The 576,716-nt window shown below is 37.0% G+C and overlaps 2 protein-coding genes and 1 pseudogene across 5 annotated transcripts; 2 read left to right on the top strand and 1 right to left on the bottom strand.

Annotated features, from left to right (window-relative positions):
* Window positions 1-4,291: 4,291 nt before the first annotated feature.
* Window positions 4,292-92,696, bottom strand: SHPRH (SNF2 histone linker PHD RING helicase). 2 transcript variants are annotated; one of them, XM_060114747.1, is made up of 30 exons: window positions 92,539-92,696; window positions 82,137-82,800; window positions 79,422-79,551; window positions 77,334-77,552; window positions 74,722-74,800; window positions 73,930-74,080; window positions 72,658-72,766; window positions 71,781-72,037; window positions 69,644-70,303; window positions 68,110-68,361; window positions 67,210-67,288; window positions 65,183-65,346; window positions 64,808-65,064; window positions 63,533-63,654; window positions 56,411-56,499; window positions 54,186-54,278; window positions 46,794-46,901; window positions 45,679-45,821; window positions 42,420-42,593; window positions 42,041-42,103; window positions 32,828-33,053; window positions 30,952-31,095; window positions 29,720-29,821; window positions 26,855-26,926; window positions 25,165-25,353; window positions 10,913-11,005; window positions 10,115-10,201; window positions 9,151-9,329; window positions 6,550-6,630; window positions 4,292-5,253 (listed from the first exon to the last, which is right to left on the bottom strand). In XM_060114747.1, the coding sequence occupies exons 2-30, from the start codon at window positions 82,770-82,772 to the stop codon at window positions 5,157-5,159; spliced, it is 5,055 nt and encodes a 1,684-aa protein (XP_059970730.1). In that variant the 5' UTR covers window positions 82,773-82,800; window positions 92,539-92,696; the 3' UTR covers window positions 4,292-5,156. The 2 variants fall into 2 exon arrangements, with proteins under 2 accessions (XP_059970730.1, XP_059970731.1); XM_060114748.1 differs by lacking the exon at window positions 92,539-92,696 and adding an exon at window positions 92,133-92,492.
* Window positions 92,697-136,015: 43,319 nt separating this feature from the next.
* GRM1 (glutamate metabotropic receptor 1) lies at window positions 136,016-494,942 on the top strand. Of its 3 annotated transcripts, XM_060114929.1 has the most exons (10): window positions 136,016-136,715; window positions 245,089-245,338; window positions 379,019-379,254; window positions 430,100-430,346; window positions 434,734-434,902; window positions 445,363-445,489; window positions 456,740-457,665; window positions 468,762-468,798; window positions 474,225-474,229; window positions 494,778-494,942. In XM_060114929.1, the coding sequence occupies exons 1-10, from the start codon at window positions 136,016-136,018 to the stop codon at window positions 494,940-494,942; spliced, it is 2,862 nt and encodes a 953-aa protein (XP_059970912.1). The 3 variants fall into 3 exon arrangements, with proteins under 3 accessions (XP_059970912.1, XP_059970910.1, XP_059970913.1); XM_060114927.1 differs by lacking the exons at window positions 468,762-468,798; window positions 474,225-474,229 and having other exon boundaries at window positions 456,740-457,670; window positions 494,015-494,942; XM_060114930.1 differs by lacking the exons at window positions 468,762-468,798; window positions 474,225-474,229; window positions 494,778-494,942 and adding an exon at window positions 486,436-486,496 and having other exon boundaries at window positions 456,740-457,670.
* Window positions 494,943-555,865: 60,923 nt separating this feature from the next.
* Window positions 555,866-557,139, top strand: LOC132500090 (elongation factor 1-alpha 1-like; annotated as a pseudogene).
* The last annotated feature ends 19,577 nt before the right edge of the window (window positions 557,140-576,716 follow it).

Raw genomic sequence — 576,716 nt, 5'->3', positions numbered from 1 at the left:
CTGATAAGTACCCTTTTACGTGATGGTGAATAAACTGCTCTTCCAGTACCTAGACATACAGTTTTAAAACCAAGGAGGAAAAGAACAAAGAGGAAGGAAGGGAGAGAGAATTAAAAAGTGGTTTACTCAGTAAAGATCTTTATGGTGATGCTTGAAAGACCACAGCCATTTAAGCAGGAAACGTGCTAATCTTTTGCTGTATGTATATGGAAAGATCATGAGTAAAAGTAATCCTCCCTTAAAAACAACTCACTGCATAAATTGGATGTCTACTTAATTGAGTCATCGTTAACAACTTGATAGGAAGGCGAAGTGCTATGTAACATCTTTACTTGTACTGCATCATGCTGGTAGACAATTCTCTGGGAAGCTGAATGAGTTCAGGGTAGAAACGGTCACCTGCAGCATATAAGCAGTAATCTGATTATCAATTAAAAAGTGAAAAGCACTGAGGAAGTTTCAATTAAACAATATTCCACAATGATGCTTTTAACAGTTTAGTAGCTAGCTAATCACTTATAAACATTCTAATACAATAGAGCGAGATCAGGCACTAAAATACATTCCCTTTTAAAACACAGGTTTGCACTAAGCAAAGAAGACAATATTCTGTGACAGCCAAAGGAAAATATACTCAGTATGGTCAACAAACAGTAGTGTTTTCATTTTAGTTAATGGATATTTTTACACACAGTCTGGAAAAAAATAACTGGGTGTAGCACTCATTTGATTGGGAAGCAGGGAAACAAAGGGGCATAAGGTGCCTTTATCATTCTGAGCTCAGAATTAGGGATGTGGAAAATATACATTAAATGGTCTTGAAAGAAAATAAGCGCAGGTCATCTCAGTAGATATACCCAAAATAAATTATTAATAAAGTGAGGAGGAAGTAGTTTCTAAGGAAATCTGGGCACAGATGTTTGCTCTGTAAGACACGGAGAGTTCAGGGATCAGAACTGTGAGGCATACAAATCACGGATCTGAAAAGATCCCATGTGTTGAAAATAGGTCCTTGCTCAAAATTGTTCCTTGAATAGGCTCTATCAAGGATGTGGAACATAAGAGCAGGTTTATTAGGAGACAAAGATACCAAAGGGGTTTGGAGAGGGAGTTCTTTAAGTAAAGGCTGAAGGTATGGAATATCTGAAAGGCAGAAAACAAAAGTTACCTAATAATTTAATAAAAATAATAGTCACCCATGCAAAGAATTACACAGATAATGGAGGTTAAATTTTATTTCTATTTTGCAAGGAAAAAGCATATGCTGTAGTACAAAGGATTTGGTTTCAATAAAACAAAGTCAGTTTTTCTTTCTTTTTTTTTTTTTGCGGTACGTGCGCCTCTCACTGTTGTGGCCTCTCCAGTTGTGGAGCACAGGCCCCGGACTCGCAGGCTCAGCGGCCATGGCTCACGGGCCCAGCCGCTCTGCGGCATGTGGGATCTTCCTGGACCGGGGCACGAACCCGTGTGCCCTGCATCGGCAGGCGGACTCTCAACCACTGCACCACCAGGGAAGCCCCCACAAAATCAGCTTTAATGGACAAAATCAGTCTTGAGAGTCACTGATATTAAATAACGGAATAGGGTTAAGAGATGGTACGGGAGCTTCAAAGACAAGGTATGTAGGTCTCTGAAAGGCTGACTGAAGGCATGGGAAAGCTGGAGATGCCAACTTTGGTCCCAGCCAAGTTCTCCTGCTATTTTCTGTATGTGATACTGTCTGTTATTCAACTCAGAGGCAACATCATATACCCACTGTGAGAACTGAATTCCCTTTGGGGTTATCAATTACTCACACAGCCTTCCTCTAAAGGAAGGCTTGCAAGTGGTTCATATTCAAGCCTTACGTGTGACAGTGTTTATATCACATTCACAATGTAACAGAAGTACATGGAAATTCTTGTAAATTATATAAAATATAGAGTTGATTGATCACACTTTGAAGAAGCATCATTGAAGATTAGATTTCCTTTATCAGAGTAGACAGGTTTAAAACACATTGCTTGTACCGTACCGTTTTAATAACATTTCATTTTTATATTGATATGTCAGTTAGAAATTAAGAAATGGCATATAATTGTGGGATTTCGTTTAAATTCTAGAAAAACTGAGAGATACTTTTTATTCAGCTTAACTAAGCCTTAGGTCTTCTAGCACAGGTGATTTTTGCATTTCTCGAAGATTATCCTGTAGTTTAATAAACATAAAGAACTCAAGCACACTAAATCTTGGGAGGACTAGTAAACGAGAGCAGAAGATTTAAAAGACATCATTTCTTCCTTTGTCCACTTAACAAGGTAACTTGTGTTGATGATTAATCTTGCGTTGTTAAATTCAAATCCTAAATATTTTGACAATTATTGTTAAGTTTGATAATTGTTTATTAAGAATTTGTGGTTATACATTGAATTATCCATGTAGAGAGTTTTCAGTTTGTTGTTATTAATATGATATGAAAGGGACCAATCCTTAAAACTGTATCCCTAAAACATGGGCCATTCTACTGGGATCGCATACAGAGAGAAAAGCTGAAGCTGCAATAGACATAGTAAAGCTACCTGGGTTTGAAGCAAAAGACTAAGGAATTAGGTGTATGTATGTCACATTGTATATAAATAAGTCTTTTCAGTCCTAGTAAGCTCACTTGGATTCTTTAAACAGAGATGTGGCCCCAGATCCAAATGCATTTCAGTTCTCTAAGGACTCGAATTACCTCATTTTTTTTTTCTCACCGGTTCATTAATAAAGCACCCATTTAAGAACAACTATTTATAAGTATAGTGATGTTTCAGAGAACATAAAATGATGGAAGGATGAAACAAAGAAGTCCTTTGCTTGCAGCCAAGATGTGGGGACGAGATCTGAATTTGTTCTGAACAATCATTTGGGAGAAGTGTCACAACAGTTTTGAAGAAATAATAAATGTCTATAAAATATAGGATTCTGTGGTATAAACAATTTTGACACCTTTTGTTGAGAGACCAAAACAAACAAAAAACAAAAACCACGCAGTATGTTCTATGGATCAGAAATTAAATAAATCCCCAAATTTCAATTTACACTAAAATATTTATTTGATAATATTTTACAGAAATAAATAAGAGCAGGTTTTCTCTAATACAGATAGGTATATTTATATATTTATATTTTTATATTTCTTTCTTTTTACAAAATTAAAGCATATCAAATTGTTTTCCCTAAAACTGTAGCGCAGAAAGGAATACTAGGAAACAAACAAAAAGAAATACTGAAATATGTTCATCATTAAATTATAATCATAGGCCTTCTGAATCTCAACAAGGTATATGATTTAGAGAAAGAACATGAGATTTGCAGTCAGGGGACCTTGGCTCCACTGTTTACTTGCTGTGTGTCATAGGCACATTTCTCAATATTTCTGAATCTCAGTTCTCTACCTTTAAAACAGGAATGATATGAACTATATCAACTTCACAGGACTGTTGGGCAAATTAAACATGTGAATGTATAGGAAAGCTCTTTATGACATGTAAAGAGCTACAAAAATAATAGTTCTGTTTAATATTTCATATAAAAGAATCAATGTATATCTTCCTTCAACTGAAGAAAATAAGCACCAAAAATGTGTGTGTGTTTTCTTCAGTTGAATTATGTCACCCTATAAACCAGAATAAGAAAATGCACCTTAACTAAGCACCAAAGCCTCTCGGACAAATGTGATCCAGGGTATACTTCTATTACAGTTTTCTGGGCAACTAAGTAGGAGCTAATGAGTCCTGAGGGTCATTTAAAACTCTGAAGGCTCAAAGAAAACAAATCAAGAACATCTGTATTACATCAAATGGCTAGGATACAACAAGCTACTCCTTATTTAGCAATGCTACTCCTTATTTAGCAATTTCAAAGTCCATTAATTCTTCACAGAAGAAGAAACACTAGGTTATTATCACTTGCAATTATTTGCTTATGTGAATATGACATTCTCTTGCTCCAAAGATCAAATACTAGTCCTTGAGGAAAGTACTAGTGGAATGAAATAACAAATCCTATCATAAATTTAGATATTAGTGGTTAAAAGTCTAGTTACACGAGAACATGGGAAAGGAAAAGAACCCAGGACTTTAGTATAATAACGATAAAAAAAACCCCTGCCATATTGCCATGTTATAATGATAAGAATTGAAATTATAAACACTGCAATATTTACAGATACATCAATCTTAAAACATGTAAAAACTCAGTAAGACAAATTAAAAGTAGAGAAAGCAGTTTAGATAATTTTAAGGAAAGTAAACATTAATACACTTAGAAAGGCTAAAGTTAATTGCTTACACTGATAATACTTAACATAGAATAGAAATACTTAAAGTGTGCAGTGTTTTGATTTTTAGTGGCAAGATACAGAGAAAAGAAATAATTGCCTAATATTAACTTATTGTTAGGAGTTGCATTACTCTAAAGTTACTATTTATGGAGTTACAGTCTATATCTACTCAAAGAACTAGGAGTTAACATAATTCACCATCTTTTAAAAATATCACTAATAAGATATTGGTGAATCATGTGCTAAAGATACTGAAGGCTCTTTCAAAATTGAGATCTAGTTGGTACACCAGGTCATGTACAACTAGACTAGTTGACTTCCTCTGTTATTCTAACTCTTTTTTTTTTTTTTTTTTTTGAGGTACGCGGGCCTCTCACGTCGCGGAGCACAGGCTCCGGACGTGCAGGCTCAGTGGCCATGGCTCACGGGTCCAGCCGCTCCGCGGCATGTGGGATCCTCCCGGACCGGGGCACGAACCTGTGTCCCCTGCATCGGCAGGCAGACTCCCAACCACTGCACCACCAGGGAAGCCCTATTCTAACTCTTTTTAAGACTGATCTTACCCAAAGAAAAGTACACATTACCTCTCTTAATTCCCTCAAATAGAGGTACTCTTTGGAACAAAAATAAATATTTTATTGGGAGTGTAAAATTAAAAATCTTTATAGCTACTGTGGAAACAGTATATTGGAAAGGACTTAATAACTACGAGGACACTGTACAACTGAAAAAGAAATAAACTCATTCAACTAAGAACACTGTTTACTGACATCTATCGGATTACTTAACTTTATTCTATAAACTATGAAAAATTTAAAACACATTAAAGTCTGTGGATTGAATCAAGTGTACTTCATTCAAGGTCTTCAGTTTCTTTGGTAAATAGGTCTGCCAGATCAGCCACGGTCAAGACAGAGGCCTCGGAATGTTTCGCTGATGGGTTTGTGTGACTGCAGGATTTTGCAAGTGAGCAGAATCAGAAAGAAACCCCAAGGGATAAATTATTATATTTGTCCTTATATACTGTCTGGTCTTATAATAATAATATAAGACATAATAGTACAATATTATATTCTTATATAAGAACATATTTGTTCTAAGTTTATAAGAAACTCCTGGAAGAAAGTAGGCAATGGGATCATTATTACAACTTGTTAAAATTAGTGAAGATTTCTATATACCATTTTCAAACTTGGTCATAAAATGTCTTTCTCTGCACAATTAATGAAACAAAGAAACAAAACCCCTGCCAGCTAGTACTAAAGCTCTCACCTTACAACTTACCTTCTTAGTATCCGAAGTTAATTTGTTTCAAGAAAAATTCAACAGCTCTTTTAATTGCTGCTTTATTGAGGCAGCTTAAATATAAGCACTGAATTGTGTGACATATGGAAACACCACTAACAAAAAGCCTTCATGTTTGAGGCAAAAAGCTCTTGTGGTAGCCTTTCTTTCCCAGACCACCAATGAAAGAGAATTTCTGGTTTCCAATGGCTTCTTTGCTATGCAAAGTACCTCTGTGGAAACAACCCCTTCTAAGGCAATCATCTCTTCTGAGTGTATCTTCCAATCATACCTATCTCACAAGGATTCAGTTAGGTATTAGTTTATGTTTCAAAATGACTTTAAAGAAAATTAATTAGGAAATAAATGTTAGGAAGCTTTGTGATTCCAAACTTAAGTTTTCAAAATTAAGGCTGTTCTGGTCTCTCTGCTTCTGTTCTGCCTTTGAAATTAATGCCACAATTACCAGCCCAGTTTTAAGTCCAGACCTTTCTACCTGCATGTGACTAACCAGTGTGCTGTATCAAGCAGCACTCTAAATTTCATGTTACAGCTATCAGACTAAAGCTTTTAGGTTGGGCATAAAGATAGATTTCATTTAAAAAGTAATCCAGAGTGGCAAAGAAATGTAGGATAGTTCCTCCCTCCACCCCCTGCCCCCAACACACATGGGTGATTTAAAGTATACTAGCTCTGAACTGAAGTTTCTTTAATAGTAGGACAGTTTAAATATTTTTATATATTACAATCCCTATTAATAAATTAAGTCAAATATAGAATGCCCAAAGTACTAACTGGGAAATTTTGGAGAGGTAAAATGCCATACCGTGCTTTTAAAAAGTATCTGCACTTATATCTTTTGGTTGACTAAGTGGTCATCTAGGTGAAGAAGTTCTACACACTTATTACAACCTTTTATGAACAGGAAAACTTCTGTCCACTTGAAGTAAACTGTTACCTACCTCCTCTCGGCAGTTTTCAGCATGGCTTGCATTCTTTCTTCTATTGTTGCTTTAATTAAGAATCTGTGTACAATAGTGGGTCTAGAAGGTACATAACAATTATAAGTTTAAAAACACCTTAAAACAAATTAGAACAAACAAACTTCATATATTATATGTTATATTCGTCAGTCAGTTGGTATCTACCGTGGCAGGGACTAATCCAGGTGCTGGCGGGGGCAATGATCAACAGTGAATACAACAAATGATTTAATCTGAATGAACAAGTATCTATTGAGGGGAGACACACAATCAACACACACAAAATAAGAAATTTTCAGGTACAGACAATGACATGAGGAGGCTGACACATGGCTTGAAGCATGACTGATGGGGATGAGACAGCTAATAAGCAAAGGAGCAGTGGGAGGGGTTTCCAGGTAGAAGAAGCAGCCAATAAATGCAAAGTCCTGGGATGAGAATGTGCTTGGCACACGCTTAAAATGTCTGAGGGGCAGAAAGAAGGCTAGCATGGCCAAAGCATATTGTAAACCAAGGGCAGGGAGGTCAAATCACAAAGGGTCTCGTAGGACGTGGCAAAAATTTGGATTCTTGCTGTCAGTGGGTTTAATGCATGATTTGAATTATTCCTGGTTATACTTTAGAAGTCCTTTTGGCTGCTGTGTGGAGGACGGACTGTTAGGCAGAAAGCGGAGGCAGAGATGGCAGGTATCTGCAGGACTTTCTCTCTTTTTTATCTCATTTCACATTTCTTTGTTCAGCTGTTACCTTCTTCATAAGAACCTCCATGCCTTCCTGCCCAGCCGCCTGCACTCTCAATCCTCTTTTCCCTGCTCCTAGCATAATATATATTTTACTTATTATGTTTACTGTTTACCATCTGTCTCTCTACCAACCCCCTACAACTGGAGTTTAAGCTCTGTGAGGGCATCTCAAGTACTTTAGAACAGTGCTTGGCCCACAGGAGGAGCTCAATAAAAACTTACTGAATGAACTATGTGGGTATTGATGCAGGTAGACTGCCCAAGCTGGTCATGGAAAGATGAGGTACTTCTAATCTGACTGTATCTGTTTTCTCTGAATGAGGCGAGATCATCCTCAAAGGGGAGGAGGAAGATACAGGAGACTTAAGAGAGTCTCCTCAGAAAGTAGAAAAATCTATTTACTAGGGAAGCATAGTAGGATTGTAGAACAGTGTTGAGTCGCCTTTTCAGACTTGTGGCCTTACATCTGGGATGAGTCCACTGTATGCTTTAGAAGACAGTGATAAGAACTCAATGTTTAAAGATATAAGACAAAGCCAAAAAGCAAAAAAAACCAACGCCCTGCTCCCCCCACCCCACTGCCAAAACCCCAAACCAAACAAAAAGCAATAACCCAGTAAGACATAAGTACGTTTTAAATGCTACTTTGTAGTACTTTAGAACAAGCTTGCATTTATTACAGTTATATTACTTTGCCATAGTTTGCCTGATGAACATGTCTCTTTCTTGCCTGAAGTTAAAAGTCATCATTTGCTCTCCCAGCCACTGCTTACAAAGCAAGCCACGTTTCTGAGGACGGCATACAAGACCTCGTCTCCTGCCACTCCTCTCCTCATACTTTATACTCCAGCAATTTCACTTCTTAGGGTCCCTAGAAATATCATGTTATTTATTTCCTCTGTGTTTCTGCACAGGCAACTCTGGCTGTGTGAGCACCCTTTTCTAGCCCAACTTTGGAATAATTATTCCTTTAAGAGTCAATCTAATGCAGCCTTTCCTGACTCTCTAGGGCACAAGAGATCACTCCCTTCTTTTGTTACCACAGTACTTCTATTATATTTTCTCACACTCTACTATAATATGTCAAATCATGTTTCCTGTACCACATAGTGATCTCCTTGGGGAAACAAATTATGTCTTATTCAATTTGAATCTTCAGTATCTAGCTTAATGCCTGACATATAGTAAGTATTCAATCAATATTTATTTAATGAGTGCTTAGTATGGATGCATTTAAAAAAAAAATTCAAAGCATCTAACATCCAGGAGGTAATACATCTGAGAGGCCTTATAAAGGACAATTGTCCATTCTGACATTTGAATAAAAGTAGTACATACTACATAATATCTACTATTAGGATTACTTTGTGCCTTAAACTAAACTAATTGTCTCTTAGAGTGGACCTGGAAGGTTGTATTTTCCTAAGGGGAAGAATTTATAAAAAAGCTATTTGTTTTCAGTCATGTACGAAATATACCTTCTTTTAAATACAGGCTACTTTAGCCAATCAAAAGTCAATTCTTCTCAAAGTTATGATAGATGCCTTCAACTTAGTAGTTGTCTTAAGTATTTTAAGAAGCTGTTTTGATGAAATGATCAGGGTAGTTTCTAAAGGAGGAGACAAAAATCTGGGAGAATTTGGGGTTTGCTGCTTGGAGGAGGGAGGGTTGGAAATCTCAAAATGTCTTCTGGTCAACTAATAACACTTGAAAATTTAATACATAAGGAAGTAACTAAAAATGAATAGGTGATGATGAACATAAATGAAGAGTTTAAATGCTGATCTGTATCTTAGAAACTGGAGCAAATATTACCGATGTTAACTTTAGCCCTTACTTTGTTTGTCCAATGCGGTGCACCCTTCCTATGGCCTGAAGCTCATGGGCAGGGTTCAATATGGGCTCCACCAAGAGAACATGAGTTGCTTCGATGATAGTTAATCCATTAGAACCTGTGTGCAGGGGCAGCAGCAAAATATTGATTTGGGGATCATGTTTAAATGCTGAAAGGTTCTCCTAAAAAAGAAAGGTACATTTACATTTTAGCTGGATAGTTAAAAATAAGAGCAGTATATTGTATGTAGCTCATGTTAAAATGCCTAACGGTATCCAGGTCATTGTGAAATGTAGTGACTAAGAAAATTAAATGTAAAATTACCAATTTTAGAAAACATAAACTTATTGCTTGACTTTATGAAAAAAAAGTGTCACATAACCTCTCTTGTTCTTTATGATATACAATGGAATCACAAGATACATGTATGTGATGTATGCAAATTAAACTATATGAGCTTAGAGGAAAAAGAGAGTGAGAGAAAGAATGTGCAAGAATGAGTGTGAGGTAAGAGACATGAATCTACTAAATTTTCTCTTGGTGTTTTTTTTTGGTGTTTGTCACTTAGGTGTGCACCTGTCATTGTGCTGAGTGTGATGTAAGCATAGTTTAACCATATGCAGTTTGCCCTAATGCAGTGATTTTAGAACTTAATCCCAGGGGCATGAGGCCTCTGTCCATTCAAAAGGTGCGTCATAGGCCATCTCTTCCTATATTAAAGAAACAGACCTCAAATCAGAAGATCTTTAAATATGGTTTGCTATGGGTATAACTGAATAGATGGAAAATAAATGCAATTTCTTTACTTTGCCTTTAAATGTTAATTTTATAGTTAATCAAGAAGTCAAACCATGTTTTTGTGGTTTATACGACACAAGACAATAAATGCAAGTAAGCTAGTTAAGAGCAGTTTCAATTTGCAACTGAATCCACTACAAAAAAACATAAGTAAAGTCTTTTGACATACCTGAAACGTCTTAACACGACTGATCTGTGCAAATTCCATGTTGTTATCAGTGAGAGCTTTTGAAATAATGTCTAATACATCTTGCCACTAAGAACACATAAAACAATAGGAAAATAAATATTTACAAACAGCTTTCATATAAAAAAATTTGAAAAGTGACTAAACCAAAATATCCTTTATACCTCAGAATTAAGTAAACAAAAACAAAATCTTCAAGTATAATACCATTAATATATTTTGTTCTATCCTGAAAGATTCTTTTGTATCAAATGCTGGTTAAAGATAGGGTAAAAAAAATGAGAAAAATGAGTGTCTTCAGTAAATGAATTATAATAAACATAAACAACAGAAAACAAATTACAGAGTGCTTAATGGATGTGGTTAATTATCTTCCAAAAATGAAAACTAGAAGCTTTACTCAATACCTTTTATTCAATAGGTTATTTTACTTTTCTTAGCCTTAACCAAGTTCATCCCTGAAATGACTTTCAAGGTTAGAGATTCCAATTTAAAAATATTAATATAAGAAAATCCCTAAGTAAGATTAATATAAAAACATGAAATGTAGCTATAGGAATTGCCTTGTGAAGCATCATCAAATTTCTCTAAAAATAATTCTACCCAATGGACATAGAAAAAAAATCTAACAGAAAAAAAATCTAACATGGAGAAATCTATCAGTAATTCTAAATCTCAATTATACTTTGGCAAACATTAACAATTATTTCTCAGATATAAACTGATTTGAAACAGAAAGCCACTCCGAGTTAACGATGAGGATGAAAATGTTGATTGTACCGTTGAGAAAACAAGTGCTTTAGCCCCTGGATCTCTCAGCTGGATTCTCATTAGAGTTCTGACCACAGCTTCCACTTTTGTAGAATGGCTGCCCTTTGAACACAAAGAAGAAAACACATTATTACTAAATAAAATCTAGTTAACAGTGGAATGGAAAACTAACATAAAACACTTATTAACAAAACTATATGATAGGTACGTATGTGTTCATCCTTTTTCATTTTGTAACTGCTGGAAATTTTCTTTAGCCTCAAACTATACAAGATATGGATTTACACCCTGAGAGAATCAAATATAAAAATGCACACCAGAAAGTCATACAGTGCTATGACCCTAAGATAAGATTTTTTAGTTAAGTGGCTGGGTTTTGTAGATACAAAATTTTGTTACTTTAGATAAGCAGAATTTATATTAAAAACACTCTTCATTTCAGATATTATGGCATTGAAAATGTTCAGAATATAATGAATCAAAACTCCAAAGTAAGCAAATAGTAAAGAATCTAACCCACAAAGAATCCTTTCTTACAAGGGCACTACAATGACAGAGGTACAAATGACGTCCACTTGGACGGAAGCAGATTTATACAAAGCTAGATAAACACTGAAAGAATGCTTTTTGTATTTTCCATGACCATTTCCAGGATAAGAGTATGAAAATGAGAAAACGTGAAGAAATAAGAAAATGAAGAAATAAGACAAGTGTTTTTGTAGCCTTCATTGAGAAAAGTCTTCCTCCTGGAATGCTCTGGGAGATGGTATGACAGGGAGATTAAGGGCGTGCGATTTGGAGTGAGATAAATCGAAATTCAACTGCCAGTACTGCAATTCCTTAGTTATATAGATTCCAACTTTTCTAAGCCTTAGTTTTCTTATCTGTCAAGCAGGGATGATAATTACATCTATTTCCAAAGGTTGCTGTGATGGTTAAATGAGAAAACGAATACAAAGCGTTTGGCCCAATAGTTGGCAAACAGTAGATACCCAATAACTTATTATCTTTCAGAGACATTAAATATGAGCACAACAATGACAGAGATTATCCTACAAGGGGGGCAGACCTAACCAAAAAGAAGTAAAAATATTCCCATACTACTCTTCTCCTCAAATCACACCCCCTTACTACTTTTACACAATGAGACACTCAAAGGTAGAAATATAAACAAAACAAGGAAGAAAGCTTTACTAATTTTAAAGTTACCAACAAAGAATTATGGGAGAAATTAAAAAATTCTGGTATTAAAATCCTGGATCTACATTTATTTCTCTGGATATGCAGACTTTCAATTATACTTGAAAGGTTAAAAAGTATAAGGGACCTACTTCAATCTAAACATTATCTTAAATAAGAGCAAAATTACCTCAAATAAGAGAAAACAGGAAATTAGCATAATGTGATCATTTAGTGGTTTAGACAGAAAACTTCCATGTTCATTGCAAGGTCTCATTTTCAAAGATATTTTCAAGTGAAATACCAGGATAACTGTGAATGCTTCTATCAATTAAGTCGCTTCTTACAAAAATTTCAAAAGAAAACAGAATAGTCTTTTATAAGCAACATTCCAAACCAGAGTGCTAACTCTATGAAGGAAAAGCCTAGAATATTCCCTTTTATCAAAATTTGGCCAATTCAGTGGTAGCTCTCAGTGATCCCTTCCAAATGCTACAATTCTGAACCATTTGGTCCCAGTCCAGTTACTTCCTACTATGAAAGAAGAACAATAAGGAAGTCTGGAAATCCAAAGCTCTGCTTGGCAGAAAGCTACATGGGGAGTGAGATGGCCTTAATACCCTTTTCTTCCAGATGGACAGAAAGTGGCTATTGAGAATGAGAAAACTGAAGAAAGAAGAGGGTGGCTCATATATATCTGTGGTCCTTGGTTTGAGCAGGCATGCCTTATACAATTTTTGAAAACAAAGCCAAAATGCATAATCCTTATGTTAGACCAATGTGTTAAAGCAGTTTTGCCCAAAGATTTCACATTTTAGACTACTTGAAGACATTTAAATTATCATAAATTATCATTACAAGTGTTGCTTCAAGTTACAAGATGCTGTGTTGAAAATACACTGCCTTTGTGAGTCTATTTTAATAAAAATGCATAATGTGTTGCTAAATGAAAAGTTAATGCCCTAGACAGTGCAGGATTACCAATCTAAAAAGCATTACTGATCTTTCTAAAAAGAAAGGCAGTAAAATGTAGGAGAAAAACTGAATAGAAGTTAAATAAGGATCTGGTTTCTGTCCTATTTGCTACATACAGCACAAACACTTTTTGGATAACTTTTTTTTTGGCTGCACACATGGCATGTGGGATCTTAGTTCCCCGACCAGGGATCCAACCCGTCCAATGCGTGCCCCCTGAAGTGGAAGCACGGAGTCTTAACCACTGGACTGCCAGGGAAGTCCTTGGATAACTTATTAAAAATTACAAAAAAGCAATGTATGTTCACTGGACAACTAAGTTAACAGAAGTTTAGGATTAAAAAATTTAAGCCTATTATTTTATGCCTTACTCTCTCTAAACACCACTAAGAATTTGGCATTTATTCTGTTAGACCTTCTTGTGCATTTTAGAAGCCTCTATAAAAATGCACACATACCCCACAAATATTTTTAAATGTGTTTTATAACATGGCCTTTATATTTAACATTGTATCTTGGCAATCTTAACCATGTAGGACCTTTATATATACCTCACCTCAATGGCTGCACAATATTTAGGATACAACAATTTATTAAATATTTGTTTATTAATATATATTTAGGTTGATTTCATTCTTTTTTGTTCTTACAAACAATACTTCAGTGACTATGCTTATACTTACAGCTTTGGGTACCTGTGCACATATTTTTGTTGGAAAGGCATATAATGTGGAACTGTTGGTCAAAAGTTAAAGAAAAACTGGTTTGTAGGACCTCTCATATAATGTACATGTTAAATTTATGTTGTAAATATTTTCCTAACTTTCTATATGTAGTTCACATTTAATTGAATTAAATGCAGTAATGTAAGCAAAAGTGCTACATTATATTAGCTTTAGTAGCTCACAAATGCTTGATGAATGTGGATTTAAAAACTAAGTATTCTTTGCCTTTACTACTTTATTAGACTTTTCTGTGTTTGTTTGACATTTAAATTTGTCTTTCATAAGGGAAAGATGAGAGATTTTATTTGGAGAAGAATAGCTTTTTCCTCAATTAATTGCCCTGCCACGATTCTATCTAGTATGATTTCATATGATATTATATCATATCTCAGAGTACAGTATATTCCTGTCATTTATCAGTTGATATTTATTTGAAAACAAGGACCAAATGGCATTTACTTTTATATCACCTAGAGCCTAGCATGGTCCTTTGTAAATAGTATATGCTCAACCAGTTTACTTAATGTAAAAAATTTTAATATGTATGTTTAGGCTTCTCAATCCCAAACACACCTGAGGAAAACAATGAATAAACAAAATAAAAATAAAAGCGGGTTAGAATACAATTAAAAACTCTCAACATATTTTTTTGGTCATTCAGAATGATTAACAGGCAAATCAAATCTTGCAATTAATCTCTTTTATAACTGAGATTATAAAATTATAAAAGCTAGAGAGACTCAGACAAGAGGAGTCTTGAAAGATGAGCAGATTTCATCTAACACAAAGAAGACCTGAGGTGGATTTTGGGTTAGTACTGTGTAATGAAATCACTGGAACTGGTCTAAAAGGAAGCTACCAATTGGAGGGTGGTGCCATCTCATTCTGGTCTATCAACACTCATTTTTTCCCCTACCTATCAGCAGTGATAGGAGAGGTTAATAAAGTCAGCAAACCCTGTGGACTTTTATTTCCTACCTTTAGAATCAGAGATACCTACCACATTAGGCCCTTATTCTTAACTTTTTTTCTCTCTTCTGCTTGTGTTTTTACACTTCCAAGTGAAAAGCAAAAGTCCCCAAATAATACTGAAAAGACCATGGTTAGTCTAAGAGCAGAGTAATAAAAGGGATCAAAGAGATCACTCAAACCCTCTAGCATTTCAGGTAAGTTCACGTTTGATTATTCAAATCATTCAACAAAAACTTTCTGTGCACATAAATGACAAAAATACACTAGGCACTGAATATACAATGATGAAAAGATACTCCCTTATTCTCACATACACACAGTCTAATGCATGTTACAGAATATGGAGAAAAGCAAAGGATGGTTTTATACTGCTGGGCTGGCCTGGAAGCGATTTAAGTGAATGCTTTATTATACCATCTTAATAAGCATTATGCACATTCTACTGTTCTTTTTAATGTTTCTTTCTACCTCAAATACATAAATGAACTTTGGCTCAGATCTGTCAGTTTCTGAGATGATGACTCAATGTGGTCACTGCTACAGAAAATAAATATTCACTTTGTTAAAAAGATTAAAACAGGAAGGAGATGGGTTATATCTATATAGGAGAGGATCACAGAAAAAGCAAGAGATATGGATGAGGAAAACAGAGATATCAGTCTGTCCCCGTGCAAGGTGTTAACAGAGTATGAATATTCTCAGGACAGGTACACTGGCAGCCTTAATCCAACACAGTTTATGTTTTAGCTGTATCAGCAAATACACAGATGCAAAGTTAGGCTGGAATTAGGGAGGGGGGTGCATGGAAGGGAAATCCCCCAAAACTGCTAGATCATTTCATAATATATTAGGCTGATAGAGCTGGATTTAATTATAAGCAGCTCTGCCCTCTTCTGAAGTTCCTGTCCTTTTCCTCATTTCTATCCTTTCTTGGTAGTCTCTTCAGTTTTTCCACATGCATATCTACCAACCCTTCTCTACGATTAATGCTTGGTTTTTCTTCATGTTTCTGAAACATCAAAGACCAAGGCCCAGCTTTGGAATGAAGACCCATCATCTGTCCTCTGCCCGCCCTTGACTGTATCTTTGTGGCTGTTCTCTCTGAGGCACTAGTTCTCTCTAAGGCCAACTAGGGAACTACGAAAGGAGACATATAAAGTGCTACCACTCAGATCAAGTTAGTGCCTCTCCTGGTCTTCCTCTCATGAGGTAAGTAGCCAAGAGCATTATAACAGTTAACACTGAAGGAAAAGGATGGAACTTTCCTTCTTTACAACAAAATAATCTTACAAAATGTTCTTTATGAAGATCTTTGCTCCCTTGCTTGTAATTTAATGAACAAAACCAAACTAGATCTCAAAGCTACACGTATAGGTCTTTCCCTTTATGGAAAATTAAGTACAAAGTTAAAAGCTCCAGACCATTCAGGCAGTCAAGGCAATGAAAAATCAGTAGAGATCCATTAGCAATAAAGGCCAACAAAGAATTTCTCATGAAATCTGGCCTAGAGGTTGTCTAATAGCATAACTAGAAATCAGAAATGTCTCGTAGCCTCTTATCTGCGCTAAATAGGTGCAACTAGCTTATTTTTATCATAGAGTTAAACTTGATTGGAATAAGCAGCTACACATTTCCAGGCTCTTGTTAAAATCTGAGAACCTAAACTTTGAGTTAAAAGCTAAATGTGTTAAATGTGTTAAAAGGATGGAAAATTCAGTTTTGTTTCTATTGTATATTCAGGAGACAAAGAATTCTAATAAAGCAATCAAGTAGTATTTGATTTAGACTTTGATCAACCCCTCTCCTCCAAAATAGGTCTAAATATTTTACCAATGCTTCTAGAGTGAGGTACTGCTTTTTTCTCTGAAGTCTTGTTATTGGGGAAAGAGGAGGGAACAATAGGAAAAATCCATGAGTATAGCATAGAAGACATACTGTAGCTGGCTTCACCCGATTCCCTTCACATCTATTTTCTATCTGTTGAGACTCCTTATTTTGGGAAGGAAGGAAAGGAAGGAGAACAGTTATGACACCTCCCAACTGTAGCAGTAAAGCACTTCTACTTGATTTATATAAATAAAAGAAAAATAGTGCTCTCTATGACTGGAAAGTTATTGTTGAAAACTGGGAACTCTGAAGCAGGGCTTGGCAATCCATGACTCTGAACCAATGGGTTGTTGCCCATTATATCGCTTCTTCACCAGTCTAGTCCTTCCTTTGGCCCCTTTTATCTTCTCTGTTTGCCTAATCTGTCCACATTGCTCTCCCACTCCTTTTTCTTTGTAATATATATGGATTCTCATGGTCACGCTCAGCTCCACTGGCAGAATTAAGGGCTAAAGTGGCCACTGTGTTCAGAGGAACATCAGAAAAATGTCAACACAATGGAGATGATGAATGTACTGAGTCTTATTTTTCATCAAACATCAGAGAGAATATTCATGTTTATAGGCTACTTTATGTCAACAGGCAGACTAAATCTTTAGGGATTTTATAGATACTATATACTTATATATTATCTTTAATATATCTTTATAACATATTAATATATGATATATTAGTATATATGTTTATATATTATATATATTCCATACATATGAAATACATACACACTAATACATATAAAACATGTCAAATAATGTCTTACAGTATGGGGGTTGCCAGTCACTTATGACTCTAAAGTGAAGGCAGAATGAAGTCATTTTCAGAAGTGTAAAAACTCTGATTTTCCGTTCACATGCTTATCATGCTAAAATTTCTTGATGCAGTAGATCACAGTGAAAAAAGAATTGTAGAATGAGGATTACATGAATAATGGTGCCAGATAAGGTTGACACGGAAATGAAGGAAGCTAGCTAAAAAAATGAGAACTTCTACTACACTGGGGTATTCAGAAGATTCTTCCTTGAAAAGCAAAGTTTAAATGAGAGAGGATTAGGATTACATTCCTTTCTGCATGACTTCAATCACTCTGCTTGGTTCTATAATGAAAAGTATTTATATTATAATATTGTACACACCATTTACTGATTTTTTTTAGATATGGAAGTCACATCTACAATTAGATAACAAAACATGAAAGTATAAACATTATAATATAAAAATGATACTATAACAAAAATTAGAATGTGGAAGGGAAAAGAAAGAATGAAGGAAGAATAGATGCAGTAATTTCCTCCTCTTTTGAAGTGAGGACTATTAGCAGGTACTGTCTACAGCTAGTACTTCAAGAAACAAAATTTATGTGTATTACTGAAAGTCACAGAGGTGATCTCTATAACTAAAAATAGAAATTGGCAATAGAAATAGGCAAAGAAGGAAGAATGAAGGAGAACATTACTTTTCACTGTATGCCATTTGTTTTATTCTGAATTTTTTATTCTTTTGTGCAAATTACTTCTACTAAAAAATATTACACTTTCTGTTTACCCTGATTTCTTACAGAAGAATAAGGGTTTTAGGGGAATGGGTGGGAGGCTTGTAATTCTGGGACCTTTTAAACTTACTACATTAGTGATACAATTGGGATTGTGTTTATCACAAGTGAACTGGTCTTCTGAATTATGCCATTACCCTAGTGCTGCATGCTATTGTACCTGCAGTACCTCTCACTGCTCTAGGGTCAAATGGATGCCTAACCTGTGCTAGCTGCCCCGGAGAAGAAGTTTCAGCCTCGTCAGAAATGGGACAATCACATCTGAAACAGAGCAGGGATAACATTTAAATCTTCCAGTTATTACTTGTATTGGTTTTTTGCAATCTTTTAAACTTACTGCAAGAATCAAAGATCCTGAGATTAGAGATTTTTTTGAAGATTCATTTAACTGAAGAACATCACTTTAAAAAAGACAAATTTACACAATTTAGCCCTGCCTCCCCACCACCAAAAGAACTATGATCTCTAATCAGTTGTATGATAGATCATAGATTTTTCTTTAGGTTTCCTTGCTGATTTGTAACTTGATCTGTTTCCTATTGTTTAGTATAGAGGAAGTCATTTCCTGTCTTAGTACTTTCTGACTTTCATTACTTTTATTCTGGACTTTTCCTTTTGAAGCAGAGCTAACTCTTTCAATTTGCCTGTGCTGTCCATAGTAGTTCCTGCTGAGTAAGATCTGTTAGCATTGTTTTATTTCTGTCTGCACCTGTCCACCATGCTAAAAATCCATGTTGATAGTGACAGATAAAATTTAGTGCAGTTACACAGCTTGTATGATTGATCTCACAAAATAGGAATACTTTTCAAGCATATGCCTGGGTTGGGCTCTTCACATGTTACTTGAATAAAGTTCAATGGAAACTCCATCCAGGCAGCCTATGTGGGAAATTTTACAAGTGCATTTAGCCACAAAAATATTATCCTGTTCTTTAAAATACTTTGAATGATTATTTCAAAGAGATAAAGCTAGCAATTGCAAAAAAGTTAAAAATTTTATTTGGAGCCAAAGGTTTTCGGGGATATTATATGTAAATACTAATCAGTGGTTTACTTGTCCATCCATCCATCCATCCATCCATCCATCCATCCACTGAGTACCTCTTACATGCCAGGCATCGTTCTAGATACTAGGGATACAGTAGCGAATGAAACAAAAGTCCTCACCTCATGAATAATGTCTTTTCCACATTTTAATGGAGTTTATACTCCACACAGTAAAAGTGTTCATAAAAATAACTTATAGTTTATATCTTAGAAGCCTTTACTGTATGTTCAATTTATTGCAAGCTATTGCTAACTACAACATGAGACTCACTAATAGTTCAAGAGCTAACTTCGCTGGTGAATAGAGACGGTGTTTTGCAATTATATTTATTCATGACATTTTCTAACAAAAACACTTAACTGTGTTCTAAATTTACCAGTTAATATTCATGTATTAATACTACACTATACATTAATATTATATTATACATAATATTAATTTACCAGTTAATATTATAAGATAATATCACATATCTTATATGAAAATATTTAGATAAGCATATTTAAATATAACCACTTGTGGATTATATTTACCAAATTATTTTATGTCAACTTTAAACTCAGTCAGAATTTTATAGTTTTATTCCACCCAGATATTTTAATTGTATTAAGAAAGTACAAGACAGACTTCACAAGTCACCTTTGAATCAACTGAACAAAAAGTCAAAAAAAAAAAAAGAAAAAGAAAAAGAAAAGAGAAAAACAGAAAGGAAACAACAGGATTCTACACAGAGTAGAATATGACACATGGTATTACTAGGTTTCTCTGAGAGTTTTAATGTAGAAATACAATATTTTTTTTCTCTACAAAGAGGCTGTATAAAACATCTCTACTAGCAATAGATTTGCTTGTTAAAAATGTAGATTCCTGGACCAGATCCGAGATCTAACGAGTTAAAATTTATGGGAATGGATCCTGAAAAAATTCTTTATTTTAAAAAGCAGACCACTTGATTATTAGACACTCAAAAGTTTGAGAAGATGAAGCACTGTGGTGTGTGTGGGACAGGTGGGAAGGCTTTACTATGGCTATATCCATGTATTTTCTCCTGGATAGAAACTTATGACATAAGAATCGTGTCCATTATGGGGTCATGGTTTCCACTGACAAAAATGCTTTGTATGAAACCTAGCCAAACTGAGGACACGGGGAACAGGCCACGTGGGGCATATGTTCTGCCAGGAGGCCTACTTCACCCTCTAAAATGCCTGGCAGCTGTCAGAACTTGCAGGGGGAATTTTGTTTACTTTGTGAAATGCCCAGTAGGTTCCAAGGGTCATTCAGGAATACTGTCACACTGCTGTTAGGGTGGATACAGTCTTTAACTTAAATGCATCCACTAATCCACTAATGAACATTTTACTCATTTTATTTATATGGTCAGTCAATAGAATTCCTTACATTGTGAAATACCAGTAGAAAAAAATGTCTTATATTATTTAATTCTATTTTTATGTTCTCCAAATATCTTTTGTCAGAGATCAGCTATATGATTAAGCACCATGTATGATATTACACTGTTTGCTATGTCCGAGAGCCTTGACACGAATGCTTAGAGTAAAATAAACATTTCAGATAAAAACTTTAATGAAATAAAAAATTAATTCTCAGGAGTGTTTAATAAAAATCAGGGATTGGATAACCAACAATAAAAAAGAACCCCTAAGTTTAGGAATAGTATGAACTAATATTTATAAAATTTCAAAATAATGCCTTCATTGTTCATATAGAGTCATCTTTATATCCCTCAACTACAAGACAGATGATGTGACCATTTAGTGGGGTAGTTTCAGATGGTCAGAGTACAGTGAGAGTCTGAGAAAACAATAAGCACATGCTTTAAGGAGAAGGTGGCAGAAATGTGACAGGCAGCAGAAGGCAGAAGTGGCAGACAGAAGACAAAAGTTAATGTAGCAAGAAGCAATGTGAGAATGTGGAAAAGTGATAAAACTTGCTTGCATAGTAAGTACAATATTCAGTCATGTATTTAATGAAAAGGAAATGTAAGTATTTATGCATCAAAAAGAGAAATTAACTTTAGTGAATTCTGAATGCTTTTAATTTTTTTACAAGATCCTTCAATTAATTCATGTGTTTATCAATACCCATGAAAGACAGGAAGAAGTCAGAACATAATAAACAGTATTTGTACAGATATCCCTGTCCCAACAGGACAGCAAATGTAACCGTCCCGATCTCTCTCCTGGGTGCCTAGGAAAGCTGCCATAAAATGAACAGGTGTTTGGGTTTGATGGGCTCAATGACTCAGTTTCATAGAGGCTGTGCTGTTTACTGGTAGCCAGAGCAATCACTTCCTAAACCTTATGGCATGAAGCCTGACACAGCAGTTCTTTCTTATGCTTGTTCCCCACACTGTGATGAATGCTTTCGCCTAAGGGTCAGCAGCCCTGCTTAGGCCGTTAATGCTATCTGTGGCCCTTGGGATGCCTGAGGCCAGAGGAAAAGATAAAAGGGAAGAAGAAAAGGCTAAAAAAGACTTTTTATGGGAAGGTAAAGGAGAAAGAAACTATAAGAGTAGGAGGAAAAGGGGAGGGGGACTGAAAAGGAAAGCAGTTCTTTGTGTGGTGAATAGGTTAAAGTATACTAACTCTGGACATTATATACCGTCCACTTGGACCACCTATTCAACATTCAGATCTCATTGGTTCAGCTTCTACCACCTTTTCTCCTCCACCTCACTTGAGTCACCCACTTCTACAGTCACATCTGGAGTACCGAAAACCTGTCCCTCTGGAAAGGACTAATACAAATATCATATGATATCACTTACATGTGGAATCTAAAAAATGGTACAAATGAACTTATTTACAAAACAGAAACAGAATCACGAATGTAGCAAACAAACTTATGGTTACCGGGGGTGGGAAGGGAGGGGAGGGATAAATTGGGAGATTGGGACTGACATATACACACTACTATATATAAAATAGATAACTAATAAGGACCTAATCTATAGCACAGGGAACTCTACTCAATTCTCTGTAATGACCTATATGGGAAAAGAATGTAAAAAAAAAAAAAGTGGATATATGTATATGTATAACTGATTAACTGTGCTGTACTCCTGAAACCAACAAAACATCGTAAATCAACTATATTTCAATAATAATAATAATAAAAGATCTCCTATTCTCTGATAAGGACCCCTACCCTTATAGCTTGGTTGTGCAATAGCCCAACCTACACCTTTTAGTTATTCGATTTCAATGAGATCTCTACTTTCTCTCTACATATCAACACTCTCCCTGTCTTTTCAAGAATCTTGTATTATGCATTATCCCTTTTCTCTCCTATATCTTCAATCTATTCTTCTTTATTGAAGATTAAACATGCTCAATAATCTTTTATATTAAACAGAATAAAACAGAAAAAACCACAAAGCCTTTCTGCACTTCATATCCCCTTCTGGTTACGACACTCACTTTTCTACTTCACAGCTAAATTTATGAAGTAGTTGGGCATGTTTCTCTCTTGACCTATTCATTTCCTGTTCAATTCTCATTCCCTCCCGATCTGCTTTTTGCTAATACATTTCCACCGAAAGGGCTCCTTTTCAATGACCTTCAGTAGCCAAATTAGTCCATCTTGTAGCTGAGCCACCTTCAGCATCAAGGGATACAGCTGATAACCGCCTCCTCCTTGAAGCCGAGTTTCCGTGGCCTCTGTTGGCAGCATGTTCTCCAGGACTGCCTATGCCTCTAGTTGCTCTTTCTTGGTCTCCTTTTTCAGCTCCTCTCCCTTGATTCCATTTTTTTTTTTAAAGCTATGGAGTGCTGCAGGACCTGATCTGAAGCTAAATTGTATGTTTCTTTCCTTAGGCCAGCTCATACACTTTCATGGCTTCAAAGATCACTTATGCTAATGTCTCTGAATTTTCTCTCTTCAGCTCCACATATTAACACTTTGCTGGAAAGTTCTACGTGGATGTCTTAGGCACTTCAAATATAGTATACCTAAATGTACCCTTCTTCCAAGTACCTTATATAGTAACTGTACTTTTAGCCACCTGATTTTTTACATCAGAAACCAGGGGTCACCTATGAAATCTCCTTCATCAACCCCTCTGATACTGTATCTCATTCATCAACTGTACTCCAAACATCTCCTGAATATATCTACTTCTTTGCATCTCCACTGCCACCAACCTAATCAAAGCCACCATCACTACTGTTGTAGCCTCCTCAACTGGTCTCTCCAAATTTTTTTCTACTCTAGTCTTTTCTATTCCTGCTAATCTAATTTCCATACTGTAGCAAGAGGAATCTTTTAAAAATCCAAGTCTGATCATGATACTCCTCTGCTTTTAACATATAACATGTTAATAGCTTTCTTTACATGAAAAGAAAATTCTCAGATGCTCAGATGGCTCTTCAGTATCGGGCCCCTCTTTGGATTCCAGACTCATTTCATTCCATTCTCCTTTGTGTTTTCTACACCACAGCTACTCAGCTCCATTTGAGTTTCTTCTTGTCTCAGACCTATTCACATACTGGGATTTTTGGTTGTTTGTTTTTTTCTGTCTTGCAGCCTCCTCTCTCTCTCTAGGTTGGCTGATCCATTCATCCTTTAGACGTCTACTTAACTGCCATTCCCTCAGAGAAGCCAGGTTTGATTTTCTTTTGTAGTGCTTATCACGTCAATTATTTGCTTAACGTCTGTGCTTTCTGCCTCAACTCAAACTCCTTCCCCCGACTGCCAAAATGTAAAATCCGAGGGCAGCAATCATACCTGTTTTATTCATGAGTGTGTGTTGCATCTGTGAGGCCCAGAACACTGCCTGGCATACAGTATGTGTCCAGTAAACATGTATGGAAAGAATGAATGAATGAAAGTTCATCCCAACTTTGGGATTTTGTTTACCTCAATACACTTGAGAGCACTGTGAATGATATTTTCAGGCTTTACTCAAATGACAATGGGCATAAATAGCAATTAGATATTGTTTAATGGAACTCCAGTGTTCTCGGGAGGGGGCATCCTAACAACTGCCTAACTCCTGGCAGCTTCAACTTGTGGTTAATTCTACTCACAAAATACAACCCTGAAAATAAGTGAGCAGAGAGCATCAGCGACCCAGAAGGAGAAGAAATGAATGAAAAATATTCTACTACTTCTTGCTTATGAGCCAGCTGCCCCATTCTCCCAACCACTCCTTCTGGCCTATATTCCCTACTATACTCATACATTGAGTTGTCCTTTGTCTAAGTTTGGTTAGAGAGAGAGAAAAAAAAAGCACGCTTAAGTAAAACAAAGAACAAAAAAGTCTAGTAGAGGCTTCTCATTAAATAAATACCCCTTAGGCAGAAAGTCCAGTTACAGATCCTATTTGGATTTTAAATTATAGTCTTATTTCTTAAAGTTCTGAACGAAGCATGGGAAAAAAATTAGGAAAATAAAGCGAAGTTTTGGCTATACTCTGAAATAACAATCCACGCCGTCTAAACGTGCACTACCTCCTTGTGACAGTCTTCACTAACTTCAATAATCAATTTATTTTATCCTTCAATTTGGTGGGGCACATCTTTTTTTCCTGATACCCGGGGCTGAATGGAAGAATGAAGAAAAAGAAACCTTGAATTTAACCAGAGCTCTATCAATTTGTAATGGACAGAAACACTGCAAAAGTAGTAAGGGACTGGAATTCTAAGATGTTACTTTTTTTGCCATGATGGGCTTAACTATTACTAACTCACTCTGTTTGAAAAAGCTTTCTTGTGTTCCTCCCACGAGGAACGAGTAGACGGTAAAGCTGAGGCTTTCAGGCAGCGTATCTACAGACAGACAACAGTGGTTGCTCCATAGTCACTGGGCCAGCCGTGTTCTGATTTTGATGCTCTCACTGCCAGATACTGGTTCCTATTATTTTGCTCTGACTCTGCATCTACACGTTCTTAACCGACTTTACCTTCACAGGGATGTCCTCTTCCTGGCTGGCTTTCTCTGAGGTGAAGACATACGAGATTTCTTTATGAGATGTGGTCTGGCGGCAGATGGCACACTTAATGGAGCTCCTGTGAGACCCCACGCTGTACTGTTCGATAATAATTGAAATGCATTCATTACAGAAACAGTGCCCACAGGTCAGTACTGCCCACTAAAAAAGAAAACACATAGAATAGGCCTCAGTGAGATGTTATCAAAGATGCCTTCCAATCTATAAACATATTAAAAGAAGAGAGTCATAATTTCATTTCCTAACTATTTCATGATATAAATATCCTTTAAGTCATAAAAACTAAGTTATACTTTTAAACTAACTATTTTTTTTGTCCAACCAGACTAAGCTTTCATAGTCTTTAGTTCTGTTCACCCTAATAGGAGGATAATAGTCAGTCATCATTATTTTGTAAGATGCTGGTGTTCTCATTTCAGCATTTAGGAAAAATGCAAATTACTCTTTAGCACTCTCACAGTAGAGTAACAGGATAGACTGACTACAACATTAATTTGGACATAATGTCATATTCAATATATTCTACACAACTTAGTAATAAGCAGATTTACATTTTCACATGTTAAAGCGTTTATTATATAGAAAATGAGATGGAAATGTTAAAGATAATAAAATTTCTGAGACAATCTAGTTGCATGAATCTCATCAAAACTAAAAGCAAAGAAAAAACTACTTACACCATGATCCTTTCCATTTTTATAGTAATTTTTATCAAAATGTTTTTATCACTGATTTTTAACAGAAATTGTCAGTCTCTGTACATTACTATTCTTCTCCTCCATTACCAATCTGTCCTTTTAAGATTTATTATCAATAAAATATCCTTTAAAATCTTATCTTCTCCATGAATCATGGAAACTAAAAGATATGTTCTTTCTGATTATTGCTGGTCAGAATATGGAACTCATATATTTAGGCTTCTACTCTCAGCTCCATGGAAAAAAGTGCCAAGGACACTTTTACTCATTTAATAGTAATAGACTTATCTTTCAAAATTTGAAAAGCAGTGAATATACCGATATTACATATATTTATTTATCATACAAAGTAGGAACTTATAGTATCATAAATCACATTTCATAAGTAAAAATAAGAATCTCTTTGAGGAAAACTAATACAGTTCCTTAGGTTTATAGACATTTGTATACTAATATTCACAAAGAAATATACTTGATATAATAGTCTTCTAAAAATCACATATGAATTCCCTCAGGATTGCTGTTATTTGCGCTTTAAATACTGGTACTATTAGACAGTAATAATGTTAAGTAAGAACTACATTATTATACCTTTGTCATAACTTAAGTAAATCTGTGTATGCCGTATTATATTTCTGTACAAGTACCAAATAACCATGGTAAACTGACAGACTCAAGTGACTGGAAGCAATACTTAAAATTATTCACCTTTAATGAAAAAGATGGAGCTATTCTAGAAATATGTTTTTACCTATCACTTAAGGGAAAACATTGCTCAAACATATTTGGCACTAAGCCTGTCAGCTAACCTTTGGCCCTACCTTTCAGACAGAGGTAGTATTTGACTTGCATGCAAAGTTTGAGGGTGGGGCGAGTTGTATGTAAAAGCCTTTGAAGACTGTAAAGTATTTTACAAATGCATGTAATATTTATCATAATTTCACCTGTTTTCCCAGTTGCCGAGCACAGATTGGACAAGGTTCTGGATTAATACCTCCTGATGTTTTGTCCTGAGACTATCCAAAAAAGAATTAAAACATATATTAGTTATATTTTAAAAGCCGTTACATGTTCTACAACTCATTTATAAAAGTAAATGCTGGCAATTAAAATAATCTAATAATTGAGATGACCTAATAATTCATATATTAATACTATCATTCCTGGGATTTACAAATAACATTTATTTAAGGTGTGAAGAAAAAAATGGACACAAATTTTAACACAGTTTGTTAAAGTTACCGTATTACTGTATTGTGATTATGATAGAAGGCAAAATAAAAAGCAAAATATGAGATAATTTACCTAAATTCTCAAATTTTACTTTCATGTTAGATATATTTTTTTAATAAAGAAATAGATATTCTGCATGTCCACTTGGCATGGGAACAAAGACATTGGGAAGAGGCATTTATTCACATAACTCCTTATTAATACTGATTTCTTCTCCGTATCCTTTTTCTAATCTCACCAAGGCAAAGCAAATAATTAGAAACCAGAAATATTACTGACTTGAGACCTATCTATGCCTGGAAATTATGTTGAAGTATAATAGCTTTTCAAAGTCTCTTTAAAAACTGAAGGATTTCCAAATTAAGTCATCAAATGAACAGGTTTTAAAACTGAGGAAAACATAAAGGAAAGTAAATTAGACTCATAGATTACTAAATTGTTCTTGATTATCCTTTGACTCTTATAAGCAGAAAAAAAAAAAAGCTAAATTGTGCATGGATTCAGAAGTTCTAATGGTTAAGACAATTCCATTAACTACAATGTAAGTATGCAGCATTTAAAAAAAGTTGGACTGAATTATTCTTTTCCTCTGTTAATTACTGATTTGTTTCAGGTAACATAGCAAACCACCTAAAACCTTAGTGGCTAATAAAACATGAATTTCTCCTGATGCTACAGGTCACCTGGGTTACTTTGGGATACACTGATTTGGCTTGGGCTGGATGGTCCAGGACGGCCCACACTCCTATCTAGCAGTTGGTAGGCCAGCTGGTCTGGGGAGAGGGCTAAGCTGAGGCTTTTGCTCCTCAAGAAAGGTAACCTGGGCTTCTTCACATAGTCTCAGAGTTCCAAAACATGACACGATTGGGAGAATTCCAAAGTGCGTGGACTTTTCAAATCTCTGTTTGTGACACAAGGCCAAAAACAAGTCATCTGACGAAGCCTAGAGTCAGTGTAGGAGGGGATTAACCAAGAGCAAGCACTCAAGAGAAGGTATTACTATAGCATTTTGTAAACAATCTACCAGAATTTACAATACCTCTTTTTTTCTAATTTATTTAATGTAAGAATTAGCATTTTTTCCATAAAGGGCATGATTGTAAATATTTTAGGCTTTGTGGGCCATACGATCTCTGTTGCAACTCCTCAACTCTGCTATTAGAGCACAAAAGCAGCTGTAGACAATACTTAATGAATGAGTATAGCTGCATTCCAATAAAACTTTATTCACAGAAACAGGTGATGGGCTGGATTTGTCCTATGCTTAGTAGTTTGCAGATTGCTTATTTTCCTTCATTTATAGAGTAAGTATTTTTTTCTTATATTTTTTTGCCAAATGGGTTTTCCTACATAGATTATATCCTTGGAATTTTAATTTAAAAAAATAATTCAACATATAGAGGATATCAACTTATGTTCCATAACTAAAAGAATCATCAACAATCTCTTAATTTTGACTCTCACATTTAAAGTACAGAAATCTTATATTTTAAAAACTCATGTCCAGAAATATCAAGACCTTTTTTCCGAATGTTATTTTTCCATCGCTAGCATTTTGCGATTTTGACTTAAAGTTCTTCCCTTTTTTTCCCTGCCGAAATAGTAGTCATCATTATAATAATAGTAATAATATAATAATATTAATAGTGAATACCTAGAAAGTGCTTAATAAACCAGTAAACACTCCAGCACTTACATATATTAATTCATACGATCCTCAAGAGAGCCCTACAAGATAGTGTTACTTTTCTCATTTTACAGATGGGACAAAGAGAAAATAACTTGAATAAAGTCCTATATCCAGAAAATAGTGGCATCATGATTCAAATTTGCACTATCTAGGTCCAAAAGTCTACCTTCTTAACTACTATGCTATTTTACCTATAAAGAATGTCCAACTTTTTCATTTTGTCATTGCTGAGATTTAATGATTCACTTAAATGTATTTTGTACTAGTTTTCAGGACCAATTGTAGTCTACTGCTTTCCTTCATTTGCCCTATCCAAAAATCTACTATTATATGTTGTTCTGATAAGTTACTCTGCCACTCCCATTTATTCTTGCCAGAAAATGGAATTATATTCATCAATGTCTAATACAGTACCTTGCTTACTACTAAGAAAATATGTTGTGAATTACATTAAATAATTCATTACCATGTCCTCTTATTTAGCAACTTTCCAAACACACTACACAGTTTCAAAAAACAAATTAAAAAAACCTGTGCGTTATTGGATGCATGCGTTTATCTTTGCTGAGTGGTATGTTGTAATACTTTCACTATTCAAGGCTTGCAACTACAGTCTGTTTACATTGTGCTATACTATACACTGCATACCCTTTACACTATCTATATAACATTTTCTATAGATATCATCTTCTTTTGTGATCTGTGTAGCTATTGCAGACATAGCTAGTGTTCTGACTCACATAACTAACACAAACAAATAAAAGAATGATTAAAAAAAACACCTATACCATTAATAAGGGGACTAATAGATTAAATGAAAGGAGTCAATAAGGTGGTTTATTGATAATACAGTATGGGAAAAAGTAGCATCTTTTAAAAACAATACCTTCTCCAAGTTAGTTAGGTAAAGAAGCTGCCCAAGTTTTTTCTGAAGCTGTGATGTAGCAACAGCTTTATCATTTAGTAGTTTTATACGATTTTGTTCTACCTAAAAAAGAAACAAAACAACTTCTTTATTCTAAGATGGTTACATTACATTAAACATGCACAATTCTTCTATTTTAATTCTTTCTTAAAAAGTATCTTATTTTATGAAAACACATTTACATGTGAAAACTAAAATTTGCAAAAGGGATACTAGATAATATTAACATATTTCAAAACATATATATATTTTGCTGTATAGAAGACAAAATTCAATGTAGAATTCTTTTAAATAAAAAGCTTCCCTATATACCTGAAGTAGGTTAAAAATCAACCAAAGGCTATTTGTGTATGATTTTTCAGTAATACATTTATGGGATAAAGAAAAATAAAATGGTATGCTACTTTGGCCATCCAAATGAAGTGATTTTAAGAAATCCAGGGAAGAATCTCTCTGCTCCTACTTTCTGTGCCCCCACCCTCAGTAGAATACAGTAACAGAAAAAAAAAAAAAAAAAGAGGAATTTGTTTTCACTTAAAACTTATTGAGAATTCTATTTTAAAAATGAAGTGAAATAGTATATAATGACTATTTCTAAGTTTTTCTAAGTTACAGTCTCCAAGCTTTATAGGAAAAAAAAAGATTTAAAAGATTAAAGGAATAAAAACAAATTCTAAAGAAAATAATATTTTTAATATGAAGAAAAAAGGTTGGTGGAGTTATTGTTTTAATTCTGAGATATAAAGAGGAATTTAACAGACGATAAGTTGTCAGTATCTGTTCATCATTAGCAAAGGAAAACAGTGCAAAATCAGTTCTTGGTTGTTCTTATGGGAGATTTTTTTAGTTCTGAAAAAACTGAAGTAATAGGACATACATCTAAAAACTGACCAAGAATATCTTTAGGTTTTGGCACACAAAAGGTGCTCAAGAATAGATGAATATGCAACATGGAGAGAAACAAATAAACATGCAAATGCACCCAAACAGTGAATGCAAAGCATGTATTAGACATGAAATTGCTCATCTCTGGCCTACAAAAACAAACAACTTCATATGGCTCAAACGAAGAGCAGATATGAAACACTTACTTATTGAAGACGTCACTGCCCTGACTCTATCCCTTCTATGGAACTTGGATTTTTGTGACATCTATTTGCTGTGTTCTTTTCTGTGATTCATTTGCAAATTACCTCATGTGGTTCAATGATATGAGGAACTGGTGGACTGGGCTTTGGCTCCCTAGGATCACGTACTCTTAGTCGTTCTGTAGCCATTGCAAGTTCATCAACAGCAGACACACGATTCCTCAGAGCCATCCAATATTCATGAAGCAACTGAAGGAACAGAAAAGACAGACAGTGGTAAAGCACATAATTAAAACTGGTTAAAACCACCAAGATGTCCCTTGGTCAAGAGTCTTCAGTGAGGTCTTAAAACATACACAGTGTTTTCATTACGGGTCTAAGGTACAAGCAATTCTTGGGCCATTTTTAGGATGAGGAAGTGGGACTGAATAATCTCCACAGGACACAGCATACCCTGAGATTTCTTGGTAGGACCAAAGATCTTTACAGATCAATACTAGACTGGTGGAATCTCTGCTTTATTTTTTTAAAGAAATACTTATTATAAAATATTTCACATTCTCAAAATAATATGTATATATGATAATGAGAATATTAAAGTATACAACTGAGTCCACATCATCTGAATTAGGAAAGAGAATAATGCCAGTTTCTTAGGAAGTCTGTGTTCCTTCTCAACTGCATCACTCTCTTGCCTCACACATTCTTCCTTCAACCCCCAACAATGGGGTAACCACTATTCTGAATTGGATTTACTATTCTGTACTTTTTGCTGGAGTTATACTAATCTATACATCCTTAATAATCTGGTTTTATATGTTTCTGAAATTTATAAAAATGCTATCAATCAGTATAAAATGTTTTGATATGCTTTCTTCACTAACTAACATTATGCTTTGAGTTAGACCCTGACTGATTTGCATAGCAGTAGCTCATTCATTTACACTATTGTTAAAGGGTTTAGTCTGCAACTATGGAGAACAAATGAACAACGATCTGGGTGAACTGCATGATAAGCACTCCTCTGACACAGACCATGTGGCTAAACTGAGCTCAAAGGAAGAACGTAGGGGCAAATGAACACTGTATATAGTATTGTCTCTTCCATGACTTGCTGTAATTAACTGTGTTAATGAGCTTTTGCTTTTAGAATAGTAATGTGAAAAGAGAAAAATTATTATGAACCAATGATTTTGATGCTATAGAAGTATCATTCTTCAATCTATCAAATGTATGAATTGATATTATAGACAGCACAGCTTCTCTTTCTTGAAATTTTTATCCTGCTTTAAAAGGCAAGAACTTTAGGTTAAAAAAATAAAAGATATCAAATGGAATATAACATTATAAATAAAAAACCCACTTCTTTTGTTTCCTCACCCATCTCACTTGCAAAGTAGGACAAGGGATTAAAAAATCCACATATAAACAATAATTCAAAATTAATGAATTCTGGAATCTCAAGCATAGAGTTATGATATGATGAAATTATTAAAGTATAAATATGAAGAGTCCCTCTGTGCATTATTAATTGCAATGGTTTCTAGTCTTATATGTTGAGAAATGTTTATTATGTTCTCCAATCTTTAAGGCTGTTGGTGTTTGGTTATTATTCACAGAGCAAAAGAAAAAAACAAAAAAGGAAACAAAGCCACACTCTGATTTCAGAGAACAGCAGTGTAAGACCAAGCTAAGACTAGAATAACACACTTTCAAGGAAGAACAAAAGGTTTCATATAAATTTCATTTTAGTAATGATTTTTAGTAATTTAATAAACAGAAACTTCTCATTTGTTCAGTATTATTGTATTTATTACGCATCATTACAATCATTACATTTTAGGGAAAGATAAATTACGACACCTCAACTCTCTAAAGCAGATTTTTAAAAACTGAAGAGAGAAAAAGGAAAATAGCAACTAAAATTAATGTAAAGGAGGAGAATTCTTAATATGGGAAGGAAGTTTTAAATTACTGTTACCTTATATTCTTTCTTCCAAGCTTCAAAGAGATCCATTGAAGTACTCCCCTCATCAATGAATTCAACTTCAAATCGATGTGATTTTGCAAATGACAGCAGAGCTTTCATGGATCGCTCTGTCTCACTTATTGCCCACAGACCCCGATTGGTGGTAGGTATTCGATCATCCACCAGTCCTTCTTCATCTTCTATCATCTCCTCAAATATTGCAGTCTGGCCTTTGACTCTGAAGACATTTGAGAACAAAACCACCACAGTAATTACTGTCAGTGGGTAACAAGTACTATAAAAATGATATTACCAGAGCTAATAGGAAAACAAGGTCAAAAACAAAAATTTCATCAACATCTTTCAATGTCATGTCTACAAGATCATGCCTGCAAGTTTTTGGTAAAACCATACCAACTCTGAAAATGCTTGAGGTATCATACATTTGACAAGTGCTTTCTTGAGAGCAACCTGGCCTAATAAAAAATGGTTATAAATTCCAGGCTAAAATCTTGCTCTGAGAATTAAAATAACACAAAACACAAATTACCACCACTATCAACCATGCAAAAATAAAACAGAAAAACCACAAGATGACCTAGGGCTTCCCTGGTGGCGCAGTGGTTGAGAGTCCGCCTGCCGATGCAGGGGACACGGGTTCGTGCCCCGGTCTGGGAGGATCCCGCATGCCGCGGAGCGGCTGGGCCCGTGAGCCATGGCCGCTGAGCCTGTGCGTCCGGAGCCTGTGCTCCGCAAGGGGAGAGGCCACGACAGTGAGAGGCCCACATAACAAAAAAAAAAAAAAAAAAAGATGACCTAAAAGTACACTGCTGATATTTTTTTTCTTGAGGCAACCAGACTTACTCTTTTCTCAATTTCCATGTTTGTAAAATAGGAATAATTTTACTAAATGTACTAAGTAGCTTAATCCCTGACACAACGATGAAGACTTCAAATCTGTGTTGGAGAAAGTGTATTACTAAAAAGAGCTAACATTTTTTTTTTTTTTTTTTTTTTTTGCGGTATGCGGGCCTCTCACTGTTGTGGCCTCCCCCGTTGCGGAGCACAGGCTCCGGACGCGCAGGCTCCGGACGCGCAGGCTCAGCGGCCATGGCTCACGGGCCCAGCCGCTCCGCGGCATTTGGGATCCTCCCAGACCGGGGCACGAACCCGTATCCCCTGCATCGGCAGGCGGACTCTCAACCACTTGCGCCACCAGGGAGGCCCAAGAGCTAACATTTTTATAGAACATTTACCATGTATCAAACACTATGCTAGAGAAGAGATCTTCAAGATGGCAGAGAAGACGTGGAGATCACCTTCCTCCCCACAAATACATCAGAAATACACCTACATGTGGAACAACTCCTAAAGAGCACCTACTGAATGCTGGCAGAAGACCTCAGACTTCCGAAAAGGCAAGAAACTTCCCACGTACCTGGGTAGGGTGAAGGAAAAAAGAAAAAACAATAGGGACAGGACCTGCACCTCTGGGAGGGAGCTGTGAAAGAGGAAAAGTTTCCACACACTAGGAAGCCCCTTCACTGGCAGAGACGGGGTGGGGGCGGGTTAAGCTTCAGAGCCATGGAGGAGAGCCCAGCAACAGGGATGCGGAGGGCAAAGCGGAGAGATTCCTGCACAGAGGATCGGTGTTGACCAGCACTCACCAGCCCGAGAGGCTTGTCTGCTCACCCACCAGGGCGGGCGGGGGCTGGGAGCTGAGGCTCGGGCCTCGGAGTTCAGACCTCAGGGAGAGGACTGGGGTTGGCTGTGTGAACACAGCCAGAAGGGGGCTAGTGTGCCACAGCTAGCTGGGAGGGAGTCTGGGAAAAAGTCAGGACCTGCCTAAGAAGCAAGAGACCATTGTTCCAGGGTGCGTGAGGAGAGGGGATTCAGAGCACCTCCTAAATGAGCTCAAGAGATGGGCGTGAGCCACGGCTATTGGCGTGGACCCCAGAGACGGGCATGAGATGCTAAGGCTGCTACTGCAGCCACCAAGAAGCCCGTGTGCAAGCACAGGTCACTCTCCACACCTCCCCTCCCGGGAGCCTGCGCAGCCCACCACTGCCAGGGTCCCGTGATCCAGGGACAACTACCCCAGGAGAACACATAGCACACCTCAGGCTGTTGCAACGTCACGCTGGCCTCTGCCACCGCAGGCTCGCCCTGCATCCGTACCCCTCCCTCCCCCCGGCCTGAGTGAGCCAGAGCCCCCAAAGCAGCTGCTCCTTTAACCTCATCCTGTCTGAGGAAAGAACAGATGCCCTCAGGCAACCTGCACGCAGAGGCGGGGCCAAATCCAGAGCTGAACCCCAGGAGCTGTGTGGACAAAGAAGAGAAAGGGAAATCTCTCCCAGCAGCCTCAGGAGCAGCGGATTAAATCTCCACAATCAACTTGATGTACCCTGCATCTGTGGAATACCTGAATAGACAACGAATCATCCCAAAATCGAGGCAGTGGACTTTGGGAGCAACTGTAGACTTGGGGTTTGCTTTCTGTATCTAATTTGTTTCTGGTTTTATGTTTATCTTAGTTTAGTATTTACAGTTTATTAACATTGGTGGATTTATTTATTGATTTGGTTGCTCTCTTCCTATTTTTTTAAATATAGATATATATATTTTCCTTTTTCTCTTTTTGTGAGTGTGTATGTGTATGCTTCTTTGTGTGATTTAGTCTGTAGAGCTTTGCTTTTATCATTTGTCCTAGGGTTCCATCTGTCTTTTTTTTTTTTTAGTATAGTTTTTAGTGCTTGTTATAATTAGTGGATTTGGTTTTTGGTTTGGTTGCTCGCTTCATTCTTTCTTTTTCTTTTTTTTAATGACAAATTTTTTTTATTTTTAAAAATTAAAATTTTTTTTATTGTAATAACTTTTAAATTTTATTTTATCTTTTTCTTTCTTTCTTTCTTCCTTCTTCCTTCCTTCCTTCCTCCCTCCCTTCCTTTCTTTTTTTCTCCCTTTTCTTCTTAGCCGTGTGGCTAACGGGGTCTTCGTGCTCCGGCCGGGTGTCAGGCCTGTGCCTATGAGGTGGGAGAGCCGATTTCAGGACATTGGCCCACCAGAGACTTCACAGCTCCACGTAATATCAAATGGAAAAAGCACTCCCAGAGATCTCCACCTCAACGCTAAGACCCAGCTCGACTCAATGACCAGCAAGCTACAGTGCTGGACACCCGAGGCCAAAAAACTGGCAAGACAGGAACACAAACGCACCCATTAGCAGAGAGGCTGCCTAAAATCATAATAAGGTCACAGACACCCTGAAACACACCACTGGACATGGTCCTGCCCGCCAGAAAGACAAGATCCAGCCTCAACCACCAGAACACAGGCACCAGTCCCCTCCACCAGGTAGCCTACACAACCCACTGAATCAACCTTAGCCACTGGGGGCAGACACCAAAAACAATGGGAACTACGAACCTGCAGCCTGCAAAAAGGAGACCCCAAACACAGTAAGATAAGCAAAATGAGAAGACAGAGAAACACACAGCAGATGTAGGAGCAAGGTAAAAACTCACCAGACCTAACAAATAAAGATGAAATAGGCAGTCTACCTGAAAAAGAATTCAGAGTAATGATAGTAAGGATGTATAAAATCGTGGAAATAGAATGGAGAAAATACAAGAAACGTTTAACAAGGACCTAGAAGAACTAAAGAGCAAACAAACAATGATGAACAACACAGTAAATGAAATTAAAAGTTCTCTAGAAGGAATCAATAGCAGAATAATGGAGGCAAAAGAACGGATAAGTGACCTGGAAGATAAAAGAGTGGAAATAACTACCGCAGAGCAGAATAAAGGAAAAAGAATGAAAAGAATTGAGGAGAGTCTTAGAGACCTCTGGGACAATGTTAAACAAACCAACATTTGAATTATACGGTTCCCAGAAGAATAAGAGAAAAAGAAAGGGACTGAGAAAATATTTGAAGAGATTATAGTTGAAAACGTCCCTAATATGGGAAAGGAAATAATCAAGTCCAGGAAGCATAGAGAGTCCCATACAGGATAAATCCAAGGAGAAACACACCAAGACACATAGTAATCAAACTATCAAAAATTAAAAACAAAAAATATTAAAAGCAGTAAGGGAAAAACAACAAATAACATACAAGGGAATCCCCATAAGGTTAACAGCTGATCTTTCAGCAGAAACTCTGCAAGAGAGAAGGGAGTGGCAGGATGTATTTAAAGTGATGAAAGGAAAAAACCTACAACCAAGATTACTCTACCCAGAAAGGATCTCATTCAGATTCGACAGAGAAATTGAAACCTTTACAGACAAGCAAAAGCTAAGAGAATTCAGCATCACCAAACTAGTTTTACAAGAAATGCTAAAGGAACTTATCTAGTCAGGAAACACAAGAGGAGGAAAAGACCTACAGTAACAAACCCAAAGCAATTAAGAAAATGATAATAGGAACATACATATCAATAACTACCTTAAATGTAAATGGATTAAATGCTCCAATCAAAAGACACAGACTGGCTGAATGGATATAAAAACAAGACCCATATACATGCTGTCTACTAGAACGCCGCTTCAGACCTAGGGACACATACAGACTGAAAGTGAGGGGATGGAAAAAGATATTCCATGCAATTGGAAATCAAAAGAAAGCTGAAGTAGTATTCGCATATCAGACAAAATAGACTTTAAAATAAAGACTATTACAAGAGACATAGAAGGATACTACATAATGATCAAGAGATCAATCCAAGAAGATATAACAATTGTAAATGTTTATGCACCCAACATAGGAGCACATCAATACATAAGGCAAATGCTAACAGCCATAAAAGGGGAAATCGACAGTAACATAATCATAGTAGGAGACTTTAATACCCCACTTTCACCAATGGACAAATCATCCAAAATCAAAATAAATAAGGAAACACAAACTTTAAATGATGCATTAAACAAGATGGACTTAAATGATATTTATAGGACATTCCATCCAAAAACAACAGAATACACTTTCTTCTCAAGTGCTCATGGAACATTCTCCAGGACAGATCATATCTTGGGTCACAAATCAAGCCTTGGTAAACTTCAGAAAACTGAAATCGTATCAAGTATCTTTTCCAACCACAACTCTATGAGGCTAGATATCAATTACAAGAAAAAAATCTGTAAAAAAATACAAACACATGGAGGCTAAACAATACACTACTAAATAACCAAGAAATCACTGAAGAAATCAAAGAGAAAATCAAAAAAATACCTAGAAAGAAATGACAATGAAAACATGATGACGCAAAACCTATGGGAGGCAGCAAAAGTAGTTCCTAGAGGGAAGCTTAGAGCGATACAATCCTACCTAAAGAAACAAGAAACATCTCAAATAAACAACCTAACCTTACACCTAAAGCAATTAGAGAAAGAACAAAAACACCCCAAAGTTAGTAGAAGGAAAGAAATCATAAAGATCAGATCAGAAATAAATGAAAAAGAAATGAAGGGAACAATAGCAAAGATCAATAAAACGAAAAGCTGGTTCTTTGAGAAGACAAGCTAAATTGATAAACTTTTAGCCAGACTCATCAAGAAAAAAAAGAAGAAGACTCAAATCAACAGAATTCGAAATGAAAAAGGAGAATAACTGACACTGCAGAAATACAAAGGATCGTGAGAGATTACTACAAGCAAATCTATGCCAATAAAATGGACAACCTGGAAGAAATGGACAAATTCTTAGAAAAGCACAACCTTCCGAGACTGAACCAGAAAGAATTAGAAAACATAAACAGACCAATCACAAGCACTGAAATTGAAACTGTGATTAAAAATCTTCTAACATACAAAAGCCCAGGACCACATGGCTTCACAGGCGAATTCTATCAAACATCTAGAGAAGAGCTACCACCTATCCTTCTCAGACTCTTCCAAAATATAGCAGAGGGAGGAACACTCCCAAACTCATTCTACGAGGCCACCATCACCCTGGTACCAAAAACAGACAAAGATGTCACAAGGAAAGAAAACTACAGGCCAATATCACTGATGAACATAGATGCAAAAATCCTCAACCAAATACTAACAAACAGAATCCAAGAGCACATTAAAAGGATCATATACCATGATCAAGTGAGGTTTATCCCAGGAATGCAAGGATTCTTCAATATATGCAAACCAATCAACGTGATACACCATATTAACAAACTGAAGAAAAAAAACCATATGATGATCTCAATAGATGCAGAAAAAGCTTTTGACAAAATTCAATGACCATTTACAATAAAAACCCTCCAGAAAGCAGGCATAGAGGGAACTTACCTAAACGTAAGAAAGGCCATATATGACAAACCCACAGCAAACATCGTCCTCAATGGTGAAAAATTGAAACCACTTCCACTAAGATCAGGAACAAGACAAGGTGCCCACTCTCACCACTATTATTCAACATTGTTTTGGAAGTTTTAGCCACAGCAATCAGAGAAGGAAAAGAAATAAAAGGAATCTAAATTGGAAAAGAAGAAGTAAAGCTGTCACTGTTCGCAGATGACATGATACTATACATAGAGAATCCTAAAGATACTACCAGAAAACTACTAGAGCTAATGAATGAATTTGGTAAAGTAGCAGGGTACAAAATTAATGCACAGAAATCTCTTGCATTCCTATACACTAATGATGAAAAATCTGAAAGAGAAATTAAGGAAACACTCCCATTTACCACTGCAACAAAAAGAATAAAATACCTAGGCATAAACCTACCTAAGGAGACAAAAGACCTGTAGGCAGAAAACTATAAGGCACTGATGAAAGAAATTAAAGATGATATAAACAGATAGAGAGATATACCATGTTCTTGGATTAGAAGAATCAACATTATGAAAATGACCATACTACCCAAAGCAATCTACAGATTCAATGCAATCCCTATCAAACTACCAATGGCATTTTTCTCAGAACTAGAACAAAAAATTTCACAATTTGTATGGAAACACAAAAGACCCCAAATGGCCAAAGCAATCTTGAGAACGAAAAACGGAGCTGGAGGAATCAGGCTCCCTGACTTTAGACTATACTACAAAGCTGCAGTAATCAAGACAGTATGGTACTGGCACAAAAACAGAAATATAGATCAATGGAAAAGGATAGAAAGCCCAGAGATAAACCTATGCACATACGGTTACCTTATTTTTGATAAAGGAGGCGAGGATATAAAATGGAGAAAAGACAGCCTCTTCAATAAGTGGTGCTGGGAAAACTGGACAGCTACATGTAAAATGAAATTAGAACACTCCCAGCACCATACACAAAAATAAACTCAAAATGGATTAAAGAACTAAATGTAAGGCCAGACACTATAAAACTCTTAGAGGAAAACATAGGCAGAACACTCTGACAGAAATCACAGCAAGATCCTTTTTGACCCACCTCCTAGAGAAATGGAAAAAACAAAAATAAACAAATGGGACCTACTTAAAAAAGCTTTTGCACAGCAAAGGAAACCATAAACAAGACGAAAAGACAACCCTCAGAATGGGAGAAAATATTTGCAAATGAAGCAACTGACAAAGGATTAATCTCCAAAATTTACAAGCAGCTCATGCAGCTCAATATGAAAAAACAAACAACCCAATCTAAAAATGGGTAGAAGACCTAAATAGACATTTCTCCAACAAGATATACAGATTGCCAAGAAACACATGAAAGGATACTCAACATCACTAATCATTAGAGAAATGCAAATCAAAACTACAATGAAGTATCACCTCACACCAGTCAGCATGGCCATCATCAAAAAATCTACAAACAATAAATGCTGGAGAGGATGTGGAGAAAAGGGAACCCTCTTGGTGGGAATGTAAATTGATACAGCCACTATGGAGAACAGTATGGAGGTTCCTTAAAAAACTAAAAATATAAGTAACATAAGGCCCAGCATTCACTCACTACTGGGAATATACCCTGAGAAAACCATAATTCAAAGAGTCAAGTACCACAATGTTCATTGCAGCTTTATTTAAAAGAGCCAGGACATGGAAGCAACCTAAGTGTCCATCGACAGATGAATGGATAAAGAAGATGTGGCACATGTATACAATGGAATATTACTCAGCCATAAAAAGAAGTGAAATTGAGTTATTTGTAGTGAGGTGGATGGATCTAGAGTCTGTTATACAGAGTGAAGTAAGTCAGAAATAGAAAAATAAATACTGTATGCTAACACATATTTATGGAATCTAAAAAAAAAAAGTTCTGAAGAAGCTAGAGGCAGGACAGGAATAAAGATGCAGATGTACAGAATGGACTTGAGGCGATGGGGAGGGGGAACGGTAAGCTGGTATGAAGTCAGAGAGTGGCATGGACATACATACACTACCAAATGTACAACAGATAGCTAGTGGGAAGCAGCCGCACAGCACAGGGAGATCAGCTAGGTGCTTTGTGACCACCTAGAGGGGTGGGATAGGGAGGGTGGAAGGGAGGGAGACACAAGAGGGAAGACATATGGGAACATATGTATACGTATAACTGATTCACTTTGTTATATAGCAGAAACTAACACAACATTGTAAAGCAATTATACTCCAATAAAGATGTTAATTAAAAAAACAGGGCTTCCCTGGTGGCGCAGTGGTTGAGAGTCTGCCTGCCGATGCAGGGGATGCGGGTTTGTGCCCCAGTCCGGGAAGATCCCACATGCTGCGGAGCGGCTGGGCCCGTGAGCCATGGCTGCTGAGCCTGCGCATCCGGAGCCTGTTCTCCGCAACGGGAGAGGCCCCAAGAGTGAGAGGCCCACGTACCATAAAAAAAAAAAACCCAAAACAAAAAAAAAAAACCCGAAAAACCCCACTATGCTAAGTAATTATATGCCTTTTCTTACTTAATATATATAAAAAAACACAGTGAGGTGTTATTATCTTCATTTCACAAATGCGGATCCTGAGGCTTAGAGAAGTAATCTATGCATAGTCGTGAGCAGGGATTTGAGGTCATTATCTGTTGGACCGCACAGTCTGTGTACTCCCATAAACTGTCCCTCAAGCACATGTTACTTCACGACAGGAGCATTTGGGGGTAAAAGTCAGCACAGGTGAAACTGAGCATGTTAAATGGGCAAATGCTGAAGTTTAGTAAACTGACTGGATAAGAGAAAAAAATATAAAAAATGTTATTGTGAGTAAAATGTAGTTGTATAAATTAAAATACCAAGTCTTGTAAAATGTTTCATTTTCCTGATGGGAAATAATCAATCAGAGAACTTACGTGTGAGAAAATAACTTCGATTCATACTCTGTGAACAATTCATCAGCCTTACAAAAGACACAGCTGGAAAAGAAGAAATTATCAGAGAAATATTCACAAACATAACTGCAATCAGGTGATTTCTAGAAAAGGCTTAGTATTTTATACTTCACATTTTCTTTACAACAAATATGCCATTTTAGAAAAAAAAATACGTGGTCCTCAGGTATGTGGTCCTAGAGAGGTTTTTTTTTTTAAAGTTAGTTTAATAATACATCTCTACTTTTGTCTGAATTTAAATGAGAAATGTTTTATTATGTGAGCCAGTGTTTCTTCTCTCAGGAGAAATCTAGCTCAATGGAATGATGCCATTCATTGGATGAGTTCTCCTATTACCTACCAATTGAGAGGAAGCCTGGTTGGCCGGAGGTGGCAGATTGTTGCAGACTCAATAACATGACGAGATGGAGGTCCCTCCAGATTTTTTACAGCATCTCTTACTTGCTTCTGGAACTTACTTAGGTCTTCCATATGTGTTGTAAGTAAGAACTGAAGACCTCTGCAGTCATGGAACCTGATTCCCAACAACAGCACCACACACACAGCAAAGAAAAGAACAGTAGGTCAATTTCCTAAAAATTCAATAAGTGGTTGGCAAAGTGTTAAAGAAACTGCAACATTTTACCTAGTCACACCTGAGTGAGTTTACATTAGGAATGTATTCAATTGGTATCTGCTAGTAAACAAAGAATAATAACATTGGGTTGTCTACTACAAAACATAACAAAAACATCTGATAGTGCCTGCCCTCAGAACCAAAAAACAATGTGCAAAATCTATGTCTCTGTGTCTGATATCTTTGAAAAATCAGGATTGCCGCATTCTTTCTTTTTAATACTGATTGACTACAGATGTTCCCCTGACACCCGTGCTCTACGTAGAGGTGACTGTAGTATGAAAAGTAGAGGCAGAAAGCTGAGAAGAAAGGAGAAAAGTAGCCAAGAATTATATTCCATATTACAAGGAACTTATACATATACACATATATTTTTATTAAGCATTTACTAAATGCCAGGCACTTTGCCAAGCACTTTTCCTGTATAACCTCAATAGATAGCCAACTGTGCACATGTTATAGATGAAGATTAATGAATTAAAGTAATTTAAGTAAAGATACAAAGTTATTATGTGGCAGGGCTAGGAGTTGAACCCAAACACAAGTTAAACCCAAACACAATGCTCTTAACCATTCTGATAAACTATAAATGAAATGAGTCAAGAAAAAAAATGTATGGATGTGTGTGTACGGGGTTTTGAAAGGAAAACGAAAGCCTAGAATAATAAGAAATTAAAAAACAAAAAATATAAACAAGATTTGCTTGCTTTTTAGGAGTATATCCTTTTTCCTAAAATGCCATATGCCATTCTCTCCAAATTGTTCAAAAGAGCCCACTTTCCTTCCTAAAAGGCTTTCCCAATATTTCACAAGACTAATCTGTTTCTTTCTGTTCATGGAGTTTATTAACAACATTATTCATTTTAGTACTTTGTTTAGTTTTTATACATACTCACATTTCTCAAATTATTTATGACTCTTGTCTTCTCAATAAGCTAACTTTTAGAAGAATTAGATTATACCCCTTTTTCAAAAACATATATAAAAGGCATAGAATAGCTGCTCAGTAATTTCTAAAAAAATTTACTTAGCAATACTTAAAATTAGGTTAGGTATCAATACTATTCACAAAAAGGAAACACAGTTTTTTATTTGTAATTTATTACAAATTTAAACTGCTCTTCGAAAATTAACTTTGAACCAATGAAGAAGTGGCTTTGGAAAAGTTCTCTCCACTAACTCAGGTCTGAGCATGTGAGTAAGGGCTGAAAAATATCACAGATCAGCATTTAACATGTCTTAGCCATGTTCTCTCTTGCAGGTCCTTTAAATGAAAGAGAAGAAAACATAGTAATAGAAGGTAGCTCTTAGACACCATACTAATGGTAGGTACTATTTTAAGTAAGCACTTTTCAAATATTAATTTACTAATCCTCACTACAATGCTGTGTGGTCTTATAGATGAAGAAACTAAGGCAGAGAGAGCTTATACAACTTTCCCAAGTTCAAAGAGCTAACAAGTGGTGGCACTGAGGTATGAACACAGGCAGTCTGTCTTGAGAACCTACTTGTGCTCTTAACACCAAGCTACATAGTCTTCCCCAAGAATCTTTAACAAGCAAACATAAGTAGTTTGGTGTCTGAGATATGTCTCATTAAAAAACACAGCAGCAGTGTTAAGATGATCTCTGAATACATGTAATATAAAAAAAATTAACTTTAAAAATGTGTTTTCTTACTTTCTATTTATGTCTAATGTTTTTTAAAAGCATGTTTGTGTAATGAATTATACATTTTATGTTTCCTGTTGGTCCTTTTACAGCCCTGGGACCTCAAAACATTTAATAGGGGATATATTCTAACATGGGGATTTACAACTTTTAAAAGTAGTTTCTAAGGAAAAAAAAAAGGAGTTTCTGTGTGATTTAAGAAAAACAAGTTCAAGATATTTTAAAATATTTTCCTTTATCAGCTGATGCCACAATGCTGGCAGAATACATTATCAGGACATAGATTTAAAACTGGATAAGATGAATTCATGACATAAATGACAACTTATCCTGGAACAGTGATTCTTGGGCTTAACAGGGAAAAAGGAAGTACACTCAAAAGCATAATATACTGCATATACTTCAGAAATGAGAAGCTCATCACGTTCTGAATGGTGAAAAAGATGATTGCATTAAGGTACATCCAAGTTAATAATGACACATAGAAAATGTAGCATATTTTTTAGGGTGTTAGCAGACACCTGAAAAAGTTTTTAGAAGAGCAAATGAAAACACTTTAAAACATTTCAAAGATATTCTTATATTAAATTTTTCACTGAAAACCAACTTTAATCCCAAGGCTGACGTTATACTGCGATACGATCTGAGAAGCAATAAAGATCCTCCTCTCTGTCCCCCTCCCTAGAATCAACAGTTCTGCCGCAGCACCTAAATTCCCCACGTTAGACAGGCATTCCTTTGGGTTAAACCACTGAAGGTACTTTTGATAGGGTATATTTGTTCTCTGGGAAGAATTATTCACCATTCTTACTTCAAGAGGAATAACCCAACTTATCTATCTTGAAGAATGGTGATTGTTGCTGAGAAGAAAGATGGGGAAGACAAAGCAGACTCTATAATATAAAACCTGGGCCACTGTGGCACTATGAGTTTAGCCCTTAGGGGATGAATGACATAGGGAAATATGAATGCCTTACACCAAGGGAAAAGTTCTCCAAAACAAAGTCTGTTTCAAAACTTTGCTTAAAGAGCTGGCTTTAAGCAACTTTGTCCAATAAAGATACAAAGAAAATACTTTAAGCAGATTAAAAAATAGAAAAAAAAGCACTGAAAAGAGAACAGTTAAAAATGACTAATATACAGGAAAAAAGCACACCTCATATTTTGGTTAGAAATATATGCAACAATAGGTAAAATGTAGATGTTCATACCACAATATGTTATGACTTTTAATTGTAACTCTTAATACCAAATGATCTGAATATTTGGGGTGACTACTCATATAACTATTCTGTTTTGTGCTATTTTCTTACTTCTCTGACATAGAAAGCTTGCCAGTTTGTTGCTTGTAGTTGCTGGTTATTTCATTTCGCACTCTTTGAACAAGTTCCTCTTCAATACCAAATTCTATTGCTCTGTGTATCACATTCAGCCACCAAGGAGAATTAGAATGAATCTGTAAACAAGACAACAGCTGATCAATTAATGTCTTTTTAGTACTCACAACGTTTCTATCACTGGAAAGAGTTCTGTGAAAAATTAAAAGGAAGCAATAAATGCAACTCTCAAGGGAATCACAGTAGTGGGGAGACAAGTATACATGTTGTACATACAATGAATAAGTACAACTTCTGCATATATAACTAAATAGAACACCTATTTATGATTACTCTGAAAGTGTGAGAATTTATTTACATACATTTATAACAAAGCTGTGCTAAAAAAAAAATACCTAAAACAAAATAAAAATTCAGTATTCACTCTATATATCTGAAAAGGTAACAGGTTTCTTTCTCAGCATAATAAAGTCATAATGCTTATCCACAACTAACTGAACTAGATTGTACTCAATGAATAATCTTTGATAACTAATAAAATTATATGCTTGAATACTAAATAATTAATGAATTAGGAAGAATAAAATGTGGAGTAACTGGTTAAAATCAAAAAGTAAAAGTATTTTGTGTAGCCTTCTCTTTAAACTTTGCTACTGATTTCATGAAAAAGACATTTTAGAAATGACAAATGGCACGTATTTCATAAGGAAAATACTTATGGTTGTCATATTCTAACATCTTAAAAGAAAAGATTTTGGAAACATGCACATCTAAGATCAAAAGAAGGTTATGGAAGTCTTCACTTTCTTCAAAAGACAACTTGTTATATACCGAAGGTAAGAAGAAACCCCATTATACCTTAAAAGAAATGAAAGAGAATAACCTCAAAATAGGTGATTTATCTATGTATCTGTTCATCCAATCAATTAACACTGCTAACAGCAAATAAGTTTTTATTGTGGCTCAGGTACTGTACTAGGTGCTAAAAATTCCAAGATGAATAAGAAAGTACAAGTTTCTCCCCAGAGCAAAACAAAAACCAAAATGTTATGTGGAGAAAAACATAAGGGAAGTCACATTGGTGGCCATACCTTTCTCTGGAGGTCACGTATGGTCTGCTGCACTGGCAGCAAAGCTTGTTGTGCTTCAGCAACCTCTGTATTACACTTGCTCATATAATGCTCTCGCAGCTGTTTGGCCTGTGTTGAAACAGGAAACAAGTATAAACTTTCACTTCAGGTCAAGAAAATAATTTAGTATGATGTTTCTAGAACAGTGTGCTTTATTTATTTAATCTATTTAACTCAATTTAAGCATTAAACTCTACAAGTATACTGTAGAGAACATAAAAACCATGCTAGAAATTCATAAGATGTATACTGAAGAGATTTTACCTGTAAGCCACCTTAACTCACATTTACCTGTCAGTCACATAATTTAAGAAATTCCAATGATTTGCTACCCAAGTTTCTAATTTTTTAATTTTAAAAAATGGGAGGGGAAAGAACAGTAATATTTCAAACTATAAGGCAAAACAAGCATACATTTTAGAATTTCTTGTCTGATTCAGTTATTATAATTTCTGGGAATGACTTCAGTTTAGAAATAATACTTTGGGTTTTAGGACTGAACTGTGTTTCTCAAAATCTATAATGAAGTCCTAACCCCCACCGTGACTATATTTGGAGATAGGGCCTTTAAGAAAGTAATTAAATGAGTAAATGTAGATAAATGAGATGATAAGGGTGGAGCCCTAATCCTATATGACTGGTGTCCTTAAAAGGAAAGAGAGACACACCAGGGATGCAAGTACACAGAGAAAAGGCCACATGAGGACACAACACGGTGAGAAGGCAGCCATCTACGAGCCAAGGAGAGAGTCCTCAGGAGAAACCGACCCTGCTGACACCTTGATCTTAAGACTGCCAGCCTCCAGAACTGTGAGAAATACATTTTTTTTTAATTAAAATAAATTTTATTCAATTTATTTAAATTAAAAAACCCAATAGTTTACCCATTTCTCCCACACCCAAGCCCTACCTCTTTCAACCACCAGTCTGTTCTCTGTATCTATGAGCATGTTATTTTTCTTTTTCTTTCTTTTTTTTTGGATTCCTCATATAAGAGAAATCATACAGTATTTGTCTTTGTCTGACTTATTTCGCTTAGCATATAATACCCTCAAGGTACATCCATGTTGTCACAAATGTCAATATTTCATTCCTTTTTATGGCTAAACAATATTCCATCATATATGTATACAACATCTTCTTTATCACTGGACACTTAGGTTGTTTTCATATATTGCCTATTGTAAATCATGCTTCAATGAACATAAGGGTGCATATATCTTTTCAAGTTAGTATTTTTGTTTTCTTCGGATAGATACCCAGTAGTGGAATGGCTGGGTCATATTATAGTCCTATTTTTAATTTTTTGAGGAACCTCCATACTATTTTCCATAGTGGCTGCAACAATTTATATTCCCATCAACAGTGCACAAGGGTTCCCTTTTCTCTCATCCTCACCAACACTTTTTATATCTTGTCTTTTTGATAATAGCCACTCTAATAGGTATGAAGTGATATCTCATTGTGGTTTTGATTTGCATTTCCCTAATGATTAATGATGTTGAGCATTTTTTCATGTGCCTGTTGGCCATCTGTATGTCTTCTTTGGAAAAATGTCTATTCAGATCCTCTGCCTATTTTTTTTTCTTTTTTAAAAATGTATTTATTTATTTCAACTGTGCTGGGTCTTAGGTGCAGCATGCAGGATCTTCACTGCAGCATACGGGATCTTCACTGCAGCATGTGGGATCTTTAGTTGTGGCATGTGACCTTTTTAGTCTTAGTTGCAGCACGCGGGCTTCTTAGTTACGGTGTGCAGACTTCTTAGTTGTGGCATGCGGACTTCTTAGTTGCAGCATGCATGCGGGATCTAGTTTCCTGACCAGGGATCAAACCCGGGCCCCCTGCATTGGGAGTGCGGAGTCTTACCCACTGGACCACCAGGGAAGTCCCTCTCTGCCTATTTTCTAATCACCTAATAAGGGGTTAATATCTAAACCCTTGATAAGGAGTTAGTATCTAAAATATATAAATAGCACATACAACTCAATATCAAAAAAAACAAACGACCCAATCAAAAAATGGGCAGAAAACCTGAAAAGACATTTTCCCAAAGAAGACATAGAGATGGCTAACAGGCACATGAAAAGATGTTCAACACTGCTAATTATTCGAGAAATGCAAATCATAACAATAATGAGGTATCACCTCACACATGTCAGAATGGTTATCATCAAAAAGTTTACAAATAACAAGTGCTGGGGATAATGTGGAGAAAAGGGAGCCCTTGAATACTGTTGGTGGGAATATAAATTGGTGCAGCTACTAAGGAAAACGGTATGGAGGTTCCTCAAAAAACTAAACATAAACTATCATATGACCCAGCAATTCCAGTTCTAGGTATATAGCTGGAAAAAAAATAAAAACACTAGTACAAAAACATACATGAACCCTAATGTTCATAGCAGCACTATTTACAATAGCCAAGACATGGAAACAACCCAAGTGCCCATCAACAGATGAATGGATAAAGAAGTTGTATATATTTACAATGGAATATTATTCAGCCATAAGCAAAAAATGAAATTCTGCCATTTGCAGCAACATGGATAGACTCAGAATATTATGCTTAGTGAATGGGTCAGAAAGAGAAAGACAAATATCATATCACTTATATGTGGAATCTAAAAAAATAAAACAAATAAATGTATGTGTAAAACAGAAACAGACTCACAGATGTAGAAAATGAACTAGTTGTTACCAAAGGGGAAAGGGAAGCGGGGAGGGACAAATTAAGGGTATGGAATTAAAAGATACAAACTACTATGTATAAAATAGATAAGCAGCATGGATATATTGTATAGCAGTGGGAATTATAGCTATTATCTTATAATAACTTATAATGGAGTATAATCTGCAAAAATACTGAATCACTATGCTGTAAACATGAAACTAATATTATAAATCAACTATACTTCAATTAAAAAAAGAGAGACTGTCCTTTCCCCATTGTCTAATCTTGGTTCCTTTTTTGTAAATTAACTGATCATATATGGGTGGCTTTATTTCTGGGCTTTCTCTATTCTGTCCCATTGATCTATGTGTATGCTTTTATGTCAACACCATACTGTTTTAATTACTATAGCTTTACAGTACAGTTTGAAATCAGGGTGCATAATGCCTGCAGCTTTGTTCTTAATCTTAAGATTGCTTTGGCTATTCAGGATGTTTTCTAGTTCCATACAAATCTTTGGATTGTTCATTCTATTTCTGTAAGAAATACCACTGGAATTTTAATAGGGATTACATTGAACCTGTATATTGTTTTGGGTAGTGTGGACATTTTAACAATATTAATTCTTCCAGTTCATGAGTGTGAGAAATAAAATTCCTGTTGTTTAAGCCAGTCTGTGGCATTTTGTTATAGAAACTGTAAAAGACTAATACAAAAAGGATTTAAAAATTGTTCCTCTTTCGACTTTTCAAGACAAGAAGGATCATGTTATTTGCAAGTAACAGAAGTACTGAAAAATTTTATTCTTATAAGTTACCATTAGGAAAAAGGAAAATTCTTCACTTTCGTCCATTTAACTGAAATACTTAACTGACGCTTGAAACTATTTTATGAATGAAGAGAGGGGACGATCAGAGGCTATACGGGACAGTGGGAGGAAAACTGGAAAGACTACTGAAATGGAATTCCCAATGCTTCCACTTAGTAGTGGGCTGAGCCATATGAAATTGCCAATACTAGACCATTTTTGATTTACAACAGTGGTAATTTCATGAGGTCAACTGAATAGATACAACTCTTTTGACTAGCCATTTTTCTTCCCTAGGCTTCAGTTACTCCATTTGCAAAAGGAGGTGACTGAAGCAGTTGATTTCTCGGATCTTGTCCAGCTTTGAAATACTGTGGCTTCATGTACCGTGAGAGTTAGGCAAAAGTGATAAAGCAGTCTCCTCGGAAATACATCTGTATAGTATGAACCCTCCTCCTCATGATGCATTTTTTCTTTTCCTGTCACAACCTTCCAATTAATTTCTACTGGGGATTGGAGGAAGATGGCGGAAGAGTAAGACGTGGAGATCACCTTCCTCCCCACAGATACATCAGAAATACATCTACACGTGGAACTGCTCCTATAGAACACCCACTGAACGCCGGCAGAAGACCTCAGACCTCCCAAAAGGCAAGAAACTCCCCACATACCTGGGTAGGGCAAAAGAAAAAAGAATAAACAGAGACAAACAGGGACGGGACCTGCACCAGTGGGAGGGAGCCATGAAGGAGGAAAGGTAGCCACACACTAGGAAGCCCCTTTGCGGGCGGAGACTGGGGTGGCGGAGGGGGAAGCTTCGGAGCCTCGGAGGAGAGCGCAGCCACAGGGGTGCGGAGGGCAAAGCGGAGATATTCCCGCAAACAAGATCAGTGCCGACCAGCACTCACCAGCCTGAGAGGCTTGTCTGCTCACCCGCTGGGGCGGGCGGGGGCTGAGAGTTGAGGCTCGGGTTGGAGAGGACTAGGGTTGGCTGCGTGAACACAGCCTGAAGGGGTTAGTGCACCACGGCTAGCCGGGAGGGAGTCTGGGAAAAAGTCTGGACCTGCCGAAGAGGCATGAGACTTTTTCTTCCCTCTTTGTTTCCTGGTGCGCGCGGAGAGGGGATTAAGAGCGCTGCTTAAAGGAGCTCCAGAGAGGGGTGCAAGCCGCACTATCAGCGCGGACCCCAGAGACGGGCATGAGACGCTAAGGCTACTGCTGCCGCCACCAAAAAGCCTGTGTGCGAGCACAGGTCACTCTCCACACCTCCCTTCTGGGGAGCCTGTGCAGCCCGCCACTGCCAGGGTCCCGTGATCCAGGGACAACTTCCCCGGGAGAACGCACAGCGCGCCTCAGGCTGGTGCAACGTCACGCTGGCCTCTGCCGCCGCAGGCTCGCCCCGCACTCCGTACCCCTCCCTCCCTCCTGCCCGGCCTGAGTGAGTCAGAGTCCCCGAATCAGCTGCTCCTTTAACCCCATCCTGTCTGAGCGAAGAAAAGACGCCCTCAGGAGACCTACACGCAGAAGCGGGTCCAAATCCAAAGCTGAACCCCGGGAGCTGTGCGAACAAAGAAGAGAAAGGGAAATCTCTCCCAGCAGCCTCAGGAGCAGCGGATTAAATCTCCACCATCAACATAACGTACCCTGCATCTGTGGAATACATGAATAGACAACGAATCATCCCAAATTGAGGAGGTGGACTTTGGGAGCAAGATAGATTATTTTTTCCCCTTTTCCTCTTTTTGTGAGCGTGTACGTGTATGCCTCTGTGCGAGATTTTGTCAGTATAGCTTTGCTTTCACCATTTGTCCTAGGGTTCTGTCCGTCCGTTTTTTTTTTTAACTTAAAATTTTTTTTTTCTTAATAATAATTTTTTTATTTTAATAACTATTTTATTTTATCATACTTTTCATTCTCTCTCTCTCTCTCTGTCTGTCTATCTCTCTCTCTCTCTGTCTCTCTCTTTCTCCCTTTTCTTCTGAGCCATGCGGTTAGACAGGGTCTTCATGCTCTGGCCAGGTGTCAGGCCTGTGCCTCTGATGTGGGAGAGCCAAGTTCAGGACACTGGTCCACAAGAGACCTCCCAGCTCCACGTAATATCAAACGGCGAAAATCTCCCAGAGATCTCCATCTCAACACCAAGACCCAGCTCCACTCAACGACCAGCAAGCTGCACTGCTGGACACCCTATGCCAAACAACTGGCAAGACAGGAACACAGCCATCCATTAGCAGAGAGGCTGCACAAAATCATAATAAGGCCACAGACACCCCAAAACACACCACCGGATGCCGTCCTGCCCACCAGAAAGACAAGATCCAGCCTCATCCACCAGAACACAGGCACTAGTCCCCTCCACCAGGAAGCCTACACAACCCACTGAACCAACTTTAGCCACTGGAGACAGACACCAAAAACAACGGGAACTACGAACCTGCAGCCTGCAAAAAGGAGACCCCAAACACAGTAAGATAAGCAAAATGAGAAGACAGAGAAACACACAGCAGATGAAGGAGCAAGGTAAAAACCCATCCGACCAAACAAATGAAGAGGAAATAGGCAATCTACATGAAAAAGAATTCAGAGTAATGAGAGTAAAAATGATCCAAAATCTTGGAAATAGAATAGAGAAAATGCAAGAAACATTTAACAAGGACCTAGAAGAACTAAAGAGGAAACAAGCAACGATGAACAACACAATAAATGAAATTAAAAATACTCTAGAAGTGATCAATAGCAGAATAACTAAGGAAGAAGAACGGATAAGTGACCTGGAAGATAAAACAGTGGAAATAACTACTGCAGAGCAGAATAAAGAAAAAAGAATGAAAAGAACTGAGGACAGTCTCAGAGACCTCTGGGACAACATTAAAGGCACCAACATTCGAATTACAGGGGTCCCAGAAGAAGAAGAGAAAAAGAAAGGGACTGAGAAAATATTTGAAGAGATTATAGTTGAAAACTTCCCTAATATGGGAAAGGAAATAGTTAATCAAGTCCAATTAATTTCTATTAATATTACTTGGCTATAATTAGTAGGTCATTAGAGCTGTCTACTAATAGACGGGACTGTCTCCCAGAGAGCTTCCTGTCACTGAAGGCATTTAAACAGAGTGACTAATTACATATAAGATTAGATGCCTACACTGGGAATAAAATTTCACTTGAAAATTTCCAGCACTTAAGACTGCCATCTAGCATCAAGAAAGGGCTGTACATACTTGTACAATCTCGTTTTTTATCCTGTTAATTCAAATAAAGGCTTCATTTACAGGTTCAATACATTTCAAACATATTTACTACTCTTTTGCTTTTAGGTTTGCCACCTCTCTTTGAGTTTTAACAAGGCAAAAATCCATGGGGGAATTGGCATAATAAGCACATTAACAATAATTTATAATAACACTGTTTCTAATGAGAGGCAATACTCATTGCAGAGGGAACTTCTCTGAGAGAACCTGAGAAATACTACTGAAAATTTGAGTTTATTTATTGACTTAAATAATACTGAAGGGTGGAGAAAGTACAAAACTTTTTTTTTTTACTAAATTACATCTTTTGCAGATCTGTCATGAGATCAACAAGATTTCCTTTTTTCATTTGTTGTTTATTTACATCCTGTGCTGTTGGCTACCAAAAGCCATATCTACAACAGGCAGTTGCCATATAGTTGCAAGCATATCATCAGAGAAACAAAATAATGTGGAGTATTGCTATTCTATGCCACCCAAAATCACCATGGCAAAGTTTAGAACAGCAAAGCAGTGAGAAAACATGGTTACCTTTATATGCCCTAGGAAGTATCAGTTAGATGGAGCATGAAGTGTGAAAAAAAATTCTTTTATAGACAGAATGAAAAAATAATAATTACCTCTTCCTCAAGTCTGCCATCTCTCAGGGTAGGAGGTATCCCTGGGTGCTTGGCTATCAACAATTCCATCAGGTTATGGGTAGCATGAAGTCTCTATAAAACACACAAAAGGCAACAATTATGACAGCCAATGCAGTGAACTCTAAGGGGAGAACCTACTATTATTAAGGCATACAGAACACTAACACCGCATTTAAGATTTAATCACCGAATTCTTTTCCTTTAAAACAATTTGAATACCAACTTTCTCAGAGTCAGTTTTATAGTAATTATCTTAACTCATAATGACATAAATTTCTAATTAAAAATATACAGTTTCATGAAACATGTCTATGTATTTAACAGAGTATGTAATATAGGTATATTTCTGCTCTTATACATGCATTTGTCTATATGGGGAAATATGAGTATGCCAAGGAAGTCCATCCAGTAAAGTAGAAAGGTTGACTGCACAGACTTGATTTCTCTTCTCCTGGGAAATGAGTCTGGATGAGCCTAGCAATTATATTATGATAAAAACAAAGATAATGAAATACATTCGAAAACAGGGCTGTGACCTGGATCTGTTGAACTTAAGGGCTGAAAAGCGGAGGAGCTAGAGGTGAAGATGGTGTAGAATAAATCTACACCATCTTAAATCCATCTTAAATCTCTGTATTAAATATAAGCCAGGCATCTCACTGTGGTATTGAGTCTGTGACTGGTTTGAGGCTCCCTCTGGAGTAAAGGGCTATGAAAAAAAATAAAGTGAAGGTAGTTTCTATCTAATTTGAGTCTTTATTTGAGAAGACAGCTAAAGGCTAAAGGATGATGGGAATGGAGTCTTTCTGGTAAGGTCTGATTTGGTGTCAGTGATTTGAGACTATAAGGGTTTATTCTGTTTGGCTACAAATTACAGGCCGTGGTACAGATCTTTGTAGAGTTAACCTTTGAAGAACTACCTCAAATGTCTTAGGTCTTTTCATCATGCTTTCATAGATAACATAATCGGTAACACTATCAGATTTAATAGCAAAAGCAAAAGTATAAATACCATGAAAGAAAAAATGGTAGAAACTCAGCTCCACTTCTCTGTGTGCACTTGTGGAAGAGGACTTCTGTTGCTTTCTGCACAAGGTGGTGGACTGAACTGGGAGGAATACTTGTCTCTCTCCATTCCCTTACACATGCCTTACACATGCCCAACAGAGCAGTGTGGCTAATCTGACTTGATAGAGCAAGACATTTGGTGGACCATGCTTTATCAGCAGCTGGGGTTACTGTGACTCAAAAGCAAGAACCAGGCTGATTGAGAGCTTACTCTTCACTCTTGAACTCAGGCATACTGGACCTACCTGTCCTACTTTTGTTTCCTTTATTCAGGAGCACGATATCTTTGTACTTCCTCCTTCTTGCATGTGGTAAATACATTTGCTAAAAGGTCCATGACCTTCTGTAATCCTTACCCATGCATAATATAAGTAGACTAGTATTTAATTTTCTCTCTTCTTCCCTCTCCCCCCATACACTCCCCCTAATACCTGCTCAGGCACAGGTGAACATGTAGGTCCCAAGGTTTAGATTCTGAATGGTAAAAAAGAAGCCTCACCTGGGACTCAAGCCTAAACTTACCAAGATTCATAAAAGTATCCTTATTTACCATTTAGCTAGAGAGCCTTGTCTATATGATCCACTGGACTGAACCAGAAAGAGGAAGATATTTCACACTTAAATAAGTGTTATAATTCAAATATCCAAATCTCCTTAAAAGACCTCCAAAAATTAAATTAGAAGATCATTGGATAGTTTTTATTATCATTGGATAGATTTTATTATCACTTTAGTTTTCATTTTCATTATCATTTATTAGTTTCATTTTTGAGTTTAACTCAATTTCTCTTCTTTTTGGTGAATACCATGTGAATAAATATGTTGATGTTAATATGTGAAGTGATAAAACTGACCCCATTCTTTGAAATACAAATATTTTGAGCTGCTTTTCTAATGTAGCTTAGGCTTATCTAGTCAGCCTTGTGGCCAATACTGACCTGAGCAGACAGAATAGTGATTCTAAAACTTTCATGTATATACAAATCACCTTGGGTGCTTATTAAAAGAACATGATTTCCAAGCTTCATCCCCAGTGATTATGACTTAGTCCATTTGTTACTCTCTGTCCTCTTAAATATTCAGAAAAATTATTTTATAAAAAACAAATATTTTGAAACTTTTTACTTTTTACTTACTTGCAGTGAGTCAGTTTTGAGCTTTCCCTTGTGTTCCTCTGATGAACGCAGCACTTCTCTGTACAGTTCTGCTGCCAAGGCATACTCACCTGAATAATCAAAATATATTTAAAGCATAAGAAAATCATGTATTTAGTTCCCAATGTCATCTAGTTATCTATAATCTAAAAACACCCACTGTAAAAATATAGCAATGATTACAATTCACTAATTTATTTTTTAAGAAAAGGAATTTAACTTGGTATCAATATGACTGCCCCAGTAAAAGAAACTGGTAACAGTACCTTTTTTGTTGTTGTTGGTTAATTTCACAGACTAGAACACCAATCAAACACAATGTTTTAAAATTATACTGAAAAACAAATTCTGAATTAACTTTTAATTTAAACAAATGGTTTTCTTCTTGTTAAAGTTAGTGACTACCAATCAGTAGTCATTAGGATGTTTGAAATTAAGGACAAATTTGGGTACTTACATGTATTTATAGACAAATATTCAAAACATTATGATCAACCTACACATAATTCTCAGAAAAATAATGCACTCTTCTTGATAGGAATTGTTCTTATTGGTATTTGGCCAGAATGATTTACAGTTAATAACTACATTTCAAAAGCTTAGGAATTCTTTCTATTTCTGGTCACACAAATCACTATTAGTCTGAGATTTATGCTGCTTTTTATTATACATAGTTAGCACCTTATTCAAATAAAGTAATTAAAAAAGTATCAAAGCACAGGTTGGCAAACTATGGCCCATGGGTCTTATCTGACTGCATTTTTGTAGGGTCTACAAGCTAAGAATTTTCTTTTACATTTTTAATACCTGAAAAAATTAAAATAATAATAATATCTTGTGACATGTGAAAATTACATATTAAATTTCAGGGTCCATGAATAAAGTTTTATTTGAAGTCAGCCATGCTGACTTATTTATGTATTGTCTGTGGCTACTTTTGCATTACAATAGCAGAGCTGAATAGTTGCCACAGATCTTACGGTTAACAAAACCTAAAATACTTATTATCTGGTTCTTTCAGAAAAAGTTTGATGAGACTTCACTGAAGAAGAGATGAAACATTTTTAATGGCTTTGAGTAATGGAACCTATGTTATTTGCTGCCTGGGGAAAAACTCAAAATTGTTAATTGATACATACAATTAAAATAAAAATCTAACCGTGGCAAAATCATGGAATACAAGGGGAAAAAATGGTAAAGAGATGTTCTGGTTTTAGTTTGCTGAGGAAAAAACGTTTTTTCCTAATCATCACATACACTTGCGTTTTAATTTTTTTTAACTTTAAACTAGCTTCATTAATATCATGGATTTAGAACTTTGTTCATGGCCACAATGAGTTTTCCATATATATACCTTTATAAATTTGTTCATGGCCATAATGAGTTTTCCATATATACACCTTGGTAAATTTTGTTGTTGGTTCTCTCTCTCTCTTTGTTAAAGTTGATTTTATATATGTAAATTTTATTGTGGTAAAATATACATAAAATAAAACTTACAATTTCAACCATTTTTAGAAGAGTGCAGTTCAGTAGCATTAAGTACATTCGTTCATATTGTTGTGCAAAACACTTGCTTTTATACCACTGCTTTATATCTAATTCTACCAGTTATCTAATATAAAGCTTTCTAAAGCACACGTTTTCACAGTACTTTACAGTCATCCAATTTCTATTCACTTTAATAAAGGAGATTATTTTTGCAATAATAGAATTGCATTACAATGTAGGAGTAACATAATTACCTTCACACAATGAACTCTCTTTGGTTTTGAAGATTTTTCTAAAGCTTTTCAAAAGACATATGGATTCTATTAATATTTATACTATCATTTATAGAGAATAATTCATTTAACAATTTTCCCCTCATAATTATTATACCTTTTAAAGAAGGTACAATGACTAGACTATAATAAAAACAGTTGAAACTGAACTAGTCATTATGTTTTTTTTAATGCTTAGTAAAAAAAAAAAAAGGACGTTTTCTGGGGAAGACATAAAAATATGCATATTCAGTAAGCTATACAAGTTTAAGCCAAATATGGAAATACCCGTTCTTTGCCACTTGATGGCACTAACAATTCCAGGTAAACAAATTGTACTGGTTGTATATTGCCAAACTAATTTTCTCCAAAAAAAACACCTGTAGAAATGAAAAATGTATGTGATGATCAGGAAAAAAGTTTTCTTTCTCAGAAAACTGAACCTAAAACACTTCTATACCATATATATGTGTGTGTGTGTGTGTGTGTGTATATATATATATATATATATATATATATATATATATATATGTATTTCATGTATACATTGTACAAAATTGAAATAATACCATGTTTTTAATACCATAATCAGTGAGGACCGTAGAATATACATTGTATATCATATATATATGTTTGCATACAATATAAACAAATCCCTTTAGAGTTTGATATTAATTTTAGATTTCTTTTAGAAGTCAGATCTTTACTATCTGATCTCTAATATTAGAATAGTTTAAATTATGTAAGTTAAATATGTAATGTTACTTTTAAAAATGTGTATTGTTTAACATACTGTTGAGTTAAACCATGGAAACTAAAACTAGTTAATCCTCCACAATTAAGTTCATAATTACAATTAAATGAAGACTAGACATACCATTTATTAATGGACTCTCTAATAGGAATTTCTCTTAACAATTAGCAATAGTTTCCATCCATAGATAAATAAGTACAGTAGGAAGGAATACAGTGGAAACTATCTGAAAAGAGCAGTGATGCACCTCCTGTTACACCATAGCACGGTATTTTGCCACACAGGAGCCAACTACATGCTGATCCTGCTGGAGTGTTACAGTGTTTGGAAATGATCAGATGAATAACCTTTTTCCCCAATTCCCATATTATGCATAACTTTACCACAGGGAAAAAGAGACAACAAATCCGACAAGGAGACTAGAAAAAAGGCCGAGTGAAGAAATTCATTTACTGACTTAAGCTTCTGAGTCATAACAACATAGAATAAAATGAGGAATGCAGTTTTAGAATTAAGATGGGAAATCTGAAATTTATTTTTATTATTGTGACCATCTGCAAGTAACATATTACTCCATTTCAGAAATTTTTGATGGTGAGTTTCAACCGACTATAGACAGTATAATATTGAGGTTTACAAATGCTTGTTTGATAAAGAAGCAGACATAGTATAATAAAAAAATTAAATATCTGATTTGAAATCAAAAGATCCAGGGCTAATTCTCTGTCACTTACTAGCTGTAATCTTGAGAAAGCAACTAAGTCTTGTGAACTCATTTTCTCATATAAAATAGGGATGGTAATACCTCAACTACTGGGTAATTATGAGGATAAAACAGAATATATACTTATGATGGTGTTAATGCATAATATAAAATGCTTGTAGAAAAATGATTATTTCTCAGATATGTGGCTAGATTTTAATGACCTGACAATATTTTAAACAGCATATTCATTATTCCTGTATTTTTTAAGACCAAGCACACATATTTATTGTCTGTGATAGTCACTTATTCTGTGGATTTTTATCACAATTATTCCACTCAACTAATTTGGGACTGTGAGAAGCTGGTATTTAATACTAATTATTAGATAATTTCCCAATTTTTGCCTATTTCCAGGTTGAAATAAAGGAAAGTATGTTTCAAAAATATTTTCTATTAAAAGTTGCCTTACTTAGTCTTTCACTATGGATTGTAAAGCACAGATCATTTTAGATTTTAGATTGATGTCTGGAATACTACATAGTCACAGGCACACAGCAAATGAGATGGCATTGATGATGATGGTGATGATTAAGGATTATTAGAGAAAATCCAAACTTGCAAACACTGCTAGCTAAATTGAAACATAAATTTTTCTGAGCCACTGATTTATTTAAGGTCTTAATAGGTAAATGAGAAAAATGGTAAATTTTCTCAATAACTGTGTATCCAAGTAGACTAACAGATTAGTATCTTTGTGGGAAGGTTGAAGGAACTGGAATTTATCATAAAATGCCTTTCCAGCTCTAACACTATGATGAGCTAACTCCACAGATTTTGTGAGGAATATAGAAATAAAGAAGCACCTGTACATCCTAAATTATCAAAAGTGCTTAAAACTGTACATTACTTCACCATTATGAAATACTAACATGATGTCAAGGACTATAGCCTACTTAGTTTTAGAAAGACTAAAATCAAATTATCTAAACCAAAGCTATTAGAGGTTTAAAAGTAGCTTTATAAAATGGTACATTTACATCAGTAATTTCCTCATTATTATAAGAAAACTCCTAAGAATCACTATTGTATAAAAGGTACAAAACTGTACAATCTCTCACTACATTACAACTACAATAAATTGAAATAGTTGTGGAAAAGAGCACTTAGTGATTCATTGAAGTTGCAAAAAAGGTAACACTTGATTTAAGATAGCCAGAAAAGTTATCATGAAAAAGTCTAGAATAAACTTATGCAAAGAATGAATGATTTTTGCAAAGAATGAAAGGTAGAGGCACTGAATTAATTCCAGGTTTACTGTAAAAGTAAGTTGAGATAATGGAAATGGAGCTAATGAGTAAATAAAGTAACAGAAAACTGACTGTACAGTTTGATTTGCTCTTATCACTTTCTAGATAAACACTCCTTTAATACCAGCAAAAATAAAAACATGCTGATTGAAGCATCCATAATTCCTGAGATGCTCCTGGAAAATTAGTAGTTATTAGGTATTGCTGAATGATACATTCTAGCATGATAAAAATGTACATAGTAGGAGAGGTCTATTATAACACATGGGGTAGTACATTCCCAAGAAGATTTTGAATCAACCAAATGTTTTTTGAAATAGAGTGAAAGTGAAAAGAGGCCCTCCTTTAGTGCCTAATATAATTGTGAAAACACAATGTAGGGGGAAATGTAAGAAAACAGAAAGAGACTGCTTAATTCCTTTCAAACAGAAACTGAATTGCTGAGGCCGTTCTCACCATCTTATTTATATATCGGACTGCTCGCAAATCATGATGTCACCCACCAGGAAGCAATGAATCAGGAAGAGTGAAACAGTGTCACAATCCCGAAGAAGGGGAGAGAGGTGCAGCCGAATGACCAAAAGGCACCATCAACTCAAAAAAATGCAAACGGTTTTATGGATAAATATCATATAAAAGCATCACATGGGAGTCAGAAACTAGTTTCAGAAACTGCCTACAGGCCAAAACAAAAAAAAAGATGCTTATAACAAAGGACTCACATTTTGTGAACTGAAACTTGGTATTTCTTGAATACCAGAGATTTAGAGATGGTCAACTACCATATTTGTGAGATAAGCAACTAGCTTCTTATCCTCCTCCCCACCAAGAAGCAAACAGAACAAAATAAAACCTGGCCCTGTTTTCTATTTAACGAACAAATTTTTTCTTTAGAACATACAACTGTCTGTGGAAATGTTTGTGAGGGAATACAGACTTCCCGTTTTACTTTGGAATGTAACTTTCAATCAGTCCTTGGTTACTGGTGTCTTTAAAGACCCACTTCCTACAGAAGCAGCATTAACTACTGAAGTCCGAAGCACACAGTAGCTTTTCCTAAGGTTATAGTTGTCTATGATTTTAAAAGAAAGAACCTATATATTTCTTTTTTTTAAATGTAATCAATCAGTATTTTTCTTATTGAAGTATAGTTGATTTACAATATACATTTCTTTATGAAATGAAGAAATTTTTTATAAGTATTTTTATAAGCATTTATAAAAATGCTTATCAAAGTTTTATGGTTTCAATTTCAGTTTAATATCCTCTTTATTTTGAACTGTTTATATAGTGCAAAGTTAAAGTTGAACTTTTTGAATATGCATAACTAATTGTTCCAGTACCATTTACTGAAAACACTAACCTTTCTCCACTGAAATGCCTTTGCGTCTTTGTTGAAAAATCAACTGATCATAAATAAGTGGGACTAGTTCTGGACTCTATTCTGTTCCATTGGTCTACTTGCCTATCTTTATGCCAGTATTATACTGTCTTGATTATTACAGCTTTAAAATAAGTGTTGATTCAGGTAAATCTTCCAACTATTTTGTTCTTTTCCAAACTTGTTTTGACTATTCTAGGTGAATTTTAGAATCAGCTTGTCAACTTCCATAAACAGCCTGCTAAAAGTTTTGTTTGGGAAAATTTTGATTGCATTGACTCTGTATATCAATTTGAGATGAATCAGCATCTTAATAATATTAAGTCTTCTGATCCATGAACATGGTATAACTAGGTATTCTTTAATTTCTCTCAGCAATATTTATACTTTTCAATGTTTTTGTGATTTTTGTATGTGTCTTGTACATATTTTTTCCAAGCTGATGTCAAAGTATTTCATATTTTTTTTGACACTACTATGAATGGTGTTGTTATAATTTCTTATTGTTCATTCCCAATATATAGGAATATAATAAATTTTTATATATTCATCTTGTATTATGCAACCTTGTGAAACTCATTTATTTGTCCTAGTAGTTTTCCTACATAGACAATCACATTGCAGCAAATAAAGATAATTTTATTTTTTTCCTATTCAATCTGATTAACTGTTTGTCTTCCTCTATTAAGAATTTAAGGCCCACAGGATGAGAGACTACTTTATTTTACTGTATTATTTTTAGTACCTAGATCATACCCAGCACACAGCAGACATTCTAATATTTGTTGGGAGAATGAATTTATAAACAGTATTACTTTGTAAATCAATGATCAATATTCACTTGAATGTGTCAAATTTTAACTTTTAACCATTCTTCTATTTCTAGGCATTTTGGTTGTTTCAGTTGTTCACTACTATAGACTAAAATCCATAATTTATTGCCAAATCTTTGTTCACATTATAATTTCCCTAAAAAAACTTCTAAAAGTGGAAATGTTTGGTGAAAGCATGTGTAAACTTTGAAGGTTTTTGAAGTGTTCTGTATAACTGCTCTTCATTAAGCTGAACCTATTTAAATTACGATCAGTACCATGTGAAAGTGTCTTTCTTGGGAAACTGTGATTTCTACTATAACTAATCTTCCTCATTAAGTGTTTAGAAGAATCAGAGATAACAAAGCAATCACCTTCTACCTTTAATGATGTGGATGCCTGCTAAGCCATTGAGGGCACAAACTAGCTGCCGATGTGCTTCTTCACATTCAGTTCCACATTTCTTCTGCAGAGATGTCAGCAGTTCCTCCATTGTCATGGTGCTAAAAGAAAAGGGAGATTGTTCAGAACTAGAAAGAATCCTAAGTTACAGTATTATATTACATAAGATCAAGAGTACCAGACTCTTACAGAGTCTTTGTGATCTTCAGTATCTTTCTGTTTATCCCCATTTTCACCATTATCACTTTTAGCTTGATTACTTCTTACTATTCTAGCAAGCATTCTTCTGATCCCATCATTCTTTAACTTTCTCTCATTTCAGTCAATGAAGACCAGAACTAGGAAAATCTTCCTAAAGTACAAAATACACATGATATACTTAGAACAGTATGGGTGTGAGAATGTAACACTGAATCTGCATCTGAGCACTAAACTTAATTAACCTCTAAGAGCCTGACTCTCTTTAATCTGTAAAGAAAATGAATATTCTCCAAGGATCAGATCAAATGCCATTTCCACCAGAAGGCTGTCTAACATTAACTACTTTATATAGAAATTACTGTCATACTCTAATTGTCCATAGCAATTCATATATTCCTCTTGTGAAATACATCATGTTTGCCTTACGTAATAGAGATCTATAATCTTTGTCAGCTCCTTTATTTGTCCATAAACTGCTTAAAGGCAAGGACAAAAGTCAAATTCCTCTTTATGTTTCTTACAGCACCTGAAAGGGTATCTTTTTAATATCAAGTGCTAAAAAAAAGGCCAGTTCTTAAGTCACAGTCTGATGAACAAAAAAGTTTCTGGGACAATAGAGTATTGTGGGCATAAATAACAATGTATTAGAAAGGAATAATCAAAGAATATAGCTAGCACGACTATAAAGAAAATATTTAATGGTAATCTAATTCATCTAATTCCCCGATGTGGGAACCAAAAAATATAATGCAAAAGGAACAAAAGCCTTTCATATCTGGGGTACAGCAGAAACCCCCCCCCAAAAAAAAACCAACAAAACCCTACAACAGTTCTAATTTTAAAGAAATGTTCAAAACCGTGAAAATAATTTTGATGTGATTCTCTTTCACAAATGGGGTTCCATATCAAAGAAAAATCAACACACTGCTAAAAATAGCTGACAAGTCAGTTATAATACCCTGAATGAAACTGTGGGCTAGGAAGCTAATTGCTTAAATATTGTCTATTACTACTGTATTATCAATTGCAGTATAAGAAAATTGGTAATAAAACCTTTTCTGGAGTGGTAAGAACTCCCCACGAACAGCCTGTGGGTGGCAGCAGGCCTGCCTGAGCCTCAGCAATGGATACAGGATGGAGGTGACAGTCCTTCTGTCCAGGCTGCTGAGCTTCAAAGCCCAGTCAGAAATCTTCCTGAGTTTTACTACTGCATCCTGGCAGCACACTTCATGTTGACGGTGATAGAAATGTCTTTCCACTGGAGAAAAGTGGAGCCAGTGGATTTCTTCTGTCTGAGGGGGTATCTGGATCTATACAGAGGAGAAAAAAGAAGATTTCACCTGGAAATTTAACTTTCTACCAAAATTCTGCTTTTCTTCTTTTTTTTTTTCCTAATACCCTTAATCAATAAAAACTTATCCTACTGACTTGGTCAATCACATCTTTCTTTGCAGACCTCCACAGTATCTTGGCAATAAATCTGTAGAGGAGCTGAGGATTCTTCTTGCAGTAAGGACGATAGAGAAGTCGAACCCACCAGTGTTTGACACAGTAAGGTTCAATACCAAGAAAGACCACTAACCCAAAAAGATCTGAAAAGAAAGAAAAAAAGCACACTGAGAATACAGACGGTGCCCAACTTATGATGGTTTGACTTACAATTTTTTGACTTTACCATGGTGCAAAAATGAACGTTGTTAATTAATAAATCATCAAATCTGATTTATCTCTATCAGTCTAGCACAGTGGATCTCAACTGAGGTGGAGGTGGAGGGGTGCGATTTTGCCCACTGGAGACATTTGGCCATGTCTGGAGACATTTGTGGGTGTCACAATTGCAAGAATGCTACCAGCATCTGGAGTGTAAAAGCTCAATATCCAAAATGCCCAGAACAGCTCCCCCCAAAAATGAATTATCTGTCCCTAAATGTCAATTGGGCTAAGGTGGAGAAACCCTGGTCTAACACAAAAAGAAAACAAATGAGACTTCTACTTCCAAATACAACATAGTAAGTCACGTCAGGCTAACATTCCCACTGCAACAACTACAAAAAGAACAGATATATTACAAGAGTCATAGTGTTAAAAATATCAGCGAATCATGGAAGCAAAGATGAAAGATAAACTAAATTTCTAGAAATTTGGGAAAGGCTATTTTTTAAGGTAACTTGGGCATGAGAAAACTTTTGGGGGTGATTATGTTGATTGCGGAAATAAACTCACAGGTAAATACATATGTCAAAAATTTATAAATTTTACATTTTAAATATTTACAGTTTATGTCATTTATACCTCAATAAAGGTGTTTAAAAAAATTAATAAAAAATTTGTTGAATGGTGACAAGTGCTCAAAACACCTGCCAACATCTTATTCAACCAAAATAAACTAACTACCCGGGGAACTGAGGAATTATTGCTCATATTTCTCAATATTAAAATTAGAAAAAAGTAATTTTGATAGTCATTTTCTTTTTTCTGTACCTTCTCAGCTAACTTTTGAGCTGAATGATGTCTTATAAACACCTAAATATCATAATTGGGCAGTTTCCAATGTAATAGCAGACCACTAAATTTGGCCTTTTAATTAGTCTGATATTATTCTATAAATATGTTTCACAATGTAACTTATTAAAATTACACAGGTATTTATATACCTAAAATCTTCCTAAAAAACTTTTTTCCGCTAAAAATAATCATCAAAAAAAAATTGTTTTTCATGTTATTGTAATGGATGTTGACATTCTTATTTTAGCAGAATGATAAGTTATTCTGCTAGAAACAAACAATATATGAAAATCTGAATTTTCAGAATGATAAATTTTGAGGATGAATATTTGCCACAGGACTCCAAGAATATTTATGTTTTATAATTTAACTGCATTTTAATGACAGCTTTTCAGGAAATCTATTATGTAAAACAACATTTACTTTAACTTTTAGTTTTATTTGCAACTTGAACAAAAGTTTTAAAAATGCAGTCTATGTTCTATGGAAAAAGTAAGTTATATGAATGAGATTAATGTAGAAGCATGAGTTATATTGTGTGAGCGGGAGGTCCTTATTTTTATAGACACGGCCAAGTGAAATTAATTCCTTTTTCCTCTCTCTCTGGCTCTTTCATTCTTTCTTTCTTGTCAGGTTCTTCCTGTTTTCTACTCACCATTTGGAACTTTGAGTTCAATTCAGACCTATGCCTACACTGTTCAAGCACACACAGTAACTGCTCAAATTAGGACAATGGGACTGCTCACCATATATCTATTCTCATATATACAAACAAATATCACTTGATTCCATTTAAAAAGGTAAGTGTTTGAAACTGTTAGGAGTCAAATATAAATACATATATAATCACTTAAGTAAGGATTTGAGCAAAAGTTAAACATAAAATACTTCTTGTTCAAAAAAATTAAGCTTTTCAAATATACGCAATATGTGAGAAAACCATACATTACCCTCCAATCCTCTCTGTACTGGAGTGCCACTGATGCACCAGCGGTTAATCCCACTTAAGCGCTGAGCCATTTCTGCAGCCTGATGAGAGAGAAATATGAAATAAAAAAGAAAAGAAAAAAGACACAGGAAAAACTCAAAAGTCAGGAATATGTTTACTTATGAAAATAGCCCATGACAAGCTGTTTCAGGTCAGATGCATCTGCTCTTATTGAACACTTATCACACTCAATATTGAATGTCATATTCAACGGGCTATCTTCTAGTACAGTGGTTCTCATTAGCAGGAGGCTACCATGTGTCCTTCCAAAGAGGAAAGGTAGTTCAAGTATGTGTAGAATGAAAATACCCCCTGAATGACTGATACATTCCCTAGACCACCCCATCCTCCAGGTGTGAACCACCATGCTAATAGACATGATCTATAAATTCAATTCAGGTTACAGACTGGCCAAAGAAGACAGAATAAAGACATACAACGAAGTCTGAATAAAAATTCTGTCCTCTAAAGTAGTGTTTTTCTATTACCATTTGGTCTCTCTGATCAAAAAACTGCCAAAGTTATCAGAGGCTATATGATGAGCCTTCCACATAGCAGAAATGCTTATAAAAGTCCCTAAATACTTTGATCTGCATCCCACAAAAACTTCCATCTTATTCAAATATACATGTGCATTGCATTTACAGCAATGATTCACAGATTACCAAAATAATTCCTAAGGATTATATAGTTCATACACAGAGAAAAGCAAATGTTGAGTGTTTAAAGGCAAACTTTTGGCCAGTGTCAATGCTGTGGGTTAAACTACACTTAAACTATTAAATTTTCTATGGACAGTTTCCTCCAATCCCTCTCCCTTTTCTCTTCCCCAACCCTCAGAAGGTTCTGCAGAAATTCTCACTTTTACAGTAGGACATTCAACCATCTGAGCTTCATCAAGGCAAATCCTCCACCACTCCACAGCTACGAGGGGGCTGGGAATGGCCATATAGCGCTTCTGGTTCCTTAAGCGACGCCCATCCTCACTATTGCTGTGTGGGATATCTACATAGTTTAGTTCTGAACGAAGGACATCATAAGTAATGATTACTATATCCTGTTCTGCCAAAAAATGAGGCTGTAAAAAACCATCTTTCTTCACTCCTTGATATACCTAGGAAATAATCAGCATAGACATAGTTATTGCAGAAAGGCACATCAAAGATACTGAAATAGTCATTTATTTATACACTTACTGAGTCCTTTCTATTTGTTTAGAACCAAACATGCTATAAGATAACATCCTATACCTGTCTAGAGAAAGATGCATTTTAGTGTGTAAGACTAATAACGTAAGTAATGTGAATGGAATAGTAAATGTGAAGTAAATGTGAAGGCTCACAGTGGAAAGGCCAATTCTATGGCTAAGAAGGTAAATTCAGAGAGAAATTCAAATTTGCGGTAGATCTTGAAGTATATTTAGGAGTCCTCACAGGTGGAGAAAAAGGGAAAAGGACTTACAGGTAGGTGGGTAGATGGAATAGCTTGTACAAAAGCACAATGGTGTGAAAAAGTAGAACAATAAGAGCTATTATTTACTGAATGCCTTTTATATTTCAGACACCATGCAAAGTTTTATCTCCTACTTTCAACAATAATCCTGTTAGTTGTTATAATTTCTATCCCACACATAAGAAGCATGAAGTGACTTGCTCCAAACTGGTAGAGTCAAGATTCAGACCAGGGTTTGCCTACTCTACAGAACAGAGCTCCTCAATGGCAAAGATGGTGTTTTACATATTACTGTATTCTCCATGCCTATCACAGTGGCTGAAATCTAGAAAACATACATAACATTTGTGTGGAAAGAAGAACAAAGAGAGTAAAGAAAACTAACAGTGGTGAACAACAACATTAAATGACCACTTACTATGTGCCAGCACTTTATCAAATCATTTAATCTTCACAAAAAGTCTGTGAGGGGGTACTATTTTCAGAACTTAGCACAATTCCTGGCACATACTAGGTACTCAATAAATATCTGTTGAATGAGTAAATCCTTATTTTACAGATGGGGTAACTGAGGCTTCAGAGGAAGATTCTGGAACTAAAAGTTGAAAGATCATACAAGTTCATACTATTACACAATGCTGCCTTTGAATTGCATTTCTCTCAGAGTATAAACGCTTATACAAAGACTTTTTCATTTATACGATCAAGATTTTTTTCAAAAGCTTTCATCTTTCCATCCAAAGTGCTTTAACTTCTGATGTCAGAAAAGAATAAACAGTCTACGGTTCTATTTCTTATTCTCAATTTCCTCTTCAAGTTCTGATTTAATATTATTATCTCATTAAATTTTCGGGATAAAAAACAAAGTGACAAGCATTATAAAAATTATCATGGAGTGAAAATTTACATTTTCCTATCCCTTTAAAGAGTCCAAACTACCTTACCAACACCCGAAGAGATGATGACCTCACATGTCTATTGATTTCATCCACCCACTGATGACAGATGGAACTAGGGGAGATGATCAGAGTTGCTCTTGTTGATACTGGCTCCATTGCAACAAGGCAGTGGGGGCAGTAGAAAGGTTTAATCTTCAGATTCTTCTCTTCATAATTCACACATTTTGCATGCTGCCACAAGTGGCATTTCAGGCACTGAACACGAGGCTTACGGTCTACGTGGTCAACTTCACCACATATGCACTCAAAGTGATAATCGGAGGAATTATAGGGACCCATGATATTAGAATGTGGCATGTCATGACCAACAGGATTTAGAGATTCAGCTTGGTCCTTTGCTGCATGTTTTTGCTTGACTTCAAAGACACATGTACTTTCAGATGTGGTAACATCAGTAACTGCAGAGTCACCGGTAGCTGGACAGTGATCCTGTGAGTTGAGATTGATGTTAAGCTGACGTTTTTCCTTTTTTGTGGATGGAACAGGCTTTTTCCTCAATTTACTACGATTTCTCCTGGCCTTATAGTAATAATAGTAAGGATCATCATCATCATCAGAGGTGTTTGATGGCAAGTATTCAGAATCTGTGTCCTTGCTCCCTGGTTTTCTGGGTTCTTTCTGAATTTTCCTTGGACTCCCCACAGCCTATGAAAAATATTATTTATTTAATTTATTTCAACAGAGTGACATATCTGAAATTAAATGCCCAACTTCATGTGCTTCACATAAAAATCTAGTAGCCAGTCTTTGTTACCCCTTCCCTGAGGAGAATCACTCTTGATCAGTGGTTTTCAAGTTGCTGTAAGAACTCCCCTCCCCGATTTTCCCTCCAAAAGCAAAAGAAAGCTCTACTGCTGTATCATTAAGATTTGGAGTGAACAAAAATTAGAAAAATAAAGGGAGCTACTAATTTTGGCATCAACTACTTAAAATTTACCATCTGCCTAAATCAATAAAAGACTGGTAGTTTATAATACCTAAATATACAAACTAGGGCAATTATAAAAATACCAAGTATTAAAATATAGCATTTAAACAAAGTGAAAATTAATCTACTAGTTACTGCAATTAGCAAATAAGTTCCTTCTTTCGTTCTGCTTTCTAAATGTGTACCCTCCTGCAATTATTTATTGAATGCCAATTCTGTGCCAGGCATCATGTTAGATGCTGGGGATATATATATGAGGAATATTTAGCTCCTGGTCTCAAAGGGGTCTGTTGGAAAAGACACAACAGTAAAAAATAAAATGACGCTATAGGAATGCATAAGAGGGTTATATAACAGAGAGGGGCTGCGATGGGGAGGTAGGTGCCAGCAATAGCTTCCTAGAAGTGATGTCACAGTCAAGGTTGAACAGAGGAATGAATGACATTAACATGGAATGACTGGCATTAACTGAAGATTTTCTTCTTTGGGTAGCAGAAGGATTATTAAAAGCACAGAAGTTCACTGCAGTCTTCTAACCTAGCTGGGGAGAAACTGGTGGAGACTTCCTGCTCTAGGAAATGAACTTTTTGGTCTGCCATTTATTTCACAGTAGCTAAGCCGGTAACTCTACATTTTGAATTGTTGTCATTAGTCTTTTCTTGATTTATGTTTGCCAATTTGTAACTATTTTCTTAAAAGCAAACTGAATTTATTGGCCACAAAGCAGCAGTTTTATAACAAAATATAAACATTTTATAAGGTGATGACATGGGAAAAATAAAAACTTATATAAAAGATTCATTGTATATAAAGAGCTATGCAAATGTAAGGTATCAATATTTTTATAAAGTATGGAACATGCTTTTTTAACTGCTGACAATAACATGAGGGTAAGAAAAGTTATCTTAAATTATAATATGCTTAACAAACTAATTTTATAATTCACTCAATAAATATTTATTGAGCACCTGACATATGTCATGCACTCTTCTCCAGGCTTAATGGTGACCAAAATAAAGTTGCTACTCTGATGGAACTTATATTCAGGAAGTAGAAAACATACGCCTCAGCCGTAAGCATTTTTCCTAATGTTTGTTTCTTTTATCACCAGATTGTAAGAGCTTCAGACAGGTGGGGTCTGTCAACTTATTCTGTAAAGCATCACATAAAGCTACTTAATAAATGCTCTGTTACCTGCTTTTTTGTTTTATCATGTATATCCTCTTCCTTGTAATTCTTTCCCAGTGTAAAAGTACCAGAAAAACCATGGCCTTTGATCTGTTTCACAAGACCTTCAAAAATTAAACATTTCAGCATCCTTTTCAGAAGACTCCTGTTCCGCTGAACGTCATATCTATATATAGAACTGACATACTTGTAGATGGAAAGAATGGAAACTCCTTTTTTTCCATTCATTTCTTTAACAGCTGTCAGGATCATCACACGTGTAGCTAAATGCAAAAGGATATGCTAACTCAGTGAAAACAATTAAAATGAAAAGAAAACTCAGTTAATCTTAATGTGTACTGAGGACCAAGTTAAGAAGAAAATAAATCAAAGATTTATTAAAGATATGTTGTCTGTACATCATCATTTTGAAGAATATGTAATAAAAATTTATCTCAATAATTAATAAATTACTGTAATGGAATAATTTAAGGAAGAAGTACATTAATTTGCTAATCTTACAAATCAACTATCATTTAAAACTACATATAAAAAAAAACTTCTCACAGTTATTTACATAAATGCTACCATCAGCAAGGGAAACATTCATTTGCTAGCAGAATTGAGGTAGCTACTCTTTATCAAAGCCTGATTTAAATTGTAAGCTAAAGAAATTTAAATGTAACAAATTAAGCAAAAAACTGTCTGGACCAAGTCAAACCAAAGAATAAATGTTTATTTTTGTTAAGATAATATGCCTTGTAATTGAACTTTTATGCAAAGTATAAATAACTGTAGAAACAATTATTCATAACAATTACAAGATATCTCTATATAATGATTATAAGAACTAGAACAAAGATCACTGTAAAAAGGTGTTATCTTCAAGAGATTTCATACTTACGGGGGAACTGAACTTTTTCTTTTGGTTCAAATTCCACATTCTGGGTTTTTGTGTTTTTTACATTTCCTCCAGAATAATGTGATGGGATGAAATAATTCACCACTTTTCCCTGATATAAACAACATTAAGTAGTCACACAGTGTTTTGTTTTCAGTATTCTGAGTTGCTTAACAAGACAAACCCTCCTTCTATTAAGGAGATGCAAAAGAGTTATAATAAATTATGACAGAAAGGGCTAAATATGTTATGCACACATATAAACCTTATTTTTTATTTCAGAGTTTACAGCTAGCCATCACTTTTTAAAATTGTACATGTTATCTTAAATTACCTAAATTTTAAGTGTGAAACTTCTGAAATTAACTTTTCAAGCCTTGTTTAAAATAGTAATAACCCACTGAATTTGTAATAGTTCTCAAAATAAATTAAAATTAACACAGCTAATGAACAGAAAATATCCAAAGGAAGTTACCGATAGTTAAAACTGAATACTCCAACTCATTTTCTACAAAGGAAATAGACATTCCCTACTCTAACCCTTACTCAAATCCAAAGGCTAATTTTGCAAACTTTACACTATTAAAAGATCACATAACCACTAAGGTTGTGAGCATGGTGGGCCCTACAGGTAATTACAGTTATGCCTTTAACTAGTGGCCTCATTTCGGCAGGATTAAATAGGCTGATTTCAGATTCCATTATTGAAAAATATGAACTGTGAGCTATATTTGCCTCACTGAAGTTTTTTCTTTTTCTTATAAACTCTAAAATTTGCATTTTTAAACACAATTGTATTTTGGAATAAACACTCAGAGTTTGTTTCATCTAGCAATCTAATTACTAAGCTGTTTATCCTGTAACAAAGTTCTAATTATTGATATTTGACTCTAAGATTTACATATCTGAGATTTGCAGTTTTTGAAAAACAGCTGTCAAAAATATTTAGCAGTAATACGGAGACTTGAAGTAGTGACAAAACATTTGAGGAAGTAATAAAACTTTCCTAAGGGAATTTCTCTGCCAGCTAGAAGGAAGCTTGGTAAGTGACAGCATATCGCCTTCCTAGTTGGTCAATATCACTTTGAAAAACCCATCCAGGTCACAAACATCCCATTTTCTGTGCCTACTTGAAGTTAACTAACAACTAATATAAATCATTAGTTGCAGAGTAAACTGAAAGTGTTGACTTAAGTGCCAAGCAAATGTTCGATATATGATGCTTTTGGAGAACATATGTCCCCACTTTCCCAAGCCCTGTAGTACTCCTACTACCTCAGGAAGAGTGAGAGCATCTTGTTTGACATCTTGTCGAGTATGTGTCAGAATCAGAGCCAAAACCTCTACTGTCTTTCCGAGACCCATCTCATCTGCTAAGATTCCACCAACCAACTGTGGCCCAGCATTTGGGTACTCACGGATGATGCTAAGGAAAAAACAAGAAAAACACATCATAGGAATGAAAGTAAAAATTACACTGTTCCTAAAGAGAACTGGGAGAAATGCATAGAGGCTAAGCTTTTAAAAATTGTATTTTAGGTTGCAACAATTATAATCCCTAGATCATGAATATAAGAACTGTGATCAAAAAACTGCCTGAGCTGACAACTAAAGTCTGCAGAAACAGAATTGGTACTGTCATCATTTTTCTCTTCTATAAATAAAAGGAAGCATGTCTGCCTTCTTTCTGTGACCTTTATGAATCTGTGAATAAAAAAATAAGAATGGCAATAACTACTGATTCACTAGTCATATTTAATGATTCCTAAAACTCTTTGGTAATAGAAATTAACAAATTTAATGAACTGGCCCATAATAAGATGACATTTTTACCTAGAATTATAATCTCTTTAAATATCAATAACTATGCATCTTATTATACTGCATTTATCTACTGAAAAATTACAAGTGCTATTAATTCTATGTCTATCTATAAAAATGTCTAATGAGACCTGGACTTAGTATTCCTTCTTGAGGTGCTGCTGAGGCTGAAGACCTATGCTACCAATCTCATACAGTTTTTGTAATATTTATTTTTACTACCAAGTACATAAAGTTTTGCCTTACCAGCCTGTATATGGATTGTAGTAGAGTTTCAAACCCTCAGATGTAACAATTTCTCGCCATAGGAAGTGCAGGGCGTTTTCTAAAGAAAAATATAATCATAAGAACAAGTTTCTGTTTGTTTTCCTTTCTGCCAGATAATCACATTAAAATAAAAGTGAGTTAACAGTCAGGACACCCTGGAAAGGCACATACACATGGGAAAAAGGCTAGGACTCCTCTCATTCTTTTCTTCAGGTATTATTCTTTAGCTTCCTTTGCTTTGGGCACCAATATGTTCCATATAAACAGGTGACAAGACAGAAAAAGTATAGCAAATTACAGAGGATTAACAGGAAAAGAAAACTAATACATATAACCAAGTCTTACCCAATAAAGAAAATTAGCTTATCCTTTATAAATCCTTCAAAAAGTTACCTGATGTCTTTAAATAACTCAACAGATATATGATACTGGACTAATACATTAACATAAATCAGACCTAACCTTTTATATGGGTCTGAGTGGGAGGAAAGGCTTAACTGAGGAAATAATATCTAAAACTGTAACACTGAAGTACTGAGTTTATTTCAGCCAGAATCGTCCACTAACCCTTCCCTTAATATTTTAAGTTGTTCAAACCAACTGCTAAGTAGGAAGTATGTCTCTCCTCACCAGTGAAATGGTAAGTCATTTTTTGTTACTTTCTTTAGGGATTAATAGATGAAGTAGGAATACAGACACATAGGTTTTATAAAATGAAAAAGCTTAAAAGATAAGAAGCTTTAATTTATGGGAACCAAGGGAACAGAAAAACTACTAAATGACACATGGGATTTAACCAACAAAATCTAGCCTGTGGACAAAAAACAGTGAATCACTGACACATGCACGGATGAACCTCAAAAACATTATGTTGAAAGAGGCCAACTCCCTCCACCCGAGTGTACACACTTTATCATTCCGTTTGTTTCAAAAACAGGGAAAACTAATTTACGGTGACAGTGGTTGCCTCCCGAAGGGGTTGAAGTAGGAGAACTGACTGGGCAATTATGGAACTTGCTGGGGTGATGGAAACACTTTATGTCAGCCCGGTATGATAGAAATATTAAAAGAAACAGGTAAAATTAATCTTAATAGTTGTTTTCATTTAGCCCAATATAATCAAAATATTATCATTTCAATATGCAATCAATATAAAAATTAGTAGTGAGATATTTCACATTCTTTTTTTGGTACTATGTGAAATCTAGTATATATTTTAAACCTACGGCACATAATTTGGACAACCACATTTCAAGTCTCAAGAGGCATGTGTGGCCAGTGGTTACTTTTGAAAAAGTCTGGTTCTATGTCTTAACTGAGTTCCTGGTTTCACAGATGCATAGATTCATCAAAACTTATCAAACTGTGCCCTTAAGGTCTGTGCATTTTACTGTATGTAAGTTACACCTTAATCAAATTCCTTAGTGGAAAAAAATTATTTCATTTTGGAGAAAAAATAATCCAGTCTGTGGTAAACTCTACAGAGCCAACCATTTCTTAAACAAATATAAGAAAAAAAATACAAGAGAGAGGAGATAAAACCTATGGACTAAAAGAAACTTAAGAGACAGCAACTAATTCCAATATATGGATGTTATTTGGTTTCAGGTTTGAACAAACTATAAGAGGGAGAAATAGAGAGAAAGGAGGGAAGGAAGGGAGAGAGATTTGGTGACATTAAGGAATTATTGGGTTTTAAAATGCATTGTACATATGTTTATATCTGTTTAAAAGATCCTTTATCTTTTAATGAAATAAACTGAAATATTAACATAAGACATGATACAATATGTGGGATTATTATTTCAAAATAATTCAAAATATTGGGGGAGGAGGAGCAAGAAGAAATAATATTGGCTATGAACTGATATTTCCAAAATAAAAAGTTAAAAAAAATAAAATTTGTTGGATAAAAAAGTGGGAGAAATAAGAGCTATTCATCACTGATTAAAATAAATCTATACAGGAAGAGTGAGAAATAGTTAACACTTTACTTCCTAGAGTCATGTAAAAATCTCATCTTGTGCCCATGCCTTTAAAGACAATGATAAAGACATGGCACACATGACTCCCATAAATCTACTACTTTTATGAAAACACTGACTAGATGGCGTTTCAGTTTATTATTTATGTTGCGGAGTAAAGAAAATAAATGCAAACCTAGGAAAATTAGATTAGTCACACATAAGTCTCCCACTTCTGTAAATTTGCTTTCTGTCCCTAACATTCATGATTAAATTGTAAAGCCTTTTACATATATTAGGAAGATTCCATCTGATCAGGTTACAAAAGCAATTCTTAGTTGGAAAGGCATGTAAAAAATGTCTTGGTTTTTAAAAATTCCAATCAAGGCAGCCTTTACTTTGGCTGGAAAAATCAGTTTGAACTTTTATGGATGAGGGAACTCATAAATGAATTTCTCTAGATTTCAGTTTTGAAAAAATTTCTTAGAAAATAATTTTGTTCATAGTAACACCCATTCTATCCTATGTTTTCAATATGATTTGTTTACTGATGAATTTCCCCCTACCCTCTCTCTCTCATATAATCCCTCTGATCAATTTGCCTTTCTTTAAGCATCTTATACTTGCCACTAGCAGGGGTGCTTTTGAAATGCTCCTGTTGTAGCATCCAATTGACAGCCTCTCTTTGGTATGGTCTCAACACAGGAGTCAGTGCAGGATGCTGGACATCCACTTGGATGGACGGAGTTTCTTGTTGATGTGTTTTCTTCACAAAATGATAGAGCTCATCAATGTCCTGTCCCTCTGGCTCACTCTCTGAATCTTCCTCATCCTCTTCCAACACATCTGTATATCCAAGAACAAATGTACTCAAAACAACCCCATCCACATTTATAACTATCAGCAATTCTTACTTCAAGAACATACCATGCATTCTTCCATTTCTGGGGCCTTGCTTAGTATGTTTTTTGACTGATCAAAAATTTACCCATCCATCCTTCAAGAAAATTCAACTGATACTTCTTCCATGACATTTTCTTTTGTTTTCCCTGGTCAGAATTAATACTCTCCTCTGTGTTCATGCAATACTCTTATACTTTGGATATAGTAATATATTGCAATCTGTCTGGTAATACAATCATTTGTGTGTATTCATCCCTTCCCCACTGAACTGTAATGCTCTTTGACAGCAAAGGCTGTCTTTTGTTTTTATAGTTACTCAGAGCAGCTAGCACATGCCTTGCCCATTGTAGATGTTTAATAAACATCTGAGGTACTGAATGTGATTATCTTTTGCAGTTTGTAAAAGGATAATTTATTTCACTTTTACATCTTAACATAAAAAAAAATCCAAACACAGACAATTTTTCTATGTCTAATAAGACAAGGATTCCCATTCTATTTCTTATGCTAAAAAGGATAGGTATTTGGTAGCAGCACCAGCAGCCAATTAGGAGATTAAGGGCTTAAGCCATCAATACAAATTTGTAAGAATTTCAGACTCATTTGTTGGGCACAATTGCCCTGTGGAAGAAGATTCATGTCTACAACATGAAAAAAAAAACCTCAAACTCTTGAACAAATTTAAAAACCCCATTAACTAAAGCTAATGATTTATTACTGAAAGGTTTCAAATAGGCCTACACACATTTATAGAACAGGCCTCATATGCTCTAAAATAAAAACTGTACTATAAAATACATAATTTACTATTTTCAATAAAAATTATGTCATATTAAGATTTTCAAAAGTTTACAGTTAATGTGTAGTTATATGCTTGGTTATTTCAGACTGTTAGTATAGGTTTATACTCTAGTATTAATAACTAAACTTGAAGTTTTCCTTTAAAATCCTTTAAGTTTTCCTCTGAAAAGTTCAAATTTTATTATTTTTAGAAGGCAGAATAATGGAATTCTTATCATAACTTTAAAAATTCTAGGTGTACTTAAAAGCATTCCTTCCAATTTTAAAACCAGTGATTTTCCTCCTTTTAAGTCTTTAACATGCAAAATGATCTACTATTATTAGTTATTATGAAGCTTTGCAAAAATATACTGCAGAAACAATTCAATAACCAAGTTCAGAAACTGATTTCCCAAATATTCCAGTATAAAAATGTTCTATAATTTGCACCTGAAATAAGGCTGACCCACCATGAGCAGGACTTGGAGAATTTGAGCCGTTTTTCCAGCAGTGTTGATGGGCTGCATCAAGCCATCCACACTCTCCCTTGGGAACCAATGGCAGACAACTCTGAAACTGCAGTCCTGACCAAGGATACAACATCTTGCCAAGAAACAGTAGCAAAGTTAACTGGTCTTTATGGGAAGCAGGGTCTTGAGATTATTTGTCAGACTGCAAAGGAGAGGTGGAATAAAGGCCAACCAAGAATCTCTGGCCATGACAAAATAAAAAAGCACAGGAATAATGCAAAAATTCCAATCAGCTCAGATCCCTTTAAATTCTGCCTATTGACTCCATAAACATTTCTTGAGTAATTACTATAAGCTAAGCACATTATTAAGCAAATAAAGACAAAAATTATAGAAGTAGGGGTATTTCGGATAAGTATAATTTTGTCATATAGGAATTTTATGAAGGTTTAATTTTTACTACAGTTTTCGTAGCTGTTTTTCCGGTTGTTATGTATAGGATTTGGGGGAAAACCCACAGCTCTTCAGTAGTAGCAATTTTAAAGTTTACTTTAAATATTACCTGGAATAATAAAATTGTATAACTTTTCCATCACTTTCTTCATGAGTTGATTGAACTTTTTCATTCTTGAGTTTGCGTCACTCAGAAAATCTAGTTTTGCTAGGCCACCTTCCAAAAGATAAATTCCAACCTACACAGAATTAATCAACATAAAAATAGTTTTGATTGTACTATACCATTTTTGAGGATATAAGAAAAACATTTAACATCATCATTTTTAAAGGTATTCACAGTATTTACCCCACAAGCACTAAATATATACCTACCAAATCTCCCTTAGATGTTTTCACTTTCAATAACAAATTCATTCTACAAATGCAGTACCTACTATGTGTGATGCACCATTTAAGTAGCTAGAAAAAAAATATTTCCTTAACTGGAACTGAACCTGGGAGACTGTGATGAGAACACCAATTCTACCAACCAAGTCAATGATTTCCCAACTGGATGATCATCAGAATAATCAATGAAGCTGGTTAAAAATGCAGATTCCCCCAGAAGATTCTGATGCACATGACAGGATTCCTAAGCACGGTTAGGTTTTGGAATCCCTATTACTAGATCAAACACTAAAATGTATAGGAAAACAGACCTTGATTAAGGTTATGTAGCTTGAGTCTAGTGAAACAATGTAGTATGAAGTTTTGTAGTCAAAATACTTGAATTTTAATACTGGCATTGATATTTAAGAGCTAAATAAACAAACAAAATTATTGATTTATTCTGACCCAAATGGAGAGAAGCCTATATGAGATAGCCCACTTAGTACAACTTTAAAACTTCCTAATGGTAGATAATCAATAAACACAGTTTCCTTCATTTTCCTGTATTATCCTGAGCTTGATTCCCTAATCACTGAGATTCTCATATTTTTTCACTAAAGAACAAGAATCAACCAGCATTATACAGGAATAAGTGGCAAAGATTATTTTTCACTACTTATATTCTGCTTTGTACCTAGAGGTGGCTTGCTAGAGCAGCAATAAGTGTTTAAAAGTTTATAAAAATTGGGATTAGGGAAGACAGAACAGATCCAGATTTGGTGTGGGGGTGGGAGAAGTAGACAGAATACAGGCATACAATCCATGAATTCTTACATACTTGTTATCCCTGAGCCACAATTTTTGGCACTCACTATCAGCAAAGGGAGGGAATGCTTGGTTGTATAGGTAGACTGTTCAGGGAAGAATTAATTACAATCCAATGCTTCTAAATTTTCTCCGTGCCTTCTGTCAATTCTGAAACTATAAATGGGGCTATCAATATAATTGTTTTTTAATGTGAGAAATGTATAACACAGTTTTCAACTGAACAGAGGTGAATTTAACATTTTAGAATTTCTTTTCAAGTTCTAGCATGAAGGCATATAAACCTGCTTCATAGTTTACAAAGTACATTTACTTACATTACCTCACCCGATTCTCAACACAACTGTATGAGGTAAAAAGAATGAGTACTATTTACATTTCGCACAAAAAGAAACTGAAATTAAAGCCTTTAAATGATTCACAAAAAGTTACTTGGCTAGTGAATAGCAGAGCCTGAAATGAATGGTAAATTTATTCATTCATTTACTGAAAATCTGTTTAGTACATGGTATTTTACTGGGCTGTGAAGATTAAAAACTTCATAGTCTAGTGAGGGGGAAAGATATAAAATGTAAGTACACTACAGGTGACCAAGGCAAAAATAAGCATGCGTGTTAGATATTATGGGGGAAGAGCATGTAACACCATCCATGGAGTTTAAGAAAGGATCTCCTCAGGTGAAGTAAACTCTGAGCTGAACACTAAGCGATGACCAGGAGTTAGGAGGGATGAGGAAGGAACAACCCAGGCAGAGGGAAGTGTGAGAGCAAAAGCAGAGATGCAAAAAGACAGCAGGGTATCTGCAAGAAACAAAGTAATTTGCACTTTCTGGGACAAACTAAAAAGCAGAGTGATTAACAGTTGAGGCTGGGGCTTCCCTGGTGGCGCAGTGGTTGAGAGTCTGCCTGCCGATGCAGGGGACACGGGTTCGTGCCCAGGTCCGGGAGGATCCCACATGCCGCGGAGCGGCTGGGCCCGTGAGCCATGGCCGCTGAGCCTGCGTGTCCGGAGCCTGTGCTCCGCTCCGCAACGGGAGAGGCCACAGCAGTGAGAGGCCCGCGTACAGCAAAAAAACCCCCAAAAACCAAAAAACAGAAAAAACCCCATGGATGCCAAACCATAAAGGTAAAAAACACAAACAAACCACACACACACACACCAAAAGGGAAAAAAAAAAAAGAGTTGAGGCTGGAGAAGGAGACAAAGGCCTATCCAAGGAGAGAGACTTATATGCCAGATTATCATTAATTCTAGAGGCAGTAAATAGACTAGAATTCCATTTGCATTCATATCATACCAGCCCAGAGACAAAGGAAATTGAAGGAGTTGAAAAGGCAATAATTAAAGGATTGCTACAGGAAGAGAAAGAGATAACGAGGACCAAAACAAGTCACTGAGAGTAGAACTGGAAAGGGCGAATCAGGAAGATGCTGAAAAAAGAACAGCCTGAAAATGATTAGCTATAATATACATTTTTTATAGTTATTGAATGTCCCAAATAAAGTGTACTCTGACACTTAATAATGAGAGGCTTATTGCTGGCTTTCCAGACCTTCCTTCTAAGTTAATTTCAAAATGGGCTGTCTGATGCCGAAGAACCTTAAAAGACACTACAAAAGTTGCTTACCTTGATAATGCGATTTCCTTCTGGTTTTTGGTAAAGTTTTATTCTTTTCTTCTTTTGCAGCCAGCCCAAATCTTCTAACATTTCACCACTGAAGGATGATTCCACTTGAATACCTTTGTCACAAATACTGATTGGCTCGTTGAGTCCTCTTTCTTTTTTCTCTATATCTTCGCATTCTGAATGAACATAGACCACAAACTGATAGCTCGACTCTGAACTCATCAGTGTAAAACTCCTTTCAGAAAAATTTTCAATTAAACTCTGTTCAGGAAGAAGCTGAAGAGTTAATTCCCCTAGAAATGCTTTCCAAGAATTATCAAAGTGACAGGGAGAAATCACAATATTCAGCTTTAGAGACAAAGGGGAAAAAATGCCACCAGTCTCTTCTTCAACTGATTTTGAGACGCTCACCACTTCTGAACACCTCTTCGTATCTTTGTGAGACACTTCTTCCTTTAGACTATCATCTAGGATGATGCAGTGAGCAGAAGAGGAGTCCAAACCTGGGCAGGACTGCTCGTCATCACTTAAGGTGAGAGGTTCATTCCTTCTGTCCTCATGCATATTCCAACGAAGCTGCTGTTGCTTTTCCTCATCTACCCTCACTGGAGGAGCACGTTTCCGTCGGCTGCTCATTTTCAAGTTATCTTGGTAAATATGAATTCTAGAAGACAAATGCAACAGTAGGCATTCCAAGAGAGGATTTTAGTATTTAAATACTCCCAGATGAGAAATTCAGCAGAGAAAAATAATCCCATACATAACATGAAATCTTCAGAAACACACAAAGTAATGGATAATTTTTTAAATAAATACAGCTTTGGAACACATTGACTATAATCTCATGTATCATATAAATTCTAATGGTCTTATTGGTCTTTTACAGATAAATTTAATATAGATATTTTGTTGTTTAAAATAAAATAAAATTAAAAATACATTTAATGAGCAGCATGATAGTAAGGTAAATCTCTCAGATATCCTGGAAATGCTTATTTGAAAACTTTTAGTAACATTTAGATTCGTATCATCACCACAGAATTTCAATTTTGTTTTATAATCCCAAAGAGTTAACAAAACTTCACTTGACTCTTCCATAACTTAAAAATCCCTAAAATATATATCTTCTTTTTCAAAAGAGGAAGATGAAAACATATAAATGTATTTCTTTTTGTGCATCAGCATATAAAAAGAATAAGAGGGATAGCTGGGCAAGAAATAAGGTGGTGATGGCAACCAGGGGAAATAAGGCAGAGACAATAAAAGAAGATAATTTAAAAATATAGGGAAAAAAGAAAAGAAAGCTTTGTCAACTCAAAAGAGGAAACTGGGCTAAAAGCAGCCTATATAAGGTAGGCCCTAAACTACGTTTCCCAAAATAATAGCCAATTCCTATACATAGCATAAAACAACTCAGAGAAGTTAAATCACAAAGTCATAATGATGGTTGGTGCCTATTCCAATTTATTCCAACCATGTAGCTGGGAAAAAAAAAAAAAAAGGATGTATAAACAAAATTTGTCTTCAAGTGCAGTTTAAGAAATATTCTCAGAAACAGGAACCCTCTTGCACTGTTAGTGGGAATGTAAATTGATACAGCCACTATGGAGAACAGTATGGAGGTCCCTTAAAAAACTAAAAATAGAACTACCATAAAACCTAGGAATCCCACTACTGGGCATATAACCTGAGAAAACCATAATTCAAAAAGAGTCATGTACCACAATGTTCACTGAAGCTCTATTTACAATAGCTAGGACATGGAAGCAACCTAAGTGTCCATCAACAGATGAATGGATGAAGAAGATGTGGCACATATATACAATGGAATATTGCTCAGCCATAAAAAGAAACTGAGTTATTTGTAGTGAGGTGGATGGACCTAGAGTCTGTCATACAGAGTGAAGTTAAGTCAGAAAGAGAAAAACAAATACCGTATGCTAACATATATATGGAATTAAAAAAATGGTTCTGAAGAACCTAGGGGCAGGACAGGAATAAAGACGCAGACATAGAGAATGGACTTGAGGATATGGGGAGGGGGAAGGGTAAGCTGGGACGAAGCGAGAGTATCATGGACATATATACACTGCCAAATGTAAAACAGATAGCTAGTGGAAAGCAACCGCATAGTACAGGGAGATCAGCTCGGTGCTTTGTGACCACCTAGAGGGGTGGGATAGGGAGGGTGGGAGGGAGGGAGATGCAAGAGGGAGGACATATGGGGATATATGTATATGTACAGCTGATTCACTTTGTTATAAAGCAGAAACTAACACACCATTGTAAAGCAATTATACTCCAATAAAGATGTTAAAAATATATATATAACATATATAGAAAAACAAAGAAAAGAAATATTCTCAGTAATTCCATTTTTAAATAAAATCCAGTCAGGTATTCGCCGAGTCCCCAGTAAGTATTCAACACCGTGCTGTATTTGAGGAGAGGATATAAAAGAAGTATAGATCAAACCATGGTCTTTAATTCAATACAGACGATAAGCTGTGTTTTGGTTTCTTGACGACAAACTGAGCACACAGAGCAGTCTACATCCCTCTACCTCCACTAACTCCCCATCCTTAATTACTCTGCTCCAAATCTAGCCCTGTTTAAGGTAATACAAAACAAGGGGAAATCTCGGCTGACCAGGAGCTTTGAGGTATTCCTAAAGGATGACACAGAGGGAATCAGACTGGAAAGCTGAGTGACAGCGTGAATGTATTAGCACAAAAGATGGGAGCATCATCAAGCGGGCTGCATGCTCAGTGGTGGGGGACCTGGTAGTGGAACCCAAAGTGAGTCCAGGGCTACAGTACAGATAATAGTGGAACAATAAGGTGGAAACCTACAGGCCCTTACCTGCCCTATTTCTCCCAAAGACAAGGTAGCTGTGATGGGGGTATCTATTTTCTGCTGAGAGCGGTGCCTAAACCAGAAAGATGTCCTTTGCCACTGACTAAAGAAAAAAAGGCAGATGACAATGGACTCTGCCTATATGGAGGTCTCACCAATCTCCCATCCTCACTGAATACAACAGAAAACAAGTCTTACATCTGCTTCTGAGCCTCCCCTTAAGCAAACTGTATAAGCAGAGACAATGAAAGGTAAAGCGGGGAATCTGAACCTCAAAGATGAGTTCACAGTCAACAAACATGAAGGGATCTCCAACAGGAATATAAATGAACAAAGAAACTTTCACCCAAACAGACGGAGCAATCTGAATAAGAACTTTATAAAACAGTCAACATCATTACATCCTCAGGGAGATAACATATTGTTTTCATGAAACAGAATCAGAAAGTCATAACACAAAAAGGTGGTTATTAAAAAAACTGACTGGTAATTTTAGGAAAGCAAATTAAATTACTGGATATTTTCGATCCGCAGTTGGCTGAATCTGTGGATGCAGAATCTGCAGACATGGAGGGCTGACTGTATCTTTAAAGAAATGAAGGTGAAAAAAATGACAAAAGCCAAGAGAATTCACTTGTAGACCCACATTTACAAGAAATGTTAAAGGAAGTCCTCACAAAGGAAAATGATATTAGATGGAAATCTGGACCTACACAATGGAATAAAAAGCATTGTGAATGAAAAATATGTGCATAAATATGTCTCTTTCTCTTGTTTTCACAGTTCTTTAAAAGATAACTTAAAAATTTTTTTATTCTGAAAATTGTCAAGTCTACATAAAAAGAGAGAAAAGAGCCTAGTAGTATAATCATAGAGATATACATACTATGTACTATGTTTATGGACTGAAAGAATCAAGATGCCCAAATGTCAATTCCTCAATATTGATCTACAGAGTCAAAGTAATCCCATTCGAAATCCCAACAGGCCTTTTTTTTTTTTTTTTTTTTTGTAGAAACTGACAAGCTGATTCCCAAGAACTAGAAGAGTCAAAATAATTTTGAAAAAGAAGAGGAAAGTTGAAAGATTTAACAATGACTCCAGGACTTACACTGACAGTAGTCAAAACAGTGTGGTAATGATATAAAGATAGACATATAGACCAATGGAACAAAATAAAGTGTCTTGTAATAGACCCACATGGCATGGTCAATTGATTTTTGAAAGAAATTCAAAGGCAATTAGTGCGGAAAGAATATCCCTTTTAATAGATATCTCGGGCTTCCCTGGTGGCGCAGTGGTTTAGAGCCTGCCTGCCGATGCAGGGGACACGGGTTCGTGCCCCGGTCTGGGAAGATCCCACATGCCGCGGAGCGGCTGGGCCCGTGAGCCATGGCCGCTGAGCCTGCGCGTCCGGAGCCTGTGCTCCGCAACGGGAGAGGCCACAACAGTGAGAGGCCCGTGTACCACAAAAAAAAAAAAAAAAGATATCTCTATGCAAAAAAAAAAAAGAACCTTGATTTTTACCTCCCCACATACATAAAAACTAACTTGAAATGGATCATAAACTGAAATATGAAAGCTAAAACTGTAAGGCTTCCAGAAGAAAGCTGAAGAGAAAATCTAAGTGACAGTGGATTAGGCCAAAAAAAAAAAAAAATTTAAATAGGACACAAGAAGCAGAGACTATAAGAAAATGATAAATTAGGCTTTAATGAAATTAAATACTTTGGCTCTTCAAAAGATATTGTTATGAAAATGACAGGGGAAGCTGCAGATGGGAAACAATATTAGTAAAACAAATACCTGATGAAAGATTTCTATGTGGAATTTATAAACAACTTGCAAATCAATAGTAAGAAAAACAACCTTATTAAAAAAATGGACATAAATTTTGAACAGTCTTTTCACCAAAGAGGATCTATACATTGCAAATACTGTAAGCACATGAAAATATCTTCACCATCATCAGTTATTAAGGCATTTCAAATTCAACCCATAAACCACAATGAGAAACTACATATCCAGTAGAATGATTAAAATTTAAAAGACTGAGGATGTAGAAGAACTAGAACTGAACTCTCCAGCATTTCAACAGGAAAAGTCTGTCAATTTCTTACAAAATTAAATATATATTTTCTACACAGCCTATTAATCCCACTCATAGGCGTTTACCTAAGAGAAATAAAAACACAGAATCATAAAAAAGACTTAAATTTGAATTTAATAGCAGTTTTATTAATAAAAGCCTACAACTGGAAACAATCCCAATGTCCATCACCTGATGAATGGATAAACAAATGCAATACTACTCATGATAAAATTGATACATATAACAACATAGATGAATTTTTAACACATTATACTAAGTGAAGGAAGCCAGAAGTGAAAGACTACATAGTGTATGATTCCATTTATACGAAATTCTAGAAAAAGTAAAAATCTAGTGATAGAAAGCAGATTAGTGGTTACCAGGGGCCAGGAAGTGGTAAGAGGTGACTGACAGCAAAGAAGCAGAAGGGAAACCTTTGGGGTAACAGAAATGTTCTACTGGTGATCACATGATTGTACACATTTGTCAAAATTCATCAAATTGTATATATAAAATTGTTGAATTTTATTGCATGTAATTTACCTTAATAAAACTAATTTAAAAAGCAGGACTTCCCTGGTGCTGCAGTGGTTTAGAATCCACCTGCCAATGCAGGGGACACGAGTTCGATTCCTGGCCTGGGAAGATCCTACATGCCTCAGAGCAACTAAGCCCGTGAGCCACAACTACTGAGCCTGCGCTCTAGAGCCCATGAGCCACAACTACTGAAGTTGTGGCTCTACCGCGCGCTTAGAGCTCGCGTGCCTAGAGCCCGTGCTCCGCAGCAAGAGAAGCCACCGTAATGAGAAGCCCACGCACCGCAACTAGAGAAAGCCCACGCGCTGCAAGGAAGACCCAATGCAGCCAAAAATAAATAAATTAATTAAAAAAAAACTAATTTAAAAAGCAAAGACAAAAAGGAGGTGCAGAAGTGATTTAAAAACTGTAAGAGAATATTAAGAATAGCTTTATTCTAATAAACTTGAAAAATCTAGATAAGATGTGTAATTTACTAACAAAATGTAATGAATAAAACTGGTCCAATAAATAGAAGATCTGAATAGAACAATAACCATAAAAGAAACAAATAATATTACTTATCTGCCTAAGATCTACCTCATTTCCTTGTTGACAGAACCTTTCTCTTACTTAGGAACACGTTGGCCTTGTGACTTAAAAGAAGAGTGGTTTCCTCCACAGTCTCAAGGAAGTTGTTTGTGCAGTCCAATAAGGATACCACTAGCTTCCTGTGGCAATTCAACTTTAAGTTAAAAAAAGATTTGAACTCAGCTCTTCATTCTCACTAACCACACTTCAAGAGCTCAAAAGCCGTATGTGACTAGTGGCTACTGTACTGGACAGTGTAAATATATAGAACACTCTCATAATTGCAAAATGTCTATCAAACATTGCTGGTCTAAGTCAGTCATGAGAATTCCACTCCCTCAACCAGTGCTTGGTTTATGACTATGCAGGTGGTGATCTATCTCTGACTATAGTTAACTACTTTTCAAGCATCTTATCGCCTCTATTATCTTGGATAAGAGATAAGAATAATATAGGAAGCCCTTAATAACCTAAGTGCTTCTCTGTGTCCAGTTCTCCTCAGAGCACAGGTTGGAATACTGGAATTGGGTCACTCTGCTGAAGTTAGGCTATACCAGTTTATCAGTTAGCTACTGTCATAAATATGCTGTATAACGCATCACCCAAAGCTCTGCCGTGAGACAGCAATAATTTATTCTCACAGATCTGCAGGTTAGCCGAGGGTTGGCTGATCTGGGCTAGGTTTCGGGAGAAGCAGCTTGGCTCTGCTTAATGTAGCCCTCATCCTTCTCCTGGGACCAGAAAAAAAAAAAAACCCAGGAACGTTCTTATGGCAGTGACTGAGGTGTAAGAGTACAACCAAACAAGTATTTTTCTGTATTTGGTCAGGGTAAAACCACTAAGGTTCCACGGGCCAAAGCAAGTCACATTGATGGACTCAAAGTCAAGAGGTGGGGGCATATATTACACTTCTTTATCGGTGGAACTGCTCATGGCAAAGAGCGTGGATATGAGGTAGGGGATGGGGAGGGAACTGGGCCAGTTACACAACCTATCACACCAATCACAGTAATATTAGTAACATGGTAAGTATGGAACCATTAATTCTAAAAGCCCCCAAAGCAACTGGCTAAAGTGTCTCACATCTGCAAAGCGATCTGGTTTACAGGAGAGAATGTGGGCTTTGAAGTACTATCAATAGATTCTAATTCTAGCCTTGGCACGTACAAATTATCTAGCCTCTTTGTGTATGTACAAGAGCACAGCAACAGAAATTTAGCACATATTCAGTAAGTGGTCGTTGCTATTATCATCACCCCGAGAACACTATAAACTATATTTTACAATAACCGAACTTTAAAGTGGCAGGATGGGGGACTACAGATCAGTGTGTTTCAAATTTGACTTACATTAGAATCACCTGGAGGAAAGTTTAAAAATCCTGATGCCTGGTACTACCCCAGCCAATTAAATTATAATCTCTGGGGCAGGGCTCAGGCACTACCTCCATTATTTTTTAGGCTCCCTAGGTGATGCCAGCATACAGCCAAGTTTGAGAAACCTCGTTATTGTTAGCAGCTGCCTACTAAAATCCACTTCTTTCTTTCTAAAGCATAGTATAGATGGGAAATGTCTGCTCAACGGGTGCTGCATCTCTAGTAATCCATGACCATTTTGAGCCAATCAATTGCGAAGAGAGGCTAATATGTGCCCTTTCTCTTACAACAGTCTCGTAATAGAGATATTATTGAATCAGAACACATTCCTTCAACTCTCTGTTCTTTTCTCTGGTAAGGCTCATCCAGTATCTTTTAAGTGATATATACCACTATAATCTGCACATTCTTTTAGATGTTTGCTTCCAATCTGATTCTTCTAATATTATAGAAGAATTTGTCAATTACAATGATAAGTTGAAGAAAAATAAAGACCAGGATTTCTAGCAAGGCTCTTGTTTTGTTCAGTTCTCTACTGAGCAAACATTCATGATCTGCCTTCCCTCCACCCCACCATCCTGTTTTGGTTGACTCTTTTTCTAGCAGACCTCTATCTAGGGATAACTCTTGAACCAAAGAAGATAATATTTGATCAAAGCTACTTATAACCATAATGTTAACTGGTAGCTAATAAGTCAAGTACTGGTAAAATTCCATATATCTCTAATCATATTCCAATTCTAAATCCTTCTCCTTGTTTTCCTCATACCAGAGGAATCTCATCTTTGATGATTCTGCTTCTTCTTCCTCCCCCTTAAATATCAGTGTTTGGGTATAACATGATTATATGCAGTTTTCTATATGGACCACATTTTTACTGTCCCTCACTTAGATGTAAAAAGTCTTTTGCTCGAAATGCCCTTTCATGCTTTTCTGCCTATCGCTGTCCTAATCTCCCCACAAAACCTTCCATGACCAGGTATGCTGAGTTAAGGGCCTCTCCTCCTTGATCCCAACTGTTACAGTGTTCTTAACTGTTGGACTTTGAACTACTTGAAAACTGGGCAGGAACAGTATCCTATTCAGCATTGTACTCCCAGTGCCAGGTCAGCGTCAGGATGGAAATGAGATACAAAGTAATGTGAACCAAAGATCTGTAATTTTCTGAATACCCTCTCTCTTTTTAAGGACCTAGGATAGTACTTTACTCATATTTCTTTCTGGAAAAATCTCTCTTAACCATATTCTAAAAGACTATAGGTAGTGTGAAACTACTCCTTACTATTTCTGGCCCAGAATGAGACAAAGAAAACTGACTGACCTGTATCTTTAACAGAAAACAAAGATAGATTGCTAGAAGAGTAAACATAAAATGTTAAGTTACTAAGACAATACAACAAATGGATATCAATTAAACTTATTCAGGTTCTTTCCTCTCCAAATTATTAGCTCTTCATTAAAAGACACATACCAATCCTGAATTACCACAAATCCACGGTAGGCCTGGGTTTAGGCTATTAGGGGAACAAAGAGTATATACATTTGAGATATTGCTGTCCAAGGTAAGCCTTATTATGCAAGTGAAGCCCAATCACTACTGATAAGTGAAAAGTTCTCAGTGACCTAGCATTACCACAATCTTCTTCTGTAGTGATAATTCCAGTAGGCTGAGAGTACTTTCATCTACTGAATTCTAGAACATATGTTAGTCACAGATACTTAGAAAATGCCCTCATAATATTTTTCACCAGCAGATTGTCTCCCCCAAATCTTTCTAGCCTGAACTCTTAATAAAAGATTTGTTTTAATAATCCTGTAAGTACAGTTCTTTAGGCTGCACAAGAAGAGTATATATAAACATATGTATAGCATCCTTCAAAACTAAACTATTTTATTCTCAACTGCCAGCTTATTGGCTAAGTGGACCTTGTAAACTCCAGGAAGTGCCAGCTTTTGCAGTACAGGAACACTTACCCCACAACTGTTCACTACCACACTGCTTCCAGCATGATTACTGATCATAATCAACTAGTCTTTTTGGTGACAGTATAGATATTATGGATTATTTCAATTAATGGGAGTTTCATCATTCTTGCTATCACCCTACCGAATAGTAAAAAATAGCTTTAATGACTTTATAAATAAAAATAAAAATTATTATTTTTTTGTTCCGTTAAAGCCACAAGTTAATTTAAACACAAGTAGGAAAACACCAAACATCTAGGATTTTTACCTCATGGCTAATGTCAAGTCACTTAGAAAAAAGACACAAACCTAGTGGTCATTATTTAATAATACTGTTTATCTGACAGTGACCATCAATCATCAGAAAACACACCTTGGTTCTGGAAACTAGCAACTACCACGGAGTCAAAGTGTACAATGTGCACTGGTGGTTTTGAATGCGAATGTAATTAATATGACTCCAGAGGCAACTGAGAACTTTCAGACTAACTTGGCCTCGGCCTCCCCTTTACTACATTACAACCCCGCCCACCAAGAAGCTAGGCAGCTGCCCAGTTCCAAGTCTCCAGGGGCATATCTGCGGCGAATGGTGATACCCACTCAGTTTTCTTCCGAAAGACTCAAAAGCGGTTCGAGGAGTCTGAAGAGGGCTGTCAGCGCCGATCGCTCCCAGCAGGCCGGGCAAACAAGCTGCCGCGAGGCGGAGGAGCGCGATCACAGCCCTCGAGGCGCTCGAACAAGACACTGCAGGCCCCAGCCCCCGGGGAGAAGCACAGTCTCCTTTCCCACGGCCCCACCTCGTCCCGGGGGAGCCGCGGCAGTGCACGGGCCCACACGTCTGGGATGGGGAAGGGTCGGGGGGACTCGCGCTGCGGCTCCCTTTCTGCCTTTTAGTTTCCAGGACTCCAGAACAACAGAGTCCTCCCTCCCTGCAACCTCCGTCTCTGTGCAGACTCCTTCCGTCCCCGACCTCTGACCCCTGACCCTCCATCACCCAAGCGCCTACCTAGACTCGTTCTCCAAGCCCCTAGAGCCTCTCTGCACCAAGGTCCGGGGCACGCATTCGCCACCCAGCAAACATCCGCCTGAGGCAGGCACGCGCGACTTAGGCTGGTGTGTGTTGCGGTTCCCGGGGGGACCCAGAAACCACAGCTCCTAGGTGCCGGGCGCGCGCTGGAGCGTGGGGTCAAGGTGAACGCGCACGTGGGAGCGCCCCGCCCCTTTTGTCCGGCAGTGGCTTCATGAGTGTCTTCTGCGCAAGTCCACACGGTTAGAGACTCTCGAAAGACACGGTTGAAGTCTCGCGATATCTCGACACCAAGCTATTGGAGAATACAGGATTGGCTGGAACCTTTACGGAGGAGGCGGGGCTCTAAGCGGATTTAGAAGGGAGCGGGGCTCCCGGCTGAAGGAGCGAAGCTCCCTGTGGAAGGGAGTGGGACCAGCTTGAAGCGGGTGATAGATGTTAAGAGTTGTGGCTTTAATAAAAAGCCAGAAGAGAATTCTGCAAATGCACCTTTTAAATTGTTTCCAGAAAGCAGCCACTAATTAATTACGGATGAAGCTTATCTCCCTCAGAAAAGTGATTTTAAAAGACTTTCCAGGGAGATGTGAGTAAATATTTTAAGATGAGGAAAAAACTACACGTGTTGTGCTGAAGCTGGCCTTCCAATATCTCAGTCTTTTTCCTTCTCTTCACTGAGTGGTAGCCACTTTTCTTGGAGGTAGGCTTATGCCTAGATAACTGGCATAACTGAGAGACTTCAGGGCCAAGAGCCTGAAAAATAACCCTCAGGAACATGGGGCACTCAATGATTGAGTACCTAATAGGGACTCAGCACTATGCTGTGGAGTGGCGTCTTGGCCTGTGTGATCACAGAAGGACAAAAGTAAGGTCTTGCCTATGGGAGCATCCGTTAGCTGCGGAGATAGTCCAGAGTGGTCCATATTCTTTTTTTTTTTTTTTTTCGGTACCCGGGCCTCTCACTGTCGTGGCCTCTCCCCGTTGCGGAGCACAGACTCCGGACGCGCAGGCTCAGCGGCCATGGCTCACGGGCCCAGCCGCTCCGCGGCATGTGGGATCTTCCCGGACCCGGGCACAAACCCGGGTCCCCTGCATCGGCAGGTGGACTCTCAACCACTGCGCCACCAGGGAAGCCCGGTCCCTATTCTTTAGACCTCTAAAATAGCCTAAGAGAAGCCATTTGCATAAATGAAACCACGTAGAATTCAGTGGAAATCAGTGACCTTATCCAAGTCTTCGTAAGGCAAGTTGAAAAGAAGTGCTAGTGCTGGAACAGTAGGCAAGCAGAGTCCCTCTTCATTGGAGAACTGATCCTTTTACTAAGTATTGATACAAGACGTAATGGAGCCTTTCTTTTGGAAGTGTAATTTGAAACTCCATATTTAAACGTTTATTGTGCTGTAAAAGGTTATCTTTGATAGTTTTATGTCACATTTCACCATTGGAGCAGAAAATTAAGCTCATAATTTGACTGAGTTCAGCTGGTACCAGGCAGAAATATTTAAAAATAAGCACAGCATCATTTCATCTTTGTCCAGCTTGATCAGGGTAATTAATCTCTATAGACATTATTGTTATCCTGTACAAAATATTAAAGTATAGATCCAGTTGTGTGTCTGGAGATGTAATTTCACCTACAGAGATGGAATTCTATACAGTATCCTGTGCTTACAATGAAAGAAAATTCTTCCTCTTGAATTTTCCAATGGTGTGTTCAATCCTGTATTTGCAAAGTGCCCTGTGTAGTCTTTGAAAAGTTCTCTATGAAGTAATGTTTTTTCATATTAGAATCACCAGAGCTCATTTTTGCACCTTAGCATTCTGGAAGCTCCCAGCTGTGAAATAGCTGTTCACCCCTGACAACACTCAGTTCATCCACCCATTAGATGCTAAAGATCTAATAGCATTCCTCAAGTGGGAATCCGTTGATCAGACATCAACCAGTCAGGGAACCACTCAGTGTACATAGAGTTCAACTGCTTCTTCCTGAAACTGTAAATGTAGCTGAAGTCAGACCGCTTGCTTCCTTGTGTGGTCCACTAGGCCAAAGCTATAGATCCAGTTCCTTTTGGGGACAGTAGCTTTATTCTAACCTTGCCCCTAACTCAGGTCATCAATTTTAGAAAAGAATGTTTTAAGTTGTTCTCAAGGAGGAGGAATGGTTGAGAGGTAGTAAATGAGTAAATGTAAATTTAACTCCCTTTGGAGGCAGAAAAGCATGACTGATGATTTAGGAGTAGAACTTCGTTTTGCAAAGCCCTTTCATGTTTGTTTTTCCATTTGATCCTAAAATGATAATGTGAGATATTTAAATTTTTCATTTAAACAGGAATCTGTGACTCAGAAATTTGGTGATTTGCCACAGTTTGGCTCTCAGAGAACAAGAGAATCTAGAATTCCTCTGGATTCTCTGTCTAGGCTATTTCCTCTTATTACTAAGTCATGTTGTCTATCAAATAAAAATGAACAAGTTTTCACCAAACTTTCTAGGTTGCCATGGGAAAAATGAAGGCAAGAGGTGTGTAATTACTTGATGACACAGGGCAGTGTATATCAACAACAAGGATCATTCAGACCCAGCACTCCTTAATAGAAAGATCATTAATAAAATTGCTTGAGAAGTTTATTCCATATTCTACTTATATTTGCCTGCTCTGTGGAAGTGAAGTTGATGGCCACTCAGTGTGATTGAGGCTTGCCAAAGATGACTTTTTTGTCAAAAGTGACTTTTTGTTTCCAGTTTCCTTACTACCAATCTGTCTTAGGATTGCTTTTCCTCCTCCTGACAGAATGAAAATATTAAGGGCAAAGTCACTATTTCAGAATGAATCACAATGTCCAAAGCCATTGTTAAAGTGTGTGTAGTACTAACAGTGAGAGGAAGAAACATTGTTTTGGAAAATTGGTGCTGGTAGAGGTGATCAGCTGTGTTGAAGTGAATGAGTGCCAGGTCAAACAAACAAGAAATGGTATCATAGGGACTGGGCATGCTTTGCTGTAGCTTGACCACGTTGGGGGTCAGGAGGTGTGTGACTTGAACACAATGTTTAGAACTTCACAGTTTTTGCTCGGGCTAGTCATGGATAGGTTTAACTGTTAACTTTCATTTTAATTTTTCCTTGGTGATTTGCAGGTCAAATTTATTTCAAAGTCCAAAGCTTGTTCTATCTCCCCTGCTGCAAGCTCAACCTGCAAACTGAAAACTCTGCCTCTCCTAAAGCAAAATTTGGAATCTGTACATAAAATGCTGCATTGGACATGAACTCAGGACATAAGGAAATGGGAATTCACCATTTCTTTGTAAGTACTTGTTTTGGGTGTTAATAAAGCGATGCTTGTAAATTAGGTAAGCACAAGGAGAAAGTTGAAGTTGGGTCTGTTGGGTAAGGAAAGATATGAGATTGTATTCAGTGTTTATTAATGAAGATAATATAATCTGTATCCTTGGTACCCTTCTGAGTCCCTCCCCACCTCCATTCCCAATTGTTACTTTTCATAATTGCATTTTTTTCCAGCTGATTTTGTCAATATGCCCTCTGAGCATTAAGGAATAGTAATATTGTAGATAAGCCTCTCTATGCTTATGACTTAAGTAATATTTATTATGCAATTCTGACAAAAATAGAAGTGAAATAATTTTTGAATATTTAAAAGATTTCTATCATGCGTCATTTTAAAGTACAAATGTGATGTAGCACTTTCAGAATGAACCTAAAATCTCAAGGAAGTTTAATCATAGTAGTGTTAGCATAAAATGATGCTTGCCAGAGGAAAAGAACCTTTCTGAAGCTTCCATCCACTAGAAGGTTAACACCATGCTCAGACATCAGCACTGGTGTATTTTTTAGGTCAATTTTGGAGACAATGGAAAAATTAGGTATGAGTTTCACTTCCTTTAAATCCTGTAAATTTGATGAATTTCTCTTTGGGCTCTTAAACTTAAATACTTTACATACTGCATGATAGTAGTATCTAATGATCAATTATGTCCATGTGCCATAACTCCCCCTCTTGACTATTAGCTCCTGAGAGTTAATTTTTAAAAAACAAACCAAATCCATCCAACCATCTCAGGTAACTCTAGTGAAACCAATTTAAAGACAGATATTTGGAAACCACTTGAGCAAATGACCTCCAGCTTATGAACTAATTGATTCCTGGATGCTTAAAAAACAAGTTTATGTAAATCAAATCCTTATTTCCCATATGCGTAATGTTATAAAGTGGGACACCAATCCTGGAAACCATTCCATACCTTAAAAATACCAAAATTACCGTCACAAGAATTAACTCAAAATAGGTCACAGATGTAAATATAAAATACAAAACTATAAAATTCCTAGAAGATAACACAGAAGAAAACCTAGATGGCCTTGGGTATGGTGATGATGGTACTTTGAGATAATATACCAAAGGCATGATCCATGAAAAAAAAATTGATGAGCTGAACTTCATTAAAATTAAAATAATCTGCTCTGCAAAAGACAATATCAAGAGAATTAGAAGACAAGACACATACTGGGAGAAAATATTTGCAAAAGACTCATCTGATAAAGGACTGTAACTACAATCATTAGTTAAGGGATACACAAGATAAAAAGATGTAAGATGTAACTTCTAGAACATAAAAAAATGTTGGGTGGGGGAGAGCAAAAATGTAGAGCTTTAGAACGTTATCAGCCTTAAGTTCTTACCAACTTAATGCAGACTGTTACAGATGTAAGTTGTTATATGTAAGCCTCATGGTAACCACAAAGCAAAAACCTATAGTAGATACACAAAACTTAAAGAGAAAGGATTTTAAACATACCACTAAACAAAGTTAGCAAATTACGAAGGAAGAGAGCAAGAGAAGGAGAAAGGAATAGAGAGGAACTATAAAACAACCAGAAAACAATTAACAAAATGACAATAAGTAAATACCTATCAGTAACTGCTTTAAATATAAATGTACTAAATTCCTCAGTCAGAAGACCTAGAGTGGCTTAATGGATAAAAAGCAAGACCTGTCTGTATGCTGCCTACTAGAGACTCACTTCAGATATAAGGAAACACACAGACTGAAAATGACAGGATGGAAAAAGCTATTCTATGCAAATGGAAACTAAAAGAAAGCTGGGGTAGCTATACTTATATCAGACAAAATAGACTTTAAAACAAAGACTATAATAAGAGACAAAGAAGGGCATTACATAATGATAAAGGGATCAATCCAACAAGCGGATTTAACATTTGTAAATATTTATACACCCAACATAGGAGCACCTATATATAAAATATATAAAAATATATAAAAATATATAAAGCATATATTAACAGACTAAAGGGAGAAATAGCAATACAATAATTTATATCAATGGATAAATCATCTAGACAAAATTTCATTAAGGAAACATCAGTCTTAAATGACACATTAGTTCAGATGAACTTAACAGAAATACACAGAACATTCCATCCAAAAGCAACAGAATACACGTTCTTCTAAAGTGCATATGAAACATTATCCATAACTGATCCTATCTTAGGCCACAAAACAATTCTTAATAAACTTAAGAAGACTGAAATCATATCAGGCATCTTTTCCCACCACAGAGGTGGGAAATCAATTACAAGAAGAAAACTGGAAAATTTACAAATAAGTGAAGATTAAACAACATGCTGCTGAACAACCAATGAATTAAAGAAGAAATGGAAAGATAAATAAAAAAAATACCTTGATACAAGTGAAAATGGAAACACAACATACCAAAATATATGGGATGCAGCAAAAGCAGTTCTTAGAGGGAAGTTCATAGAGATAAATGCCTACATCAAGAAACAAGAAAAATCTCAAACAACCTAGTAATAATATATAATAATTATATCAAGGTATAATAAGTATTTAATATAATTGTATAATAAAATCAATAGATGCAGAAAAAGCATTTGACAAAGTTCAACATCCATTCATGATTAAAGCTCTCAAGAAAATATGTATAGAAGGAATTTACCATAACACAAAATAGGCCATAGGCCATATGTGAAAAGCCCACAGCTAATATCATATTCAGTGAGGAAGAAATGAAAACTTTCTCTTGAATATCTGGTACAAGACAATAATGCCCACTCTCACCACTTCTATTCAACATAGTACTGGAAGTCCTAGCCAGAGCAATGAAATAAGAAAAGAGAAATAAAAGGCATCCAAATTGGAAAAGTAGTAAAATTATCCCTATTTGCAGATGATATAATTATGTATGTAGAAAACCCTAAAGTCTCAACCATCAAAACCTCTTAGAGCTAATAAATGAATTCGGTAAGGTTGAAGGATACAAAATCAACATAAATACAAAAATCAGTCATGTTTCTATACACAAACAATAAACTATCTGAAAGGGAAATTAAGGAAACAATTCTATTCACAATAGCAACAAAAATAATAAAATACTTAGGAATAAACTTAACAAAAGACATAGACTTATACACTGAAAATTATAAAACATTGATGATGGAAATTATAGAAGACACAGATAAATGGAAAGACATCTTATGTTCATGAATTGGAAGAATTCATAAAATGTCCATACCACCCAAAGCCATCTGTAGATTCAATGCAACCCCTATCAAAACCCCAATGACATTCTTTACAGAAGCAGTAAAAACAATCCCAATATTCATATGGACCCCCAAAAGAATCTTGAGAAGGAAAAACAAAGCTGGAGGTATCATACTTCCTGGTTTCAAACTTTATTACAAAGCTATATCAAAACAGTATGGTACTGGCATAAGGAAGACATATAGATCAGTGTAACAGAATAGAGAGCCCAGAAATAAATCCACACATTTACAGTCAGCCGATCTCTGGCAAGGATGCTAATTACCCATAATGAGGAAAAGATAGTCTCTTCAATAAATTTTGGGAGAACTGGACCCTTCTCACACCATCTACAAAAACCAATTCAAAGCAGATTAAAGGAATAAACATAATTCTTGAAACTGCAAAACTACCAGATTAAAACATAGGGAAAAACCTTCTTCACATTAGTCTGGGCAATGATTTTTTTGGATATGACACCAAAAGCCCAGGAACAAAAGCAAAAACAGACAATGAGATTTGTCTATTTTTCTATGAGATTGCATCAAACTGAAATGTTTCTGCACAACAAAGGAACCAATCGAGTGGAAAAGCAACCTACAGAATGGGAGAAAATATTTGCAAACAATATAACTGGTAAGGGGTTAATAATACCTGAAATATATAAATAACTCAATCAGTTAAACAGCAAAAACAAGCAAACAATAAAACCCAAAAATAAACCCGATGAAAAAATGGGCTAAGCGCATAGCACAGGGAGATCAGCTCGGTGATTTGTGACCACCTAGAGGGGTGGGATAGGGAGTGTGAGAGGGAGGGAGATGCAAGAGGGAAGCGATATGGGGACATATGTATATGTATAACTGATTCACTTTGTTATAAAGCAGAAACTGACACACCATTGTAAAGCAATTATACTCTAATAAAGATGTTTAAAAAAAATGGGCTAAGGACCTGAATAGATACTTATCAAAAGAGCACATACAAATGGCCAACAGGTATACGGATGAAGGGGTCCTCAACATCCCTAATCATCAGAGAAGTGGAAATCAAACCTACAATGAGATATTACCTCAAACTTGTTAGAATGGCTATTATCAAAAAGACAAAAGAGATGTTGGCAAGGATATAGAGAAAAAGGAACCCTGGTACACTGTTGGTGGGAATGTAAATTAGTACAGCCATCATGGAAAACAGCTTGTAAATTCCTTAGAAAGTTAAAAATAGAGCTACCATATGATCTCACAATCTCATATCTGGATATATAACCAAAGGAAATGAAATCAGTATCTTGAAGAGATATCTGCACTTCTGTGGGGTTCATTGCAGCATTATGCACAATATTCAATACATAGAAACAACCTAAAGTGTTCATCAGTGGATGAGTGGATAAAGAAAATGTGAATATATATATAGTTCAGCCTTAAAAGAAAAGAAAATCCTGCCATTTGCAACATGGACAAACCTGGAGAACGTCGTGCTAAGTGAAATAAGCCAGACACAGAAAGACAAACTACTACATGATGTCATCTATCTGTGGAATCTAAAACATTTGAACTCATAAGAGCAGGAAAGTAGAAAGGTATTTGCCAGGGGCTGGGGGATGGGAGAAATGGGGAGATGTTCAAATGGTACACGTGTTCAGTTATGCAGGATGAATGGGTTCTGGAGATCTAATGTACAGCATGTGACCATAGTTATTAATATTGTATTGTATACCTGCAGTTTGCTAGAAGAGTTGATCCTAAGTGTTCTTACTACAAAAAATATAATAACCATGTGAGGTTATGGATATGTTAATTAACTTGATTGTAGTAATCATGTTACAATGTACATGTATATTAAATCATCAAGTTGGATGCCTTAAATACATACAAGTTATATTTGTCAATACCTCAATGAAGCTGAAAAAGGTGGTAATTGAGAAATTTCAACAGTTTGAACTACCCTCATCAAAAAATGATTCATTTGTAATCAAATAGGTATTATATATCTCATTGTATTATTTTGATCCTTTGAAAGACAATTATCCATGTAGAAGAAACTCTTAGCCAAACGATATTACAATAGCTAGAAGCTTTGTGTGTCCCAAATATTTTTAACAAATGTGGGTTTTCTAGATTTTGTTTGACAAGGGGTGGGAGGAATTTCACCTGTTCTACCAGAAACCAATAAAGGAGTCCTGTTGCTTTAATGCCTGTTTCTCCTGTGCAGAATATTTGTTCAATTTTTTCCAGTTAAATTTAATATATGAAAATCAACTTGAAAAGCATAAATGTGTATCATTAAGGAGGGTAATTCATAATGGATATACTGGCAGAAATGAAATATTTAATTAAACATTGAAAATAAATCCAAATCATCAGTGAGTATTACCCTAATTACAAAGTCATCTTCTTATGCAAAATAGAATATTTATGAATGTGTGTTTTCAGTCATTTTGAATACAGATATGTATTTGGAAAACTCTTCAGATTTATTGAAGTTCCTCTGCCCTAAAGAACCAGTTTTAGTTATGTTTTTTATCATCCTCATCCCTTTTACAGTGCAAGCTTAAAGAGATGTAATATTTCTATAGTGGCTGCTGGCTATATAGTCATTAGAAAATTCAAAATACTGAAATGAATGATGGAAAAAATATGTTTGTAGATGTAAATAAATCTCGCTTTTAGTTTCTCTGTACCATATGCTTTATTTTCTAATTAGAGATAAATATATAACTATGTGGAAGCTACAAAAAATGTTTCATTGCTATTATGTCATAAGGTCTCTTTGCTATTTTAGAGTGTTTTTTTTAAACCTGGTATGTTAAAATCTTTTGTGGAAAGTATCAAAATATTGGTTTAGACAGATTTCCTAACTTAGTCTGAACTTCTCTTTATAATTTAATATCCTTCCATTTCTTGGAGAAGCATGAGTGCTTTTCTACTGTACAATAAGTCTCATAGGAAAATGACCATCACCCACGTTTTGAAGGAAAATGCTGTGGCTTGTAGAGACACTGCCTGAAAATTATAGTAAGCTTTGCTAGTTTGAATGAGGTTTTAAATAGTGCACAGAAAAGGTAAAAATACAGACCAAATTCTGTACAGAGTTGACTTCTCTGCTACCATATTGCTATATAATGCAAAGGAAAATTTATGAAGTCTGTGAGGCAGGTGTACCCTAGGCAGACATAGTAGAAGCACTAACAATATGAGAATAACTTAGAGGATATAGAAACCAACACCCCACTTCTCCATATCTAAAATATCCATTCACAGTTGCTTTGGTACTTGAAAGTATATAATTAGATATTTATTTCTTTGGATAAAGATATTACATATGCAGGAAATTTTTTTTTGCTTTACATATGATACATTCTGTTCAGCAAATACTTTACAGAATTGTATGTCAAATGCTTTACAAATTGTGGGAATATAAAGTTGAATGAGATAGAGTCCTTGTCAATTTCTCTCACTGTCCAGTAAGAAAAGAAAGCTGTGTTAAGATTAGTGTAATGAACTTTTGTATGCACTATGATAGAGTGCTGATTATTGTGAGGGCATAAATGAGCGAATGACAAACTATTGGGATGGTTAGAAACTGCTGAGGATAATCGAGTGTTAGGTAATTGAGTGTTGAAGGGTTAATAGGTATGTTCCAGGTAGACAAGGAGATAAGCTATCCTCAGTAAAACGAGCCTCTTGAGTATGAAGGCCTGGAGGTGGATTCTTTGAAGAAATTGTAGGCTGTTGCACATGGGTGGAATGAAGGGTGAAAGTGAATACGTGGTAAGGGAAGAGCAAGAAGTGAATTAAAATGGGGGAGTAGCCAAGGGTTTGATTATGGGAACATTTTATACCGTGATAAGGCCCTTGGAATTTATTCCATTATGAGTATGGGGGGCATAGAATGATTTTAATCAGGGAAATTATATGGTCAGATTTGTGTAATAGATAATTCTAGTTATGCTGTGGGGGACGGAATGGATAGGAAGACTCTGGAGACAGATTATTAGAACTTCATTGCAGCTAGTGAGCCCAAATTTGGTAAGGAATTGGACTAAGGCAGTATCAGGAGGAATGGAGAGGAGGGGAGCAATCTGTGAGTCAGGTAGTGCCTTTTATAGAGATAAGGAGTACATCAGCAGGTAGATAAGGGGTACATCAGCAGGTAGATAAGGGGTACATCAGCAGGTAGATAAGGGGTACATCAGCAGGTAGATAAGGGGTACATCAGCAGGTAGATAAGGGGTACATCAGCAGGTAGATAAGGAGTACATCAGCAGGTAGATAAGGGGTACATCAGCAGGTAGAGTTTGGAGAAAAAGATGATTTCAGTTTGGGTCTTGCTGAGTTTCAGATGCCTGTGGATAGAATGCACAAAAGGGGCACTTGATTTAGGCAAGTTGAATAATTAAATGAATGACCACATGAGAGTAGGACTAGAGAAAAAGTCTGGCCTGGAGATGGAGATGAGCACACAGGTGGTAGATGAAGTCAAGGGAAAGGATAAAATCACTCAGAGATGGCTTGTAAAGCAGGAAGAGATGAAGGCCAAGAATAGAGCCCTGGGGAACACCACCATTTAAAGAGCAAGTATAAGAGAAAGAGCTGAAAAGGAGACTTAGAACGTGTGGGCTGAGTTGTAAGATGGAACACCCAGAAAGCATAATGTCATAGAAACTGAGTGAAGAGAGACTTTTAATATTGGGGGGAACAAATGCTGGAGAGAAATCAAGTATCAGAAAATGAAAAAGATTCTATGGGTCTCTCAGGAGGTCATTAGTGACTTTTGCTTGAGGAGTTTAAATAGTGATGAGGGGTGACTTGCTTGCAGTAGGGTGAAGAGTGAATGAGAGGTGAAGAGAAGTGGTCATCCAGTGTAGATTTTCTTTCTAGGAGGTGGTTGTGAGTGGAGAGAGATGTAGCAGGAGGTGAAGAAGAATCTAGGGTCATTTTTTAATTTACTTTTTAATTGTTTGTTTATCTTACTTATTTTTAACAGCTTTCCTGAGGCATAACTGACATATAAACATTGTATATGTTCAAGGTGTACACCTTATAGTAATTCTTGCCTGTGTTTGATGTCCATTCCCACCTTTAGTACCACTGTCTTCCCAAACAGGGATCCATTCTGCATTACTCATTCTGTTCCTCCAACAAACCTACCCAAAACAAGTACTGAACTAGGAACCAGGAGACCTGGATTCTGGTCTCATCTTGCCCCAGTGAGTTTTTTTTTTTTTTTTTTTTTTTTTTTTTTTTTTTTTTTGCGGTACGTGGGCCTCTCACTGTTGTGGCCTCTCCCGTTGCGGATCACAGGCTCCGGACGCGCAGGCTCAGTGGCCATGGCTCATGAGCCCAGCCACTCCGCGGCATGTGGGATCTTCCCGGACCGGGGCACAAACCCATGTCCCCTGCATCAGCAGGTGGACTCTCAACCACTGCGCCACCAGGGAAGCCCCCCAATGAGTTTTATGATCCTGGACAAGTCACTTAATTTCTATGACTTTGTTACTTATTTTTAAATCATAACAGCTGAAAAGACCCTTTCCATCTCCATCTTTCTATATGTCTTTGACCACTCTTGCATACAAAGGTGTAAACATACTTGTTAATTGATAACAACTTAAATGGCATCTGTTTTTAGGATCATTTGTATTGTAATAGTATTTAAAACCTTTAAGAAAAGTTCAAACAATTTAAATTCCAGACACAAAAAAGAGGTGGGGGATTTTGGAGGGCACTATACTTCCCTGGTACTTGGAAATCATACCACATAGACACCTTTTCCATGTATAGAACTCACCCTTACTGATTATATTGTTTAATATGAGAAGCTAGCTAAGAAACAATAACCAAAATTTGTTCCAGGCCATGGTAATGAGGCAACTTTTAAACCCTGCTGGTAGTAACAGTTGATTACAGCTCCATCCTTTCAGAAATTCCTTGTCAAGCCCCAAATCTTAGAGTCATCCGTGATTCATTTTTTAAAAATTCCACTCCACATTCATTCCTTCAGAAAATCCTACTGGCTCTACTTAATAATCCTATTGACTCTATCCAGAGGCTGACCATTTCTCACTACCTCTATTGCTACCAGCCTGGTCTAATTCAGCCACTATTATCTTTTGTCTGTATTATTGCACTAGTCTCCTAACTGGTCTCAGTACTTCCACACTTGCCTCTCTACAGAATATTCTTCTCAAAGTAGTCAGAGTAATCTTATTAAATTGTAAGTCAGATCATGTCACTTCTCTCCTCAAAACTGTTCAATGGCTCCCCTATTTCACGCAGAATAGAGACCAAATTCCTTACAATGGCTTGCAAGGCTCTGTATAAACTGTCCCCCATTTCTTTTCTGACCTCATCCCCTACTGTCTTCTCCCTCATTCACTTTGTTCCAGCCAGAAAGACATCCTTATGTGTCTTCAGTCACACCAAGAGCCCTCAAACCTCAGGGCATTTCACTGGATGCTTCCTCTGCTTGAAACACTCATATATATCTTCAAGGCTCACTCCCTCACCTCCTTCAAATATTTGTTCAAATGTCACCTTCTCAATAGGCCTATCCCATTTAAAATTAAATCTTACTTTCTGGTCTCCAATTTACACTTCTGTACCCTAATCTGCAGTTCTATTTTCACTAGGGTACTTGTGACATATATAATTTACTAGTTCATTATGTTTAATATTTATTTTGTTTCTTCTTGATAGAAGGAAATCAGAGATTTTTTTGTGTAATTCACTGATCTATCCAAAATCACTTAGAAAAGTGCCTGGCATGTGGTAGGCACTCAATAAATATCAATTGTTGTTGAATTGACAACAATAACATCAACAGTGACTATTATGGTCTGAATGTTTATTCTCTCCCCACAAATCCATATTTTGAAATGTAACCCCCTAGGTAATGGTATTAGGAGATGGGGCCTTTGGGACGTGATTAAGTCATAAGTGTAGGGGTATCGTGAATGGAATTATTGCCATTATGAAAGAGGCTCCGCTTAGATCTCTCGCTGCTCCTGCCACGTGAGGATACAAACAAAGTTTGTAACCTAGGAAAGGGCCCTCACCTGGCTGTGCTGGATTTCAGACTTCCAGACTACAGAACCTTGAGAAATAAATTTCTATTGTTTATAAACTACCCAGTCTTTTGTATTTTATTATAGCAGCCTGAACAGACTAAGACAATGGCCACCTATATTTACATAGCAACTTAGAGTTTTTAAAATATATTTATGTTTCAGAGGCTGTAATAAATATGACAGTGGTGTGGGGCTCCTCCTAATGAAACCTTGTCAGCTAGATTAGTATGAGATTCACCAGGGTAAGCAGAGCCTTAAGGAACTGGGAAAGAAGGTATATACAACACATATGATAAGCAGCGACCCTGCAAAGTCCATTATGCTCAGCTGCTTTTGTGAGAGTGGCCAGTTGAATTAATGGTTTGTTGGTTGGGGCTATAGAAAATAGAAAGTATTGTTCCAGAGGTGAGGTAAAGAAGCCATTAAAAAATGAGCATTGCCTAAGTCACAATTTCATCTATATCTGTCTCTTTTAGAGCATTATAATCAGAGAATATTGTGTTTGGTTGGCTAAGACACCAGTTAAGAAACAGAAAAATTTGTTTACTTTTCAAGTTATTCCCAGATTTGTGTATATGTGGTTTATACATTGTGGATACAATGGGGAAAAATACCATGCAAGAAATGAGAATAGATATACTGGGAGACTAGGGCCTTTCTTTTGAAACGTGCACATTTAGTCTGTGATACACAGCTTAATGATTCCTTAGTGGTAACAGAAGAAAATCCCAAACGAATTTTGTTTTTGAAATATTAACAAATTTAGCCTGAGAATAGTAGCATCAAAAATATCTGTCTTACATAACTTGTGGGAAACAAAGCTGCTTGAACCTGCATAAGCAAACAAGTATTTTGTTTCTCCGTGAAAAATCAAATCTCCAACCAGAAAATAACCATTTACTTTTAGCTGCAGTAACTAGACTATAAAGCAACTAAAGGACCGGTATAGCTCCCTTGGGCAGAAAGAGAAAGAGGCTGTATTTGTAAATTCTACGTATGGTTATTTATCTCATTTAATTAGTTAAGTAAAATTAAATAAACACGATTTTGTAACTGGAACATATGTTGTGATAGGAAGATTAAATATAAAAGAATTAGATTTCAGGATATAGGAATATGCAACTCTGTTTCTAAAGTAAATCTGGAATTAAAAGTTGTATAGTTGTCTAGAAATATATTATGTATTTAAATAAATAGTTAGAATATGGAAAATAACACAAGTTGAAAATATATCATTAATATAATGAATTACCAACTCTATTGTTCTTGTTACATGCATGATGGGCTAAATTTAATTTTTAAAAAGCTTTTTCCTTGCAAAAATATGTATGATATAAAACTGTTCTTGTAAGCTCTTCTAAAAGACTCTACTGAAATTACCTGTTCAGCAAATAATAGTAGAAATTAATGTCACATAGCAGTTTCTCCCAAGTTTAACCATCTATATCTCTGCCAAGACAGATGTTCAAATTATGGGGATTCTTTTGATGTCATATGTGACTTTACTTTAAAAGTTAGTCTAACTCTGATTTTTCCATCTGTGACACTTTTTAGAACTTTATTTCATTTTTTACTGACTCTCTAGCTCCAGCTACAGGAACTAGATGCTTGATAGGAACTGTTTAGTTATTTTTAAAGAAAAATTATTTTTTATTTCCAATCCCTTGAAGTCACAGCTATTGAAGATAATGAGACCAGTGAGTAATTATTCCAGAAGGCAATATTTAACCTCTCATACTGTTAGAGAGACTGTCATCAAGGTAGAGCGTGTTTACATGTCCTAATATCTGGGAGGAAATTATCTGGAGATAAATATAATTTTTTAATGAAAAATGCGTGGCCGTTAATAATTTAACCATACATTTTTAAAGCATTAATTTTATCAGTTGGGAAGGAATTTATATGCAATTAGAAGAATTCCTGATGGATTGTGGCTTATATATGAAAGGCAAGAAATCTGAACGAAGGTGATGACAGGTTGCGTATAGCAGCTCAAGGATAGCATTTCACTTTGTTAGCATCTCCACGCTCTCTCTCAGTGGCCTTCCAGACATAGTCTCAAGACGGCTGCAGCAGCTGCAGGCACTGAAACCACACAACCAGTATCCTGAGTAGAAAAGGCCAGGTACATAAAATTTCTTCTTGCAAAGTCTATCTTTTTATATGGGGACAAAAATTTTCCCCAAAGTCTCCTAGCAGACTTTCTCTTATGTCTTGTTGAGCATAACTATTGTGATATGGCCCCTCTATCTCCCAGAAATTTGCGAAAAAATATTTAATGAAGGAAAGTGGTATAATAGGATTTCTGTGACTAGTTTTTATTAATCATGGGTCATTTTCTAGGGCTAACAAAGGACTTACCTTCCCTGAGATGGAGGAATCTTAGCCAGCTACCTGAATACAACTAAGATTCTGTTAGGGAAGACTTGACAAGATATGGAATAAGATTTTTCCTGATGTTCTGCAATTATGGCTAACACCCAAAGCTGGCAATAAAAACAAAAAGTATTACACCTATTGCAATCTATACCTATAAGCAATTGGGGCTGGCCATCATCCTTGGGTTTGTATGTCAAGTACACGGTTATGGTCATATCTGTGCTATAGTGTGTGTCTGTTTATATAAGTATAGAGGTATGTACAAATTACTTAGTAGTTATGAACTCAAAACAGAAAATAGAAAACTTATATTAAAGGACAGCAAATATTTGAAACAAGTAAAGGTCAATACTAAAAGCCAGGCATCAAGAAATATAACTGTGTGGAAAATTGATGCAGTTAATAGGATATCAGTGTTACATTGATACAGTCCAGGAACTTTACTCATGGAGTAAGCATTATTCTTATGGAGCATATATTCTCCTTATTTACTTGCTGTGAATCAATCACAGATTTTACTTTGAGTTTTCTAGAAGCCAGTGCAAAGCAGAAGCATATTTTAATATGTGATTCAAGGCAATATAATGTAGGAATTAGTTACTTGCTTAAAATATGGTCCACTTAACACTAAGACCAGAAAGAGATGTCACCTGAGTGTCTCAAAAGAACACTTGTACTACAGAAACAATATCCTCATTATCATCCTTATTGAAGAGCCAATGATGAATTTCCTAAGGTGCTATAAAAAATGAAAATGTAGATGAAATGGAGTAGCAATAGCCATTTTGATTACAAAACTAAGTGTATCACCTAAGACAAACATTATACTATTTTTCAGGGGGAACTATTAGGATTTTTCTCGTGGCTCCTAATTTTATGTTTGAATGCTAGGGTTATCTGAGATTGAGGAGATCACAAGTAAATTTGGCATTTCCATTGTAGTTTCCTCTCCTGATGGGGAGCGATGTGCATTGTTAACATAAAGTATAATCTAATTTGGGAAGAAACGAAGCTCACTGGCTTTTATTCAGAGTTAAATACTCACTTGTTTGTTATTTCTAGTTCTTAAAGCTCAAGATAGGGACTCCCCTGGTGGTGCAGTGGTTAAGAATCCACCTGCCAATGCAGGGGACACAGGTTCGTGCCCTGGTCTGGGGAGATCCCACATGCCACGGAGCAACTAAGCCCATGTGCCACTACTACTGAGCCTGTGCTCTAGAGCTCACGAGCCACAACTACTGAGCCTGCGAGCCACAACTACTGAAGCCTGCGCTCCTAGAGCCCATGCTCTGCAACAAGAGAAGCCACCGCAATGAGAAGCCCATGCACCACAACGAAGAGTAGCCCCTGCTCTCCGCAACTAGAGAAAGCCTGCATGCAGAAACAAAGACCCAACACAGCCAAAAATAAATAAGTTTTAAAAAAACTAGAAAAAAAAATCAGTATGAGATTTTAAAAAAAGCTCAACATATTAGAACTGAAAGCATGGTTTGATAATCATTGATCACTGCAAAAGAGTTTGGAGTGTGTGTGTGTGTGTGCGTGCTTTGACCTTTAATAAATATTTGTTGAGTAAATGAAAAGATGGATGAGTATATTGCTTTTAGTCATTCAATGGTCTGACTCATGAACTTTCTGGTATTATGCCTTATGTCTGAGACAAAATTTGAGCACTTCCTATTAAAATAGAGACACTGAGCAATATTACTAGAATGCTTTATAACATGGCTTATAAAATGACACAATTTTTAATAACTTGAATACAGGATACATATGTGATTGCACAGTAACTCTTTTACTTTTAAGCTTCAAAGTGAAATCAATTACAATAAGGACCTGACCCAAAATTAAGATCTGAAAATACTTAGTAACCAGTCATTAAGAACAACATATATCTAGAAGCTATTTTCTTTAGCCGGCTGTTTCTGTGTTGAAATCCATAATTGGCAAAAACGAAGCCAAACAAAATTAGAGGCACAAGGGAAAATAGTAAGCCAACTGAAACTCCTTTGTACGTTAGAGACTTTCACTCTCTTTTTGTTACATACCCTGGAGCAGGCTACCAGGACTTGATAAAATTTCTGATTTGGAAATCCTAAAAAACAATAAACAAATAAACAAGAACAGGTGTTGTATCTTTTTACTTATATCTTATGCCTTTTACCTTATCTCTTTTTACTAAGTCATGTTCCTTTTCCCCTTTAAAACGAAGCTCAAAGTTTGCTGCCTCTGTCAAGTAGTCTCTGACTCTTTGACCATGATCCACTATTGGGTGTCATTTCAGCTCTTAGGGGTTTAATGAAACATTATTTGTCATTCATGGTGACGTTACATCACATTGTTCTTATACCTTTCTTGCATTTTAAAATTTGGAATCTTTACCTATTTTTGAATAGAAAACCGCCAAAGTAATACAAAAAGTGACGTATCACTTAGGTGATTTGGATTTCTAGGATTATTTTGTCAATTGGTTAACACTAAAATGATTTGATTTTGCAAAATATGCTCCTTAGGGTTTATTAGAACAGTAGATCCTGACCAGGAATACTGGGAGCACTAGAGGCTCCTCAAAGATCACTTCGTGGGCAGCTAGAAAATATAATATTTTTTTATTGAAGTATTGTTGATTTACAGTGTGTTAGTTTCTGCTGAACAGCAAAGTGTTTTTATATATATATAATTTTTCATAATCTTTTCCATTATGGGTTATTACAGGATATTGAATATAGTTCCCTATGCTGTACAGCAGGACCTTGTTGTTTATCTATTTTTTATACAGTAGTTTGTGTCTGCTAATCCCAAACTCCTAATTTATCCCTCCCCAACCCCTTCCCCTTTGGTAACCATAAGTTTGTTTTCTATGTCTGTGAGTCTGTTTCTGTTTTGTAAATGAGTTCATTTGTATCACATTTTAGATTCCACATATAAGTGATATCATATGATATTTGTCTTTCTCTGTCTGACTTCACTTAGTATGATAATCTCTAGTTCCATCCGTATTTGTTGAAAATGGCATTATTTCATTCTTTTTTATGGCTGAGTAGTATTCCATTATATATATATATATATATATATATATGTGGTATATATATATATATATATATGTATATATATATATCACATCTTCATTATCCATTCATCTGTCGATGGACATTTAGGTTGCTTCCATGTCGTGGCTATTGTAAATAGTACTGCTATGAACATTGGGGTACATGTATCTTTTCAAATTAGAGTTTTCTGTAGATATATGCCCAAGAGTGGGATTGCTAGATCATATGACAACTCTAGTTTTAGTTTTTTAAGGAACCTCCATACTGTTCTCCATAGCGGCTGCACCAATTTACATTCCCACCAACAGTGTAGGCAGGTTCCCTTTTCTCCACACCCTCTCCAGCATTTATTATTTGTAGACTTTTTAGTGATGGCCATTCTGACTGGTGTGAGGTGATATCTCATTGCAGTTTTGATTTGCAGAAAATTTAATATTTTTTAAAAAGTCTAATGGAAGTTTTGTTTATCTGAAGTAAGACCCCTTAGGCTAAATAAACCATTAGATTTTCTTAGTTTTGCCTAGATTATATCAATTCAACAGCATAATTTTGCATTGTTGTAAATAAAGCCTTTTAATTCTTTGTATCCATGATGGGAATATAGAAGGATTGGTTACCATTTGGATAGACCCTCTTCAGGTCTTTATTAAAGGTAGTATATATTCTACACTTTAGATATTCCATATATGATAATTTATATTAAAAAGCATAGATCACCCCAATTATTGCTTTCTATAAATGTAACCATAGGAATAACAATATAATTTTAAACTGTTTTCTCTAATAACAGAAATCACATATTGAGTGTCTTCTTTGTGAGAGGCAGTCTTAGTCACTGTTCATTCATAATCTTGGTCTTTAAAATGATTCCATGCTGTTATTATTTGTATTTTAATATTAAAGAAATGGAGACTGATAAGGCACAAGTAACTTGCTAAATGTCACCTAGTAAGTAGGCAGAAAATCTAGGATTCAAAAACAGATCTGCCTGAATCCAGAATGCATACTCATACATCTATTCTACGTTGCCTTTTGATGAAAAATGAATGGAGATACAACTTTTATAAGATTTAGAAGAAATATAACATGCAGGCAAGAGTGTAATCCTCGTTAGCTTTAAATTCTATGGTTTTCTCATGTCTAGTTAAGTATCGCTTTTCTGTCAAGGAGCTTGATTTAAATTCTGTTTCTGTCCTTTCTGTCTTTTAAAAGCATTTCCTTATCTCTGCCTTTTCCTGCATTTAGAGTTCTTTAGTTTATGAGAGATTACTTTAGCCTCATACTGTTTTCTAATTAGTGATTCATTATACCTAGGCCCTATATATGACAGCCTGGGTCTCAGTGCTGTTTATGAACTGTTTTACTCTTTTCCACGTGAAAACTGAAAGACTAAAATGGTATATCTGATCTTCGTTTTAGAGCAAGCTTTTGTCCCTGTAATAATGTCCTCCAATAAGTTACAGTTACTAATGGCAGAATCTGCTTACTACCAAAAACTATGACAATCTTATTATACTAACATGGCTTCTTTTTCTCTCCCCAAGTCAATATTTGTAAGATATGATGCTTTATTTTAAAAATTAAAAAATTCAGCCCATTTTGAGTTCAGCTGTTCTTAGTGTTTCACAGTCTCCTTTCTTCTCCCTTCTTTTTAATAACAGTTTTTAGATTTTTTTATGATTTTATTTTGGCATGATAGTTACTCCACTTAAAATTTTTTTAATTAGTTGCTCTAAGGTTTATAATATGCATCTTTACCTTATCACAATCTACCTAAAAAAGTGTTGTAGCACTTCACAGTAGAATGTAAGAAACGTTCAAGAATATGCAACAGTGTATTTCCATTTTCTTCCTCCCATCCTTTGTACTGTTCTCATACATTTTACTTCTGCATTTATTTTAAACCGCATAATACATCATCACACAATTATCTTTTACATAGATTAAAATAAGGATAAAACTGCTTTTATAATTGTACATATATTCCCCCCACCCCCTAACCCCTGTATCGGGCATACTTTATTTATTCCTTTGTGTATACCTAAATTTCTGTCTGGTGTCATTTCTTTTGCCTGAAGAGTTTCCTTAAATATTGCTTGTAGGCCAGGTTGGCTGAAATAAATTCTCTCAGCTTTTGTTTGTGTGAAAAAGTCTTTATTTTGCCTTCATTTTGAAAGATATTTTCCCTAGATGTAGAATTAAGTTGGCAATCTTTTATTGTTTGGTTTTGGGCTTCAAAGGTGTTGCTTCATTGAGTTTGGGCTTACATATTTTTTGATAAGTCTGCTGTCATTCTTTTAATCATTCCACTCTATGTTATGTTGCATTTTTCTCTAGCTGACTTCAAGATATTCTCTTTACTTTTGGTTTCAGTGTGCTTAGATATGCTTTTCTTTGTGTTTATCTTTCTTTGGATTCCCTGAGCTTTTTGGAACTGCTACTTGTTGATTATCTCTCTTTGGATTCCCTGAGCTTTTTGGAACCGCTATTTGTTGATTTTCATTAATTTTTCGTTCTTGGTCAGTGTCTCTTCAAATTCATCTCTGTGCCATTTTCTCTCTTCTTATTTAGTTCATATATATAGGATCTTTTGATATTGTTTCAGAGCTGTTGGATTCTATGTTGTTTTTTCTCCACTTTTTTTTTTCCTCTTTGTGTTTCAGTTTGTTCTCTGGCTACTTTCAATTGCCCTGTCTTCAAGTTCACTAATTTTTTTTTTTAAGCTTTGTTTTGTCTGGTCAGTTGATAAGCATCTTGAAGAAATTCTTCATCTCTGATTTTTTTTCTGGATTTTCCATTTGATTTTATATTTCCTAAATCTCTGCTGAAATTTCCCACATTTCCATGCATATCATACACCCTTTTGACTAGATCCTTTAATCTATCAGCCATAGTTATATTAAATTATTTCCATAATAGTTCTAGTTCCAACATATGAGACATCCCTGTATCTGTTTCTGCTTACAGTTTATCTCTAGACATTGAGTAATTTTTTCTTGCCTTTTTATGTCTAGTAATTTTTAATTAAATATCTGACATTATATGTAAAAGAACAGTTGAGATATAGGTAAATAATATTTTTACTCAGAGTAGGCATACTTATTTTTCTGTCAGCAGAAGACTGAGTTAATATAGTCAGGAGTTGAACCAGATTTAGGTTTTGCTATTGCCCTAGTTATCTTTAGTACACCGCAGTCTTCATACTAATCACTAGGGACTGCTATTTTCTTGTGGATATCGTGAGGCCTGGAGTAAGGGGGCATTTTTCTCTATACTCCTGCTGTACCCTCAGCTTTCAACAGGACTTGAACAATTGTGTCTCTGAGGAAGTCTCTCTACATGCTTCCTTCCTCAGCAGTAGACTGCTGTTTCTTATGCCTTGATGCAAGGCTCATGGAGTAACTGTTTGTTTTTTTCTTTTTTTTCCCATTTCTCCTGGATCAGCCTCAATATTAGTCAAGTCCTATGTTCCTAAGCTTAAGGAGTGGGGATTTTTCCACATATGATGTGCTTTTGAAAGAGTTGATTCCTTGACAAGGTCCTTTTCCCCCTTTCAAGCTTTAAAATATATAAATAATCATTTTTATGCGTTTAATCTTTTCATTATTATCAAGGATTTGAAACTAAATTCTAGGCTCTTATCTTTATATCAGGTCTAATCATCCTGGGTGGCTTAGATACACAGCTAAACCTATCCCTGCACCTATTTTATTCCTCATTTTGCTCCATCTGCCTCTCCCACTGTTTTCCTTTTCATCACCTTAACTTGAGTTGTTGGCCAATGACAGAGAAAAACAAATAGATTGGTGCCACAAAATTCATAAATTCCACCCTGAACTGAATCCTCATTTTGTCTTTAAGTTTCCGTATTCAGTTCTTTTTCTGTTTATCTAAGTGGTATTTCAACTTTAGTTATGCTCTACTTTACCAACTCCCTGGTATTTAGTAGGAACTAAGGACGTGATCAGATGGTCATTGACCTCACAGAATTTTTAGACCAGTGCTGGATATTGATCAGATTTGGCAATAGCACCTTATATTTACCATTCTTCATTTCAGAATAGCATCTCATATTCCTCATGTCTTGCTGTGAATCTGTTTGTGCTTATCTTTCTTAGAGTTTGTTCATCTTCTTGGATGTGTAGGTTAGTGTCTTCTATCAACTTCGGGAATTTTTTGACCATTATTTCTTCCAATATTCTTGCTGGCCCTTTCTCTTTCTTCTCTCCTTCTTGGACTCCCATTATTTCATGGACTTGTACACTTGATGGTGTCCCACAGGTCTCTGAGTCTCTGTTAATTTTTCTTTATTCTTTTTTTCTTTGTGCTTCTCAGACTAAATCACTTCAATTGAGCTAACTTCAAGTTTGCTGATTTTTTTCCCTTCTGCTTGCTCAAATCTACTATGGAAACCCTCTTGTGAATTTTTGTTCATTGTACTTTTTAGCACCAGAATTTTTTTGACTCATTTTCATAACTTTTATCTCCATTAGTATTCTTTGTTGAGACATTGTTATTACAGTTTCTTTAGCTCCTTTCAGTTGCTTCCTTTTTTTCTTTAAACACATTTAAGACAGTTGATTTAAAGTTTTTGTCTGGTAATTTCAATGTCTGTGCTTCTCAGGGACAGTTTGGTTAATTCTTCCTATGATTAAACCATACTGCCGACTTCCCTGGTGGTGCAGTGGTTAAGAATCCGCCTGTGAATGCAGGGGACACAGGTTTGAGCCCTGGTCTGGGAGGATCCCACATGCCGTGGAGCAACTAAGCCCATGAGCCACAACTACTGAGCCTGTGCTCTAAGAGAGCCCATGAGCCACAACTACTGAATCCCGTGCCCCTAGAGCCCGTGCTCTGCAACAAGAGAAGCCACCACAGTGAGAAGCCCGCACACCACAATGAAGAGTAGCCCCCGCTCACCGCAACTAGAGAAAGCCCGCATGCAGCAACAGACCCAATACAGCCAAAAATAAATAAATAAATAAATAAATAAATTTATAACAAAACAAAACAAAAACCAAACTGCCTTTTTTTTTGCATACTTTGTAATTTTTCTTGCAAAGTGGACATTTTAAATATTATAATGTGGTACCTCTGGAACTCAGATTCTTCCCCTCCTCAGGATTTGCTTTTGTAGTTTGTTGTGGATTGTAGTTGTTTGTTTAATTACTTTTCTAAACTATTTTTGTTACTTCTGTACTCTGTTTTGTGTGGTCTCTGAAATGTTTAGTTTGCATTCAGGTCATGTTTTGATAGAGTTTTCCTTGAATGCCTGGAGCCAAGAGGAAAGAAAAAGAAAAAGGAAAGGAAAGCAAAGAAAAGAGGTCTTCTAGTTTTTGCAGATTTGCTCTGTGTGTGTTGGTGGCACTACTTCCACTCAGCTGAGCTGTTTACACCTCTACCTTAGCCTTCACTTCCTGCTTGTGCTAAGCTTAGAGATCATCCAGAGGTGAAAGTATACAGTCTTCTCAGGTTTTTTTCTGAGCATGCATCCTTCCCTGTTCATGCATGTGGCTTTTTATATTCCCCTGTTTATGTGATACTTTTCAATGTTCTAATTTTCCTAAGAAACTCTGCTGCTTTTCTTCCCAGGCTTTCCATAGGTCCATTGTTCCTCTCAATTGTAATCTCTGGCTTTAAATGACAGTGGTTTGTTTATTTGCCTTACAAAGTTTTCAAGGAATTCTCTCTGCATAGCAACATTTCTATTGGAGAGTTATGAGTTAGGTGAAACAAAGGCAAGTATCCTGAATCACTGCTTCAGGTAGCCCTCAGATAGGTCACAATGGACAAACACAATTCTTTGAAAACAAAGTCCTCTTTGCTCTTTCACAAACCAGGGGCCAGTGTCCCACAGTGGGAATGTAGGCTGCTATCTTCAATATCACTCCAAGCTGGGGAGGGGGATGGGGCAAGAGCAAGTATAAATGCCATAAAGTTTTCCTACCATTTTAAAGTTGCCTTTTCCCCCCATGCAGTATTCACTTGATTGCTATAAATCTTTGATTCTTTTTCAGAGTTCTGACAAAATTGATTTTGACGGCTTTTGCATTACTTTTTGGTGTTTCTGTGGAGGAATGGGCCCTTGGAGTTAACTATTCCATTTTTGCTGACATTGCCTCTACAAATGGTTTTATATTTGAAATGTTTTTAAAAACCAAAAGAATACTATTTCATGGTTTGTGAAATTTATATGAAATTAAATCTCAGTGTGCACAAATATTTACTAGAATACCTCCACACTCATTCTTTTACCTATCGTCTGTGTCTCCTTTCACACTACAATGGCACAGTTGAGTAGTTGTGTCAGAGATAGTATGTTATTCAGCCTAAAATATTTGTAATCTGGTCCTTTACAGGAAAAGCTTGTTTTCCAACCCTTGTTTTAAAATCTCTCAGCTTCTAGTCTTCTCTTTCTCTCTTCCAGCCTCCAAATTGTTATTATAAAAATCTCATCCAAAATTGTTTTTACTTGTTTGAAATCTTACTTTCGCATATATGGTGCTTCTCAATCTGACCTCAACTTGCTGCTTAAGCCTTAGCTACCATCCCTTCTCCAGGTTCATCCTAATTATTTTGCACTTCTTATTTCTTCCCCTTAAATGGCATGCTTTTTCATAATGTCTGTATATTGGCATATGCCATTATTTCTTAGAATGCCCTTTCAAACTTTTCTCACTTGTGAAATCCCAAACTTTGAGAAAATAAAATTCTGTTGTTTTCAGCCACCAAATTTGAGGTAATCTGTTATGGCAGCCAGCCCTCATCTTCTAAAGACCCAGATCAAATGTTACTTTATGAAGGCTTACCTGATTCCCCTAGACCTAGACAAAATTATTTGCTCATTCTTCTTTTGTATTTTGGTATTAGCCACCTTATACTTCAATTTATATGTTTAAAGATTTATCTCACCTAACAGCTGTGACCTTGTCCAGTGTAAGAACTTATACTTTTGTCCTTCACACTTAGTATGTTATGTGGCATACAGTAGTACTCAATGTTGAATGAATGAATCATAGTAGAATATCAAGTGACATATCAAGCATTGCTTGGAGTGAGGTTGTTAATATTCTACATTTGGTTCTGCCACTTAAAGGCTCAGTCAGATGCCACTTTGGTCCTTAGCTTGCTCATTGATGTACTATGAGAGTAGGACTAAGGCTTTTCCCAGCTCTAAAATTTTAAGATGTATTGTTTCTTTTGGGTGATTTCTTTCATGTCATTCTGTTTTTGTGATTAAATATGGAGAATAATATCTTCTAGATTCTTTAAAAAAATTGCTACACTACTAACACTTTAAAAGGACTTTAAAGATTTACCTCCTTTTATTTGTGGAGCAAAACTGGAAATAATTTGATAAGGATATGTGAAAGAATTTCTGTTGATACTTTCATGATATGCAAATTTTTAGCTTTAGGAGGTGAAATTTTTATGTTTTAATAATGAATATAAATTAGGAACCAAATTTTTTACAGAAAGTGTTTTACAATAGTAGTTATTTATCATTCGAGGTGTACATGTAGGCATTAAAAAATAGATGCATATAAAATACATCAAATTTATTATATAAAAGACAACTCTAATATGCATGACTAATTTATTGTTTGTAATCAGCTCTAAAATTAGTGTTCTTTTTATATATAGCTCAAATTATGTATTTTCCCCCCACATTGTCTGTTTTCAGTATTTCTGTTGTGGTAAAATGCTAATATATCAGTCAATTGATGATATATGCACTTTGTATCCACATGATAGGAAAGCCACTTAGAAGCCAACAAAAGATGTTATTTGTACATTATTTGCATCAATGAAGATGCAAATATATATAAGCCCTTCTTCAAAGTGCTATTAAAACTTTAACTCATCAAATCACTTACAAGGAAATTATCCCCACAGAGAGATAGAAAATAGAATTTTCAGTATAGTTATGGAATCAAGGCTAAAAGTGAAGCTGAATTGGAGTCAGAAGTTGAGAACCCAACTTCACAGTGAAGCCAAGTGTTGTTTTGAAGAAGAATTAGGAATCCCTATAAAAGCTCCTTAATTTGGGACACACTTAAAAGCACTTTACCTGCTTAAGCTAGAAGGAAACCTAGAAATCCCTTGCATTCCATATTTAGGTTTTTACTTCCCATGTTGTTCTCAGAATTATCTCTTGGGAATTCCCTGGTGGTCTGGTGGTTAGGACTCCGTGCTTTCACTGCCGAAGGCACGGGTTCAATCCCTGGTTGGGGAGCTAAGATCCCATAAGCTGTGCATGGTGTGGCCAAAAATAAAAAAATTAAAATAAAAATGAAAGTATAAATAAAAATAAAAAAAGAATTATCTCTTTCACTATTTTTCAATACAACACATTTTTATTGAGGATCTATTATGTGCATGTGGAGCTGTACCATAGGTTACATGAATACAATTTGATCTGATTCTTAAACTCAAGAATCATGTAGTTTTTCCTCTTGACCATGTAAGAGATGTACAGTAAAGATATTTTCTTGCTGTAAATATATGTGACACAGTTCATAAGAGATCAGAAAAGGCAGCAATTAATGCAGGTCAGTGTTTTCTGAAGGCCTCCAAACAGGAGATGAGACCAGAGTTGGGCCTTCCAGGATAGATGAGATTGGCATGGCAGGGAGAAGATAAGCTTGAGGTAAAGAGATAGTAGTAAGAGTACCATTTGTAAGGACAGTGGAGAATGCATTGGTAAATGAATATTAACTGTGGGATGTGAGTCAGGCTGGAGATAGCTGCATTTAAGTCATCTTAGAAATATAGTGTTGTGTCCTTTAAAATCTCATGCAAGATTGAACTCTACTAATTGAAAGAACCTTATGGTTCTTTGAAGTAGAAAATACCCTTATGAAGTCCAACCCCCAGCTTTATAAAAGGTTGGGAACAAATTATTAGGCTTAAATAAGATTTGCAAGTGTGATACATACATCACGAGTCTCCCTACACAGGTACTAAGGTATCTCGTATTGAATTGAAACCGGTAACTTCATTTTTGAAGTTGCAATGTACTTCAGTTCATTTAATCTCACTCTTCTACAATGTGTAAATTACTTATTAATCAATCTCAGTATTTACAGTTACATATAACTGTACTGGCATTGGTATTTTCTTATTTCTTTGTAGAAAGATCAATTGATGGATTAATCTATTGATTAATTAATAATTTAATTTCCTGTACACTGACTGACTACAATCTTCAAAAGATAATTGAAGATGTTCTTGGATGTTGCGGGACCTGGATTGGGAATTATGGCCTACCAAATTTCCATATCCCCATTAATGTCCCTGTTGCATTTGCTTTTATTGTTTCCTGCTGTTAAGAGAGCAATTTTCATCTAAAGTTTGAATTGCTTTAGGAACATGAGAAGAGTTAATGTTATTCACAGTAATTGTCAGGGAAGAATGAGGCGCAACTGTTACCGATTTTTTTTAAAGAAAATCTGTGCATCCACTATGGAAAACAATATGGAGATTGCTCAAAAAGTTAAGAATAGAACTATCATACAATCTAGCTATTCCACTTCTGGGTATTTATCTGAAGCATACAAAACCAACATGAATTTGAAAAGAAATGTGCACTCTGATGTTCATAGCAGCATTATTTATAATAACCAAGATAAGGAAACAGCCTAAGTGTCCGTAGATGGATGAATAGATAAATATGTGTATATATATACAGAATGGAACATAAAAAGAATGAAATCTTGCCATTTCAGATAACATGGATAGATCATGAGAGTATTACGTTAAATGAAAAAGCTCAGAATGTGAAAGACAAAAACCATATAACCTCAGTCATATGTGCAGTATAAAAAAAAAGAAAACAAAAAATGCAAAAAATAAATGAACAACCAAAGCAAGACAAAAAAACCTCATAACACAGAGAACAGATTAGTGGTTACCAGAGAAGAGGGTTGAGGGTGGGTGAAAAGAGTGAAGGAGTAAATGGGTTAATACATATAAAATACTTAGAATTCTTAGAATAGTGCCAGCATTCTCCTACCCACTTGGCCAAATCTCAAGCCTGGTTAAACCCATGCAACCACTTTCTGTATGTTTGCTTCTCATAGTTGGGCATCATTGGTGAAAATTACTCAACCAGTCAGAGTGGTACTCACTAATAGGTAAGTGGCCTAGTAAGCCTACTGCTAGTTAGTGCTGTCTTCTGGTAAAAAGCTGATCAGAAGCTTTGATGGTCATCTGATTCTCATCTGTGTATGGCAGGGTACTTGGGCTTGGCTTCTTTCTTGGGGACCCTCCATATAAGCATTATTTTTGGATCTATCACCCATCAGATTACCCAAAGAAACATCTTTCAATTTCCTGCACAGAAAACATAAACACGGCTGCTAATTTTCAGAGTTGAGTAGGGGAAGAGAGCAGGAGAGTGGGTCTTATCATCATCAGATCTCTATTCCCCCACCCATCCCCTGCGACTTGAGGGAGGAGGGGCAGTCACTTGGCTATGTGGAATGAGTAAGGGGATTTTAGGATCTAGCTGCTTCTTAAACTTTCAACCAATTCTCTTATTTTTAGCCTCACCCTCGTCTCTACTCTTGGAGGTAGATGGTGCATCCAATTTCTGAATGTGGGTTTTGTGGTATAACTGAAAATTGCTTATGGATTTTCTCACTGCCAACCTATGATTAAATTTGCCTGAATCTTCTCAATCAGTTGCCTTTCTTCTATACACATTTTTTTAATTACTTTTTTTCTGATTTCCTGTTCTCATTGCCTTACAGATTTATGCCTTAAACTTTTCTTTATTATCATTTCAATGAGGTTTGTTGAGGGAACAAAAGTAAACTAATGTGTTCAGTTTGTCTTTTTTATCCAGAACTAAATAACATTTTTAATTAGATTTTTTTTCTGTAACCTGTTAGTATCTGGGAAGGAAGTTGGTTTTGGTATATTTGTTTTATATTTCACACCTGTGCAAAACTCTCTTATTAATTCTAAAAATTAATTTGGGACTTCCCTGGTGGCGCAGTGATTAAGAATCCGCCTGCCAATGCAGGGGACATGGGTTCGAGCCCTGGTCAGGAAGGTCTCAGATTCCACGGAGCAACTAAGCCCATGCACCACAACTACTGAGCCTGCGGTCTAGAGCCCGTGAGCCTCAACAACTGAGCTCGTGTGCCACAATTACCAAAGCCCGTGTGCCTAGAGCCTGCCTGTGCTCCGCAACAAAGAGAAGCCACCACAGTGAGAAGCCCACGCACCACAACAAAGAGTAGCCCCTGCTCTCCGCAACCAGAGAAAACCCACATGCAGCAACGAAGACCCAATGCAACCAAAAATAAATAAATAAATAAATTTATAAAAATAAAAAATAAAAAAATAAAAATTAATTTGGCTATACTATATCTAATTAACTATTCAAACCACTTCAGTCTGTCCTCTGCTCCCAACACTTGACCAAAATTGCTCTTGCTAGGACCACCCATTTCCTCCATATTGCTAAATACAAAGGACACTTTCTATCTAATCTTAATTTATGTGTTTCAGTAATATTCCACAGAATTTATCCATTCCTCCTTTTGAGGTACTCTTTTTTCTTAGCTTCTTCAACATATAATCCTTCCAGGTTTCCTTATACTTTTCTGGATGCTCTTACCCTTAGATAGGCTCTCCTCCTTCAGCCCATTTGGAGTTTCTTAGAACTTGTACCTGGGCTTTTTTCTGCTACTATTGTTATCATCGTCACCACTAACAACTGTCATTATCATTATTACTACCATATAATTAGTTTTGCAGCTATCACAACTGTTTTAGAACACCATGTTTCTATGCCATAGAGCTTGAAAAATCAAGATTATAAATTTCCTAACTGTTCAAGGAATCGACAAATCTACAGACATATCATTTCTTGTATGGTAGGAAAAATGAGGTTTAAGTAGGAAAAATTATTAATTACAACACATGCAGAAAACTTCTAAGAAATTCTTATATTTCAGTCTTTAAGAACTTGGCAATAATAAGCTTACTTCAGAGTTTCAATCTGGCCTGATAAATGGCCAACCAAACTAGACATTCTGGTTTGCTGGGGTCAGATACTAGAATCAATAGAATTGTTTCCAACTATATTAATTATACAGCATAGTATACTGATTGTTAAGTACTTCTGTGGTGAACTGGATTGACTGGTTTGGCCATACAAAGGATTTATATATTGGTATTGATCCAATATATCCAAAAGGCTTAAAGAATCTTATTTAAGTATGGAAAATAGCTTTATTATTAAGCCTACAAAATAATTCTTTCCATGAAAATGTTGAACTTTAGTGAATTACCTATACCCAAAGAATAGACCCTTTTGAACCAGATGTTATCTTCTCTAGCACCTTATAACAATAATTATAATGATATTGAAAATTATTTATATTGAAAATGATGAGTCAGCCTACTAAGCACTTTCATGTAATTTTCAAAACAACTCTACCAGTGTAACTATGATTATACCATTTTCTTGAAGAGGAAACTGAAATTTGAAGATGCTGCCACTTTCTCATGGTCCTACAATTAATAAGGTATGGAGCTGGGATTCAAATATAGGTCTGATATGACTGCAAACCCTTCTAATTTGTCAGCTATGCTGCTTTCCTTCTTTTTACATGTAGCAGTAGGAAATATATATATAAAATTATATATATTATATATATATATAATTTCCTCCAGGTAATCTTCTTTTATAGTTAAATTTCACATTAGGGGACAATTTGCTTGTTTTTTTTTTCCTTCTGAATTTATATGTGTAATTTGACCTTAATTTTGTGTTTAGAATACATTTTATAATATAATTCTAAATCTCAAACAGTATTTATCATTTGTGTGCAGAATTCTGTGTGTGTGTATGCAGTTATTTTTGTTATACCACAGTTATTGGTAAATAAATATAAAGGCATTCAGACACTTGAAAACAGTTGTAAGACTCATTTTCTGTTTCCTCACTCCCATTTTCCACAATCTGATGTCATTCCTTCTTGTAAAACTGCTTTGGAAATATCACCACTAAGCTACTTTTTGATAAATCCAATGAGCTATTTTTGGTCCTTTGCTTTTTTCAGTTCTTAGTACTCTTGGTTGCTCTCTTCTTGAAGGACTCCTTCTCACTGGTTCTTTGACCTTACATTTCTTACAGTTCATCTGTTTCTGCTGTTCCTTCTTCATCAACTTTGTGGGCTCCAGTTTCTCTACTTTCACCATAACTAGTATTTTCTTCTTACTCTGTGTATTCTGTGGGTCATTTTATCAAGTTCTGTTATTTTAACTTATGCCAAGTGTCCCCACAGATATTTCTTTTATACATATATCATTTTTACCCCTATATGTGTACACATAGTTTCTTATGGGGGCATTTCCTTTGGAATGTCTCAAAGATACTTTAATGGGTCTCAAATGAATCTCATTATCTCCCCCTACTCCAAAATTCTTTGTCCTGTTTTCTTTTGTAATAAATGAGACGACTATCTGCTAAACTCCACTGAAGTCCAAAGTAGGGAACTATTTTGACTTTCTTGCTCTGTCTTCACAGCATCCTCTACCCAGCTCTCCCTCTAATTTTTGTCCTTTTATCCATCCTCACTGTCAATGCGTTAGTTTGGTTCATCATCATCTCTCACTTGATTACTTGTAATAACTTCTTTTTAAATTAACTAATTTTATTCAGATATAATTTACATACAGTGAAATACACAGATCTCAATTGTACAATTATCAGATTTTTGACAAACGTATATACTGTGTAAGTAACATTTTCATCAAAATATGGAACATTTCTATCACTCCAGAAAATTCTTTTTTTCTCCTTTCCAGTTAATCCCCTCCCCCCAATCCAAAGGTAATTACTCTTTTAATTTCTGTTTGTGCAGATAAGTGTGACTATACTTGAACTTTAATATTCTTTTTTTATAACAAATTTAATCAGTTATACATATACATATATTCCCATATCCCCTCCCTTTTGCGTCTCCCTCCCACCCTCCCTATCCCACCCCTCCAGGAGGTCACAAAGCACCAAGCTGATCTCCCTGTGCTATGCGGCTGCTTCCCACTAGCTATCTACCTTATATAAATGGAATCAAAGAGTATGTGCTCTGTTGTCTTTTACCCAAAATAATGTTTTTGAGATTCATTCATGTTGCTTCATGTATCTGTAATGTTTTTTTTTATTATGGAATAGTGTTCTGTTTTATGAAGATATTACAATTTTGTTGATATTTGAATCTAGTTGTTGTCTACTATGAATAAAACTACTATGAGCATTCCTATAAAAGTCTTTTTCAAACATATGTTTTTATTTCTTTTGGGTAAATAGCTAGAAGTGAAATTGTTTGATCACAGGACAGGTGTATGCTTAAATTTACAAGAAATTATCAAACATTTCCCCAAATTTTCTGTATCATTTAACAATTCCTTCAGTATTTTATGACATTTCTGTTTGAGTCATATTCTTATCACCATTTGATGGTTTCAGTCTTCATAATCTTTATAATTTTTACTGTTTCATGTGTGTGAGGTGGTACTTATGAGGTTAAAATTTGTATTTCTCTGATGACTCATTAGTCATGTTGAGCACTTTTTCAGGTACCTACTGACCACTTGTATATCTTTTCTCGTGTGTGAAGTGGCATTCAAGCCTTTTTCTTATTAAAAAAATTGGGTTATTGGTCCTTTTATTATAGATTTGTGGCAGTTCTGCAATAGTCTAGATATGACCTTTGCCATATACATCTCTCTATATATATCTGTCACATATTTCCCACCTGTAACTTGCATTTTCATTTTCTAGTGATGTATTTGAGGCAGAGAAATTTTTAATTTTGATGAAGTACAATTTATTAATTTTTAATTTTATGGTTGGTACATTTTGTGTCCTAAGATTTCTTTTCATATCTCAAAGTTACAAAGATACGTTTCTCTGTTTTTTCCTTAAAAACTTCTTTATAGTCCAGCAGCTTTTAAACAATTCTTTGTTTCTCATATTGTTCAGGCCCATAATTTCTCTCCAGTTTAGTCAGAGTCACTTTTCCAAATCTTAAATATAATGATGTTACTTATCCTTCACCCACCAATTTCAACTTCCTGGGCATTGTTTGATGCCATCTCTCCAAACTCCTTAACATGGTTTATAAAGCCCTTCATCACGTCTTTCTTTTTTAAAAGACCTGTCTTCCCCTATCCCCACCCTCGACTATTCTTTGCATTAGTTTTGCCAAACGATTTATACTTCCCTCAAAGCACTACATGCTCTTTTTCTTCTGGGCTATTGCACTTTCCCTGCCTAGACTGTCTTTTTGCCTACTCACTCCCCTCTCCACCTAGGTAACTCCTATTTGTCTCTCACTCGGTTTCTTTCTTTCTTGTTTTTTAATATTTATTATTTTGTTGAGGTATAGTTGCTTTACAATGTTGTACTAGCTCCTGCTGCACAGCAAAGTGAACCAGCCATATGTATACACATATCCCCTCCCTTTTGTATTTCCCTCCCATCCAGAGTCACTTTCCCTAAGCAGACTTTTCCTGATCTTTGAACACTGATGCCCCTCCCACATGGTCCCAGAGTACATTGGGGTTTCTACTCTTATAGTGGTTTTCATACTATTCTGTACTGGTTGTCACTAAATCCCAAGTTCCTGGAAATCCAGAGCTGTGTCTTGTTCACTGTGGTATCTGCAGTACTCAACAGAATTCTTATCACATAAAAGGAGTAACAGAATATCTTAGATGGTAGTTAGAGCAGGTGAAGATAGCAAATGTGACCCAGTAAACTTTGATTCCTTGAATCCATCATTATTTATAGTAGATATTTAATAACCATGTGATTTGTTTTCCATCTTAGTATAATATTTTAATACATCAACACATATTCATTACAGAAACTTTAAGAAAGAATACAGAAAAATGAAATTATTTATTATGCTACCTTCTATAGCTAATAACTATTAATATTTTGATATAATTTCCTTCCAGTCTTTTTTAGTTGTATATGTGCTTTGCATGCTATTTAAAAATAAAACAAATAGTATATGCAGTTTTAACTTTTAATAACTTTCTTAAATATCCACTGAAATGAATGCATACACAGATGTGATTAAAATAATGATGATTTAAAAAGATAGACTCATATTTTTATATTCAAGAGATTGTTGTTTCCTTCCAAAAGCCACTGATTTTGCAGTGTTCAAACATTTTTGGAGTCACTCTTCAGAAATGCCTTTAGAACCAAAGAAATATAATTTCTTCAGAATCACACCTGATTTTTTTATTCAAAACTTATCAGTTTATTGAACAAATACTTAATGAGTTATAGACACATTTTTTAGGTTCTGGAGATCCAACTGTAAGCAAGATACAGTTCTCTTCCTTCAAGGATCTTGATTACTTTTTTTTTTTTTTTTTGCTTACCCTTCCCCCTCCCCATATCCTCAAGTCCATTCTCAAGTAGGTCTGTGTCTTTATTCCCGTTTTACCCCTAGGTTCTTCATGACATTTTTTTTCTTATATTCCATATATATGTGTTAGCATACGGTATTTGTCTTTCTCTTTCTGACTTACTTCACTCTGTATGACAGACTCTAGGTCTATCCACCTCATTACAAATAGCTCAGTTTCGTTTCTTTTTATGGCTGAGTAATATTCCATTGTATATATGTGCCACATCTTCTTTAGCCATTCATCCGATGATGGACACTTAGGTTGTTTCCAGCTCCGGGCTATTGTGAATAGAGCTGCAGTGAACATTTTGGTACATGTCTCTTTTTGAATTATGGTTTTCTCAGGGTATATGCCCAGTAGTGGGATTGCTGGGTCATATGGTAGTTCTATTTTTAGTTTTTTAAGGAACCTCCATACTGTTCTCCATAGTGGCTGTACCAATTCACATTCCCACCAGCAGTGCAAGAGGGTTCCCTTTTCTCCACACCCTCTCCAGCATTTATTGTTTCTAGATTTCTTGATGATGACCATTCTGACTGGTGTGAGATGATATCTCATTGTAGTTTTGATTTGCATTTCTCTAATGATTAATGATGTTGAGCATTCTTTCATGTGTTTGTTGGCTGTCTGTATATCTTCTTTGGAGAAATGCCTATTTAAGTCTTCTGCCCATTTTTGGATTGGGTTGTTTGTTTTTTTGTTATTGAGCTGCATGAGCTGCTTATAAATTTTGGAGATTAATCCTTTGTCAGTTGCTTCATTTGCAAATATTTTCTCCCATTCTGAGGGTTGTCTTTTGGTCTTGTTTATGGTTTCCTTTGCTGTGCAAAAGCTTTTAATTGATTACTTTTTATTATTTAAGAATTTTCATGACAATTTTCTTCTCCCAGAAAATTAAATCTGGATGCAAAGATGATTATTTGCTATGATTAATATTTCAAAAACAATACATTGCTATTTATTAAGGACTTTCATAACTATTCCAAAATATTTTTATTAACTGCATTATAGTTGGATTAAGTCACTTTTGAAAGTGATCACAGCAATTGTGAATGAGACCAGGTGAAGCACAAATTTTTAAAAAATCAGTAATATTATTTCACAGTATTATCTCATATAAAAGTGCCACATAAACACTTTTTTCATGATTTCCTTTAGAACTGGAAGCTTTCATGGATAAGTTGAATTCGACATGAATTTTGAAGAAGGGCAAGTACACATAAAAGAAATGAAAGGTGGGTGAATTTTTTTTTTGTGGCGCAAGAAGCATGAGCTGAGGCATGGGAAAATGTAAGGCTTATTTGGTTAGAAAAAGTGTGAGTAGGAGAATGGGATGAAGTTTTATCAGTGGCTTTCAACTAAGGGTCAAATCAGAATTAGCTAGGAAACTTTAAAATGTGTCTTTAAATATGTCTTCATTATTCTGATAACCCCTTGGGCATATCTGAGCCAGAGTCTCTTTCTCTTAGGACTTAGAGAATGAGAGAAGGGAAGGGTTGGTTATGAATAGTTACCATATTTTGCTTCTGTGAACCTCTTCCCCAGTCAATGGACTTTGGGTACCAGGTTAAGGAATTTAGACATCAGTCTGTTAGCAACTGGGACATATTATAAGTTTTGAACCATGCGACTGAAAGGATAAACACTATGTTTTAGGTAGATCAATATTTTGGTGGTTTGCTTGATGGATAATAACCATGTAGCTTTTTGTTACAGTGAGATGGGAGTACAACATATTGTTGTTAAAACAGGAAAATAATTTAATTTGTTGTGTTGGTGAAACTGTAGTAAGATAAAGCCTTTTCTAATGAAGGTTTTTACTGGATCTGAGAATTTAGATACTTTTTTTGCTTAATTGTTCAAAGTTGACTGTGAGACTATGCAAGTAGGTTACTGCCATTATTAGAACTGTTATAAAAGATGGCTATTTTAAGCAAATAGAACAATCACCTGTAATGCTTATGCCCTCAACAGATGAAACGCCCAAAGGAAAGTAATTCAAATTTATTTTCTTTATTAAGCATTTTCTGAGAAGAGAGCCTCAGTTCAAAGCTTAAGGAAAAATGAAGATAAGTGTCATTTAGCTCAGTTAATGTAGTCAGTTTCTATAAACATGAATTTGGAATAAAGGTAGTATCATGAGACAGTGCTCCTAATTTGTTCACTAAGCTCAGGCAAGGATCAGATTCTTGGTGTCTCAATTTTTCCATTTGTAGGACTGGGATAATATGCCTATTTTATGCATCTCATGTGATGGTTCTGAAAATCTTTTCAAATGGTTATTCTCAAATCATATAGCTGCAACATTAGATAAGGTTTAGTTTCCATTTATGTATTCTCTTCTTTTTACCTTTATAAAATTTCTAAGTTTTATTTGATATTGGTTAACATATGCAGTACAGTAATGAAAATGGTTTCTTCACGCTGGGAACAAATTTTAATACTTCATGTGTAATAAAGTTTGTAGTATAAATATGTTTCTAAATTATTTAATACTAATTAGGCTGGTTACTTGAATTTGAGAAACAGTTGCTAATTACTCTCTCTACATTATATGAAGAATAAATTAGAAATATCAGTAAACTGCCTGGCTTTGATCTTCTTAAAGAAAGTCATTAAAATGAGGTGATTTTTTAGCGTTCAGGGAGAATGCATCCATTTATTTATTCAACAAATATTTTAGCACCTATCATGAACCAGATGTCTGTATTGTTTTAGACACTGGGGATACAGAGGGGAATAAAACAGACAGTAATCGTGGCCCTCATTGAGCTTCCAAAATAACTGTGCTTGCCTTATTTGCCTCAATTGTATTTTAATACTTTAAAAATAAATGTTTGGACAGTTGTGACAGAACAGCATGTGGCCAAATGTATGTTTTCTAGTGCATCCACATTAGTCCACAGAGCCATTGATGAGTTCTGATTGCTTATGGAAACTGATATTTTTGGTTCTATCTCTGCATAAATGGTTATAGCCTAATTTATTAGGTTAATGAAACAATTGAATATATGTAATAAATTTGGCTTATTTTAGTTCTTTTAAAATATTTTGTTTACTTTTTAAATCAACCATGTTTTATAAAAATATTTTGAATTTCTGAAAGGAAGAGGTTTTATTTTACAATTTGTATTGTTTTTGATCAGAGCATGAAGTCAATGAAGATATGGCAATTTCCCTCTTGATTTAAGCAATGTAGATAGCCAAATTGGATAAATAAACTGAAAATTCTCACTGGGGCTTAAATTATCTTGCTGAACCCATGAATTAAATATAAGAATGTAAGAAATGTCACACTAGATTAAGTCAGCTGTCCACAGAGCATGATATTTTATGGAGAAGCATGATATTCGCTCCCACAATGCAGATCTACCTTGAACATCCATTATATTCCCTTAGTAATACATTACATATCAATAATCAACAAATCAGTTTTCTACAAAGACCTTCTTTAATCCTATTTCTATTTTCAGTCAGTGCTACCTTTTCAGTAGTGAGTTTATTACTTCTTGTGTGTACTTCACTTCCATATTCCAATGACTGTGTAAACTTTAGTTTTCAAAATACCCATTAGCATACCCTCAAATTTGGAATATGTGCCTGGCTTATCCCTTCTTTCCTTTCTCTGTTTTTCTTTCTTTAAGCCTTGTTCTTGATCACCTCTTACTTTTCTCGTTTGAAGAGTCTGAATTTTTAACTGATTTCATGTGGAAAACTTTACAGCCTTTTGTTCATTTATTATCTAGACCAGCTCCTCTGTGATGTTCTTTATGATGGAGAGCGATGAGAATTGTGCACACATTCCTAAAGAAAGTGACCACAGTTTTGTTTATGGGCAATATCTGTTTTATTACCATATAAGGCTAATGAGCATTTTGTTGTCCTTATTGTTATAGCAACACATTTAAATCATTGTCTTGAGATAGTATGTTTGATAATCTTCTGCTCGATCTCCAGTATATTTTTTTATTAAATAGATTTCCCAAACCAGATTACTCCTAACTCCTTACTACTGCCCTGCTACAGATCACATACTGAATGTAAGCTAGTACCCTACCAGCACTGAATAAATATTCATACTGATAGTACTTCTGGATTCATACACTTTAACATTCTGTGATAGAGTAGCTATTGACCTATATTTGTTAATTTGTATGTAATTCATTCTTTTAGTCATTCTCTTCAGTTCTACTAATAGAACCTTCTCTAACATGTCTCCACATGCGTTACATCATGTTTTCCTTGGTAAAGTCTTAATTTCCAGAAATTAAGCATATTTGGATATGAAGCATATTTGGATCATCTTGTCTTTTACTTTCTTGGGCCTTCTTCTTGACTGATTTTTGTCTTTGTGCCTTCTAAAGTTTGTATAATTATCAATACAGTTAAATGATAATTTCAAAGTGACGCAGTTGAAGTTAAAAATTTCCTTAGCATCTATCATATATAGTTCATGCATATGCAAAAATACTCTATGTTATGATCGCAAGTTGTTCTCCTTAGAATGTTTTGTTTCAGCCAATCTGAATGTGTAGGTTTTACTTGGACTGTATCGAGAACAAATAAGCCTGAATATTTAATTATTCCTTCAGTAGCAGAATCTTTTCTAACCTATGTCAATGTGGTATATTAAAAATATTTCTTTGAGGAGCATATATTAGAGCTTCAGAGACATTGCTTTCTCTACTCCTGCAAATCATATTTGATGGTTTATATATGCACTGAAATCTTTGTACATTCATTGTATCTATGAAATATTCCAGGAAAATCATGTTTAGGGCTTAACTTACTAGAACAGAGTTATCTAAAAAGGAGTTTAAATGGCTAATAGTCGAAGTGAGATACTGTGGGACACCGTGAACACCTGTGACTTGCTCTTAAAGTTGACATCTTCCTAAGGGTACAAGCAGAGAACTATTTTATCCTATGTGTGAGACAGAAACTTACCTCTTATTTTCCTTGAGTAAACATATAGTTACTTCCAAAACTGAGATCTTTTAGGCCTAAAGGATGTGTCCCTGGTTCCATGTATTATTTGCTGAAAAAGAAAAAAAATTCCTATACTCTTTAGGTTACTTAAGAAAAATCCAGAAAAATCTGACACTTGGAAAAAAAACCAAAGTCAGAACAAGAAAGAGCTTCTGTTCCTGACTGGGGGCATTTCCTGTCCTGTTTCATGGAACATGCTAAAAAGTTTTAAAAACTGCCTCATGTGGTTTGTCTCCTCCAGCCTGACATGAGCAAGGTGATTATAAAGGGACCCAAATATGCTGATCTCTATTCTCTGCACATGGCACAAATAGAAAGCTTTGAGCAGTGGAAATGCGCACTGTCACTTGTCTTTCTCCTCTGAAGAAGCTGGGACACATTCTGCTCAGCCAACATGTTCCCAGAGGAATGTGATTTAACTTCCACTTTTCACACTGTAAGAAGCAACACTGTAGACCTGTCCGGGAGGGTGATGGCAGCCTGAGAGGAATTTGGATAAGTGTTTTTCACTCCAGTGTTTTCATGTGACCTGACTCTCATTCTCAATTTAGTTACATCTTGACCTGGAAAATGTAGCCAAGGTTTGCCTCTCTTCATTTGGCTTCCCTTGATTCATGTTGTGCCTACCTCTCCTTCCCCTACTCCCACCCCATGCAGCCTCTTCCCCCTTTCCCTTGCAACCTACTAGTAGAGCCTGTATAGATGTCTTCAAATGCATTTACTCTATTTCCCTCAGTAGGGGTTTTACTTCCAGGGAGATAAAATGTGTTTGAGTCCCTGAAATACATACAAGGAATATCCACTGTAAAGCAGCCGAAGCCATTCCCCACTCCTTTCTCCAGATCTGACTATTCATATAGCTGGCAGCTTCTTTAAGAACCCTCTAGTAGTAAAGGAATTAATATTCTCCACTTATCCCTAGATTTTATCCCCTCCCCCCTCCATTAAACGACTGATTTTCATGCGTGAGATAATAGACAAGCCTTGGGTGACCTGTTTTTTTGTTTGTTTGTTTTTTCCCTCCCTCCTCCCTCTTTTTTCCTTGCGGTAAAATAGTGCTGAAGAAAGAGGGCACTAGTGTACAGCCCAGATCTCATCCTTGCACCGTCTGGATTAGAGCTGAGGCGTCTGCGAACCGAGCTTGGCCGCGGTACTCTGGCCCGGGGACCACAGCGCTGCCTACCCGGACTCAGGTCCGTCTCAAGTCCAAATTCTCCAAGCAGACCCAGGTGAGCAGACACCTCCCGGCGGGGGAACCCACCCACAGTGGCAGACACAAGTCCCAGTCTATGGGATTTTTCTCCTTGTCCCAGAGGCATCCTCGATGATTTCTTTCTTTTAGTCCGGCTTCCCCGGGAAGCGTCGGGACGCATGGGTGCCTGGGTTACCTTTCTTCTTTTGCCTGCCTCACCTCCCGTGCTCTTGCTCCTCGCCCGCTCCCTTTGCTCCTTTCTCGTCTGAGTCTCACCTTGAAAAAGGGAGCCGGAGAGGGACGAGAGAGAGAGCCAACTTCAGCCCCTCAGGCGGCTGAGATTTGGCGCCTCTGCCCCCGAAGTGGTAGGGTTTGAATATACCTGGAGGAGCACTAGCTGCAAGGCGAAGAGAATGAGGATGGAGGGGTACTGGGGAAACGAGGAGGTGTGTGTGTGTGTGTGTGTGAAGAACGCAGGGAGGGGGGTTGAAAGAGTGAAGTCGCGGGGTGGCGGGCTTGGGGGCTGGGGGTTAAAGAATTGCAACTCGCTGGTCAAAGCGTCCGCAAACGGCGCTGCGGAGGAATGCCTCAGCCGCTTGACCAAGCACTGTCCAGGGTTCTGAACGCGGCAGGACTGAGCTGCCGCCGCCAGAGCAACCCGGAAGCTCCCCTCTGTTCCCTTTCTAGCAACTATGCAAAGCCAAAGGTCTGGATTTAGGGAAGTGCAGGGACCCCTCCATTCCCTCTCCATCCTGGGTCGCGGGAAACAAGTTACCTCATCTGTACCCTTTCCTCCTAAACGTCTACAATAAGCTGACTTCTTGCGGGGGGAGGGAGGGGGGATGTACCAAAATCCGACATGCGGAGACTTTACCAGGCGTTGCCTTAGTAACTAATATGGATTTCCTCAAGCTGGCAAATTTATATTTACTACTTAGGTAGTATGTTAGGGTCTCTTCAACCCCTCAAAGTTAAAGTAAAATGTGCATCCCTGGTTCGAGTTTATTTTGAAGTAGCGCTTCCGCCTTCATAATGAGAGTTTCCAAATTTCTTCTGGGGAAAAAAGTTGATCTTTTCAAATCCGGAAAGTTCTCTAAGGTCGAAAGACGTAGCTCCTTTTTCTCCCTCTTCCCTCCTCCCCCTCAAGTCAGTAATCGTGAGGGTATTTGGGGACCTGGAAGAGACTTGGAGCTGCAGGAGGTGACGGGTCGGCGAGGCTCTGCGCCTCCGGGGACGGAGGAGGGTACTGGGGGCCGAACGCGCCACCTTCCGCCTTGACCAGAGCTGCCGCCCAAGCTGTCCCTCCAGCCGCTATCATGATGTCCTTCCAGCCCATATCATGAAATGCACCGGGCAACTCTTAACCAGCACTGACCCCAGAGTTTTGACACACGTCCTGTAATAACGGAGCTTTGACTTCCTTCCTGTTTTGCCGGCAGCGTCCAGCTCACCCGAGCCACCACGACTCCCATGGTACCATTGGTCAGTTTACCTGGATGCACCAGTGAAGAAGGGGGACTCGAATTGCCCTAGAGACGCCGCCAGGGCGTAAAGGTGGTCGTGGAGGACCAGAAGGAGGAGGAGGAGGGGAAGGAGGCGGGGGTGCAGAAGCTGAAGTCGTCGGACGAGCGGCGTTGGCGAGGGGGGGAGAAGCAGGCGTCAGGCGTCGGGTCCGCACCGTGAGCGCGCAGAGCCTGCTGGCTGGACCAGCGTGGGAACGCGGCTGGCCGGCTGTGGACGGCGTCCTCAGCATAATGGTCCGGCTCCTCTTGGTTTTCTTCCCAGCTATCTTTTTGGAGATGTCCCTTCTCCCCAGAGGCCCCGGCAGGAAACTGTTGCTGGCCGGAGCCTCGTCTCAGCGCTCAGTGGCCAGAATGGACGGAGATGTCATCATTGGGGCCCTCTTTTCAGTCCACCATCAGCCTCCGGCCGAGAAGGTCCCCGAGAGGAAGTGTGGGGAGATCAGGGAGCAGTATGGCATCCAGAGGGTGGAGGCCATGTTCCACACGTTGGATAAGATCAACGCGGACCCGGTCCTTCTGCCCAACATCAGCCTGGGCAGTGAGATCCGAGATTCCTGCTGGCACTCCTCTGTGGCTCTGGAGCAGAGCATTGAGTTCATCAGGGACTCTCTGATTTCCATTCGAGACGAGAAGGACGGGCTCCACCGGTGCCTGCCTGACGGCCAGACCCTCCCCCCAGGCAGGACTAAGAAGCCCATTGCCGGCGTGATCGGCCCGGGCTCCAGCTCCGTAGCCATTCAAGTGCAGAACCTGCTCCAGCTCTTCAACATCCCCCAGATCGCATATTCCGCCACAAGCATCGACCTGAGTGACAAAACTTTGTACAAATACTTCCTGAGGGTTGTCCCTTCTGACACTTTGCAGGCAAGGGCGATGCTTGACATAGTCAAGCGTTACAATTGGACCTATGTCTCCGCGGTCCACACGGAAGGTAGGCATTGCATTTGGGGAAGAAAAGTGCACAGAAAACCAGGGCATTGCTTGATGTGCGCTTGGGATCATAGTGTTGTTCCTGTTTATTTCTAGCACTGTGGGAAGAGACCTTACCGTTCTCCGTACATGCCCATCCAGGCATTGCCTTGCATCCTCATCCTCCTATAACTATAGTGTAGGAAAACTGTCCCATGGTGTTTCCGGGGGTAGCAGGAACCAAAAAGACACCAAACTCAACATGAGCAGTGCCCAGTTGTAGTTTTTGGACTTACATATTTGTTTGCCCTGATATTCTGAGTTTGTGTTTATTTGCCCAAGATGTTATACTACCCTTAAGTGACTGGCTATGATTTTCCAAGCTTAATAGACTAATCCAATGTGAGCAGTTAGAAAAACAAAAAACAAAAAGCAAACTGCTGTCCCCTAAACTGGACTTGAAAGCTTTATCTTGTCATGAACAGCTGAAGGTGCTTCTTTGTTCTGGTGTGCCCCCTTCTTACACATTTATAACTTACCTGTAAATATTGGATTAATGCAGTCATCTCCCTCAATATATCAGAAACTTATGTTTTAAATTCTGGGGTGCCTTAGATACAAAGGAAAAGTAAATAATTTAAATAGTTTATTATTTTTTTCCTACTTAATATGTTAAAATTGTCCATATGCCCTCACTCTCCCCAAGAATTATCTTGTCTTATGAGCAACAGCACTGATGACCTCTTGAATTTGAATTTTGGTTTCTAGGTTGTTTGTTTTCTAACACAATGACTTTGCATATTAGAATTTAAAGTTAGACAAATTATAAATTACTAATAAAATGATAGTAGCTATCATGTTTAAAATAGCTTTTAAAAGTGAAATAGATTTTACCTGAGGTTAAAAACTTTGATTTATACAGAGTCTTACAGACATGAATTCTCAAATAATTTATTATATATAGATTTTCTTTACTCCTCTCATCTTACCCTATACTGATTGTTGGATAAAATGAAACTTTTGAGTCATCTACTTTTAACTCCCTCAGGTTTATAGAGAAATTGAGACCCAGGTTACGAATTAATGTCCAGGACAATTCACGTGTATATGCTGGCATATGGAAGAGAATCTTGAAGGTATTGCTGCATTTATATTTCTTAATATCAAATTATTAACAGAAAGGCCATAGGTATGACTTCACGTTCTTTTAACAGTTACACAGTACTCAGTTACTGGTGTGAAGTCTGATACAGAAATTAAGAAGCATTCTTACTGAAATGGTGATATGGTTATGTTAATGAAAACTGATGCTTTAACTTTAAAGGGAGCAGAGCTTTTAGGACAAACAAAAATTGTGTCGAAATTTCAGACTTCGATTTTGGAAAAAAAAAAAAAAAAAGCCAACCTTCCTGCTGCAGTGTTGTAAGTTCTAAAAACTGACTCCTATTTCTGAATCTTGATTTTTCATAGTGAACTGCCTACCTCTTTTTCAACAAAATCGCATATTACTCTTTTAAGACACAGTTAAGACACAGTTAAAAGTTCAGATTTTAACTCCTTACATTTTTATGGTTAATGGTTAATTTCCTACATTTTTTTTGTTTAGTATAGTTTCCTCCGGTGCTTAGATGGACCATCTTGAAAGCACAAGTTAAAAATGTGTTAATTATCAGCATTAGAGCGATCTCTCTAAAAGGGAATGGCAAAAAGTAGATTGAATGTGATTTATTTAATTATTTAATCGTTCTCCCTCAAATGAGCTAGGTAATTGATTATAGATATTAAAAGTGTAAATATGTCCTTCCAGAAGAACTAATACATCATTTTTACAAGGTAGTTTTATTTTCTATATTTTATTATGTCATTTCATTTTGGGGGTGGAGAGGAGTGGAGAAAAGATTCCCCCTCCCCCCTTCAATATGTTTTCCAGTTGCATCCTTTTGCTAAAAATAATTGCTAATAGCGCTTTCTGACAACTAGAGTTGTCTTTTTGGAAAATTAATTGGACTTGTGTTTACAAATTTTGTTGAGGAAGGGCTGATATTAAAATTCCACCCTTGTGTTAGTTTGGATTACTTTGTTCCCTTTCTGCCTTCTGACTTGGGTTGTGTGGCAGGGATAATGTCCGATAGCATTATAATAGTTGATTACAGACTAGATTGTGTTCATAGAACAGCATCAGAGCTAACTTTCGTGTCTATTTTATTACAAAGAAATGATGCCATTCACCTTGCCTTTTATATATATCTTATTTCTTCTCAAAGAGAATTTGTTTCCTCTCTTATTAGATATAATTCTGTGGAAACTAAATTGCTTTTATTTTCTTCTATCTGCAAAGAAATATAACAGTGTCCTTTGTATAAGCTCCAACTGAAAATTTATTTTTTCTGTGGTTCTGCCCTCCTGATTCTCAGGGACTCATAGTATACTGGCCTGCAGGCACTTTCTTGCATCATCTAGTAATTTTCCTGTCTTCAGACTGATGGGGTCACCTACTGGTGACAGTTCCCTGTCAAAAAGCATCTAAGACCACATATCAGTGTTGTCTCTGCCATCTGGGCACTATTCAGGAAGGAAGCTAGATTACCTGGTTATTAGCAGTTTGGAGTTTAGAAATTCTGGGACCTCCAGTGACCTTCACCTCTCCTTTCCAAATTAGCCATTCTCTAGTCAGTTTATCATCACAATTTATTTTATTAGAAGTTAGCCTAGTATAGTTAACATCAAAAGTAATAGGTGACTAGATTAGCATACCTTCGTTTCTATGGTTCATATTGCTTGACTTTAAAACCATAGATGGAGCATCCTATTCTTTCAAAAGTTTTATATCCCTTTATTATTTTACTTTATATTGAAGTTAAGCTTGGAGGTGTTTTCTGGTTTTGTTTTAATCAGTTAGAATTCAGTTGTTATAGTCTTTTACATACTTTTCAATCTTCTACCAAGTCATTTGTGCCACACTTGTCCTCTTGTCATAACTGTCAGTTTACCTGACATAAAAAGAGGATCAGTTCACATGAAGTTACCAGCAACAGGCTCTCCAGAAGATTTTTCAGGATTATTTCCTGAGAGGAATATTGAATTAGGATCTGTCAAAGGGAGGGTACTGAAGCAACAGAGCCTTGTCCACAAAGAAAAATCGAGTGCACTTTGGAGCAAGGTGCTCACCTGGCATGTGTCTTTAAATATGCTAATCATAGAATACAAAAATAGCCTACTTCTGTGAAGAATATCTCGGCCAAGGACATTGTATTCCATCCTTCTGATAAAATGTAGATTCCCCATCAAAAACCAAATTTATCATTTCAAAAAATTGTAGAGAACAATACTTAAAAAATAATTCTAGTTGATTAAATCAAAGCTTTGGATGAGTCCAAAAAGAATATTCTTTGAGTATGTAGCTTCAGAAAGTTAAGTTTTTGGGTTGAATACATTTTCATTTGTTTTAAACCTTTCTCTCTTAATATTTTGTCTCATAGTGTCAGAGGAGTATATGATAAGGGATTTAGTGATGCTGCTGTACGCTTTTGTTTAGTTATGTTTTCATTGTGGTGCACCTTTTTTTTTGGACATTTGCTTACACTTTACATGAGATTGGCCTTCTTTGGCTTCTCTTCAAAATCTGATCTTTTTCTTTTTAGAAGCTTTGCTCTATTTGACATAAAACACTCTAAAAGTCTAAAGGCATCAGAGGAAAATCCTCCTAAATCATAAGAACATCAGTTAACTATGACTTTAGCTAATGCAATTACATATAAGAATTTTATTTCTACTAAATATCATATTTTTCTATATATGCATCGGCAACTTTCTTTATACTTTTCTTATCTCGATTCCAAACTATTTTCACAGTAAGTCACCTTAATAAATGTTCTGTTTTATCACCATATAAGGAGTAGAATGTCTTGAAAGGTTATTTAGGCCAACCAGTTAAAGATGCTTAAAACACCATTATTACATCTTTGCCCAGAAGTCGTTCCCATATGCTCTAAGTTTCCTAATTGTGATTAAGATTTCTAATGAGAGTTGGAGAATATACAACTTAAATTCAGAGGCAGAATTTCACCTATTAGTCAGTTTTTCTATTTAATGACCTGACTCCCTGAAGTTTCTATCGACTACTGGGAATCATCCAAACAATTCAAATTTCTCTTCCATGTGATATTTATTATCAATGAACTCTCTCTCTTTTATGCCATACCTCACCAGTTCCTTCACCCATATATTCTAATTTTTAGTTCCCTTATAATCATAGATAACTCAAGTAGATCTTAGATAAGTTATTATCCAAAAGTCTTTTTAAAAATATGAGTGGATACTAGGCTACATCTCCTTTCTTTTATGCTTGGGTAATTTTTAATATTGTTACTATTATTATTATTCTAAGAGTAAGACTTTGTTTTTGTTTCCTTTTAAATGTAGAATATTTAGCTTAAATCTGCCTTATCAATAAGTTGTGGGACTTTGATTATTTAATTCATCTTAGCATCCCAGCTTTGTGTCCTCAAGATTTGACTATATATGATAAAACTGAGTAAGAGAGAGTCAAGTATAAATTCCCATAGCCCATTACTAGCAAACTACTAATCTGGGTGGTCACTCAGACTGTTATGAATTTCCTTGACAGTAAGTGTTTTCATTACATACTATACCACTTTATAGATAAATAAATAAATAGCATAAAAGTAGAAAAATCATCACAGCATATTTACAACTGCAATAAAAAATTACTATCCCAAAAACTGTTTATAAGAAATTTGAAGACTTGGTCTCAGTTACTAAGTTCTTTACACTCTAAAGGGATTACAGTTTGAACACATGTAAAATGAGTAAAAACAAATTATTACACTATAGACATTTAGAAACATGAGTTTATATGTGTTTAGGAAACACTGAAAGAAAATATTGGTGAGTGTAATTAGCTAGAAAAAAGCTGGAGAAAAGGGAATTTTGATTAGTTTTTTAATATGGCATTTGTAAAAGATAAAAGCAGTAGTAAGAATGTGCCCATGGGGAATAAAATAAGCAGGTCTTCTTGGCTGGAGTGGAGAGTGTGAGCTGGGAACTAATAATAAAAATAGCAACTCAAATGGAGGTTCTTATATTCTGTGATTCCATGACTGTTTATCTATATGAAGGACAAATAATGGAGAATCTTAAAGCATAAGCCAAAGAGTTTTGATTTCAAGAAAGAAATGTCAAAGCAGAGTTTGATATGATTCAAAGATAATTAAAAGAAAGTAAATTCTTACTGAAATATGTAGGGAAGCTGCATTGGATGGGGAGGGAGAAAACTAGCCATGAAAGTTGATGTTTGTAGAATTCTAGGTACTAGGCTGTTAAAATAATTAGGAAGAATAAAAGTACTTCAAAGGAATACTTTATAGGAGAATTCGATGTGCCAAAGAGTTAGAGACAAATAGTCAAAGATATCTTCAGTTTTGCAATCCTGAAGGACCAGGAGAATTTTGGTGTAATTAACAGGCCTGCAATAAGTAGGTTTTAAAATCACGATTCTTTATGTTTAAACAACATGGACTTAGATTTAATATGTTCAACTTGCTGTGAACTTTGACTAAGAGAACATACATTACTAGCAAGAGTGGGTGTCTGGACAGAATAAATCCAGGCACAGTCATAAGTTACCCTATTTGTGATTTAAAAAAAGTGTTTGCATCCTCCCTTGTTTACCGAGAACCTTGATTCTCTTGACTGACTAACCTGGGTACTTGAGAGTTGACTTCTTTAAACTCCAACCTTTTACACTTTAAACATGTTACAAGGTGGTCTTTGCAAATTATATTATATAATTCCCGGGCATCTTTTAAAGAGAGTGCTGAATTTAATAGGAACTTTTCTTGAATATATGAAGTAATCATTGTGAACGTCAACTGTTACATATGCTGGGATACAGTGGTAATCTTGAAGCCTGTTGAAAAACATAAAGCCACTCACTCTTATCAAAAATGGCCCAGATTGTCATACTTTTGAGTTTCTGTCTTTGTTATTTTTTCTATATTGACTAGACTTATTAAGCCATTTTCTAAGTTATTTAATCAGTATTTAGTTAACAGGTTCTATGTACAAAGGATTAAGGTGAAATACAAAGATGAAAAAATGAGACACCTTTATTATTTTGAGAAATCTTGAACTCTTCTTGATTCTTCTGCCATACCATCAATCACCCTGTGGCTTCATTTGCTTTGGAACAAAGTTTACAAGCAGCTGGCCTGCATAGGGTAGATGGTGATGGCAACTTCTATTTTGTGTTTCTATCATGTGGCTTTGCAGTTGCCATTCCTCTTTAAACACTACAATTTTTTTCTCCTGGTGGTCTATGGAGCTAATATATAATGATGGTTTTATGGATTTTTAATAACTTTCTGGGAGGTGGCTGGAGTGGTGTCATCATAAAGAAATTTGTCAGAAGCCATATTTTCAGCAAAGACCACAGAGGTCTGGGAAACCGTGGCTGAGGACACAATAGTTTAGTAAGCACCTCCAACCACTGAAAAAAATCAGCTCATAGTGCATGTTGTTCTGATATTATTTTGGAAGCAACATCTCAGTAGGAGAGGTTGTCAGTTTTCAGAGAAGCTGTAGTTGAAAATCGGAGTCAGGCTGAGACATAAAGTCTTGTCAGAATGATGTAGCTGTCTTATCCATCAAAGAGCTATCATTAGGTTTTAAACTTATGTAGAAATATTTATGTACTTTATGTGTGCAAGTTCTACTAATTTTCATGCTTAATTGTCTTCTATAAATGTCTACATTCTAAATTTTAATTTTCATGAAAAATTATAATTTTAATTTTCTTCAGTCTCATGGGAAGTTTTGCTTTCTTAAACTTAAGGCATTGTGGTACCAAATACAGCATTAATGCTTTTATGAAGAGTATTGGCTCAAGTAGAAACTTGGTGATCAGAAATGATCATTTATCGATTTTAGGATCATCTATTTTAGTTACTTCATGGCCAACAAATTGAAGATTCAAGGCAACTATCTAAATGATTCAGATAAAAGCCTTAATTGTCAATTGAAGGACAAGGAGATTTGGGGGAGCATTTCTTTTTTTGCCAAGTAACTTATTTTGCTTTCTAATGAAGACGTGACCATTTATTCATTGATAAATTCATGCAGCTGCTATGTATCAGACATTGGTCTTGGCACTAGGAACACATAAATTAAAATAATAATAGTTATTATTACTATTTCATTACTGTTATTATTATTGTCCTCAAGGGTCCTATAGTCTGTTGGAAGAGACATAGAAATATATAGGTAGTTAAAGGCTTATGGGTTACAGAAAGTATATTTAATCACTTGAAAGAATAAATGCATAAAAGACTATGGGAAATAATATACATTCATCTCAGTTTTATCTATAAAATGGGAATGATAATCACTACCATGTTATTTACTCACAGCAGTGTTTCAGAGAACAAGGAAACAGTATGTATAACTAGCTTTCATTTGCTTTTGTTAAACTGCCATCAGTTAGCCTTTCTTAGCTGATGAAAGTTGAACACGTACATGAAATCAGTTAATAAGGTGAAGACTTTTGAATCTAAAACTTAGTAACATAAAATAAAAATGCAATTCATGGTTAAGATAAAAGTTCAGCTTGTGCTATAGGTTTTAGGAACCTTTCTCATGTTTCAAATGAGAAAACAAAGGCCCCGGGGAAATAAAATGACCTGCCTAAGACAATAACATTCATTAGTCACAAAGCCAGGACTTATTCAAATTTGTGTTAAATACTTTCCTAACCCAAGGATCTATTGATTGTTTATTTTTAAATCACATGGGCCACTCACATGCATTCCTCTCTCCTGTGAGGTAGGTTTATATCATCTGGCCCAGCTATGTTCTTCCCAACATTGCTGCAGTCATTTAGCAGCTTGCAGGAGACTCTTCTGTCACTTAAAACTCATTCTCACTGCTGAGAGTCTTCCTTTCAGTACTCTTGGGTGATTCCAGCATTCATGTGTGTGACCCATTGATACCTACCCTCATAGGTCGTTGATCTCAACTCTGTGTCCTTCACCTTCACTTCAGCAGCCCACCCACTCTGTCCACAGTCTGGCATCTTGAACTCACCAAGAACTCATAGCTCTAATCTCTTAAACACCAAAAAGCCCTTGAACAATACAAGCCTATTTAACTTCTCTTGCTTCCAACTCACCTGCTCTCCACATTCCCCTGGAAAGTCTGCGTCAAGCATTTTCTCATTTGATCTGATTCTTCCTTGGATCTGAGCAACTCTACCTCTATATTTGTGCTTATTACCAACTTGAAATAAAGGTGCTTTCTCAGAGGAAATGAATTTCCAGCTTAAAGTGTCTACTCCACATGAAACTCTAGTTGAGGAGATTATAAATATGTCATTCCCCCCCCCCCAGCTCCTTCAGTGCAGAAAAATAAAGACTGCAAAGGAGGACTTTTTTTTTTTTTTTTTTTAAGAAAAGAAAGAAGGAAACATTCTATCCCTGTGAGGTCTGTGGTCAAGAGTGGGAGATCACATTCACTCAGACAGCTCTGTGGTACCATCTCTATAACAAGTAACCAGGGGTGCTGAATAGTGAATAAGGATGGGAAAATTAAAAAAAGATGGGCAGGGGTGGATTCCAGGGGTCAGGGATAGGACTGACCCAAAGTTTCATGGAATCAGCCATGTTTACAGCCATGTTTAGAGAGCCATCAAGGTAAAAATGTCCAAAAACAATCCCTTAAGGTTATTGTGCAGATGAAATGAGACAGTTCTGTGTATAGAGCTCAATAAGTGTCAGATCTCATTATTCTTACCAGGCCACTGTAACATTAAATAAGAAGATGTCCTTAGTGCAGGAGAGCCTGTATGAAGTAAATACAGGAATGTCTTGGAGTGAAGGTGTGCAAACAAAGAGAGAAGGGGTATATCTTGCTAATTTGCTGACTCTGAGCAGCACATTCGGCTTCTTATTCTCTTCCTTCATAACGATTGCATCCATAGCAAGTGGCTCTAAGTGAAAGCTCTTTGGTTGTATAGCTTATTCTGCAATTATTGCTGGATACACTGAGGCAGTTTCCTCTGTTCTTTTTGGTACTCTAACACATTATACAATTTATACATTATAAAGGGTAGAACAAAAAATATCAATAGACAAGTTGCAGACAGTATGTTCAAGAGGAGAAACTGTTTACAGTAGAATTTAACAGGTGATTCGAGGATATTGAAACAGTAGAAACAAATTACAATAAACAAATAATATCACCTTTTCCTGGCTAAATAAATATACAATGTATATTTTCACTTTTTGGTCAACAGATATTACACTGTTGGGGAAAAAGACAATTTCACATTTCTCTTTTAATTGAGTAAATGTTAGTGAGCATCTTCTCTGGGCCAGGCCCTCTTCTATAGTCATTGATGACCAGAGATAGATGAACTATAGATAATCCCTCTATCAGGAAGCTCACCATATGGTGATTACCATTCAGTTTGATAAGTGCAACCATAGGAGTAGGTATGAATTAGAGAGGTGACAGACAGAGGTGTGACCAGCTTTCTCTGGGCCAGGGAAAGAAATGAGGAAAACCACGTAGAAGCTTCCAAAGGAGGTGACATTTGAAGTTCACTTCATTAGAGGAATCAGAGGAGGACACAGAGAAGTGTAAAAATATTGATGTATAGAACTAAGTATGTTCAGGAAACTCTAAATATATCACTAATTCTGGAATATATGTTCAGGGAAAGGAGTGGGGAAGGATCAAACTGAAAATGCAGGAAAGGCTGAGGTCATGAATGGACAGACTTGACAAGCCAAGGAATTTAGACTCAATTTTGTAAGTTTGGTAAGCCAGTGAAGGATTTTAAACAGGGAGGAAACATGATCAGATTTATATATTGGAAAGGACATCCTGAAAACTTTGGCGAGGACAGATTAAGAAAAGGTGTCAGTTTAGAAGTTAGTACACAAGTTGACAGGCCATTGGTAGTTGGGGGAGTGATGGAGAAAAAGCAGTTTAATCAACTTATTCAAGATATGATAAGAGCTTTACTAAAGGAAGTGTCAAAGGGAATGGGTGGGAAATAATGGATTTGACAGCCGTTTAGTAGGGAAATTAAGATTTAGTGACTGATTGGCTCTGAGGATCAAGGAGAATGTCTAGAATGACTCCCGTGTTTCCATTTTATACAATTAAATAGGGAATAAAAAGAGGAAGCACAGATTGGGACAACATGAGTTTTAGATGGGTTCAGTATGAGGTATCTATGGGACAATAAAGTTGAGTCATCTCATAGGCCAAATATCTGAAAAGGGAGGTAGATTTGAGATTTGTCAGCAAATGGCTGTGGCTAATACCACAGGAGTAGATGAAATTGCCAAGGGAGAGAATATAGAGTGAAAAGAGAAGAGAGCTAAGGGCAGCACTTTGAGGAAGGTTAAAATGAGGAAGAGGACCCAGAAAAGGGATGGAGAAGGAACAGTTAGAAAACTAGAAGGAGAAAGAGGAAGAACTAGGAGAGAACCAGACATCACCAAAGCCAAGGGAGGAGAAAGTTTCAAGAAGAAAACAGTGACAAATATCACTGAGCTGACAGGGGAGGGAGGGTTACTGAACCAGTGCTCCATGCCAGTAGCCTCTACTTCCTCTTAGCTTCTGCCCTTCAAGAATCCCTTAATTTCTAAACCCATTGGAAGGGCAGAGGCCAGGAGGAAGTGCAGGCTGCAGGTATACAGCCTTGTTCCCAGAGACTGAGAAGGGAAATTGAGAGATGGGATGGTACCTAGACAGAAATGCACTTCCAAGTGAAAACATTCTCTGGGATGCAAAAGACTTGAGCAGTTTTGAAGGATGATGGAAAAGAATGGTAGAAAAATAAAGTTTGAAGATAATTGATGAAGCAAAGTTGCGGAGGAGGCAAGAAGAAATCATGGCTGGGCCACACGAATGGGAGAAGTCCTTCCCCTGGGTGATGGCACTGTTAAGTTTGGGGAAGGAGAGAAAAGAAGGGGCAACCTTTGTTTTCTCAATTATTCAATGAGGCAGATGGAAAGGGATAGGGAGTAGGTCAAACACAAGTGGAGCAAATTTTTAGAGGACCCAATTGTTACTGGAAACTATGAATTTCTAGTAGTGTCAGTTTATACTGTTTTGATATTCTTTCCAGTAGTGTATGGGCCCCAGATACAACGGAGGAGTCTCAGCTTTCATAGCAGTTCATTAACTTGGCCACCTGCTAGCCCAATGTCCAAAACACCAGAATATTTCTCTAGTTAATGACATAGGATACCAGGTGATCACCAGAGATCATAGCCTAGAATTATCCTTTATCCAGCTCCTGTCACAAGGCCAGATGAGGGAATTGTAACTTAAAAATATTGTCTAAGAGATCACTATCAACCACTTTGCATAAATTAAGTTTCCAGAATACCAAATACCTAACTCTATTTACTCTTCCTAAAGAATTGCATTTTCCAAATTGCATTTGAATACTGTCCCTTTTCATTTTTTCAAGGTCAGAACAAGAATTGGAAATGTAAATAATGCTTTATAATTTTCATTTTTTGTTGTTGAAGATTTTGATTATTATGTTGTTCAATGCCCCTTGTATAAAGTCCGTCGTTAACAATTCTTTTTAGACTTTAAATATGATGAAATCATTTCTCTCTTGAAGAGCTGACATGTTTCATCTTAAATGGTAATGAGAGTATTGCCTTTTCCCTTTCTCTCTTTGCCTGCCAGGAAGCTCAAACCTAAATTTGATGCTCAAGCACAGAAAATGTTTAGTTTATATGTGTGAATATTAGCGTCTTCCACCTTACTTCAACAGCATTATTTTTTACTTTCTATAATTGCAGAACCCCTCAACTCCATTTTAAGAGGAATGAGGATATTAATACACACATGTATAAATGAAAGTGACTCTAATGTAGATACAGATCCCTACTGAAGTTTCTGTATGTTATGAAACAGACAGTAATAGAGGCTGAGAGGTTTTCTTAAATGTAGAAGGTTGGGAGGTTATGTTACACTCATAGTTGAATATGTGAAAGATGGAAGAAAAATTTCTTGTATGTTTAGTGTGAAGAATCTTTGAGCGTTGATCATGGACCAGAGGAGAATCATACTCCTTCAACTTAGTGAAAAAGGCCTTCCTCTGGCTCACGGATTCTCTGCTCACTGCTGTCTTTTCCTTTTTTTGGTGCGTTCTGGGTCTGCTCGGTGGCCATGCTGGGGTATGTTGCCCCATTTTGGCAGGGTGTATACTGTGGGTGAAACATGCTCTCTCTTTTCTGAGGTCAGTGCTGAGTAGGGCTGCTGTGCCTCTGTGAATTTTCAACAGCCTCCTTTCCTGTTCTCCCCTCATCTTATTCTTAGGAAAAGGTAAATCTGTTTATAAAGTGACTGCTCGGTGACAAATGGATAGGCAGCCTGCTTTCTACCCACTTCCTAACTTTTCCTGGTGTTCTCATCATGTGCCTGCCAGACCATAATTCCTTGGGAAACTAAGCTTGATGTAGGATGAAACATCCAAAAGACCCTATGTCTCTTACACCTGTTAGGGAAGATGGTCATTTAATCACAGTGTAGAGGGAGGGCCTACACATTAGTATATGTGAGACATGAACTCCCCTTTGTTTTTGGTTAGCTATGGTAGATTTGAAACCGTGAAAAGGCAAATTTCATTTTTTCTTCTGTGTTGGTACGTGCCAAAGGAAAGCTTATGTATGCAATATCCTTGATCTGTCATTTTAAAAGTAAAATTTTACTTGAAAAGAAGTGACTTCTTAAAATTATAAGACAATATTGAGTGAATGATTACTTTTTGAAGTGCTTATATTCTCCTTTTCAGAAGATTATTTTTAGGCTCTTCTAGGTGCAGAGGAATGCACTAGAGCAGTGCTTCTCAAACGCTAGTGTGCATACAGATCACCTGGAAACTCGATAAATTGCAGATTCTGATTCAGTAGTCCTGGGATGGACCTGAGAGTCTGCATTTCTACTAGGCTCTCAGGTGGTATTGATACTGCTGGTCCATGTACCACAATTTGGGTAGAAACTCTGGAAGCCCCTTCTGATAATATATACATTTTATGATAGTGCACTGTGATGGTTTATGAATTATTTCCTTCAGAGTCATTTATACATGTCTCAAGGCAATACTCTATGCTCCTGAAATAGGCAAAAAATGACTTTTAAAATGTACATATTTAGAAAATAATACTAAAGATATTTATCTATTCATTTCTTACATTCAGTGATTTTTAAAACTATGCATTAACTAGCCTGAATAATTGCTGAATGTAGCAGTGTAGTTAATCAAATTTCTGGTTACATGTATGCCTTCTCCTACTAGAATATTCTGCCCCAATAGAATATATCCCCTGATGGAAGGTAAATTTTTGGAGTGTGGGTTCTTTATTTTGTTGAGTTCACTGATGTATCTCCAGCAATTAGGACAGTGCCTTGCACATAGCTGACACTCAATAATTTAGTTGAAATAAGTGAGGAGGGTTGTTTCAGTCCCTTTTTCTGCCTTAGTAAGAGGTTTGATGATTTAAGAGCTTGCAGGGCTTCACATCAATTCTCATTGCCTAGCCCTATCAGTGTAAATGAAACAAGATAGTAGACTAATTTTTCAGTTTCCAAGGACCAACAACCTTGAAAGTGTTTGGTTGTTACTAAATTCTTCATAAGTGATTTTTCTTTTTGTTCACTTCTTTCTTATAACAGTGGAATAAAGCAAAGAACATATCCAATTAATTGCATGTTTCCTGGGTAAACTCTTCTTCATTAATATCCCTCTTTACCTTTCACCTTTCTAATTATTAAGGAAGATCACTACATTTACTGTCAGTTAAAACTCTTAAGTTGTTATATTTTTCTCATTTTCTTCCTTTTTATGCATACCGGTGTCCAGTACTAATATTCCCTGTAGAACCCACATGCAGTAGGAAGTGTACTGAGTGGGAGGAACAGGGTTTGGTCTCACTTCCTCCATCGGGTACCCGCATGACTTTGGACAAGTCAACGAACCACTTTAATTCTGCATTCTTATCTGTAAAAGGTCAGGCGTGGCTTTTTTCTAGGCCTCCTATGAGGTTCATAGGAACTGATGTGGAAGTGCTTTTGAAACTGTAAAGTTTCATATAAATATAGCTAGTTGCGTTATATTATACCATAGCTTATATTATTATTTTCTCCCTTTAATTATTAATAACTGCCTCCTGGCTTCTGCTTTTCCCCCAAAGTTACAAGCAATCACTTCTATTTAGCATTTATTTAGAATGATAGAGTTTTCATTGAAGGAAACATTTATCTAAGTCCCTGATATGAAAAGAAAAACTAGATGACTTACCTGAGGTTGCATACAGAGAACAGACTTCCACTGCAGCCCAGCTTTTGCTCTCTCTAAGCCCTGAAGCATCTCCAAATCATTTACCTTCATATATTCTGCCTACTCTCTAATTTTCTTCCATCTTTAATCTTCCTCTTTTGCCTTGAAGGGCAAGTGTCAGCTTTATATCAATAAGCCAACCAGTTAATTAACTTATTCAACAAATAAAGATCCTACTAATTATCCGGCAGTGTACTAGGCATCAGGTATCAAAAATGAATCCAGATTGCAGATGTTAAGTTTGGTAATGTAGGGAAACATCCATAATAAATTATCAGCTATTTTATTTATAGTAAAAAAGATATATATGAATATATGTTCATATTGTTATACAGTAAAATAATATTGTCTATGTGTCCAAACTTTATGGAGATTCTGTAGCTCGTGCCATTGCTTATGGTCCAGAAGGAGAGATAGAGAAATAATTGTTGCCACATCAAAGAGGCATGGATGAGAAGAGGATGAGGAGGGGGTGTGGAGTTGTGGAAGAGTTGATTTGAAAATTTGACCCAGGTGTCAGAGTGCTGAGCCTGTCAGAGTTTAAATTTGTCTTCCACCTGTTAATTTAGTCAAAATAGAGTGGACCCTCTTTTGCAAATTTCTACCAAAGAATGATGAATAGGGACTTATTTTTAACTTTTCCTGCCCACTCATTTTTCTGGTCCTTTCCCCCTCCTTTAGGCATCTGTGCTAGAAAGTGATACATTTGCAGGGAAGCCACCTTCTTTGTTTCTCTGGCAATATGTCATTAATCATACAGTCCATTTACATTTTCTTAGCAATATAAATATTTGATTGTAAGAAGAATGCATTACAACGTTTTGCAGCTAGAGATGTGGCCTTTGTGGACATGTGGGCCGCCTCTCAGTGAACCAAAAGACATATTACAAGCTGGTTGCTCAGCTGTGAAATGCCACTACTTAGGTCATATGCCTCAGTTAAAAAAACTGCCAGGAGTAATGCCTTCTTCTTGGCGGAGAGGCGTGCCACCTGTCACCCAAAGCTGCCGTCCCCTCTGGCATCATGCACGGATAACTTTGATTCACTTCAGCATATGGGGAGGTTGTGTTCCCTGCCTTTTGCAACATATTTCTCCATGGTATTTATCTAAGGTAGAATTCACTCTGTAACTCATTGGATTGAGGATTATTGCCCATCCATATAGGGGCCAAATCTTAATCTAGAACAATAGTTGTAACCTTTGGGAATAGCACTTGATGAAAAATGTGAATTGTCTTACATGTGAAAGATAGCATATGCCAGGCATATTGCCATATGACACCTAGCCCTGAAGCCACCCTTGTTGACATGACAAGATCATACCTTATATCACTCCTTAATAATTCAAGGATTCCCGGAAATTGGCCTTAGAGAACACACATTCTGGATCCACTAGATATATTGTCCCATAATTCTTAAGGCAAACAAAGCAAGAAACATAATTCATATCTTCACAAGCAGGTAAAACACTTTTTACAGCATTTACCTTATTTTATATTTCCTCCATACCTCTGTAAGGTCTTACAGGGTGTCAAGCACCAAGTAAGTACTTGATTAATACAATGTTGAATGAAAAACCAAATGGTGGTCTGTTACAAGGTAATCTAATTGGCATTTGGGCTGGCCATGGTATTGGAAACCTTTGGCTTCCTATTTCTCTAAGAAGGATATATTGAAAAACCAACAATGCCTTACTTTTATGAAGAGATAAATATTCCTTCTGCCATAATAGTGCCACCTTGACACAAGTGTCATACTTAATAGTTTACAACATGTTTTCTCTTGCATTTTTGAGTGGTTCAAGAAAAAACTATATTAAAATGCGTATCTTCCAAAAATTTTTCAAATATAATTCCTATTTTGGGGCGTCTCTTTTTTTTTCTGGGTTGAATTGTATCCCCCTCAAAAGTCTTGAATCTTAATACCCAGTACCTCAGAATGTGACCTTAATTGGAGATCAGGTCTTTGCAGAGATAATCAAGTTAAAATGAAATCATTAGGGTGGACCCTAATCTGATATGATAGCTGTCCTTATAAAAAGAGGAAGTTTAGATTTAGAGAGAGACAGGCAAACAGGGAAAACACCATGTAAAGATGAAGGGAGAGTTCAGATGATACATTTACAAGTTGAGAAATGTCAAAGATTGCCAGCTAGGAGGCATGGAACAAATTCTCCCCCACGCCCCTCAGAAGGAACCAAGCTTGTTGACACCTTAATACTGGACTTAGAATAATAGATTTGTGTTATTTAAGCGACTTAGTTCATACTTTGTTACAGCAGCCCAAAGAAACTAATACGGTTCTCCTCAGATTATCATAAACCTGGTTTAGGTTTAGGCTCTTCCTGAATGAGCTGAGAAAAGTTAGTCTTTATGGTACAACTGATGCTCATCTGGTTTATAGACTGTTAGTTGCTTAACCTTTAACCTTCTCCCACCATCTGACCCGCCGCCTTCTACCCATAAATAGTAATATGACTTAGATGTCTGTTATTATTGAAAAATAATAACAATGCCAGTACCATTGATCAAGCATTTATTGTGTGCCAGGCACTGTGCTGTGACTTTATGTATATTACTTCATTTGATCCTCCTAGTAATCCTATAAGTTAGGTACTGTTATTATTCAGGAAAAATTAAAAATGTTTTTCTGAGTCACACAGGTGAAAAATGACAGACACAGGGTCAGAATGTGTGAGTGAGTCTCATTCCAAGTGTCTGACCATTATATAATCTGTATGATAAGGCACTATGGTACTTAACAGGCTTATGACTTTGGGGCTAGATATTGTCAGCATTTGAATTCCTACTTAAATGATAAGGAAAATGTAAACAACCAGGGCCCAGACTGTATTAGTATGAGTCAGATGATACCTTTAAAAAAATCAGGTCCTCGAGTCATATTGTGTGCAATATACCTGTCCTACTCAACCAGGAAGACCACCTATCCCAGCCCATTACTTCACAAAAGGATAAAATAAATGCACACCAGCGCTTCCTTTTTAGTCCTTTTCATGTTCTGCAATGAGTGTTATTCCACACTAAAGCTTGCCCCTGTTTGGCTGTAGGACAGGCAGAGGGAGTATTACCAGAGCATGAAGGTGGCTACATATTGATTTATTTTAAAGCATAACCTGATACTTCTTGAGAAACCTTCAAATTTGTAACTCCTAGAAATGATGATAAAAAGACATGTCTTCTTTTTGTGTGTGTCCAGAAAAATCCTGCAGTTAAATAAAAACCCAACAACATATCTATATTTCTAAAAACAAGGGATATTTTTCAGTGGGCAAAGGGGAAGAAAGTTTTTATTTTCTCTGGAAATTTCTAGGGCTTTAGTCCTGGGGAGTTTACTACATTTTTAAGTTTAACAAATGCTCTGAACTGACTCATTCTCAAAAGCAGAAAGCACACACTGCCAATTGATTTTCCAGTAGAGTGTTAGTTCATTTGGAATCTATCTTCTCTTGTTTGGTCTCTAGTGTGATTATGGGAACATGTTTGTGAGATTCTTGGATTGTTGTAGGAGGAATTCTGGTGTTAGGTGGAGTTGGACTGAATGAGCCCAAAGACCTGAGAAGCTAGGATTCTATGGAGAGGGGTTCATGGAATCTACGGCTTTGTAATAGAGTGGTGTGACCATCCCTTCCTGGGAGAAGTGGACCTCTTATTTTGGTTTACCGATGTGACTATCAGCCTTTTAAATTTTGAATCTTCTATTTGTAGTTAGTGTTCAAGTAGAGGCAAAACACGAAGTGTGTGTATAAAGAGGGAGATTCATGGTTAGAAGGGAGGCCTCTGGAATTAGACAGACCTGGCTTCTTTTCCCATCTCTGTCATATTTGAGCTTTGTGACTTTAGGCAAATCACTTAACCAGTCTAAATCTCACTCCTTCAATCTGTAAACTGGAGATTATAATTATATTTATTTCTCATGGGATTAAACCAGATAATGACTGGCAATAGTAAGAATTCAATGAAATACATATGTATGTACATATAGGCTAATAAGGTTATTGTGTGATATGGCATATTCTACTTTGGTTAGCTTCTCTTGGTAATGACCTTTCCTCTCTTTGTAAATATAATACGTTTCAGAGCTAGCATAGAATAATTTGGTAGAGGGAAAAAGGGAGGTGCCATATAATTCCCCTCCCTTAACTACTTTTCATCCGGGGCATTTTGAGTGTTTAATAAGCTCCTGGTAAAAGATAGTATCTTTGGAAAGTGTAGCACTAAAACCTATTTTCAGTTATTACCTCAGGGTTATCAGATAAGCATTTAAGGTGGGCAGAGGGGCCAAGAGGGGAGAGCCAGTCCTGCATGGGCCAGTTGCAGGACATCAAAGGTTATTTCTATTTTAAAAATTGTATTTGCTTCTAGCTATGAACACATGTATAACATGTGTTTCCTGAAAGTCCCTGATGATCATCTTTAATCATCATCACTATTCTTTCCTAAGCACACTTATATAATCTTGGTTTATAGAAAGTAAAGGCTTCTATTCTCTGCAAGGTTGAAATCTGAAATGGATGACACTAGGAAGGAAGTGGTGAGGTTCAAGTCATGTCAATAAGATCATGAGACTGAAAGTAGATATTTGTAGTCCTGGTTGTAACTTTCTTGAGGGTAGGATCCATTTTATTGTTTTTGTGATTCTTATAGCACCTACTAAGACTCCTTGCACATAGGTTGCAAATGTTAGTTGAAATAAATTGATCTTTGAAAAGTAGGACTTGTTTCTCAGAGTTGTGAGGCTGTGAGGAAGAGATATTCTTTATTTATCCTAGGAAAGAGGTTAGTGATTTGGGATTGTATTCTGTGCCCAGATGTTCCCAAACATTATATTGACTTTATTACATTCCCTTTCCTTACTATTTTCTGGGCCATAGACTCAGCCCCTCTTCTGTTTTTATATTAAATCTTCACTTTTTTGCTTAGGGCTGTACATTAGAATCTTCTGGGGAGCCTTAAAACCTATAGATGCCTGACTTCACCAGCAGAGGTTCTGATGGAGCCTGGAAAGCAAGTAGAGGTGTAGACACATGTGTGTGCAAGGCTTTCCATGGGATGAGGGTCTGGAGGTAGAAAGCAAAACGGGGAAGAGTGGGTCTGGCCCTGCAAATGTAAAGGGTGAACCTGTTCTGGTATCATCTCGTATCACCTGTCCCATTCTTCCTCACACTCTAGCCATGGGCCTTCTTGCCATCTTTGAGCACATAAAGGGTGCCCCCTCACAGAGGCCTTGGTGTTAGTTGTTTCCTCTGTCTGGTATCCACCTCAGATCTTTTAGTGACTGGCTGCTTCTTTTCATTTAAGCCTTAGTTCAAGTGTCATTTACTCAGGAAAACCTCCTCTAGCCAGCATATCACCCTTCTCCTCTCACTTTCTATCCTATTGCTTCGTTTTATTTACTTTATGCCACTTAACGACTATCAGAAATTATCTCATTTATGCAATTGTTTACACATTTATTCTTAGTCTCACCTACTAACAGGACACTATTGTATTTCCAGAGCCTAGAGCAGTGCTTGGCAGCCAAAAGTCTTGCAATATATATTTTTAACTGTTGAAGGGTTTATGTTTACAACAGGATTGACAAATATGTCTAGACATTGCTAACTGACTGTAGTATCTTTTCTCCTGGGTTCAGTAGCATAGTTCTTCCAATACAGTTCTCAATCATCCACAGTTAGCTTCAAGATAAAACCCTTTTTTATATCCCTAGTTTCAAAGGTAATTTTTGTACACAGATTTTTTTTAGTTGAGGAAATTGAGACTCAACTAGGAAGCGATGTCTACTTGTCCATTCATTCTTTCGTTCATTCCCTCAAAAATATTTATTGAGAATTTAGAATACAAGAAGCAAGATTCAGGTTTTTCCCAACGTATTTCCAGTGCTTGGATCTTGTGCTATGCTTGGTTATAATATGTTTTTCAATATATGTTAGCTGAATTTAATTCAATAGGGACCTTAAAAAGATGCACAATTACTTTTTATAAGGCTCCATATGATAAATGCAAGTAGAAAGATTACAGTGTAGACTATAGGGTGAAATTAGAGGCTGAAGAGTTTTCAGATCATCCATTCCAATGGCCTAATTTTGCAGATGAGGAAGTTGAAACTCAGAGAGGATAATAGTTTATTTTCCATGAATGCTTGCAGGATGAATAAAGGACTAGCACACTGAGTGCTGCTCAAGGTCAAGTGATTCCTTTGTGGTGCAGCAGGTATCAGAACTCCCTTGTCAGTCCAGGGATCTTTCGTCTCCACCAGTGAACGCCAAATATGAGTTCTTAGAACCATCTGAGGTTCTAAACTTGCTGGGGATGGTGTCCTGGGACTTTAATTTTTACCGTCCTTCTACCCCAGGTAATTCTATCGTACAGTCAGATTTGGGGACTACTGTATAAACCATACTATTAATATATGAGTTTGCCTCACCTATACCTGCAGAGATGAAGAGGTTACACTTAATGTATGGAGAGCTTTTATAGAATATTTACAGAACTTTAAAAAAACACTAATTTTTGCTCTGCTGCACCGTAGCTGAGCTAAATCTCAATAAACTCAAGACTTGCTTCTGACATTTAATTAAATTCGACAGTTATTGAGTGTGAGGGATAGAAAAATGAGTAAAACATGCTTCTTAATAGAGTCTTTAAATCCTGCTTAAATAGAGAGAAATAAGTCAAAGATTCCTGATATTCTCTGAATTTTAGATAATCATGACTTGTCTGGCTTCTAGCAACATGTCTTGTACCTTATAAGGTATACAAGGATGCTTAATTTGTTCTGATATACTGTTAGATGAAAGTATCAGCTTTTTACTTACTCAAACTATTGTGGAATTATCCACCAGTTTATAAGTACTCCAAGTATTCTTTTATTATTTACATCTTATGGTTGATTGGAGGAGGAATGGGAAAGACACCATATTTTGTTCCTCCCATATTTTCAGATTGAACAGTAATGTCATAGATTTAATTATATTATTGATATAACAATTACATAACAGAAGTAATTTTTCTATGGAGGTAAAACCTTCATAGTACATGTTGCTTTTTCCTAACCACTTTTCACTTTCTATCCCTTATATTTAAAAATATCCTATCCATAGCAGTTCCCTATATGATCTCCACAGAAGGTTGGGCCTGACATGTTTTATTTCAGGAGACATAAAAATTCATTTCTCACATTTATGGAAAAGAAGAACAGAAGAGAAAGACTGTAGAGATAGTCATTAGGCTTAAAGAGGCATTGGGAAATTCAGTGTACACTGGGGTGCAATATGTTTTCATATTTGCTTTTTAATGGTCTACCAGAAATGTTTCATAGCAAGAGCAGGACAAGGATTCAACTTCCAGAACAGTGGATTTTTTTTTTCCCCTAGAGGCTTACTGGGACTCGGCAATTGTAGGAGAGGGATGTCTGGGTCACTATGAGTGTCACCAACAGTCCTCTCCCTTATCTTCTGTGGCAGGGAAGATGTATGGGTAGGTGTGGAAGGCAAGTGACAGGCAGGGGTGATTGTGGTGTGTGGGTGAATGGGGAGAGCTGAGCCCTGGCTAAATGAAGAGATAGGAATGAGGAGGAACAGACTTGTCTTGGGTCTGGGCTAAGCTTCCAATACAAACAGGGACCTACCTGTCTTGTTTATGCTGTATTTCTGGAGGCCAGAACAGTGCCTGTCACACATCAACATAATTAAAAACATGTTAAGGGACTTCCCTGGTGGTCCAATGGTTAAGACTCTGTGCTCCCAATGCAGGGGGCTCGGGTTCAAGCCCTGGTCAGGGAACTGAGATCCCACATGCCACGTGGTGTGGACAAAAAAAAGAAAAAGAAAAAACTTTAAAAAAAATGCAGTAAATGAATGTTTAGATGAATAACTGTTTGTACAATTATGCCAACTATTTTGAAGAAATTGAGATTGAACAGATAGGATTAGCGATATTCAGATTAATTTCTTGGTTCTAGCATAATACTTTGCATGTAGTTGGCACATAAGGAAGTTTGTGTCAAGACTCTAGCATTGTCTATGCTCAACATCATTAATTAGAGAAATGCAAGTCAAAACTACAATGAGATATCATCTCACACTGGTCAGAATGGTCATCATCAAAAAAATCTACAAACAATAAATGCTGGAGAGGGTGTGGAGAAAAGGGAACACTCTTGCACTGTTGGTGGGAATGTAAATTGATACAGCCACTATGGAGAACAGTATGGAGGTTCCTTAAAAAACTAAAAATAGAACTACCATACGACCCAGCAATCCGACTACTGGGCATATACCCTGAGAAAACCATAATTCAAAAAGAGTCATGTACCACAATGTTCATTGCAGCTCTATTTACAATAGCCAGGACATGGAAGCAACCTAAGTGTCCATCAGCGGATGAATGGATAAAGAAGATGTGGCACATATATACAATGGAATATTACTCAGCCATAAAAAGAAACGAAATTGAGATATTTGTAGTGAGGTGGATGGACCTAGAGTCTGTCATACAGAGTGAAGTAAGTCAGAAAGAGAAAAGCAAATACTGTATGCTAACACATATATATGGAATCTAAGAAAAAAAAAGGGCTCATGAAGAACCTAGGGGTAAGACGGGAATAAAGACACAGACCTACTAGAGAATGGACTTGAGGACACGGGGAGGGGGAAGGGTAAGCTGTGACAAAGTGAGAGAGTGGTAGTGTATATATGGACATATATACACCAGCAAATGTAAAATAGATAGCTAGTGGGAAGCAGCCGCATAGCACAGGGAGATCAGCTCGGTGCTTTGTGACCACCTAGAGGGGTGGGATAGGGAGGGAGATGCAAGAGGGTGGAGATATGGGGATATATGTATATGTATAACTGATTCACTTTGTTATAAAGCAGAAGCTAACACACCATTGTAAAGCAATTATAGTCCAATAAAGATGTTAAAAAAAGACTCTAGCATTGATATTGAGATAAGAATTATAGATTTTAATATTTTAAATACATTAGAAAGGGCTGAGAACACAATTTTTAAAATTTTTCAGAAAGCATGTTTCTGTGTTCATTTTTTGTATTTTAGAATAATTTTTCCTGAGAAAGAACTCATTCCATTCAAAACTGAAGTTACTCCAAAATTATGGTTCCCAGTTCCTAACATATTAACTTGCTTATTTCTTCTTTTGTAAACACCAAATTTTGGATTGAAACTCTAAGTACAAATTAATATGACTATGCTGAAGTGCATGTAGGCAGCATGTAGAGCAATAAATGATTTCCCTTGATAGCTGTAAAGTACATAATCTTTTGTTTTGTATTTGTAAATAAAATGAAATAAAAATGATTGCCAACAAAACGGGGGAACACAACTGTATGAAATAACTTGGAGAAATGGAAACAGGATTGCCAGTGGTAAAAGAAATGTCTGTTTCCTCTAGTGAATTTTAATGATTTTTATTTATATACAAGCTCATTAAATAAAAAGGCAGAACAATTGACTTTAGTCAATCACTAAATTAATTTGAAGGGAAGCAGTTAGAGACTAATCAGTGAGAAAAACCTTCCAACTGATTCATTAGTTATTAACATATCTACTGTTTATATAAATTCAGTCTCACTCAATACCATACAAAGAATGCTTTCAAATAATGTACTGTCGTGGGCTTCCCTGGTGGTGCAGTGGTTGAGAGTCCGCCTGCCGATGCAGGGGACACGGGTTCGTGCCCCGGTCTGGGAAGATACAACACGCCGCGGAGCGGCTGGGCCCATGAGCCATGGCTGCTGAGCCTGCACGTCCGGACCCTGTGCTCCGCAATGGGAGAGGCCACAACAGTGAGAGGTCTGCATACCGCAAAAAAATAAAAATAAAAAATAACGTACTGTCGTAATTTTTCCCCTTTTCTCCCTAAACCTGCTTGTGTGTGTGTAACCACCGTCAGATTAGAAATCCCATTCCTTGTCTCTGTGACATAATGGAAAAGTTGATATTGTCTGGAATATTGTATCATTCTATAAAATTAGTTTTTAAATCTGTTTTAAAAAAACCAACTGCATAGCAGCAGCGACCACAAACTCTAATGTCTACAGAGGACAAGGGGGTGGGGATAAAGGGTGAGGCTCAGTATGTGGGAACCTGAGGGATCAGGAGGGCGGGAGTTACGTCACCTCCAGCCAACTGCAGCTGAAGGAGAATGTGGGCTGGCTGTTGCCAGATCTCTTATTTCAAGAAAAGCTATAAATTGGAATTTCTATGTGAAGTGTCTCTGTCTTTAAATTTCAGCAGCTAATTAATTTTTTAAAACATCATGTAGACCAAGCAAAGCCTAGGTATGTCCTGGCAGCCTGTCTGTGGCCACTGCTTTAGATGAGCAGCTGTTGTCCGACCAGCACTGCCCCTAGGCCTGGATTCTCTGAGTTCTAAGTAAGAACTAAATGTGGGGTCCTGAGCAAGTCACTCTCATTTTTAAAATTATGGAATTTGGGCCAAACAATATGTTATTTAGTATCTTTTCAAGTTTCACAACATCTATGATTTTATAAGGCGCAAGAACTGATCTTCACATTCATCACCATTCTTATTTTCACTGACTTATGTGATTTCCCCAAATGTTTGAAATCTGCCTACTGTTGGCCTGAGAGTTGTTTATGAACACTTGTTGAAACTGACCAGAGAAAATACTGTCAACTTGTCTCTGAGACTAAGCACATTGTTAGCAGAGTTGCAGAACTTGGCTATCCCCTGATGTAGTAAACATACTAATAAGTTCTCACCAGAACTGCGAACAGATGCAGTTCTTGAAAACACAGTGTCCTTGTCACATATACTTGTCTGTTTCTCTTAGTAAGGCAAGAGTTGCTTGTGGTACCCTAGTAGATACTCTCCTTTTTGTCATAACTGGATCATAGCTCAGGAATTCAGTCGAAACATCACTGTAACCAGTATCTTTTAATACACAGATCCAAGCCCTAAGGGTAGATATACAATAACATAAAATGACAAGTTTTCCCCCTCTTTTCATTTCTGTCACATAATTTTTTTATTCTATCACATAATTCCTTGGGGCCAAAAATAAGACCAGTACATTGCCTTTGTAGTCACTTTTGAATGTGAAACTTTAGGTGGTTTAAATATTATATAATAAATGTATCCACACAACATCTTATGTGGTAAATTGGGAACCATCCCCAGTGTAGTGGAACAACTTAGGCACGACACTTAAGTACCTCTGTCTTTGCTGATATCTAACTGCATGACCTTGAAAGTTGCATACCTTTCTGAATTTCTATTTTTCATCTATAAAAATGCTGTTTAAAAAATCCCTATCTCATAGAGTTGTGAAGATCACATGGGAAGCAATTAGATGTGAAAGTGCTTTGCAAAACATAAAGCGCTGTATGTCAGTGAGATAACATGCTAATCAACCACTTACCTCATTCCAACATGAGGAATGGAAGTACAAATTGAATAAAGCAGCTTGTATATTGCATGCTGCTGCTGTAATTCTTTGGGATTTGGAATTGGCCTCAAATTCTCTCCTATCATTCCTGCTTCCCTCCATTTAAAACCATCTCTCATATCTCAACTGTTCAATTAATTTGTCACTGGATATATGGAATCAAACTTGGAATCTCAGAGAAGAAAGATTTTGTTTGTTCCTTGAAGGACTTTAAAAATATTCCATTGGATTTATTCTTTAAAAAGAGTTGTGTCTAATCTCCACTTTTTTCCCTTCTCTCTGGACTTCTTTCAGTTTTTCTACATTAGTGTTAGAATTGAGGACCTTGGGTGATTATAACGTCACATACACAATTATTCAGAGAAAACACTACTATCTTCTTTTCACATAATCTTACATAATAAACAGTTTTCTAAATTTCTACCTAGTCTCAATATCTGCAGTTTAAAATGGTGCCATGATATTTGAGAAATGGATGATTGATACTAAAATTCCCTTAATTTTAAGCATTCAGGATATTTCTGGTCTGTTTTGTTTTTGTTTTTCCTCAAACACATCCAGTAGTGTGCTGCTCTCTAGAAAACTTCTCAAAAAGCCCTGATTTGCAGCATTTGCTGATTTCCATAGTGTACAATCCCCCACTATATTTGATGTCAAGCTAATGAGTTTATGTCACTGAACTTGGAGTTGAGAAGAGATGCCCAAATGGATCTCATGAGCCAGTATGAGCAGCTCTAGCCCATAACTACACAGTGTTATGATGAACATATTAATAAACATGGAAAAGAAAAAGCTCTAAGTAGTGTTTTATCATTGACTTCCTATTATTGATAAACTATACTTAATGTTTATATAGTATTTTATGCAGTGAATACTAAATATATTCATTATGTATATATCCATATAATTCCATATTTTTATTAAAAGAATAAAGTAAATAGATTCTTAGATTTCAAGATTAACTTCATTTGAGTTTTCTTTAGTTACAAAAATTACTTATACTCACCAGTCTCAAGCTTTTTCTAATTTAACTTATCATTATACCTTTAAAATATTTCAAAGCTTACCTTAGTCATATTCTATCATCCATTTCCTCATGATGTGCTTCTTACTTCATCTCATAGTGTACAACATTGAGAGAATTTTGCAAAAAATTTATTTTGGTATTACAGTTTCTGAGATGTCACATCTCAGAGAGTCGCCCAAACCTTTGAATGTTGCTTCCTTGTCCTTTTGTAGGCACAGTTACAGGAGAAAAATCTATGGAAATCCCAATTTGATTTCTTTTGAAGGTGAGGTGTTTTTTTTTTTTCCCCAGCCTAGATGTTTTTTCAGCCTAGTGCTCTTGACTTTTGTGGCAATGATAAAACTTACCAGTATGTATCTAGATTGTCAAAGTTCCCCCATCCCATTTTGTAAATCCTCTCAGTTTCCAAATCTCCCACTAGTTCTGGTTTTTGTTCTCTCATTGTTTGTGATAATTTCTGCTACCCCGTTGTCTTCTTTGCTGTCAGGCATTGCTAGTCTATGTCTTGTTTTGCAAATATCTTTTAAATTTGTCTTTTATTTTTCATCATTCAAAATTTATTTTTGTTCTATATTTAGGTTTGTTCAGTGTATTATCAGTTTAGTTTTCTACCATGCTGTTTCGGTATTTTTATTCCAATGTTATTGTTTTCTTTTTCTTTTTTCTTTTTAATTGGAGTACAATTGCTTTACAATATCGTGTTAGTCTCTGCTGTACAAAGAAGTGAATCAGCTATATGTATATGTATATCCCCTCCCTCTTGGCCCTCCCTCCCACCCTCCCCTTCCCATCCATCTGGGTCATCACAGAGCACTGAGCTGAGCTTCCTGTGCTTTATAGCATTTTCCTGCTATCTATTTTATGCATGGTAGTGTATATATGTCAATCCTAATCTCCCAGTTTCTCCCACCCTCCCCTTCCCCCCCGTGTCCACATGTCCGTTCTCTACATCTACGTCTCTATTCCCGCCCTGCAAATAGGTTCACCTGTACCATTTTTCTAGATTCCACATATATGCGTTAATATATGATATTTGTTTTCAGTGTGATTTTTTTTTTCATCTGTTACTCTATGTTTTATTTGGCTATAATCTGTTCTTATCCTTTTCCCTTACCTCAGTCAATTCTTGTTTAATAGGAATGATATCCTTTTAAAAACCTCATTTTTAAACATCAAGTAGATATTTTCTAAAACCACTTTACATTTACTCAAAAAACTATTTTTGAGGCTCCCTACCCTCTGCCATGCCTTTAAAGAATTGTTCCTTTTCTTTCTGCACCACAAATTTTCTTTCATGGACCCATGCTGCCTATTTTTCCCATTGTCCATCGTTGAGTGGGGCTAAGTCTGACCAGGTCTGATAGGTCAAGGCAACCAATAGGCAGGACTTTCCTTAGAGCTGCCATTGTCTGCTCCTCTGCCAGCAACCTCCATGTGCAGACCTAGGATTGGAGGACAGGCTGACTTCAGAGCACTGGGCGTACTTCTACTACAAAGTGTCAACAGAGCAGGCATTCAAAAAATGATAGTTTCTCCTCCTAGCTATGAAAGGAGTGGTCAGAATTCAAATGGAAGGGAAAGTTCCTTAAAGTGTATGAGCAGAGCTTGGATTGCTACTTATGCTGTTTCGTAATTCAGTCTTATCAATATGAGAGTTTGTAGAAATGTTGACTAGATTCTAGAAGTTCATTTTATTTGTGTTAACCAGTTTCCAAACCTACTGAGAACATTTTTTTCCTTCAATTCGGACATTTTCTTGGACTTTTCATAAGGATTTGGGAAGGGAGCTTTCTATTACTTTTATTTCCAGATCTATGTAAACTCTGCACTCAGTTTCTACTTAGAAAAAAAAATCATTGATTGTTTTTTGTTTTGTTTCCTACCTCATATTTTACTTATGCAGTTCCACATACATGATGAAGCCAGATGATTTTTCAGGGCTATGTTTTAGACTTTTATTTTAACACAGGCTAAATGATACATCATACCATGTATTAACAGTATGGACCCTTATGTATTTCTTATGTTGCATACTTAGGTCAAGGACAGTCACACATACTACACTGGAATCACTGCAAAGCCTGTATTAAAAGGATAGGAGTAAATGACATTTAAATAAATCACATACTCAAGTATAGTCAATCTATTATCTATGCCAATTAAGAGGTACAATGAACAGAAATATAAAGCAATCCAGAAATCATTTATGCATTATTTTGGATTCATATACATTACAACTTTTCCCTGTTTCATATTTGCATAATTACAATTTCACCTAAACTTATATGCAAATTAGCTTGGATTCTCTGAGAACATACCAATTGCCTAGATTAGCATGCTGGCTCATAACCAAAAAGAAAAAAAACAACCCAGGATATAAAATTCAAAGCAGATAATTCTCATAATGGATAATCTGCAAATAGTTCAGAATTGGCAAGTCTTCCCCAGGAATCTGTAAGAGTTCCTGGAATGACGTACGTGTGTGCTTAAGTGTGTGTGTATGTGTTTTTCTGTATTGAAGGTGTAATTAATATTAGAAATAATTTTATTAATTCTAATTGTGCTATATATTTTTCTGTAGCATCAAATTGAACATTAGAGTTGTTACATGGTTTTCATCTAAATTCATTAAGTTTGTTTTTATAGACTACTTCAATCTAATTTAAAATACTTAAATTAATAAATAGATTAAACAATATAAGATTTAACACTAAACTCTGCAATTCTGTACCAATGTTCTATCTATGCTTTCTCTATTTTCAGAAAATATTCAAACATATGACAACGTTTGAATCATTTTTTACTAAAACATGATGTTTTTCCTGATTCTTACTGTATAATACCTGTCTGACTTCCTTGATCCACTAATTTTAAATTTCTCACAAAAACAAAAAAAGGAGGGGTCAAATCATAATACCTTTGAATCTCCAAATAACTCTTTTTAGACTCTGTGATGTAATAAATGATGTCAGTGCATTCAATTTTTCTATGTTTTTTTTTTTCTCCTCCTCCTGAGGTTAAAATTAAAATCTGTTTCCAAGGTAGGGAGAGAAGACCCAATGTGTATGTTGTGAAGAAAGTCTATTTGGAGTTAAACTTCAGGCCATAGCTAATCTGAAAAGTGGATAATCAGATAAATGAAAATGATCTGTCTTGAAAAACATAATTGCTGTGAACCCATGGTATAGCCTACCCAGTTGTGAGTATACCAAAAGAGGAAAATCTGTATCATGGATCAGAAAGTATTGTGAAGTAGTAAAGGCAAATAATTGGCTTGAATTCTTGAGATTCTACTTTGTGGTTATAATTACTTACCTGTACAAAACATGATTTTGCCCAATAACATCTCCTTATTAAAGAAGTAAATGTTACTTATTTAACCCAGCAATCCTTGAACATCAGCTGATAATTTTATGTTTTTTAAAAACGTATTTTGAAAATCTAGGCTATGCTTTCTTTTAAAATTTTATTATTATATTTTTGTTTCAGGTTGGCTGTTTGGAATTTCTCTGCTTCTTGACCTATGTGTTTCTTAGGAGGCTTCTAAATTCCTAACAGTTTTTGAACGATTGAACTCATAGTCTTTCTATATCAGTGGGGTCCCAAACATCAAAATGACATGTGGAATTCTGAAATACAGAGATTATCAGACTTCTTCATAGACCTACTAAAGGAGAATATCCAGAAGTGGAGTCCCAAATTATATCGTTTTTCAAACTTTCCTGTTGAATATTATCACTTTTTATGTTTGGGAACCCTTGATCTTTTTTTTTTTTTTTTTTTTTTTGCGGTACGCGGGCCTCTCACTGTTGTGGCCTCTCCCGTTGCGGAGCACAGGCTCTGGACGCGCAGGCTCAGCGGCCATGGCCCACAGGCCCAACCGCTCGGCGGCATGTGAGATCTTCTCGGACCGGGGCACGAACCCGTGTCCTCTGCATCGGCAGGCGGGCTCTCAACCACTGCGCCACCAGGGAAGTCCGGAACCCTTGATCTTATACAACTCTTAGGGCACTTGTATCTTAACTTACTGGTTATTTTTGGACATTTAATTAAATCTCCTTTGCCAGATTGTAAGCTTCTGAACAATAATTCTCACATTATATTACATTAATGCTGAGGTTTACAAAAATTTTCTAAAATAACTTTTGCATGTTAAACATTAAAAACATTTTTATTACTGAGTGATTCTAGATTCCTATTAGGAATATGAGAGTGTTTTTTAAATATACAGATAAGATTCTAATATATTAAAATATTTCCTATTTCCTTTATAATTTTTAACAAAAATTATTCAGATTCCAGTCTGAATGGGCCAGTTTCCAGTCTCATCCACTGGGCTTCCTTGTAATCAGTGTCCAATCTATAGAATTACCTTGGTAAAGTCCATGAATTAAATAAATTTCTTTCTACCCTTAGCTGTGTTTAAATAGCAACTATGATTCCAAATTGAATTTAAAATGTGGATTCAACATTTTCATATGATGAAACGTTTTTAATGTTGTTTTATGAAAGTATGGAAACTCCTGGAAAGCCAATGAAGCAATCTACATTGAGGTTTAGTATGCTTTTTTTAGTATCATCATCAACATCACGATCATTACTTCCTCTCCCACCATTGTTTACTCTATGCTGAATTCTATGCAAGGTGCTTTAAATATATAAGCTCATTTACTCTTTATAACAACCCAACTAGGGAGGAAGAAACTGAGGACTAGAGAGTTTATAAACTTTGCCCAAGGTCATGCAGCTATAAAGTAAGGAAGTTGGAGTTTGAAACATAATCTCCAAAGCTCATCTTTTTTTTTTTTTTTTTTTTTTTAAAGAAGATGTTGGGGGTAGGAGTTTATTAATTTATTTATATTTATTTTTGCTGTGTTGGGTCTTCGTTTCTGTGCGAGGGCTTTCTCTAGTTGTGGCAAGCGGGGGCCACTCTTCATCTCGGTGTGCAGGCCTCTCACTTTCGCGGCCTCTCTTGTTGCAAAGCACAGGCTCCAGACGCGCAGGCTCAGTAGTTGTGGCTCACGGGCCTAGTTGCTCCGCGGCATGTGGGATCCTCCCAGACTAGGGTTCGAGCCCATGTCCCCTGCATTAGCATGCAGATTCTCAACCACTGTGCCACCAGGGAAGCCCTCCAAAGCTCATCTTTATCTGCTATGTTTTTCTGTCATAGTAAACACCCCCCAAACCTAATAAAAGTGTTTATTTGCTATGATTCCTTGTCTGTGTTTGGCCTCAGGGAAACCAAAATAAATAGGACCTGATCACTACCCTTGAGGAGCTTATAATCTCAGAGAAGGCCCTCAAAACACTTCTCCATCTTTCCTCCAGTGCTCTTAAAGTTGGTTTTTTTTTTAACGAGTTTATTCCTTAATTGTCACCTGGACCAATTTTTAAGGTCAGTTAAAATATCCTAGAAAGCTCTCATAAAGTTTAAAGCATAAAAATATAAGTGAGAGAATACATTAGGGAGAGAATGGGCACATTTTGAGCCACTTAATATACGTGAATTCAATGAACACTTATAGCAATCTTGTGGTATGTATTTTATGTAAGGTTTATTAAGGGGAAAAGTGAGACTTATAGAGGTTAAAAGATATGGTGAAGGTCACTAACTTGTAAGTAGAAGTGCCAAGATTTTAATCTTGTCTGGCATCCAAAGCATTTTTGCATTTCCTTTGGAATCATGCCCTTTCTGTCTCCCATGTGGTTTAGGTGCCTGATTTCTAGTCTGGCAACTACAGAAAAAGGAGGGTTCCCCAGGGGGTATGAGATTTATAGAGCAGTAGCAAGTTTTGCTATCATACCAGGTAAATTACTAGAATGTATGTTAAAAAAAAAAATATATATATATATATATATATATATTTGTGTGTGTGTGTGTGTGTGTGGTACGCTGGCCTCTCACTGTTGTGGCCTCTCCTGTTGTGGAGCACAGGCTCCGGACGCGCAGGCTCAGCGGCCATGGCTCACGGGCCCGGCCGCTCCGCGGTATGTGGGATCTTCCCGGGCTGGGGCATGAACCTGTGTCCACTGCATCAGCAGGCGGACTCTCAACCACTGCGCCACCAGGGAAGCACTAAAATACTTTTAAGATGTAAAAGTAAGAGGTACCAAACCAGACTTAAACTTTGTTCTGACATCCATCCCATAAGAAATGCGGCTAAACCTATTTGTCAATGCTTGGCAGCAGAATCCTGACCTTATTAGTCATCCATGAATCCACTTGGTTCAAATGCCTCTGTAAATGATTATCAGGAAGGATATTAGCCTGAGACCTTATAACATAAATATTAGTTGAAAATGGCTAAACTTACACCACATAATGAAAACTATCAGCACTTAAGCGAAGCGTAATTATATGCAGCAATTATAAGTACTATAAGGCAAGGTTTGATATAAACGTCTAATTTAATTTACTAAGGAACTATTGAAATATTTAGCTTTATGGGGCTGGAGGAATCACTTTGCTTTTGGTGTTTCTGGATTTTTCTTCCAAATTTGTGAGTCATTCTCTTTGTTCATGCTGTTCTTGCTCACCCTGGTCTGTTCTTTTCATCCAGGTTATTATAACATTGATGGGAAATTCTTGGGCTCTGTCCATGTGATTATTATTCAAAGGTCACTTTAAGTACAGAGTCTTTCTCTATTTTTTTTTTTTTTTTTTTTTTTTTTTTTGTGGTATGCGGGCCTCTCACTGTTGTGGCCTCTCCCGTTGCGGAGCACAGGCTCCGGATGCGCAGGCCCAGCGGCCATGGCTCACGGGCCCAGCCGCTCCGTGGCATATGGGATCCTCCCAGACCGGGGCACGAACCCGTATCCCCTGCATCGGCAGGCGGACTCTTAACCACTGCACCACCAGGGAGGCCCTTCTCTATTGTTTTTTAAAGGGAATTACTTCTAATATACTTCTGTTAGATAACTTCCATCTTAGTTCTTCTCTTCGCTGTGCTGCTTTAACACTGCCCTGGACTGTTACCCACTGTCTGCATGTTTTACTCTGTGGCAGAAGGAAGGGATTTTTACTCTGTTTATTTTCTGGAAGAAGAAATTTCAAATAGAAGTCTACCTAGAAATGGATCTCATGTCATACAAAATTATGGATGCCACATGACTTCATGCTTAATACTGCCACAGATCTTCATTCTCTTAGGCATTCTGAAGTTTTGCTCTATAATCATAGTTTTTCTAAAATCACTTGTGCTTAAAAAGCAAGACTTTTTGGAAAGATAGTGTGGTCTCTTTAAGATGAATGAAGCATTATTAAGGTCTCTTTTTCTTCTGTTCTCTCATGTTGGGTCCCCAGGAAGCAGACTTTGAGACGGAGATTAGCCTGCAGGAAAGCTTATTAGGAATGCTTTAGAGATCCACATCTATGAGGGAAAGTGAAGGAAGGAAACAGGATTGGGTAGAGGGATGTGGTGCAGTAACATCAAAACCTTGGTCAACACAGGACAGGGAACTCTGCAGGTGGAACATTGTACGCATCGGAGATGTGTTCATTTAGACGGAGGGCCTCGGCATTCATACCTCTGCATTATCACTGGTTGCAGGCTGCCCTTGACATTGACCTTGGGTAAGGGAAATCTTTCAGTGGAGGCAATTCTGGAAAAAAGTTGACAGCTGAGAGCTGTCTCAGTAGCTGAGGAATAAATCCGTTATTGCTAAAGACAGGATCTTGGCAGTACAATGCAACATCCATGACACTAGTATTTAATGAAGAGGAAATGATGACATACATTAAACCAATCTTTCTCAACCTTTTAAAAATCATTCTACCTTTTGTTCAACATAGAATGTGACTCTGATATATGTTTGTGGGGGGTAGTGTGGCTCTTGGTTGATTATCTGCACACGTTGCATATTCCCACTGGACAAGAGTATATCCTGAGCCCTGCTGTTCATTAGGAGATATTTCTTTTCTTTTGCTTTCCTCCTCTCCTAAATTCCCTTCCCAGCATCCCCTATTCAGGACTCTGAACAGTGACATATCCTGATATTTTCTGCAAAATATCAGGATAAAATCTGCACAGCAATGTTGTGATATCCCTTTCTCCTCTTGTGCATTATTCTATAATATCCTGCACAGTGCCAGGACCATACCAAATGCTCATAAAACATCTAGTGATTGATGTGAAAAGGCAGAATCAATGGATAGTATTCATTTATACTTTCAAAAATTTTAAACAAGGGTTTAAATCAAAATCAAAGAAAATGAATAAATAGAACTTAGATTGGATTTTTTTTGATCCTGAAAATAAGTTGAATTGATACTAATTCTGAGGTCAGACAGCATATACAGCTATCAGATACATATCATACATAATCCGTGTTGAAATATGGGAGTCACTAATTTGTGCCAGGTAGAGAAAGGAAAAAATCTTGTGGATGAAAGAAAATTGATTCTAAAGCAAAAGGCAATGTTAAGGGATCAAAGGAGGAATTGCTGACAAAAGCAAAAACCCTTTATAAATTTCTGAACACACTTGTTATATTCACCAGTGAGCATTCAGTCAGTTTTATGATATGCTGGGTCATATGCCAGGCACCTGGCATACAAAGATGAATAAGGAATGCTACCTGCTGTCAAGCAACTTGCAGTCTGGTGGTGATGTACAATGAAGATGTGCAATGAAGGTGTCTCAGTGGCCACCTGAATATGCAGGTCCAAATGCTTGCTCTCTTAGGTAATACTCCTCTAACTCTCCCACCTAATACTCTGTCCCTCATTGAGATTAATATTATAGGTTAGTAAAATAGCTATAGAGTAAATGCAATTACATATTATCAATAATTATACTTACATATCTCAGGTGTGCTTATTAGGACTAGGGATATTTATTACTGTGATTGGAGGGACTGGGGAGAAATTGATGGATCTGAAAGGGAGAAGATTAACTGATTACGTGCCAAACTCTATGTTAAGTTTGTTGACTTTGGTGGCTAGAAGTGGGTAGCTTGCACCAAAGCTTAAGAAGTCAAAACATTTTTAGTGTGGTTTAGAATGTTATAGAGGTTTAGATGATAACATTTTAAAGTATTCTTTCTTAAAAGGAGAGGCTTGCACTTTTGAATAAGATGTGCTGTAGTAAAATGTGGAAGTAGGATAAGGGTCAAAGGCTCCACCACTTATTAGCTATGTGATGGGCAAGTTGTTAAACTTTACTTTTCATTTGTATTTGGGGCTAATCCTTGGCTTATTTATATAACAGAATCAAAGGACACAGCCAATATAAATACACTATAAAGGATAATAAAATGTGATAAATTATTATAAAATTATAGGCTATAAACTATCAAATGTGAGCTAAAAAGGAAATCTAGGAGTCATTGTAGGTTGTTGTCCACAAAACTAGAAATGGTGGGGGGGGAAAGCACCTGAAAAGCCTTACAGGTATCATCAATAATAATTTTAAATGGCCATAAGAATATTAAACGTCATCTGGAAAGGCACTGGGAAAAATAGTTACAACTGAGCAAAACCTTGTGCATACGCACCTGGAAAGATAAAATTCTAGCACTGAATTTTGAGAAAAAAATAAACACATGTGGATCACAAAAATAACCAGTTGTGAAGACAATCAAGTGTATATAGAGACATATATATACACAGAATGAGTAGAAATTTTGATATTATTTAGTCTTGAAAAGTTGATGACTAATGTAATCTATGAATTAAATTCTGTAAAAATCACCAAGATTAAGGATTGTATGGATGTTTCATCATTACAGGAATACTAGATTTTGGGAGCAGTTATCCTTTGAAGTTTGAAACAGGTGCTGAGATAAAAAGATGAAAATTCTACTTTACCTAGGAGGTCATTATCTTGAAAGAGCATATATGCTGGAGATGGACTGGGTGAGAGCTGTTGTGCCCAGATCATCTCGCGTCCCTTCTTATCTTCTCTAGAGTGGGGTTGTAGTGGGAGTGACAAGATCCCGCAACCTTTTCTTTCTAAAGGCGAGGGGTGCCCCATTTCTGAGTTTTTGTTTCATACCTTTCTAGTTACCTGATTTATCCTTGGTGGAGTATAAGAAGTGAGTAATGGGGCCCCCATTATGTGGCTACTGTGCTCACTTACCTCTCAGCCCTCAGGCATCTTCGATGCCTGAGAACATGAAGGGTTATCAGGATTCCCTTGAATTCAGGGCCACTAGTCTGCCTGGATTAAACTCCACCCAGAGACCTGGACGTCTTTTAATGAATTAACCAGTCATTCGTGGGATATTTCGTGACCATTTCTCCTGTGCCTATGGCTGTACTCACCTTTGGCCTGAGTACAGTTAGCCATTTCCTGGCAGGTTTCTTCATTAGAAAATTGTTGTTTGTTTTTAGATGTTGGGTTCAAAGCAATATTGCCCAACGAGACTTATTCTTAATTTGCTTTGGCTCCTTTTGTTTTTGGCTGTGATTACTTGGGCTTCTCTCTTTTATAGGTAGCAACAATGTTTTATTGAATAGTTCAGAGTAATAAATTATCAAATATTCCACAGAAAATGCCTATTTACTTTCACATAACAGTTTAATGACATTAAAACTTGGTTCTGTGACAAATAGAGAAATCCAAAATACCTGCCAAAATTATACATAATCACAGGCTGTGGCAGCTTAGGGAAAAAAGTTATGCTGCCAAGTAAGAGCATTTTAATTTATAGAAACTAGAATTTGCTTTTCTTCCTATGTCTCCTCTACATAATTTTCCACTTTATCATTTAAATAAGGATCTATTTTTCCAGAGTTCATATATTATAAAACTACATGATCATATTTCCTCAAACTGGATTCCGTATATCTCAGTGCTTTGATTGGTTCCTGATAGTGTTCTGTATGGAAGAAATACTAGATGTTAATCCTTTGCAAATAACAAGGAGATATTTGAAACACTCCAGAAAAAATAATATACCATTGCCTTGATTAACAAAGCAATCCCATAGAACATTTCATTGTGAAAAAGCCCAGTGTCAGACTCTAAAATGAAGGAAGCACAACAATTTCTCCTCATTTATTTAGCAAATATTCATTGATTACCTTCTCTGTGCCAGACACCGTGCTATGTCCTGGGAATACATCAGTGAACAAAATAAACTGTCCTCAGAAAGCTGCTATCCTACTGGGAAAAGACAATAAAAATGATAAATAACTAAATTATATAATATGTTCAAAGCTAAGTGCTTTGAAACTATAGGGCAGTGTTATGATGACGAGGAGAACCAGAGTGCACTAGGTCTTAAATAAAGTGGACAAGATAGGTTGCACTGAGCAGGTAATATCCATACAAAAAATTAGAGATGAGTGTATTAGCATCCTGTGGCTGCTATAACAAAATACCCCACACACAGTGGCTTAAAACCACCGAAATTTATTGTCTTACAGTTCTGGGGGTTAGAAGTTCTAAATCTTGGTATTGGTAGGGCCATGCTCCCTCTGAAAACTGCAGGTTAAGGACACCAGTCATGTTGGATTATACCCCACTTTAATGACTGTTTTTTTTAACTTGATTATATCTGCAAAGACCTTATTTCCAAATAAGACCACATTCACAGGTAGGAGGGATTAGGACTTCATATCTTTTCGAAGGACACAATTCAATCCATAACAATGAAATAATCAGTCATGCAGATATTTGTGTTTTGAGTTTAGGGTTCAGTACAAAGACCCTGAGCAGGGAACATGACTGATGTATTTGAGAAACAGGAAGCTGGCCATTTTTCTTGTACAGAGTGAGTGAGCGAGGGGGAGAGTAGAAGGGAGTGAGGTCAGAGAAGAACCAGGGAACAGCCCATGAGAGGCTTTGTGAGCCATTAGTGGGACTTGACTTTTTAATGCAGGTGAAATTGAGAACTTCTGGGATTTTATTTTCATAGAAAGTCTGGTAATTATATGGCAACTATATTGAGAATACATTATGGCGGCAAAGGAGGATACCAGGAATCTGATTAGAAGCTGACTTGGATCAGGGTGGTAACAGTGGAAGTGGCAAAAAGTTGCTGGATTCTGGGTATGTTTGAAAGATACAGCCCAAGGATTTCCTGATAGTTTGGATGTGGGTGTGAGGAAGAAGACTCAGGGATGATTCCAAGTATTTGGGCATGAGTAATTGGAAGTTTGAAGTTTGGAGGCAGGATTAGAGGCTCAATTTAGGTCATGTAATGCCTTTCAACATTGGAGTGGAGATTTTGGGTGGTTAGCTGTGTATAAAATTTTGGAGCTCGTGGGAGATACTGACAGATGAGCTGCTTCTTGGCAGATGGTATCTGTATAAATTAGGAAATGGTACCTCTTCTGGAGAACAAAGCTGTGGACCAGGCAATTTAGCACCCACCTTCTCATCTGCCTGGGAGATTCATGCAGTGTTAATGATGTATACACTGTTGTGAGAATGGTGTCCACCAGGCCATTTCCGTAGGATAGTCAGATTCTGATTTTTCATTCCTATAAGACAGAGTGAACTTGGACAAGGTATGCGGAAAGTAGGAGTTTAAAAGTAGGGAAAGAAAGTGATGCTAAGATATTATTTCTAGGGATGCAGGGGTCTATTCTTTATGGGCCTTTCCTGGTGCTGAGAGATTCCTTGTGGGAAACCAGGAACCTTCCCATGGATCAGGGACTAGTTAGAACATGCAGATTTTTATTTGTTTGTACCTACCAATGACACACTTGGTCTCATTTTATACTCTCGTTTTAAAATTTATGAGTGAGAGATACTTACTGGTTATCTACAAACTGTTAAGATTACTAGGTTTTGATGATAAAATTTAAATAAGGGCATTTGAAGGCTTATTGAGAACTCTAACTCAGTATTCTGCTAAGAAGTGTGGTAGCTGCTCAACACTTGGCCTTTTCTGTGCAAGCCCTCACATGAATTATTAGACTTACTGCAAATTTCAAAAAGGAACCTTTGCTATGCATGTATTATCAGCCTTGTCCTGAGTTGGTCATGCTTGTCATTTGCTATTCTTTTGGCATTGTGATTAAAAATAACCCTTAATTTACCTTTCTCATTTTCAATTAAATTTATTATGCCTTTTGTGATTGAAGCCACAGTATGGAGTGAGTGATACATATTTAAAACAGAAATACGTGACGCCCAATTTTCCAGTAAATAGACTTGAAGACACTGAGCATTGTGATTTGAATAGAAATATGAATTATCCATAGCATCATTGCTAAGGCATGTGCAGACAGGTACACACAATACATCTATTCCTTTCATATTTTACTTGGATAGTAGCCCCTCATGGGGGTACCGGAGATGGAAGAGGGCAGCAAGATATTTTACTTCCACCCAAGTGGGTTTTAGTCCGTTGCTGCTCTGTTCCAGAGGCTAAACTTATCCACTCCTCTTCCTGCACTCTCCTTCTTACCTCCCTTTTCCATCTCCTCACTCACTGCTGCTCCACTTCAGCCCTGAGGAGACAGAAATTTTCCACAACACAAAGACAACTTCAAGGAACAGACTGGTGCAACAGAACAAACACTGTCTGGACTGAGCATCAGAGATATCAATAGGTATCTGTTGAATTTCAGAAGGAATAAAAATAATAGCAAATTATCCTCTGCTTACAAAAATTAGAGAATAAATTTCTTATCTAAATAGTGAAGAGGCAAAAATCTAGCTTCACCTAAATTTTTACCAGGAAATTCAGAAGACATCCCCTCACCTTCAAAAATTATTTCTAAATTAACTGGCTCATTTTTTACATCCACACAGATTTACTGAATGCCTTCATATACCAGGCACTGGTCTTGGCACAGAGCTAATTCTCTACTTCACGTAGACAGAAGGACTTGGACTAAGAGGTCAAGGCAAGGCAGAGTGACTCAGTGTTTGTTGTGCTGATCAGAGGAACCAGAAGGGCAGCTGATGAAGACGGCCCGGAAAAGGTCAGATACTAAGCCAAGTGGGGGAGAAAATGCAGAGAGTGGACAAAGGTGTTCCATATTAAAATGAGACACTGGGTTTTGCTTTAGTTCCTTCGACAAAGCAGATGCTAGTTTTTTTTTTTTTTTTTTTTTTTTTTTTTGCGGTACACGGGCTTCTCACTGTTGTGGCCTCTCCCGTTGCGGAGCACAGGCTCCGGACACGCAGGCTCAGCGGCCATGGCTCACGGGCCCAGCCGCTCCGCGGAATGTGGGATCTTCCCGGACCGGGGCACGAACCCGTGTTCCCCGCATCGGCAGGCGGACTCCCAACCACTGCGCCACCAGGGAAGCCCCAGATGCTAGTTTAGTTGACACGTTCAACAAAATATAAGCAAATGAACATTATTAGGAAAAAGATTTCCTTTTTTTTCTTCTGTTTTGTTTGCTGTGAAAGGAGTAGGCATTGTCAGCAAAAATTTTACACAGGTTGGAAATGTTTCCTAGTGTTTAGTGTAACATCACACATAAAGCACCTTCATTATTATTCAGGTTGAGATCTGCTAGTGTGATGGAAGATCAAAGACAGGATTTTTCTTGCTAAATTCTTCTCCTGTGCCGTGTCTGAAATGGCTTCTTTATGTTGTTTCTGACGGCAGTCTGAAAGACCTCCAGATGAATAACTCACTTGAGATAGCAGCTGTGGAAATACATTGTTTTAAAAAATGAAAGATACTGGCTGTTCAGCCCCAGCGCTAAGACCGGTATTTGGATATGTGTTGGTTCAGCCAATGTCTGCTGGGAGTCATTGATAGTCCTAAAATGCTGGGACAGAGATATTAAAGAAAATGAAGGGAATGCATTTATCACCATTCCACTGGCATGAATTGTTGATGTAGAGGTAAAGAAAGATTTATATTATCACTAGATTTAGTACACTTGTATGATGCATGGGGCAAAATTATCTTATTTATTATTATTTATAGTATTTAAAACTATTTCAGCAAGAACTTAGAAAATGAATGTTGTTGGAACACTTTAATAATCCCAATCTCATGCTTTGTTTCATAGAGCCTTTCTTATGGCTCTAAGAACATGGTACCATTACCATTCTAATAGATGTTGCATAGAAACACTTGTTGCAAAGTTCATGTGCTGGATATCAAGATGATAATATGCAGTTTCTGGGGCTATTCTTAGTTTAAAAGCAGCATCCCATTCAGTGCCTTGGATATGAGATTTGTGCAACTTTGAGGTGATGGGTGGTAAAGGAAGGCCCTCTGTGAATAAAATGGGAGAGAAGAAAGGGGAGAAAGAAGAAAGGAGGCAAACTCCTCTGAAGAAAAGCCTCAAAATTAATCTTCCTTATTGGAGCAGGTTGTTGGATAACAGTTTTCCTGTTTTTTTTTTTTTGTGGTACGCGGGCCTCTCACTGTTGTGGCCTCTCCCGTTGCAGAGCACAGGCTCCGGATGCGCAGGCTCAGCGGCCATGGCTCACGGGCCTAGCTGCTCCGCGGCATGTGGGATCTTCCCAGACCGGGGCACGAACCCATGTCCCCTGCATCGGCAGGCGGATTCTCAACCACTGCGCCACCAGGGAAGCCCTGTTTGTTTGTTTTTAAATTGTTGAAACTTTATAAGAAACACTCCCATTATTAAAATGTATCTTGTTCCAATACTCAAAAAATAATACTTTTTTTAGCTATATGAGAGAAAACTAAGGCACAGTCAGGGAGTCTGTCCAAGCCCATGCCCTCTTGCCCTTCTATATGGTACCCAGAAATGCAGAGCAAGGACTCTTGAGTGCAAAAAGCATTGAACATGTCTTTTCTTTTTAAGCAATCAATAAGAGCCATGTCTTCTCAATTGTGAGGATATATAACATTGATAGCTCATGGATCATCAGAAATGAAAAACAGACTGATGTTGTCTTTTTAAGCCAAGAGTTGTAGAGGAGCTATCAACTAGAATTTTCGTTTTCATTGCCTGTTGGTTCACATCCATCAAATCTCTTTAAAGCTTTGGAGAGGTTAAGAAGCGGCTAAGCGTGGTGAAACAGAAAACTGGATGTCACTTTGTACTTTGTTCTCATTCTCTTCAGTGAAAATGAGGCTTGAGAGACTCTAAATCTTCTTTAGAGATTTGCCACAGTGACAATGCATAATTGTAAAGTGAGCATGACAGTGGCTGACTGCCACCAATAAAGTTGGTAAATGTGTGATTTTGGTGGCTCAAAGAACTACAGTATCTTCAAGAAATTTTGCAGAGACAGAGTCATAGCTTCCACTGGGGATGGTGATTTTACTTTGTTAGTATATACAAGAAGCTGATGTTGAGGTCAGTGGAGCAATAAGTTTACTCACTATTTTATGCGTTTTGCTAACATAAAAATTTTATGTATACTGTCATATGGGTGGCGTGATAATACTTTGAACTATTAACCAATTACTTTCCTCTCTTTCTTCTGAGTATACAAGCTTCTGGCTACACTGCTTCAAAGAAGGAAAGATAAAAAACACATAAGCAAAGATATTAAATCTTACCTGTTGTGTTTCAAAAGATTAGGTCCTGGTGGGGGGAGCTGAGGTGGAGACACAAAACATAGAATTATGATGCAAGGAGAGCCAGTTCTTCATTCCTGAAACTAGAAAGCATCCTTATGTGATGAAAGGAGGGAGAAAGCTACAAGGTAAACAAAAAGGTTAGATGTTGTGGGTTCCTGAATAAGGACCCTCTACCCTACCGTACTCCCCTGGGCTGAATCTGCAGCCCTCAGATAGTTTTGGGGGATCTCAGGGCAGAGAGGATCTAGGTTTGAGAAAATGGGGTGGAGCACAGGGGCTGGGAAGAAGAAGGGGGAATGCAGGTAACAAGACTATCTTTTTGTGTTCCCAACTGTGTCTTGGAAGCAAAAGAGTAGAAATGGCTGTTGGTGTCCAGGCATACAGGGCTAAGACAATTTTATGATTCTCTGTACCTCAGTGAGGGTGATGAGCACACTGCTATCTGTCTGCTCTTAGGTAGCTTTGGACTACCTTACACACTCCCACAGAATTTCCCACAATCCTCAGTGGAGTGGGAGCAGCTAAATGTTTTCCAAGTGCCCAGGAGGGATATGGGGATGGCTGGAAGAGCAGCACCTGAGCAGCCTTGCTCTTGGTGGTAGTGAAGGGTGATGCAGTAGCATCCCATGAGAGTAGATAACCAAGGGCCAAGCAGAACAATGTCCATCATGGCAAAGCATCATTTAAAACACATCGAGTTACTAAAGTTCTTTGAGATAAAGGGGCATCATGAGTGCAACTTGCTCACAAATGGTTGGGGGTGGGAATGGGAAAATGGTAAAGCAATTGTGATGAAATATTAACACTTGGGGAATCTGGGGGGGCTCTGCAGAAATTATTACTATATTCTATACATCTGAAATTATTTCAAAATAAGAAACTAGGGAGAGAGAGAAAGAAAGAGAGGGAGAGGAAGAGAGAGGGGGAATGATAACCAAGAAATAAAAATGAAAGCTTACAGAGAGGTCTGCGTTGTATTAAAGATATGCAGATTCCATATATATGTGTTAGCATACGCTATTTGTTTTTCTTTTTCTGACTTCACTCTGTATGACAGACTCTAAGTCCATCCACCTCACTACAAATAACTCAATTTCATTTCTTTTTATGGCTGAGTAATATTCCATTGTATATATGTGCCACACCTTCTTTATCCATTCACCTGTTGATGGACACTTAGGTTGCTTCCATGTCCTGGCTATTGTAAATAGAGCTGCAATGAACATTTTGGTACATGACTCTTTTTGAATTATGGTTTTCTCAGGGTATATGCCCAGTAGTGGGATTTCTGGGTCGTATGGTAGTTCTACTTTTAGTTTTTTAAGGAACCTCCATACTGTTCTCCATAGTGGCTGTATCAATTTACATTCCCACCAACAGTGCAAGAGGGTTCCCTTTTCTCCACACCCTCCCCAGCATTTATTGTTTGTAGATTTTTTGATGATGGTCATTCTGACTGGTGTGAGGTGATACCTCATTGTAGTTTTGATTTTCATTTCTCTAATGATTAGTGATGTTGAGCATCCTTTCATGTGTTTGTTGGCAATCTGTATATCTTCTTTGGAGAAATGTCTATTTAGGTCTTCTGCCCATTTTTGGATTGGGTTCTTTGTTTTTTGATATTGAGCTTCATGAGCTGCTTGTAAATTTTGGAGATTAATCCTCTGTCAGTTGCTTCATTTGCAAATGTTTTCTCCCATTCTGAGGGTTGTCTTTTGGTCTTGTTTATGGTTTCCTTTGCTGTGCAAAAGCTTTGAAGTTTCATTAGGTCCCATTTGTTTATTTTTGTTTTTATTTCCATTTCTCTAGGAGGTGGGTCAGAAAGGATCTTGCTGTGATTTATGTCATACAGTGTTCTGCCTATGTTTTCCTCTAAGGGTTTGATAGTGTCTGGGTATACTAACACATATATATGGAATCTAAAAAAAAATGACATGAAGAACCTAGGGCAAGACGAGAATAAAGATGCAGACCTACTAGAGAATGGACTTGAGGATATGGGGAGGGGGAAGGGTAAGTTGGGACAAAGTGAGAGAGTGCCTTGGACATATATACACCACCAAACATAAAATAGATAGCAAGTGGGAAGCAGCCGCACAGCACAGGGAGATCAGCTTGGTGCTTTGTGACCACCTAGAGGGGTGGGATAGGGAGGGTGGGAGGGAGACCCAAGAGGGAGGAGATATGGGGACATATGTATATGTATAACTGATTCACTTTGTTATACAGCAGAAACTAACACACCATTGTAAAGCAATTGTACTCCAATAAAGATGTTTAAAAAAAAGAAAAAAAATTATTTTAAAATTAAAAAAAAGGTATGCGGTAAAACATTTATTCAAAAATAGCAGCCCTGAAGTACTGAATTAATAATAACCAGGAGCCTACCTCTTTTCATCTGAAAAAAGAAAAGGAAGAGCAGACTTAGAGAGGCTTGAGGACACACAGGGGCAAGAGTTGAAGAAGAGTGTTAAGTATTTTTTTTAACTTTTTATTTTATATTGGAGTATAGTTGATTAACAATGTTGTGATAATTTCAGGTGTACAGCAAAGTGCTTCAGTTATACATATACCTGTATCTATTCTTTTTCAAATTCTTTTCCCACTTAGGTTGTTACATAATATTGAGCAGAGTTCCCTGTGCTATACAGTAGGTCCTTGTTGGTTATCCATTTTAAATATAGCGGTGTATACATGTCAGTCCCAATTCCCTAACTATCCCTTCCCCCCACACTTCTTTTAAGTTGAAGTTAATATAAAGTGAACTGAATGTGACCTGAGGCAGCCCATAACTTACAGAAAGATAAGGTTTAGAAAACTTGAACTTTTGGTGAGTTAGTTAGGGGTCAAATATCTGATTTTGCCTAGAAGCACTTATTTAAAATTAAGTTAATATCGTTATTTATTATTGAATTAATTGATGAAATGTGTACAGTTTTATATAATCTTAAGCACTGTGTTCTAGTTGTTATGGGGACTATAATGAATATGGCTGAGTTGTAGCTATAAAGATATGATACTTTCAAGGTGTCTGTGAGACTTTAGGAGTGATACACACACACACACACACACAAAACTATGGAACAATAGAATGTAAGAATTACTGTACAAAGCATATAAGTAAAATGTTAAGGCAGCAAGATAAAAAATATTTTTATTGGAGAGCAAGGAAAGGTTTTGTGGAAGAGGTGGCATTTCAGCTGGGTTTTGACAGATCAGTAGAATTTTAGTGGATAGAGATGCGATGTTAAGGGTGGCCTTTATGAAAAGATGAATATAAGATAAAGTATAGACACAGGTGAGGGTTCTGAGTACTGGGTGGATAGGTATTCTACACAGTGCTACTTTGGGAACCAGGTATGGTGGAGTAGGTAGGTACATCGGCAGATTGGAGCATATTTTGGAGGTCTCTGATTCTTTAAAGGAATTCGGTGGTTTTATCTTTTTAAACATTTCATTTCTTTTTCCATCTGGAGTTTGTTTTGATATCTGTTTTGAAGTAGGATCCTTTGTAATACTCTCCGTCTTCCCCCCCCCCCTTACCTAGTCTATTGTCCTAAACACCATTCATTAAATAATTATCTTTGTTTCCTTCCTTTCTCTACCCTCTTACAAATCCAACAAATCTCTGAGTTCTATCAAATCTACTGTAAATAATCCTCAAATATTTCCATTTTCTCTATTGTCATTGTCATCACTTCAAGCCATAATCATCTGTTACCTGAACTACTTGAACAATTTCTTCTAGCCTTCTAGCTAGTCATGGCATCTATCTGTTCCCCCTCTGATCCATTTTAAAAAAGAAAATCAGATCATTTGTCTGCTTAAAATTCTTCAGTAGCTTCCCAGTGCCCTCATATAAAGTTCAAAATCTAATATATCACATCTTGCATAATTTTCTCCTACCTACCTCTGCAGGTTCATTTTTTACCACATTCTCATTATTCTCTGTGCTCCAGTCACAGGGAACTTCTTTCTGTTCACCATTCCCTTCTCTATGCCAGGATGACTGTTTATCTACTGCTTCAGACCTCAGCTTGTAAGCCACTTTCTCATGGTAGCCTCCTTGGATGCCCAAATATAGGTTGGTTCATGCTTTAAAATACTCCCATCGTTCCCCACACATCTTCCTTTACTGTGTGTGTAATTACTTATCTTGTAGTACCATCTTCCCCACTAAACTATAGACTCAACGAGGCAGGACCTTGCTTGTTTTCTCTTCCCAGCACCCCGCATGGTTCCTAGTACATGGAGATGATACAGATATATTTACTGACTGATCAAATCCATCCCTTCCCCTATTGATTTATGATGTATTCTTTGTCATATATTAATATATTTTATTTTAAAGTCTGTTTCTAAGCCATATATTCTATTCCAGTGATCTTGATCTCTCTCCCCCCATCAGCTCTCTATCTTCTGTTTATCATCATTCATCTACTTTTACTACCATTTATTTTAGCTGCTACAACTTTTTTTTTGCTACGACTTTTAAATATATTTTGAAGTCATCTTAAAAAATAAATATTCATCGAACCTATTCTTTCCTGTTTATTTATTTTGTGAGATTAGCCTACAAACCCTTAGAATTTTGACTAGGATTATATAAAGCTGTATTTTAGAAAGAACCGACACCTTTACAATACTATCAGTACTTTGCAATACTTTTCCCATACAGAAGTATGATAAGCTTCTCCATTTAGTCATGTGTTTCTTCAAGTCTCTAAGAAATGTTTGCAATTCTTTTGTAGCTATAAAAAACCTGGAAGACAATACAAGTGCATGTTTATTTAATATCTGGACAGAAAATGATTTTCTAAACATTAAAGCAATAGAAGAGCTAACAATGGAAAAGGAGGATTGATATAACTACATAACAATGAAAACAACAGCATATGTTTAAACACATTATAAATAAGATTAAAAGACAAGGGAGAAACTGAGAGAATAATTGCAATAGTGATGCCAAATGGTTTCTATCCTTACCAACTAAGAAATGACACAAATTGATAAGAAAAATACTAGTTTTTCAAAGAAAAATAGACAAAGAACTTGAGCAATTTTCAGAAAAGGAATTTAAAATGTCATAGACTATTCTTTTAAAGCAGTTCTATTTCTGACATGTCACTGTTTGCCTCAGCTGTTTTTAGGTCACATTAAGACTGTTTGGTTGAATGATACCTACCAGGTATTTAAAGTAACTAGATCCTTTGTTAAATATAGGTTACAAACTTTAAACTTTTTTTTTTTTTTTTGTGGTACACGGGCCTCTCACTGTTGTGGCCTCTCCCATTGTGCAGCACAGGCTCCAGACGCACAGGCTCAGCAGCCATGGCTCACGGGCCCAGCCGCTCTGCGGCATGTGGGATCTTCCTGGACCGGGGCACGAACCCGTGTCCCCTGCATCGGCAGGCGGACTCTCAACCACTGAGCCACCAGGGAAGCCCTAAACTTTCATTTAAATATCTTCTCAGTGCTTTTCTATTTAGATATATAGGGGAAAATAGATGAAAGTAGCATTTTCTATATTTCATAGAGAAAGGAGAAAGACTTTGGTACTTTATCGACTGTAGACATGTATAAACCAGTGTTCTTTTCAGTGTATGTTGATTTCAATACCCTAAGTGTTTATTAGCATTTTCTTTTATTGTCGTTAAGCCAAGTATTATGCTTTTAGTGGCTTTGGGGAACAAGCACCTGAGTTTCCTGGGATAATTTCTCTTGTTATACACTTTTAAAACTGAGAATGATACTTTGAGGTAATTGCTGAACATCATCGTGGAGTTGGTGAGGTTATTTAGCAAAAATTGACAAAGTTATTACTTTATGCTGGGGATACAAAAACAGAAGACTGTGCCAGCTATCAAAACAATACTGGAGTGTGTGAATGGTGTATCTTGCTTTGTTATGATAGGTGATATATATTAGATTTGAAAGCAGCCAACGCATAATACCCCTCTTCTCTTTCCAGCTCAGGAATGATTACGAAGGAATCTGAGAGATAGTAATCTAAGTATCACTTTTCTTTTTTTTAAGGTGAAGTTAGAGTATTTGGCTCAACCTATGGCGATAATAAGTTACACAAATTCTGATTTGCTATTCCTCCCCTCAGCTCCCCACTGAATTGAATCCATCCAATCTAAAACTGCAGCTTTCTCCCCAAAGGACAAAACTTGCCCCAATTAGCTTACAATATTGTGGCAGAAAAGTGTGTCCCAGAGGCAGACCATTCTGTAAGAGAAAGTGGCTGAGCTGCGCATGCTCAGTCTTCCCCAAACTGCTAAGCCCGTAAGTCAGTCATCCTACCTTGAAGAGAGGCCTGAGAGAGGGGTCAAATACTATTTTTACCAAAGGAGTAGAGTTTTCTCTCCTGTATAAATGTGTGAAAAGTAGGAGATAGGGCTTCCCTGGTGGTGCAGTGGTTGAGAGTCTGCCTGCCGATGCAGAGGACATGGGTTCGTGCCCCGGTCCGGGAAGATCCCACATGCCGCGGAGCAGCTGGGCCCGTGAGCCATGGCCGCTGAGCTTGTGCTCTGCAACGCGAGAGGCCACAACAGTGAGAGGCCCACGTACAGCAAAAAAAAAAAAAAAAAAAAAAAAAAAAAAAAGTAGGAGATAAGCACTACCTCTAACTCTCCCCCAGCTTTTTGTTTTCTCAGTCCACTGAGTTTAATTCCTAACCCTGTGGTCATCAGGGGTGTGACTGTCTCCCTCAGAGTGAGGAGATCATAAATTTATCCTACTCATACCTTCGGGAACTCCTACGCCCAATACCACCATCGTTCCTAGTCTGTCTTCCTGACATCACTGGTGGGCAGTGTAGATGTGCAGTGGATCCAGAACTGCACATCAGTTGAATCACTTCTAAGACCTTGCTGTTATGTAAGCCTAGCAGTCGTTCCCTATTCTAATCCCAAACCCAAATTATGTCTAGCCTTGTGATCAACGTAACTCCCTGAAAGTTATTCACGGAGATCAAATGGCAACAAAAAGCTACTCTGATAATATTACAATGGCAATGTACAAGTATCTACAAATGTGGATTTTTCCCTCTTTATAAAATTCACATGCCAAAGAGATATCAAAATCACCTTGCTTTTGTCTAAAACATTAAGGTCCACAAATTTTAAGCCAAAATTTAAAGGAATTAATTTTCAAAAATCATGTCACCCATTTTCTGTTTATGTTCAGTCTCAGGTAGAGGCAACTACTCCACACTCTAGGTAGAATTGGATTCCTTTCATTGGCTGCAGCTTGAGCTGTCTAGTATTGGACTGATAAGGTTCTTTTAACCTTAACCTTTCCTTGTGCCTCAGTATTTTAATCTTTTTATTTGACATGATTGTAGATTTTCTTACATTTGTAAGAAGTAATTATGGAGAACTCCTATGTATCCTTCACCTAGTCCCCAATGATAACATCTTACATGGCAGTTAATATCATATCAAAACCATGAAACTGACATTTGTCCAGTCCGTAGATATTACTCAGATTTCATCAGCTTTACATGCAGTTGTGTGTGTGTGTGTGTGTGTGTGTGTATAATTCTGTGAGACTTTGTCACATGTGTAGATTTGTGTAATACCACTGCAATCAAAGTATGGGACTGCTTCATCATCGTAAAGATCCCTCATGCTACCCCTTTATAGTCATACCCACACTCTTCACCTGTGTCATCTCTAATCCTTGGCAACTATTAGTCTGTTTTACATCTCTATAATTTTGTCATTTTGAGAATGTTGTATCCATGGAATCATACAGACCTTTTGATGTTAGAGTTTTTCACTCAGCATAATGCTCTTGAGATCCATTTAAGTTGTTGTGTGTATCAGGAGTTCATTCCTTTTTATTGTTGAAAGGTGTTCCATGGCATAGATATATACAATTTGTTTAACCATCCCCATTGAAGGATATTTTAGTTGTTTTCAGTTTTTGGAACTTTACAAATAAAGTTGCTGTGACCATTTGTGTGCATGCTTTTGTGTGGATAAACTTAATTTCTTTCTAGGGTAAATACCCAGAAGTGCTATTGTTGGTTCACAGGGTGAGTATCTGTTTAGATTTTTTTTTCATAGAATATGTATATGATGACTTTATTAAAACCTTTATGAATAGTCTTATTGTAATTCAAACATCAACAAATCTGTGATCTGCAGAGTCACTTGTTTGTTTGCTTGTTTATGATATCAACAGTTATTTACTGGGTACTTGTATTGTGCCTCAGGACGCATGGGGAGGGAAATACTGTCCTTGCTCTTGAGGAATGCCCTGTAAACATCTTAGAGATGGAACAACTGAAGCTTAGCAAGGTCAGGTGACTGGCCATTGACCAAACACTGGTTGGCCTGGACCATAGTTAAGATTTTTTTAGACACTGCTGAACTATTTTCCATTTGCACCAGAAGTGTATGAGTGTTAAATTTTCTCTACATCTTCACTAGCATTTGGTGTTGTCACTATTTTTTTAAAGTTTTAACTGTTCTGATAGATGTTCAGTAATAACTCATTGGGGTTTTTGATTTGTGTTTCCCTAAAGGCTAGTGATGTTGAACATCTTTTCATGTGCTTATTTTTCATGTGTGTATCCTCTTTAGTATAATGTCTCTTCACGTTTTTTTGCCCATTTCCAAATTTTTTTTTTACTGTTGAGTTTTGAGTCCTTTGTCAGATATGTGATCATATGCCTCATTTTTAAAGTTCGATGAATAATTAAACACTTGACATTATAAGACCAAACCCACAGAGATGAAAGTAAAAATTTGAGCTACTCGAACTGTAATCCCAAGCTAAATAATGTTTCCAGAACCCAGTGTTTAGGCTAATGCAGATTCCTACTATTGTGGCCCAAGATCACAACAGAAATTCCATGATGCTTGAGGAAAAAGGTAGGCAGAGGCAATCTTGCCAGGATATCAGTGTATGCTGGTGATCTAGATACCATGATACATAAATTTAAACTCAACTGGGGGAAAGTGGTCATGAAGATGTTAGTTTGGAAATACGCATTTACTATAAGTGGGGAGAAAAATCTACTTATCTATGAGCTCATCTACTTTTACAGTGGCTGCCACCTATGCCTCTGGCTATGAAATAGGCCTATGAAACCCACTTCCTAGGAGCAATTTCCCACTGTCCCCACATCTGTTTCTCCCTTAGCTGACACCTTAGGAAAAGTTGCTGTTATTTATTCTAAAAGCTGAGCCTTTAAGAGTCCATCGAGGGGGGTAGATTTATTGTTTTATAAATTTAGGATAATATTATTCAACTTTGTTGCATTTGCATTTCTCATTCAACAATACCTTTGGAAATCTGTCAAATCAAGTGATATAAATTTATTCTTTACAAGGACTGCATAATATTCAGTGGTATAAACACATGATGATTTACCTAACCTTCCTTAGTCTACACAATTTGATTTCTGTGGAGGCACAGATGGCATTCTTGGTGTTAATACTTTTGTATAATCCCCTCCCCTTGAATGTGTGGAGGACCTGTGGCTTGCATCTAACCAACAGAATATGGCAAAGGTGATGGATGTCACTCCAGTGATTGTTACATTATATAAGACTATCTCACTAGCAGACTCCCTCTAGAGACTCTCTTTACTGGCTTGATGAAGTGGCCATGTTGGAGAAGCCCATCTGGCAAAGAACTGCAGGGCTCCTACAGATAACCAGGCGACATTTGAGAGATGAGGACAGTGTCTAGCCAAGAGCTAGCAAGAAGCCAGAGACCTCAACCCTGCAGTCACAAGGAAATTAATTCTGCCAACAAACTGAATGAGACTGAAAATGAATTCTTCCCCAGTCAAACCACCAGATGAGAATGCAGCCTGGATGATACCTTGATTGCAACTTCATAAAACCCTAAGCAGAGGAACCAGTTAAGCTGTGCCTTGAGTTCTGACCCACAGAAACTGCAAGATGATAAGTGTGCAGTGTTTTGAGTCACTAAATTTGTACTAGTTTGTTACCTAGCAATAGAAAACCATAGAACTTCCCCCATTAGACTTTATTTATTTATTTATGACTGGAAATAATGCTCAATAAATATTTTTGTTTATTATCTTTATATATTAATGTTTCTATTTTATAGGATAGATTTTTTTCAGGAGTGTAATTACTGTTTATATTCTTTTTAATTAAAAAGATATGATGTCAGATTGTGTTCTAAAGAAGTTCTAACAATTCACATTTTACCAGCAATTATAAGAGTATACCTTTAATTAGTAATAGTTATTACTACTAGTAATAAGTTTATAATTCTTTCCCATCTGATAAGTATAAAGAGGTATTTCATTGTTACTTTAATTTATATTTCATTGCCCATCAGTGAGTTTGAAGATATTTTCCTGTTTCTTGATCAAGAGGGTTAGCTCTTCTGTGAATTTCTCTTTCATATTTGCCAATTTTCTCCTCTTGGTATTTTTTTTTTGTCCCCATTTTATTTTATTTTATTTATTTATTTATTTTGCAGTATGCGGGCCTCTCACTGTTGTGGCCTTTCCCGTTGCAGAGCACAGGATCTGGACACACAGGCCCAGTGGCCATGGCTCATGGGCCCAGCCACTCTGCGGCATGTGGGATCCTCCCGGACCGGGGCACAAACCCGTGTCCCCTGCTTTGGCAGGCGGACTCTCAACCACTGCGCCACCAGGGAAGCTCGTCCCCATTTTATTTTGTAATAGGTCTTTGTGTATTATAGATATTAACCTTTAGTCTTGTATATTGCAGATTTTTTTTTATCCTAGTCTGCTCTCTGTTGACTTTGCTTATTAGAGAATTTCATGGTAAAAATTAAAATTTTTGCTAAAACAGATATTTTTATTTTATTAATAACTGCTGAGTCTCCAATTTTGTCTAAGGAGATCTGTCCCCTTATTTTCCCCACCTCCAGCCCAAAGATATTTATGCTTTTAAGACTTTTTTCTATCTAGAATTTCTTTTTGTACCTGGAGTAATTAAGATTGAGATTTATTTTCTTCAAGGTGTGTAGCCAGTTGTACTAGCAAAATATAAATTGCTAAATTAACTCAATAAAATTTAGAAAACTTGAATAAATGAATTATAACAAAAGACATTAAAAATTAAAAAATATATTTTTGAAAAGTCCCAGTGGATTTATAGCTGCATTTTAACTGCCTGTAAATAACAGGTAATTCCAATGTGATTTAAACCTTTGTTAGTCAAAATGTGGTCCTAGGACCAGCAATGTCAATATCACCTAGGAGTTCATTACTAATTAATGCAAAATCTCAGCTACCACCCTGAGGTATGAATCAGAACCTATATTTTAACAAGATCCTAGGTGATACATATATACATTAGTATTTGAGAAGCACTGATTTAAATCATTGCAGGTGATAGAAGATTTGGAAAGCTCCCTCTAAGTTTTCAAAGTAGTTGCCGTAGAGTTCCATGCAGTGATCACTTTTTATGGTTTTAATTGCTCCTGCATCCTACATTTCCTTTCTTCTTCCACACTTTGACTACTTTGGTTTATTATTATTTTCCCTTAATTATGCTTATAATATATTTATCAATTTTACTGGTCATTCAAAAAAGAACCATCTTTTTGATTCTGCTATGGTGTTCTCTCATTAATTTCAGCTTTTAGCTTAATTAATTCTTCTAGTTCCTTTTGGTTTAGATTTTAGCTAATTTTAAAATAAATATTAAGTAGCTTTCTTTTTTTTTTTTGCACAACAAAGGCACATAATTTTTATGCTTTCCTCTGAGTATAACTTTTGCTCTTCTCTTTAAGCCAAAGTTTTCTTTTTCATTTTCCTTTTTTTTTCTCTTTTGTCTAAGTGTAATCTAGAATTATGATTTTTAATTTTAAGTAAATAAAATATTTTTTATGTAACATGCTTGTTTTATGATTAGACTGAGTCCTCTTTAAAATAGCTCAAGATTTCATTTGTGTACAGTTATATATTTGAAGTTTATAAATGTTGCATGGACATACAAAACTTATATACTCTCTATTTCTATTGAATCGATGACTATTCAATTCCTCTGTGACTTTACTTTTTAATTTAATTTTTGTCTCAAATCTGTACAAAAAAAGTCCTTATTTAGTGCTCTGGTTATAGATATAGAAAGAGATCAAAGATTGCTGATTACTATTCTTTTTTCATCTTCTACCCTGAGATCTCTTTTTTATTTGTTATTTGATTAAAAAGATTTTTTTTCAGACAGTGCACTTGTTGGCAAAGTCTCCGAATTGTTTCATATTCATAAAAAATATTCGAGATGTGAATGCCTTCTTTCCTTTACTTTTTCTTTGTTTTCAGGCCCAGATATTTTTTGTTTATAACATATTTTGCCATTGCCCCTTTGCTTGAATTTCTGTTCATAAGATCAGGATGTGTTCTCCCATGAGAACCATGTCTGAATGCAAGTTATTGCCCTGCCTACCTTCCCTTTACTATGGTGCATCTTCCTTGGTCACTGTCAGTTGTCCAAATTTCATACATTTCTTGGTCATGTGCCTTCAGGACATAAACAATAACTGCATTCCTATTATAATAACTGTATTTCCTTAAGGCTCATCTATATGATTTCCCATAATAGCCTGAGATTGTTCAGATTTTTGAGAGTGGTTGCCCACTTGCTTTTACTGTAGATTCTCTATAGGTAACTTTAAGAGTGTACTTCTTAGTAATTTCCTGCATCATAGTTCCTTCTAGGGAAGCCTTCCGAATTGCTCTCTGAGATCTTGCTTCTTGCTCTATTAGATTTCATTGGGTTTTTACTAGAGCTGTCTGCTCTAGTAAATGCTAAAATACTTCTTCATCTTCAAGCACCCTCTTTATGAGCTGTTAGACCCAGGTTCATTTTTTTAACTTGCTATTTTTCTAGCCTGGCCTTCAAGATCTCATTTTTTTACTTTGACAGCTGTCTAGCCTGTACTCTAAGATCTTAACATTCCATCGTAGGAAAACTCTTTACCTCCAGCTTATTCAGCATCATTTTTGTTCACTATCTCATTGCTTCTGTTCGCACTAAGGCTGTAGTATAACTAGCCAATGCAGCCCCTCCTTGGCTTCCTCAGTAAGCATGATTCTTAACAACAATATGTTCCAGGCCTGGGCATTTTAAGTTCCTCTTAGTCTCTGAGTTTGCAGTTATTTCATTTGTGGCTTATTTTTCTTCATGCATAAAACACTTGTTCCTTTTTAGTTTTTGCTAATAGCATCCATGTCCCTTCTGTGTGTGAGGCCCTAGTAAACCTCTGAAATGCAAAGCTGGTGTTTTAGTCACTTCAATAGCAAGTTACAGCCTCTTTGAGGCCATTGGTTTGGAGGATGATTCTCAAAAACTTGTGAAAAAGCTATATGAATCCAATAGGTTAGTTTCTCCATAGTTTTTAACTCTTGTATTTCAAAGCATACAAAAATGCAATTCGGGGCAGCATATTTAGAACTATATTACCTATGCCTGGTTTGAGACCTACTTTAGTAGAAGTCTGTGGCTGCTTCTGTACTTTAGAGACTCAGCCTATGTATTTGACTGAGAAATACAATAAAACAAGTTAAATGTGATTTACCCACAAATGCCTAAAGAGCCTGTGTGCTAAAGCTCTGCTTACTTTAAAGTTAGCCTTTACTGGAACAGAAGAGACTCTTTTACCCATAATGTAATCCCTGTTCCATTGGTCTTTTTTAAGCCATAGCTGTGCTGTGCTGTATAAGTCAGGTCAAGGTTAGCCACAAAGAAACACACAGACCATGATTACTAAGCCCCACATTCCCTCAACAATTAAAGTCCAGGCACATAGTTACAATAAAAGCCATGGTAAACCACTGAGTTAAAAACCCAGATGGCTTAGAATTCCTAAGGCATCAAAGGTTTCCAATTTCATCCCTGTCTTTCCATGCACTGGCCATATTCTGTCCAAGGGTTTATTACTCTGTGTTTCCAGACCATGAACCAGTAAGTTAGGGCTGGAAAAGGCCAGTCAACAACATTCCTCTTCTCTTCCTGAGTTTGGGAAAAAAAAACCCAAAAGTACATTCAGGTATTCAAAAAGATGTTGGGAAGAATATCTGCTTTTATAGTGATGGCAATTAGAGAATGTTGCTTGACCTGTAGCTGTACTCTGCTCTCGCTCATATGTTCCCTCAACCTGTGAATTGAACTTATCTCCTGATAACTCAGGCCTTGTAAAGACAGAACCTTCCTAGTAAAGTTACTAATGGATGAGAAGAAAAAATGTGTGCCCTAAAGATTTTGCATTCTGAAACAGACAAAGGAGCTGAACTATTTGTCTCAGTTCTTTCTTCCCCTTATCAAGATCAGAGAAGTCTCTCCTCCCTTGTGAAAGCATAGGTGAAGAAGCAGAGAGAGCCCTCCCAAGAATCAGAGCTCTCTCTCCACTATGGAAATGTGAGGAGTCAGGGGGCAGGTAAGCTCCCCGCCCAACTTTATGACAGTGTTCATATAAAAGCTCTTCATAGCTGACGAAGTACTTAGCTCTCATTAGGACTTGGGTTGAGAAACAGGAGTGTGACACGGAGGCTGAGCTATGTCAGAGGAATAGAAACGTGCTAGATGTTTGGTAGCTGGAAAAGTATTTTAGAGACAGGAACAGCATAAATGAGGAGAGTCATAAAATTGAAGGGTGTGTTTAGGGAGCAATGAGGGGTCCAGTGCATCTAGAGCACTGGGGAAAGTGGCTAGAGATGAGGGTGGAACGTCATGCTGAAACTAGGTTTTCAAGTGCACTTTCTTTTCATACTAAAAACTTTGGAGTTTATTGTATAGTTACTCACTTAAGGTTTTAAGTAGAAAAATGATTTTGATATTTACATTTATGAAGGATAACTCCATCAGTAGCTACAATGGTGAAGGGACAGCTTTGAAATGCAGATATGGAGTTCGGCAGATAAACATGGTTGTAGTTAAGAATTGTGAACAATTCTATGTCTGCTCTTTTAATAGAATTAAGAAACAAACACCCTGATTAATTTAGAGAGTTGAATATACTTTAATTAATGCCATATGGATGAACATTGCGAACTCAGAGAAGGACAGTCTAGAAGAGAACCAAATACAGTGGCATCTTTGAATTGTTGAGATTGCATGCTGCACCCTCCATTTACCCTATATCAGTCACCCAGGCTATGAATTTTTCTTTGAAGTAATTCCAAAGCCCATGATTCACTTTTCAATTTCCCAACCAACTCCATTTTTTCCAGACCCTCATTACTTTATACCTTGGTGATTTTGGCCTGCATTAATCATTTGATGATCTTAACATCTTCATAGAGTTTTGGTTCTCTATTATCTTTAGAGATTAAATTTATGGTGTGATCTCTTCTCACTTGCATGGATCTGGTTGAGAGTTTACACATACAGAGCCATATGGGGGCATGAAGTATTGGCTTTATTACAATGTGTATATAGATGAAGGACATATACAGGCCTTCTGATTCTCTTGCAAATTTAATTTATCCGTCTTGTCAAAGATGAGATGCTCTGACACACATTTGAGGGGGCCTACTGCCTGGAAACTGGAAGCCCAATGCCAAATGCATCTGAAGAAGCAGAACCTTCGGATAAACAAAGGAAGAGAATAAACCTTCCTTCTAACTTTTGAGCCCAAATGACTCCCACTGGCAGAAACTTAGGCTCTTACTGATTTCACCAAATTGATTATTTTTCTCTTTCCAAGAGGAGGAACAGCTTATAGAGTCTGAAATGTTTCTAGTGACACCAACCTTCCCCTTCCCAGAGACTGGAATAAAATTTTCTAAACTTTTAGTTGGGGAATGAATTTAGGGGTAAGCAGGAGTAGGATCTTACACTGCATTATTCATCTTATGTATTATTTTCTAATGTTTTAGGGTGTGTGCCTTTTATGTCTAGTTTGGAACCTCTCTTGAGATCAGAGCCCATGTATATTGCTTCAGTTTCTTCTCACATCCATGAATATTCTGAACAGATATATTTAGATTTTGTTGGAAACATGCAAAATGGGGTGTCATGTGGGAAAGTCTCACTGCTACTCAAGATCTAGGTAAGATTGGCTAGAACGCAATAATTCCATGTTTTTGCAAGATTTCTGTCAGTTTTCAGGGCTTTACATTTTCCTGGTCTTGTCTGAATGCTGGTCTTCTGCTTCCATATGTGCTGTCTTAGTTGTGCATGAAATTAATTCAGAAGTGGCCCTCAAAATATTTTTTGGTTTACACACACTCAAAGCATTTGTGAGTTTACTAGGTTAGACTGGTGAGCTGATAGTCGAGGAGAGGGGTCTCAATGAATAACTCAGTCAAAACCTAAACATCCACATTATGCATTCCTGTTCTCTAAACTCCTTTGCATTTACTCTTTAGATGGAGATTTGCTGTCTTAGTCCCAGGCCCACACATTATGTTTTATATCCTTCTCTGAGCCTCATTTTTTCCTTTTTTTGCTTCCCATGTTTCCTTTCCATATTTCCCTAGAAATTCTAAATAAGCAAATCTCTATTTTACTAAAAAAATCTAGGCTTCTCCAGCTCCTTTTCCTAAATACACATAACCAAATCCATTAAGGTGCTCAATACAGGACTACCAGGCACCTATGATCCATTAAGTCTATGATCTATTTTGAGTTAATTTTTTATGTTATAAGGTACACAAATGATATTTTATAATTTCATTTTACAATTCTTCAGTACTAGTATATGGTTATATGATATATAATATAATAATAGGGTCTACCCCCTTAGGAGTGATTTATGATATATATAGCAGATTATTTTTTCTGTTAGACTTTGGATAATATTCTTTCATTTCTATGTTAACTTTTTCCTACTTTATGATAGAAAATGCATATTAAAACTGTATTAAGAAATCTCAGCATTCATATCATATTAAGTCTTCTAAAATGTAGAATAAATGCGAGTTTGAGAATAAGTAAAATTTTGCAGAATTTTATTAGGGACCCAAAATTTAAATGTTTGCCTCTGCTAAGAGTGCTTATAAAAAACCAAACCAAAAACAAAACCCCAAAGTTTTCCAATATTGATTGGTCATGTGCCTTTCTTGTATACAGATACATCTGGGATACATAAAGATTCAACCAGGGACAAAGAAGTCTAGTGGAAAAGTTAACCTTATTAAGTTATGGTTAAACACAATGAACTCCAGGTCTCTACAAACAGGAGGAAGTGAGAGGGATACCCAAAATATACAGGCAGTGTGTGTGCTGGGAATAGTAAATCTAAGGTGACTATCCATTTTCCTTATCTGAGGAAACTGCTCCCTCCAGGTAACTAACAGTAGTCCTGGTCAAGGGCATAACTTTTCCAGTAGTTACTACACTCAAATAAACTTACAATTCGATCTCTTTTTTTCATACTTGTATTATTAGCATTTCTATTCTATAAGTTCCTGGAATCAATTACAATATTATCTTATCTTCATGTGACTGCTACAGCACATATTACTGTATTTTTTATACTATATTCATCATTTCATAAGTTTGGTAACACCAAGAGGTCTGCATTTCAAACAAGTTCCTTTGGTTACCCTATGTAAGCATAATTAATCATTTCATTGTCAATGGAATGATGTCAAATTTTGGGAAAAAATTTATTCTAAATGGCATGTACTCAAACACAGCAAAGACTTGAACACTCATTTGAAACTATAATTACTTGCACTGGAATAGGATAACAATCCATCTCATTGAGATTTGCAGCTGAGGATCTACTATAGGCTCATGACTGAACTCTCAAATCTGAGAAGATGCTCTAAGGATCATGTACTAATTTTAAAAGGGGGCTCAGGGCAGTGGTTATGTAAAAAAAAAAAAGCTGGCATCTCATATGAGCAGCCATTAGACAATTCCTCCAGAGAGTCAAAGGTAAAGTTTCACTGGTAATCAAAATTAAAAGCTACTAATGAATTCTGATGTTTAAATAGTAGTACATTGTCCAACTAAATGATCTGTCTGACCAAGGGGATAGAAGTGCACATAAGGTCAGCACTATATTGCATGTGTTTTTTATCACTGGAATCAAAATTTCAAGCCAGTGTCCATAGAATGAACGTATTATATAATCCTACAATGTCTTTTTAAAACTTGGTCTTACCATAAAAATTGCATGTGATGCCTTCAGTTTGCTGGCATCACCCAAAGATAGCCATAATGTGATCCTGATTCTACATCTAGTGTGAACCCCTGTCCTGGTCTGACTTCTCCTGATAGCAGGGTGTACCCCATTGACCCTTGCCTGATTAGCCTAATGGCTAAAGGAGTTGGCAGACTTGGCACTTTGAGGTAGGGGAACTAGCGTATCTGTGCTCATTTTCATGTCATTCTCAGCTATTTGTGAAGCACATGGAATCTCAGGAATGGAAGGATCTTAGAAGTCATTTGTTTTCCTTCTGCATCCCTTGCCTTTCTTCAGGTCTCTGCTTCACTTTCATATCTTCCATAAACTCTTCATTAGTGCTCCATCTTTACTCTGCAAACTTCGAAGTAATTTCTCCCCACCTCTGATCTTTCTTGATTTTTGTGCTTCTTCTGTGCACTCACCATTAGCTGGTAGCTATCACATTTCTGTCTTATCCCTCAGAAGTGTATTCTCTGAATCATCATTGCATGCCTTATCAGACTTGCACAGTGCATGGTCCAGGGTCGGGCTCAAAAAATGAGATGCTGTGTGGGATCCATGAGAGCTAAGAACACGGGATTCTGGCATAGCAGCTTATGGTGACATTTTGCATCCTGTTTGGAGAAGATTTTAGAGCTTGATTTACAAGCTCCTCAGCATCCCTACCAAGTGAACTCCCACCCTCTCCTTGAACACCTCCCATGATGATGAACTCATCTCTTCTCAAGGCAGTCCTTTCCATTTCAGAGATCTCAAGTATGATTCTCTTCCGTTCTTTCCTGAGAGTACTCTGACCTCAAGACTTAGATTTATTATCAGCTGAAACTGCTTTAACTTAACTAAGCTAAAAATATTCTCTTGTTTTAATCAGTCTAAAGCCTAGAGCTGTCCACATTCTACCTGACTTTGCTGGAATTTTCTGCAGACTTTTTCATTTTAATTGTTATTTCTTTCACAAATTCAGAGGGCTGGAAGAGACCTAGAGAGTAGCTAGTTCACCCTACTTAATTTTCAGAGCATCAAATTGAACCTCGAGAGAGGAAGGGACCTGCTGAAGGTCACACAGCTTCAGTGGCCTTAGTTGCAGTCATCAGCCGCCCAGGGAGTGTGGGTGCCTTCTCAGCAGCTGGCCTGCTTAAAGGAGCCAGTAGCTATTTATGCCCACATATTTCACATAGGCAGTAATACCATATGCCATAACAGACGGTTTTCACTTTTGAAATACAACATTAATGGCATGAACTTGGTTACAAACATAAAAAAAACTGTCTCCCTCCTCAACCCCTTACTTCTTTACTTGCTGGCATATCGCCCATGACCAGGCAGACCACTCTGTCTTCTGACAACTGATTGAGGGGTGATGTTGGGTGGGTGGAATTCTTATGAAGAAGAGAGAATCAGAAATTCACCATAGGAACATGCTTGAGTAATAATTTTGATGATATAATTTTTAGCTATGAGACAGTTTTGATTCTCAGAAAGGGATAATTTGTTATAATGTTAAGTAGCATTTAATGTTATCCACCAAAATGCCTTTGGATTTAGCACAGGAAACAGATGATATTTGGTCTCAAAACACTCTGTGAATTTACTTTTTTTCACAGATTGTTGCTTACTTCTTAAAAATTTTATGTTCTACTATGCCAGGGAATAACAGTTATATTAGATTATGTAACTGACAATAGTAAATTGGGGAAATAAATGGTTTGGGTGGAAAGGTGGTTCTGTTTATGTGGAACATACTCAAAAAGGTACATATTGTCCATGTTTTATCTGTGTTCTGGAACTAAAATATGGACAATATGTGGGACAATCTGCTAAATTTTAGGGAGACTTTTGCCTAATGTTGGGGGGAGGTTCCAAAGTGAATTCTGATGATACTGTTTTCCTCATCTCTCTGACATGCTGCTTCAGAAAAACTCTTTATATCTGTGTATGAGGTTGTTTTATTTTAAATTCATGTTCTGACTAAATTAGTTGTTTTTGATAATTTCACAATTTTTAGTAGAAAACAGTTTTAATCCTCTGCAATAGAACAAATATATGAAGATACAGGACTGGTATTTGCTAGTACAGGATGGGAAGTACCTCAAGGACCTGGGTAAGGAAAATTTGTTAAACAGAATTTCATCAAGGTTTATAATTCTGGAATGTATTTGCAAAGCTGTGTGATGGACCACATTTTTTCTGTCTTGTGCTAGAGTCACTTTAACCCAGTTACTTTGTAAAAGCTAAAGCCACATCTGTATACTCAAACGTGGGTTCACATTGCCTATTCAGTAGGTTCTTCCTTTACATCCCTCTACAAAGTAAATGTTCCACTTTTATCCATCTCTTTTACAACCTTTGACCATATCTAGGACTTCTATCTTTTGCTTATGCAGTTTGCTCATTTTAGAGTGCCTGAGGAACTTGTTTGAAGTCATGAACTGGTAAGGGCCAAATCTGGATTATCTGTCAATCTCCTTCAAATGACAGTCTGTCCTGATTTACCCAGCCTGAATGAAGTATTCCTACAGCATATTACTTACACCTCCATTAAGCATTTATATGAACTTCATTTTATTCAATTAATTTATGTATTTTTGTACTTTGTTTACTTTTTTTTAAACATCTTTATTGGTGTATAATTGCTTTATAATGTTGTGTTAGTTTCTGCTTTATAACAAAGTGAATCAGCTATACATATACATATATCCCCATATCTCCTCCCTCTTGCGTCTCCCACTTACCCTCCCTATCCCACCCCTCTATGTGGTCACAAAGCACCGAGCTGATCTCCCTGTGCTATGTGGCTGCTTCCCACTAGCTATTTATTTTACATTTGGTAGTATATGTTAGTCCATGCCACTCTCTCATTTCGTCCCACCTTACCATTCCCCCTCCCTGTGTCCTCAAGTCTATTCTCTACAGGTGCATCTTTATTCCGGTCCTGCCCCTAGGTTCTTCATAACCACTTTTTTTTTTTAGATTCCATATATATGTGTTAGTGTATGGTATTTGTTTTTCTCTTTCTGACTTACTTCACTCTGTATGACAGACACTAGGTCCATTCACCTCACTACAAATAACTCAATTTCATTTCTTTTTATGGCTGAGTAATATCCCATTGTATATATGTACCACATATGCATTATCCATTCGTCTGTCAATGGGCATTTAGGTTGTTTCCATGACCTGGCTATTGTAAACAGTGCTGCAATGAACATTGGGGTGCATGTGTCTCTTTTTGAATTATGGTTTTCTCTGTGTATATATGCCCAGTAGTGGGATTGCTGGGTCATATGGTAATTCCATTTTTAGTTTTTTAAGGAACCTCCTTACTGTTCTCCATAGTAGCTGTATCAACTTACATTCCTACCAACAGTGCAAGAGGTATCCCTTTTCTCCACACCCTCTCTGGCAATTATTGTTTGTAGATTTTTTGATGATAGCCATTCTAACCGGTGATACCTCATTGTAGTTTTGATTTGTATTTCTCTAATAATTAGTGGTGTTGAGAAGCTTTTCATGTGTCTCTTGGCCATCTGTATGTCTTCTTTGGAGAAATATCTATTTAGGTCTTCTGCCCATTTTTTGATTGCGTTTTTTTTTTTAATATTGAGCTGCATGAGCTGTTTATATGTTTGGGAGATGAATCCTTTGTCCATTGATTTGTTTGCAAATATTTTCTGCCATTCTGAGGGTTGTCTTTTCATCTTGTTTATAGTTCCTTTGCTGTGCAAAACTTTTTTCATTAGGTCTCATTTGTTTATTTCTGTTTTTATTTCCATTACTCTAGGAGGTGGGTCAAAAAAGATCTTGCTGTGATTTATGTCAAAGAGTGTTCTTCCTATGTTTTCCTTTAAGAGTTTTATAGTGTCTGGTCTTACATTTAGGTCTTTAATCCATTTAGAGTTTATATTTGGCTCTGGTGTTAGGGCGTATTCTAATTTCATTCTGTTACATGTAGATGTCCAGTTTTCCCAGCACCACTTATTGAAGAGACTGTCTTTTCTCCATTGTGTATCCTTGCCTCCTTTGTCATAGATTAGTTGACCATAGGTGCATGGGTTTATCTCTGGGATTTCTATCCTGTTCCATTGATCTATATTTCTGTGTTTGTGCCAGTACCACATGGTCTTTCTCATTGTAGCTTTGTAGTATAGTCTGAAGTCAGGGAGTCTGATTCCTCCAGCTCAGTTTTTTTCCCTCAAGATTGCTTTGGTTATTCAGGGACTTTTGTGTCTCCATACAAATTTTAAGATTTTTTTGTCCTAGTTCTGTGAAAACTGCCATTGGTAATTTGATAGGGATTGCATTGAATATGTAGATTGCTTTGGGTAGTATAGTCATTTTCACAGTATTGATTCTTCCAATCCAAGAACATGGCATATCTCTCCATCTGTTTGTGTCATCTTTGATTTCTTTCATCAGTGTCTTATCGTTTTCTGAGTACAGGTTTTTTACCTCCTTAGGTAGGTTTATTCCTAGGTATTTTATTCTTTTTGTTGCAGTGGTGAATGTGATTGTTTCCTTAATTTCTCTTTCTGATCTTTCATTATTAGTTGTAGGAATGCAAGAGATTTCTGTGCGTTAATTTTGAATCCTGCAACTTTACCAAATTCACTGATTAGCTCTAGTCGTTTTCTGGTAACATCTTTAGGATTATCTATGTATAGTATCATGTCATCTGCAAACAGTGACAGCTTTACTTCTTCTTTTCTGATTTAGATTCCTTTTATTTCTTTTTCTCTTCTGATTGCCGTGGCTAGGACTTCCAGAACTATGTTGGATAATAGTGGCGAGAGTGGACATCCTTATTTTTTTCTTGATCTTACAGGAAGTGCTTTCAGTGTTTCACCATTGAGAATGATGTTTGCTCTGGGTTTGTCGTATATGGCCTTTATTATGTTGAGGTAGGTTCCCTCTATGTCCACTTTCTGAAGAGTTCTTATCATAACAACTGGAGAGTGTTGAATTTTGTCAAAAGCTTTTTCTGCATCTATTGAGGTGATCATATGGTTTTTATTCTTCAGTTTGTTAGTATGGTGTATCACATTGATTGATTTGCATATATTGAAGAATTCTTGCATCCCTGGGATAAATCTCACTTGATCATGGTGTATGATCCATTTAATGTGTTGTTCGATTCTGTTTGTTAGTATTTTGTTGAGGATTTTTGCATCTATATTCATCAGTGATATTGGCCTGTAATTTCCTTTTTTTGTAGTATTTTTGTCTGGTTTTGGTATCAGGGTGCTGGTGGCCTCATAGAAAGAGTTTGGGAGTGTTCCTACCTCTGCATTCTTTTTGAAGAGTTTGAGAAGGATGGGTGTTAGCTCTTATCTAAATGTTTGATAGAATTCACCTTTGATGCCATCTGATCCTGGACTTTTGTTTGTTGGAAGATTTTTAATCACAGTTTCAATTTCATTATTTGTGGTTGGTCTGTTCATATTTTCTATTTCTTCCTGGTTCAGTTGGAAGGTTACACCTTTCTAAGAATTTGTCCATTTCTTTCAGGTTGTCCATTCTATTGGTATAGAGTTGCTTGTAGTAGTCTCTTATGATGCTTTGTATTTCTGCGGGGTCCATTGTAACTTCTCCTTTTTCATTTCTAATTTTATTGATTTGAGTCTTCTCCCTCTTTTTCCTGATGAGTCTGGCTAAAGTTTTATCAATATTTTTATCTTCTCAAAGGACCATATTTTACTTTTATTGATCTTTGCTATTGTTTTCTTTGTTTCTATTTTATTTATTTCTGCTCTGATCTTTATGATATCTTTCCTTCTACTAACTGAGTTTTGTTTGTTCTTCTTTCTCTAGTTCCTTTAGGTGTAAGGTTGGATTGTTTATTTGAGATTTTTCTTGTTTCTTGAGGTAGAATTTTATTGCTATAAACTTCCCTCTTAGAACTGCTTTTGCTGCATCCCATAGGATCATTGTGTTTTTGTTGTCATTTGTCTCTAGGTATTTTTTAATTTCCTCTTTGATTTCTTCAGTGATATCTTGGTTGTTTAGTAATGTATTGTTTAGCCTCCATGTGTTTGTGTTTTTTACGTTTTTTTCCCCTGTAATTGGTTTCTAATCTCATAGTGTTGTGGTTGGAAAAGATGTTTGATATGATTTCAATTTTCTTAAATTTACGAAGGCTTGATTTGTGACCAAAGATGTGATCTGTTCTGGAGAATGTTTCATGTGCACTTGAGAAGAAAGTGTAGTCTGCTGTTTTCAGATGCAATGTCGTATAAATATCAATTAAATCTATCTGGTCTATTGTGTTATTTAAAGCTTGTGTTTCCTTATTAATTTTCTGTCTGGATGATCTGTCCTTTGGTGTAAATGAGGTGTTAAAGTCCCCCACTATTACTGTGTTATTGTCAATTTCCTCTTTTATAACTGTTAGTATTTGACTTATGTATTGAGGTTCTCCTATGTTGGGTGCATATATATGTATAATTGTTATATCTTCTTCTTGGATTGATCCCTTGATCATTATGTAGTGTCCTTCCTTGTCTTTTGTAACATTCTTTATTTTAAAGTCTATTTTATCTGCTATGAGTATTGCTACTCCAGCTTTCTTTTGATTTCCACTTGCATGGAATATCTTTTTCCATCCCCTCACTTTCAGTCTGTATGTGTCCCTAGGTCTGAAGTGGGTCTCTGTAGACAGCATATATATGGGTCTTGTTTTTGTATCATTCAACAGGCCTGTGTCTTTTGGTTGGAGCATTTAATCCATTCACATTTAAGGTAATTATTAATATGTATGTTCCTATTACTATTTTATTAATTGTTTTGGGTTTGTTTTTGTAGGTCCTATTCTCCTCATGTTTCCCACTTAGAGAAGTTCCTTTAGCATTTGTTGTAGAGCTGGTTTTGTGGTGCTGATTCTCTTAACTTTTGCTTGTCTGTAAAGCTTTTGATTTCTCTGTTAAATCTGAATGAGACCTTGCCAGGTAGATTAATCTTGGTTGTAGGTTCTTTCCTTTCATCACTTTAAATATATCGTGCCACTCTCTTCTGGCTTGTAGAGTTTCTGCTGAGAAATCAGCTGTTAACCTTATGGGAGTTCCTTTATATGTTATTTGTCATTTTTCCCTTGTTGCTTTTAATAATTTTTCTTTGTCTTTAAATTTTGTCAATTTGATTACTATGTGTCTCAGTGCATTTCTCCTTGAGTTTATCCTTCCTGGGGCCCTCTGTGCTTCCTGGACTTGGGTGGCTATTTCCTTTCCCATGTTAGGTAAGTTTTCAACTATAATCTCTTCAAGTATTTTCTTCAGTCCTTTCTCTCTGTCTTCTCCTTCTGGCACCCCTATAATGTGAATATTTGTGCATTTAATGTTGTCTCAGAGGTCTCAGGCTGTCTTCATTTCTTTTCATTCTTTTTTCTTTATTCTGTTCTCTGGCAGTGAATTCCACCATTCTGTTCCAGGTCACTTATCCATTTTTCTGCCTCAGTTATTCTGCTATTGATTCCTTCTAGTGTGTTTTTCATTTCAGTTATTGCATTGTTCATCTCTGTTTTTTCTTTAATTCTTCTAGGTCTTTGTTAAACATTTCTTGCATCTTCCCAATGTTTGCCTCCATTCTTTTAACGAGGTCCTAGATCATCTTCAGTATCATTATTCTGAATTCTTTTTCTGTAAGGTTGCCTATGTCCACTTCATTTAGTTGTTTTTCTGGGGTTTTATCTTATTCCTTCATCTGGTACATAGTCCTCTGCCTTTTCATTTTATCTATCTTTCTGTGAATGTGGTTTTCATTCCACAGACTGCAGGACTGTAGTACTTCTTGCTTCTGCTGTCTGCCCTCTCCAAACCACTTATTTCAAATAGATAACATGTAATCAAGTGCCTTGATAAGTTGCTTGTCTATTTGAAAAGGAAATAAATATTATTGCTCTCCTGTAAGGAAATCTACACAAATGGGCTAGGATTACTGGTAACCACAAGTAGTCCTAAAGCATTAAAATATATCTTGCAGTATTTCTGAATTGAAAGAAAAAATCCAGCTTTTAACAGCATTTTTCTTTTTTTCATATTGACTCTTCTTTACAGGTACTTTAATATTATAATTAATATACTTGAACATGTGCCTCATCTTAGGTGTATAGCTAAGCATGTTAGCTTAGCTAACATGCTAACAATTCTTAGCTAACAATTCTCACAATAAGTTACTAAGTAAATGTTATATTTTCCCACTATTGTCTAAAGTTAATCTCACCACCTATATTTTTCCCCCAAGTCTTTTCATTGAGAAATATAACTTGCACATGGAAAAGTACATAAAAACCCATATGGACAGTTTTATAAATAACTATAAAGCAAATACCTGATTAACACTATCCAGACTAAGAAATAGAACATTTTATATAGAAGATTTGGAACAGCTACTGAAGGCAGAGGGAGCAGAAACCAGCCAGGCAAACTCATACCAGTTGCAAACTCATTCCTTTCCCCTTGTGTTTATACTATCTTGATTTTTATAGTAATACTCTCTTCACTTATCTTTATGATTTTGCCAACTATGTATGCATCCCTAAATAAAAAGGTTAGTTTTTTTGTTTTTCAACCATGTATAAATTGAATCATATTATACGTATTCTTTTGTGCCTTGTTTCTGCTTAACTTTATGTTGGAAAGTTTCATTCATGTTGTTGCTTGTGACTTTGTCCATTCATTTTTTAATATTTCATAGTGCTGATTAAATGAACAGTCTATTTATCCATTCTACTGATATTGGGATGTTCCCAATAGTTCTCATAGTTCTTGGCTATGAACAATGCCTCTTGGTGCACACATTTTTTTAAAGTGTGTATGTAGCAGTGGGATTGTTGGGTCAAAGTGTATGTGTGCTTCAACTACACTAGATAATACTGCATTGTTTCCCAATGGAGTGTATGAGTTTATATTCCCACCAGCAGTGTATGACAGTTCCTAATGTTCCAAATCCTGGCCAGTGCTTAGTATTAGACTTTTATGCCTTTCCAATATTAGGGATGTTTAGTGTTAATTCATTGTTTTAATTTTCACTTACTCTAATTGCTAGTGACGTTGAGTACCTTTAAAAAAATAAATTTGGGGCTTCCCTGGTGGCACAGTGGTTGAGTGTCCACCTGCCGATGCAGGGGATGCGGGTTCGTGCCCCAGTCCAGGAAGATCCCACATGCCACAGAGCGGCTGAACCCGTGAGCCATGGCCGCTGGGCCTGCACGTCCGGAGCATGTGCTCCGCAGCGGGAGAGGCCACAACAGTGAGAGGCCTGCGTACCGCAAAATAAGTAAGTAAGTAAATAAATAAATAAATAAATAAATAAATAAATTTATTGGTGATTTGAATTTTCAATTTTATGCAACTCTTTCAAATTCTTTGCCTATTTTTTATTGGATTGCTTGTGTTTCTTTTTTCATTTATTTGTATTTCTCATCGAGTTGACTGTGTATTGAGATCTACTATTATCAGTCTGCAAGTATCTTCTTCTGCTCTGTGGTTTATCTCTTTACTTTTTCATGGAGTCTTATAATAAGCAGAAGTTCTTAATTTTATTGTAGAAAAATTATCTAATTTTCCTTTATAATAGTGCTTTTTCTGTTTTATTAAAAACCCCTATCTCAAGGTTGTGAAGATATCCACCTATATTGTCTTCTAAAAGTTTAAAAATTTTGCCTTTTCCAGTTAAATTTTTAATTCACCTGCAAATGATTGGTATATATGGATACTCAATCTTTATTATAGTTACATTGGTTGAAAAGTCTGTTCTTTCTCCACTGCTCTGGAGTGCTAACTTGTTATAAATCAAGTGTTCTTTTGTGTGTGGAGTTGCTTCTGGACTTCAGTTATATTCCATCAATATAAATGTCTACATTTGCAATAAAAATTCACCATCTTGATTACTGTAGCTTTATATAAGTATTGATATCTGGGCAAGTCCTTCTTAGTTTTCTTCTTCAAGTGTGTCTTGGTTATTCTTGGCCTTTTTAATGCACAAGTAAATTTGCTTGTTAAGTATCCCCACACACACAGAAATAACCTGATGATATGAATCTATAAATTAACTTCCCCAGAGAAATATTTATACTAGTAAACTTGCCAATTTTTGAATTTGATATATATATCAGTATTTTTAAAAAGTGTTTATGTACATTTCCAGATACATTTTTCTTTTCTTTTTTCCCCAGTTTTATAATATATGATTGATGAATAAAAATTGTATATGTTTAGGTTCCACAATGTAATTTTTTAAAGGTGTACAAGTGATGATTTACTATGCATATACACTGTGAAATGAGATTATTTCAGTTTGGGGGGTCTTCTTTAATGTAATTCAGTGACACTCTATACATTTTTGTTAGACTTTTTCTGAGGCACTTGGTATTTTTTGATACTGTTATAAGTCCACCTCTGTTCTTGAACATAGTCCATCTGAATCTTCCAAGACCTTGATCACTATTTCTTCTAACTCGTATCCTCACTATTTCTTCCTCCACTGAGCTAGCCCCTTTATTATATGAGCATACTCTCCATGCATTTAAAAAAAATCTTCTAGAAGCTCCCTATCTACTCTCCTCTCTCGTTCCTTTTATGGTCAAGAATTTGGACATAATAATCTGCATTCAAATGTCTTATTTCTTCCCTCTCAGGCAGTCACCTTCCAACCTGCTGTGATCTGATTCACTGCCTCCACCACCACCAGCACGTTGTATCTGTTCTCTTCAAGGATGTCCTGAAGATTATAGACAGGGGCCATTTTTTTCAAACTTCTTATGTTGACGTTTTTGGATTATAGAACATTATTGATAATGATAAAACTATTGGTAATAGTCATAATAATTATAAAACAGTGAAAATAATAATATTAGTGATAAAATTTATTTTTGAGTGTGTTTTCATGGCAGGACTCTATATCTATTATTTTTGAAAACCAGATGTTATTATCACAGATGAGATGGCACATTCTATTGTTCAAGGTCATGATGAGTAAGTTCTACAGTCTTACTGAGATAGTCTAAACTCTGTCCAGTACTTCTCTCTCCCTTAAATTCAGAGCTCTTCATCTCCTCTGGTTCTCCTTTTGCCCACCCAGCCTCTTTTTCTTAGTCTTTTTCTCATGTTTCTCTTCCACTGCCCATATCTTCAATGTGAGCTCCTCCCCATGGTTTTGACATTTGTCCTCTTCTCACTTATCCTATCTCTCCCTCTGTGATTTCATCCTGTCCCACAGCATTAGCTATCATTAACCACACTAACTTCTTTATATCTAGGACCTAGCTTGGTACCTAGCTCATAGCTAATTGAATGATAAGTGAATAAATGAATGAATAAGTGAATGAGTCTGTACACTTATGTCTGCCAAATTCATATTCCTAGCTCAGCCCTGAGCAGATCTAAAACTATCTTGTATCTTTACTGGATGGTGTCCAGGTATCTGAGCTCAATATTTACAAAACTGAGCTTATAATATTTTCTTCCCCAGCCTGTTCCTCCTCCTATATATCTTTCCTGGTTAAAAACACCACTCTTCATCTATTTGCTCATTCACGAAACCTGGAAATCACAGAACTCTTTTTTTCTCATGTCAGCCTCAGAACTCAGCAATCAAAATCTACCAATGCAGATTTCTTGCATTCTGGTCTTTAGCACCCTATCTCCTGGTGCCCTCTTTTAGAACACTTTTATGCTTCATATGTTGGTGATTTTGATGGACTCGTCTAGAAGGGATAGAATAACTACAGATTTTACTCTTTCTGGGGTAAATAGAGTTACTATTTTTCCATGTGAAGAAAATGAATCCTTCTTGTTTGACAGTTTTTTTTTTTTGAGATTGCCCAAGACAGAGTCATATAAGTATCCACTCCTTAAAATTGTTTTCTTTTTTTTTTTTTTTTTTTTTTTTTGCTGTACGCGGGCCTCTCACTGCTGTGGCCTCTCCCGTTGCGGAGCACAGGCTCCGGACACACAGGCTCCGCGGCCATGGCTCGCGGGCCCAGCCGCTCAGCGGCATGTGGGATCCTCCGGGATCGGGGCACGAACCCGCGTCCCCTGCATCGGCAGGCGGACTCTCAATCACTGCGCCACCAGGGAGGCCCAAAATTGTTTTCTTTTTTAACACTTTTAGGTATATAAAATAATGGAAGAAAAAACTTGGAAAGAAACTGAAATATTCAGCTGGAAGTTGGATATTCAGATGCTTTGGCACTTAGTTAAGATTTTCAAATTTTTCATTTCCAATGTTCACATAAATGTGGCTGAGAATACTAAACTGTGCACTTCACTAAAGTGAACTGGTGAAAAAACCAAATATCTAGTTTTCTGTTGCTTAAGTCTTCACAAATGGAGTCACATTAAATTCTCACTGCAAAGGTCTCTGTGTACAGTTTCTAGGATGTCCTTCTGGGAGGGGGTCTCTGGGGCAACTGTCCATTGGGAATGCTGGCACAAGCCTGGAGAAAACAAAAAAAAAATGCCTAGAGAAAACAAAGAAAGTGAAGTCAGAACAGAAACTTTTATACCAAGCATGGTAATATTGGCAATTACCATTTTTTTCTTAATGATATAAGTACATCTTGAGCCACTGGAAGTCCTACCTAATAGGCATTATACATAACTCAGGAGGCTGATTTATGAAATTCTTTTTAGCAGAATTTATACTGTGATGGACACTGTGATGCTAGGACCAGCTGGCAGTATCTCTTTTGGCTGTCAGAGCCCTCCAGGGATTGGCCAGTCTAAAGAGTTCATGCCCACCTCTGATGCAGATGAGGGAACACAGAAGCCCAGCTCTCCTACCCCACCCTAGGACATTCCAGCCTCAGAATTCCCTGTAGTGTCAGCTAAGTCTTCCATTGCGACAGCATCATAGCTTGACATCTTCCTGTGCACAGTCTTGCTTCTTTCTCTTTCTTTTCACTTCCTTCCACTGGTGTTGATCCCAAGAGTTTTCTGTAACAAAACATCCTGCGTGTTAATCTTCATCTCAGAGTCTGCTTCTGAGGAAACCCAATCTTTAACACCCTCCCCATATAAAAGTTTGATGCATCTTTGGCAGACAAGCACAACACGAATGTGAATGCTGTAAGCCTTCCCTAGCATAGGAAATTCATAAAGGTTACCAAATAAATATATTCTTTCATTCTGGCAACACTTACCCATTGAGCACTCCCAGGGATATAGAGATGAATAAGACAGGATTCCTTGTCCTCTCATGTAGAAGATAGGCACACAAATATTCACAATAGAGCATAGTAAGTGCTGTAACAGAGGACTTCACTATGTGCTCATGGAATACAGATGAGGGAACAATTAAAACTGCTCGAGCGTTCCTGAAGATTTCAATGGAGGAAACGTTTGATCTGGAAATTAAAGGATAAAGAGGGGAAAGGGAATTCCTGGATGGAGGAGTAGCATATGAAAAGACATAAAGGCAAGAAGGAAATGACATGTTTAGGGGGTAGCTTTTTCAGCAGCTGTGTAAAATGTCTAGGGGGAAAAGAGGGGCCAGGCTGGAATGAAGGTGAAGGAAGGCAGGAAGTCATGAAAAATCATCCTAGAAGAGTAGTTGGGGTCCAGAGCTAAGGAAGGAGTGGTTGCCTAGTGATAGTGTGTAAAAAGCAGAGATAAAGAAAGATACCTAAAGAAGACCAATATTTCATATGGGGAGCACTGAGGTAGAGCTGTTAGTGAAAAACAATGAAGAACCATCAAAGTGATAGAAGGGAAACTTGGGAGAGTATTACTGTGAAAGGTGGGAGAGAAGAGAATTTCAAAGAGGCAATGGTCAACATTGTTACATGTTCCAGAGCTGTTCACTGGGATGAGGACTTCAAAATAAGCCACTGAGCCCACAGTGGAATGGGCAAACAAATGGAGATATATTTATAAATAGAATTCATGCAAGAGAAAACAATAAATCTTGCAAACGTGTTGTTGGAGATTAAAGTCAGATAAACTATGAAGGCAGGTTTAGTTAAACCTATAGTGCTTAGGAATACCTGCTTAGTTGGTAAGAATGTAAAAAAAGCTAGAGGAATAAATAAATTAGGATAATGATTACTTGAAAGAAGAAGGATAAGGACCTGGAGTAGGCATGAGGGGAGCTGCTAGGATCTCTTTCTTGATCTGAGTGATATTTTTATGGGTATTTTCCATGGGAGAAATCTTTGGGCTGCACATTTATATTTTGTGAGTTTTTCTGTGTTGTAGTTTATATTTTACAATAGGTAGGATGAAAAAATAAGCAACTGGGGGCTTCCCTGGTGGTGCAGTGGTTGAGAGTCCACCTGCTGATGCAGGGGACACGGGTTCGTGCCCCAGTCCGGGAAGATCCCACATGCCGCGGAGTGGCTGGGCCCGTGAGCCATGGACGCTGAGCCTGCGCGTCTGGAGCCTGTGCTCTGCAACGGGAGAGGCCACAACAGTGAGAGGCCCGTGTACAGCAAAAAAAAAAAAAAGCAACTGGGGTGATTAATTTCAGAGTTGTGGTAGCTTTAGTGAGTAGTTTCAGGAGAGTGGTGGGTGGTGAAGATCTAATTGTGTTGGGTTGAGGAACTAAAAGAACAGAATCCAGAAATGAAGATTATCTTTTTCACATACTGGTGGGTGATGGAAAGAGATAATCTGCCATTTTGGAGTAAGTAGCCTTTAAATTAGTAATATTACTAAGCTAAATGCCTGTACTTAAAATGTATAACACAAACAAATAGACAGGAGTGAGTTATAAATAACGGAAGAAAACATTGTAATCAGTAGTTAAAAATCATGGTGACAAGCAAATAACCTTATCTTTTTCAAACCAGGTATTTATACCTGGCCTTGTTTATAACTGTTATTTAATGCGAATGATTCTTAGAAACTTGGAGTTATAAAAAGGACTACTTGAAAAGGAGACAAATAAACTATTTAAAAGGACATGCAACTCACAAACATATGTCATTAATCATTTGCCTCTAAGGGACTGGAATCTTTGGTATATTAGTATTTTTCAGTTTTAGCATAGTATTTGTATTTTGTAATAGTTTTTATAAAACAAATTACAATATGTTTAACTTCATGAAAACCAGAGTTTTGAAGTTTGCACTATTGAAAATGTTAAGAAATATTAAGAATAAGAAGGGACATGGAAGATAACTCATTCAACTGGCTTATTTGACAGACTCTGGGGCTTGGAAGTTTTGGAGACTGAATGTCAACACTCAGGTCACACAGTGATTGGAAAGCTTAGCTAAAGCCCAGATCTCTCCCCTCTTAGTCCAGAGAGTCTTAGAAATCGCTCATACATTAAATCTTTGTGCAACAAAAGAGTCCAAACAGTCTCTGAGGTTTTGTTACAATGGAATTTGGTCTGCACCAATAACTGAATGTTCTGTATTTGGAAATTGTTTTCTTTCAAGTTATAGCTTTAAAAGATTTAATATATGGTTAAGTAGTCTTGGAATGGTATCATTTATTTAGGGAGAACTCATCTCCTTTGCAGAATGTGATTGGAAAATATCTTGATTAATGGACACTCACTGTAAATGCAACTCCTAATGCAAGCCTAGAGTCTGAGACAGAAGGTCAGCTGCATAGCCTTGTCAGCTTTCATCGCAATATGAGCACAGTTATGTTGTCTTATTACAGAACCTCAGATATCTTTGTGGATGACCAGTGCTTCTCTTCTCATGGTAGAGGGAGAAAGAAATCTCTGGCTGATTAAGCAGTGGTTCTCGGGCTGTATTCTCATACAAACCCTGGACTTCAGTAAGCTTATTCTTAGTCTGCCCTTATGCTTCTTAAAGGAAAATTACCTTCCTTGAACAGTAGTGTCCCTTGTGACACACCATATGGCGCAGGGGGAATTTTTTCAGTTTAGTTCTCATTAGAATTTTTCTTTTTTTATTTTATTCTGCCATTGACCTGTCATAAGGTTATGTCTCCCAAACTGAGGAGAACTTTGTCTCCAGGCAGACTGTAGATCTTTATAGCCATTGACCAATTCTGTAACTGTTAATGGAATCTTCTAGTTTATCACCTCAATAAACCACTTTCATCATCTGTAACTCTCAACTAGCTTAAAACTAGACAACCTTGTGGGATTACTCCTTATGTATCAGAACTGATTCCTCTACTAGACTGTAAGTACCCTGAAGGCAGATTATGAGGCTAAGTAATTTTGTGCACACAATGCACCTAGAATGGTGATATGTGCAGAGTAATAATTATTTGTTAAGCAAAGATAAATGCTTTCTAGCCTTATCACTTTATTGATTTAGTACTTCCAAGGGTAGCTAACCTGCTTTTTAACATCTAGGCAGAGGATGAAAATATGATTATACGTGCTTTCTCCTCTCCTGGCCTCAGTGTCCCTCTAATGTGCCTTCACTCCAGTAAGTTGAGTTTGCAAGGTTCCCCTTGACACTTTTCCTGCAGTGTGCTGTCCCTGTCACCAGGAGGATGACCTTCTTTGACTCCTTTTATTCTCCCTCTTCTAGGATTAAAAGCATTTAGCATGCTTTTGAAATTTTTTGGTATATATTTATTTTAAATAGTATTACTCTCCTATAAGAGACAAAATACAGAAATATAATAAAGGAGCAATATATAAAATAAATAGAAACATCCAGGCAAAATGTAGTAGTATGCTAGCTTAAGCAGTTATTTTGCTATTGTCAGTTTCTCAGGCTTTAATGTTCATGTACTTATCTACAGAGCTTCCAGGCACTGAAAAAGAGCCCCAGAGCTTGGCTAGGTGGAGACTCCTTACAGGCTTCCTGCAAGCAATTGGAGACTTTTCTCCTACTGGCCTGAGGTGACTTCCTGGAGCCTTCACCTTTTGAGTCTGAAATGGAATTAAAATTGTTCCAGAAATTCTGTGCACTCCGGGGAACTCACTAAGTCCCTTTCAAGTGGTTGTTTATTTTGTTTCCTTTAATCACCTCTCAATTACATTTATCTCACAAAATGGTAGCTATTTGTACATTTGACAAGAAGATTTTGGGAAAATGGACACTTAAAATATATCTGTGGAATCCCGGAGGCACGCTTCCTATCTCTCTTACCTGAGAACCTAATTTCCAAATCAGGACGTGGTTATCTTACTCATATATGGGGATGCATTTTTCTCCTTGTAAGTCTCTCCTTGATTTTCTAATTACTGGGTCATAATCATAAAAGTTTCTCATTTATGTAATTGTTTACTTATATTAACTGGCATTACTTAAGTTTTCTGCTATTTAATTTGCTGTCTTCTATTTATGCTACAGTTGTCTTTTGCTTTCAGAGAGCTATACATTTTTCAAGTGCTTTCACATAGACATTTATACACATATATATATGAATATATATGCTATATGTTATAATCATATTATGTGTTAACTTACATTATATTATTATATTACACATCAGTAATATATTATATATTATTCATATATATATGTTTCCATTAATCATATTAACACAGTGAGGTAGAGCAAATTTTACTAATGTGAAAATTGAAAATCAAAGAAGTTATATGATTGCCAAGCCACCTAGCTGATAAATGGCAATGTTCGTACTGAAATGTGGCTACAATAATTCAAAATTCAGCGTACTTCAATCATCTTCTACCAGAATGTTCTCCCTACCATCCCAGAGATGGCAGGTGTGTCCCTTCTGTCTGTGTTCACCCAGTTCCTTTTTTCTGCCAATCCCAAGATGACCCATTTTCCAAGGCTCAGTTCAAGGCCAACTTCTTCTTGAAAACGGTCTCTGACAAGCCAGTCTGGAGTTATTTTTCTATAAATACTTGTTATTATGCCATTTACTTTATATTTACTCATAAGCTCTTTGTGTCACTATTTGACCATGCCGAATTAGATATTTGGAGATAAGGAAGAAAACATGGGCTTTGAACACCTGGACTTGGGTTCAAGTCTTGATGCTGTGAACAAGGGCTGTGATCATACTGGTAGGGGTGAGGTTGCTGAGGAGGGGAGGGATCAAATCATGTGGGGCCTTTAGTTGTAGTAAGGAGTTTGAGTTTTAATTGCTATAGGAGGTCAATGGAGAGAACAACAAAGCCCCCATATAGTTGAGGGTGCTGAATGGGTTGACACAGAAAAGCAGTTAGCATAATGCTTGACAGTTAGGTGTTCGAGATATTTTTATTCCACCTTCATATATATATTTTATTATTAAACTGCACTGTAAGCTTCTTAAATACAGGGGCTGTTTTCCACTGTACTCTCTATATAATGTGGCACACTGTGACACAGAAAACCTGATAAAGTTCATTTTATATGAGTGTCAGCCTAGTGTGCTACTCAGCAATAGCCTCCCATGCATAGACTTCCACTATTCTGAGTAATTCAGCCAAACTGCCTAATACTGTCTGTGCAACATTCCCTCATACACGAGGTTACCAATGAGTTTTGTAATAGCAACTTGTGTATAGTGGAGTATGCAAGTATGCATAATTCTCACCTCAATCTATATTTAATTGCCATTCTGGAAAAACATTGACTTCTATATGGTTATCCAAAAAAAAAAAAAAAAGGAGAGAGAGAGAACAACACAAATATAAGGGATGAAGAATCCATTTAGCATTTTGGAAAAGGAATATCTTCAGAAAAGTTTTTTTCTTTTTATTTGCCACACCATCTGCTTTTCAGATAAGCAGAACTAGTGAGTTCTTTATTGAGATACATACTGTTACTTAGACCTTGAAAATTTATTTCTTTTTGAAAATGCCTATGCGTATGAAATTTTCTGTGTTTCAGAGCATGTATTCTTTTTCTTTCTGACAGAAGAGACATCAAGATAGAAACCCCTCTATCTGGACTTCCCTGGTAAAGGTTTCTTTCTGAAGGACAGCTTCCCAAGAGCCATTTGTCACTGTTTCTATGCATTCAAGAAGTGGGAAGATTCTTACTTTTTTCCTTTGTATGTTCACATTCAGATCACTCACTCAGGGACATGCACAGGTTTTTTAGCTATCTATGTAGTGGAAGAAATAATCAATAGAGAGAATACAACTTTTATAGTTTAAAGGCAAATCATTATTTGATGAAATTCTCTTTTCATCTCCTTAAGTCTTCAAGCTACATATTTCTTTTTGACAGAAACATCAAATAAAATCTACCAGAAAACCATGAAATCAAAAGTACTTTTCTTCCTTTGATTTATCCAGTCTTTAATTGTTTTAAAGTGGGATGTAACATTTGTTTCCCAACCCAAATTGAAACTCCTTGAAGGCACAGCTCATGCCATGTAGTCCTGACTCCTCCATAGTGCCAAGATCTTGTTAGACACTCAACACACATATAGTAAATTGTACAGAATATTTGGAGCCATTAGACTTGTATTGTTGTTTGATGACTCCTTCCTGCAGCTTAAAACCTGACAATATTCCACTTGTGACAGTAATTAAACTATTTTAGTCAAGATAAGGCCCTGTTAGTCTTATGAAAATAAAAATATATGGTTCATTTCTCTCAGGTATATTGTGAAAGATTTGACTGCAAACCATTAGCCTGTAGCCATTTTATATGAGAGATAGTGGGTCTGGGGCAGGTGTTTTGAGTCACCAGTCCTGAATACTCTCTCTGGGCTGAGAAATGCTCTGCATTGGACATGGCTTCTTGCCATCAGTCTCAAAAATTAAGCTATGTACTCCTCCCAGATCTTAGCTACCCTTAGTGAATTTGTGGATCTATATGTTGAACTCCTCAAATAATTATTGCATTTGTTGATAACATGTTGAAACTGAAAGAAGAGATTAGAGGATGCTTATTTAACACTTTGAACTGTGGACTCTGCTGCTTAATTTTACTACCTCAAGAATTTGAAAAGGAAGATCTCATTTCTTAAAAACAGCTATGTTATTAGGGACATTGTTTTAAGATTTCAGTATAATAATGATATTTTAGAGCCTATTAAATTGGGAAAAGTCTATTAAATAATGAATACTGAAAGTTGCAAAGAGTTTGAAACTGGTATTCTTCTACTTTGGTGGTAGATTGCTCTTCCACAAACTGGAAAGCAATCTGGCATGTGAATTGAAAATAAAAATATTTATAATCTTTTCTGAGGAATTCCATTTTCTATAGAAATAATTGGAAATATGGAGAAAATTATATGCTTGAAAAAATTCATTGAGGTGCTATGCATAATTACAAAAAGCAAAAATAACCCCACACCTCAAAATAAAGGAACAATAGTTGTGGAATGCTTATGTAAATTAGGATAGCTCCACTCAGTGGAACATTATATGGCCTTCAAACTCATGGTTAAATGGCAACATAAACATGGTAAAAAATGTTTATTATACAGTAGTAAGTGATAGTAGGCTGCCTCTTAAAATTATTCTATATTAATATTAACAGTATTACTGGTTAGAAAGAATGTATTATAATTACAATATTAGTTGTATTTGGATGATAGGATTATTTATTTACTCACCCAACAAATAGGCTATGTAAATCACATATCTCATGTAATCCCTGAAATAATGCATTGCTATTCCCATTTTAAAGATTTGGAAAACACATACAATAATATGCTTTAGACCAGAATTTTAGTCTTTAAGTCTGTTGTTTAGTCATTATTCCAGTACTTTAGGTCCTGAAGATATGCTAGGATCTTTATTTTTCCTTAAATCTTATTCATTTTATCAATTGCATGATTAAGGACTAAACCACATGAAGATTCTTTCAATAATCCAGAAAGTCCGCACTTCAGATGTAATTATAGTTCTCGTAAATTCCTGATTGAGACAGTTGCTATTTAAGAGAGAAAACTGAGCAACTTTCCTCAATCCTATAGATTTTTAAAGTGCTACCTGTGTGACTTTAGGTAGGTTACTTAACTTTTCTGTGGTTCATTTCCACATCTTAAAAAGGTGATAATAATCATACAGCTATTTTGAGGATTAAATGAGTGAGTGTGTGTACATAATATTTACAGCAGTGTTTGGCATAGTGAGTTCTCAATATGTGGCAGCCAGTACTGCAGTTCTGTTGATCTAGGTGTAGCTTTATATTCCCATTATTCATTCTCTATATTTCGTGATTATATTATCTGCTTATTCTTAAAATTAATTTCAGCACTAACTGTTAAATTTCAGTAAAAAGAAAAGCATTGAGAATTAAGCTATAATTTTATAATATTGTGTTCCCATTTATATGGGTTTGGCACATTTCTTATTCAGTTTATCCCTAGTAATTTTAGACTTGCTACATCACTTGTGAATTAGAGTTTTTCATAACATTTCTTAATTGGTTATTAGAAAAACTATTGATTTTGGTTGAATGATCTTGTATCTGGTCAACATTATGTGCTTTTGTTTTAGTTCTAACTAGTTTCACAGTTTTTCTCTGGTATTAACTAGCACACATAGTCTATAAAATAACTATTGTTTCTTTCCAGCTAATATTTAATGATTCATCTCTTTTTTTGTCTTGTTGCATTGGCTATGAATAATTTCTTTTCTTGTCTTTTGCATTGACTATAAACAATGCCACATAATTACACTGTAGTTACAGTATGTAATTACATTTCTACAAAGAAACAAAAGTATCTTTGTTTTGTTTAAAATCTTTCCAGTGTTTACCTCTTAATATTTTAAAATTTGTATTTGATAGGTACCATTCATCAACTTAAGAGAATTTCAGCTATCTTTAACTCAGTTTAATTTTTAAAACTCATGAATAAATCTTGAATTTTATTAAAGATTTTTGCCTCATGTCAGGATGTTCATGTAATTAGTTAACACAATGACTCATTAATACATTTTTTAATGTTGAATGATTCTTTTACTTCTAGAATCAACCCAGGTTGGTAATTAACTAATATATTCTTTTAATATTCTTCTATATTTTGTTTGCTCATATATTATATTTAGGAATTTTCATTTGTTTTTCATAAGAGATAAGCATCCCTAGTATATTGTGTGTGTGTATGCACACGTGTGTTGCATTTTTTTCAGTTTTGTGACCAGCTTTGAATGCTTTTCTAGAATCAAACAAAAAGTTTACTCACTTTCATTTCTTACTATTGTTTAAAGCTTGTAGCTTTGATAATATTAACCTGGAAAGGCACCTGAGCTTAGCATATTTTGCAGGGAGATAAATCTTTAGTTTTATTTTCAGTTCCTTCTGTGTTATTGACCTATTAAAAATTTTTCAACCCCTGTTAGGTTATTGTGAAAATTCATATTATTTCCTGTTCCATATAGATTTTAAGGTTTTGTCATAAGATTGTATTTTATTAAAACAAATCTTTGGTATATGTATCACTATATCTCTCACCCCTCACTTTGATGAACCAGTGTGGTTCACTTGTGCTTTTATTTTCTTTCTTTGCTTTTTTCCTTGATCACATCTGGAAGAGATTGGTCCATTTTTTCTATTTTTTTAAAAGTCTGCCATTGGTTTTGTTTTTGTTGTGCTTATTTTGGTATATCATCTATTTTATTAATTTTCTGTTCTTTTGTTCTTTTTCAAAATTCCTTGGTTTCATTTTGCTCTATTTTTTTCCCTAGACTTTTGTGGTGGATGCTTATCTATTAATATTTTGACATTTGATTTGGATAAAAATTATGTTTTTTATATCCTCTTTAATATTCATATAAAGCTTTTTACTATAAACCTACTTTGCTATTAATATATTGCTGTTATTCCTTTTAAAATTATTGTTGTTGATATATATGTCTTGTGGGTACTTCTATTCATTTCTCACCTTTCTGTGACATTTTATTTACTTATTTTTGTATCTTGCATATATTTGGATGTTTGTTGGTCCAATCTGAAAGTTTCTGTTTTAATAACATCTAATTTACATATTTTTATTGTGATTACTTTTATATTATGTAGTTCTTCTGCCATATTATTTTATGATTTCTTATTATTTTCTTGTTTATTTTCTTTTTTAATGTTTTTGGTCAGATTGATTACATTGCATTTATTCTCTAGTCAAGAACTGTCTTGATATTCTTTTATTTCAGTTCCACTAATGAATATATTTATATAAACATATTTATCTTATGTTTTCCTGTCAATTTCAAAACAATATCTATAGCCTCCAACCCAATAAGAAAAATCAGTGTAAGACCTAAATAGACATTTCTCCAAAGAAGACATACAGATGGCCAACAGGCACATGAAAAGATGCTCAATATCGCTAATTATTAGAGAAATGCAAATCAAAACCACAATGAGGTATCACCTCACACCTGTCAGAATGACTATCATCAAAAAATCTACAAATAACAAATGCTGGAGAGGGTGTGGAGAAAAGTGAACCCTCCTACACTGTTGGTGGTAATGTAAACTGGTGCAGCCACTATGGAAAACAGTAGGGAGGTTCCTTTAAAAAGCTAAAGCTAAAGCTACTATATAATCCAGCAATGCCACTCCTGGGCATATATCCAGAAAAGATGAAAACTTTACTTTGAAAAGATACACGCACCCCAGTGTTCATAACAGCATTATTTACAATAGCGAAGACACGGAAACAGCACAATTTTCCATCAACAGTTGATTGTTTTAAGAAGATATGATACACACACACACACACACACACACACACAATGGGATATTACTCAGCCATGAAAAAGAATGAATCATTAACATTTGCAGCACCTAGGGAATATCATACTAAGTGAAGTAAGTCAGACAGAGAAAGACAAATATTATGTGATATCACTTATATGTGGAATCTAAAAAATAATACAAATGAATCTTTATACAAAACAGAAACAGACTCAGAGACATAAAAAACAAATTAATGGTTACCAAAGGGGATAGGAAGAAGGGGAAGGATAAAATAGGAGTATGAAATTAACAGATACTAACTACTATACATAAAGTAGATAAGCAACAAGGATTTACTGTATGATACAGGGAACTATATTCAATATCTTGTAATAACCTGTAATGGAAAATAATTTGAAAAAACGATATAACTGAATCACTTTGCTGTATGCCTGAAACTAACACAATATTGTAAATCAACCATGCTTCAATAAAAAACTCTATAGCCTCCATATCTCACTTCCCTTCCCCTCAAAGAGACTGAGAACATTCATTTTCCTTTTTCTTTCCCCACTCCAGGATTTTGTTAAAAATTAAGAATTTAAGGGACTTCCCCAGCAGTCCAGTGGTTAAGACTCCACACTTCCAATGCAAGGAGCGTGGGTTCAATCCCTGGTCAGGGAATTAGGATCTCACAAACCACGTGGTGCAGCCAAAAAAATAATTAAGAATTTAAGCTCTTAGGTGTCATTTTTAAGCAAACTCTCTCTCTCTCTCTCTCTCTCTCTCTCTATATATATATATATATATATATATGTACACATATACACATATACAAAATATATATATTATATTAAAATATATGTTATATATGTACACATACACACATATATAAAATATATATTATATTAAAATATATGTTATATATGTTATATAATATATATTAATATATACACTATTAAAATGAATTACTTATTAATAATGATTTATGCAGCTTTTTATACATTTTACTCAATTCTTTACCACTGTTACTTACATTCTATATTTTCTTTTTCTTGAATTCATTTTTAATTTTAATATAATGCAACATGAACTTCTTTTAGAAAAAATTACATGGGTAGCAAATTTTATGTCTTTATGTATCTCAGATGTCTTTACTTTTTTACTTGAATTATTATTTAGATCAAAATCTTTTTCTACCAGCAACTTGTAGATATTGTTCTTCCTTCATCTAGACTCTTATTTTGTAGGTAACATAATAATTCTGATGCCAGTCTGATCTCAGTTCTTTTGCAAATATTTTTCCTTCCTTGGTAAGATATCAGGCTTTCCTCCTTATTTTGGCACTTGCAATTTTTTTAGGTGGTATCTAGATTATACTTCACAACTTACTTCATCCACACCACAACATTTCTGTAAAAAATTCATCAAGCCCTGCTATCTGAAGATGCTAGTACTTCATCAGCTCTAGTAAATTTTCTTTTATTATTTTCTACTTCTTACTTCTTCTTATTAGGTAGATGTTAGGTCTCCTGGATTTATTCTCTGCCTGTCTTTCTCTTATAATTCTCATCTCTTTGTCCTGTTGCATTGAATACTGGAGATTTTCTCAGCAGAATCTTTTATTTCACTATTTCAGCTTTAGGCCTATATCATTCTGATATTTTATTTGAATTTTTCATTTATATAATCTTAGTTTTCATTAAAAAACACTTTACTGAGGTATGATTGATATACAAAAAGCTATGCATATTTAATGTATACAACTTGATGAGTGTGGTGTTAAGTGTATATCTGTGAAACCATCACCACCATCAAGTCATAAACATATCCAATTGCTTCTTTTCTATAGTATTGATAGATTAATTATTTTTTTGTGTATGTAACATCTTTTCAAATCTCTAAGAATTCTATTTACTTTATAGATATCTGCTATTTCTTATATGAGCTTTTTTTTCCTCAGATATTAGTTCCTTGGTTGTTATATACCTGTTTTGACACTGTTGGCTTTTCTGTGGTATTCGTATTTATAATTGAGGGCTGAGGTTGGTAAGTAATGATAGCTAGAGATGGTTTCCCCTACAAAAGTGAGTAAAATAATTCCTTCCCTGAGTGAATTTAAATTTAGTGAATACTTTCTTCTTTGAATGAATTTATGGAGGAGTTTTGTGTAGAGACAGGGTACATGGTTGTGACCAGAAAGATATTTCTGCTAGATTACCCAGAAAGTTTGTTTAATAGATGTATGGGCTGCCATACATCTATTAAGGGAACCAGAAGTTACCTGGAGTACCACTGAGATACTCTTCTTTTCTCCAATAACTTCTGGAAGTTTCTTATGGCAGATCCTTTATTTTATTTAAAGAGCTTTTCTTGAGGCTTTAGTCAGAGGGTCATGATACAATCAGCAGTTCAGCTTTCCATCCAACTGGAGCTCACCGTTCTACTACCCAGTTGTGCTTCCAGTCCCTGCTGTCTTTGATCTTGGTGTTCTTCTTGGATTCTGAAAAGAAAGAACACACTTCTTTAGTACTGTTCTCTTCTGCATTTTCAGTGCTACAGGTTCAGCTCTATCAGATTTTACTATCAATCTGATCCCGTCTGCCTATATCTTCTAGAAATTCCCCACTATTCTGGTCTGCTGCTGGCACCCTTCCCAGGTTCCTAGTGCTACCATGGATTCATTCTTATTTTTATATCTCTTCTGTTATTTCAGTGACATTATGGGAAGTAAGAAAGATTAATACATATGCTCAGATATCCATCATAAAGCAGAAAAACAGTTTTTAATAATAGCAAAAAATTTCTTCTGAAATTTTTCAGAAAATTTTCAGGAATCAGCATAGTCTATGTTACAAAACTCATAATTTTTCTTTCAGTTTAAGCTTTGACTGTTTCAGAAATATTAAGTGCCAGGTACTATACCACATGATTTGTACACATTTTTCTATTTCTTTATAGAAATTCAATGTTATTTTCCTATTTTACAGATTAAAAAATACCTGAGGAATTTGAAATAGTAAGTGATTTGAATCAACATGATGCTTTCCAAAGCTGTATTTTTTTAAAAGGACAAATAGATTTAAATATAGAACACTGGAGACTTCATAGCATAACTTAAAATACTAAGTTTTATGACGTTGTAATTTGGTTCAAGACTACTGATAAACATAATACTTTCCTTATTATAGATTTCAAAGAAGACCTTAAATGTTTGTATTGATTTTGGAAGAGATTGTCTCTAAATCAACTAAATATTTAACTTCTCCAGATATATTATTTTATTGACAATTTTGCGTATCCCTTTTGAGACAGTGATTACTATAATACATTAGTAAATGTGTATATATTTATCTACATTTATTTCTATATCATATGTTGGCAACAATTATTTCCATGTTTTAAGTATCAGCTATGCTTATTTCTGTGGCATAAGGATTCGTCATACTATACTAAATATTTCTTTTAAAAAATCAACAATGGTTCAATGATAATATTCATGAATAGGGATGAAACTGAGGGCATTTTGGTCCCCTCCTAATTTTAAAAAGCACCTTATCTTTTAAACTAGTCATCTGTGGTCATTTATAATTTAGAGAATCTAGTCCAATGTATTTCTTCAGTTTGCATTAATGGCTGCAGAGCTCTGGGGAAAGAAAAATTGCTTAGGATTCTCAAAATAAGGAAATTTTAAAAATTCCAGTTCATCATTTAAACAAAAAGAGAAAATTATCTATGAATGGTGTGAGTAAACTTACTTTAATTATCTAATGCTAATGACATCATTTAATTGACAAAAGAATTCTTTAAAATATTTTAACTTGGTGTAATTTACAGTCACTTCAAATAGCTTTGAGCTTTAAGAATGATCCAGACTACATTTTATATTTCTTCTCTAACTTACCTTTGGTAACTGCCACTTGCAAATTCATAGAGTCTAGAATTAGATAAAAATATATCTTTACCATTCCCATCTCTGAAAAGTTAATTTCACTTTATTTTTAACTGATATTATTTCAGTTGGGGCAATTAAATATGCACAGAGAATACTGTCTGTATCTTAGTTCAGTTATTATATGAGACTATATTTTCTCTATGTTCTGGCTATTTTTGGCCATTTGCAAACCCTTCGTTGTAGTATAGCTGATACTTAGATTATAAGGATAATTTCCCCCTCTTCTCCCTTCCCTTCCCTCCCTTCCCTTCCCTTCCCCTTCCTTTCTTCCTTCCTTCTCTCCTTCCTTCTTTCCTCTTCCTCTCCTCTCACTATTTTTTTTCTTTCTAGCTGTCATCACTTTATTCTTAGACTGAAGGTGTAATTTATAAATTGGGAGTTTAGGTCAATATTCTAAGTATATCTGAGGCTAAGATAATAATTTTGTCTTCATCACCTTTAATAGCTTCTTTAAGCCACTAAGCTCTTCTATTTTTTTCCCTCTTTTCTTATTCTGAGTTGCTTTTTATGCAAATGCTTATCATACTTGCATATGTTCCCAGATTTTTTCCATTTCACTTATTCAGACTCCTAATTAGTGTTGAATTACTCCTTCATTTTATCACCTAGTTCTTGAAGGAAGCACCCTATTTTGAAAATGTTTAAAAGCAATGGAAGTCAAAACATTAAGTGAAAATGAATTCGTGATTTAATTCAACTGATGAGAGTATTTGTCTTAGCTTCTTAAACTTCAGATTGTTTTATAATCACTTTTGTTTTTAATCTGCTTTTAAAAAAAATTTAAAGTGACATATTCCTACCCATTTCTACTTACAGCCATAAATGAGAGAAAAATAATTTTCACTTTCAAAAAGTTTCTACTTAATTTTTTTTTTTTGCGGTATGCGGGCCTCCCACTGTTGTGGCCTCTCCCATTACAGAGCACAGGCTCCGGACGCACAGGCTCCGGATGCACAGGCTCAGCGGCCATGGCTCATGGGCCCAGCCGCTCCGCGGCATGTGGGATCTTCCCGGACCCTTGTCCCCTGCATCGGCAGGTGGACTCTCAAACACTGTGCCACCAGGGAAGCCCTCTACTTAATATTTTTATGTAGATCCTTAGGGAGGCTCCTTATAACAGAGGGACCAAAAGTTGACCCAAATTGTGAAAAAACTGAATTAATGAAGCCTGAACTAAATGCAAATATGATTTTATTTGGACCAACACTTGAAAAAAAAGGGATTCTTGACAATGAATTTTTATCTTTTATTTCTGATTATAAGCATAGTCCACAGTTACTACAAAACATTTCTAAAATAAAGGAAAGAAAAATCAACCATAATCTCACCACCAAGAGATATTTACTGTTAACTTTTTGATATATTGCTTTACTATATCTTTTTGGCATATAGATGTTTGTACACAAATATACACATATTTTAAAACATACTGTGTATATAGTTTAACCTTTAAAAATTATCAATTTTATCAGTTTAAATTGAAGACAAGCTCATTTTCTAAAATGACTGAAGCAAAGCATCAAAATAGTCTCTGAAACTAAACAATGATCTCAACTCAAACTGATCTATTACCGAAGAGTTTTCAAATACTGGCATGTTTTAAATATATCATTAGTTGTAGCATATCACTTGAATTTGTAATTATTGGGGGGTAAGGGAAAGATTCCCCTGTGTGTTTGGTTACTGAAATCCTGATTTTATTCCTTAATTTGAGAAGCTCCAATAAACTTTACTATTGAAGAAAGTTCTAAACTTACTATGAATAAGCTGTTTTAACTTTGCTGTTTTCAAAGTGTTTTAAGATTTTAAGTTAATGCAAAAACCACTCCTATGTAGAAATAGAAGTTAACAGCTCTGGTGTGCACTCCATTTTGACTAAGCCACTCTCAGGAGTAAGGGAAGATTCAAGGTTGTTGAAAATATATTGTACTTAGCAAATTTAATTGAAAAAAGTCCATAAGTACATTGTTACAGCCCCTCCCAGAGTCTTGGAAGGAGCCTATGTAAGTGAGCAGCCCTGAAGCTTAAAGGACATATATACACTACCAAACGTAAAACAGATACCTAGTGGGAGGAAACTGCACAGCACAGGGAGAGCAGCTAGGTGCTTTGTGACCATCTAGAGGGGTGGGATAAGGAGGGTGCGAGGGAGGGAGATGCAAGAGGGAAGAGATATGGGAATGTATGTATATGTATAGCTGATTCACTTTGTTATAAGGCAGAAACTAACACACCATTGTAAAATAAAGATGTTAAAAACAAACAAACAGACAAAAAAACAATAAAACTAAAATCTGATTCTTTGAAAAAAAATTAAAAAATAAAGCTTCATATTAAAATTTCCTTGGCTCAGAAGTTAACATTAGTTTTCATTTGAGAAGCATAGTTACATTTTACAACATTATGTTACTAAGTGTGGATTTATAGTTACTTAATTCCATGGAAAGAGATGGTGGGGAGAGTTTAGGGATATATTAAAGGTTCAGCAGGCCAGTACTAACAGAGGGGCTTGTACGTACCTGAAACTTCAGGTGATAGCCTAATAGGTGGAATATTATTGTTGCATGGTTAGTCCAGGTTCAGAAGTCAGGAAAGGCAGTCTAAGCTGGTAGCCAGATAAGGAGAAGGTCAGAGCAGAAACAGAAATTCCTAACTCAGGAGCCAAGAAAATAATGGGAAAGGCAGAACAAGGTGGATATAGGTGCCGTTGCCCATGGTGGTGTTTGCTTCTTAGATGTGGTGGGTGGAAGGACACCTGGGTTCAAATGATCAGAGATGGGATGAGGTCAGCTTACAATGTGACAATGAGCCAGGCATATACTCATGACGTTCTTGCTTAGGACAACTTTCTGAATTTGAAATTGTGAAAAGACAATGTGATTTGGAATTGGAAAATCTGCCTCTGAGTTCACTTGCTACCTCTTAATATCTGTGTAATCTTAGGCAAAATTCAGTTTCCTAAAATTTAGTGGCTTAAAATAATAAAATTACTTTAGTTCATGAATCTGCAATTGGGTGGGGCTCACTGGGGACAGCTTGTCTCTGCTCTACTTGGCATCAGCTGGAGTGGCTCAAAGGCTGGGGGGCTGGAATGATCTGTAATCTCACTCACTCAACTGTCTGTCGGTTGATGCTGGCTGTGTGCTGGGACCTCGGGCTGTGGCTGGAGTACTTACACACTCCCTCTCCATGTGGCTGCTTGGCTCTCTCATGGTGTGGTAGCTGGTTTCCAAGGGCAAGTATCCCCAGATGGCTGGGTAAAGCTCTATCACATACATGACTTAGATTCAGAGGTCATGCAGGTTGACTTCAGGAGAGGGAACACAGACTCCATTTATCAATGCAGAAGTGACAATGTCACATTGTAAGAACACATGGATGGGATATATTGGTGTCACCATCTTTGGAAAATACAGTCTTCCACGAGGATAATAATAACACATTTTTATTGAACGCTTAATGTGCACCAAGGGCTAAGTGATTGACATACATATATTACGCCATTTAATTTCTCACCATAACACTCTTAGGTAGGTAATGTTACTGCCTCTATTTTACAGATGAGGAAAATGAGGCACAGTTGAGTCTAAGATCACCAAGAATTCAGCTGATGAGGAGTGGAGTCAATATTGGAACCCAGGTCCTTAGAGCAGAACTGTTTTCAGGATTAAACAAGGTCACATACGTGATAGAGCTTTGTGAATTATGAATTTGCTATGCAAATTTAGGTCTTTTTGAGGAAAAACTTTGGGAAATTTTCAGAAATATTAATATTTCAGATTTAGTACAGTGAATGTGTGTCTGCATAGGTTGCAAAATTACTTTAATAAAAACTATTAATAATGGAGTTATTTGATGTTTCCAGAAGGTAAAGCTTCTGAGAGTTTTCTTTTCTTTTATACTCTCTGATCATTTCATTCCCTCACCCAACATCTTTGGCCATGCCCTGTATTTTCATTGTGGAGTCAGAGGATGTTAAAACTATGAGAAGTCTTATGTATTATATGGTCCAACTCCTTAATGTATTCATAAAGTCTTCAGTTGTGGCCTTTAGAAACTTAGTGACTTCCGAGAATAAATACTGATGTAGAGTATTTTTTCCTCTGATGTTCTCAAAAATGTAACATTTTTTACAGTTTATACAATCCTAAAGAATGACAGACTTGGGGTGACTTTTTATTTTATTTTGGAGGTTAAATATTTGGGTATTTTCATTATATTATTTTGCTATCTATTAATATTTAGTAAAATGGCAATATGTGGGTAGTACAGGAAGGAAAACAGAATATAACACTCCCCATGTTCCTAGAGCTTGCATTGCATAGGAAGCAGCCTCCAGAAATAGTGACTTATTTCAAACTAGCAGAGATTTAAGATAAGTTAGCAGAGATATTAAGTTAGCAGGGATATATACCTTTCTTCTTAAAGTGTACTTGTTTCATTAAACAAGACAAAGAATGCCCCTGTGTGTGTGTGTGTATGTGAGTGTGTTTGTGGCAGGAAATCAATTTCAATTATTCTGTGAAACACTACTCTGCATCTGTCCTACATGAAGGCTACTGAGAATAGTTTATGGGTAGGACAAAGCCAGAACCTCCCTTGGAGGCATTTCTGTAGTTCGCTGAACACAGAATAACTTGGGAAGATGGCAAGGATTTGTGGCCTCTGGTTTACCTTGAGATGAATCACAAACTCAGTTCTTACTTAAGCTAGGCCACTGTATCCCTGTTTGAGACAAGGTCAAGTTTTGATGGCAGTTTCATGTTGTTACAGGTCGCAAACTCTAGCTCAATACTGTCCTGTGTGGCCGATATGAGGATCTCAGTATCACAGAGTCTTCTCCTGCAACAGAAAGAGCCCAGCTTGATTTCTGTGTGGGTGGGGCTTTCTAGCTTCCTGGGGAATTTGGATTTTCATCTCAAATCATGATTTGGCCAGAGCCCAGATCCCTCAGGCTAGAGGAAAAGATGTCAGGAGTTTTATTTTTTTTTTTGTTTCTATCCAGAACAAAAAAAAAATCACTCAGAACACAGGCATTCATTTGGCAAGCTAGACATTTCTATTGGTCAGACTATAAGATGTCAGATACGTTGGGTTTAGCAAGGTAATTATAGGAAGAGAAATGGCAGTTGTCAATACTCAAGCCTGATGTTGCTTCAGTATATAGTTAAGATGATTAGTGTAATTAGAAATCATGGAAAACTTTACCACAATATAGCTTCAAATTGCACTGTTATGGCTCAAGATTTTGAGAATTGGTTAAAAAATGTTTAATTTTATCCCCAGTGTTGTTTCCTGAGGTTCTAGGGTTTAGTTTTTCCTCCCACTCCCTCCCTCCTTCCCTCCTTCCTTCCTTCCTTCCTGAGAAAAAAGAAAATAGCTTTATAAGGCATTGTATCAGTCAATGCCTTATAAATGAGTTATAACTTTTATGTATTAAATGTAAATAAATAACAATAAAAGTAAATAATAAAATTTCTTAAGAATAACACTTGGAGGGTGTCAGACAGCCAAGGGAAAGTAAATGTTGAATAGTTGAGCATTAGGTAACTACATAGTTTGGCTCTCTGTTTTTTAAGTTTTAATATTATTCTTTAAAGTTTCATGGTATGGAAAGCCTAATACGATGCTAAGATTTAAAGAAAACTTTGTGATGAGCTATTTCCTCCTTTAGTGAACTCATGTTTTACTCTATTTTATTAATAATAAATTTATTTGGTATTTCCAGAAGGTAAAACTCCAAAGATTCTTAGTTTCTGATTAAAACATCATTAGTTGCAACAAGAACACCCTAAGAAAGGAGGCAACTAATTTCTGAGACTTTCAATATTAGGAAGCAAGGGGTTTTACCTGAGCTCAGGCTGTGATGTTGTGCAGAGTGATGCATTTGTTGGGCTGATCCTCTCTAAAGTTCATTCTAATTATCAGAGGGAAATTTCATGCACAGAAATTTATCATCATCATAGATCTTCATCTTTCTTTGTTAAATAATTCTTCTTATAGTGGAATTAGCACTCCTAGAATGACTGATGACCTCAGATGAAAGTTCTTGCCACTTTTCTATCCAACCTCATGATAGTAAATTGGAAGAGCCTAGTTAGCCCTGTTTCTCCCAGACCTGCTGTTCACCTCTGGAAGAAAGTTAGCTCCATAATGATTCTACTAGAACATTACATGTTTCTGATGTTAGAAAAGTTAAACACTACCTACTCCTTTAAGTGCCTATTTAATCAATTAAGACTTGGGGACTGAGAGGACGGCACACATTTCATGAATGAATTTGTCTCCACTGTCCCAGAATGTGATAGTATTAAAGTAGATTTCAGGACTGATTTTCTCTCACTTATATTTCTTTTTTTGTCTGTATAATTCTCAATAACAACCTAGAATTCTATTTTATGTGGTAGAAGGGGTGGTGGTAAAAGGGGTGGTGTCCCCAAAATTAGGAGCCCTGGGTTTTGATAAGATACCAGCACTAACTTTCTTTGTGATTTTGGGTAGGTTTATTCACTTTTTTGGACCTCACTTGTAAAATGAAGGACATAGACTAGATAACGTCTAATGTTCCCTAAGTTCTAATATATTATATATATATAGTGTTTTATATAATATAATAATTACAATATTTTATATAATATAATGTTATGTATAATATATACTATTATACAAATAAATATATAATACTTATATATTTATTTCATTAAAATTACATATATATGTAACTTTTAAATGAAATGTAGAAAGTACACACTGTCACTTAAGAACCTACTGTCACAGGCTGTAAAGGGGCAGTAATACATGCCTCCCAAATTCCTCTTGTACTTTAAATCCAACATAATCACATACCAGTGGGACAAAGAATTTATCAGGCAGACTAATCATGTATTTACTGCTTGAATTGGTCAACAGTTACTCATGAGTCATCCAACAAGAGTTATTGAGTTGAAACAGGCACTGTGCTGGACAAAGGTGGTACAGACACAGCCCTTACTTTCACCAGGTACACACACTAATGGAGTATACAGATATAAAGCAAATAACCACACTAGTAACTACATGATTACACATTTATCCATATCTCACCATAAGTGCTATGAAGGGAATAAATGGAGTTTATTGTCATTGTGATGAGGGAGCCAAGGTAAGGCCACTTTCTCTAGGGTGGTTGGGGAAAACCTCTATGAGTAAGAGATAGAACTGAGGGGCTGAAGCCTGAATGATTAATAGAAGTAAGTCTGGCAAAGGCAGAGGGAAGCAAATGAGTGGAGCCTCTGAGCAAGGAAAGAGCTTTACACATTTGAAAATGAAAAGCAGTCCGCTGTGGCTGCAAAAGTGAACTGGCAAAGTGACAAGAAGCGAGGCCAGCCTGGCAGGGAAGCTGGGGGTCATGTGAGACCTTTCAGGCCATGAAAGACTTTTGGATTAAATCCTAAGGGTTGGGGGGAAACCACTAAAGATATCTGAACCAGTAAATAAATGGATCCCATTATATTTAAAATAACTGTGATTTCCAGGTTTGGAGTAGATTGAAGAGGAATAAAAGTGGACCTAGGGAGACCACAAAGGTGATAAGGAGAAAGAGACAGTGAAGGCTTGGATTAAAGTAAGGGTAATGGATAAGTTCAACATACATTACAGAACTGATAGATTATTCATGAGCAAGAGTAAGGAAATAAAATGGTTTCATTTTAATGGACACAAGAAATATATCTAAATTAATTTCCATTAATGACAGCTTTTTAATGTATCATACACACGCACATATATATATATGCATGTGTGTGTCTGTGTATGTACATGTGTGTATTTGGAATTGTCATACATTTTATTGTTTAGTTATTCCTCTTACTTTTTTTTTAAACTTTAAAGACCTCTAGTTACTCCTATATTCAAGTGGGTCCAGGGAACAGACAAATGAATAAGATATTGTTTTAATACCCTTACTTTCTGATCCTGTAGATGCTCTCTCCTCTGGCCTGCACTACAGTACCATCTGTAACCATCCCTTTGCATGTACAACTCTTCCAAAAGCCTAGGTTTATCTAGCACATGGACTGTCTTCCATTCATTTGTTTGCCCCTGAGGGCCTTGCTTTGCCCGGCACACACATAAGTGCTGGAAGATATTGAACAACAAAATGATCATGTTCATTCACAGGATGTAATACTTGTTTTTCTGTGTCCCCTGGTGATGGTGAGAAAACTGGAGACTAGAGAACTGCTTATTTGAGTTTCTACATTTCTGCTCTCATTTCTCTATAATGAATCAGATATTGGAGAGCTGTGATTTGGCAGCCATAGAGCTTGCAGAGTGTCATTGGAAGAGCTAAATCAACAATACCTGTGTGGTTCATCAACTTAAAACTCTTGGAATTGGAAGAAAGCCCAGAGGAAATCTAATCCTACAATGGATTCACTCTGCACTGCAATGTCATAGCTGAAGGTTATCTAAAACACTTGATTCCAAATATTGGGTTTCTCAGAAATAATGTCTCTTTTCTTAGTTTTTATGGATGAAAACAAATGATGATTTAATACCAAAATGGGAAACGGGACCTTGCACATTCTTATTTTTTTAAACTAATAATTGAATTATATATTGTATTAATAAATAGGGATAAGGAAATGTATACCACATATAGATGAAGGGAAATTACAGTGGATGATTTCCACTCAGGTTCTTTATGAACTCTTCCTTTATATTTTATTTATATATAATATTTAACCCTAACTTTGTCATTAAATGTTCCCATCTTCCGTGTTCATCCAGTTCATTCTTGGTGGTCCTCTTGTCAAAATGTACTGTAAAGATATTAAATTATAGACATAAGGAATTATTCACCACTAGAGGGTGTTTGTAAATGGTCCAAGGATAACGGTGGGAAAGAACCCAGGACCTAGTGTATTGTGGAATTGACACACTCTGCCTTCTGTGCACTGCTCTGCTTTACAACCCCTCATATCCATGGCATCTTGATGCCTCCAGTTGCCCACTGCTTTCAGAAAGATCTGCTAAACCAAATCAAATTAGGATGTCAGGGTTTTAATGGGTTATCTTTCCCAGGAGGATTTTTCTTTTTAGGAGAAAGAGAAGTCACGTGTTACAAATGGTAGAATTTCAGGTATCAGTGTAGGAGGAATCCTGAGCTACAGCGGCCCAAGTGCTTTGCTTACACTTTTAACAGCATTGTTTGTAAACCTTATTCCAAACCTCCTGGCCTGAAGAGCAGATAAAATGCCCTGTGACATTTACTTGGTTATGTTCTTAGTTGGCCTGTCAGTGATTCTGCCTTGCTCACCATCACACATAGACGCAGCCTGTCACCCTTCCTTGAAGTTTCCCTGACCAGCTGACTGATCCCTACAGGCTCATATTCACACATCTGGTGCCCCTACAGCATGTCAAATAGGACTATGGGCTCTGGACTCTAATTGCTGGGCCTGAGTTTCCTTCTCTCTCATTTACTGTGTGAGGGAACATAAGCAAACTTTCCAAACCTCAGTTTTATAATGTGGAAATGCCCTGTTGTGGGTTTCTGAGGACACAAGGATATAATGGTTGTAAATGGCTTCTTCTGGTGCCTAGCACACAGAGCTCAAGAAATGTTAGCTAAATAAATAGCAAACTCTCATATGCTAAGATTTATATTTATTAAATCATTTAATTCTTACAACAACTCTAAGAGGTGCTTTCCATTATTATTTTCATTGTACAGATGAACCAAAGCATGGTGAGGTTAACTGACTTAACAAAAGTCCCATGGCTAATAGGTTGGGGAGTAAGAATTTGAGCCCAGGGCCCTCTGGTTCCAGAGTACCTGCTTTTTACCATTCTGCAATGCTACCTCTCCTATAAACAAATGATATTACTTCAAGAGCATTGGCAAAGCCACTGGAAAAGTCCTCTGTATAGCCTCAGTCCAGGTGAAACACATGTCAAACTAAGGCGCTAGAATGCAAAGTGGTATGGAATGAGCCTTTCCCACCATGGTACAGAAAACTGGGGCTAGCCTTACAGCCTGATAATAAGAGCCCTCAGATACTATCCAGTGCCACCCCTTCGCTTTATAGATAAAGAAACTGGAACCCAGGGTACTCCAGGTATTTGCACATGGTCATAGTTAGACCGAGGCAGAACTGGTTAGGTTTCATAGGCACAGATCCAAGGGCCTTTTAATTCACTACATTTCCTGCACGAGGCTCTCACGTCCTTTGAATTAAAGACAATTTTTCCTTCATAGGCTAATTTCCTTTTGACCCAAGGTAAAACCTATTTTGACTTGGTTCAATGGAAAATTTTACTGATGATGTAAAGATACAAAAGTGGGGTTAAATAGGAGGAGACCAAGGGCTTAGTAATGGGGTTGGGTTAATTCCACTGAGCAAAAGGTGGCTAAAAGTAGCTACATGGAGGGGTAAGGGAACAGCTGACTCCTGCTGAATGTCAGTCCACTGATGCTGGACAGTATGTCTCTCTATTACTTCGGGTTCACCTAATGAGCTTGTTCTGTAAGCAGCCTTGTTTTCTAGTATGATGGTTGTTTCTGCAGGGCTGTGTCTCGTTCCCTGCTTTTTAGTGACTGTATACCTAAAAGTGAGTACTGGCAAAAAATAAACCTACAGGCAAGATACATTTTAAATGGTTATTCAACAAATGCTTTCTCCTCTCCTACAGTAATGTACTTGTGAAAGAATCAGATTGGGGAAGGATAAAGCTGTTGAAAAAAATTTTGCTAAGCAGGTGCTTACTCTGGGTACTGAGAATATGGAATATGTTTTGACATGAAGCTCTAGATTATGAAAGAGTGCTGATTCATATTGTTCTAGAATCACCAAATGCTTATGTTGTAAGGAAGCTTAAAGATCTAGTATGAACACCATACTTTGAGCATGAGGAAAAGAAGACAATGACAAACAACTCAAGGTCACACCTGGTTAGAGATAGGCAAGAATTTTTGCTCTCATCCTGGAATTCTTTTTTTTTTTTTTTTTGCGGTATGCGGGCCTCTCACTGTTGTGGCCTCCCCCGTTGCGGAGCACAGGCTCCGGACGCACAGGCTCAGCGGCCATGGCTCACGGGCCCAGCCGCTCCGCGGCATATGGGATCCTCCCAGACCGGGGCACGAACCCGTATCCCCTGCATCGGCAGGCGGACTCTCAACCACTTGCGCCACCAGGGAGGCCCTGGAATTCTTATAGTGAAATATCATATAGAGGATCAAGAATGTGTTCATCTGCAAGTAGCAGAAAACCATTCTAATTGTGGCTTTACAGATTGAGTTTCACCATTCTCATTCAAGAAGACATACAGGGGTGGCCAGTGCAGGGCTAGAATGAAGTGTAGTGGTCCTACTGGGTAGCTGGGCTGTTATGTTTTCTGCTCCCCCAGCCTTCGTGTGAAGGCTTCATCCTCATAGTTGACCCCTCATTGTGACAACATGGCTGCTGCACATCTAGGCCTGGGTCCACATACTGGTGTAGAGAAAGAAGGGACAAAAGACCTAAGAAGCATGTCTGGCATCTGACCTTTTCAAAAATTTCCCAGAAGCCTCACCTGGCAACTTCTGCTTAAATCTCATTGTCTGGAATTGGGTCACTTCTACATCTCTAGCTGCAAGAGAATCTGGGAGAGTAGGTACTTTTGACTATGCACAGTCACCCTAAACAAAAAGGGGTATTTTTTTATTAAGGAAGGATGGGGGAATGGATAATGCATAGAAAACTGCTAGAGTATGAAACATAAAGGATGTTGTAGGTAAGTAATTAAGGGCTATAGGCTTCAGGGTCAGACACATCTGAGTTCAGATTCTGGCTCTGACAATTTTTGGGTAAATTACTATTTTCTCAGGCCTCAGTTTTCTTTATAAATGGAGAAAATTATGGCAAAATGAGGCAACAAGGTTGTAGTGAAGTTAAACAAAGATAATTGTAAAACAATCAGATCAGTATAAATTTTCACATTATACCACTGCTTTGGGATCTGTAACATTAGTGTTGCTTACCCTCACTCAACCAAGTTATATTTTGATTTCTTTTACCTTCAATGAGACAGAATATTCAGGACACCAAGACACAGAAACTGGTTAATCAGATTTTACTCACCTTTATTCCCTATTAGAAATAATGTCCAAATGATACTTAGACATATTTCACACTGCTTCTAACCCTTTACTCAAAGGGAGAAACTTCAGTGGGCCAACCATCCTGGCCTCAACCTGAAGTGCTTCCTTATCATGGAGAAGAGATGACCAGGCCTTCAGCCCAGACCTTGTAGGGAATTTAAATCAGAGAGGGTGTTCTGAGCCTTTTATATCTTTTCTTAGGGCAGAAACTCAGTAGAATTGAAATTTATACCTCCCAGACTAAATCTCATTGACTTTTTTAAAAAAGAAGTAATAAACAGCATTTACTACCTTGGTATATCATACTGGTCTTATTGCTGTTCAAATCTCACTGACTCTTAAAGAAAAAAAAGTGGAGACTAACTACTTCTTTAATAAATTAAGGGTACTCATATCAGATTTTGGAATTTCAAACAGGAAATCTGTATATTTTAAACAGACTCTCTCAATCCAAATAGGTATGTGCCTATTTCACAGGAAATGGCACATGGTTTATGGTCAACTTTGTTGAAGAACAGTAACTATAGGGAATTCCCTGGTGGTCTAATGGTTAAGAATCCACACTTCCACTGCAGGGGTTACAGGTTCAGTCCCTGGTCGGGAAACTAAGATCTTGCATGCCCCACTAAGTGACTATAACACTGGTATTTCTTATTTCTTATAGGAAGAAAAATTGTTACATTGTTCTTGTGAGAGGTTCATTTCCCTTCTGGCAAAGTTTCCTGAATACCCCATAATAGCTATGCTTGGCATGATAGTCAGATAAAAACTATACCCTATGTATTTTTATTTCAAAGATTTTTATTAACAACATAATACATGATTATTTAGTTAAATTACAAAACAAAGATAATAAAATATAAAAACATAATTATATATAATTCTGAAAAAACTGTTAATATTTTCTTGCATATTCTTCAAACTTTATATATATATACATATATATTAAAAATTGGCTTTATATTTTACACACTATTTTAAACTTTTTTGTACTTAACAATATGGCTTTCCTTTTACGTTGAGTACTTTACATCATCCTAGAAAATGGTTGCATATATTCTTTATTCCATTCCATTATAATTATTTAAACATCTCCTATTGTAGAGAATAGTTTTTTTTCTTTTTTTTTTGGTTTCTGTTATATTTTCCAATGTGTGCTGTGCTGGAGTTCCTTGTAACTGGAACTTGATGGACAATGAAATTATTTTCTGAAAACTAAATTTCTGAGTTAAAAAATATGAATGTAATTTAAAACATTGTTACTACAAATTTTCCACCAAAAAGGTGGAACAGTTTCTACTACCATTAACAGTATATGAGTGCTCATTTCCATGAACTCTTGCCAACACTAGGTATTATCTAAAAAGGAAACTATTGTGTGTGTGTGTTGGGGTTACTTTTTCTGAACTTGTTACTAGATACAATTTTCCCAGTTGTGATTGTATATTCAGTATCACATAGGCAGGGATAGTGGACAGGTATGATAGGGGCTGCTTCTGTGAACCTGTTTTCTCCATGTGAAAACTGAAATGGAAAATGCCACTTTTCTGCAAGAAGGATGATGTCCTTTTGTATTTTTATACCACTTACATTTTGTCTTCTCTTAACTTCTTTCTCCATATCATAAAGAACTTGAGTTAGAGAAACAACAAGCTGGGTTATTGCATAAAGCTCTAAAATAGATACAGTGGCTGAAACTTAAAGAAGACTGTGACAAGAGACTCAAAATAGACAAACACAGACTTCTGAATGCATTGTGTAAACACCAATAGTCCAAAAATAAAATGGAGAAGGAATTGCTTTGGGCAAGTATGACAGAAAAAGTGATCTAGGAATAACTTGGGAACAAGGTGACCATGAATGGAGAGCTGAACACTTCAGTTAAAGAAACAGTCACAAGCTTGGGTTTTATAAATAGAAACACAGAAATAAAGGAATTTAAAGCTCTTGAGTCAATGATAAAGCCTTATGTCCAATTTTAGATTCTACAACTTTAGAAAAACATGTAGAATAAAAGTAGGCACCATCCCCTGAATTTTTCTTTGTTCCAGGAACTTTACATTCATTAACACATATACTTCAATAATCATGACAAGTCTTTAAGATGTATGTTATGACCCCATTTGCACAAAACCTAAAGAAAATACTTTAAGGCTATCTCCTCATCTAGGATCCAGGATTCAAACCAGGTTGATCTTCTTCCAAGGCTCATCCTCTTATTTACTCAGCTATAAGGCATACCTGAAAACATGATGGGGCAAAAGGACAAAGATTAATCAGTCCTATTGCATAGAGACGACAGTCACCTTTTGGTAAATCTCCTTCTTCCACTTGGATGCTATAACTCTACCTGCCCAAACTGGGGTAATTAAAGGTGGGGTTGTGAAATTTCTGATAAAAAGGATTCTCTTCTGTTTTCTCTGATCACCTTGTGTCAAGCAGTTCCTTCACTGACCTTGCATATAAAATCCCTTATGTGCTTCTAAGGCAGGTGATGACTCATTCACCTCTGACGGACCAGACCCATAATGCTGACTGCAGGTGTGTGGATGGAAGCAGGGAAACATAACACTTTCTACGTATTAAGTGGGAGAACCAAACAAATTAAAAGGTTGCCAGGAAAGGTTAAAATAATAGGAGTTGTTTCCCTGGGAGGAGAGAAAGCTGAACTGTGGCTTCCAGAAAGACTTTTTTTAAAAAAAAAGAAAGAAAGAATTCAAAGAAACTGATACCTGCCTCCACTGAGAGTGAAGAGGATATGAATTTACATTTTGTTGTACAGGATTTAGATCAAAAAGAAGAATTTCTTGATAGTGATGATTGTTGAATATTGGCAGTAGATTTCCAGAAGGTGCTGTGAAATCAATTTCCATCAACATAGTTCTTTCAAAAATGGGATATTATCTTATTTGTCCAAGATGTCCCAGGAGGCAGAATGATCAGTTTTCAGGACCTCGGATAGGGACTGGCCCATAACGCAAGGGGTATATTATCATCCAGGAAGCCTAAGACTACCAAAGAATACCAATAAAGGGATATAAGCATGAAATAAGGCAGAGATTAAGGGAGTCTAGAGCATAAGACTAGTGAATCTTTGAAAGTAATGCTGTTCCTTCTTTAAGGAAAGTGAAGAAATATCTACCTATTTTCCCTGTATAAATGTGTCCCCTCATATAACTGAGGTGTACATACGTAGGGATGAGATATGTTGAATGCTGTTGTTTTACCAAGATAATTTATGAAGATGCAATAACAAGATTTGGACTTCATTCAACATAATGGATGAAGTGTTATTTTAGCCACCAAATGGAGTTCAGATTGTTTCTTAAATATATCTTCAACATTTTAAGAGTAGAAGAAAAAACAATCAATATAAAGATTAGCCTTAAGTGCCTCCTTTTTGCTATGATGACAGTTCATACAGGTGATTATGAAATGCAAGACAATTTTATTTCATAGCTTGTTTGCTCAGTGTAACTTACCTACCAAATCACTACAAATCAATCTTTTATGAATGAATATCTGTTAATATGGTCTGATAATCATATGTAACTTCTTCAAAAAATCATATGTAGCTTAGAAAATTGAGTTTTAGCCATTGTCTTTTCTTTCTTGAGATAGTTCTAATTTTTACTTCTATTTTCAGTACCTTTATTAACTTTGCCCTTGTACAATGTCCACTTCTATTATGTTTAAATACTTTTATTATTCAATTATAGGGATTTCTTTGTAAACCCCATGTTTTCTCTCATTAATCTCCCCATAAGTTCTGTTTAAAAGCTTGTTTTATAGAATATCTTGATTTACCCTCTGTAAATCTTTTTCTCATATGTTTCAATATATTTCAATTTTATATTTTATGGGCTTTGTCAGATGCCACTCTTACATCTCTCTCTTGCTCTCTAGGTTTTAGGCAACATCATAACAGTGATAAAGTCTGTTATAAAATCTGTTACAACACAGCAGCATATAGCACATTTCCATGTTGCAATCCTGTAGTGGTATGCCAGATACTTCACTAGAGATTTGCTATACAGAATGGCATTCTACAAACCATGAACCTTCTGCTCCAATGGAACTTCTCTAGTCATTGCCTCTAAAAATACCTTTTGTGGATTCTCATTCACTTCCATTTACCCTGAAAGCCAATCCTTTGCTTACATTCTTCAAGAACTCATTTTCATTCCTTCTTTTCCCAAGAGTTATTCTCTGATCATCCTTGCTCTCTCATTCTGAAATTTAGTATTATGGTATTTTTCATTTCCCATGTAGCATATACAGCTTAGTATTGTTGCTGTATTTTGTGTGCTTGTGTCATGCCTTCATAGGTGTATTATAAGTCCATGTAGGAGGCAGTATAAAATGGTGGTTATGAACAAGAACTTCTGAGTTAGATGTTGAATCCTATATTCACCACTGTTTGATCTTAGGCAAGTTACATAACCTCTTAGAGCTTCCATATCCCCATCAGAGAGTTATAACTTCTATATGGAGTTATAATGAAACAATGAAGTGCCTAGGTATTTAGCACAGTGCCAGAGGCATAGCAAATATTCATCAAATTGAAGGCAAAGTCAATGTCCAATAATTCTGGGCAACTCTTTAAAGAGCAGAGCCTAGGGATTTTTTTCCAAGTTGAGAGCTTGATAATCTATTTGATAATTGAATAAAAATATGCAGCTCACCACCAGCCCTGAGTGTTAACATTTAATAGTACTTTTAAGAGTTTTATTATGTCAGTTGTTTATATATTCAAATCTCCTTCCAGGGTTACACAGAGAAGTATCTAAATAAATTCCTCACTACCAGGAAAGGCAAGAGGAGGTCTGGGTGGTCAGATGGAAAGGGGAGGGGAGACAGAGGATAGGTTCCATGTTGAGTGTTTTATTTTAAGTCTGGCATCCTTTGATCATGACCAAGGAGTCAGGCAAATAATACATGTCTTCTAGTTTTCTTTCTATCTGTGGAAAATCTGTTTATATTTTAAGATCCATAATAAAAGCACTTTCTTTTTTTCCCAGATTTTTGAGGTATAATTGACAAACAAAATAGTGTATGTTTAAGGTGTGCAATGTGGTAGTTTGATATATGTATACATTGTGAAATGATTACCAGAGTTAAGTTAATTTACACATCCATTACCTCATATAGTTACCTCTTTTGCTGTTTTTCTGAGAACATTTAAGATCTACTCTCAGCAAATTTCAGATATATAGTATATATTATTAGCTGTAGATTATTATATATGATATATATATTATATATATAATTACCTGTATAGTCACCATACTGTACATTAGATCCCCAGAACTTACCCATCTTATAACTGAGATTTTGCATTCTTTGGCCGACATCTCCCCAGTTTCTCCATTCTCCCACTTCTAGTAACCACTGTTCTACTCTCTGGCTCTATGAGCTTGACTTTTTTAGATTTCACATATAACAGATATCATACAGTATTTGTTTTTCTATGTCTGGCTTATTTCACTTAGCATAATGTTCTCCAGGTTTACCCATGTTATTGCAAATGGTGGCCTTACCTTCATTTTTACAACAAATATTCCATTTTATGGCTTATATTCCATATTTTATGGATAATATTGTATGGATAATATTCCATTCCATATATATGTATAGTATTCCATTCCATATATATGTATATAATATATATATGGAATATAACACTTATTACGTTTTCTTTATCCATTCACCCATCAATGGATGTTTAAGTTATTTCCGTATCTTGGCTATTTGAGATACTGATTACATTTCCTTTGGATATACACCTAGTACAGGGATTACTGAATCATATGATAGTTCCATTTTAAAATTTTTGAGAACTTCATATTGTTTCCCATAATGGCTGTGCCAATTTGCATTCCTGCCAACAATATACAAGGATTCCTTTTTCTCCACACCTTCCATACCACAGGTACTTTCTTTAGGCAGCTTTTTCTGATTCCTAACCCATAGCATCTCTATTAGATATTTACATTTGAGTTAGTCATGTCATTGCTACTAAATGAAAGTAACATGGTTTTAAGCTTCCTAGAGGTGATTTTCTTCCTTTTTTATATAGTATTTGTATGTAGTACTATCATCAACATAATGAGTACAAATAAGATAAAATTTATGAATGCAATGTTTAAAATATAAAGATTTATAAAAGTACAAGTCGTTCTTATATTAGAGTTACTTTGTAGACTGTTCCAGTTCTAACACAAACAAGCTTCATGCCTATTGGTGAGCCACTTCACTTGGCCCAATTTCCTTGCTGTAACCTGAAGGGTTTGCACAGAGTATGTCTAAGGCCTTTACTAGATTTAAAACACAAGGATTTTCTTATTCAAATGCATAGAATATTTTTGCTCCTTTAGTCTGCATGTATTTTGATAAAAGAGTAAAATCTTTTTCTGTGATTGTAGTCCAAAGGTGGCACCTTAGCAATAAAGTTGTTCCCCTTGTAACACCATCTTATGATGCCTTTTCAGTGCCTTTTGCTGAAAGAGTTGTTGGTGATGTCTTTGTACCTTGTAGATTCCTGAACCTGCATTTATTATTGCAAGTGGCATTTGATTTCCTTCCTCGTGCCCTCTTCTGCAGGCAGATGAGCCATTCACTTACCAGCTGCAGTCTTCCCCCTTATAATCAGTCAGTGCCTCTTGTCTGAGCCATGATGTGTGACCACAATCCATAGAGCTGAGGATTTTGTCATGTGTTAAATCTTCCATTTGGGCTTCACTGGACTGTATTAAGCCACTGAAGGTGGTTAACTGAAGAGGCAAAAACATTAATTTGGTAATTTAATCTTATGAAACAGGAAACGAGAACTCTTTTTTTTTCAAAAAATAAAGGAAAATCTTATTAAGTTTCATAACAAAGTCCATGAAACTTTTATAGATATTGAGGTTTAAAACTTTTATAGATATTGAGATTTATAGCTGGTTTTTGTCTGCATATTCTGGTCTGGCCAGGTGCTCCATTTACTTTGCTTACTCACTCTTCATGGAGATGTTGCAGGACTTGCTATCACCATGAGTGTCTGCTCTTAACCTGGCAGCCAGCTGAAGCAAGCCCTCAGATGAACACGTCTCATTGTGCTGGCTGACCTCCTACCCCAATGTTCTGACTTCTCCCACGTTGCTAAAATCTGGAACAACCACTAGTAATCATGGTTGTAAAATAGGGCAGCCGTCCCTCATTTCTCAAAACCTGTTTCACTGTGGACACCCTAGTTATATAGTTTTCCATTATTTTCACAGAGTTGATAGTTTGATTACATTTGATTATTCTCTTTAGTCCATCCAGATCTTCCTTCAGTCCCAGTTATATTTACAAATTATTTGGCAAGTCTGTCCTCTTCATTCCCTGTGACTAATGAGTCCTTTTCCTAGCTTGTTACTGCTGCTGCTGCCAGGTTGTCTTGAACATCTGCTGATTGTTTCTGGACAGGGAATTACGGGGAGAGTGGAATGGATGCTTTCAAAGAGCTGGCTGCCCAGGAAGGCCTCTGTATCGCCCATTCAGACAAAATATACAGCAATGCTGGGGAGAAGAGCTTTGACCGACTCCTGCGCAAGCTCCGAGAGCGGCTGCCCAAGGCCAGAGTGGTGGTTTGCTTCTGCGAAGGCATGACCGTCAGAGGCCTCCTGAGTGCCATGCGGCGCCTGGGAGTCGTGGGCGAGTTCTCCCTCATAGGAAGGTAAGTCTCAATCTCTCTCTTTCTCTCTCTCTCTTCCTCTCTTTCACACACACACTTTGGCGCACATATACTTGCTCTCACAAAACTGGACTTCCTGATTCCAAAGCGAGTGAGATGTGCATTCCTTCTGGATCTCACTGAGAGTGGGGCTATTCCTATTTTCATGATAGACAAGAGCAGAGCAGTCGATGACAAGATGATGAGACTATTTCAGAAAAAGGTGGGAAGTTTTTGCTAGAATGTTTTGTCCTGGCAAATTATTCTTTTCATTTGCTTCCCCCCTTCCACCCCTCCTCCTCCCAAAATCACACGAATGCTTTTCTCTTCATATTCCTAAGCATAGATATCTTAATGAGGTGTTGGTGGATGGAAAGTAGTAGTGAAGATGGAAATACACATTAAGATCTGAAATTTAAAGGGCTAGTTGAGTGCAGGGGAAGACATGCTGCTGAACTCTGGAACTTGATAATATAATATCTTACACTTATGGGATGGCTAATAGTGATGTTTTCAGTATGTAATTTCTGGAATTGCAGGTGGTGGGTTCCAAAGTCTATGTTCTTTCTAAATCATATGTACTTGTGCTGGAATGGAGATTTTCAGTATCATTGTATTTTTCGTAGGGTTTTTGACCTAATGGGTATCTTGTTTGGTTTACCATCTTCTAATACTACATAAAGGAACTGATCAATTTTTCCAAGGAACCTACTAAGTTTACTTGAATGAAAGCTTCCACTGATCTCTGACTCTGTCACGCTCATCTTCCAGATCTCTTTTTCTTCTCCATCTTCTCTTTTGGCTAGAGTACAATCTTTTTTCACATTTTGAAGTACCTTAACCAGTGACCCTTTTCTCTAGGAAACTGGGCAGTCGTGGTGTGGATATCCTCCCTGGACCTTTCCCTTCTGACATTGCACTTGTGATAATGACTGCAATGCTAATAAAATTAATCTCACCTTCATCTGGAACTAGAGGTACAGGACCTATCAAAAACTTTTGAGTAGAAGGTAGGGTAGAAATACAGCTAAATGAATAAAGAAAGAGAGGAATGATCTCTAGGCATGAGGAAGTATGAAGTCAAGGTCAAAGTATAATTCAAGATTAAGAAAATTATTGAATTTGGGTGAAATTGGCACACTGCCATAAAATGTCTTTTTGGCTTCTTCAACATGATGCAGTTGTGTGAGGCCATTTAAGAAAGCACCTCTAAAGAAAGAGTATTTAAAGAAGGAATGTTACTTCCTTCATGAGTGAAAAAGGATGTAAGCAGCATTGTTGAAGTGTTACATGGAATAAGGTTCTTAATATACGCCTCAGGACAGGTGGCATATAGATATTCAATCTTTTAATTGATTTTATAAAAATGACTGCTTTTATGAAGGGTGCTTGTTTTTTAAAAAAAATCTCATGTTTACCATTTTCAAAAGAAGAAAAGTCTGTTTTGCAGGTTTCCTTCTGTTTAATATCCCCAAAGAGAGGCTAGCTACCTAGATTCTGGAAATCTCGAACAGATGTAGCAAATATGTGAGCTTTGGGATATAAAGACTGCCTAATTGTGAAATATATATATACAAAATACTGCAGTGAGTAATTGGAGTGTAAAGAACTCATTCTATTATCATTATTTAAAAGCAGGTCAAGAATAATAATGTAAACTTATCTCTCTGGCTCTTGCTTACCTGCTAATAATGCAGCTGAGTCCCTCCAGGTATTTCTGAGTCTCACATGTGCTTGTTCGTGGTGATATCACTTCCTTTACTCCTCTCTTTCTCTACCTCATATCTTCTGGGTTCTACTGATGTATCCTAGAGATACTATCATCACAACAAACACCTGTGCTCCTGAGGACGCTGCTCCCTGTGCCAATAAAGCACGGAGCCCTGGAGATATCAAAACTATGCCACGCAGTGCTTCTCTGACTTTCTGGGCTATATTCCATGTGGGTCTATAAAAATGATATTGGCTTTTACTCTCCTATCTTAGAGGATTTTGTGGAAAACAGCCCTTTTTTTCATTCTTTTTTCACAGCTCTCTCCCTTCCCTGGTAAAGATATGAATCCAGGGGGAGCTGAGCTGGCAATAAAGACAAGTAGTAACACTACAGCATACCTCGTATCAGCTTTTCCTTCAGATGCTTGATTCTCCTACTTCCTGTGGGATGAATTCTAACCCAAGCACTCCTCTGTTCCTCATGCCAATGGACATTTGGTGAGCTTGGTTCCCTAGTTTCAGCAGACGTGTCCAGAAGGGTTCCAGTTTAACACCAAGCTGCAACTTCTAGCTACATTTGTAATGCTGTCAAATATATCTCTTTCCTATTTAAAGGAGGTTTAATTTACCAAATGATAAAATCCTTTGAGGTCAGGAGCCATTGTTTAGTTTCTTTCAGAATACGTGGTATGATTCTGGATGCTGCCAGATTCACAAGAGGGCATTGTGTAGATGGTGATGGACCTCTTTTCACAGAGGTGAAGATAAGTAAATCATGGTGTAGATTGCAGCAAGAGACATTTAGTTAAGAAAAAAATTAGAAATTCCTGAATGGAGGTTTGTACTCCTTTGCCTCCTGTGACTCCTCTTTTCTCTTACACTTCACATCCAACATAGAAGGAAATGTTGTTGGTGCTACAATCAAAACATATCCAGACTTTGACAACTTAATGCCTTTCTTGCTGCTACCATCCTACTCCAAGCCAACATCATCTCTCACTTGGGTTATGGCAAAACCTCCTAATTGATCCTTGCCTTGCCCTTCCCTGCCATTTATTCTTAAGGCAAATGGATCTTTTAAAAATTTAAGTCAGGTAATGTCTTTTAACCTTACACACTCAATACCTGAAAATGGCTTTCCATTTTTCTTATGACAAAGTCCTTGCAATGGCCTTCAAATTCCCACATTCTGTCATTGGGACTGAGTTTTTTACAATGGAGTAATAAACTATAATGACAGAAATAGAATTTTTAAATAGAAAGTTCTCCAAGATATTAAAAATATCCTATATTTAATGAATGTATGTAATGGAAAAACAAAACAAAACATGAGCTAAGATTTCAACTCTGCCACAAAGTAATCATGTTATCTTAAGTCATGTTTTGTCTCTGAGTCTATATTTTTTTCTATAAAAATTAATGACTTGGCTCCAGATCATCTTTAAATATTTTTCCAGTCCTAGAATTTATAATATATTAAGCCCATATGACTGAACCATGTTCAAAGGAATGTATTTATAGATTCATTTTTTCTAAAGTTATTCATGAATTTAGATTAATCAATTTACACATTTCACGAGTCACCTTGTTAAAACAAGGAGAATTCATTGAATACAACTACTCAGAATTAGTGTCTTAATCTGTGGTCATGCAACGTAGCCAGTATATCCACATGAAAATCAAACCTTTGACTCCGAACAAACTGGAATACTATTCTCACCAAGTAAGTTAATTAACCATAGTCAAGTTAATCATCACACAGAAGAACCATACTTTCTTGTTTCTATGAAACTGCCTCTTTCGAGATCCTTTTCAAAATTGGGCGCAGCATGTCTATAATTATATTTTACTTGTGATGGTGATGATGATGATGATGATAACATTTATTTAGGACTTACTGTATGCCAGGCGCTGTTCTAAGCACTTTTTATACATAAACTCATTTAATCATCGTAAAAATATGATGAGATAGGCGCTAATATTATTTCTATTTTAATGTATGGAGATGTAAAAAACTTGTCAAAAAGTCACAGTTGGGATTTGAACCTAGGCAATGTGACTTCAGATTTCATGCTCTTATTCACTAAGTTATATTGTGTGTGTCAAGCTATGATTGTTTTGTTTAAGAGACACTGTCTTTACCCTTAGTTTTCTCTCAGTTTGCTCTCTCTTCTAGAGATTTATTTCATTGATTAGACCCACATTCTTTGGAAAAATAAACTGAGGTATGTTCATGAGAAAATTATTTTACATTTCTAATTATTCTGTACATCTATGAATCCTTTTCATTTCTCTCTTAGTATTAAATGTTTTATATGATATTTCAGTAAAGGTGCCATTCTTTTCAAGCTCATTATTTTCATTTTAACACGAGACTCCACAATATCATTCTCTATTTGCATACAGTCTATATCTATGGAACTATACCTATGTAAAAGCTAATTTGGAATAAGTGGGTGATATTTCTCTGAAATCCTCAGTAATAACTATTACAATTCTAAAAATTAACTGATGGATTTGTTCTAATTCCTATATTGCTTTTTTATTTGAAGAAATTGAAAATAAGCATGGTTTACATGTGTAAACACATAATAGCTACGATTTACTGAAGTTTTGATATGTACTAGGTTAATAATATATGATATCTCCAGTCCTAACAACAACTCTGAAAGGTTGATTTAGAAGGTAAAGAAGTTAAACAATTACCCCAAATTCCTAAATTAATAAGTAGTGAAGACAGAGTCCAACTTCCTACTATACCATAGCATCATGCGGATATGTAAATATCGAATTATAACTTCCTCAATGATAGGAACCACGTTTTATATACTTTTTATTTTCTTATCATGCCAAGTGAAGTGTTTTGATGTGTTAATTATTTAATAACTATGTCAGAAAGCTTGGAGTGTCATAGTGAGAACAGGTAGCTTCATTGTGTGACCCTGAGTTCCCTTTCATTTTCCAGGATCAGTAAGTTTTACCTAGTGTGGTAAGGGTTGATGTTCTTCAATCAGCCTCTATTTCTAGAATTTTTCTGTAAAATTGGGACTAATATTTGCTTACCCGTCAGATTGTTGTTTTTGTCTAATCACAAAATGCTTACTTATCTGTTAAACCAAAGCTGAGCGTCAATATTGGGTCCCTTAAAGACACACTATTTTCTGAGGGCTAGTGAGAGCTTTCTGGCTTTAGTCCTATGCCTAGTGCTGGCAGTATCCTGGGTTTTTACCCTGCCTTCCTCATCTTGGGAAGCCCTTCTACTAGGTTTACATTCTACCTTTTTAGGAGTCTCTGTTTAGATATACTTAGGTATACCATATTTAATTATGTATTTCCTAGCCCCTTCTACTGCATTATGACATCTTATTTCTCCTGTAAGAAATAAGCATCCAATAAAGATAATTAGGTCAATAACTTTCCATCTCATCCCCTCTCTCTACCGTATCCTGGTCAATCAGTTTATAAGTATATGGTCCTTACATTTCACATGCCTATCCCTTTCTTATTGGTGTGTGTTGTTTTACCTGTCTTCCCTACCAACTCTGTAATCTTCTCACCTACTAGATCCACTTTCTGTTATCTGTCACTGCAGAGAAATCCCCATGCCCCCATCTAAAACCTGATCCATGAAAATACTAACACAATGACTTATGAGTTGAAAGCACGATGAACAACTTTAGGCACATATTCAGAAAACTGATTGAAATGAAGCAGTTACTTTATCTGGAAAGAAGCTTATAGTTTCATTTTAAAACAAAGGAAGCTCTTGTTTTTTACAAGGTACATTTTGTCTTTTTCTTCCAGAATCTAAACACATATTTAGAAAAGTGACCTCTATACCCTTGAAACATAAGATGATATACCATTGTGTTATGTTCCACACAGTTATATTTTTAATGAAAAATGAGTTGTTTTAGATCCCATCTTTCCATTTTGGAAAAAATGGGAAATATCTAAAGTTTGCAGCCTTCAGGCAAAATTGCAAAGGTTATGTGTTTTAAGTAAATGTGGACTTCCAGTGAAGGGTGACATCCCCCAAAATGGATTATAATCAAGTTGCTGCCAAAGCTGATGAGCATTTTCTGACACATAATGGTCACGACTTATAGATTCACAACCTGTCCTTCTCTAGGCTCCCAAGGGTGGAAAATGATTACTAACCTGCTGACAGACTATCGCTTCCTTAAAACACTCCTGCTCCAGAGGCAGATTAATGAGAGCTTTGTGGAAGATTACACTGTTAGAAAAAGACCATGAGAAATGTGTGCTAAGGAAGGAGAAGGGATTTAGTTTAGAGTACTCTGGAGAATAAACATCATTTGTAGGATATTGACAGCTATTTTGAGCATAGATCTCAGCCTCAGAAATGTTCAGGCTTTCCACAAAATTGGGGCGGCTGATTTGCATTAAAGTTAGTAATGATTAACTCTTCCTTTATACCAACAACTATCTCCACGTTTCAGAAATTGGACACCTGAAAACTAAAAGACTACTATCATGGTCTCTACTTGCCTAGGAGGTATTAGAAACATGGAAGGAAAGGATTTGGGGTGCCTCTGTATCTATAAGGCACTGGCTCAAATTTGAATGAATGAAAAAGGAGGTCATTTTGATTTACCCAAGTTTGTGTTTGAGGCTGATTGAAGACTACAGGGAATTTATCTTAATGAATTTTCATAGTTCCCTATGACAGTCAGTTCTCAACCTGGCTGCACATCACACTCAGTAGGCGCTCTTAAAAATGTGGATTCCTGGATCTTACCCCAGGCCATTAGTAGAATTTCTTGGTGAGGGATTTGGATCTTCTTCTTTTTTTAAAAGGACTAAAGATGAGTTAAATTTCAGAACCACTACTCTGTGATGCCTACATCAGTGTTTTGCACTCAGGTGATGTTCACTATGAATGAATTGCTTACAGGACATATTTGAAAGGGAAGATGAAGTGAAAAGTTTAACTCCACTGCCTGTCAATCCACCATTTTAGCTCGTTTTCTTTTTTGGATTGTATTTTGCTTTATTATTTCTTGAAATTTATTTATTTTTAAAATTTTCTTTTAAAAGTAAAGATACATTTGAAAGTAGTGTATAATAGTAGTAGCAGTAGTAGCAGTAGTAATGGTAATAGCCATAAACACTTTGTAACTCTGCTTATTTCCTGTGCTTCTGTCTTCTCCTGATGCCCAAACTGGCCTATTGAACTGCCCCCCTGAAAGCACTGCCATGTCCCAGTTCTCAGACTAATCAAAATGCAGAGTAAGGAGCACATACACTTGTGGCAGATTTAGCCTCTGCCATCTCCAAATCTAGGGTTGCCCGTGGCTGATAAATGAACTACTATTGTTGAGTACAATTGATCCTTGAACAACACAGGTTTGAACTGCACAGGTCTACTTTTACATGGATATTTTTCATTAGTAAATATTACAAGTACTACGTGATCTGTGGTTGACTGAATCTGCAGATGGGGAGGAAATGCAGATATGGAGTGCCGACTATAAGTATACATTATAAGTGGATTGAACCCCACGTTGTTCAGGGGTCAACTGTAGTATTCTGTGGCATGAATATGCTTCAATTTGCTTATCCATTCTCCTATTGATGGACATTTGGGTTGTTTCCAGGTTTGACTATAATGAATAATGCAGCTATGAATATGATTTGTGTGTTTGTGTGGACACATATATTTAATTCTCTTTAGGAAATATCTAGAGTGAGATTATGGGTCACAAGGTAACTGTATATTTAACTTTATAAATTACTTTATAAGAAACTGCAGAACTACTTTCCAAAGTGGCTGTAAAATTTTACAGTTCTACCAGCACTGTATGAGAGTTCTAATTTTTCCACATCTTCAAAATAGTACTGCCAGTCTTTTTGGCTTTTAGTTATTCTAGTGGGTGTCTAGTGTCATGTCTTTGTTGTTTTAATTTGCATTTCCTAAAGACTAATAACGTTGAAAATTTTTATGTACTTATTTGCCACTTTAATATCTTTTTTTGGTAAAATCTCTTACACACATCTATGTCCATTTTATCAATTTGTTTGCCTTATTATGAAGTTATAAAAATTCTGTATAACTTCTGGACCCAAATCATTTATAATATATATGTATAGCATATGTTTTCTCAATATGTATCTGAAAATTTAATTTTGTTCATAGTATCTTTGAAAAATGGAACATTTAAAATTTTGAAAGTTATCAGTTTCTTTCTTTATGGTTTATGCTTTGTGATCTAACAAAGAGAGCTTTATCTACTCCAAGGTTACAAACATTTTCATAGAAGTTTTATAATTTTTTACTTTTATAGCTAGATATGATTAAATCATATATTTGGAGTTAATTTTCACATATATTGTGAGATGAGTGAATACTTTTTTTATTTTGGACGTAAGAGTATCCAGCTTTTCCAGAACTATGTATTGAAAGGACTATAATTTCCTCATTGAAGTAACCTGTCATTTAGTTGAAAACAGTTGACTATATATGCATATACATTACTTATTTCCTATCCCTCTGCCCTATTTTAAATTAATTGAATATGTATATATAGCATTCCATTTTATCTTTACTTTTTTACTTAACTAGCTATCATGTTATTTTATGAATAGTTGATCTTGGGTTTACACTATGCTTTTTAAAGTTATTATTGTCCCCACCTTCTAAGAATATTATACCACATCACATATAGTATAAGAACTTTGTAGCAATATATATACATTTCTCCCTCCTGACCTGTGTTCTCTTGTCATGATATATTTTACTTCTAATTCTATTCCAAAATTCAAAATACATTGTTATTACTTTTGCTAGAGTGGTCAATTAGCTATCCAAGAAATCAAAAGGGAGAAAAATTATCTTCTATATTACCAGTATAATTACTATCTGTGATCTTCTTCATTCCTGTGTAGATTCATATTTTCTATGGATTATTTTCCTTCTGCCTGAAGAATTTCCTTTAACATTACTTGAGGAGCTGGTCTGCTGAGACAAATTCTCTCCACTTTTATTGTCTGTGAATGTTTTTATTTTGTCTTAATTAAAAAAATTTTTTTCTGGTATAGAAGTCTAGGTTGATAGTCGTTTTTACTCCCAATGCTTTAGAAATATTATTCAAATATATTTCTGACTTATATAGCTTCTGATGAGAAATCTGCTGTAATTCTTTTGTTCCTCTACTGTGTATTTCTATTATTCTTTTAAGCATGTCTCTTTATCACTAGTTTTCAGCAGTTTGAGTATGATAATCCTTGATGTGTTTTTTGTCATATTTGTTTGACTTGGGGTTCATTGAACTTCTTAGATATGTGGGTTTGTAGTTTTTTTTTTAAATCAAGTTTGGAAAATGATTGGCTATTCTTTCCTAAAATATTATTTCTGTGCTGGCCATTCTTTTTCTTTCTTTCTTTCTTTCTTTTTTTAACATCTTTATTGGAGTATAATTGCTTAACAATGGTTTGTTAGTTTCTGCTTTATAACAAAGTGAATCAGCTATACATATATATTTATCCCTATTTCTCCTTCTTCTTGCGTCTCCCTCCCACCCTCCCTGTCCCACCCCTCTAGGTGGACACAAAGCACTGAGCTGATCTCCCTGTGCCATGTGGCTGCTTCCCACTAGCTATCTATTTTACATTTGGTAGTGTATATATGTCCATGCCATTTTCTCACATCACCTCAGATTACCCTTCCCCCTCCCTGTGTCCTCAAGTTCATTCTCTACATCTGTGCCTTTCTTCCTGTCCTGCCCCTAGGTTCTTCAGAAATATATATATATATATATATATATATATATATATATATATATATATATATATATATATATATATTTTAGATTCCATATATATGTTTTAGCATACAGTATTTGTTTTTTGCTTTCTGACTTACTTCACTCTGTATGACAGTCTCTAGGTCCATCCACCTCACTGCAAATAACTCAACTTCATTTCCTTTTATGGCTGAGTAATATTCCACTGTATATATGTACCACATCTTCTTTATCCATTCATCTGTTGATGGACACTTAGGTTGCTTCCATGTTCTGGCTATTGTGCTGCAATGAACATTGTGGTACGTGGCTCTTTTTGAATTATGGTTTTCTCAGGGTATGTGCCCAGTAGTGGGATTGCTGAGTCATATGGTAGTTCTATTTTTAGGGTTTTTTTTCATAATAGCAATATTTTTTATTGAAGTCTAGTTGATGTACAATATTATATAAGTTACAGGTGTACCATATAGTGATTGACAATTTTTAAATGTTATACTCCATTTATAGTTATTACAAAATTTTGGCTGTATTCCCTGTGTTGTACAATATATCCTTGTAACTTATTTTATACATAATAGATTTTACTTCTTACACCCGTACCCCTCTATCGCCCCTACTCTCTTCCCTCCCCCTAATGGTGACCACTAGTTTGTTCTTTATATCTGTGAGTCTGTTTCCTTTTTGTTATTTCACTAGTTTGTTGTATTTTAGATTCCACATATAAGCAATATCATACAGCATTTATCTTCTCTGTCTGACTTATTTCACTTACCATAATAATATTAAAAATAGCAATATTAATACTACCAACACCAATATGATTTTCCATTCATTTTTAAAAGTCATTCACTGAAACACTGACTGGAAACTCTGGAGCAAGGGTGGAGCATTCCAGTATGGGCTTCACTTTGGTGTGATGTAGCTGCTCTGTTTCATCGAGAAACTCCCCAAATGCCCTGTCTATTGATCTTTCTTATTGGGTTTCAGTTTGCTCATAAAGGATTCTCCAATCTCCAGCCAAGAGGAAAAAGGGGCTGTACCATAAATACATTTCCATGTTAGTCCTCCTTTTCAGTGCTGTGCCTCCTCCTTAATTAAGCCTCAGATCTCTGAGTCCTATGTCTCTCTAGAATGTTTTCATAGAATAGCTGCAGAAAAAGAAGGATAACTCCTCTGCTGCTCAATTGGGTCTAACTGGAGGTGGGCTGGAGCCAGCATGAATCAACCCTCTGCAGGTGATGTGCTCATCCCTTCCCAAGTCTGAGTTCAGTAACATTATATTAGTAGCTTGAAATTACCCATGATGGGAGTATTTACACCATGAAACTTGGTAAACAGGGCTTTGTGTATGTGTGGTGGGGGGAGTGAACAGGGGCAGGTAGAGAGCTGGGTACCAGCACACTGTTCTTGCTTCTTATTAGACAACCTTTCAATAAACACACGAGTTTTCAACCCTATCTCTAATGTCAGTCTTATGTTAATAGTTTTTTTTTTACATCTTTAGTGGAGCATAATTGCTTTACAATGGTGTGTTAGTTTCTGCTTTATAACAAAGTGAATCAGCTATATGTATACATATGTCCTCATATCTCCTCCCTCTTGGGTCTCCCTCCCACCCTCCCTATCCCACCCCTCTAGGTGGTCACAAAGCACCGAGCTGATCTCCCTGTGCTATGTGGCTGCTTCCCACTAGCTACCTATTTTATGTTTGATAGTGTATATATGTCCATGCCACTCTCTCACTTTATCCCAGCTTACCCTTCCCCCTCCCCATATCCTCAAGTCCATTCTCTAGTAGGTCTGTGTCTTTATTCCTGTCTTACCCCTAGGTTTTTCATGACATTTTTTTTCTTAGATTCCATATATGTGTGTTAGCATACGGTGTTTGTCTTTCTCTTTCTGACTTACTTCACTCTGTATGACAGACTCTAAGTCCATCCACCTCACTACAAATAACTCAGTTTCGTTTCTTTTTATGGCTAATATTCCATTGTATATATGTGTCACATCTTCTTTATCCATTCATCTGTCGATGGACACTTAGGTTGCTTCCATATCCTGGCTATTGTAAACAGTGCTGCAGTGAACATTGGGGTGCATGTGTCTTTTTGTTTTTTGTTTTTTATTGTGGTACGTGGGCCTCTCACTGCTGTGGGCTCTCCCATTGTGGAGCACAGGCTCCGGATGCGCAGGTTCCATGACCATGGCTCACGGGCCCAGCCACTCCGCGGCATGTGGGATCTTCCTGGACTGGAGCACGAACCCGTGTCCCCTGCATCAGCAGGCGGACTCTCAACCACTGCGCCACCAGGGAAGCCCAAAAATATTTGAAAGGAAAAAAATATGTAAGTTTCCCTTCAAGATAAATTAAATATTGTAGTTCTTTCATGTTTTCTAAGCAACAAAGAAATTATATCTGATATATATCAAAATAATTAGTTGGTTCAGTAAATTCTTAGAAACAATAATTAAATCCTTTAACTAACTTATTTCTCTAAATCAACCAGTAAATTACATCAAATAATTACTCTAAAAATAGATTTTAGATAAAAGGATCTGAAATACTTGGATTCTGACCCCAGCTTCCCCATTTACTGCTAAGATACCTTGAGTAGGTTTGTAATCTTTCTACAGAGTGGCACCAATACTAGTACCCATTACATAGAGCTATTGCAATTTTGAATGGAGGTAATAGAATTTAAATGCTTAACAGAATTCCCCTACGTTGTTATTAAACCAATACATGTTAGCTGTGAAATTTAGTCCTATTACTAAATGGACACAGTCTGAGCCTTCGTTTCTTCTTGAAGTGTTAAGTATTTGGCTTCAAATCCGTTGTTATTTTCCTAACGCAGCACCAGGAGAGGAAGCAACAAAGTAAGTGAGCCCTCTATGTATGACCTTTGGACCATTGTTCCAACATATGATTTCCTAATCCCAACCCAGTGGAGTAACAAGAACTGACATGTATTCCCACTGTGACTTTCTTTGACAACTCACAGCAGGCTAGAATAGGATAGGATAGAATAGGCTGAATCATTTTTTAATCTTAAAAATTTTAGATTATCTTCATTCTCTGTCTGCTTGATATATTCTGAAAACAGTTTGCACAAGTTAAATTTCATCTTTTTCCTTCTAGAATACTATTAAATGTGTATTTAAAAAATCTGGTTCTCTTTTATTTTCTAGAAATCTATAAAACATGTACATATATATATTCACACGTTTAATATTCCTAAATTTCTGTTTTGGAATTTTTATATCACTTTAAAATCTGATATTAACATATTTGCAACTATTCTGAGCTAGATAACTTATGAGTGATATTTTGATATCATTAATTTCATTAGTTTCTCAGTTATTTTTTACATGGCATCTTTGCCTTCATTGGGTGTTTTTCACTGATGTTCTCATTAATTGTATTTTTGCAACTTCAGCTTGGTCATTTATAGTCCTTGCCTTGAAAAATATATTTTAAAACAGAGATGTAGCCAAGAAAAATGACTGTGAAAGACCAATTTCTCATAGTCATATAAGTACTGTTCTTTATAAGCCTACAAATGGTAATTTATTTTTATAATATGCCAAAAGAACTCTTCCTTTTTGTGTATTATTTTGGTAAACTTTACTTTTTTAGAATAGTTTTACTGTTTTTAGAACAAATTTACAGAAAAATTGCTGAGATAGTACAGTTAATTCCCATAAACCCAGTTTCTTTTACTAATATGTTAGTATACTTTGTTACATTTATATCTTTTACTAACTGAAGTCCATACTTTACTCAGATTTTATTAGTTTTTACCTAATGTCTATTTTCTGTTCTAGGATTCCACATTACATTTAGCTGTCATGTCTTCTTAGGCTCCCTTTGGCTTTGACAGTTTCTCAGATTCTCCTGGTATATGATGACCTTGACAGTTTTGAGGAGTACTTTGTATTCTGTAGAATGTTCTTTAACTAGGACTTGTCTGATTTTTTCTTCTCATAATTTGACTGGAGTTATAGGTTTTTGAAATTAAGACCACAGAGGTAAAGTGACAATTATTCTCATTATATCATATCAAGAATAAACTCTATCAACATGACATCACTGTTGATATCAACTTTGATCATCTACATTTTTGATCATCTGTATTTTGATATTAACTTTGATCACCTATATTTTTTAAAAATAAGTTGCTCATTTAAAGGCCATTCTCATTTGGATACCAAACATTATGCAGACATTGAGTTGATGTATTCATGTTTGGGAATGTCTGCTCTAGACCAAATTTCCCACTGTTTCATTATGTGCATCAACTTAAGGTGAAGTTGAGTAAGGGGCAGGCTTCTGATTTTAATTCAAATCCATTAACCCATCCATGGAGGGATTCTAATCTGGGCTGGAGGTATAGGAGTGAAAGTGGGGGTTGAATATAATGACTTGGAAGAGGGTCTTATAAGAAATAGACAGTGGTCAGAACCCAGACACATGGATGCTTAGTAATTTATTTTCAGATAGGAAATAGAGTACCAGGTTACAAACCGCTGGAGAATCTCAATTATGAAAATTGGGAGAATAGAGGGTACTGAAAAAAATAAAATCAGCACTCTTGTGTGCACATGCTTTCTTAGGACTAATGCTGGTACTGCAATCTGGACCTAAGGCAACAAGACTGATTTCAGACCCCTCTGTCAGAATTTCACTAGTTGCCCTAGTCAGGACAAGGCTTAGTTGGGCTTGCAGAGAGATAACCTTGGTGACCCCAGCAAAGCATTTGGAGAAGGAATGGACTGGTTTTAATACAGTGTCAGTAGATGGAACACTCTGATCATTCATTTATGTGAAATAAAATTGAAGGACAGGTGTCCATTGTTCAAATTGTACAGAGTCAATAGCAAGCCCAGAATTAGAACTCAGAACTCTCAATTTTCCTGTTCTTTATTCCTTTATAGTTTGAGTTTTTATAAATCTCTATAAAAGGTTTTTTTACATTTTTGTGTTATTTCTTTGTCTTATTTATTTTATCCATATATTCTGTTTTTTTTCATATTACAGTACCAAATCGTACAATTGGAGATGAAAGGGCAAAGCTAAGCATCAGTCTATTTCTACTGACTATGCAGGAAAGAAAAATAGTTTTAACTGATTCTCAGATCATAGGTTATACTTAGAGAATTATCTCTTTTAAAGCAGAAAATCATATATTTTTTTTTGCCTTTACACACAAAGCAAATTATATCTTAGAGCCCTTGTGAGAATAAATATGAAATACATATTGTATGAGGTGATATCATTTGATGGAATTCCTTTCTAGTCTATCTTAAAAAGTAAACTAACAGTTTTCTTTTGTTTTTGTCCTATAGGTTTTACAACTTTATTTTTACTTTTTAAAAATCAAAATAGAATATAACATCCAAATGTCATAAATTTAAATTTTGTTAAAATTAATTTCTACATAGGATCTTTACTAGCTTTTTATGGTTTATTTTTTCCAGCCCATAGCCTGTTTTTTTTAACACACTGAATTTTAACCATAAAATGATCTAATACCTTAATATGTAACCTGAAGCAAAACTGACTCTTGAGTAAGAATTCACTTTTAACAAATGTTTTAAAAAGTAAACCTTTCTAATTAGCTCTTGTTATAATGGCAGAAGATATATAATCCTGGTCTAACTAGAAATAATCTCAATGTGATAACACACATAAAATCCATAGGGTTATGAAATGTAAAATTGTACTAAAACATCAGCTAGGGAGCATTTAAGCCAAGAAAAGGATGACAGTATGACACTGTTTTCACTGCCCATCAACCAGGATCATTTGCAATAACACACCTCAGGTACACAAATAGATGTGTAGTGCACATGGATAACAAATGCATTTCAGCAAGAGATTTCAGTGAATATAAAATTAGCTTAGAAGGAAGCTAGAGAACGTAAAATGTTCACACATAACTTTCCACCTCTTAAAGGAAAAACAACAAAACAAAAATCCACAAACTCTTTAAAGAGCAATGTTGAGAAATGAAGTGTTTGAGGCACTGAATAATGACATCTTTGCGATAGCTTCAATACACTAAACAGAATATGTCTTATGTCATCACCTTAAGTTATGAACATGTTCAAGATCAAGAAGCAAACCCAATAACTGCCAGTTTTCAAGTGAGAAAAGAAAAGGAAAAAAAGGTGGATGTATATAAAATACAATTTCACTCTGCCGTGATTACTACTGTATTCCCAGTATATATACACAGCACTTAGTATATAACAGTCACTTAATATATTTTTTGACTGACTTCTGAAGAAAAAAATATCAGTAGAGATCAGAATGTAGCAAACAATTAGAAATTCATAGGTTGACTCAAAATGTCATTATAGCTCAAGCTGTCCATTTCTCCCTTTTCCCAAACCACTAGCAAGTATAGGAGATTTTCTCCTAGCCCCTCCTTTGTCAAAAGCACTATGAAATGAATGTCTGAATCTAGTAACAGGTAAGAAGAGGAGGTGTATAAATATGGGTCAGGATGGTTGGCAATAATAATAAATTTATGATAATTTTTAAGTAGATGTCATTTATTAGATAAAAGCAGAAGGAAAGAATATCGTTAATAAGAGTAAATAAGAGATTGCTCTTAAACACACAGTAGTAGAATTATAGGGATATAAAAGAAGCATAGGGACATCGTTAACAAGGAAAAGTGATTGAAAAGGAGTAGATGTTTTAGTCATAAAAAGTTGTGTAAAGTTATATCAAGCATTTCTATAACTTATCCAAGAAGGTCTCATTTCATTGAAAGTAACCAATTGTTCACAGCATGAAAAAAATTATTGATCTACTTTGTAACTGTGAACTTTAAACTTTGTGCCCACATCTCATTTTCATAGAATATGCTTTAAAATTATTTTATGGTGAATCATAGTTTTATGACCTAGGGCTTACAAATTTATTTCATTAATAAGCAGGAAAGACAAGAAACTTGACTGATTGCTAGAGTGATTTTCTTTTTCTTTTAGCAAATTGTTTCCTTCTGAAAAAAATATGTGTTCTAGAGTCCTCTTTAGTAGAATTTCTAAATGATAGGTGGATGAAACTTTTCCTCTTTTGAATTTGTCTTGATTACAAGAAATTAGCTAATTCCATCTCTCAGTTCCCCCCAAGTCAGTTACAGCTGTACATGCAGCATTATCTGAATTGGAAATATCCTTCAAAAAATCATTCATTTGCATGTCCTATTGCAAGAACAGGCAATAATTACTTACCCTTTCTTGTTGCTCTTTAAATAAAATACTTGACAACACTCTACATAAATATGCTTTAAACTTTTGGATTAGCTCATCCATGTAGGATCCACTCAGAAAAAAATTTTCTTAGCTTTGCTAGATGGCTAAATGGAGGACCCATTTCTAGCACTGCAGATCTGCATATCAGTTTTATTTTTTTCTGGACCAGAATGAGACATGGCAGTTGACAATATAAAACAAGTCATATGCACTGGGGTTAAATCAACAAAATATTCCACTCCACTTGTTTTGAAAAGAGGCACTAACTAGTGACCAACTATTCTAAGCAAAATGGGTATCAATATTTCCTCATAAAATTGGTAATAAAAATATGTTTTGCCTTATTAATTAGAGTACAAGTTTGGTTACCACAATAAAAAATGAAACTAACAGTTAACAATCTGGAGGTAGGCAGTTCAAGGTTAGCAGGGCTCCTCTCCTCCATGAGGTGTTCTAGAGATTTGTGTTCCTTCCAATATGTTGTTTGATTATCCCCTCTGATGTTCTCATCTTCAGAGTTCAAGGGGGCTATCTATGCCATCCATGTTCCAGTTTCAGAAGGAGGAAAGGAGATAAGCATAGACCTTCCTTTAAGAACAAGACATGGAAGTTCTACACATCCATTACTCTCCTCATATCCCATTGTAACTTCGTTACAAGGCCATAGTTAGCTCCATGAGAGACTGAGAAGTTTGTTCTTTCTTTTGGTTGGCCACGTGTCCAACTAGGAACTCTTATTATGCAAGAAGGGGAGAATGAATTTTTGTCAGCAGCTATCACTTTCTGTTCCACTTCCCAGATCTTAAAGTTGCATAGAGGCTCAAGTAAGGTGATGGATGGAGAGGAGCTACGAATGTTAGCTGATAAAACAGTAAAAATGGTAGTTACTGGTCTTGACATCAGCTACTAAGACCTGAGTGAGAAAACAGCTAAATGACCTTAACTAATCCCCGAATTTTAGTTTCTATCTATAAAAAAGAATTTGGTGATATTTATGTTCCTTTTCTATTCCTTGTATTATGATCTTAAAATTGTTTTTGTGCCTTTTGTTAAGTAGTTCTCTGGTCCTTATCTAGGGTCTTTGTGCCTAGGCTGATTGCTTGGCATTATCTTGTCTAATTCAGATACTTTATCCTCCTTACTCATTTTTTCCTCCTTAGTCTGACTCCAGACATTGGCTGTTCCAATTACTACCCTCACTTCTGTCTCTTGCTTACAGCATAAATATTTACATTTGGATAAGTTCTTTGTGTGGTTTCTATAAAACTAGGAACAAAGTTGAAAACAAAAAGATATACCTCAGGAATTATGGCTATAATCAGGCCATTTAGTCTGTAAATCACAGTTGGAGTGGGCCATTAAATAGGTCTCCTCCTACTGAGAACCCTGAAGCATTGTAAAATGTAGGACCTGGAACACTGGCTGGATTTAGCCAGGAATTCAAGATTAAAATGGGTTACCTCAGACATATAATAACACTCATCAGGTGATAAATTTTATAGCATTATCATAAATCTTGGGTTCAGCCTAGGTACTTAGCTTCTACCTATCTTGTTTTAAATCAGTTTGAAAGAGACAGAGGGGGAGACAATTACAATTACAGAATCTTTGAGTCAGAATAAAACGTAAAGGTCATTTCATTTAACTTCCCTTCCAAAGCAGAACTCTCATCTTCTCAAACGTGTTCATTCTATTTTTGTTTGATTGTAAACTCACTGCTTCCTGAGACTGCCTATTGTTCTATTGTTCACAATATTGAGAAATCCTCTAGTCTTGTGCTGATATATCTTTTCTCTTTTCTAATTACCTATATGTGGATTATCTGAATTAGACCTCATTGATTGCTGTGAGAATCCACAAAATTTCATTCTCCTTGACTTGGAGTTTCGTTACTAAACACGAAAATGCCTGCATGAATTGTTTCATTACCAAATCTTTATTGAGTGCATGAGGTAAGCCAAGCACTGATTTCCTATAGCAGTGTGTCTTATGCTAGTCAAATGGGTTATGTTATGGTGCAGTAACAAACAACTCTAACATCTTCGTGGCTTAAAACAAAAAAGGTTTATTTACTGCTCTCATTACCTATTGTCTCAGGTTTTTGGGGCTCTGCTTCATGTTGTTTTCATTCAGGGATGTGTAGCCTGATGAATCTTTCGTCATCTGTAAGACTACTGGTTAACATGGAAAAAGGATAGGAATGTGTTAGAATACTTCCTTTAAAAACTTTCACCCTACAGAGACCACACAGTGTCCACTCACATTTTACTGAATAAACTGTCTTATTAAAGAGAAGTACAAGCCTACCATGTACAACCCTACTTCTTGTCTGAAAGAAGGCAAGCCAGAAATATTCATTCTCCAATAAAGTATTGATGAAAAACATGTAATATTTGGTAAACAAATGGTCAACTTATTTTTATTATCATGTTCAAAATATACTTTACTCTTCCCAAGGGAGACAACCCAAAAGTCCCATCTAGTGATAACATAAATCTCATAGACTAGGACATCTGGATAATGTCTGTACCTGATGTCTGGCTGTACATCAGGTCTGAATATGGCTCCCTTTTATCTGGAGACATATAAATTAAAGATATGTTAGTTTCCTCTTACACTCCAATATACTCTGGTCACAGTAAAATAGGATAACTTCAATAAGCATTCTGGTTTGGAAAGGGAATAATGACAGACATACAGCAGATGCTAGTCTGGTCCAGAACAATTCTACTATCCCATAGAGTCAAAATTGTAAAATCTGCCTACCTTGGGGATAGAAAAATTCCTTGTATAGGGCTCTGGTTCCATTACCTGGGAGTAGCCCCCTTGCCCAGTGGTCCTCTGGGAATTCTTTATTTTCAGTGATTCTTTGCGAACACATCTGAAAAATTTGGAGGCAGTATATGCCCTCTTTCAGATGAGTAGCTTCCTAAACCTACTTTCTGCCTGTAGATGATTGACAGTTCAAGGATTGACTTAAGTATAGGTCAGTGGCAGTTTTTTAAAATCCAGACTGGTGATTCTTAATGGCAATAAAATTATCTGCAAACATTGTGAGTATCTAATCTAGTTGATTCCAGTCAGTACATTGTGCTAGCAATCCCTCCCACAGTTCTTTGTAAAACATGGTTTTTAGGGTAGGTATATTCTTTAACTTTCTCATTCACTTACCTCTAAATCTTGAATTATTGCAGATACTTTGTACCACTTAGGCTTGGAAGAGAGCTATACTATTCAGCTCATTTTCTGGGAGATCCACCTTTAGTTCAGTCTCACTCTGAGACACATTCATCCATTCAGAAATTTATACGAGTACCCTTAACATGATCCTTTCCTGTGAGGCTGAGTTTTACTTGGCTTATATTGCTCAAAGACTACAAATTTTATTTTGGGCTGGGAAGCATTTTTCTCTTTTCTCTATATTCCTGAATTTGGGGCCAACTTGCATTCCTTTTTGTTTCCAAACAAATATTTAATCCAAAAGTTAATATTTTCCTGACCAAATCTCTTTCTTATAATGCTTTGCAAAGTGTAGCTAATAGCTACCTATATATGCCAAATATTTTTTCTCCAACTTCTTTTCCAAAAGTTTGAAGTTCATTGGGTACATGATCTACCTACCAAATTATTACAAGTGGCAATTTTACCAGATGTTTCCCCACTGCTTAACAGATAATAGTTTCCGATAACAGCTTCTTTTGTACCTACTGCCTACTAGTTGCTAAACCAGTGTCACATTTTGCAGCTTTTCTTGTTACAGCTGTCTTCTCATCTTGTTCAATGTCTATGTCAATCAAGATGTGCTATATTATGCTCTGGTAAAGAACACCCACAAAATTTTAGTGGTCTATAACCACAAGGACTTACTTTTTGCTCACACTATATGTCACTATATGTACATTGGGCTATAGTGGTTATAACCTATATTGTCCTCACTTGAGCATATAAGTGAGGGAGCCTATTTGGAGTGTTGCTGAGTATCATGACAGACAGATGGGAACTTTAAAGGCTTCTGCCCAGAAAAGCAAATGCCGGTTTTATTCACATTTTATTGGTCAAAACAAGTCACATGACCCCATTTAACTTAAAGTGAGGGAAGAAATGCAATATTACTATATGTCTAGAAGCAAAACCAGAAATACTGGTCATCAACACTAATGACTATCCTGCTCCTTTTAATTTATATAAAAGATTAGTTTGTTTCAAGTCTAGAAGGTCTGAAGCTCTAACTGTGCTAACTTTTGCACATGTAACATCTGAACATGATTTTATTATTCAAACATTTGTGGAGCTAGAATATATTAATCAACTAGCCATAATAAAATATTTTATTGATACCAACTACATTCAGGATAAAGAAAAAAATAAAGGCATTGAAAAATAAACCAAGATTCTCCATCAAGGATATTTATTTACTAACAGGGATCTAGAAGGTATGGTATTTTCCAAATGAAGACATTCATAGTTCATGCCACTCCATGAAGTCTTTGATCAAGTAGAATTCATTTCTAATTTTCCTTTACTCCCCTTTCTTGTATGTGAGGTATACATTGGGGCACATTTGTGAAGATGTCATTTAAAGGGCTTAGGATTTTATTAATTTGTTCAAGGCAAAAGACCATTTTCTTTTTAAAACAATTCATGATACTCAGTAATGCACTAAGTACATGGAGAAGCAGAGACATTTCATGAACAACAGTAACAACAAAAAATGATACCCTTTTAATACAGAGGTTAATTTCATTGAAATGTGATTTATATTCACTAAGAAACAGAAGAAAAATAACTGCAAAAGAACTAGGCACAAAAAGTGTATCAGATGAGCTATTTGTTTTAAAAAGCAAGAACAAAATAAAACAAAACAAAAGCCAAATAAACCTAGAGGATTTTGACAATTATTTTCTATAGTTAGTAAGGATGACCAGGAAAATCATCATTCTGGGGGTTAGTAGCATAGTTGTTTTCTTATTGTTATTCATGTTCTTATTTTACTCTTAAAAAATATTCTCAAAACTGATGTTCAGTTGGTTAAATGGCAAGACTTCAGTCTTACACAGGATGTCTTTTTTGTAAAACTAAAGTCCATTATGTTTATCTCTGCACATAGTTATTGCAGCCATTTGAAGTGTTTCAAAAAGGAATTAGTTTTCTCTTAGAGCCCTCATGGGTCATAGAATTAACAGGAATCTCAGAAACCCCTGTGGTCACTCTTCCACTGAGATCACTGCGATAACATTTCTCTCGTTTCCTTTCTTTCAGACTTCTTCTCTTTCAAATCCATCAAGCACCCCATTGTTGAATCAATTTTTCTTGAAACCCTTCTTTGTCCATATCAGTTGAAGACACAAACAACTTTTATTCCCTGCTGTTTACAGGACAAAGTCCAGATTTCTTGTGCTTGCATTCAAGATCATTTACAGTGTTTACAACAATTTCTTTTCTCTTCCAAGAGAAAAGAAATTCTCTTTATCATTTCAAGGTGCCACAGACATCTCCATTTCTGGGGACCTGAAATATTCTCCCTGCCATGGCAATTTGTACTCAGACTCAAAATCCAAGTGATTTTTCTCCATGAAGACTGCCTCATATTCTCCTACTCTTAAAATTGATATTAGATGTTTTTTATTTTCTTCCCTCCCCCAATAACTTACATATGCTGTTTGTACAAAGGGGTGCAATTACCAAGTAATGAAATGATTTCATGAGCCAAAGAATACATTTTTTAAATTCCTCACAAGACCAAGCTTATAGTAAGTGCTGAATTAATCCTTGTTTATTGACCTTGAGACATTGGTTTAGTCTTCATCTCCTGGAAAATCCATAAATTAGCAAAAAGATTAGACTAGATTATTTTCTCATTCTCTAAAGCCAGAAACTCTTTTTAATGTTCTTTCCATTCACTCTCTGTCTCATTTCCAGATTAAAAAGAACTTACTTCAAAAATTCTCGAGAAATTTTTTCTTAACTGGATAATACCTTGCTTGTTATTTATGAATGTGAATTATAATCAATTCTGATGTTTTAAAAAACTGGACTTGACTTCCAAATACTCTAAGTCAGCAAATAAGTGTGAGGACAAGCATCTGTACTTTTAAAAATTCCACAGGGAATCCCAATGGGAGCTTATCTATTCAGAACCACTGCTCTAATAGCTTGGAACTCTCGACCTATATTTTTTAAAAGAAGAGACCAATCTAGTCTTGATCATCTTAAAATGCTCATTATAACCTTCATCTTCCTCTTTTTCACTTTACCTTTCATGCAGTGGTTCATAGCACATTAATTTTAGGTACAAAGTATTGGTGGCTCTAAGACTGATTTTCATCAGACACAATTCGGTCTTTTCCATCCCCATTGTTCCACAACTCTTCAAAACATCTCTTATAGACCACTTGAAATGGAATCATCCAAGTGACTTTGTAAATACCTCAATTCTTGGTCTTCCCAACAGACTTATTCTCATGTATACTAAAGTTTGAAAACCACTCTAAACGTTATTCACCATTCTATGATGTAATTGAGTATATCAATGGTAACAAACCTGAAATCATAGATTGACATGAAGCTTCATAGGAGAACCTTGAAAGAATGAATAGTTGTAGCACATTTGCTTACTTTGCTAATTTAATTACTTAACGTTCAAGCTAGACCAATACGTAAGTAGATGACCAAAATATTCCATGGCTTAATAAGGTAAAAGCTTGATTCTCACCTAACAGTTCAGATGTGAGTGGTCCAAAGCTGACAGAGTGAATATGACCCATGAGATCATCCAGAGACTCATGCTGAAGACAGAGTTGTCTCTGTCATCCTGAACATGTGACTGCCCCATATGTTGCCATTTCTTGGTCAGCAAGAGAGAAAAAGATTTCTCAGAGCAAGTAGACTTTTCTTTAAAAAAAATGAAAGTGGCATATATTAGTTCAGCTCATGATTCATTGGCATGCACTTAGCCACTACTCACACCTAGCTGTAAGGGAGGCTGGTAGCCTCTCACTAGGTAGCCATGTGCCAAGCTACAACTCCAGGATTCCTGATAGTTAAACAGAGAAGATGGAAGTGGATGCTAGTGGTCCATGACTCGTTTCTGCCCCAGATAAGCTCTATTAGTTTTTGTCTTTGCCTTAATTTCTCACAAGAAACTAGAGTTTGGGGGGAAAATGTGATATCTGAAAAATAAAGTGTGTAAAAATTATAGTATATAGTATATGTAATATATAAAAATATGATTTTTAAAGTGTTCTGAGAGCCAATTTCCAATATGTGTGTGTGGGGGGGCTGGGGGGGGGGTTCCCACACCAACAAGCAATTCTCAGACACCAGCTGGGTGTCCTACCATTCAACTCAATACTGACAACATCTACCTGGAGATAGTATCCGATTCCATAGGCTAAGGGCTTAGTCCTACATGACTGCTCCCCCTCCATTTCAGGCTCCAGTCACAAGTCCAAGTTGTTACCTGGGCTTCTGATCAACTGGCTATAGATCAGAGGTTCCAAGACCCATTCCTTGGGTTTGTCTAATTTGTTAGAGCGGCTGACAGAACTCAGGGAAAATTTTACTTAATAAATCCCCAGTTTATTATAAAAGGATGTAACGCAGGAACAGCCAAATGGAAGAGATGCTTAGGGCTTAGAGCTTCTGTGCCTTCTTTGAGCATGCGCCCCTCCCCCAATCTCCACATATTCACTGCCCTGGAAGCTCTCAGAACCCTGTTCTTTTGGATTTTATGAAGGCTTTATTACATAGGCACGATTGATTAAATCATTGTTCATTTGAGAGTGATTCAACCTCCAGCCCCTCTCCCCTCCCTGGAGGTGGGAAGTGGTGAAGCTAAGAGTTCCAACCCTCTAATCACAAGGTTGGTTCACCTAGCAACCAGCCACCATCCGCCATCCTTCAGTGACCAAGGGGTTTTCCAAAAGTCACCTCCTTAACATAACAATAGGCACCTTTATGGCGCTTATGACAGGAAAGTGCAAGGACTTTAGGAACTATAAGCCTGGAACCAGTAGACAAAGACCAAATATATATGAGAAGTATATTTTGTCATTTGAATGACCAAAATATATTTCTTATAAATCACGATATCACAATTTTAATATTTATTTATATTAGTTCCTTTATATTAATAATTTAAGTAAATAACTTAAGAAATAATTTATATTTCCTCCTTGTAGTTTGGAGCATCATTAAGCAAATTATCCTACTGACAGATAACTATAACCTTGAATCAAAAGCCTCACTAATATGTAATTAAATTATATTAGTATTTCTTTGATCTACACACCCTGCCATTTCATTGCAAAAATAATTTTATTTGGTATGATTTAATCTCTTTCCAAAGCTAGTCTAGTTCTATGAGTCTTCATTCAAGGCCTCATAATACTTTTGTTTTACTTTTCTCAGTAATCTGGCTGACTAGTGTGAGTTGCTGTTTGCCCTCTTCCACTCTCTTTGAGGAAGGGCACTCACTCCTCTGCTTTTCTCCACTTTCCAGAGGCCTCCTCTGTTCTCTCTGTGCACTCAGAGGTGGAGCTTGTGGCTCTATAATATCACCTGCCAATTCCAAGTTACCAGAAGATTGTAGTATAGATGCTCTGTTGATTTGTGTAAATCCTGATTTTGTTTAACATAGCACATGCCTCTTTTCCCTGGTTTTTTGCCTTCTTATCATATCAACTTTCTTATATGTCTATTCAACATTCAGTTGTTGAAAACGTGCTCTATACTAGGTCACTGGACCAAGGGCTAGAATTGGAGAAACTGCTCCTGCCCTTAAAGAGTACATAAGGTAGTAGTAGAGACAGAAGTTAAGCCAATATGTACAATAATATTATGAGTGTTGAGATTAAAATATAAATAGGTATAATGGGAAACATTTGAAGTTCAGTAGAATGACAATTCCAAAGCCCCTGCTTCTTAAGTTTTGATATTTTTTCCTAAGTACCATTTTCCTGCTTTTTGTACCATTATTGTTTTTCCTGTTTTACTTAGTTGAAGAATGTTTTCTATTAATTTTCTTTCATCTCTTCAACCTTAAGACCCTTGATATTGTTCCTATGCAAGTGGACTATTTTTCTGTTTTCCTCAGTGACCTGGCCTATTTTCAACTTCTCGTAGGATTCCCACCAGCACTTTGAGCCACTCACAGCTCTAGATTGAACCACTATGACATCCTGCTGCTTTTCCCATCTGTCCCCTATTCCTGTAGAAATTCTTATTACTGCTGAAGTATGAGTTTTACGCATGAGCTGACCTGTTAGACTCTCTTACCTCTGAACTATTCTTCCATCTGTATGCTTTCTATAAGTATCCTGACATGTCATTTTTAAATATTGGCACTTTTGCTTCCTGATCTCAGCTTCACAAGTAAAATAAACAATGTTTTCACATCATTATCATTACACTTCACATTTTAGAGGTTTTTACATATTGTCAAAATCATTTCTGCTCTCCACATTTTATGAATAAAAAGCAAAAGTCCAGTGAGGTTATGTGATTTGATTGCAGTGCTATAGTTAGTAGGAAATTAGGATTTAAACTCAAGCATTCTGATTTTAAACTCCCCGAGTCTACTACATTCTTTGAAGAAGCAACATTTTGGCCTTTTCCACTAAGGTTATATCTGCTATGAAAAATTTCTCTCAATCTTTATCACCTGAGATATCATAAATCATTTTCCTCCTATTAACAAATAGAAATTATGGATATATTTAAATTTTATAAAAATTATGAGTGTTAAAGAAAGGAAGGGAATCGCTGGTGCTAGAATCAAAGGGAAACTTAAAGCCAGAATGGTAAGTTAGACTGTTTTGCTTTGGCAGCTCTAAGACTGGAAGGCAAGGATGTCAGATTATGTCTGAGTACAGGAACTTGGTGCTAATAAATAGAGCTGACTGATCATTGTTGGAATAAGATATATAACCTTGGGGCTTCCCTGGTGGCGCAGTGGTTGAGAGTCCACCTGCTGATGCAGGGGACACAGGTTAGTGCCCTGGTCCGGGAAGATCCCACATGCCTCGGAGCGGCTAGGCCCATGAGCCATGGCTGCTGAGCCTGTGCGTCCAGAGCCTGTGCTCCGCAATGGGAGAGGCCACACAGTGGGAGGCCCGCGTACTGAAAAAAAAAAAAAATATATATATATATAACCTTGAAATTGAGTAAAAGAAAGGGAACTAACAGCCATGCTAAAGTTGCACCCCTACAAAGAATGCAGTTAAAGAGGAAGTAGGAAAAGTTTACTCACCTGCACAAGAATGTAACAAAGAAATAGACTCTACCATAGCCCTCAGTAGGAAAAAGATATTCCATTGAGAAATTGAAGCCCAGTTCAGAAACACAAATGGGCATGGAGTCTGAAGTTATTTTGCAAATGTTTTGCTGGACTCCTCAAGACAGACAATTAATTAAAAAATATTCAGAACTAGTGAACACCCTGAGGGTTTGAAGAAGCAAGAACAAAACAATTATGTAACACCCAATCCAGGGTGTATCAGACTTATACAGGAAAAAAATTCCCACTAAAGATGAGCTCATGAGAAAAAATAGAATGCACACAAGGACATATTACACCTTGAGAGAGTTAGCCAACACATATTTAAGGACTAGCTCTCTTGGAACTTGACCTATTAAAGCAATTGAATAGAGGTCATGTAATAATCACTGCACTATTAAAATGATTTAAGAAGCAAAAGGAGGATTAGAGTCATAGAGAAATAAGAGAAGACAATGACAAAGTAGCTTTCAGGTTTGACAAAGAACAAAATAATGCATCTACCAATGAAGAAAGTAGTCACCAAAACTAAAATTCATGAAGTGGTTATATAGAACATTATACAACTGAAGAGATTTTCAGTGAAATAAATCTGAGAATTCTACACAGAGTGAAGCACATAGGATAAAGAGATGGGAAATATGAAATAGAAGGTAAAAGAGGTAGAATGGAATGAGAATATGATGATCATTATGAACCACCTCTAAGAGTGAGAGTGTGTGAAAGTTATCATTCGCTCTGAATGTTTTAATGCATAGAATAACCCCCTGTCTCATATTCTAAGATCATGATGAAACCTTCACCTGATGCAGGATTGTGGGCATGGCTGGAAATTTGGAATGAGAGTTTAAGTGCACCCAACTTTCTGAGAATGGGATGGGGAGAGGTGTGGGTTTAAGAAATCCTAGAATTCATTTATTTTATTGCTGTAAACTTTAATAATTCTAACATTATTTTTATCTTTCATCTAAGGTATATATGATTGTGTCTGCCTGTGTATATCTATGTAACTCAATTCTGACTACTTGTCTGGCTCGTCATTACATTTGGAATCTGATGTTTGAAAACTAATGCTTAATGTACCTAGAAATTAAAACTTCTTTTTCTGCCAGTCAGACATGCCTGGCTGGCACAGTAGAACAAAAAGATCATCTACCTCTTGACATGAGCTTTTGAAGAATTTTTCTCCTTAACTAAGAATGGAGAATGTAAATATATAGAGCAACTATTAACAGATTAACAGATCAATACAGTAATAGCAGGAGACTTCAATACACCACTTTCAATGATAGAGAGATTATCCAGACAGAAAATCAATAAGGAAATATTGGACTTAACTCATTAGATCAGATGAACCTAACAGACATATACAAACATTCTATCCACAAGGAGAAGAATACCTATTCTTCTCGAGTGTACATAGAACATTCTACAGGACACATCATATGTTATGCTGCAAAACAAGTCTTAATAAATTTAAGAGTACTGAAATCATATCAAGCTTCTTTTCTGACCACAATGGTATGAAAATAGATATCAATTACAAGAAGAAAACTAGAAAATTCACAAATACTTGGAGATTAAACAATATACTCCTGAACAACCAAAGGGTCCAAGAAGAAATCAAACAAAACAAAACAAATCTTGAGACAAATGAAAATGTAAACACAACATGCCAACACTTATGGGATGCAGCAAAAGCAGTTCTAAGAGGGAAGCTTATAGCAATAAATGCATACATCAAGAAGAAAGGAGGATCTCAAATAAACAATCTAACTTTATACCTCAAGGAACTAGAAAAAGAAGAATAAACTAAGCCCAAAATTAAGCAAATGGAAGGATATAACAAAGATCAGAGCAGAAATAAATGAAATAGAAACTAAAGAGATAATAGAAAAGATTAATGAAACTAAACTCTTTTTTTAAACATAAAGAAAATAGACAAACTGTTAGCTAGACTTACCAAGAAAAAAAGAGAGTTCAAAGTATATAAAATCAGATATGAAAGAGAAGATATTACAAGTGATACCACAGAAATACAAAGGATCATAAGAGACTACTATGAAAAATTATACATCAGTAAATTGGACAACATAGAAGAAATGGATACATTTCTAGAAACATACAACCTTTCAAAATTGAATCATGAAGAAATAGAAATCTGAATAGACCAAATACTTGTCAGGAGATTGAATCAGTAATCAAAAACCTTCTAATGAGGAAAAGTTCTCTCCCTCTCCACAGGTTCTTCCTCTTAACTCACTGTCTTAGAGAAAAGTACCCCATAATACTGCTATGTCACACACACACACACACACACACACACACACATCTATACATACGTTTGGTCACCATGTTTTGCTATTTTACCTCTTAAATAGTTTTTGGCTCTGCCCGTTCATCTCCATCTCCAGAGCTCCAACCTTACTTCAGCCCTTCATCATTTCTCACTCAGATTACTGCCACAGCACCTAACTGAATTTCTTGACTTCATCCTTGCAGTTTTATCTCCCCCATTCTTGACTCTATTTTCACTTCTTCCTCACATTGCAGTATCACAACATGCCATTCTTCTGATTTAAGTGTTTGAGGTGGCTTGTAGTCTTTGGGATGGAGTCCAAATTTCTTGGCATCCTATTCATGGCTCCTTGTGATATGACCCCAAATTACCTCTCCAAATACCATCATACAACTGGCTTATCCTCTGTGCACCTGTAATTCTCTCTCTGCCACCTCTGTGTCTTTGCATACTCTATCCCTGCTGTTTTGAAGGGCCTCCATGCCCCCTTTGTGTAAGTAACTCAAAGATTTTAGGAAGTTTTACTGAATCATTCTCTCCCAAGCCTCTTCCTTAGTCTGAGTTAGGATGCTCACACATATGGCCTCATCCCCTTAGTGTCTCCTTTTATAACACCTTGTGCATTTTGCTGTCTTAGCACTTACCTCAATGTGATGTGATGATCTGTGTACTAGTATGATTCTCCCAAAATAATTGTTAGTTCTTTGAGGGCAAGCACCAGGTCTTATCTGTATTTGTTTTCCAAGCATTTAGTAGAGTGTCTGGCACAGACAATGAAGGCTGTCCCATAAATGAATGAGGTGGTTACATAGTTATTTTCTTTGGAGGGGTTCCTTCCTCTCTTGTCAGTCCTTTTATTGCTTTTATTTCCAACTTAAACCAGAGTCTTTCTCTCTGATTGCTTTTTCTAAAGTAGTCAAAGTGGATTTGATTTGCTTCTAATAGCCTTTCAGTTTCAGAATCATATCACTGTCCATTTAGGCTCCTCTACATGAGGCCACAGTCAATGATTTTACCTAAGTTGCAGGGAGAAAACATTGAATTCTCTTTTTACTTTCCATTTTTTATTTTTATTGTTTCTTTAATTAATCTTTTGGTTCAGCATTGCCTCTCTGACTTTTCCCCACTTCTCTCCTCTTTCAGATATTTTATTTGTTCCTCTATACCTCTTTGGTTTGCTCCATTTTCTCTTTGCTTTTTCTTATGCTGAAGCTAAAAGCAGTCTCACCTTTTGTTTTTTCCTATAGGTCAATCTCTGGTCCATGACAAATTAATACAAACTTTTGTATTGAATATGTAATGGTTTCTCTCTGTGCTTAAAAAAGAACACACAACACACAAACAAAGTTGGAAAAGGAATATTTATCAGAAGAGAAGTAGGAAAAATTGGAATAAACGTATTGATCTATCACAGTCTTTTTTTTTTTTTTTTTTTTTTTTTTGCTGTATGCGGGCCTCTCACTGTTGTGGCCTCTCCCGTTGCGGAGCACAGGCTCCGGACGCGCAGGCTCAGCGGCCATGGCTCACGGGCCCAGCCGCTCCGCGGCATATGGGATCCTCCCAGACCGGGGCACGAACCCGTATCCCCTGCATCGGCAGGCGGACTCTCAACCACTGCGCCACCAGGGAGGCCCCTATCACAGTCTTTTGATTGTGCTAAAATGAAACCAAGTAACTAACCATCCAGAATACTTACTAGCCTCTTCACACATAAAACTGCTTAACTTCCAGCATAAACAAGGCTTACTGCTCTCTAAGTCAATATCCAAATGCTGGAATTTGCCTTATGAAAAGGGAAAATCTGTATAATAATAATTTTATGAAATACTCATTTTAATGCGAACATTTATAGTAATATTTTGAAACATAAGTTATTCACACCAATTACATGACAGCAAATTGAAATAGAAAAAATGGGGCTATCATCTGGGTTTTTTAATTAATGCAAACTATTTATAGAATAATAATGGAACATACATGGAGGAAATATGTTATCCTGGTTACCAAAGAGGGGCAGTGAAATCATACGGAGCTGGGTTAGAATTCTGGCTCTGCAACTTTTGTCATTTGACCTTGGGTAAAACTTCAGTTCTTCATATATCAATTTGTCTAGGATTAAATGCATTAAAGCATTTAGTACAGTTCTTCATGTGTAGAAAATACCTAATATATGTAAGTAAATCAGTAATATAATAATTAACTGTTTTTCTTATTCTCCTTTTCTCTTCATTCTCATCATCTGACTTACCTACCTAGTTTTAAACCTCTCACTATTCTTACCTCTTCCTAAATCAGTACTTTTCAAAATGTGTATTGTGACCCATTGGTGGGTCATGAAATCAATTTAATGGGTTGTGATCTGCATTAAAAATGTAATAGAATTAAAAAATTAGTGAATTGTATGTACTAAAACTATTCTTTTCTGAAAAATTTCAGTTATACATATGATTTGACTGATATTTTAAAAGGATTCTTCTGGCTTCTGTGTGTAGAATGGACTCTAAGTAGGTACGGATGGAAGTAGGAGCCTATTGCAGTCATCCAGGGGAGAGATAATGATGAATCAGTCTAGGATGGAAGGAATAGAGGAGGTGAAAAGTGGCCAGATTATGGACATATTTCATGAATAGAGGCAACATGTTTTGTTAATATAACTGGATATAAGGTATGAAAGAGTATTTTGTACCAAGCAACTGAGAGAATGGATTTGCCATTTTATAAGATGAGGAAGTCTACAGGAGTGATAGGTTTGGGGGGGTGCAGTGGGACAGAGAGCTGGAGTTTTATTCTGGACATGTTAAATTTGAGATGCTTATAATTATGGACATGGAGATGTTAGGTATGCAGTTGCATATAGAAGTCTAAATTCAGAGGCAAGTTCTGGGCTGGAGATGCAAATTTGGAAGCCATTAGGATATATATGCTACTTAAAGTCATGAGTTTGGATGAAGTAACCAAGGGTGTGAGTGTAGTTGGAGAAGGGAAGAGGTCTGAGATCTGAACCTTGAGGCACTGTGACATCTAGAATTTGGGAAAATAAATAACTGCAAGTAAACAAAGAGACTAAGACACTGCAGCCAGTGAAAGAGAGGGAAATACTCAGGACAGTATGGTGTCCTAGAGCCAAGTGAAGAAAGTTCAACAGGAGACAGTGATTACCTGTGTCTAGGGCTATCAGTAGGTTACTCTGGCGGTAGAGTGTAGGTAGTATACAAGGCAACTGGTGGTAATTGATGACTCTCACAAGCACCATTTTTTTTGAAGTAGAGACAAAAGCCTTCAGTATATGTTTTGTGCATACATGGGTTTTTAATAAGTGTAATTGTTATGCTATAAGTCTCTTTGTCCTTTCTGTTTCTTTCAATGGCATGTTTTAAAAAATTATTCTAGGTTGTGTATCTAGGTTGCCTTTTACTTGTTCATTCTACCACATTTTAAACTCCATTTTCCTAATGATTGAGACCTAAGTAGTTTCTAAGCCACAGCTATAATGAACATTCCTGTCCCCTTTTGGACCTGTGCAAGTACAGTAATTCTTCGAGAAAAATACCTTAAACTGTAATTACTGGATCATAGTGCATTTACAGACTCGACTTTCACAAGATATTGTCAATTTGGTTTCTTGAGTAACTGACCCAGTTTACCTTCCCACCAGCAGTATATGGGAGTTCAGTCTCTTCATAACTTTCTTCTACACTTGGATTTAGCTCCTTTTCTGATCTTTTTTTGTCATTCTAATGAGTATTCTGTGATTCTCTCAATGTTTTAATTTGCATATCTCTCATCATTAATGGCTTAAAATATTTCCATATCGATGTTGGCAATTTGGACTTCTTCTATGCATTCGCCTAATCATATATTCTTTGTCTAGTTTCATGCTCTTTCTGAACCACTTGTTTCTTCTTATGATGTCCAAGTTACCCACTAATGACATTTTCTTTGTCATTATTTGCCAGCTTCCACCACATATGTCTACCTTTCTTTGGGACTTCAGAGTCTGTGTTATAGTTTTCCTCTTTATTTTATCTTAAGCCTTCAAATCAATTGGATTTAAAATCCTACTGACACTTTGATCTTATATTTCTCTCACTTTCTCAGCTCCATTGACCAGATCTCTAAATTCAACCAGCAACTGGAGCATCTTTCAGAATTTTCTACCTTCAATCTTTCAAAAGAAGAGCTTTTCTTTTTTACTACAACCATTATATCTTCCAGTTATCCCACTGACCAATCCCCTATTGAACTTCCTAACACATTGACTAACATCCCTCAGTCCCTATTTGGCACTCAGGTGCAGACACAGTTCTGTTCAAGAAAAATCTAAGGATCCTTAAGCCAAATATTTCACTCTTCAAGAAACCACACAGTCCTGCATTGAACTCACATGGCATTAAGTTGGTACTACCCTACATTGTCACTGTTTCTGGCTTAAGTGTCCGATTAGGTTGTAAGTTGTTTGAGGGCAAGCATGTCATCATATTCCAATATAGCATGTGAGTTTAGAACATAAGCCTGCTGGTCTTGGTTCAAATCTTGGCTCTGCCCCTTAATAGCTGCATGGTTATTATATCACTTTGTCCCTCAGGTTATTATACCACTGTTGTGAGAATTAAACAAGTTACTATATGCAAAGCTCTTAGAAGAATGTCTGAAGATTGTGCTGCTCAATAAATGTTAACCATTACTATAAACATCACTGTCTCCTCTACTTCCATCCCAGTAACCTGTTGTATATGTTAACAATGCACATTTTAAAAATGACTTGAATGTGAATGTAATATACTATAAGTAGTAGGTGAAATGACAGTTGGGAGTAAAAATGGGAAGAGGCAACAATTTTATATCACTCTTTCTCTGTACTTTTGCTTGGCCCATAAAATGAGAACTTCACAGATATTGTGAGGAAGCTACTATCTCTCCACCTCCTCAGGCCTGCCTTCTAGGAGAAAGGCTAACTTGATTGGTGAGATGGAGAGAATCGCTAAGCATGCCTTCTTGAGCTTTATTTTTGCTCTTTCTTTTTACCCACACTTCCTGCAGACCAAGACCTTTCTTCTTCTCGTTATAGTAAGCATACTGGTGCAGGCCTTGCCCCTGTGTAGGGAGACACTCTTTCCAGAGGAAGTAGGAAAACCTATGTTTTCCTTGTGTACAAACCAAATTCTCTAATCCAAATTTAAAAGCAATAAAGCTATTGAATTCTTATCTAATTTCTGTCCTTTATCACTTTGTTTATCCTCTGAAAAGTTCCAATAAGTAGGGAGATACATAATAAGATAAAGTAAGAGAGAGAAAATAAATATGAAGAAACAGATAGAAAGGGAATTGGCCAGCTGAAAATGATAGACTGGAGACTTTTTTCATTTTTTTTAGGACAGGAAAGTCCATGGAAGAACAAGGCTGGTGACTGATGATGAAAGGAATAGATCCAAGGAGGTGTTGAGGGGGCTGTAGATAGTTACAAATAGGGACCACATGCCTTGACATTTCTGGGATAATCTAGGCTTATGCTTGTCCAGTTTAACATTTCTCTAACAAAGGTATCCCAGGTTACATAATTAGTTATATAATTACCATAGGCATTATAGAAAGGACAAGGCTCTTCCTGGTGCATGATTATGGGCAAAATAGATGAGCTGTTTCATGAGGAATGTGATTTTTAAGTGATGAGTAGCCACGTGTTTCTAGTTTTAAATGAAAATTGTGTATTATAAAGCTTCTTTGAGGAACATGGTCATTAATGCAAGGATGGCCAAAAAGACTGTCTTTGTATATCTATTTCAGTGGTTCTCAAAGTGTGGTCCCTGTAACAGCAGCATCATTGTTACTTGGGAACTTGTTAGAAATGACAATTCTCAAGAGCCCCTCAGAATAACTGACTCAGAAACTCTGAGAGTAAGGCCAGCAATTTATAGTTTAATAAGCCCTCCAGGTGAATTTGATGCACACTAACATTTGAGAATCACTAACCTAGTTTATATGTAATAACTGTGAAAGGAGGAATATTATTGTGCTGTAATCTGTCAATCAATCAACTATTTTTTAAAGAATCTACAAAAACTCTCTGTTGGGTGCTTTATCCTATGAAAGATAAAACAGAGCGCAAAAATATAAAAGAAGCAGTCTCTACTCTTTGGAAGGTTACAATCTAGTTTGGGAAGATTGCACCTACACCCATAAGAAGTTGTCTAGTAATAGAAAATGGTAAATAACTAGGTAGACTAAAATTTCCATCAGAATTCAGAAAAGAATTCCCAGTGGGAGAGCTTAGTAAGGAAATATTTTGTGGAGATCATAGAACAGGGAGAAGAGAACAGAGGGGAAATGGCAGGAACTGGTAGAATCTAACTGGGGAAATAAGATCAATTCACAACAAACAGTGTTCACATCAGTAGAATGTTAGGGTATTTCAATGAATACCCTAATTCAGTGGTAAAGAGATTGAAAAGAGATTCAGAGGTAAAATATATTTTGGAAATTTGGGATTAAACAAAGTTAAATAAGTATTTTTTAACTGTATATACTTCTCAGAGTAGTTGAAATTCTAAAGTCCAATGTAGAGCTCCGAAAGGGATTATGGTACTTGTTTAGTTGTAGTTCTTGGAAAAGCAGATGCCCAAATGGGATTAGATCCCTGAAAACTTTCTGAAGTGGAAACTCCTTAAATCATCACAGTGTATGTAACTTACTAAGGCATCCAACATGCTAGCTACTTCTTGCTTATCCTGTTACACTAGAATTATGTCGTTGATGTAAGAGATCAAAGCAATGTTCTGTAGGATGCCCAGACAATCCAGATCTCTTTGGACTTTATTATAAAAGATGGTGGGAGAAATAACATAGCCCTTATACAAACTGTAAATGAATGTTGTTCATTCCATGAAAATGGGAACTGTTTGTGATCCTCTTTTCTACTAATAAAAAAGATCACATTTGCTAAAACAGTGGCAGCATACTACTTTTAAACTTTGCCAATCTTCCCTGGCAATGCCATACCCAGCATAGCAGTGGAGATGAGAGCTACTACTTGATTGAACCTGCAATAGTATACAGTCTCACTTCAGGATCCATCTGGTTTCTGCAAGTGCTACTCCAGGGAATTAAACAGAAATGATAACATCACCACCCTTGAATCTTTGAACTTTAGTAGTGGACATAACCTCAAATTATCTCCCACCCCCAGAATAAAATATGTATTTTCTTTACTATTTTGGCTGGAAGTTGGGCGGGGGGGGTGGTTTCAGATGTTTTCACTTATTCTTTCCCAAGACAAATGAACCAATGTGGTGGTGATTCCAACTGCCAAGTATATCTATTCCAATTACACACTCAGGGACTGGAGAAACTACCATTGCCTGGGTCCTTGGACCTAGTGGGTCCACTGTAAACTGGACCTTAGCTGGGACTTCATTTATTACCTGGCCATCACAAGCCCCCAGTCCAACAGAGAGGCCATAATGATGGTTTGGGTTTCTGGGTATCAATGTCAGTTCAGACTCTATGTCCAATAGTCCTTGAAATGTATCATTATTCCCTTTCACTAGTGTACAGTTACATGAATATATGGCTAATGGTCCCTTTGGGAAGAATCAGAGAAATGCAGGGTCCTTACTTCTAAGGAAACAGCTAATTCTTCAGTCAAAAATTTCTAGATCTGAAAATTGGCCGAAGTCTGTGAACTGAGCAAGGGATCGTGGCTTTTTACTGAGACTATTCCCTTCAGCCTTCTTCTCTTCCATTCTTGCTTTTTTGCTTGTTCTAGATATTAAAGTGTATCCTTGTTAGCTTCCAGTCTGTTTTATCTGGAAATGCCATACTCTAAAACTGTCTCCACAACTCCTTCTAAGCCCCTTGGCTGATCCTCCAATCATTTTGGTTGTTACAGTAATTTTAGCCTCCTGGCTTCTGTAGCTAAAGCACCATCCCATGGCCTCTAATATTCAGAGCTCCATCATTCCCAGTGTTATTAACAAACCCATCTCTGACTGCCTCTCCTATAGTCAGACCTAGTCAGCAGAGGAGATACACCACTGAAAAATTATGTGGTGCTGGTATCCCTCTTACTAGTGCATTGCTGGTAGTCATTGGTGTGTCCACTGGGATTCCTGTGGAACATAATTCTTTGGAGGATTGTCTGAACGCATGTAATGTGTCCATGACAGAATGCTCACTTTCCTCAACCTCTTTATTTCTTATTCTACCATCTGCCAGGTTAAGTCAGCCATATCCATTTCACTCAGCTTTGACTATTGCTTTCTTCAGGCTTCTAAGAGCCACCATAAAGCAAAGCACATTTTCCCTATCCCCTGGTGTCCTTGCCAAGGTGTTAAATCCCATGTCCCCAAGCCAATGAATTCTTGTTTATCTAGTCTTGTACTATGATCTCTCTATTAAGCCCCCTCAAAATTCAGCCCGGGGGATAATTCCCTGGTTCCTTGCAGTGCATGCTAGCTAATTCTTGCAGCTCCTTCATATATAATCTTTTTTCTCCCTTTTCAGACCCAGCCTGTCCCCAGCAGAGTTATGCTGGAATCTCTACAGCATATTTAAGCATGAAAGAAGTGCTAGCACTTTCTATGGAGGAGTGGGCTACCTTAAAAAGCTTTGAGCATTCTGGGATGTCTGAAGAGCAAACACCCTCAGAGGCATTCATTCATCCAGATGTCTTCATCCAAGTTTCAGGGTCCCAAATTTTCCCATTTTGGACCTTAACCTCAATATAACAGACTTGCCTTGACTGAACATTGAAACATTCCTGGAGCTCTGCAAGTCTGTTAGGTCTTCAGCCTGCTGCTCATTTGTGTGTGCCTTCCACTGCAGGACATGAGGGCCTCTTTACAGCTACCAAAAAGGCTCTCTTGCCCTTGTACTTTGTTATGGGCTTCAGTTTCTCCTTGTTCTTCTGCATGACATCAGTCCAAGGTAGAAGTACCCAAATAATTCTCTGTCCTAGACATTGTTCTCATACTCTCTTTCAAAGGCCTGAATGCCTATACTGAGAGCGTTCCTCCCTGTCACCATTAATAATGTCTTTAGCCATTTGGCCATCACCTCTGGCAGGAAATCCCCATGGCCCCCACAGCATACTGTATGCTACATTCTCTTTCCTGCTGGGCAATGAGTGACTGGGTCTCCAAACTCCTTCTTTCCATCTGTTTTCCCATGTCACTCCTGTTCCCAAGTATGATATCTCATATCCTCTAAGAAGTAAATGCCAAGATGAGAATAGACGTTCAGGAGATTTTTTTTTTTTGGGGGGGGTGGGTTATAGTCCATGAAGGACAAAGGGGAGGGAGAAGGAGAAGGTAGGAAGAGCCTTCAGACCACAAGGCAGTCTGAATCTATAAAGGAGAGGGAGAAGTAAATAGAAAGAGTCTCAGATTATAGTGAAGTTCTAAGAAAATGTTGTCAGATTGATGGAGAGTTTCAGATCTAAATTGTCAATCAGAGGGCACTGTATCTTGTGTTAGTATTTTTTCTGCTCTAATTTCTTGGCCATGAACAGCTCGTGGGAAGCATCAGCTCAGTGCAAACATGGTGGTGGATCTCTGCCCCTACAGCAAGAGATATGAATGGTACATTTCATGGCTGCCAAGGGTAATGTGTTTCCAAACTTATTTGATCATGGGCTTTCTTTGTAAAAATATCTTCAGGAGATGTTTTGTAGAGTATACTGTGTTAAAATTTGAATTACTGGCATAAATCACATTAGGAATGCATGTGACACCTCTTTAATGTCTTTGGTTTTCATTGCTTTTTTTTGGTTAAGAGAAAGCTCTGTATTTTTTTCATATTTTTATACAAACATCTATATAGCAGATTATCATGTGCCAGACACTGTTCAAGGTTTCTATAAGTATTAACTTGTAACAGTACATTTAAGATGGAAACTATTATTATCCTCATTGTACAAATGAGGCTTAGGGATGTTACATGACTTCCCAAGATCATATAATCAGTAAGTGGCTGTGTCAGAAGTTGAACCCCCAGAGTCTGGCTCCATGGTATGTGCTCTCAACCACTGGGCAATGCTGACTTGTAGGCATTCTTGTGTGTCTGAAACCTTACCAAAGAGCCTGTGGAAGCTAATGCTAAACTGCACCTAGCAGGCCGTCATGGATGAAGGATCCTCGGTGCCTGGATGACCCAAATAAGCAGGACTCTAGCAGCCAAAGAGAACATTCCCCAGTGACCATGCACACAAATATGCACACTCTGAGTACATATTTTTTTGTACCATGGATCAATATATATACAAACCTATACATACATGCCCCATATACACCAAATGTATTATGTAGCTATGCCTTGCCTTATAATATATGTTCATTATAAGTATACACAGTCAGAACTTTTCCAGTATTCTCATGAATGCAGTAGTAGCTGATTAGTAGGGAATCTTTGGGGTTTGAAGCCAGACAGACCTTAACTCTTATTAGCAGTGGGATCTTGAGCAAGTTCCTTTCCTTCTTTGAGCTTCAGTTGTCCCATCAGCATAAGTAGCTATTATAATACCTATCTCACAGGATTTCTCTGAAGATTACATCAGATAGCAGAAGTGAAACTGCTTAGCACAGGCCCAGTATTCAGGAGTTCAGTGAAAGTTTTGTTAAATTGAATTAAATATTATCTACCATTCTTAATATGAGTTTCTAGTGATTATTAATGAAATGAGCATGGATCATATTAACCTCAGCTGGCTTCAGAATATACATCTTGCTGGTTTTACTATGACATCCAGTCTTCTTGTTTTCCTTTAGGCTGAAATATTCAGGGGACCAGAATTATCTTCCTAGCTCTCATACTGTTTAGCTGTGCAATTCTGGACAAGTGACTTTCCTCTGTGGACACCAATGTCTTCTCTTGTTTCTGGGATGAGATTTACAAACTCAGGACCATGGATAGATGCCGGGCTGGCAGCATGAAACTCAAAAGAGAACTTAAAAAAATGCAGTCATAGGCTCTCCCATAAGGATTCTGTTGTGTAGCATTTTGTTACTTAGGGTAACAGTACCTACTATAAAAAATAAATACTTGAATTTTAGTAGTTTAATACAGACAAGTTTGTTTCCTGGTCTTGTTAAGTGTTCGATGCAGGGATTCCTGGTAATTATACTGCTCTCTTCTCTATGGGAGTTTTATCTTTAATCTTCTTGCTTTGTTGTCTCCCAGGACATTGGAATCCCATACTTCCATCTAACAGACAGACAAAGTTCATGGAGTAGTGCATGCAGGATGTCACTCATCCCTTTCTCTTAGATCCCATTGACCAGAACTTAGTCAAATGGCACACCTAGATTCAAAGGACTGTAGGAAATGTAACACCTAACTACAGAGCCGCATTGCAGTAAAGGCTTTATGCTGGAATGAGGAGTACTCATTTCTCCTGTGGACAGCGAGCTCTTTCTACTATAGTCAAGTTTGTAAATCAGTGGACTCATTGGTACCCAAACTCCCTTCTGGATAAGATCAAGTGAGCACACGTCTGAAGCGCAGTGTGTCACAAGAGTCTTAGTTAACATTTATTTAACAAGGTTCTTAAGACTTCTTGAAACTCTGAAACTAGAGTCTATATTCTTAATGTTATTCCACAGGAAAAAAAATACAGAAAAGATTATGCAGAACTTTATCTCTCACCTAAATTTCCCCAAATTTGGATGTTGGAGTATTAATTACAAATTGTCACTCTTTGTTAATTCCCTTATCTTTTGAGTGTGTGTATGGCAAAAATCTTTCAAATCAAAAGGAAATATATTTTTTCAATCACTATTTTTACTAAACTTTTCATCAGAATAAACTTCCTTGTCTTCAACACATGTAGATTATGTGTTATTTTTGAATATAATGTTCTTATTGAGTGTTAATTGCATGCACCTACAGCTTTCAAAGAAGTGATAACTAGATACTGTCAAACTGATAACAGTCTTCTCTCTACCATTACGCATGTGTTAATTTATAAGGTGCATTGGCAGGAACTTCACAAAACCTTTATTTTTGGACTACTTGATGATGTGAGTGAAGAAAGAAAAATGCAGATATACTGCTCCCATTTAAAATGTTATAATAAGGCAATGGGCAGTAGTGCTCTAGCACACAGGTTTTTATTGATAAAAGATTTTACCAATTTACCCTAATTTCTTGAGCTTTCAGAGTTAGCACAGGAAGTACATGTAAACTCAGAAAAATCTCTATCTGAATGTATTTTCCTTTAATTTTCTTAATATACATGTTCTCATTTGGAAAGCTCTCATGTAACTATAGTTAAAATCATTTGCAAATACTCAGTCTACCATTTATATTTCTATGTAACTTCATAGGGCCCCATGAGATGGGTGTGGTTAGTATAGCCCACAGCATCAAATTTATAGGTGAGTCTAATAGTATTAGGGTATGTAGTGTCCCTGTTGAGAACTTCATCTTTATAATAAATTTTATTAATTTTGTGGTAATTCAGAAACAATTAAGATTTAATTTAAATGTTCTTTATAAAAGAAGAGCTTACTAAATAAATTAATAACACAAATATTACAAAAGAAACCCTGTTTATTAATAATTAAAAAAATCAGGGGGTTCCTTGGTGGTCCAGTGGTTAAGATTTCAGGCTTTCTCTGCTGTGACCCAGGTTCAATCCCTGGTCGGGAAACTGAGATCCTTCAAGCCATGTGGAGCAGTCAAAACAAAAATCAGACTTTAAAGCAACTTAGAAACCCTAGTTATGTGTGCTTTGTGAGTGCTCACCATTACAAACATTCAGCAGATTTTTTTCATGTGTGTTCAGAGTTCTGGAATAGCTACAGGGAACAAAGCCAAGGTCTAAGGCAGCGGCCCTGTTTTAGCCAAACTACAGCCTGCCTTGAAGTTCATGTAACATCTTAAGACATATCCTCAAATCCTCTGAGGACAGAGGCTCTGTATAGGGTTCTTGCATCCTAGCTCCTAACACAGAGATGGCCCTTTTACATGGTGTTATGTAATATTTCATTAATGAATGAATGAACATGTGAAAAATACATGCATTTAAAAATATTTAGTGAGTCCATTATTTTGAACACTTAAATTATTTCTAATTAGTGAAGTTCAAAGTAATGTGAAAAGTGGCTCTGGGATACTTTGGGCTTCAGTTTAAGGTGTGTTTGAAAGTACTAAATGTTTATAGTAAGAAATTTTGTTTAAAAATGACAAAGGAAGTCATTGAGCTATGGTTCCTTTTCCTACAAACTAACTTCTTTTTTCCTTTTGAGCTACTCTTTTAAATTCTTTCATAGCTTACAACATTTATTTTAAAAGTGACATTCATTTCATGGGAAACTCTTCAGTGTTCTGCCTTTTTCTTTTCTTTTTCTTTACTTCTTTTTGAGGATTTATTTAACCCAGCATGTATAGTTCAGGTAAGTAAAAATCTAAGAAGCAAATTCTTAATGGTTAGCTTATCTGACAGCTGACTCAAAAGGTTACGGCAGCAGAAATAGCATGGTGATAGTAGCAGAGGATTGGCCGATTCTTACAAAAAATTTTTTTTTAGACTTTATTTTCCAGTTAAATAAGTTGGAACCTGAATTGTTATCATCACAATGCAGTATATTCTTCTCCCTGAGGAGTTAAATGCAGAAAGACAAAATAACTATACTTAGAAATGGAACATTGAAATGAAATTTCTTTATTTTTTTTCCTTTATAAGTCAGATCTGGCCCTTTGTCTACTTTGAATCCTTTTCTGAGCCACATAGGTTTTCTAAAGGCAAAATGAGGACACTACACAATCTTTGAATTGTAAACAAACTGAGAGTCAGCCTCAGCTTTCCCCAATCAGTATTTGTCCAGTTACCTGGTTCTCCTCCCACACACTCCACACAAAACATGTGGGCACGTGCAAAGCCATGGGTGTGCTTTCCCAGGGCAGTGGGAGCAGAGGTCCCTTTGTGGGCAGCATAGTCATGTTGGCCTAATCTCTATAGGATGTGGGACCTTTTCAGCCCACGTGGAAAGAGCTCAAAGGAAGGAGCATGCTGATTCCCACAGCCGAAGAAGAAAAAGGTGGGTGTCTATAAGGCATGGTCAGCATGGTTGTTTCTATTCTAGGAAACAAACTCAGGGTTATAACTCTGAGACCCTTATACTGGGGGCTGTTTTTGCTGGTGAGTAAAAGGCAGAATCATTTGGTCAGGAGCAACAGGCAGAGAAGCAGGAGGAAACATCACTGCTGTATGGAAGAAGATAGAGCCTATACTGTGCACCAATACGGAAGGGTAGTTTTATTTCTTTCTTCCCAGGCCAGTCCTACATATAGTCCTTACCTTCTTCATAGACACTCCCACTGAAGGGAGAAGGAGTTGCTATTCCAGGCCTGAGATCTTGACACTATCGGTGGGCAGTGTTATTATTCCTTAAAGGGTACAAAGCTATGCCTATTTATTATTCTCTTTCTGGTTTATTGTGGCTGGCTCTTAGGGCCTCTTGGAGCTTGCTTAATGCACACATTCATATCTCCCCTACCCCTTCTCTCTCTGTCTCTGTCTCTCTGCCTGAAATATCCTTCATCCCATTGGTCCTTAAACATAGACTTGGAAGTTGTTAGGTCCTTCAAATAATCTTTTACCAGAGCTCTATTTTAAGTATTTGCACAGTTATTAGTTAAGTAGTACTTCATTTCTTACTTCCCTGCAGAGAGAAGTAATAATGGGCAGAACAAAATGTAGACATTTCTAGATACCTGGCCATAATACCGTCAACCACCACCAAACCCCCATCTATACAAAGTAAAAAGGCAACTCAAAATATAGAGAAGCAACTTGTTTTGGTGAGAGAGAAAAAAAAAGGCATTTGGGGTCAAACAGACCTGGGTTTGAATCCTAGCCCAAACAGTATCTGTGGGACTAAGGCAACGTATTCATTTAACATTATATATATTAAATTATTTGTCTGAGCTTATTTTCTATCTATGAAAAGGAGTTTATAATATTTGCCTTGAAAACTTCTTGCAAAAATCAGAGATAATGCACAGCCTTTGACATATAATAGTAGATACTCAATATATAGGAACTTTTATTTCTAATCAGCTTCTGATGATTTTCCTCCTTTCTGCTGTCCCAAATGACCTCTTTCTCTCTTTCATACACAACCCTCAGGCTCCCTGCCATCTTTCTGTTATATCACTTTTTTCCTTAAAGGTTACCTTGATTTACTGTCCTCAGATATTACCTGTGCAGAACTACAGTTGGTTGAAGTTTGAGCAAAGAAAGACACAAGTCCTGTGGGGTTATGGTGACTTATAGCTACAGGCATGTTATACAGGTAATCTCCCATCAAACACCGTGATGATCCTAGTTGATAACCCAAGAAAGCTAATAACATGACACTTCTATAGTGATATTTCTTAAATACGTTTCCAATTTTTACTTAGAGTGAACAGATAGAAAGAGTGTCTGTTAAAAAACTGTACATATTTTTTTTGTGTGTAGAAAATAAAAGATTTGTTATATACATCGAAAATAGCACAAAACGTTAACTTATTTGAATGATCTTTCTTTACTTTTCACAACTTTAAGTCACGCGTAAACAAGATACATTAGTAATTCACATAGAGAAACGGTGTTAATAAGACTAACATCCTTTATTTCCTTTATTTTTTTCTGTTTGGTTAAAAAAATAGTCTTTAAAACATACAAGAAATTACAAGGAAATTATAATAGCAATACCATATCATCACTGAACATAGTCTAATGATGCTAATATTTTCACTCTTTTAGTTTTTTGTATATATTTGAATATATGTATATATATATATATGTCCATAAAATTTCTCCTCTTATTATAAATACATTATATGTTAATCTAAAAACCTGGGATAGCCATTCTCATTCCCAGTCTTCTCCCTTCTTTTGAAAAGGTAAATTCTGAAAATAGATTTTGGTATATGTGGTTTTACCTTGGCAATAAACGTGTCTTTAAAAAAAAATAGTGTCTAGTAAAAATTTACCTTGTCTCTGCCCCCTGCCAATTCTTCTTCACTCTACTCGTGTTGGAGTAAGACTTGACTGGCTTTATTTTTGTTGCTGTTGTTGTTATGCACTTTGAAGTTAAGATATAGGGCTTTTATCTTTTTTTTTCTGTTTGTTTTGTTTTGTTTTGTTTTGTTTTTTTGCGGTACGCGGGCCTCTCACTTCTGTGGCCTCTCCTGTTGCGGAGCACAGGCTCCAGACGTGCAGGCTCAGGGGCCATGGCTCACGGGCCTAGCCGCTCCACGGCACGTGGGATCTTCCCGGACCGGGGCACGAACCCGTGTCCCCTGCATCGGTAGGTGGACTCTCAACCACTGCGCCACCAGGGAAGCCCAGGACTTTTATCTTTTTATTGTGTATATTATATATACGTCACATATACATATATATTATATTACATTTTACATAGGCTTCTACCTAGAAAAAACATAAATTACTGCTAGTATTTTGTCAATCATAGTCCTTCATTTTGTGTTGCAATTTGAATAGTCTCCTGCTCTCAGTTTAAATCACTTTCCCTCTTAAATTTTTATAACTGCCAATAATTATGAGCAATATAGTATATTTAAAATAATATATAACGACTAAAACAATAAATTTTTGAAAGATTGTACACTGATATGAAAGTATCATTAATGGGTAAAAATCTTAATATAACCATTGTATACTACTTTAAAATTTTCTTACATTTTACTAAACAGTTTTATAACTATTACTTAATTAATCCTGACAGAAACCCTATAAATTAGGTACTATTAATACTCTAGTCAAGATAGAGATCTAATCACTTCATTTACCCAAGAGTATAAAGCTATAAGTTGGAGTAGCCAGTGCTCAAATATGAATCCTTTAGATCTAAATCCTATGCTCTTTCCTGTGACCACTGCAGTTAACAGTTATTTTTATTTTTAGAATATTGAACAAATGCTCCAAATGTTAGGTTAAGAGTCAGAGAGGCAAGAATAGAAAATCATCCACCTGGGATGATTTGTCCTAGAGAGTGCAATTAACTTGGCCCCAAATGCTTTAAAGATCTGGGACATTTCTGACTAAGTAGGTGAAGGTTGGCAAAATTTGCCAGTTTTTTTTCACTCTGACTTCATTCACTTCTTTGTACTTTAAATGTGGTTTCATAGAACAAAGAAGCGATAGAGCCTCACATAAAGGTTGACAGTTCATGGATGGCTCCAGGCATTTGAAATACCTTTTATTCTACTACAAAGTGTTTCAGAGAAAACATATGGATTTCAAGGCTTCATGGAAAATGTGTTGGAGGCAAGTTACACAAAGTAGGATGATGGTTTGGGATGCAAGAGTGTATTTCATTTATGGAAAGAAGATGTTAAGAAGGTCTGAGGCATTATCATTAAAATGAGAGTATCAATTCATTAGGATCCTGCTCATTTACATTATAAATCCAATTGGTATTATTAATTTGGTTTCTATGATTCAGTGAAACCTGGTGTTGCTGATGGGTAATGGATACTTTACTTTCAAAACATTTTTTTAGAATGTCAGGAGGTTAACAGGGGCAGGAGTACGGGGAGGGTAAATAAGCCTTATGTTGAAATAAGCCTTTTAACTTCATGGGTCTTTTTGTGCTTAAGGAATAGAGTGATATTACAAAACTGTTTTAAATAGAAAGGGACCTTGAAGAGTAGAACATTGCTGTTTTGCACAATGGGATTATATGCAAAGAACAACGATGCTGTATTTTCTGAAGGTACTGTTGTTTTGAGATGAAAGATTAGGGTAGAATTATAAACTATTACATTTTCAGCTGCAATATCACAGGGGTTCTCTTGGCTTTTCTATGTTCAGAATTTTTAAGTGACTGAGAGCATATTGAGTTGGAATGTTTGCGGAAGTGGGAAGAAATCAAAAAGAAGGAGCTTAGAATTAGAAGCAAGACCTTAAGAAGAAAAAGAGAGAAAAATCAAGTCAAAAAGCTTTGTAATTTGTCCCAAATTTTACAGCTTCTATATCTATATTCTTGAACTCTATTTCCTCACAGTTCTATAAATTCTACAAAATAAAGAGGATAATAACCCTACTCTATAGAGGATAATAACCCTACTCTATAATGTTAATATAGTATTAAACTAGAAGATAAATAAGTGCTTAACACAACATGAAGCAGACGCACTATAAGATACTATAATACTATAATGATGATGATGGTAATAATACTAATAATAATTCTACAGCCTATGTGTTTTCTTTTTACCATACCACACTGTTGTAACACAAGGTGATTCAATGGTGAGACCAGGGTTGGTAGAAAGCTGCTGCTTCTTTGTTCCTATAATACTAGGAAGTGGCTGAATTATGGATAGGCTGGCAGAGATAGAGAAGGGCGATCTAGGTGGGTAGAAGAGGGAGGAACATAAGTAGAACAAGAGCCACAAACCTGCCCATGGCACTGTGGTGCAAGTTAATGTCCTTTTAGCAGACATCCTGAGGTCACCTCCTACCTCATCACTAGTGAAAGTAGTGGGAAAAGGGCTTTTTACTTACCAATTCTTTATTTCTGAGTAGATCTACACAAATAAAAGAGACCCATTTCAGGGCAATCCAACAATTCTTCAAATTCAGGGGTTGCTTGCATGGCACTGAGAACTATACTTCTGACTCCCACGGTGCACAGGCAGACGTGTGTGCTGAAGAATGAAGACTCATACCAGGAATGGGAAAGAGCTTTTTAACCTCACAGTTAAGCTTATGGGGTAAAATAGAGTGCCTGTTCTACACACCACCCCTCTGAGGTGATTCTTTCAGAAAAAAACTTCTCAATAGAAAGTAATTATAATGTATTCAAATCCATCTTCCCTCCTGCTCTCAGCCTTATTGATTCATTCAGCTTCTATCAGTGTTACTTTCTATTTGAGTTATATAGAAGAAAAAAAACATTTGGTTTAACTTGCTATAGCACTTTTCAAAACCCAGGCATCACTAGAGTTCTTGGAAAGTAATGACTGTTGAATTTGTCTTTGGCCCAGAGAGTTTTTAATCCCTACTCTTGGCAGAAGTGGACAGTTCTGACATTTGGCCATTAGTATTAGGTGACCTGTGTGCCTCCAGTAAAACTTGAAGAGACAACCCAGTCTCTTTCTGATGACAGAAAGAAAACAAAGTAAATCAAGGGGAAAAAATTACCACTTGCTATAGCAGATGGACAATTTTTATTTTAAGATAAAAGAGAATTTTTTAGTAAATGAAATTTTTCTTGGGTCTCTTAGATGGGAGAAGTCTGATAGCACTTAATCAAATAAAATCAATTTGATTATCAGGAGACATTTTTATTGAGATACATTTAAGGCTACAGTTTAATTGCTGAGTAGTGTGTCAAGTGGCTAGAACAGAATCCATTAAGATTTTATTTAAAAAGCATCCACGAAATTTCATCAGACACATCAAATTATATCTTTCAAAAATCCGTGACGATACTTAACTTTCTATGAGCTAATATCTCAGATAATAAATAGTACATAAGCTATGAACAATGGTGTTTATCTTTAAACTTTTTCTAAATGTTAATTATACAATTCTTTTTTCCAATTTCATTTTTACATTCCACTGACTAGCCTGGCTCCTAGAAAATTCCCTAGTAATCCAGAAGACAGCATGTATATTAGGGCTCAACTAGAGAAACCAACCATTAGGATACATACATATTAAGAGATTCATTGCAAGGAATTGGCTTCTGTGATTGTGGGGAAGGGCTAAGCAAATCCAGAATCAACAGGGAAGGCCATCAGGAAGGAGATGCTGGAGCTCTTGAACATATTCTTTCCACAGGCAAAATTTCTTCTCCATTGGGGAAGCCTCAGCTCTGCTTTAAGACCTTTAAACTGATGGCATCAGGCTCACCTAATTATCTAGGATAATCCCCTTACTTGAAGTCAACTGATTATATACTTTAATCATACCAACAAAATAAGTTCATAGCAACACCTAGATTGGGGTTTGATTGAATAACTGAGGACTGTAGCCTAGCCAAATTGATACATCAAAAGGTTATCACAATGTGTCAAAATTCAACAGATCCATTTAAATAACAAAGAATTAGTATTCATCACCTGCTTGAATAAAAAAGAGCTTATCTGTGCATTTCTAAAAACACAGTTTTGAAGATGCTTCATCATTACCTTCTACTTTGCAGTGTAGTTCCAAATAAATAAATTAATGCATGACCTGGGTGAGTTCTTCACTTGGACACAATCTCTGAATTACATAAAATCTGTTTTTTAATGCCTCAGGACTATAAATATCAGTGCATAGCTCTGATTTGGAGAGGAGGGAACATGGGCTTATTTTCTTCTTTTCCTTCCCTATTGTTTTTCCACTTCTAATGGAGAAAACTGTTCTTGCATTGAATTAATTATTTGTTGCTGCAGTAAAGGATTTTTTCCCCACTTATTCATGTTTAATACATGGCAGTTAAGTTCCCAGGCTAGCTCCTCAAAGTCCCGTTCAAAGGTCAAATACTATTCTCATTAGGTGTACATTCCCTAATTTAGAGATTTCTTCCTTATGGAAACTAATTTTAATTTATAACTGCCTTATAGGGTATATATACTACTATCTGTTCCTTCCTATACTCATTCATTAACTTATTATCCTATTCCTAATTGGATAATTATTTCTATTTTTTTTTTTCTCATAAGAAAACATTCACGGAGTTTCTACCATGTCCTAGACTTGATACCAGATGTTGTGGTATAAAACTGCAAAAGTGAGGGAAACAACCTCATGGAGATTAATTTATATATTCAATTCAAGTTCGTTGGTACTATGATAAAGGAAGTAAGATTCTATGGGAGAATGTAGCAGGGAGACCAGGGGGGTGTTTTTGAAACTCCTCCAGGAGGAACGAATACCTAAAGAGATATTCGCCTGGTTTAGGACATGTGACAGTGTTGAAGAGCAAGAAGAGTGGAAATACATGTGTAAAGGCCAAGAGATGAGGGAGAGCATGGTGGGCTATGAATGCTAAAAGAAGTTTTATCAGGCTGAAGAATAGAACTCAAATAACAGTTTTCAAATGTCCAGAGATGAGACTGGGGAGATACGTAAAAGCTAGATACTGGAAACCCTAGCTAGCCATGTTAATGAATTTTGAACTTCACCTATGGGCATCAAAAAACCATCAGTGGGCTTTCCTGGTGGCGCGGTGGTTGAGAGTCCACCTGCTGATGCCGGGGACACGGGTTCGTGCCCCGGTCCGGGAGGATCCCACATGCCATGGAGCGGCTGAGCCCGTGGGCCATGGCTGCTGAGCCTGTGCGTCTGGAGCCTGTGCTCCGCAACGGGAGAGGCCACAACAGTGAGAGGCCCACGTACCACAAAACAAACAAACAAAACAAAACAAAAAACCATCAGAGAGTTAGAAATAATAGAGCCAGAAGCATTTTAGAAAAATCTCTCTGGATATAACATGGACAATAAATTGGAGAAGGGGACCCTATACATTCAGCAAGAGTAGGGATGTTTCTATTTTGGTCATGGCTGTATATATTCCAAATGACTAGCTCATTGCTTAGAATACAGTGGGCGCTAATTAATTAATTAATTGAATATTGATTGATTAACTGTGAATAGTTTCCTTGCTACTTGCAAAGGAGACAATGCTGAATGAGCCTGGCATGATCTAAGCTATCATGGGTCTGGTAGGGAAGGGAGATAGATAACATCAATACTTTATAAATAGAGTAATTATATACTGTTCTAAGTGCCATAAAAGAAACCAAAGAATTGTTCTAATAGAGAACAACAGGAAGTCCCTACAGGTAAGTTTGTCAGGGAAGACCTGCTTAAGGAAGTGGCAGCCTAGAGATATACATTGTAAAATATATATTTTAAAATAACTATGAAAAGTAAGGTCAAGTGGAAACTATTGCAGTGATCCAGGGAGCATGTGATGGGTGTCTATGCCAGGGTAGTAGAAATGATCATGGAGAGAAGTGTTGGATTTGAGGACATTACTGATCCTATAGGACCACGTCATTAACTGGATGTGGAGACTGAAGAAGTGGGAGGGGTTAAAGGATATCAGCAAGTAGATGGTGGCACCATTTCTTGAGGTAGAGATTCCAGAAGTAGAAGTAGGAAGACATTCTGTGTTGGAGTGATGATAGATTCTGTTTCGGACACTCGGGTTTGAAGTGATTGTCAGATATTCTTGTAGAAATGGCCAGATGGAAGTGGGATACACAGATCTGGAGTGCAGGAGAGAGGTCTGACCTGGGGCAGAAAGAGGAAGAAAGCAAAGAGAGTAACGTCACAAAAGCCATAGGGAGGTGACATTTCAAAAAGTAAGTGGTAAAGTGTCAAAGTTTGTGACCCAATCAAGTAAGATAAACATTAGAAACTACTACAAATTGTTGGATATGGATTTTAGGATAGTGGCTAGTTGGAATCTTCTGTAGTTGGAGTTTGCCATATGGGTACTTCTGAAAGATCATGGGGCAGAAGGGAGTTGAAAACTCTAATTTAGATAAGGAAAGAAGTGAAGGAAATGGATTGGGAGCAAATGTAAGGATCAAGGAGTGTACATCTTGAGGAAGTAGAAGAATTCATGTTCTAGAAGTAACTGAGGGGAGCAGAAAATACATGACATTGTGAACATAAAGTGGAGTGTCTAAATATTTGGTTTCATTGGTGAGTAACCTTGAACTGATTATAAGGTCCAGAGTGTGGTTGTGATAGTTCTTTTTGCTGGGGAACATTGAGGCCTGCTAAGAAACAGCTGTGGTGTGATGGGCTGAACCTCTGAGATATCCTAGAGTTTAAAAGAAGGAGTAAGCTTCCACCTGGATTCATTGTGAAGGCCCCCAGACGCAATACATGAAGTCTCTCAGTGCTCAGGCCACGGCTGATATACACAGGCAGTCAGGGAACTCTGGCTGGGCCTTGGCTCATGTCCAGACGCATAGGCTGCACACCCATCTTACACTGATGGTGTTATTTCTAGGTGCTCACCAAGCACTGCATATTTTGTTATTTCTGGAATTTGCTATAGTTAAAATTTACTTAGTCCTTTCTTTTATTAAAAATCATGTATTGAGCCCAGAGACAAAGATGTAGTCACTGTCCTCAGACAACTCTCAGTAAGTAGAGGGGTGGAGGATAAGTAAAAAAATCATTGTGGGGCATCCCTGGTGGCGCAGTGGTTAAGAATCCGCCTGCCAGTGCAGGAGATACAGGTTCAAGCCCTGGTCCAGGAAGATCCCACATGCTGTGGATCAACTAAGCTCGTGCACCACAACTACTGAGCCTGCGCTCTAGAGCCTGCGAGCCACAACTACTGAGCCCGTGTGTTGCAACTACTGAAGCCCATGAGCCTAGAGCCCGTGCTCTGCAACAAGAGGAGCCACCACACTGAGAAGCCTGTACACTGCAATGAAGAGTAGCCCCCACTTGCTGCAACTAGAGAAAGCCCACGTGCAGAACGAAGACCCAACACAGCCATAAATAAATAAATAAAAATAAATAAATTTATTTAAAAAATGTTGTGCTGCAGTGTATGAATAATTTAATGGGGTTATGTCCAAAGTACTATGGGAGAGTAAAGGAATAGCTATTTCTTTTGGATATAGAGTGGAAGTCTTCAGAGAGGGTGGAATTAGACATTGTCTTTGAAGAATGATTAGCTCTTCACCAGGGGGAGAAGCAAGTGGAATTCAGGAAGGAATTGTCTGAGGTAAGAGCATGGAAAGAGACAGGAGAGAGGCATAAAAGAACACAATATTCATGGGAAATAGTGACAGGACTGGATGAGCTTTAGCACAGAGTTTGTAGGAGACAGAGGAACTGAGACTAGGAACACAGCATGGTGGTACCTTGTGGTCTGCCTTGCTCCAACAGGGTATTCTGACTCTGCTAACCCAGAGGTCACTTTATAATGTATTTTGAGGACTAAAACAGTCCCATTTTATGAGGACAACCTTATTTCCCTTCCATGGTCTTGCTGTGCTGCTGCTACTCGAAGTTTGTTATTATTATACTTGTTATTCTTTTCTGTAATGTTCACTCAAACCACTGTTTCTGCCTTATCTAGTTGTCTTTTTTCCAGAAGTCCAACATAATAAATGTACCTAAACCATGATCATTAATAATTTCAATTTAGTTTTAACAATATAAAGAGATCCTAGAGTCTTCTAATTTGGTCTCCTCCTTTAATGACAGCTAGTCCTAGGAGGATCAAGCAAGTACTTTTTCCCCATCTAGATAGGATTTCTCTTTTTATATATTTTCTATCTGGCCCCCATCTCTTTTTGCTCAGCTATTTTATGCCCCCTTTCTCTATTCTTTTTCTCCATCATACTTCCTATTATACAAATCTATAACTGCCTTCCTCCTGCAAAATTGTCTTTCAAATAGCTACAAAAATATGTGAATGATGTGGTAGAATAATCCTAATTTTTGTGCCCTTACTCTGAGTTCTTACTAGGATGTTCTTCCTGTAAAGAGTGATGTTTTATAAAATACAAAACAACCACTATTACCATTATTCTTAAAATAATTTTCTATTTTTAAAAATTTACAACAAAACTATAAGTCTTCTTGTCTTAATGGTATTGTATATTATGGAAAATTATTCCAATACTCTTCTGTAAATCTGACCACAGTATGTATTAGATTTGTTCATATGAAAAATGTACTAATACCATTGCGCTTTAAAATTGTTTTATCTTTTTAGGTAAACATGACTAACTCTAGAGACTGAAAATCAGAAATATACCTACCACCATTAAAACTGTAATTTTTTTCTTTTTAAATTTACTTTTTAATAAACTTATATCCAGTTTTTTATGAAACTGGAGTGGATAATTTAGTGGAAGTAAAACATAGTAGGCTGCTACTTTGAGAACAGTATCAAATATTACTGTCTCAGAAATGCCACTTAAAATCACCTGGTCTGCTATTGTCATTTTCTTTTGAATGGTGAAAGTTTCTGTTGCCATGTCAACTGCTTGATGCAAAGTTCAGTATTCCCTGTTGTCCAGTGAAAAAAGATATTCTTCAGCTGACTGGCTGTCTTAGAGAAGTTTATTAAAGCTGGCTAGAGAGTTTAACAGTGTAATGGAAATGGGGACTAATGGAAACTATGGCTTGAAAGTGCAACACTTAACGTGGAAGAGACATGTTCCTCTAAGCTGTAAAACATTCACATCAGAGTTGCCATACTCTCATGAGCTGCCTCACACACTTTAGTCAAGTTATCACTCAACAAATTGTTGGGAACATTCCATTGACATTGGAGTCTTTTAAGAAACCTTTCCCAACTAAGCAGCACTTGCTGGAGGCTACCTGTTTTCTGAACAATATGGTACTCAGACAAGCAGCCCACTTAGTTTTATTTTGTAAAGTGTCTTCCCAGATCCTATAGCACTATAGAGCTAGAGAGGATTGGTGCTAGAAATATCTAAATATTCTAACCAACAATCATTTATTGAGGAGCTAGTATTGTATGCCAAGTACTGTGCTAGGCACTGATTATAAAACAATGAAAAATGCTGGGGAGTCTTGTGGGAGTCTATAATTCAGTTGAGAAGACAAGTACATGTAATTACCAAGTGATATGGGTTCTTGTATTTAAAGAGTATAAATGAACCACAGGCCAGAGAAGTAAGGGAGGAGAAAGCAAAGTAATGAAAATCTCTCATTCATTGTGGCACACAAAATACCTACTAGAATAAGTTAACCATTCTATATATTCTTGCTGAAAACCTTTGCAGTGTGGCTACTAAATGGTAGCTTGTTCATTGCCAAATATTTTCACCCAAAGAGCAGTCCTTTCAATTGGTAAATTGACTTCATTAATCAATATTTCTTTGGAGAAGTCTGTTCAGAATCATTGTCTTAAAGACTGATGAGTTGGCCTGATTCTTCTTTGACAGTAATTTGAGTTCAAAATGAGTTGGATGTTCCCTGATTTAAGAGTTAATATGATATGGTGGCTTTTTCAGTGTTGTAGCTAACCCAATGATGCTTCCAAATAAACGTGAAGAATCACAAAAGTTATTTGTTGTTACCCATTTAAAGATTAGTTAACGTCTATATTTCCTTTGTGTCATGATACCAGTAAGACTCAGGTAATCCAATTTTCAGACGTCAGAAACATATTAGGATTCTGACAGTGTTTCATAAACACAACTTAGGGCATCCTTCCTAACTGCTCACATTGTTTCTCTTACTGATAAAATCATGATACATAAACATTAGCACAGGTTCAATAGACCTCCCAATTACTAATATTTTTAGATATTCATTTAGCAATTATATAATGACATGACCTATCATGAAAAATAATTAATATTTATTGTGCTATCATAATAATTAGAGTAAGAGACAGATAATGCCAACAATAGACTCATTCATTTATTCAGTAAGAGAAGAATATAGGTACCTACTCTACACTAAGCACTGTAATACAGCATAGAAATGTGACATTAACTAAAATATAGTCCCTACCGTTAAGGATTCCACAGTCTATATGAAGAGATAGGTACATTCCCAATAGTAACAATACAATATAAAGGTACTGATAGGCATATGTAAAATGTATTTGGGGGGCATAAAGAGTAGAGGAATATTTGAAGGATGAAGGCTTCACAGATAAGGTGATTTTCGAGCTGAATCTTGAAGAGTAGTTTTTGTAAGGCAGATAAGCTTTATTGTAATAGAAGCAAAATTCTTTTATCATATACATTTTGTCAAATATTTTGCTATTCATATCTCATTTCTTTGCAATATAATCATAATAACCCTGTGATTATTAGCTCCATCTCAGAGACAGAAAAATTACCAGGCTTAGAGAGTTTAATAATTTGTTGAGGTCCTCATCCAGGGCATGGGGTGGGTGGCGCTCACTTAATAACAATCTCTAACCTGCCAAAATGAAACCATTTCTTACTGTGGTGGTGAAGTACTGAATAGACACAATACAGACACAAACTTCTTTTTGTGTGTGTGTGAAAATATTTTTGAAGCAGAAGATCACTTGCAGATGCAAATTATACTTTTAAATATTTGGAATAAAGTTATTCTCTGAAGCATGTGTCCTGTCATTGATTCATGAGTATAGAGTCTGAACTTTGCTAAGGAAACTTTGAGAAATCATAAATTATGTATAAATTAGTGACGTGCTTGCAAGATTCTGACAAATTCAGTTAGTATCAGAAGAACAGACATAAATAAATGAATTTCCTGCTGAATAAAACATATAAATAAATCAGAAGAATGAACCTGAAAGGGTCCAGATCCTGCTTTAATTAAACGGGTGGCAGAATATACCTGCCATAAAGAGTTGGCTTCTCTGAACACATCTATAATTCCAGATATAATATCTTGCCTTTTGTTAAGACATTGTGTGTCAATTTCTGGAGACTCACTAGGTAAATTTAATATTTAAACAAAAGTGAAACTGAGAAAATGCTTTCTATCACAGGTATAGTTTGTTTGTAACTTACATCTTTCTTGACATAATATTATAAGGAAAACAACATGGCTTTAATCACAGTTAAATCTGTTCTCTTATTTCTTTCTCTTATTTCTATAGTGGAATGACTTGGAGCCACCTACCCATGGTTTGTCTGATTTTTCCATCTTCGAAGAGCCAAATTACATTATGTTTTAGAAATGATTTTGTGACTCCTTTTTTCTCTAATTCCCTTGATTGCTCAAGGCTTGGTTATTTTTAAAAGCTTTAGATTTTTCTTTGCAGTCATTTCTCACTTAGAGTTTGAAATGATATGATCAAATACATCTGTTTTAAGAAAGAGCATTCAAATCACAATCTGGGTGGATGGGTTTGAAGTATTTTTTTAAGTAGAAAGCATTTTATTAACTAAAGTTTCTGCCCATGGTAATATTTTGCATGTGTGAGACTAAAGAGAATATGTTATCTTTGTAGCAGCTGGTGTCAGAAAGTCTTTGTAGGAAGAGACCAGCCTTGTTGAGAAGAGGCTTTGATAAAAACACCAGAGGGTAGGAGCAAGACTTTGGAGACTCAGGTAAAACTTGCTCTCAGGTTTCATGCAAAGAGAGAGCAACTCTGAAAAATGAAGAAGGAATGAAACAAGAGGTAGGGCAGTCAGTCTGTGGGGCAGCCTGGAGCAGTAGTTTTCAAACTACAGGTCACATCTCATTAGAGGTCCATAATCTCAATTAATAGACAGTGACCAGTCATAATAAAAAAAATGAAAAGAATAGAAAATATCACTGCATAACATGTAGTAAAGATGAAGTATTATTTTTAGGAAATATTAACATATATATATCATAAGGATTAATTATTGTTTTGTAATGTGTTCAATTTTATGTGTATCCATAGTGGGTAAATATATTTCTTATAAAATCTTGGTAAAAATAAATTATGAATAATGTTCTAAAGAGAAAAGGAATTTGTATTAATGGCAAGTTAGGGGTTTACTTTGGGGAAGGAAAAAACCTAGAGTTTGCAAATCCTCTCCATCTCCCTTGCTAAAACTTGAGTAAATTCTACTTTGTTTACAAATACTTTCATACAAATGAAATTTGTCATTGTTGTTGTTTTGTGTGTGTGTGTACACATGCACCTGAACACACATGCAGGATTATGTAGGTGAAGTATTATGAACAAGGAGGGTTTCAAGAGAGTAGGAAAGAACCACTTAAGATTTATATATGGACTATATATGTATATTTGTTAAGTGTCTTCCATATATCCACATAAAATGTATACTGCATTTAAATTTTTGGATACATTTAAGTATATCATTTTGAGATCAGAAACTAAAATTCAAATACTTATATTAGGAATGGAAAGGAACATAGACATAGATAGCTACTTCATTAAATTATCAATTTCACATTGAATATCCTCACTTGAAATGAAATGTATATTTAATTGAATGTGTAATATCAGCTCCAATGCTAAAAGTCATTTTATTTTTAATAAATATTTCAACATTTGCTGAATTTTAATGTGCTATCAGACTGTCAGATTCTGTGATTTTTTATAGCTAACAATATTGTATTATATATTGAAAGTTGCTAAGAGCATAGCATTTTTTATCTTTTTTAAAGTATAACTGACTTACAATATTATATTGATTTCAGGTATATGACATAGGGATTTAATATTTTTCTACATTACAAATTGATCACCGTGATAAGTCCAGTTAACATATGTCACATACAGAGTTATTACAGTATTATCGACCATAATCCCTTGTTGCACATCACACCCCTGTGACTCATCTGTTTCATAACTGCTTAAGTTTGTACCTCTTAATCTCCATCACCTATTTCACTTATTTCCCTACCCTCCTTCCTCTGGCAACTACCAGTTTGTTCTCTGTATCTATAAGTCTGTTTCTGTTTTGTTATGTTTGCTTGTTTTGCTTTTTAGATTCCACATATAAGTGAAAGCATACAGTATTTGTATTTCTCTGACTTATTTCACTTAGCATAATAATCTCTAGGTCCATCCATGTTGTTGAAAATGGCAAGATTTCATTATATTTTAAGGTTGAATAATATTCCATTATATATATATATATATATATATATATATATATATATTCTTTAGCCACTCATTTATTGATGGACACTTGGGTTGCTTCCATATGGTGGCTACTGTAAATAATGCTGTAGTGATCCTAAGGGTGCACATATCTTTTTGAATTGGTATTTTTGTTTCTTTTGGAAAAGTACCCAGTGGAATTGCTGGATCATATGGTAGTTCTATTTTTAATTTTTTGAGTAACCTCCATACTGTTTTCCATAGTGGCTCTACCAATTTACATATCCACCAACAGTTCACCTGGGTTCCCTTTTCTCTACATCCTCACCAACACTTGCTATTTATTGTCTTTTTGATAATAGCCATTCTGAGAGGTGATATCTCATTGTAGTTTTGATTTGAATTTCCTTAATGATTAGTGGTGCTGAGCATCTTTTCATGTATCTGATGGCCATCTGTGTGTCTTCTTTGGAAAAATGTCTATTCAGGCCATCTGCCCATTTCTTAATTGAGTTGTTAGTTTTGTTTTTTGTTTTTTTTATGTTGAATTATATGTTTTTGGTATATTTTGGATGTTAACCCCTTATCAGATATATTGTTTGCAAATATCTTCTCCCATTCAGTAGGCTGCTTTTTTTTTTTTGATAGCTTCCTATGCTGTTCAAAAGCTTTTAGTCTAATATAGTCCCATTCATTTATTTTTGCATTTGTTTCTGTTGTCTGAGGAGACCTACATAGAAAGATATTGCTAAGACTGACATCAAAGGGCATACTGACTACATTTACTTTTAGGGGTCTTATGGTTTTAGGTCTTACATTTAAGTCTTTAATCCAGTTTGAGTTTATCTTTGTATATCATGTGAGAAAGTAGTGCAGTTTGATTCTTTTGCATGCAGCTGCCCAGTTTTTCCAAGGCCATTTATTGAAGATGTTGCCTTTTCCCCATAGTATAACCTTGCCTCCTTTGTCATAGAGTAATTGACCATATAAATGTGGGTTTATTTCTTGGCTCTCTTTTCTGTTCCGTTGATCTATGTGTCTGTTCTGTGCCAGCATCATACTGTTCTGATTACTGTAGTTTTTTAGTATAGTTTGAAATTAGGGAGCATGATTCCTCCAGCTCTGTTCTTCTTGCTCAAGACAATTTAGCTATTTGGAGTCTTTTGTGTTTCCATACAAATTTTAGAATGATTTGTTCTAGTTCTGTGAAAAATGCCATTGGTATTTTGATAGGGATTGCATTGAACCTGTATATTGCCTTGGATAGTATGGTCATTTTAACAACATTAATTCTTCCAATCCATGAATGTGGCATATCTTTCCATTTGTGTCATCTTCAATTTCTTTCATCAATGTATTATAGTTTTTTAAGTACAAGTCTTTTATCCCTTTGTTTAAATTTAATCCTAGATATTTTTTGAAGCAATTGTAAATGATTGCTTTCTTAATTTCTTTTTCTGAGATTTTGTTGTTAGTGTATAAAAATACAACAGATTTCTGCATAGTAATTTTGTATCCTGTAACTTTACTGAATTCATTTGCTAGTTCTAATAGCTTTTTGGTGGTGTCTTTAGGATTATCTACATATAGTATCATGTCATCTGCAAGCAGAGACACTTCCTTCTTCCTTCCCAATTTGGATTTCTTTTTTATTTGTTGTCTAATTGTTGTGGCTAGGACTTTCAATACTATGTTGAATAAATGTGGTGAGAGTGGACATCCTTGTCTTGTTCCTGATCTTAGAGGAAATGCTTTTTGCTTTTCACTTTGAGAATGATATTGGCTGTAGGTTTGTCATATATGGCCTTTATTATGATGAGGTATATTCTCTCTATATCCACTTTGTTGAGAGTTTTTATTATAAATGGGTGTTGAATTTTGTCAAAAGATTCTTCTGCATCTATTGAGATGATTATATGATTTTTGTTCTTCAATGTTTTAATGTGGTATTTCACATGGATTGACTTGCTTGTAGATGTTGAACCATCCTTGCATCCCTGGGATAAATCCCACTTGATCGTGGTGTTTGATCCTTTCAATGTATTGTTGAACTTGTTTTGCTAACATTTTGCTAGGGATTTTTGCTTCTATATTCATCAGTGATATTGCCCTGTAATTTTCTTTTTTTTGTGGTATCCTTGTCTGGTTTGGGTATCAGAGTGGTGCTGGCCTCCTAGAGTCAGTTTGGAATTCTTTCTCCAAATTTTTGGAATAGTTTGAGAATGATAAGACTTAACTTTCTTAAATGTTTGGTACAATTCACTTGTGAAACCATCTTGTCCTGAACTTTTGTTTGTTGGAAGTTTTTAAAAAGTAATAATTCAATTTCATTACTGGTAATTGGTCTGTTCATATTTCCAACTTTTCTTGATCCAGTATTGAGAGAGTGTATGTTTCTAGGAATTTTTCCATTTCTTCTAGGTTGTCCATTTTATTGGTGTATAATTGTAGTAATCTCTTATGTTTCTTTGTGTTTCTGACGTGTCAGTTGTAACTTCTCCTTTTGCATTTCTGATTTTATTTATTTGAGCCCTTTCTCTTTTTTTCTTGATGAGGGTTGCTAAATTTTGTTTATCTTTTCAAAGAAACTACTCTTAATTTCATTGATCTTTTCTATTGTTTTAATCTCTGTTTCATTTATTTCCACTCTGATCTTTATTATTCCTCTTCTTCTACTTACTTTGGGTTTTGTTTGTTCTTCTTTTTCTAGTTTCTTAGGTGTAAGGATAAATTGTTTATTTGATATTTTTCTTATTTCCTGAGATAGGCTTTTATCACTATAAACTTCCCTCTTAGGAAGTTCCCACTTCTGCTGTGTCCCATAGATTTTGGAATATTGTATTTCCAAATTCATTTGTCTCCAGGTATTTTTTGATTTCCAGATTTCTTTGTGACACATTGGTTGTTCAATGACATATTGTTTAGCTTCCATGTGTTTGCATTTTTTGCAGTTTTTTTTTTCTTGCAGTTGACTTCTAGTCTCATAGTGTTGAGGTTGAAAAAGATGCTTGGTATGATTTCAGTTTTCTTAAAATTATTGAGACGTGGATAAAGAATTTCATTTCTTCCAATTGCAAGAAATTGTTTTCTTAATTTAAGGAAACCTTAAAAAATTATACAGCAACCTTGGAAAATTTCATTTTTGTCAGCAATATTACTAAAATACACCTGGACAAAAAAATTATTGTAGTGGAAAAACAAAGCAATCCCACTGTCTTTGGAACACCTTCTTCATCACCAGTGTATCACCCTCTTTCTGCCATGTTTTACACCACATTAAAAGAAATCACAATGCAATGTACTGTGATTCTAGGCTTACATTTATAATCTCTGTATAGAGTACCACATTTTAATACCCTTTTATATACACTATAATCATTATAACCCATGTTCAACCACAGGAAAGTGAGTTTTCTACATTTTAAATATGATTAAGATCATAGTTTACTGTTTTGATGCATTTTAGCTGTATCCTTACAGCCCAGGCATATAGTATAGATTCTTAATGTTATGTAAGATCCATTTTTAAGGGAGAAAAATAACCCTAATAACTTCATTACTTGTGCATAGTTTGGGTCTGTCAGAAATCCAGCTGTGTTACCATAGAAACCTCATTGGCCTAGATGTGATGTCATCACCCAACAAAGCTAAACCATTCTATTATAAACTGTTAATACAAATAAATATTGAATCATCTAATTATTGGCTACAGATAACATTTCTCCAGTGTTTTACTCTAAGGAGTTTAAAAAAACCCATTAAATATAATTGGTCAATAATGAAATACCAGAGTGAGGGTGGGGAGCATTTACTGGAATGGTGAAATGTATTATATTTTTAAAAACAATACAGCAAATGACTTCTGAAAATATATTCTAGTGACAAAACTATCTTAATGATGTTTAAAAGAGCTAAGTACAACTTGCTAAATAAGTCCTATGCTTCTCATCCTAATGACGGAAGGGGCTTGTAGTCATTGTGTTCAAAGAGCAAAACTCAGAGGTGCAATCATAAAGCAACTTCATTTTTTTATACAACTCTCCCTTTAATCTTGCAATATCTCCTCAACCAATAACTGCTGCTTGGGTTGGGAGAAAGGAAAGGAGAAAAGGCAAGAGAACAGAATGAGAACAGGTCTTATTTGACTGAAACTGGTGAGTTAGTATCAATCCTCTGGAGAGTTACCAGGGATCAAAGCTGACATTTACTCTTGGGGAACTTTCATGGGTTCTAGGGAGACTGTCACCCTGCCCCTCTGGCCCCCACACCCCAGCACAGGAGATGCATCATCTCCAGCTGGTTGCTTGTTTTCTCCATCATCCCTGGGCATCTGGAAATATTTCCAATCTCTCTCTGCTAAGATCCCCTTAGCCCTGTAGGTAGTGCTTCTTGGAAGACCTAAGAAAAATACAGCCTTGTTTTCTCTTTTGCATGACCAATATCTCATCTGCAAAGATTGTGAATCTGCAAAGATTTTGGTGCCTTTGACTCATCAGTGGGGGTGCAACTTTCTTGTTTCAGCTCCTTTACAGGAAGCTCTAGCCTTTTACCTATTAGATAGCTCAGACATGGTGTCTAACAAGATCCAGGGCTGTATATTGAACTCTCTTGTAGTTTCCTTGAAGTCCTCTTACTAGTTTAGTAGAAAGAGCAAGAAGGTGGGGGAGGTACTCACAGTATAATAATCTCCAGGGAAGTCCTACTTCTGATGTTCTTTTTTCTCCAGCCAATTCAGCTTCAGTCATATCAGACTCATAATATGAGAAAAGGGTAAGGGTAACAGAATTGGTTTTCAGTTAAAAAACAACTCTTTTTTAAAGTCATACATGTATCCTACCTCACTTTTCCATCTTGGGGTATTTAGCATCTATTTTCTTAGGACCTCAATAAGAACTAAAATAGTTTCCCATGTTAGCATCCTGGTATAGTGGCCATTAATAGTCTCCTTATTTGGATAAAGTATAAATGATACCCTAATAATAAGTTAACACACAAATTTTAATCATAAAACATGAAATAAAATTGTGTGACTATAAAAGTTTTATATACAAACACTCAGTCCATTTGTAAATGATACTATTATTATAATATTTAGATGTTCACCAAAAAATTAGGAATTATATGTAATTAAAGTTAACTGTACTTACCAAAACTAATGAATAAAAAATTATTTTTTAACCATGCATTGTACTAGTATAAATGAGTACTGGCAAATCTGAACAACCAGATAAATTATTTTCTTTTGCCTAGAATGACTCAGCCAGATGTCTGTCTTGCAACTAGTCATAACCTGGAACATACCTTTGTTTGCTTTCAAATGTCTTCATGGGGCTTCCCTGGTGGCGCAGTGGTTGAGAGTCCGCCTGCCGATGCAGGGGACACGGGTTTGTGCCCCGTTCTGGGAAGATCCCACATGCTGCGGAGTGGCTGGGCCCGTGATACATGGCCACTGAGCCTGCGCGTCCGGAGCCTGTGCTCCACAACGGGAGAAGCCACAACAGTGAGAGGCCCGTGTACTGCAAAACAAACAAACAAACAAACAAACAAAAAAATGTCTTCATGGTAACTATGCTCTGAATATCCTTTGGGGAATGTGAGTTGGGTAGAAATGCTCCATTTCAAGGATCGAGGGCAAATTCTGATTCATTTAAACTAATCAGTTAAATAATCTCTTAGCTTCATGTTTTGCTCAGAGATAAGGATATGAAAAAAAGTTTGGATCAGTGAGGCACAAATGAAAAGTTTGTTGGTAACTTCTGTGAAAAGCACTTCCTCTTTCTTTCCAGTGAGCAATTCAGAGAGATAATTGTTTCTTCTTCTACAGTTATGATTACAAACACTCTAATAGACAGACTTGCAAATATGGTCACCTGTGATTCTATGCTAACTTTGTTATTGGTCTCTGGACATGGGTCCTGGTTGATTCTTTTTCACTTGCTCTTCAGGCTCTGACGCAAAATCTATTGGCAATTGCTCTTTTCCCCCAAGATTGTATCTTCAAGAGATGAATAAATAGGAAACTTGTTCATCTAAAGAACCATACCCTAAGGTTACATACAAATAGTCCTCCAGAAACTTAAAGGAGAAAAGATTTATGTTTATGTTAGTATTATATTGATTTTATTTCTATGTTAATATAATATTAAATGAGAAAGCACTCTCCATCATATATATGAGATCCTCTTAAATATTTTTCCTCTATAAATATATAGAAAAAAATATATAAAGAAAAAAATTTCAAGGAATTTCATAAGATTAGACAGTTCTGTGGCAATTCTCTTTCCTCCCTTTAAGAAGGTATCTTAGTTTGGATTACCCTAAAAGCAAAATATAAAACAAGGATATGACTGTTGGTAGTTAGTATGGGAGATAATTCAAGATGCTGGGGTGAAGGAGCAAGGAGAGTGACATAGAGAAGGAGAAAAAGTCAATACAAAGTATAATATTGATCTAGCTAATACTGTGGACTATTGGGACTCACTAGTAGGATTCTCTAAGGAACCATGTACAATGGCCTAAATTGTGTTTCACATCCCTATTCCTGCACCATTCAAATCCATTACAACTTTTCTACCTGGTGGAGACTTTCTACCAAGAAGATAGTCACTGAACATCATCCCAAAAATGGCTCTAGGAGATGGGTTAAGTTATTTGGAGTTCTTCATTACAGGAATAAAGGCCAATAACAATATTAATATGGAACATAAGTAATTATCTGCACATATTTACCTTGAGTTTAAAATTAAAATGACTCCCCCACCAAGAGTAGTAAATTGGTTATCAGGTTAAGTTCCAGGTAAAAAGAAATAGTTCCAATGGATCAAATTTTAAAGCCTAATGTTCTGAGAATCTATTTTTGTTTGTTGAAAAGTATGCAGAAAAAAATTTTTTCAAAGGCAACCATTTTAATTTATTTGTCATTAGCCAATTGGGACTAGCTGTACATACATGCTTTTAGGCATTGACTTTTTGAAAAGAAGTGACCCTTTTTCTAATGCAGCAGGGAAAACTTAAATTTCCAAATAAAAGTGTTTTGTTTTGTAATAAAAATTTTTTAAAGTAAAAACACAGCGTTTCTACATACCATGAATAAGAGGTCCTAAGTGATTCTTTTATTTTATAAGAAGGAAAATTGCATAGTTTATGGCATAATTACCATTGATCAGAATTATATTCCACCAATTTAGGCTGAGTAGGACTCCTTGCACACAGGTAAGAAGGAAACCTTGGCAGTGGGATTATTCGATGCTTCTTATACGAATGGGCCATTTCTGTTCTTGGTTCATAAATCTATACTATAGGAAAAATAATAATACTTGCAAAATTATCAAAACCTAAATAATGCCACACCTTAAAGAAAACCAAATAGCAACAGCAAAAATAATAACAGTTAACATAGTTCCAAAAACTTGTTGAATGGATGTCCTTCGTATATACATTGTTTTTACAGATATTTAAAATGTCCTGACTGTTGAGTTTGATTTTCTCCTTGTCACAAACATTGAGGTAGCCACGAATTATAGCTAGGCATATTTATGTATTTTATCTCCGTATCTAATAACAATAACAATGTTGTCTATCATTTATTGGACAATAGCAATGTGTCAGGCAATATACTAAGTGACTTAATATGTTATTTAACTTAATTCTTCCACTAATCCTCTGAGCAGATATCATTAGCTTCATTTTGTAGATGAGAAAATAAAAACCCAGAGAGACAGATTAATTTGTCCAAGGTCACAATAGTAGTACGTAAAGGAACTTAGATATGATACAAAGTCTTTCTGAATCCAAAGCCGGGGATCATTGCATTATTATCCTCAAGTCACAAACTGATGACCTTATTAGGAACTTAGTTAAATCCATTTGCCATAGTTCTCCTCAAACAATAGCAGGGGTAGGATTTAGCAAGGGTATATCTTCTATGAAGACAAAGCAATGTTCAGGTATAATTGTCTGTACTGATTAACATTTTATTTTGTTTCACTTGGGACAATATTTTTTCCCTTTTCATTAGACTTTATTTTTCAGAGCAGTTTTAGTTTCACAGAAAAATTGAGCAGAAAGTACAGAGTTATATATCTCCTGTCCCTTACCCTCAAGCACAACCTCCCTCATTATTGACATCCCACACTAGAGCGGTATGTTTGTTAGGGTTGATGAACCTACACTGACATCATTATTACCATAGTTTACATTAGTTTACATTACATTACATTAATTTACATTCCATAGTTTACATTAGTGTTGTGCATTTTATGGGTTGCACATCAGTGTTTCATATTCTATGGGTTTTGACAAACGTATAATGACAGATCCACCATTATAATATCATATAGAGTAGTTTCAAGAATATTTATAATGCATATATCATTAACTTTTGATCCAATAAGTAAGCACTAATGAAACTTAGAAATTTGAAACCTTAGAAATGACATCAACTGACTATATCCTGATCCATGCAAGCTTTATATGCTACCAACTTACCAATGTTTCTTTGGGGCCAGTCTCAGCAATAACATGTATCAAATGACCAGATATGACAATTAGGTGAATTGCAGCCATGGCTTCATGTGAAAGGAAACAGAAACATGGGCAGCCTCCTTTAAAAGATGAGGAATTCTTTTATTTTAAAGGGGGGTCATCTTATGCAGTAGGAAGCACCACACATTCATTGCATCTAAACTGAAATCGCTGTGCCAGGAAGTTGTGCATTGCCATTTATTTTGAAGGTACTGGATATTTTATTTGGCAAAACAATTCATTTAGTTTTAAAGAGCATTCATATGTGCCCATCAGAATACAGAGAGCTGGACTTAGAGATTTTTTTCTCTTATGGTTGTCAAATGAGACCAAGAATTGAAAAACTTAGCCTGTGAGTTTTCTCTGACATTTATCTCTTGCATGGTTAAGTAGTACAAAATTTTATGGCCTCATATACCTCTGCAAAGCATTTATCAACTGTTGATTAAAACCCCAAACTGCATTTGATCTCTTTTGAATTACTTTTTTAGCCCACACTTTTTGCTGAAATGGGTTGAAAATTGATCGGGAATTTATGTTTGGTTCTTAAACTTGAACAGCGGAATGACAGTTGTAACTCTGAAGAATACAACTGTCCTTCAACTGACAACATAGATAAATTGCATTATAGGTGCATATAAAAGAACTCAATCAATCATAAGTTTACTATAGTCTGTACCCTGTCAAAGCCTCTCTTGAGATGTCTAATCTTTGACAGACAGTCTACCAGGCATATGAATTATTGATTCCTGTAGCTTTTCCAATTCATCTTTTTATTCAATTATACCATCTATAAACATGTCTATAAACTTTATTATCTTTGTGGCAATCCCATATTCCTATCCTTGCTCTATTATGATTTCCTACCTTCCTCTACAACTTTAGTAAATATATGTGTTTGTAATTTCCACCTGAGAGTCTAGAAAACTTATTCATTATTTAGAAGTTGGGAAAAGAAATTTTAGTGTAGGGCTGAGTGAGTAGAGAGCTCATAGACATCTTATCATTGTAAGCTTATCAATGTTAGGCCTTAAAAAGAGGAGGTACATTTTAATAGCACATGAAGGTCAGTTTTAAAATTTCATTTATTTTTAGTTTTTGGGAAGTTGTGTTCTCTGACACTAATGAAAAAAGATGGAGTTACAGTTTCAAGGATGTGAGCATTATTTGAGATTCATAAAATTTATCATTATGCTAATTCACATATACCTACCTTTGATAGACAGTCTTCTAGCCTCCCTGAAAGTTTCTGAAGTTATAATCGAACCTATTGTAGCTCCTTTTATAGGAGATATTTATAATACACATTTTGCATTCATGTGAGTCTTGAGGGTAGGGAGGGTTCCACCTTCTGTTACAGGAGTCTCAGGGGCCCAGACATTCCTGTTCTCTGCCCCCAACAGAAGAGGGTCAGATAGTGATAACTGAGAGTGATGGCAGAGAATCTGAAATGGACTGTTCTGGTGAATAACTCTGCTGTCTGGCCTCTCTGGACTCCAGCCCATTCCTGAGCCTGTTTCTTAAGTCTTTTGTTATGCGTGAGCCATCCAATAAACTAAATAAAATACTTTTTTGCTTAATTAGCAGGTCAGATCCTGTTGCTTGCCACCAAAAACTCTGACTGAGTCAGCATTTAGTGATTCTCTGTAAACTTTGACATATTAAAGCTGCATGTTGAGGAAATTTAGGTATCAGATGGCATAAAAAATTCCTGGAGGGGCTTCCCTGGTGGCGCAGTTGTTGAGAGTCTGCCTGCCGATGCAGGGGACACGGGTTCGTGCCCTGGTCCAGGAGGATCCCACATGCCGCAGAGCAGCTGGGCCCGTGAGCCATGGCCGCTGAGCCTGTGCGTCCGGAGCCTGTGCTCCACAACGGGAGAGGCCACAACAGTGAGAGGCCCGCGTACCCCACCAAAAAAAAAAAAAAAATCCTGGAGAGGAATTCTAGTCTGAAATGAACCTCTAATGATCTGAATGGTATGGCACAGGTTAACTTCTCTGGGCACCAGTGGCCTTGTCTGTAGAATTAAAAATATGGCTAGATCAGTGACTTTTGTCCCTTTAGGAGCCCTAGAGATTCATAAGAACTTTCTCTTGGCTACGGAAAGAGAGCAGAGTGAGAGAGGGCATGATTAGGAAGTGCCATGGAACTTAATTTCCTCCCACATTTTACAAAGAGTATCCAAAATCATATTCAGTTTTACCCATTAGGTTCTGTTCACGATTGGTTTTGAATAATGGATCCCTCAATATTTTTTAAAAATGTAATAAAAGATGTCTAAGATGTGTTCTAACTTCCTCATTCTATGAATCATGTTTTGTCCTAGAAATCTCTTCTGCATAGTATTCTCCAAAAATAATGAGAGGAAGCAAAATGTTATAAGAATAAAAGCACATGTTTCAAATAAAAACAACTATCATTTATTGAGTTCTTACAATATACAAAGACCAGTGTCACAACTGCTTTAAATGAATAAATCATTTAATACTCACAACAACCCTGTAAGTTTGGCACTATATCTAAGATCATATAAGTATAGGAGGTAGGATTTCAACCCAGGCAGACTTGCTCCAGAGTCCATAATCTTAACTGCTATTCTATATTCTTTCTGCTTAGTAATAAGACATTAGAAGCTCAAAGCAACATATCAGTTGCTCTTAGGAATAAACGAATGAACAGGAATCTTTGGGAAGTTGTAACAATGCTCATAGTGAAGCTCTACGGGATGCATTTATCAGATCCAATATGAATGGGCTGGACAGACAAAAAAGTGGTTGAGACACCGTTTTCAGCAGTTTGCATAAATTGTTTCCTGCTAAACCGCTGACATGTTAAAAAAAGACTGTGAATTGTCTATTTGTCCTTTCAATTTTAAAAGTTTTTGGCTTCATGTATTTTGAGACATGGAGGTACATACACATATAGGATTGTTATGTCTTCTCTTTGGATTAATTCTTTTATCATTATGTAATTTTGCTCTTTATCTGATTGCGTGATAATTTATATAGCTAATTCATCATTCCATTTTTAATAGTTTCATATTTTTATTTTACTTTTTAAAGTGTACACTTCTTTAAAGTGTATTGTTAAATGGTTTTTATGATATTTTCAGAGTTGTGCAGCTATCTCTACTCTTTTGGTTTCCGAATATTTTTCATCAACTCAAATGAAACCACTCTAGGCATTATACTAAGTGAAATAAGCTAGAAAGAAACCACTCACCTGTTAAGTCACCTCCCCATTATGGCTGGTTTCTTTCACTTAGCATAATGTTTTCAAGGTTCATCCATGTTGTAGCTTCTATTATTACATCATTCCTTTTTATGAATGAATAATATTCCATGCATGGGTATACCACATTTTGTTCATCCATTGATGGACACTTTGGTTGATTTCACATTTTATTCTTTTACTTTTAACCTATCTATGTTTTTATACTTAAAATAAGTTTCTTATAGATAGCATACAATTGGGTCTTGGTTTTATATCCATTCTAGCATTTTCTTTTCTTTTACTTAGCTTGTTTAGACCACTGTAATAATTAATGTGATCATATTAACATTTGTCACCTTCTCAGATGGTTTCTATTTGTTTCATTTTTCCTTTTTTTCTATTTCTTTTTTCTCTTGAGTTTTTAAAAAATACATTTATATCCACTATTATCTTACTTTTCATATCTATTTGAAATATTTTTTGTGGTACCCTTCCTTAACTTTACAATATTCATCTTATTCAATAAGAATATGCCTTCAAATAAATTTATACCACTTCATATGTAGTGTAAGACATAACAGTGAACTCCTAATATTTCTTCCCATATTTGTATCATTTTTGTCATAAATTTATTTTTACATATTTTATAAATTCATTGCAATTATTTTTGCTTTAGAAAGTTATCTTTTAAATAAATTAAAATGATAAAAAATGAATCTTAAGTTCATCTTCATTACTAATTCTCTTCATTTCTTTTTATGGATCCAAATTTTTCTCTGTCATCATATTCCTTTGCCTGAAGAACTTCCTTTAATGTCATAGTGAAAGTCTGCTGACAATAGATTTTCCACTTTTTTTCTAGAGATATGTCTTTAGTTTTCTTTTATTTTTGAAAGATGTTTTCATTGGGTATACAGTTATGCGTTGATAGATATTTTTTGTCTTTCAGCACTTTAAATTACATGTTCTGGCTTGCATAATTTATGATGAGAAATCTGTAATTCTTATCTTTGTTCCTTTGCATATAATATGTCTCTATCTCTGTGACTGGTTTCCAGAAGTTTAAATGTGAGATGTCTTGGGATTCATATGTGTGTTTTGTGTTTATTCCAGTTGCTATTTCTGAGCTTCTTGGATTTGTGTTTTTGTGTTTATCACTAATTTTGGAAAATTCTCTGCCATAATGTCTTCAAATTTATTTTGTTTTGTTTTCTTTATCTTCTCCTTTTGGGATTCCAATTACCAACATGTTAGGTCATTTGATATTTTTCCACAGAAAAATTCCTTTTTCTATTTGTGTTTTAGTTATAAATTTAGTTATTTAGTTATTTAGTAATTTGGTTAATATTTATTATCTATCCTCAACTTCATGATTTCACTTTAATTTCTAGCCAGAGAGTTATTCCTCAATGTCTTTTTCACCCTCACCATGAGAGTTTCTTAATGACTGTGGCTTAGAGAGGTTCTTTCTGTATGCTCTTGTCCTTCCCGTAGTAGTACACTGCTATTACTTAAATCAGGTGGTAGGCACTGAGGGGACATTCTCTGTTGTTCTGGTTCAGCCCTTTTCGTAGGCAGCACTTTGTCCCTGCATCTCAGGGGTGGGGCCATCTCAGTGACTCTTCTTCTCTTTCTAATGGTCTGGGCCCAGTGTACATTTCTGCTCCTCCCCCAGTGTTAGAGAATATTATTTGTTCCATTCTCCCAACTACATTGGGTTTTTCCCTGTGCCTTAAGTGTGATGGTGTTTTTTCCATTTCCCCAGAGACTTAAGGTGTTTGTTCCATAAGAAAGATAAGGGAAAAGGATCCACATAGGGCTTTGTGTCCTTCCTGCAGGGATGCTGTTCCACTACCTACCTTCCTGACACTTCCTCAACACTCTTGTCCTGTGAGGACATCCAGTGAGGTTTGTGGAGAGGAGACTGACAGTGGATATGGTTCTTTGGTGTGTTGGTTCCCACTAGCTCACTTTCTACCTTCAGCACACTGGCAAATTTTAGTAGAATTACTCTCACCTTCATGTTTGGCTTTGAGTATCCAGCATCTGCCTCAGATAATCGAGGGTTAGTGTGCTGTTTCTCCTTGGAAACGTTTGTTTTCCTCCAGATTTAAGGTTACTTGCTTGTTCTGTGACTCTGCTATCTAATGGATTCAAGAAACATGGTGATTTTGAAGATTTGTGCTTTTTTTTTGATGCAAGGAAGGAAGTGACATTATTTTCAGCTTACTACATTCCAAGCAGAAGCTGGAATTCCTGATGATTACTTTTCATAAATGTAACTCTAATTCCCTTGCAATCTCTAATGCACCTCACTGAAAATCACTGATATACAGAGAGTAAAGTCTCACTTTTATAGAACTCTTTAAGTCATATTTTTATTATGCTTCACTTTGTATGGAGAAACAGTATATTTTAGTTTGTTTTCCAAATGTAAATTATAGTATCTTGCTAAATATCCTCTTTTATATCATACTGCCCCTTCCAGAGAAGATGGTGTCTCAGAAAAAAGGGAGGACTGCCCACTCTTACCACTTCTTGCACATATTACCAATGACACAGACATTTCTTTGTGACTAGAGTAATGGGGTTTAATTGGTGTCATAGTGAACAAGCAAATAAGACTAAGCAGTGGCAATCTCTATATCTTTTCAGGCATGAGAAGCCATGCTTTCTGATAGGGTGACATAATTGGGTGTCCAGTGTTGATATATCCCATTGTTTTACAAGGGAATAAACTCAGACCATATATTGAAAACTTATGCAGCCAGCTATGCTGGACACTAAACATATATTCCAAAAAGCATTTGAATAAATTGTTGCTAATCTGGCACTTTTATATCCAGGTATGGATTGCTGAAGTGCCCTCAGGTTACAAATCATAGCTACTAACTAATGAACACTATGAGCCTGTGGCTTCCTTGATGCCCATCATTTTGTGTGTGCATATCATGTTGCTTTTTGCTGAAGCTTGCTGTGACAAGTTAGATCCCATCTGTCTGCTCAGTAACAAGCCAAATGACAAACATAACACAGGAAACGTTGTTTAGATATCCAAAATTGTTTTCTACCATTTGGTTTTACTAATATGCTAACATTTAGAGCTGATAAATAAATGAAAGGTGTATAGGACCTTGAAATTGAGATGATCTTTATGAGAAATGCAAGATGGCAGCAATATATTTAAATGGACATTTGTTAACATTCATGTTGTTAGGCATTTTATACTTAATTCCCTTACCTCTCTCCAAAAGATTCCAATGCTGTGGAATAAATTATCTCTCATATTTTATAATAGTAGGGAGCAAAGGGGCTGCCTCCCTCTCTGGAGCTGGGTTTTTACAGGAAGATGTGGACATGTGGTATGATTGATATTTTGTTTCCTGATCTAAAAATTTTTTTAATGAAGAAAAAGAATTCACTCTTCACTGGACATTTTTTCTACTATAATTACTGGAATACTGTGGTAGGAAAATTTCTCTATAAGTTAGAGTTGGGTTTGTGTGAATTTTATATCCTTAATTATTCCTAGTAGGAGGTGAAACATTTTTTCCCCTATGACTTCCCATTACTTTTTCCATAGTGGTACAGCTGTACTTTAGAGATGCTCTGTATTTTTTCTTTAAGATGAAATCAACTGAAAAGATTTAAGAGTTTAATAAAATATCTTAGTCACAGGGAATATACATTTGACTACTTTTGTGTTCCTTCCCTAGCATATATCCCTGCTTCTCTTCACTTTTCATAAAAACCTCGTATATAGAGGGTTAAAGGTAAAAAATATGCTAATAAATGCACATCAAATTCATAAAATCAGATCAGCTGACTGTTGTATATTCTCCTAATGATGGTGTTTGACTATGACATTCTCCCTCAACCTTCTTACCTTTCTAAAAACTGCCTAACTTTGAATCCAAAGCATGCATGAATTAAAACATTATGCAGTTCTTACAAAAAGATTTATAAATACCCACTATTATTGCTGTTATTAATATTCTTTTGTTTTAAAGAGAAAAGTACCAGCTCCTCTCATTTCATAGCAAATAACACAACTGTAAGAGCGGTTGCCAAGCAACCTGCATTCACAGCTCAGATGGGCTGAATTGTTTATATTCATATGTGGATAAAATTGACCCACTCTTTCTCTGAAAAAAATATATGAAGTCTTTGAGATAGTTCTATTTAGATATTAGGGTGTGGGTCATGGCATTATTGTTCTGTTGGAGGTTCTGAAACTGACATATCCAACGTACATAACTCCTTAACTACTTAACTACACTTGTCACATTACAGTATAAGTATCTGGGTTGGGATCTGTATCCCCATTAGACTATGAATTTCTTGAAGGCAAAGACTGTATTCTACTCATCACACAGGAAAGGGTTCTATATGTAGCCAGCATTCTATAAGTGTGTAATAGATGCCTCAAAAATAATTTTATATGTGTCTGTTCTATATTTTTTCTACAACAACATTTTCTTACTACAACATAGAAGGAAGAAAGAAAAAACACATTGAAAAATACAGCAATATTAAATTATGATAAGACAAAACTGAAGCAATAAGTTAAAAAATACTGGAATTCAACATTTTAAAATTAAAAGAAACTTTATGGGACATTTATTTCAGTGGTCTCAACCTTAGTTCTCATTTGAATCATAAAAGGAGCTTATAAGTTTAATTGGTGAAGTTTTGAGTTGCGGTATTTTTAAAGTTCTCTAGCTATAGAACCAGGATTGGGAACCACTGATATAGTCCAACAGTCTCTTTTATGGTGGAGAAAATAGCCCGAGAAGAGTGAGAATTGTGCAGTGGTGGAAGGAGCACAATCTTTAGAGTCACCTGCCAATGTCTGAATTTAGCCATCCGTTCCTTACTGTAAAGTGGAGATAATAATATTTAGTTGTGGTACCGTTAAGGAGGTTGAATGGGATGACATGTATAGTACACCTAGAGCTGTGCTTGGTGGGAGCCAGACAAGGACCGACTCTTCCCTCAGCAATTTTATCTAAGATACAAACATGATGTGAATAGAACCTTGGTCCACTGACTTCCAGAAATCTTCAGTACCATGGAAAGCAGCACAGGATAGCTCTAGTTCTGATGTTCATATTGGAATGGAGCAAGCATTAATATATCTGTCAAGATCCCTGCAGGAAACACACGAGGCATCAAAATGGGTAAATGAAGATAATTCAATGAAGAGAATTTTTTCCAAAGACGTGGCAAGGTCAAGGGAACCACCAAGAAACTATGAAACAAGGAAGGGACTGCCAGATTAAGGGGTTGGGGTGCTACCTGAGGCTGTAAGAAATAAGCCACCTGGTAGAAGCTGCATCCCAATTAGAGGAAGAGAGCTAGTGGCTCAACTGCAGCCTGGCAGGAAGGGAGTTGGAAATGAATCTCTCTCCTCCTACTCTCTAATTTTCTGCTAGTGATCACAGTGCTTAAGCAAGAGGATAAGAAGCCCAGCTGCAATTCATAAGGCTCAGTCTCCTGGGGCCCAGAGCAGGGCCAGGAAGGATGGAGAAAGCTCTGGAGAAGCAATCAGAAGGTATCCAGGCAATTACTGGGCTTCTACCCCAGGCTGAGCATTTTATGAGCATGATGTCTTTAAAGGCTGTGCTGCTTTGGGGCTAATCCAGTTGAACGTAAAATGCCCCAAATTAATGACATTCTCTGTGGCAGACCCTTGGTTGACAAAATTCATATATATTCCTGTTAACTTTGCCCTGAAATAAACTTTCCTTTGACAGTGAGACCTGAACTTGACTACTGAATGTGGATCCACTACAGAAGAGGCACAACTTCCACTCTGGCAAATGGCTGCTGTGGTAGAGTCAACTGAGCAGGGAAATCAACATGCAAAGCCTGCTAGCCAGGGACACACAATAACCAAAATCCACTCCTGCTTCAGCAGCTGCCTGATTTTCCTGAGCCGTCTGTTCACCTCTTTGTTTTATAATTTATCCATCTACGTAATGAGAAGAACACCTGCTTCTCATTATGAGATTGAGATGTTTTGAGGGAAATGAGGCTCATTCTTATAGAAGAAAAATGCTGTCTACATAAATGCAAAGTTGAAGCAGGAGTCATTCTACTAGCACTTATTTTCATCAATAAACGGGACATGTAGAAGATACCTGACATTTTATTTCTTTTAATAAAACCTTTCTTGATAATCACCTGAAGAATGAGAGGAAAAGAAGGCAGCCTCTGTCTGCCTTTGAGGAGTTTGCAATTTTGTGGGAGGAATCAGAAATGAAACATTTATTAAAAGGGAATAATATTAGATGGAGGTTTTAGTATCCTTTTAAAATTTGCTCTTGTGTATATCAATCTATTGATATCTATGTGTGTCTATCTATCTATCTAAATTTTGCTTGTAAACTGGGATCTACATACACTCTCCCCACTTCAAATGCATCAGAATCCTGATGGGAGTCCCTCTTGGTTCCTCTCCTACCTCACAATGCTTTCTCTTAGATTCTCAGGGTTTTCCATCCACTTACATCATACCTTGGTTCTTTCTTCAACACCAACTGATTCCCCATTGACCTGCACCCTTGTTTTGAATAATTTTTCCTAACTCAGTTTTTCATTCTTTTGTGTTAAATTGCTCTAGAATAGCACTACCCAGTATCCTCAACCCCATCACCACCTGGCTGGAGAGAGATTTTAATCAGTAATTTTATAAAATATCTTTCGAGGACCTGGAGACAGTAAATGTTCTGTTGCTCATTTCTCTTTGTCTAATGCTGAAGGGCCTGGCTTATTCAGCAACCAGGATGTTGGAATCAAGAACCAGGGAAACCTTAAGCTTATGAAAAATTCTCAGATTTAGGACAACTTAGTTAAGACGTCTCTCATAACAATATTAAGAGGAAATGAGAACCTCGTAGTTGGCTTGAATCTGAGCTGGAGGTAAAAAGGGGTAGCATTCATAGGAACAGCTTAGGCAGATATTCAGGGTCAGGTATTAGCACAATGTGCTCTGGAGCACAGTGACAACACCGTCTTGCCAGGGTGAAGCGTTCCTGGTGAGATGTGATTCTATCACCTATGATTTATTGTGTACCTACTGTGCGCCTGGAGCTCTGTCAGATCGCTTACATATACCACCTCTGTTATGGGCCAAATGGGTACCCCACTCCAAATGCATATGTTAAAACCCTACCTTGTAGTGAGGTGGATGGACCTAGAGCCTGTCATACAGAGTGAAGTAAGTCAGAAAGAAAAAAACAAATACCGTATGCTAACACATATATATGGAATCTAAGAAAAAAATGGTACTGATGAACCTAGTGGCAGGGTAGCAATAAAGACATAGACATAGGAGGGGTTTCAAGATGGCAGAAGAGTAAGACATGGAGATCACCTTCCTCCCCACAAATACATCAGAAATACATCTACATGTGGAACAACTTCTACAGGACACCTACTGAATGCTGGCAGAAGACCTCAGACTTCCCAAAAGGCAAGAAACTCCCCACGTACCTGGGTAGGGCAAAAGAAAAAACAGAGACAAAAGAATAGGGATGGGACCTGCACCAGTGGGAGGGAACTGTGAAGGAGGAAAGGTGTCCACGCACTAGGAAGCCCCTTCGCGGGCGAAGACAGGGATGGTGGATGGGGGAGCTTCGGAGCCGCGGAGGAGAGCACAGCAATGGGTGTGGAGGACAAAGTGGAGAGATTCCCGCACAGAGGATAAGTGCCGACCAGCACTCACCAGCCCGAGAGGCTTGTCTGCTCACCCGCCGGGGCGGGCAGGGGCTGGGAGCTGAGGCTCGGGCTTCGGTCAGATCCCAGGGAGAGGACTGGCGGTGTGAACACAGGCTGAAGGGGACTAGTGTGCCACAGCTGGCTGGGAGGGAGTTCGAGAAAAAGTCTGGAGCTGCCGAAAAGGCAAGAGATCATTGTTTCAGGGTGCGTGAGAAAAGGGGATTCAGAACACCACCTAAATGAGCTCCAGAGACGGGCGTGAGCCGAACTATCAGCGCGGACCCCAGAGACGGGCATGAGATGCTAAGGTTACTGCTGCCACCACCAAGAAGCCTGTGTGCAAGCTCAGGTCACTATCCACACTGCCCCTCCTGGGAGCCTGTGCAGCCTGCCACTGCCAGGGTCCCGTGATCCAGGGACAACTTCCCCGGCAGAACACACGGCACCTCAGGCTCGTGCAATGTTAAGTTGGCCTCTGCAGCCACAGGCTTGCCCCGCATCCCTACCCCTCCCTCCCTCCGGCCTGAGTGAGCCAGAGCCACCGAATCAGCTGCTCCTTTGACCCCGTCCTGTCTAAGCGAAGAACAGACGCCCTCAGGCGACCTACATTCAGAGGCAGGGCCAAATCCAAAGCTGAAGCCAGGAGCTGTGCGAACAAAGAAGAGAAAGGGAAATCTCCCCCAGCAGCCTCAGGAGCAGCAGATTAAATTTCTACAATCAACTTGATGCACCCTGAATCTGTGCAATACCTGAATAGACAGCGAATCATCCCAACTTGAGGAGGTAGAAATTGGGAGCAATGATATATGATTTTTCTTCATGTTTTCTCTTTTTCTGTGTGGATAACAGGCTCTTGGGGCTCCGGCCAGGCATCAGGGCTGTGCCTCTGAGGTGGGAGAGCCAAGTTTAGGACATTGGCCCACCAGAGACCTCCCAGCTCCACGTAATATCAAATGGCGAAAATCTCCCAGAGATCTCCATCTCAACACCAAGAACCAGCTCCACTCAACAACCAGCAATCTACAGTGCTGGACACCCTATGCCAAACAACTAGCAAGACAGGAACACAACACCACCCATTAGCAGAGAGGCTGCCTAAAATAATAATAAGGTCATAGACACCCTGAAACACACCACCAGACATGGACCTGCCCAATGGAAAGACAAGATCCAGCCTCATCCACCAGAACACAGGCACTAGTCTCCTCCACCAGGAAGCCTACACACCCCACTGAACCAACCTTAGCCACTTGGGGCAGACACCAAAAACAGTGGGAACTACAAACCTGCAGCCTGCGAAAAGGAGACCCCAAACACAGTAAGTTAAGCAAAATGAGAAGACAGAGAAACACACAGCAGATGAAGGAGCAAGGTAAAAACTCACCAGACCTAACAAATGAAGAGGAAGTAGGCAGTCTACCTGAAAAACAATTCATAGTAATGATAGTAAAGATGATACAAAATCTTGGAAATAGAATGGAAAAAATAAAGAAACGTTTAACAAAGACTGAGAAGAACTAAAGAGCAAACAAACAATGATGAACAACACAATAAATGAAATTAAAAGTTCTCTACAAGGGATCAGTAGGAGAGTAACTGAGGCAGAAGAACGGATAAGTGACCTGGAAGATAAAATAGTGGAAATAACTACCGCAGAGCAGAATAAAGAAAGAAGAATGAAAAGAATTGAGCATACACTCAGAGACTTCTGGGACAACATTAAACGTACCAACATTCTAATTATAGGGGTCCCAGAAGAAGAAGAGAAAAAGAAAGGGACTGAGAAAATATTTGAAGAGATTATAGTTGCAAACTTCCCTAATATGAGAAAGGAAATAGTTAATCAAGTCCGGGAAGCACAGAGAGTCCCATACAAGATAAATCCAAGGAGAAACATGCCAAGACACATATTAATCAAACTATCAAAAATTAAATACAAAGAAAAAATATTAAAAGCAGCAAGGGAAAAACAACAAATAACCTACAAGGGAATCCCCATAAGGTTAACAGCTGATTTTTTCAGCAGGAATGCTGCAAGCCAGAAGGGAGTGGCAGCACATATTTAAAGTGATGAAAGGGAAAAACCTACAACCAAGATTACCCAGAAAGGATCTCATTCAGATTTGATGGAGAAATTAAAACCTTTACAGACAAAAAAAGCTAAGAGAATTCAGCACCACCAAACCAGCTTTACAGCAAATGCTAAAGGAACTTCTCTCGGTAGGAAACACAAGAGAAGGAAAAGACCTACAATAATAAACATAAAACAATTAAGAAAATGGTAATAGGAACATACATATTGATAATTACCTTAAATGTAAATGGATTAAATGCTCCAACCAAAAGACAGCTGATTGGATACAAAAACAAGACCCACATGTATGCTGTCTACAAGAGACCCACTTCAGACCTAGGGACACATACAGACTGAAACTGAGGGGATGGAAAAAGATATACCTTGCAAATGGAAATCAAAAGAAAGCTGGAGTAGCAATTCTCATATCAGACAAAATAGACTTTAAAACAAAGACTACTACAAGAGACAAAGAAGAACACTATATAATGATCAAGGGATCAATCCAAGAAAAACATATAACAATTGTAAATATTTATGCACCCAACATAGGCGCACCTCAATACAAAAGGCAAATGCTAACAGCCATAAAAGGAGAAATCGACAGTAAAACAATCATAGAAGGGAACATTAACACCCCACTTTCACCAATGGACAGATCATCCAAAATGAAAATAAATAAGAAAACACAAGCTTTAAATGAAACATTAAACAATATGGAGTTAATTGATATTTATGACATTCCATCCAAAAGCAACAGAATACTCTTTCTTCTCAAGTGCTCATGGAACATTCTCCAGGATAGATCATATCTTGGGTCACAAATCAAGCCTTGGTAAATATAAGAAAATTCAAATCGTACCAAGTATCTTTTCTGACCACAATGCTATGAGACTAGATAATCACTTACAGGAAAAAACCTGTAAAAAATACAGACACATGAAGGCTAAACAATACACTACTTAATAACCAAGAGATCACTGAAGAAATCAAAGAGGAAATAAAAAAATACCTAGAAACAACCAACAATGAAAACATGATGACCCAAAACCTATGGGATGCAGCAAAAGCAGTTCTAAGAGGGAAGTTTATAGCAATACAATCCTACAAGAAACATCTCAAATAAACAACCTAACCTTACACCTAAAACAATTAGAGAAAGAAGAACAAAAAACCCCAAAGTTAGAAGAAGGAAAGAAATCATAAAGATCAGATTAGAAATAAATGAAAAAGAAATGAAGGAATTGAGAGCAAAGATCAATAAACTAAAAGCTGGTTCTTTGAGAAGATAAACAAAATTGATAAACCATTAGCCAGTCTCATCAAGAAAAAAAGGGAGAAGACTCAAGTCAATAGAATTAGAAATGAAAAAGGAGAAGTAACAACTGACACTGCAGAAATACAAAGGATCATGAGAGATTACTATAAGCAACTCTATGCCAGTAAAATGGACAACCTGGAAGAAATCGACAAATTCTTTGAAACGCACAATCTTCTGAGACTGAACCAGGAAGAAGTAGAAAATATGAACAGACCAGTCACAAGCACTGACATTGAAACTGTGATTAAAAATCTTCCAATAAACAAAAGCCCAGGACCAGATGGCTTCACAGGCGAATTCTATCAAACATTTAGAGAAGAGTTAACACCTATCCTTCTCAAACTCTTCCAAAATGTAGCAGAGGGAGGAACACTCCCAAACTCATTTTATGAAGCCACCATCACCTGATACCAAAGCCAGACAAAGATGTCACAAAGAAAGAAAACTACAGGCCAATATCCCTGATGAACATAGATGCAAAAATCCTGAACAAAATACTAGCAAACAGAATCCAACAGCATATTAAAAGGATCATACACCATGATGAAGTGGGGTTTATCCCAGGAATGCAAAGATTCTTCAATATATGCAAATCAATCAATGTGATACACCATATTAACAAATTGAAGGAGAAAAACCATATGATCATTTCAATAGATGCAGAGAAAGCTTTCGACAAAATTCAACACTGATTTATGATTAAAAAACCCCCAGAAAGTAGGCATAGAGGGAACTTACCTCAACATAATAAAGACCATATATGACAAACCCACAGCCAACATCATCCATAATAGTGAAAAACTGAAACTATTTCCATGAAGATCAGGAACAAGACAAGGTTGCCCACTCTCACCACTCTTATTCAACATAGTTTTGGAAGTTTTAGCCACAGCAATCATAGAAGAAAAAGAAATAAAAGGAATCTAAATTGGAAAAGAAGAATTAAAGCTGTCACTGTTTGTAGATGACATGATACTATACATCAAGAGTCCTAAAGATGCTACCAGAAAACTACTAGAGCTAATCAATGAATTTGGTAAAGTAACAGGATACAAAATTAATGCACAGAAATCTCTCACATTCCTATACACTAATGATGAAAAATCTGAAAGTGAAATGAAGAAAACACTCCCATTTACCATTTCAATGAAAAGAATAAAATACCTAGGAATAAACCTACCTTAAGAATCAAAAGACCTGTATGCAGAAAATTATAAGACACTGATGAAAGAAATTAAAGATGATACAAATAGATGGAGAGATATACCATGTTGTTGGATTGGAAGAATCAACATTGTGAAAATGACACTACTACCCAAAGCAATCTACAGATTCAGTGCAATCCCTGTCAAACTACCAGTGGCCTTTTTCACAGAACCAGAACAAAAAATTTCACAATTTATATGGAAACACCAAAGACCCCGAATAGCCAAAGCATTCTTGAGAAAGGAAAATGGAGCTGGAGGAATCAGGCTCCCTGGTTTCAGACTATACTACAAATCTACAGTAATCAAGATAGTATGGTACTGGCAGAAAACAGAAATATAGATGAGTGGAACAGGATAGAAAGCCCAGAGATAAACCCACACACATATGGTCACCTTATCTGTGATAAAGGAGGCAAAAACATACAATGGAGAAAAGACAGTCTCTTCAATAAGTGGTACTGGGAAAACTGGACAGCTACATGTAAAAGAATGAAATTAGAACACTTCCTAACACCATACACAAATAGAAACTCCAAATGGATTAAAGACCTAAATGTAAGGCCAGACACTATAAAACTCTTAGAGGAAAACATAGGCAGAACACACTATGACATAAATCACAGCAAGATCCGTTTTGACACACCTTCTAGAGAAATGGAAATAAAATAAAAAATAAACAAATGGGATCTAATGAAACTTAAAAGCTTTTGCACAGCAAAGGAAGGCATAAACAAGACAAAAAGACAACCCTCAGAATGGGAGAAAATATTTGCAAATGAAGCAATTCACAAAGGATTAACCTCCAAAATTTGCAAGCATTTTATGCAGCTCAGTATCAAAAAAACAAAAAATCCAATTCAAAAATGGGCAGAAGACCTAAATAGACATTTCTCCAAAGAAGATATACAGATAGCCAACAAACACATGAAAGAATGCTCAACATCATTCATCATTGGAGAAATGCAAATCAGTACTACAATGAGATATCATCTCACACCAGTCAGAATGGCCATGATCACAAAATCTACAAACAATAAATGCTGGAGTGAGTGTGGGGGAAGGGAACCTTCTTGCACTGTTGGTGAGAATGTAAATTGATACAGCCACTATGGAGAACAGTATGGAGGTTCCTTAAAAAACTAAAAATAGAACTACCATACGACCCAAGAATTGCACTACTGTGTATATACCTTGAGAAAACCAGAATTCAAAAAGAGTCATATACCATAATGTTCATTGCAGCTCTATTTACAATAGCCAGGACATGGAAGTAACCTAAGTGTCCATCGACAGATGAATGGATAAAGAAGATGTGGCACATATATAGAATGGAATATTACTCAGCCATAAAAGAAGTAAAATTGAGTTACTTGTAGAGAGGTGGATGGACCTATAGTCTGTCATACAGCAGAAAAAGGAAAACAAATATCGTATGCTACCACATATATATGGTATCTAAAAAAAAAAGTTCTGAAGAACCTAGGGGCAGGACAGGAATAAAGATGCAGATGTAGAGAATGGACTTGAATACACAGGGAGGGGGAAGGGTAAGCTGGGACAAAGTGAGAGAGTGTCATGGACATATATACACTACCAAATGTAAAATGGATAGCTAGTGGGAGGCAGCCGCATAGCACAGGGAGATCAGCTCGGTGCTTTGTGACCACCTAGAAGGGTGGGTTAGGGAGGGTGTGAGGGAGGAAGAAGCAAGAGGGAAGAGATATTGGAACATATGTACATGTACAACTGATTCACTTTGTTATAAAGCAGAAACTAACACACCTTTGTAAAGCAATTATACTCCAATAAAGATGTTAAAAAAATAAATGTGTTCTAGAACTTCTTTCTTTAACCCTCTCACAATAAGGCATCTTAAACATCAACTCTTTGACATTATCCCTTCTTTCTCCCACTCTAATTTTAATTGACTTAAATCCCTAAAGCTCCATCAGCAAAATAACTTCCAAATTAGTTTCCCCATCCTCTTTGCATAGTGCTTTTCTAACCCTAAGATCCTTTTATGCTTGTCCTTGCATTAACTTTATTTTCAGATCTGAGTGTCACATTCACAAATGGGCAGCCCTAGAGAAAGTAGATCATACATTATTCTCCTTTGAATTATTCATGACCTAAAATTCAAATATTAGAAGTGAGGGACAGACTTGCTGTTTGGCAGTTCTTAGTTGGAAACTACCTTAGGCCAAAAGCAGCAGATGCTCTGTTTTCACAGTTGTTCATAAGCATCAGAAGAAAGTAAAGACACCTTGTCTGTCTAATCTGGTCTCAGCATTTGATTTGGGCATATGGATGAGGGCAGAATTTGTGCAGAGTGATCTTTATAAATCAACTCAGTTCATATCTCTCATCCACTTGCATCTGTCTAATGGCTTCCCATCTCATTCAAGGGTCATGCCAAAATCCTCCATGGTCCATTCCCCTCTGACCTAATCTTTTAACCCTCATTCTAGTCTCTCTTTCTTGATTTTGCCCCGTGCATTCCTACTTGGGCACCTTTGCATTTATAGTTCCCTCTCCCTGAAACACACATCCTCAGACACTCCCAAGGCTCACGACTTCATCTCCTTTATGTCCTTCCTCAAATGCATCTCAGTGAAGCTTTCCCTTACCATCCTCATAAATGATCACCCCCTCCCCTGATATTTCCTTCTTTTTTCCCTAAGAAGTCATATCTGTCTTACATTTGACATATTTTAACTTATTTTTCTTACTGATTATTTTGTCTTGTGAAGGTAGGTATCTTTGTTTTTATTTTTCAGTAATATATCCCTTGAGTCTAGAACAGTGCTTCAGTAAAATATATGTACAAATGGATGAACAACAAACTGTATATGAAAGAAATAGAGATAATAAAGGAGAGTGTCATTAATTTTTTAGTGGTAGTTCAGCTGAATTATCCAGCCTCTCTCGTTTGTTGACACTGATGCATTTCTTGAGATAATTCCTGAGCTGTTCACATTCATTTCATACATCTTGAGAGTTCCAGAACTCTGGTTTATTGCTAAGGGGATGCAATTAATAGGATGATATAACTTTTTTTCCCTTAAAATACATGAAAATATTAACAAAACAGTCTAAGCTGTATTTTCTCTCAAAATGCATAATCTTAAAACCTTCTATAAAATCTCAATACTGCTGAACTTTATGTTGAATTTAATAGAAAGCTATTGATTTTGATTCACTCAAATAAAATAAGAACTATTCCCTGACAAATCCGCTGCATAAAATTATTCTGCATGTGAAATATATCACTGTCTCCTATTGCCAGCTCAATGTACATTATTTAATAGAAAGCACATAAACTTTAAAAGTCACTGTGACCTGGTCTGAATTCCATACCTACAAGATAACCTTTGGCAAAATTACCAGATCTCTATGAATCTCATTTTTCCCACTAGTAAAATAAAAATAATACCTACATCACAGAATAGTTTTGTGGTTTAAAAGAGACAACACATATATATATATATAAGTCTAGGATCCTTTAATTAGAATTAAAAAAAATCAACTCTGACTAATGAGCAAAAAAAGGATTTATCAGAAGGAAGTCAGGACTTAACGTATTGACATGAAGCTAGAGAATGGGGAGCAATGGACAGAAACTAAGGCAGCAGGGACCATAAAAATGGTCTCATTACCTAAACAGAGTGGTCTGGATGCAACCACTAGAAAGGGTATGTGCCAACTATTTATGTTTTTCATCCTTGTGTCACCTGCTCAAGACTCTAAGTCCCAGGAGAGAGTATTCAGTTGGCTGATTTGACCCCTTCCAGCTTCTATACCAGGAAGCCAATCTAGGAATTTCTAGCCCAACAAGACCTCAGAAGAAAATCGGGATGCTGGGAAAAGTGGAACAGATTGATGACTTTAAGGGAACCCATTAAATTGATGACTTTGGAGCTGTTTTGACCATAATCCACAGCAAGAAATATATTTTACATCATGACCTAGGGTTCACAGATGTACATATGTATTTATATATAACTAAGACAAAATGTTCTCTAAACTGAACTTATTATACTCTGTTTTGTATTACTTTATTCTCTTCCACTTTTTAAAAGCCAGTTCATGGCCCACTAAGTTGATTTCATGACTTAAGAATGTGTTGCAATGCACAGCCTGAAAACATTTTCTTATAGTATATATAATCTTAACAAATCATAGATACTCTGTAAATGTCAAGTTCTCTCATACCATCTTTCCCCCTTTATTCTGCCTCCCACTCTCCCATCAAGTAAAATTGCACACAGTGGCTGAATGACCAAGATATCTGAAACCTCTTTCATTTTATTGACATAATGACATAATGTTAATCATATTTTCCTAAACAGTGGAGTTTACAAAAAAATCAGAAGTTTTAAGAGACATAGAGTATAAATAAAAGCAGTATTGAAGAAGAAATAGTAAAATGAGGAGAATAAGGTATGACTTAAGTCTCAGGAAAACTAAGATTCTCTTCTTGAAATAGCATAGAATAATTTTCTGTTCCACACACACAACATCTGTTGCTGCTCTCTGGAATAAGACTTAGAAGATTAAGCACTCTTAATTTCTTAATTTTCCCTGTTTTGAAAGAGCTATTTGGCTTTCTTTCAGGACAGAAATATATTTTGATCTAAATATTGAGTTAACTGGTTTGGGGGTTTAGGAGCTGGAATTAGTAAAATAATTGGTTCGGTTCTTCATTTCATTTGTGTGTGTGTGTGTGTGTGTGTGTGTGTGTGGTGAGACTATCACCAAAGCATTAGGCTCATGATAGATTCTGCCAAAATGACTTGAATGTGTGTTTATATGCTTCAAACATAAGACAATTAGAGAATTTATAGGTTTAAAATGTTATGAATTAAATTTTTGTCTCTGTATATTATTTAAACCATCTCAAAAGGGCCTCTTTCCCCAAATGACAGAATCCACTATACCTCCATATTAGCTTGCCTCCTCTGGTCTTCACTTCTCAGCAATCTCTTATTTACTTTTTATTGATTCTCTATCCCATTTCCAAGGAGAACTGTGACAATCCCCTTGTATTCAAGCCTTTGGTGCTTAATCTCTCCTTGTCAAGCCCTGGAGTGATTTCTCTAACTTGTATTTGAGGCCTGCCTAGTTGAGACTCCTCTATTTCTATCTTCATATAACTCCGTGTCTCTCCCCCGGAAGAAGACTCTGATTTCAAGCCTCATATTGTTCTCCTGTTTCTCAATCTCATTTCCTCTTCCCTCTTCCGGAACCCAAGTCTACTAATTTTGTCCCCTCTCATTTGCTTCTTCAAATTGTCCTTCTCCTGTTTTACCCCTAAGTTCTTCATGACGTTTTTTTTCTTAAATTCCATATATATGTGTTAGCATACGGTATTAGAGACACAGACCTACTCGGGGTGGGCTTGGGGATATGGGGAGGGGGGGGCTGTGACGGGGCGGGGGAGAGGCATGGAGGTGTATACACTGCCGGGCGTGGGGTGGATGGTTGGTGGTGGGTGGCCGCGTGGCGCGGGGGGATTGGCTCGGTGCTTTGTGGCCGCCTGGAGGGGTGGGATGGGGAGGGTGGGAGGGAGGGAGACGCAGGAGGGAGGGGATGTGGGAACAGATGTATATGTATGACTGATTCACTTTGTTGTAAAGCAGAGACTAATAAAAAAAAAATTGTCCTTCTCCACTGGAACTTTCTTCTCTTTTTATATATGTTCTCAGATACCCTCAGCAGCAGTCCCCAACCTTTTTGGCACCAGGGACTGGTTTCGTGGAAAACAATTTTTCCTGTGGCAGAGGAGTGGGAATGGTTCAGGCTGTAATGCGAGCTATGGGGAGAAATGAGGAGCAGCAGATGAAGCTTTGCTGGCTTGCTTGCCTGCCGCTCACCTCCTGCTGTGTGGCCCGATTTGTAACAGGCCATGGACTGGGACTGGTCTGCGGTCTGGAGTTGGGGACCCCTGAACTAACAAACTACCTAAAACACATTGGCTCACTTTTTCTGGTCCTACAAGTGATCGTACTTTCACTCCCCTTTCCTTCAGATGCTACTTTTCTTGAAAATGTATACTTGTTGTTTCTACTTCTTCATATTTATTCTTTCCGGTGTCTCTAGTCAAGCTTTCACCTCCACCAGTCTACTAAAACTCTTCTCTGGGTCCTCACAAGAAGATCTAAGAGGTGTTTTTGTTCTACTCGAGGTCCTTGATGTTGCACTATGCCAGTTCCTTGACTCCTTCCTGGAATCCTTGTCCTCAAGCTGTACCGCAAGGAGCACACATTTCCCAAAGCCCTCTCCTGCCATCTCTTGCCATAGGTATTAGGTACGTGGGCCGTGGAACTGCAAGGCCTCAGGTTCAATTCAGGATCTGACACTGTGGGTTGTGCCATGTTACCAATCTACTTATCATTTCAACCCTGTAAAATGGAAATAATAGTGCCTATGTACTAGGGTTTTAAAAATATTAGCTGAAACAATAAAGCACTTAGGAAGTCCTTTGTTGATAGTAAATGTGAGCTATCATTTTTACTTCCCAGGAAAATAGAAGCCCTTCTGTTGGGGACGAAGGAACATTTTTTGCCAGCTTCCTATAGGGAGAGCTCCTCCACCAAACTACTCTAAGCCTCCATCTGGACTTTCACTCTCTCCTCCTCTAGTATGTTCGGGAAAGAGCTTCAGCATTTAGTTTAACCTCTCCATTTTTTTTTTTTTGCCTTTCTGATTTCCTCCTTTATACCCTAAATTTTGTAGAGCATTCTGCTTGTAGAAAAGTCTATCTAATGCTAGGAATCCATATTAGGAAATTCATTGTTGCTGCACCCATAAACCGTGATCTTCAACACTTTTTATATTCATCTGCCCTCTTCTTTATCAATTTCAGTTGATCCAGAATTTGACCAGAGAAAAGAGGGTGGCAACTCATGGGGCCCCCTCAAACCTCAAAACTTATTGTTTTATTTTTGTCTATTACATTTGATTCTAAACTCCAGTCTTTTCCTGCTGTAATCCATCCTACACATAGCTGCCTATAATCTTCCTAATGAAAAATTCTTATGATGTCATATCTTTTACAAAAAATACAATTGTTCTTTGTTATTTAGAGAATTGTGTGTGAATTTCACTGAGATATTCATGGTTTGATTCTCCCACTGGTGCTTTTATGTTACCTAGTGCTCCAGATGAGCTAGATTTTTCCCTGAAGAGCACATGAGTTTTCTACCTCTGTAATTTGGCTTATGCTGTTTCTTCCACCTAGAATAGTCTTTTTTTTTTTTTTTTTTTTTTTAAGCACAGGGAGATCAGCTCTGTGCTCCGGGACCACCTAGAGCGGTGGGATAGGGAAGGTGGGATGGAAACACAAGAGGGAAGAGATATGGGGATATATGTATATGTATAGCTGATTCACTTTGTTGTACAGCAGAAACTAATACCACATTGTAAAGCAATTTTACTCCAATAAAGATGTTTAAAAAAAATAGAATAGTCTCTTATCTGTCTTTACTTTTTGGAATTCTAGTAATATTCTGAGACCATCTCCACTGTTATTTTTTCAGTAAAGACTTTATTGATCCCCCAATCTGATATAATTTATTCCTTCTTTTGCATGTATTTTTCAATTTTATTATGGAATATATATATCCTTACTTTAAAGTTTATAATAGGACTATTTTATTTGCCCTTGTATAATAAAATTATAACCTATTTAAGGGCATGGACCACAGCCTCCTCTTCTTTTTAAGCTCTGTAGTGTCTACTGAGCATGGGACCCTGTAATTAGTAAATGCTCAATAAATATTTTGTGATTTAAATTTAAATTAATAAATAATAAGAGATACTCAAGGAACACTTTCTATCAATTTGCTCTTTTGTTAAATGGGTTTTTTTTCTGCCAAGAAGATAACTGTGGTTTTTAGTCACAATAATAAACCATTTCTTAACTAAAAGGCACAGTGGTTACAGTAGCGTGAATAATCTTGAAGTTTTCAGGCTGAAGAAGTTGATTTAGGGTCCTGAAACTTACAACAGAATTAAAGGCAAAAGGGAACATTGGAATGCTGGTTTGAAGATAGGTGGTTTTCATGGCAGCAGTCAGATTCATGCAAAATTTTTGTTGAATAAGAGTTCTAAGCACTCAAAAAGTACCCTGAAAAGCTTATTTTCTTTAATTCATCCCATGAAATTTTTTTCATGTACCTATATGGACAAGGCACTGAGTTATGCATACTAGATATTCAAACCCTAGTTTAGAAAGACCATAATGTCAAAAGTAGGCAGCCTATTATATCAGAGAAAAGTTTTCATGGCACTTTGTCTTTCTCATCATAAATATGTTATTTCTGCTCTCTTTCTCCCTTTCTTTCTTTCCCTTATCTCAGTTCCCTTCTTCCTTTTTATGTCATTTTAAAATATACTGCCCTCTTTTCTTTTTATGTATTTTATTTTATTCCCGACTTACCTACCTGTGGGTTTATTCCATCAAAATGTTCCATCAAATTGACTTCAGAGAGGTCACTGTAACCAAATAGCCTACAAGTAGACCTCACTACATTCAAAGCAGTAGTAAAATCCATGAGAGCAGAAAGTATACCTCCCATACTTGGTACTGTAGTCCAGCATCTTGTTCTGCATTGAAATATTAGATACAGTTGCTGAGTGATTAAATTAACAATAATGTAAATGCATGAAGAAGCCCTCCCCATCACATCTAGCATAATGTAAGCTTCTTGCTCTGAGAAATGATGTAGATGTTTCTGTTCAAGTGCCCACTAGCTGTCTTTCCAGAAGAGTTGTGCTGATCTCATTACCTGGACAGGATCATGGTTAAAGGTTAATGGTTCTATAAAACTCTTTCCCTCTCATCAATTGTCTTTGCTTACTCCTACTCAATTCATCCATCATGTACTAGTTTAGACAGTTGATTTTCATAAAACTCAAATGTAGGATGGGTGCCCGATTTCAGTTAACACTGCATTTTTCCACACCATGCTTATCACACTGTTTTTTTAAAAAAACAAGCTTATCACTGTTAGTTGACTTGTCTATTTCTCCCTTGACTATTTTGTCCATATAAGCAGGGACCTATTCTTCCTTGCTCTTTGCTATATTTTCTTTCTTTTTTTTTTAACACCTTTACTGGAGTATAATTACTTTACATTGTTGTGTTAGTTGCTGCTATATAACAAAGTGAATCAGCTGTACATATACATATATCCCCATATCTCTTCCCTCTTGCGTCTCCCTCCCTCCCACCCTCCCTATCCCTCCCCTATAGGTGGTCACACAGCACTGAGCTGATCTCCCTGTGCTATGCAGCTGCTTCTCACTATCTATCTATTTTACATTTGGTAGTGTATATATGTCCATGACACTCTCTCACTTCGTCTCAGCTTACCCTTCCCCCTACCCGTGTCCTCAAGTCCATTCTCTAGGTCTGCATCTTTATTCCTGTCCTGCCCCTAGGTTCTTCAGAACTTTTTTTTTTTTAGATACCATATATATGTGTTAGCATACGATATTTGTTTTTCTCTTTCTGACTTACTTCACTCTGTATGACAGACTCTAAGTCCATCCACCTCACTACAAATAACTCAATTTCGTTTCTCTTTATGGCTGAGTAATATTCCATTGTATATATGTGCCACATCTTCTTTATACATTCATCTGTCGATGGACACTTAGGTTGCTTCCATGTCCTGGCTATTGTAAATAGTGCTGTAATGAACATTGTGACACATGACTCTTTTTGAATTATGGTTTTCTCAGAGTATATGCCCAGGAGTGGGATTGCTGGGTCATATGGTAGTTCTATTTTTAGTTTTTTTAGGAACATCCATAGTGTTCTCCATAGTGGCTGTATCAATTTAAATTCCCACCAACAGTGCAAGAGGGTTCCCTTTCTCCACACCCTCTCCAGCATTTATTATTTGTAGACTTTTTGATGATGGCCATTCTGACCAGTGTGAGGTGATACCTCATTGTAGTTTTGATTTGCATTTCTCTAATAATTAGTGATGTTGAGCATCTTTTCATGTCCCTCTTGGCCACCTGTATGTCTTCTTTGGTGAAATGTTTATTTAGGTCTTCCACCCATTTTTTAATCGGGTTGTTTGTTTTTTTGATATTGAGCTCCATGAGCTGTTTGTGTATTTTGGAGATTAATCCTTTGTCCATTGTTTCATTTGCAAATATTTTCTCCCATTCTGAGGGTTGTCTTTTCACGTTGTTTATGGTTTCCTTTGCTGTGCAAAAGCTTTTAAGCTTAATTAGATCCCATTTGTTTACTTTTGTTTTTATTTTCATTACTCTAGGAGGTGGGTCAAAAAAGATCTTGCTGTGGTTTATGTCACAGTGCTTTTCCTATGTTTTCCTCTAAGAGTTTTATAGTGTTTGGCCTTACATTTAGATCTTTCATCTATTTGGATCTGTATCCTTTTCCTGTAACAAACTGTAACCATAAATGTAACAGGTTTTTGCATCCCACAGGTCATTCAGGTGAATCATCAAGGCTGAGGGTTGTTTGGGGACCATCCCGCACCCCAACACAATATTGTACAAGAGAGTTCTATCCATTAATTTAAAATGGCACTTCAGAAATATTTCCTAAATGCTCCTAAAACCAACAAGACTTTTTTAAAAATTAAAAGCCCAATGTTTAACTTCAAATTACATTGAGGAAAAAAATACGATCTATTAAAAGTAGATCCTATCCTTAGATCATCTGAAATATTTTTATACTTATTATCAATTTTACAATTTTTAGTGATTCCAGATAAATTAGAATCAAGATCAAAGTAATTGCTTTTTCTCTCATTGGTTTATTAGCATAATACCCACTTGATAAAAATCTCCCAGAGAAATATCATTATGTACCTTCAAATAATATTATTTGGAAGACCCAACAAATGCCATATATACTTTATATATATTATCTTTGGTTTTTAATTTTCAGTACAACAGGTGATGTATTACTAACCTTGCTTTACACAGGTATAATTTGTTTCATTGTGTTTCATTTTATTGGGCTTTGCAGATATTGTGTTTTTTACAAATTGAATGTGGTATTAAGTCTACCACTGCCATTTTCCCATAGCATTTGCTCACATTGTATCTCTGTGTCACATTTTGGTAATTCTTGTAATATTACAAACATTTTCATTATTATTATATTAGTTACAGTGATTTGTGATCAGATATCTTTGATATTACTCTTGTAATTGTTTTGGAGTGCCATAAACTGTGCTCATGTAAGATGGCAGACTTAACTGATAAATATTTTGTGTGTTCTGACTACTCTACTGACTGGCTATTTTCCAGTCTCTCTCCCTCTTCTGGGACCTCCTTATTCCCTGATACATAACAATATTAAAATTAAGCCAGATAAAAACCCTACAATGGCCTCTAAGAGTTCAAGTGAAAGGAAAGGTCACACATCTCACACTTTAAGTCAAAAGTTAGAAATGATTAAGTTTAGTGAGGAAGGCATATCAAAATCCAAGATAGGCCAAAAGCTAGGAATCTTGCACCAAACAGCCAAATTGTGAATGCAAAGAAAAAAGTACTTGAAGGAAATTGAAAGTGCTCTTCCAGAGAACACATGAATGATATGAAAGTGAAAGAGCCTTTTTGCTAATATGGATAAAGTGTTAGTGGTCTGGACAGAAGATCAAAACAGTCACAATATTCTCCTTAAACCTACATAAGAGCAAAGCCCTAATTCTCTTCAATCTATGAAGGCTGAGAGAGTGAGGAAGCTGCAGAAAAAAAGTCTGAAGCTAGCAGAGGTTGGTTCATGAGGTTAAAGGAGAAAAGCCAACTCCATAACATAAAAGTGCAAGTTGAAGTAGCAAGAGATAAATAGAAGCTGCAGCAAGTTATCCAGAAGATGTAGCTAAGATAGGTAATGAAGTTGCCTACACTAAACTACAGATTTTCAACATAGACAAAACAGCCTTCTTGGAAGACGATTCCAACTATGACTTTCATAGCTAGAGAGAAGTCAATGCCTGGCTTCAAAGCTTCAGAGGAAAGGCTCACTCTCTTCTTAGGAGCTAATGTAGCTGGTGATTTTAAGTTGAAGCCAATGCTCATTTATTATTCTGAAAATCCTAGGGCCCTTGAGAATTATACTAAGTCTACTTTGCTTGTGCTCTGCAAACAGAACAACAAAGCCTGGATGATAGCACATTTGTTTACAACATGGTTTATGGAATATTTTAAGCCCACTCTTTAGACATACTGCTCAGGAAAAAATATTTCTTTCAAAACATTACTGCTCGTTGACAATGCATCTTGGTCACCCAAGAGCTCTGATAGAGATGTGCAATGACATTAATGTTGTTTTCATGACTGTTAACACAACATTCATTCTGCAGCCCATAGATCAAGGAGTAATTTTTACTTTAAAGTCTTATTATTTAAGAAATACATTTTCTAAGGCTATCACTGCCATAGACGGTGATTCCTCTGATGGATCTTGGCAAAGTTGATTGAAAACCTTCTGGGAAGAATTCACCATTCTAGATGTCATTAAGAACATTTGTAATTCATGGGAAGAGGTCAAAATATCAAAATTAACAGGAGTTTGAAAAAAGTTGATTCCAGCCCTCATGGATGACTTTGAGGAGTTCAAGACTTCAGTGGAGGAAGTCACTGCTGTTGTGGTAGAAATTGCAAGAGAACTAAAATTAGAAGTGGAGCCAGAATATGTGATTGAACTGCTGCAATCTCATGATAAAACGTTAATGGATGAGGAATTGCTTCTTATAAATGAGCAGAAAAAGTGGTTTCTTGAGACGGCATCTACTCCTGGTGAAGATGCTGGAAAGATTGTTGAAATGACAACAAAGGATTTAGAATATTACATAAACTTAGTTGATAAAGCAGTGGCAGGGTTTGAGTGGATTGACTGCAATTTTGAAAGAAGTTCTACTGTGGGTAAAATGCCACCAAACAGCATTGTATGCTATTGAAAAATCGTTCATAAAAGAAAGAGTCAATTGATGTGGCAAACTTCATTGTTGTTGTATTTTAAGAAATTGCAGCAGCCATCCCAGGCTTCAACAGCCCCTACCATGACCCTTACCCAGCATCAAGGCAAGACCCTCCACCAGCAAAAAGATGACAACTCGTTGAAGACTGAGATGATGATTAGCATTTTTAGCAATAAAGTGTTTTTTAGTTAATTGTTCATTTACACATAATGCTCTTGCATACTTAATAGACTCCTGTATATTGTAAACATAACTTTTATATGCACTGGGAAACCAAAAATTTGTGTGACTCACATTATTGTGATATGTGCGTTATTGTGGTGGTCTGGAACTGAATCTGGAATATCTCTATGGTATGCCTGTATTTGAGAAAAATTTGGCTTAGAAAGTTAAAGAAATTACACAGGTCATACAGCTGGAAAGTGGCAGAGGTAATATTTGGAATTAAGTTTATACTGTTCTATTACAACATAAATTAATTCTTAATGATGTTACCTATTCCTTGTCTAGCAATGGACAGAGTAAATGACTTTTACATTTTATTTCTGCCTTAAATATTTAATGGAAATCACCAATGAAGTTGTCTAGGACTACAGTTTTCTTTGTGGGAATATTTTTAATTAGTTAACTAAAATTAATTTTTATTAACAGATATAGGACCATTTAAAAAGTTTCTTCTTGTGTCCGTTTTCCTATTCTGTGTCTATTAAGAAATTTTCCAATTTCTTCTAAGCTGTCAACTTTATTGGCACATGATTTTTTTTTTTAAACAAAACCCTGCCAGTACTGATTTAGAAGTGTTTTTTTTAAATTAATTATTTAATTAATTTATTTATTTTTGGCTGTGTTTTGTCTTCTGTTGCTGCATGCCAGCTTTCTCTAGTTGTGGTGAGTGGGGAATACTCTTCGTCACAGTATGTGGGCTTCTTATTGTGGTGGCTTCTCTTGTTGCAGAGCACAGGCTCTAGGTGCATGGGCTTCAGTGGTTGCAGCAGGTGGGCTTCCATAGTTGTGGCACGCAGGCTCAGTAGTTGTGGCTCACAGGCTCTAGAGCACAGGCTCAGTGGTCTTACTGGTACACGATTTTTTAGAATAATTTCTTATCCTTTTAATGTCTGCAGAATCTGTAGTGATATTTCTTTTTTTCTTTGCTGCCGTTGGTGATATATAGTCTCTCTATATTGATTTTTCAAATAATCATGTTTTGGTTTTTTCTATTTTTCTTTATTATTTGTGTTTGTACCTCAGTTACTTCCCTTCTTCTACATATTTTTGATTCAGTTTGACATTCATATGCTAGTTTACAAAAGTGGTGACATATTTTTTTAATCTTTCTGTTTTTCTTTCATTTATTCTTAGAGATATAAATATGCTTTTACCCCTGCCTTGATTACATCCCATAAAATTGACTATCTTGTGTTTTAGTTATCATTCAGTTAAAAATCTTCTAATTACTCATGTGATTTATTCTTTAATTTATGGATTATTTATAAGTATGTTGCTTAATATCAAATATTTGGTGATTTTCCACACTTCCAATTGTTATTGATTTCTAAATTTAATTCTACTATGGCTAGAAAACATTATCGGTATTACTTGGAGTTTTATTGCAATTGATGCATGTGGCCTAGAAGTGGTCTACCTTGGTGTTTCATGTGCACTGAAAATAATGTGTTATCTGCATTTGTTTGATATAATATTTTATAAATGTCTGTTGGGATAAATTTGGTTGATATTGTCATTATTTTACATTCTTGCTAAGTTTTTGTCTACTTTTTCTATCAGTAACAGAGAATAGTTTTAAAATATATAACTATATTTGTGGATTTGTATGTTCTCCCTTTACTTCTCTCAGCTTTGCTTCATGTATTTGGAAACTTTGTTATTATCATTGTCATGTGTACTTGGTGAACCAACAGTTTTATCATTATAAAATATCCTGCTTCACTTGGGGGGAATATTCCTTGTTCCAAAGTCTACTTTGACTGATATTAATATACAGTTGACTTTTGAACAACACAAGTTTGAAATGCATGGGTCCACTTACATGCAGATTTTTTCAATAAATACATTCTATGGTACCACACGATCTGTGGTTGGTTGAGTATGTGGATGCAGAACTACAGATGCAGAAGGTCAAAATTGTGAAGTTATACACAGATTTTCAACTGAGCAAGGCTCAGTGCCCCCAGCTCCCATGTTGTTCAAGGTTTAATTGTAGCTTTTTATGCTTACTGTTTGTATGATATATATTTTTAAGTCTTTTTGCCCTCAACCTATTTCAAGCTTTATATTTAAAGTGAATTTTTAAAGACAACTTAGAGTAACATCTTATTTTTAAAATTAAAACTAACAATAATTTCCTGTTAATTAGGGTGTTGTCTCCTTGTACATTTAATACAACTATAGATATGGTTTGGTTAAAGTCTACTACTTTGTTAAATGTTTTCTATTTGTCCTCTTTGTTCTTTGTTTCTTTTTAAAAATTTAAAATTCACTAAAAAAATTGGTAGAATATACATAACATAAAATTTACCATTTAAACGTTCCTCCTTCTTTGGAATGAAATTTTTTTTTGCATTCCATTTTATTCCCTCTATTGACTTTTTGTTATGCCTATTTTTAAAGTGATTGTTCTAGGGATTAAAATGTGCACCTTTAATTTGTCACAGTCTACCTAATTTAATTTTATATTACTTCCTGTATACTCTTAGAACCTTAAGACAGTATACTTCTATTTTCCCATGTCCCATTCTTCATTATATTTTTCTCATATAATCAACTCCTACATATGTTATGACTTTCCCCTATACATTGTTGCTATTTTTGTTTTAATAGTCAATTGTTTCTTAAAGATATAAAAGACAGAAAAAAAAGCCTTATACATTTTCCCACATACTTTCCATCTCTAGAAATCTTTATTTCTTTGTATGTATGCAAGTGGTTTAATTATTTTCTTTTCAGCCTGAAAAACTTCACTTAACATTATTTGTGATTGAAGTCTGTTGGTGATAAATTCTCTTGCCAAAAAAACTTATTCTACTTATTTAAAAAGACTTTTAGGAACTTTTTAGTTTTTGAAGTCCCACTTTTTTATTTTTGCTTTTGTTGCCTGTGCTTTTGTGTCATATCCAAAATCTCCTTGTCAAGACAAATATCAAGGAGATTTTCCCCTATATCTTCTTCTGGAGTTTCACAGTTTCAGGTGTTACACTTAAGTCTAACCCATTTGGAATTAATTTCTGTGAGTGGTGTAAGTTAGAGTTCTAGTTTCATTCTTTTGCATGTAGATATCTAGTTTTCATACCACTGTTTATTGAAGAGACTATTCTTTCCCCATTCTTGGTGTTCTTGGTGCCCTTCTAAAAGATTAGTTGACAATATATGCATGGATTTATATCTGGGCTCTCAATGCTGTTCCAATGGTCTGTGAGTCTATTTTGATACCATACCATACCATTTTGATTGTTATAACTTTATAGTATAGTTTGAAATAAAAAAGTGTGCTGCCTTCAGCTTTATTCTTCTTCATAAAAATTGCTTTAGCAATCTGATGTCCTTTGTGTTTCCATTTTAGGATTGTTTCTTCTATTTATATGAAAAATGCCAATGTACTTTTGATAGGGACTGCATTAAATCTGTATCACTTTGGGTGGTATGGACATTTTAACAATATTAATTCTTCTAATCCATGAGCATGGAATGTCTTTCCATTTGTTTGTGAAAACATTCAAATAGTCAATAGGTATATAAAATGGTGTTCAACATTACTAATCATCAGGGAAATGCAAATCAAAACCTCAGTGAGATACCACTTAATGCCTGTTAGGATGACTTTTATGACAAAGACAACAGATATCAAGTGTTGGCAAGGTTATGGAGAAAAGGGAACTCTTGTCCATTATTGGTGGGAATGTAAATTGATACAGCTGCTATGTAAACAGTATGAAGTTTCCTCAAAAAAATTAAAAATAGAACTACTATATAGTCCAATAATCCCATTACTGGGTATATATCTGAAGGAAAGGAAATCACTACCTCAAAAAGATCTGCACCCCCATGTTTATTAAAACACTATTTACAATACACCATGTATGAAAACAGTGTGTTCTTCAATGGATGAATGGATAAAAAAGATGTGATACATACATATACTATGGTATATTATTTAGTCATTATAAAGAAGGAAAGCTTGCCAAAAACATGGATGAATTTAGAGGACATTATGCTAAGTGAAACTGGCAAGACAGAGAAAGACAAATACTGTATGACCTCACTTATGTGTAGAATGTTAAAAAAAAAGTTGAAGTTGAACTCATGGAGAGTATAATGGTGGTTATCAGAAGTTGAGGGTGGGCAGGGATGGAGAGATGCTGGTCAACAAGTACAAGCTTCAGTTATAAAATGAGTAAGCTCTTGGAATCTAATTACAGCATATGCCTATAATTAATAATATTGTGTTGTGTAGTTGAAATTTGCTAAAAGAGTAGACCTTAAGCATTCTCATTACACACACACAAAAGATGACTATGTGAGGTGATGGATAATTAATCTGATTGTGGTAATCATTTCACAAAGTATAAGTGTGTCAAATCATCTTTTCTTACTTTAAATACATACAATTTTATCTGTCAATTATACATTAATGAAGCTGAACAAGTTAAAAACAAAATAAATGCAATGCATGATCCCAGATTAGTCCTGGGTTTAAAACAAACAGTAAAATGACATAGTTGGGGAAATTTAAATTACATTTCAGATTTATTACTTGATAAAGTCTCAAGATTAAAATTTCTTATCATTGTATTTTGGTTACAAAGGAGAATGTTTATATTCAGAGACACCTGATATTTATGGATAAGGTGTCATGATATCTTCAATTAACTCAGTTCAGGGGAAAAACAGATAAAGAAAATGAGTCAAAATGCTGACAACTAGTGACTCTAGATGAAGAGTATTTGTATTGAGGGCTTGTTGTACTAGTCTTGCAACTCTTATGTGAGTTTGAAATTTTTTTCAAAATAAAAATTTGGGGAAAATACCTTCAGTTCATCATTTTTATACTAGATATAGAAATCTATGTGAATTTTTTTTCTCATTACTTGTCTTCTGCCTTGTGTTATTTTCCGATGACATTGGCATGGTCATTCTTATTGTTGTTCACCAGTATGTAATGGGTCTATTTTTCTCTGGCTGTTTTCAGAGATTCTCCTTTGTTTGGTTTACAGTAATTTGATGTGACTAGGTGTAGTTTTCTTTGTATTTATCCTTTGTATTTTGTTGAGCTTCTTCAAAGCGTGAGTGGATTTTTTTTTATCAGATTTGAGAATTTTCATTATTACTTATTCAAATATGTTTACCATTCCCATCTCTCTCATTTCCTTCTTGGACCTCAGTTACTTGTATATTAGACATTTTAGTATTGTCTCACATTTCTCTGAAGCTATGTTATTTATTTATTTTGGTCTTTCTTCACTCTATGCTTTATAGTTCAGTGTCTATTGCCATGTCTTTAAGTTCACTTTTTTCTCCCTTTTGCCATGTCTAATCTTCTGTTAAACTCATCCAATGAATTTTTTTAAATTCTGGTATTATATTTTCAGTCCTAGAATTTACATTTGTTTCTTTTTTATAGTTTCCATTTCTCTTCTTAAATTCCTTGGGAGCTTCCTCATTATGTTCATCTTTTCTTACAAATACTTTTAAGGTCCTTGTCTACAATTCCAATATTGGTGTCATTAGCAGGCTCTTTTCTTCTGCTTATGTGTCACATTTTCCTGTTTCTGCACATACCTAGTATTTTTTGTTCTTTATTGTAAGCAGGTCATTACTGTTACATTGTTGAGGCTCTGGATTTTGTCTTTGAGTTGTTCTATCAGCTAGATAATTTAGTCATGGACCAGCTTTATCCTTTTAAGGTTTGCTTTTAGACTTTATTAGGGTAAAGATAGAGCAGGAATTCTTGACTGCACTATTGACAGTTTGGACTGGGAAATTATCTGCTTTGTTTAGTTTAGCATCCCTGTGCAATTTAATATTCCTGTTCTCTACCCACTAGATGCCAGTCACACTCCCCCACCAAACATAACAAATACCAAGGTCTTTATATATTGCCAAAGGTCCCCTGGGAAGGGATCAAAATCACCCTAGTTGAGAACCACTGATCTAGAGTAGCCATTTCTCTGGGACCAGAATAGCTCTTCTCCTTATATGTGATCTCAATAGAATGATCAGGATATTTAGTGAAGTTTCTCCACTCTGGCTGGTGAGAACTCCAAGACCTTTCAGCACTGTGTGGTCTCAGTTCAGCTCATATCCCCTCAATAGCTGTATTCTGTCAGGCTTCATGGAATCTTGCCTAGTGCATTTTCAGTTTAGTATTCAGCCAAAGACTTAAGAGGAGCAGATTTATGGAGTTCCTTCTCAGTGCAGCTCCCTCACAAGTGTTACTCTGCCTTGCAAATTCCACCAGCACCTGCTACCCTGAACTCTGAATTTTATTTCTTCCACTCACCAAGACATCAGTTCTCTGTATGGGCTCTACTGCCCAGTGCAGTGATTTGCATAATGCTCCCCGGCAGAAAGCTGGGGTTATTGTGGAGATTGTCTTGTGTGGTTCCCTGTCTTAATGACCATTGCCCTGAGCTATGTTTTCTCCTATGCTTGAAAGCAGTTTCTATGTATATTTGTCCAGTTTTATTGTTGTTTACAGTGAGAACTTAACACAGGATGATTACTAATCTTTCAAAACTTATTCTCATAACTGTCACTCTCTTTGCAACCTGAATACTTCTAGTTGGCTAACATGGTCTCAAGAACTTTTCCACTTGTTTGTTGTCAGGTTGAAAAAGCATCATACTGTACCATTGACTGTGTTTCTTTGACAGCCTTACTGAGTTAATAGTTATATCCCTTGATATACTCAGGGAATCATGGACCCTGAATTATATGATTTTTCTCTCTTGAACACATGAACATTTTCCATGTACTGGATTGTATCTCTTTTCTCTTAATCTAACCCACAACTTCTTTTACATTTTTATGTATTTATTTATTTTATTTTTTTGCGGTACACAGGCCTCTCACTGTTGTGTCCTCTCCCGTTGCGGAGCACAGGCTCCGGATGCGCAGGCTCAGCGGCCACGGCTCACGGGCCCAGCCGCTCCGCGGCATGTGGGATCTTCCCAGACCGGGGCACAAACCTGTGTCCCCTGCATCTGCAGGCGGACTCTCAACCACTGCGCCACCATGGAAGCCCTGTATTTATTTATTTTTAATACCAACCTCGCTCACCTTTTCTTGCCTTTGGGAAATTACTTTACACTAAAAAAGCTACGTCCTTTGACTACAGTTATTTTATTAACTAACATTTGTAAATAGCACTCAGTTATTTTTTTAAATACAACAGCAGCAACAACAACAAAGCTCTGGAAAAATTAATTTCTGATGAGTACTGTTTTCCCCCATTCTTTTTGCTTGTGATTTCTTCTGCGTCTACCTTTTGTGATTGCTAATTTCATCATAAACCAAATTCTCGGCCTTTTTTTTTTTTAATGATGAGTATAATAGTGAGTAAAGTAATAAAGGACTCGGGGACTAGGATTCCAGCCATGGCCTTAACACATTTGGTCTCAGCCTCCAAATCCTTAATGGGCTAGATGCTCTCAAAAGTCCCTTCCAATTCTAAATTCTATCTTGGATCTTAAGTCACCTGAAATGTCTCTCTTTTCCCAAGCTAGCTAACTTGGGCTGTGAAAGATATTATAGTTATTGAAAATGCCCTTTTACTATAGTCAACAAAAGACAAAATGTGATAATAAGTTTGAAAGCAATTAGAAAATGTTTAAAGTGTTTTAGTGATATAATTTTTTATTTTAATTATTATGATTTCAGAAAGCAGAATACAGTCTTATTCACTTTTTTTTGTTCCTGTGTATCTTATACATGATAGATCTTGACTTCTTTCACATTTTTATATTTCTGGAAATGGAAAATGAAGGCTAAATCACTTCATGTGACAAAAGAAATATGGCTTCAAAATGTGGCCTTTTCTGTGACTCTCTCACTGCCCCTTCCATCCGTTTCATCTGGATTGTAAATGAGTTGATGCCCACCTTGGGCCTACACTTATTCTTAAACTCTAAAAAGTTGGCTTTTGTTCATGTGTGCATCTGCCAGCCTTGGGTTGAATGGAGCTCTGTACTAGGTGCTATGAAAAAGAAACTGCCAAGATACAGATATCTGCACCAAAGGAGCTAAAGTTCCAGTGGAAGAGTTTGACAATTATAAATCCAGGTGATCAGTGCACAAGGTACTAGGGAATCAAAGGCAAGAAATCAAATTCAAGAAATTTGAAAGGGTTTTTCATTTCAAGCTTGGAGTTGAGAATACTTTTGGCACTGGCTTCTTTCTGGACCTCAAATAGACCAAAGCTCTTTCCTGTCTCAGTCTTTGCTTATGCTGTACCTGTGGCTGGAATACTCTTTCTCTATATCTTCACTTGGTTGGCTTCTTCCATCATCCAAAATTCAGCTCAAATATCACCTTCTTTAAGTCCTTTCCTGTTTACCTTATCCAAAATAGTCTCCTTAATATAATAAGTCTCCTTAATTATGTAATAGTCTCCTTAATGTAATTCCTCTAAAACTTTACTTTTCAGCTATTTACCATTATCCACAATTAACTTATTGTGTCATGGTTTATTGTCTCCCTCCCCAAATGGTAGGAACCTGACAATTTTGATTACTTCTAGATCCTTATTACCTAGAACATGCCGTACTTATAAAAGCCACTCAAAAAATTTTGGTTGGATGAAGGAAAGGCTGAATAAATAAAGTAATTAGAAAATAAGTGTATTACCTACACTGCCCCCCCCAAAAAAGTTGGGCTATTAGTGCAAAAAACTTACCCTCAATATTAATTCAGAAAATATTTATTGAGTCAAGTACTGTCATGGGCCAGAATTCATTTTATATAGTAAAGAACATTCTCCCTTACTAAGAAAAACGTTGTGTTTTGTTTATTTCTACAGATGGTCAGTAAACTTGAACTATACAAAATCTTAGGTCTCAAAATGAATTACTTAAAATGTAAGCATACACAACATTCGCAAGAATGATGATAGTGTTACCAGTAGCAAAATCTATTGTGATAGGTTAGATAACTGAAAGACATATTCACTTACCTCCCTCCTTGCTCCACAAAAGGATGTGTATTTCTCTGTCACATTACTTGCTTAGGCCAGTGAAACATTAGCAAACCTAACACATGAAGAGATTTGAAGTTGCTTGCACCGTTGGACTTGTTCTCTTGTGCTTCTGCCATCACCACAAGGAGAGCTTTCACAAATAGCCACTACTCCCTTACCCCCAGACCGTGTCCACGGTGAATACATAAGGAGCAGACCTGAGCAGCAAGGCGAGCTTGAAGAAGAGCATCCCAGCAGAGTCCAGCTTAAATCAGCTGAACACATCCCACCTGCAGATATATGAATGATAATAAATGACTGCAGTTTTAAGCCACTGATTTTTAGGGTGGTTTGTTTTAATTCACAGATAACCCATATACCTACTAGAATGTAAAAGTCAGCCAGATACAAGTCCCAAAGTGCTTTTAATTCCTGAGTTAAGAAATTTAAATATACGTGTGACCCTTGGTTTTATGCTATTGGGTATATGGAAATTATTTAGGAAAACATCAAATGGGCCTGTGAGCTAGAAAGGCACAAGAAGGGGGATTTTACATATTTATGCAAGAAAAGAAGCAAGTTCTGTTTTCATTAGTTATATTTGCCTTGTAATTTAAAGTTAGTTTAACATTTTATAGAAGAGCTTTGGGTTGGCCTGTGGTTTTTATCTCCTGTATTAAATCATGCATCCTTAGAAAAAGACTGGGATAAAATTAAAATAATGCATATTTATTGAACTCTAGCAATGACAAGCGCAGTTCCAAAAGCTCATTATTCACTTAAGACTCTGCAAAAATATAAGATAGAGATATTAATCTTATTTCACAGATAAGAAAATTAATATTCTAATCCCTTAAATAATTTGTCCAAAGTTATAAAGCTGGACAGTGGCATAGATGAAACTCCACTCAAGCAGCATGGTTCCAGGATCTATATGCTTAACTTCAGCCTTGGAGTATTTCTGGCTTATGACTCATATATTACTCACATCATATATTACTCACATATGATACAGAAACATCTGGCTTCTCAGTACTGTTTCCTTCAAAAATTCCAAATAGCTCAAAATTGATTTTAAATACACGCAGTTTTGGCAATGGAAGGTTTGCTAAGTGCAGGTGTTCTGAGTGGATTCCCTCACATTGAGCCTTTGTGAACTGCCTGCTTGGGCTTCCGTCCATGAGAATAGTGAAGGCAGCAGAACATCAAAGATCAGCACATGGGAGATGGGATTTGGGGGGCTCAGGGCCTCAAAGTGAGGTAGGGATGCTATGAGAACTCTGATCGTCACATATCTAGCCTCCTCTTTGTAGCTGATCAGGAAATATTGGTTTAAAATTAATAAAATTAAGATAGTAATAATGTGAATAACCTGTTTAGTAATGGAGATGGCAATGACATATTTAAAGTTGCTTTTAGAAAGAAAGAAAAATGTTATTTTCTTTAGTGGATACGTACAACTTTCTTTTATCTACAAGCACATACAGTAAAGAGAGCACTTGTGCATAATTGAGTATTCTTTGTCCCAGATTCTAAAAGAATAATGCATGCTTCATTACAACAATAATGCAAAGAGAGGATTAGAAAATTAACTGGTGTGAATTTTAGGTTATGTAGATACTGGAAATTTTAGCTTCAGCTAATCTACTTTTTACTTAGCGATGGATAAGTTCATGGGAGCAAATAAGATATAAAATGAACAAGTCCTGGTCCCAAGCACCTCACCTAACAAAAACAAATTTAATAATTCACAACGTTTCCTTCAGATTGCTCTGTTTTCCACTTTCCATACAGTTATAACATTTTAAAGATGGAGGAGACTTTCATGTCATCTAGACAAATGTCTATTCAATTCTTGAACTTAATCTGATGGAGGAATGTTGCATTTCTGGGGAATAACCAATGCAGCACACCTGATGCATTTGCTTCATTATCTCAAACTTAACATGTAAACCAAACCCTTAACTTCTCCTTTTTTGACTTTCCCCATCACTATAAATATCACTGCTATCCACCTGATGCTCAAGTCAGAGATAGAGTCATTCTTGCCCCACCCCCTTTATCCTTCACATCTAGTTCATCACCCAGTATTTCTGACTCTATTTCCAAATATATCATGGATGTCTTTTTTTTTTTTTAACATCCCTATGTGTATGCCTTCCTATCACAAACTGAGTCCCAGGCACCATAATCTGTCATCCATATTGATTCAGTAGCCTCTGACTAATTTCTCTGGTTCTGTTCCTACAGCTTTTTAGTCTGTATCCCTGCAAGCTAGAGTGGATTTTTCCTTCAATGTAAATCAAATCCTTTGTGCTTTTCTGTAAAACACTTCGCCCTTCAATAGATTCATATTGTATTTAGAAATAGCTATAAACTTGGGCCCTGCATCCTCTGCTATCCTCATCTCTTTGCACAGTGTTTATCTATGATGACCTTCTTTGATTGCATTATATATATTCCCATTACCACTTTAGGTTAAGAATTACATGATATGATGCTGTTTATTTATTCCATGCTTGCTAGAATTTGAGAGCAGGGCCTGTATCTATTTTATTCAATGGCTCATAGCACAGTAACATAATACCTGGGAAATATGATATGTGTATTTAATATTTTAAATGTATGCTGACTGAAATCTATATTTAGAGAATTCTAGCCTATACAAAGTTATTGAGTTGAAATTTATCTCTCATCCAAAAGTTGGTCCTGTTATAACTTTAAGACATATAAACTAAGTTATATTCCTTCATATAGTTATAGATTGTTCAATATATCTTAATCTATCTTTGCTATCACAACCAAATCACATTGCATTGATCAATAAGTCTCTTGTAAAAACATTGAATTTAAATAGTTTTAGAAGCTAAAAATTCTATACATTCTAATTATTTTAAAAAGTCATTGTCATCTAAATTTCTTCCAAATTTCCAAAAGTTGTCTAGTCTAAGAAAACTCAATATACAAAAAGGTACATAATGAAAAAGGGTTTATGAAGATGCATTTTAAAAAATTTACCAAATGACACTTTGCTGTAAAAGGGCTTTACATTTAAATAGCATGTTACCTCAATATAGCACCTCTACTTGCTTATTTTTTAGAAACATAATACATTGATAAATGTTTAGGATTTTCTCTATAAACTAAATCAAAGTACTCCTGTTTTATTAATACAGTAAATTCAAATCCTTAAGTGAATCACTGGAATATTTGTAAGAATGAATCCTTAGATTTTGCAAATGTGTCAGCTTTCAGTTAAGTTCACATGTGCTGACTGAAAGGACTGCATGTTTAGATATACAGAAGGAACAGAAAGATTGGAAAGCTCAGTTGTTAACAAGTTTTTGCTAGAAGGGATTTGAAAGTCGGATTTTAAAAACTGTACTCAACTGACATTGATGGCCTCTGCTAGTTACTAAAAGCATAATGAAAAAAATGTCCTGGCAGAATGTGCTGCTCCTGAAAAATAACTCTAAAAACTGACAGCCTCTTGTATAGATTTTTGAGAAGTAGTAAAGAACCTCAAATGAAAATAATGTTAAATGGCAGGCATATTATCCCTCTAGGGGAAAATGTAATGAAAATCAAATATTTCAGTGTTGTATTAATGTTAAGTAAGATGGTGAAGTGAAAAATTATTCTTTATATTTGATTAATGTGGACAGGCAATCCAATAATTTTACCCAGAAGAAAAAGAATACAGCATCAGAAATTTTGAGGAAAAATTTTGCTCAAGTAATCTAGATTATTGCTTTAATTTTGCTATGAAGTCACTGGCTGTTGGCCAAGAAAGAGTTTCTTTTTAATGAAAAGAGGTGTTTCTGTAATAATAAAGGTTTAAAGATTCTTCCCAGAATTTTATCTGGGGGCTCTATGAAACCAGTGCAACCCCCTTGGCTTATTCTACTTTTTATTACTTCATTTAACCATTTTGGCCTTAAATTATTTTACCACATTTAAGAGGGTCTTAAAGTACACATACAAAATCATGTTACTTAAATTAGCTCAACTCATAAATCAAACTATTTATGGCTATTTGTGTAGGCTTTGATATTCTGACTTTATCTATCTTCTGTACTACCACATAAAAGAGATTTTATTGTGCACTATCTCTAAAACAGATTTTATTATGTTGCTCTTGTTCTTCAAAACACTCAGTCTTCCACTGCACCTGGCATAAAATGTGAGCTTCCTAGCCTACTGTGCTACCGTTTTGATAATGTTGTCCCAGCCTATGTTTACAGTACAACTTTGAGCTCTCAGCTTTACAACCTCTTTTAGGACCTTACCCTCCAGACATGTTTTTCCTTTACATAGCTTATTTATCTATACTATCCTCTCCTTCTGACTTGTATGACCACCACCACCACCCCGCAAGTTGTCTAACTATATGACTCATACTCTTGTTCCAAGACCCACCTCGACAGTAACCTCTCACTTGCTTTCTGTGGTAGGCAGAATAACAAGTATAAATAAATAAATAAATAAATAAATAAATAAATAAATATGTCCCTGTCCTATACCTGGAACCTGTGAGTATATGACTTTATGTGTCAAAAAGAACTTTGCAGATGTTAAATTGAGGATCTTGAGATAGAGAGATTATCCTGGATTATCTGGGTGAGTTAAGAGTCACTATAAGAGAAAGAGGGAGGCAAGGGAGTTAGAGAAGGGGGTCTGATGATAGAGTGACAGGTCAGAGGGAAGTAATTTCTGGCTTTGAAAATGGAAGAGTGCTACAAGCCAAGGAATGCAGCCAGCCTGTATAATCAGGAAAAGGAGAGGAATTCATTCTTTCCTACTGCCTTCAGAAGGAATACAGCTCTGTTGACATCTTGGTTTTAGCCCAATGAGACCCACTTTAGAATTCTCCAAAGCTGTAAAATAATAAGTTTGTGTTGTCTTTAGCCACCAAGTTTGTGTTAATTTATTACAGCAGCAATTGGAAACTAATACAGAGTTTAATACTTGGAAGTGGGTGCTGATGTGTTAGAAATATGTAAAAATGTAGAATGAACTTAGAATTGGGCAATGGGTAGAGACTGGAAGATTTTTGAGGAGGATGATAGAAAAAGACTAGACGGCCTTGAATAGATAGACTCTTAGTAGAAATATGGGTGTCAATGATTCTGCTAGTGAGGACTCAGAAGAATGTGAGGGAGCCTGGTAGAGAAAACACCTGTTGTCTGTCTTAGAGAACACTGAGGCCATCGAGAATAGCTGGTAGAAAAAACATTAGAAAGATAGTGCAGGTGAAGGGTCAAGTGGAAATGCAGAATATTTTATTTAAAAAGTGGAGAAGAGAGGATTTTTTACATATAGTGGCAGGGAACTTAGCTGAATTGTGTCTTGCAGATATATGGAATTAAAACTTGTAAATTATGAACTTGGATATTTAGCTGAGGAGGCCCCAAGCAAAATGTGAAAGGTGCATCCTGGTCTCTTTTGACTGTTTATAGTAAAATGTAGGAAGAGGGAGATAAATTGAGGGAAGAACCGTTAGGCAAAAATAAATCATTTGAGAAATTCGCGGTTTATCTAGATTGTAAATATGCTAAAGTTAGGAGATTCACTGTCTAGAAAGTGTGCTCTGGAGAGAAAGCCAAGGGTGTGGCTGGATGACCTTTCACTAGTGCATTAGAAGGATCAAACGACCAGACTATTCAGTCATACTGAGGGCTTTTTGAAGAGATTAGACATTCTGCCCATGGATCTCCTCAACCATATCTGAAGGAAGCAATATAGAGATGAAATTATGTAGAAGAGATATGTGAAAGAGCCTCATGTCTAATGGGACAAATTTCCTTGACATACACAAGAAATCTACAAGGTTTTTGAGTATGTTCCACAAACACGAAACACTGACAGCTTTGACTAAAAGGGACAAAGAGAGTAAGAAATGAAAGAAAACTGTCAGACTCACAAAATTGTACAGGTAGGAAATAGGAAGGTCAACTTTTCAGCTGCAAACATGTTATACTTCATACAAAAGGAAGACTATCTCTAAGGGCAAAGAGCCTCAAGACAAAAAGGCAGAACCTTGGACCACAGGGGATTACTCCCAGGCTTTGAAACCTATGTTGTTTACTCAGCTACATTTTTAATTTGACTTTCCTTCCATTTTTTTTGAATGGGGATGCTTATGACTGGTACCCCATGCCTGACCCAATATTGTATTTTGGAGCAGATAACTTGTTTTCTAATTTCACAGGTTCACAGATGCAGAGGAATTTTGCCCCAGGATAGATCAGATCTTATTCATACCTGATTTAGATGATTTAAATGACCAGGCTTGGGAATTTTGAGCTGATGAGATTTTGGATTTAAGTTGATGCTGTTAATGGGTTGAGAGTTTTGGAGATGTTGGAATGGAGTGAATGCATTTTACATGTGGGATTGATGTGAATTTTTATGTACCAGAGGGCAGACAGTGATAGACAGTATAATGGCCCCCTAAAGATGTCTACATCTAAATGTCCCAAACCTGGGAATATATTATGTTACGTGACAAAGGTAATTAATGTTTCAGATGAAATTAAAGTTGCTAATCAGCTGAATTTAAGACAGGATTTTTGCCTTAAATTACTCCTTCTCTAATATTAAAACTATGTTACATCATTTCTTGTTTACATTTATCTGGTATGCTCTTGCACATCTTTTATATTCAACTTTTTGAAAAATTTTATCTTAGGTGAGTCTGTTTGATCTAGCATAATTTTCATTCTTTCTTTGGAATCCAAGTTAATATTTTATTTTTATTATAATCAGTGAATTAAGCCAATATTCCTTTAATTAAAATGACAAATATATTTAGTCCGATTTATGCCATGTTATTATTTTGTCAAGTTCATACTTTTTAAAGCCTCTCACTGGGTGTTTTCTTTGCTTTGATTTTTTTTAGTGTGGATGTGTGCATGTGGGTGTGCATGTGCAGTTCTTCTGATATTTAGGAAAGTTTTCATTATTTTTCTAGTATTTGATTTTGTGTTTTATTTTTTAAATATAATTATTTCTTCAAGTATGACATATATACAAAAGAACACATGACATGTGCACAGCTAAGTAAATTTTTACAAAATGGAAACAGTCATTTAATTATTGCCAAGCTAAGGAAACTGAATGTCCCTAGCACCTATGAAGTCCCCCTATATCCTCTTCCAGTTGCTACCATGCTTCTATACATACCTATGATTCTGACTTTTAAGACTATAGATAATTTTTGATTATTTGGAACTATATATAATTTGAACCATATAGAAGTTACTCTTTTGTGTTCTTTTGTTCAATGTTATGTTTATGAGATTCATCCGTGTTACTGCACATAGAATAGTTTGCTTATTCCCATTGGTCTGTAGTATTCACTTGTACAACTATAACACCATTTATCTCCTTTATTTTTGATGAACATTTAGGTTGATTATAGTTCTTGGCACTTAGAAACACTGATGTTGTGAACATTTCTGTTCATTTCTGATGGTGTGCATATGTATACATTTCAGTTGAGTGTATAACTAGAAGTAAATTTCTTTGCATAGTTTACACGTATATTCAGGTGCGACGTTTTATGTATATTTTCCTGATAGCTTTTATCAATTAAAATATTTTTTCTTAATTTTATTTTCTGTTTATGTGTGTGTTCTAAATCTTGAACAGATATTAAGCTTTATGTAATATTTTTTCTACATCTATTTCGATAATCATATGAATTTTCTCCTTATATATGTTATTATGGTGCATTACACTGATTAGTTTCAAAAAATTAAGCCATCTCTAACAAATTAGGTAATGGAGACAAAATGGAAAAAAATCTGAGAGACACAAAGTACCAAAATTGACTCAAAAAGAATTATAAAATCTGAACAAACCTATAAGTAAACTGAGATTTAATCAATAATCAAAAGTTCCCAACAAAGATAAGTCCAGGACTGCATAGCTTGACTTGTGAATTCTACCAGTCCTTCAAGAAAGAATTAACACCAAATTCTTTTTCAAACTCTCTGAAAATGGAAGAGGAGGAAACACTTCCTAATCCATTCTGTGAGGCCAGAATTACCATGATGTGAACTTAGTTATAACTACTGATATATTTGGAATTACTGCCATCACCTTATTTTGTGCTTCCTATTTGTCCTACCTTTCCAGTACTGTACCTTGATCCTACTTTTCTGCCTTCTTCTGGATTGCTTAGGAGTTGATTTTTTTAAAGAGTATTTAATTTTGTTTCTACCATTTTTCTAAGAGTAAGATCTTTGACCCCTTTCCTTTCAACCATTTTATAACACTATGTTTTTGGAATTTCTAATAGCATAGAGCTAGGTTTTCAAATGTAGATTTAGAATAATTGTCCTTTAAAAGGAAAGTTTAATCCTTTTGTGGATTTAATGTTAATTTAATAATCTTGACATGCACGAGTGTGCGTGCGTGTGTGTGTGTGTGTGTTATTATGAGCTGATCTCAGTAGGTTTATTTTTGGCTGAGGATTCAGAGTTCCCTAGATTTTGAAAGGATCATTAAATATTGACTTCCAATGGCATTCCATTTAAATTCTAGGGATTTTAAGTGATCTTAGGCCAGTTTTTACATTAATTTCTGTGCTGATGGCTCTTGTACCATATAGGCTATGTAAATTTAAACATCACACACGTGTATGGTGACTTTTCCCCTGTGTGTTTGCAATCCTAGTCTCTGGACTAACTTGAAGCCTCCCCAGTCTGTTGGGCAAAATTTTCAGTCCCTCTATAGGATTTTGTAGCCCATTAAAGCTCAGCTCCCAGCTTTATGCTAGGGTGTCAGCTTCAAACACCTGAATTCCACAGTTCATGGAACAATCTTTCACATCACCAAATGGATATTAGAAACCATTTTCAGTTCCCTAGGGCCTCATTTACAGAGGCCAAATCCTTATGGGCTGCTTAGCACCTCATGCTTATTGTTTAGCTTTGGTTCCTCTCACCATTTTTAGCACGTGAGAATTAGTTTTTGCTTTTTGGTTGTATTTTATTCTGTATTTCTAGATAATTGCAGTAAGAGGAATATCTATATCAATTTAGTTGACCACATTGTGAGAAGTTTTAGCAATTAAAAAATCTTTTTTTTTTTTTTTTTTTTTTGCGGTACGTGGGCCTCTCACTGCTGTGGCCTCTCCTGTTACGTGGGCCTCTCACTGTTGTGGCCTCTCCTGTTACGGAGCACAGGCTCCGGATGCGCAAGCTCAGTGGCCATGGCTCACAGACCCAGCCGCTCCGCGGCATGTGGAATCTTCGCAGACCGGGGCACGAACCCGTGTCCCCTGCATCGGCAGGTGGACTCTCAACCACTGCGCCACCAGGGAAGCCCAAAAAACTTTTAATGATAAAACACTTCAGCATAGTTTTAAAAAACTAGGGTGAATTCACAAGTTATATAGCTATTGATCCAAATTTGGTAAGGACATTTTTTTCCTTCAAATGGTAGGTTCTAGAAATTAGAGATTAGGATAATTTGCATCAGTCTGTTAAAAGAATTTGTTAGTGAAGTTACTAAACCATTGGACTTGTTTTTGAAAAGCCACAAATTGGTGTGCTTTGACCTTTTGTTCTAGTAAGAAAAATAAATCAGTTTAAAAGAACTGCAAGTGATCCTGACAGGATGGTTGTCAGCTCAGAATATAAGAAAGCAACATTGGAAAACTAGCCTTCTGTATACGTACTGCTAAATTCCCCAACACTGTGGATTTCATATGATCATTTCTTAGTCCTTCTTTCTCCCTTCCTCCCTCTGTTCTTCTCTTCCTTCCTTTCTTCCATAAATATTTACTGAGGACACAAAGTTATATTATCTATAGCACTGAAGAATTATTCTTGTTGCCTGAGGCCTCTCATCTGGAAGTTCCATTCTAGTTGTCCAATGGCCCTGCAAATCAAGAAACTGCCTATCCACAAACGATTGCTGAGAATAACTCAAGATGTTCAGAACTCATTCATTCTCTACTTCCACTTTATAAATCTTTGTCATTATTATTCATGATATCTACTTCTCTGCCTCCATGTATATTTATGTGTCCTTTCCCCATGTGACATTACATAAAATGCGGTTAGAGTATCCACTGTCTTCCATCAAGGAATGCTTCTTTTTTCTCTCATCCACAGAAATGTGCCTAGCTCTTGCTTTAGTCCACAGTTTTTAAGCAGACCCTTCCCCTCAACCCCAGGACTGCTTTAGAAACAGCGGCCACTAAAAATAAATGGTAATGAAAATTTTAGTGAGGAAACAAAACCCGTTGGATAAACTCACTTTTAACTCTAGTGAATTAAGAAACAAAAGCTTCAGATTCCATTCAAACCTTGCAGAATTTAAGCTCCAAATGGGTCTGTTCTGACTTAGTCATCTGGAATTCTATGGTCAATAGCTTGCTATAACACAAGATGATTTTGGAGCCATATTGAGTTTTCTCAGAACATGATTCTAAGATTTTTCTGAAGGCACTTGGGAAAGCTCTGTGGTTTGAACAGTGATGTACTTCTAGGCTCCTAATTACATAAAAATAGGGTGTGCTAGATGAGGTGCAAGTAAGAGCTGTGACTTGCTCTAAATTGCAATGGCCTCACTGATTTCTCCAGTTTTGCTCTCAGAGATCACTTGTCAGCCTAGGTAATCAAAATGAGACCACCTTCATATCAGCTTTATTTCCTAACAAGGACTTTAAAAAAACTGAAAACACTTAAAATTTTAAGATATCTTAGAGAATAGCAAATATATAGTAGACAGCTGAAAAACAAAAAAGTATCTATTCATATGTCTTCTGTTCTGATAAATGGAATGATTTTGAGCCTATCTTTCTGTGGCAAGTGGGTAATGTTCAGCCATAGCTGTTTGGTCCTGCCTCAGGGCCTTTGTGCCAGCTACCTAAAGCCCTCTTCCCTCTGATCTTCACGCAGCTCAGGTCTCAGCATGAGGGTTGTCTCTTCAGAGACGTTTCCCTACCACCCAATGCTTTCTCTGGCCAGCAATGTAAAATGGTGGGCTCTTTGTTCATATCATATGACTCTTTAAAAACTGTCTACCTAAACTGTATCACCACATGAAAATTTTTTGTTATTATTTGTCATTTTAATATCTCTTTTCTCCCTCACTCCACATATGAATTTATGTGCCTAATAATGTTTATTAAATGCCAGACATTGTAAATTATACCTTATTGATTACTTGATATTTTGTATTTCTAAAAATATTCTTGTACTAGTTCTTGGAGGAGGTGAAGTTATTTAGAAAGAATTTGGGTTTTTTTTTCTTTTTTTTTCTTTTCTTTTTTTTGCACCTTGATTCTAAGCTTTGTTAGATAAAACCAGAATAATCATTCGTCTAGGGCAAATTTTCTACAGCTACTGAGGCAAGATCTTAGTATCAATACTTTAGCCATCTCCTTGTGAAACATGATATATTCCTTTCCACCTATTGAGAACAGTTACTATTCCCAACTCTGTGTGACCTCCAGGCACTATTCCCTCAAATTCTTTTGGTTGTTTGTTTCCTTGGGCTTAGGTAATTTCATCACATGCATGGGCTGTCTAATATTCAACAAAATACTTTTGGGAGCACTGCAGACTGTTCTCTCCCGGCAGCTTTCCCCTCTGCAATACTTTCCCCTCTGCAGCCCTGTGAAATCTGGCCACTTTGGTTTCCCCTGACTCCCAGCTCTGTCCACCTGTCCACTTAACTCAGTGACTCCACTGGACTGGGCCTGAGTCCATTCCTTCTCACTCCCCCATCTCGCTTCTGTGTTGTGACTTGGAAATCTCTAAGCAGTAAGATCAAACAATTGTAGGGCTCATCTCATTTGGCACTCACTTTTCAGAGATCACTGTCCTTCATTGTCCAATGTAAAATGTTTTGAGAGCCATTGTTTTATATATTTTATCCAGTGTTTTAGTTTTTTCAGATGGAAGACTGAATTTAATACTTGTTACTCCATTGTGGCTGGAAGTAGAAGCCCCACCTATGAATTTAAATTTAAATTTAATTTTAAGAGTAGGGACATTTCTGGTCTTATTAATCAATGTGTTCTCAGGATCTGACAGAGCTTGGCACTAAGTAGGATATCAGCAAATATTTGTTAAATGAAAGAATGCAAAAGATTTGAATCAGCTAATATTGAAAGATCTAAATTTGTTTTTCAATGGATACTCTAAATGAATTACATGAAATGTAAAATTAAAAGTACCATATACATATATACTATCTTTGTATTAATTTTCTTGTATTATTAGAATGATTTACTAAGGTATTGTTCCAGGTATAACTCAACTCATCACTTATCATTAAGATCTCAAAGCTGAGAGGTCTAAAGCATTCATAAGTGCATATGTCTGTAGCACAAAATGGGCAAAAATAGTTCTCCAATTCAAATAATTGCATGTATAAACTATAAATCTGTTTTTAAAATTAATAGTATTTATTAAAACTATTGTGGTCTGTTTTTGGGGTGTTTTATATTTTCTGATCCTTCTTAGAATGTAGTTATCTATTCTTGAGAAAGAAAAAGTAAAGTGATCCAAATACCTAAACCATGTAACAATATCTTTCAGAAAAAAATAGCTGTTTATTTAAAAAAATAATAACTTTTAATTTCTATTATGGGTATTTTAGGACTAAACAATAATCATTTAAATAATCTTTAGCTCATCTAACAGGTTAGAAGTTCACAACTAACCCTGCATTTCAGAGAAAATGTCACAGCATGTTATAGTTAGTGGTATGCTGGTAGATGTTTAACAACTGCCTCTCTTAAAAAAAAATGAAACAAAGCAGAAAAATAAAGTCTTGATTTGTAGTGTTTGCTCTTTGTTATGTGTTGAATTGTGTCTTCTAAAAAGATATGTTGAATATGTTGACTACTAATCCCCAGTACCTCAGAATGTGACCTAATTTGTAAATAGAGTTGTTGCAAGTGTACAGTCAAGATGAAGTTATACTGGAGTAGGGTAGCCTTTAATCCAATATGACTGATGCCCTTGTAAGTGGAGAAGAGAGACAGAGGCACAGACACACATAGGGGAACACCATGTGACAACAGAGGCAGGGATTGGAGTGCTGCAGCTACAAGCTAAGGAGTGCCATGGGTTGAGGGCTGCCACCAGAGACTCAGAAGAAGCAAGAAAGGAGTATACCTAGAGTCTCAGAGGAAACATGGCCACAGGGGACCATGATTTCAGACTTCTAGCCTCCAGAACTTTGAGAGAATAAATTTCTGTTGTTTTAAGCCACCTGGCATTATGGCCAGTTTCAACCTACTGCCATGAAGTCACTTAATGCAGATCTGGGAAAATATGATGACAATGGGTTCTTGTCAGTTGGTATGAGCCACCTCTAGCATACCAGGGATTATAGTATTTTCTATGAATTCTTGAATATAAATTAGTTCAGAGTCTTTTATCCATTAATTCATTTCACATATATATAATGAGCACCTAGTATGAGTCAAGAACTAGTATAAATTCTGGGGTTATATAAATGAACAAAAAAGATAAAAACTTCTCTGCCTATGTGGAGCTTCCATTTTACTGGAAGGATATAGAAAATATATTTATATGGTATGTCAGATAGTGATATTTTAAGGAGATAAAGGGAGTAGAAAAGAGGAATAGAAAGGACACAACTTTAAACAGGGAAAGACCTCTATGAGAATGTGATATTTGAGCAGACATGAAGGAAGTAAAAGAGAAAGCTATGCAAATATTCAAGTGATGAGAATTCCAGGATTCCAGGCAGAGAAAATAGCCAGTGCAAAGATCCTAAGGCCAGGGTATCCCAGTGTGGCCAGAGCAGAGCAAAATGTAGAAAAGTAGAGATGAGAGAGGTAGTGGGGATCAGAATGTGCAGGGTTTTTTTTTTTAAGATACTCTTTGAAAGACTTTGGATGAGATGAAAAGGCCTTCTGGGTTTTAAGCAGAGGAGTGCCAGGATCTAGTTTATGCTCTAATGAGAATCCGTCTGCCTCCTTATTGCATTCTTTTTCTAATAAGTCTCTTGCCTCCCTTCAGTAGATTCTTAACAATTATCTGGGAGAGTGCAGCCTTTCACTCAAATGGCATAGGGACCTGAAAAATAAAGGTTCAGCAGCAATAAAACTGCCAGGGATTTAAATGAGAGAGTGAAGAATGGTAGTTTCAATCTGTAAAATTTTGCATGTTTCCCAACAAAATTAAAGCCTCTACTGGTAGTCTTGACTTCACTTACCACACACATTTTTTTTTTTACATCTTTATTGGAGTATAATTGCTTTACAATGGTGTGTTAGTTTCTGCTTTATAACAAAGTGAATTAGTTATACATATACATACGTTCCCATATCTCTTCCCTCTTGCATCTCTCTCCCTCCCACCCTCCCTATCCCACCCCTCCAGGCGGTCACAAAGCACCGATCTGATCTCCCTGCGCTATGCAGCTGCTTCCCACTAGCTATGTACCTTACGTTTGGTAGTGTATATATGTCCATGCCTCTCTCTCGCTTTGTCACAGCTTACCCTTCCCCCTCCCCATATCCCCAAGTCCATTCTCTAGTAGGTCTGTGTCTTTATTCGTGTCTTATCCCTAGGTTCTTCATGACATCTTTTTCTTAAATTCCATATATATGTGTTAGCATACGGTATTTGTCTTTCTCTTTCTGACTTACTTCACTCTGTATGACAGACTCTAGGTCTATCCACCTCATTACAAATAGCTCAATTTCATTTCTTTTTATGGCTGAGTAATATTCCATTAAAATATGTGCCACATCTTCTTTATCCATTCATCCAATGATGGAAACTTAGGTTGTTTCCATCTCTGGGCTATTGTAAATAGAGCTGCAATGAACATTTTGGTACATGACTCTTTTTGAATTAAGGTTTTCTCAGGGTATATGCCCAGTAGTGGGATTGCTGGGTCATATGGTAGTTCTATTTGTAGTTTTTTAAGGAACCTCCATACTGTTCTCCATAGTGGCTGTACCAATTCACATTCCCACCAGCAGTGCAAGAGTGTTCCCTTTTTTCCACACCCTCTCCAGCATTTATTGTTTCTAGATTTTTTGATGATGGCCATTCTGACTGGTGTGAGATGATAGCTCATTGTAGTTTTGATTTGCCTTTCTCTACTGATTAATGATCATTCTTTCATGTGTTTGTTACCACACACATTAAGATAGAGTTTCTGAAGTGTCCTTTTTTGAACTGTAGTGATAGCATAGTCTTTACCGTAACAATTTCTAAGGCATAAAGGATAGAGTGTCTAGAACAGTGACTCTCAAACTTCTTCTATTTTTTTTTAAGTCCCAATCTAGGATGGAGTTGTACTTTGATAAAATACAAAAAAGGAAAATTACTAAGAAATTAAATATAGCATAAAGACATGCAAATACAAGCCCAAATTTGTATTATTAGATTTAACAGGAATAAATTCTCATTTCAGTAAATATAATAAAAATAAACAAAACAAAGGAGAAAAGAAAGTTCCAAAAAATGTATCCATTGTTCATTGCAAGTGTGTGCCTAGGTGATTAGTAGAGAAAATTACTGTTACGCTTGTAACTTTTAGATGTTCTATAATTATAAATAAACAAAATGTTGTAAGGGAAGTAGAGGAAACCTATGTTAAATACTTATGTACACACTTTGAACAAAAACCAGGCATGTCAATATTTTAAAAATTTAATATAAGTGATTTATTAAATTATCTAATCTTGATTGGATAAACAAAGATACTTGCATGGGATTATGCATGTATAAACTGCTTCTTTATTTCATTTTCATAAAATTCCTAGTAGAATAACCAGCCTCACATCAGCTTACTGATGGAAATGGAAGAAGAGATTTTATAGCAATTTCAGCGAGTTTGGGGTATTTATTTAAAATTTTTGAACCAAGTAAAGCAAGTGAGGCTGTAGTTTAAAAAGTTATCTTCAATCCTTTAACAGTAGCCAGCTCCAATAATTTATTCCATAACTTTTTAGTTCAATTTAAATTATCTTTTGATGAAATATGTGAATTCTGGATTCATTAATTTTTTATATGAGGATTTTTCAGCAAATAATAACTTTAGTGGTATTCCATCTACTATGAACTGAATTGAGTGCCCCCAGATTAATCTGTTGAAACCCTAACCTCTGATGTGACTGAATTTGGAGATGGGACCTTTAGGGATTTAATTAAGGTTAAATAAGGTCATACAGGTGGAGCCCGGATCCAATCGGATTAGTGCACTTGTTAGAATAAACACCAGAGAGCTTTTTCTCTTTCATTGTGTCTCTGTATGCACCAAGGAAAGGCCATGTTAGGACATAGTTGGCAAGCCAGGAAGAGAGCTCTCAGTGAAACTGAGTCAGTTGGAACCTTGATCTTGGACTTCTATTCTCCAGAACTGTAAGAAAATGAATTTCCATTGTTTAAGCCACTAGTCTATGGTATTTGTTAGGTAGTCCAAGGAGACTAAAGCAATCAAATTCATAGTGTTTGCTGATAACACTTTGCAGATGATAATATCAAGACCATTTCCTACTTATTGACAATTATTTTAAAATTAAAACTGTGATATAGCAATCTCCAAAAAAAACTTGTTCTTCAAAATTTCTAACTTTTAATTTTGCTCTTTGACCTTAGCTCCCATTTGGAAAAATAATCGAATTATTTCTTTTCATAGAAATATAAAGATTACTAAATATATCCAAGATATCAGTCAATAGAGCAAGTCAGGCTTTCATATTAGTATGTTTAAATATTGGAACCAACCTTATTTCTTATCCTGATGAAATACTTAAGAGTTTATTTTGCAGTTCAGACACTCTTGACACAGCTTCTTTCTTTAATACCAAAAATAGCTGTATATGGTCAGTTTCCATATTATCATAAGTGGTTGTGTGGGAAAAGAAAACAAGAAAAAAGAATCCCTAATTTGTAGCATTTACTGGTTTGCTTGAAGTATGTATCACCATCATGGATAATTTCAATCTACCAACATGAATTTACTGAATACAGCATTCAGAAAAAGTGCTAACAGTCAGTTCTAATGAGCCAACTTTTGGTCTTACATAACTCAAAATTTGTGCTGTGTCACCAGCGTTGTTTACTTCAGCTGACTTTTCTTAATCAAGACTTTCTCAGTGAGGGAAGCATTGCATTGATTTACATTCTCTCACAAGCTCCTTAACTTAAGTAACTACTTCAGAATGTTTTCCTGATGATGGCAGTTGCAGCATCAGAACATTCCTTTATATAAAACATAAACTGTCAACCACATTTCTTGACAAAACAATTCTTCATAATTTTATAAAATTTAGAGCTACTTGTGTTTCTCAGCCATAAAGCTAAAAAAGAATTTTTTTTAATTAATTTATTTTATTTGTGGCTGTGTTGAGTCTTCGTTGCTGCGCATGGGCTTTATTTGTGGCAAGCGGGGGCTACTCTTCATTGCAGTGAGCGGGCTTCTCACTGCGTCATCTTCTCTTGTTGCAGAGCATGGACTCTGGGCGCACGGGCTTCAGTAGTTGTGGCACATGGGCTCAGTAGTTGTGGCGCATGGGCTTAGTTGCTCCACGGCATGTGGGATCTTCGTGGACCAGGGCAGGAACCTGTGTCCCCTGCATTGGCAGGCAGATTCTTAACCACTGTGCCACCAGGGAAGTCCCACTAAAAGAGAATTTAAATCAGAGCAGAGATTTCTTTCTTCAAATCTTTATCATTTTCAAACTGCACATATACTAAAAAAACTGCCACAAAAAGGAATATCTACACATTCATCAACTTACAGTGAAAGAATGCTTTGCCAGCTTTATTTATTCAGTGAGTTGGTTTTCCATATCATTAGGCAATTTTGGAAATCATCCAGCTATGATGGCATCAGAAAGTAGTACTTGAGTTACCGTTTTACCAAAATCACTGAACATTTCTAAGTAAATGCCTCTAACGTAGTCATTCACTAATGTCTTGTCAACTGTATATATATTTAATTCTTAGCAATCGCAAATGCCACTTCATGTAAAACCCATGAAACACTAATGTTTATATGTAGAATATTGAACATATGCTTTTATTGGCTTTTAATTCAATGCTTTTTCTTTCAAATGATTCTTTTGGTTTTAAATTTTAATCCTTTATGTTTTGTGTATACAGTAGTCCCTCTTTATCCATGGAGGATACATTCCAAGACCCTCAGTGGATGCCTGAAACTGTGAATAATACTGACTCCTATATATACTAAGTTTTTGTCTATACATACATATCTATGATAAAGTTTAATTTATAAATTAAGCACAGTAAGAGATTAACAGCAAAAACTAACAGTATACTGTAATAAATGTTAGGTGAATATGTTGACTTTCTTTCAAAGTATCTTATTGTACAAATGTATTGCTTTTTACATCTTAACTAAGCACTTTTCATATACTGTGGTTGTAACTTTTGCAGTTTGAGGTGTAATAGCAAAACTATCACAAATTTCTTTTTCCTCCTTCACAATTTCATGGAAAGAAGATTTGTTCTTACTGTAGATCTTAACAACTTCAGCATACAATTTTTTTCTTTCCTTATTAAGTTGAGAACTTTTCACTTAAAGGAAACATCTCACTCCTTCTCTTTGACATATCGCAATTACCAACATCACCACTCTTGCACTTTGAAGCCATTGACAAGTAAAATGATACTTGAACACAAGTAATACCTCAACAGTCAATCTGATAACTGAGACGATATGGCTACTAAGTGACTAACAGGTGGGATATCCTAGAAAAAGGTTGACTCACGCCTTGGGCTGGATGGAGCAGGACCTCAAGCAATTTCATCATGCTAATCAGAACAGCATGCAATTTAAAACTTATAAATTGTTTATTTCTGGAAGTTTTCACTTAGTGTTTTCAGACCATGGTTGACTGTGGGTAACTGAAGCAGAGGAAAGCAAAACTGTGGAAAAGGGTGGCAGGGCTACTACAAATGACTAATACATTTTGATGATTTCACGAATTCATTAGATAAAACAGTCCCACAGATAATACACTATGGTTTCAGCACTTCACCATCAATTAGAGATAAATTCAATATATAAACCAACATATTTTCAAGTAAATGTCATTGGAACTCTTTTTGCCCTATTTCTGTGGAATCATTTCCGCTGTCCACATTCAAATACTATTGCCACGTTCAGCAAATTGTATCTTTTCTTGTAAAAAAAAAAAGTCTGGTGAAGCTTGTACAGCCACATATAATTGGAGTTAAAGTAAATAATGAAAATTTTATTTCTTTGCTATAGAAAGTAATGTTATATGATAAATTATAAAACAGTCAATTAAAATTTAATGTGATTGTAAAAACAAATTGATAAAAATAAGTGCTTATATATTCTCAGATATCTATATAATTTGGGGTTATATTTGGCAAAGTAACCGTAAAAGGTCACATAATGTAACTGAGTTCTACTGCATATGACTGTGGATAGGCTTGAGGCATGGGCAATTCACCATAAGAATTGGAAAACAAAGTGGTTAAACCCTGTTTATTCAAAGACATGAGTCCACCAGTCATGTTCTTAGATCTTGCAACAATGTCTAACTGCTGTAGGCTTTTCTAAATGCCTCCTCTCAGTCTCTCCTCATCAACTGGTAAAAAAATAGGTCATGAACTGGCACCAAACTTTGGACCACAATGTGGGCAGCACTTTTGTAGAGAAGTCTCTCCTACATGTCGATACAGCTCAGTACATTGGTTGAATCATGAGAAGATTGATGGTAAAGAACTGTTATGTCTAGTAAGACTTCATCATGCCCTATATGCTGTGATAAGTGTTTTATATGGATTATCTAGTTTAATTCTCACACAACTCTTAAGAAGTTGATACCATTTCCATTCCCATTTTATAGGTGGAGAAACAGAGGCTTAGAAAGTTTAACTAACCAATTCCTATTTCATATTGTCTCTTTGGGTTAATTGAATGAGAGACAAAATGGGGTGCTACCTTGGCAGTAGAATTTGAAGGAACTCAAAAGACCTACTTGTCCACAAGTAATTCCGCATTGGCCCACCCTTCTTTCACACTGGCTTGACATTGTAACTGATACATGAGAAATGGTCTGTAGAAGGTTTAGGAGGGGCCTCCACATTTGCATGGCTGTGTGCAATGTTTATCAGTAGTTGCCCTACATTTCTGCTAGGAGAGGAGGATAATTACAAGTCTCCGGGTGGCAGATGATTCCAGGCTCAGGATGCCAAAGGTGGGTTAAGGTTTAGGGGTCAGGAGCAGATGGAGAGTAAGGAAACCTGATCTGACCTTGATCTTTACAAGGAGCTTCAGCTCCTTGATAATTAATTCCCTTCATTCTTCCTCTTTTGTCTTTTGATACCTTCCCATTCTCTCCCCAGCCTCTGTTTTCCACTGAAACAGAGTAGCTTTAGAAGTAAGGCTTCTGTTTGAATTCTATAATAATTCCAGATGTATAGGACAATAAAACGTGACTCCATCCCCTCATCCTCTCTTGTGTTTTTCAGTAGACTGAGTGACCTCTAAATGCCTGTCCTAGATAATTAAATAAAGAGACCTACATTTTGTGTTAGTTCTACATTCATGGTGAATTGGCAGTAACTAATTTTAAAATTAAATATAAACTAATTGTGACCACTACCCCAATTCCTGATTCAACAACACTGCCACTGTGCCTTCATAATACAATGTTATTAGCCTGTGTGTGTGCATGTGTGTGTGCACATGTCTATGTGTTTGTTTCTACAGTTTCTGCCTCAGAATTCTAGAACCAAAGAATCTTCACAAGTACTTACACTCTAGGTACTTTCTAGAAAAACCCTTCTAAAACAAATCTAATTGTGTCATATTCCTGCTGAAAATCTGAGTAGTTTCTTACCACCATAAAAATGAAATCCAAAACCTTTAACAAGGATGTTAAGGTTCTTCCAGATCTCACCCCTGCTTGTCCTATCTTTCCTTACCTTGCACACTCTAAGTAAACTGAAAGCTTTGCTGTTGTTTCAAAGCTTTGTTCCCTCTTTAGCTGGTCTCTCTCCCATCTCCCTCTTTACCTGTGCAACTTCAACTCCTCATTTAAGTTTCATCCCAGATATTATTTCCCCTTGGGCAAAATCTCCCTTGGCATGACTCCTTTGCCCCTTCTCTATGCTTCTGTAGCCTGTCTTCCTTTTATTTCAGGGATTGCAGCTCTGTGGCTATTGCGTATTCAGCAGCCAGACTATCCCACCCCTGTAATTGCCTTGATGGCAAGGGCCTTGCCTTTACTTTTGAGCAATGTATCAAAGCAGTAAGCAAATACTTAACTCATACAAGACTCTTAGTGAATGAGCATTGAGTGAATAAAGCTAGTCTCAATTATTATTGAAAAAGCTGCCATAACCTCCAAAATATTTCTCATAATTTGCATCACTTGACTTAAATTACATTATCCTACATTTCTTCAACCTTTGTAAATATAGTTAGCATTTTAATTTATGTAATGTTGTGCTTGTTTACATATGTTTTTGTAAATATTGTTTTTATTATGATTTTCTTCTGTCCCTGGTTATATGGTAAACTTTGGATTATTTTTAAAGAATTATAGTTTTATTATCAGGTATACACAATCACTTGAATTCATTACACAAATCAAATTGCTTTACTCTCTAGACTGTAACTATTTTAAGTGAATGTAAATAGGATTTTCTAAAATGTTTTTGTACAATTTTTTAAATGAATACTATTGCTTTTCTTTTTTTTACTATCAATTAGCTTATTAAATTATTTTAACTGATATAATGCAAAATAACACTCCTGAAGCTCCTGTCAAGTTGTAATAGGTAAAATTAGAAATAATATTCCCTTGTTGTTAATATCAGAATTTATTGAGTGGAAGAAATCTTATTATTGTAAGTTTGGATTGTGAAATTTCATAAGACTAGAACAATGCTTTTGTGGGAAGTGAAGAACAATCTTGTGAAAGAATTGTTGTATAAAAATGTTGAGGGGGTTAGGAAATAAGGAGTCTTGTATAGTTATGAGGAATACTTAAGACATAGTTTCCTGTTAAATGTTCACCCCATTTATTCACATTATGCAGTTTCATATCCAGACCCCAGATAGAAAATGAACTCAAAATTGGGAGACAGATGGAGCAGCAGAAGTTGCTAGAGTCTGTGAATGTGCCTCACAAGAGTCCAGCCCTGCCTAAGGCTGATCAGCACCCAGCACAGCAGGATTCACTCCAGACACTTGGGGTGAGCAGATGCCTGCAGGTCATCTCTGCTGGAGCACAGTCTACACCACTACCGCCACTACCACCACCACACTACCACCATCAACAGGGAAAGAAAAGACCTATACCAGGTATCAGGAGAGCTGCTGGCTCTCCATTCCCACGTGTGCTTAACAGAGAATTCACCAAAACAATATCCTTGTAAAAATCCCAATACTATAACTAAAGAGTGAAAATCTTTCAAAATCCTCAAATATATACATTTGACAAGTGGTACATAGAAGAAATGATTAAAATATGTACAAACCAGGAGTTGCTTTATGATTGTTTTTCTGTGACTTTTGATTTGTCATTCCCTATACCTCGCCTGTGATAGATTTAAGATCTCATACAAAACTTTAGCAATTAACACTTCAAGATATATTCACCGACTAATCCGACTAATCCTAGTTGAATATTTTCTCTATCACATCTCGGTTGTCCCTGATTTTATAACCTCTTGGATCTAACGCCAACTCTAATTTCTAGAAGGGCGTCATCTATGGTGAGGGTGGAAGGGCTTTGAGCAATGGCAAAGGGGATTTAGGGCTTCACCCCACTAAACCATATGACTTCAAGTTGTCTATATTCATAGACAAGGGTTTACTCCTATGATGCGCTCCTCTGTGTTGGTTGCAAAAGGGCAGGAAGTCACACTTTCGCTGCTTCCAGCACTGACACATGATACTTGCTTTTATAAACTTAATGATTTTTCTAAAAATGCAAATAAACATTAGCGAAGACATTTCATACACTTTTAAAAATTGTGGGTTTCTTGTTCAGACTATATGCGCACATAAAAGTCTCATATAATATTAAACATTGGGGAGAAACACACTCCAAGCCTAACAACATCAAAAAGCAATTATTTCCTTCAAGTTATGTCATCTTGATTTTAAATATACACTCATAGGCAGAATTTCTTTTTTTTCTTTTTTTTATTAGTTTCTGCTTTATAACAAAGTGAATCAGTCATACATATACATCTGTTCCCACATCCCTTCCCTCATGCATCTCCTTCCCTCCCACCCTCCCCATCCCACCCCTCCAGGCGGTCACAAAGCGCCGAGCTGATCTCCCTGTGCTTTGCGGCTGCTTCCCACTATCTATCTACCTTACGTTTGGTAGTGTATATATGTCCATGCCTCTCTTTCGCTTTGTCACAGCTTACCCTTCCCCCTCCCCATATCCTCAAGTCCATTCTCAAGTAGGTCTGTGTCTTTATTCCCGTTTTGCCCCTAGGTTCTTCATGACATTTTTTTTACAATTCCATATATATGTGTTAGCATACGGTATTTGTCTTTCTCTTTCTGACTTACTTCACTCTGTACGACAGACTCTAGGTCTATCCACCTCATTACAAATAGCTCAGTTTCGTTTCTTTTTATGGCTGAGTAATATTCCATTGTATATATGTGCCACATCTTCTTTATCCATTCATCCGATGATGGACACTTAGGTTGTTTCCAGCTCTGGGCTATTGTGAATAGAGCTGCAATTAACATTTTGGTACATGTCTCTTTTTGAATTATGGTTTTCTCAGGGTATATGCCTAGTAGTGGGATTGCTGGGTCATATGGTAGTTCTATTTGTAGTTTTTTAAGGAACCTCCATACTGTTCTCCATAGTGGCTGTACCAATTCACATTCCCACCAGCAGTGCAAGAGTGTTCCCTTTTTTCCACACCCTCTCCAGCATTTATTGTTTCTAGATTTCTTGATGATGGCCATTCTGACTGGTGTGAGATGATATCTCATTGTAGTTTTGATTTACATTTCTCTAATGATTAATGATGTTGAGCATTCTTTCATGTGTTTTTTGGCAGTCTGTATATCTTCTTTGGAGAAATGCCTATTTAAGTCTTCTGCCCATTTTTGGATTGGGTTGTTTGTTTTTTTGCTATTGAGCTGCATGAGCTGTTTATAAATTTTGGAGATTAATCCTTTGTCAGTTGCTTCATTTGCAAATATTTTCTCCCATTCTGAGGGTTGTCTTTTCGTCTTGTTTATGGTTTCCTTTGCTGTGCAAAAGCTTTTAAGTTTCATTAGGTCCCATGTGTTTATCTTTGTTTTTATTTCCATTTCTCTAGGAGGTGGGTCCAAAAGGATCTTGCTGTGATTTATGTCATAGAGTGTTCTACCTATGTTTTCCTCTAAGAGTTTGATAGTTTCTGGCCTTACATTTAAGTCTTTAATCCATTTTGAGCTTATTTTTGTGTATGGTGTTAGGGAATGATCTAATCTCAAACTTTTACATGTCCCTGTCCAGTTTTCCCAGCACCACTTATTGAAGAGGCTGTCCTTTCTCCACTGTACATTCCTGCCTCCTTTATCATAGATAAGTTGGCCATATGTGCGTGGGTTTATCTCTGGGCTTTCTATCCTGATCCACTGATCTATCTTTCTGTTTGTATGCCAGTACCATACTGTCTTAATTATTGTAGCTTTGTAGTATAGTCTGAAGTCAGGGAGCCTGATTCCTCCAGCTCCGTTTTTCGTTCTCAAGATTGCTTTGGCTATTCGGGGTCTTTTGTTTTTCCAAACAAATTTTGAAATTTTTTGTTCTAGTTCTGTGAAAAATGCCAGTGGTAGTTTGATAGGGATTGCATTGAATCTGTAGATTGCTTTGGGTAGTAGAGTCATTTTCACAATATTGATTCTTCCAATCCAGGAGCATGGTATATCTCTCCATCTATTTGTATCATCTTTAATTTCTTTCATCAGTGTCTTATAATTTTCTGCATACAGGTCTTTTGTCTCCTTAGGTAGGTTTATTCCTAGATATTTTATTCTTTTTGTTGCAATGGTAAATGGGAGTGTTTTTTTGATTTCACTTTCAGATTTTTCATCATTAGTCTACAGGAATGCCAGAGATTTCTGTACATTAATTTTGTATCCAGGCAGAATTTCTTGAAAGCCTAACTGGTTTTATTTTTATCCTCCTTTTCAACATGACATGAACTATAGCTCTCATCTTCAAACTGCTATAGATGTAGTTGTGATATAAATGTGAATAAATCCAAACAAACTAGTTCAAACCTTTCTAACCAGACTGAGGATATAGAAAGATAAATGAGTGGGCTTTTTTTTCCTTTTAATCAGTTTGATTGGCCATCATGTTCAGTGATGGTGAGTAGAGGACTTGTCCCCCTAAATACTCAGGTCATTTACCACCAGAGGGCAGACCTGAATGATCTCATTAAGTAATAGCCTTACAACACTTTGAGGATCTCCTGTAGTCCTTAGGCTAAGAGTTCCTAGGGTGGAATTTTGCCCACATCCCCATCTCCTGCTAACTCCTCTCTGTGCTCCCATGAACAGACACTCTAAATTCTTTGAATGAGCCTTGCTCTTTCCTATATGTTAGATAATCTATCAGGAATTTTCTTTACCAATCCCTCCTCCTGTCTGGACCTGACTAATGACTACTCATCCTTTGAGTCTCAGCTCAGACATCACCTTCTTAGGAAAACCATTCCCAATCACACCTTTCTTCACTCACATTCACGTACATACACACAAGACTAAGTTAGACTCAAGCTCCTCCTTCCCATAGTTTTGGTCACTTCTCCTTCTTTACCTCCACAGTGTTTGAAATTCTTGTTTAATGTCTGTTTTCCCACAAGTCTGTAACACTAGGAGGAAGAGAATAATATTTCTCATTCTGAACTGAATCCTGAGCATAGCAGAGCATCTGGTACATAGTAGGTGCTAGGTAAATGCAGAAGGAAGGAAGGAAAGAAGGGAGGGATGGAGGAAAGAAGGGAGGAAAGAGAGAAAAGAAATATCCATGCAAACTATTAAAATTTATATTCTAGCAGATTTAGAAGAAGCATACAGATATTCTCTGGTCTGGCTGGTTAGACTGCAATTTACATCAAAATTCCTTTAGTTCTGGATCATATTAAGTCAACTTACCTTCTGTATTTGATCTGTTGAAAATGTAGCTCCTATGTGGTTCACTGGGAAGATTCTGGAATGAAATTATACCAATTAGCTCAGCTAAGTGGAGGACACATTTATCTAAATTGGTCTCAGGTAACAAGGAGAGGAATGAGCTATGGTCTGTCATATATGTTTGGCCCAGCTCTCTGCTCTGTGAGAAGCAAGTGATAAAACACTTTCTCTGGCAGAGACTGAAAAGTTGTGTTCCAGAAACTGCAGGGCTACATGCAGGGCTACCTCTACCTATTCTGTGGGTAGAGGAATATATCCACTCCTTGACCAAGGCACTCTTAATGTTCTCCAAAGCTTGACTAGAATTTAGGCAAATTTCTTCCTTACTTTGGGCCCCAAGAATTCCCTTTTCTTAGAGCATTTACTTTTTTTTAACGTCTTTATTGGATTATAATTGCTTTACAATGGTGTGTTAGTTTCTGCTTTATAACAAAGTGAATCAGTTATATATATACATATGTTCCCATATCTCTTCCCTCTTGCATCTCCCTCCCTCCCACCCTCCCTATCCCACCCCTCTAGGTGGTCACAAAGCACCGAGCTGATCTCCCTGTGCTATGCGGCTGCTTCCCACTAGCTATCTATTTTACGTTTGGTAGTGTATATATGACCATGCCATTCTCTCACTTTGTCACAGCTTTTTACTTTTAAAGGCATTCCAGTGTCAATTCTTTCTCTGCCCCTTTGAAATGTAAATTTTTTCCCAGCCTCTTGCTAGTTTTACAACAGAGAAATTGTTTTCTCAGGCGCCTGGGAGCCATCCCTTTAAAATATGATCGTTAAGAGTCCATCATCGGATGAATGGATAAAGAAGATGTGGCACATATATACAATGGAATATTACTCAGCCATAAAAAGAAACGAAACTGAGCTATTTGTAATGAGGTGGATAGACCTAGAGTCTGTCATACAGAGTGAAGTAAGTCAGAAAGAGAAAGACAAATACCGTATGCTAACACATATATATGGAATTGTAAAAAAAATGTCATGAAGAACCTAGGGGCAAAACGGGAATAAAGACACAGACCTACTTGAGAATGGACTTGAGGATATGGGGAGGGGGAAGGGTAAACTGTGACAAAGCGAAAGAGAGGCATGGACATATATACACTACCAAACGTAGGGTAGATAGATAGTGGGAAGCAGCCGCAGAGCACAGGGAGATCAGCTCGGTGCTTTGTGACTGCCTGGAGGGGAGGGATGGGGAGGGTGGGAGGGAGGGAGATGCATGAGGGAGGGGATGTGGGAACAGATGTATATGTATGACTGATTCACTTTGTTATAAAGCAGAAACTAATTAAAAAAAAAAAGAGTGATAGCAGACCCCTATCGCCCAGTTTCTGTGGGAAGGTGGGAGCCTAATTTAGATAAATGGCAATTATCAAACACAGATGGTTTAATCACATTGACCAAGCTCCACTCAGTTTCATCCAGCACTTCCTCACTAGCTTATCCTAACACTTCCACGTTTTGTTTCAGCAGAATTTAGTTCAGTATCTTTGGCCTATTGAAATAGTCTTGAATAAAGTCTTCTTTGCCTCTTTAACTCTGTCTGGTGCAATTTTTCTTTGACCCCCTCTTGGGAAGGAATCATAGCCACTCACACGAGGTTGGGCCTAGCTCATACACACACTTGAATTAAACTGGAGATATATCATTCGTGGCAGATGTGAATGTTCTAGAAAATGAGCAAACTTAAAAAATTTGAACCTACAAATGAAATGTCAGTGAACTGCCATTTAGTGAGCAGGAGGATTATTTTTATTTTGGGGAGTCAGATTGTTTTCTTTTAATGCTGTTATTTTGAAATAACATTAGGAAAAAAAAAAGCATCTGGTCATTTCTAAGAGATGCAAATTTGAACAATGTCCAGGAACAAAATCTGTGATTGTCATGTTTCTAAGCTAAATCAATTTTCTATGCTATATAATGCAGTTCGTATAATGGTCTTGACTGCAACCATGATACCTTGCCTAGCTCTTATTGAGAAGGTCCTGAGTACCTGGGTTTTATTTTCTTCAGGTTTGGAGAACAACCGATGGACTTTGTGGTCTAGTTGTAAAGAGCAATGGGCTTGGGAGCCAGACTGCCTGGATCTGTATCCAGGATCCACCAGGACTCAGCTATTTGCTGAACATCTGACTCAGTAAAAATGAGTAGTGCAGAATCTGGTGACTAGTAAATGCTCAATAAACGTTAGTTCTTGTAATTGTTACTGTCATCATTTCATCATCACTTTCACTAGTGTGAAAAACAAACAAGACCTTTTGATTATATAATTTTCTGTTCTCCACAAAAATAAAAAAATGTCATTGATGGATAGCAATGTTGGCTTAAAATAGACTTTAAATCTTGCTGAATTGCTTCATTCATGCAAAACTCATAGCTCTATTTGTGAGACTTTTGTCTTTCTTTCTCCCCACCCCAATCCCTGCATTTTTTAGTGATGGCTGGGCAGACAGAGATGAAGTCATTGAAGGTTATGAGGTGGAAGCCAACGGGGGAATCACGATAAAGCTGCAGTCTCCAGAGGTCAGGTCCTTTGATGATTATTTCCTGAAACTGAGGCTGGACACTAATACACGGAATCCCTGGTTCCCTGAGTTCTGGCAACATCGATTCCAGTGCCGCCTACCAGGACACATTCTGGAAAATCCCAACTTTAAAAGAATCTGCACAGGTAACTCGTGTTTACAGCATCACAACTCAGATTTTGGTCATCTCTTCCAGTTTGTTCAGTAAGTATAGAAAGTGCCAAGGCTGGAGATACAAGAACTAAATTGCCAAATTAATTTATAAAATAGCTAAAATGAGGAGGGAGTATGTATTGCTCCAAGGATTCATGTTTCTATATTCTGGAAACATGGAGACTGCTTTGGTCTCTGGTGGGACAAGTTATAAGAAAAGATAAATAAAGGAAAAGGAAACTGAGAATTCAGGTATTTAGTATTCAGGCCAGAGGGAAGAGATTGAACTGCACACATGTTTAGGAGATGCTAACCACAGATATAAGTAAGCAGCACTGGTTTGATCCTTTTTTCTTCTTTAGGACTTGCTTTGATATAAAAGTCAGCAGAAGATAAGATGTCACCTAGGGGCCCACCACCAATGTGGGTGTATATGGGCACAAGTGACGAGAAGGGACAGATACTTCCCGTGCACTACTCACTAGAGGCATGCCAAAGAAGGGTGGCATATTGTTAAAGGTCTTTCAGGGCTTGATGAACTCCACAGGATGTCTCCCTTCTCCCTGCCACCAGGAACTACCAGAGCATTAAATACTCTATCCATGACCAAATTTGTATTGTAGCACAGTGATGTGACACATATTTCCTATAACTAGACTGAGAAGATTTTATTTAGAAATGTCTAGAACCCATTCATTCACATAGCACATACAAACCACTGAATACAATCCCCTCCCCCCACAAAAAAAAGGACAGAAAGGTGTATAATTCATGACTCTTGACCTAGAGAAACTTGTGGTCTCTTTGGGCAAATCAAAACAGATAATACGCATGATATAGATAAATAACAACTGAAGACAATGAGTTTTTATAAGACAGGGTAAGAATAATGACAAAAACTATTTCTACTTTTAATAACATTCACATTTTGATATTAGAAAATTATTTAAAATACCAAAATATTTAAATGCAGTGATTTGTGTCTAACTTGATAAAATTCAGCAGAATTCACTGGGAAACTGCTTGGTGTGAATCTATTTTCAATCAATCAAGGTTTTTAGAACTTCTTTGGTATGGCTTCTTGGGAGGCTAAGAGCTAGGAGAAGAGGAAAAGAGTTGTTGAACAGCTAACCACCTCTGTCACATATCTCTACTGACTTCTCTCTTCTCTCAAATAATAGACCAATAGAAGTTAAGAATTCTATTGGACCAATAAGCCACCTAGTGCATTCCCCTTATTTGCAAAATGAAGACTTTGAGGATAAAGAGGCAACATTTCCTTAGGTTCATTTAGTTAATGGCAGCAATGGAATTAGAACACTCACCTCCTAAATACCACAGTGCTTGACTACTTTGGACTTAGAATTTAGTAATAGATTGTCTTTTATTGTTTTCTAATGAATGTTGTTTTCTTAAACTGTAAGGTCTTTGAAGATAGGGAGTTCTTGTAACCCTCATAGAACCTGTACACCACTGATCTCTGGAACCTCAGTCATTTCTTACTAATGTATTGATCAGTTAATTTATGTTGTTGTCAATGAGTTTTACTTTATTTAAGGAAAAGTTAGGACTATGATTTTTCTAAATGAAATATATTTCACTGATTCAACGTTCAACAAAATGTATTGAGCACCTAGTATATGCAAGGCTTTATTCTAAGAGATGGAAATACAGCAGAAAACAAAAGAGGAAAACAACTGTTTCAATAACCTTACATTTCAGTGCAGGGAAATAAATAGAACAAAAATAAATTAAGCAAAATATATTCTCATTTAAGTGATCATAAGAGCATGTTAAAAGAGAATGGCCAGAGAAAGCCTCACTGAGAAGGAGACATTTGATTAAAGATGTGAGAGTGAGCCATGCAAACACCTGGGAAGGGCATTCCAAGCAGAGGAATAGCAAATAAAAAGATGCACCTGCATGCCCGGCTTAGTGGGAGAACAGTAAGGAGATCAGGCTGCCTGAAGCCAGTGAGTACGTTGAATAACAGGTGATAAGTCAGAGAGGCACACAGGGGAACAGGTCCTGCAGGACTTAACTGTCCCTTGTGAAAACTTTGGCTTTGTTCTGAGTGAGATGGAAAGCCACTGGGAAGTTCGAATACAGTAGAGACAGGATCAGCCTTACTTTTTCTGAACAGAATTACTCTTGCTGCAGTTTTTAAGTTTTCACAAAAGGGGGAAAGTCAGAAGAAGGAAGCAGAGCAGTTAGGAGGTTGCTGTAATAATGTAGGTGAGAGTGTGGTGGATTGGGCCATGGTTTTGGCAAGTAAGATGGAGAGAGGCGATTGAATTCTGAGGATATTTTGAATGAGAGCTGAGGGGATTTGCTGATAGAATTGTGAAAAATGACTCTGGTCTGAGCAACTGAAAAGATGTTGTTGCCATTGACTCAGATGAGGAAGACTCCAGGAAAACCAGGTTAGAGAAAAATCAGGAGCTAAATTTCAGATGAGTTAAGTTTGAGATGCCTGTTAATTATACAACTATATATGCCACTTTGATACTGTGTTTCATTAGTAGAGTTCAGAATATTACTTTTTAAACATGTTTGGATGTCTTTATTTAAGGATTTCCATGAAAATATCTTGAGACCTGAGCTTTCAAAACAAAAGTTAGAATTCTTCAGCCATGTACAATAATACTTTTGGGTTTTCATTTGTCAGAGTATATGCAAATGTCAAAGTTAAAATCTAAACTTGGTTAACATTCATAGCAGGAAAAAAAGATTGGCACACTCATGAATTGTTCTTATATTATGCTTGACTCTCAAAGCTATTTTTAAAAGCTTCTTATTTGATTATAAAATTTGATAAACATGTTTTTATTTGCATTTCACTCTGGAGTCAAGTTCAGCAAATATTTCCCTTTGTTCTTAGTTCTAAGGAAGACAGAAGGCTTATTTAACTTCTCTACTTGGAACTAATTCATAAAAGTTATTCATCTTTTCTGCTGCAAAAATCCGAGAATTTTATGTCTGTGTGCATACATTCATGTAAAATTACTCTTCAGTCTTAATCTGTGTAGGGAATTGGCTTCAATTTTATTGCAGATCAACATAAAATTTCACTTCATGTATCATTCTTATCTACTTGATATTCTTGAATATCAAATGAATTCTGTAGTCTTCTAATGAATATGCAGAAACACTTATGAAAATTAATATAAAGAAATAGAAGTAACCTTTCCATACTATTCATAGCTACACTTTCTGACATTTATTTTTACCTCTTCTAATTGGGTCATTTTGGTGTTTTGCAAAGTTTTGATATTGCAGTTAGTTTCCATAGAAACCTTTATTGAGCTTAATTTCAGATGTCACTATTTAAATAAAGAGTTTACCTGCTCTGGATTGTCAGTTTGAATATTAAGGGTCCTGTGCTCAGGCTGAATAATTTTGGAACCACTGTGGCTAATTAAAAAGTACTTCATGCAAAGTCTACATCACTGCTTAATTAGTTGAGTATATCAAGGGACTGGAGAGATGTTGGAAAAGCACTAACTAAAACATCAAAGACTAACTTCTAAAAAATTAATCATTGTGAGATTGATTGGTTCAAGATGGCGGAGTAGAAGGACGTGCTCTCACTCCCTCTTGTGAGAAGACCAGAGTCACAATTAACTGCTGAGTGGTTATCAACAGAAAGACACTGGAACTCACCAAAAAGATACCCTACAACAAAAGACAAAGGAGAAGCCAAAATGAGATGATAAGAAGGGTGCAATCACAATGAGATCAAATCCCATAACTGCTGGGTGTGTGACTCACAAACTGGAGAACACTTATACCACAGAAGTCCACCCACTGGAGTGAAGGTTCTGAGCCCCACATCAGGCTTCCCAACGTGGGGGGCCAGCAACAAGAGGAGGAATTCCTAGAGAATCAGACTGTGAAGGCTAGTGGGATATGATTGCAGAACTTCGACAGGACTGGGGAAAACTGAGACTCCACTCTTGGAGGGCACACACCAAGTAGTGTGCACATCAGGACCCAGGGGAAGGAGCAGTGACCCCATAGGAGACTGAACCAGACCTACCTGCTAGTGTTGGAGGGTTTCCTGCAGAGTGGGGTGGGGGTGGCTGTGTCTCACTGTGAGGACAAGGACACTGGCAGCAGAAGTTCTTGGAAGTACTCCTTGGTGTGAGCCCTCTCAGAGTCCAATATTAGCCCCACAAAAGAGCCCAGGTAAGCTCCAGTGTTGGGTTGCCTCAGGCGAAAAAACCAACAAGAAGGGAACCCAGCCCCACCCATCAGCAGACAATCGGATTAAAGTTTTACTGAGCTCTGCCCACCAGAGCAACAGCCAGCTCTACCCACCACCAGTCCCTCCCATTAGGAAACTTGCACAAGCCTCTTAGCCTTATCCACCAGAGGGCAGACAGCAGAAGCAAGAAGTATATAATCCTGCAGCCTGTGGAACAAACACCACATTCACAGAAAGACAGACAAGATGAAAAGGCAGAGGGCTATGTGCCAGATGAAGGAACAAGATAAAACCCCAGAAAAACTACTAAACGAAGTGGAGATAGGCAAACTTCCAGAAAAAGAATTCAGAATAATGATAGTGAAGATAACCCAGGACCTCGGAAAAAGAATGGAGGGAAAGACCAAGAAGATGCAAGAAATGTTTAACAAAGACCTAGAAGAATTAAAGAACAAACAAACAGATATGAGTAATACAATAACTGAAATGAAAAATACACTAGAAGGAATCAACAGCAGAATAACTGAAGCAGAGGAATGGATAAGTGACCTGGAAGGCAGAATGGTGGAATTCACTGCCAGAGAACAGAATAAAGAAAAAAGAATGAAAAGAAATGAAAACAGCCTAAGAGACCTCTGGGACAAGATTAAACGCAAAATCATTCGCATTATAGGGGTCCCAGAAGGAAAAGAGAGAGATAAATTACCCGAGAAAATATTGGATGAGATTGTAATTGAAAATTTCCCTAACATGGGAAAGGAAATAGCCACCCAAGTCCAGGAAGCACAGACAGTCCCACACAGGATAAACCCAAGGAGAAACTCGCTGGGACACATAGTAATCAAATTGGCAAAACTTAAAGACAAAGAAAAATTATTGATAGCAGCAAGGGAAAAATGACAAATAATATACAAGGGAACTCCCATAAGGTTAACAGCTGGTTTCTCAGCAGAAACTCTAAAAGCCACAAGGGAGTGGCATGACATATTTAAAGTGATGAAAGGGAAGAACCTACAACCAAGATTACTCAACCTGTCAAGGAGCTCATTCAGATTCAATGGAGAAATCAAAAGCTTTACAGACAAGCAAAAGAGAATTCAGCACCACCAAACCAGCTCTACAAAAACTGCAAAAGGAACTTCTTTAAGTAAGAAACACAAGAGAAGAAAAGGACCCACAAAAACAAACCCAAAACAATTAAGAAAATGGTAATAGGAACATACATATCAATAATTACCTTAAATGTGAATGGATTAATGCTCCAACCAAAAGACACAGGCTCGCTGAATGGATACAAAAACAAGACCCATATATTTGCTGTGTACAAGAGACCCACATCAGACCTAGGGACACATACAGACTGAAAGTTAAGGGATGGAAAAAGATATTCCATGCAGTTGGAAATCAAAAAAAAAGCTAGAGTAACAATACTCATATCAGATAAAATAGGCTTTAAAATAAAGAATGTTACAAGAGACAAGGAAGGACACTATGTAATTTTCAAGATATCAATCCAAGAAGAAGATATATCAATTATAAAGATATATGCACCCAAGAGAGGAGCACCTCAATACATAAGGCAACTGCTAACACCTATAAAAGAGGAAATTGACAGTAACACAAGAATAGTGGGGGACTTTAACACCTCACTTACACCAATGGACATATCATCCAAAAAGAAAATTAATAAGGAAACAGAAGCTTTAAATGACACAATAGACCAGATAGATTTAATTGACATTTATAGGACATTCCATCCAAAAACAGCAGATTACACTTTCTACTCAAATACACACGGAACATTCTCCAGGATAGATCACATCTTGGGTCACAAATTGAGCCTCAGTATATTTAAGAAAAATGAAATCATATCAATCATGTTTTCTGACCACAACACTATGAGATTAGAAATCAATTACAAGGAAAAGAATGTAAAAAACACAAACACATGGAGGCTAAACTATACATTACTAAATAACCAAGAGATCACTGAAGAAATAAAAGAGGAAATCAAAAAATACCTAGAGACAAATGACAATGAAAACATGACAATCCAAAACCTATGGGATGCAGCAAAACCAATTCTAAGAGGGAAGTTTGTAGCTATACAAGCCTACCTCAAGAAACAAGAAAAACTCAAACAAACAATCTAACCTTACACCTAAAAGAACTAGAGAAAGAACAAACAAAACCCAAGGTTAGCAGAATGAAAAAAATCATAAAGATCAGAGCAGAAATAAATGAAATAGAAACAAAGAAAACAATAGCAAAGATCAATAAAATTAAAAGCTGGTTCTTTGAGAAGACAAACAAAATTGATAACCCATTAGCCAGACCCATCAAGAAAAAGAGGGAGAGGACTCAAATCAATAAACTTAGAAATTAAAATGGAGAAGTTACAACAGACACCACAGAAATACAAAGCATCCTAAGAGACTACTACAATCAATGCTATGCCAATAAAATGGACAACCTGGAAGAAATGAACAAATTCTTAGAAAGGTATAACCTTCCAAGACTGAACCAGGAAGAAGTAGAAAATGTGAACACACCAATCACAAGTAATGAAATTGAAACTGTGATTAAAACTCTTCCAACAAAAAAAGTCCAGGACCAGATGGCTTCACAGGTGAATTCTATCAAATATTTAGCAAAGAGCTAACACCCATCCTTCTCAAACTCTTCCAAAAAACTGCAGAGGAAGAAACACTCCCACACTAATTCTATGAGGCCACCATCACCCTGATACAAAAACCAGACAAAGATACTACAAAAAAAGAAAATTATAGGCCAATATCACTGATGAATATAGATGCAAAAATCCTCAGCAAAATACTAGTCAACAGAATACAAAAACACATAAAAAGGATCATACACCATGATCAAGTGGGATTTATCCCAGGGATGCAAGGATTCTTCAATATATGCAGATCAATCAATGTGATACACCATATTAACAAATCGAAGAATACTAACCATATGATCATCTCAATAGATGCAGAAAAAGCTTTTGTCGAAATTCAACACCAATTTCTGATAAAAAGTCTCCAGAAAGTGGAGATGGAGGGAGCGTACTTCAACATAATGAAGGCCATATATGACAAACCCAGAGCAAACAGCATTCTCAATGGTGAAAAACTGAAAGTATTTCCTCTAAGATCAGGAACAAGACAAGGTTTTCCACTCTCACCACTATTATTCAACATAGCTTTGGAAGTCCTAGCCGCGACAAACAGAGAAGAAAAAGAAATAAAAGGAATAAAAATTGGAAAAGAAGAAGTAAAACTGTCATTGTTTGCACATGACATGATACTATACATAGAGAATCCTAAAGATGTCACCAGAAAACTACTAGAGCTAATCAATGTATTTGGTAAAGTTGCAGGATACAAAATTAATGCACAGAAATCTCTTGCATTCCTATACACTAATGATGAAAAATCTGAAAGAGAAATTAAGAAAGCACTCCCATTTACCACTGAAACATAAAGAATAAAATACCTAGGAGTAAACCTACCTAGGGAGACAAAAGAACTTAATGCAGAAAACTATAAGACACTGATGAAAGCAATTAAAGATGATACAAACGGATGGAGAGATATACCATGTTCTTGGATTGGAAGAATCAATATTGTGAAAATGACCCTACTACCCAAAGCAATCTACAGGTTGAATGCAATCCCTATTAAATTACCAATGGCATTTTTCACAGAACTAGAACAAGAAATTTTACAGTTTGTATGGAAACACAAACGACCCTGAATAGCCAAAGCAATCTTAAGAAAGAAAGACGGAGCTGGAGGAATCAGGCACCCTGACTTCGGACTATACTACAAAGCTACAGTAATTAAGACAGTATGGTACTGGCACAAAAACAGAAATATAGATCAGTGGAACAGGATAGAAAGCCCAGAGATAAACCCATGCACCTATGGTCAACTAAAATGACAAATGAGGCAAGGATATACAATGGAGAAAAGACAGTCTCTTCAATAAGTGGTGCTGGGAAAACTGGACAGCTACATGTAAAAGAATGAAATTAGAACACTCCCTAACACCATAGCCAAAAATAAACTCAAAATGGATTAGAGACCTAAATGCAAGACTGGACACTACAGATCTCTTAGAGGAAAACATAGGAAGAACACACTTTGACATAAATCAGAGCAAGATCTTTTTTGATTCACCACTTACAGTAATGGAAATAAAAACAAAAATAAACAAATTGGACCTAATGAAACTTAAAATCTTTTGCACAGCAAAGAAAACCATAAACAAAATGAAAAGATAACCCTCAGAATGGGAGAAAATATTAGCGAACGAAGCTATTGATAAAGAATTAACCTCAAAAATTTACAAGCAGCTCAGTATCAAAAAAACAAACAATCCAATCCAAAACTGGGCTTAAGACCTAAATCAATATTTCTCCATAGAAATTATACAGATTGCCAACAAACACATGAAAGGATGCTCAACATCACTAATCATTAGAGAATTGCAAATCAATACTACAGTGAGGTGTACTTCACACTGGTTAGAATGGCCATCATCAGAAATCTACAAACAATAAATGTTGGAGAGGGTATGGAGAAAAGGGAACTCTCTTGCCCTGTTGGTGGGAATGTAAATTGATACAGCCACTATGGAGAACTGTATGGAGGTTCCTCAAAAAACTAAAAATAGAACTGCCATACATCCCAGCAATCCCACTACTGGGCATATACCCTGAGAAAACCATAATTCAAAAAGAGTTATGTACCACAATGTTCATTGCAGCTCTATTTACAATAGCCAGGACATGGAAGCAACCTAAGTGTCCATCAACAGATGCATGGATAAAGAAGATGTGGCACATATATACAATGGAATAAAAAGAAATGAAATTGAATTATTTGTAGTGAATGGATGGACCTAGAGACTGTCATACAGAGTGAAGTAAGCAAGAAGGAGAAAAACAAATACCATATGCTAACACATATATATGGAATCTAAAGAAAAAGAAAGAAAAAATTGGTTTTGAAGAACCTAGGGGCAGTACAGGAATAAAAACACAGACATAGAGAATAGACTTGAGGATATGGGGATGGGGAAGGGTAAGCTGGGACGAAGTGAGAGAGTGGCATGGACATATATACAGTACCAAACGTAAAATAGATAACTAGTGGGAAGCAACAGCATAGCACAGGGAGATCAGATCGGTGCTTTGTGTCCACATAGATGGGTGGGATAAGGAGGGTGGGAGGGTGGGAGATGCAAGAGGGAAGAGATATGGGAATATATGTATATGTATAACTGATTCATTTTGTTATACAGCAGAAACTAACACACCATTGTAAAGCAATTATACTCCAATAAAAATGTTAAAAAAATGAACACGCACACACACACAAATGACTAGAAGAAAAACAGAAAACAAAACAAAAAAACACTAAGTATGGTACAGAGAGTTTTCATGATTTTTGTTGTTACTATTTTGGAATTGTTCCCCCACTGTAGGTTACTAAATATGTAATTATTGTTCTACAAACATGACTGTTTTGTGCTTCCTTGAAAACAAATATTACCATTTTCTTGAAATATGGTAATATTAAGATTTGCTGTGGCTGGCAGCGATTAACTGTATGAATTACCAGGTTCATTATATCCTCACCAGCCTTTTTCATAATCTAGTGTATTTACAGCCATAATTTTACTTTCTCCCCTTATTCTTTGTACCAGTGGGGAACAGATTGTCACAGTTCTTTTTAAAGCTAATATATCCTTGTAATTGCTTATAATCCAAGACATAATGAAAGAATTTTGATGGCATCTCTAATGCTTACCAATAGATAAGCACTAGTAAGATAATGACAGCCAGTCTGACTTGACAAAATTTCAAGACCTTCTGGGCATGTGTATTATTGCCCCAGTAGTTTGGAGACTGCCATTTACAATTTTTAGATTGGTACTAATTTTTACAATATTTTTGCCTCATCAGGTTTTAAATATTATGAACATTCTATTTTGTATTAACTTATTATGTAAGGTTGTATGAAATTGGTCCATTATAGTTTGATCCAGATTAAGATCATCTATGAACTGAAATACGTTCCAGTTTACTTCAGCCCATTAAGTCCCAGGGTAATAACTTCTTTTTGCCTTTATAAGCCCAAATACCAGTATTCACTCCTGAAGAATATCATCAGCCTTTAACCATATCTGGATTGACCTTACAGCTTATTAGTTCCAAGTCTAGGTCTCAAGAGGCTTGATGTACTCCCATTCTCTTTCTTGGAGTCCTCCCTCAGCTATATGTACAAGCCTGAGTTAGCCTTCCAAAAGGTGAGAAATAACATGGAGCAGAAATAGGATAACTTCTTTACTGAGGTCATTCTGAGTAAGCCAATTCCCAGCCAATCCACTAGCTTACTGTTGATATATAAACAAGCCCAGCTGAGATGAGTCATGTGCAACCCAGAGCAGCTGAACACCCCAGTTGACTCCCCCAGATTCATGAACTAAATAAATGCTGTTGTTTTAAGCCACTGAGGCTTGGGGTAGTTTGTTATGCAGCATTATTGTGGCAATAGATGACTGATAATGGGTCTCCATAACCCTATATCCCATGACCCTCACATAGAGCAATAGTTGGTTTAAATAAACTGAGGAACATAATTCCTCAACTCAATGCTGGTAGAATTCTCAGTCTTTCCTCGCTGCAAGAAGAATAGTACAATATTGCACCCTATATCTCATGGAACAAAGCCAAACATTTTTATAGATCCTGCAATGAAGATTTCAAAGCCCCCTGATCCAAGGCAGTAAAACTATTCTTAGGAATTCTGTTGTGCATACAGAAAGTGCTGATGAATGGGTCACAGTTACAGCTGAGCCAAAGAAACACCCTTAAAACAAAACTGTCATAGGTTCTTGGACTGTGCTGGTAGAAGTTGCCTTATGGAAATAAGTTTCAAAGGCCTTAGATGTTCTTAGTCCTTTTGAGTTATAACAAGTTACCCTAAACTTGGTGGCTTAAACAATGAACATTTACTTCTCATAGTTCTGGAGGCTAGAAACTCTGAGATAAGGGGTGCCAGGATGATCAGGTTCTGGTGAGGGCCCTTTTCTTTGTTTCATCACAGAATGGAGAGAGGAAGCAAGGTCTTTCTCACAAGGGCACTAGTCACATCATGAGGGCTCCATACTCAAGACCTAATTATCTCCCCAAATCCCTATCACCAAATACCATCACATTGGAGATCAGGGTTTAAACATAATAATTTTGAGGAGACCAAACATTTAGTCCATAGCAGGTGTGTTTATATCTTTTGGTTGGAAGAATGAAAATAAACTGACCTGTTTCACATCCAGACATAATTTCTCAGACCAATCTCATTAGACATAGATGAAGTCCTGAAAATAATATTGTACTATAAGCATAGTCTTGGTCTGCCTATTTCTTTTCTGTTGTAAATTTTGGTTGATGGGTCTGCCTATTTCTTTTTTTTTTTTGTATTTTTTAATTTAATTTTTTAAAATTTTATACAATTTTTAAAGTTACTTTCCATTTACAGTTATTACAAAATATTGGCTATATTCCCCATGTTGTACAATACATCTTTCAGCCTATCTTACACCTAATAGTTTGTGCCTCCCACTCCCCACCCCTACATTGCCCCTCCCACACTCCACTGGTAACTACTACTTTCTTTCCTATATCTGTGAGTCTGTTTCTTTTTTGTTGTACTCACTAGTTGTTTTTTTTTTTTCTTTTAGATTCCACATATAAGTGATATCATACAGTATTTGTCTTTCTTTGTCTGACTTATTTCACTTAGCATAATGTCCTCCAAGTCCATCTATATTGCTGCAAATGGCAAAATTTTATTCTTTTTTATAGCTTTGTAGTATTCCACAGTGTGTGTGCGTGTGTGTGTGTGTGTGTGTGTGTATAGATATAGATATAGATATACCACAGCTTCTTTATACACACATCTGCTGATTAACACTTAGGTTGCTTCCATATCTTGGCAATTGTAAATAATGCTGCCATGAACACTGGGGTGCATGTGTCTTTTCAAATAAGTGTTTTTGTTTTTGTTTTTATAAGTATATACCCAGGAGTGGAATTGCTGGGCCATATGGTAGTTTTATTCTTAGTTTTGTGAGGAGCCTCCATACTCTTTTCCACAGTGACTACACCAACTTACATTCCCACCATCAGTATACAAGGATTCCCTTTTCTCCACATCCTCACCAGTATTTGTTATTTGTGTTCTTTTTGATGATAGCTATTCTGACAGGAGTGAGGTGATATCTTACGATGGTTTTGATTTTCATTTCCCTGATGATTAGCTATGCTGAGCATCTTTTCATGTGCCCGTTGGCCTTCTGCATTTCCTTTGGAAAATGTCTATTTGGTTCTGCCCATTTTTTAATTGGGTTGTTTGTTTTTTGATGTTGAGTTGTATGAACTGTTTATGTATGTTGGATATTAATCATTTATTGGTCATATCATTTGCAAATATTTTATCCCATTCAGTAGGTTGTATTTTCATTTTGTCAATGGTTTCCTTTGTTGTGCAAAAACTTTTAAGTTTAATTAGGTCTTTTTGTTTATTTTTGCTTTTATTTTCTTTGCTTATGAGACAGATCCAAAAAGTATTGCTGTGATTTATGTCAAAGAGTGGTCTGCCTATGTTTTCCTTTAGTTTTATGGTATCTGGTCTTACATTTAGATCTTCAATCCATTTTGAGTTTATTTTTGTATATGGTATTAGAAGATGTTCTAATTTCATTCTTTTACACTGCACAGAATTTACCACTAGGAAACATATTCAGGTATGTTGTCCAGCTTTTGCAACACCACTTACTGAAGAGACTGTGTTTTTTTCTTTGTATATTATTCATGCTTCCTTTGTCATAGATTAATTGACCATAAGTGTGTGGGTTTATTTCTGGGCTCTCTATCTTGTTCCATTGGTCAATGGGTCTGTTTTCTGTGCTAATAACATACTTTTTTGATTATTGTAGCTTTGTAGTATAGTCTGAAGTCAGGGAGCATGATTCCTCCAGCTCTGTTCTTCTTCCTCAAGATTGTTTCAGCTACTCCAGGTCTTTTGTGTTTCCATATAAATTGAAAAACTATTTGTTCTGGTTCTGTGAAAAATGCCATTGGTATTTTGCTAGGAATTACATTGAATTTGTAGATTGCCTTGGGTAGTAAGGCCATTTTGACAACACTGTTAAAGAACACAGTATATCTTTCCATCTGTTTGTGTTGTCTTCAATTTCTTTCCTCAGTATATTAGAGTTTTCCAAGTATAGGTCTTTTGCCTCCTTAGGTAGATTTATTCCTAGGTATTTTATTCTTTTTGCTGCAATGGTAAGTGGGATTGTTTCCTTAATTTATCTTACTGATACTTTGAGGTTGGTGTATAGAAATGCAACAGATTTCTGTATATTAATTTTGTATCCTGCCTACTTCTTATTAATACATTCGACCTGCACTGTCAAATGTGGTAGCCACTAGTGTCTGTTTATATCAATTTCTATTTATTTATTTATTTACTTACTTATTTATAATTTACATAACATTATGTTAGCTTCAGGTATACAACTATGCATGTAATGGTTTAATATTTGTATATATTATACTCATACCCACTCCCATCAGCAGGCAACCACTTATTGGTTTTATGTCACTAGAGTTAATTTGTAATTTCTGCACTTTAATGGAATTGTACATTGTGAACTCTTTTTTGTCTGCCTTCTTTCACTCAGCACAATTATTTTGAGATTCATCATTGTACTGCATGTATCAACGGTTCATTCCTTTTAATTGTTGAGTAATGTTCCACTATATGGATATATCACAATTTGTTTTATTCATTCACCTGGTGATGGGCAATTGAGTTGTTTATAGTTTTTGATATTACAAATCAAGTTGCTATGAACATCCATTTACAAGTCTTTGTTTGGACATATGATTTCATTTCTTTTGAGTCAAGTCCTAGGAGTAGAATGTAGAAAAGTAACTTCTTTTTATTTCCTCCTTGGTCATTATGGAGATATGGAAACAGGAATATGAGTCAGTTAGGATAGACTGGGCAGTAACTAATGAACCCAAATTCCAGTACCTTCAAGGTACAGATTTAGTTCTGGCTCAGGTCCTATTTCCTCTGCAGGTTTTCTATGCCTTTTCTCCAGGTTATCTTTACTGCAAAACCAAGCTGATGGTGAAGATTCTGTCTGGAACATTGCCCATTACTACAGAGGAAAAAGAGGGTATGGAAAATCATGTGCTGGTTCTTAGAGTTTCTACCTGGAATTGACATTCGTTACTTTTAATAATATTTCATTGACCAAAGAAAGTTACATCAGCCTGACCTGATATCAGTGAGTGGAGAAGTATCATACTTTCCTTGGAAAAGGCAACAAATGTTGATATTTTGTGAACAACAATAGATCTACCATACTCTGTCTTTCTGGTTGAAATTATTTAGGTAAATTATTTAGATAAATCTAATTTCTTCCTGCAAAATACATTCATCTACTCTCCAACAGAGACAATGCAAGTGACCCATCCAATGATCAGGCTCAAAGTTTAAGATCATATAAAATTCGCTACAACAGGCCAAACATGGCTCTTCTTTCATGGTCCCATGTGTGAGAGAGACAAGTTAGCTGTCCTTCTGCACCCAGTGCATAATGGGGGAGAAATGAAAGAATTGTAAAAATAATCATTTTGGAAAAGGCAACGTCTTAGAGATACACAGCAGTGATTGGTCCACAGAAGTTCTAAAATTCCACTCAGAAGATATCACAAGTGTCCTTTACTGGCACTGGGAAACATTCTCTGAGTGAGCTCTGATGTTTTCCCTGGGAGAAGTTCCAAGTCTGCTGTTCTCCATGGACTTTGCATCCAGTCTCAGTAAGGTCCCTCCTTTTCAATCATCCTTTTTGTTGTCTTCTGATGAGGCATTTGGCATTGTCTTCTTTGGGGGCCAAGCAACTTTTTCAGTCTGCTTCCTGGCCCTAAAATCTTGGGGCACAAAGACCATTTTAAGTCTCCAGTGGTCACAATATCTTTTAGTCTAGGCTGGTAGCTTTTTTTTTCTTTGTAAAACTCTTTCAAAAACTGTAGCTTTCTTTTTAACTAGGTTATCCATCACAACATGTGCCAGTAGCTATGCCTACAATTCTTTTTTAGAGAATCCTCACCTTCTAGTCTTAATTTTAGAAACATTGAGCCTAACCGACTTCTAATGAAAAACCAGTCTTTGCCTCTTCTCTCTTAGCAATTTTGTTCATCTGAAAAATTTATGGGTGCAAATTAATTCCTAAAGAGACTTTAGTATAACAATATGAGTTTTGGTTTGGTCTTTGTCATGAAGCTGAATTTTCATTTGTCCTTTGTAGCATAAAGACCTCAGTTTTATCTTTTAAGAATTAGAAATGAGAATCCATTTTACTTTCATCTCTGTACATTTAATTTTCCTACCTCCTTACCTAAATATGAAAGCTCATTTGATAAAATACCTGCCTTCCAAGTTATTACAAGTCACAATGTTATTGAATGTTATATCACTGTATAATAGTGGATTTATGTCCTTTTGGATCCTGGTCATAGTTTCCTTGACATTTGCTACCTGTTTCTGTAAGCTTCATGTTTTATGGTTCACTGTTGTTTTTGTTGTTGTAGCATCCACCTAATTTTAGGTACCAATTTACTTTTTGGTCAGAATAATTTAGGGTACACTGTTATAACAAATTACCCTTAACTTAATGTCTTATATCAGGAAATAGTTATTTCTCATTCATGCCACATGTTCATTTTGTGTTAGTTAAGACTACTCCATGTCTTTGGCACTCTGGGAGCCAGTCTTATAGAACAGCTACTATCTGGAACATTAATAATTGTAGCAAGATCAGTGTAGTCTAGATTTAAAGCTTCTGCTAAAGTTGTACGTGTCACTTCACTAAAATTTAATCGATCAAAGCCACTGTTATGGTGCAGCCAAATACCACTAGAGGTAGGAAATATAATCCATCCCAAGGGAAAGGCATCTAATATTTGTGAGCAATAATACAATCTATAAAACTATTAAACCAAGATTAACACTACAGCCATAATCTTATGTGCCTAAAATATATATATGGCTAAGAGTTTTAGAATTTTAAACTCAAACTTTTAATTGGCAGAATTACTGTGTCAAGATGCCTTGATATATTTTTGCCAAAGATGAAGAAAAATTTCCTTCCTCTTTACCAGGGGCTAAATTAATTGTAGGTCATTTTTATTAAAACAGTGAATGAAAGATTCAGAACTCCAAACAGTGAGACATTAGCCAGAAGGGTGTGTCAACAAAATGCCTTTCTTTTCTAATTAAGGTAAGATTAAGTAATAATTAGGTATTACTGTACAGAGTTTTCATGTTTCCACTGGTGATGTCTTTGTTTAAAGGCTCTGGAATTGGAGTTTATTACCATCTTAGGAAGGACAAAAAGAAAGGGGTTCCTATATAGTCAGACATGGCAAATTGCTCTAACCGAGGGGTCTTTCTTCCTAGACTTGACCTAAGATGATTGACATTCAAGGGAAGTGATAGGATTTCCTTTCTCATGTGGGGCATGAGAGGTCAATATTACCTCTTAGCAACACAGTTATTTCTTGCAAAATAACATGCATGCACAAGTTCTTATGACATTGTAAAAAGGTTGTTAAATGTCTCAGGGTTATATTTCCCCCTTCTCATAGTAATTTATTTACATCAACCCTTAGGTATAAAATGGCCTCACCCTGGCTGCATCATCTTCTCTTAAGTGACAGTTTTCCAAGTCTCTACATTCAAAGGGTAAGAAGATATTGTAATGTAGCAGATGGCTAAGAATTCTCAGCCGCAACCTTCTTCACAGGATTATCCGAGTCCCTGGCACACAGTTATTAGGCATTATAGTTTTTTAAAAGTCCTAAAATAATATGTGAAAATTAGTGTCATTTAAATTTTTACCTTTCTTATTATCACTGAGGCTGAATATTTTCTCAGATTTTATAATTTTTAAAACTTTTATCTTCCAAGACGTCCTTTATCAGAATGCCCTTTCTTGAAATTGAAATTGTTTTTATTTTTTAAATTCTTGTTATAAAACTTGTACTTGCTCATTTTAAAATCTGTACACAATAAAGGAAATCAGTCTTGGCCTTTGAGTCTTTAAAACATGTCATTAGTGACTTCTTCAGTTTGCAGGTAAGATTAAGTCATGAGCGCCTGTCCTAGACTGTAAAGTGATGTGATCAAGTTAGAGGTGTGGTTATATAGCTATTAGAATTAAGTTTATTGAAAAGAAAAAATACAAACAAAAGTCAAGTAGTACTTTTGAGGATATACCTAGGTATCATTGTTTAAAAAAATAGGTGATATGAATAAAAATGAAAACACAAACAAAAAATATACCAACTTCCATTTATAAAATAAGTCTTGTGAATGCAATGTACAGCATGGTGACTGTAGTTAATAATACTATACTGCATATTTGAAAGTTGCTAAGAGAATAGGTGTTACAAGTTCTCATAACAAAAAAATAATAAACATGATAAATAATAGATGAATCAAGATGTATAACGATGGAACTATGTAGAAGTCTTCTAGTTATTTGGCACAGCACATACAAACAAAAGATATTATGAAAATCTGTACATAAGGCTAGACCATTTAACAAAAGTTTATGTATACATGTCTGAATGTGTTTTATGCATTAATAACTAGCTTTTTTTCCAATAATTATTTAAGGCAATCTACAAAAGTTTCAACAATATGACTTTTAGTGAAATGAGCAGAAAATAAATATTCCAGAAAGTTAGCTATGGTATAAGTGTATGGTATAAGGTACCATATTTATGGTATAAGGTGATTTATATATGCTTTGATTTTTTTAAATAAATACTTTTGTAGAATAGTTTTAGACAACAGAAAAATAGTGAGGACAGTGCAGAGTTTCTACATACCTCACAATCAGGCTCCTCCATTACTGACATGCTATATTGCTGCCTTAGATTTGTTATAATTAATGAAACAATATTGACACATTTTATTAACTAAAGTTAATATTTTATTCATACCTTCTTAATTTTTACCCAATGCCTTTTTTTTACTATTCCAGGATACCATTCAGTGAATATTACATTACATTTAGCTGTCATGTCTCCTTATGCTCATCTTGGTTGTGACAGTTACAATATGACTTGTTACAAAATGGAAATTTTGTAGAATAAGGGCAGGGAAAAATGAGATAAAGTCAAAGTAGTGTTTAGAAACAAAATACATGTCATGAGATTATGTTCTGTGGCTAGAGATGGACAACAACTCTGACTTTGAGCCACAGTGTCCAAAAGACACAGATATACAAGTTGCTTATCATCCTTCATAAAAATGAAGCTCTTCCTGGTATGGAGTCCTGAGATAACTTCCTCCTGGAGCTGTGATTAACAGACCACTTTAGGACCAATCATTTTTATGGAAAATAAAAAATGGCTTATTAGGGCTAATCCCTGTAACATATTGAAGGTAGGCCAAGGTCATGATGACCACATGCATTTCAAGTGTGAGGAGGAGGGAAGACTGTGGGGTCAATGCAGTGAACTATGTAAGCTCATTAGAGGATTGAGCATTTCCCCTATTTTTTTTTTTTTTTTTGGCTGTGCCACATGGCTTGCAGAATCTCAGTTCCCCAACCAGGGATTGAACCCAGGGCCCCAAGCAATGGATGCAGAGTCCTAACTACTGGACTGCCAGGGAATTCCCGTGCATTTCCCCCTAAAGAGCTGCTCCTATATGGCTTTTCCCAATGCTTCCAGGGACAACAAGGTAATTCAGTAGATTTCAAATTGGTGGTTTCAGGTTGGACCCTCCTGACCCCATCTCACCCCATTCTTTCCCCAGCTTCTTCTTTGTTGAAAGACAAGCGAAGGACTTTAAACATAGTCACTGTGTGGGGGCATTTAGCAAAGGAAGACTAAAGGTCAGGGAGTTGTTGAGGCTGGTGGAACTATGAGGGCTGGATTTGACAAGCAGGTATTACAGGCACCCCGCAGACTGTGGGATTACCACCTGCTTCATTCTGCCTGCTTCACACTCTGTTTGTTCATCTTGGTCAGGGGCAGCTGCTCATAAAAATGAATAATATTTTCTTTGGCCACATTATGTCTACAGTGCAAGGTTGCCAGAAGTTTGAAAGTACCATCTCTATTCAATTATTATGTGTCAAAAACAAGATGGGATTTTCTGTAATTGAAATTATTTATATTGTTCTCTAGTTTAAAATTCCTCTGTGGACAGTATTGCTAATTAAAGCACTGCTGCGACTAAAATAAAAGTGTGACCTACTATCCTCAAGCTCCTTTAAAATATCACATACACACACACACACGCACACACACACAAACAAAGACCTACTCTAGCCTAGATGTGGGTTAGTACATCATTATTTGATTTCTGGCCTTACTCCTTGATATGGGTGGCTTTGAAAAAATTTTTTTAATATTTGGTGGCCTCAGTTGCCTCATCTGTAACATGGTAAGTATATACCAATGTTAAAGTGCAAATATTAAAATTAAGTGAAATAAATTATGTGATGCTCTTACACAAATATTTAAATAGTAATATTGTCTTAATGATATTAACTCTCTATGTATATACATAAATATAATACATTTAAAACCATTTTACTTACCTAAACATGACATGTGACATCTATCTTATATATCACAATTTTTAAATCATTGTGTTCTTCCTTTTTTTTCACATATTTATTGGAGTACAAAAGCTTTACAATCTCGTGTTAGTTTCTACTGTACAACAAAGTGAATCAGCTATACATATACATATATCCCCATATCCTCTCCCTCTTGAGCCTCCCTGCCACCCTTCCTATCCCATCCCTCTAGGTTGTCACAGAGCACCAAGCTGATCTCACTGTGCTATGCAGCACCTTCCCACTAGACATCCATTCTACATTTGGTATTGTAAATATGTCAATGCTACTCTCTTACTTCATCCTAACTTTCCCTTCAACCCCATGCCCTCAAGTCTGTTCTCTGCATCTGCGTCTTTATTCCTGCCCTGCTGCTAGGTTCATCAGTACCGCTTTTTTACATTCCAGGCATATGCATTAGCTTGCCTCACTCTGTACGACAGACCCTAGGTCCATCCACCTCACTACAAATAACTCAATTTCATTCATTTTTATGGCTGAGTAATATTCCATTGTGTATATGCACCACATCTTCTTTATCCATTCATCTGTTGATGGACATTTAGGTTGGTTCCACATCCTGGCTATTGTAAATAGTGCTGCAATGAATATTGTGGTACATGTCTCCTTTTGAATTATGGTTTTTTCAGGGTACATGCCCAGTAGTGGGATTACTGGGTCATATGGTATTTCTATTTTTCATTTTTTAAGGAACCTCCCTACTGTTCTCCATTGTGGCTGTATTTACATTCCCACCAACAGTGCAGGATGTTTCCCTTTTCTCCACACCGACTCCAGCATTTATTGTTGTAGATTTTTTGATCGGCCATTCTGACTGATGTGAGGTGATATCTCATTGTGGTTTTGAATTGCATTTCTCTAATGATTAGTGATGTTGACCATCTTTTCATGTATTAGTTGGCCATCTATATGTCTTCTTAGGGGAAATGTCTATTTAGGTCTTCTGCCCATTTTTGGATTGGGTTTTTTTTTTTGTGATATTGAGGTGCATGACCTGCTTGTATATTTTGGAGATTAATTGTTTATCAGTTACTTCATTTGCAAATATTTTCTTCCATTCTGAGGGTTGTCTTTTCATCTTGTTTATGGTTTCCTTTGCTGTGCAAAAGCTTTTAAGTTTCATTAGGTCCCATTTGTTTATTTTTGCTTTTATTTCCCTTACTCTAGGAGGTGGGTCCAAAAGGATCTTGCTGTGATTTATGTCATAGAGTGTTCTGCCTATGTTTTCCTCTAAGAGTTGTTTTTTTTTTTTTTTTTTTTTTTGCTGTACATGGGCGTCTCACTGCTGCGGCCTCTCCCGTTGCAGAGCACAGGCTCCAGACACACAGGCCCAGCGGCCATGGCCCACAGGCCCAGCCACTCTGTGGCATGTGGGATCTCCCAGACTGGGGCACAAACCCATGTCCCCTGCATTGGCAGGCAGACTCCCAACCACTGCGCCACCAGGGAAGCCCCTCTAAGAGTTTGATAGTGTCTGGCCTTACATTTAGGTCTTTAATCCATTTTGAGTTTATTTTTGTGTATGGTGTTATGGTGTGTTCTAATTTCATTTGTTCACATGTAGCTGTCCATGTTCCCAGCACCACTTATCGAAGAGACTGTCTTTTCTCCATTGTATATCCTTGCCTCCTTTGTCATAGGTTAGTTGACCATAAGTGTGTGGGTTTATCTCTGGGCTTTCTATCTTGTTCCATTGATCTATATTTCTGTTTCTGTGCCAGTACCATATTGTCTTAATTACTGTTGCTTTGTAGTATAGTCTGAAGCCAGGGAGCCTGATTCCTCCAGGTCCTTTTTTCTTTCTTAAGATTGTTTTGGCTATTCAGGGTCTTTTGTGTTTCCATACAAATTTCTTGTCCTAGTTCTGTGAAAAATGCCATTGGTAATTTAATACGGATTGCATTGAACCTGTAGATTGCTTTGGGTAGTATAGTCATTTTCATAATATTGATTCTTTGACTCCAGGAGCATGGTATATTGCTCCATCTGTTTATGTTATCTTTAATTTCTTTCAGCAGTGTTTTATCAGTTTCTGAGTACAGGTCTTTTGCCTCCTTAGGTTGGTTTATTCCTAGGTATTTTATTCTTTTTGTTGTGATGGTAAATGGTATTTTTCCCTTAATTTCTCTTTCTGATATTTCATTGTTAGTGTATAGGAATGCAAGAGATTTCTGTGCATTAATTTTGTATCTTGCAACCTCACCACATTCATTGATTTGTTCTTGTAGTTTTCTGGTGGCATCTTTAGGATTTTCTATGCATAGTATCATGTCATCTGCAAACAGTGACAGTTTTACTTCTTATTTTCCAATTTGTATTCCTTTTATTTCTTTTTCTTCTCTAATTTCTGTTTTGGCTAGAATTTCCAAAACTATGTTGGATAATAGTGGTGAGAGTTCATATCCTTGTCTTCTTCATGATCTTACAGGAAATGCTTTCTGTTTTTCACCATTGAGAGTGATGTTTGCTGTGGGATTGTCTTATATTGCTTTTTTTAATGTTGAGGTAGGCTCCCTCTATGCCCACTTTCTGGAGAGTTTTTATCATAAATGGGTGTTGAATTTTGTCAAAAGTTTTTTCTGCATCTACTGAAACGATCATATGGTTTTTATTCTTTAATTTGTTAATATGGTGTTTCACATTGATTGTTTTGCATATATTGAATAATCCTTGCATCCCTGGGATAAATCCTGCTAGATCATGGTGTATGATCCTGTTAATGTACTGCTGGACTCTGTTTGCTAGTATTTTGTTGAGGATTTTTTCATGTATGTTCATCAGTGATATTGGTCTATAATTTTCTTTTTTTGTGATATGTTTATCTGGTTTTGGTTTCAAGGTGATTGTGACCTCATAGAACGAGTTTGGGAGTGTTCCTCTCTGAAATTTTTTGGAAGAGTTTTTGAAGGATAGATATTAACTGTTCTATAAATGTTTGATATAATTAGCCTGTGAAGCCATCTGGTCCTGTACTTTTGTTTGTTGGAAGATTTTTAATTACAGTTTCAATTTCATTACCTACGATTGATCTGTTTATATTTTCTAATTCTTCCTGGTTCAACCTTGGAAGCTTGTACTTTTCCAAGAATTTGTCCCTTTCTTCTAGGTGGTCCATTTTATAGGCATATAGTTGCTTGTAGTAGTCTTTCATGATCTTTTGTACTTCTGTGGTGTCAGTTGTAACTTACCCTTTTTTGTCTCTCATTTTACTGATTTGAGTCCTCTCCCTTTTCTTCTTGATGAGTCTGGCTAAAGTTTATCAATTTTGTTTATCTTGTCAAAGAACCAGCTTTTAGTTGTATTGATCATTGCTATTGTTTTCTTTGTTTCTATTTCATTTATTTCTGCTCTGATGTTTATGATTTCTTTCCTTCTACTAACTTTGGGTTTTCTTTGTTCTTCTTTTTCTAGTTGCTTTAGTTATAAGGTTAGATTTTTTGTTTGAAATTTTTCTTGCTTCTTGAGGTGAGCTTGAATTACTATGAACTTCCCACTTAGAACTGCCTTTGCTGCATCCCAAAGGTTTTGGATCATCGTGTTTTCACTGTCATTTTTTTCTACATATTGTTTGATTTCTTCAGTGTTATCTTCATTATTTAGCAGTGCACTGTTTAGCCTCCATGTATTTGTGTTTTTTACTGCTTTTTTTCCTGTAATTGATCTCTAATCTCATAGCATTGTGGTCAGAAAAGATGCTTGATACGATTTCAATTTTCTTAAATTTTCCAAGGCTTGGTTTGTGACTCAAGATGTGATCTATTCTGGAGAACGTTCTGTGTGCACTTGAGAAGAAAGTGTATTTTCTGCTTCCAGGTGGAATGCCCTAAAAATATCAGTTAAGTCTATCTGGTCTATTGTGTCATTTAAAGCTTGTGTTTCCTTATTTATTTTCTGTCTGGATGATGTGTCTATTGGTGTAAGTGGGGTGTGAAAGTCCCCCACAATTTTTGTGTTACTGTCGATTTCTCCTTGTATGGCTGTTAGCATTTGCCTTAGGTATTGAGGTGCTCCTATGTTGGGTGCATAAATATTTATAATTGTTATGTTTTCTTCTTGGATTGATCCCTTGATCATTATGTAGTGTCCTTCCTTATCTATTGTAACTGTCTTTATTTTAAGGTCTATTTTATCTGATATGAGAATTGCTACTCCAGCTTTTGTGTCATTTCCATTTGCATGGAATATCTTTTTCCATCTCCTCACTTTCCGTCTGTATGTGTCCCTAGGTCTGAATTGGGTTTCTTGCAGACAGCATATATATGGGTGTTGTTTTTGTATCCATTCAGCCAGTCTGTGTCTTTTGGTTGGAGGATTTAATCCAGTTACATTCAAGGTGATTATTGATATGTATGTTTCTATCACCATTTTCTTAATTGATTTGGGTTTGTTTTTGTGGGTCTTTTTCTTCTCTTTTGTTTCCCGCTTAGAGAAGTTTCTTTAGCATTTGTTGTAGAGCTGGTTTGGTGGTGCTGAATTCTCTTAGCTTTTGCTTGTCTGTAAAGATTTTGATTTCTCCATCGAATCTGAATGAGATCCTTGCTGGGTAGAATAATCTTGGTTTTAGGTGTTTCCCTTTCATCATTTAAAACATGTCCTGCTACTCTCTTCTGGCTTGCAGAGTTTCTGCTGAAAGATCAACTGTTAACCTTATGGGGATGTCCTTGTATGTTATTTGTTGCTTTCCCTTGTTGCTTTTAAAATTTCTTCTTTGTATTTAATTTTTGATAGTTTGATTATATGTGTCTTGGCATGCTTCTCTTTGAGTTTATCCTGTATGGGACTCTCTGCACTTCCTGGGCTTGATGGGCTTAACTTTCCCATGTTAGGGAAGTTTTCGACTATAATTTCTTCAAATATTTTCTTGGGTCCTTTCTGCCTCTCTTCTCCTTCTGCGACCCCTATAATTCAAATGTTGGTGTGTTTAATGTTGTCCCAGAGGTCTCTGAAACTGTCCTCAATTCTTTTCATTCTTTTTTCTTTATTCTGCTCACCGGCAATTATTTCCACAATTTTATCTTCCAGATCACTTACTCGTTCTTCTGCCTCAGTCATTCCACTATTGATTCCTACTAGAGTATTTTTAAATTTCAGTTATTGTGTTGTTCATCACGGTTTGTTTGCTCTTTAGTTCTTCTAGATCCTTGTTTAATTTTTCTTGCATTTTCTCCATTCTGTTTCCGAGATTTTGGATCATCTTTACTATCATTATTCTGAATTCTTTTTCAGGTAGTTGCCTATTTCATCTTCATTTTGTAGGTTTTTACCTTGTTTCTCGTCTGTAACATATTTTTTTTGTAGTTTCTTTTTTTTTTTTATAGGTGGGGCTGTATCCCTGTCTTACTGGTTGTTTGGCCTGAGGTTTCCAGCACTGGAGTTTGCAGGCAGTTGGATAGAGCTGTGTCTTGGTGCTGAGATGAGGACCTCTGGAAGGCCTGACTCTGATTGATATTCCCTGGGATCTGACGTTCTCTGTTAGTCCAGCAGTTTGGACTCGGAGGTCCCACCACAGGAGCTCGGGCCTGAATCTGGCCTAGGAACCAACATCCCACAAGCCATGTGGTGAGGTCAAAAAAAAAAACAAGAAAAAAAAAGAAAAAAGGAGTAGTACAATAACAAAGAATAAGAAACAAAATAACATTCGAAAGATAAAAAATATATTAGGAAAATTAAAAATATAATTGTAACAACTGCAACAAAGTAAAACAAAACCACAACAGAAAATAGAGAAAAAAGAAAAAGGGAGAAAGGGAAAAAGGGGAACAAGCCAAAAGGAACAGAACAATAACAAAGTATAAAGAATAAAACAAAATTAGTAAAATAAAAGATTTATTATAAAAAATAAAAATATAAATGAATCAACACTAATAAATCAACAAGGTAAAACAGAACTCCAATCTAAAAGAGGAAAAAAAAGAAAAGAAAAAAAAGGCCTTGGCTATGGGAGGTTGAGTTTAGGCAGGGGCAGGGTTTAGGGTGGAGTGGGACCTGGAGTGGGGGAGTGGTGGTGACATTTGAGTGTGGGGTGAGACCTAGGCTTGGGACCTATGCAGGAGGAAAAGGCCCTGGGTGCTGGGCCGAGGTGGTGTGATGTTCAAACGTGGGGTGGGGCCTCTGCTTAGGACCTTACTAGAAGGAGAGAGGCAGCACGTCCAATGGGGTCCTTCAGGAGTGTGGAGCTCTGGAGTTTGGAGGTAGGGTCCTGGGTGAGGGTGTGTGGGTGGGGTTTAGGCCCAGCGCCATAGGAGGGGGTCTCAGAGGGGGTCTCTGAGTGTAGAGGTTGGGCCCTGGGGGGAATGTAGGGGTGGGGCTTGGGCTCTGCACCACAGGAGGGAGGCTCCAAGGGCAGAGGATTAGGCCCGGGTGCCCAACAGGCTCCCTGGTGCCTAAGTGGCCATGTTCCCTTCCGTTCCTCCATGGACCCCCCACCATCTCCCGCAGGGTCTCCCCCATCCCCTTTGGACCCCTAACCATGGGTGGGTCCCGCTGGGTGTAGGAACTCCTCCCCTCCCCCAGCCACCCCTCAGGGGTGCTGGTCCTGTAGGCCTGGCCTGTACTTTTGCTCCCCCTTCCTTCCCTCCTGCTCCCTTAGGACCCACATGGCTGGAGGGGGCCTCAGTGGGCAGAGGATCAGGCCCAGGACCTCAGCTCTCCTGGGGGCCCAAGTGGGCAGGGGAAACCTGGCCACACTCCCTTTTGATCCTCTCCCCTCCCAATTGTCCCCCAATTTCCCCCTTCGGGCGTGGGATCTCTTCCCCTTTCCCAGTCGCCCCTAGGATCACCAGTCCCGCCCACCTCCACTTCTCCTCCCCCTTCACTCCCCCCAGGCCCCATGTCCTACTCGGTCACTGGGGGTTCCTCCCGTCCCCTTAGGTGTCCGTGGTTTCCCTCCAGTGCCTGGTAGGTGCCCTAGTTGTGCTCATTGTGTTCTTTCCATGTTTGTCATACAATTTAGCTGACATTTCTTTCCATTCTTTTGAATGTCCCATCTTTCCAGTTGTCAGGTATATTCACAGACTTCCAGAATAGTCAGCTCAGGGGAACTTTTACTGCTTCTGAGAGGTTGGGAATTCTATCCCAACCTTCATTTGATTCCTTACCTGAGGAAAAAGGAGGCCAGGACCCCAAGGAGGATACTATCTTGGGCCTCAGTTGTCTTTCACCCTCAGTAGGTCAGGTGAGGCCAGCAGCTGGTGGCAGCCTGTCCTGTCCATCTGTTGGTAAATGCCATGTCAGTGGTTTCAGTGTGCACACTTTTGACCCCACCTCACCCCACCTTGGACCATCTGTTATCATCTGTTACCTTTGAACTTTCCCTGAGGCATCTCTGTATTTCTTGTAGCTATTGTCAGGCTACTCTCTTAGACTATAGTTTCCTTACAGGTTGTGAATGCAGGATACACCTTTGCATCTCCTCCGTCACCAAGCACAATAACAAGGTGGGTGTGAAGTACATTGAGCTGAATGAATGGATGAAGGATGAGATTGAACATCAGTCAGAGATTCCCTGGCCCAGCAAATCTCTTGTTGCATTAAAGCTCCTATTACCTATTATAAGACCAATGATGTCTTGGATGTATGCACACAATTAACTTGAATGTTGTTATAGAGACCATTGATTTATTTAAAATTCCTTGATATTCAGATTGCAACAAACAGGGTTTAAGACATATATTCTGTAGGAGGACAGGGGTCTGAGGGAAGAGCTCCACATTTTGTGGAGTTAAGATTCTCAGATGTCCCTTTCTCTTGACTGAGGTAGGGTGCTGTGAAGAGAGGACATCATGAAGGCAGTGATAAGAGTTTGGATGCTTTGGAGGGAATAATCAAAGACATAGATATAGAAAGAGGCACCAAAAGTGAATCTCTGCAAAATTTTAAATGTAACTTTTAAATGATTTCCCTACAAATTATTCCTCAAATTTTCTAAGGTTTCTTCTTGACTGGCCTAACATGTTAGTGCCAAATAGGCTTTTTATTAGCTTCAGGGAGAAAAAAACAGTGCAAAACTATATAAACTGTAAACATGGTTTACCAAAGTGCATGGCAGGAAGTCTTTTGAATGGCAGAAAAGTTGGCTGTGTGGTCATGACTGGGTAGCCTGAGGAACACTCTGTCTCCCTTTAAAAGTGCTGGCGGAGGGCTTCCCTGGTGGCGCAGTGGTTGAGAATCTGCCTGCCATTGCAGGGGACATGGGTTCGTGCCCCGGTCCGGGAAGATCCCACATGCCGCGGAGTGTCTGGGCCTGTGAGCCATGGCCCCTGAGCCTGCGCGTCTGGAGCCTGTGCTCCACAATGGGAGAGGCCACAACAGTGAGAGGCCCACGTACCGCAAAAAAAACAAAAACAAAAACCTGCTGGTGGAGAGGAAAAATGTTGAAGACTGATGGTGCATTTGTCTTCATTTTTCCTGTGAAAAGTATTTTTGTTGGTTGTTTTAGACATAGTCATTTTATTTAGCTTGGAAAATAACTCAGGAGAGAAGTTTTCAGAGAGAATTGATGTACTTTTTTTTTAAGGACCTTCTAAAAAATTTGGATTTTTTAAAGAGAAGTTTAGGTTACAGCAAAATTGACAGGCAAGTACAGAGATTTCCCATATACTCTCTACCCCACACATGCACGGCCGTTCCCATTATCAACATTCCTCATCAGAGTGGTACATATGTTACGACTGATGAACTACACTGACATTATTGTCATCCAAAACCCATAGTTTACATTAGGGCTCAGTCCTGGTGTTGTGTATTATACGGGTTTGTACAAATGTGTAATAACATATACCCACCATCACAGTACCATTCAGAGTGTTTTCATTACCCTCAAAATCCACTGTGCTCCTCCTTGTCATTCTTCCTTCTCCCCCTCCTCCTGCCCCCGGCATTGGCAACAACTGATACTTTTACTGCCTCAGTTGGAATTCATGTACTTTCAAAAAGTTTTTACTGGGAAAATAATGTTAAAATAACAACAGAAATCTATGGGAAATTTTTGCACATTCCCAATACGATATCAAATTTATTTTCACTTGTCTTTTTTACATTATAAACTTTATCTTATGTATAACCAGTTCCTACATGTTGTAGTGATATTGTTGATCCAATAGTATAATTTAAATTTTCAACTTTATCTTAGATTAAAATAATCTTTTTTCTTCTTATCTGTCTTTCCTTCTCTTACCCACATCTAAACACTGCACTGTCACCCTGATATTATCCCCACTCTACCAAATACTTTTATTTTACAATGCTGCTTTATTTAAAATTCCTTGTTGTTTAGATAGGAATGAAAAGGGGATAATACATATATTCTGTAACAAGGGCAGGATCAATCAACTATTTGATTAAGTCTAAGTTAAATATAAGTAAATCTACCGGATGTTTATTCTATACTATTATGTCCCAAATGCTGTGTGAGTGTGTAATGATATGCTATGTGGTGCACAAGATTAGTAAAATGATAGCTGCACTCACAGAAATTTATAGTCTGATTGAGGTGATGCGACATATTCACATGATTCAATTAACTAACATGACCTAAGCATATATAATAGCATGATAGGCTGAAATAATGAAGTGCTAAATTATGAGATATGGAAACTGATATGAGATCTAGAAACTGACAGGACAGGAAAGTCCGAGCTATAAAAAATGTGCTAACTGTGAAGTTTAGAGGAAGAGAGCTCAGAGGGCCCTGCAACCACGCCTCTCAGGAGGACTCTCAGAAGAGGAACTGATGAAGGCACCACTGTGGCAGAATTTAGGCACCAATAGGAATGGGTTTCAGGGAACTGCCAGGAATGTTCCATCAGCTGTCCATAGAATGTGTTCATCCTAACTTAGAACACTCTTAGAACCATATCCCACCCCAGCCAGGGCATAAGGGTTTGCCCCAGCCCAAAGAGAAGGCACTAGGAGAGGAAGAATCAAACTCTGTAGAATAAGATGATATTGTGTTTTTATACTTAATCTTTTTCTAGCTAGGGGAAAATGGATAATAAACAGGAAACAATGGGAAAAGGTATTGTACAAACCAAAGAACAGAGTCTAGTTCACTATTGTGTGTCTATATATTTTGTTTCTTTCTTTTTTTTTTTTTTTTTGCGGTATGCAGGCCTCTCACTGTTGTGGCCTCTCCCGTTGTGGAGCACAGGCTCCGGATGCGCAGGCTCAGCAGCCATGGCTCATGGGCCTAGCTGCTCTGCGGCATGTAGGATCTTCCTGGACCGGGGTATGAACCTGCTTTCCCTGAATTAGCAGGCGGACTCTCTACCACTGTGCCACCAGGGAAGCCCTCTATATATTTTCAAATCCTGTTAATAAATTCAGAAGACTGTCATAAGCAAGGGATATAATTAATTCTTACCTGGAAAAGTCCTTTTAAGACCCCATGCTTAGGAGACCAACAAATGAATTTCTATCTCTAGTGTGTTGCTTACTAGTTATGGGGTCAGGAGCAACCTTAGTTTCTTCAACTCCAGAATAAAGCCTTAATAAACAGTGTACAAATAGATGTCAGTTTTGTTCCATTTTCTTTTGAAAGAAAGCTTTCTAACCTCATACATGTTTATTTTTGAAGATGACTTTAAGCTTCTATAAGTGACAGTAAAAAATTAACTGTCTGGCTGACAACTGTCTTTGAAGGACCGCCTTAAAATCAGCTGGTTGATAGAAAAATGGGCTTTCAGACTGTTCAATAGCTTGGAAGTTGGAAAAACTCATAGAACCAGAATGGAGATAGCACACTGTCTGGTTATCATTTCAGGGAAATGAGGTTTTCTTTATTTCTTAAATATTCAGAGAGAAGTACTCTTTGAACACTACAGTATTTATTGAGGTGGTAGATTTCATGAAATATAAAAGCTAGTTGTCTTCTCCTTGGGGTTCTCTTATTATCTACTTTCTGTATTTGGCTGGAGGCTAATACACCAGGTGTATCAGCCAGTGAGAGTTGTATTCGTGTTCTACTGCCGCCTTAACAAATGATCACAAAGTTAGCATCTTAAAATAACATCCAGTTATCATCTCACAGTTGTGTAGGTCACAAGTCTTGGTGTAACTGGCCCAACTGAGTCGTGTGGAGTGTCTCACAAGACTCTGGGTAAGAATCCTTCCTAAACTCATTTAGCTTGTTGGCGGAAATCTGTCCTTTGCAGCTTGTCCTTGTATCTTTGCTGCCTGTCAGCTAGCAGTTGTTCTTATAGGTTTCCCACATACTTTTTCCTGCTTTCCATATGACTGCTTCAGCAAGGATTGGTCAAATCCCTCTCACACTTCAGATCTCTCCAATTCATCTTCTGCCACACTTCTCTGACTCCAGTGAGCCAAAGTTCTCTATTTTTAAGGCTCATGTGGGTTAGATTGGATCTACCTGGACAGTCCAGAATAATCCCCTTATTTTTAAGCTCCTCAACCTTAATTACAAAATACCTTTGCCATGTAACATAACACTTACAGGTTCCAGAGATCTGAACGTCTCTAGGGGGCCCTTCGGCCTACCACAAGAAATTAAAAACTATCACTTCTTATCCATTTTCAGAACATATTGTCTTCATGAAAGACACTTTTAGAATTTTAGTTAAAGGATCTTGGAAATATAACCTCTCTGAGGAGTAGTTGCTGGCAGTTGAACAACACTGATTTACCTCAAATATGTGCTTACTGGTTGTTTTTTTGGATTCTCTCCTAACATGAGTAACACGTGTTTTGCTCCATCTCTGTTGTGGTTCTTTAGGACAATGATCAGGAAAGAAATTGCGTACAGATTTTATTACATTTCCTGGTGGTGATGTGGGCAGGCATAGATGCAGAATCATCTGGCATCATTTGGTAGGATTCAGCTTGTAGGAGAGACTCTGGTCATCTGATAAGAGACCATTCCTGTCACTCAGGATATGTTGCTCCCAAGAAGGAGTTAATGTTCTCCTCACATGGGTGCAAATAATGGCTGCAATGGCTACAGCTGCTCAAAAACCCTAGAGACAAAATCCTAAATCCTGAGCTGCTGATTCTTACATCCATGGTTTATTACTCATCATATTTTTTTCCCTAGGTCAAGCAAAAATCTCTGATATTCTTTCTCTCTTTCTCTCTCTCTCTCTTCCGTGCCCCCTATGTTTGTTTCATTCAAGTCTAGAAAAATACAATGGGAAAATATCAAATCACACATTATTATTATAAAATCCTCTCTTTTCAGCCTGATTTTCTCTTCTTCCTCCCTTTGCCTTACTCATCCTTCAGCCATTTCACTGTTAATTAGAACTTCTACCAGGAAGTCAACAGTGGCAGAGAAGTGAAACATAGGTACATCTGACCCTAATTATTTGCCCCAATGTAAGGTTTAGGAAATGAGAAAGTGAAAAACAGTGACCAGAAAGAATTAGGCTCTTCAGTCTTCCTTACTAGTCCCCAGAATGCCAGTGACAATCATGGGTAATTGGGTGGCTTCATCGTCAGCCAGTGGATTACCTTTAGTGTGGAGATCTGCACATACTTCAAATTCATATTGCAAAGGTTGGCATTTACCTAGATCATCCTTTCTTATTTTACAAGGTGAGGAACCTTCACCCCGAAAGATTTACTGTCTTGTGCATAGCCACACAACACAAATACTGTGTAAATTTTCTCATGCAGTATCTACAAATTTGACCCTATTATGCTCCTGAAAACATATGGAGAAGCTAAGGCCAAAATTTGTTAATGACTTACAGTCACACTGGTTAATGTGAACAGGCTAAGACCAGAATGCAGATCTGCTATTCTCTCTTCATATACACTTCCCATCAACTTATGTCTGGCCAGGTGTGGAAAAGTCCCAGAGAAAGCAGGTGTGCTGTAATAGAGTGGCTATTTGGGGTGGAAAGCACCTGATGTATCATTATCTGCATCTTCACATGCTATTAGTGTGCCATGATGTCTTTTTGTCCACTAATAAATCACCATAAGCTTGAGTCCTTTGTCTTGACAACCTAATTTTCTCTCAGGCCAAGACCACTCCATGATCCTGGTGATATATGACTAGACCTCATCCTTGAGTAAATTCCTGTGTAAAGAATTTCTCTCCATTTGAAAATCTTCTTCCCTTTGGAATTCAGCCAAAATTTAATGAGAAAAATTATCTATTATGCAGTCTCGCTCTTAAAGCAAATCTAAGTCTCCAGTTGCAGAATTCTTGTAGGTGCTATCTGCCTTCAGTTAGGAATAATTTAGAAAATGAATAAGAAATCCCTTTCATTGACTGACATCTTGCAGATTAAATCTGAAGCCTCTTGAACTTCATTACGACTTCATGAATATTGTAAGGCTTTAAAATTTGGCTGTGGTTTTGAAACTCAGCCAAGAAGGTATTAATGCTTGTTAGAACTTGTATTTATGTAATGCCTTTTCTTCCAACTGATTTAAAGCACCTAGCATATTGTTTCAGTCTATCTCCATAATATGCATATGGGTTATTAAGTGGAGGCTTCATTATTCCCACTTTATAAGTAGGAGGCATAGGGGTCAATGAAGTGACACCAACTAAAAAGGACACGTAATTCTCTATTACATATTTTCCAGCTCTGAATCCCTATTTGGGAAAGCTGCTTTCACTAGTAACATGCCTCTTATTTGCATTACATTGTATTAGCTATGCATTAAATCTCTACTTCTGTTTCAGCCTTATTCCAAGCTCCTGCGACCCTCTCCCCTTCATTTGCCTACCCACTTGATTTCCATCAATAACTTCCTACTCCAACTCCTAGGATATCATTCTTAATCTTTAAAGTTCATGAGAATCTCCCAGGGTACTCTGGCCTCAGTAATGGTGATTCTTTTTTAATAGATACAGGATGGAGCCCAGGAACCTTCATTTTAGCAGATACCTTAAAAAAATTCAGTGCTGATAATAATTGAGAGAAGTGCCACACAATCAATCCCGATGTGGAGTAGAAAAGCCAGGAAGAGTTTTAGAGTCTTGAACATATTAACTATGGTCTAGTACATTACAGGCCATTTGTCCTGTTATGTTTGTTGGGTTTCTGAGAAGCAGAGCCAGAGGCAAAGATTCTTTTGCTAATAATATATTGAGGCATGCTCTCAAGAGGAGACGGAGGGATTTGGGATAGGGCTGGGGAATAAACTAGCAATGTATCAGCTGGAGTCTGATCCAGCCTGATCCCACAAGGATGCTCTGGAATACAGATTGACCACAGAGTTAGCAAGGAGGCCAGTTTTTTGAACTTCAGAGTTAGTCAGTCATTGGCCAAGTTCTTATATGGAGTCGGGACGGGAGGGAGGTGTGGTCTTCCTGATGAGGCATCTCCAAGTTGTCTGAGAGCAATTCTTCACAGAAGGAAGATAAGGGTTTTTATCCGTCACACTGCAGCATCTGGGGTATGTGTATTCTGGCTGGTAAAGGTGATCTGGGCAGAGCACTAATAGTATCTGCTACAACCCTCAGCTTAACAAGAATCACCTTTATTCCTCCTAGTCTTGAGCTCCTGGCTTTATCATTTCCCCACCTTGAACCACCCAATCTAATACTAACTCTATATATTTCTGTGTCTGAGTCCCCTCCCTGGTACATTCTATAGTCCCAGAGTTCCGTATATAATTGATCTTAATAATCCCTTTCCTAGACAGAGAAATCCTGCCTTACAACCTGCCCATTGAAAGAGTGCTGACTCTGGCCACTGTCAGCTTGCAGGTATCTGCATGGCTCTTCCATTGCTTCCTATTTCCGGAGTCCCAACATGAGTTCTCGCTTTCCTGCTAAACTTATTTGCCTGACTCTGTCCCTAGTTTTAGGAGGGAATTCCACATTTCATAACTCCAGGGGCACAATTATTATTGTGTTCTCTGAGAACGATGCCTTCCAGAGACTTGTAATCTGGATGCCCGGGCAATACTCCTTGGACACAGGGTTATGCTTCCAGACTGGTTTTCTGCAGGCAGGATCTGGCAGCCCACTTCCCAGTTTCAGCCCCTCCCAGGCTCTCATTTCCCAGGTTCTGTCTGGAGATATCCATATGATATTAGAGATTCTACGGATGTTTTTACTTCTCTATACCTGTTGCTTTCTACTAAATTTCCTCTAAGGTTGTAAAATTATAAGTGACCATCAGATGTTATTACACACTCCAATATATGGCAAACTGATAATGAAATTGAACGTTTTAACAAAATTACTTGGTAGAGATATTGCTAAAATATTCACAGGACAAAATAAACAAAGGAACTAAACTAAATGTGGAAAGAGGAGCAGAGACGTTAAGCCAGTTTCCTAGACCCTGAGATTTCTTCCTACACATGACTTGGCCTTTTCATACAGCTGTGCACTCTGAGGTGTCTGTGAGCTATGGCAGAAATCAGAAACACCACTTCTAGCAACTTTCCTGCCAGGAAATTCTTGCTCTAAAGACACAGCACAGTGATGTGCTTGGTAAATCAGACTTATAGTTTGTGCTTACTTGCAACAAAATTCACAAAAGTGAAAAAATTATAACTACTTGAAAATATTACAATAAATATCATTATTTAAACTTAAAATAATGAGGAATTAGGAATACACAATTCAAAATAATTAAAAAGGTTTACTCCCCCTTAGCAACCAAAGAAAACAGAAGGAATAATTTTGCATCTATCAAACTGTCAATTATTTTACAAAATGGTAGTAGGCAGTGTTGTTCAGGATATGTTAAAATGGACACTCAAATATGCAGCTGATGATAGAATAAATGGTACAGTTTTTTGGTGGAAAAATTTTCAATATGCATCAAGAGTCAAAAGAAACATCTTGAGTGAGCAATTTTACTGCAAATAATTTATACCAAGAAAATGATCAGATATGCAATCATACAAACATTTGTGTACAAACAAGAAAAGTAAAAACTTCCTTTATTTCTAACCCTTAAGAGATCAAATATTAGTTAAGTGCTAGTTTATATATTTTTAAGCACTTTATTTTTTTAGAGTAGTTTTAAGTTCACAGCAAAATTGAGAGGAAGGTACAGAGATTTCCCATATACTCCCTGCCCCATGCATGGCCTCCCCCATGATCAACATCCCTCACTAGAGTAGTAAATTTGTTATAATTTATGAACCTATGACACATCGTAATCACCCAAAGTCCCTAGTTTACATGAGGACTTACTCTTCGTGGTGTACATTCTGTGGGTTTGGACAAATATATAATGACTTGTCTATTCCTATTCATCTCACCGGTCCCCATCCCCAGACTGTGGCAACCACTGATATTTTTACTGTTTCCATAGTTTTGCCTTTTCCAGAATGTCACATGTTGGAATCATGTAGTATGTAGTCTTTTCAGATTGGCTTCCTTTACTTAATAATGTGCATTTAAGTTTTCTTCATGTCTTTTTATGCCGTGATAGTTCTCTCTCTTTAGCATGGACTAATATTCCATTGTCTGGATGTACGACAGTTTATTTAACCAATTGCTGGTATGTTTTTATCATGGAAGGTAACAGTCTCATTTTACTGACCTCTGTCAGGTATGCTATAAGTTGATTTTTTCAATGGTGATAGAACCCAAGCTCAAAGTTTGGAGGTTTGGAGAACAGAAAAGTCTGGGGTTGAGTGGACATGAAAGAGATGGAGCAGGGTTGAAAGTACTTACGTCTGACAAGCTTAGGAGTAACAAGACTTCTATGTGGCCTGTCCCCGCCTGTTTAAATTCTGAAGTTTATTTGGGGCCCAAGCCCCAACTTGGGCTTGGAAAGCATTAACTGTGCTTTCTTTGCCTGCTTAGTTTGCCTGTCTTCCTCCAAACCTCATGGGTGTCTATGACTTAGAGTAAAACTCATGAGTTCATGCATGTTTAAAATAGTCACTGATGTCTGGACAACCATCTAGGAGATGAGTCCTGAAAAGGAGTGATAGTGCCAGGAAGAAGCCTGAGCCTTCAATGCTGAAAGATTATAGGAACCTCCTTTGGCTTATGGCTTCAGTCTAAAACTCTCTACTGGGTATTTAAAGTTCAATGAATAATAGCTGTTATTATTGTCGTCTTTATGAACTAAGTTAATAAATGTGTGGATATTTACTGGCTCATCCACAGTTGGTGTCCGCACCCCTATCAATGTTTCTGCTGCATAGGAAGCCCCTGCTTCCTTCTCTTTTCTTTACTCTGTGTCTTACCATTATTTAAGAGCAGTCTTATGTCCACCTCCTGCATGAAGCTTCCCTATAATTCCACAGTGATTGATTTCTTTCCTCAATTTCTGTCTTGGAGTTGGACCCACACATTTTGACTCTTTAAAATATACACATAGAGGTTGACAGTTGAAACATGTGCCATAGATGGCTGGGTGAGCGATTTTCAAAGTGAGAATGCAATCACCGCAGTATTAAATTCTTATTCTGTTAAATAACCTAAAGGAATGAGCTGGCATTCTCATTTTAATTTTATTCTAAAAGCTATTAAAAATCCCTATTATTCCAGGTACTGACATCTTCATTCCTCTTCATCCCATCAGAGAACCAAATGGGTATGTGCCTTGAACAGGCCTCTGCCAACAGCACTCAGTCCACGAGCTTAAATATGGAACATGAATTTGGTTCTACCTTTTAAGAGATTTGAAGAACTTTCTCATTTACTGCTTCAGACTGAAATAATTGCCTGAACTTCCCCCCTTCATTTTGTGTTCCATTTATACACAGCTTGTTATTTTATTCCTACAGAGGTTAAGAGCTCCTAATTTGACTAATATGTTAAATAGACACTTCATTTGTATTAGTTTGTATTCAGTCATTTCAAGTAATAGCTTGTAGTCACCATATCAGGTTTCCTTTTGAGTGTTCTTAAATGTATCCTAGTCTCCATCAATAATAAATAAGCCTCAGTTAGATCATGATCCCATTCCCGAGCTGTCAGTAATTCACTATGAGAACAATTGAGATCATGTAGATGACAATTGTCTAACTCTTGTTATTGCATGAAAACGAGCAAGGTATGATTTCATTGCAGGTAGAGTCTATTCTGACAAGATGATGGTGGTTTTGCAATTTTCAATAGGAATCGGGGATGTTTTATGGTGGATTTCTTGCAGCAAAATGGCTCTCAGACATCCTTGTTCTTTGCATCACAAGATGATCTGGACTTCTAAAGCTTGTATCTCCTTCACATTCAGGAAGCCAGACAAATAGAAACTCACCAGTAAACAAGAATATCCCTTGGTACACAAAATAATCCTTTTCCCCCTGGACCAATGTAACTTGAAAAAATCCACCAATGAATTTTTATGCTGTTCCTGTCTGTGTGAGTAGTTGTTGGGATTCTGATTCAGCAGTTGTGGAGGCAGAGAAATCATTGCTGCCTTTACTTTAGAGTTCTGTGAGCTTTCAAGGGGCATGACTGAAAAGTCAATGCCAAGTGTTCATAGACAAGATGATTTTAATGGTTTTCCTGTTGACCTCATCACTGAAAGAAGCTGTCATATTTGATCAATGTGGCAGTGTCATCCTGATCAATCTCTTCCTTGGTTTTCTCTTCCCATATATTTCTGATCGCCTACAGGGTGAATATACATGCCCTGGTTCCAGTGCTCATTTCTCAGCAAACTAATCTCTGTTTTGGCCTTCTTATCTCTAGTTAAGGGTAGAATTCACCTCTGCTGCCACCTTTTTCTTCCTAGCTGCATAAGAAATCAGTGCAGGGGTACCAATGCCACATCTCTAAGCCCACTCAGAATGCTGTGACAGCTCAGCATGCCCTGTGTTAAGTAGGAAGCTTCCTCTTTCTATGTTAAGTTCATTTGAAGAATGCTGCAAAATATCAGGCCTTAAAATAGTACCATGCTTTGAATACACACATACAGCTGTTTAATCCAAAGCATGTGCAAACATACACACAAACACGTATGCATAAACACACGGTAATAAAGAGTTCTGCTATCACTGAATTTTACACCCAGAACCAGAATTGCCGTCAAATAACACAGGCTTTGGTATAAATCAGCCTAGATTTCTTCTACCTTTACAATGAGTTACAGGTATCTATTGTTCGTTCCTTCAATCTAGCCTTGGCTGTCACTAACCTCATCCATCAATTCTGCTATCTGAGCTTTGAACCTTAGTGGTTAGTGGGTGCCAAGTTCTCTGCACTCTTTCTTCTTTCTAGAGTTGGCTACTCTTTTATGGGTGTTTGAGAATCAGGTAGATACATTGAAAGGTGGGGAGGCACACATATTTTATCTAAATTCCACATCCTAATTGAAGTTAATTGCCTTTATTACACTAGAAAAAGTTCAATCTGAGTACAAAAATGAACAAGTGCACTTGTGTTCACTTGTACACAAGCGTAGATGAAGAATCATCTTGACCCCATCTGTGTTTGTCTCATATCCTCATCTAAGAATAAGTTGAAACCACCAGGGAAAAATCCTGATATGTTGTTCAATTATTTCAGTAGGACTGAATCCCATGATTGAGGCATCATCCAAGTAGGGTATAACACCCGGCATCCTAGAAAGCACTAAGTCGCATAGTCAACAGAAACACTGTCTAAGAGATGCTAAATTCCACATGTTCTCAAGTGCACTTTTTTTTAAATTTGATTTTTATTTTTGGCTGTGTTGTGTCTTCATTGCTATGCACAGGCTTTCTCTAGTTGCAGCAAACAGGGGCTACTCTTCATTGTGGTGCGTGGGCTTCTTATTGTGGTGGCTTCTCTTGTTGTGGATCATGGGCTCTAGGCACGTGGGGGCTTCAGTAGTTGTGGCATGTGAGCTCAGTAGTTGTGGCTTGTGGGCTGTAGAGCACAGTCTCAGTAGTTGTGGCGCACGGGCTTAGTTGCTCCGGGGCTTGTGGGATCTGCCCGGACCAGGGATCGCACCTGTGTCCCCTGCATTGGCAGGATTCTTATCAACTGCACCACCAAGGAAATCCTCAAGTGCATTTTTGATGAGTGTGTTTTGATAAGCTTGAGCAAAGTCAGTTTGCAAAGATTTGACCCCAGCAGTCTAAGTTAGCAGACTAGGTTAACTACAGGCACTGAGTGTGTGTGTTGCTTGAGACAGTTCCTTGTGATACTTTGGAGCTTCCTCAAAGTCTATTCTTATGTTGTGGCTTCCAAACTGATATTACCAACCAAGACTGTATGCCTGCCTCAAGGGCCACTTGTTTAATTAGATTCTTCAGTTAACTTTCTGTGGGTATTTCCCCTTAGAAGAAGATTTACTTTCAACTTTTTAAACACATGGACTACATTTATGCCCAGAAGAATTGACCCTGCAGCAGTCTGGAACCTCAGATAAAACCCTGGGGAATCAGTTAATCATTTCTTGTGGCTGAGGGTCATAGAATCTAGAATATTGATTCTTAGTGATGGGTTTCCTCCCAAATGATTTTTATCTGTTGGATTTAGCCTTCTCTATGGAGTGTTGAATGGAGCATCTATAGGAAAAAGTCATGCAAAAAAAATTCTGCCTCTATATGAATATCATCCATGTGAAATAAATCATGACAACCTCACCATGTGATGAAATGTGTGGATGTTCTCTTTATAGATTATATATAATCTACAATCAGGGGCAAGTTTCATTCTGCACACCTGAACATTTATTAATATAACATCAAATGCAATCTGTCCATGAGCCTGCTGAGTGGAATGTCACTCTTGGGTTACAACTGAGCAAGAGACAGGGCAACATAGTACTTAAGAGTGAGAGGTCTAGAGTCAGCTGGGTGTCAGGCTAGTCACCACCACTGTCCAGCTGTGTGATCTTGGACAAGTCCTTGGATTTTCCATTAGTAAGCTGGGCATAGTAATATCACCCATTTAATAAGTCATCGTGAGGTGAATAGATATTATATGTAAAGCACCTGATTAAGTTCCTGTCACATAACAAGCATTCAATCATGTTACCTCTTGTTACCTGACACTAGTCCAGTTTGGATGTTAATGTTTGTATATTTTTAAAAAATAATGTTTGTATTTTAGAAGAGTTTTCAATAAAAGTTGCAAAGTATATCAGAGAGTTCTCAAATACCCTGCACTCAGTTTCCCCTGTTGTTAGCATCTCATATTACTATGCTACATTTGCCACAATTAATGAGCCAACATAGGTGCATTACTATTAACGAAACTCCATATTTTTTTTCTTATTTCATCAGTTTTCCTTTTTCTGTTCCAGGATCTCATCCAGGGTATCACATTATATTTATTTTTCATGTCTCTTTGGCTCCTCTCAACTGTGATAATTCTCAAATTTCCCTTGTTTTTGATGACCTTGACAGTTTTTAGGAGTACTGATCAGGCATTTTGTAGAGTGTCACTAAATTTGAGTTTGGCAAACGTATTTCTCATAGTCAGACTGAGATTATGAGTTTTGGGAGGAAGACCCCAGAGGTGAAGTGTCTTTCTCAACACAATGTACGAGAGTACACCCTATCACATTGATAATGTCAACATTGATCACTGGCTAATGAAGAATTTATTAAGTTTCTGTTTCTATCTTTTTTTTTTGTACTGTACTCTTTGAAAGCAAATCACTAAGTGCATCCCACACTTAAAGGGTGTGGAATTATGCTCCACCTTCTTGAGGGCAGATTTGCCACATAAATTATTTAGAATTCTTCTGTGCAGGAGATTTGTCTCTTCCCCATTAATTTTTTAATTTAATTCTTTATTTATATCAGTTGGACTCAAGAGTATTTATATTTTATACTTTGGCTTATAATCCAATACTATATTATTGATTTTCTTGCTCAAATTGTCTCAGCTTAGGCCATTGGGATGTCTTTTATTTGATTTTAGTGTTCTTTTGACATCTCTCTATTGTTTTATTTTTTAAGCAACTTCCTTATTTTCTGGCACTACAAGATGTTTCAGGCTCATCTTGTATACTTCCTCTCCCAGCCCTACAACTGGTTATTTCTCCAAAGGCATTCTGATCCTCTTTATTAGAGAATGGTGTTAGAATCCGAGATCTGGGCACTAGGCATGCTCATTATGATTGGGGTGTTTTTGCTTCAGTGGGCAGAGTTGGGAGGTATATAAATATATACCAATCCGCATATAAACATATGTATGATTATTTCTATATTATAAAGCTAAATTTAAATTCATACTTATGCCTTTACTTTGATTCCAGTACCACATGGTTTATTCTAGCTTTTCCCCTTTGCTTATCAGTAACCTTCCCCACTCCAACTGTGATAAACTTGGATTCTATCATCTGTCATCCATTTATTCATTTTTTTCTGTTTTGCTTTTTGTTTTTTTGGCCTCGCAGCTTGTGGGATCTTAGTTCTGCAACCAGGGATAAAACGCAGGCCCCCAGCAGTGGAAGCTCAGACTCCTAACCACTGGACCATGAGGGAATTCCCTATTCATTTATTTTTTCAAGCTTGGTATATGTGTAGAGCTATTTCAGCATTGTTTACCCATACCCTATGATAAACAACTTTACCAGTTAGAATATAGAGCTTATATTCCACTCCTGAATGTAATTTTAATAGATTTGGATCAGCCCTGTGACCTCTCAAGGAGTCGTTCTTAATGAATCTGTTTTTGACATTCTTGTTTCTGTAAGTATGCCTTTCACAACCTGAGCAGAGTGATTGATATATCCAAGCAGATTTGCATAAGGTCTGAACCCTGTATGTGTTTTAGCAATAGACCCTGTTCAGAGCTTTTTGCCTGTATGTGCTTAACAACGTTAATCTTAGGAGCTACTCTTTTAATTTCTGTGACAGATATTGATTGAAGTCTCACTAGCCATGAGTTCCTATTCGGCTCTTAGAAATTCCAAATTTCATTCTTTCAAGAGATGCTGTTGGGAGACACCACATAAAAGGCAATATGTCATTCAAGAAATCCCAGCCAACATTGGGACAGATAGCGTTTTGGTCTACATGAGCTGTTAAGTCTACATAAAATATCAGTGTAAAATATCAACTAACAGTGCCCTGCAGAAATGAACCTTACATGAAAATCCACAGTATATCTCATTCTTAGGTGATCCGGGCATGGTAATAAACCTTATGGCCTGTATTTAAACCTGTATTTAATCCTGTGCAGAACATGGAAAGCTTCTATTCCAAGTTTCCATTTTATCACTTGGCATATGAATTCCAGGAAAAAGGCTGAAGGATAAGATATACTTAATATATCCCAAAGTAGACTCTTTTAATGGTACAGCATTTTGTCAAGTTATAAATACTGTACTGTATTAATCAGAAGTCAGTCATAAAAGTGGATTTGCAATACTGACACCATATAACTTTTAAGGTTTTGTTTTGTAATAAACAGGAGCCTATATTGGTTATCAGAAGATGCTGGTAGACTCTAATAGGTCAGAGATAAGTAGATTTTTCACAAATAGTTCTTATATTTCTGCAAACTCCACTCTGACTTATTAGCTCAATCTAAACACTGAAGCATGAAACTAGAGATACTACAAAAGGGAACTTGAAATGGACCATAATAGCATTAAATCATGGAACTACCTTACATTTGTAAAAGAAAGCATGTTTCCTATCACCCATAAATAAGTAGAAGTGGAGCTATGAGCATAGATATGCCTCCTTAGCATTTAGAAGAGACCAAGATGAATAGGCTTGGCAAGGATTCTGACCCAGCAGGTTGTTGAGACAGGAGTTGGTTCCTGATGAATTTTAACAACACCCTAACTTCCCAAGTTGGCTAAAGCAGCCAGCTCTCTGTAACATACTCCTTCTCTATGATTACCTGCCAAATGCTTATTGCAGACCTGTGGGGAGTGGTTTATAACTCCATGATACTGTTTTGTGCCAGATCAATAAAGGCAAAGGCACATGAGAAGCTGCCCTTATTTTCTCTCTGTAGAGAAACAAAGAGCCCCACAGTTCAACTGAATGTTACTGACTAATCCTCAGTATCACTTAAACTCTCCAGGGCTTGTCCTCATTTGTTTTTCACATAACACTATAATTTTTTGAAATATGAATTAGCTAAAATGCAGTTGTATTTTCAGGGAATTGAAGGCTTACCATACATTATCAGCAATTTGCTGGGAGCCGGCTGTGTGTGTGTCATATAACTGGGGGATTTCTCTCTTTAACAATAGATTGTGATGATGTATTTAGAAAAATGTCTGTATTGTTCACATATGTTAAAACCAGGTGGGTTTAAGCAATAGAAATTCAGCTAATAACACACGCTCAAGTAAATGATCCTTACTTTCTTCTTTTCCATCCTACATAGGAGTTAATTTACATTTTAATAAACTGAATAGAAAATAATGGAAGGGTCATATTTTTCTGTGATGTGAGCTGAGAAAATTTTTAAGGAAAGAGGAAATTATAGATTCAGAGGGAAAAAAAAGACTTCAAAGATTTTAAACTTGAGCATGAACAAGGTTGGACTGTTGTGAATCTTACCACAAATTCTTCCTGGAAAATCATAAGGAAAATTTAATAGCCGGGCCTTCAGGAAAACTTGCCAGCACTTTAGTCCTTTGAGGTCATTATTTTAAAAATGACCTGATTCATTTTCTCTCAATTAATCTGATACTCAGGTCATTTAAAGTAACATGAATTTCATTTTCTTTGCTTGATACGTTAACAATATAAAACAATTACAGTTCTTTCTATTTAGATCTGAATGGAGATTGTATCAAATTATGTATTGAATATATAATGCTCTCAGTTAAAAAGAAGCAGTGGAGAGCTACAAAAGCCAAGAAACTAGAAGAATGTTTTCTCCAGGGACAGTTATATTTACTAATGTCTCCCAAAACATTTCCTTGTTATGATGAGATAAAAGAATGCTTGTTTTGTTTCTTTTTATTTTGAATTTAATGCTGAGAGTCTAGATTTTAAAAGGCAACATAACTAGACCTACATGCATAGCGGTAAGGTTGTACTAATTAAATAGAAAGAATAGGCATCAACAAAAGTACTCTACTGGAGTTCAACATTCTTTCAATTTATTTTCCACGTTTTTCCACTTTGGACATTCAAACTGAGATGATATTACTAAAAATTCAGAACTAATACACATCAAACTAATTGTTTTTCCTAACTGATGTCTCATTGTCTGTTATAGAACTGCTCCAGCAGTTGGGCAGGGCTGCTATTGTATGCATAGTGCCACATGGCAGGGATCGGGTCCAGCTCTGGAGGCCACTGCCTCTGTCCTTGTTAGCTGTGTGACCTTCAATTCAGAACCCCTGGGATTTCAGTGGCACAGCCAATGTATTTCCTTCCCAAATTTGAACCCAACTAAGGAATAGACCCAGGAGTGAAACAGATGGAGATAAAGTGTAAGATATGTTTTATTAATAATATGATTGCATACATAGAAAGCTCAAAAGAATTTATAAGAAATTAGAATTAATAAGTAAATTTGGAAAGCTTGCAGGATACGAGGCTGAAACGCAGATATCAATAGCATTTCTCTATACTAGCAACAAATAATTTAAAAAATGTTCAAGTACACCAATTGTAGTAGTACCATAAAAATCAAATACCTAGTATCTGCATACTGAAAAATTACAAAACATTGCTGGGATAAATTAAGGAAGCTCTAAATAAATGGAAGCCTCTGTAAATGCTCTATATCATGATATGGAGAGCAGTTACATGGGTATGTACATATGTAAACATTTATCAATAAATTAATAAACATTTATTAATAAATTAATAAACATTTATTAATATTATAATGTACAGTAAAGATTTCTGCACCATATGTGAGTTATACCTCAGTGAAGAAGTTTTTAAAAGTTAACAGAAAAAACTAACTGACAAACAAACAACAACAACAAAAAAAGCACAACAAACTGGATTAGGGACATGGATCAGATATGTGACCACAATACACTTTTCAATACTAGATTAACCTGTCTAACCTACTGGCACAACTGTCGACTACAGCCCACATTTACCAAAGTCTGGAGAACCAACCAGAACCTTTGAGAATTGTAAAGTGCAGGCCTCCAGATGAGAGAGAAAGGGGCTGAGCTAAGCATGCCCAGTTTCTTTTTCTCAATCCTGCAAAAAGATGAATCACTCCACTCTTCCCATTGAGTAAGACAAGAGGCCTGAGGTGGTACTATGTAAGAATCTCTTCACAAAGAAGCATTAATAGAAGGGAAAGGGAAAGGAGAACATTTCTCCCCAATCATGATTTCAATTATCTGTGCTTTAATCTTCTCATTTGTAAAATGGTCATAATAGAACAAAACTCATACAGTTTTGTAAGAATTAAAAAAAGATAGTATATGTAAAGGACTTTGCTAAGTACCAATAAGTGTGGAATTGGAGAAGCAACTTTAGAGGGGGAAAGACATCTTCAGAAAGATAATCTGATCTACTTGTGATATTTTTTAGATTAGGAAACTGAGACTCAAGGAGGTCTAGACCCTTATCCAAGTTCCATGACTAGTTGGATATGTATTGTTGATATATTATAGCAGAACTGCCTCTAGTGTTACTGACTGCAAGTTCATGTGCCCAATGCACAGTGAGGCCAAACAAACTGAAAAGTCAGTTTGGAGCTGAGAAAGGTTTATTGCAGGGCTGAGCAAGGAGAACAGGTGGCTCATGCTCAAGAAAAACCAGAACTCCCCACTGGTTTGGTGGGGAGAAGTTTTTATAGGCAAAATTTGGGGTGAGGTCTACAGGGTGTGTGATTTTCTTCTGTTTGGTTGGTGGTGAGGTTACAGGGCAGTGTTCCAGGAATCTTGTTCTCAGCCTGAAGTTACCATCCTCTACCTGGGTGAGGGTCTGCCTGCAGAAGAACTGGAAGATATTGTTATGTATATCCCTTAAGGAGGAACCAGGACCCTGCCCCATGGCTGCACTATTGTTTCTTTTTTTTTTAACTTTAAAAAAAATTTTATTGGAGTATAGTTGCTTTACAATATTGTGTTAGTTTATACTGTACAACAAGTGAATCAGCTATATGTATACATATATCCCCTCTTTTTTGGATTTCCTTCTCATTTAGGTCACCACAGAGCACTGAGTAGAGTTCCCTGTGTTATACAGTAGGTTCTCATTAGTTATCTATTTTATACATAGTATCAATAGTGTATATATGTCAATCCCAATCTCCCAATTCATCCCACACACCCCCTTGCCCCTCGGTATCCATACTTTTGATCTCTACGTCTGTGTCTCTATTTCTGCTTTGTAAATTTTGTAGAGACATGGATGGACCTAGAGACTGTCATACAGAGTGAAGTAAGTCTGAAAGAGAAAAACAAATATCGTATATTAACGCATATATGTGGAATCTGAAAAAATTGGTATAGACGATCTTATTTATTTGCACTAATGTTTCTTGACTGCTCCTCCTTTGTTTTTACATTCCCTCCCTTCCCCGATAAGCAACTGTTTGAGTCTGCACTTTGGAACTCAGGGAAATTCAAGGAGGCTGAATGAAGCCTATTTCTTTCAAACAAGAAACTGGGGACATGGAAAGAATTCATAGCCAGGAGAGCCCCACAGGGTCCTGCTCCATTTCACTAGGTCCCAGGTGTTTAAGTGCCTAGTCCTGAGCTCTTTCTTTCTGCTATACCACTCTGCTGAATAGCCATCCTAAATGGCAGCAGATGGAATTGCCAGCCCTTCTCCCCACCACCGTGGATTTCCTGTTTTCAGAAGGTACACTGTCTGTTTCTACCCTCATGGAGGCTCTGTGTGCTGCCATACTCAGGCAGCAATTTATAGCCCTTGTGTTTTGCAATGAGAACAAGATTACTATTTAGAATCAAGGTAGCTATTTTCACAATCTGCTGTGAAGTAGTTAGGCAGATATTCTTTTGAAGGTAAATAAACACAGTCAACTACAATTATTTGATTCCATTTAGAATATTAGAAAATGTAGTAGTTTAGTGATACCCTAGTGGCCTGTAATGGTTAATGCACCACAGAAAATGAATTATAAAATCCCCTTCTTACTAATAACTCTGAGACTAGTGTTATTAAAAAGTCACTAAACCCCAGGGAATTAGAGAGTTTTCACCTTCCCACCAAGTGACAATAATATTAGTTTGGATCCTCTATTCGCTGGTCATGAAAATATAGGATCTTTGGGCAGAAGGAAAACCTGTATCTTATTCTGTTTATTTGATGATAAATTTTTGCAGCATCATCTGGGACTGTTGCTATGGCAAAGAAAATGGTCCTGTAAAGGCCAGGTGATTTTCTAACTCTGTCACACCTTCCCAAATGCTAGTTCATCGTGAATTGGGGTAGTAGCTGAAGAGAGACTTCTTACTGATGGGAGGTAACATCCCCTTCATGTGCAGGCCCAGGGGACTGGCAGGGTAGGGAAGTGCATGTGTCACTTTAGATTTACACAAACACACAAGCTGTTTGTGTTTATTTGGAAAAGGGTTTGAGTCACAAATATTCCCTGAAAACATATGCCTAGCCTCCTGGTTTTTTGTATGATAAATACTAACAGGATGAGCTTCTTTGTCTTAATTTGCAGTTAATAGATTGAATGCTAGTACTTCTAGTCAGAGAGACAGCTGTGCACATTTGGAACAATCCCAGGGAGAAGACCTCAAAAAGCTTGAAAATGATACTGGTGCACAGAAGGATGCCCTGTCCTCAGTCGCCAGAAAAGTGTCTCCTCTGTAGACTTCTATATCTACACCCACGTTTCTGCCAACTTACAGGAAGAACAAGTATCAAGGGGGCATTTTGATATCATTGCTCTTTCCTCACTTATAAATGGTGGGATTCATGTCCCTTTGGCAGGATTATCATGATAGCATTATTTGAGTATTTTATATAATAAACACAAAAAATAGTAGCCAGTATTACTATTAATGTGTATATTTCCCATTAAAATAAGACAAATGTAAAATTAGTTTAAATTAAGAAGAATATTCCACTAATTGTTTATCGAATATGTATCAATAAATATACATATGTATACATGAATGTATATATATTTACATGTGTTATTTTATATATTTTTCATATACATATACATATATACACACATATCTTACTCATAACATCAGTAAATAGGTACAGTTGGAAGTCATCATGGCTCAAGAAACACGTCACCATTTGACCAGTTTGCCTTAATTACACTGGTGTTTCTGGAATAATTATTACTCACGTCACTCACAAAAGTAACCCAGTTTGGACAATAAGTTATATAATAGTCCTAAATAAGGATCAAAAGGAAAACATTGATCTCAAAGAAATCCAAGACCAGTTACATTCTCAATGCTGATGAATAAGGCATCCATTAGACAAGACAGCTTAAGAAATTTGTACTGGGGACACCAAAATAATTTTTAAAATATATAATACATCTTTAGTAGCGTTTATCAAAACAAAAACAAAACAGCAGACTCAGTGGTCATAAAGTTTGTCCCTAACAGAGAAAAAAACACATATTTTTTGACAGTTTGCTCCTAGGGTTGACTTTAATAGCTGCTACTTCAAGTAAATGGTTTTAGTAGAACCGTTTAAGTAGCTGCTAAAACCCTTTCAGTTACTGCTGCATTGAAGGTTATTTTGCCATCCAATTTTTGTCTATATTTTTTCTTCTTTAACTCCTGGTAATTTCTCTAATTCTAACAGCTTTAACATTTAGCTCCAGCACTTGGGAATTTCGGGCTGTATTTAAAGGCTCATTTAAAACTTATCAGACTGATGGCATTAATTTATCTCTTTTATATCCCAATATAAAAAAGAGGGAAAACAAACTAATATTTAAGACCCAGGGGTTCTGGGTGGCAGACATAAATTACCTTATTTCAATGACTTTGCAGTTTTTTCAAGGAGGATGTTTGCTTTCTGCTTTACATAACCTTCTAGACTTGTTCTGTGCAGTTTGATTTTAAAATGCCCCTTCTGCCTCTCTTACTCCTATTTCCTCTTGGGAAGTGTTCTTTCAATTAGGAAAATATTACTTTAGCAAATCACACTTTTAACAAGCTCTTATTAAGCAACACTGGAAGATGAGTTAAAATTGAATTTGTTCCCCCTTCAACCTGGCCTGGGTATTTTGTATCTCATTCTTAGGGTAGATGCACATGTACCTTTTTTACATTTTCAACTATACCTAAATAGATTAGCCTTAAATAGAACTCTTTGTAAATGTCTTATTTCGTCTCAAGCTCAACGTCAGAGTCAAAACTCTTTACCATTTCTTCTAAGTACTTCAAGCTCTCTAAGTTCCTAAGATACTCTGTTATTCTCCAGCCCAGACACCTTAGGGTTCAGTGACATATTTAGGCTGTCACCTGTGACATAGGTGGAAATGATTGCGGAGTATTTGAAATTCACAGGTAAAGCTAAATGTTTAGATTAAATGTGTAGTGTGACTCTTCCATCAAGAAACATTTTACCTGAGTTTCTAATAATTAGCAAATCTTATTCAAATATTTCTGTACCACCAACCATACAGAAGAAGAAATTCATACTACCTAGCTCTTCTTTTTACTCTAGGTTTTTTTGGTTCTAGAGATGATAAAATTAGCAGAATCATCAAGAGAAAATATTGGGGTTTAGATAATGCACAAACTGATTTACAATGGATTGTGGATTGTCACAAAGGATATAAAAAATGCTTTTCCAGGACTGTGATATAGGAAGACTTTTAATATAAGTCTTTGTGAACCCAGAGGAAATAAGAGCTATTTTCATTGCTCCTTAAGGATTTCCCTGCAATATGTGAAAGTTCTTTATTTTCACCTCTGTGGCATTTGTTTTATATGTTATAAAGCTGTTATTGAATTCAGAAAATAAAATTGAATAAACCATTTTCAGATAGACTACAGCAGAGATAGTCACAAATACAAAGCTTGAACAGGTAGGTTTGGCTTTCCCTTTTTCTGAGAGCCCTGAAAAGCATTTGGGAATTAAACATGCAGGTTTAGATTTCATTACTGCAACCTTGGTAGTGATCTGTTTTTATGTTACAGGCAATGAAAGCTTAGAAGAAAACTATGTCCAGGACAGTAAGATGGGGTTTGTCATCAACGCCATCTATGCCATGGCACATGGGCTACAGAACATGCACCATGCCCTCTGCCCTGGCCATGTGGGCCTCTGTGATGCCATGAAGCCCATCGATGGCAGCAAACTCCTGGACTTCCTCATCAAGTCCACGTTCATTGGTGTGTCTGGAGAAGAGGTGTGGTTTGATGAGAAAGGGGACGCTCCTGGAAGGTAAAGCAGTCTTTTCCATAATGAATCTAAATAACCCTGTGATCCTCTTCGAGCCAGACAGATAGATACTCTGGCTCCCTTTGGTTCCATGGTTTCTGGGTGCCACGAGGATGGACGCAAACGAGGATAGACGCAACAAGATAGCTAAAAAGAAAGGGCTAATGTTAGATGGAAATTACATTATAAAACGTTGAAGAACTTCTTATTGGTAAATACCCACAATCCTGCATCCTACCAGTGCCACGCCCCTACCTCCCCCCCCACACATACAGCTATCATCCCTAGTCTTCCCTTAGAATGTCTGGGACCTCCCTGCAAACCCAAGATACTAAGGAGATTACATCTGACCAACAGGACCCTCCCTGGCACTGCCAACATCAGGTCAGCCTCCTTCTAACTGATTAGTCCCAATACTATACTGGTTGTGGAATATTTTAATATTATTCCTGCTTAAAGAGCTTAATATATGACAAGAACCAAGTCTTACATATGTATCCATTTTTTTCAGGTAAACTTATGTTCCTGCTAACATGTTTCTTGGAAAAGAAAGAAAAGAATTTTCTGTCTGGTATTGAGTCTCTATGGCTTCCAAAGAATTAATCAAGAAGCAAAGGAAAATTAAATCTAACTAACTATATATATTTTTCCCAAGTCATTTATATACAGTCTCTTCTGCAACACTTGCTTTTATAGTACCAGTTAGCTCATATGTAATTTGTATGCAGAGAATGATATCAGTATAAACAGTAGTTGTGTTCTTTCATAGGAATTTTCTTAGGCAACAGATTATCAGAATAGTGGGATAAAAATTAAAACCTGCAACAGGAAAGAAAAAAGGCCCTCAGTCTGGTTACTGCACAGTGTGCCCACAATCTTTTTTTTTTCTCCTAAGCCCTGTTATCTTTCAGTACATAATTTTGCAAAATGAGAGATTTTAGAAAAGCATACGTTGTGATAAAACAGATCATCAAATCATTTAATCCTCATCGCTATAGGCATATCATTATCTTCTTTTACAGATGATAAAACTGAGTGTCAGAGAAACTAAGAAACTCACCTAAAGTCACGCAGAGAGTAGCTGGTAGAGGCAGTGCAGTCCGAATCTGACACTTGTAATCTTTTTGCCACATCGTGCTGCCTTTTAGCTAATCCTAAAATTAGGCAAAGTTGCTGGCAACCTTCTTAATGTCATTTCAAATGTACTGGAAGAGACTATTTGACCCTACATAATTCTTCACGTATCTCTTCCTTTCATGTAAGCTTAAAGTTCTACGTTTAGAGAGTGCCTTGAGGGGCCTAAGTGGATTCTCCCTGTCAAAATCCAACAGCTCCAGGAAGGATAAATGCTATAAGTAATACTCAGCAATTAAAGCGATGAATTTATCAGATTCCTTCCAAGCTGCCAGTGAGGTGGGAGCAGCTTTAGATGAAAATGAGAGTGGGAAGGATGGAATGATGCAGGGCCTGGGTGTGTAGAAAGCTTCCAGGAGCTGAGCACCTTAAGAAATGGTACCAGAGGAAAAAGTGATTCAGAGCACTGACCGCCCCCACCCCGCCCCCCTTTAAACCTGTGGTTGTAATCCTGGGTTCTACTGGAAACCAGGTTCTATCAAGGATTGGATTTGGAATGGAAACCTTCCTTCATGATTCTATAAGATACACAATATGCCTAGGACAGGGCCAGATGCATTTCCCACACAGTGTAGACATGAGTTTCCTCCTCCTCTCTCTATTTGTAAACTATCCAAAATATACCACAATTTTAGCTTGTTTCTCCTTCATCTTTAATTACATATTTAAATCAAGAGTTTTCCCCTGGGTCCCTTTTCAAGGATCATTTCCACAGGCTTGAAATTGGTCAGCTTCATCTGTATTCAATTTCTATTTTAACCACCTCCCTCTGTTTCTATCTCCTGTCACACCGTCATTCAGGCTTTTGGTCCCTCTTGTAATTATCTTAGTTAATCATCATGCAACATAGATTGAATGCATTGAAAAGATGCTGTAAAGTTGTAATTCACAGCATGAGGATATTCCAAATAACCGCCAATGTGCGAGAAGGGACTCTGGGGTCAAGAGAAAAGAGCAGTTTTCATTAACACACACAGCACTGGGGAAGGCCTCTTTTTAGTAAGTCAGTATTTTTTCCCTTGGTATCTTCAAGCATTTTTTTTCTCCAGCTTTTGGGACTTTTTAAAAGTATGTTTTCATACCAAAATATTGTGAATTTTTCAGTTCCTAAATGCTAATTAAGCATGAACTGATTTCTCCTTTTGAAATGAGGAAGTTGAAATAAAAGTCTTAGGAAACTGATTTATAGGAAAAAGATATTCTAAAGCTAGCATTACACCTAAGCCTGCATTGAAAGTATGTAAGGAGATTTAACAATGTAATATGGAGTAAAACATAAAGATTAAAGGAAATGAAAAGGAGAATTACTCATACCAAACACTCACAGCAGGCTCTGTAACCATAAGAACTTTACAATGGGAAGATATTGGAGGTGTAGATTAGTGTCCTTGATCAGCAAGATGAATGCGAGCCGCCAGCCCACAGTTAATACCCACGTGGATACCACTCAGGGAGCTACTCTGAGAACATTCTGGTTTGTCTCAGCAACCAGAGGAATGAGGACCCTCTATTAACCAAAAATCAGAACGCAGAGAGGTGAATAACGCGCTCCAGTTGCACCATTCTCTCTTCTCACTCCACGTAAGTTTTGTTCACCTGGAAAAGTAGGGGAAAGACTTCCTTTATGCCCCGAGAGTCCCCTTTTCCTTTAGGGAGCTGCTATTTATAGAAATTGCCAGAATCTGATTGTGGAGAAGCCACTAGCCATCCTGTGGGTGACAGGATGCATTTGCACATTAAGAACAGGCAGCGAAGCTATTAAAATATATTAGTTGTTTACCTAAAGAACTAGGCCAGATATGGCCAATAGGTTTCAGATGCCAGCTAAGGTTGATTGGTAGTAGCTTCCTGGAGTGCTGGGCTGAGGAGGATTCTGAGTCTGTATCAGGGTTAGAGGGAAAGAATTCCAAGATGGGTCAGGTAGGGATATTAGGGAGAGGAGGAAGAGAGCTGAGGAAGAGGAATATGTGTTAGTTAATTGCCATCTATTTCTTTGGGTCATGCACAAAGAGTAAGAGATATTGCCTCATATTCTAGTGCAGGAGAGTGAAGAATGCACAGGTACTACAGGAAAGAACCCCACTTTGCAGAGCTACTGAGGGAGAGTCAGGCATCCATTTTTGTGCAACTGCCACTTGAGTTATGGTTTCCTTGGAGTAAATAGCAACATGGAAAGAAGATTGAAGAATACCAGAGAACTGTCAATAACCGAGAGATAAATGACTATGACAGCACAAAGATGTTCTCATTTTCTTATAGTATGGAACTAACCAGAGTATTTTAGCACATTAATAGTGCTACTAATGTGAATGATATAGTGACATTGCCTTACATATGTATTTCTCCCAACTGCGAACAACCTTATGTTAGTAAATTCCCACAAGAACCCCATGAGCCTTACAGACTTTAGTGATATTCCTAAGTAGTATAATCTACTATTAAAACATTAGGAAAGAGATTCCAGCTTATACATTCTAATGTCAAATGCTGTGTTTTTTCCACCAAATTGGAAGATGCTCTCCACTGTCCACACTGGGAAGTGACGTATCTGGTCCCCAGAAAACACTCTGGCTACAGTGAAGATTTCTAAATGTAGATTTTACCATTGTGCAGCATTGCAGCATTTGAAATAACTGAAATAACTGACACCAATTACTTGGATTCAGAAATGTTTGTCCTGATCAAGGAAGAGACCAGTTTAAATGTCAAGGCTCAAGATGTTAAGTCCCAAACACCCTGCTAATTAAAGGTGCATTTCTCAGATTTTGGGCTCTATTAGCACCTAAAATAAGTTCCAGACTTGGTAAAACTCACCTCTTTTAATCCAGTGTAATTAAAATGGCAACTGAATGTGAAAAAGGAATTTGGAATAAAAGTACTAAAGCTAAAAATTAGTGTTCTGAAGAATTTTTACTTGATCAGAGAATAATCTAGTGAATAATGATTTGAAGGTTATGGTGATCGACTCAGCACATATAGAATTTTTTTGAGAATAAGCAGAGAGAAAAGTACAAGAATAATATATTCTTTAATGAATATGGATGATACACAAACAGAGACTGAAGAATGGAATACACATTTTGGAAAATCAGAGGATACATAACTAAATAAACTAAAATATTGACAGTAGCTGGCATTAGGACATGGGACGATTCTAACTTTTCTCTTTCTCCTCTCTATTATTACCTATTTACCAAATTCCTTTGGTTTCTACATCATGTCCATATTCTCTAAGACACACATGTTTTCTTTGTAGGTATGATATCATGAATCTGCAGTACACTGAAGCTAATCGCTATGACTATGTACAAGTTGGAAGTTGGCATGAAGGTGTGTTGAACATTGATGATTACAAAATCCAAATGAACAAGAGTGGAATGGTACGGTCTGTGTGCAGTGAGCCTTGCTTAAAGGGTCAAATTAAGGTAAGCCAGCCACACATGGATTCTTGGATGGTGTCCATGAGGAGACCTCCTGCCTGGGCATAAGCAAAGAAAAACACAGACATTTTTCTTTGACCAGACTGTCCAGAAAGGGTGCACCAGGCATACTGTTTCTGTTCTTGTGCTTAGCAAAAATGAGGAAGACAAAGAAAGATTGGGAAATGGAATAGACAAACCACTGGGTTATTTAGAATAGTCTTTATTTGAATCGTAATGATGAGCTGCAATCTTAAACACAATATAGAAAACAAGGGGATGAATAATCAAATTAAAAATTAAGACAGAAGTAAATGTGGAAATGAGAGCCAATGATACTGCTTACTCATAGTTCTAGCTATTGTTAAAGAAAGCAGAAGCTGAATGATGCCAAATAAATGTATAACTAAAATAAAAGAAGCTGAGATGAGTTAACACAAAAGCATTGCTTACCACTTCTCTTTTCTCTACCAAGTTCTTTGAATTTTCCTGAAACTGGTATTTTCCAGCCAAGAGAGAGTCTTCACTTCTAATTATTCCCAGAAGTTTGTTTTTTTTTTCCCAGGTTGGGGCAAGTGAGTGATCATGATTTTACTGTATACTTAAAACTAGAGTAAATAAACCTCATATACTGGGCATTTGGCTGAATGGAGTAGAGAGAATTCTTGGTGAAGAAGACATGGAAAGAGCACTCTCTGAATCCCATGCTATTTAAAAACCAAACTGGCTGACTCACTAGGAAATGGAGCGCAAGGGAGTGATTGTGAACTGTCAGGAGTGTGGCTTAAATGACCTAATAGGTCTTTCCCATCTCTAATTTTCTGTGATTCATTTCTGGGAGGAGACAGGCTGTCAAGTAAATGTCACAAAACACAGCTGGGGCTGGAATGTATACTGTGTGAGGCTCCTGCTCTCTTGCCACGTGGCCACGCTGCTGTGCCATTCGCAGGAGCCATAGAACCAGCCATGCAAGGGAGAGGCCCTGAGAAGTATACTTAGGGGCCTTTAGGGCAAGAGTCTACTAGTGCTGGTACAGCAGCTGGCAAAGCTTTATCACTGCTGATCAAAGAATGTGGAAGATCTGGAACCTACAACATCTTTTAGCAGCTGAGAAGAGCTGTCTGGGTGGACTCAAACTCTCAGTAGAATCAGTCACTTTGAGTGTGAAAAAAACTTCTGAGACAACTCACCCTAGTTGCAAATGTCACTGCCTTCTCTGCAGATGTGATATTAAAAATAGTTAATAATTGTCATGATAACCAACCAATCAGAATGAACTCCATTTTAGTGCTATGACAGGGTGCTAGAGGCCTCCTGCCATGCCCACGGTTAATCCTTGAGTTGTTGGATCATGGGAAGATTTAGGTGAGGAATCTTACATGGATAGGGTAGTATGGGGCAATCAGGGGGCTTGGAGAGACACCATTAGTTTCCAACCAGTACAGAAGCATTTCAGTAGTGTAAGAATGACTCCAGCCAAACCATTGTGTATGGGCCATACGTCAATGCTGCTTCTCCCCAAGAATCCATTTCTGATTCTTATCCAGATGGAATGTTTCACATGGGGCTGTCTGCTGGTATTAGGAATATATCCTCTGAAATTGAGAGGCCTAAAACTTGTCCTTGACTCTTACCACAGGATGCCAGACCACTGGATTCTGGGTTGGTTATCTTCTCTGGATTGTAAGGAAAACCAGGGAGACCTGAAGTCCTATGATTGGGACAGCCCAGAAGCCTTGGGCTTTATGCTCTTCTGTGACCCAAAGGGTGTCACGTGTTCATCTCAGACCTCCTCCCCAGCATGGGTGGCAGCATTGAATCTTTAGTGCAGACAACTGCTGTGAAAAAGTTTATGAAACTACACAGTTTGGTTATTCAGAGTATAAGAAAAACAAACAAACAAACAAACAAATACAACCCTGGCAAGAGAAAACGAATCAATCTAAAGATACTCTGCCCTCCAGCTCCCTTTCAGACTTCCCTCCTGTTACTCTGACTGCTGGCAGGCCATGAATGGGAGCTCACATGCCATGTGTAGTCCCATTTGTATACTCCAGAAGATAGACTTTCCCCCACCCCCAAGTTCAGAGGAAAGGCTGTCTGCATGCATCTCTAAGCTAGATGCTGAAGTATTTCTGGCATCACATTTGCATTACATCCATGCAGTGTTATCGAAGGAGATCCCAGAAATCTTTGCTGAGCCATTACACAGCACTTGCTATAAATGCAAATCTCTTGGGGTCCAATTTTCATAATATTGTGTAACCTGCAGGATAAAGGTATGCCTGTTCTCAATAGCACCTGGAGTGGAGGTGAGGGGGGATGTTCATTTGTTTCCCATAAGCACCATGGGAGGTATGGAAACAAAGGAAATCTGAATCCCATTTACCAAATAATAGCATTTATATTCTTACATCGTCAATTTGCCATCTACCAGGTTCAGGATGCAGAGCCAGGTCTCTCAGTAGCCACTACAGAGACTAGAGGGAAGCAACTTAAAAGGTGATTGTAGGGCTTGCCCTTGTATTAACTGAGAAACATAACCTTTAGGAAAGGCTTATTCAGTTTAAATATCAAATGCCACTTAAAATGTCGAAATAACCATTTGACTTCTTTTGTGATAACCCATAAAATTTTCTTACGGTAATTTCCTTTGAAGTAGTTAAAAGTCCAGTTTTCTTATGTTATTGATTTTAGAAATATAAATATAATATCTTATAAGTATAATATTTTATGGAGGAGAAATTGATTTCAGTCATACCACAAACAGTGGTAAATAAAACCAAACTTTTATTGTTGTGTCTTATATTAGTCAGGTTTCAGTCAGGAAAGAAAGAACCCATGCCAGGTGGTTCAACAGAGGAAATTTAAGGTACAAAACTGGTTATAAAAGTAAAAGGGGGAAATGAGGCAACTCAGAGATGAGCAACAGTAGGAATCATTCCCACCTCTGGGCTAGAGGGACACAGAGAAGGTCACAGATACTACCTGAGACACCTCCTGAGGTGGGAGGGGAGGATACCTTGATACGAGGCTTCTCCTCTCTCCGGCCCTTCAGTCTCCCATTAGGTTCTTCCATTCTGCCAACCGTATGGAGAAGACGCTGGAAAGAGAGCCTGAGCAATGTAGTGCGCAGATACTTAGCTCAGGTTCCCTTGAACCCTGAAAGCTAAGCAAGGTTAAGTGCGAATGCATTACTGGGAGATACAATCCCAGGGAAGCAGGAGTGAGAGGAAAAGGGAAGGGAGGCATGGAAGCATGGCGGAACACCTCTACCACTAAGGTGAAGCATCACTGAGCAGGACGCTGCCTCTGAGCACAGCTCAGCCTCACGGAGGTCTCTGGACAGGCTGCTCGGACTGTCTGTTGGAACAAGGAAGGGAGAAAAATGTATGCACTCCTGCCATTCTATTTTCTGCTTTCTGTGGTCAGCGTTTGCTCACAGGAAGTGAAGTCATCTGACCCCTTTAGGCAGGTGGTGGGGAAGCCAGTGTCCATGTCCTGCTATGTGGACCTTCTTTGAATTTGGAAGCAGCAGGGGGAGAAGTCTCTGTGGGTCTTACACAGTCTGGTCTGGGCTCCTGCTCTGCTGAATTGCCAAGGAGGCAGTTCTAGAACTCAGTGTCTCCTCCAGGGGAGAGAGAGTCACCTGGAGATGCCAGAAGATGACACAGTAGTGGTAGGCTCTGAGGTAGGAGTTGCAGAAGCATCCAGAACCCTCCAGAGCCAGGGGCCAATGGCCTAAGAGACAGGTCAGGCAAAAAGAATTTGAGGCAGCACGTAAAATATGGACAATGGATCTGCAAGCAAACAGCAAGGGCCTGGCACTTGTATTGGTCTCCCACACCAAGCCTGCTGCTATTTTCCTTGGTGTGGGGAAGGCAGGAAAGAGGTAAGAAGGGGTGGGAAGGCAAGGGAGAGACAGTGAAAGAAAGGAGAAGGGAGGCAATAGAGATCGGGAACTAACACTTATCAAGCATATTCTTGTGCAAGTACAAGAATGGATGACATTGTTTCAATTATTCCTTAAAACAACCCTTTTAAAGCAGATATTATCACCCCATTTTATAGACGAGAAGTCAGAGGTCCAGAGGGCTTGAATCACTTGCCCCAAGCTTTCTCAGCTAGTGGTTAAGGAATGCCGAGCTGAGCTTGGAGCCAATCCAAAGCTCTTATCAACCCACAGCCACATGTTGTTCAACCATCTTTCATTATATGAACTGGCATATTTCCTACAAATGCAAGTTTCAATTGCTAAAGCTGATTTTCTTAATAGTTTACAACAAAATTATAAATAGAGATCCACTTTAAAATTGCTGAGGGAACAGAATCTAGAACTAAGCAGGCAATAAATATTAGTGAAGCTGGTCGGGAGAGTCTGACAAAGATGGGGAAACCAGCAGAGAATCCCAGGGAAAGGGTCCCGGGGATTGCTTTCATTCGCCTCCTATTCTTTCTTTTCCCCTATCTTCTCTTCCAGTTTTTTCTTCCGTTTAGTTCGTTTTTGGATTCTTTACTCCAAGATGATGGTTTGAGTCTGGGAGTTTAGGCATGGAAAGTTGAAATCACTACTTCCCCCCTTCTCACCTGGCCTATCAAGATAGAATTATGGAGACCATATCATACATGGCTCTTCATTACACATGCCATATTTTCATATAGTAAAATACACCCTATATATGTGGAGAAAAGCCCAGATACACATATTTTTACAAACTATATATTTCAGAATTGGGTTAACTATTTTTTCCCTGAGCCATCTGAACATGAGGTGCAGATGTCATGAAACTTCATACCTCAGCTTTTGTCTTCTATGAATAAGGGCAATTCTCACATGGCCATAAGACCAGCTAAGAAAGTTAGCAATAACATCATCAACCACAGCTGTCCTGTTCCCCTCAACTTCCCCTTTTTGTGAATCAAAACAAACTACCCATTTAACTTGTTCATAGTTAATGCAACCATTTTGGCAACCAATGAAACAATGACATAGTTCCTTCATTATGTAATATTTTCTAAATTCCACTGCAGGATGGCAGGTTCTCAACAAAAGTTGTCCACAGGAATATCAAAATTCCTTTTCTGAGAAGCTTATGATTACATAATGATGATGTGATCTGCCCCAGCTACTAAAAACATACTGGCTAAAATTTTGAAAAAAGTTGAAAACAAAATACTGGGTTCCTTTTTGTATTTTATTATGTATGCGAAAGCATGAAATCATTATAGTGTCTCTGGATGAGAGAAAACTTTGCAAGCACTGGTCATAAGGAGAAATTCTATGGAATCATCATTAATTTATTCACAACCACTCTGAGTAATACCTACACCTTCACCTCTCATGATTTGACCAGTGTTTAAGATGGTCTCCTGGTTACTGAACTTTTTGGTGATCCCCTTAGCCGCAGATCTAGCTTGTCTGCCACTTTTGGGGACAGGTGCCGATAGGACCTGCTGCTGCATCACATGACACCGGGCAGAGAAGAAACACAGCAGAGCTGTTGTGTCTTGCAGGTGACAGTGGCCAAAGCAGGCCTCATTTTCTTTTTTAAGTAAATATTTATTGAAGTATAACACACATACAGAAAAGTAGAGAAGGAAGGCAATAGCATGAGTACACTTTGGACTCTTACTTCTGGGTCTTTTCTTTAGCTGATCCCACTGCCTAGAACTCTCTTCCACCAGATAAACTTAGGGCACAGACCCTAAAGTTGCCCCCCATCAAGATCCTGCAAGTGCAGGGTGGGCATGTGCACAACACTGAGGGTTTTAAGGGCCTCTTTAAGTCTGGTCCCTAGGCACTAGGCTTGTCTCACCTTGGTCCCTGCCCTGAACCCTATTCCTCTTTCTTGCTGTAGTTTTCTCAAAGCCCTTTTCTAGGATGGCACTCCTCAAGGATGGGGATATGATCTGTTTTATTCACAGATTGTGAATGCATAATGTGAATGAATGAATGGATGAATGATTGAATGCATATGCCCTGCATATGCATTTCATTCCTCCTTCTAGCAGTATACGTATTACATTATATCAGATTTGGAGCTTCTTAACCTCAGTGATCATCAGGTCTTTTCATTTATTTGTCCCCATGCATAGCACCATGTCTGGCACACTGGGCCACTAAATAAATGTTGGTTAAGTAAATATATATCTGCCAACTTCTGAGATATAATTTGGTTCTCAGCATAACATGTCATCATTCTGACAGCTGTTTTTACACAAGGAAGAGCTTAGTTCTTGAAAATAACTGGTGATAATGTGTCTGAGGTTTGCACAACTTACTGATCCTCTCTGCAGCTGTTTCTTCATCTGCAAAATGTAAATAATTAACTTCACTATGTGGAGTGGTTGTGAGGTTTAGTGTAGTTCTGTACAGAGGGCCTTGCACATGATCTCGTTCAATGTATGTCCATTTTTGTGATCATTTTCTATTCCCATATGATTTTTGTTACATTTCCCCTGTAATAAATTATTATGTAGGGATTTTCTTAAACTGGTATTTTTCTATAATTCTTTCAAGGCTCTCTTCAATTTCCTCCTATTTTTTATTCTCTTTGAATTCTTCATTTTCATTTCTTTTGTTTATGTAATATTCCATATTATTTCCCTCTTTTCTTTCACATACATTATTGAGTAATTATTGAAAAATTAATATGTACCAATAACTATGCTAGCACTGTTAATGCAAAAGAAACTTAAACATGGCCCCTTCCTTTGAGGAACTCATAGTGTAGCTGGAAAAATTTGTATCAGCAATTAGAGTCCATTGTTGCCCAAACTCTCATGCTGGGTGCCATGGGGACACAGGAGGGTAGGACTAGCCCTTCTCTCCCTCAGCTGATTTTCCTACAGTCCTAATTAGGTAGGACCAGTGTCTTTATTCTGTTTAGTCTTCCAGGCATTTCCCTTCTGAAGCAAATTTCTCTCTTTCTTTTGATTTATCATTACTTTTCCTTCATTATATTCTCTCGATGTTGTTTTCTTTCTTTTGTCCTTTTTCTAAACAAAGCCTATATTTAAAAAATCCATTTCAAGTTACTTCAGAAATGTAGTCATAAATTTAACACTTGATTTCCTATGTCATAAATACTTTAAGACTCCTACAGTGTATATGGAATTGAATCATAACCTTGTGTGAAGCAGCAGGTCATCTAGTCTTACTAACAATAAACAGAGCACCACGTACACAGGACGTGTCTTGGGAAGTCTTGGTCTTTCAAGGGCAATTTCAGAGAAATATCAAATCTCTTATCATGACTCAGAGCTGTCATAAAAAGTGTTTTATGGTAACAAAAATGAGACAATACATTATTCAGTTATTGAGTGTATACTCCATGCAAAAGAAATATCCGTTAGTATAAAAATAATTTAAAATATCAATACCTGTGATATGGAGGAGATTAAAACATAAAGACAATAATTTAAGAAAAATTTTTAAAGTATCTGAATGAAACATATCTACCATATACATATGAAAAAATTAGAGGACAAAAGCTAACTAACTTGTGGTAATAAAATACCAAGTATATTTTAATTATGGAGAATTCCAAATAAGGTAGTGTTTCAAAGGGCTCACTGTACCAGAAATACTTCCTGGAGCATGTGTCAGGACTCGAAAGTAGTGACATAGATGGGCTGATGGAGGAAAGGTGATATTCTAAATGGAAAGGAATATCCTTTCTTTTATTAAAATATATTTATTTCTTTATTGCTGCATGTTAAAGCCATGGATTAAACAACACACACACTCTCTCTCTTTTGTCCTTCTTAAAATCTATTCTCTAAACAGCAGCCATAATAATCCTTGTAGAAAGCAAGTCAGATGGAAAGCAAATTAGATGATGTATCTGCCCTACTTGAAACCTCCCTCCAAAACAAACAATTATGTGGACATTAACGAGGATGTAAGCAGGGGATGGCACAGAGGCTGCTCTTCCTTGTTTGGCAGACTTATGTAAGAGATTATTAACAGTCAAACTTAGGTGCAGAAACAAGGACCAGGGACTAAGTGAATGACTCACCAAAGAGCTTATATTTCAAAGGTATTAGAAAAGGGAGACACTGACATTCCTTGAGTGGCCGAATTACATTTTTAAAAAAGATTCAACTCAACACTCGCTCATTGGCCAGCTACTGTGTGTTCTTGGTACATTTATTGATGACTATGATCTGAAAACAATGAAAGTATGGCATGATTCCCTTCTCTTGAGGAGCCCATGGGCCATCAAGATGATCTTGGCAGCTGTGTGCATGTAACTCTGGAGTGAGAAGTAATTAGAGGCACATTATATGACTAGGAGACAGGGACCAGAATTCAGCTTTCTGAGTCTAGAGGGGTGGCTGAGAGATAGAAAAGACAAATCCCATATTTTAGACATTGTATGGCAAAAGTGCACATATTTGGTGGCTGAATAAGAAGTAATAAAAAAATAACTCCATTTGAGCAGTTCCTTTTTCATTATTTATTAGAGGTGTAAGCCAATCACTTATTCATTAATTTATTCAGTCATTCAAACCCTAATCTTAAATACTTCCCATGTGCCAATTACTCATAGGATCTACCTTTCACCAGTCATTCTTCATAAATAAATTGTTTAGCATTATTATCTTTTGAAATTGTCTCATTCATAGTATTCATTTTATAGTTAGGAAAAAGATAAAGCTGACTGAAGAGATATACACTATTTTGTACTTCTTATACTCATTAAAGTAAAAAGCAGTACTCATTTATTCAATTTTTCTCATGGCACTTAGAAAAATTTTTAATTTGGAATATAGATTTCTCATGCTTATTCTAAGGATAGGTGTGAATTTTTCAAAAAGACTTAATCTGAGTCTACTTTCTAAAGTTATTTGAAAGTAAAAGAAGAAAAAGGAAAGCTTTTACAGTTTCTGAAAATATAATGTTATTTGATATTTTTCATGTAATTCTAAAATAGTGGTATAAATTTCGACCTGATTTGCAAGAAGATAATTTTATTTTCACAAAAGATAGAGTTTGTATGATTTTAAGGTATGGCAATATTTACAGTTTAATTTCTGACTTTACATATGAGAACATTTGATTATGTCTAATGTGTTAGGGAGGGACCTCTGTTTCTAGCCATGAGGGAGTAACAGAGTACAGACTTTGTCTTCTGCTGTAAACAACCAAAAAACTTGACACAGTATATGAAATAACTATGTTCAGACATTGGAAAACAGTGCATGACCTTGAATTCAAGGAATTGAAAGGAAACAAACAAGGTGAACCCTAAAATCACTCTGGCTTTCTGTCTGGAGGCAATTTCCTAGTTGTTGTTTAGTGAGAAAGAACACAAACAGAGCTTGGCTATCTTGATAATTTAAGAAGACAGAAATCAGAGTTTAAGAAGCCCAAGGCAGCCAGAATTTGTAGTGCAGAGGAAGGAAGAGGATGGATCTATACAGAAAAAGAGTCCCAGAAGTTGGCATATGAGTTTTCATGAGTGTTTGACTGAATCTGTATTGGCAGGGTAGAATTCATAATGTCCAGGTAAAGAACAATTAGTGGAGAGCTGGATTCCCAGAGGTCACACAAGGCCAAGAATTGTCCCAGTTTCTACAAGCCCTAGTGGAGACACTTTGCTGAATACACAAAGAGTTAAGTAGAGATCCCAGCACGGTCATAGTTTATAATGAGGCTAAACTATTCCTAGAGTAGAGACTATTCTAGACTTGCCCTAAAAAATGAAAAACAAGACTCAAACTGAGTCACAGGTGACTTAGCTGCCTTCTGGAACAAAGGCCAATACTACTTCAAGAAAAAAATCCAGCACTCTACATCTTATGTCCGGCATCTGGTTAAAAAATTTTAGACAGGTGACAAAGCAAGAAAATATGACACATTACCTGAAGGTAAAGGAAGCAATAGAAACAGTCCCAGATATTATATTGATGATGGAATTAGAAGTCAAATTAAAATACTTACTGTAAATACATATGAAAGGATTTAAAAGAAAACGTGCATATCACTAGAAGACACATGGAAATATAAGAACATAAAATAGAATTTATACAATGAAAACCAAAGTATATTAGAAATAATTTTTTAATGGATGGGATTAACAGCATATTAGACATTATGAAAGTACAAATCAGGGAACTTATAACAATATAAAAAGAAAAATGTATTTTTACTTTTCTATGAATTATTAATACATATTAATATCATAATGATACAATTCAGCTGTTTAATTCCTTTTATAAAAGAAATTATTATTGAAAAGCTTCCAAATCCAACATGGAATGAACTGAAATTCACATCTAAACTCTGGTACAATAAGATATATCCCAATCCATGTATTTAAAGTTCCTCGACATATACGATTTTTTGAAAAGTTATTTTTCTAAAAAAATCATAGTTTGAAAGCAAGTCCTCATCTGAAAAAAAAATGTCTTTCTGGAGAAACAATCTGTAAGGCATATGAAATATTGCTATGTTATAGGTCATACGGAAAGGAGAAGTCAGTTGCTGCTGGATTTGCACTGCCTGCAAAGAGAATGAATATGTTCAAGATGAATTCACCTGCAAAGCTTGTGACTTGGGATGGTGGCCCAATGCAGATCTCACAGGTAGGAGCTGCCTCTCTTGTAAGCCCTGTCCCTGACTGTTGACCTTTCCAATGTGCCTATTGTTTAAAATGATAGTGATTATCTCATGTCTTTTTCAATGTTTATTTACATTGTTACTGCTCATGTCAAAGTGTACATATAAACCTCTTATACGTTTTCCATAATCTATATTAAAAGTTCATTTAAATATAAAAGTGTATTCAAAGGTTATTCTTGTATACCAGTTGTTCCTGTTTTTCTTTTTAAAAATTTTGTCTGAAGATATTTCTAGTCACCTGAATTTATATTTGCAAATATTTCTTGAACATCTATATATGAGGCACTATTGCAGGACGTAAAGGTACAAAAATAACTGAAACACAGCCCCAGCTTTATTTATTTAAAATATATCAGGGAAGAAACATGTAAAAGTATAAAATAAAATAGTTATTACTACAACAGAGATATTTATAAACTACTGTAAAGTTTGTTAGGCAGATAAGGAGATGAAATAAATTCCAGACAGAAAGTAGAACATGGGAAACATGAAAGCATGTAATACATTTGGAGAAAACCATGGAACAAGTATATGGGGTTGTTTGGTAAATGCAAGGCCTAGTAGATACGTGGTCAGAAGTGAGACTGGATGAGTACACTGGCAGCAAATGGTAAGGAGCTTCTGTAGGACCTTTTTATAAATGTTTGGATTTTGGCTTTAAGCACAGGAGAACCACTGAATTTAAAGTGGTGAATAACATCCTGATATCTGTGTCTCAGAAAGATGACCCTGGCGGTAGTATGGAGGAGAGTAGTGAGCCTAGACTAAAAATAGAAGTTAGGAAGCTATTATGTTGGTCCAAGTGAGTAAATTCAAAGGCTGTGAACTAGGGCAGCTGCTACAGCCATGGAGAGGAATAAATGAAGCAAGAGATGATTTCCTCATACAATCACTGGGACTCCTGTGGAAGGATTACATGAGTTTATATGCCTCCTAAGAGCAATGTTCAGTATATGAGTTTTGATTTCCAAAGACCCTGGTATGAGTTCACAGATGAGAGGTGTTTCACAGTTACTTTTCATGAATTTTAAAAGTGATAAAGCCGGGGCTTCCCTGGTGGCGCAGTGGTTGGGGGCCCGCCTGCCGATGCAGGGGACACGGGTTTGTGCTCCGGTCCGGGAAGATCCCACATGCCGCGGAGCGGCTGGGCCCGTGAGCCGTGGCCTCTAAGCCTGCACGTCTGGAGCCTGTGCTCCGCAACGGGAGAGGCCACAGAGTTGAGAGGCCCGTGTACCGCAAAAAACAAACAAAAAAAATAGTGATAAAGCCATAGAAACTTTGTCTTTGAGTTCATAGAGACCTTGTCATCTGAGTAAGGCAGTCCCTCATTTTAGAAGGACAAAGCTGAGGCCTAGAGAGGTATACTTGTGTGCCCAAGGTCATGCAGCTAGTTAGAAGCAGATCGTAGTTCACTGACCACTGATCCTATGCCTCCCTGTGTGCTGCTGATAATCATTAGGGTAACATTCATGACTGTTGTTTACTTTTTGACTTGTTCCCAAATAAGAATATGAAACTCAGAAATTGTGTGGCTTATTCAATGGGCATCAAAATGGCTGGCTGAGTAGAATCAGGTCACATAATTAAAATTATACTTTGTAAGTGAGAGACCTTGTAAAATGTTAACCCTGTTAGAAAATAGACTGAGTATCAGAAAGCTTTTAGAAATCACCTGGTACAAAGGCCATTTTTTTTTTTTTTAATTTTTTTTTGCGGTATGCGGGCCTCTCACTGTTGTGGCCTCTCCCGTTGCGGAGCACAGGCTCGGGACGCGCAGGCTCAGTGGCCATGGCTCACGGGCCCAGCCTCTCCGCGGCATGTGGGATCTTCCCGGATCGGGGCACGAACCCGTATCCCCTGCATCGGCAGGCGGACTCTCAACCACTGCGCCACCAGGGAAGCCCCAAAGGCCATTTTTAAATGAAAAGAAATTAGATCAGAATATCTTTGAAGGTACAAACTATACCTCACCTGTTTCTTTATTCTCTAGCTGAAAACTGGTTTTCAACTTCAATGTGCCTAAAAATTACCTGGGAATTACCCATCTACAGAGATTCCCATTCACTATTTCTGAGACAAGACCCAGCAGATTCTGAAGCACTTAGTCCCCGTTCCATCGCTTGAGAAACATTACTCTCTGGCTCATAGCCTGATGCCTTGAACATAATTGCTGCCTGATAAATATTTGTTCTATTGAGAGAATTAGAAAGAAGAAGGGACTCACCCTCAATAGGAGAAGCTACCACTAGAACCTAGGGGTTTTTGTCCCTGGGTCTAATGCCCTTTCACTATGCATTTATCTCATGGTTGCATGCAATGGACTGACTTGGAAAAGCTTTTCCAACCTCATTCTGGACACAGGCCTCCTTTCCCACTTGTACTGTGTCTTTTTTCACAACTTTACCCTCCTTTGTAGTGTGTGCTTCCTGCCGGTCCTTTTCATCTTGAGAAAGCCATCCCCTTAGATCACCATTGTGCTTGAGAACTGGGCTTGACTTCAGAGTCAGCCCTCAGCTATTTGACTGAGACCACAACTGACCAGGAAGAGGCTCAAAGACAAAACCATCACCTTTCTAAGGTTAATCTTAAACGTCAGAAGTCCTGGCTTTGAGGTACAAGAGTTTTCCTCTTGTCTACACTTTTGGGGCTTCCTCCAACTTTTCCTACTGCTTCATCTTCCCTTTAAATGGGGGCTTATCTCATACATGATAAAGAACTTCTATCCAACTTTAAAACATTAAAATACAAAAAATTTTTTAAAGATCTAATATGTTATAATAATGGAACTCAAAGTCATATGTTTTATTCCCTAGAGATCTTCCACTGTGGATATATTGTCTGCCCACTGCCAAATGATCACCATCATTGATTAAGCCTCTTTGACTTAGTAAACTATTAAAAAATATCCTCCTTGATTATAAATAGGTGAATTTTAATGCAGTTATCTTTCTAGAGAATTTAATCTACTATCATCCATCATATGTGTAAAAATCACTTTAACATTCAAATGAGTTGAGCAAAGCAACAGCTCAGACTGCCTTTATCTGATAACAACAGGCAAGTGACTACTTTCGGATCATGTATCCAAATTATGTTGTAAGTCTTATACTTAAGGTCTTTCAGAATATGCATCTCTCGTACTCATTTACACTTTTTTTAACGTCTTTATTGGAGTATAATTGCTTTACACTGTTGCATTTGTTGCTGCTGTATAACAAAGTGAATCAGCTATACATGTACATATATCCCCATATCCTCTCCCTCTTGCATCTCCCTCCCACCTTCCCTATCCCACCCCTCTAGGTGGTCACAAAACACCGAGCTGATCTCCCTGTGCTATGCACCTGCTTCTCACCAGCTATTTTACATTTGGTAGTGTATGTATGTCCATGCCACTCTCTCACTTCGTCCCAGCTCACCCTTCCCCCTCCCCGTGTCCTCAAGTCCATTCTCTACGTCTGAGTCTTTATTCCTGTCCTGTCCCTAGGTTCTTCATAACCTTTTTTTTTTTTTTTTTTTTAGATTCCATATATATGTGTTAGCATACGGAAATGGATAAAGATGTGGTACATATATACAATGGAATATTATTCAGCTATACTTAGTTTTAATGACACCTACTGTTTCTGCATCCCTTCCAGTCTTACACATAAATGGAAAATGACATCTGATTTGCCACTTACTTGGTGCCATGTCAGGCTCAGAGCAAGGGTGCAGTACATGGCAATGTGTTTTTGATTGTTGCCATAGTAGCAGTAGTTGTGAAAAGAGAAAACTCACAGAGAGAATACAAAAAAATCAGTAAAAATATTCAGAGGAGTATATGCATTGCCTTTAAGTAGGTATTTTATTTTCATGGGTAGATTTTTTTGACTGAATTTTAGTTAAAATGAGAAATCATTCTCTTTGGAAAATAGTGTTTTTACTGAAGGTGAAGTTTGTTTAAAATATGCTTAAAATCATTTTATGTGATAGCTACTTTTCATATATGCTTCAAAGACTCTGATATTAATGAATAAAAACATGTTAGTGAGTTTTTGTTTTCATTAGAGTATGTTATTTTTTGGCTATGAAGAAAAATATTGTATATTTCTTAGAGGAAGTGACTTCTGAAACTGTTTTAATAAATTTTTCATATTTTCTTCTTGGGAATATGCACATTTTAATTCAGCTTTTAAATTTCACACTTTACTTTTTATGATGCATAAACAGGGATCTCTTCTGCCATGATATACAACTTGACAGTAGTTTAACAATCTATGGGCCAATTATATGTAATCCAGTGCTACTTACTCCTTTTAAAAAGTCAAATAGTATAAAATAATTCCTCAGAAAATCAAACTACACTAAATCTCATCAATAAAAAATAGAAAATACTAAGTTATAGAACTTAACTTTTTAACTATTTTTCTCCATCCAACAGTTACTGCCACCTCCTATATTATCTACTCATTTATTCACTTTTATATTATACACTACCACCTACTTCATGCCAGGTATTTTTTTGTTTTTGAGAAATTGGGACATATGGGTGAATGAAACAAGGTTTATATTCTGGAAGAGAAGCTTTATATGAAATCAGACATGTAAACAGGTAATTATAAGCCTTGCAACAGGAGTATGTACAAAATTTCATGTAAGTACAGAGAAAAAAGCCATCATTTTTCCCTGGGAAAAGAAAAACCTTCACAGAGGAAGGGACATTGAGTTAAACATTAAATAATAATTTAATCTTGTAGGTAATTTATATTAATGTAATAATGTTAAAGAAAGCATTTCAGTGAAGCCTTATGCAATCATGAAGTACTATTGTAAATGTTATTAAATGCCCCAACACACTTTAGGTAGAATAATTGTGGTCTATCTTTATTTCTTGATTCATATTAAATTTGTCTTTACCTAATTGGAAAGAAGTCAGATATTAAATTTTAGCCTCCTCCAATGCATTTGGACCTTACTAGTGAGCCAATGTTTGTTTCAAAAATTAGGAGTAACCCACTGCCCTCAGATCAGAGTTATTACCACTTCTCTTGTATTTTGCTCAGTAGTTTGTAGTCTGCTTGCAGGAAACTGACTTGTCCAATGGTTCTGGATTGTGTAGGGTAACTCTAACCATAAACGCTGCCAGGTCCTTAAGTTCTCTGCGCTTTAGATATAGTATGTACAACTCTCATTAAAGTCTTCTACTTTTGGGTGCTGGGGGTCAGGTAGGCTCAGGACACTCACTCTTTACCACTGGTTGAATTTAACCGCCATCCCTTCTAGTCTTGGAATACCCAAACACACTTGGGGGTTGGGCGACTCTTCTCTTTAAACCTCAAAACAGGACAAATAAGTACATTACATCACATATATGAACAATATGGATATTTTGTCTAATTCTCTCAAGATATCAAAGCTAGCACTTCTCAAATTTAGGGTGTATTAAAAAATAAAAAAGAAAGGAAAGGAAAGAATAAAAAACAACTTTTAAGAAGCTTATTCAAAATGTAAATGATCAGTCCCAATCCCCAGGTGATTCTGTTTTGGATGGTCCTGGATTGGCCTTGAAAACTTTGGTTTCCACATGGGGAAAATAATCTAGGGTCTTCACACGAGGTAAAGTAATCCTCGTGGTGGTGTAGGTATATTGCTTTGGGGTGTTGTTATGACAAACTGCTACTTTTACAACACAAGAATATTTATACTTCTATCATAAGGATGTTCATTTGTCTATAGTACACTACATAGGATAGGCTTAATTTACAACTAGACTTAGAAGACTCTATGATTATCTGTTGAGATGGCTTAGTATCCATCTTTGGTTTCTGGCTACATTAAGGGCATTGGGGTTTATGATATACAGTTTAAAGTTTGAAACTCCACTGATGGCAACCAAAGTCAGTTCATTTACTGATGGATTTCCCCTGACATATTTTATTAGACAGGTTGTCTTGGCTCTATGACTTGAGGGTCATAAAAGACTTCACTGAGAACTTCTATCTTGAGCTGTCTCAAAACCAATGTTCATTGTGCAGATTTTGGTAGCTCAATCCACAGATGAAGTATGCCCTTGTAGGAATAACGGTCCTAGAGAGCTTGCACCTGGATACCTCTTGATCCCTGGCTGCTAAACTGAACTTTCTCTTACTGTACTTTACCTTTTGCCTTTAAATGAAAACATTACATAAGCATGTTCTGTGAGTCTTCTGAATTCTTTCAAAAATTTGAACTTGTGAAATATTTGCATATACAAAGCTTATTGTTATAATATACTTAACAATAGCTTGATAAAATTGAATTACTGAGTTAGAGTAATGATTGTCTCTAACAAAACCCAGGTTTAGGCAAGTCTTTATTACTAGTGTGGAGAATATTAAAGACAAACTCAGGTTTGTATAGCCTTTATCGATAAAGTAGAAAAGTATGAATAAGCAAGAACATACAAAGGAGAGTATGATATATATAAGAATCTTAAGATAATCTTGCACAGAAGACCACTGTGTAGTCATCAGCTTGCTTCAAGGTTCTTGGGTTAACAGTTAATTTTCGTGAGCCTTCAGCTTCTGGAGGCTGTCTGCAAACCTCAGTTTAAAATCACTAAGGGATGTCAGCAGTATTAAGGTTCCCTTTTAGTTGTCCAGAGGTTTGGGAATGAAGACAGCCTTATATAATTTAAATTCATGAGTAAATGTTCCAATGAAAAGTTCCCATATCACTAAATTGGTAAGTTGGAACATGCTTGCTAAGACTACATGTCTGATCATATTTTTGCCATTGTAAGTATTGTGGCTTTTCAATAGGGGAATGCTTCAACCCATCCAGAAGATAAATACACTATTTAAGCTAGTATATATTTATAAACCATAGAAGGAGACAACTGTATGCAATGCATTTAGAGTTACACAAAGGATTCTTCTGCAATTGTATCAGTCAGTGCCCCCAACCTTTACAGTTTTTCCAGATTAATTTAATTACAAATGAAGCATGAACTGGCCACATCTGCTATCCTGGGAATGTTTTCCCACTAGTGTTTAATTTTGTGGCCAATTTGTTTCTACTGAAATGAGTTCTTTCACTATTTCCATCAGAATTTTATCTAGTGTATATTGGGTATTTCATCTGGTGCTATGAGATAGCCATCTAGTTTTGCCAGAATTATCCTTATGGATCTTACAACACAATCATTCTGGTGTTTCTTTTAAGAATCTCTTTTCTGGCTAGAGTTTGTGTACCTACAATTGAATTCTTGAAATTCTCCATGGATTTGTTATTATTAATAAATTATTTGTTGTTCTATATGAGACTCTGTAAGGACTCTTAGAGAAGTCTGTTTAGCATGATTATCTCTGAAATATTTCTATTTTCTTTCATAGTACTAGAACGGTATTAGCTTTTATAGTACCTTTTTTTTCTAACTGCAGGTCTCAACCTTTATAGCAGCAATTATTTTATATAACATCAACACATCAAGAAATTAATTATTCTTAGGCAAAGAGACTAAACATTGGGTATAGAACTAAGAGGTTGGGTAAATTTTCTTTTAATGGGTAAATTTGTTATATATTGTTGTGTAACAAATTACCCCCACACAAATCACCCCCAAACTTAGTAGCTTACAGTGACACACATTTATTATCTCACAGTTTCTGTGGGTCAGAAATGCACAGTATAGCTGAGTTCTCTGCTTCATGATCTTTCACAAAGCTAAAATCAAACTGTCAGCTAGGGATGGGGTCTAGTCTGAAGGCTTGATTGTGGAAGGGTGCACTTCCAAACTCACTTAGTTATTGGCAGGATATAATCCTCAAAAGATTGTTGAATTGAGGGCTTCAGCTTTCTTTTTATTTTTTTTAGCTCGTTATTTCATGGGGACTGTTCTCAGTCCCTTGCCATGTGGACTTTAGCAGCATAGGAGGTTGCTTCATCAGAGCCAGCAAGAGAGTCTGAGTCTGCTACTAAGATGGAAATTATCTTATGTAACCCAATCACAGGAAGGGCATCCCATCAACTTTGTTATGTTCTATAAAAAAGAAACAAGTTATAGGCCTCGTTCATAGTCAAGGAGAGAGTATTATACAAGGACATGAATCCCAGGATGTGGGGATTATTCGGAACCATTTTGGAAGCTTCCTACCACAATGAACAATGATTTTTTGACATTGCTATTCTGTTAATACATATAGATCATAGTGTAGCATTTTCATATTTATACAAAAAAGAAAGATTTGTGATGATCTAGGTATCTATGATAATCTGTATACTCATGTGCTCTGTTTCAATCCATCTTCCAATTTCTGTGGAGTCTTTCATCCATAAGAATTCTGAAACAAAAGCTGTTACTTGGATAATGTCTTAAATTATACATAGTATAGGTATTTTCATGACTAAATCAGATATAATTTGATCAGGTGTAAGAATTATAGCACATTTTGTCTGGCAGTAAATCCTGTATTTTAAAATTGTGGGTTTTGTGTCACCAAGAATAATGTATTCTTATAATAATAGTCTCAAAGCCCCAGTTATATGTTGGAGCATAGGATTATCAAATATTTTCACTATTTGAGTGGTTTTATTAAACCAAGGTATTTGATGTTCTATTAATAGTTAGATGATTAGTAGACATAAAGGCATCTATATCAATAAGAAAGAGATATTGCTTCCCCTGGGAGTTCAGAGAACAGACAGGGAGTTCTTGGGTGTCAGTGTCTCCCCTGGAGTTAAGTCATTAGACAGATTTTAGGTAGTTATCCTGAGTTTTACCAATATGGGGTAATGGTTCTTTAAATTACTCTTTTATTTGTGATATCTATAGGTTTTCTTATCTATAGGTTCCCAAATCACAGAGAGGAGAGACCCTTTTAAATGTCTTACCTAAAGATCCATCATTATATTGATTTCTTGTTTATTTACTATATAACTCTAACTGGAAATGTCTACTCACATATTAGATATTTTCTAACTTGGTAATTTTAAATTTTAACCTTTCTTTTTTTCTCTTTGATGGCCCTAATTCGGGTCTGAGCCCATTTGTAGAGAGGCTCTAGTCCTTGTTATGTCAGTTATTGAGTCTACCCTAGAATTGTTTGAAGGTTTCCTAAAATCTATCTTCCATCCTTAATTTGAATCTTTATTGAAGAAAAAAGTCTGAAATTGCTTTATGTAATGCATTTTCTATTTTTATTTTTTAAATGTTACACCACTGGGTTATTTAAATCTTCCCTTTTGTAATGTTCTCCTTTTTAAATATTTTCCTACATGAGGCTAACAATTAATTGATTTAGTTGGTACATATCTGTAGTGCAGTACAATACATATCTAATAAAAATCCTGAATTCTGCAGAAAATATTTTGCCTGTGTCCCTGAAGTTTACGAAAATCATTAATTATAGCCTTAATTTGGCTGTAGACCAGGGTTTTAATTCAAATTCAATAGATCTGACTTGTGTTCTAGAAATTTAAAATGCAGTATTCTTTTCTAATAAAAACTCCGAAGACAGAATAGCTCATTTACAAAACCAGGTTGCATAGAAAAAGAGAAATGCAAAGAGGGTAGCTTTCAGAAGGTTACAAAGGCCTTGACAAAGACTCAGCTGGAATTTGAATTTTATTTAGCAGCCTCAGTATGCCAATTAATTAAAGGAGCTGAATATCGGCTATTAAGTATTTTATCTCTAAATGGGTCTATAGTTGTTCTTAAATATTTTAATTTATTGATTGTGTTACATCAAAAGTTCCCCATAATAGTCATTGTTATTCTAACTATATATCTATCTAATCATCTTTCTAAACTTTATCAAGGAAATGGGAAGATTTAAAATTAAATGTTTTGGAAGCAGAAGTTCTTCCAGGAAGAGGCTGAGACTCTGACACAGACAAACCCCTGACACACAAAAGAGAGAGACTAGGGCTTCCCTGGTGGCGCAGTGGTTGAGAGTCCACCTGCCGATGCAGGGGACATGGGTTCGTGCCCCGGTCCACGAAGATCCCACATGCCGCGGAGCGGCTGGGCCCATGAGCCATGGCCACTGAGCCTGCGCGTCCAGAGCCTGTGCTCCAGAACGGGAGAGGCCACAACAGTGAGAGGCCCGCCTACCGCAAAAAAAAATAAAATAAAAAATAAAAAATAAAATAGACCACTATGATCAGTCAGGAGCATGTGCTTCTGAGTGGCTTGCACTCATGTATTAAATGTGAGTCTGATCCCAGCTGGGTGATTATCAGAAGCCAGGGCTGACACTGACCAGTTAATGTGCAAAAACTGTGTTCGCTGACGGGAGCTTGTTGAATGACTGAACAGGTTTAAAACAGGTTCTGGTGGTTCCTCGCTCTCACGGCTACAGAACAATAAGTCTCTTCCTAAATTTATGGAAATACATATTTTTATTCTCACAATTTGGGAAATATGGCCCAGACCAATCACAAAATTCTGTGAAGGGGTTGTTGCCAGGACTTGACAAATGTTTTTCTCTCTGTGTAATACAAAAGAGACTTTATTCTGGAAGGAAAAGATAAGCCAGGCATTTAGGAACACAGCACTGTCTCTTCTTTCAAGAGATGGGTGAGGGGAGATTTCATTCTTCTTTAGTATGTCTATTAGAGGTTGATAACTCAAAGGCCCTCAGATGCCACGTTCATAACTAAAGAGGTGAGACTTAGAGTGAGTAATATAATATGTGGTAAATAGGAGAATGCAGATTCTTGTAAAGAATTCAAATAAAATTTATGTTTAAAAAGTTTGCTGGCTGGCCAAAAAAAAAGAATAGAAAAGAAAGAAAATGCTTGTCTATGAGCTGGACTTGCCTCTGGACAAATAGCTGTATAAAAATAAAAATTTTGTTAGTTTATTTCTTACTAACTTATTCTATTACACTGTGGCCATTTAACCTTCAATGGAAACACAGTTTAGTTTCCTTCTTTTTCTTTCATTTTCTGAAAGTGTAAAACCAAGTTCCGTCCATGGAGCAGCATCCATTTATAACACTGGAAGCAAAATTATATTTATAGGCTTAAGTATGTCACATTAGGCTTGTGATGAGATTAGGTTTGGGAACATGGTTGTCCAGAGAAGACAATGGTGTATGCCTATTTGTGTGATAGAGAGGCATTTAAAAAAATTAAAATAGCTTAAATCATGGAAGATGTGAATATAGCTATGCCTCTGGTAACTAGTAAGCACTATTATTGATCAGCAAAATCTTAGATTCATTTTAAAACTATTTTTCTCATCACAGGCTGTGAACCCATTCCTGTCCGCTATCTGGAGTGGAGCAACATAGAATCCATCATAGCCATTGCCTTTTCCTTCCTGGGCATCCTTGTTACCTTGTTTGTTACCCTTATCTTTGTGCTGTACCGGGATACACCAGTGGTCAAATCCTCCAGTCGGGAGCTCTGCTACATTATTCTAGCTGGAATCTTCCTCGGTTACGTGTGCCCTTTCACTCTCATTGCCAAACCTACTACCACATCCTGCTACCTCCAGCGCCTCCTGGTTGGCCTCTCTTCTGCCATGTGCTACTCTGCTTTAGTGACCAAAACCAATCGCATTGCACGCATCCTGGCTGGCAGCAAGAAGAAGATCTGCACCCGCAAGCCCAGGTTTATGAGTGCCTGGGCCCAGGTGATCATTGCCTCAATTCTGATTAGTGTGCAGCTAACTTTGGTGGTAACCCTGATCATCATGGAGCCCCCCATGCCCATTCTGTCCTACCCAAGCATCAAAGAAGTCTACCTTATCTGCAATACCAGCAATTTGGGTGTGGTGGCCCCTTTGGGCTACAATGGACTCCTCATCATGAGCTGTACCTACTATGCCTTCAAGACCCGCAATGTGCCCGCCAACTTCAATGAGGCCAAATATATCGCCTTCACCATGTACACCACCTGCATCATTTGGCTGGCTTTTGTGCCCATTTACTTTGGGAGCAACTACAAGATCATTACTACCTGCTTTGCAGTGAGCCTCAGTGTAACGGTGGCCCTGGGGTGCATGTTCACTCCCAAGATGTACATCATCATTGCCAAGCCCGAGAGGAATGTACGCAGTGCCTTCACCACCTCGGATGTAGTCCGCATGCATGTTGGCGATGGCAAGCTGCCCTGCCGCTCCAACACTTTCCTCAACATTTTCCGAAGAAAGAAACCAGGGGCAGGGAATGCCAAGTGAGTTATCTGACCTGGGTTTGCCTGCCCTCTCTCTCTCTCTCTCTCTCTTCTATTTTCTTCTATTTAACTAAATCACGTTCTTCCATTTCCCCAGTGTTTTTCCTGTCCTTTCTTAATCTTTTCTTTTTTTTCAAATCTCACATTCTGTTGCAGTAGGAATGTAGTACTAAAGGTCTTCGTTTTTTTCATTTCTTTGAAAGAGCAAGGAACGTGAAGCAACAACCAGCTGAGCATATATTTATTCTTACCTGCAATCTGCAGACTCTGTTGTGTCCCTAATGTTTTCCTTTTGTGTGGGTCCTCCTTCTGTGGGGTATGGTCAGAGATGCAATCTCTAGTTCTAATTTCTAGTTTATATCATGGTTGAGATAGTTTCTAATTTATTTTTATTACTTTGGAGCCACACCATTACTCATCTGGGTTGGAGAGGAAGGAGTTTAGGCACCTGGGGAAGTTTGATTATTTCAAAATTTGAGTGCAGCTGAGCACCAAGTATGTCCTGAAATAAGTTCCCTTAAGCAACTGTCTTATCGTGCCCCTCTTATTTATTGAACTTTAATGTGTACTGTAAACTTCCATAATGCTACACATGAATTGACCTATCTCTACTACAAGGTTATAACCAGAATGGTTTCCTAGCCATAAAGTACCAAATGAAATAAGGAACCAGATAAAGGTGAAGAGCCCCAAACTTGAGAGTCAGCATTAACATCAAAGTCCAGATTATTTCTATTTTAGTAATTCTTCTGAGTAGTTTATGTAATACACACATTCCTATCTTTTGCCTGACTCTATTTTGCAAAGAAGCATATGCTAAAATTCGCATGTGTCATCTCTTTCTGAGACCCATGAAAACAGATTTCATGTCACATTTACAATTTTTAAAATAGCATGGGTGCTTGAAGTTCTAGTGGTAGTTGAATTATCCAAAAATTAAACGATTTTCCCATTAGCAGTATTAATTTCACTTTTTGAAACAACCCTTTGAAAGTGAAGAATTTTAATAGTAATAATTATAACATATACATTGTTTTAGAACTATTCTGTGCACCTGAACATGTCAGCAAGGTAAGGGGAGGGGAATGGGTGTTGTTTTCCCCAATTTTGTAGGTGAGGACACCAAGCCACTGTGAATTTGTGTGACTCTTAAGTAAATTCCATTTAGTTAGCCATTTTTTGCCTAAGTCTAAACTGGCATGAAATTTCTCATTTTCACATATTTCAAAAAACCTACATGCCTTAAACTTCTGGGTTTTTTATCTTTACTGGTCAAGTAGCACATCTTTTACAAAAATCATATAATTGGCTTGAGGATCAGAGGATCAGATGAGGGAGTCTATGGGAAAACATATATATATATATATATATATGGTTTTTTGGGGGTTTTTTTTTTGCGGTACCCGGGCCTCTCACTACTGCGGCCTCTCCCGTTGTGGAGCACAGTCTCTGGACGCGCAGGCTCAGCAGCCATGGCTCACGAGCCCAGCTGCTCCACGGCATGGGGGATCCTCCCGGACTGGGGCACGAACCCATGTCCCCTGCATCAGCAGGCAGACTCCCAATCACCGCACCACCAGGGAAGCCCGGGAAAATATATTTTTGAAGTTCATCAAGTTTTGTTATTATTTCAAATAAAGACATCCTTTAATTTTTTCAGTGTTAAGGATGAAGCCAATAATTTACACCTACTTCTTGCAGTATCAATTTCAAGTTCTTCATGAGATGCTGATTATAAAAGTTGCTTAGCTGGTTTTTTTCCCTTTGCCCTGATTTTTCATTCCTGCCAACATCCTCTAAGTTCTAGTGAGCATGAAAGCAAACAACAGTGCCATGAAATGAGGAAAAAAATTAGAGCATAGCCACAGAGTCCAGATGTACAATGGCATCATGACAATTACCATTAAGAGGGAAGGAATGAGAGGAAACAAAATGAAAAGAAGGGAGAAAACACTCTTTAAACTGGAATGTTTGTAGAGACTAAGATTTTCTTTATCACTTCCCGTATGGCTTTATGAGGGTTCCATTCCAACATCCACCATTACCCAGAGCCATGTTTTCTAACTGCCTTTATTATGGTTCTTCAGAAACTTTCATATGATTTTTGGTCATGAGTCACTTCTGCAAGCTGTTATTATAACCATTTAATGGAAAGAGAGAATCTATGTGATCAAGATATCTTTTGGTACTCAGGATTATGCGTTTTTGAAAGCTCTCTCCGGGATTCTATGTACAGACAGATATGGGCACCTGTCCAAGAGTGAGGTGACTAATCTTTAGTACACATTGCTTGGCTGCTGGGATAAAATGAAGTTAGCTTACCACTTCTATAGTAGCCAGGCACTGTGTTTATTCTGACTACCTTCTCACACCTGGAACTGCTTTCCTTAGACGTTGAGAATATTCCCTTCATTATTATGAATTTAGAAATTAATTTCATTTAGAATCATGCTTTTGAGAGAAAAATCGTCTTGGTCTAAACGGGATTGGTTGTCTAGGAAGTGCTGCTTTCACCAATTAATGCATTGCTCAACTATTAGCTGTAAGTTATCAAGCACTATCAGATTATTATAGTAAGGAATAATACTTCTAATTAGTAATTCTAACACACAGCTTTCTTTGTACAATTGGTAGCTTCTCCAAAGTGTACCATACAGCTGAGCTGATCCACAGAGGGTATTTGAGGCTAAAGTTCTATGGAAAACAACCATTTATTTACTCATTTTTCTCCCTTACTCTACCATTGCTTCTCTTGTAGCTCTCTATGAGATTGCACTTTTGAAATATAAAAATAATCCCAGTGCCTCTGTCTTTACCTTTTTTTTTTTTTTTTTTTTTTTTTTTTTTGCGGTATGCAGGCCTCTCACCGCTGTGGCCTCTCCCGCTGCGGAGCACAGGCTCCGGACGCGCAAGCTCAGCGCCATGGCTCACGGGCCCAGGCGCTCCGCAGCATGTGGGATCCTCCGGGACTGGGGCACGAACCCGTGTCCCCTGCATTGGCAGGTGGACTCCCAACCCCTGTGCCACCAGGGAAGCCCTGTCTTTACCTTTTTATTGCTGTTTTATGACTTCCTGACCTGTCTCCAAAGTTACAAAAACCACAAACAATCTAATATTTTCTACAGCAACAAAAATCCAGCAGAGTTTTGCCAACTGAAGCAAGGGGCTGAAAACTCTGGGGAACATAACACCCAATGAGTTTATTACCATTCTGGATGTGTAATCCCTACATTTATGGTGCACTGTGGGTGTTCGGCAGTCTGCATATGTAGCTATAAACACAGAACAGATGCTGTAATGAAGAGCTTCCAACTGATCTGTTTGATATTATTCTGAGGAGTTGCAAGTCCAACTATATTCTCATACCAGCCTGTTTCTGAGATATAGCAGAGGGATGATGTTGTGTGTCTGCTTTTGCAAAGTTTACTTCAATTTGTTATTTTGTTCACAGCCAGATATCTGACACAACCAAAGGTTTGGGCACTTGCATTTATATTTTCTGAAATATAATTTAGGAGGATTTTAATCAATAAATTGGGTATTTGGATTACTTGAATTACTTATAGTTAGAAATCCTATTAGGCATAATCCTGCCCAGGAAGATCAACTGAATTACAAAATTACAATACTTTTGACATTGCTAATATCTTTAGCTGTTAATGTATTTGCATGGGAAACTATTCAGACCTTAATTAATATAAATATAGTGGTAAACTTCTCTTTCTTGGCAGTAGAAGAAACATAGAAATCCATAGACATTCATAAGTAAGCAAGTTATTTTGATCCAAGTTACTTATCACTTACTTTTAAAGCAAAATGAGTTAACATTATGCAACTAAAAAATTAAGACATTATGTAAATGGCATGCTTTCTTTTAAAAAAAAAAGTTATACCAATGGCTAAAAGTCAAACTAACACTTCTAGTCATTTTTTTGATAAATAACTCAACGAGTGCCAAACAATGTGAGGGCGCATGGAGCTGAAATGTGACAGTACATGCCTATGACTTTTTGGGTGCATAATTGCAGGCAAAACTAAAAACAATTACAATCACCAAAAAAAAGGCATTAAATTGATGCAAGGAAGTAATTTTAAAAAATAGGTTTCTAAGTAAATAGTGTATGAGTATGTTCTTGTGCTTGTTTCTTAAGCATTTGTATATATGTTTTTTTTCTTTTAACATCTTTATTGGAGTATAATTGCTTTACAATGATGTGTTAGTTTCTGCTTTATATCAAAGTGAATCAGCTATACATATACATATATCCCCATATCTCCTCCCTCTTGTGTCTCCCTCCCACCCTCCCTATCCCACCCCTCTAGGTGGTCACAAAGCACCAAGCTGATCTCCATGTGCTATGCGGCTGCTTCCTACTAGGTATCTGTTTTACATTTGGTAGTGTATTTATGTCCATTCCACTCTCTCACTTCAACCCAGCTTACCCTTCCCACTCCCCATGTCCTCAAGTCCATTCTCTATGTCTGCATCTTTATTCCTGTCGTGCCCCTAGGTTCTTCATAACCATTTTTTTTTTAGATTCCATGTATATGTGTTATCCAGTATTTGTTTTTCTCTTTCTGACTTACTTCACTTTGAATGACAGACTCTAGGTCCATCCACCTCGCTACAAATAACACAATTTCGTTTCTTTTTATGGCTGAGTAATATTCCATGTATATATGTGCCACATCCTCTTTGTCCATTCATCTGTTGATGGACATTTAGGTTGGTTCCACATCCTGGCTATTGTAAACAGAGCTGCAATGAACATTGTGGTACCTGACTCTTTTTGAATTAAGGTTTTCTCATGGTATATGCCCAGTAGTGGGATTGCTGGGTCATATGGTAGTTCTATTTTTAGTTTTTTGAGGAACCTCCATATTGTTCTCCATAGTGGCTGTATCAATTTGCATTCCCACCAACATGGCAAGAGGGTTCCCTTTTCTCCATACCTTCTCCAGCATTTATTGTTTGTAGATTTTTGATGATGGCCATTCTAACTGGTGTGAAGTGATACCTCATTGTAGTTTTGATTTGCAATTCTCTAATGATTAGTGATGTTGAGCATCCTTTCATGTGTTTGTTGGCAATCTGTATATCTTCTTTGGAGAAATGTCTAGTTAGGTCTTCTCCCCATTTTTGGATTGGGTTGTTTGTTTTTTTTGATATTGAGCTACATGAACTGCTTGTAAATTTTGGAGGTTAATCCTTTGTCAATTGCTTCGTTTGCAAATATTTTCTCCCACTCTGAGGGTTGTCTTTTCATCTTATTTATGGTTTCCTTTGCTGTGCAAAAGCTTTTGTTTCATTAGGTCCCATTTGTTTATTTTGGTTTTTGTTTCCATTTCTCTAGGAGGGGGGTCAAAAAAGATCTTGCTGTGATTAATGTCAAGGAGTGTTCTTCCTTTGTTTTCTTCTAAGAGTTTTATAGTGTCCAGTCTTATATTTAGGTTTGAGGTTATTTTCGTGTGTGGTGTTAGGGAGTGTTCTAATTTCATTCTTTTACATGTAGCTGTACAGTTTTCCCAGAACCACTTATTGAAGAGACTGTCTTTTCTCCATTGTAGATCCTTGCCTCCTTTGTCATAGATTAGTTGACCATAGGAGTGTGGGTTTATCTCTGGGCTTCCTATACTGTTCCATTGATCTATATTTCTGGTTTTGTGCCAGTACCATACTGTCTTGATTACTGTAGCTTTGTAGTATAGTATGAAGACAAGGGAGTCTGATTCATCCAGCTCCATTTTTTTCCCTCAAGACTGCTTTGGCTATTCGGGGTCTTTTGTGCTTCCATACAAATTTTTAGATTTTTTGTTTTAGTTCTGTAACAAAAGCCATTGGTAATTTGATAGGGATTGAATTAAATCTGTAAATTGCTTTGGGTAGTAGAGTCATTTTCACAATATTGATTCTTCCAATCCAAGAACATGGTATGTCTCTCCATCTGTTGGTATCATCTTTAATTTCTTTCAGCAGTGTCTTATAGTTTTCTACATACAGGTCTTTTGTCTCCCTAGGTAGGTTTATTCCTAGGTATTTTATTCTTTTTGTTTAAATGGTAAATGGGAGTGTTTCCTTAATTTCTCTTTCAGATTTTTCATCATTAATGTATAGGAATGTAAGAGATTTCTGTGCATTGATTTTGTATCCTGCAACTTTAACAAATTCATTGATTAGCACTAGTAGTTTTCTGGTGACATCTTTAGGATTTTCTATGTGTAGTATCATGTCATCTGCAAACAGTGACAGTTTTACTTCTTCTTTTCCAATTTTTATTCCTTTTATTTCTTTTTCTTCTCTGGTTGCCGTGGCTAAGACTTCCAAAACTATGTTGAATAATAGTGGTGAGAGTGGACATCCTTGCCTTGTTCCTGATCTTAGAGGAAATGCTTTCAGGTTATCACCACTGAGAATGATGATTGCTGTGGGTTTGTCATATATGGCTTTTATTATGTTGAGGTAGGTGCCCTCTATGCCCACTTTCTGGAGAATTTTTATCATAAATGGGTGTTGAATTTTGTCATAAGCTTTTTCTGTATCTATTGAGATGATCATATGGTTTTTATTTTCAATTTGTTAATATGGTGTATTGCAGTGATTGATTTGCATATATGAAGAATCCTTGCATTCCTGGGATAAATCCCAATTGATCATGGTGTATGATCGTTTTAATATGTTGTTGGATTCTGTTTGCTAGTATTTTGTTGAGGATTTTTGCATCTATATTCATCAGTGTTATTGGTCTGTAATTTTCTTTTTCTGTAATATCTTTGTCTGGTTTTGGTATCAGGGTGATGGTGGCCTCATAGAATGAGTGTGGGAGTGTTCCTTCCTCTACAATTTTTTGGAAGAGTTTGAGAAGGATGGGTGTTAGCTCTTCTCTAAATGTTTGATAGAATTCACCTGTGAAGCCATCTGGTCCTGGACTATTGTTTCTTGGAAGATTTTTAATCATAATTTCAATTTCTTTACTTGTGATTGGTCTATTCATATTTTCAATTTCTTCCTGGTTCAGTCTTGGAAGGTTATACCTTTCTAAGAATGTGTCCATTTCTTCATGGTTGTCCATTTTATTGGCATAGAGTTGCTTGTAGTAGTCTTTTAGGATGCTTTTTATTTCTGTGGTGTCTGTTGTGACTTCTCCTTTTCATTTCTAATTTTTTGATTTGAGTCCTCTCCCTCTTTTTATTGATGAGTCTGCCTAATGGGTTGTCAATTTTATTTATCTTCTCAAGGAACCAGCTTTTAGTTTTATTGATCTTTTTTTATTGTTTTCTTTGTTTCTATTTCATTTATTTCTGCTCTGATCTTTATGATTTCTTTCCTTCTACTAACTTTGGGTTTCATCTGTTCTTTGTTCTCTTGTTCCTTTAGGTGTAAGGTAGGTTGTTTGAGATTTTTCTTGTTTCTTGAGGTAGGCCTGTATTGCTATAACCTTCCCACTTAGAACTGTTTTTGCTGCATCCCATAGATTTTGGATCATCGTGTTGTCATTGTCATTTGTCTCTAGGTATTTTTTGTTTTCCTCTTTGATTTCTTCAGTGATCTCTTGGTTATTTAATAATGTATTGTTTGGCCTCCATGTGTTTGTGTTTTTTGTGTTATTTCCCTGTAATTGACTTCTAATCTCATAACGTTGTGGTCAGAAAAGATGCTTGATATGATTTAAATTTTCTTAAATTTACTGAGGCTTGATATGTGACCCAATATGTGATCTATCCTGGAGAATGATCCATGTGCACTTGAGAAGAAAGTGTAATCTGCTGTTTTTGGATGGAATGTCCTATAAATCTATCTGGTCTATTGTGTCATTTAAAGGTTGTGTTTCCTTCTTAATTTTCTGTTTGGATGATATGTCCATTGGTGTAAATGACATGTTTAATTCCCCCACTATTATTATGTTACTGTCAATTTCCTCTTTTATAGCTGTTAGCAGTGGCTTTATGCATTGAGGTGCTCCTATGTTCAGTGCATATACATTTATAATTGTTATATCTTCTTCCTGGATTGATCCCTTGATCATTATGTAGTGTCCTTCCTTGTCTCTTGTAACATTCTTTATTTTAAAGTCTATTTTATCTGATATGAGTATTGCTACTCCAACTTTCTTTTGATTTCCATTTGCATGGAATATCTTTTTCCATCCCCTCACTTTCAGTCTGTATATGTCACTAGGTCTGAAGTGGGTCTCTTGTAGACTGCACATATATGGGTCTTGTTTTTTGTATCCATTCAGTGAGCCTGTGTCTTTTGGTTGGAGCATTAATCCATTCACGTTTAATGTAATTATCAATATTTATGTTCCTGTTACCATTTTCTTAATTGTTATGGGTTTGTTTTTGTAGGTCATTTTCTTCTCTTGTGTTTCACACTTAGAGAATTTCCTTTATCATTTGTTGTAGCATTGGTTTGGTGGTGCTGAATTCTCCTACTATTGCTTGTCTGTAAAGCTTTTGACTTCTCCATCGAATCTAAATGAGATCCTTGTGAGGTAGAGTAATCTTGGTTGTAGGTTCTTCCCTTTCATTGCTTTAAATATATCATGCCACTCCCATTTGTCTTGTAGAGTTTCTGCTGAGAAATCAGCTGTTAACCTTATGCGAGTTCCCTTGTATGTTATTTGTTGTTTTTCCCTGTTGCTTTCAATTATTTTTCTTTGTATTTAATTTTTGTTAGTTTGATTAATATGTGTTTTGGCATGTTTCTCCTTGGGTTTATCCTGCCTGGGACTCTCTGTGTTTCCTAGACTTGGGTGCCTATTTCCTTTCCCATGTTAGGGAAATTTTTGACTATAATCTCTTCAAATATTTTCTCAGGTCCTTTCTCTCTCTCTTTCCCTTCTGGGACCCCTGTAATGCGAATGTTGTTGTGTTTAATATTGTCCCAGAGGTCTCTTAGGCTGTCTTCATTTCTTTTCATTCTTTTTTCTTTATTCTGTTCTGCGGCAGTGAATTCCTCCATTCTGTCTTCCAGGTCACTTATCCGTTCTTCTGCCTCAGTTATTCTTCTATTGATTCCTTCTAGTGTATTTTTCATTTCAATTATTGTATTGTTCATCTCTGTTTGTTTGTTCTTTAATTCTTCTAGGTCTTTGTTAAACATTTCTTGCATCTTCTCGATGTTTGCCTCCATTATTTTTCCGAGGTCCTGGATCATCTTCACTGTCATTATTCTGAATGCTTTTTCTGGAAGGTTGTCTATCTCGCTTCATTTAATTGTTTTTCTGGGGTTTTATCTTCTTCCTTCATTTGGTACCTAGCACTCTGCCTTTTCATCTTGTCTATCTTACTGTGAATGTGGTTTTTGTTCCAAAGGCTGCAGGATTGTAGGTCTTCTTGCTTCTGTATATATGATTTTAATGAGGGCAAAAGCTAAGCGAAATACTGAATGAAATGATGCCTTGAGGACATTTTCTTCTGGATCTGCTAGAAGCAATTTTTTTTTTTTTTTTTGTCTACAGAAAAGGTAAATAAGCCTACAGCACTAGTGCTTATGCCCTGGGTAAGCCTCTTCATTTGTCTTTCCTCCTTTGATTAGGGAAGGAAATATGACAGTGAGCCAACAGACATCACAATCAAATAGAGGTAACATGTTCTCTTTCATACAAAGAATTCATTCATTCTTCTAGCTTATAAATGAGAAAATCTGTCATTTTGAAATTACTTTTCCTTTAATCATACAATAAAAGGCTTTAAAAGTTATTGTAATTCTTCCCTTGATTTTATAGTAAATATCAAAATATTTTATTAAGTACTTGTCATAGAATTTCACTCCTGAGAATAACATTTATGGTGCGTCTACTGTTTATTCATTCACTTCTTTAATCAATGATTGTTTCAACTGTAACATATGCTTTGTAAAAGCACGTACATACTTGATATGGTGCTAGATAATATTTAGGATAAAAAAGATATAAGAGGTAGTCACAGAATGCACCAATCTTGCAAAATAGTAAGAGAGACACTCAAAAATAGAACTAAATATACTGGGTTAACTGCCATAATAGAGGAGCAATATAGCATTTTATGTGTCCAGGGAAGAAAGAGATTCAATCCATCTAAATGGAGTGGTATCTGTTGAAGGATGGGGAAAGACTTGTTAATAAAATTATAAAAGTGGCATTTAAACTTAACCTTATGTTTTTCAACAGGAGAAACTGTGCTATGGTGAGACCATTTCACATGTAGAAAATAACATAAATGAAGATTCAGAATTGTTAATGAACTTTTGGGCTGAAACATGGAATCTCTTATGAGTGAAGTACATGGAGAGGTGTAGTGGTGGGTAAATTTTAAATGCAGAAAGAGGACAGATTATAGATAATGATCAATATTCTAAGAAGAAATTTGGATACTTTTCATATAAACCAAAAGTTGGATTAATGACTTTTGTGAAGTTTTATGATCATGTGTAACCTTTATGGGAAGAGACTGACTATAGACAGACTAGTTAATAGAGTGCTACAAAAATCCAAATGACAGGTTGAAATAAAAGGCTTAAACTTGAGCAGTGAAATAAAAGTCAAATCCCAAGCATGCATAGGAAAACATTTTCTGAGCTTGATTCATTAGAACTGGAATATTGATTTTGGGGGGGAAGAAAGAAATGAACAATAGAATACAACTCTCATGATTTGAGCCTGGGTAACTGGAAAAATACAACTACCATAAAAACTGATAGGGAATACTCCTGTATTCTCCTGTCAGAATAGGACTGGGGAAATGTTGATAAGTTGGGTTTCAGACTTATCAACTGAAAATCCAGTAAAGGCATTCAAACAGAGGCATCCCTAAAGTATTGAAAAATTAAGTCAGAAGCTTAAGAGAAAGGTCTGAGCCAGAGCTCTAGATTTGAGGCTTAATTGTCAGAATGTTTACAGTGGCCAGAAGAGTGATTAAGACATGAGAAAAGAAGAAAGTAGGAGGAAGAACATTAGGGAACATTTACATTTAAGAGATAAGATAAATAAGGAAAACCTGAAAGTAATAAACAACACAGAATAAAAGAGGGCAGAAACAGAGGGATCACAGTATCAAGAAAACCAAGGAGACTCGTTCAGTCAGCTCTGTTGCCATAGTAACATCCCACAGACTGGGGGCTTAAAAGACAGACATTTATCTTCTCACAGTTCTGGAGGCTGGAAGTCCAAGATCAGGGTGCCAGCATGGTTGAGCCCTGGTAAGACCTCTCCCACTGGGTTGCAGACAGCTGCCTTCTAGCTGTGTGTTCGCATAACCAATTTTCTGTACAAGCATGGGGGCAGAAAGAGAGAGAGAAGGGGAGAGGAGGGAGAGTGAGCTGTGTGGTGTCTCTTCTTATAAGAGTAATAATGAGGATCCCATTCTCATGACTTCATCTAACCCTAAATACCTCCCAAAGGCCCCACCTCCTAATACCATCATGTTGGGGAGTTAAGATGTCAACATATGGATTTCAGGGGACACAACCATTCAGTCTATAACAGACTGTTTCAAGAAGAAAGAACTTGGGATCCTTGGGATCCCCAAGGATGGAGACTCTATGGTTATCCTTGAGTCGTTTCAGTGGTGTGATGTGAGTAGAATTTTTATAGCTGTAAATTGAGGAGTTTGTCATTAAAAGAATTAAGAAGTTTAGACAGTGTCTAAGGAAGCCAAGGAAAGAGAGAGAAGTGGTATAATAGAGGAGAAATTTAAGCTTGTTCATAGTATCTGAGAGAGGAGCTGAGAGAAATTGAAAATATAAACTAGAGATCATACGAGTTATCCTGGGCAGTCTGACCCAGAGCTGTGCCATTGCAATAGAGCCATTGGACATCAATTGACAAGTGTCATAATGAAGCACCAATTTTGAAGAATATGTTGGTTGTGGTTGATGCTGGTTCTCACTTTACTACATGTGTGTTGCTTGTCATTAAAAACAAAAGATGGAAAAATTAAGCTAGAAACTTAGATGAATTTTAAGTAAAATCCTAAAATACAGCTCTTACTACTGATTTTTTAAGATCTCTGGGCTTACAAACATTGATGGTAAGATTTGAAATGAGACAAATGAGCGAAAGCTGGAAAGTAAGGTATGCTGTCCTGGCATTATGGGTGGAGTTGGAGGAGTTACAGCTCCTAAGTACAGGTTGTTTGTAGAAGAAGGGTGTTGTGTATTCAGAGCCAGACTCAGTTGAGAATGAAACAGTTACCTTCATTCAGCTGTGATTGGAAGGGGCTAGAAATCCAAATCCTTGACTCTCTTCCTGACAGCCAGTCATAATGCCTGAGCCTGCCAATGTGAGGGTATTTTATTTGGAGTAAAGCCTTATGCCCCCTGAAAAAAGCAAGATGAAATGCCTTAACTCTCTGAAATATGTAACACGATGACCTAAAAGCACATTAGCCATAATTTAGAATGAAAACAGATAAGTAAATAAGTTGTGTGTTGAGGATTTGCCGTGGTGAGAGACCACCTTCAGAGGGCATGGACTTAAGTACAGGGGGAGAGATGAATGACATGAGGATAGGGAGGTGGGGACACAAATTTGCAGTCACCATTGTTTCCTTGATTTTTTCCCTCCTGTGAATAATATACTCATTCTACAAATGACACAGAGATAGCTACTTTTAATACTCATATTTTATGTTTTCAAGTTCTACACTGAGACCATGGGGCACAGATTTTGCTACAGCTTCAAAGAGAACATATTCCTTTTGAATATAGGCCACCTTTTATATTTCTTTCAAATTCAAATGAACTTGCATGACATACATATTCAAGTTCTCATACTTAATGTATTCTCCTATATTTATAATGTGTAGCTTCTGAACTGAATTCAAAAATATTCCAGATGAATATCCATAATGACCCAAAGTAGGTACACATAACACCATTGTGTAAATAAAGAAACTAAGGCTTGGAAAATTCAAGGCCATTTTTATAAGAGGAAGAATTGGGACTAAAATCATTGTTTTCTGGATAAAATCATTTGTTTTTATCACTTTAACTAAAATATAATTTTCAACACCTTTATGTCTGTTACCTCAATAATGTATTCATTCATTCATGTATTCAATAAAATGAATAAGACATGGAGTCTGCCCTTAGGAAGGTCATAGTTTATTGGTATAACACATCATTACAATAAAATCCAGTGAGTGAAATAATAGAAAATGGTATAATTTGGTGATTCAGGTGGGTGGGTAAATTTAGAGTCAGAAGTTTATTGAGTCTGGGTTTGTTATTTTTGCAAGGTCCTGATCTACGCTCTTTTTATCCTGGTCCTACTGTATGTAACAGTCACCTGTTAGATGAAAGAAACTATCAGAGGAGACACTGGAGGCCTGCATGCTAAACATGACCATGGATGTCCTTAGATCATAAGAACAAAGCTTATACGTTCGTTAATTAAAACTCTCTGGCTTCAAGTTATAGAAGCCAACCTAAGCTAGCCTAAGCATACTTATTTTCCCTTTGTGTAAGTAAATGGGAAAATTTATAGAGTATAGCGCAGTGCCTAGCATGTAGTAAAATTTCACTAGCTGTTAGCTAGTGACATTAAAATTATGAAAATAGGGGAGGAGGTATGAACGTTCATATACTAGCATAAAACTCTGCATTACACCTTCATGTAATGACAGTTGTAAAAACTGGGTATATGCATCTTTACTCTCAACTTGTGATATCCACGCTATGTAGAATGGCGGAGCTGTGTGTCTGCGGAAAGCCCAGGTGCGCTGGTGTTACTCAGTGTGAGAGGTGTGAGAAGGAGCACACCCTGTTTGACATGACTTGGCAGCCTGTCCATACTTGGCCACAGCTAAAGCAAGAAGAGATCGTTTGCATGCCATCTGTTAGCCTTAGAGTCCAGTGTAAAGTGCTACCTACTCAAAAGGGAACGTGTTGCATGTGAGCAACACAGTCGTAAAGCAGGTTCAAGAGCAAAAATATTAGCAGCCTGCACAATGAAGAAAGAGAAGAAAGTACCAGTGGATTCGGAAGCTTCATATCATGAGAACGATGCCTATAGGCTCATTAATTAGAAGTCTTTCACTGCAAATTATAAAAGCCAGATGAAGCTAGCCTAAGCAAAAGGCGGTGGGATATTTAATAGAAAAAATATAAGGAATAATTTCAGATATCTTATAGTAACAAGATTTGGAACGTTTCTGGGCCACAAGGGGGACCAGGCTTCTGAGGAAAAAGGTTCCAGGTATCTATGTCATCTCCTGGTTTCCTGCACACCTCCTTCTTCTCCTGATACATCTGCTTTCTCCATTTCTTGGGCCCTCATGGTCAGTCCAAGGACAACCATCCCAGTGCTCCTGAGTTTACATGTTATCAGTCCAGTTACCAAAGAGTCAGCTTCAATTCCCTCAACCCACGTGGTTCTACATAACACAGACAGACACTGATTACTTCAGCCTGACTCAGGTGTCTATCCCAGGACAAGGAGATGATGGACAAAGATGATGTGAAGTCACAGAGTATAAAATTATCTTCCAGGGGCCCATCACTCCCATCCTCCATGGGTAAGATCAGGGAGGCAGTTCGCAGAAAAGGGGTATGACTGTGACGTGAGCAGAAGCCCTGCAAGTGTCTCCACCAGAGTGATTCCATCTCCAGCTACCACCCATCCTTTCTTCTTTGGCATCTGAATAAGTAACTTCTAATCACCAGCATTTTATATTTAGAAAGGTTGATGCAAAGAAACTTCAAAACCTGCAGTTGGTAACCAGCCAGCCAAGTGATCACTTATCTATGAAAAATGTTAGTGACTGCTACAAACTCCAGCAGATATACCAACGGAGGGGCGAGAAAATGCATCACGCTGAGATGGCGTTTGTTATGAAGGTGTGAGGTGTAGAGTCAAACACATTTAAAAACTGAGCCTTGTCTTTGCTACTTTATAGAGAATCCTGGCTGTAAAATACTTCTAAGTCGCCTCAAGATGAACAAAGAGGAGGGAAAAAAGTGTTTTGTTTTTGAAGAAATATGGATTGTTAGGACATTGTCTTCTGAATGAATTAAAATACAGCATAAATTACAGGCCAACAATAACATAGTACTTATTGTTAACATTGGTCAATAGAATAGAAGAGGAAAATCAGCAAATATTTAATCCAGTTAACCCCAAAATGTGTCTATAATTTTATTTTATTTCAAAAGGATAAGGGAAATCTCCTATAACTGAAGGCAACTTAACAATACCCTCTATGCAGATTACCTTCCAGATGAATGAGGAGTCTGCTGCTAACCAAATTAGGCAAAGTCCCTGGTGATGCTGCTAAAGATATTGAAAAACAACTGCTTAGGAGAAATCAATAATGATAGAAAATACTTTCCTTTCCCTGATTTTTCAGTTATAAAAATACATACAGTTAGCTTGTTTCTAGTAAATGCTCTCAAACACTGTGGAAAGTAATGTCATTTTCCACTTGGTTAAACTTTGCACTGCTTATGTTATTTGGCTTAGGTGGATGTGGGATGGGGGAGTAGGAAAAGTGTTAACAAAGAAAAAGGAATGAAGACTTACATGATCAAAGTAGAATAAAAGAAGTTACAATAGGGGCTTCCCTGGTGGTGCAGTAGTTGAGAATCTGCCTACAAATGCAAGGGACACGGGTTCGAGCCCTGGTCTGGGAGGATCCCACATGCCGCGGAGCAACTAGGCCCGTGAACCACAACTACTGAGCCTGCGCATCTGGAGCCTGTGCTCCGCAACAAGAGAGGCCGCGACAGTGAGAAGCCCGCACACCGCGATGAAGAGTGGCCCCCGCTCGCCACAACTAGAGAAAGCCCTCGCACAGAAACGAAGACTCAACACAGCCAAAAATAAAATAAATTAATTATTAAACTCCTACCCCCAACATCTAAAAAGAAAAAAGAAGTTACGATAATGGGGCAGCTAGGGGAGGGGGGAGGGGGGAGGAAGGATGGCTGTAGATCCGTCACCAGGCAGCTCTGTGACTTTAGCCACTGATTCTGTCAGTGTCTTATTGTAAGAGATAGAATTGCAAGCAATTTTAGTAAGGTTTTGTTTAGCTCCAACTGTTTAAAATCAAAAGTTATTCTAAGGCCGATCCTAGTATAAAATCTCTTTTGCTCTGATGGTTAGAATGAGCTCAAGGCCTGCTGCACCCCTTTTTACATTGGGAAGAGAAGCACTGATGACTAATTGGTTCAAGCACCTACATGTGCTGGCCATTGAGACACGGGCAGGGAATACGGTGGTGAACAAAACAGATCCAGCCCCTGCCTTTGTGGAAAATGGGATTCTAGCCAGGAGACCAAACATTGAACATGTAATTACAAGTGTAGTGAATGTTTGTAAGGATAAGTACAAGGTGTTACAGGAGTGTTATTAAGAGGACCTAACCAGTCCCAGTGTGTGGAGGCTGGAAATGTTCCCAGGACTAAGAATTATTTAGACTGACTTCTGAAGGAGAAAAGGAGTTAGCTAGGAAAGGAAGGGAGCTAACGGGGTAGACCAGTCAGACAATCACAGTGTAAAGGCTCTGAGCAGAAAAACCCACTGATGACTGAAGGACAGGAGGCAATTCCAGGATGCCTGGAAGTGAGAATAAAAGAAAGTGTGATAAGTAGACAGGGAGGGCGGACTAAGACCAGATCACGCAGGGCCTCCTTACAGACCTCAAAAGCGTGGATCTCATCCTCTGAACAATGGAAGTCACCACAGTCACAAAGCAGAGGTGCACTGTGACTAGTGAGAAACATGTTTTAGAGCTAATACTCCACCCTCAGTGTGGAGGACACAGGAGAGCAAGATGGGAGGTGGGACACTCTGGGAGGAGGCTGTAGCAGGGTCCAGGTGGGAGATTAGAGTGGCTTGACCTAGGGCTCTGACAACTGGGGAAGAAGAGAGTGAAAAGAAAGAAATGCTTAAAAGGTAAAAAGAAAAGTAAAAGTAAGATTGCTCACAAAATTCAGAGTAAATAGAGATGTGCAGTCACCTCAGGGTAGTTTACCTCCAAAGCCTATAATATATGAACTATTACCAGATTAAATGGACTATCACATCTAAAATGTGGTTGATTTATAAGAGAGGGAGACTGATCAGACACAAAAGCAGAGAAAAGCAAACAAACATTGGAAATGGCCATAGACCTCTCTGATGCTGAGATGAGTGAAGAGGATGTTGAGTCACGGGCTCTGAAAATTTAGGTACAAGTGACAAGGTGATTCCTAAGACTAAAAGGATGAAGTAAGCTATATTGGCTTAATGCCATCAAATGTTTAAGTATTGACATTTGCCACACTCCACCCCTTTTTCTGATTCCCCGTGAGCAAGTAACTATTAATTATTGGCTTCCCCTATTTATATACATTTTGGTATTCTAAATCCTGTACCTTATTTCCTACTGCAAATGAAAATGAAATTCTGTTATATAGCAACCTCACTATATGAGCTTGTTTAATATAAGTCTCACCCTGGATGATATATTATCCTTATTGGGCAGACAAAATAAGTTGTGCTATGATATTTACCTGGGTGGTGAGTGTTGGGAAGAATGACTGCAAGTCTGAGAACCAGATCCTCATCCGTCCCTGGGAAGATGCTTCCTTAGGAATGTGCACTCTGTGTGGTCCATACGATCACACTATGTTTCTCACATTTACCTTTCTACAGACTTCAGTTGCTTTATCTCTAACAGTGGAGATGACAATACTCACATTCTATTTACCATATTCTACCAGTGAATAGTATAGTTTGTAGGTCTTAAGAAGTAGCTAAAAATAAGTGTTCCATAGACTCCCTACTATATCTGTTCTCAGCTTTTCTGATCCAGAAATTCATGGACAGCTCATGTATTATCATGTACTACATATATATTATATTTATGCCATAATAAGAATCCTAGTTCCCAAGGAAATAGATGATAGAATCAGAATATATCATAAGTAGATGTTTATGTTATTCCACAGTAGCCATAGAAATGTCTAACAATTAATACTACCACTATCAATTAATCACTGGGAAGAGTAAAAACTAATTGTTTACATATGATCTCCTGATCTCCCCATTTTAAAATAGTTTCACTGTATATACATTATGAGCCATCCTTTCACATAGTATGAGACTCATCCATGCTCCCGCATGTATCAATAGTTTATTCTCTTTAATTTCTGAGTAGTGTTACCTTGTATGAATATAATAAAATTTATTTAATCTATTTCATTGATGGACATTTGGGCAATTTCCAGCTCTCAATATTACAAATAAAGCTACAATCAATATACACGTACATCTTTATGGACATAAATTTTCATTTCTGTGGGTATATGCCTAGCAGTGGAATTACTGGATGATAAGGCAGGTGTATGTTTAACTTATTAGAAACTGCCAAAGAGATTTCCACAGTGATTTTGTCATTTTACACTCCTACCAAGAATGTATGAGATACATTTTGTGTTGATGGTCTTTTACATGATAGCCATTCTAATGGGTGTGTAGTAGTATTTAATTATAGTTTTAATTTACATTTTCCTGATTATAATGATCTTGAGATCAGGAATTTTAAGAACCTGAGTCCTCACCGTTTACTTCATTTCTTCATTCTTGAAATGTATTTAACTCCTATATTGATTCCTCAGTGCTATGAGACTACCTAAAACTGCACTGATTTTCAGCAGCTTTCTGCTTAGCTTTGTATCCTGTGCTTTGTGCAGCCTAAAGTTTGCAAAAATTTCTAAAGGAAACCCACCAAGTGTAGGTCTCACTTTTCTTGACCTCCTTCTCTTCAGGGTTTTGGCTTCTCAAGTCCTGGCTACGTTGGAAGACTTGAACTCAAATTTTTGTGTCTGTAGCCCTGTAAATATTTGTTTTTCTTGCTTCTTTACCTCTTACTTAAGACCCTCTGCCTGGACTCTCAATCTGCTCTTCTGTATCAAGAGTCATCAAATGTCCCAATGAGAAAAATAGCTTGAAGATTATCTGCTTACCTCTCTGAAGTTCTCTTCTTTCTGACTTATTGGTCCCTTGGATTCTGGCTGCCATGACAGCATCCCAATGTCTTTAAATGGTTTTTAAAAATATTTTGTCTGTTTTTTTCTAGTTGTTCTCAGTGAGAGAGCTGGTTTACCCCAAGGAATTACATCTTAGCTGGACACAGAATTCCTCTTATACCAGTTTTAATATCTCTCCTTCCTCTTTCTCAATAGGTTATGATATGACCAAGATTTCTTTTAGGGCTATGGTGACTGTACTTCTAACACTGTGAAAGAAATTCTATGATAATTGCCTATCAGTTTCTTTTCAGGTTTGCTGGGTGGTGACATGGGGATATTAATGCCTCTGTTTAAACAGAAGTGGTGGCATAAAATAAAGTTTAGTGAAAACATATATATAATATGTGTTTTAGCCAAGAATATTAAAAGCCTCACAAAGTTCTCAAGTGATCTAAGTCCTTTTTTGTTATCATGAATTTTAAGCTTCTTACCAAAGGAATAATTTCTTTTTTAAAAATTTTAAATATTTTAATTTATATACTTTCATGATTATAGGTCAATAAGAAATCCATTTTCCAGATTTTATTTCATCATAGAATATATTTGACAAGGATACATACAAACAGAATCATCCTTGGGCTTCCCTGGTGGCACAGTGGTTGAGAGTCTGACTGCCAATGCAGGGGACACGGGTTCATGCCCCAGTCCAGGAGGATCCCACATGCTGCAGAGCGGCTAGGCCCATGAGCCATGGCCGCTAACCCTGCGCGTCCGGAGCCTGTGCTCCGCAACGGGAGAGGCCACAGCAGTGAGAGGCCCGCATAACACAAAATAAATAAATACAGAATCATCCTTAATACATATTGTTTACTGGTGCCCGGCATTTCCACAGCAGGCTGGAGATGTAGTAAAAAATGTTTCCCAATGTTCAGCTTCATCGGCCACTTTAAATCTTTTTTCGAAACATCCTGAGGTGAAGACTTTAGTTTTTGGCAAGTTGTTTTCATCATCTCTTTCTCTCCCCCTGTGATAAATCAGAGCAAAATAATAAAAACACTTACTTCGGCAGTTTGGCACCTAAAGTTTATCTGGAAACATAGCAGGGTATTTCTATTTTTCCTTTTATGTAACTTAAGCTGTATTTCGTTTTTCTAATTTTGAGCTTTTACTTTCTCATTAATAAAGATGCTTATATGTGAGAATGAACATTGAAAATATACATACAGTAAAATGTTTATTTACAGTATAAAGACTAAATTTACTACAAAATTTTGAATTAAGACTTCAGTACATACAAAATATTAGTATAACTTCCCAAATTCTGTAATTTATATTTGATATTTCTCCTTAGTAGCTCCTCATATATTTTAATATATATTTAGAATTTTTACTTTAATATTTTTTCAGCAAAAAAAAAATATATTCACAACTCCCATATAATACCTTAGTTTATTGGGGTAAAGCTAAAAGAAGAGGGAATTTTACTTCTGAATTATATATTATAAATTTCTTTTTGTAATAACAGTTACTGCTTATTTTTCATATTTAAAAAATGATAAATATTAATTGTCGGGAATTTGGAAAAAATAGGAAAACACAAAACAGCTAATAAAAATTATCTACAATTCTACCAATACACAGAGAAAAACCACCATTAACGTATTTATGTATAGTCTAGTTTTTGCACACACAAATACCTATACACATTATTTTTACTATTTTATTTTTTTAATGTAAATTTTGCTGGAGATTTTATGACAGTCAATATTGAGTATGAGAATTAATTTAGGAATTAGTAACAAAAATAATAAGTGCTTTTGATATTCCTGCAATTACCAAAGTGATAAAGAAGCTCAGGGCTATTTCTGTATTATTTTCATATTAGGAATATTTCTGCATTCTGTTTTGTTTATTCAATCACTTGTTCAACATTTACTGTAAATAGATGACCAAATGTCTCTTTGTATGCCCAGGAAAGTCCCAGCTTATGCCTTTTGTCATGACAAAATTTTTAAGAACACTTCCTTCACTCTTAAAAGTAATCAGTTTGCATGAGAAATCACATGTTTTTCTTTTATTTCCAAGAATTGGGGTAGGTAAAAGGGGGATAAACTAGCATGCAATGGTAAATCAGCCATGGATCCTGCCCTCCAGAAACTATGACTTGCCTACTGTTGAAGATAAGAATTAACTTATATAATAAGAAGTGAAAAGGATCACAGGAGAGAGGCAAAGATATAATGTACATTGCAGTGTGGTCAAGAACTTGATAAACATTTTAGAATTCCTGAGGGAAATATGTGCAAAATGTTGTGAAGAATAAGAATACTTTAGGTTTAGAAAACAGGTATGAAAGACAAAAGCTATCTTTTTTTCAGCATCAGGGGGCTGCTGAAGTGACAGGGATTAGTGAGAACTAAAATATCAGAAACAGGAGAACTGAGAAGTGAGCAGATGATTTGCAGATGCTTTTCCCTGGAGGCATCTGCCAACTCCAGGCTCTGGCAAAAGGACGACTATCCAGACTTGGCCCAAGCAGAGTGTCAGTGGAGGGAGGAGAGGAGACAGAAGAGATCTTGTAGTCACTGGAGGCTGAAGTGATAAAATAAAAAGCATGAGAGGCTTCAATACATGTCCAGCTTCTCCCTCAAAACATCTGCTGATGTTTGCAGTTGGCTGGATCAGAAAGGTTAAAAGATAAGCCAAACACCTCTGACATGGAGAGTCTATTTTCATGGAGCCTTTCAATGCTGAGGAGACAGGCTAGAAAACACTTCTAACAATCACCTGAATCTGCATTGACAAGATTGGAGACTCAAAGTTCTCAAACACCTGATTCAGGTTCCCTGTTAAGACACGTGTCTAATTCTGAAGTTGTGTGTGGTGGGGGACCAAAAATCTAAACTAAAAATCTTCGAAAAGCCAACTAGAATATCCCACAGTCTCTCAATGCTGAGGAGATAAAGATCCACCAAGTGAGCTGTACTAGTGCACAGCCAGATGCTCTGTTAAAAGTCTTGAAGCGATATACCCTACAGTAGACTGACTCCTATACAAACTGCAAAACAACTTTGCTCAGCTCAGTTTCTGACTAGATTGAGTTGATCTTTCCCATTCTACTTAGCAGAAAAAGTGGTGAAGTAACTCTGGTAGAGACAGCCTAGAACCTCTACAGAATCTTATTTTATATATTTATAATGTCTTATCTGATATAAAATGTGTTTAGGCATGGAAGAGTTAGAACCATGTAACAACAACAACAACAACAAAAAAAAAAAAACAAGGGAAACAGACAATAGAAACAGACCCACAGGTGATACACTGATCACTGTTGCTAGATGTTAGAAAACTGAATCACCATTCTGAGCATTGACAAAGAAAAGACTCATCCATTTGGCTTGTGTTTTCTGTTTGAACTTTATCTCAGAAGAATTAAATAGCTGATAAGAATAAGTTCTTCTTTTAAAAAGAAATCTAGTCAACAAATACAGAAGGGATGATAGAATGATAACATCATTTATTAGTTTTGTAATAAAATAATTGATCTATATAATGTCATCAATTACTGCTAAAACCATGAGATGAAAGATTGATGGGGAGTTTTACAATGTGTACGTCAGGCTGACAACATCTGAACCCACTGATCAATCTTAATATGACTAATAGAAAACACAATTTATGTGCTTCTCTGTGTGGTATAACAGAAAGAAAACTCTGCCTCCAACAAACTATTCTCCCCATAAAATTAATCATGAAGCTGATCAAGACTTCAGATCTAACTATCAAATCATAGGAAACATAAGTAACAGAGAAACATGTTAAATGACACTACAGGGACTTAATCTGTAAAATCTATAATCTGGATGTTTCTTCAACAAATAAATAGCAAGCAAAAAGGAGGAGAGAACATCTACAGATTTAAAAAGACTTATAAGACTCATCAACAAAATACAATGTGCAGCTCTTATTGGGATGATGTGAAAATCAAGAGTAAAATAAATATACATGAGACAATCAGGGAAATTCAAATATCATCTATTTAATATCAAATATTTAATATCAAATATTAAGGGATCACTATTAATGTATTTTAAGTATGATAATATTTTTTCCTTTTATTATAAAAATGTGTACCTATATTGTAGAAATATATACTAAATTCTTTATGGATGGAATTACATAATGTTTTAGATTTGCTTTAAAATAAATAAATGGCAGGTATAGATGAAATAACATTCACAAAGATATTGATTATTATTGAAGCTGGATAATAGGGATAGGGGGTTTCATTTCAGCATTGTTTCCATATTTATATATTTAAAATAATTTTCATAATAGTCAGTTTTAAAGATGTCTGAAAAATGAACTGAATTGGAAAGAAGAGTAGGAATTCTCACATACCAGTGTAAATTCTGCAAGCATTTTGTAGAACAATTTGGCAATACATAAGAAAAACAAATGTGCATTTACCACAATCCATCAATTCTGCTTCTTTGTCCACCCCATAGAAAAGCTCTCTCATATGTGTGCAAAGAGACATAACCAAGCATGTTTACTTCAGTATTGCTTAAAATAGCAGTACGTAGGAAACAACCTAAATGGCCATCAGTGGGAGAATTGATTATATTATTGATAGTGTAGTATTTATTCAATTTAGTTTAAATGAATGAACTAGAGCTATATCTATTAACATAATACTATGCAAAAGGGCAAATTGCTGAATGGAAATATAGTGTGATGTTATGGATATGAAATCTAATAACATGCTAAACACTACCACATATTATTTATTAACACATATGACTACACATGTAAAAGTATTAACATATGCCAAGTGATGATATATACCAAATTTTCTCTTGTAAAGGAGAGGATTAGTATTAAGAATAATATACAGAGGGCTTCAAACATATCCCTAATGTTTTCTGAATGAAAGAAAATAAGACAAAATGTTAATATTTGACAAATCTGTGAGGTAATTGAATTGAATTTTATTAAATTGTTCTCTATAGTATCTCACTTAGAAATCTTTACAATTAAGGATTTTAAAATAGAGAAATATTTCATACTGTAGTGTGTTTATATAAAGAGCCTTACTGTACTATGTTAGATGTGCATGTATTAAAAGGAAGAGTGGAAAAATTACCATTTACAGCGGGCCTATATATACAGTCAGAGCTCCATTTTCCACTCTGATGAATGAATGTTGAGAAATTAATATTTAAACTCAGATAATAGAAAGAACGCATTTGGCTTTGGAAAGCAATCAGAGGCACAAATTATCCTATTTATTTATAACAAGAGAAAAGATAGATATCTTCTGCTAAAATGGTCTTGAGTCGTTGCCGTCAAGCTTTATGATTACTTTGGACAGCTGCCACATTATTTCCATGGTGACGATCTGGAATTGTATAGACCATTTTATCTCTGCTAAAAGTCTCACCTCCAAACCTGTCATAGACATGCAACTTCAGATACAGACAGCTAACCTGACTGTACCTAGTTTTACTGGCTCCTGACATATCCACTCAATGTCTCTAATGTTGCTGGCAAAAAAAAAAAAAAAAAATTGCAAGAGAGAAAACTATTTTCTAATTTCTTAGTTTTCTCAGAAAACTATTTTCTTAGTTTCTAGTAGAAAATACTTTTCTCCTAGAAGTTATTGAAATTCTTGAATAAGTAAGTGGTTAAAATCTATGAGTAAAATGAAGTGAAGTTGGAGATACTATGAATTAGCCTGACCTAAATACACACTGAGATTTAAAATATCAGTCTTTTGTCTGTGCCTTTGCTCCTCAAATAGAGTTGTCTTAAGCTGGGATAGCATTTTGCTATTTGGAAGCATTTTTACATGTACTATTTCAACAATCCTTCTTTATGGATGAAAAACTGAGTCTGAAAGAGGCAAATACTCAGTTGGAGAGTAGCTGGTCTCCTGAATCCCTGTCGTGTGAGCTTATTGCTACACTATAAGGAGTAAAACTTGTCTAACAACTTCTCAAGTTCACATAAAGAATCATTCTTAGCATAGAAACCAATGTAGGGGTGACTAGCTGTAAAGCAAATAACACGCAAAAGCAAAGTCATATGGCACCAAGTACACTCAAAGACAGATAGTCTCTTATACAAAGAAAGGTTATTTGGACAATGGGAATAGATGGGAGAAGGTATGCATACTCCAAGAAGGGATAAGAAAGAAAAGAAAGAAAGAAAGGGAAAGAGAGAGAGAGAGAGAGAGAGAGAGAGAGAGAGAGAGGGAGGGAGGAAAGAAGGGAGGGAGGGAGGAAGGAAGGAAGGAAGGAAGGAGGGGGAAAGAGAAGAAAGAAAAGAAAAAAAAGCTTTGTATTTTCAGAAGAAATTGAAGATGAATCTTTCTAACTAAACTTCTGGGGTTTCATTAAATCCACAGTTTCTGACAAAAGATTCAGCACAGATTTGGGACTTATATTTGACAAGCCCACATATGCTGCATTTTCCCTCCAAGCTTTTACTCTGGCTTGTGGACTCTGGGGTTGGTTGAATATATGGTTCTACAGTTGTTAAAAATACCCCAAAGTCCAGCTCCTTCTCTCAGCTTTAATGCAGTCAATAAAATGGCCACTCTGGAATCAGATTTTTCAGGTCTTACCTGTAACTGTTAATAATCCTCTTCTTTCATAAAAGTAACATCTGTATGCACAGGTCATTTGCATTTCACTTCAACACAAAGTCAGAGACTAAAGAAATGGAACCATGAAGGAGATGCTGTAACTGTTTCAACTATTTCAATCAATAGTTAACGGTGGCTTTGGGATTGCTTGGGGTTACTATGTGAAATTTGGCTGTCAATATGGTTGAAACCCCCAAAGCAACCACAGAACTGTCCATAACTGCAAGAGTATTTCCAAGTGAGCTACAGAGGTCACAGAGCTTCCTGCCCCAGTCCCCAGGAGACACAAGTGCTGAGCTGTCCCTCATGCCACACTGTGTGCACCTATGCTAATGTCAGCAGGACAAGTCTCCAAGCTGTCAGGACATTTCCCCATGGTTTTTATCATCCATCATCTATACATTCCAGCAGACAGAACCAGCTGTATCAATTGCATGGCCCAGTGCAAAATGAAAACCCATAGCCTCTAGTTGAAAACATAGAGGGAAAAATGTTAAAGGTACTAAAATATAAAGCCCTTTCCTTTCTTCTACTGTCTCTCTGTAGACCATTTTGGTTTCTTATTTGCCATGTAACGCTGTACTCCCTTGCGGGGGATATTTGACGAGGAAGAACAGACCCTGCCAGGCGCAGCAGCTAGCCACTCAGTGACTCCGCATACACGCTCAGGATGCCAGGTTCCCCTCCAGCCAGTCACTGGGTAGATGCCATGGAGAAACTGAACCAGGCATCTCCCCTTTCCAGGTGCCTCCTGCCCCAGCCCATGGTAGATCGGCAACCCTCAAGGGCATCACAACAACAGTACAGGGACTGGCAAGGTACATGCATGGAGGATGAGCGAGAGGCTCTCCCCTGCCGTGTTCCTCACCAAATGCACAGTGGACCTGCCAGTTCAGGGAAGAGTTGGCCACGGCCATCAGCTGCCTTGAGATGTTATTGGGCATGTGTACCTGATCCTGATCTGATCTTCCCACACCCGTTCCCACAGTCCCCTGGCAGGGGAGGAGGGTGGCATTGATCATTGGGCAGGGGTGGGTAGTGGGAGGCTGGATGGGCTCTGGTCCCCAAGGGGGGGTGGGGGTGGGGTGCAAGGAGCAAGAAACTGAAAACCTGTCCAGAGAGGCAGGATCATGCTTGAGGTGAGGATTTAAACCCCCAGTGCATGTTTCGTTTCCACATGGAACATCACTTACAAAACACAAATTAAGTGATAAAATGATTACGAATATCAAAAGGATAACCACAGAGCACTAAACCCTGAATACAGGGCCCTTCTGATGAGAGACCCACAGTGTGTCTGTATTGGTCACGGGGACAGGAAGCCAGCCCTGCCAGGGGCCTGACTTCCCAGCACCACTGGACCAGGCCACATACAGACATTATCTAAAGGAGAATTAATTGGAGGATTCAAGGGGATGCAGGCAGTTTAGCAAGGCAAAGCCACATGCTTTGAGTGTATTTTCTGCCTTCTTTCATGAGAAATGAAGTTGCTTTAACATTAGTTTACAGGTGAAATGCCCTTTTCTACCAGTAACTTCATTATATATTCAAACATCATATTTTTATTCCTGGGCATCTACTACTAATGTTTTCATTGTTTTCATGATCTTTGTAATTTCAGGTGGGCATATTAAATGTCATATTACTTTGCCTCATTCAGTAACAAACATCTCATTGTCTAATTTTCTTAAGTAAATTGATTACTGTAGCAGTAATAAAATTATACCAAGGTGTTTCAAGTTCTTTTCTCTGGATGAGGACTTCAGATTGTTCTGGGTAGATCATGTACTTTCAAATGGTTTATTGAATGGTCCAAACTTGATGGAAATATGCATATTGATCATTTTATTTTTTCTCCTTCACCTTCAACTGTGCTATGAAAAATCTTTTTTCTCACCTTCTGCATTCATACTAGATTCCTTGCTTTCAGGTATTAAAAAGATATTCCACTGTATTCTTGTTTCAAACCTCAAACTCACATCTCTCCTTCCCAGAACACTGTCAGGCTTCAGCCTGAAAGACTTGGACTGGGAAGGGACATGGTCTGCTCCTGAAATATCTCTGCCTCTTCCCTCTTCTGAATTTCCCTTTTTCTGCTTGCTTTGATGGGAAAAAGAGATAGGAGAGTTGACAAAGGTCTTTGACTTGCCTGGAGCTCTTGTGGTCCTCTTCTGATTAACACTGGATAATTGTCACCAGGATCTTGGGATAGGTGGCCCAAGGATGATTGACAGAACATTTGTGAGTTTCTAGAAAGCCCTATAGGGGCTTCATGACTGTGACCTTATCCACACCACTCACAGCACCTGCTGATGGTTCACCTTTAGCATCTTGTTCCTCAAATTCTCTTCTATGATTGGCTGCCCTCTTATGTGGAGAGACACCAAGATGGCTTTTTCCCACCACCTAGTAAAGTGGGAAACTCATGTGTCCTTGTGCGAAGCCCACGTATCCTCACTCCAACAGATGCTGGAAAGGCCACCTGCACATGGCCGCCCCATCATCCTGGTCAGGTCAATCAGGGCTCTTCCCCCCTTACCACGCACACACTCTGTGCTATACAAGGAGACATCCAACCAGGGAATGAGATGACATTCTCCCCTGGTGGGAGGCTTACCCAATCTCTTGACACTTCCCTTCTTCCCACCACAAGATACATTCCATCTTATGAGGGCCAAGAGATACATGTGACTTTATGCTAAGTGACAGCACTTCTTTTATGATAACATAATATAGAGTAAAATTAGCACTACAAGTCACAGTGTAAGACATAAACCCACAAGCATCCTTTAAGAGGGGTGGTGGGTGGGAAGATTTAGGTGGAGTCCGCTGCCTCCAAGAATAAAGGAGAGTGTCAAGAGTGGAGGGAAAAGAGCCAACTTGGGATAGACACATACACACAGCTGAGAAAGCATCTGCCACTTGGGAAGAGATGGTCCCACAAGGTAAAAGAAAGAATGCACTCCACTGATGTGACTTGCAGAATTGGGCCTGGCAGTAAGAAACAGCTGGGCAACACAAGGAAGATCCAGGATGTGAAGGTGCAGGTTACGTGGAGAAAGGCTCAGGAGCCAAGCTAGGCCCTACCCCAGCCCTGGCACCACCCAAGTGGTGTGATCGCCATCTCTATATACGTGTCTAACCGCTCACTCACTGGGTATCTTTTTCTTTTCCATCTTCAGGAAGAGGCAGCCAGAATTCTCGCCCACCAGACAGTGTCCGTCGGCACATGTGCAGCTTTGAAAACCCACACACTGCAGTGAATGTGTAAGAGAAGCTGCATGGAAAAAATAGTGGTTTGCCCCTTGCTTTCTCTCTCCTGGGTTTTCCTACTTTCTAACATGGAAACAGATATGGTGCATGCCATCGAGAACGAGGAACCATTTACGTGCCATGGTTTGCACGACTGCCTTAATTTGATCGTCCACCGTTCTTAAAGGGACACTGTCAAGCTGTTAGTCTTTTCGCTTTTTTATGTTTTGATGCAAGAGGCAACATTTTTTTCCCATTCTAGAGATTCACTTTTGTTTGTGACTCCCACTCACAAACTTGAAAGTGAATTTTCCCCCTTCACAAATTTGTCAGCTTCTCCTTGGCAAACAGAGCTCTTTCTTTTGTTTTCTTTCTTTGCCTTTTTTTTGCTGCTACACAAATGTTTGATATGATCCCGTCTGCATTAAGGTAAAAGCCATAATTTGAACTTATGGAAGGATTCCATAATGTCAGTTTGACGAGGTGGACACCAGCCTTTGCTGGGTGCCTCCTATGCCCTGGGGAGCACAAAACAAAAGTTCTGTGAGTCCCACAAAAAGTGAATTTTGCAAAAAACAAAACAAACAAAAAGAAAAACAACAACAAAAAAAGGAAAGTAGCTATTTTCCCAGAACTTTAGTGCTTTTATCAGATTTTCTCCATCTGATAAAACCGGTGCATGTTTGGTCCAATTTTTGACCTTTAGGTCTTGACAGTGTCTCTTTAAGTCAACAAAAGAACATAGGCCATGTTCAATTCATTGTGCACGGAGTCTGTGGTCATTTTCAGCTGTTCCTTTACAGCCCTTCAAACTCCTGGGAGAGTCAAAGGTACACATTCCTGCAGCAGGAGGGAGCTCACTGATGAGGTGTCTGTGGCTTGAATAGCTCTTCAGATGAGAAGAGCCCAACTTGTTCAAATGTTTGCTACTGAACCTGTCTGTGGTGCCTGGTGAATGGGGCCCTAGAGTCTCTTCTCTTCACTCAGTGGAGTGCATTGGGAAGTCGTGTTCTGACATTCCCTGGAAAGGCCCCAGTAGAAAGTGTGTGGTCTCAGTCAAATCGTACTGACTCTTGGAGGGAAAAATAAGTGGTGGTTAGGAGGACTCCGCACATCTAGATCAGAGCCACTCTAGTCTGCTTGGATGCATTATCTGTAATTCTCCCAAGTTAAAAAGCATTGAGTGTTTCTTGCACCAAGGGTTGAGTCTGACCAAGAACACAGGAAGGACATCCTGATTATGACAGCTGCTGGCTGCCTGTCAAAAGGGATTGATGGGACTAGTAGATGCACTTGTCGTGTCACGACAGCAGGGCCAGAGAGAGAAGAGAGTCACTTAACATTTCATGACTTAAAGGTGAGTGCCTAAAAGCAAAAACAAAGGCTGAATGTGGGTCCATCATTGGTAGGTGACAAAAAATAATGCAACAGTCAGCAAAGCTAGCAGGTTGGTTGTAAAGAACGTTTGAAATAAGATCTACTCAAGCTTTCTGGAGATAGTAAAGGATCAGGAGAAGATTGGTAGCTTCCAAGCTGTGCACCACAGACTGAGACTGACTATTTTTAACCTTGGTTGTTCCTGCGGGAAAAAAAAAAAAAAAGATATGTTCTTTTTGTGACCTTTGGTGTCCACAGCTTTTGTGAACAAGCAAGGCAAAGGGACTAGTGATAGAAATAAAGCTGCCTACTGGATCATTATGGTCTGCCTAGATCTCTCCTGCCTCTGAGGAGTAATCCCTGCAGGGCAATGCAACTGCCCTATATTTCCAGGGAAAATGTGAGGACTCCACGTATTGCTGAAGAGCGTCGAAAAACTTTCTATTAAAATTATAGGTCTGGGGGCTTCCCTGGTGGCGCAGTGGTTGAGAGTCCGCCTGCCGATGCAGGGGACGGGGGTTCGTGCCCTGATCCGGGAGGATCCCACGTGCCGCGCAGCAGCTGGGCCCGTGGTCCATGGCCGCTTAGCCTGTGTGTCCGGAGCCTGTGCTCCGCAACGGGAGAGGCCGCAACAGTGAGAGACCCGCGTACCGCAAAAAAAAAAAAAAAAAAAAAAATATATATATATATATATATATATATATATATATATATATATATATATATATATATATATATATATATATATATAGGTCTGGAAGCATGGAGCATAGAAAAAAATGATAATGCTTGACCTGAACTTTCTTCAAAAGGAGCATAATTAGGTTCATCTATACCTCCTGGAGGAATATAATTACACCTGGTATACCTCTGCTAAAACAATGCTGCTGTACAAACATGATGTCGTAAATAAACTTTGGCACCAGAATTTCTTTCCTCAGCCAGCAATCATTATTAGGTTGAGCCAAAGGCCATTCAAAATGTACTTAGAAAAAGTTTAGTAACTATCAGAATTCTACTCTTTAGTTTGAAATAGGTTTGTCAATTTTCTCAAGACAGTAGACTCTACACCTGGACACAGTTTATGGGCTCTTACATACCTTATTGATGAGGTAATTTCATATGTGGATGTCTTTTTCTTTATTAATTCATTGGAGAAAGCACAAGGCTTAATAAACGCAAACTGATTTTCCTTATGATGTCTTTTAGCCTGAATCATATAACTTTAGGATATTCAATGTGATGGATCTAAAGATTCTAAAAGGAGGACTGTATATTTAGACTTTGTGATATCGTATATTTCAGCAAGCCAAATGGTTTTCTGATTAGCTTATGATGAGGTTAGAATCAAAGAGGAGAGGGATAAAATTCACAATGCCATTTAAGATTTAATATCATCAGAAACTACCATGTTCTCATGTTATCGAAAAGCGTTTGTCTTCACCAACACATTCAGAGATTCTCTACCTTACAAGAAGTGGTGATTCAATAAGGTGAGAAATTGTAAATATGTTCAGATAAGCTTCCAAAGATATATATATATATATATATATATATATATATATATATATATATATATACACAGAATATATACTAAATATGCAGATTTTTTCTGGAAAGCTTTCAGGAAGAGAAACTGGAGTCAGTGGGCGTTCTTTGTGTTGAAGGCTAACTTGGGATTGCCTGGGAAAACAGGAGTCTGACTCAAATGGTTTCAAATAGTCCTATGCCTGATGTGCTACAAGAATCACTGTTCAAACTGCATTCTGGTACCAGCTTGCTGAAGCAGGTGGAGGTGAGATACCTGGACAGGGCAGCTCTGGCATCCCATCTGAAGTGTCTCAGGGCAACACCACCTCCTCCTTGAAAGACCAAATGTCCCAGTCGTAGCTGCAGGGCCGCAGCAGAACTGTCTGCAAGCCTGTGACTGTAGCTTGTTTACTTGGTGAGCCATTCTCTCCACACTGTGACCCAATGGCATTTCCTGTTTCCATTTTTATTTTCAAAGAAAACAAATGCTACCCTCTTCAGATTCCAAGGAGCGAGACTTCCCTCCTCTTGGGAAGGTCTTGCCTTGTCTGGGCTCTCTGGATGCCATCCTTACGTCTGTTGTGCAGCTATTAAGCCTAGTGGCAAAGACTTGCATTGGACGTAATGGAGACAGGTGTTGTGCAAGCTTCCCCCTCAGGCAGCTTGTGCAGGATGCGTCCCTCCTGAACTCAAACATCCACCCACTGTTATTCCCATTTTAGACATCTCTGGAGCAGAGGGCAGTGTACTCTGCAGATGTAACTAGTACTTACAGAAACAAATAAGACAGACAGGATCACTCTGAATGCCAAGGTAAACTAATCTGAAAAAAAAAGATACACTAATCTGTTTACCCCACCCCCTTCCAACTATTCTCTAAAGTGCTGTAAATATTGGGTTTTCTGTTTGGGGGGATTGTGATACTTATCTAACGAAAGAAAAACCAAAGCAAGATCCCAAGCCTGCTGGAGCTGGAGCTGGAGCCACTGCCTTCCTCCCACTTAGCTCTACAGGACTCTCAGCGCATATCATCCTCCATGTCTCTAGTTCCTCCTAGGCCACAGCGATTTCCTCCAATCACTTCAATATCAGTAAATATATTTAGCCACTCGAGGTATTTACTCCAAAACTACTGCATTTGATCTTCAAATATAAGATTGTTCAGTCTGATGTCTGTCTTTTGAAGTCAGAGCGAGAAAGGTCACATGCTTTGTGACAATTTTGTGGTGTTTCTAAACCAGGTTGCTTTTCCTAAGATTAGGGAACCAAGTAAAATTAAATAATAGAATGAAGATGCTGATGGCTGGAACACAACGTATTAAAGTTATCCGGGTTTAAATAAAAGTCTTATTTCATAATAATATTGCATCTTTATAACGCATTTATTCCTTTTTGCTTCCCCATATTTTATAATTTTTTCTCTTCTTAATATCACAGCAATGGGTTCTCAACCTTTTCAAATAGGATAATCATTTTCACACGAAAATGGTTATTAAACCTTCACTTGAATCTGTGATAGTAATTGTACCTTTATTAGTGGTCACTTGAACACAAAATATGAAAAAAGGCTTCTCAGAACTTAGTTACACTTGTATCTAGAAGTACCATTTATCAGAACAGCATTTTACATTTAAAAATAGCAGCCCATAATCTACAAAATATTAATATTGATTCAGCCTAAAAACAATGCTTTAATGTACATGTAGATTCATGGACCATTTAAGCTGTCTGTGAACCACAGGTTAAAAATAACTAATCTGGAAAGACCAAAGTTTATACCCGGTGATGCAGTTTCTATGAGATGGTGCCTTTCTTCCACTCTGGTTTTTAGGAAGCAATTTATTTTGTCCTTGAAAAAAAAAGGTTAATCTAATTTTCTTAATCTGATAAATTCCCTAGGGCATTATAACTGTTTCCTAATTAAACAGCACTTTACAGAAAATCTAGAGCAAGACTCTGAGGGGAAGGAAAGCTGCTGATTTTGACAGCCAGGGTGAAAATCTTCCATCACAAGAATAAAATTGCTATTGGATTAAATAGAACTAAATTGTGATCATATCTGTCTGCAAGATGATTAATAATGCCTTTTGCATGATTTAGAAAGAGGCTCATATAGGACCCCTGGACAAGGTGGAAAACTACCCATGTGAGGGAGCCAGAGAGTGAACTAAAAGTCCCAGCAATACAAGGTTACCTTTTTTGCAGGCATATATGGAGACTGGGCAATGTTTTGTTTGGATATCTAAGCCTACTGATTGAATTAGGTCAGACTAGTTCTCAAAGGAATCGGTTTTTAAAACACACACACACACCTAAATGACACAAGCAGCCTTTTAGTTTAGTGATTTTCTTAATGAGCATGGAGAGGCAAGCAACTGGAGAAGGAAAAAGTGTTTCCATTGCAATTGAAAGGGATGCAAAGCATTGCAGTTGGGAATTACACTAAAGCATATTTATGCAAGGCAAGAGGCAACTGGGCAGTCTTATACTTTCTGGAAGAGACATTTTAAATGCATAAGGAGAGAAAAAGTATGAGTAGAGTGGGAGATGGAGGAAACTGAGAAAGGTGAAAGTGGGAGGCAAGCTTGCCTAGAATTTCAAACTCAGAAGAGGAACTGTGGGTTCTGGTCTTGCCTTTGGCTGGTTGACTGCTCTTGTCAGAACACCACCGGCTCGTTCTTTAGTTTGCTCACCTCAGGAGAGAGTCAGCTATTCTAACAAGAGAGTGTAGAAGTTGAAAAGTCAGTGATTTCACATTTATAAGCAGATATACATTCTTAGAGAATATATTAAGCATACGTTTGAGTGAAATATTAATCTTGATATAGTATTTTGGAGATGAGATTTTTCTTGGACAATTAAAAATACAGCATAGATTATCAGATATATGGAGGAACTGCCTTCTTCCCAAATAATGAGAAAATTTTACCTGTTATATCTATTTGAAAACTTCTATGTCCAGAATTTTCTATAATTGATATCAGACTTTCAACACAAATCTGTATTTATTTGACTCACTTCACTTTCAGGATTATAAAATTTGAAATGTCAAAACACTACCTTCATCATAAATGTGGAACTCACATATAATTTTTGAAGTAGTCATTCTTGTATTTTCAAAATGATTAAATAAACCCTTATGTTAACTATTGATCATTTCCTACATTTTTCCAAACAAAAAAATCCGATATGAAATAGTCTATTTCACATATCCACCTAAGAAAAAAATACTCATTTTCCCTCTTCCTTTTAATGTCAAAAATGTGTCATTATTGTGCTACTTTCTCTGTTGTTTTCATGGACACAAAGAAAAAGCAAACTCCTGAAAAAAAATAAAAGAAGAAAAAAATGATTTCCCGATTTAAGTATTAACACTATTGTTATTAATAGTATGCTATGTTAAGGTACCACCATCTGCTAAAAGTTATACAGAAAATAAACTGAGTCCGAAAGTAAGACCAGAATTATTAGAACAGACAGAATAGAATTTGTAGTATATGCACCCAGTAGGTCTCATTTTTTTTTCTTCAGAGATATATTCTATTTGATTGGTTTTATGAGGATCCCATGAAAATGAAAGTTGGTAAGTGTGGAGGATTGCTGGTGCACTAAGACTTTTCTTCACCAATGCTCAATGAGGAAAAGACCCCAGAGAAGTCCGGTCTCAGTAACTTCTGCTTTGTCTGAATCTTAATTTTGTCACATTTGCATCAAACTCTGTGAGAAGACTAAAGCAGGATATGGGTATTTGTATTTTTCTGGGCCTTCCAGTTCTGTCTCTCTCAAACACACCTCATTAAATGCTGCCAGTGTGAAAATCCCAAACTAGCTGCTATGTGAATTGTGAATACTAGCTGTATGTGTCAGGAATAATACTTTGAAATAAAAAGAGAGCCAAAAGTTAGGAAACTCTTAAGTGAAGCATGGGTCTGGGTTTTTCTGTCATCTCCTTTTTTTCTCTTCTCTACAGATGCCATGTGCATAATCATGCCACCCCTGTTAACACAGGAAATACCTGCATATCAGAATGGGCAACTGAGATGATGTATTTTATAACTTCACAGGACAATGAGAGTAGCTTTATCCATGTGTTTTAATTTGTTCCAGGGACTAAGAAGAAAGGGAGGCAATAGCTATGGTCATTATGCTCTGTTGTCCATGTGTAACTAAGATTTTATTTTTAATTTGTTTCCTCCATCAGTTTTGGAATCTTTCAAAGGCTTGCACTGAGCAACAATTTTATCATTGCCTTAGAGTGTGTGGATGTGTGCGTAATAGCTGAGAAATCATAGACCTAAATGAAAAGAGCTGCTTCTACAACAAGCTGGCTCTTCTCCCCTACGACTTTTCTCAGGGTCAAAATGTCCTACCTTGTCTTGAGGTGGATGGAATCCCAGGTTGCTTCAGAGGCAACCTGTGGTCACTGCAGATTTTGGTATTGGATGTATAATAAGGAGAGAGTAGGGGTGTGGAGGACAAGCATACGTACCGTCGAGGGGGGGAGTCAAATTGCTTTGAGCTGGGCTAACAAATGTTTTATATGTATGTCACCCTGTGCGCATGATATATCTGCAAATAAACCCATCTCTATTTTATTCATAGTTTTAATGGCAAGTCTGTGTCATGGTCTGAACCAGGTGGAAGACAGGTGCCCAAGGGACAGCACATGTGGCACCGCCTCTCTGTGCACGTGAAGACCAACGAGACGGCTTGCAACCAAACAGCCGTCATCAAACCCCTCACTAAAAGTTACCAAGGCTCCGGCAAGAGCCTGACCTTTTCCGATACCAGCACCAAGACCCTTTACAGCGTGGAGGAGGAGGATGCCCGGCCGATCGGCTTCAGCCCGCCCAGCAGTCCTTCTATGGTGGTGCACCGACGCGTGCCGACCGCGGTGGTGAGCACCCCGCCTCTGCCGCCCCACCTGACTGCAGAGGAGACCCCCCTCTTCCTGGCCGACCCGGCCGTCCCCAGGGGCCTGCCCCCTCCCCTCCAGCAGCCGCCGCCGCCGCCGCCGCCGGCGCAGAAATCCCTCATGGACCAGCTGCAGGGAGTGGTCAACAATTTCAGCGCCGGAATCCCGGATTTCAACTCGGTGCTCGCAGTCCCCGGGGCTCCGGGGAACGGGGTGCGGCCCCTCTTCCCGCCCCCGGCGCCGCCGCAGCACCTGCAGATGCTGCCGCTGCAGCTGAGCACCTTCGGGGAGGAGCCCGCCTCCCCGTCGGCCGAGGACGACGACGAGGACGACAGCGAGAGGTTCCGGCTCCTGCAGGAGTACCTGTACGAGCGCGAAGGGAACACGGAGGACGACGACCTGGGGGAGGAGGGGGAGGAGCTGCGGGCGGCCAGCAAACCGACCCCGGAGGACTCGCCGGCCCTGACGCCTCCGTCCCCCTTCCGCGACTCGGCGGCCTCGGGCAGCTCGGCGCCCAGCTCCCCCGTGTCCGAGTCTGTGCTCTGCACCCCTCCCAACGCGACCTACGCCTCTGTCATCCTGAGGGACTATAAGCAAAGCTCTTCCACCCTGTAGGGAGGGGGCGTCCACAGGGAAAAGCAGGAGGGGTCAGGGAGCACCAGCACCTCCGGAGACTTGCAGAAGGCTGGGGGAGAAGCGGAGGCTGGAGGCGAAGGCAGGGGCAGGGAAGAGATCGCGGCTGCCGTCTTAGCAAGGCCAGAGCGAGAGACGCGGGACTCTGCCAGCCAAAAGCGATCCAGGCGAAGACTCTGATTCTTGAATTACTCAAAAAGCCTTCTCTGGGAAGAAAGGGAATTCTGACAAAGCACAATCCCATATAGTATGTAACTTTAATCGCAAGAATGAACAAAATCAACCAACATAATCTCTTCGGACCATTGTGCATAGATATACATGCCCACACCCTTGGCCCGTGTGGAAGGGGACAGCCCTGGAGGACCGCCCAGGTGAATCATTAGCTCGTCGTCATCGTATTCCCAGCGAGCATGGTGGAGTCAGACAGAGCAGGTGGGTGAAGGACGGGCAGGCGTAGAAACGCCTGGAGAACAATGATGGACACCAGCTCGTTTCTCTCAAGCCCTTCTCCCTACTGGGCCCACAGACCCCTGGTCTTCGGGACACTCGGGAACTGGCCCCAAAAGGGGTCTCTGCTCGCCGACTGCACCCCATCCAGTGCCAGCCTTGCTGTCACACTGGGAGAAAGGTGTGTGGATACCTTGCTGCTTTGTGATTTCCCTCTATTTAGAAAACAGGCATAAGAGCAAAATTATCACCAAAAAGCGTTTCATCAGGAGTGCCAAGGGAGGGCAGAATGAGAAGCAAGACAGCGCATAAGCTTGGGGCTTTGAACAAAATCAGTCAGCAAAAATCAGCTTCCCATACCTGATGCTCGCTTACTGGTGATTTCAGAGGAAGTCCAGACAAGAGATTGTTCTGAGAGTGGCAGAAGACTTTTTGTGGATGTACTTGTGTGCCAAGGGGGCATTCCTTTGCCCTTATGTTAAAGAGAACAAACCATGTGGCAAAATTGTTACCTTCCATTTACTGTAGCAAATAATACTTACCAGTTGAACTTCTAAGATGCAGTATGTGTATTTGGTGCCATTGTTTCTCCTGTGCTACAGAAACAAATCCATCTTTGAACTGAATGGTGTACTCATAGCAACGATTATTGGTTTAAATGACAAATAATTCTTTCTAATTGTCACCGAAGTCCCTGTAACTAGCAAGTGAATGTGTTCCTGTGTCCCTATATACCTGTGATAATGAAATTTGTGCAAAGTAATGTCAATCTAACTACAATGAGAAGATTGCCTTCCGATAGAGTGTAGATATATTTATGTGCCAAATAACGTTTTATACACCATTGCCATTGGTATTTACAGGAGCTCTTTGAAGGTTTGACTGCTTTGGTCCAATGTTTTTCATATGCTGCTCAGATGGTCCCTCTTCTTCTAAGAGGGAACTTATTTTTCAGATATTTTATGATGTGGAAATACATTATCAATGAAGAGGTTTGAAAATTTGTTATACTAAAAGTTCGCAGAAACTGTGGGTAACAATAAAAAGGTACATTTTATAAACTTGCACACATCATTATTAAAACATAAGATTGAAATGGCAGTATTTACATAATTTCAGGTTTCTTTAGGGTTTGTTTGTTTTTCTTAATTTTCCACAGCTTCTTGAGCTTTATGTGCTTAAAGCATATACTAATTTCTAAGTCTGGTCATGATTTCCCAAATTATTTATTCATCACTTTTTGATCTCTTTTAATTTTTATTTCCACGTTCTTTTATTCCTATATTTTCATTCATAACTTGTCTTTTTATTTTTGCTATTTGTGGTGTAAACTATCCACATACATGTAATCCAGTTGTTTCGTTTTTGCTCCCCCTTTTTCTCCCCAGTAAAAGAGATTTTCCTTGCTGTTTTGATTTCTTGTATTACTTGGGAATGAATCTTATCCTCTTAAGTATCTTTGTTTATGCCTTATGTTCAGTCGTGTTTAACATGCTTCCTTCATGTTGAAGCTGCTGATTTCTCAGCCAAAATGTTTCTTAGACTCTTTAAATACTCACTGCATCATTTGTTCAGAATTTAACATCCACTCCAATGTTTGAGGCTCATATTTCTTATGTCTTCCCATATTCTACTGCCAAGTTTAGTCAGTTTTATATCAAGAATAGACTGCCTTTCCTTTTAAAAAATTACTTTATTACACCTTTGGTAGAAGGACCTCATGACTGAAACATGGATTTCAGTTCCATATTTTCACTCTCATGAAGCAGAATGAGGAAAATGGATGGTTCCAATGCTTAATATATGGTCTACTAATTGGCAAACTAGCAAGGGAAAGTATACTATCTATTATTAGTGAAACAGGTTTTTTGTCTTAATGCCACTGACATATGTTCTTAAGATCAGGACTTGTGCATTCAGATACTTGTAAAGTAAGACTAGATCAGGAAAACTGCTTCTACTATTCAAATGCCATGTCAGTTTGTTCTGAGGTTTTAGTCTGAGACATTTGGTGAACGCATTCAACACCAGTCACATTGTTACTCTGAATGCCTACTATTGTCATGATTAAAAGTTTTCCTGAATACAATAGAGTACTAGCTCTTACACTATAATTGTTTAAAATTGGAAATGTACACATACATATCCTATAAGAAAAGGACAGAAACTTTCCACCTTAATGTATGTGCTTATACAAATTGTATAGCTCTTGTAAAAGTGTTTTCCTTTGGCTTGTTACTGTCTGTTGTCAAATAATCTTGATACTGCTGTATAATAAATATTTTCTATTTATTAAATGTGTATGTTCACTCTCTCTACTGTGTAAGAGTGACAATAATAGAAACAGACTGACTGGTATAAAAAATAATTTCAATGGTTTTGTTTGCTCAGCACATGTCTTCTAGGCGAAAGCTGGAGATCACCACACAAAATCTACTGACCAGGTAGGTAACAAAGTAGAGTATAATTTGATCATGAGGAAGGCTGTATCTCTAACGTTTAAAATTAAATCCAGAATTTAAATTTTCAGTGTTGTGGCAGATGTTGTCATCTACCTTTTTTGATAGAATACGTGAGGCTTGACAAACTCCTGCATCTCCAGCAGAGATTTAGAGACAGAGGCATCTGAAAGCTCCATCTTTGTTTCATTTGTGCCCCGCACAGATTTTCTCCCCTTGGCTCACACTCTAGGGGCACCTGGTTTCTTGCCTTGTTGATATCCTCCTGCTCATCCCAAGTTCCATTCCCTTATATTTCAATGGAGACATCACTGGTCCCCAGAACAAGGGAGCCTCTTTTATTCACATCTCTAGATAAGATGCCTACAAAGTAAGGCATCTACCAAGTGTCATTCAAAGAGAAAACTTGATGGTACCAGGGCCACATCCATGAGAGTGTGGTGCATTTAGATGGAAAGAGCAGCCTCTATCCAGGAAGGCTGATGTTGAAGAAATTACCAGAATCAGGAGATGAGACAACAGGGGTTTCTTCATTGTGCCCAGAAAATAGAATGAGAAGTTATGAAATGGGAGCTTGGTCTCATGAGGAAAACCCATGGGAGAGAAAATGAGAAACAAAGAATAGGGGCAAAAAAGAAACAAGAAAAAAAATGAAAATATTTCAGGTGTACCGTCCAAAGAAACACCCATATACCATGGTGGGTCATAAGGGTCTCCACTTGGAAAGTCCAGAAGCTGCATCACAATGGAGACATTTGGAGAAGTTGAAATTGGGATCCAGATACCACAAACATTGTATGAGGAACTGCCCCAATAATTTCTATCCTGAGAAGCAATCAAAGAGAATGGAAACAACATTTTTTTAACCGACTCTGTGCCAGAAATTTTGCAGGTCTTTTGCATCCCTTCTCCTTTAATCTTCCCAGTACCTACTGACACAAGGAATAGCTTAGAGAACTAAAAGAACTTGCCCAAAGTCTCTTAGCTAGTAAGTGGCTCAACAGGGAATTGACCCCCATCCTAAGCCAGCACAAAGCCTATGAACTCATGTTCTTCTCCAGAACCCAGGATAGTATGTAGGAGTTTGTGTCTGTTGTGACTGCTCCCCATTTTGTATTCCCATAGTATTTTATACACATCCCAGATTACATTATAACTTACATGTCTCTTTCCCTGAATAGATTTTTAGCTCCTTTTTGCTTTCTAATACCTGATTTCTGAGGCTTCAAGGCAAAGCAGACACTCAGAAAATGTTTGTTGAGAAAGTAAATGAGTATTGTAACACCATATAGTTTTCTCAGCCCAGTTCTCTGAAGATTTGTTCCAAGATCCTTATGGGGTCCAGAGCTCTGTGTTTCTACCTACCGGTCTAAATCTGCCAACAGGAACAACACATGTCTTCATCATGAAAAACAAGCTCTCCTTGTGGCATCAGAGAGAGCTGTCCCACTGGGCAGCAGGTCTGCTTTGCCTGCAGAAGAGGGTGGCAATACTCATATCCACTGAGCCCAGCCAGAGGTCTGGCAAGGCAGTGCTCGGTGTGGGAACCAGCATCCTCTGCAGGAGAATTGCAGGTAAGACACAGACTGCTAAAGAAGGCACCAGATAAAGTGAGGACAAATAAGTCATCCATGGGGAAAGCATGGGCTGGGGGTTCCTTCCTTACAGAAGTACATCCCTTTAGACTAAGTAAAAGGCTAACCCGGTCACCAAGGCTTGGGAGAACATGGGAGAAAAGAAGAGCTTAGGTAGGGAGTTGAAGTAGTGATGCTATTAAACTGAAAACTGGCTTGATTTTCCCAGGGTAGCTGGAGAAGCAATGCTTATAGATTAATAGACAAGGAAAAAAAGCTTAAGAATGAGGATAACAAAAAGTGAGAAGAAAAATAATCATAGAAGTATAGAGCTGGAAGTAAATTTAGAAGTCACTTAAACTCTCACCTCAGTGAGGACTCTATTCCCTTGTGTCCTGTTCTTCTTCCCATGTCTGGCAGGGACCAGGTGAGAAGCCATCGCTATCTGGGGTAAGACAGCAGGAGGGACTGGGGGTAACAAGGCCTACTGCCAGCAAAGAGAGAGAGCAGGTGGCCTTGGATCCTGGAGAAGCAAGTCCAAAACTATGTTGTTAATACTCAAAGCTGGCCGGGAAACAGAACTACGGTGCAAATACAGAATGAAGGTCTCTGGGGAACTAGAAAAACAAAGAGGTAGGACCAGCAAGGTATGCAGCAGGATGGCAGTCTGATGGAATTGCAGAGACAAAATGCTATTGACCGAAATGAGCTTATGGTGAGAATCACAGAGGCTTGTGTGACCTGGTTTATTTTAAGGGATGGAATGGATTTAGATGACTTTTGCCTTCTGCCTAAGTATCTCCAGGGACTAGGATCTTGCATTAGATAAGGAAACGCTATAATTGTTAGAAAATTCTTCATTTTCCAGCGTCAAAATTTGCTTTTCTCTAACTTCTGTCCAATCAGAGTTCTGCCTTCTGGAAAAAGACTAACCACATTTAGTCCACTATGCATGGGACTTCCCTTCAGCCACTTGAAAACAGTGATTATGCTATTAGTTAGTGGTTTACTCTCCAAGCCAAACTGCTTTACTTTCCTTAACTGTTATCTTTGTTATTAGGTTCCTAAACTACTAATCAGGTTACGGTCATATTCCAATTTTGGGATATATTTTTTTAAAATGTTGCATCCAGAACAGGACAGATACATTGACTCTTTTGAACCATTATTCTAGCATTGCTACCTAGTATAGTGTTCATTTTGTTAGCAGTCCTGTCATATTTTGAGCTCACACTTAGCTCTGAGACAGTTGTAATGTTTAAGCCATTTACATGTGAACTGCAGGAAATAGATATGAATGAAGATATTTTTTTTAGGTTGCATTTTCCCTGGAACAGACCCTGACAGGAGGATTTGAATGCAAATGTGTACCGGGGAAGTGATCCCTGGATGAACTAGTAGGAGAGTGGGGAAATGAGGCAGCCAATATGGCTGCATTCCTGGACTCAGTCCTGCTGTAGTCTCTGGGAGACAGTAGAGAACATGACTCATAACTGTCTCCATTCCCCAAAGAGCAAGGGAGTTGGGAGCATTGGATCACCAATTGCTGTCATAGTTAAGGACTGCTGGGGAGGGAGGTGCATGTCGATTCCAAGTGCTTCCAGTGTGTCTCACATGCAGGCTCCTATCTCCAGAGATAGCCTTCAGGCAAAGAATCGCAGATGCTGGCAGTTGGAAACCTAAGAGTTGGCCTATGTAGGGAAGGTGAGTGTCAAGATTGGACAGGGCACCAACAATACCTGCTATAGATATGATATGGAGATGATGATGGATAGATAGATAGACAGATATGTAGATAGATAGATAGATAGGCAGATAGATAGATAGGAAGCAAGCAGATAGCATACATGCCCACAAATACAGATACTGGCACAGGTAAGAATATGAGAACAAGAACTGCAGAAGACAAGGCAAAGGTGTACTGAAGGACTTGATGTGAGAACAAATGCTTCTAGAATCATCCAGACTACTGGTTTTTTTATAGCAAAGGAAAATCACAAAAGAAACTTTAAGTGCGACTGTCCTTTAAATAAATTTGTTCTTAGCCTCTGGGTTACTTTTTGCAATGATTTCTTAAATTGTGTCATTTTTCTATTAAAAAATAAATTGCATGGTAGAAACTTAGAGAATTAAAGAAAGAAAATAAGTTATAGTCACATCATCCAAATATTAACATTACAGATATTTTGATTTTACCTTCTAGTGATTTTCATGCAAGTAAATTTGTTTTTAACAGAGTTAGGATCGTCTTTCATTTATATTTTTTTCTCTGCTTTTTTTATTTAGCAATATGACTTAAGCAAGGATTTCCACTTGATCTGAGCTAAGGAATCACCTGCTCGTGGAGTTGGGCAAAGTTCCCAATCCCCATGGACCTGAATCCAGGAAACTTTTAGGTTCCCATCTGAGCTTCACATATATAGCAAATTCCAATATATAGCAGCATAGCTGATAGGGCAGGTTATGGAGAGGCGCAATAGATGACCTGAAAAAGAAAACAAAGTCATGAGTAAGGAAAATGGAATCTGGGCAAGAATCAGCAACAGAGCTGGAGCAGACAGGGGCAGTGGTTATGCCCATCAGAACCTAGTGTACTTGGCAATGGAAAGGGCTCTGTAGCTCAATGGTAAGAATGGATCTCTAGGGGCTAATGAGTCTTCAAGCCCCCTCCCCCAACCCCTACATATAAGAGTTAGAATAAACCACAAGAAGGGGCAGGGATCTCCTTGTAAGCCAGCAGGAAAGATAAGTGATGGAGATCATGAGGGTCAGAGCCCCAGTCTTGGGACAGCTGAGCAGAGGGCTGGCCAGCCTGTGGTAGTTTAGTGAAACGGTACTAGGGACATCAATAACAAATCAGAAGCAGGTAGTACTGAGCTTTTAGCAACAGCAAGGAAGAGAGCCTCAAAAAATGTTAGAGGTCAAAGCTGGGGCAGGGCCACTATGTGGGCAGTCTGACCCAGGAAAAGATGTGGATAAATGGCTGTGGAGAGGTGCAGGGAACAGCTATAGGGGCAAGTAAAGTAACTGCAGGCAGCAGCCAAAACAGATCACAAAGCAGCAGCTGAAACAGAGGAAGGCAGAGGTGCAGGCAGTATACAAATTATATCAAAGTCAATGCTCTCCCTTCAACGACTCAACAGAATTTAGAAATGCCATGGTATTTGCCATGTAGCAGGCAGGGAGTTAGGGTAAATCATTAAAGTGACCTACTTAGTATTCACAAGCAGCTCATAAAACATTTCTTACTGACATTGACAAAGATACTCTATAAACTTTATTATATGTGCACCTTGCAATTTATTTAACCATTCTCCTATTAGATACTTAGATTGTTTATAACTGTTTGAGCCCTGTAAATAATATGAGGAATTATTTCACACCAAAGACTTTTTCTATATATAATATTCCTTTAGGCTGGTTTCCAATAATGTATTATCAGTTATTTGATTAGAATTATTATTTATTCCCTCCCAAACAATATGCATTTTACATCACATTTAACTTTGTAACATCCTTTGAGGTAGGGTGTATTCTCATTTTGTAAATGAGAAAACTACAGCTCAAAAAAGATGAAGTAACTTGCCTAAAATTGCAAAGCTAGTGGGATATCCATAGAGATGGCAGTACATTTCCTGGGTTCCAAAGCTCACCCTCTGAACCACCATACTGTGCTGAGAATTATGCTGAAAATACTACACTGAAAACTGTTTTGAAAATTCTTGATACAAGTAAGCACTCTTAGTTTGAATAGCAAAATGATGGAAAACTTAGATTGCCTACGCTAAAATCACCAGTTGGGAACTGGGTGTGAATTATCTCCCAAAGGGCTTCATGTATCCTTGGAGCTGGGGAATTTTGCTCAGCTCCACCAGCAGAATTACCACACATTGACTTACAATGGAAATCTACCCACAGAAATAAGATCTAACTCAAAACTGCTGTCTAATTATAGTAATTTATAAAGGTATTAGAAAAATACTTAAAGTAAAAAAGTATAATAATTATTGTATTCTATGGCTCTGCAATTTAATAAATGATAGGCCATTCTAATTTAAAGTAAATGTACTGGGAATTTTTTTAAAGGGTCACTCTGTTTTTCAGATAGGTAATTATTATTTCCAGAACGTTTACTAAGAGAATTTAGAGTTGAAAAAAAGCTAGAGAGGGGATGACCTCTCTCCTCAAAAATGTGAAAAATTTCATGAGTAGATTTGAAGATAATTAGCTAAATTTCAAACAGGTGCCACCGACAATTATAAGATTGAGATCAACATTGTTCAGATATCACTGAAGCTTCAACATATTAGCTACCTTCTTTAAATAAGTTCAGCTCAACAGATTTAAGGCACCTAAATGTTTCTTTCACTGAAGGGGTACACCTGGTTTAGGGGAAGATTGCAATATATTTGAAAGAACCCCGGATTGGAAATCTTTAGCTATATATACCCGAAATTAGCTGCTTCCTTGTGGTTAAATCACTTAACTCCTTTAAGCTTCAGCATTTTTAATCTATAAAATGATGAGTTTGAATTATATAAAATAATAATATATGTATTAAAGACTTATAATGTGTCCCTATGTCCCCAGCATTGTATCCTTGACATTGTTTAATCCATACACCTGTGCGAAGCAGGTGTGGCTTAATCAGGATATGCTACACTGTGCTACAGTACCAGGAAAGAAGGAAGGGAGGGAGGGAGGGAGGAGAGGAGGAAGTGAGGGGGAGGGGTGGGAGAAAAGAGAGAGGAAAGGAGAGGGAAGGATGGGAGGGAGGACTGAACTCTCAGCGCCTTAATAAAACAGTATTTGTTTCATGTTCACATAAAATCACACGCAGGAGCTGCTGCAGCTGGCAGGTGGGGTGGGGGCCGGCCGAACTGACCAAGCACAGACCCGGCGCGGCGGCACTGCGGCCCCGGGGCAGCTGGCGCGGGGACATGCGCTGATTCGATCCCTCCGGAGAAGTTTCCTGAGTTTCTGGGAAGGCCTGGTTTCCCCAAAGGAATGATTTCTGGTAGAAGTCTGAAGGTCTGACCCAAGAAAAAAATCCAGTATAGCCAATGAATTGAGGACAAGAAGTTTTCCAATCAGTTTAAGCCAGGAGAGTAAATCCAGTTCCTATTACTCCATCCTGTCCAGAAGCACAGGTCTTAAGTGAAATTGAATACCAAAGAAACAGTTCCAAATTTTACAACGGATCTATCACTGGTTGTTAGCATACCTTCCCACACCCAAGACACCAAGATAACTTCTACTCACTGTTAAAGCTTTATGATGAGCAAAACTTCCACCACTGTGCTTCCTTAGCATCCAACAAATTGAAAACCTGAAGCCAAGCTGACAAATAGAGTGTGAAGGGCCTTCTACTGCATTTAAGAAAAAACTGGCCCTCCGGAGGAAGATGGCGGAAGAGTAAGACACGGAGATCACCTTCCTCCCCACAGATACATCAGAAATTCAACTACACGTGGAACAACTCCTACAGAACACCTACTGAACGCTGACAGAAGACCTCAGACCCCCCAAAAGGCAAGAAACTCCCCACATACCTGGGTAGGGCAAAAGAAAAAAAGAATAAACAGAGACAATAGGCTAGGGACGGGACCTGCACCAGTGGGAGGGAGCCGTGAAGGAGGAAAGGTTACCACACACTACAAGCCCCTTCGCGGGCGGAGACTGCAGGTGGCGGAGGGGGAAAGCTTCGGAGTAGCGGAGGAGAGCACAGCAACAGGGGTGTGGAGGGCAAAGCCGAGAGATTCCGGCACAGAGGATCGGTGCCCTCAGGCACTCACCAGCCCGAGAGGCTTGTCTGCTCGGCCGCCGGGGTGGGCGGGGCTGGGAGCTGAGGCTCGGGTATCGGCTTTCAGTCGGAGCGCAGGGAGAGGACTGGGGCTGGCGGCAGGAAGAGAGCCTGAAGGGGTTAGTGCACCACGGCTAGCCCGGAGGGAGTCCGGGGGAAAAAGTCTGGAGCTGCCGAAGAGGCAAGAGACTTTTTTCCCTTTTGTTTCCTGGTGCGCGAGGAGAGGGCATTAAGAGGGCTGCTTGGGGAAGCGCCGGAGACAGGCGCGAGCCGCGGCTAAAGGCGCGGACCTCGGAGACGGGCGTGGGACGCTGGGGCTGCTGCTGCCGCCGCCGCCGCGGGGCCTGTGTGCGAGCGCATGTCACTGTCCGCCCCGCCTTCCGGGGGGCCTGTGCACCCCGCCACTGCCGGAGTCCCGGTACCCGGGGACGGCTTTCCCGGGAAAGCGCACGGAGCGCCTCGGGCTCCTGCAACGTCATGCCGGCCTCTGCCGCCGCAGCCCCGCCCCACACTGCGCGCCCCTCCCTCCCCTCTGCTTGAGTGAGCCAGAGCCCCCGAATCAGCGGCTCCTTTAAACCCGTCCTGTCTGAGCGAAGAACGGACGCCCTCCGGCGACCTACGCGCAGAGGCGGGGCCAGGTCCAAGGCTGAGACCCGGGAGCTGTGAGAGCAGAGACAGGGAAATCTCTCTGTGCAGCCTCGGAGGCAGCGGATTAAAGCTCCACGGTCCATTTCATGTGCCCTGCGTCTGTGGAGTGCATGAATGGACAGCGAATCATCCCAAATTGAGGAAGTGGACTTTGAGGACAAGATTTAAGACTTTCCCCCCTTTTCCTCTTTTTACAACGAATTATCCCAAATTAAGGAGGTGGACTTGGAGAGCAAGATTTCAGACTTCTCGCCCTTTTCCTTTTTTTACAACGAATTATCCCAAATTGAGGAGGTGGACTTGGAGAGCAAGATTTTTGATTTTTCCCCCTGCTCTCTTTTTGTGAATGTGTATGTGTAATCTGTGTAAGATTCTCTCTGTATAGCTTTGCTTCCACCATATGTCCCAAGGTTCTATCTGTCCGTTTTTTTTTCAGTAATTACTTTTTAATTTTAATAACGCTACTATATTTCATACTTTATTCTATTTTACTTTACCTGCTCTTTCTTTTTTTCCTACCTTCCCTTCCTCCCTCTCTCCCTCCACTCCTCCTTTCCTTCTTTCTTTTTCTTTCCTCCCTCCCTCCCTCCCACCCTTCTTCTTTCCACTTTCTTTTTCTTTCCTTCCTCCCTCCCTCCCTCCTGTCTTTCTTTCTTTCTTTCCATCCTTCCTCCCTCCCTCCCTTTCTTTCTTTCTTCCATCCTTCCTTCCTTTCTTCCCTTCTTCCTTTCTTTCCCTCTCTCTTTCTTTCTTCTACTAATTCTTTCTTTCTACATTTTCTCCCTGTTATTCTGAGCCGGGTGGATGAAAGGCTCTTGGTGCTGCAGCCAGGAGTCAGTGCTGTGCCTCTGAAGTGGGAGAGCCAACTTCAGGACACGGGTCCACAAGAGACCTCCCAGCTCCACATAATATCAAGCAGCGAAAATCTCCCAGAGATCTCCATCTCAACACCAGCACCCAGCTTCAGTCAACGACCAGCAAGCTACAGTGCTGGTCACCCTATGCCAAGCAACTAGCAAGGCAGGAACACAACCCCACCCATTACCAGAGAGGCTACCTAAAAACATAATAAGGCCATAGGCACCCCAAAACACACCACCAGACGTGGACCTGTCCACCAGAAAGACAAGATCCAGCCTCAACCACCAGAACACAGGCATTAGTCCCCCCACCAGGAAGCCTACACAACCTACTGAAACAACCTTAGCCACTGGGGACAGACACCAAAAACAACGGGAACTACGAATCTGCAGCCTGCAAAAAGGAGACCCCAAACACAGTAACATAAGCAAAATGAGAAGACAGAAAAACACACAGCAGGAGAAGGAGCAAGATAAAAACCTACCAGACCGAACAAATGAAGAGGTAATAGGCAGTCTACCTGAAAAATAATTCAGAATAATGATAGTAAAGCTGATCCAAGACTCTATTTCCAAGATCCATAATCTTGGAAAGAGAATAGACAAAATGCAAGAAACAGTTAACAAGGACCTAGAAGAACTAAAGATGAATCAAGCATCGATTAAAAACACAATAAATGAAATGAAAAATACTCTAGATGGGATCAATAGCAGAATAACTGAGGCAGAAGAACGGATAAGTGAGGTGGAAGATAAAATAGTGGAAATAACTGATGCAGAGCAAAATAAAGAAAAAAAGAATGAAAAGAACAGAGGACAGTCTCAGAGACCTCTGGGACAACATTAAATGCACCAACATTCGAATTATAGGGGTTCCAGAAGAAGAAGAGAAAAAGAAAGGGACTGAGAAAATATTTGAAGAGATTATAGTTGAAAACTTCCCTAATATGGGAAAGGAAATAGTTAATCAAGTCCAGGAGGCACAGAGAGTCCCATACAGAATAAATCCAAGGAGAAATACGCCAAGACACATATTAATCAAACTGTCAAAAATTAAACACAAAGAAATCATATTAAAAACAGCAAGGCAAAAACAACAAATAACACACAAGGGAATCCCCATCAGGATAACAGCTGATCTCTCAGCAGAAACTCTACAAGCCAGAAGGGAGTGGCAGGACATAATTAAAGTGATGAAGGAGAGAAACCTGCAACCAAGATTACTCTACCCAGCAAGGATCTCATTCAGATTTGATGGAGAAATTAAAACGTTTACAGACAAGCAAAAGCTGAGAGAGTTCAGCACCACCAAACCAGCTTTACAACAAATGCTAAAGGAACTTCTCTAGGCAAGAAACACAACAGAAGGAATATACCTACAATAACGAACCCAAAGCAATTAAGGAAATGGGAATAGGAACATACATATCAATAATTACCTTAAATGTAAATGGACTAAATGCTCCCACCAAAAGACACAGACTGGCTGAATGGATACAAAAACAAGACCCATATATATGCTGTCTACAAGAGACCCACTTCAGACCTAGAGACACATACAGATTGAAAGTAAGGGGATGGAAAAAGATATTCCATGCAAAGGGAAATCAGAAGAAAGCTGGAGTAGCAGGTCTTATATCAGACAAAATAGACTTTAAAATAAAGACTATTAGAAGAGACAAAGAAGGACACTACATAACGATAAAGGGATCGATCCAAGAAGAAGATATAACAATTGTAAATATTTATGCACCCAACATAGGAGCACCTCAATACATAAGGCAAATACTAACAGCCATAAAAGGAGAAATCGACAGTAACACAATCATAGTAGGGGACTTTAACACCCCACTTTCACCAATGAACAGATCATCCAAAATGAAAATAAATAAGGAAACACAAGCTTTAAATGATACATTAAACAAGATGGACTTAGTTGATATTTATAGGACATTCCATCCAAAAACAACAGAATACACATTTTTCTCAAGTGCTCATGGAACATTCTCCAGGATAGATCATATCTTGGGTCACAAATCAAGCCTTGGTAAATTTAAGAAAATTGAAACTGTATCAGGTATCTTTTCCGACCACAATGCTATGAGACTAGACATCAATTACAGGAAAAGATCTGTAAAAAATACAAACACATGGAGGCTAAACAATACACTACTCAATAACGAAGTGATCACTGAATAAATCAAAGAGGAAATTAAAAAATACCTAGAAACAAATGACAATGGAGACACGACGACCCAAAACCTATGGGACGCAGCAAAAGCAGTTCTAAGGGGGAAGTTTATAGCAATACAATCCCACCTTAAGAAACAGGAAACATTTCGAGTAAACAACCTGACTCTGCACCTAAAGCAATTAGAGAAAGAAGAACAAAAAAACCCCAAAGTTAGCAGAAGGAAAGAAATCATAAAGATCAGATCAGAAATAAATGAAAAAGAAATGAAGGAAACGATAGCAAAGATCAACCAAACTAAAAGCTGGTTCTTTGAGAAGATAAAGAAAATTGACAAACCATTAGCCAGACTCATCAAGAAAAGAAGGGAGAAGACTCAGATCAATAGAATTAGAAATGAAAAAGGAGAAGTAACAACTGACACTGCAGAAATACAAAAGATCAAGAGAGATTACTATAAGCAACTCTATGCCAATAAAATGGACAACCTGGAAGAAATGGACAAATTCTTAGAAATGCACAACCTGCCAAGACTGACTCAGGAAGAAATAGAAAATATGAATAGACCAATCACAAGCACTGAAATTGAAACTGTGATTAAAAATCTTCCATCAAACAAAAGCCCAGGACCAGATGGCTTCACAGGCGAATTCTATCAAACATTTAGAGAAGAGCTAACACCCATCCTTCTCAAACTCTTCCAAACAATATCAGAGGAAGGAACACTCCCAAACTCATTCTACGAGGCCACCATCACCTTGATACCAAAACCAGGCAAGGATGTCACAAAGAAAGAAAACTACAGGCCAATATCACTGATGAACATAGATGCAAAAATCCTCAACAAAATACTAGCAAACAGAATCCAACAGCACATTAAAAGGATCATACACCATGATCAAGTGGGGTTTATTCCAGGAATGCAAGGATTCTTCAATATACGCAAATCAATCAATGTGATACACCATATTAACAAGTTGAAGGAGGAAAACCATATGGTCATCTCAATAGATGCAGAGAAAGCTTTTGACAAAATTCAACAGCCATTTATGATAAAAACCCTGCAGAAAGTAGGCATAGAGGGAACTTTCCTCAACATAATAAAGGCCATATATGACAAACCCACAACCAACATTGTCCTCAATGGTGAAAAACTGAAACCATTTCCACTAAGATCAGGAACAACACAAGGCTGCCCACTCTCACCACTCTTATTCAACATAGTTTTGGAAGTTTTAGGCACAGCAATCAGAGAAGAAAAGGAAATAAAAGGAGTCCAAATCGGAAAAGAAGTAGTAAAGCTGTCACTGTTTGCAGATGACATGATACTATACATAGAGAATCCTAAAGATGCTACCAGAAAACTACTAGAGCTAATCAATGAATTTGGTAAAGTAGCAGGATACAAAATTAATGCACAGAAATCTCTGGCATTCCTGCACACTAATGATGAAAAATCTGAAAATGAAATCAAGAAAACACTCCCATTTACCATTGCAACAAAAAGAATAAAATATCTAGGAAAAAAACCTACCTAAGGAGACAAAAGACCTGTATGCAGAAAATTATAAGACACTGATGAAAGAAATTAAAGATGATACAAATAGATGGAGAGATATACCATGCTTCTGGATTGGAAGAATCAATATTGTGAAAATGACTCTACTACCGAAAGCAATCTACAGATTCAATGCAATCCCTATCAAACTACCACTGGCATTTTTCACAGAACTAGAACAAAAAATTTCAAAATTTGTTTGGAAAAACAAAAGACCCCGAATAGCCAAAGCAATCTTGAGAACGAAAAATGGAGCTGGAGGAATCAGGCTCCCTGACTTCAGACTATACTACAAAGCTACAGTAATCAAGACCGTGTGGTAGTGGCACAAAAACAGAAAGATAGATCAATGGAACAGGATAGAAAGCCCAGAGATAAACCCACGGACATATGGTCACCTTATCTTTGATAAAGGAGGCAGGAATGTACAGTGGAGAAAGGACAGCCTCTTCAATAAGTGGTGCTGGGAAAACTGGACAGGGACATGTAAAAGTATGAGATTAGATCACTCCCTAACACCATACACAAAAATAAGCTCAAAATGGATTAAAGACCTAAATGTAAGGCCAGAAACTATCAAACTCTTAGAGGAAAACATAGGCAGAACACTCTATGACATAAATCACAGCAAGATCCTTTTGGACCCACCTCCTAGAGAAATGGAAATAAAAACAAAGATAAACAAATGGGACCTAATGAAACTTCAAAGCTTTTGCACAGCAAAGGAAACCATAAACAAGACCAAAGGACAACCCTCAGAATGGGAGAAAATATTTGCAAATGAAGCAACTGACAAAGGATTAATCTCCAAAATTTATAAACAGCTCATGCAGCTCAATAGCAAAAAAACAAACAACCCAATCCAAAAATGGGCAGAAGACTTAAATAGGCATTTCTCCAAAGAAGATATACAGACTGCCAACAAACACATGAAAGAATGCTCAACACCATTAATCATTAGAGAAATGCAAATCAAAACTACAATGAGATATCATCTCACACCAGTCAGAATGGCCATCATCAAGAAATCTAGAAACAATAAATGCTGGAGAGGGTGTGGAGAAAAGGGAACACTCTTGCACTGCTGGTGGGAATGTGAATTGGTACAGCCACTATGGAGAACAGTATGGAGGTTCCTTAAAAAACTACAAATAGAACTACCATATGACCCAGCAATCCCACTACTAGGCATATACCCTGAGAAAACCATAATTCAAAAAGAGACATGTACCAAAATGTTAATTGCAGCTCTATTCACAATAGCCCAGAGCTGGAAACAACCTAAGTGTCCATCATCGGATGAATGGATAAAGAAGATGTGGCACATATATACAATGGAATATTACTCAGCCATAAAAAGAAACGAAACTGAGCTATTTGTAATGAGGTGGATAGACCTAGAGTCTGTCATACAGAGTGAAGTAAGTCAGAAAGAGAAAGACAAATACCATATGCTAACAAATATATATGGAATTTTAAAAAAAATGTCATGAAGAACCTAGGGGTAAAACGGGAATAAAGACACAGACCTACTTGAGAATGGACTTGAGGATATGGGGAGGGGGAAGGGTAAGCTGTGACAAAGCGAAAGAGAGGCATGGACATATATACACTACCAAACATAAGGTAGATAGATAGTGGGAAGCAGCCGCAGAGCACAGGGAGATCAGCTGGGTGCTTTGTGACCGCCTGGCGGGGTGGGATGGGGAGGGTGGGAGGGAGGGAGATGCATGAGGGAAGGGATGTGGGAACAGATGTATATGTATGACTGATTCACTTTGTTATAAAGCAGAAACTAATAAAAAAAAAACTGAAAAAAAAATCACATGCAGGTTGGGCCACCCTCCTTCATCCTGGTAGCAACTCTAGCTGGAACATGGTCTCTAAGTTACTGCAGTAAAGGAAATGCCTGAGCTGGAGGTTCGTCCCCTGAAATCTAACTTCAAGGGAGGCTGGAAAATGCGTTCATCCTAAAGCCTGAGGCCAATGGTGAACAGGTTTCATCGTCTGCGCCACAGTCATTATCCTCAATCTACAGGTAAGCAAACTGGGGCTTAGATATACTAAGAAGCTTGCCTAGAGGCACAAGGCGAATAAGTGATAATGACTAAATTCGCAGGCTCACCAGAATCCAGGCTTTACCTTATTGATCACTAACCATGCAAACCCCTAAGTCTCCTGGCCTTTTCCACACTTTCACCACCTTGACTGCACACAGAGTACTTGCTAGTGCAGATTCTTTTGATTTGTTATCCTGTTTCAGGTTTTCCCTACAATGCATGATCTGCTTTCATGTAGCCACATCGACTAACACATGGCAGAAATTTTTAGCACAGATTTCCATGACCAATCCTTACCATTGATCAAAACCCAGTCTGATGGTGAAGAGTGCCTCCAGGACCTCAGGGAAGGTTCTGCCACCTCAGGTAACTAGATGTGACTTAAAATAACCTTCATCCTTCTGTAATGGGATACTTAATTTACCATAAGCAGTGGTGATGCAAGGGTAGCATTTTTAAGTGGTTGAGAACATCATTAAACTTCCTTTTTTATAATTTTTTTTTTTTTTTTCTTTTTGCGGTATGCGGGCCTCTCACTGTTGTGGCCTCTCCCGTTGCGGAGCACAGGCTCCGGATGCGCAGGCCCAGCGGCCATGGCTCACGGGCCCAGCCGCTCCGCGGCATATGGGATCCTCCCAGACCGGGGCACGAACCCGTATCCCCTGCATCGGCAGGCGGACTCTTAACCACTGCGCCACCAGGGAGGCCCTATAATTTTTAACTAAATGAAAATTAACTTCTCTTCTTACTGCCTTTTGTTAAATAACTGGTTAAAACATCATGGGATGAGAAGATGTGAAATTCATACATTTACAAAATCATTGTAGAACCCTAGTGATAGAATAAAATACTTTTCTGGGAGAGAGGACTTTTAATCAGTGAGCAGTTTCTGCTCACTCAGGCTGGTAATACCTGACTTGACAAAATACCATCTATTTCTCCTGTAGAAGTAGGTATCATTTATTCCTTGATTAGATATGTTTTATTTCTACTTAACGGAGACAGTGGCTGCAGCCTCCCCAGCAAAAGACAGCCTCAGAGGCACAGTATCTGAGGCTCAGAGAGATGGAAGCTATAAAGGGCCTCTGACCTTTGACCCGCATTCACAAGGCACCTAGTGACCCCCGTGGGTTGACATGCCTGTTCCCAAGATACAAAGAGGGTGTAATTTATGGCATTATTTACACTCACTTTTCTGATCAGGGTCTCTGCTGCACAGATTTTTAGAGAATTCCTTCTTATTCTAATAGGTAGTAAAATACTAGTCAAATTGTGTACTGTTTCAGCCTGTTCTACCTACAGAAAGACTCTAGATCCTCATAGCTTCTTGGTTGCAATGACTCTCCAGGTTTGATTCTCCTGATCTGAGTTCTGAAACCCCAGAGACAGTAAATACTATCCACCTTCCCTTTCACGCTCCGCCATTCTAAATTTGCCTAAATATAAAGGCTACGCTAAAGGGAAAATGTGCACTCATGAAAGATTTAGTTTTCCCAGATTATCATCTCTCCTGTTTACCATTTCTGTTGGAATAAGCAGATAAAATTGAATGACAAATTTCATTTTTGTCTGGTGCCTGTGTGTGAAAAATAATAATACTGCAGGTCATTATGTATAATGTATAAAGCAGGTTTCACTTCAAATCAAAAGTATCTATATTCCTCTTCCTTACAACCAACATGAACGGGTTTTAATTTTATGTCCAAAAATGTTTATCAAAAGCTTAACAGGGATTCCCTGGTGGCGCAGTGGTTGAGAGTCTGCCTGCCGATGCAGGGGACACGGGCTCATGCCCCGGTCCGGGAGGATCCCACATGCCGCGGAGCGGCTGGGCCCGTGAGCCATGGCGGCTGAGCCTGCGAGTCTGGAGCCTGTGCTCTGCAACGGGAGAGGCCACAACAGTGAGAGGCCCGTGTACCGCAAAAAAAAAAAAAAAAAAAAAATCATGCTCCTGCCTATAACCCTGTCTCACATTTTGTATAACAAACCAATAGTTCACCCCTTGTGGCTCAGGAGGCCCCCAAAGAATCCTCTGCATGAAGGAAGAAAAGCTACATTAAACACTAAACAACAGTTCTTAAGGAAAGGAAGAGCTTTCTTCTCTCATCCTCATTACTCTTCATCTTCCAACTGGAACCAGCATCCTCCAATATCGGATTTAGACTGAATACCAAACGAGGAGGGTGGGAATCTGAGAGGCGATTTGGGAAGACGAGCCCTATATGCCCCCAACAACAACAAAATCACCAGCTTTATTCTTTATATTTCCCTTTATATGTATATTTATATTCCCTTTATATTTCCCTGCAGACATGGATAATCTGTGTTCCATCAGCCTCCCTAAGGCTCCTGTATTATCTGTGAAGAATCCCAATATGTGGTTCTTTAAGGAGCTGTTTATAAAGAACTGAAAGCCAGGCATTGTGCTCGGTGCTAAGAATTCACAGGCAATTAAAAAACCAGACACGTATACAAAATGTCCAGGAACACAAGAGTGGGAGTGACCAGTTTCAGTGCAGTTCGGAGTCTTCCCTCTGCTCAGCAGGCATGGCCGCCTCTGCCTGGGTCTGCTCCATTGTCACCCACCTGGCTGTCCCGAGGGAAGAGAGCTGTGCGGCAAGAGGCACTGCAGTCAGTCCATAATTAAGCCATATAATCAATCAATAAATAACAAATGTTGAATTGCAAAGGGAGATTGTCATCAATAGTTTCTTCGTATTCTATAACCATTAGTAATAGAAAAAATGCAGAGGAGATTATCACCTTAGGTGGCATTTAATGCTTCTGACCTATGATTTGTGAAATTTTATCACTATTTTGAAAGAAGAAATATAGCTAGGATCATGTCTTATGGATATTTTGGTTTGTGTGTGTGTGTGTGTGTGTGTGTGTGTGTGTGTGTGTGTGTGTGTATAATAAAAATTGTCCTAGGTACTCCTGAGACTACAAAGATGAAAAAGAAAGAAGCCCACAGCATCGGGAACTATAATTGACACATTACATAAATGATGTCATTCAATTTATTATTACTTATTTTATTTATTATTTATTATCTCATTTGACTTAATCCTTCACAACAACCTCATGAGTTTTTATATTACTTTTTCTTGATTTGTAACCAGATATTACCCATAGGCCCATTCTCTTTTGTATACCAGGATTACCTCACCCTCAAATTTCTGTATCAAAACAGAATATCAAGAGTATTTTATGTTCAAATAATTTTGGAAACCCCTAGTTATATAAAGATGCTTCTTTACCATAGAACATCTTAGCACTTTTATATCCAGCATTCATTGGAACTAAGAGAGTGAATGATATTTACACAATGTGAGCTCAACTTGTTCGACCACAGAAACCCTTGTTAGCATGACTTCTTTTGGCGACGCTATCTAGGGAGAAACCTTTTGCGTATACTGCTTTATACTGTCTGCCCTCAGAAGCTATAGTCTCCAAAGAGCATTGAACGAAGGCACAAATACCCATCTTAGAGGCAGAATGTGGTCAGTGCTCTCAGAGAGGTAGAGATAGAAGCCAGGGCAGTTCAAAGTAAAAAGAAAAATACCTCCAACTGCTAGAATAGGCTGCCCAGGAAATGTGACATTTGGTCTTTATCAACAGAGGCATCAATTTCCTCCCAGGATCCCACTCTCTTCTCCATACCGAAACCCAGTGATTAGCAATGTTAGCTGCAATTTGGAATCCCTCAGAGGCTTTAACAAATGCTAATCTCTGGGCTTTACTCCCAGAGTCTGATTTATCTGGTTTGGGGTGTAGTCTAGACATCAGGATTTTTAAATCTGTCCAAGTGATATAATGAGCAGTCAAGGCTGAGACCTTGGCAAAGTCTGTGACTTGCCTTATCCAGAATAAAAAACGGATGCTTTCTCTGCAAAACTTCTCATGCTATACCTCTCAGCTGTTCCCAGAGTCAAAAACCATAATCCAGGTATAGGTTTGAACCTTATTTAGATCTGGGCCAGTATCACAGATGCTTCCAGATTTGCCTCCTTCTTCTTTCAGATTTTCTCCCTTGAGGTAGGCCTATCATTTAAAATGAAGCCTACAGAGTCATACCAGTATCAGGATAATAGAGTTGTTAAGAGCACAGGCTCAGGGTCAGACTGCCAGAATTCAAATATATTTATTAGGTTTCTAAACTTAGGTAAGATACCTAAGAGTTTTTAAGCCTCAGTTTGTAAAACAATGTTAACAATAATACCAACCGTTATAGGATTGTTCTGAGGATTTTAATGAGTTAACCCTGGAAACACCCTGTGCAGTGCCCGGCACATATTTGATATTCGTTAAATGTTAACTACCTTCTTCCTCTGCTCCTTCTCCTCCTCCTTGCTCTTCTTCTTCTTCTTCATTATCATCATCATCATCATCATCATCATCATCATTGTCTTCATCATCATCATCATCATCGTCTTCATCATCATCATCATCATCATCATCATCATCGTCTTCATCATCATCATCATTGTCTTCATCATCATCATCATCATCATCGTCTTCATCATCATCATCATCATCATTATCGTCTTCATCATCATCATCATCATTATCATCATCTTCATTATCATCATCGTCTTCATCATCATTTTCTTCATCATCATTTTATTACATTTCGCTTAACTCACACAATAGCCCAGAAGTTAGAGGAAGCTTGTTAAGACCCTGTTAGGAGCTGGAAGTTTCTTAGGGATGCAGAACCTCAGGCTCCACCCCAGATCTGCATTTTCAAGGTGAATTATACACACATTTAAGTTAGAGAGGCACTGCTTCAGTTCAGTGATTCTCAGCTTTGCTCAGATTAGAATCATCTGGAAAGAGCTTTTAAAAAATTGATCCCAGACAATAAAATCAGAATTGTGGGGATGCAACCCAGGCATCAGTATTTTTAGACTGTCATAGGCAATTCCAGAGTGCAGCTAAAGTTGAAAAAACTGTGATTTAGGTCTAGAGATTACCAATAACCTCCAAGCTTCTTATTCTAGGCCAGCCTCGCCTTTTCTCTCCCTCTCTCTTCTTGTATCCCTCTCTCTTTCTCCCTCCCTCTCTTACTGCAGCCAGATTCTATTTTCCTTTCCAAATTTGTATGCTTATTCTTCCCTTAAACTTGCTTATGTTCAGATTCTGAACACTAACTTGAACATTGATAACTCTCTCATTAGAAATAGGCTAAACTGGTATTCCAAACTCAACCCTTCCTCGCTTCCTAGATATGCTCCCATACCTGTGATTACCTTAATTCCACATACAGCCTGATCCACACCACCTTCATTTTATGTCCTTTACACTCACATCTGCTAAAATGAAGGGTGTTTTAATTCCTAATAGGTAAACATTTCTGCACATAAAAAAATAAAAAATAAAAACTTTTTTTGAAAAACTGTTTGTCTAAAACATATTACCAAGAAGATGGATTGTGATTCCTAATTTTTATAGCTTTCAGACTTCTTTTACTTTCACGAGCACATGTGAATCTTACAACAGCCCTTTAAAGTATTCTAAACCCCATTTTGCCCTCATATGTAGTGAGGAGGAGTTAAATTACTTGCCCATGTCCACAGAGCTAGGAAGTGGCTAAGCCCGGTCTTAAACACTCACCTTCTGGTGTATTTCAGGCTATTTCTATCATACCACACTTCAAGTCAGAAGGTCCAGAATGTGACTCATCAAGCCCAGTGCCAGGTAGAGCCAACTAATGAGAATAAAGTAGGATCCTGTGAGCTGTGCCTGTCTCTATCTTTGCCTAGTTATCTCAGACTGCCTAGTGATACCTGTTCTGTGGCTTAGAGAAGTTTAACATTAAACAGAAAATAGAGATCTGTGATTTTGAATCTAGTTTTCTTCAGTATTCTTTGCTTTCTTCACTAAAAAATTTACTAGTCTCTGGTCAGGCTTCTGTATGAAACCACTGCAATATTTGCCTGCCTAATGAGTTTTCAGCATGTCTTTGACCTGGACTTTACCTGTTTCCCACAGCCTCTCACTGAACATGGCTCAGGAATAGAATAGAGGGAGGAGGGAAGAGACCTGCAAATAATAGAGAAACAAAACGAACAAATAATAAGTAGGGAACTGCACCACTTACCTCTTAAGAGCTTTGAATTAAATGACAAAGCACCTCTGTAAAAGCAACAAATCATTTCTACTCAAACAACCATGTTCATGGCAATTTTCATTTCATTCATTATATTATTTCTTTAGCTCCAGAATTTCTGTATACTTAGAATTTACTAAGAGGGTAGATCTTAATACCCTCATGACACAAAACAAAAACAACAACAAAGATAATTATGGGAGGTGGTATATATGTTAATTACCTTGATTGTGGAGATCATTTCACAATTCATATGTATATCAAAACATGAAGTCATACCTCTTAAATATATACAATTTTTATTTGTCAAAAACTTAAATGTAGAACATGTCTACATTCATTTTCAGTAAAACTAAAAGTTTATGGTCATATACCCATATATGTACATGCTATTTGCATAAAATGACAGTTGCCCTGGAAAATAGAATAGGAGTTATTTATTTTTACCTTTCCTCTTTAAATAAAAATTGAATGTCAGAAATGGAGGGTTAGGCTAGAAGTTTCTCATCAGTCTGTCATGCTTTAAATAAAGACTATTCTTTTTTTTTTTTTTTTTTTTTTTTTTTTTTTTTTTTTTTTGCTGTACGCGGGCCTCTCACTGCTGTGGCCTCTCCCGTTGCGGAGCACAGGCTCCGGACACACAGGCTCCGCGGCCATGGCTCGCGGGCCCAGCCGCTCCGCGGCATGTGGGATCTTCCGGGATCGGGGCACGAACCCGTGTCCCCTGCATCGGCAGGCGGACTCTCAACCACTGCGCCACCAGGGAAGCCCAAGACTATTCTTAATACTATTTAAAATGCTCTTAACTGGGCTTCCCTGGTGGCGCAGTGGTTGAGAGTCCGCCTGCCGATTCAGGGGACACGGGTTCGTGCCCCGGTCCGGGAAGATCCCACACGCCACAGAGTGTCTGGGCCCATGAGCCATGGCCGCTGAGCCTGCACATCCGGAGCCTGTGCTCCGCAACAGGAGAGGCCTCAACAGTGAGAGGCCCGCGTACCACGGGAAAAAAAAAATGCTCTTAACTTTGTGATGAATGCCATTTTGAACACAACCCAGATCCAGCTTTTTAAGACATATACGCAAAACAAATAGCAGTTACTTCAAGAATTTTATTGAAGCCAAATGAGAGTTTTAATGAAAGGAAAGGCCCAGGGCCTTTAGTTAGAAATTATCTCAGTCACCCTTTATATCAATAGTATCTCATCAGTTTCTCTATTCTTGCACAGCTTGTTCGAGAACAACATGGGTGTGTTTGTCCCAACCAATAAACTAAGATATCAGGAGGGCAGGTGATATGTCTAACACTTTTTTATATCAGAGCAAAGCCTTGTTCAGTGCCTTGTATATTACATACACACATATTAAATGCTGAATACTTTTAACTAACTTGAAAATACATTTAAATGATTGTACAGATTTGTTGTCTCTGTCCCAATGCCTAGAATAGTGCTTGGTATCAAGTGGGCATTCAATCATTATTAATGAATGAATAAACATTTGCTAAGTGAATAAATAAATGATTTTTTTAAAAAAGTAAGTGTGCTTACCAAAGAACCTAATTTATTTAGCAAGTTCTTGGGAATTGAAGGAATTAAGATTTGCAAAGTGAAAGAGGAGCCATGAATAAGTGAATAAGTTTTAGTCTTGTTATCCTGGATATTTTCTCAGAGTTTCTTGCTGTATCTCAACTACCCAAGTTTGATATCTATTGGACAACGAACTTTCAGGCCTTCAAGTCCCCCTATGATAATGATCAAGAATGAATGCTTTTCAGCTGGTAGTACCCAAAATTTCCAAAGCTTTATGTTTATTCATGAGTAACTTCCTGCAGTATGAAGTATCATGGAGCATTTTGCAAATGCTAAGCATTTGAGTTTGCTTCTAGCAGAGCCAGGGCCTTTAATAAATCCAAAAAATATTTTTTGTTGAAATAACATTCTTAAAATACCATTTAGTTTTTGCATAAGCAGCCAACATACCTGAATCTAATTGAGTCTTAGCCAGTTTTCAGGAATTATGGGGGGGGGGAGCAGATAGAGGAACAAACTAAATGACACTATGAAGAAGCAAACAGATACATCCACACTGTGAGACAGGAAATTGACTTAGTTACTTTAACAAATTAAGGGCATGAAAACCAGAAAGGTAGTAGACATTGCTTTAGGTTGAGGTCTTACTGGACTTAATGTTACTTAAGTCATTAAATTGAAAGAAATATGTAAACTTTTTAAAAGAGTTTTTAAAAGATAAATGAAGACATTTGAAAATGGCCTGGATAATGCATGATATCAAAAGTTATTGCTGACTTCTGTCCAGCTCTGCATACAAGGAACTTGGAAGTTGTCGATCCACCCTAAGAACAAGTAAAACAAGTAAAAAGTTGACAGACTGAAAAATCAACAACTCTTCTGAGATCCATATAAAAGATAAAGCCACAGGTCAAGCCACAGTCCTCAAGATAGGAGAGGAAGCTGGCAGGCAAATACAGAGAATAACAATTTACCAGAGCAGAGACTCATGAGTGGAAACTACTCTGGGAACAAGTGCTGGGGCAGAAAAACTTGAATGTATCTGATCAATTGCTGGAGACTCTGTGTGGACAAGTCTGATAGTTAAAAGCTCCAATGAGACACAATCATAGTGGAGTCTCTCCCCATCCCCTGCCAATTTTGTAAGATTTAATTCCAGGAGCTCATGCTTCCATTAGAGGGAGGAGAAAAGCAAGAATTTTGAAATATGTCAGAGCATTCTGTTCTTAAGAAGACTCACCTTAGAAGAAACTAGTTAAACAGAACCTAAACTGCTGAGGTATTTTCAGAACCTAACTGATGGGGAAAGTGAAAAACCTAACCATCCCAGCCTAACTATCCCCTTCTACCTAAGGGTGAGGGGGGAGTGTGGTGGTGAAAAATATGAAAAATGCTAATGAAAATCACAGTCCAGAAGCAGTCTCACTAAAAGGCTGAGACCAAATCACAGGACTATAGAATGCTTCCCCTCCCCCAACACCTCACCACTGCATAGCTAAAGTCCTATTTACAGCAGTTTTTTTTAACCCCATATATCATGTCCAGCTATCAAAAAAATTTACAAGGCATATAAAAAGGCAAAAGAACACAATTTGAAGAGACAGAGCAAGCATCAGAACCAAATATCGCAGAGAAATTTGAATTATCAGAGTGGGGTTTTAATATAACTATGATTAATATACAAGGTACTCTAATGGACAAAGTAGACAGCATGTAAGAACAATTGGTCAATATAAGCAGAGAGATGGAAATCCTAAGAACCAGAAGGAAGGGCTAGAGATCCAAAACACTGTAATAGAAATGAAGCATCCTTTGTATGGACTTAATAGTAGACTGGACACAGCTGAAGAAAACGTCTCTGAGCTTGAGGATATCTCCATAGAAACCTTCAAAACTGAAAAGCAAAGAGAACAAAACAGAACAGAATATCCAAGGACTGTGAGACAACTACAAAAGATGTGAGTTGCATAATGTGAATATCAAAATGAAAAGAAAAAGAGTAACAAACAGAAGAAATATTTGACACAATAATGGCTGACAATTTCCCCAAATTAATGTCAGACACAAAACCACAAATCTGGGATCCAGGAAGTTCACAGAAAACCAGGATACATACCAAAAAAGCAGGATACATACCAAAAACAAAACAAAACAAAAAAAATTAAAAAACCAAACCAAAGCAAAACAAAAACTATGCACTACACCTAAGCATGTCATTTTAAATTATAGAAAATCAAAGATAACTTTAACACTCCTGAAAGAAGACAGAGGGAAAAAATATCTTACCTATAGAGAAACAAAGGTAAGAATTAAATACAACTTCTCTTCAGATACTGTGCAAATAATAACAGAGTGAAATATTTAAAGTGTTGGGAGTTTGTTGCTAGTAAACCTGCCTTGCGAGAAATGTTAAAAGAAGTCCTTTAGAAAAAAGGAAAATAACATAGGTCATAAACTTAGATCTACATAAGGAAAGGAAGATCATCAAAGAATGATTATGTAAAGGTAAAATAAAAACATTTATTTTTCTTATTCTTAATTGACCTAACAGACTGGTAGGTCTGTTATATATATATATATATATATATATATATATATATATATCATATATTATATATATGATATATGTATCATATATATACATACATATAAATTGCTTATATATAAACGAAATAAATGACAGCCACATTACAAGGGACAAGAGGGAAGAATTAGGATTATTTAGCTTTTATAAGTTACACTACGTGTGAAGTGATATAGTTTTATTTGAAAATGGACTTGGACTAGTTGTAAAAGCATATTGCAAACTCTTGGGCAACCACTAAAAAATGTTTTAAAAAATGTTTGAAAAAAGAAGTACCTCTGATATTCTAGGAAAGGAGATAAAGTGGAATCATATAAAATACTCAAAAAACAAAAGGCAGAAAAAGAGTAGAGGACAAAAATAAAAACAAAGAACAAGAGCAACAAGTAGAAAACTGTAACAAATATGGTAGATATTAATCCAACTATATTAATAACCACTTTGAATGTCAATTGTCTAAATGCACCAATTAAAACAGAGATTGTCAGCATGGATCAAGAAACATGACCCAACTGTAACCAAAAGTGGGGTCTGGCTGCTTACTGCTCAAAAGCCAGTAAAGAGGCAAAGTTGGTGAAAAGGAAAGTTTGCTTTATTTTGGGTGCCGGCAACCAGTAGTACTACTCCTCCCACCACCCCAACAATCAGGGGGTAAGAGCATTTACAGACCGAGGGAGGGGGCTACATACAGAAACAGCACAGTCAGCTCTGACAGTCATCTTGAAATTGGTCATCTTGATTGTTTTAAGTACATTTAATCTTCAGTTCCAGGGTTGGTTTGTTCCCATTTATTTAAGGCCGATTCTCGGAAGTGTGACAGCTTATGTGATGGCTACAGTCTGGTCATCATATAGTTAACTTCTTCCACCTGGCGGGGGTTTCAGTATTTACAAAACAGCTCACAGGATATGGCTCAGAATATTACCTATAGCTTAATCTCCAAAATACACAAGCAGCTCATGCAGCTCAATATCAGAAAAACAAACAACCCAATCTAAAAATGCACAAAAGACCTAAACAGACATTTCTCCAAAGAAGACATACAGACTGCAGACAAATACATGAAAGGCTGCTCAGCATCACTAATCATTAGAGAAATGCAAATCAAAACTGCAATGAGGTATCCCCTCACACTGGTCAGAATAGTCATCATCAAAAAATCTGCAAACAATAAATGCTGAAGAGGATGTGGAGAAAAGGGAACCCTCTTGCACTGTTGGTGGGAATGTAAATTGATACAGCCACTATGGAGAACTGTATGGAGGTTCCTTAAAAAACTAAAAATAGAACTACCATACAATCCAGCAATCCCACTACTGGGCATATACCCTGAGAAAACCATAACTCAGAAAGAGTCATGTACCACAATGTTCATTGCAGCTCTATTTACAATAGCCAGGACATGGAAGCAACCTAAGTGTCCATCGACAGATGAATGGATAAGGAAGATGTGGCACATATGTACGATGGAATATTACTCAGCCATAAAAAGAAACAAAATTGAGTTATTTGTAGTGAGGTGGATGGACCTAGAGTCTGTCACACAGAGTGAAGTAAGTCAGAGAGAGAAAAACAAATACCGTATGCTAACACATATATATACATAATCTAAAAAAAAAGTGCTCATGATGAACCTAGGGGCAAGACAGGAATAAAGACACGGACCTACTAGAGAATGGACTTGAGGATTCAGGGAGGGGGAAGGTAAGCTGGGACAAAGTGAGAGAGTGGCATGGACATATATACACTACCAAATGTAAAATAGATAGCTAGTGGGAAGCAGCCACATAGCACAGGGAGATCAGCTCAGTGCTTTGTGTCCATCTAGAGGGGTGGGATAGGGAGGGTGTGAGGGAGACGCAGAGGGAGGAGATATGGGGATGTATGTGTATGTATAGCTGACTTTGTTATACAGCAGAAACTAACACACCAGTGTAAAACAATTATACTCCAATAAAGATGTTAAAACAAAAAAAAAAGAATATTATCTATAGCCCTTGAGAAGGAACTAAAGGTCCTTGACTATGTTTAATGACTAAACTATTAATATTTGGTCTCTTTGAATGTTTTCCTTTGTTTCTGCATTTTCTCACTTCTCTGATTAAACTTATCCTTTGGCTAAAGTTTGTCCACAGACAAAAGGCAGGCAGAGGACATGGAAGACAAAGACCATAGGATCCTGCTCCGTTTTACAACTGTACGTTATCTATAAGAAACCTACTTTAAATATAAAGACACATGTAGATTAAAAGTAGATGGATGGAGAAAAATATACCATGCTTGAACAGTAACCAAAGGAAATCAGGAGTAGCTATATGAATTTCAGACAGAGGAGACCTCAAGGGCAGGAGAGTTTTCAGGGCTAAAAAAGGGCATTATATAATTGTAAGAAGGTCAGTTATCCAAGAAGACATAACAATCTTTAATGTGGATGCTCCTAACAACAGATCATCATACTACATGCAGAAAAAAACCAATAAAACATTAAAGAGAAACAGATGAATCCATTATCATAGTTGGAGACTTCAACACCCATCTATCAGAAATGGACAGATCCAGTAGGTAGAAAATCATTAAGAACTTAATGAATTCAACAACACCATCAATCAACTGGATATAATTCACATCTATAGACAACCTCATCCAACAAAAGCAGGATACACATTCTTTGCCAGCTCACATAGAACATTCATCAAGATGGACCAAATTCTGAGCCATAAAGCATATCTTAAATTTTTTAAAAGAATAGAAACCATCCAATTCCTGCTGTCAGACCACAATGGAATTAAACTAGAAATCAACAGAAAAATAACTGGAAAAATACCCAAACATATGGAAGTTAAACAACACATTTCTAAATAACACACAGGTCAAAGGAGAAATCTCAAGAGAAATTAAAAATATTTTGAACTATATGAAAATGAAAGCAACAAATTACCAAAGTGTGTGGGATGAAGAAAAACAGTCCTTAGAGAGAAATTTATAGCACTGAATGCATATATCACAAAAGAAGAAAGATCCAAAATCCCCCTTAGGAAGCTAAAAATATGAAGAGCCAATAAATCCCAAAGTAAGCAGAAGAAAATAAATAATAAGAATTAGAGCAGAAATCAATGAAATAAAACAGAAAATCATCCGAGAAAATCAGCAAAACCAAAAGCTTGTTCTTTAAAAAAATCAATCAAATTGATAAGCCTCTACTCAGGCCAACTAAGAAAAAAAAAGAGAGAGGAAACAAATTACAAATATCATAAATAAAAGAGGAGACATCGAGGGACTTCCGGGTAAGATGGCGGAAGAGTAAGACGCGGAGATCACCTTCCTCCCCACAGATACACCAGAAATACAGCTACACGTGCAACAACTCCTACAGAACACCTACTGAACGCTGGCAGAAGACCCCAGACCTCCCAAAAGGCAAGAAACTCCCCACATACCTGGGTAGGGCAAAGCAGAGAGATTCCCGCACAGGGGAGCGGTGCCGAGCGGCACTCACCAGCCCGAGAGGCTTGTCTGCTCCCCCGCCGGGGTGGGCGGCGCTGGAGCTGAGGCTCGGGCTTCGGTCAGAGCGCAGGGAGAGGACTGGGGCTGGCGGCGAGAACTCAGCCTGAAGGGGGCTAATGTGCCACAGCTAGCCGGGAGGGAGTCCGGGAAAACTCTGGAGCTGCCGAAGAGGCAGGAGACTTTTTCTTCCCTCTTGGTTTCCTGGTGCGCGAGGAGAGGGGATTAAGAGCGCCACGTAAAGCAGCTCCAGAGACGGGCGCGAGTCGCGGCTGAAAGCGTGGAGCCCAGAGACGGGCGTGGGACGCTGGGGCTGCTGCTGCCGCCGCCAAGAAGCCTGTGTGCGAGCGCAGGTCACTGTCCACACCGCCCTTCCGGGAGCCTGTGCAGCCTGCCACTGCCGGGGTCCCGGGATACAGGGGCGGCTTCCCTGGGAGAACGCACAGCGCGCCTCGGGCTGGTGCAACGTCACGCCGACCTCTGCCGCTGCAGGCTCGCCCCGCACTCCGTGCCCCTCCCTCCCGCCCGGCCTGAGTGAGCCAGAGTCCCCGAAGAGGCTGTTCCTTTAACCCTGTCCTGTCTGAGAGAAGAACAGACGCCCTCTGGCGAGCTACACGCAGAGGCGGGGCCAAATCCAAAGCTGAGACCCAGGAGCTGTGAGAACAAAGAAGAGAAAGGGAAACCTCTCCCAGCAGCCTCAGAAGCAGCGGATTAAAGCTCCACAATCAAATTCATGTACCCTGCATCTGTGGAATACATGAATAGACAACAAATCATCCCAAATTGAGGAGCCAGGAGTCAGTGCTGTGCCTCTGAGGTGGGAGAGCGAAATTCAGGACACTGGTCCACAAGAGACCTCCCAGCTCCACATAATATCAAACGGCGAAAATCTTCCAGAGATCTCCATCTCAACACCAGCACCCAGCTTCACTCAACGACCAGCAAGCTACAGTGCTGGACACCCTATGCCAAACAACTAGCAAGACAGGAACAAAACGCCACCCATTAGCTGAGAGGCTGCCTCAAATCATAAAAAGTCCGCAAACACCCCAAAACACACCACCAGACGTGGACCTGCCCACCAGAAAGACAAGATCCAGCCTCATCCACCAGAATACAGGCAGTAGTCCCCTCCACCAAGAAGCCTACACAACCCACTAAACCAACCTTAGCCACTGGGGACAGACACCAAAAACAACGGGAACTATGAACCTGCGGCCTGCAAAAAGGAGACCCCAAACACAGTAACATAAGCAAAATGAGAAGACAGAAAAACACACAGCAGGAGAAGGAGCAAGATAAAAACCCACCAGACCTAACAAATGAAGAGGTAATAGGCAGTCTATCTGAAAAAGAATTCAGAATAATGATGGTAAAGATGATCCAAAATCTTGGAAATAGAATAGACAAAATGCAAGAAACAGTTAACAAGGACCTAGAAGAACTAAAGACGAATCAAGCATCGATTAAAAACACAATAAATGAAATGAAAAATACTCTAGATGGGATCAATAGCAGAATAACTGAGGCAGAAGAACGGATAAGTGAGGTGGAAGATAAAATAGTGGAAATAACTGCTGCAGAGCAAAATAAAGAAAAAAGAATGAAAAGAACAGAGGACAGTCTCAGAGACCTCTGGGACAACATTAAATGCACCAACATTCGAATTATAGGGGTTCCAGAAGAAGAAGAGAAAAAGAAAGGGACTGAGAAAATATTTGAAGAGATTATAGTTGAAAACTTCCCTAATATGGGAAAGGAAATAGTTAATCAAATCCAGGAGGCACAGAGAGTCCCATACAGAATAAATCCAAGGAGAAATACACCAAGACACATATTAATCAAACTGTCAAAAATTAAACACAAAGAAATCATATTAAAAGCAGCAAGGCAAAAACAACAAATAACACACAAGGGAATCCCCATCAGGATAACAGCTGATCTCTCAGCAGAAACTCTACAAGCCAGAAGGGAGTGGCAGGACATACTTAAAGTGATGAAGGAGAAAAACCTGCAACCAAGATTACTCTACCCAGCAAGGATCTCATTCAGATTTGATGGAGAAATTAAAACGTTTACAGACAAGCAAAAGCTGAGAGAGTTCAGCACCACCAAACCAGCTTTACAACAAATGCTAAAGGAACTTCTCTAGGCAAGAAACACAACAGAAGGAAAAGAACTACAATAACGAACCCAAAACAATTAAGAAATGGGAATAGGAACATACATATCAATAATTACCTTAAATGTAAATGGACTAAATGCTCCCACCAAAAGACACAGACTGGCTGAATGGATACAAAAACAAGACCCATATATATGCTGTCTACAAGAGACCCACTTCAGACCTAGAGACACATACAGACTGAAAGTAAGGGGATGGAAAAAGATATTCCATGCAAATGGAAACCAAAAGAAAGCTGGAGTAGCAATTCTCATATCAGACAAAATAGACTTTAAAATAAAGACTACTAGAGGAGACAAAGAAGGACACTACATAATGATCAAGGGATCAATCCAAGAAGAAGATATAACAATTGTAAATATTTATGCACCAAACATAGGAGCACCTCAATACATAAGGGAAATAGTAACAGCCATAAAAGGAGAAATCGACAGTAAGACAATCATAGTAGGGGACTTTAACACCCCACTTTCACCAATGGACAGGTCATCCAAAATGAAAATAAATAAGGAAACACAAGCTTTAAATGATACATTAAACAAGATGGACTTAATTGATATTTATAGGACATTCCATCCAAAAACAACAGAATACACATTTTTCTCAAGTGCTCATGGAACATTCTCCAGGATAGATCATATCTTGGGTCACAAATCAAGCCTTGGTAAATTTAAGAAAATTGAAATTGTATCAAGTATCTTTTCCGACCACAATGCTATGAGACTAGATATCAATTACAGGAAAAGAGCTGTAAAACATACAAACACATGGAGGCTAAACAATACACTACTTAATAACGAAGTGATCACTGAAGAAATCAAAGAGGAAATTAAAAAATACCTAGAAACAAATGACAATGGAGACACGACGACCCAAAACCTATGGGATGCAGCAAAAGCAGTTCTAAGAGGGAAGTTTATGGCAATACAATCCCACCTTAAGAAACAGGAAATATCTCGAATAAACAACCTAACCTTGCACCTAAAGCAATTAGAGAAAGAAGAACAAAAACATCCCAAAGTTAGCAGAAGGAAAGAAATCATAAAAATCAGATCAGAAATAAATGAAAAAGAAATGAAGGAAACGATAGCAAAGATCAATAAAACTAAAAGCTGGTTCTTTGAGAAGATAAACAAAATTGATAAACCATTAGCCAGACTCATCAAGAAAAAAAGGGAGAAGACTCAAATCAATAGAATTAGAAATGAAAAAGGAGAAGTAACAACTGACACTGCAGAAATACAAAAGATCATGAGAGATTACTATAAGCAACTCTATGCCAATAAAATGGACAACCTGGAAGAAATGGACAAATTCTTAGAAATGCACAACCTGCCAAGACTGAATCAGGAAGAAATAGAAAATATGAACAGACCAATCACAAGCACTGAAATTGAAACTGTGATTAAAAATCTTCCAACAAACAAAAGCCCAGGACCAGATGGCTTCACAGGCGAATTCTATCAAGCATTTAGAGAAGAGCTAACACCTATACTTCTCAAACTCTTCCAAAATATAGCAGAGGGAGGAACACTCCCAAACTCATTCTACGAGGCCACCATCACCTTGATACCAAAACCAGACAAGGATGTCACAAAGAAAGAAAACTACAGGCCAATATCACTGATGAACATAGATGCAAAAATCCTCAACAAAATACTAGCAAACAGAATTCAACAGCACATTAAAAGGATCATACACCATGATCAAGTGGGGTTTATTCCAGGAATGCAAGGATTCTTCAATATACGCAAATCAATCAATGTGATACACCATATTAACAAACTGAAGGAGAAAAACCATATGATCATCTCAATAGATGCAGAGAAAGCTTTGACAAAATTCAACAGCCATTTATGATAAAAACCCTGCAGAAAGTAGGCATAGAGGGAACTTTCCTCAACATAATAAAGGCCATATATGACAAACCCACAGCCAGCATCGTCCTCAATGGTGAAAAACTGAAACCATTTCCACTAAGATCAGGAACAAGACAAGGTTGCCCACTCTCACCACTCTTATTCAACCTAGTTTTGGAAGTTTTAGCCACAGCAATCAGAGAAGAAAAGGAAATAAAAGGAATCCAAATGGGAAAAGAAGAAGTAAAGTTGTCACTGTTTGCAGATGACATGATACTATACATAGAGAATCCTAAAGATGCTACCAGAAAACTACTAGAGCTAATCAATAAATTTGGTAAAGTTGCAGGATACAAAATTAATGCACAGAAATCTCTGGCATTCCTATATACTAATGATGAAAAATCTGAAAGTGAAATCAAGGAAACACTCCCATTTACCATTGCAACAAAAAGAATAAAATATGTAGGAATAAACCTACCTAAGGAGACAAAAGACCTGTATGCAGAAAATTATAAGACACTGATGAAAGAAATTAAAGATGATACAAATAGATGGAGAGATGTACCATGTTCTTGGATTGGAAGAATCAACATTGTGAAAATGACTCTACTACCCAAAGCAATCTACAGATTCAATGCAATACCTATCAAACTACCCCTGGCATTTTTCACAGAACTAGAACAAAAAATTTCACAATTTGTATGGAAACACAAAAGACCCCGAATAGCCAAAGCAATCTTGAGAACGAAAAACGGAGCTGGAGGAATCAGGCTCCCTGACTTCAGACTATACTACAAAGCTACAGTAATCAAGACAGTATGGTACTGGCACAAAAACAGAAAGATAGATCAATGGAACAGGATAGAAAGCCCAGAGATAAACCCACGGACATATGGTCACCTTATCTTTGATAAAGGAGGCAGGAATGTACAGTGGAGAAAGGACAGTCTCTTCAATAAGTGGTGCTGGGAAAACTGGACAGGGACATGTAAAAGTATGAGATTAGATCACTCCCTAACACCATACACAAAAATTAGCTCATAATGGATTAAAGACCTAAATGTAAGGCCAGACACTATCAAACTCCTAGAGGAAAACATAGGCAGAACACTCTATGACATAAATCACAGCAAGATCCTTTTTGACCCACCTCCTAGAGAAATGGAAATAAAGACAAAAATAAACACATGGGACCTAATGAAACTTCAAAGCTTTTGCACAGCAAAGGAAACCATAAACAAGACCAAAAGACAACCCTCAGAATGGGAGAAAATATTTGCAAATGAAGCAACTGACAAAGGATTAATCTCCAAAATTTATAAACAGCTCATGCAGCTCAATAGCAAAAAAACAAACAACCCAATCCAAAAATGGGCAGAAGACCTAAATAGACATTTCTCCACAGAAGATATACAGACAGCCAACAAACACATGAAAGGATGCTCAACATCTTTACTCATTAGAGAAATGCAAATCAAAACTACAATGAGATATCATCTCACACCAGTCAGAATGGCCATCATCAAAAAATCTAGAAACAATAAATGCTGGAGAGGGTGTGGAGAAAAGGGAACACTCTTGCACTGCTGGTGGGAATGTGAATTGGTACAGGCACTATGGAGAACGGTATGGAGGTTCCTTAAAAAACTACAAATAGAACTACCATACGACCCAGCAATCCCACTACTGGGCATATACCCTGAGAAAACCATAATTCAAAAAGAGACATGTACCAAAATGTTCATAGCAGCCCTATTTACAATAGCCCGGAGATGGAAACAACCTAAGTGTCCATCATCGGATGAATGGATAAAGAAGATGTGGCACATATATACAATGGAATATTACTCAGCCATAAAAAGAAATGAAATTGAGCTATTTGTAATGAGGTGGATGGACCTAGAGTCTGTCATACAGAGTGAAGTAAGTCAGAAAGAGAGACAAATACTGTATGCTGACACATATATATGGAATTTAAGAAAAAAATGTCATCAAGAACATAGGGGTAAGACAGGAATAAAGACACAGACCTACTAGAGCATGGACTTGAGGATATGGGGAGGGGGAAGGGTAAGCTGTGACAAAGTGAAAGAGCGGCATGGACATATATACACTACCAAACGTAAGGTAGATAGCTAGTGGGAAGCAGCCGCATAGCACAGGGAGATCAGCTCGGTTCTTTGTGACCGCCTGGAGGGGTGGGATAGGGAGGGTGGGAGGGAGACGCAAAAGGGAGGGGATATGGGAACATATGTATATGTATAACTGATTAAATTTGTAAAATAAAAAATTAAAAAAAAAGGAGACATCATTACAGATCACTTGGAGATTAAAAAGACTAATAACAGAATTCTATGAACAACTCTATGCCCACAAACTCGATAATTTAGGTGAAATGGACCAATTCCTTCAAAGGCACAATCTACCAAAACTCACACAGGAAGGAAAAGATAAAATACTCTCAGTGAAATCAGAATAGAGGGAACCTTTCTTAACTTGATTTTGAAAAAATCTACAGAAAACCTACAGCTCATATACTTAATAGTGGGAAACTTGAAGTTTTGCCACTAAAATCAGGTACAGGGCAAGGATATCCTTTCTCACCAATCCTTTTCAACAGTGTACTGGAAATCCTTACTAATACAATATGGCAAGAACAGGAAATGAAAGGTACACAAATTGGTAAGGAAGATACAAAACTGTCTTTGCAGATGAAGTGATCAGTGGTTTCTGGGTCACAGACGAAGGATGAAGAGGTGGAGCACAGAGGATTTTTCAGGAGAGTGAAAGTCCTCTGTATCATAATATAATGATGGATATGTGCCGTTATACATTTGTCCAAACCCATAGAATGCAAATATAACATCAAGAGTGGACACTAAGGTAAACTACAAGTTTTAGGTCATTATATGTTGATGTAGGTTGTAACAAATGTCCCAGTCTGGTGAGGATACTGGTAACGGAGGAGGCCGTGCATGGGTGGCAGCAGGGAGTATGTGGGAAATCTCTGTACTTTCATCTCAATTTTGCTGTGAACCTAAAACTGCTCTAAAAAAACAAATCTTAAGAAAAAGTTATTGTTAATTGTGTAAGGAGAGATAATGGTATTGTGAATATGAAAGTTAAAAATATCTGTATTAGAGAGGTACATTGAAATACCGATGAAATGACATAATATTTAGAACATACATTTAAAATAATTCAAAAATAAAATAGAAAAAAGAAATGGTAAGATGCAAGTACAGAAAATTCTGATAACTATTGAATATGAATGATGGGTAATAGGCAATTATTATACCGCTCTCTATACCTCGATGTTACATTTTATCTAATGTTACATTTTTAACAACAAGATAATGGTACACAATAAACACAGAGCCCAGAGTTACAGTTTTCCCTGAAGGTTACCAATTTCATCCAGATCTATTTATCTTTTAAGAATTATTCCACATATCAATTATACTGATATATTACTATATATTCTATGTATGAGACCATGCCATCTACCCTGTTTTGTACTCTGCTTTTTCAGCTATCTTGGGAACTGCTTAACATTACATATAGAGCTATATCATGCTTCTTAATGTCTGCCTATGATTTTATCTCACAATTTTAAGGAATGTTGTTTTAGCCGTTCATATGCATAATAGAGAAAATGACTTCGGGGTTAAAAAAAAATCAGTGGAAACATTTTATTCCCACTCTCTCATGGTGCATGCCTGACTGAGACAGAAGAAAAGAGGGCTTTTAGCCAGAAGGCCATCACTAATGGGAAAGCTGGCACATTTTCATCCCTTCCTGGTCTTTGCTCACCCATACAGAACATCGAATGCCACATGTATATGGGTATGCCTGGGTATCTGATAAAACATGTTTTTTCTTCTCAAAATGAATGAAATAACATTACCCAGTAAGAAGATGGGAAAAATATTTTCAGAGGAGAAAATATGATTTTTCTGAGATGAAAAGGATATAACTCTAAATTAAAGATTAATTTAAAAGAATTTGTATTATTCAGAAAATTGTAAACATAAAATAACTTTCTAAATGAAATACAAATTTTTCAGAGGTTTGAAGCCAAAATAAGAAAGATAAAGCTATTATTCTAGTTTAACTTCCTCATTCCTTCTATGTTCTTCTAAGGTAACAATAATCATTGCTTAAATATTTTTAAATACTAAATTATGAAATATGAAACATTGTAATTATTAAGATTATTTTCTAGAAAGAAGGCTAAACATTTAACTGTAAGGTCAATTTGTACTTTATAGTTTGAATATATTTACATTCAATCAGGAAAATGATTAAATGACACCCAGGAATTCAACCAGAAATAATACATTATGAAAAATTTTGTTTTACTATTTCCTAGCAGACTGTTATATGGGGTAATAAAATTGATCTCACTATAAAGCAAAGAAAAGGAAATTTTACTTTTTCTATTAAGAGCCATATATAATGTTCCTTGTGATCCCATACCCACACACATAAAAATCAGAAAAAAAATCTATATATCTTGTATTTTTATACTATTTACACAGCAATTTAACAAGAATTATGTGAAGTAGAAAAATATAAAAATGTAATATCTGTATATCTCTCTAACCATTTTCTCTTCCCAATAAATCTCACTCCCCCAAAGAATAAAATGTGCTTTGTGATCTTTATAGTGACATAATAATCACAGCTGAATCCATAATAGAATTTAACATTAGTATTGCCTTTTTTAAAATAATTTAAATACTTCCTGACTTGCTTCTGGAAGCCCTTGCCACTCCAGGGCACAGCTCCTTAGGGCATTATTTCTGTTTTTGTCTATTGTCTCTATCTGATTTTATTACTCAAACACCTAAAATAGAATAATGAAATTGTTTAGACAGGAGGCACCTCAAGATGTCCAAAAATGACTCTTTCGTCATGGTACTACTACTAATTACCATTTATTGAACAACTATTTTGTACCAGGCACTGTGCTGAGAACTTTTCCTATATTGCATCATTTAATGTGATAGATACACTGTAATTATCTCCAATTAATGGTAAGGAGAGAGTGGTTCATAAATGTTAATTATCTTGTTTAAGCTCACTGTAGGAACTAGTTAATTTTGTCTGCTCAGTATCCATTTGCATTTCTTCTCATAACTCAGTTTTCCTTTAGGGAACCTACATGTCATCTGTCATCCCTGCTCTCAGTCAATGTAATTGAGTTGAGGCTGACTCTGACCCCTGCCTCCAGGGACAGAAATCTGCCCAAGGCTAGGCAAACTAGAAAGATTTATTGATTCAAGAGTTGACTCTTGTCCTAAATTGGACCAGTTGAGTAAATCCCAGGGCCCATGATGGTGCTTTGGAAAAAGAGGTGCCCTTATTCTGGGGAGGTTGCTGAACTGGTAAGGTGTAAACCTGGAGCTCATGGTGAACCTCTTGCCACAATACAGGGAAAATTCAAAAGTAGTAAGACAAATTCCTAATGAGATCGATCATGCCTAAAGTCTGAGCTACTCCCAGATTTGGGGTTATATAAATGAACAAATTCTACCCTCAGAATGGGAGAAAATATTTGCAGATGAAGCAACGGATAAGGGATTAATCCCCCAAATATATAAACAGCTCATGCAACTCAATACCAAAAAAACAAACAACCCAATCTAAAAATGGGTGGAACACCTAAACAGACATTTCTCTAAAGAAAACATACAGATGGCCAACAAACACATGAAAGGATGCTCAACATCACTAATCATTAGAGAAATGCAAATCAAAATTACAATGTATCACACTGGTCAAAATGGCCATTATCAAAAAGTCTACAAACAATAAATGCTGGAGAGGATGTGGAGAAAAGGGAACCCTCATGCACTGTTGGTGGGAATGTAAACTGATACAGCCACTATGGAGAACAGTATGGAGGTTCCTTAAAAAACTAAAAAATAGGACTATCATATGACCCAGCAACCCCACTACTGGGCATATGCCCTGAGAAAACCATAATTCAAAAAGACACGTGCACCCCAATGTTCACTGCAGCACTGTTTACAATAGCCAGATCATGGAAGCAACCTAAATGTCCATAGACAGATGAATGGATAAAGAAGATGTGATACATACATACAATGGAATATTACTCAGCCATAAAAAGGAATGAAATTGGGTCATTTGTAGAGACATGGATGGACCTAGAGACTGTCATACAGAGTGAAGTAAGTCAGAAAGAGAAAAACAAACCTCATACATTAACACATATATGTGGAATCTAGAAAAAATGGTACAGATGAACCAGTTTGCAAGGCAAAAATAGAGACACAGATGTAGAGAACAAACATGGACACCAAGTGGGGGCAGTGAGTAGAATTGGGAGATTGAGACTGACATATATACATTACTATGTATAAAATAGGTAACTAATGAGGACCTGCTGTATAGCACAGGGAACTCTACTCAGTGCTCTGTAGTGACCTAAATGGGAAGGAAATCCAAAAAAGAGGGGATATATGTATACATATAGCTGATTCACTTCACTGTACAGCAGAAACTAACACAACATTTTAAAACAACTATACCTCAATAAAAAAAATAATAATAATAATAACTGATAATAAAAAAATAAATAAACACATTTTTAAAGGGTGTTTGTGTGGTTCTGTCTTTTGGAATTAGTGATGAATGATTCAATCACTAAGCTGATACATGGCAGAACCAGAAATTAAACCCAGGTTTCCCATTCTAAACGCTTTACAGCACAGGACTGGGATTTGATTTAATCTGTCATTACCTCCAAAGAACTGGAACAAATTAGAATGTGATTTAGCCACAGAAGTTGACCTAGAATCAGACCTGAACTCAAAGATTTATACAGAATTAATTTAGTAAGGACATGCCACCAAGGGAAACTAATAAGGGAAGGGGATGCCAGAGCAGAAAAGGAGAAGAAGCCAAGAAAGGGTGAAGTTTCTGGCAAAGCCCCAGCCTCAACCTGATTTCTGAGAGGCTCTGAAGTGTAAATTACACTGTGGTTTGTCCTACCTTGGGCAGAGGACTGGGCTTCTGGATTAGGTTCCAGTCAGCCACTGGCAAATAGGTTACCCTGGGTGAAGGGAACACACGTTCCCAGGTACTTCCCCTCTCTGCACATATTGGAAACAGAGCTCCAGGAACCCAAGGGCCATCCTCTGAAGGACTACTATAGGAAGTAAATCCGAATCAGGGGACTCTTTCCTGGTTCTCTGCAATGATCAGCTTCTCTGGAGTAGCATCCTAGTTGTCAAAACTACAGGAAGTTCTCAGTAAGGCAGTGGGAAAATGAGGTACAACTTGTTTCCTTGTCTTCTTATAACATTCCCTAATCCATGGACAGAAACTTCTCCAAATCTATGACTTTCTCATATTTATTTTGGTGGCAGAGACCATTTCCCCATCCACAAAGCTGCAACTGCACCAAATATCCTTAACTTTACTCAGCATGAATTTTCTCACATTTACAGTGGGGAAAACAACAGAGCCCATAGCAATACATTGCATTAAAATTACATGATGAAATACATTGTTACAAAACCTAGTACTGAGCTATTTGCATGTTGTAGACAATATAGTCTGAAATGAGTCCTTGCAAAATTCCTATGTAGAAGCCCTAATCCCCAGCATCTCAGAATGTGACTTTACTTGGAGATAGAACTTTTAAAGAGGTAATTTAGTTAAAATGAAGCCCTTAAGGTGAGCCTTAATCAAATCCAACTGGTGTCCTTATAAGAGAGGAAATTTGGACACAAAAATGACACCAGAAATGCTGGTGCACAGAAGAAAGACCATGTGAGGACACAGTACAAAGGCAGCCATCTGCAAGCCAAGAAGAGAGACCTCAGAAGAAACCAAACCTGCCAACACCCTGATCTTGGACTTCTAACTTCCAACAAGGTGAGAAAATAAATTTCTGTTGTTTAAGCCATCCAGTCTATGCTATTTTCTTATGGAAGCCCTAGTAAACTAATATACATGCATATAAAAACTGTCCCTTCCTTAGTTTCTCATTCCAGTGATCCATCATTCCTGTGTATGCATGAGTAGAAGGTGGTATCAGGAAAAAAAAGTGTGTCCTCCTCAGGGCGTTTGGGTCTACCAAGTTGAGCATTTCAAAAACAAACCCTAGAAGAGAATGGAATAGGTTTTCCAGAAAGAAATATTAAATAGACTCATATTCCATATTCTTTGACACTGTAATATCAGCATGAAGGAAATTATTCTCAAGTCTGTAAGCATGAGGATCAGATGGAATAAAACCAGGGCCCAATAGGGAGATCAGCTTGGTGCTTTGTGTCCACCTAGAAGGGTGGGAGGGAGACGCCAAAGGAAGAGATATGGGGATATATGTATACATATAGCTGATTCACTTTGTTATACAGCAGAAACGAACACACCATTGTAAAGCAATTATACTCCAATAAAGATGTTAAAAAAAAAACAAACAGAAAAGCAAACCAGGGCCCAGAGTCCAAGTGCATTTATGCTCAGAGCATTAGTAAATGATGGGATGGAGTAAAGGTGAGATCTCCCTTTGGTCTCTTGGGTCTAATTTTGGTTCACCAGCTCTGCAAAAGCTACTCAGGAACACTAGGTACTTAATAGAAGCTAAACAATCCCTCCACATATTGTCTATGATTCTGAAAAATGAATCTAGAAAATCAAAGCCATAAATCTCTTTATAGCTGCCTTCCAAAGGAAACAATTTCTGAAATGATTTTGATTGGAATAGTAAGTCCAACAAATAAATCCAGAGATGCAATAAAGCCTTTCAAGATGGAAATAAAAAATGAGTTAAAATATTAGAGCAGAGAAAGCAGAAATATACGCCCCTCTTTTTGAAATCCTACTCAATGTTCCTGCAGTGAAGAGAATGCCTGGTAGTATACAAAAAGCCTCTTTACATACATTATCCCATTTGAACCTCACAGTAACACAGGATAAATAGAAAAGGTAACTTAAGATCAGAGAGCTCACCAAGTATTTCGCCTGAGATCAAAACAATAAGTGAAGAGGAAAAAAATCAAATTTTATAGAATTTCTTCTATTTAGGAATTTGATGCAACATTTAGAAAGATAAAGGTAAATTAGGTTCAGGTCAATAAAGAAGACTTGATTTAATGCACTCTTCTATCAAAAATATTGTCACTGTTCAATGGAACTTTAAGTTGTATTCTTCAAAATTCATGGACAGTAATTAAATACAAGAAGCCAAAAGCAGGAATGGAATCAGGTTTCCTAAATATTGGTCACTCTATATAATATTCCAGGATAAAGAGCTGAAGCCAAGCACTTTAGATCCACAAGTGATCTAGTTTTGTAGTCTCTTAGGAGACATAGAGAGATAAATTCTCCCAGCAGTTCTTTCTTGCCATTGTTCAGCCAGGAGAGTCCAGCTATCTATATGTAGATGAGGGTCTATGTGAGCTGGAGACTGGTGAGGAGACAGAAACCATATCAACTGTGAGGTCTTTGGCTGTGTCAACTTGGCTGGGCTACAATCACCAGTTATTCAATCGAATACTAACCTAGGTGTGGCTGTGAATGTATTTTGGAGATGTGATTAAAGTCTATAATCAGTTGACTTTGAGTAACAGAGAATAAATCTGGGTAGACCTGTTTCAATATGTTAAAAGGCTTTAAGAGCAGAGCTGAGGCTTCCTTGGCAAAGAAGAAACCCTGCCTGGGGATAGCACTTTCAGCCCATGTACAAGAGTTCCTGCCTGCCGCTCCTGACAACATGCCCTGTGGATTTCAGATTTGCAGAGTCAGCATGCACATTCATGTAAACCAATTCCTTGTTTTATATATACATAGTATCTCCTACTATTTCTTCTTCTTTGGTTGAACTTTGAGTCATATACCAGTTATTTGAACAGTAAAAAGTTAAAACAAATAATTAACTAGGTTAAATGTTATTAACTAGGAAACTGAAAGGGTAAAAAGAAAACTCTGAAATATGAGCTTGCAAACAAAGGAAGCAGTTACCACCTCTAGTGCTCAGGGCACAAAGGACAGAGAGAAGCTGGAATTATGACACTTTTGCAACTTGGAGGAGAGAGTGATGTGCTTGTGTCTTTGAGTAGACACGGTAGGGCGGGACTGGAGAATGGAAGAAAACTACACTGGTACAGCTGCTCCTTTAGGATGGCACTGCTAGTGCCAGAATGAAGAATCAAGGTGAGGGTGATGCTCAGGGGAAACACCTGCAGACAAGTAGGAAGCAAGCAGGACGGGTGTGTCTGTTCTTTCTCCTGCAGCTTTCTAGCCTCATTCTAGTGCCTTCTAACGTTGGAAACTAACAAGGATTGAGTTGGCAAAGCAAATTTGTGGTTTGCAGCTAATGCAAACTTTCAGAAAGATAATGATGAATTAGATTCAGGTGGATTACAGTCCTATCAATCAAGAAGACCTGATTTAATACACTGCTCTGTCCCAGAGGGAGGTTTGGCACTGAGAGAAAATGGCTTAATAACTGGAACAGGGTTTTCATATTGCTCAGAGTATATACGTATATGAAAAGGTGTATTCTCCCAAAGAAGAACCAGAAAAGCATATGGGTGGGCATACCTGTAGCATACCACTTTTTAAGTCTTCTATTCTATTAACTATAGCTAAATCAAAATTAACTTGTTGAGGAGGGGAATATTCCCCCCTACTCTTCTTGAGTTCTTGTGACTGGAAATAAAATCAACACAAGACATTAACAGGAGAAAAAGAGACAAATTTTAATTAATACACACAGAGGTCTCATAGAAATGGGACCTAAAAAGCAGCCAAAGGAGTCAGCTTTTATACACTTTTTTTTTTTTTTTTTTTTTTTTTGCGGTACGTGGGCCTCTCACTGTTATGGCCTCTCCCATTGCAGAGCACAGGCTCCGGACGCACAGGCTCCGGACGCACAGGCTCAGTGGCCGTGGCTCACAGGCCTAGCTGCTCCGCGGCATGTGGGATCTTCTCGGACCAGGGCACGAACCCGTGTCCCCTGCATCGGCAGGCGGACTCTCAACCACTGCACCACCAGGGAAGCCCCAGCTTTTATACTTTTTAGACAAAGAAACAGTACATTTGTAAGAAACTGACAGGATAAAGAAACTTAGGCTTTGGGTGCCTAACTAGTGAAAAAACTGAACAGTTTGGGCTTGGGGTAGTAAATTAAAGAAGTAGTAAGTTTTCATTCTAAATCTTCTTCACCCCAAATTCCTTATTTCTGGCAAAAAGGATGTCCTTCTACCTGTAAATGCAGGGAGTGTACCTTTCATATAGGAGATTTATTTCCTGATTTCAGAGAGACAGAGAGGAAGGTCAAAATGTCCCTCTCACATTGGTCATTTATAAGTACCTTTAAATTCAAAATAATCCATATGCCATTGAGGCATACTTTGTGGCGGCCTGCCCTGGGCCCCAACAATCTACTGTCATATTTCGTTCTTTAAAAAAAAAGCCATTTAAATCATGTTCTACTTAAAACCTCACTTCATATTCAAGACTTGATAAACTGATTTTCACCCCTATCAGACCACTTAAAAGTCAACAATAATCACACTGATTGCCAGAACACTTTAAAAAATACTCAACCAAACTAATTATACTCTTTAAATTAGGTCAGAAGTGGGGACAGAGTAGGAGCAAAAGCTATCTACTTACGAGTTATGCAAAATCCCTACTGTGAGTAACAAAGTGCTAGTAGGAATTGAAAGTAACGTGATAAAGTGGTGGATATTAGAAAGTAAGAAATGATAAGACTTGGAGACCAGCTCGCATAGAGAACAAGGTAAAGAGGAAAATCTGAATCACCCTGATGTTGTTTTGTTTTGTTTTGAGCAAAACTAGGCAAAAAGCAATAACAAAAAATCAACAGGTCATTGAGTCTGGTTCACAGATGATGCCTGCAGAAAAGCTCTCACATTCCTTCTGCTCTCACTTTAGAAAACAGCCTGATTTCTTGAAAATGCCTCATTGTTTCATGCACCTATGACTTTTCACAAGTTCTGACTTCTGCCTAGAATGCCTTCCTTTCCTTAGCTTTCCATGAACAAATTATTTAAACTTCCAGTCTTATTCAAGCTTCTCCTCTCAGTAACATCTCCTCTGTCTCAGGGCTGCAACACTGCACAGCTCCAGGGAGATAATTCACAAGTGCTTCATATAAATAATGTCCCTTGGAGTTGTGTAAATTGACAGCCTTCCTCTGACAGTCCCAGGCAAAGTCTGGGTAGGACATATTGCCTGTCTATCTATCTATCTATCTATCTATCATCTATCTATCTATCTATCTATCTATCTATCTATCTATCCATCTATCTGTCTATCTATCTATCTATTGATATCTATTGATATCTATCATTATTAGTTCCCTAGGGCTGCTATAACAAAATACCACAAACTGAGTGACCTAAACAACAGAAATTTTTTTTCTCACAGTCTTGCAGGATAGAAGACAAAGATCAAGGTCCTGTCAGGGTTGGTTTCTAGTGAGACCTCTCTTCTTAGCTAGTAGATGGGCACCTTCTACCTCTATTCTCACAAGGCCTCTTTTCTGTGCACTCATGGGGAGAGAGAGAGATCTCTGGTGTTCCTTCCTCTTCTTATAAGAACACAAGCCCTGTTGGATTAGGTCTCTACCCTCGTGACCTCATTGAACCTTAATTGTCTCCCTGAAGAAACGATCTCCAAATACAGAACCATCAGAAGTTAGGCTTCAATATATGGATTTTGGAGGAACACCAATCATTTCATAACACTATCTATATTGGAGTCCTTACTGCTTCACATTTATATTCTCATGTCTGTATGTCTTATGTCTCATTCTCATACCCACTGAGCCTGATTTCTTTAAGGTAAAAGATCATATGCTATATATCCTTGTTGTCCATTAAAAATGGCCACAAATACTTTGAAATTTCTATTGGGAGATGGGATTTATTTTCCCTCTTTTTGAATTTTGACAGGATCTGCAACTATTTGGACCAATATGTTAGAGAAGAAGTAGCATTGTTTCAGGTTCCAGATCTAGGCCTTAAGAAACTAGCAGCTTCGACTTCCTATCTTTTATAACAATTGTTTTTAGATCCAAGTCCCCGTAATGCGAGGAAGCCCAAGTAGCACCACAAAGGAAACTACATGGTGAGAAATCAAGGCTGACTATGCTCTCAGCTGACAGCCAGCACCAACTTGCCAGCCACATAAGTGCATCAACTTGGAAGTGACCCCTCCAGCTCTGCTGATACTATGTAGAAGAGAGACATATTGCCCCTAGAAAATCCTGGTCAAATTACACATTTGTTAGTAAAATATATGATCACTATTTTAAGCCACTAAGTTTTTGGCTGGCTTGCCACCAATAGATTACCCTCTGCCCTTTGTGCTCCTGTTCTCTGTGCTTAGCACAGGGTCTGAAGCATTCTGAAGTTAACATTTAATATATAAAGAAATAATGGATGGCTTCCCTGGTGGCGCAGTGGTTGAGAATCCTCCTGCCAATGCAGGCGACAGGGGTTCAAGCCCTGGTCCAGGAAGATCCCACATGCCATGGAGCTACTAAGCCCATGCATCACAACCACTGAGCCTGCACTCTAGAGCCCTCAAGTCACTACTACTGAGCCGGTGTGCCACATCTATTGAAGCTTGTGTGCCTAGAGCCCGTGCTCTGCAACAAGAGAAGCCACCACAATGAGAAGCCCATGCACCACAACGAAGAGTAGCCCCTTCTCGCTGCAACTAGAGAATGCCTGTGCACAGCAACGAAGACCCAACATGGCCAAAAGTAAAAATAAATAAAATAAATAATTTTTTTTAAAAAAGAAAAAAAATAATGGATATGCAAGGTCCCAATCAAGATGAAAGGAATGTTAAAGACATGCTTGATGTATAGTTTTGCTGGCCTGAACTTCTTGCCAGGTGGGAAATAAGACACATATACCATTACACATAGATAAGAACACGTGACTCAAAAATTAAATCAACAAAATGTCACAGTGTACTAAAAAAGAAAAACAAGATGTTTGAGAAGTGTATACTTTAGGAATCTTTATTTTGCAAGCAATAGAAAACCTGACTCAAACTAGCTCAAATGATACAGAAAATTTATTGAATAATATTGATGTAAAACCCTGGAACAGGGTAGGCTTCTAGTCAGTCATGGTCTAGTGGCTCAACAATGTCACTCAAGACCTAGTTTCTCCCCAGGTTTCTCTTGACTTCTTCTGGTGTGTCTGTTTAAGCCTAAATCTGCATTCCTTGTAGTTATAAGATGGCAGCATCAGAATGTGGAGGAATTATATGCTTTCTTTCTAATTTCCAAGAGAAAAAGAGAACTCTACCAAAGAGTAATGAAGCTACTTTCCCAGAAACCCCCATCAAGCAACTGCTAGCATCTCAGACATATACCTATTCATCAGTCAATCTCTACGGCCAAAGGGATTGAATGTGCTAGTTGGTTTAAGTCAGTCAGGAGCCACTCCTGGAGGAGGACGGAACTCCATGAGGGAGGAGTGAGTATTTCAGCAAAATAAGGACACTATTGCCAGTATAAGGGAGGATGGATGCTGGATAGTCAAAATTCCCAAGTACCTATTTATGGATGTGATATTTGAGACAGACTTTGAAGAATAGGTGTGTATGAAGGAGGGGGTTTGCTGGTGAGGGGCCAACATAACCAGAGCTCAGTATCAGGAAGATACAATGAATATGAAGGAAACATCAAATGGTCTAGATTTATAGGAAGAACAAAGGGATGTTTAACTTGGGCAGCATGACTCATAGGAGGTTTATTTGCGGATTTTTTAGATAGCCTTGAGCTCCTTACAATGATATAAAAAATACTGGGTTTATAGATACAAGGGTATCTTCCTGGGAAAAAGTCCACAGATTGTTAAAGGTGTTAGTAACAAAGAACAAAACTAAACAAAACAAAAAGCAGCAGTGACTAGAACAGAGTATGGTAAAATTTTGGGGTGCTAATGTTGAAGTTCTTAATTGTCAGGGTACAAAGTTTATACTTAATTGAAAGGCTAGCACAGGTCCTTTAGAAAGCAGATTAGGAGAATACACTGATTTGGATGGAAGATAATAAATTCAACATTAGGTATATTGATTTTAAGATAATGGTAAGACAGTGTCTAGACAGGAAATTGGAACGTGGAACTGAAGCCCATGATAACCATTGAGGTTGAAGACACACTTGTGGAGCTTTAGAAACAGAAGCCAACATAACCATTGGCATGCAGCTACTATCAAAACAACAGATTCCACCGCATTCTTTTATTGTAGCTCATGTTATTGTTCCAGTGTGCAATTCTCGAGCTCTCGGCTAAACTTAAGTTCTTTCATCTAATGAGGGCAGTGTGCAGAGAAATGAAATTGGCTTAGCAGAATTCATTTTGCATTAGCAGTGTTTCCTTCATAAAAATTCAAGTTTAATTCCATACTGCTTTAAAAAATGATACAGTGTCAGTGAGTCAACATGTTTCTCCCATGGGATTCTTAGCTCCCCAAGATGCAAACTGTGTCCTGATAATACCTATTAACTTTATGAGATGTATGGTTTAGTAAATGCCTTCTTAAACCTATTAGGAAAGAGTAGATTTTATTTTGGGGAAAAAAACCCTGCAGATTTGACATTCCGTGTTTTCTTTCTAATTTGTGGTTAAATAAGATTTAAATTCTATTCAATCATTGCTAAGTAGTTTTGTGCAGTAATAAATCCTTCAACTGGATAGGCCATGATGCAGATAAACCACTAGCACAGGTTAGAGTTGGAGGAAAAAGGAGTAGTATCATATACTATTCGGTGATATTTAATTGCAATCATTCAGGTGAAACTGGATATAATTGGTAGGTAATAAGCAGACTTGTTCTTCATTAGGCATTTAGGATTTGTCTTTCAATAGTAATGAGCATAAGTAAGTAACTTCAGAGTATTCACTAATGAATACTTATGTATTATTGAGTATTTGCAGAATGACATATGACTTGGAAGGAAAAGGAGAAGTAGCAGTGTACTGAATAAATAAAATACACTAAATAGAACAAATAAAAAACAAAAACTGTAAAAGTTATCTTCATTAAGCACTATTTGAATATTATCTCAATGCCCAAATTTCATTAGCCCCATTCTTCACTTTTATATATCCTTATAATATTATATTTTATCCTTATAATAGAAAAAGGACTTAAAAGCTGTGGTGCATATAAGATATTATAATCCTAATATGCATTGCCTTCCAGGAATGTCTGTGAACCCCCATTTACTTTTTTGCAGAGTCCAGATTAGCTCCCATTCTGTTGATATTCTAAATTATAGTATTTAAGATTCATCTTTATCTTTACTAGCATCTACCTTCTTTTTTTTTTTTTTTTTTTTTTTTGCGGTATGCGGGCCTCTCACTGTTGTGGCCTCCCCCGTTGCGGAGCACAGGCTCCGGACGCGCAGGCTCCGGACGCGCAGGCTCAGCAGCCATGGCTCACGGGCCCAGCCGCTCCGCGGCATATGGGATCCTCCCAGACCGGGGCACGAACCCGTATCCCCTGCATCGGCAGGCGGACTCTCAACCACTTGCGCCACCAGGGAGGCCCCCATAGCATCTACCTTCTAATGAAAATCTTTTTATAGAAGGATTCTTTAGTGGTTTTATAAAGCTATTATCTCTCAATTCTTTCTTTCTCTCATTTTGTTTTTCATTTAGACAGTCATAGAAGGGCCGCAGTGCTTTGAATCATGGTTTGCAATATGTGTCTTTTGCATAGCAATCTTACAACAAGAAGAATAGAGCAAGCAAAAAGACATCAAGAACATTTATCAAATTGTGATATTATTCACTTGGGCTTAGTGAGACAGCTGCCCAAATAAGTATAGTAGAATATTTAGGGTGTTGCATGAGGCTGTGGCTAGCCTCGTAAGAAATGACTGCATCTTACGCAAGAGATTCTCTGTCTCCAAGAAAGCTACATTAGTTTAGATCACACTTGGCTTCAGTCAATATTGGTTTAAACACTGTTTTTTTTTTTTTTTTTTTTTGCATCTCTAGACACAGCCATATATGTGGAAGCTAGCTTAAGCTTCATTTCTAGAGTTTTAGAAGACCAAGTCTACCACTATTAGCCACAGATGGCATGTGCCAAGATCAGATAATAACAAAAGAAAGAGGTTTTATACCGAATAAATAAACAGACTTTCAAAAATCCGTTTATAACTAAGCTTTAAAACTACTGACAGGGATTTCCATCAGTAAGCTAGCTTTTGTTTTGTGAGGTGTAGGTTCCTTAGAGTAATGATTTCTAAATGTCTACCTACAGACCCATTTTTTTCCCACAGCGTTTCCATTAGTCTGTAGTAAAATAAATCAAATACAGCAGTGCAATACCTTTATTACGTAATTAAATTTATTTCATTCAAAAGAAAGTTTTTCTCCTTCAAATGTAGGTCTTCCAAAAGTTTTTAGTATCAAAATGGTTTTGTATTATGAAATACCAATAAAGATGTAGGGTTTTTTGTTTATGTTTTTTATTATGTTTTTTAATGACAAAAATTGGCAACCAGACACTTATCCTCTTCTATTTTATTTGAAATTGTACATTTTATTTGAATTTGTATCCTCTTCAATTTTATTATAGAATCTTAGTGTCTGGAACCTGCTTAGTGTAGAGATCCCTACCAAGCCTTCTTTTTCTTTTGGCTGCGCCATGTGGCTTGTGGGATCTTAGTTCCCCGACCAAGGATCAGAACCCATGCCCCTGCAGTGGAAGCGTGGAGTCTTAACCACAGGACCGCCAGGGAAGTCCCGCTGCCAAGCCTTTTGAGATCAGGTGGTCTCCTTGCTCTCCCCTGAAAGGCAGCCCCTTTTCAGTGTGTGTTCTCATGCAAACACCCTGTGATCTTACAGAATCTTGCAAACAATGGGAGCGACCCTCCCTCTAGACGTTACACCCGAAATTCTAGCATGGGCCATCAGAAGGGTGGCTTGACATCTAGGGTAGCAGACCAAGGAGGGAGTTAACCTTGGCCAGAAAGAGGGGTAAGAGAAGAAATCTACCTCTGTCCTCATGCAAGGGCAAAATTATCTTATTACTTAACCCTTACATCCCATTTACAGAAAAACATAATAATAAGGTTCAGAAGGCTCCTGTGGATTGTTTACAGTCTCATAGCTAGTGGCAGACCCGGAATTCACAAATCAAAAATTTCTGACTTTTCTGAGTTCCAAATGACTTCAGTTTTTAAGAAAAGGAACTGTTTGGGGGAGGATTGGGGGCTTATTTGCTGAGGCATACAGATTGCAAAGAATTCAAGTATATTTTATGGGGATTACAAGGACAAGGTACCCAACAATATAAATATTATTTGTGAAATATGATCCTAACATGTAATTTCATGAAACGATCCTTGGTTTACCTATGCCCTGAATGTTTTGCATTTATTTGCAGCTTGTTATTCTGCTGGAGATAAACAGAGTCTAGTTTCTCTACTTAGTTCCACATGATTAAATGACTCCTCCACTTCACAGCCATTTTTTAATTAAAGGATATGCCTGCTCCCTTTTGGCTATGCTTCTCAACACTGAGAAAAGTCATCTAAGTGAATCAAGGCAAGATTATACTGCATAACCAAGAGGTTTGAGATAGCACATTTTTCTAAGGATATTGTGTTTGGCAATTTTGTAGCCAACAGACCTGCACTGACTTTTCCAAAAGGGAGGATGCAGACAGCTTGTAAATTTATATGAAAAAGAAAACAGTTGGGAACACAGGGATTTGGTGGAATACCTTAAAGACTTCCCTTCACCCTTCAAAATAACATCAGTGCCGTGAAACAGAGTATTGTGTGAACCATACCTGTCAAAAGGCTTAAACCTGAAAACTGATTTAGAATAAGATTTTGATCTATTCATTTGATTTTCCATTGTTTTCTTCAATACCTTTGGCTTTCTTTCTCTTGCAAAACATTCCAGGCATTATTAATTCGTGTTTTTAAGGTCTCTAGATTGTTATTACACTGTGGGCCATTACACCTCAAATCCAAATAGGCCTTTGCTGACACCATTGCTATTCTCAACAAAACTTGTCTGTCTAGATTTTATATTGGCTGCAGATATCTGCAAAGATTAGCCTTAAGAATAAGCCATTTTATTTAGATTTATACCCTGTCTTGTGCACTTATTTATTTCATCTTCCCTAGGAGAACTTTTAAAGAGGAACAAGTACAATATATATGCTACTGAGCTCTGGTGAGTTCACCCATCCGGAGATTGTAGATTTGACGTTTTGTTTTGATTTTGAATTGGAAGCTAGAAAGAGGAGAGTCATGTGGATGGTGTGGGAAACAGCGTGGGGAAATGGCAGCTATAGGGGCCAATGCTGACCTCATTTAGGATTAGTTCATTTATCTCAGTGGAAAAACGTTGAATATTTGGAGAAATAAGAACCTTGAATACAGAGCTCTTAACAGTGTCTAACTGCGCAAATTATTCTTTTTGGGGATAAAAAAATAATGACATATTCTAAAGAGAGTTGATGATTGTGATGTAAAATCCTAAATAACCAAAATGCTCTACAGTTTCATTGCTATGTCCCCAGAGTGTCCTAAGAGCAGGAGGGTTTCAGAAGGACCAAGTGGAAAAAGAGCTGTATATTTGAGGAAAATTGGGGATCCCAGCTGCCCTCACTTGGGAAATAAATATTGTAATAAGATAACTATAAGCTATTTTGTGATTGAGGCTCAGCTACCCTGGTCCCTGCTTTCCACAGCTCCTTGCATCTAGACCCAGCCTCAGGCCTCCTGATTGCTGGGCCAGTCCTAGAAGAGGAAGGGCATGAGCAGGAACCCCCATGGTCCCTGTTTACTGGGATGAGAAATTGAGTCAGTCTTCAATGTTGAGCTCTGAGGTCCTGACACAATTGTTGAAGTCCCATGTCTTCCTGAGTTTCTATGGTTGCCTCTCAATCAAAACAAAGATCTGGACTCCTGGGAAGAGTGTAGTGTTCCTGTCTTCGCATCTGATCCAGGGTTTGGGTCTATTGCCTTGAGGTCTACTCTGTACACTGCCCAGCTATCCTGCCTGATGATCTGGTGTCTCTGGCATTAATAAATATTTTGTATGGAGATACTTTGGGCCATGCAAATATCTCATTCTTCAGCCCAATTTAGCATTTAACCCACAATAGATTCAGTATTTATTGAATTAATTATTTCTATAATAGGTACAAGTGGTGGTTTTTCAAGTTATATCACCTTTTTCTATATTTATTATTTGGTATTCCTTTGTAAAGAATACTTTTTCTTATCCCTATTTATGTATATATTCATTTATATTCATTCAACAGTTTATTACCCATCAATATGGTTATTTATTTTGATGCTCAAATTTTCCCAAATTTGGACAATGGGAGCTCCTTCAGGAATACATGAGACCAATCTAAGGAAGCTGGTGTTAGGTATTGTCATTTTTTTCTTTTACAAGTGAGTTTCTACCATTGATTATTTCGAGGCACGGTTCAGGAGTCTGTACTTTTAACAAGAGTCCTAAGTGATTTTATTCAGGTCACACTTTAAAAAAAAACTGATATATGTTTCCATGTCCTTGATTTCAAGTTTAAAGAGAGAATTTCATTCTCCAATGTCACTGTTAGAGTACTTTTTTGAGCGTTAGAAACACTAAATGAATTATGTGTTTTAAAAGGAGATGAGATGCAATCTTAATTATCTATTCACCTTCCTGGGATGCAAATTAACACAGCATTATGTTTTTTCTTTACTCTATAATGTATGCCACTTAAATACTTTTTTACATTCTCCAAGAGAGCACGTTATTGTCTATGCACTTTGCATCTGAATCTAAAATGAAAATTCCTGTCTCTAAGAAATATGAACATACTGATACTCTTGATTTATAAGAAGTAATAGGCAACCTTCTAGGACTGCAGGATTGTTAAAGCCTGACCACAAATCCAATGGGCTCTACAAGTACTGATACCTAGAAAACAATTATAAATAACCTACGCTCATATGCTATGTACAGGACTAGAAAAATGGCAAACATGTTCTTGCTATAATGGCACATTTTTCTTTTCCAAGTACTCAGAGTCATATGAATAGATTATATTCTTTTCTGCACAGCTGGATTTCTTTATATCCTCTGTAACTGAATAATCCAATGAAGAAAGTAAAGAATTCTTTCCATTTCTCAGATCATTTGTTGAATTAAAAACTGACAGAGTTGTGAAGGTTACATATGAATTCCATATTCTTTTTGTCCATGAAGATGTACAGTGGTTGCATCTGAAGAGAAATAATAAGAAAACAAAATGACCTGTTTATTGTCTGTGATCTCTACATGTATGAGCACATCAGCTGAGATGATGAATCTGAACTCCCTCCCGGAGAGGAGGGGCGAGGGGTGCCTTAACTTTGGATAGAGAGTAAGATCTTCAGTCACATGGTCCACCCTGGGCCTGATCAGCCAGCCACTCAGATTATTGCCATGCTTCTTAAGTGGCTGACATAGGGGAGGTCAAAGGTTTAGCCCACGACTTTAAAACCCAATTTCTCTCCTTCACACATAACCAGACTCACTGAATCCATCACATTTCTTTCACATCTGATGCCAGCAGTTGTCTGCTCTACTTAACTTCTAGGCCTTTGTATCTTGTCATTATATTTAACATCCTCTAGTCTTTTCTCGAGCCTCCTCTTTCCTGCATTCTGGCATTTGCACATTGAAGTTTATAACAGAACCCCAGCAGGGCTCTGAATAAATGGGCCATACTTTTAAAGTATGATGTGCATTTGGTAGGAGGCATCTGAACCACAGTTCTCCTACATTGACTTACAGAAATGAAAGAAAGGACATTGTCACAGATGAAATCTGTGAATCAATCTCTCTCTCTCCCTCCTACTTTGAAAGAAAAAAAGGGGGGGTGGGGTGAGGGAGACCAATATAGCAAGAGGAAGAATTTTTCTTAAGTATATCACAATAGAAAAAGTGGAAATGAACCATTTATACCCCAGTAACAGCTGCTCCAAAAGAGTTGGCATATCTATATCATTTCCCAAATAATAACAAAAATATTGACTACTTGCACAATATTGATAGGATTTTTAACATCAAGCAACACCAGTGCAGAGTGAAATTCAGAGGTAAGCAGCTATTATTCAACAAAGATTACCCTCTGGACGGTCCATTCTCCCAAAGACTTCTCTGCATTAGTAGACATGGTTTCAGAGTCCAATTATTCCTGAAATTCTCTGCCTGTGCAAATACATGTTTATCCTCAATCATAGGTTTATTCAGTAAAGTGTTGTATATGTTGCTGAAACTCAGCCTCTGTTCACCGGTGCTAAATAGAAATGCGGAGATAGTTTTGGGTGAAGTAGTGAAGAGAAGCTTTTATTGCCTTACCAGGCAAAGGGGACCACAGTGGGCTAATGCCCTCAAGACTGTGTGACCCACGCTGGAAGGGGGAAGTGAAGAATCTTATAGTGTTCAAGGAGCAGCGCATGATCAGCTTGTGGACATTCTTCTGATTGGTTGGTGGTAAGGTGATCGGAAGTCAGCATCACCAACCTTCTGGTTCCAACCGGTCTGGGGTCTACATGATTGTGGGCAGCATGCAGTTAAATTCTTCCACCTGGAGGGGGTTTCAGGATCTGCAAAACAGCTCAGAGGACATGGCTCAGAATATCATCTACAGTCCTTGAGGAAGAACTAAAAGCCCTTGACTTTGTTTAATGACTAATGTATTATTACTTTGTCTTGCTTGACTGTTTTCTTCTCTTTCTGCAGGTTCTCACTTCTCTGATTAAATTTATTCTTTGACTACTGCTTTTCTAGAGACAAAAGGCAGGTGGAGGACATGGGTGGAGGTCTATTCTTGGAAGGCCTTGTAGGGTCCTGCTCGGTTACATGTACACATGACTACTGAGTGAGTGTGTTTAATCAATGCTCACAAAAGTAGCATAATTTGGCTCCAAGTAGCAGTAATGTTCTCAAGAGAGGAATGTGCTCTTAAGACAGTTCATTAAGAACAATGCAGGCCAAGTACTCTTTCAGACTTGAGTCCACCTATTCAACCATGACAACCAGCTAAGCTGGTAGTCAAGGAAGAAAAGAGAAAGAGTCTAGGCTACAACAGTCTTAACTCTGCTAACTTGTTTTTCACAGTCTGGGCTATGCCACTGGCATTCCTCAGAGGAATTAGCAATGTAATTGCCACTTAATTACAGGGCTCTATCATAGGTCAATTTTTAATTTAGAGAATTATGCTGGGAAATGTGGCTTTAGAGTCTTATTTCTCTCTACACATCTAGGAAGTTTCTCTCTGCTATCTTAAAATAAATCCTCCATAGGAAAGATAGACTCAGGCTGTTTGACAGCATCAGAAAAGCAAGAGCTGTCTAGATGCCCTTAAATTGATGTCTCTAGAAATGGAAACATTCACAGAACAATGGGGCTGGGAGAAATTTATAGGAAGCTGCTCACCGTGAAAGAGAGGAGAGGAAAGTCTTAATGCCCAAATTCTATGAACAAGGAAGGAAAGACAGGCATGTTTTCTTGGGGAAAGTGAGGAGAGGTGTCAGTTCCTTACCTCCTCCCACTTCAGATCCCAGATTGTACTATTGTCCAGAATGCATCTGAGTCAACTCAGGGACAATGTCTCATAGTAGATTTGGACAAGATTTCCTTAATGAAAGGAAGTGTAGTTAAAGCCAGCCTCACCACATACTTGTTCTGTAACCTTGGGCAAATTTCATAACATTCCTCATCTGTAAAATGGGAATAATACTAGTATTCAGTTACAACATGAAAGTTTGTTGTAAGAATTAAAGGAAAGAATGTGCATGAAGCTTAGAGTCTCACTCAGGCTCTTACATTTTTGGCTGGTATTGTTTAGTATAAATAAACATAAATTAACTTGTCTTAATGACCTGTTTTGGCTTAGTATTATAACTATCAATTATATTACTGAACTATAATTGTCATTCTTTTGCTCCTTTTCAACAGTAATTTCTGCTAGCAGTTTGACATTTTTTTAATTAGTCCTCTTTCTGCTGATTTGTTTAGTATATCAGAATTGTGAATTGATAAATTTGATTTTAACTTGACAATTCACCTTACAGAGCAAAGCCAGGCTTCTGGTACATGTATGGAAGGACAACTGAGGAAATTAACATTTATTGAATGCCCTCAACAACCACTACATGTCTACATGGTAGATGGTAAAATTTTCATTCATAGAGAAAAAATCCTAGACTCAGGGAGGTAAGATAACATTTTTAATATATTGATGATTGTCTAAACTTTCCAAAGATATAAAAATGTCACAGATCACCTCATAAAAATAGTCGTAAGTATTGTATTTGTTGACTGAGAAAATAATTGAGAATAAATGCGTAGCATATAAGTTACAATTGGAACAAAATTAAAATGAAAGTAGGTTGTTTATTTTTATTCAGCTTATAAATTATCATATGTAGATTAGTCCACATCTTGGCTTCTTGCAGCAACTCTACGGACTTCTAGGATTTCTTAACCAACAGTTTAAAGAGCCACACACTGTATAATCCTTTTTCATTGATTATGTAATATGCTCCACAGCAGTTTTAAACATTTTTAGGTATTTGATTTTTTCTCTGCCTTACTTACATTAGTTTACTAAAAATATAATATTTATAGAAATTGGATTTAATAAATATAAACTTCAAGGGACACTTTCCCTGCCATTAAAATAAGCACTTGCTTACTCATCTAGAATGTGTGTGTTTCAGGGAAAATTTTTTGTGGAGCCCCACATTAACAACAAGAACTTACTTTTGTAAGCAATGAGTGACAATTTTTGAACCAACAATACTCAGAAAGTTGTTTTTAAACAAAAGTCCCTTATATTCTAGTCATGGTAATATTAGGAAATAAGTATCAATAGTTCTCACCAACACTGATTGAGAAATCACCAGTGCTCTATTGATGAGCTCTCTTTGAAGAAGAACTGGAAATCTCATCCCCTCTGACTCTAGTTTAGAAACCCCCTCTTAATACAGCACTTGAGGGCAGACTGTCTCTGTCTTTATTACCTAAAATGACTGACAGTGATGACTTTCAGACACCATTTCCTTTTTTTTGTTTGTTTGTTTGTAGCAAGTGGGCAAAAACACAATTATGGTAAAAAATATATATAGAGAGAGACTGTAAAACTTCTTTTATTTTGTTCTTTCCATTTTTATAATTTATGTAAATATAAGAAACAGAATATAGTAAGACTTACTGTACTGTGCTTTCCTAAAAGCAGTTTACAAAATCCATATGTTCAGAGAACAGGCAGTATTATTTCATGGAAAAGGGCCATGTCCTTATTCTGATACATAAAGTTGAGTAGGCTATCAAAATATTGTATAATTACTCAACTAAAAATGAATTACTTCCTTTTTGTGATGAGTTTGCCACCAGAACACACGTGTCATGAAAAACAATACTAAGTATGAGCCAAAATGGGATAAGACTCATATCAGTATTGCTATCACTGGCCATTTGACCTACAAATGTGGTGGAGTCAACAGAACAACCATCAGAAAATTTTAGAATGAACCTGCTGAGATGGGAAAAACCTTCTTTGAGTATACCTGGGTCTTGGGAAAACTTAACGCTGAATGGGAATATTGTATCACCATTGCTCTCTCCTTGTGGAAATTTGAGATCAGCAAGTATTATATGACTATCATGATGCCTTAGTACACAGAGATTTTATCAAAAACATGGTCACAGTCACATCTCAGGCTGACAGTGTTGCTGCTGATATTTCTAAATTTGAAGATGGTATCAATAAGAATGTGTGGACACATTATCATGCCCTACTGGCTTACATGCTAGGTTTGAATCAACTAATTTTTGATGATAACACAATAGATTCTACCCAGTTACTCTGCAGCTAGAAGAGATATGAGGAAGTCAGCAACTACATTAAGAAAAGTGGTTATAACCTCAACACAATAGCATTTGCACCAATTTCTGGTTGGAATGGTGGCAATGTGCTGGAGCTAAGTGCTAAAGTAGCTTGGTTCAAGAGATGGTAATTTACCATAAGGATGACAATGCCAGTGGAACCACACTGCTTGAAGCTCTGTATTGCATCCTGCAAGCAACTCATGCAACTGCCAAGCCCTTTTGTCTGTCCCTCCAGGTTGCCTACAAAATTGGTGTTATTAGTACAATCCCTGTGAGCTGAGTTGAGACTAGACTGAGAGTGGTGACCACCTTTGCCCAAGTCAACATTACAACTGAAGTAAGGTTTGCTGAAATACATTTTGAAACTTTGAGTGTAGCTCTGCCTGGGAACAACATAGTCTTCAATGTCATGAACATGTCTATCAAAGATATTTATTGTGACAACATGGCTAGTGACAGCAAAAATAACTTACTATGGAAGCAGCTGGCTTCATTGCTCAGGTGATTATCCTGAACCATCCAGGCTAAATCATTGCTGGCTGTATACTTGAGCCAGATTTTCACACTGCTTATATTGCTTGTAAGTTTGCCAGGCAGAAGAAGATTGATTGCTTTTCTGGTAAGAAACTGGAAGATGGCCCAACTTTTTGAAATCTATTGATGCTGCCATCACTGAGGCTGTTTGTAATAAAATTATGTGTGTTGAGAGTCTCTCTGACTATCCTCCTCTGGGTCATTTTGCTGCTCATGATATGAGGCAGACAGTTGCTGTGGATGTAATAATGACAGTGGGCAAGAAGGCTTCTGGAGCGGGCTAGGTCAACAAATCTGCTCAGAAAAATCAGATGACTAAATGAATAGAACACTAAGCTGTCTTAATTGGCTGTGGAAGAATAGCTCAGAGCTGTTTATCTCATTTGGCCATTTAAGTTTAATAGTAAAAGGCTGGTTAATGATATAAATGCATTGTAAAACCTTCAGAAAGAAAGGAACATTTCGTCGACCATTTTTTGATGTGGTAGTTTTAAGTTGTTAGACTTTTAAATCAGCACTTTTAATGGAAATATCTTAACCAAAATCTGTCATAGAATGTTGAAACCCATTAAAACAAAGTTGAATAATAAACCGGTGTCTTCTTTTGGCCAACACCAAAACTTTCCATAAAATTGCTTAGGAAAGAGGCTGCCCTCTGCCTTCTTCTAAGATTTTTCTCTTTGACTTTGGTTTTCACCAATTTTAATATATATTTTAATATAATATATATTTAAGATAAATATTTAGTGACATTTATTTAGTTCTTGTCCTATGATGAATACATTCATTATCAAATAATGATCACCTTGTCATCATAAATCTCAGGGTAAACAATTCCCTCAATATTTATTGCTAAATAAACTTATGAGATTTGGGTGCCCCAAATATGTGGATCAGAAAAGCCACACACCTTAGAGCAGGTGCTTGAATCTCTCTCTAGAATTGTAGGTATTTTAGAGATGTCAATCTCAAAAACATGGAAATGGTTTCATATCTCTTAAATGAAGAGAAACTTGTTGTTGGGAAAGCATGTTATTTTGGCACCATAAAAAATGGAATTTAATATATTATTTTCTAATTTCAATGCTAAACTTTCTTAAACTTTGTAGGAGTAGAATCTTCTGAAATCCTCTAACATTCTGGAGGCTTTTCCTTTAATAGCCAATAAAATTATTTGATATTTCGTCTCAACTTTCTTGAAAACTCTAGCATGCTTTGTAAAATTTCCAAATATTCAGAAAGTCTTTGTATTCTCTTGGACACCTCAAGCTTTTATTACTGTCCTGAATGAGTCTTTGGTAAGCCTGCTTTGGCACTTCACGCTCTTGCTGTGTCCTCTGTCTACATAGCTTTACTCCAAACCAATCATCCAGCCTTCCCCTCATTTCCCAAGGCACCGCCAACTTAAATTTCACTGAAGATTTGGTAGTAGTATTGCACAGAAAATTATTTACAAATAAGAATTTAGACATCACTGTTCAGAAGAGTAACTTGGTGTCTCTAGTTCTTCTCCTTAGGCCCAATTTCCTGCTGTGTTGTTGGTCACCTTCTTTCTCCCAAGACCACTCTATAATCTTCCAAACCTTTTCTAACAGCCAGAACACAATCCCCAAATACTAGTTACTCTAACATACAGAGAAATGAATCTCTATGTCTTCTTATTCCTACTCATCTTGACCAGTCCTGGCCAACAGGTGCCTCCAAACACATCAACCTCTGCAGGACACACACACACACACACACACACACACACACACACACACATGCTTGACAATCTAATATAACAATTTATTTGCAGGCAAATAAATCAGGGCTTCTACTTTCCAGGATCTCACACACTTTGGGAGAAATATGTAAAAAAGTTATTACATTTCTTTGGAGGAGGAGAGAATAGGGAAATAAGAAAAGTTCACAAAACTAAGTCTTAAAGGAACAGTTAAAGTAAATCATTAAGGAATAAGTAGGATTCTAGCAAGGGAATTCAGAGAGAGACAATGAGGTAAGAGAGTCCCCTTGTTGTCAAAGACCATGACATGTTCTGGACATAGCTTGTAATTTGAGGTTGCTGGGAACAGAAAGTGTGTTTTTTTGTGTGTGTCATTTAGGAGACAGCCAAGTAAAGATATCCATATGGGTATCCCGAAAAAGGGGCTGGAGCTCAGAAGAAAGATGCAGACTGAAGATCAAGAAAAACAGAGCTTTCTAGCACAAAATCAATCATCTCAGAAGTACTCTAGCAGTATACCACTTAAATGTGTAATCTATCCAATTTCTTACGTGATGAGAAGCCAAATAGACTAATCTTAAAAGTACAAATTTTCCAGTAGTAGCATTCATCTACTTAGGTTGATTCTGCAAACAGGTAAAAATCATTTCTGTCATTATCAACTTTGTTAAGGCAATGAGTGTTACAAGTATAAAATTAAAGTATTTAAGGACCATCTAGAGAACTCCTTTGTCCACATTTTTTTTAATGAGAGCTTGAATACAGCCTTATATAAAATAGGGCTTTATCTAAATAAATCAAGTAATTCATTATAACATAAGTATATATAATAAAATTGCAAGCACTTATAAAACTTTCCAATAGCATATGCATTATTTAGTCCTCCAAAGTACTGTAATGTTAAGTTTCAGCTATAACTTTTAATAATAAAACAGCACTTCCTTTTATCAGTATGACACAGAAAATATTTTAGAATTTCTTCCTGATATATTTTTTTCTTTTAGTAACGTAGTACTTTTTTCCCCCCTTTTCTATAGTGTCTTAAACATTAAGCCTAAACTGTGTAACTTAAAATTTTCAGGGAAGAACAGTGAAGGTCTAGTCTAAAGCCAGGTGGTTATTTTTCAGCCTACTACATTTGAGTCCTTATTTGACAATAGTCTTTAAAACCAGAATTTGTCAAAAGATTCTGCAAATTTTAAGTTTCCCTTACACAACAGGTGGAAATAGTTTCATTCCCACATAAAGTTTTACCATAATTCATAGGTAGAAAAAAAATGTATGGGAATTCACACTCCTCCAGGAAGCAAGTGGAGCTGGGGATTTGTGTAGGGAAAGAGAGGAATTTAGAAGGGGTGAGACTAGGGTGTGGAAACTCATGGTTTCTGTTTCTCCCCAACGAGCCCACACTCCTCAGCAGGGCTGATGTTAGAACAAATGGGTTCCATGTAAATTAAAAAAGAAAGAGAAAAAAAGCAACATAGACTAGAGAAAAAGCCAAAACAAAGGAAAAGACTGGGTATCTTATTTACAGTTTCAGTGTTCTGGGGTGACAGATGAGAGATGTTAAAAAAAATAGACTTTATTTTTAGAACAGTTTTAGACTTGCTGAAAAATTGGGAAGATTGTACACAAAGTTCTCATGTACCTTATACCCAGTTTTCTCTATTTTTAACATCTTACATTAGTATGGAACATTTGTTACCATTAATGAACCAATATTCACACATAATTATTAACTAAAGTCCATACTTTATTCAGATTTCCTTATTTTTTACCTAATGTCCTTTTTCTGTTCCAGGATGCTATGTTACCTTTAGTCATCCTGTCTCTACTTAATTTTTTTAATACAGAGAATATATTTGTAGTAATTTATTTTAGTGTCCTTGTCTGCTAATTCTATCATATGCTTCAGCTCTTGCTAGATTTTTATTAATTTGTTAAATGCATACATTACCCTATGAAACAGGTTACTATTATTATTCCCATAAGCATAGGGAGATCAAGTAACTTGCCAAAAGGCATACAACAATAAGTGATGGAGCCATGACATGAACCCAGGCAGTCCGGCTCCATAGAAGTGAATACAGACCAAAAATCTGTTAGTTCAAATCATCTTAAATTTCTTAATGAGTCTCTGAGATTTCAGTTCTCATCATTCAGAGCTTCAGAATTCTTGGGCCTCTATAAAGAAATGGAGAAAAATGAGCCTTTGGTCATGGTATCTGACATTTAAAGCAGTCTGGGGTCTAGTTTGAGCCTGACATTCTGCTGTGTGATTTCTGCCTCTGGCCTTACCTGTCAAGGGAGAGGAATGGACTAGTTTGTGAAAAAGTCACACCCAGCTATAACCTTTGGTAGCCAATGATAAGATGAAATGCATAAGATGAAATGCAATTCTCTTGTTTTGGGCACTTTCACGCAAGATCAGGTCAGGCTACTTAGAGACTTGTGTTGGTCTTTGTCCCTAAAGAATTTTGAACAAATTGTTGAATTTATCTTAGCTCAGTTTGTTTGTCTATAACATAAAGTAACCATAGGACCTACTTTACTTGGTTGTTGTAAGAATGAAAGCAAATACATATAAAATGGCTAACATGCTAGTTTCCTTTTGTCCATCATCTTTATACATGGAGTAGTCAAAAGACAGACCACTTCTAATCCTCCTCATCCTATGACTTCATCAAAATAAGATCCAAACTGGTAGAAATTTCTCTAAAAAAATCTGTCATAATAAAACCATAGGAGTCCAGTGCTGCAGTCTTCAGGAACCACAGTCTACAAGTGGCTCATTAATTTATATGCCAAGGACCTTCTACAGTATCCAGAGTCAAAATAAAGTACTAACAGAAATATCCCATTTAGATACATTAGTCTCCTTGGCCTTCATTCTGTTTATTGGAAATCCCTTCAGGTGTGCTTCCTTGCAGGGCTATCCCTGAAAACTCCTTTAGGTTATAGGAGCTCCCCTATAACTATGGTGCAAACGGTCCTAGGCAAGGTTAAATTTCCTATGATGCAAACTGTCCTAGGCAAGGTTAAATTTTGGATTAGTTACATATTTGTACAACCGTGTCAATATATCACTACCCACCGTAGGGAAGTGGTTTTGACAGATGCAGGAAGTAGGGGAGGGAGAGAATTTAGGTCATTTGAGGATACCAGCAGAGGTCAGGCTCCTCAGTCTCTGGGGACCCCAGATATTACATCCCCAAAGTCCTCCCCACATCTTTATTATAGGTGTGGGAGGAGTCTGCATCTTTGGAAATTTCTTCAGAATTCTTGACCATGAATTCTGAAGGTTGCTGCCTTGATACATCTGCTGCATATGAAAAACATGGATTCTGTTATAACTTAAGTTATCTGATATTCATCATTTGAAATAAAATTATTGCTTTTGTTTTAATATCTGGCTGATAGAGGTGGGATTTTCTTCAAAGGCTTGTAACAAAAGAATAGATCTTTTTGACTTTGCCCTGATGCTGAGATGGCAGCCCTACCCGCATCTTCTCTGGAAACCGATTTGAACACATACAGATGAGTTGGCTGAGCACTACAGAAAGTTAGGTCATACCTGATACATTTCTTTCCTTCTGGGATGTCAAAAGAAAGGAATTTCAAAAGATGAATCGGTTGTAAACAAAACTACTCCCCAAGAATTTGAGAGAAGAATAATCTTGCTTTTTACTATCAAAGAATGTTGATGTTACGTTAAGAACATATGTGAACTTACTATACAAAGGTTAGTGATTGTAATTTTGCAGTATAAATTGCTTAATTTTGTTCAATAATCAGGATTAGGAGAGGAGAAAAAGAAGAATGTGGGGACCAAGGGAAGTCCATATAATGAAACTAGGTATTCACTTCCATTCAGAATCAAAATTGTTAAAGTTACTACTGTGTCATTTCTTCACCCTACATAAAGCAGCAATAGGATAGCCCATCTTCTTGAAATAATCAGGCTCTGCATGCATTAGTACATATAGATTTCAAATAGCAATCAGATTTATTGAAATTATAATTATGTTCCAGCAGAGATTGTATAACATTTGAAGAAGAGCTACTGGTTTAAATGACAGGTGAAATGTGGAAGGGAAAGAATCAATCTAACACTGGAATTTTGCACCTAATTCATCAGAAGTAACATGTTCATAAGGCAAGGTAATGAAAATTGTAGCAGAGAAAATGAGTAGCATGAAACATTATCATTTTAAAGCCTTTTCACAGTTGCACATAAAAAAAGAAAAAGAAAAAAATTGGGGGGCAGAGCAGATGGCTTGATGCACACTACCAATGATTTGTGTACACACAGTTTAAAATGACAGTCTTTATTGTCCCCTGAACATGGCTTCTGATGACAGAAGCAAAGTCAGCAGGCTTAAAAATATGCAGACGTGTTAATATAATTTTATAAATGGAGATTGCACTTCATCTATTAGAAAAAACTCAAGGTTATTCCTTACCATATGTCATAAAGATACTGGCTTACTGATAGATGAAAAATACAATCTGGAAAGAGCTATGAGACATCAGCCACCGACTTCTAAAATAGATGCATAAAAGAAGGAAGTACTGAGGGACACTTATCTTTAAAAAAAAATATTCTGGCTACCATTAGAATGAATCAGCCCCAGCAAACTCCTTTCAATTTAGAATGACAAAATCAGAAAAAATAAAATAAAATACAGTTTAAAAAATTAGAAGACAAAACCAAAAAGGCATATAGCACAAGGTAGCTTGCAGAGTAAGTGCCTGATTTCTTTAAAGAAATAATTCAATAGAAGATTTTGAGAGCATTTAGAGGGAAATCCAGGTATAAAACTGAAGTAAGAACTTTTTTTAAATTAATAAGACAAACTATGCTGGAAAAAAGTTAATCCAAGTCTTCCTATAAATTGGAAGCACCCTTTTGGCAGGGGTGTTGGGTGGGGAAGAGGGATCCAAGTGAAGGATATAAAGGTGTGAGTATGTAAAATTCCAAATAGGGAATATAAAACATATTCAGTAAAGATATCAGTAAACCCAAATTACATTTTTCTTCCATATTGTGTTCAGTTAAAAGAAAGAACCAGAGAATTCTAGAATAAAAGGGAAAAAGAGGAAAGAAAGCTGGGGAGAGAAAGAAAAACAGGGAAGAGAAAAGACAGTAGATTTTCACGTGTGGATGAATAGTAGACTGCTATTGGACACCGAAGAAGCTGAAGTCATATCATAGATGGTGCTGGAATATCAAAACGCAGTATGTCCTTTGCCTGGTTACCAAATGGGGCAATTGGAAAATAAATGACAGAACTTTTTCACACCTTGCCTATTCTCACTCCCAGTCAATATATGTCCACAGAGAAGAAGAGCACCTACGTGTCTTAAGTGTAAGAGCTAAGAACTCCTGGGGCTGTGCTGCGACCTGCAAAGCTGGAATGGATTTAAGCTTGGGGCCCCAGAACTCAAGCAGAAAATAACGCATATGCAATCTGGATGTCTCCCTCCTTCAGGTAATGCTGCAGAGATAGAGACAGGGATGGGCTCTGGGAATCCATAAGCCTCTTAAAATTGCATGCAAATTTTTGCTTTGCATTCTTCATATACATTTTTCTAAAAAGGGAGAGCATGCTTGCATCAGTTTTTCACAAAGCTCAATCAAAACAAAAATGTTAAGAACCACTGTGGTGTAAAACAAATTGAACTTTGTACACAGAGCAGGGGAGAAGGTAAGACGATGGCTATGCACAGACTATAATGCTACATTTATTAACTGCCTACCTATGTCAGGTGCTGTTACAATCCTATATTTATTCCTCAATTTGTAAATGATAAAAGTGAGGTGTGAGATAAATAAAAAGAAGGGAAAAAAAAGCAAAAAAAAAAGCTATGTCAAATGTCACACAACTGGTTGATTCTCCAGATTCTCAATTTAGTCTCCATTGTAGTTGTTGATGTCCCACAGGGCTTTTCCTTAAAGCCTGTCTGATTTCCCAACTTCTTTGAGCATTCTCTTCCTCTGATTTCAATTGCTATGGGTATGTTGATACTTACCAAATCTATATGTTGAAGATACAACTTCCTCTGAAGCTCCAGGACAGTAAATACAACTGCATATGAGACTTCTTCTCTTGTTAGAGAACCTCAAAGTCTGTCTGCTTTTCATTCATAATGAGATCATTTTCCTCTACCCTTTCAAAGCATCTGGAATCATCATTATCAACTATCTAATGGCACAGACAAAAAAATTTTAAATAGAACCATTAAAATTAGAACTACCTTTGATTCCTTATTGTATCTTAACACATAATCCATACACTTTTCCTGTTTGTTTGGCTTCCTAAATGTTTTTTCTAGTTCTGTAAAAGTGCCATTGGAATCTTGATAGGGATTACATTGAAACTGTAGATAGCTTTGGGTAGTATGGACATTTTAACAATATTAATTTTTCTGATCCATGAACAGAGTATTTCTTTTCACTTACTTGTGTCTTCTTTAATTTCTTTCATTAATTTCTTATAGTTTTCAGCATACAGTTCTTTCACCTCCTTGGTTAAATTTAGTGCTAAGTATTTTATTGTTTTTGATGCTATCATACATGGGGTCATTATTTCTTTTCCAGGTAGTTCTTTGTTAGTGTATAGAAACACTACTAATTTTTGTATATTGATTTTTGTATCCTGTGACTTTACTGAACTAGTTGATTAGATCCAACAGTGTTTTGGTGGAGTCTTTTGGGTTTTCTATATATAAGATCACGTCATCTGAATATAGAGACAGAATGCCTTTAATTTTTTTCTTGCCTAATTGCTCTGACTAGAATTTCCACTACTATGTTGAGTAGGACTGGTGAGGGTACGCCCCCTTATCTTGTTTCTGATCTGAAAGAGAATCTTTCAGCCTTTCACCACTGAGTACGATGTTAGCTGTGTGTTGTCATATATGGCCTTAATTACGGTGAAGTACGTTCCTTCTTATATCCAATTTGTTGACAATATGTATCATGAATGATGTTGAATTTTGTCAAATGCCATTTCTGCATCTATTGAGGTGATAATAAGATTTTTATCTCTCATTCTAGTAATGTGATATATCACATTTATTGATTTGCTTATGTCAAAACATCATTGAATCCCAGGGATAAATCCCACTTGATCATGATGTAAGATCCTTTTAATGTGCTGTTTAATTTGATTTACTAGTATTTTGTTGAGAATTTTTGCATCTATATTCTTCAGGGATATTGGCCTATAGCTTTCTTTCCTTGTAGTGCTTTTTTGTGGCTTTCATATCCGGATAATGCTGGCCTTGTAAAATGTATTTGGGGGGTGTTTCCTCTTCTTTAATATTTGGAAAAGTTTGAGAAAGAAAGGCATTAATTAATCTTTAAATGTTTGGTAAAATTCATCAGTGAAACCATTTGGTCCTGGGTTTTCCCTTGTTGGGAACTTTCAATTACTCATTAAATCTTCTTATTCATTATTAATCTGTTCAGACTTTCTACTTCTTTATGATGCTGTCTTGGTAGGCTGTGTGTTTCTAGTTATTTACCCATTTTTTCTAGGTTGTCAAATTTGTTGTTGTATAATTCTTCATAGTAGTCTCTTCTAATCCTTCAAATTTCTGTGGTATCAGTTATAATGTCTCTTCTTTCATTTAAAATTATATTTATTTAGGTTCTTTCCTTTTGTTTTTCTTGGTGAGTCTAGCTAAAGTTTTGTCATTTTTGTTTTTGGGCTATGCAGCTCCCTGGGTGCTCTGGTTAGGCTACCTCATTGAGCTGGACTGGTGGCTGTGCTCAACAGTAGACTTCAAATTTGCTTCCCTGACAAACACAGAGCCAAAGAACAGGCTCTACAAGTCAGTACAGCTCAGAATCAGGCAGAACTACCCACTGGACTTCTTGGTCAGACAGGGCCACAAGCTTGGCTCTGCAGAGCCACTGGCTGGGACCTCTACTAGGGCACAGCTGAAAGGAGGAATGTAGCCTGCCAAGATCTGAGTGTTGGTTGCTGTAACCCACTCCCCCACTTCTCCAGCTGAATCTAATCACCAGTGGTCAAGTCCCACCAATTCCTCCTGTGATCCCTGTGAGACGAGACTCCAGTGGACCTCCCATGTAGTGTTCCTCAATACTGGGGGATCTGGATGTACACCTCGGGCTCCACTAGAGAAACCTTAGGCCCAAGGGGGCCCTCTTGGTACAGCTCTTGCTGGCCTGTAGGGAGTGGCAATCTGGTTAGAATGTAGCCATTCCTCTTACCCTTCTAATGCAGTCCTTCTAAGTCTCTGTGATCCAGGGGGTTGCTTCAGCCATACTCCCATGTTCTGGGATTTTTACATGGTGACTTGCTCTATGAATAGTTGCTAGTTGGTCTTCTTGTGAAAGGGAACTGAAGTCAGAGGTGCCTATGTCACCATTCTAATGACCTACTTATATCTCTTATTCAAATTTGATCACATGATCTCCTCCATATATATCCTTGGCCTGTTGAGCCTTCTGGAGATTACCATTTCCCATAGGATAGCATCCAAATGTTCTGTTTCCAAGGTCCTTCATAATCTAGTTCTTGCTCCAGACTTATCTTATGTAACTCTCCAAATTGCCATTTAAACTCCAGTCTCAGTGAAGTATTTGCATTTTCTCGAATGATCCATGTTCAATCTCATACTTTTGCTGTTTCCTCCACCAGTAATACTTACACTGCTCTTTCCTCTAACTAACTGCTACAAATGCTTCAGATATGGGCTTTAGTCATACGTTCAAGGAAGATTTTCTGGTCCCTCTGGAATGAGTTGGATGTTTCTATTGTGTGCTTACATAATACCCTGTGCTTCCTCCATCATAGCACTTATTTAATGGTCTTATTCTCCCACTAGGCAGTAACATCACTGAGCAGCAAAGCTATGTCTGTCTTGGTCATTCTTGTATTCTTAATGCTAACTTAGTATCTGGCAAATATTAGGCACCCCATTAATCCTGTTGAATGAATAAATCTAAACTGACCCTGCGAACGGATCCCCTTTACACCATCCTGACTGATGCTAATCTGGTTAGGGTTGCCAGATAAAATACAGTTTACCCAGTTAACGTTGAATTTCAGATAAACAATAAAAAACTTTTGTATAAATGTGTCCTGTGCAATATTTGGGACATGTTCATACTAAAAAATATTTGGTGTTTTTTTGAAATTCAAAGTTAACTGGGTGACCAGTATTTATATTTGCTAAATATGGCTACCCCATTAACTTTGGCATCTGTCTGGTCCTGTTAGGGACTTTGAAGGTCTTTTTATTTCACACTAATAAGGCATTTCTTACAGGTTTCAAAGGTACCTGCTTTTGTCAATAAACTTCATCATGAACTTCCTGTACTTCTGAGGTTCTTCCCCTGACTCATCTTTACCTTTATTACTGACCCAACTTCTGGGTTTCCTCTTAGCTCACAAGGCCCACTTGCTTTTCCACTACTAGCCATGGCCTGATGTCTGCACCCTGATGATGTTTGGTCATTCACTCGTGTCTAGTATTAAACAGTTAGTAAGTCCATTGTCCTAGACTCTGCTTCTACTATACCCATCCTGGAGAATTATGGCTAAACTTAGAGATGAGAGCTCACAGGACTCCTTGTTACATTTATGGATAGTTCTAATTGTTAGGGAATCAGTCTTTGTGTTGAACTGAAACTGTCTTCCTTGAAGTTTTCACCTATTTGAGATTCAGTAGAAGTTTGCTTCTTGAGTGTAGAAAATGTCTTATTCACTTTGGTATCTCCAGCATCTATGACAGTGACTGGCACATAGAAGTTTCTCATAAATGTCTGCTGAATAAAAATGAATATTATTGCTTTTGGAGCTACACTGTGTAAAGTGAATCTCTTATCTACAGTCAGTTTTTCAAATATGTGAACAATGTTATAGAGGTCTACATCAATCTTGCCCATTATAGACTAGGCAATCCCAGTTTCTTAAATCATTTTTCATTTGAGAAGCAGTGTACCTGGCATAGAAAAAGCACACGATAAATAAACATTTATTAAGAAACATCTATTAAGAATTAAGATTAAGAATTAAGAATTAAGAAAATAAACATCTATTAAGAATTTATCCATATTTAATTTACAAGGGCAAATACTGATGATATGAGAATTTAATGTTAGATATAGCTTTACATGACATAAACAATACTATTGGGTTTACATTAAAAAAAAACAATGGTTAAAATGATCATTGTGTCCCCTAAAAATGAATACTATGCCAACCTTTCAGTCAAAAGGGGACTTAACAGAATATATATTGCCTAGATCTTTTGAAAATGTATGTGTGTGTACATATGGCCAAGTATGCACATAATTTGAGATTTTTAAATTTTGAAATACAGTACTCTAATTTTTGTGCTATATTTTGTAAAAACCTTTAACAATTCTCCAATCTTATTACTTGTCAATTCCTATGCTTACATAAATTGTCTAGATATAATTGGCATCAACTTTTAATATGTTATAGGATAGAGTAATCCAGGATTTTTTCAATGAAACACATTTTTCCATTTTTATTGCAATAATTAGCAAAGGGAATGATTGTTCCATCCATTGCAAAGAGAACTATAGAGAACAAAATAAAGGAGGAGAAACCAATGATTCAATCTAGAAGAAAAATCGTACTAGAAAATGGTAAGGGACATATCTAGGTGCTAGTTACACCTTAATTATGTTATTAAAAGGGGGGTAATTTTCAACGTTTCTTCAAAATTGCATATTGTCCTTCAGCTCGCCTACTAAACTGAAAGCTACATTTGATCATTTTAAGCAAGGAGAAAAACTAAGATTTTTTTTATTATTAAAAAAATATTTTTAAAATCAGAACTATTGCAACTTGTGCACAAATATGTGCAACTTAACCTGCCTTTTATTTAGACCCTGCACTAGTTTCTAAGATGGCATTTTGACTCTACTTTCTCTATTTACATTTGACTTAGGTTGTGAAATAGCCTGTCATCTCTATGGTCTAAGCACTATGAGTGGGGTAGGAGTTGAAAGAATCTTACTCTACATTAAAATTTGCACGTGGCCACACTTCCAAATCATGGCTAGATTAGTTGCTGCAGAAAGTTTGCACATAATTAAATGGATGAGAAATCAAGGGGATTCCTCTCAGCAAGATTCCCTAGAGGAGGTGTGTCTTAAACATTAAAACAGGGAAAAGTGATGAAGAAAGTTGGTTGCATCTTGTCCTTAATCAAGGGGTTCTCCATTAAAAACAAGAGCTCCTGAGTCTTGTTTCAGAAAGTATACATGCATGTGTATATGTGTGTGTGTGTGTATGTGTGTGTGCGTGTATTTATATAGAAAAAGAGAAGGAGAGGGAGGTTTTATAAGCTACCATGTTGGTTTCAACCCATATGATAGCTCAGAGTAACACTGAGATTCTGCAGTACATAAAATTGTTTTTGTTTTTGTCTGTCCAGGCTGCTATAACAAAGTGCCAAAGACTGGGTGGCTTATAAACAACAGAAATCTATTTCTCACAGTTTAGTTCTGGAGGCTGGGAAGTCCAAGACCAAGGGGTTGGCAGATTCAGTGTCTGTTGAGATCCTTCTTCCTGGTTCTGAGATGTCTGTCTTTTCCACATGTCCTCACACAGTAGACATGGATGAGAGAGCTCTCTGGGGTCTCTTTTATGAGGGCACTAATCCCATCCATGGAGGTTCTGCCCTCATGACCTAATTGCTTCCCAAAGCCCTCTCCTTCCAATACATCACATTGGGGGCAAGGATTTCAACATATGAATTGTGGTGAAGGGAACAAATAATCAGCTCATAACAGTTTTTTCCCCAACAAACACCATGACAGCCACTGTGTGTCAGAATGTTGGGATTCCCTGTGTTCTAACTGCAGATCATGTGTTTATCTTCCCCAAGGAAGTAAGCAGTGGTCTTCCCCTCTCCATCACCCTCACATCACCTCTTCTCCACTTGCTATCCATTTTCCTAAATAGCAGATTTGAAGGGAATCCCTGGAGTAGGTTAAAATACGTTGCCAGAGGAAATAATGCTTCTATTTTAAAAGAAAAAGCAAGAAAAGGAAGACTCTGCTGGCTCCATGATATGCCTTCCGCCAAGCTGCTGTTTAGAAGACAAATCTATTGCCACCTCCAAGCTTTTCTGGGAGACTTTTGTGGAAGAAAACCCTCTGTACTGAGGCTTTTTCTCTTCTAGAGATACATCACGTGAAGAGTGGTCACTCTCCCATAAGACAAAAAAGATGAGGGCCCACGCCAGAACACTCATGAGGAGAGACTTTCAGAGGCCAGTAAGATAGAAGGACTGCCATTTGTCACAAATGATGGTGAGATTTAAATTGCCTTCCTTCTTACCTGCCTCTCTGCTGTCAGAAGCCAGGGAGCCTGAAATACTTGGGGTTTTCTTTATTTGAATTGTAGCATTTGTTCAAACGGTATCCCTAAACCCCTGTCTGAGCTACTAAAAATAACATGACTCCTAAGACAAATAATGAGTAATACTCTGAACAGAGCTATGGGAGAGGGAGGCGAACGTTTGCAGCTGAGATCTGAAGAAGAATCAGTGAGGGTTAGAGAGCACAAACGACTTCAGAGCCGATGTAAGAAACACTCTGCTGTCCAACTGTCTCCCATTTTGTCTATTCCCACCGACAAAGTGAACAAGCTTCAGAAAAATTTGAAGATATTGAAGAGATTCTCTGAGAGTTGCCCTTGGACGGCTTAAAATTAAGAAAGAGTCATGTGAAATGATTCTTAAAATAGAAGAATAATATCCAGGGGAATTGTACAAGACCACATAGATTAAACCACAGTTGATCTTGTAAACAGGAAAAACATGTTAATTGCAAAAGGTTTAGTTCCCATTGGAACAGTTTGATGATGTCAGTACCTTAACAAACAAAGAAAAAAGTTTGCCCTGGGACTTTGTTTCACACCTTCTGAGAAGCAGGAGCGGTCTAAATATTCCCCAGCCTAGGTTCTTCCGAGCACAAAGCCATGAAACAAAGCCCTCAGCTTTTCATCACATTGGGACAGTTGAAAAACTATATCTCCCTTATGTTCATTGTGGGTAATTCTAAATTAAGCTCTAAATAAAGAACGCTAACCATCACTAATCAGGCATAACCCAAATCAATTAAAATAGATGGGATTATTTTGGCAGTTGGCATGATTTATTAAGAGCCTAAAGCTGGAGGTGCTTTGGTGTCAACTGGTAAAATCTTCTAGGGGAACTAATTCAGATGATACTGTATTAAATGATTTTTGGAGTTAATGTACTTCAGATGATTTTGCAAATTAAACTCCTAAAGTTAATTCTCATAATTCTCATAAAGCTAATTTAATTTTTATAGTTCAGGAAAAAAACAGCCATTTTCATCAAAATGAATAACATTTACTTTGAGGGCAGTTGTCTTTGGATTTTAAAACAGAAAAATACCTCCAACCCTCACTCCATAAATCCATTGAGATCTATCCTTAACACCTTCCAACAAAAAATCTACTCCAATGATTGTGGCAGCCATCCCAGAACATCCTGCAAGGATTTATTATTTATCTTTAAATTGTATTAAGATTTAAATTTGATAAAATTGTAGGAACTTTTCTCTGCCTTCCACTTCAAATGATACTACATGAAAAACCTATCCAACATTTTTGTTATTACTATTTATAGACAGGGAGAGACCCAGATTTCCCCAAACACTAAAGATTGATTTTTAAATCAATGATCTACTGGTAAAGGATGGATAGGATGCTCTTTTCTCAAAACATCAAGTCAGGGTTTCAAAGAACATCACAGAATAATAAATCACTGACAGAATTTGATAACCTCATCCAAGTCTATTCACCTTTACAGCCTCATTTCAACAGTAGAATTAAGGTCACAAATAGGTTCAGGAAACATTATGTAAAAAGTAAAGTTTGGGGAAATGACTATTTTCTACCCAGCCCACCTGGATCTCTTCAGGAATTCTGGTAAATAGAGAGGGGAGGGGTTAACTCTGACCCCATCTAGTACACTTGTCCAAAGCAATGATATTAAATCCTGTCTAATGGTGAAACAGAGATAATTTCCCCCCCCAAAAAAATAAACCAGCTTTCCCCAGATTATAGCCCATGAGGTAAAAGTTGTCTTGTTTCACCCAATCTCCAGACCACATTGAGATTTAGAGTTTGACTCCAAACAGAGTTAGATCTGTGGTGGGAGACAAGGACAAATTTAAAAGGTCAAGAGTTTATCAAAATATATCCAGATATTCTGGCAAGAAAATGAGGGTCTCTAGGGCAGATCTCAGGGAGTAGGATCCCTGAGACATGCCATTGGCTTCTTAGAGAACTGGATCTGCAGGGAAAAGAATAGGTTAGTTTTTGTATATCACAATAAAGTCAGAATCTATGATCCATTGTGCCAAAATGGATCAGGCCAAAAAAGAAAAAAATCAGGTGGAGAGAAATGGAAATTCCATCTCTACTTTCAACAGCTCTTCAAAAGTGGCTAACAAATTTATTTTACTTAACAAACATCTTTAAGCACCTGAGTTGTGTACTGTGGTAAAATCAGTTCTACAGTTAGGCAGAGAAGCAGAGGGAGAGAGGGCATGAAATAATAATTTAATTCTACCAATATATATCAAGTGCCTTCTTAGGAAGATGCTGGGATAAATACTCTACTTGTGACCTGAGCCCCCTGGGTATGAAATGATTTCCCTTCTCATAGGAACACAGGAAGTTAACAGGTGCTGTCCTCGTGTCCTTCCTATCTGCAGTGAGGGAAGAAAAAGGAGTGTCTGCAAAGCTGTAGAAAGATTTTTTGTTGAGAAATCATGCTTGCTGGTGTCTTATACTTCTACAGATATGAGGGAAAAGCTTGTCCCTTTGTAGCTCAAGTAAGGCAATCGGAAATTATAATTGGATGCTACCATGGAAGCCCAGATCCGGGGTTTGGTTACAGACTGGGAACATAGCAACAGCTTTATCCAAGGCGGCTCCACCCACCCTGAGGTGTCGAAGCACATGTGAGCTTTGAAGAATCTCCCCCGTGGCAGGAGGCTGACAGCATTGCCAGGGCTTGCTGTGGAGTATTTAGCATCGTAGTTAGTGGGGAATAAAGAGAATGTATAGGCCTTTGGTTTTTCTTTTAATGTCCTGCCATTCCTGTCTCATCGAGATCCTAAAGAACCTAAGAACATCTCACACAGGCAGCTTACAAGAGTGAAGCACCTTCTAGGATTAGAGGTTTACAAAAAATGAACGATAGTCCTTGTCCTTTAAGCACTCTCTGCTGGGACAAGAGTCATAAATGTCTAAAAATGAGGCCAGGTACACATGTAAGAGTTGAAAAGCTAGTAATCATAATAATAATAATACAAAGACAAATCTGGTCATTGTTGCAAAAAAAAAAAAGGAAAAAAGAAAAAGAAATACACTATTTGGAAAAAAAGAGAAGGGAGAGATTCCTTCTAAGACATTTGAGGAACAATTAATGATCATGGTTTTGAAATTAAAAGTTTTGTCTATATCCAGATATTACCAGGAGAGGCACAAAAACTAGGGATGAAGTTCTAAAAGGGAAATAAAAGCAAGTAAAAGAGCTAGGTAATTATAGCACACCGAATAACTGAGTAAAATAGATAGGTAATTATAGCACACCGAATAACTGAGTAAAAGAACTAGGTAATTACAGCACACCGAATAACTGAGTAAGCCATTCTACCAGTTGGTGCTTTAGTTCTCTCACCTATAAACCCAACATAAGATGAAAATCAATCTGGGAATAACCGCTTCCTTCCTATTTAATGGAGAATCTTATGAGGATGACTGAATGGATCCCAACAGGATGTTTTATGCTCTTCAACAGAAAAAGTGATGAAAAGGCATTATATTATTGGAAACAGGTGCTTACCAACATAAAAAAATTATGGTCTACTACCTACTCTGTGTTTCTGAGATAGGAAAAGAGATTATTTTGATGTGTCATGTTTCATATGAACAGGTTTGCATTATGTGATATTCTAGGATCTTTAGAAGTTTAAAACACACTTTATAGAAGACATCATATTTAAGGCTATTTTCTTAATTTCAACAAAGTTATGAGAAGAGTTTTCACTATCAGAGGACATTAGGTTGGATGCTGGAAGCACAACAATAATGAAAATACTTCTTATCCTCAAGAAGCCAACAGAGATGAGGTAAAGTCACAAGCCAGTTAATGCACTGAGTTTCTGTAACAGACACACGTACAAATGAATACGATGACAGAGGAGAAAAAGCAACTACATTGATCATAGGATTCAGAAAAGAGTTTACCAAGAAGACTGTCTTGGAACTGATCTCACAGACAGAATTTGGGGTAAACAGGTTATGGGTCAAGGGCAGACCAAGCATGTAAAAGTACATGTAAAAGTTCAGAGCTATCAAAGACACAGAAAGGTAAAACAGTCCATGTGGCTGGTGCTTAGGTGGAGGTCAGTCGGGTAGTAGTGGCTAAATAAGAGACCAGTGGTCTAAAGGTGGAACATTTGGCAGGACAAATGGCCCTGGCTTTTCAATGCATCAGGGTCAAGAAAAGAAAGGACTGGCCTGCCTTTAAAGAAAAATCAAGGGACAAAACACCAGATCCTGGAATGGATTTGGCTTTGAAAAAACAATTGTATAAACTCTTGAAGGACAATTGAGCAAATTTGATTATGAACTGGGTATTAGATGCAAAGAATCTACTTTTGGTTACGTTTAAAGATATTCTGTTTTGTTTAAAGGTTTATACTGAAATATTTGGGAGTGGAACATCATGCTGTCTGTAATTCACTTGAAAATACTTAAGCATGTAAAAATAAAGTAAAAAGTAATATGTCAAAAAAAAAAGAGAGAGAGAGAGAGACCAGTGGTCTGATTGCATGAATACTCTTTTTATTTAAATTAGTCCTTTCAGTGCACCCAAGTTATTTATTTATTTATTTATTTTCTGAGAGTGTCTGCATATGGAGCCTTTTTATCCAGGATTTCTCAAGTGCTCTTGCCTTTAGATAGACTGAAATGGTGTCCTACATATTTCACTATCTAAGAATCAAAGTGCACGCATTTATCCTCCTTGTATGTAGTTCACCTGCCTGCATAGTGTATCCACATGCCTAATTTTGAGGTGATTAATTTAATTCAAGGGTTATAAATCACTGACTGCTAATTACCTGTACCACTTCCCAGGGACTTTGTAACTCATATTCACAACAGGCTCTTTGTTTAATTGTTTAGCTAATATGAGAAACTAGTCACAACAAAGAGATGGGATACTTCATCTTTAGATTTGAAAGTTTACACTTAATTTTGATAGAACAGAATGTTACTGAGGTCACAGGGCATCTGAGTCTCTCTGATCCTGAGCTGTCAATGGCACACTTATCTGGTATTCACTGGCTCACAAATGCAGTCCCCAAAGGGACTTTATGTCAACATACTTGTAAATTAACAAATTATAGAATTCCAGGACTGAAGATAATTCAGTAAATATTTATTGAGTGCACACTATTTTCCAGGCACTGCTCTGGGAGATGCAGACACAGCAGTGAGGCAAACAAAATCCTAGCTTTCAAAGGCTCACATTCTAGATAGAAGAGGCTGCCAAGACGTACATACAGACAGACATAAAACAGGGAGGGGGAATACAGAGTGATGAAGGTATGAACGCTCTTTTGTATTAAAGATAAGGGAATACCTGCTCAATAAGATGATGCTTTCAGGACCATCTGAAGTGTGGGAATATGCCGAGCAGCAAGAACTAAGGTCATGTGCTATGGGTTGTTTAAAGGGTTGAGAGGAAGAGCAAGGAGGCTGACTTGACTGGAGCAACGTCAGAGAGGGGGCGGGTGCTGGAGGGGATATCAGAGCTACAGCAGGACCCAGGTCATAGAGAGCCTTGTGGGTTTTGTTAAGGACTTTGGATTTTGCACTAAGTGAGACGAGGAGCCACTGGAGAGTCATGAGCAGAGAAAAGGCATGATCTGGTTTATGTTTCCAAATGATCACCCTAGCTAGTATGGTAAGTAAAGACTATGGGGGACAAGAGTGGAAGCATGACGCTGCTGCACTATTTCAGGGACATTTGAGTGGCTTTGTCTAGGGTGGTTGTGGTGGTGATGTGAAGGAGATGAAAGATGGCTGGATCGTGGATCTTCATTGAAGT

The sequence above is a fragment of the Mesoplodon densirostris genome, chromosome 12, assembly GCF_025265405.1.
Source record: "Mesoplodon densirostris isolate mMesDen1 chromosome 12, mMesDen1 primary haplotype, whole genome shotgun sequence".
Taxonomy (NCBI): domain Eukaryota; kingdom Metazoa; phylum Chordata; class Mammalia; order Artiodactyla; family Ziphiidae; genus Mesoplodon; species Mesoplodon densirostris.
Note: the sequence above shows the minus strand (reverse complement) of the source record. Positions and strands in the feature narration are given on the sequence as shown.

Bases quoted from the DNA above. Each gene is read 5' to 3' on its own strand.
- SHPRH (XM_060114747.1), bottom strand. From the start codon at position 82,772: ATGAGCAGCCGACGGAAACGTGCTCCTCCAGTGAGGGTAGATGAGGAA. The intron at 70,304-71,780 runs GTAACAGAGCAT...TATTTTTCATAG, and splicing joins ATGATAAAACAAAAAAGCAG to GCTGTGGGGAGTCCAAGGAA. The intron at 56,500-63,532 runs GTAGAAGGTGAT...TTGATTATTCAG, and splicing joins AGGCATCCACATCATTAAAG to GTGAGTATGCCTTGGCAGCA.
- GRM1 (XM_060114927.1), top strand. From the start codon at position 136,016: ATGGTCCGGCTCCTCTTGGTTTTCTTCCCAGCTATCTTTTTGGAGATG. The intron at 136,716-245,088 runs GTAGGCATTGCA...GTTTCTGGACAG, and splicing joins CTCCGCGGTCCACACGGAAG to GGAATTACGGGGAGAGTGGA. The intron at 445,490-456,739 runs GTAGGAGCTGCC...TTCTCATCACAG, and splicing joins GCCCAATGCAGATCTCACAG to GCTGTGAACCCATTCCTGTC.